This window comes from Peromyscus maniculatus, chromosome 18 (genome assembly GCF_049852395.1).
Source record: "Peromyscus maniculatus bairdii isolate BWxNUB_F1_BW_parent chromosome 18, HU_Pman_BW_mat_3.1, whole genome shotgun sequence".
In the NCBI taxonomy this organism is placed as follows: domain Eukaryota; kingdom Metazoa; phylum Chordata; class Mammalia; order Rodentia; family Cricetidae; genus Peromyscus; species Peromyscus maniculatus.
The window spans coordinates 1530001-2055000 of NC_134869.1; the positions used below are offsets into that span (position 1 = coordinate 1530001).

Sequence of the window (525000 nt, forward strand, 5' to 3'; positions counted from 1 at the left end):
CAGTGTCTCCCAGCTGTGCATTTACACACTCACCACTTCATTTGGTCAGTAAGCAGTGTCCTCCAGCTGTGCATTTACACACTCACCACTTCATTTGGTCAGTAAGCAGTGTCCCCCAGCTGTGCATTTACACACTCACCACTTCATTTGGTCAGTAAGCAGTGTCCCCCAGCTGTGCATTTACACACTCACCACTTCATTTGGTCAGTAAGCAGTGTCCCCCAGCTGTGCATTTACACACTCACCACTTCATTTGGTCAGTAAGCAGTGTCCCCCAGCTGTGCATTTACACACTCACCACTTCATTTGGTCAGTAAGCAGTGTCCCCCAGCTGTGCATTTACACACTCACCACTTCATTTGGTCAGTAAGCAGTGTCCCCCAGCTGTGCATTTACACACTCACCACTTCATTTGGTCAGTAAGCAGTGTCCCCCAGCTGTGCATTTACACACTCACCACTTCATTTGGTCAGTAAGCAGTGTCCCCCAGCTGTGCATTTACACACTCACCACTTCATTTGGTCAGTAAGCAGTGTCCCCCAGCTGTGCATTTACACACTCACCACTTCATTTGGTCAGTAAGCAGTGTCCCCCAGCTGTGCATTTACACACTCACCACTTCATTTGGTCAGTAAGCAGTGTCCCCCAGCTGTGCATTTACACACTCACCACTTCATTTGGTCAGTAAGCAGTGTCCCCAGCTGTGCATTTACACACTCACCACTTCATTTGGTCAGTAAGCAGTGTCCCACCCCTGTGCATTTATACACTCACCACTTCATTTGGTCAGTAAGCAGTGTCCTCCAGCTGTGCATTTACACACTCACCACTTCATTTGGTCAGTAAGCAGTGTCCCCCAGCTGTGCATTTACACACTCACCACTTCATTTGGTCAGTAAGCAGTGTCCCCCAGCTGTGCATTTACACACTCACCACTTCATTTGGTCAGTAAGCAGTGTCCCCCAGCTGTGCATTTACACACTCACCACTTCATTTGGTCAGTAGCAGTGTCCCACCCCTGTGCATTTACACACTCACCACTTCATTTGGTCAGTAAGCAGTGTCCCCCAGCTGTGCATTTACACACTCACCACTTCATCTGGTCAGTAGCAGTGCTCCTGAGTCCGCTGTAGGTGTCGGTAACTCTGATATGAGCATGGCCAAGTCCCTGTCCCCAGAGATCTTAGAAGACCCATCTCCATGTGTGGCTCAGACTCGGTAACCTTTCTCTTTCTCTCCGAACAGCCAAGATTCAGGAGCTGCTGATCTATTTCTCTCTGGAATCTACTTTACTGGCATTGTTGTCCTCACCCGTAATAACTTTGGCCACCCAGCCCTGGAACTCCAAGACTGTCATGCCCAAGTGAGCCATGCCCGCGTCTCATTTTCTGGAGGCCTCAGGTGAGTGACAGCAGCCTGGTGGAGCCTCGGGCTGCCCCTCGGAGAAGTTTCCCACTGGTGTCTCGTGGTCCCTGGTAAGCTCTCCTTTTCATTTTTCCTAGTGTCCTGTATAACTCCTTTGCCGAGCCCATGGAGAAACCCATTTTGAGGAATTTAAATGAAATGGTGAGTCTTCAGAAGTTAGACAACCTCTGTCAAAGGGTATCAGCCGGCCTATCATACTTTAATAATTTTTATCATAAACATTTATTGAGCACCAACTGTATGCTAAGCACCATGCAAGACACTTTAATTCATACTATTCTATGCAATGTAATAGTTTCTCATGGTTTAAGCATTGTGGCAGGAGACACAGATGAACAAAACTACATACTTTTTCTCGAGTTTCCCACCACAGAATGGACAAGCATTTTGTTCTTAATGCAGACGCAGCTAGAGTGGGGACTACTGAGAACAAAAGAGGCAAATATTAGTTAAATGAGAAAAAAAAAAAAAAAGAAAAGAAAAACCTCAGACTTGTGACACTGAACCAGAGCTTGAATAACATGGTCACATGATGATGAAACTGAGCTGACAGACTTTAGAGAACTGGAAAATCTCCTAGGAGACATGTTTATTTAGGGAACTGAGGCTTGAAATAGAGGTAAGATGTGGGCAGGTGAGGAATGAGCAGGTGATGACGGGAATTTCCAAGAAACACACTAACAATGCTCTTAGGAGGCAGAGATGGGGGTGTGGATCAGAAGTTCAAGGCTATTTACAGCTACATAGCAAGTTTGAAGCTAGCCCGGGCTACATGTGATCTTGTACATATACAAGATTATACAGAGTCTGAGCTAAGCAGAAGTCTACAGACTTATTTCATTTTCTCCTCACAACTTGATGAGGTAGATGGAATAATCACCCCTGCCTGCAGATGATGAGACAGATGTCACACAGTGAAAGTAAATTGCCAGTGGTTTCCACTCCAGGGGCCTAGCTGCCTGGCCTCTGCTAAAACCACCACGCTGCGTGAGCATCGGTGAGCATGTAGCTGACACATCAGTGCTTGTAACTTAGTAGTTTCTCTCCTCAATCCACTGTGCTGGCATCCACCCCCTTCAGAAAGGTAGAAACAGGACAGGAAATGTCTCTCAGGTGGTAAAGAGCTTGCCTAGCATGCATGAAGTCCTGGGCTTGATCTATAGTATCTCGTAAACTAGATGTGCTGAGGGATACTTGTAATCACAGCTCCTGGAAGGTGGAGGAGGCAGAAGTATGATAAGTTCAAGGTCATCTTAGACTACATAAAAAAAAATCCAAATGTCAACATGGGCCACATGAGACCATGTCTCAAGGAAAGGAGAGGGAGAGGGGGCAACAGAGTTCTAAGTGGATCTCTAGTCTCATGGTCTCTTCAATTAGCCCGGTGAAAGTGAAGGTTCCTCTCATGGTCTCTCCAATTAGCCCAGCGAAAGTGAAGGTTCCAACTGAAGCCACTCCGGGGAGGACCTAGAGCTGCTGATGCAATAGGAGTTGGTAGCACCCAGGCAGGAAAGACACAGCTGCTTTCACAGCAGGTTCCTCAGGTGTGACACCAACACCACGGACAGAGCACATGCCTTGGCACGTCCCAAGAGAAAAGCCAAGCTCTTTCATGGGGCTAGTTGGGTGTGGTTTCAGTTGCTATGAAGCTCAGCCAGCACTCAATGAATGACACACTGCCCATATCTGCGAAGGCTGAAGGCCAAGAGCACCAGCTAACTTAAAGGAGCATCGTCAGGGCCGCAGGGATACTGTCTCCTAAGCAGAAGGCTTTTTCAATATGGTAACAATTTTTCAAAATTTTTTTTGGTCCAGCTCTGTCCCATTGCCATCGATCAAGTGGAGGCGTTCAATGCCAACATCAGCGCACTGGAGGGTGAGTCTTGGAACTGCCTTCTGGATAGTTCTCTACCCAGCTTCAAACCTTACCCAGGTCTTTTTTTCGTCACTCTGCTTTTCTTCTGCCTAAAAATTAAAATCCCAGGACGCCGTATAGGACAAGCCCTATGCATAGCACATGTATTCCTTGGCTACCAACCAACTTTGTTACTGTGGCAGAAGATGGTTCTCAGGGATAAGTGGGCAGAAAAACCCTCCCTGGCTCTAATCCAAGCTTTGGCACTAAATCTATCGTCTTGACCAGGTTATCTGCCTCACCTTCTCTAACCCCTTCAGGCGCTGCCTTCAGTATGAAGCAAGCCCACACAGGAGGACTCATTCCGTCTCCACCTCTCTCTTACCTTTCCTCCTCAAGCAGTCAAGCTGCCTCTATTTCCCTTCTCACTCCTTGGCTTTGCGCACACTGCCCACTCTAGAGAAGAGCCCCACTCTCCTTTCACTCATTCCTTTAACAGACCTCTACTGAGCAACCATTTCTACACCAGGACTTTGCTGGTCCCCACAGACTTTCTATCTCCCATCTTCTCCTGTCCTTTTCATTTCTCTTTTTGTTAGAGACTCGGCTTATGAGACCCTCTCGTCCACACCTCACAGCGGCACCTCTTCTTGCATGATACTTTCCACGGCTCTCTTTGCATCCCTTCATCTCTCTTTGCATCCCTTCCATCTGCTTGCTGATGGTGTGCAGAGCACTTAGAATCACCTGGGCCCTGGTGCTGGAGATGCACAAAGCCTAGGAGACAGACTCCCACCTTCTTGGGACTACAAGAAGGGAGCAGTAAACGAGCAGGTGAAACCTGCATTTGGGAAATTGTGACTGATAAGAAGAAACAAGGGAGGGGCTGAAGAAGAGTTTCTGTTTCACACAGGGTGACTAGGAAAGGCACCACTGAGCTGAAGGGACTGGGGATGGGCTACTCCCAACCTGGATTGTCTTGGTCTGTTTCTGTGGCTGTGATAGAATACCAGAAGATGGATGAATTATAAACAACAGAAAGGTGCTTGTCTGATGGTCTTGAAGCTGAAAAGTTCAAGGTCAAGGAGTTACATCTGGTGAGGGTTTCCACGATGAGTCACAACATGGCAGAAGGGCGAGTGAGTGTACACCAGACAGAGAAGAAATCAAGCCAAACTTGTAACCAACCCACTCTGAGAGTTGCGGACTATTCCAGTGGGCATTGCCCCATGGCCCAGTTACCTATCAAAGTAACTGGGCCATGGCCCACTCGCCAATACCCATTATATTGGTAATTAAATTTAAGTGTGAGTTTTAGAAGGACATTCAAACCATAGCATGCATGCAGAACAGTCGGGTACAACAGATCACATGTTCAGAGGCCCTGAGGCAGGCATGAGCTGAGTGTGTTAGAGGGACTATAAGACCATGCTAGGACTAGAGGGAGGGCGTGGTTGAGGGGAGTGGAGAGCTGAGTTTGCAGGTGGGGAGGGGTGGCTAGACTTGTCAGGGATCTGGAACACTGTGAAGTCTATCTCTTAGTCTGAGACAGTTACTCTGGTGTTCAAGATAATAATAGCGGGGAAGGAGGAGGGAGGCGGCAGCAGAAAGACCATTTAACAGAGTAGAACAATGGCCCATACAAGCAAGGACCGCAGCTAGCCTCAGGCGGAGTGACAGAGAGGGAAGACATGTTCCTATATTCTACACGTACCTTGCAGGTAGACAGCAGTGATTGCCAGCAGGTCAAATGTGGGTTATGGAAGTATTCAGGAGGGACCTCAGGTTTTCACCCAGAGCCAGCCGGATCAGTTTCAGGGGAGTTCTTACTCTACCTGATTGTGATTTCCTGCCCATGTGTCTGTCCCCTCCTCCTCTGGACTCTGAGATTCCTGGGGTCAGGAGCTTTGCTCTAACATCAGGTACAGAGCCTGGCTGACAGGCCAATAAATACTGAATTGATGAAGGGATAAAAGGAAAAAGACAGTGGGACAGAGGATGGATGTGTGGATACAGAGAGAAAGGAAGTGAGCAGATCGGAAGGAAGGACGCAGAGGATGAGCCCCTGTGCTGTGCACCTTGAGCTAGTGTCTTCTTCGCCAAGCCTCCCTGCCTTCACTGTAAGGAATCCCTGTCCCGATCCCCTCACAGAGGATGATGGGATCTAGTTAGACTGGACACTTTAAGGACATTTCAAAAGCTATAGTGAGGGCTGGAGACATGGCACAGGGACTAAGAGCACTGGTTGCTCTTGCAGAGGACTAGGTTTAGTTCTCAGTATCTACATCTTGTTGGTTCTTGGAGTTCTGACGCCCTCTTCTGGCCACCATGTGCACCTGCACACCTGTGGTGCACATATAAACAAGCAGACTCTCATATACCCAAGAATACATTTTTAAAATGTAAAGGCATAGTGATGTAGGATGACACTATGTTCTTACTAACTCAGCAAGCCACTTCACCTGCTCCTGCTTCTCATCCCCATCTATGACAATGACAGGAAAGAAGAATACCTTCCATGATATTCAGTTGATCGTTGGGTACCTTCCTCTAGAACCTGGAAGAAGTCTCCAGAGTACAGAGTAGCCAGCAAAACAGCTCTCCCAAGCCAAGTCAGAGCCTAAGTGTTCACTGGCATCATCTTGGGCATGGAAATCTTTCCTCCCAGGGACCCTGCTCAATGTTGTTACACCTCCCTTTTGCCTTTGGCTTTGTTCTGAAGAGGCAAACACAAAAATTTCATTCAATTAATAGCACCATGTGTAAGAATTTCCATGGCCTCTCTAACTCAATGAGCGTCTCCTTTCTCATAACATTTCCTTTTAAATAAATTCTATCCTAACACTCAGGGGGCTGATGAAGGAGGGTTATGAATCTGGGGCCTGTCTGGGCTACACAGGAGTCCCAGGCTAGCCTGGGCTACAAGAGAAACAAACTTTTTCTACCACAATAGTGATGCATGCTTATTGTCTCTATAGAAAGTGAAATTCTAACTACATAGAATCTCTAATATTGAAGTTGGAAGCCTCTCAATCTGATAGTATGATTTAATATTGATAAGGATCTTTGTGTTAATTTCTTCTTTATTTCATTTTTCCCTTTACTGGAAATAGATTGTTTTCTCATATATTATATCCTGACTATAATTTCTCCTCTTTCTACTCCTCCCAGTTCCACCCCACTTCCCATCCCCTCTGGATCTACCCCCTTTCTGTCTCTCATTAGTAAGGAACAGGCTTCTAAGAGATAACAACAAAACATGACAAAATATAATAAAGTGAAGCAAAAGCCATCCTATTGAAGTTGGACAAGTAAACCCAACAGAAGGAAAAGAGTCCGAAGAGCAGGCACAAGAGTCAAAGACCCACACTCTTTCTCACATTCAGGAGACCCATAAAAATACTAAGCTGAAAGCTATAGTATATACCCAGAGAACCTGGTGCAGACCCATGTAGGCCCTGTGCTTCTGCTTCTGTCTCTGTGAGCTCATATACACCTGGCTTAGTTGATTCAGAGTGCCTTGTTCTCCTGATTCCCTCTGGCTCTTACACTCTTTGCGCCTTCTCTTCTACAGGGCTCCCTGATGGAGACATCCCATTTAGACTCTTTCTCTATATAATGTCTGACTGTGGATCTCTGCATCTGTTCCCATCTTCTGCCAGAGAAAGCTTCTCTGATGATGACTGGATAAGGCCCTGATCTATGAGTATAGCAGAATATCATTAGGAGTCATTTTATTGATGCAATTTTTTTAGACCACTAGTATTTGATTTTACCCTAGGTCTCTTGGCTATCTAGTTTCTTGTTCTTGTTTACTCAAACAATGTCAGGTATGGGTTTCAACTCCTTGAGTGGACTGTAAGTCAAATCAGACATTGGTTGGTTACTCCTGTAATTTCTATGCCACCATTGTGCTAGCATATTTTGAAAGCAGGACAAATTGTAGATCAATGATTTAGTGGCTGAGTTGGTGTTTATGTTTCTCTTTTGGTAGTGTGCAGAATACCTTAAAACACCATAACTAGAATGTAGAGGTAAAGGATCCATGTAGACATCAGCTCAATTTCTCCATGTTCAATGAGTTGTCTGAGTGTTGTTCTTGGCAATGGGACCAGGCTGTCAGTTCTCAGAAAACAATCCACCATTATCTTGGAAATAGCCTGGGTTGTTTGGGGGATTTCTATGGGACACCCTTGGCCAACAACTCAATTGAATGTAACCCAGTCCTGTTTTGGGATATTTGATCACAGTGTGTGAAGATGTCTCTGTTTTACCTCACCTGCCTAAGTCACCTTTTGATTGGATTAATAAAGAACTGAATGGCCAGGAGCTAGGCAGGAGATGATAGGCAGGACTTCTGAGGAGAGAGAGGAACTGGGGGAAGAATCAGAAAGGCAGAAATTCACCAACCAGATGCAGAAGTTGGATGAACTGTACTGAGGAGAGGTAACGAGCCACATGACAGAATGTAGACTAATATAAACATGTTCTTTTAAGTTTTAAGAACTAGTTGGGAACAAGCCTAAGCTAAGGTCAAGCTTTCATACTTAATAAGAAGTCTCTGTAGCATTGTTTGGGAGCTGGCAGTCCAAAGAAAGACCTGTTACATTGATGGATTACATTTGGCTACTTCCTGTCAAGTGGTTGCTGGCTCTGCCTCCTGACCCAGGGCTGCTTTTATTAACACAGTCCGGGCTTTCACAGTGCAATCTGCCAAATGTAGGTGGAGATGTGAGGAGGGGGCAGGGAGGGCTGGGGTTCTGCTGCAGCGCTAGGGATGAACTGGGAGGACTGGATTGGTGGGGAAGGAGGAGGCAGTGCGGGTCCTGCTTCCACGGCCTGCGGCGCAGTAGGTGTGTTCCCAGTGAACGCCTGCTGGTGTTGGAGGCTGGGAGGAGCTGGGGAAAGGAAAAGTGGGAGGTGGAGAGATCTCTGTGATGATCCCTTGGGGATGGGGTTAGACAGGAAAGGGAGACCACAGCAGGTGTCCTGCTGCAGGGCTAGGGATAAGACTGGGGTGATTGGATCTGAGGGAACAAAGGGAAAGAAACGGGTCTGCCTTCAGCCTGTTAATTTCTTCTTAAAAATAGAAGCACTGGGCCTGTGAGATGACTCAAGGGGGGTAGTTGCCCACCACCCCCCGACAGCCTGAGTTCAATCCTTGGGACCCACATGATGGAAGGAGAATCAACTCATACAACTTGTCCTCTGACATCCACACATTTGTATGCACGCAATAAATAAATAACAAATAAATGACTAGATTGATTGATCAATCAATTAATGTAAAATTTTTAAATAGAACCCCATGAGCCACTGAGGGGGCGAAGTGGGAAAGGTGCTTCCCACACAAGCCTCACAGCCTGAGTTCAATCCCCAAACCCATATAAAGGTGGCCAGAGAGAACCAGTTCCGAAAGTTGTTCTCTGAGCTCCACACGTGTACTGTAATATGTGTGCACCCACAGTCACACACGTGACACACACATGTACAATAATAACCAAGTTTTAAAACTAAAAAAAAAAAAGATCACACATGCATTGTGTGTGTGTTTTATGGACACATGCATAAAAATGCTTGCCAAAATGTTACTAATGTTTCTCTGATAGTTGAGAAAAATATTTGCCTTTTTCTTTTTCCTCTTCCTGAGTTTTCAAATGTAAACATGTTTCTTATGAAAAGGGGAAAATGGTGTTCCAAATACTATGTGTAGATTAAACTTTTAATGAACACAGATTTTCTTTCTTGGTCATCTAGTTTTAACCAAGATTGACAACTACACCGTGCTGGATTGCTCCCTGCTCAGTCCTCCAGAAGTCACTGAGAACCACCTTGACTTGAGCTTGAAGGTAACTATCGTTCTAGAGCACCCTCCTGGCTGTGGAGAACATGTGGGAGGACAAAAGTCACGTACGTAAGAAAGCGGACTTGTATGTTCTTCAAGCAATTTCACTTCCTATTGCGCCTGCCTCATGTTTACACCTTTTCCAAAGACCCCTGAGCCCTCTCTTGGTGGGCACATGACTGTTGTCCTTGCCCTACTTCCATCTATCTGTCTTAGTGAAAAATATCAAGACATTTTGCCTCTTCCCTCCTGGAAAAGATTTGAGGCTAGGAGCCTGCAAGTGAAACAACCTGCATGTTAGAAGTGAACACACCAGGAGACGCTGAGGAGACGACTCAGTGTGTAGAGTGCCTGCGACCCAAGCGTGAGGACCTGGGTTCAGTCTCCTAAAGCCCATGTGGAAAAGGCCAGGCATGTGGGGATGCACTGGGAGGCAGAGACAGGACGATCCCTGGGGCTCGCGGACCAGCCAGCTAGGTGAATCCTCAATTTCCAGGTTCAAGGAGAGACACTGGCTCAAAACATAAGGTGGAGAGTGATTAGGCAAGACATTCAACCTCAGCCTCTGGACTACACATGCACACGTGCAATTGTGTATGAAAAGGTTCATGTTTCCTTCTTTCACCGTCTTTCAAATCAGTTAAGACAGTGCATTTAAATAATGCCCAGTATCTAACAAGACCACCTAAATGTGTCTCAAAAATGTTTCAATAACGTTTGGAGTCCATGCCTCTCAGTGTACTTCTGAGGCTTCCCAGTTTTTCATCAGTCACGTATCTTAAAGGTCCAGAGCTAGGCCTCTGGAAGGCTAGTTCATGAGCTATTCATGAGCCTTACCTGACTGCACCTCCCTCCTAAGAGAAGTTCTAGCTTGGAGCCTCTCCAGGAGTAACACCGGAGAGTGAACAGATACATGTAGATGTGCTGAAGAATCTCCAGAGCTCTGGGCTGGAGGGATGACTCAGCTGTTGAGTACATACTGCTCCAGAGCTCTGGGCTGCATGCATCACTCAGCTGTTGAGTACATACCGCTCCAGAGCTCTGGGCTGGAGGGATGGCTCAGCTGTTGAGTACATACTGCTCCAGAGCTCTGGGCTGCATGCATCACTCAGCTGTTGAGTACATACCGCTCCAGAGCTCTGGGCTGGAGGGATGGCTCAGCTGTTGAGTGCATACTGCTCTTCCAGAGGACTTGAGTTCTGCTCCCAGCACCCATGCTAGGTGGCTCACAACCACTTGTAAGAGTTCCAGGAGATCCAATGCCTCTGACCTTTGAGGGCACCTGGACACAAGTATACATACCCACACACATACATATCGTTTAAAATATTTTTTAATCCCAGAGCTTTGAAACATAGCCACTAGCCAAGGAGCCTAAAGACCTTATGCTTTTCTCCTTACCAAGGAGCGTCTGGGATTTTCTTTATCTGGACTTGAGAGGTCCCAGCTTCTTTGTGATACATTTGCATTTTCACCTGATAATTGGTCTTCATTTCTGCTTCCCACAGGGTGCATTCTACCCACTGGAAAGCCTCGTTGACCCTCCCTTCCTACCAGCCCCCTTTGAGCTCCCAGAGAGCAGGGACTCCATGCTCTACATTGGCATCTCCGAGTATTTCTTTAAATCTGCATCCTTTGCACACTTTGTAACTGGGGCTCTTGAGATCACGCTGTCCACCAAGGAGGTAAGTAAAGCCTTGGGGTGGTAGCTATGCCCACCATCTTTAGTCTTTCTTCTTAAAGTGTCCTGTTGTGAACTTTTTTGTCACAGTTTTGATCCCTGGGCCTTTTTATACCATCACTCCTAAAAAAGATAATGAATAATTATAGAATGGGTGCTGTTATTATTTTGGGGAGGGGGTTGTTGGATTTCCAGTTCTTCTAATTTAGTCTTCTTTATGATATCTAGTCACTGTTCTAGAATGATCTTAACTAATAGGAAGACATCTATCTCTCTACCATTTATCATCTGTGACCTTAGTCAGTTCAACCTACTTAGTGGTGGTGGTGGTGGTGGTGGTTATGATGGTGGTGATGGTGGTGGTGGTGGTGGTGGTGATGGTGGTGGTGGTGGTGGTGGTTGTGTTGATTTCCTCATCTGAGAAAGGGGACTGAGGTCCCACACTCTTAGAGTCATAATGGTCACTAAAGAGTTTAAACTTCCAGAACAATCTCAGTATAGAGTAAGTGCTCTGCAACTGTTGCTTCTGGGTTATATTACCACCACCATCATCACTACCACCACCAACAACAATAGCACCACCACCATCACCACCATCACCACCACCTCCTCCACCAGCACTAGCACCACCATCACCACCACCACTACCACCACCCCAACCACCACCACCACCACCACCACCACCACCACCACCACCACCATCTCCTCCACCACCACCACCACCACCACCACCACCATCACCACCCCAACCACCACCACCACCACCACCACCACCACCACCACCACCACCATCACCACAACCACCACCATCACCACCACCACCACCACCACCACCACCATCACCACAACCACCACCATCACCACCACCACCACCACCACCACCACCACCACCACCACCACCACTACCACCACCATCACCACCACCTCCTCCACCAGCACCAGCACCACCTCTCTTTTTATCACAAGAACACCCTCTCTGGCTAGTCAGCAAAAAGCATCCATTTTATTTTTTAAATGACTTATTTTATTTTGTGTACATTGGTGTTTTGCCTACATGTATGCCTGTGTGATAGTGTTCAATCCCCTGCAACTGGAGCTACAGACAGTTGTGAACTGCCACATGGGTGCTGGGAATTGAACCCAGGTCCTCCGGAAGAGCAATCAATGCTCTTAACCACTGAGCTGTCTGTCCATTCCCTAAAAGCACCCATTTTAAATCTTCACTTTCTGGGCATCATAATTGTACACATTACTGTGAATCTTACATTCAGCATAGTGACGACAACAGTACCAGCTGCCTTCGGCTTGAAAAAAATGCTCACCAGGTAAATTACTTAAGCAACTTATGTTTTGGGAGCTCTGAAAAGAGAAGAATAACTTGAGACTTACTGCTAATGACTGTAGAATGTTTGCATAAAGATTGTGCATAGATGAGACAGAGTTCTCCAGTGAAGAAGGGATTTCTCTAAAGGAGTGTAACTTTAGCCGGGCGGTGGTGGCGCACGCCTTTAATCCCAGCACTCGGGAGGCAGAGGCAGGCGGATCTCGGTGAGTTCGAGGCCAGCCTGGGCTACCAAGTGAGTCCCAGGAAAGGCGCAAAGCTACACAGAGAAACCCTGTCTCGAAAAACCAAAAAAAAAAAAAAAAAAAAAAAAAAAAAAAAAAAAGGAGTGTAACTTTGGGCAAGTCTCTTGCCTTTATAAAATGAGGTTACCTAAACATGTTGTGGCTCCACCTCTTTACAGGTCACATTAGAGAGAATTCTACATTTTACCCGAAAAGACAACCCAGATAAAACGTTGCAATGAGGTACAGAGGGATTGCTCAGTGGTTAATGGCACTGGCTGTTCATCCAGAGGACCTGGGTTCAATTCCCAGCACCCACATGGTGGCTCACAACCATCTATGACTGTAGTTCCATGGGATCCAGTGTTCTCTTAAAGTGTGCAAATGTACATACATACAAACACACACACACACACACACACACACACATATACTTATATATAAAGTACATGAATAAATACATCTTTTCTGAAAGTCTTGCAGTGATGTAGTGTTTCTTTCCTATAGATTTCCAACTATTTCAATCAAAATACTCAAGGAATTGGCAGCGTGCTCTCCAAGGTGAGTGCTCAAGTTCTGCTCCTCACTGAAGTCACTTCTAGGAGACTCTTGGGTTTTCTACATTCTCTTTTGATTCAAGCATAAGTTAATCCATCTTTCTGTTCTTTTTTATTTCTTTTCCATTCTCTCTTCCTTTCCTGCTTCTCTTTTCTTCCTCCTCTCTCTTCCTCCTCCTCCTCTTTCATTTCTTGACAATGTTTCAATATGTAAAATGGGTAAACTGGCAATCCTCCTGTCTCAGCCTCCCATGTACTGGGATTAAAGGTATATACCATCATACTTAGCCATCTTTCCATCCTACAAGATTTTTTCTTCCTAATTAAATATGCAGAAATATTTCCTAAATAAAGCCCATTAAAATATAACTAAAAGTATTGTAAGTTCATAAAAAAATCAATCTGGAAAGTTCCACCACCTTAAAATAATTTACTTAAGTATAGAAATTACTGGTTTGAACAGAAGATTTAATCCTTACGTTACTTACTACTTTATTTATTTGTTTGGTTAGTTAGTTATTTAGTTATAGGTAAGGTCTCACTATGTAGTGCAGGCTGGTCTGGAACTCAATGTTTAACCCAGGCTGGTCTTTAATTTTTGATCCTCTTCAGTCATTTTTCCAAGTACTGGGATTACACGTGACCTTAGTAAAACAACTATTAATATCACCCCTTCCGAGCATTCCAGGTATCATCCACAGTGGGCCAACAGGCTCCAGTTTGCCTTAGAAGACCAAGATGCTTCAGAGAAAGGCACTCTGTGGTGGTAATCTAATTGTACTGAATTATTATTTTGATTGTATGTTAATAAATAAAGTTGTCTGGGGGTCAGAGCTATTAGAGCCATAGCAAGAGTGTGGCGGTGGTGGCACACGCCTTTAATCCCATAGATATCTGTGTGTTCAGGGTCAGAGCTATTAGAGCCATAGCAAGAGTGTGGCGGTGGTGGCACATGCCTTTAATCCCATAAGATCTCTGTGTGTTCAGGGATATAGTCAGCATTGGAGACATATGCCTTTAAGACCTAGGGGGCTGTACATTCAGACAGTGACGAGGCAGTCATGTGTTTGGGTTTACAACCAATGAGAAGGCAGAACAACATACTATAAAAAAACGAACCGACAGGAAGTAGGTCTCTTTTCGCGAAGCTGGGACAGCAGGAGGAAGGGTGAGATTTTAGCTCTGAGCTCTGACCTCTCGGCTTTCTCTTTTACATTGTTTCTGTGTTTCTTATTTAATAAGACGGTTGGTTACATCTACACACTCAAAGCAGACAGATCTTGTCTTGAAGTTCAGTTCTGCAGTTTATTCTGTGAGAACTATGAGAAAGCACTTAGCCTGTCCACTCAACCGTCATTATACAACAGCCCTCCTGATAGTGCACGCCTTTAATCCCAGCACTTGGGAGGCAGGGGCAGGCAGATCTCTGTGAGTTCAATGTCAGCATGGTCTACAGAGTGAGTTCCAGGACATCCAGGGCTACACAGAGAAACCCTGTCTCGAAAAACTACATAAATAAATAATAAAAATAAAACAGCACTACTGATAGAACCTGCCATGGAGTTTTATGAAGAGTAGATAAGAGACGATAAAGTCCCTGGTTGTGTGGCTGACACAGAGGATGTATTCAGCAAACGCACGTTGTTATTCCCAGTAAGAGGTACTTTCTGTTCTAACTGCATTTCCTTAGCACAAGCTACTCCAGGTTTGTGGTTTCTGCTCCTCAGCTCCTGACTCTCTGTCTCTGTTTCTCTCCTGGAATGGGACAGATTGCAGAGATCTACATCTTATCCCAGCCGTTCATGCTGCAGATCATGGCCACAGGGCCTCCTGTGATCAACTTACACCCAAACAATTTCAGCCTGGAGTTCCCAGCTGCTGTCGCCATGCTCACTCAACGGGAGAACTCCACCATCGAGCACATTGTCTCCATGGACTTTGTGAGTCTGGGGATACAGGGGAGCAGCCTCTGGGCACCAAGTCCATTCCTGCTGGGAATCACTGGCCAGCAGCCTCTAGATGTTTGGAGTGAAGGGTGATTCCTAAATTAAGAGTAGACACTGGGGCTGTCTAAAACAGACCCACCTGCCCATATGTGGAAGTGGCCATATATGGAGACAGAAGAGCTCATGACCCTGTGTGTAAAATATTTCACCAATTTCTACTTCCCATGCTCTCTTCCATTTACATTAGAGAGCTGGAATCAAGTCAATTTCCCCCGATCAATTAAAGTTAAAAACAGTACAATGAAGTCAAACAAAATCACACACATGATCAGGGGAAGCAAAGCTCAAGAGGGGCTGGGGCTATGGTCAGTGGCAGACTGCTGGCCCAGCATGCATAAGACTAGGTTTAATTCACAGCACTGCCAGAAAACTAATTTACAAGAAGCATTCAAGCAAGAAATCTTTACACTTAGCATCTTTCCCTACAAGACAGTTTTCTCTCCATGTGGCCCACGCTGGCCTTGAACTCTCATTCCTCTTCCTTCTTCAACCTTCCAAGTGCTAGAATATGCTCACAGGCTGCTGGCCCAGAGGTAGAGATGTTTCTTGCCAACATCTTTTGAATAAGAGGGAACACTGGGCTTGTGATGTCTTCGTTATACTCCTAGAGTGGAGCTGTTACACTTGTGGTCCAGATGGACAGCCACTCACTGCAGTAACAAGGTTTTTTTTAATCTTCAGATTGCTAGTACCAGTGTTGGCCTGGCTATTTTGGGACAAAAACTGATCTGCTCCTTGTCTCTGAACAGGTAAGATCAATGGATTTGACTGTTGGAAACCTTGAGAATGAATGAGTGAGCATTCCCCAAAGACAAAGTGACCATTGAGAAAACAAATGCTTTACCACTGTGGGGCTGTGATTCAGCTTGGTACTCTGCCTCTAACAGAACAAATTATTTCAAAGGTTGAACTCAGTAAAGGAAAATTGTCTTCTGTGTTTCTCCTTCTTCTGATGAGAACAAGAGTAAGATAAACTAGGAAGAAGGTCACTGTGAAGATAATTCCACCAGCACCCATTCCAGTGATGACCACAGTTCCTCTTGGTGACTCAAGGAAGAGTATGTAGAATGGGGGTGTTGTGAGAAGAGGGGTGCACAGGGATATTCAGGTGCGGTGCACATCTTTAGAGATTACGGGATCAGGTTTCAAATCCCTTCTCATTGGCCTTATGGCCACGGTCAAGTCTTGTCTTAGTTAGGGCTACTATTGCTGTGATGAAACACCATGACCAAAAGCAACTTGGGGAGGAAAGGGTTCATTTGGCTTCCATATCCTAAGTTACAGTCCACTGAGGGAAACCAAGGCAGGAACTCAAACTGGGCAGGAACCACAGAGGGGTGCTGCTTACTGGCTTGCTCCTCATGGCTTGCTCAGCCTGCTTTCTTATAGAACCCAGGACCACCAGATACGTTGCTACCACCCAAAATGGGCTGGGCCCTCCTACATCAATCACTAAGAAAATACTCTACACATTTGCCTACAACCTGATCTTACAGAAGTCTCCTCTTCTCAGCTTCTTCTAGCTTGTGTCAAGTTGACATAAAACTAGCCAGTACAAGTCTATTAACCATTTCCACTTCAAGTCTCAGTTTCCTGATGTGTAAGATAGTAGAATTGGACTGATCCAGCACCCTCAGACTCTGACAACTGGGTCCTATAACTAGAAGACAGAATTTAACAAGATCTTGTCCATGACCTAGCTAGTCTCAGAGGAGGCGATAAGGTGTGAAGGGACATGAACAGTTCCCATGTACAGGTCACTAAACACCATCTTCAAAGTCCACTGTCACTGAAGGGGGTGGGTTTACAGATGAACTGGCCAAGACTAAACTCGTGGAAGAAGAGGAGGCAATAGAAGCAGTCAGAAAAGAACTGAGAAACTGCCGGGCAGTGGAGGGCACTCTAGAGGCAGAGGCAGGTGGATCTTTGTGAGTTTGAGGCCAGCCTGGTCTACAGAGTGAGATCCAGGAAAGGCACAAAGCTACACAGAGAAACCCTGTCTCGAAAAACCAAAAAAAAAAAAAAAAAAAAAGAACTGAGAAACCAACAGGAGAAAGTCAGTCTACCTTCCTAAGGCCACCTAATGGCTAGGCACAGGACTGTAGGAACATGGAAAACTCTTACAATAAAATCATGTTAAGTAGAAAAAAAATACAAAACTGCGTAAATACAATAACCATTTGTACAACGAAAAGCTTCATACCTAGACAGAAAACTAGATCAGTCATCACACCCTCAAAAAAAAAAATCAGGATCCAAGATTATGAGATTAGGAGATTGGAGTTTTTCATTAAAATAGTCATTATGCTATACTGTTTTACAATAAGAGGAACCCAGTTGGAAAGGGTACCTGTAGAATAGGCTCCCACAAAGAAAAGGCTTCTTTACTCAAACTTACCCTCCAAGTACAGCTGACTTCTCAGAAGGGTCCAGAGTTCACTAGACTTAGTGACCAAGGACAATACATTCAAGTACCTTAAAATAAGACCCTAAAGAAATACAATCCAGGGGGTTGGGGATTTAGTTCAGTGGTAGAGCACTTGCCTAGCAAGTGCAAGGCCCTGGGTTCGGTCCTCAGCTCCAGAAAAAAAAAAAAGAAAAAAGAAAAGAAAGAAAGAAAAGAAAAGAAATATAACCCAGAATTTATTACACTAAGTTTATACCAACAATAATTTCAAAACAATTATTATAATTATTATAATTTCAAAAACAATTATTGTGGAACAAGCACAACACTCTCAATTGTCTGGAGACCCCAAGGTGGCCCTTTTTCTAGGGAGTCAGGCAGATAAAACTGAGAGCCATAATGGGTGACTCTCAAGGTGGCAGTTCTGAGAGGCCAGTGGATGGAGAGCAGAGAGCAGGTAAATGAAGAGGTAAAGATTCTTCAGCATCTGCGTGGACCAAAATGAAGGCGGGAGAAAATTCAGACTGAATTGCTTCAGCATGGGACTGTGAGCACAGGTTAAGACCTGAGGTGACAGGGACAGAGAGGAGAGAGCAGGTGAGAAAAAGAGGCGCAGGATGAGACCGCTGACTGCGGCAGCGGGTGCTCGGTAAGGTAAACAGTGCCCGGGTTTGACAGGTCTCCATGTTCCTGACCAATTCCAAAGGAAGGATTCGATAATGGTGGTTATTTCAAGCTTGGTCAGGGGGACTGGGCTGGTTGCTCTGCTCCCATGGATCCTGGCCTCTCTGAGACCTCCTAGCAACCACGAGAGCCAGGAGCCAGTGTTATGGTTACTTAAGGGAATGATTTTTAAAATGGATTTAAACCCACTAAATTCATACCATCTCATTTTCCAGCTTCCCATAGTCCTGAGATTACTCTGACCTTGTGATGATGAACCCTGAAATTAGGGCTCCTGCCTCGTCTCCCTGAGATTCACGGATTGGGAGGTTCCCCTGCCCTGATGTCTTAGTCAAATCTGGGTAGAAAGGAAAATGCAGCTCTCCTACTTCAGGAATTATGAAGAAGGGCAGAGAAGGTGTCTCAGTGGGAAAAGTGCTTACTGAATACGCATGAGAACCTGAGTTTGAATCTCTGCCACCCTTGTGGGCATGGTGGTGCACAGTTAACCTCAGTGCTGAGGGGCAGAAACAGGCAGATTCTGGGGATTCGCTGCAACCAGACTAGCTAAAACAATGAGTTCCAAGGTCAGTGGAAGACTTTGTCTCAAATAAATAGATAGATAATTAGATAGATGATAGATAGATAGATAGATAGATAGATAGATAGATAGATAGATAGATAGATAGATAGATGATAGATAGATAAGTAAAATAGAGAATGAGGAAGACATGTGGCATGGACTTCTTGCCTTCACAGGTGCACACACAGATGAGCATATCACACACACATGCACACACACACACACACACACACACACACACACACACACACACACAAGATTTTTAAAAAATTATGAAGAATGTCAGAGTAGAAACTAAGGAGTCTGAAGGTGGCTCCTGCAGAAGATGCTGTCTTAAACTCGGGCACTGAGCCGGCTTTGGGCAAGGTTTGTGGGTCAGGCCTCACTTGGCCACCCAACCAGAGAGCAGCTTAGCAAGGCTGCCCAGGCTGTGCTGAAAGGCTGTCTTGTCCTCAGCAGTGGGAGCAGCAGCCCCGCCTCCCACATCACGGCCCCTCCTCCACTCTAGTCTGCCTTTCAGGCTGAGCTGGTTTAGTCTGTGGCCAATGTCACTGAGAGTCATCCGGAAAGGCGAGGCGTGGTTGGGAATCCATGAGACAGACATCAAAGGGGAAGAACCAGGCAATACAGTGTCTCCAAATAAACTCCCAGCATCCCCTCTGACCAACCCTGGCTGAGCTGCTTGGCTGTGAGAGATACGGACATCGAAGCAAACCTGAGGGGGTGTGATTATGATGAGTTAGAGAGCATGCCTAGCTGTGTTTAGGTCCCAGCACTGCCATTGATCAGCTGTGTAGTCTCAGGCAAGTTACTTAACCTCTCTGGATCTCTATTTCCTTCTCCATATAATGATGTTCTTATAAAACCTGTTTTAGAAGGTTGTGACATTGTGAGTCCATAATATGTGTCTATTTGCTGCTCAAAGCGCTCTCTCTCTCTCTCTCTCTCTCTCTCTCTCTCTCTCTCTCTCTCTCTCTCTTCTCCCCGCCCCCCCAGTCTGTCTCTGTTTCTCTCTCTGTCTCTCTCTGTGCCTCTCTCTCTGCTGGGAATCAAACTCAAGGCTTTGCATGTTAAACAAGTGTTCTAACACTCAGCTACCCCTTTAGCCCCTACAAAATCATTTCACGAGTGTCCCTGTTGAGAAGCCCTCACGCCTCTGTGGGAGACACCATCCTCTACTCCTCTTTATTGCTGAGCTTTCAAGTCTCCCTCCCGGGGCCTCACTCAGCACAGCACCCACTTTACTTCACTGAAATCTTTTTTTCTTTTATTCTTCTCTTATACATTACATCGGGACAGCAATTTCCTCCCCCTCCACTCTTCCCAGTCACTCCCCCACCTCCCTTTCCCCCAGATACATTCCTCCTCTGTTTCCCTGAGAGAGAGAGAGAGAGAGAGAGAGAGAGAGAGAGAGAGAGAGAGAGAGAACAGGCCTCACAGGGGTATCCACTGAATACAGCCTAACAAGTTACAATAAGGCACAAACCCTCATATCATATCGTGGCTGGATGAGGCAACCCAATAGGAGGAAAGGAGCCACAAGTGGGAGCCCACACCTGACACTGCCTGGATGGCCAGGAACCAGAGGCAGGACAGCCCAGAGACCCAGCATAGAACCAAACATGTCACTTAAGTCTCACAGCCCCATTTCATGACCTGACACCCATGCTCAGTAATTCTGTAGGATAAGTGAGCACCTAGAGGTGACTTGATGGTCCCTGAGCTTAGATAACTTACCCTCAAGGTCACAGAGCTGCCCAGTGACTGGACCAGAACCTATTTCAAAGCCGTGGGTGTTTAACTACAGTGTTATCTTGCCTTTGGCATAGGGAAGAGCTAAGACATAGAAAATGGCACCTAGGCCTGGGACTTAGGAAATAAATACGGTTGTCTGGATCAGGACACCCGTGAACCTGGTGTCATGCAAAACTGAAAGAGACAATAAATCGTTTCTCAATACTAAGTGTTAAAAGGCGAAAGAGAAGACGTGGAACAGAGTGTCCTGGACAGAAAAGGCACACAGCTCTGTTCTCACTGGAATCAATCAGAGGAAGGGACAAAAGAAACTGACAGCCAGGGATGCTGATTACAAGCTTAACCTCTCTGGGAATGTCTAGTCAGAACCTCAGTGTCTGGAGTCAGCTGGATCTGGACTTGGATTCTGTCTGTTACTTGGTAGCTGTGTGGCCTGAAGCAAGCTATTTAAGCTTTAAATGTCAGTTTCCTCATCAGATAAACATCACACCTCTCACCTCTGCATAGAGCTGATGCATGAGTGGATCAGGTGATGGGTATGAAGCCCTGCACAGAGCCTAACCATTGCCACAGACCTGGTAGTTAATCCTTGCTTCACATTCCAGGATCCAAGTTTGACCACATAAGATGTGGAAATTGGTCCCCAGAGGCATGACAAGTCAGAATGGCCTTAAAAGCTATAGCACTGGCCCTCCACATCATACAGCAGATTCCTACTGTTTTGTCATGGAGCCTCTTGAGCCAAACAGAATTGTGTTGGAGGCATCTCTAGCACATAGTAGGTATTTTGTTCATCCATAGACCAAGTTAAATGATACTTTCTCTTTCTTGGTCTTCATTCAGATAACTTGATCCTAACCCTCAATCTGTAAAACTCAAGGCAGTCAGGGCCTGGGGAAACGCCTCAGTCTGTGAAGTGCTGAAGACAAGGAGGATCCCCAGAACCCACATAAAAAGCTGGTCAGGCTGGGCGGTGGTGATGCACGCCTTTAATCCCAGCACTCGCGAGGCAGAGCCAGGCGCATCTTCGAGTTTGAGGCCAGCCTGGTCTACAGAGCGAGATCCAGAACAGGCACCAAAACTACACAGAGAAAGCTGGTCAGGTGCTAAGGTAAATGTCTGTAACCCCAGAGCAACGGAGGCAGACAGGAGGGTCCCTGGAGCTCTTGACTAGCCAGCCTAGCCAAATCAGGGAGTCCCGGGGTCAATGAGAGACCCTGCCTCAAAAAATAAGGGGGAGAGTGACAGAGGAGGGCAGCCACCACTGACCTCTGGCCTTCAACACGTGAGCACGCATGCACACACACATGCACACACACATGGGAATGTGTACACACATATACAAAACACCTTGAGGTAATCAAATGTACATTATTGTTGATTCACTTAACTTTGGAACAATTTTTAACTTTTCTATAATGAAGACTCTGGACATTCCCAAATGCCCTAGTCATCAACACACACACACACACACACACACACACACACACACACACACACACACACACCCTACAGCCCCTCCCAAGCAATGTAGTCAGAAAACACAAATGCTCTCCTCCTCACAGGCTGGGCAGGGAAATATTTCCCAACATGAGGCATCAGGAACACGTGTCCAGATAGAATGCATCTGCGGTTTCTATCGTAAGGGTGCTTTTGGATTCTTGGCAAAGGAGGAAAATCTAAACAGATCCTTCTCGGGAGAATTTCCAGGCCACCGAGGAGGAACTACGGTTAAATTCTTAAGAGGGCATTTCTCCCACAAAACCTATAACTAAAGGTCACACCTACAGCCTGATGGGTGGTTTCTTGTTTCGTTTCTTGTTTAGCTTAGCTTTAGGTTCCAGGGCAATTGTATTAGAGTTTAAAAGGAAGACCCTGGAGCAGACAAGCTGTAAATCTCAGCAGCTTCCCAAAGGAGGAAAGAAAAGCCAAGCTGTTTGATCTCTGCTAGGAGGTCAACCCCGGGAAGCAGAAGCACAGTGGCAAACATGGGAAGGGGGGGCCAGAGAAAGAGGGGAGCCCAAGGCGTGGAGGAAAGCACCCTGCTCTGGCTCTTCACCTGCTGGGCCTGGCTTCCAAACCCTAACCCAGTGCCCCCACCCTGGCTCCTCCATCTTCCTAGAACTATCTTTAGATTCCTTCCATCTCAAAGGGATCCCCTATTCCAGCTAGTATCCCCACCCACCCCTTTGTCTGCTCCTCTGTCTCTGCATGCAGTCAGGGAAGATTTCTTGGGCCCTTATTTTGTGCCATGTATTGCTCTTGGTTCTGGGAGAGGAACAGGCGATTAGCGGGTGTGAAGTGTCCTTCTAGAGGTGCGAAAGGAATGCTTCCCTCAAAGGACAACTTGTTTGCCCCCCTAATGCCTCCCCCACCCCCACTTCTCTCTCACACACATGCACCCTTGTAAACTCACAAAAGAACACCGGTGTCCACATTATATCATCACATTTAAATTAAATTCTTCACATGGCTGAGCACCGGGTGAGCACCTGAGAAGCTCTTGGCCATCAGTCGTCTCTCCATGCCACAGCCATCATCTTTCATCTTCAAAACCTTCCATGGTGAGGTCGCCTAGTCTTTTTTGTTGTGTTGTTTCTTATTATTTTGTTGTTGTTTCATTTTTGTTTGTTTGTTTGTTTGTTTTTGTTTTGAGACAGGGTTTCTTTCCCTGGCTGTCCTGGAACTTGCTCTGTAGACCAGGCTGGTTGGGAGTCACCATGTGGGAGACTGGGGACTGAACCCTGGTCCTCCACAAGAGCAAAAACTGCTCTTAACTCTTAAGTGCTGAACCATCTCTCCACCCCCATAAATCTACCTTCCTTTAACCTCTTCCTGTTTCCTTTCAGATTCCGCCTCTCTTTGCCAGAGAACAGCCACAGAGATGCTAAGGTAGGAATACAAGCTCTAGATGTACCCTGAAAAAGGCACAAGAAACAGAATTCTGTTGTACTGTAGCCTGTGCATGTGGTTTTCTGTGTCTCCGAGTCCTTGATTTCTCCATAATTTTAGCTTCGAATTTTTTTCTTGTTCATGAGTTTGGTTGATTTTGCAGTACAGGGGATTGAACCTGGAGCTTTCGTGGTACTCATTTATCAAGCCAATTAGCTTAGCAATATACTTTTACTTATATTACAGGGCTTACAAAAGAACTGGAAAGACTGTGTGTGATGCTAGAAAACTGGGCATTCTCATGCGGGGGAGGGGGGTTGATTCCTAGATGAAATGATCCTCTAGAGTTAAATTTGTTTCAGAATTCCATAGTTAAGTGCATTCTTCAAAGGCACCCAGCCCACATCCATCTTGGGAGTAGACATGTTGTCTTAGCTCCTTTTCTGTTGCTGTAATAAAACACCATGGCCAAAAGCAACTTACAGAAGAAAGGTTCGTTTGGCTTATGGTTCCAGAGAGGGATGCATAAGAGCAGGGATGTCATGGTCCGGCAGCAGAGGCCCATTTCCATACACACACAGGAAGTAGAGCGAATAAGCAAGAAGTAGAGTGAAGCTATAAACTCTCAAAGCCTGCCCCCTGTGACATACTTCCTCCAGCCAGACTTAGAGGGATCCATAACCTCCAAACAGCACCACCAACAGGGGACCAGTGTTTAAATGCACACGAGCCTGTGGGAGATTTCTCATTCAAATCCCTACACACCCCAACAAGTAACTTGGAATGTCCAGACTCATAGACGTCAAAAAGGTCAGCCAAGTCCATGCCTTTCTTTGTTCGCTATCGTAGAGGGTGGAATCACACAGATTTTGGTATCAAAACTCCTGAGTAGAACTCTACCTAGCACATGCTCAGCTATATGTAAACTTTCGTTCTTAATGTCATTCTGTCATTTACAGCTTCTTACTGAACATAGCAATGTTCAAGACAAAAATGTTCCCCCTCATGGCATTAACCTTCTCTGCAGTGATTCTCCACTGGGGTCCACTTAGCATTTTAGGGACCACGGCTATCATGACCTGGGATGGGGAGAAGGGTGATATAGGGACAGATGTCAGAAATTTTTCTAAGCTTCCCATAGCACACCAGCCAACCCCCAAACAAAAAAAAAGAAACAAAACATCCTTTCCAAAGTAACAATAGAGCTACTATATGGAACCCAGTCTTAGAATATGTGAAAACATGTATATGCTTTTGCAACCAGTTGAGTGTGCAAATAGTGAACAAATACACAGTGCATGTATTGAAAATAATGTAGAAAAATAGGAATCGGCAATTGGAGCAGGTATGGAGCTAGAGATCACCCAGAGTTGTTGAGAAGATCTGCTGAAGCCCAGTTCACTCAACACATCTACAGTGGTAGGTGGCAGGTAGTAAGTAAATGGTGGCCATTGTTCCTGCACTCATGAGAACTGGTTCATTTGTCTGTGTAAGTGGAGAATGAGCATAATCGTTTCATACATTAACTCTGAGGCCAGACTGCAAGGGTGAAGTTCCACTTCCTGGTGGTGTGTTCTTAGGTCACTTAGTCTCTCATGAGGCAGTGCATGGGAGATGACAGGGACTGAATTCATTGTTGCCACATCCAACAGAAAGGTGGCAGTAAGACAGGACCAGGGGGCTGGAGAGATGGCTCAGAGGTTAAGAGCACCAGCTGTTCCTTCAGAGGTTCAATTCCCAGCACCTACATGGTAGCTCATAGCTGTCTATAACCCCAGTTCCAGTGGATCTGGCACCCTCACACAGATGTACACGTAGGCAAAAAAAAATGCACACAAATTTTTTTAAACAATTAAAAAAAAAAGACAGGACCAGGTCTGGGGATGTTAGTCAAGTCAGCGAATTTAGCTGAGGCCAAAATAGATGTTTCATTGCAAGGATAATTCTGAGATTATGATTCAGGAGCAATATAGTCCATACACTGGAATTTAAGACGTACCTTTCATGCCAGCCTCTGAAGTCTGACATGCCAGTATCAAAGTTGAGTGTGGTGATGCACATCTGTAATCCCAGCGAAATGCCTAGCATTGACAACATAATGTACTGACCATGGCATTTCAGAAAAATGGCAATGGTTCTTTCCTAACATTTGCACAGTATTAACTTGTCTAATTCTGACAACTACCTATGAGAAGCTGCTCCTGATAATGATGATGGTGGTGGTGATGATGATGATGGTGATGATGGTGATGATGATGATGATGATAGTGGTGATGATGATGGTGGTGGTGATGATGGTGGTGATTATGATGACAGCCTATTATTATTGTCCTCATCTTATAGTTGTTGGAATTGAGGCCCTGGAAGATTGAATAATTCTTCCAATACAACAAAATAACTGGGGAAAAATAAAACAAGAGAGATAAGCCTAGACAGACTGACTTCAGGATGCCTAAAAAGTTTTCGCTGATCCAGGTGTGGTGGCAAACACCTGTAATCCCAGCATTAGGAAAGGGTAAATCAATAATAACATGAGTTCAGGGCCAGCCTAGGCTACATGAGGACTCCCAAGTCTGAGGTTGTATAGTGAGACCCTATCCCAGCCAAAAAACAAAAATGTATTTACTAAATGAGTTTCCGTTCATCTAGGTCCACTTACTTTTTCAAGATTTATTTGTGTGTGTGTGTGTGTGTGTGTGTGTGTGTGTGTGTGTGTGTGTGTGTCTATCTGCATGTGTGAGTGCTGTGCCCACAAAGTCCTGAAGAGGGTATCAGATCCCCTGGAGCTGGAATTCCAGGCAGTTGTGAACTACCCGATATGGGTAGTGGGAAGTGCACTCCCGACCTCTGAAAGAACAGTATGTGCTCTTGACTACTGAACCACCTCCTCCACCTCCATTTACTTTTAATACCTGGATGGTTCCAGAGAGCAACACTGCCTGGGATATCCAAATACCCATTTATTCAAGATAAAGTGGGAGTTCTGGCGGTGCTGTGAAGTTCAGAGTATGATGCAATGCAAAGGGAGGCCCGGTGGTGAGGTTCCCGGTAAACACAGGGAAGACTGACATCTGGGGAACCCTTAGCTCTCCGCGATTTGCCGGGTCTGACCGAAACCGTGCTTTGCTACCGTCCTGGGTCTCTGTTCATCATCACCAGCGTAAAAGGAAACACAAGTGCGCTCCCACCAGGAAGAAAAGAGCCCGTGTGGCATGGCTTTCCACATAGCTAGGACGTTCCCACAGGGAAACTCTAGACATGGCTTTCTGTCCTGCTGAGTCCTGGGGACTTGCACACCCAAACCAGGCATGATGCTTTCAGAGAATCTTGATGTGGCAACTGATGAAGTCTCCTTTTTCATCTTAGGTCGTGAGGTTTGAGAATATCCTGTCCTCCATTCTTCACTTTGGAGTCCTCCCACTGGCTAATAGTAAGGAATTCTTTAAAAACCCATGGGACTCTGGGGTTGGTTACACTTGCAGTTTTGTTTGGAACTTTCTACCCTGGTGCCTGTGTGTTTAGAGTGTTATTGTGAATTTGGGTCAGAGCCAGAACTTTGCAGTGTACAGCATTAAGAGCTGAAGAAACCAGTTAACCTGTTTAAGCTTGCTAACAACTATTTACACATTCAGCAGGAAAGGCTACGTTGGCTTGAGTTAAAGAGATAAAACTTCTGTCCTTAGACAGTAAAATCTTCTTTAGGTCAACTAGAAATGATATTATGTTCCCTGGGATTACTGTCTGGAAAGACACACTTCAATGAATGACAACCTGGTTCTCTCCCTCATCCACACACTTCAATGAATGACAACCTGGTTCTCTCCCTCATCCACACACTTTAATGAATGACAGTCCTAGTTCTCTCCCTCGTCCAAAATGACTTACAATCCAAAGCATCCAGAGTTTGGCTCAATTAAAATGTTTTTTATATTAGACACAAAATGTTCTCAAGTCTACAAATTAGAAATTTTCAAAATAAGGGGCTGGACTAATAGTTAAGTTGGCAAATGCTTGCCTCGAAAGCAAAAAGACCTGAATTCAATCCTCCAGGAATCTCCCTTCTCCATTTTTTAAAATGCTGGGCACAATGGTACACACTTACAATCTCAGTGCTGATGCAGGCAGAGACGGGCGGATCCCTGGGGCTCACTGGCCAGCACAGCCTATTTGGGAGTTTCAGGTCAATGAGAGACCCCCATCTCAAAAGCAACAATAAACCAAGGTAGTAGATGGAAGTGAGGGATGATCCTGAGGTAATCCTCTGTCCTTCACACATGTGCACACACATGCTTGTGTATACACACACACACACACACACAAACACACACACACACACCTTTTATGGCTATGTAGAAAATGAAAAGCATAGTCAGGCATGGTTAGTACTTAAATTGGAGAAAATGGGAAGTTTTGTTTTATTTTGTTTAGTATCCAAATATACATAATTACAGGCACATTTTTACTGAATATAAATTAATTACTAATTCGTCCAGCAAAACACTAGGGACAAGTGTTTTGAAACAAGACCGGGAACAACAATAAGATAAACTATTAAAAAGCTTCTAGTTCCTCTCTTTCTAAAACACCTGCCAAAAAAAGTCACTGCTCATGCCCAATTACCTTCCACCTTTTTTCTACATTGTAGCAAAACTGCAGCAAGGATTTCCTCTCCCCAACCCCTACAACATCTCATTTGTCAATTCAGACATTCAAGTTCTTGAGGTAAGATTCTGAATTCTCGCCTTCCCTATTTATTTTCATAGTAGACAAGCTTCCTGTTTTGTTCATTACTTATTTTTTAAAGATTTATTTGCTATTTATTTCATGTGGATATGTGTGTGCATGAGTGTGTGTATGTATGCCATATTCATCCTGGTGCCACATCAGATTCCCTGGAACTGGAGTTACAGCCAATCATGAGTCACACCACGTAGGTACCAGAAACCAAACCCAGGTCCTCTGCAGGAACAGTGAGTTCTCTTATCCACACAGCCATCTCTCCATCCCCTCATTATGTTTTATTTTGCTTTCCTTCAAATTTTACCAGGCCAAGGAGTTTAATAAACAGACCATCCAGCTATTAAAGCTTATAATTAACAATGAAAAATTTAAAAGTCAGACCAAGTCTAATTTCACTTTGAAGTCACATTTAACCACTCCACAGTATAAGAAAACACTTTTAAAAGTATTTTATTTCACCAGACAAACTGTAAGGCTGAGATCATTAATCCCATTTTCTGAGGAAAGTAGACCCAGAGAAATTTAGTGTCTTAGGTAGAAATGAAAATGGCTGGTATATTAGTTACTTCTCTGACTAAATGCCTGGCAGGATATAACATAAGAGAGAAAGGGTTTGTTTGGCTTACAGCTCAAAGGGATACAGTCCACCACAGCAGGAGAAGGTGTGGCAGCAGAAACATGAGAGACCTGGTCACATTTCATGGCAGTCAGGAAGCAGTGTACCATAAAACCTCTTCCTTCAACAAGATCTCACCTCGTAGGTTCCACAACCTTCCAAAGAAGTGTCATGAGCTGGTGACCAGGTTTCTAAACACATGAGGCTGAGGGATAGTTTGCACTGAAACCACCCCAGCTAAGAACCCTGCTGACTGGCTCCTTGACGCTTTCAACCTTTCTCAGGATTTGGGCCCTAGTGAACGCTGTTTCCTGGAAGATGGCTATTAAGTAACTTCGAGATACTGCCACCGCTTCTTTTCTGCACTTTGTTGTTGTGGTTTGGAAAGCAGAAACAATTTTCAGAAAGCATCTCCCACCTACCCTCTACTCCACACTTGCTCTTACCTCCCAGCCTTCCTCTTCTCCACTCCCTTCTACCTAAGTCATATCTAGCAGCAGTGATACAGAGTGGTCTCTTTCTGCATCAGGGGCCTTCACATAGGGTACAGGTGGTGGGCCTGGCAAAGAAACTTTCCAACCCCCTGGCAAACCCAGATATGCCCTTAATTTAATATTGTCTCCATTCTGCACACTTTCAGGATTTCCTTCTGATTTCTACTGACCTGACACACGAAACATCCTCAAAACAACAGCCAAATCTCCACAGCTGGGGAGGTCTGAACCTGGTAAATGGACCATGGAGAGAACAGCCAACCCATTGATCGCCGGTTCACAATCCCCTCCAGGAAGTAAACAACCTGGGGTCCCATGGAAACTGTAAACCTGAAGATGAAGGCCATGCACCCTGGATATAAAAAAGCCCATGTGAAATAGTTTCTCCCTGGAGCCCTAAGAGACCTAGAGTGAGGAGGCCAGCTGAGTGAAAGGGCCCAAGAGGGCCGAGGCAGTGGGAGGAGGGTGCATGTACGTCAGTATGTAACCATGTTGTGTGCCTGTTTCTAACCCGTGGATAAGAGTGAGGATGCAGATCTGACCGGGTGGGTAAGGAACTTGTCTGTATTTGTACCAGTAGGTGTGTGTGTGTGTGTGTGTGTGTGTGTGTGTGTGTGTGTGTGTGTATCATGTCAGCTTTTCAGAGACTTTCTTCTTTAGCTGGATTTTGTGTTTTATGTTTACTATTACTGCCCTGTGCTTAATTAAAATTGTTTTCTATCAATGTCAGTCTCTGTGTGTGAAAGCTCCTGTCCTGAATTTATTTTAATAAAATATGACAGAAAACGGAAAAGACTTGTTTTTAACTTTGGCAAAGACTGATGTTCTACAAATATCAATATTAAAAGGGAGTTGCTAGCTTCTTAAGTCTCCCTGTGGTCATCCTGTGTTGTTTGTCTGAGGATGCGTCCTCTCAAGGACTGAACAGAAATGGCAGTGCAGCTTACTAAAGCTGGACGGTTCACAGCTGGGTGAGAATGGACCGGGGAATGGATGGGAGAGCCAGGATGGATACGTAAAAATGAACAGAAACCACACCCTCTGTGTGTCTACTGCTTAGGTTATTAGGGGGAAGAAGATAACTGTTAAGTGCTTAAAGCCCTGGTCTGGCTGCTCCCCCAGCTTCATTCCTGTGACCTTCACAGCCACTCTATGGAGAATTATGATCCCATTTCATGGATGAGAAAACAGAGGTTAAGAGGTTGGTAATGGCATCGGTGGAAATTGAGGCCAAGTCTTCCTGATAGCTGCTGTGCTTTTCTTCACAGGAAACAGGACTAGGAACAAACCAGTGCAAGCTCTCTTATTGTAACGGAGTGGGAGTCGACTGTGTTAAAGACACAGCCACACAAGGCTTACTCCAAACAGAGCTGGGCTAAGAAACCCCAGCGATCCACAGCAGCTGTAACTTATTCACCTCTGCAGGGCATTGCAGGGCATTGCAAGGCAGGCATTTGTAACAGAAAATGTTTGTTGTATGTCCACAGTTCCATTCTGAGACATTACAAGTCAAATGCTGTTCCTTAGTATTTTGTCTAGCTCAGCTGCTTCACCAGTGGGGCTGTGAACTACAAACTATGTATTCTCTAGAGCAGTTGAACTGATCCAGATTCAAGGGATTTCGGGGGCTGCTTAAAAACATTTCCAAGCACGCCTTTATTTGCAGCAGCAATAGGCAAGTGGATCTTACGAAGTTCGAGGCCAGCATGTTCCAGCGAATCATAGTGAGTTCCAGGCTCAGCAAGGCTAAATACTGAGACCTTACCTTTTTTTTTTTTTTTTTTTTAACCAGAAGGGTAGTTTAGCCAGATCTCACTAAAAACAATGTGCAATGTGGTTTAGCTTTAGCTCATGGAAGACATCATAACGAGAGGACCACGATTTGCGCGACGAGTTTTGAGCCTCGGCGCTTGCCTTCCTCCCTCCCGCGGCGGAGCGGGACGCGCGTGCGCCCTGAGTCCTCAGAGGCGGCTGCGCGGAGCCGGTGGACAACGCGGCGGCTTCTCTTTGCGAACCGAGTCGCGGGCTGCCGCCGCCTTCGCCGCCACCATGAGTCGCAACTACAACGATGAGCTGCAGTTCTTGGACAAGATTAATAAAAACTGCTGGCGGATCAAGAAGGGCTTCGTGCCCAACATGCAGGTGAGGGGCCGGGGCCGCGGCCTCCGGGGCTGCGGACCGCGCTTCCGCCGCGAACCGGCTTCCTCCGGCCGGGCCGACCCCCGCGGGGTCCGCGTCTCCCTCCCCAGCTCGCGCCGCCGGTCCCCGCGCGACAGGGCCGCACACGCGTGTTTGCCCCACGCCCCGTCTTCCGAGATACTGCGGTCTTCTCCACGGTGGCACTGTTAGCCTGGAATCGTTCCCCTGCAGTCAGGGCAGTCGCTTGGGTAACGTTCTCAGCCGGGATTGAATCGGCTTTGAACACAGCGACAAGCGGCAAGATTCCGCCTCTTACTACGCGCTTCGCGGAAGCCCTAGGACTCGTCTGTACCCGTCTGGGAAGACAGCCCGACTCCGTGTCCGTCCCCTTCGTTTTCTCTGCCTGGATCATGTGTTTGAGCTGAAGTTTTGGGAGCGGGAGACCAGGGGCTGAAACCCTGCCCTCTCTGTGTCCGTGGGCGTTTGTGCTCTTGGATTCCGTTAGAGGAAGAAAACACTTGTGAGGTTTTGACACGTGTGTTAAGTGACTCAGTCCCTTAAGTGCCGTGCGAATGCAATAAAAGTTTGCCGTCTTTGTCTTGGTAAAAAGTTTCTCTTGTTAGGCCTTGCATGGTAGCCCAGGCCTGTAACCCCAGCACTGGAGGCTGAGGGTGGAAGTTCCTATTAGCGGATACTACTGTGTCAGCGGACAATCTAGGATGCATACGAGGCCAGCCAGAGCAACTTAAGAAAGACTCTCTCAAAAATCACAAAATTTCCTTTTAGCCATTCCTTTAATTTGACACTAGGCAAAGCTTATCAAATGTCTTTGAGCCCCACATCACTTGGCAAGATACTGGAAAGATACATAAAACAATGGTATTTTCCCTTTATTTTTTTTTCCCGGGAGAAGGATAAGTTGGTTAGTAGATTCACTTGCTAGTTTTTTACTTGGCACATGAAGATTATACATTATTTAGGACCATGTGGTGTTTTTTATAATGTGTAAGTTACAAAATAGCAAAGTCATAATAGACATACCTCCTCAGAAATTTGCGAGCATGGAAGTAGCAGGTTGAATGTCCCTATCTTAAATGTTCATAACCAGAGGTGGTGTAGATTTTTGAGTTTTTCTTATTTGGAGATAGTTGCTGAGATTTCACTGGTTGAACATTCCTAATTTGAACCCAGATCTGAAATACTCTAAAATCTTTTAGTTTATGATTGAAAGTTCTTCTCTTATAAGAAGTAATGTGGGAGTTTGATGCAGAGTAATGCAATATAAACACTACATGTAGTACATAATTCTGCCCACTGCACCTGTACTTGATGAACTTGGGTTTAGACGATGTTTTTGTTTTCTTTGCCTTTCTTTTGTATCAGGTTGAAGGAGTATTTTATGTGAATGATGCACTGGAAAAATTGATGTTTGAGGAATTAAGGAATGCCTGTCGAGGTGGTGGTAAGTACACTAGAGACTCCATATGGTATGGGAAAACCTCCCCTGTGCCCTGCATAAAGAACTTAACCAGTGTTTTTAAGGAATGATCAAGACTTGAATCCAAGCACCTATTTGCTTGTGGTCACATGTTTAACATGCTGCTGTGTGAAGGATTTGGAGTTGTTCTCACATAACCTCACACAGTAGTAGCCAGTGCTGCTGTTGGTCCTGCACTCACTACGTGTCAGGCACTCCATTATGTACTTTATATTGATTGTCTGTGCCATGTTAGTAATAACTAAAAAGGAAGATGTTATCTGTCTATTGTAGACATGCAAATTCGGTGAGCTAAAGTGATTTTCTTTCATATTTTTATTTTATGTGCATTGGTATTTTGCTTGCATGTATGTCTGTAAGGGTGTCGGAATCCCTGGAGTTACAGACAGTTGGGAGCTGACATGTGGGGGCTGGGAATTGAACCTGAGTCCTCGGGAAGAGCAGTCAGTGCTCTTAACTGCTGAACCATCTCTCCAGCCCTAGCTTAAGTGACTTTTAATTTGTCCTTGGTCACAACTTCATGGTGATGGAGCCAGAATTCAAATCTGAGTGCCTGGTTTTAAAACCAGTACTCTGTTTTGTGTGTGTGTGTGTGTGTGTGTGCACGCGCGCGTGCAGCTTGAATACATGTATTAATGTCGCATTGTAAGTGGTACTTAGATAAGTATATAGCAGTGATGTGCCATGTTACCATCTAACACAGATTGCTTAAAATTAGCCAACAAGATTCATTTTGAGTGGACTCAGGGAGTGATTAATGATGGCCATGGGTAGGCGAAGGACTGGAACTGGAGTCTTTCAAAGCTTTACTTTTATTAGCACTCCTGATTTTTTTAAAGGATGAAGGTAATTAACCCATTCCTACCCAATTTTCCTGGTAAACTTGGGTATAGTAGGCTTTCATGACAACCCAAACATTCCTAACAAGGATTTGAAGCATTTCCATAGGACCCAAGCCAACTCTTGACTGGTATACTAGCTTTAGTGGACGTCAGGATTGATACCTATCTCACACGACTACAGGACAGTTTAGTGCTGTAAAATGATACTCTAAAGTGATGGTAGAATAGAAGGCATCTTTTAGCCCTTTCCATTTTTTAGATTAGCAAAAAAGTTCCTTTCTTCCCTCGCTTGAGTATGTTCACTTACATTAAGTGGTACTGCTAGAGGCTTTGGCTGTGATACGGCTCAATGAGGAAAGTGCCAGCCTTGTAAACATGGGGGGGGGGCGGTCCCTAGTACCCACGAGAAGCCAGCGCCAGAGAACCTCTGTGGGAAGGAAGACAGGCAGATCTCCTGAGCTTGCTGGCTGGTCAGTCTAATAATTGAGGTCCAGATTCAGTGAGAGGCCCGGTCTCAAAACAGTAAGGTGGAGGGCTAGAGCTGACTCAATGGAAAGAGAGCTTGTTACACAGTCCTCACCACCTGGGTTCAGTTCCTAGAACCCATGTAAAGATAGGAGAATAGAATTGGCTCCGCAGAGCTGTCCTGTGACCTTCCTGTACATGCACACACATCATACACACAGTGAGTAGATACAAATTTAAAATAATGTGGAGAGACAGCGAGGAAGATACCTGATGCTGACCTGTGGCCTCCACATACACACAAGCACACATCTGGAAAAAAAAAAAAGCAGCTAGCAGTTGACGAAGCTGGACTTGCGCTCCATCTGCCTGACTCTCAAGCCATTGTTCTGTTTCTCAGCTCTTCCCCCACTACTTTCTTTGTCTTAGGTTAACATCACTGCTGATTGGGGTAGATTAGTTTGAGCCCCTAAAACTGGAGTTACAGATGTGGGTGCTAAGACTCAAACCTGGATCCTCTGCTTGTAACCGCTGAGCAGTCTCTCAAAGCCCACTGTTAATATTTTTAATAACTAGTGTGAGTTATTGCGAGAGTACATTTTATACTGGGAACATAAAGGTTAATGGTTAATGTTTTCTATCCCTGCATTTGCAAGCCAGCTTCTTATGGTGTCCACAGAATGCTGACAAGCGTGCCTAACCTACTCTGTAACCATAACCACTGCCCTTCATGTATGTAAGAAATGATGGAAATTAAATGTGTCATTTTTCTAAGACTGAGGGGTTTTGTTTGTTTGTTTTTCAGGCGTTGGTGGCTTCCTGCCAGCCATGAAGCAGATTGGCAATGTGGCAGCCCTGCCCGGGATTGTTCATGTGAGTCAGAGTCAGAACCTTAATCACTGATATTGTGTAAAGTTTGTTGAGTGAATGGAGGGCTCCACCTAATAGATGTTGGTGTCATTTAGACTGTGACCTTTGACTGTAGCAGTGACCCTTAGACTTAAGGACTGAGTCTGGACAGCCCTCCATCTCTTAATCTAAGCGTTTGCACACCTTTGGAGTGGCTTTTCTGGAGAGATTTGTGTCTGCCATTGTGCATCATTATTCCCTCACCAGCACACCATTCTGGGTTTTGCTGTGATCCTAAGAGGATGATTGGAGAGGAAGTGAACTGAAGAGAGTGAGAAAGGACTACCTTGCTAGCTAGTCTAGCAGCGTTGGCGCAATGACAGGAAACAGGGTGGAAGTGGGTGGTGTGAATGGGTCTCCACTAGGGTGGAACTGGATGGTGTGAATGGGCCTCCACAAGGGTGGAACTGGATGGTGTGAATGGGCCTCCACTAGGGTGGAACTGGATGGTGTGAATGGGCCTCCACTAGGGTGGAACTGGATGGTGTGAATGGGCCTCCACAAGGGTGGAACTGGATGGTGTGAATGGGCCTTCATAGGGTGGAACTGGATGGTGTGAATGGGCCTCCACAAGGGTGGAACTGGATGGTGTGAATGGGCCTCCACTAGGGTGGAACTGGATGGTGTGAATGGGCCTCCACTAGGGTGGAACTGGATGGTGTGAATGGGCCTCCACTAGCCTGTCATTCAGGTTGCACCTTCAGAGGGAAGTGTGGAGAAGTGGGTCCATTTACCAGACTTTTATGAGGCTTAATGCTAGTTAGCAATGCTGTGCATTGTGGGCGGCGTGGTGGTGATGAAACGATGTGGCTTGTATATGAGCTCATATTTCTAGTTGTCGCCATGTCCTCACTATATGTGATGGCTTTTCTGTCTGGCATACTGTCCTTCACTTGGCCCCAAATGTATGAAATGTGCTGTATTGATGTTATCAGATAGATTTCATTTGTGAAATTCCTCATGACTTCTATACACCATGACACAACTACAGTTTGCCAATGACTTAAGACAATTTAAAAAGTAGCAGCACCTGTCCTTAGTGTGTGATCTCCAGCAGCCTGCTACTTTGAGGCTTTTCTGTTGACAGTCAGACTCTGAAAAGATGTCCTTGGCTGTATTCAGCATTGTGAACAGGAGTCCATATACAAATAGCCCACTAATAGAGACTCAGAGTCAAGGGCGGGTCCATCAGACAGCCAAAGGGCAGGGTGGACAGCTGTGCTTCATGTCTCATTCTTTTCCAGCGCTCTATTGGGCTTCCTGATGTCCACTCAGGCTATGGGTTTGCCATAGGGAACATGGCTGCCTTTGATATGAATGACCCCGAAGCAGTGGTCTCCCCAGGTAAGCTGCTGTTACAGTGTGACTTCTCTCTGTATTGTGTGGCCTTTCTGAGACAGAGTGGATTAGTGTGCATTTCTCAGTCTCATCATGGTCAGTGATTTCTTTTTTTCTACATTAAAGCTGGTTATGGACAATTGGGCTATTAAAATTTAGTCAAACCACTTATGAAAACTTTGGGGACTTTTATCAGATGCCAGACAATATCAGACATTGCTTACAAAAGAAACATTTCTCTGGTAAAATTTCTCTTGGTGACTCAGTCACTGCATAGGCAAATGTGTCTACTGTCACCACTGAGCATTATTGGGAAGAATGAATGAATTCACTAGACTCAGTACTTTCTCACATCATTTCTTGTTTTAACACAAATATTTTTCATTAATTTTCAGGTTAATATATAGGAGTAAGGGCTTCATCAAGGCATGGTCACACATTTGTTTTCATTCCTTCCCCTCCCCAGCTCCTCCTCACTCCTCAGCTGCTTCCCTTTCTTCCCCAAGTTAGTCCTCTGTCACCTCAGTCTGCTTCCCTCATTCCCACCTCCCTTAAGATCTCTTCCTCCCCTCTCAGGATCCCCTTTCTAGCTTTATGAGCTACATAATTTTAAATTTAGATTCTACATATGAAAGAAAACATTGGGTATTTGTCTTTCTGAGTCTGGCTTATTCTGCTTAACAGTAATTTCCAGTTGCATCCATTTCGCTGCAAATATTACTTTCTTTATGGCTGAATAAAAGTATAGTACATGTACTACATTTTCTGTATACATTGATCTGTTGATGGCCGTCTAGGCCGGTTCCGTTTCCTAGCTGTTGTGACTAGTGCTGCCACTATAACAATGGGTACGCAGGTATCTCTGGGTGCGTTCACCTGGAGTCTTTCAGGTGTAAGCCCAAGAGTTAGAGCTGGGCCACCTAGTGGTTCTGTGTTCAGGAACTTCCGTAGTGGTGGCACAAGTTTATATTCTCACCTGTAGTGAATAAGGATTCCTCTTTCCCCACGTTGTCACCAGCATCTGCTTTTGTTTCCTTGATGATAGTCATTTAGTAGGTAAGGTGGAACCTCACCATAATCCGTTTTTACACATTCACCTCTAGTTATGTATCACCTTCTGTGATTATCGTATATGTTCATTGAAAACCTTCCTTAGCAGAAGGAGCAGTTTTGCTTTCAAAGAGTCTAAATGACAAATGGAAGCTTTGACTCTCCTCTTCAGGTCCCGCCTCTGGCAATGGTGGACTAGGCCTTCACTGTAAGATTGGGCAGTTTCAAACAGTAGAATTAAAGACATGGTGGAAGACACAGGAGCACCACTGGATGTTGAGATGGAAGGGAAGAGGAAGCAAAGATCCAAATATGTGAGCCTCCCAATTAGAGATGCTTCCCTTCCCTGTCCGATGTCAGTGCCTTGACATTGGAATCCCGCTTACGGCTCAGCATGTCATCCGTGTTGTAAACGTGGGCGCTGGAGACGTGCATTTCATGCTTGCTTCAGCAGCACACAGACTAAAATTGGAGCATACAGAGAAGATTAATTAGCATGGCCCCTGCACCAGGTTGACACGCAGATTCATGAAGCATTCTATATTTAAGAAGGAAAGAAGTGTGCATTCTATAATACGAACACACACATCAAGTATCACATCTGTTAGTTGGATTGTTCAGATCATCAGTATTCAGACTGACATTTGCTATTACCTTAAGAGATCACAAAAAAAAACATTAAAGATTGAGAATGTTAGGGGTACATGAAGATGGCTCAGTGGACAGGGTACTTGCCGCACAAATAGAAGGACGTAAGTTCAGATCCTCAACACCTAATAAAAACTAGGCATGGCGGTGCACATCTGTAACCTCAGTGCTGGGAGATAGACAGATCCTGGGGTCTCACTGGCTACTAGTCTTTCTGACACAGTTTCAGATTCATTGAGAGACCCTGTTTCAGAAAATAAGGTAGAGAGCAATGGAGGCCTTTGGGACTTACTGGCTTCCACATGTGCACTCCTGGGTGGATGCACACCTGTGTATACCACAAACAAAAAAGGATGATGCTGAGGAAAGGACATACACACTGTTGGTGAGACTGGATTGATGAAACCATTGAACAGACCATGGAAATGCTTTTTAAAAAATTAAAAAATAGGGGCTGTAGAGATGGCTCTGTGGTTAAGAGCACTGGCTGCTCTTGCAGAGGACCTTGGTTCAATTCCCACCACCCACATGGCAGCTCACAACTATTTGTAACTGCACTTCCAGGGAATCTGACACCCTCACACAGACATAAGCAAAATGTCATTGCACATGAAATAAACATGAATACAATTTTTAAAACTTAAAAATAAAATTTCATATGATTTAGCCATGCCACTTTTGAGTGTCTGTCTAGAGGAACCAAAATTATTATTTCAAAAAGGTGTCAGTATTTGTGTGTTACTATAGTATTGATTCACAATAGCCAAGCCAGGGAAACAACCCAAATGTTGGTTGAGAGATAAGGAGATAGAGGCAATGAGAGTGAAATATTATTCAGCTTGAAGAAAGGAGATCTTGATCATCTGGTACAGCATGGTCAAAATAATCTAGTCAGAGAAGACAAATGCCACAGCCCACTCACATAGAGAAGGAGGTGGAGAGTGCTGATTTGGGAGATGTTGTTTAAAGGAATTAGATTGTAGTTTAAGATGAATTACCGTCCTGGAGGCTTAATGTACAGAAACAGTAACATACTTGAAATCTATGTGCTTGAAATCTTCTAAGACATCAGGTCTTGAGTTTTCTTCCCAGGGAAAAGAGGAGTAATTGTGTGAGTGATGGATATGTTAACTAGCTTAATTGTAGTGGTTGATGGTATATGCATATACTTCATATAAAAGTTGTCAGTCATCTCAATAAAGCTGGGAGGCATAGTTTTCAGAATACTTAGATATAAAAATTTTCAATTAACTGGTGTATTAGTTAGGGTTTTATTGCTGTGAAAAGACACCATCACCATAACAACTCTTATAAAGGAAAACAATTTACTTGGGGCTGGCTTATAGTTTCAGACATTTAGCCCATTATTACCATGGCAAGAAGCATGGCAGCATGCAGGCAGGTACATGGAGGAGGAGCTGAGTTCTACATCTTGATCCACAGACAGCAGAAGGAGACTGTGTGCCACGCTGGGTGTAGCTTGAGCATGTAAGAATTGAAAGTCTGCCCCCACAGTGACACACCTCCTCCAACAAGGCCACACCTCCTAACAGTACCATTACCAAGCATTCAAACACATGAGTCTGTGGGGACCACTCCTATTCAGATCACCACAACTGGTAATCCCCATTTTTGTATGTAGGTATACTATAGCCTTAAATGCACAAATTAGGAAGAGGGGGAGCTGAAATAATCTTGTTTTAATTTCATTTATTTAATGTGTGTTTTATTTTGCCTGCATGTATGTCTGTGCACACAGCTGTGCCTGGTACCTGGGGAAGGCCAGAAGAGGACACAACATAAGGCTTGGGACTGACGTAGTTGTGACCTACCTTGTGGGTGTTGGGGATCAAACTGGGTCCTCTGGAAGAGTAGGCATTGCTCTTAACCACTTAGCCATCTCTCCACCTCCTGGGATAGCTTTAAAAGTTGGAGAAAGTACAACAACTTAGATTCACAAAAGGCAAAACATGGGAAATCATTAAAGAAAAAATTAAGATGTGCAGCAGGAAAGGCTGACTGGGAAGACTGACAGAGTTCATCAACCTCTGATGTGGGACAGGAATAGAGGCACGTTGCTCCTCTTGTCTGTCTGCCATATTCCCATTGTTGGTGAAATACCTTAGTGCGTGTGTTACTTGCCTTGTTTCAGTGTGGGCAGAGTTGACTCAGCAGAGAACCGCTTTGATAGCTACATTAAACACGCTTGTCTTTGAAAGAATGCGCATCCTTTTGACTCCATATTAATAGTGAGGAACTTCAAGTAATGCTCTGATGGTCCGGTTATTTTGCCAATATTTGACTTAATTTCTGTGTATTTTAGGTGGTGTCGGATTTGACATTAACTGTGGTGTCCGCTTGCTAAGAACCAATTTAGATGAGAGCGATGTGCAGCCTGTGAAGGAACAACTTGCCCAAGCTATGTTTGACCACATTCCTGTTGGGGTAGGATCAAAAGGTGTCATCCCGATGAACGCCAAGTAAGCCCAGGACTCTGGTAATTGCAGAGGGAGAGGGAGACCAGTGGCTCAGCTTTGCTTCCAGTTTAGACACTTGCTGTCACTTCTGAGGGAGTGCAGGGAGCTGGTGACGTACACCTGTGGTCCAGCCTCTCGAGGCTGTCGTGGTAGGATCATTTTAACCCAGGAGTCCAAAGCCATCCTGGGCAACATCTAAGATGCTGTGTCTAAAATTTAAGAAGAAAAAGCATGCAGCCAGAAAGATGACTTTAGTTAAGAGTACTTACTAGCTGCTCTCTTAAAGGCCCAGCGTTCGATTCCCAGCATCTTTATGGCAGCTCACAGCCATCTGTGACTCCGGTGCCAGGGCATCTGACACCTTGTTCTGACCTCTATGGGTACTTCATGTACATGGTGCACAGACATGTTGGGGCAAAACTCCCACATACATAAAAATTAAGATAAAGAAAAGCAGCCCTTGATGTAGGGCATGTTTAGAATAATGGCCCTTTGTAAGCATAAGGCCCTGTGCCTGACTTCACCCAGATGGTGGCCACTGCTGGAGGAAAGCAAACTAAGGGAAGGAAGAAACAGGAAACTAGCTTGGTAAGTGAGGTTGGGGTTCAGACTGAGGATCTCTCCTTTCAGACAGGCTGTGTTGCAGTGCCGCTCAGTGAACCCGCTCATCTACCGTCCTCTCTCTGAGTGGTGGGACTGCAGGTGTGCTTTGCGTAGCTAAGTAGTGCAACAGTACAAGGCTCCAGTGTCCCTGTCTCTTGGGGACCTATTGACAGTGCCGTACCGCTCGTGTAAATGGTGCACCTTACACTGGGCAGGGTCCTCTCTGCCCTCAGGCCTGCCGTGTGACCAGGCTGGCCTGCGCTCGTGGTCCCCGCCGCAGTCCCCCAGTGCTAGGACTGCAGGTGCACACCACCACACCTGGACGCATGCTGTGCTCATCAAGAGTTAGTCAGAGGTGTTCCTTTGACGTCTGCAGTGTGGATCTGCAGGTGTGGATGCATACGTTAGTGCAGAAATGCTTTTAGCTGTTATCTGTCACACTCTTCCACCAAAACAATAAATGAAAGAGAAACACTTGAAGGAAAGTTAGTTTAGAAGATGCTTACTCTTTGTTTTCCTGTGACCCGTGTCACCCCACTGTGAAAAGCATCGTTACAAGTATTTCAGGTAACATTCTGTCCTAGTTCATTGTGTTTGTAAAGGATTGTCATCTAGGGTAGTGGGGAACAAAATTATGCCTTCTTGCTGTGTGAGAAGCCTGCCCTTGGGTGATGGTGGAGCATCCTCTCGCTAAGCATTTAATGTTTGTGCCCTTCAGCTTCAAAGCGCAGGTGCAGTAAAGCCACACAATGCTTTGGTGAAAATAAAACTTAAAATGTAACCTGTGGTACTTGAGGACATTGAGATACTTTCATTATTTGGCTGATTTTTTTCATAAATTATTAATAAAAACATAATAAAGTAGAGGTAGATGGTAATATCTGATTAAGATTACAACTTTTCTTTGGCTATTTAATTGTCCCCTTACGGAATTCAGAATCTGAGAAGCAAATGAAATATAAAAGAAAATAATAATAATTGAAAAATACATCCGAGGGGTTGATGATAGACCTCAGTTGGTAGAGTGCTTACCTAGTGTGCATGGACACTGAGCGTAGTGGTACATGCTCTGTCCTCATTGGGAGTCAGAGACAGGAGTTTCTGAGGTTAAGGTCATCTTTGGCCACTGAGTGAGTTCAAGGCCAGGCTGAACTACATGAGAACCTTATTAAGTACATTTACATTAAGACCATGTAATTTCAGATGGATCTGTAATCATGTTTATGACACTATGTTCATTTTAAATAATTGTTTATGTGACTACATTCCTCAAACAAAATAAAACAAAAAAACTAAAGAGCATAAACTCTAAACAAACCTGGTACACAGGAAATAGCAATTGTCACATATTCCTATGCTCTTTGAGATGTGTTATTCCTACCTTTAGATTGTCCTCTGCTATGAAATGACCTGTCTTTCCTTACTCACCCCCAGAGACTTGGAGGAGGCATTGGAGATGGGTGTGGACTGGTCTCTGAGAGAAGGCTACGCCTGGGCTGAAGACAAGGAGCACTGTGAGGAGTATGGAAGGATGCTGCAAGCTGACCCCAATAAGGTCTCACCCAGGGCAAAAAAAAGAGGCCTTCCTCAGGTAACTCACTTTGCAGGATCAACATGTTACTTTAGCTTTTATCAAGGGAAGAAATCTGTATCTTCTACTTAACAAAAAGTATAGCCTTGGGTTTTTGGTTGTTTTTTTTGTTTTTGTTTTTTTTTTATAATACATCAAAAAGAACAGATCTGTTTGCTTATGCATCATTTTTTGAAAGGTTATGCAGAGCTTGCAGATATTCATAAAAGATTGTTACAAGTGGATAGGAGAAAAATGAGATATGATTATGAGACTTACAAAGTATACCAAAATTTAGATTTAATTTTTTTTAAAGACTATAGGGGCCTGGAGAGATGGCTCAGAGGTTAAGAGCACCAACTGCTCTTCCAGAGGTCCTGAGTTCAATACCCAGCAACCACATGGTGGCTCACAACCACCTGTAATGAGATCTGGTGCCCTCTTCTGTATACATAATAAATAAATAAATCTTTTTTTAAAAAAAGAAAGAAAGAAAAGACCATAGGACAGTGAGATGGTTTGGTGGTGGAGGCACAAGCCTGACAGCCCAAGTTCAATTACAGGTGGAAGGGGAGAGCTGACTACACACCTGCTGTGCACACACCTGCTGTGCACACACCTGCTGTGCACACACGCCCCCACACATGCAGCAGTGGTAATAAAGCGGTCTCTTTGATTTGGTGAATGTTTTTGACGCCTAACATGAAAAATGATGTATCATAAATCATTTTAGCCTGGGGCTTACCTGAGAATGAGTGTTCTTTTTAGAATTTGACCCTTCTTGGTGATACTTAAAACTTCTGTAAGTCATTAATGGCTTGGGGCTTTTGGCTTTTATGAGTACTTAAAGCATATGGTATTCTAGCCTCCAGAGCAGTCCACATTATTTTTGGAACATGTAGTAATAAGAATTTCTAAGGCTTAGAATGTTTTAGTTACTTGAGACACTGTATGGTTATTTCGTTGTTGGCTTGGTTTTACCTATTTGCTTTTTAAATATATGTTTGTTTGTTTGTTTGTTTGTTTGTTTGTTTAAACTAGAATAGAAACCATTTAACCAAACATTCTTACATTTACAGTTGGGGACCCTGGGAGCAGGCAACCACTATGCAGAAATCCAGGTTGTAGATGAGATTTTCAATGAGTATGCCGCTAAGAAAATGGGCATCGACCATAAGGGACAGGTGTGTGTGATGATCCACAGTGGAAGCAGAGGCTTGGGCCACCAAGTAGCCACAGGTATATTCTAGACCTAATTTTTTACTTGGAACCAAATATATGTTTTGTGAGCAACAAGACAAGAGAGTTAATTAAGCCATGAAAATACATTATATGGTTTTTAACTTGTGTCTTGCTTCACTTGTAACCCTAAACAAACTAATAACTTCATTGGACTTTCTCATCTGAAAAAAAATTATATATACAAGCATTTAACTGCATGTGGCACTTAGGAAGCACTTGGTAATGCTAGCTCTATTTAGCACTGTGTTCACTGTCGGGGCTTAGTGCTAGCCATCTTGATAGTGCATGGACTATGGAGTTTAAGTAGATACTCATTCAGTGAGCCTGTAGTACTCAGCAAGGTTAGGGAATTTGGTAGATCGGGTTCTAAAATAGGTACTTGACCTCACTCTTTGATGGATAAGATTATGTCCATCAAGAAAAAGAAGGGGTTGGAGAAGAGATCAGTTAGTAAAGTGTGAGGTAAGCCTAATGGCCTAAGTTCAATCCCTCAAACACAGAAAATATGCTAGGCGTGATAGTGCACACTTGTAATCACAGTCTTGGGGAGGCAGAGACAGGCAAATGCATGGAACTCTCTGGCCAACCAGCATAGCCTAATTGTCAAGCTTTGAGCCAATTAGGGACCTTGTCACACACACCCCCAAAAAAAAGGCAAAAAAAAAAAAAAAACCAGTGACACCCAAGGAACAACACTGAAGGTTGACCACTGGCATCCACATGAACACTTATCCAAACCCCCGGAACTACCACCAAAGACAAAAAGTAGTAGTTGATAAAATATTATAAGAAAAGGAACATAAATATAATGTGTTTAAAAGAATATTCAGAGATAGATTCATAGACAATAATCAAGCTAGTCCCTGGGATTTGAGTGGTAATACGTAGAGGACATTAAAGACAAAAGTAAGGAGCAGGGAAATAGGCATCTGAATGGCTTACAGTGTTGTTGGTTGGTTTTTACTCTCTAGCTCTTCTTGGGGGCCCACACATGGAAGTTATAAACATCAAATTTCATGTTACAGTTCACCCTTATGGTTGAATCTTATCCTGTAAGAATCAGTCATTTGTGCCAGTCTGATCCTTTAGTTTAATCTCGCAGATATATGAGCACTGACTGGGACTTTGGTATTGAGTATTTCTCTGCATTTAATAGTAAGGCACTAAAAGTGATGTTTAAGACATGTTCCACACACTGTGATCTTCTCATTCAAGAAGCTGAGCAGGAGCACAGCTTGAAGTGGTCTGTACAGTGTAGTTAGTTTGAAGACAAATGGGTTACAAAGTGAGATCCTGTCTTAAAAAAAAAGTAAACAACTATTTCAAAACCATGATGATAACAAAATATATGCTGTTTTCATGTTGGGAAGGGAGTAACTAAAGCCATATTGCTATTAGTTATACACATCTCATTTCAGGTTTCTAGAGGCAGATGCTATCTGTATGTCTCACAAATGTATGTCACCATACTCAGAAGATTCTCAATAAATATCTTTTATAAAAAATTCATTTAACGACATTATTTATATATGTGTCTATGTGCCTGCTTGTCTGTATGTATACAATGTGCATACAGTGCCCATGGAGGCCAGAAGAGGGTTCATAGCCCCTGGAACTGGAGTTACAGTTAGTTGTGAGCCAACCTTTGGGTACTGGGAACTGAACCCAGGAATTCTGCAAGAGCAACCAGTGCTCTTTACTGCAGAGCCATCCTTTCAGTCCCAAATATATGTTGACTGAGCAAATAGATGAACTCAGAAGCACAGTTAGGGTTCTGTTTTGAATTTGAATGTTCACTGTCTTCCTACAGTAAGTCTGAATGGTTTAAGAGAAACCTCCCGTGGTTGACCTAAGGCTCTGTTGTTCCAGATGCACTGGTGGCTATGGAAAAGGCCATGAAGCGAGACAAGATTATAGTCAATGACCGGCAGTTGGCTTGTGCTCGAATTGCATCCCCAGAGGGGCAAGACTATTTAAAGGGAATGGCTGCAGCTGGAAACTATGCCTGGGTTAACCGTTCTTCTATGACCTTCTTAACCCGTCAGGTAAAGTAAAATTGCGCTCTTGAGTCAATCAGGAAGTTAAGCATGTTTGGTTTTAGAAATTTGTACTCTAGATACTAAAGAAGTGTCTTAAGGTTTTGGTGTCTTGGGCCAGGAGAGTATCAGGCAGGCCTGGAAAATAAGAGATCCAGAATGACCCTCAGTTTGTCTTGAGCCGCAACAAGAATGCAAATGCTGTTCTCTGTGGTTGAGAAGGCTGGGGAAGAAGTGTTTCTGCAGGCAAGATCCAGAGCAACCTTCCTGCCTGAGGCAGAATTTGTGGCGAGCAGTGTGGTCTCCAGGGCAGTTTCTGTACTTCATATGAAGATGAGTGACTGCTGTTTTTGAATGCTGAAGCCCCCCCCCCCCCCTCACTTCAGGAATTCACTAGCTGAAAGCAATAAAATATGTTCTCAAGAGCTAGAGCTGGCTGCTTACAATGGAAGCTTCCCCCCTAGGCTTTTGCCAAAGTCTTCAACACAACCCCTGACGACCTGGACCTGCATGTGATTTATGATGTTTCTCACAATATCGCCAAAGTGGAGCAGCACGTGGTAGATGGGAAGGAGCGGACGCTGTTGGTGCACAGGAAGGGGTCCACCCGCGCTTTCCCGCCTCACCACCCACTCATCGCTGTTGACTACCAGGTATGTGACCCTGCATTTGTGTTTGGCAGTGGAGTCACGATCTAGAGAACTCTAGATATAGAGTCAGTTTAGCAGGAAAGCAGCAAGTGTGTGAAGAAAAAAACCTGTCGCCCGTGTCAACAGCAGTGGTTCCCAGTCTGCACTAGTGATGTCCATCCCATAGCGAGTGCTGTCTTAGTGCTCCACTAGGTTTACTCCCTGAGCTCAGTTAAGGCCTGAAAGTTTTCGAAGGCAGGACAAAAGTTAGACTACAGTGTTTCTTAACCTTATACAGTTCTGCAGATGAGGAAATGGAAGTCCAGAGAGGACGACAGATGCCTGGCCATGAATAAAAAATCCTAACAATACGAATTTTCTATACTATGTTCAGTCTGTTGTAGTCCCTTACATCATCCTTCTCTTCCTTTTCCCCAGAAGCTAAAAAACGAAGTAATTCCTTATATAGTTGTAAGAGCATTGCGTTTAGAGGTTTAAATTTCTTCTAAAATCCTACAACACAAGAAGAAATTTCAGGCATTAAAAAGCATGTACCTTTCCAAAATTTTTTGTTTTGTTTTGTGTACCCTCAGCTCACTGGACAACCAGTGCTTATTGGTGGCACCATGGGGACATGTAGTTACGTTCTGACTGGCACTGAACAAGGCATGACTGAGACCTTTGGAACAACCTGTCATGGGGCGGTAAGGAGATGAAAACTTGCTTAGAAATTTTCTCTTCATTTTAACTGTTGTTGGGCATTTTGACAGGTAAACACCTGATTAAGTTTAGCAAAATTGAGGTTTAAGTGTGTCATGACTACTGCAGATGATTCCCCAGAATAACTGTTGAGTGAGCTAACTGAAGTCACCTAGAATCTCAGGCAGGACTTTGTAGGAGCAAGTCCATCCTCATCAGCAAGTCCAGAAAATCCAAACTGGACACTTAGCAAGTAGCTGAGTTTATTACAGCTGGCTTGTAAGTGATAACTAACTGATAGACCACATTGAACTCATGGCCCTTTTCAATGACCCACTGGATCTACTCATTTGCTTAATCTGCTCCTGTCTCTTGGATAGTCCACTCCAGATTTGGGCAGATACACTCTTTGCAAGTCAGAGCCTGTCTGTTTCAGTACGTTACCTCACATCTTCTGAGCCACCTATCGGTGAACTGTCTGTAGAGAGCCAGGTACTTTAGGTATTTTAGGCTTTGGGGGCTATACCTTCTACCACAGTTCAGGGGTGCCATTATAGGGCAAGAAGAGCCATAGTGCTATGAAAACAGCCATTGCTGTGTTCCAGAAAAATTTTACTTACAAAAAGAGATGCTTGACTAACATTTATATTGAAGTACTAGTCAGTGGTACTTAGAAGCATACAAAATAAATCTTTAAATATAAAATGCTGTAGGTAGAAATTTATTTTCAAAGAATGTGATGAGGCTTCTTAATACAAGGTATAAGATATAAGGTTTAAGTAGTAGAGGTGTGTGTGTGTGTTCCAAAGTCTAACATTGGTTGTCTTCCTCTATCACTTTCCACCTTTGAGATAGGGTTTCTCACTGAATCTGGGGCTCACTGATGGCTAGATTGGTTAGCAAGCCTTTGGGATCCTCCTGTCTGCCTCCCCGGTGCTGATCTGACAGGCGTAGATAGCCATCCTAGCTTTTATCTGGGTGCTCGAGGGCCAACCTCAGGTTTTATGCTTGCCCGGCAAGCGCTTTATCTGTGGAACCATCTTCCTAGCCTGAGTGGTTTCATTTGTTTTTAAACTTTTCATACTTTATTTTTTTCTTTGGTGTGTGTGTGGGTATGCCAGGAGCAGTGTGATATGTGACATGGCATGTGGGTGGAAGTCAGAACAATTCTGTGGCAGTTGGGTCTCTCCTTCCGTGGTATGGGTTCTGGGAATCAAACTCACTCAGGTCGTCAGGTTTGGCAGCAAGCACCTTTTACCCACCTTACCATCTCCATGACCTGTCCTGATGGTCGGTTTTTTGTTTGTTTGTAGTGTAGGATAAAAATCAAGCCTCGTACAGTAATATGTGCCTGTAATCCTAGCTGCTCATGAGGCTGATCAAGGAGAAGTGCAAGTTCAAGGCCTGCCTGGGCATTGTAAGCAGCATAGCAAGGCTTAGCTCACAAGTGAACAAATAAGGCAGGTAAGATTTTCAATGGGTAAAGGTACTTGCTGCAAGCCTAATGGCCCTCATTCCACGGAGGCCTCACATCTGTGATCCCAGCACTCCTAACAGCAAGATGGGCAGCGGAGATCAGAGGTTTCCCAGAAGCTCCACACCAGAATTCACAGCAGCAGAAACAAGAGCCTAGCCTCACCCAGGTGAAGGAGAACCCACTTCTGAAAGTTGTCTTCTGGCCCCACACACCTGCCGTGGCTTTTACACATATGTGCTCATGTGCACACACACTAACAATAAGGGGAAATGAATGATTACATAGTAGGATGTGATAATGGTAAGAATTTAAATAATCAAGGAAAAGACATACAATCCAAGGGCTTAAATAATGACTAGAGTCAAAGTTTTAGTTCAAAATTTATAAATTGAGTTCACTCCTGTCCCCCGATTCTTTCTCCTTCTAGGGTCGTGCGTTGTCCCGAGCGAAGTCTCGCCGTAATTTAGATTTCCAAGACGTCTTAGACAAACTGGCAGATATGGGAATTGCAATCCGTGTTGCTTCGCCCAAGCTGGTTATGGAAGAGGTGAGTAAAGTCCTGATAAATATTTAACCTGGAGGCTGTGAAGATTTATGCCAGTGGACAGAGACAGGGCTTTGGGGTATTTCTTTCTTTCTTTTTTTTTTTTTTCCGAGACAGGGTTTCTCTGTGTAGTTTGGTGCCTGTCCTGGGACTCACTTGGTAGCCCTGGCTGGCCTCAAACTCACAGAGATCCGCCTGGCTCTGCCTCCCGAGTGCTGGGATTAAAGGCGTGCGCTACCACCGCCTGGCTTTGGGTATTTCTTACAGAAATGACTTGAAGTTTTCCACGACTTCAATTTGTATGTTTGGGGTTTTTCTTTTGTTTTGAGAGTCTGTCCAGAGTATAATATGTTTTTATCATGCCCGCTCTGCAGCACCCTGCACTTCCTCCGCGTCCCTCCCCACCACGCACTGTTCCTGTCCATGGAGACAGTCGCACTCTGTAGCCGACTCTGGCCCTGAACCCTCAGTCTCCTAAGGGCTGGGATTACAGGTGTGAGCTACTGCTCCTGGCTTCTATTTGGGTTTATCTTATTTTGATCTTATATTGTCCTTTGTTTGGAGACTAATTGCAAACTAAGTCTATAAGGATGATTTTTACTATTCATATAGTTTGTGTCTACATTATAATGTTGAAAAGGTGGTTAAGAGGACTAGCAAGGTGGTTCAGTGCTGTGACCTGAGTTTAATCTCCACGTCCTCTATGGTTGAAGGAGAAAATAACCTTGTTCCTTCAAATTGTCTTCAACCTCTTCGTGTGCAGTGTGGCTTGTGTACACACCCAGACAGTAGAATTTAGGTGTAAAAATTCAGATGTAATAAGTAGAAATAGTTTTTAAGATTTTTATTTATTAAGTTTGCAGTGTTCTGCCTGCACATGCGCTTGCATGCCAGAAAAGGCAGCAGATCTCGCTGTAGATGGCCATGAGCCACCATCTTAGCCCTCTCTCCAGCCCAGATGATCCATTGTTAACCTTGATTGTGCACGGTAGTATACTTACATTTCAGTTTAGGAGCAAATTTGAAAAAGGAGAGAGACATATTTAGAGAGACAGTTTTTGTTCAATTCCCAGAGAAGAAGAATTGTGTTTAAATGATCTGCATGAACTTAAGAGAAGACCAGTTATCCAACACCTCCCTTCATTTTCTTCTTATTTTTTTTCCCACCATGTGTCCCTGATGCTGTTTTGGGGTTTTGTTTTTTGTTGTTGTTTTGTTTTGTTCGAGACAGGGTTTCTCTGTGTAGCTTTGGTGCCTGTCCTGGATCTCACTCTGTACACCAGGCTGGCCTCAAACTCACAGAGATCCGCCTGTGTCTGCCTCCTGAGTGCTGGAGTTAAAGGTGTGTGCCACCGTCTGGTCCTGATGCTGTTCTTTGAAGCTGAAGTTGTTGAACTTGATTGTCCTTTTAAATGCAGCTCCTTATCGAGTTCTTGGTGTCATTCTTTAGTCAGTGCTACCAGATGAGCATCGTAGCTTCTGGCCATAGTGGACTTGATATAGCTTCCCTCTTTTGCTGCTATAAATTAATTTGTGATAGGTGTATTCATTCTTGAAGCTTTTAGTGATTAGAAGTCAAAAGTAGAATTACTGAGTTGATCAAGCCTTATTTCTGTGATAATTTATACTTGTTTTTAAGAGTAACACATTTGGTGTGGTGGGGGCTGAAGCCGTGGCTCGGGGGGAAGAGCACTTATTGCTCTTTCAGAGGACCTGGGTTCAATTCCCAGCACCCACATGGTTTCTCAGAACCATTCATAACCCCAGTTTAATTAACTCTGCCCTCTTCTAGCCTCTGCAGGCACCAGACAAACATAAAATGTACAAAATACTCCTACACAGAAAATAAATAAGCCTAAAATCACCACCACAACTTAAAAATAGAAACTTTAAAGGATGTGGAAAACACTAAGGAAACAACCACCAGCATTCGGCCAGCCAGAGATGGCCACTGCTTCTGTTTTACTTGCCTCGTCCTACTTATTAGACATCTGTTCTGGGTGCTAAGGAAGACACAGTGGACAAGACTAATGTAATCCCTTCCTATGGAACTCAACAGATTAAAAAAAATCAGTGTATTAATAACGCTGTAAATGCTATCAAGAAAAGGAAACGCGGAAAGGGTGTAAGGAATGACTGGGAGGGATGCAATTTTAAGTAGGGTAACCAGGGACGGCTTTGATGTGGTGCTGCTCGAGTGTGGGTCTGAAGGGACCCAGGTGGCATGAGAGCAGTGCATGCAAAGCTCCTGAGCTGTACCGAACAACTTGGGGCAAGCACAAGCGAGGAGATGACGTCAGACCTGGAGGGCAGCAGATCATCTGAGCTGTGTATCTCCCACCCCAGCCTAGCCTTTGCTTTACAGAAGAACTTCTGCTTTTACTCAGAGTGAAGTGGGAAGACAGTGGAGGATTTTGCGTGAAAAATGCGTTGATCTGACTAGTGTGACTACTGATGAGAAGAGAGGGCTGATGGTGTAGAAAAGATGAGGTAGATTACCGACCCGAGCTCGGTGTCTTTGAGATGAGAGCAACTGGGGCCAAAGTGCACCTCAGTGGTGGTGTGTTTCCAGTGGAAGCGCCTGGCCGTGCAGGGGTGGACCTCGGTGGTGGTGTGTTTCCAGTGGAAGCGCCTGGCCGTGCAGGGGTGGACCTCGGTGGTGGTGGTGTTTCCAGTGGAAGTGCCTGGCCATGCAGGGGTGGACCTTGGTGGTGGTGTGTTTCCAGTGGAAGCGCCTGGCCGTGCAGGGGTGGCACAATGCAGGCACTCTCCTTAGTATAGCGCAGAGAAAGAGTGGCAAGTTATTTAGGGTGGTTCGCTAGTAGGGATGGTAGGGCCCGTATGGTTGGCACAAAGATTGTTGCCATGGAGAGCAGGAAGGAGCAAGAGCCCAAAGTGCACTTGTAGAAGAGTTGTGATCTCGGGGCTCCAAGCTGCAGAGTGGTGAAGGTATACAGAGCCATGGCTGCCACTGGCAGTACAGAAAGAAGGCGCTTGCGAGTGAAGAGGCTTCACTGGATAATGGCATTATTCGGAATCCTTGCAAGAGAGTACTAGGGGGTTGGAGCTAGATGTCTGCTCCCAGGTCATCTTGGGGAATGAGTCACGTGCCAGCTGATAACTGAGTTGAGAGTTTGTGGGTGGTCTAAATATGACTGCAAGATTTAAAACTGGTAGTTCCGGGGAAGGGAAGAAAGAGTGGAAATACCTGTGAATATCAAGGGGGACTCCTGTCCCATTCTAGGCCCAGTCACATGACCCAGTTTGAGAGGAAAAAAAAAAACACCTGCTTTGGCAGGTTGGAGGCAAAACCTGCGCTAGGGAAGAAGATGCAGGATTAGTCTCATAAGGTGGACAGGAGGGTTCTGCTGGAGAGTCACTGGACGTGGTGCCAGCGGCCACAGGGAGACAGTTCAGCAGTGGAAAGGGAGCTGTGATAGAAGAGCACACAGCCCAGTCAGGCTCTGGGCAGCCTGCCCCATGTCAGCAAGCACAGAGACAGGCAATGGCTGTAGACAGTGGGTGTGTGTAGGGCAGGGGGCTTGTGTACGTACACAGCCACACGCACTTGCAGTTTAGATAGACACAAATCTCTTGTGAAGAGAAAGTTCTAAATGAATACACATTCATTTAGAAACTTCAGTAGCTGCTGAAATAGAGAAATAATTTTGTTCGTATTACTAGTCTATTGTTTGGAGCATTTCCTTCCGGCAGATGGGTGTGTGCACTTGAAGTGTGTTTACCACTCTGCTTTTCTTTTCTTTTTAATTAGTGTGTGTAGTGTGTGTGCACGAGTGTCCATGCCAAGGCATGTGTGAGGGCCAGAAGGCAATGAGTGGAGTCAGTTCTCTCATGTTTACGTGTGTTCCAGGGATGAAAGTCAGGTCACCAGGCTGAGCCATCTCACTGGCCCCTGCTTTTAATCTTACAAATAATATATGTTCTGGAGAAATTGTTAGAAAATGTAGGACCACTGGTTTACCTCACTCCCCTTACTAGCATTGAGTTTTTTCATATTTTTAACCTTTGCTAACTTAATGGGCAAAAATATCCCGAGTACTTCTTGTAATTTCAAGTAAAGCTTACTGTTTTGAAAGATTTCCTGTTGGTGGATTTTACAGTGTTCAATCCCTTCCCTGTAGGCTCCAGAGTCCTATAAGAATGTGACAGACGTCGTGAACACTTGCCATGATGCTGGGATCAGCAAGAAGGCCATCAAACTGAGACCAATCGCTGTCATTAAAGGATAGAGCCAAGAGCAGCAGAGCCTCGGAAGTGCCCATGGACTGAAACTCCTAAGACATCAGACTCCAGAGCCATCGTGCACAGCTTTGACTAGTGGGGAGGCTGCTGTTCCCCAGGAGCCAGGCTCGTAGAATAGCCTTCCAGGAGACATGTCTCCATCTGCAGCAGGCAAATGGGCCTCTCCCTCTTCTGTCCCACAGGTTTTTGGGAAAATCTACTGGGGTGTAGGGAAGGGTCAAGAAATTGCCTTACTCAGAGTGGACTTCTTTACGCCAGGCTGTTTCTAGCCCAGTAGGTATCATGAACAATGTTCTATTAAATATGGTTTGTGAATGTTTCCTTTCTTCTCTTACTGGGCCAGTTTGTGTCCACTCATCTGTGGACCTCCTCTACACCCAGCAAAACCTTAGATTCCCTTCTCTCAGGAGAGCACCAAGCACCTGAGGTGTTGTGATCAGGTGCTAGATAAGTGCATACTGGGGTATGTTGAGGAGGACATCGGGTGTGCTGGGAATAGGACTCAAAGAGAAAGCAACTTTCACATCCTCCTGTCCTTCTTATTCTAAACACAAGGCAGAGTGCCTGCAGCATGGTGTCAGCGGACACACGACCGCTTTGAGTAATGCTTTGCACGGTGACAGCAAAGAGCCCCCATGTGACACCACGTTCTCATCTTTGTTTAATTACTATAAAAACATTAAATGACCACAGCTGGTGATAATAGCAGTTGCTTCGTGTTGATGTCTTCAGTCATCTTGTGAGATTTTGTGTTGCTGATGGTGACCTCTTAAAGAAGCATTTCACCATGGCAGGAAAGGCCTGCCAGCAGGCTCTGGAGGCAGCCTGTCACATTGCACTTGATTCAGGAAGCAGAGACGAATTCTGGTACCCAGCTCATGCTCTCCTTTTCATTCAGTCCCCAGTGCATGGAACGGAACCATCCACATTCAGGGTGGGTCTTCCCACCTCAACCCAGTCTAGAAACTCCCTCAGATATGCTCAAGAGGTTTGTGTCCTGGATGATTCTAGATCCTGTCAGGTTGGCCATGCTAATGATCTCAGTGAAGGCTATGCATTTTCAGTCGGGCACTTTGGTGTATATACGTGGTTGGGGGGGGTCAAAGGACAACTTGCAGAAGTTGATCTCCTTTCTATGTGGGTTCTGGAGATCAAACTCAGGTTGCCCAGCTTGGCAGCAAGTGCCTTACCCACTGAGCCATCTAGCCAGCTCTAGTGTCATCTTTGATTCCTGCCTCTCCCCAACCTTTACAAATCTTATCAGTTCTAATTCCTGCGCATCTCTAGTCCTCCCCTCTTCATTTAGATACTTATCAGCTCAAAATACAGCAGCCACGGGCATCCTTTTCTCTTGTGATAACTGAACTGTTGCTTTTAGAGAACCAACAGCCCCCCATCCCCTCTCTCAGTTTGTATGTGTGAGCTAACCCGCAGGCTCAGACCAGAACACCCAGACCATTACTTCTTCCAGTTTCTGACTGAGGAAGTGGCACATGGTAATTAAAGATGATCCTGGAAGTTCTCTCTTGCTCAAGATCAAGGTGACATCTGTTGCTCCCCATCTCTCCCATTCCTGAACCTGACATTTTCATTATTAACTACCAGTAAGATCAGCACCCAACATTTCCTCAGCACTTAATAAGTAGGAGGCCTTTATGAGCCAGTGTTCTTGGGCCATGGATGAGTGAGCTGGCTCAGAGAGGCCAAGTAACTTGCCTAAAGACATGTAAGAAGGGTGGAAGTTGAGTTTCTATGGTTTGGGTAAGTGCCTTTAAAAAGTCCTCAGCTTGGTGCCATTGGGAATTAGACAGTGGTACCTAGGGGCTAAGCAGTTAAGATCACTTCTCTTCCAGAGGACCCAGATTCCATTCCCAGCACCTACATGGTCACAACTGTCTGTTACTCCAATCCCAGGGGATCTAACGCCTGACCTCCATGGCTGTTGCACACATATGGTGCCAGACATTCATGCAAGCAAACACTCGTACACACACACACACACACACACAGAGGCGGTACCTAGTAAGATGCCTTACATCCTTGTGTACCCTCCATGGGGTCTGTGACACCTCAGCACCTTACTTTCTTTTTTGCTTCCTGGTTTCCATGAAGTGAGCAGCTTCCTTTCCCCCTGTGTTTCCACCCTGATGTACTGCTTCCCACAAACCCAAAAGCAATGGGTTTAATGGTCAAATTAACCTTTTCCTCTAAGGTAGGCCTGATGATGCACACCTGTAATCCCAGAAGTAGAGGCAGGAGGATCAGGAGTTCAAGGCCATCCTTGGCCACACTGTAAGTTTGAGGTCAGCCTTAGTTATGTGAGACCCTCAAAGTTTCTTGATTATCTCAAGTATTTTGTTACAGGAATACAAAACTAACTCAGACTACTGAAGCCTCACAAAAGTACACCGTGATGCTTCTAATTTCATTATAATAATCACTATGTTAGAACACTATTTTATTTAATTCTCTCTGCCTGGTTTCTGTTTTAGATCACAAGGAAAATAGTCCCTGTCCCCTACCCCATCTTACAGTTAAGTAAGTAAAAGGAGATTGTTACAAAGAGCATCCGCTCCATTTATTCTGGACATTGGAGCTATATATGACACATGATGCTTTAGTCTATTGGAGGGGTACAGTCTATTGGAGGCTGAGCAGGTAGGTCCTAAACAGGCCTGACTGAATTCTCCACGTGTGTTAGTCCATTCTGCTATAATACGGGAGCCTAGGTCATCTATAAAGATCATCGGTTTATCTGACTATTATACTAGGTAATCTATGAAGATCATAGGTTTATTCCTCGTAGTTGTATAGGCTGGGAAATCCAGTCAAGGACTTCTAGTTGCACCATATGATAGAAGGTGGGAGGCAAGTGTCCAGGAGGTGTTCATGCAGGTGCATGGGAGAGGTGGCCGACCCTTCTGCTACAGTGTGAATATGGAGTGGTAAAGGCTTGCTTACAGGTTGGCACTATTGGGGGTGGTAGAAACCATAAGATGTATCACCTGGTGGGATGTTTTCAGGTCTTAGGACGGTGCTCTCAAGAGGATTGTGGGACCATAGTGTCTTCTTTTCTTTCATTTTCTTTCTCTTTTTCTTTCATTCTCTCTCCAAAAGGTGAGCAGCTTTGCTCTAACACACACATCCTAGGTTGATGTGCAGCCTCATCGTAGGCCACAGAGAGTCCTACAACACTGAGCCAAAGGGAATTTTGTCTATGTACTGACTAGACCAAGCCTGAGCTATAACAACAGTACGCAGACCCTTACTATACTAAGAAACCATCCCTTTAAACAGGAAATGACCTTGATAAAAGCATTTATCTAGTCAATAAGACAGAATCAGCATGTGCTTTCTCAGCATCTCCAAATGCAAGAGCTCCCTCACCTCCCATTATTTTTATTTTAACAGGTTCTATAGTCTTCTGACTTGGAAACCCCACTAGAATATTGAAAAGTTAGACCCTAAAGGATCTAACATCAGAGCATGAAGGTCTTCCCTAACAATCCCAGCAGCTAATACTGAACATTGTATAGGTTGGAAGCATCAAGCTACTGTATACAAGACTAATGAAGGCAGATCTGAAGGAATGGCTGGGGACTTGAGATGTTCATCAGTGTTCTCTGACTGCTTTGAGGCAAGGATCTCCTGTAATAATCTACCATAGGTAGGCTAGTTTCTCTCCCAGGAAAAAAGTGTCACCTCTCAGAAAAAATATACACACTTTTCACTTAAATGATGGGTTTTGCAAGTGTCAACAAGATGTAGGGTCACTAGGAGACAAGCTTCCAAGTGTGCTTCTGAGGGATTATCTAGACTAGGTTGGCCTCTTAGGACCTGTGTGAGTGATTACCTACATTAGGTTAACTGAAGTGAGTGGCATCATTCCACAGGGTGGGGTCTGGGCTGAATGAAAAGGAAATGCAATTTGAGCATTTATTGCTGATGCAATGTAATCAACATCTTCATGGGTCTGCTGCCACATCTCCACCACGATGGACTGTACCTCAAACAGTGAGCAAAATAAACCCTTTCTCTCTCTGGACATAAGTCCAGATTCTTTATCAGAGCAACAGGAAAAAGCAACTAAGACAGAAAATTAGTACCAAGAAGTGGGGTCACTGCCGTGATTAGCCTCACCATGTGGTTTATAGGCCTTTGGCACTTGGTTCATGGGAGGAATGTGGAACAGTTTGGAACTTTGGACTAGAAAATTCCTCAAATGCTGTAAGCAGTTTAATGAGCCTTCTGATGGGAGTTCAGAAGACCAGATGGAGGCTTAGTTTCTGATGTTTCAGAGGGAAAAAAGACTATCAGCAACGAGGCTAGAAGCCATTCTGGCTATAATAGTCATAATAGTAGAATATTCATTTGGCAAAGAATTTGGTGGTATCATCTTCATTTCCTGAGAACTTGTATGAATCTGAATTGAAAAGCAATGGACTAATTTCTCCGGCAGAGGAAATTTCAAGAGCATTAAGTCTGTGGCATGGCTAATTATACTTTACTGGTCTACAATAAAAAAGAAAAAGCTGGTCAGAAAAAGAAGAAACTAACAAACTGCTGTTCATTGAGGAACAAGAAAAGAGCTCAAACAAGCTAAAAGATGCAGGCAAGGTGCATGCTGGATAAAGAGCTGTACGCATTAAAGAAATATCCCATTTTGTAGTAGGACAATAGGAACCATGCTCCAAGGGCAAAACCCCACCTGTCAAAGGCTCCACCTCACACACACAAAAGTGCAACCAAATTAAGAATGCAGTTGGAGGGGCTCCTTCTTCCTTAAAAGCAACTATTGTAGAGAGGTGTTTTGTCAGGGCCAGAACACAGAAACTAGTACAGCTGTGATCCAAAGGGCCAGACTAGACCTCAGGCTGGAAGCAGAACTTGGCAGTGTCATCCATGTGGTACAGGTTTTTTCAGGCAGGAGAAATGAAATGCAAGACTGAGGGGATCATGGGCCCTTTCCTCACAGTTTCAGAGAGCAGCTAAAGTCAGGCAGAATGTGGCCTTGTCGGAGGCCCTGAGAGCCTGCTTCATGAAGTGGTAAAGATGAAGCCTAAGCTGCAGTGGAGAATGGGAACTTCAGTATGTTAGGGATGCCAGATGTGGGACACCCACTAAGGAAAGCTGCATATATTAAGTGGAGCTAGCAGGAGAGCTATACATGTTTTAGGCAGCAGAGCTAGAGGGTCAGGGCCCTTTGGAACCCTAAATGCCAAACACAGAGCTGCAGGATTTCATGTTTGCCCATGCTATTGCAGTCACTACCAGTCTCTCTTGTCTCCTTACAAGACTGCAGTGCCCACAGGTTGGTAAAGGGTGCCAAGATGAACCACTCCAGAGACAGTTTCAGGGAACAGCATCTGCTTTATTGCATCTGAGCAACCACTTAAACAGTGGAAGCCTATCAACTATGATTGGTTAGTACATTTATCTCTGCCTCTAGATCCCAATATAGAACTCTCAGCTACAGCTACAGCACCATGTCTACCTGCATGCCGCCATGCTTCCCACTGTGACAATAATAGACTAAAGCTCTGAACCGGTAAGCCAGCCCCAATTAAATGCTTTCCTTTTTAAGTGCTGTCATGGTCATAGCATCTATTCACAGCAATAAAAACCAGCTAAGACAGTGTCATTAAGGAGAAACCTTGGACTTTGCACCAACACAGTAGAAAAGATGCCTTGAAGGCAATACTACACCTATACAGAGCTCCAAGATGCAAACTCATTTGGATGACTTTCATTTGAAAAGAGAATGAACGCACAAAGATCTAAGGCATTCTGCTCAAGCAGGGCTATACTGGGAAGTATTTTTTCCAGTCATCCTGTAAGGTACAGAGCCACAGCAGCTGTGGTCCAAAATGGCCAGTCTACATCTCAAGTTGGAAGCAGAACTTGGTGTTATATATAGGGTGTTTTTTTAATTAGATTTATTATTTTATGTGTATGAGTGTCTTGCCTGCATGTGTATATGTGCATCATATGCATACCTGGTGTTCGAAGGGAACAGAAGAGGGTATTGGATCCCCTAGGACTGTTGTTAGCTGCTATGTAGGTGCTGGGAATTGAACTTGGGTCCTCTTGCAAGAGTACCAAATGCTCAACCTCTGAGTCATCTCTTTAGCCCCATGGTGCTGGTTTTGCAGACATACAAAAAAAAAAAAAAAAATGCAAGGTGGGCAGTGGTGGCGCACGCCTTTAGTCCCAGCACTTGGGAGGCAGAGGCAGGCAGATCTCTGAGTTCCAGGACATCAGAGCTACACAGAGAAAGAAATCCTGTATCAAAAAACCAAAAATAAATAATGAAGAATGAACAAATACATAATAAAATAAATAAATAAATAAATAAATAAATAAATAAATAAATAAATAAAACAAGACTTATGGTGTCACAAAAGGTTACACCAAGGTTCTAGAAAGCCACTGAGGCCATGCATCACAGTAGGGTCATATTATCTACATGGATTCCTGAGTGGGATATAGTTAAGCTTGAAGGTGAAGCCTAAATTGCAGTGGAGACTCCAAGATACTGGAAATGTGAAACATTCACCAATTAAAGTTGCAGGCTTTCTTTGAGTGGAGCTGGTCTAAGAGAGACCAAATGTGTTGCAGGCAACAGAGCTAGAAGGCAACACCACTACCTTAGTTTGAGTTACTACTGCTGCAAAAAGACACCGTGACCACAGCAACTCTGATACGGAAAACATTTAATTGGGGTGGCTCACTTAGTTTCAGAGGTTCAGTCCATTATCATCATGGTGGGGAGCATGGCAGTGTGCAGGCAGGCATGATGCTGGCTATATCTTGATCAGAAGACAACAGGAAGTCAACTGTGTCACCGGGTGGCATCCTGAGCGTAGGAAACCTCAAAGCCCACCCCCCCAGTTTGACACACTTCCTTCAACAATGCCACACCTCAACAGTGCCACTCCCTAATGAGATTATGGGGGCCAGTTACATTCAAACTACCACACCTGCCAAGCTTGTTAGAGCTTAGATGATGTCATGACGCTACCCAGATGCCACACATGGGGCTGAAGAGTTTGCTCTGCTGAGTTTCAGTCTGCTTTGGTCTGGTTTGTCCCTGTTATGTACCCATTCTCTTTTAGAACAGGAATGTTTACTCTTTGCACGTTAGAAGTAGTTTTAAAAAATTATTTTATAGGGGCTCCTAGTTAAGAGTGCCTTGAGACCCAGAAGAGACTTATGACTTTTTAACATTGGTGAAACTGTTCGACTATGAAAACCTTTGGAATTGAATTTAGTGTATTTTACATAATAAGATGGCCATGAGCCTAAGCATAATGCTATGGTATGAATGTAAAATGTCCCCTAAAGGGCCATGTGTTTGAACACTCAGTCCCTAGCTGGTGCTACTTTGGGAGGTTATGCCACTTTTGGGAAGTGAGGGGATCAATGGAAGAAGCAGATCTCTGGGGATCAAGCCTTGAGATTTATAGCCTGGTGCCACTTCCTGTCCTGTTTCTGCTTTATTTATTTGTTGTTGTTGTTGTTGTTTTATTTTTTGAGACAGGGTTTCTCTGTGTGGCCCTCGCTGTCCTTGCTCTGTAGACCAGGCTGGCCTTAAACTCACAAAGATCTGCCTGCTTCCCAAGTGCTGGGATTGAAGGAGTGCACCACCACCACCCAGCTCCTGTTTCTGCTTTATGATTCACAGAAACATAAGCAATCAGGTGCAGCCAAATTCCCAGTGCCTTGAAGCCACAGGCTTCTCTGTGCCTAGGCCCCTCCAACCATGAGCCAGATTCACCCCATCTCCTTATGTTTCCTGTTGGATATTTTCTTGAAGCAGTGAGCAAAGTATCTCTACAGTCACGTGGTCTCTCTAGGCCTCAGGCTCCTAATCTCAAGAACAGAAGTGATATATCCATCCTTTCACACAGTTGTGAAAATCAGCAGAAACTAGTATATAGAAGGGCTAGCCTGCTCTACAATATAACCTCAGAAACTGCTAGCATGTGGAATGGTCTGCCTTCAGTGGTGTTTTACAAAAAAAAGAGAGAGAGAAAAAAAAAGGTACACTTAAGGACAAGTATATGGCCTGCACTGTTCAATCCTCATTTGTTAAGAACTCTTGGCCCCGGATCAGGTCATCTCACAAGGCCCTGCCTATAGCTCACATATAGAATTCTTAGCTTATTTTCCAGTGTCAGGGAAATGAAAACCACCTTCAGGAGTGGCCTTCTCTAGGCCCTGCTCTGGAGGCAAAAAACCAGTCTGGAGAGTTGTGTTGTCTGGCCGGACCCCTCTCTGCAGCAGCTGTGGTTTTCTCCTGGCTGCAGTTAATGACAGTGAGTAACGCAACATGAAAGGGCGGCTGACAGGTCTTCAAGCAAAGGACACCGCGAAATAGCTCTGAGATTAAATGCCAGCCTCACCACCCAGAGAGCCTACAAGGAAAACACATATGCAACTCAGTGCTGATAATCAAAGGGCTGGGAGCGGTTTTAGTTGTCATGGACCTGTAAAGGAACTATAAAGCACCTTCAGGTCCTCTGCTCTACCCCAGCAGGCAGCCTGTCTGTCTGTCTACCATGGGACGAAAGATGTGTGATGACCAACAGAGAAGGGTCCAAAGGAGCTATCTAGTGGGATCCAGCCATCACTGCAGTGGAGGATTCTGGGGGCCACATTTCCAGGGTGATGTGGGACTAACTATTCAGTTCTGAAAACAACTTCAGGTCTCTGATGGAAACTGGTCAGAGAACTTAGAGCCTGTGTGTGCTTAGTTACCATGGGCAGTGCTGACATTCCTACACATTTTCCCTGGCCAGCTGGGACCTGGCTTTCAAATTCAAGGTAAGGCTTTGTCAGAGGTGGCTTAAACAGAGAACTGCTGCTTCTCAACTCCAGAAGCCAAGAATTCAAGTTCAGGGCTCCTTCTTCTCAGCCCTCAGAAGTGTGTGTCCCAGCAGCTATCAGGGTAGGAACCCGAGGAACATCTGGAGATTTCTAGGCAACCAACCAGGGAAGACCTCAAGGACAGGGAAACCTCTCTTCTCTCATCATCCCTGTTTTCCCATAACATAACACTCCACTCCATAAATAGCATTCGGGCTTGTTTTGTTCTTTTAGAAGAAGGTGCAATGTTCTATGGCTTAATGGAGTGCTCCACCACAGGGAAAGCAGAGCAAATCTTCTGAAAGTGCTCATTCCTGTGATAGGTAGGGCTTGGTGGGCCATCGAAGCCTGACTACCCAGTTCAATCCCTGACTCCACACAAGGCGGGAGGAGAGAACTGACTCCACAAAGCTTCCGTTAATCCCATCCGGTGAGAGGAAGACCACTACCACAATTTGGAGCCAAATTCGAAGCAAGCTTGACTTCAATTGAGATGCACCAGAGAGGCCAGTGGCTGCCTCCTAAGTCAGGTTAGAGAGAGCAGCCCTGAGTCTATTTCTTAGGGCCCTTTTCAGGAGTAAAATCATGCATGAGTAGTTTGCAGAGCAGGTTTACAAAAGACAGTGAAGCAGGTACAAAAAAAGGAAGTACAGAAAATCTTAAAAAACAAAACAAAGCCAGGCAGTGGTTGGGCACACCTTTAATCCCAGCACTCGGGAGGCAGAGGCAGGTGGATCTTTGTGAGTTCGAGGCCAGCCTGGTCTACAGAGCGAGATCCAGGAGCAAAGCTACACAGAGAAACCTTGTCTCAAAAAAAAAAAAAAGCCAAAAAACAAAACAAAACAAAAAACAACAGCTACCACCATGTGGTCAAAGTTATCCAGTCTTCTGGAACTGGAGTTCTTGATGGTTGTGAGCTACCATGGAGTGCTGGGAAACAAACCCAGGTCCTCTGCAAGAGCAGCAATGCACTCTTAACCACTGAGCCATCTCTCCAGTCCCCCACTTGCTAAAATAAAAAGGGGTTGGTTGTTTTTAGACAGTCTTTGTGTTTTGTTTGTTTGTTCTTTAGATGGGTCAGGCAGTAAAAGATTGCATGAGATGGTGCCTGGGCAGTGCTCACCAAGGCTAGTTCTCCTCAGCTCCACCCCTCTGAGCCCAAGCTACCTCCAAAGAAAGAGCAATTCACAGTATGGTATTAGAAGGAACGTAGGGATGGGTGTAGACCAGTGGGAGGGCACTTGCCTAGCAGGCCCTATGATCAAATCCCAGCCTGTGGGGTGGATAGGGGGCAGGGGCTTTGGAAAGCAGTTTACCTTCAGATGTCAACAAACTTCTAGCAATTTCTATAAGTCATAACTGTTTTGGTTAGGCAGAGGGAATGACCATAGTGAAATATTCAATACTTCTGAAAACCTTCAAAGACAAATGGCTTGGACAGGTAGCAAGTTCAATTCATATCCATCGTCCACATGCCTCCCCATTCAATGCAAACATCGAAACAAAGCATATTTGCTTTTTATTTTTCAAGTCAGTGTCACTTTTTTAGCCCAAAGTTAGACAGGGTGAAAACTGTACAGGGGAGCATGCACAGAAAAGAGCATGAGAAACAGTGGGCAGGAACTGGGGGGTGGGGGGAGATGGCCGTCCAGATCTCCAAAAAGATCATTCACATCGTGACACTTTATTACCTGCTAAAGTTTCCAAATGACTTCTTGCCGACGAAGCAGTATGTACCAAGCAAGAATGTCCTTTTTAACGTGGCTATTCACAGTCGGCAAGCCTATGTTCAGGTCTAGCAGATGCTCCACTTACGTGTTACAGTGTCAGCTCAGCTACCTTCACCCACAGAATGCTCAAGAACGTTCCTCTCACATGAAGGACTGCCGTGTGTGTGTGTGTGTGTGTGTGTGTGTGTGTGTGTGTGTGTGTGTGTGTGTGTGTGTGTTTCTTCTCTGGCTAAGGTTTAATTGTTACAGCCCTGGGACGGTCCTTCTGTGCTTCACAAGTTTCCTCAAGCATTTGTAAGTTGCGGTTCGGAACCAAAGATGGTGGAGAGGTCTCCAAACATTAAAATACCCTTTCCCCCACTCCAGAAGTACTTAATTCTTAAGATGCGGGCCCAGAGAAGAAACGGGTTACCATGAAACCTGGCGGGCGAGGGCGCTGCTAGGCGCGCTCCTCCGGCTCGCTGCAGGGCGAGGCCCCGGAGGACGCTTTGGACTCGCCGTCGCTGTTGCAGTCCCGCCTGTGGCGCTCCAGCAGCTCCTGCAGGTGCCTGATGTAGCTGATGGCGGCGCGCAGCGTCTCCACCTTGCTGAGCCGCTGGCCCGCCAGCTCGCGCGGCAGGTGCTGGCGGAGGCGCGCGTAGCCGTCGTTCACGCAGCGCACGCGCTGCCGCTCGCGCTCGTTGCGCTGGCGCAGAAAGGCGGGCTCGCCGACGCCCCCCAGCGACAAGGGCGGGCACGGCCGTCCCCGCGCGCTGTCCTCGGCGTCCTGGCGCGCGGAGGTCCGGCCCGGCTCCCTCCGGGCCAGCGCGCCCAGCGGCGGCGGCGGCGGCGTCCGTAGCGGGGACGGCAGAGCCAGCAGTCCCGCCGGTTTGCGTTTCTCCATCCTCCGCCGACAAGTGCGCAGATCACCCAAGAGATGACTCTCTCAGCAGGAAGACGAGACTTGAAGCTTTTGTGGCCGAGACGCTGGTCCATCCAGACTCCCCCGGTCTGTCTTTGGAGAAGTTTCTAGGTCCAGAAGCTAGGTACCTGAACACACTTGGAGGGAACTTCGCATGCTTTCAGAAGCTCGTTGCTCTCCTCGGGTCTTGTTAAAACTTCAGAGCAGAAAGGGCAAAGATAGAGGACGCGCCTCATCCACGCTTGTGTTTCCTCCGATCTTAGTTCAAAAGTTAACAAAGGGTCCCCGGCCTGAATAGACGATCGCACCCCAAACAGATTAATCTTTCAAAGCTGCCCAATTGCTGTAATTCACTCTTGGGTTAGCAAGTGTGGCTCTGGGGAGCCAGGAATTGAGCAGGACCCCTCCCAGGCACTTGCAGATCGGCTGGCCTGCCGAGAGAAAGTTTACTCCGGCTTTCTCCTTGAAAATCCAAACTTGACTGCCCTTTGTGGTTTCCGCATTCAGGTCTGATAGAGAGAGCTTTCTGGGTGTTTGCAAACATACGCCTGCTCTTTCATTTCTGGGGAGGTGGAGAAGAAGCGCTCATCAAAGCGAAGGCTGCTCTCTTGCGGTTAGAAGATGTGTCGAGTCAAGGGAGACCTCCGGGGAAGCCCGAGGTTTCCTTCTGTGAAATCAGACCTTTTAAAAATCAAATTAGACACTTTTTGAAGGTAACAAGAACGAAATCTATATATTTTAGTATCCAATATAAAGGATCCGTGATTTTGTGTTCTAACCTATGTTTAACGCGGGGCCCTTTATGTTTTTGTTGCTCTCTAAAAACACATCAAAAGCCGGAACAGTAACAAACACTGTTAGCCAGTTATTTCGCCGGGTGCTTACTGTAAACACAGCTTAAGTACTGCCTCTAACCTCTTCTAATCCCATTCAGGATATAAGGATACCGTCCCAGAGCACAAAGTATTTTCCCATTGTATTTACCTGTATTTCCTCCCTTGAGGACTGAAAAACAGCATTTGAACAGTAGAGAGCCCCAATTCCAAGGAGAAAGGATATGGCTTTGAAGGCTTGTCTTCTTAACGCTGCCCCCCTGCCACACACAAATGAATAATTAATCCATCTGTGTTGGTAAAGGGCTTTGAAGATGAAAGTGTCATTAAAAATCCAACTACACTGGTTAATGTCAAAGAGTGTTATCACATGGAAAAATCAGATTTCCTGTTCTGCAAACCAACACATAAAAGGCATCTTCTACTTGAAAAGTCCAACTTAAAAACAAGAGACTCAAAAACCCCCTAAATTTACAACCAGACCTCTGCCTCTTCCCTGGGAGCTGGGGTGTCGTACCGACATGTTTTTTTACCTTTTTAAGGAGTCCTGTGTTTCCATGTTTACTCTAAAGTTTAGAGTTTAAACAACCAGCCTGAGGTGACTGGAAAATCACTTGCATCAAGGCAAATAAAATAGACATAATTATTCCTTTTAGGCATAAGTTAGTCACATTTAAAAAGGCGTAGTTCCCCATAGGCTCACACTGGCAAGCCGCTCAACATGGCATCATTTTTTCATGAACTGAGAAAGCCTTCCTAGGAGCAGCTAAGCCTCCTGCAGGGCATGTAGACTCTGGGACCACAAGCGGCTTCAGGCCAAGTCAAAGATTTGACCTTCCTGCTAAGAGTGACAAGAGAAAATGAGATCACTGAAAACAGGGACATGACTTAGATCTGTTTTTCTTTCTCAGGCTGACAGCAAATAATAAAAAGCCCGAAAGCCAGGTGTGATGCACACCTCATCCCAGCACTGGGGAGACACAGGCAGGCAGGTCTGTGTGAGTCCCAGGCCAGCCTGGTTTACATAACAAGTTCCAAGCCTGCCAGGGCTGTACGGTGAGACCTTGTCTTAAAAAAAATAAAACACGTAAAGGTCAACCAACGACCGGTGATGTTAAAGGTTTGAGGACGACGGTGTGGGAGCGCACACAAGTGTTTGGGGAAGCAGTGATTTGATCAGCAGTGTATTATCCCATTGCCTTTGATCTAGAAATGTTGACAGTTTTGTCCCACAAATAAACGCATCACTATAGGTTTATTTGTACATGCGGATCAATACTGACCCCAGCATTTGTAGTGAGTTAGGAAAGAAAAGGGGCTGTGCCGGGTGCTGCGCTCCTGTGATCCCAGCTGCTTTGGGAGGCTTGGAAGGGTGACTACAAGTTCAAGGCCTGTGCAATGCTACCTGTGTGCATGCCGTCAGGGCTGACCGTGGGGTATTGGATGAGCGGTTGGTGTGCTCGTCCCTGGGGAAGACGGTCTCTACTGATTTCAACATTCCTGGTCGCCTGCAGCTCTCTGTGGAGGACCGAGGCTTCTTGGGCTCTTCCTGTCCACAATAGCATGTCTATTGCTGTTTGTCCATGTTCAGCTGTGTTTACACAGTTGTTTGGTAAGACTTATTTATGTATTAGAAATATATATGTTTATAATTATGTAACAGCAATTTTTAAAAAAGGGGGCCATGAATTTGAAAGAAAGCAGGGAGCAGTATATGGGAGGGCGTAGAGGGAAGAAAGAGAAGGGGCAATGATATAATTATATTATAATCTCAAAAAAAGAAACAATTAAAATTTTAAAAATAAAATAAATCTTAAAATGAAAAGCAAGTTCAAGGCCTGCCTGGGCTTCAGAGTGAGTTCAAAGCCAATCTGGGCACCTTGTGAGACTGTGTCTCAAAAGAAAAAGAAAAAGAGGACTAAGGTTAGCTGTAGGTTCTCTCCCAAGGGAGTGGGGATGAGGAGGATACAGAACACAGTCTGAACACTTAGCCATAAAGAAAAGAGTAATACTTACAGATCTTTATGGTTTATTAAAAATAATGAGTAAGATATATGTAAGTATTTACAGTAATATAAAAATGTGTTGAGCAAAGCACAAGGAAGAAAATTACAGACTAATGTTTGCAATAGGAACATAAAACAATTTTACATGATGTATACATGTATACATTTATACATGTCTGGATTTGAAACAGGACTGTATAGCCCAGGCTGGCCTCAATTTCCAACTCCTCCTGCCCCAGCCTCTTGAGTGTAGAAAAAACAGGTGTGTGCCACCATGACAGGTGACATACATGTCTTTAGGTGTTTGTTCAGACATGGAGAATGAAGTGGAAAGATATATACCACATTTTTTTCATTCGTTGCCTAGAAAGTGCATCACTGGTCATTGAAGAGTGACCATTGTCCTTCATAGATCTCTCTACTGTTTACTTATTACAAACTGCACGTGGTTTATATTGTCAATCTAATGGGTTTTAAAATAAGAGGACATGTACAGACCACTCCAGCGATACACTGACTCAAGCCAGACCTACAGATTTATTATTAGAACTCATGGTTATTGGACCAAGTGTTCTTATAAATTCTTTCTCTGAGGAATGTGCTTTAGTTGTTTCCTGCAGTCTTGACATGAGCAGCACCACCATGGAGCCGGGAGACTGCAGTGACCCTCGGAGACCATGGCCACTGTCATGGCAATGAAACACGAAGGTCCGGTAATGGGGCAAGCATTCCTCCTTAGGGAGGGAGAGAGTCACAGGACACTCCTCTCAGACCCATCACCACTGTATCTTCATACAGGCAGGCATGATAGCACACACCTACAATCACAGCACTTGGGAGGGAGATACAGGAGGATCAGGAGTTCAAAGCCACCTTGACTCTATAGCAAGTTTAAGGCTAGCCTGGGCTACATGGGATCCTACCTCAAAGAAAAGAGGTAAAATTGCCGTGTGTGTGTGTGTGTGTGTGTGTGTGTGTGTGTGTGTATGTGTGTGTGTGTGACAGAAACAGAGACACAGAGAGAGAGACAGAGAGACAGAGAGACAGAGACAGAGAGAGACTTTTCTATGGTACAGTTGCTCACAAGTTGCCCATGCTCCTGTAAATAACACCAAAAAACTTCCTTATTTTCTAAGTCAGGTTTCTTTGGTTTGTCCACTCCTTCCCCATTTCAGGTGAATAGTTTTTTTTTTTTTTTTTTCTCCTTAGAAAGTCACAAAGCAGGGAGAAATATATACAGGACTTATAAAACTATAACAAAAACAGTCAGATGCTAACTTTACCATCTGTTTGACCTAAAGTTTCTCTCCAACCTCAGATGTCTCACATAAGTCTGGCTAAAAGCTGAAGCTGAGGCAGGAGGATCGTGAGTTCCAGTCTATCCTGGAGTATATAGAGAGACTAGGTTTTGAAGCCCAAATCATTTGGGAAGATGTAGATCAGGAATGCTCGGAGCAGGACCTGGTGCCGTCTCAGAGCGCAGTAGCAGGTTTGTCTTCTCCGCCAACTAAAGAACTAAAAAGCAGGAGAGATGTGGTATCTGAAGTCTCAGGGAGTTCCCACAGAGCTGCTATATAATCCTTGGAAAATCAGGGTCCCCTCTTGGGGTTCTCAGTTTTGGTAATAGGAGAATTAAAGAATAGACTCAACAAGAAGCTTGAGGACAACTTGTCAGAGTTTAAGAGGAAAACCCCAAGCAGGCAAGCTTCCCATCTGCAGCTGCCCAGAAGAGAGAGAGAAAGGAGACTAGAAGGAACAGAAGTCACCATAAGGTGGCATGGAGGTCAGCCACATGGTGGCAGGCAGTCTACGCCATTAGGATGGGTGACTTAGAAAGCACAAGGAAGCCCAAAGCATTAGGAAGTTTAAATCATACTTCAAGATATAGATATAGCCATCACCCGAAAGGAAAAGACAGAGGGAAGAAAGATGAATAGGTGTTTCTGCATCAGGCTTCAGAAAGCTGGGCAAATCCAGCCGAACTTCTTGGTGGCTCTGGTAGTAGGGAATGCAGTAAGGGACAGGGATCCTGGAAAGAAAAGGTACATTATCTAAGGTGAACCACCCTTCCTAGATCCTCTAGCCAGGTTCCTTCCCTGATCCATTAGATTAATTTTTAAGTGAAGAAACAAGGACCATCTCCACCTAGAGGTAGATCCCATTCTTTACCGCACAGTTGGTGGTCCATGGGGAATCACTGTAGCAACCCAGGGTGTTGCTCAGGACTCCCTATCCCAACCCCCTGCAGCTGGTAACAGCCTCAAAGAAGCCAGACCCAGTCACACCAGTGCTGCAGCTGCTGGGCTGTCGTGTTTCCTGCCCTTAGGAGTTCATATACATATGAGACAGGGTTTCTCTGTGTACTTTTGGTGCCTATCCTAGATCTCACTCTGTAGACCAGGCAGGCCTTGAACTCACAGAGATCCGCCTGGCTCTGCCTCCAGAGTGCTGGGATTAAAGGTGTGCGCCACCACTGCCCGACACAAGTTTTTTATAAGGCCCCTGTATACCTGTTTGGCATCTTGGTGTGAGTAAGAAAAGGGTATTCCAGGCTTGGACCATAAATGGCTGATTCTAAAAATCATCAGGAAAGCTATTTGGGTGCTAAGTGTGGTGGCACACCACTGTCATCCCAGCTCTGGGGATGGTGAGGCAGATGGAGATCAAATTCAGGGCCGTTTGAGGCCACACGGTGAGACTCTGTCTCGGAAACCAAGGGCTAGCAATGCAGCTCAGTGGCAGAGGGTCCCCTTGCCTCACGTGCAGAAAGGTTTGGATGAATCCTTAGTATGGAGAAGGAGAGGAGGAGGAGAGGGAGGACAAAGCGCCTCTACTGTTGCTACCACCGCTGCTGCTGAGGAAGCATGCTCGATCCTGAACGAAGAGCGAAGCATGGGTGCTACTCTTCTCGACCCCACAACCCAATAAACACCTGCAACAAGCAGCTTAAGAAAGGAGGGGTTTCTTTTGGCTGTGACAGGAGGCGTAGTGATAGGGGCATCAAGTGATGGTCACGCTGCATCATCGGGAGGCAGAGTGGATGCTGGCACTTCCTGTCTCTCTCCTTTCCCCTTTTGGTTCAGCCTAAGACTCTAGTCCGTGGTACCTGCTATCCACACACAGGGCCGGGCTTCCCTCTTCAGGTAACTTGTTCCTAAAGTCACTTCAGGAAAATAGAAAACCAAACAATTCATGATTATAGTTATGGGTACAACAAGAAAGTACACTCAGCAAAAGTTAGTCCAGGAAATGGAATGAGAATTCTTCAATTTGAGAGCAACTAAAAAAACTTTTTTATTGGCTGGGCATGGTGGTGCATGCCTTTAATCCAAGTACTTCAAAGGCAGAGATTGGTGGATCTTGGCGAGTTTCAGGCCAGTCCTGTCTGCATAACAAGCTCCAGGCCAGTCAGAGTTATACATAGTGAGACATTGTCTCAAAAATATTTCATTAAATTTATTTATTTGTGGGGCTGGAGAGATGGCTCAGAGGTTAAGAGCACTGACTGACTGTTCTTCAAGAGGTCCTGAGTTCAATTCCTAGCAACCACATGGTGGCTCATAACCATCTATAATGAGATCTGGCGCTCTCTTCTGGAGTGCAGGCATATGTGCAGACAGAACACTGTATACATAATAAATAAAATTTAAAAATTTACATATTTGTGTGTATGTGAGCATGCATACATGTGTGTAAAAGTTGTCATACTTGGTGGCAAATGCCTTTATCCACTAAATCCTCTTGCCAGCCCCCTGAAGTGATATTTTTAAAAACGATTTTTGCCGGTCCGTGGTGGTACATGCCTTTAATCCCAGCCCTCAGTAGGCAGAGGCAGGTGGATCTGTGAGTTTAAGGCCAGCCTGGTCTAGAGAGTGAGTTCCAGGACAAGCCAGGGCTACACAGAGAAACCCTGTCTGGAAATACTGAAAAAAAAAAAAAAAACAAAACCACAAGATTTTTTTTTTGCATTTGTTACTTAAAATACTTTTTGAAATTGGGGCTGGAGAGATGATGCAGTAGTTAATCATATTTACTCTTGCAGAGCACCTGGGCTCAGCTCCCAGCACTCACATGGGAGTTCACAACCATCCACAATTTCAGTTCTAGGATGCATACCATACAGGATACACATGCAAGCAAAATTACGCATACACTTAAAATAAAAAGAAACAAATCTAAGGTAAATTAAAAAAATATTTGTACGTGTTTGTTAGTGTGTAGGTATGTGCATATACGTAGGTGTCTGCTGTGTCCAGAAAGAGTGCATCAGGTTCCCTGGAGCTGAAATTACAGGAGGTTGTGAGTCACTAGACATGGGTGCTGGCAACCTAATTGTGTCCTCTGTGAGAGCGGTATATACCCATAACCGCTGAACAGTCTCTCTGGCCCATTAGTTGTTTGCCTGTGTGTGTGTGTCTGTGTGTGTGTGTATGTGTGTACATGAGCACACATGTGTGTATATGCACATGTGTTATGCCATGCATGTGGAGATCAGAGCACAATTTATGATTGGTTCTCTCCATCCACCATGAGGGGTTCTGGGAACTGAAAATATGCTAATCAGGCTGGGAAGCAAGCGTCACTCCTTGCTGAGCCATCATGGAGGCTCTTCAAAAAATCGAAAGAAAATACTGTGTGGGCGTATGATATGTGTGGGCACGTGTGCCAGGACACACGTGTGGCAGTCAGAGGCCGACGCTGTAGAGCTGATTCTCTCCTTTCACCTTTGAGTGAGTTCCAGGGACCGAACCCAGGTCATTATGCCTGTATAGAACATATCTTCACATGCTGGGCTACAACTTCCTGGCATCTTTTGTGGCCCAGGCTTGCCTAGAACTTACTGTGTAAACCAGAATGACCTTGAACTTCTGATCCTCCTGCCTCAGCATTCCTAAGTATGGTGTTACTGATGTGCACTACCATGCCCAACTTTTGACTTTTTAAGGTATTTTTACATAGGACAAAACTCATCAATTTTTTGCTTTTTTTTTTTTTCAAGATAGGGTGTTTTTGTGTAGCCTTGGCTGTCCTGGATCTTGCTCTGTAGACCAGGCTGGCCTTGAACTCACAGAGATCTGCCTGCCTCTGCCTCGGGAGTGCTGGGATTAAACACACCACTGCCTTTCTCACTTTCTCTATTTCTCTCTCTCTCTCTCTCTCTCTCTCTCTCTCTCTCTCTCTCTCTCTCTCTCTTTCTCTCCTTGTCCATCTGTCTTTTTGTCTTTTGTTTTGTTTTGTTTTTCAAAATGAGGTTTCCCTGTGTAGTTTTGGTGCCTGTCCTGGATCTCGCTCTGTAGACCAGGCTGGCCTTGAACTCACAGAGACCCTCTTGCCTCTCCCTCCCGAGTGCTGGGATTAAAGGCGTGTGCCACCACCTGGCAAAACTCACCAACCTTAACTTTATTATTTAATTTTAATAAACATATACAGACATGAAAATACCACCCTAAATAGTCCCTCTCTGTAGGCAATTTCATCCCTTCACCCATCACTATTCCCAGCACCCATCAGAGCTGTTAATTTGGCTTTTTCTAGAATTTTATACAGACTTGTAGTCCAATATTCTTCACTTAGTGTAGGAAGTTTCTGGAGGTTCACCCACATGCTAATATCTTGTTCCTTTTTATCACTGCCTAGGGACTCCACTACAGTGTGATTCAAAGTAAACTTTTCACTGGTTGATGTACACTGAGATAGTTTATGAGATCATTATTAACAAAGTTGCAAGGAACATTTTGTGCATATGTCTTTGTACATACATAGATACATACATATATTCTGTGTTGGGTAAATATTTAGTATTGAGAGGACCGAGCAGACGCCATAACAGGCTGTTCAGTATTCTCTTAGAGATCAGGCCTCAATTTCAGTTTCTTGAGACTGAACAAGCAGTTTCTGAAAATACCACAAATAATGGACAGTCTCCAACACCCCCAACAGCAAGGACAAGGAGGCCGGGTACATGCAATGTCAGGCCAGGTCTGCCTAGAAATGGAAAAACTATAGCCTTAGCCAGCCCCTACTAGCCATGGCCAATTAGAACATAGTAATATGATTGCCACTTGCTTAAGCCAATCATATATGAAATGACCTAACTGCTCTAGGCCCTCCCCTTGGCTATGCTTAAAAGGAGCCTTCGAGCTCTTCTCAGAGTCCATGCCATCTTTCCTCTGTGTGCGATAGTTGGCCCCAATATACTGGAATCTTTCTGGAGATAATAAACGTGCTTGCTGGATAATAGTCTTTTGTGGGACTTCCCCAGGTCCCTAACAGTATGATTAGTGAATCGCATGGTTTAAGAAATTGGCACATATAGACTGACAAGGTGGCTCAGAGGGCAAGGCCCTTGTATCCCTGGGACCCACATGTGGGAAAGAGCCGATTCCTGAAGTTGTTCTCTAACCTTCACATGGATATTTGCGCTAGTGACAGCGTGCACATCCACCCACCCACCCACGTGAATACACGTAATGTAAATAGTTGGCCACCGAGCAGTTGGTGTGGCATTCTTAGCACTGCGCATGAGGTAGGGATGGAAAGACAAAGAGGAAAGAAACCTGCACAAATCCTAGCACCATCATTTATGACATGGAAGCAGAGAAACTTCACATACGGTACAAGAGTTTCGGAACAGAAACCTAATTACTCCTGGGCCACACCACCGTCTGGCCTAGTCCTGTATTTCAAACTGTGCTATGTGGAGTCATGCTTCCCTACTTGAGGACATGCCATTAGGACCGAAAAGAGTCCGGAGAACGTCGGAGTTCAGAATGAACCTCTACCAAGTGCATCCGTTTTGGTCCCCTAGCAACGGCGGGCCGATTACTCGGCGCTCGATTGGATTGGTTTGAGGCCCTCCAGAGCTACAATGCTCTGGGCGGAGCTTCTAGAAGCCCGCCCACTCCCCGGGTGCGCACGCGCAGAGAGTGGGCCGTGCGACTAGGAAGAACGGAAGGTCGCGACGCAGGCAATGGTCCGGCTGCGCGCACGCCGAGTGGCTGAGGGGCCGGAAACGCGCCCCGAGTGGCTGGGAAGCCGGAAGCGTGCCCGGGGGGTGCGGCCCTGAGGAGGTGGGCCTCGCTGGGCGGGGCCGGGCGGGAAACGGTAGGGCAGCCGGACTTGGGGCGTGGGGTCCCGGGCGAGCCAGGGCTCCCGGGCCGAGGTCCGGCCGGATGAAGAGCGGGGCGGCAGGGCCGGTGCTCCCCAGCACGGGCCTCAGGTGGGCGACGCGGCCGGGTGGGCCAGGGCGGCCAGGGCGGCCAGGGCGGGGAAAGGCCGGCGCCGATCGCTTTTCTCCCCTTCCAGGTCGGCCAGCCGGGCTGCCAGCGCTTCCGGAACAACCGCCCCGGGCGCCGCCCAGCATGCCCCGCACTGGGCGCCGAGCGAGGCCGCCAGCCCTGGGAGACGTCGGGCGGTCCGGGGAGGCGCGGCCACCCGCGGGATGTGTTAGCACGTGACACCGGCCCCGGCGCGCTCCCGTCGGACGCCGGTCCTCTGCACTGCCCGCGCAGGTGAGGCGGGCCGGGGAAGCCGGGAGGATACCGCCGGGGAGGGAGTCTTTGTTTGGATACCTGTATGTGTGACTTGTAAATGGATTGATTGGAGCACCCGAACCTAACCCGCCCCCAGGCCCCCAGAAAAAAAAATCCTGAGTACTAGTTGATTCCAGGTGTGAGTGATTGGAGTAACTAGACATTCTTAGTTGCTTGACACCTTTTTCCTGTCTTTGAGTTATGGTAGCGTTGGCATTTTAATTCGAGTTGTCTGTTTTTGTAGTATCGCCCTTCACCTTTGGGTTTGGGGGTTAACTTTAGCCGGGGACGGTGGAGTGCGGAGATTTAAGTTATTAATTGTGCAAGCTTTGCGAATTAGAAGGTACTGTGCTAGCACAGTATAGAAACAAACCAAAGACGAAGTTGTATTTAGCTGGTATTTTTCAGAATCCTTTAAAAGTCTGTTTAGAATGTGGAAGAGAAAACGTATTGATTGAAATTATTGGAGCTGGTCGATGCATCTTGCAAAGTAGTTGTATTTTTCCAGAAAACAGTGTCTGAGATCTGCACCTAACAAATGATAATGTAGGTTGTTTAGAAACATAAAAACAGACTGATCTGCCGAAGATGCCAAAGTGAAGAAGACAGAATTCAGTATCTTGAGTTTTTCTTAGGATGTGATGTGAGACAGGTAGGTAGAATGAAATTGTCCTTCTGGAGGAGAGAGCCTTCTGAGGATCACAGTGTGCATTCCTTCCTAATGTCTTCTGTCTTTGACTACTTATTACCTTTGGTTTATGGCTGTTGAGGTCATCACATTTTAGGGACTCACAGCAAAGCAGAAATCTGCTGAGCCTCTGCCATTAAAGTTTGATTTGAACTGGTTTGAGAAGGCCTAGGATTTCACACCGATGTTTATTCTGACAAAGTTTAACATTCGGAGCTTTCAGAATGGGAAGAGAAGCCACACACTTTGCTCTAATATTACTGTAGTTGGTATGTTTTAGGTTGTATGGTTCCAGTGGTGATGTTGTTTTAGGTATGGTTGCAACTGGGAAAAGTCAGAGAAGTTTGTTTTAAACTAGCTGGAGCCTAGAAACTCTGAGTTAAAATAGCATGGCTTCTTTAGACTACAAGGAGTTTCCATTCCTCAGTGAGAAAAAATTGACTTTTGTTGATCTGTGGTCCTTCAGATAGTGTACCTCATTTACCTGTGGTTCTAGTGGTTTTCCTGGTCAGGGTGATGAGTGGGCATGGCTTTACGGTCTTTCATGCTTAGTCGACGTCCAAAAGCTCGTTTTATGACTACCCTATGGATATAGTGTAATTCAAGAAACAGGTCTGTGTAGGACTTCATACCTCACCGTTTAGCCAGGTCCTAACGTAAATAGGACTCTGTAAAAGACAAAAACAATTTGTTTATAATTTGTTACTAGGCTAAGAGGTTGGGCATCTTAGATTAGATCTGAGATCAAAACTCAGCTATACCTCTGACTAGTTACGTGATTTTAGGTTGTTCTTTAACCTCAAAATCTAGGCTTTCTTCTTAAAATGGGGTTAAGGTGCCAGTGCAGGACTGGGGAAGTGGTTCAGTGAAGAAAAGCACTAGCTGTGTAGGAGGCTGACAGTTCCTGTTGGGTCCCTGGAACCCACATACAAAGCTGTATGCAGTGCTGTGCATCTGTAATTCTAGCACTCCTTGGGGAAATGGGAGGCTGACACCAGGGATCACCTTGGACGGAGCTGGCAAACCAGCTAGCCTGAATGTAGCTCAGCAAAAATAATAAAGACCCTGCCTCAACGACATGGAAGGGGAGAACTGCCTCCAAACCTTCGTATCTGTCCTCAGCCCACTCTTCACACACGTGCATGTGTGTTGATTAAAAAAGAAGGCAACACACTGGGTTAGCTAGTGCTCTGGTTGCTATAACAAAATGCAAGACAAGAAGCGACCTAGGGAAGACGGTGTGCTCTGACCTACAGTTCAGGGGATAGTCCATCGTGGGGGGGAGGGGGGGGTGGCTAGTGACATGGCAGCCTGCAGTCTGGAAGCACAGGGAAAAGCTGGTGATGGGCTTGCTTTCTCATTTTCATTTAGTACAGGATCATCCTACCCCATTGAATGTGGGTGTCCCCCACCACATTCATTGTGCATCTTACCTTTTCAATTAAACCTTTCTGGAAACACCCTCATAGATACACTGAGAGGTGTATGCCCGTGTGATTCTAAGTCCACTGGTTGACAGCGAAGGTTTGCCGTCATACAACCTTGAAGTATGTGGTTTAGGAGAGGCAGGAGTAACTCACGTGTTCCAGTGGCTATAGAGGAGGGTGGGAAGTCATTAGAGATCTTTGAATAGCTTTGTGTAGCTTCTGTAAATGATAGTATGGTCTCTAACTTCTGATTAGAAACTAATACGTATAGATTTTAAAATAATTATTTTAATTATATATGTGTGTGTGTGTGTGCCTATGCCGTGTGTGCAGGTGCCCTTGGAGGCCATAGGAGGGGGTGGAACCCCCTGGAGCTGGAGCACAGGTTTGTGAAGGCCCCTGATGGGATGTTGGGAACTGAGCATGGTTACTGCAGACTGAATTCAAGTCCTCTGGAAGAGCAGGAAGGGCTCTTAACCCATGAGCCGTCTCTCCAGCCCTCTGTATTTTCTTTTGAGGCAAGATCTTGCTATGTAGTCTAGACTGACCTTGAGTTTACCATTCAGTACAGGGTAAGCTTGGAACTTCTGGCAATCCTCCTGCCTCAGCCTCCCTAGTTCTGTGCCATCACACCTAACTAAAACTAAGGCCTTTAAATAACAAGTGCCGTACTGGCTTTCCCACTCAGCATCACTACTCTTTTTAGATGTGCTTAGCAACATTGCAAGAAGGGCTGTACAGAAAAGATGATCTCTTGATTCTTCAGCTGTCTGAAAATGGTCTGTGTATTAATAGAGTCCGATGTGTTGGAATATCTTTGGCAGTCTTTGCAGGGTGGTTGATGCCCTTTTATTGAGCTACTTTGTGATTTGAGGCATATGCTACATCTTTAAGCCTTAATTCCTCATCTGCCTTCCTTTTCAGAATTAGTGTGAAAATTCAAAATTGTTTTAGTAGAGTTCCAGCAAAGCTTGCATGATGAACCTCAGTGTGTGAGGGTATTAAGATTATTGTTTAGTAAGGTATGGATACAGATTTTAAGAAATAGTGAGTCTTAGGAGAACATGGTGCTTCTTTATGCCATTGGTAATCTGAATCAGACCAGGATTACTTTTAACTCACTATAAAAAGGGTTAGTAAAACTATTTGAGTACTTTAAAGTAGAATGCCTAAAACCTACTGGTTTGAGCAGATAAGCCAAATGGAAATAGTAACTACCATGAGAAGAAAAGCTTGGGTGATTTAACAAAACAAACAAACAAAATAAGCCACCATAGCTGGAGCTGTAGATTGTAGACTTGTGTCTTTGGGTGCTTGTGTAGGGTTTGGAGCAAGGTAGATTGAATTCAGGTCCTGTGTATGGTATGAGATATTGACATGCATTAGTTAACTCTGAATCTCAGTTCCTTCTTGTGGTTTCGGAGTCATGTGCATAAGGAGCAGTTGGTCAGGTCCCATCTCCCCATCCCTGGATTCTCGGCTCCTAACATGAGGTTACTATGGTGTGTGCTTTTTCCTAGGATGAATGACATGAATTTGAGCCCAGTGGGGATGGAGCAGCTGTCTTCATCCTCTGTGAGCAATGCCCTGCCAGTCTCAGGAAGTCACCTGGGTTTGGCCGCCTCTCCCTCTCACAGCGCCATCCCCGCCCCAGGTGAGTGGGAGCCATTGCACTTGAGCATTGTGCTCAGTTCTGAATGCATTTTAGGGTGATACAGAGAAAGCAGGGAGTGGCCCCCGCCGAGTGTTTGTGTAGTTGCAGCATCCTAGCGGTTTTTTCCTGATCGGTCCTTTCGGGTTATTCTCTCTGATCCAGAGCTGAAATTGACTTGGCTTTTTATCTGGGGCTTCTCATACTCATCTGGTTGACACTTTGACATCATGTCCCTAATTAATGGAGAAAATCAGCTAAATTTCCTCTTTGAAATCAGGCCTGTCTTAGATGGGAAACTGAATATCTGTAGGAGTGTGCAAGGCCGGCTTTATGGGAAAGTGGTGCGAGAGATGAAGCTCCTATGTGGAAGTCACTGTGAGCATGGGCATCTGCAGAGACACAGGATGGAGGAAGCTCGTTCCTCCCTGCCCATGCCTTAACATATAACTCCCTTTTTGTTGTTTTGTTTGAGAACTGATCTTTCGTAACCTGGATTGACCCCAATCTCTCAAGTGCTGGGATTACAGACATGTGCCACATGCTTGGTTCTGAAACCCTTTTACTGTCCAGTTTTATTTTCTTTTCCATTGAGGTGAAAAATGAGTAAGCTATTAATGTTAAGGATATGTAGCATTGTAATGTTGTACTGGACTTGTTTAGTATTTTAAGTGACATGTAAAAGGTAGTTCAATAGTTCTTTGTAGAGAATTATATCCTGAATTAGTAAAATGCCACAGCTAAGTCAGATTAATTGAAATTAGCATCTCCTTCCTTAAAGTGTCAACACAAAAAATTTTTAAAAATTAAAGTTTATTTACGTGATGTTGTGTCTTTTGTTGGATTCTGTTGAAAACATGGTGCTTCTTTACACACTGATAATCTGAAGCAGGCCCAGGATCACTTTTGTGTACCACATATGTGCCTGGTGCCCACAGAGGCAAGAATAGGGAGTCAGACCCCTTGGAACTCAAGTTTCAGACGGTTGTGAACTACCATGTGGGTGCTAATGCTCTGAACCTGGATCCTTTATAAGTGTAGCAAATGCTTTTAGCTGCTGAGCCATCTCTCCAGCCCCACAAAAACTTAAAAAAACATAATGGTGTATGCTCTTACCTCAGCATTTAAGAGTACAGGCAGGAAGATAGGAGTTGAAGGTCAGCCTTGGCCTTGAAACTCATTTAAAAAAATTGATAGCCCATCTGTTTATCTCTTAGGCATTTCTTTTAGTAGGTAGTCTTATTTAGAAAAGGCTTGTATTAAAAACACTGCCTTTGGCTGAAGCATGCAAATCAGCACTGACTAAGTTGGTGGATATTCATTTGATGCTTAAGCGCAGGAAAAGTCATTTAAGCATTTTGCCAGTGGGTGTGATCCAAAGTGGGTGTGGCCTAAGGGTCAGACTGTTTGGATTGTAAGTATAGCCCAGAAAGAAAGGGCTGAAAATAAACACATAGCGATCCGTGTCTAACTTTAATCTGGATGGATTCAAATACAAACATAGCTGGTTTTTGTTTGTTACATTTTTAAACAGGGTCTTACTATGTTGCCCAAGCTCAGCTTAAAACTCTGCCTCTGCCTTCCTGGTCCTGGGATTACAGTAATGCACCGTGATGCCAAGCAATTGAGTGCTTTCAAAGTGAAGTGTATCGTGTTAAAAAGGGAAAATAAAGCTTTAAAAAAGTTATCACTGCAAGAGGCCACACCTGTGAACAGTTTGGTTTTTAATGCTTATTTACCTTAAAGAGTCATTTTTACTGTTTTTAATTATGTGTAAGTATATGCACATGAGGGCAGGTGCCTTGCAGAGGTCTGGCCTGGAGGACTGAAATGGCTGCTGGAATTGAACTCTGGTCCTGGTGCTTCACGCTCATAATTACTAGGCCATCTCTTCAGCCCTGCTCTATTGTTTTTAATGTAATTTGTTCTCTGAGCTGTTATTCAGCCAGATTGTTAATTGTTTTGGTATTTGGGAGAAGCAACTGGAGGGTCAGCTTAGCACTTTAAAAATAACCTGATGTGCACACATACATACTAATCTGAGGGCCACGTTTGGTCATGCACACTTGTAATCCCAGCATTCCACTGGATCATAGGTCAGCCTGGGCTACATAGACCTTTTCTGAGAAGTAATTTGGGGACTAGGACTGTTTGGTTGTTATAGATGTTGCCCAATACTGTCTTGGGCTACAAAGGGTACTGGGGAGATTCTTTTGTTTCTCTAAATTCCAAGAGTTTTGCCAGTGGTTTTTAGTTACTAATCTTCTTTTAATTAAGAAAAGCAATTTTTTTAAAGGTCTCCCCGTGGCAATTCCAAACCTGGGCCCCTCCCTGAGCTCTCTGCCTTCTGCCTTGTCTCTGATGCTCCCCATGGGAATTGGAGATCGAGGGGTGATGTGTGGGTTACCTGAAAGAAACTACACCCTACCTCCGCCACCTTACCCTCACCTAGAGAGCAGTTACTTCAGAACCATTCTACCTGGTAAGTTTTGTAGTTACTGTGGGAGGGGAAGGTGGAGGGTGGGGGATGGAACCATTCTGACCTCAGCTTCTGGAGGTTAGAATGAACATCTTTTTCTCTGTTATTATTGGATAGTAGTCTCTGGGTGTGTTGATATTTGTGTGCTTTGCTTAGAACATGCATATAGTTCAATATGAAGGAAGCAGTTTAATTAAGGAAATTCTTTTTCTTTTTTTCCCATAGTCTTGTTAGTGTAGTTTTAATTCTCTTAATTGTTTTGGTTTTTTGGAGTGGTCGGGATTGAACCTAGGGCCTCATGCATAATAGAAAGGCATATTACCACTATGATACATCTGAAACCCCCCCCTCCCTTTTTTTTTTGTTTTTTTTTAAGACAGCTTTCTCTGTATAGTTTTGGTGCCTGTCCTGGATTTCGCTCTGTAGATCAGGCTGGCTCTGCCTCCTGAGTGCTGGGATTAAAGGCGCCCCAGCACCCCTTTTATTTTATTTTGAGACTGGGCAACTGCCTCTGTAGCAGAGAATGACCTTGTTCCTGATACTCTTGCTTCTCATCTTCAAAGGGCTAGATTACTGGCATGAGGATTTTGTTGTTGCTTTGAGACAGTGTCTTGCTTGTAGCCCTGGAACCTGCTATGTAGACAAAGCTGGCCTCAAACTTAGTGTCGGGATTATAGACGAGCTCCACCATACCTGGTGTATGTTACAGCTTTTTCTTTACACGTGTTGAGTGTGCAGGTATATGTTGGTGCCTGTGGAGGCTAGAGGTTAATGTCGGTGTCTGACTCAGTTGTTCTCGACCTTCCATATTGAAGCTAGGTCTCACTGAACTCAGAACATGCTGATTCAATAGCTAGTGTAACTAACCAACTTGTTCCAGGGATTATTGTTAGGCCACCATGCCCTCCTGGAATTTACATGGGCACTGGGCATCTAAACTCAGGTCTTTAGGTTTACATAGTGGTGATTTACCTGCGGAGTCGTTTTCCGGTTTCCTGTGGTACAGTTCTGTTTTATTGTTGTTTTGTTTTTTGAGAGAGGGTTTCTCTGTGTAGTCCTGGTTGTCCTGGAACTCACTCTGTAGACCATGCTGCCCTTGATCACCTACCTCTGCCTCCTGAGTGCTAGGATTAAAGGCATGTGCCACCCCCAGTCCCCTACTCCCACCTCCACCCCCTATCCCAGCTAACCAGTCTTTTATATAAAACGAATTATGATCACTGAATATTGATGTAGCATTTTTAATTCCATAATTAACCAGCTACCTGTCGTGCTTAAGCTTATTGACTTTTAATTTTGTTATAAAAGTTTTACATATCCTCTTCAGACAGTTTAACAAACAGGGAAAAAGGGAGGCCACATTTGTCTTTCGGGTGTACTTCTGTCTTTTTGGAGTACTGGTGGTTACAGTTTTTCAAGGTTTAAGACCGTGATTTCTCTGCGGTTGTGTGTCTTTTTTCATTTCGTATTTTCCCTTGCTACTGCATGATTTTTATAACCCCTCTCCTGCCCTTTTTGGAAACAGGCTTTCACTATGTTGCCCTGGCTGGCCTAAGGACTCACTATGTAGACCAGGCTAGCTTTGAACTCAGAGACTGCCCGCCTCTTTGCCAAGTGCTGCGATTAAAGGGGTGTGCCACCAAGCCCGACACCCATAATGGTCTTTTTAGATAGCATACCTGTGTTAATTCCGATGTTTGGGAAGCTGAAGCAGGGAGATCAGAAATTCAGACTACTGAATGGATATTTAATGGCTTATTGCATCAGTTTTTATTGCTGGGCAGCTTGGTTTTTCCAGGTTTTATTGTCATTATAGCTGATGTTCTTAGGGGTGTCTTTGTGTATATTTGCAAAATACACTCAGGCATTTAGGGAAGGTTGCTGTAAATGGAATGTTTAATGCAAGACTGTATGGTCATTTTTGAGGCTCATAAATATACTGTGTCTTAGTATATACTATCCCACTAGAAGTACCTCAGATGACATCCTATATCCTTGGAAGCATAGCTTTGGACTTGGGAAGTAGTTTAATAATAAGACTTTTTCTTTGAGGCCCTGGGTCTGATCCTAACCTGCCCCCACCTCCCAAAAAAAGTTTCTGTAAAATAGGCTTGTTTTGAATCATTTAATTTGCTTTGATAATTTTTTTGTTTTGTTTTGTTTTTTGGGACAGGGTTTCTCTGTGTAGCTTTGGTGCCTGTCCTGGATCTCGCTTTGTAGACCAGGCTGGCCTCGAACTCACAGAGATCCGCCTGGCTCTGCCTCCCTGGTGCTGAGATTACAGGTGTGCACCACCACCGCCCAACTTGCTTTGATAATTTTACAAGTTTTTAAATCACTTTATTACTTATTTACTTTTTATTTATTTATTTATTTATTTTTTTTGGGTGGATCAAATTTTAGCATCTTAGGACCAAAGACTTACAACCACACAGATATTAGAGATTCCATTTACGTTGTTTCTAGTTGGGTTTATCAGATCAGCTTCCTGTGTTTAGGATTTGAGTTTCATAGAGAAACTCAGAATGGTATATGTACTACTTGTATAGATACTGATTAAAGAAATAGGTTGTTTAACTCAGCTCTATTTGTAAAGAAAATGGTTTCTAGCGCTTGAAATTTCGTACATTTAACAATGTGCTAATATCTCTTCTTTGATCCCTCCTCTTTTCTCAGGCATTTTATCTTATTTAGCTGACAGGCCACCTCCTCAGTACATCCACCCCAACTCTATAAATGTTGATGGTAATACAGCGTTGTCCATCACCAACAGCCCTTCAGCACTAGATCCCTATCAGGCCAATGGAAATGTTGGGTTAGAATTAGGTGTTGTTTCAATAGACTCTCGCTCTGTGAACACACATGGTGCCCAAAGTCTTCATCCTAATGATGGCCATGAAGTGGCATTGGACACAACAATCACTATGGAGAATGTTTCTAGGGTTACCAGCCCGATCTCTACAGATGGAATGGCAGAGGAGCTTACAATGGATGGTGTTGCAGGAGAACATTCGCAAATCCCTAATGGCTCCAGAAGTCACGAACCTCTCTCTGTGGATTCTGTGAGCAACAACCTTACAGCAGACACTGTAGGACATGGTGGTGTGATACCCATTCATGGGAATGGTCTGGAGCTTCCTGTGGTCATGGAGACAGACCACATCGCAAATCGGGTCAATGGGATGTCTGACAGTGCCCTCAGTGACTCCATCCACACCGTGGCCATGAGCACCAACTCTGTGAGCGTGGCACTCTCTACCTCACACAACCTCGCTTCCCTGGAATCTGTTTCCCTCCATGAAGTTGGCCTCAGCCTAGAGCCTGTGGCTGTCTCTTCCATCACACAGGAGGTTGCTATGGGGACAGGTCATGTAGATGTGTCCTCAGACAGCTTGGCTTTTGTACCACCATCGCTGCAGATGGAAGACTCCAATTCAAACAAGGAAAACATGGCAACCTTGTTTACAATCTGTGAGTGTGCTTCACTGTTCTCTTCTGGAAACACTTGGTTTTGTGTTTTAAAAGTATATGTGTTTGAGTGTTTGGCCTGCATGCATGTATATGTACCACATGCATGCCTAGTGCCTGCAGAAACTAGGACAGTGTTGGATTCCCTGGAACCAGAGTTACAAATAGTGGGAGCCATCATGTGGCTTCTGGGAGTCAAACCTGGATCCTCTGCAAGAGTAGCAAGTGCTCTTAATTGCTGACCCCTCTCTGCAGATCCCAGATGCTGGTTTTAGAATGCCATTGTCCTGAGTAGTGTTTGATGTAGTCTGACGCTAGTTAAGGGAGTGGGGAAAGGAATTCCACTGTAGACTTTTTCTTTGCTTTCATATTATCCTTTTATTAATCTGGTGCCATTTCTTCAAGTCAAATACTATATGCGCAGTTTATTGGTTCTTACATTGACTTTCTGGAATAAACAGACAATACAGTCATGTCTGTATTTTACTAACTAGTTGTAGCCCTATAATCAAGGTATTTCCCAAACAGCATTACAGGAGTAAAACTTAGCACAGGTCATCTTGGTGATGTACATTGTACTCTTTGAGCATATGCCAGGAGAAAGTAACTGGGAAAATGTAGGTTGATCTGCAGTGGTTTGCCCTAGAGTGTATGAGTTACTATAGTTGGACATGTAAAAGTTCTTTTTGATTGGACAAAATGGTTGATTTGTTGGTCTCACTTTGTGCTTAAGCCAGGCCAGAAACTTTTCATCTGCTCCCTGTCTGCTGTGCTCTGCTAGGTGAGGGGATAGGGCAGTCTGCCAAGACAGTGCAGACCTGGAAGACCCTGTAGCCTGATGGGAGGCCTGGACAGAACCTGGGCAGCTGTAGTACATAGTAACAGTAGAAGTGTCACGATGGGATTAAGCTCTTGGTGTTCACAAACAAGTAACTAGGCTTGGGAGGATCGGCAGCATATGTGTTAGCGCGGGCCGGAGGACAGGAGAGGTGGTAGGCAGTTGATAGGAAGACAGCCGTTGGCGCCTGTAAGGGCCGAGAATGAAAAGAATCGTAGTGGTTCAGGTGGTTGTAGTGGAACATGGGGGGCGGGCAGTCGCCTAGGGAGATAGGTAGGAGCAGAACATACAGGGCTGTCAAGACCTGTCAGGGTTTAGGAGTAAGGATTGCTATGGGCTTCTGCTGCAGCGTGAGCTGCTAAATTTGTTAGAGGCAAGTATTGTGGGGTGATAATGCTGAAATTCAGTAAAAGGTGATTTCCTGTCCTCAGAAGTAAGATGAAGAAAGTAGAGCATTTGTGGGACAGTCATTTAGAGCTTGTAGGTAGGATAAGGGGGTGGTGCTAGGGAGACAGCTGTTTCCTGCATGCGAGATTCCATAAACGTTATACTGAGAGGTGGGGAGGCGAGTGATGAGTCCATTCTAGATATTGATTCAGTGTGTAAGGTGCTCACTAGAGATGTCTAATGGAGCTCAGGGAGGGATTATCTAAAGGTAGTAATCTTGGCCATGGTAGTGGGATGAAACCATCTGGTAAGGATACAGAAGGGCTTCTGAATATAGTGAACAATAGTGTCCACAGTTCAGAAGCCAGTCAGTGAGAGCCCTTTGTATTGGTCTTTAAAGTCTGTGGTAAGTGTAATTAAGACCCCTCTTACTGGTTGATTTAGTAATTAGCATTTGATACCAAGTGGAAACAGCTTATGTGAACTTCACCCATCTGTGTCTTTCACACGCACTGCCTGCAGGGTGCACTCTCTGTGACCGAGCCTACCCCTCAGACTGCCCTGATCACGGACCAGTGACATTTGTTCCTGACACACCAATAGAGAGCAGAGCAAGGCTGTCCCTCCCAAAGCAACTTGTTCTCCGCCCATCCATTGTGGGGACAGAAGTTGGTAAGAATTTTGGAAGAGACCACATAATCCCATCAAGTCTCCTTTCCTTATTGGGTGGAGTTGTAAGTTTGTGTGTAATTAGTGATTAGTTGATTTAAAAGTCAGTGGCTTAAAATGTGTACTGTTAGGGAATAGTTGACTTCCCTGATTGTGAGGATAATAAAGCCTGTGGTGCAGAGCCTCTCCTGAGAGTCAGAATTGAATAGAAGCACAAATCCTGCCTGAGTCTTTGGAGACCTGTTCTCAGTTCTTACATCCACTCAACAACTGGCATGCTATCATGCTCTTTGAAACTTGTTTTCTATTAAAACGTGGAAAATTAACTTTTGATAATTGTGTGGTGTGGAAGATAAGCAGATTTTTTAGAAAATATAATTGTATAACACCCTTTAGGAAGGAGTCTAGATGACCAGGGCATTATTTACCCGTATCTGAATTACACAGCTTCCAAGTTCCTGTGCCAACCCTTTGAAAATATCAAATTGGGTTTATTATTTATCAGCCTAAGCTCAGGCATGAATCTTGAAAGCACTAAACAACTTTGATAATAATCATACAATACATTAAGCATAAGAGATTTATATAAACTTATTTTATATAAATTGCTTTTTTTGGTGTTTTCTGGTCTCTTGCTAAGATATGGAGGAATGTAGGTTTTGTGTGTTTACAGCAGGCATTTGATTTTGCTTTTTCTGCATTTCAGTTTAAGTACATGTGTGCGCGTGCACGCGCGGGCTGTGCCGTGCATCTATGTGAGTATAGGTGCACACATGCCTTGACACACAGGTGAAGGTCAGAGAACAACTTTGGTAGTGGGACTCTGTAGGTGGACCCCAGGCCTCTAGGCTTTCAGGAGAGGTGCTTTTCCCTGCTGACCCATCTTTTTGGGCTCTTGTCTGTTATTGTAGGCTCGCCCCTAAGTCTTAGCTGTCTCAGGATGGTTGACACATAGTTGTTAGCTCCTACCTTAGTGCCCTCGTTAGTTTATGTTGAAATCACTGTAGTTGGTGTACTTCCATTGATAGGTGTGTGGACTGCAGAGACCATTCCTGTGCGCACTTGCTTCGGGCCTCTGATTGGTCAGCAGAGCCACTCCATGGAAGTAGCCGAGTGGACAGACAAGGCAGTTAACCACGTCTGGAAGGTCAGTGTTGAAGAAACCTCGCTGGCTTTTGGCTGCCCATGCTGGCTTTCAATCTCTGAGCCTCTGCTTTAGCTTCCCAGATGTTGAGATTATGCCACGCCACTACCATGCTTGACATTTTGGGCTGTTTTCATTATTTTGTGATGGTTTTAAAAGGGACAACTCAAAATCGCCCAGGACTGAGAGTGCATTCACCTGTCCATTATTTATTTTGTATTACATTCTTTTATTTCTGGTATAAAATCTTTACAGTAGTGTCCCAGCTGTTGAACAAATAGGGGATAAACTAATATAATTTTCATTTTATGGATTAATGCAGTGATTTTGATCTCTTTAAAAGATTTATCTTTATTTTGTATATGTGTGTGTATTGTCAGAATGAATGTGTACCACTTTGTGCAGTGCCTGTAGTGGCCAGAAGAGGGTGTCAACCCCTGGAACTGGATTTATAGACAGTTCCGAGCCTCTGTGTGGGAGTTGGAAACAGAACTCAGCCTCTGCAAGAGCAGCTAGTGTTCTTAACCACCAGGCTACTATCTGAGCTCTAACTGGAATCATTTTATGCATTTTGATTTCTTGTGGCTGCTGAGGCGATGAACTTTGTTTACAAAATAAATGTTTTTTGTTGTTTTTTTGTTTTTGAGACAGGGTTTCTCTGTATAACCCTGGCTGTCCTGCAACTCACTGTGTAGACCAGGCTGATCTCAAATTCAGGGATTGCCTGCCTCTGCCACCTGAGTGCTGGGACTAAAGGCATGCTTGTCATGAAAGTTATTTTTTAATTGATTAAACATTCCTCAGATATTTGGCTTAGAGAATAATTCTAGCATTAACTACAATTATTTCTCTAGTTTCCTAATGGGAATATAAGATTTTGACATTAATAGCTATACTAGTAACATGATGTAGAATCTTAAAGAATGGTGGGTACAGAATTGAAACAGCGAGGCAGTGCATCATAGGGGACTTTAGTTTTGATGTCTGACTGGAAAAATGGGTGGGGGTGGTCCTCAGCAGATAGTCAGTCCCACAGTACCTATCTGGTAGTGTTGATAAAGACAGATAGACAAGTAGGCTGTATTTTATCTTTTTAGCCAAAAGGTCCTCAAGAGTGGTGTCATTCTATATAGTGAGCAGCACCTAAAGACTACTAATGCTCTTCCTTGTACTTCTGGAAATAGGAAGAGCGGTGAAGTAAACGTGGCCTAGCTAGCATTTACTAGATGAGTGAAGGAAAGGTTTTCCGTTCATTTGACGTGTATGCATGCCTTCTATTGGCAGATATACCACAATGGTGTCCTAGAATTCTGCATCATTACAACGGATGAAAATGAGTGTAATTGGATGATGTTTGTACGCAAAGCCAGGTAAGGGGGGTTTAGATAAAGGATCATTACCATTCAGATAGTTTTTCAAGAGCTGCAGAATACAAGTTACCACCCTTGACATGCTTAAAGCTCAAGCCTTTTCAGCATTTCATTCTGTAATAGCTGACTGGGTGACTACTGTAAAGCAGAGTATGTCTCTTTTTAAATAAACATTTTATTCAGCTTCTGTTGCAGTGATCCATGAGTTTGCAAGTGAATGCCTCTTCATATCAGCGATAGTCTTTTTCTGGCTATTATTGGAATTCATTTTTGTTAGCTTTCTATCTTTCTATATTTGTCATAAAGAAATTTTAAGACTTCACAAACATTGCAACTCAGGCCTATGATACCCAGTGCCCAGCCCTTGGGAGCCTGAGCCAGGAGGATCTCTGCAAGATCTAGGCTGCTCTGGGCTACATAGCAAAGTTCTAGGTTAGCCTGAACACAGATTGGGACCCTTTCTCAAAACAAACAGGAACAATTCATTTTATTTCTCTTGTGTTTGTTTTGAAATAAGATATCATTATGTACATCAGGCTGGCCTGGAACTTGGAGCAATCCTCCTGTAATCAGTCCTGTCTCAGTCTCTGGAGTGCTGGGATTACAGGTGTGAATTGCCCATGCCTAGCTACTTACTTACTCATTTTCCATCTAGTAACAGTCTGGTGTTTCTGACTATAAAGGATAACCACCTATGTACCCAAGTAAAAAATAGGTTTCTTCACAATCCCTAACAGGGTGGATAGAGAATTACAGAAATGATGAGAAAATAGTTCCATCTAATCTTCCATATTGGATTCTGCTATATGGTAGAGGGCATGGCATGTCTAGTATATATTTCAGAATTACTGTATTCAAAGATGTAACTTATTGGTAGGATTGCTTGCCTAGTGTGTGAAACACATTAGTTTGGTGCACAGCAGTGAATACAAAGTGCCCTTAAACCAAGTATGGTGCTATACACCTGGAGCCCTAGCTGTTTAGGAGGCTGAATGGAAAACTAATTGAGGCCAGGAGTTTACAACCAGCCTGAGCAACACAATGAGACCTGTTCTCTTACACTTGATCTATTACATGTGATTATGTAGGAACCGTGAAGAACAGAATTTGGTGGCTTATCCCCATGATGGAAAAATCTATTTCTGTACCTCACAAGACATCCCTCCTGAGAATGAACTGCTCTTCTATTATAGCCGAGACTATGCTCAACAGATTGGTAAGTCTGTGAGACTGGCTGTCATGCATCTAGTGCAGTACCATCAGTGACCAGAGGGAGTGCAGTAATGATGTTAATTGTGGCTACTATCATTGTTTTATTAACAATTAAACCTCGGTAGTTAGATATTAGGGTATAAGCCTGATAGATCCATGGAGTGACTGGAAACCATCAGCTGGCCCTCTTCTCCACCTTTTCAGATAAAAAGGGCCGGTGAATCTTTTCAAGCCCCTCCTTCCTCTCTGTAGTTATCTTCATCTGGGTCCTCGAGAAAATGCTATGGTTTATTATGTAGCTGAATGTGGACTCCACCCTCTGTATCAAGGTGTAACTCCGTTGGCGGTCTCAGGGTGGCAGTACAAACGGATCTCCCGCAACAGATTTTACAGTGAGGGCTTCAAGAAAGCAGGCTCTTAGCTCTGTGTGCGAGGGGACAGAAATCTGTAGCTCTTCACCAGCTTGATGGTGCTGATTTTCAGATAAATAAGCTTTGGTTGTAGGCCTTTGAATCAGGGCTTGAAAATCCCTGAAACTGCTTTTTGGAACTTCTTGAAAGTTAGCCAAGTCCCTTGGGTTTTGATTTAATGTTTTTTTCCTCCTTCCCCTGTGTTTCATTGACAAGTCTATATAAGACGGTGTGCACTACAAAATGTAAATGGTTTCTCCAGTCAAAAGACTTTATTAATCAATCCCGTGTTTACATGTGCTTTTTGTGTGCCCTGGTGCACTACTTTAGATGACAGAAATAAGGCACTGAACAAGATATCTTAATTTGACAGGTAGTGAGACATTTTGGTAGAAGGGAAAATTCTTTGATTTATTTTAATCATCAGTAATTAATGTCAAGAATAATTTTGAAATTAAAGTAACAGGAGATGTTGATTTAATTTTTCAAAGGTGTTCCTGAACACCCAGATGTGCACCTCTGTAACTGTGGCAAGGAGTGCAGTTCCTATTCAGAGTTCAAAGCTCATCTGACCAGCCACATCCATAGCCATCTCCCTGGCCAGGGCCACAGCGGCAGCCATGGGCCGAGCCACAGCAAGGAAAGGAAGTGGAAGTGCTCCATGTGCCCCCAGGCTTTTATCTCTCCTTCCAAACTCCACGTCCACTTTATGGGTCATATGGGCATGAAGCCCCACAAGTGTGATTTTTGTAGCAAGGCTTTTAGTGATCCAAGCAACCTGCGGACACACCTCAAAATACATACAGGTAAGCTGTATTGAACCATCGGCATGGGGGTTTTATAGCAGTTGGAAATTGCAGCCGTAAAGACTTGGCTGAAGAAATTATCGGAGGTAGCGTTGTAATAGGTCACAGAAAGTGTCCAGATGGCTGTGCGGGGGATGCCATTGGGTGGTAAGCCTCGTGAGATGGGAAACCTCAGGCTGCTCAGGGTGTTACTTCCCGTTACAAAGGTATTTTACTTTAAGAAATCCTACTGTGTAGCTTGAAGGAGCCTGGAAGAATAATTAATAATCAGACATTGATCCTAGTGTTTCCATTTCAGCAGAGGGGAGTCCATCAGCGCCTCTGAGATTCCCTCTGCAGCTCTTCCTGACGTTAGTCAGGAGTGCTCAGTAAACACTGCCCAGTTTCCATATTTGAGCTTCCATTTTCCAAACTCCGTGGAGGCCAGGCGGTGGTGGCGCACGCCTTTAATCCCAGCACTTGGGAGGCAGAGCCAGGCGGATCTCTGTGAGTTCGAGGCTAGCCTGGTCTACAAAGCCAGTTCCAGGAAAGGCACAAAGCTACACAGAGAAACCCTGTCTCGAAAAACTAAAAAAAAAAAAAAAAAAAAAAAAAAAAAACCCAAACTCCATGGAAACCAGTCTCTTCAGCTCTTAAAAAAATGATTTTTGTATTGTATGCATATGGATATTTTGTCTGCATGCATGTATGTGTACCACTTTTATGCAGGTGCTGTGGAGGCCACAAGAGGGCATCCATCCCTGGAACTTAATTTCCAGATGATTGTGAGCTGCCATAGGTTGTGAGGAACTGAACCCAGGTCCTCTGTAAGGGTAGCCAGTGAGCCTCTGCTTTTAATCATTGGCCCATCTCTCTAGCCCCTCAGCTCTTTCCCCCCATACATACTACAAAGTAACCAGTAAGGTTTTCATTTTCTTGGTTGACCTGTTTGTTCTACAGATCACCAAGAGGAAGTTTCCTCCTCGGTCCATTTATTACTGGGTAGTTGGAGCAGAGACCATGTGTCCTCCAGAAGCTAAGACATCAACTATACTTTTCTTTTTTACTTCTCCCCTCCTTCCCTTTTTCTTTCCTAGATTTGCCAACCTAGAGTTTTTCTTAAGATATACTTGGAAGGATTTGTTCAATGGAAATGTTGGCCTGTAGACCTATAGACATTTGCTATAGTTTGTGAGTGGTTAGCTCTTTTTTTTTTTTTTTTTTTTTTGAAGTGAGTCTCATTAGCTCAGGCTAGCCTCACACTTGCTGAGGATGACCTTGAATTAATTTATTTCTTCCTTTGTTTTTTGTTTATTTGAGACAGGGTTTCTCTGTGTAGCAAACAGTCCTGGAAGCCCTGGAACTTCCTATGTAGACTGGGCTGGCCTTGAACTCAGAGGATCTGCCTGCCTCTGCCTCCCGAGTGCTGGAATACAAGGCATGCACCACCGCTGCCTTGAATTTCTGACCCTCCTGTATCCATTTACTAATTGGGCTCTGAGACACGCACCGCCGTACCTGGCTAATGGGGTGCTAGAAATTGAATTCAGTGCTTTAGGTATGCTAGGCAGGCACTCTGTCAACTGTTATATTGCTAACCCCAAGTTCTTTAAATTAGCTAGGCATTGCTATTATAATTTTTTTCTTCTTCAAAGTTTGTATCATGTGCCGTATGTACTTTAGATAAGAAGTCTCAGGAGGTCATACTTAGTGGCTCTGCTAGCTTTAGTGTAGGTTGTAAATGAATGGCCTAGACTGTTTTAGGTATGTAGCATAGGGAATGAAGTGCCGGGCATGAGTTAGTTCTGCTTGAATCTTGCATGGGCTGCTTCTCCAAACATGCCTGCTTGTCCGAGCATCTGTAGTTATTTTATTCTCAGTGTGATGTCTTGGGTTAAATTGCAGGTCAGAAGAATTACAGGTGTACTTTGTGTGACAAGTCTTTCACCCAGAAGGCTCACTTGGAGTCACACATGGTCATCCACACGGGTGAGAAGAATCTCAAGTGTGATTACTGTGACAAGCTGTTCATGAGGAGGCAGGACCTCAAGCAGCATGTGCTCATCCACACACAGTAAGTATCCTGCAGTGAGGATGCTGTCTGTAGGTGGTGAGCCATTGTGTGTGCCTCCCTGCACCTGAGGAGCCCAGTGAGCATCTGCTTCTTGCCCTTGTAGATATAGGCTGTTGCCTCCTGTGTTCCAGAGAGCCAAGCAGTGCTTGGGCTTTATTGTGGAAGAGTTGACTTGCCTGTTCCTGATCTTATTTTTATACATTCTTTGTGTTTAGTTTTTAATCCATGTTTTTAAAATGATTCACTTACCAACAAGTTTTTTAAAATGACATCTTTGATGCTTAGCATTGTGCTAGGGAATAGAGATACAGAGAAGAAGACATTGTCTTCAAAGAGCTCCAAGTTTGGAGAATGAAACAAGTCCGTCAGGAGTTAGCATGCGGAGTTGTGTGGGTATGGAAGACCATACAGAAGCAGCACTCAGCCTGATACAGCAGTCTGCTCCTGTAGTCTCATCCACTCGGGAGACTGAGGCAGGCGACTGTGAGTGAGGTAGAGAAAAGGGGTGCTGAGAGGTGGCTCTGTGGTTATGAGCACTGACTGCTCTTGCAGAAAACTTGCATTTTATTCCACGGTCCCACATGAAGGCTCACAACCATCCATAACTCCAATTCCGGGGGACCTAGCATGCTCTTCTGGCCTCTGTGGGCACCAGGCAGGCAAGTGTGGTGCAGAGATATACTTGCAGGCAAAGCATTTGTACACATTTAATAAAAATGAGTCATAAAAACAAAATAAGGAGTTGGCAGTATAGCTGAGTAGTGGAGCCGTTGTTTAGTTTGAGGTCAGGGGTCCAGTTCCCACTACTGAAGGGTCATATAGCCAACCTTAAGATCAGTTAGAATTAAGAAACTAGAGTAGGGTAAGGAACGAGAAGTGATATTCTGGGTGGTGACGGGTGTGAAATAGAATAGGCAGGAACACAGAAACCGAGAAGAATATAGAAACCTCCCCCCCCCTTTGGTGTTTGTTTGTTTTAATTTTTAAGACAGGGTTTCTCTGTGTAACAGCCCTGGCTGTACTAGAACTCACTCTGTAGACCAGGCTGTCTTGGAACTCAGAGATCCTCCTGCCTCTGCCTCTGGAGTGCTAGGGTTAAAGGTGTGCACCACCACCCTGTAAATGTGTTTCTTTATGTTAGCAAGTAGAGTACTTGGGAGGGGAGAGTGGTGAGGGGATGAACAGTCTTTTTTGAGATGTCCCTGGCTGGCCTTGAATTCAGCCTTGTGGTTGGCTCAGCCATGCAGTTAGAGATAGCTAATGAGGCAATGTGAGTGCTGTGACCCTAGGCATGCAGGGTGTGCACTGCTGGGGGTCCAGGACAGGCTCTAGGTGCTCGGCAGACATCTCCTCACTGAGCTACTTCCCCGTTGAAGGTCACCAAGGAGATTAAATTTCATTCTCAGAATGACGGTGAGCTGTGACAGATCTGGCTCCCTAGCCAGTGCCTGCTGTGCTATGGGTGTGTGTGTTGAAATTGTGGTTAATAGAGAAACAATTTAGCATTTTTATTTTTTTTTTTGGTTTTTCGAGACAGGGTTTCTCTGTGTAGCTTTGCGCCTTTCCTGGAACTCACTTGGTAGCCCAGGCTGGCCTCGAACTCACAGAGATCCGCCTGCCTCTGCCTCCCGAGTGCTGGGATTAAAGGCGTGCGCCACCACCGCCCGGCCAATTTAGCATTTTTTAAGAGATCATTCACCAATATTAGTGTATATATGTACTTGTGCAAGCACTGAGGGACTTTAAGGAAAGAGTGTCATGTTTGGTGACATATCTCCTCTGTGAAAACTGTACTGTGTCAGATGGACAGAGAGTAATTGAAGGCATGGGGTTTAGAGGGATGCCAGGCAGGAGATTGCCTAGGAACGTTATACTGAATCTGGGCATAAGAAATGGTCTCTCCTGCATTAGTCATAGTGGTAGTAGGCAGATGTAATAAATTTTGTTGTCCTCAGCTTTGAGCAAGTGTTAGAAGAGGGAGAATTCACTGTAAATTTTATATTCTAAAGAATCTCTTTGGTTTTAGCTCTTTTGTCTGCTTTCTAATCACAGTATAACCAGAAACACTCGACAGCTGAGACTCAGGATCTACCCTGTAGTTCTCAAAGGACTTTTTAATTTAATTTTGTCTGTCTGTCTGCCTGTTTATCTATCTACCAACCAATCATCCATCCATCCATCTGTCCGTCCGTCCATCCATCTATCTGAGACAGTCTTGCTTAGCCTAGGTTGATCTCAGCCTCCTGATAACCTGGGGTCACAGGGAGACACTATATCTGCTATACTGCTACAAAGAATCTTTTAAAAACTTACTTACGTGTATTTGCTTGTGTGTGTGATACATGCATGCCTTGGCATTCATGGAGAGGTCCGAGGACAACTTGTGGATTCTCCCCTTCCTTCATGTGGGTCTTGGGGATTTAACTCAAGTTGTCAGGCTGAGCCATCTTGCTGGCTCTGTAAAGGATCGTTCACAACAAAGTCTTCATTAGTTTCATTACTGATGTGAAATTTTGGAAGATTGGACCTTGATTATCAAATAGAAGTTGTATGGTGTGAGAGCTTAGAAGATCTCTGGGGTCATGGAAGCTCTCTAATCAGTGCAGATGCTCACAACAACATTGTAAACAGCATCCTTTTAGTGGGAGAACGTAGCCATGATCAAGCTGGAAGGTGGGCACTTTGCAGAATGAGCTAGCCATGGGATATACTCATTTTTAGAATGTCTCTGGCAGAGAGGGTTGTTCTTTCTTTCTGAATACCACACAATCAATGTACCCTTGTGTCAGTTTTGTTCCAGTTGAGCTTCTGTTCGCCTCTGTCTTCATTCTAACATCTGTCCTCGCAAAGGTTTAAACATAGGCTTGTACTTCTTGTTTTCTGGGCGGGAGTGTGTGTGTGTGTGCTATGAATCAAAACTGTGGTCCTCCACATGCTAGGCAAGTACTCTACCACTGAGCTACATCCTCAGCCCTAACAGTTCTATAAAGTAACAGCTTTTTACATAATTTGTGGTCACTGTTGTGTTTTCCTGTAGCTCTCTTTTTATCAGGGCACATGTCTGTGCAGCTAGTCCTGTTGGTTAGTTTCAAGTTTAGTCCCTCATAGGTGACAGTTTTTTTGTTTTCTTTTTTCGAGACAGGGTTTCTCTGTGTAGCTTTGCGCCTTTCCTGGAACTCACTCTGTAGTCCAGGCTGGCCTCGAACTCACAGAGATCCACCTGGCTTTGCCTCCCGAGTGCTGGGATTAAAGGTGTGCACTACCACTGCCCGGCTGACACAGTATTTTTGGTATCACCTGTTTTGTGTAGAGTGCTTGATTAGTGTGCAGGAAACAGCAGATCTGTCGTCTTCTTTGACCTTGAAGATGGTGCATCTTTTGGTTCAAGTGTATATTTCTCTGTGTACATCCCCTCAGTATATATAAGAAAACATACAAATAGAGAAATGTTCATTGAGTCGTGCTAGTGAGAATATAAAACTGAAAGCCACTAGAATATCCACTGAGAAGAGAAAAGCCAGTTGCAGACTGTAAGGACTTCATAGTAATGGAAAGGAACAAACAACAGGTACACGTGCGACTTGAGTGAATCTCAGTGAAAGAGATTGCACCTGTGCTGGATGGTCCTGCTTGCATAGTGCTCCAGGCAGGGGAAAGTGGCCGTTCTAAAAGCCCCTACAAAGGCCTGGATAGGGAGTGTGTGTGGCTTGTCTGTCATTTACACCCCCAAAGCAGATGTTCTTGTGTTCCTCTTAGAGAACGCCAGATCAAGTGTCCGAAGTGTGATAAACTGTTCTTGAGAACAAACCACTTGAAGAAGCATCTTAATTCTCATGAAGGAAAACGAGATTATGTCTGTGAGAAATGTACAAAGGCTTATCTGACCAAGTACCATCTCACTCGCCACCTGAAGACCTGCAAAGGGCCCACCTCCAGTTCCTCAGCACAGGAGGAGGATGAGGAGGACGACTCTGAAGAAGATGACCTCCCAGACTCCATGAGGACAGATGACTGTAGGATGAGCAGTGCTGTTTACTCAGCAGACGAGTCTCTCTCCACACATAAATAGAGGAAAACTGCTCTGGATGGACCATGCTTTGGGAAAACACAAACCAACTCTCTGCACAGTGGAACTAGCTAGAGCACGGACAGAAGAGGATCCAGATGGAGTCTAAGATGGCCTGGGAGACAAGGCGTGTGTCTGCCCTCTTTTAAGTAACGGGTGGCAAGGAAAGGCCCAGCTGTTGCTGTCTGTTCTTTATTACATAGTTATCTGGGAGATAACTCAGGTTATGCCTGAGTCAGTGTGGCCTTTTGTTCTTACAAATCAGATTTATCTCACATTGTTGTTGTTTTCCTCCATCCAACGTGACTGACCCCAGCCATCTCCACTGTTGACTAATGCACTGTTGTAAGGTATGCATTTCACAGAGAGAACTGCAGCACAGCAGTGCAAGTGTTCAGGTGACTGCAATCCATTATATTAAAGGAAAGAAAGAAAGAAACGCCTGCCTAACTTCTGGCCACTGGAGAGTTTAGATCCTGTTTCCCCGTCTCAGCAGGTTGAGAGGGCAGGTAAAGAAGCATTCATGGGTCAGAGGACAGTGACTGGTAGAGGAAAAGGCCCACAAAACCACCTTTGAGGGAACCCAAGGTTAGCCACCCGGTTATGTGTACATGCACATCTTTGCGGTCTAGCCTTCCGTCATTCAGTGAGGACCTGGAATTAACAGTGTCCAAATAATGCCTGCTGGGTCGTCTCCTGTTAGCAAGTGCGAATGGACTCACTTGACAAGACTGGTTCTTCAGCCTACAGCAGGAAGGAGGGGAATGATCTTTTATGTAGGTTTACTTTATGAAAACCATTAAGATGTTGCTAGCTGAAAGCAACAAGTAGTTCCAAATGCATTGGTGGGTTTCACAGTTAGGCCTTCCCAGTTGTCTTCCTTGTTAAAGGTCCTCACCAGCTAAGCGTAGAGGATACCAAAGGATCTGGAAGGTAGAGAAGGCTGTCAGTCACCTGTTTTCAGGTCCCTGTAAGCAGGCATAGCCAGCTTTTGGAAGAAGCAGAAACATCCTGAAGTTGACAGATTGGTGGAACATGCCTTCCTGCTCAAGGGTCCAACCCTGGCTTGAGTAGAGGAAGGACTCTGCTGGGAAGGTTTTGCTGCTAATGTATTTATGGGATGAATGTATTTCATTCAAATCTGTATTCCTTTAGGAAGAATTAAAATAAAAAATTTTTAATAAAAATGTGGAATTTCTCATAATCTTTTGTGGAGGAAGGACTCGAAGGTTAAGAGAGAAGACAGCTTTTGCTCTGTGGTCATACCCTAATTGTTCTGTGTAATGGTGCTTAGACAGACTACACTCTGGAATTTGTAGCCTCTCCTTCTGCTGGCTTCCCACGGCAGGGAGGGCCTTCATTGCCTCCTTGGAAACTAATAGGTTTACCATTGAAGTCAGGTGCTGTGGGTAGCTAGGGGTGACTGCTAACACCAAGGCACAAAGCCTCACTCATCACTATTAATGCTCAAAGTAATTTCTCCCTTTTTTTCAGGAGCATACACTTGACTAGATTCCTTTATTGTCCTGCAGAGATGCTCCTCAAACTAGTGAAGCTACATACCCAAAACCCAAAGCACGAGGAAGGGCAGAGTCCTTGGAGGATGTAGCAGTGTTCAGTGTTGCTTCTGCCTTTAACCTCATGGTGTAAGTGGCACTGCCCTGTGACAGGATTTACACTTGTCTGCCTAGCTGCAGGAGGTCTTGTCTATTGCTGCTGGGTCATAGGCCACACCACAGGCCGGAGATGGTAAATGTGGGCTCTGTATCCAGCTGAAAGTTCTCTGGGATTTACTGTGGGATGATGATAGTTTGTAACCTTAGCCAAATTACACAACCTAGTGAGTGCTTAATTGATAGTACTGTGTTTTATACACGCCTACATTTTTTTTTTCATGTTCGTACAGATCCTGAGTTAAATTGGATACACAATAACCCAGGAAGTCCTAAACTTTGGAAATTAGACAGGAATAATTCTTGGCTGAAGCCTAGAAACATCCATAATGCCTTGATTATGGTTGGTGGTTCCTTAAAAAGTGAGTTGCTCATACTTTTCTATGTTTCTAAGGTTCAGAGTAACATTAGAGACAGCATGATGTCATAGTCTAGATCTTATTTTTAGACTGGTGACCTGTGTACAAAATGTGCAGTAAGTGTTCTTTTACTGGTTCTTTTTATTTACTGAGAAATATAGGTAGGCCAGCTGCTTTTAGTCCATCCATTACGTGATCTTACATTATCCCATCAACCTGCCCCCTGAAGGAAGACCTCTCTGTACACATACAGCCAGTGTCTATATGGATATAACTGTCTTCCTTATTTGTGTTAAACTCTTAACCTCCAGTATTTCAGAATGTAATATTTGGACATTTAGTTGAAGTTAAAATGAGTTTCTCCAGTTGGGCCTCAATGCAGTGACTGGTGTCCTTTTAAGAATAGCTAAGTTTTAGCAAGGACTTATTCAGGAGGAGCATTGTGGATGCCTATAAGGCAAGAAGAGAGTTCCTTCACTTAGCCAATGTTCTGCCAACCGTCTTAACCATATATCCAAGGAGTGTGGAAGAGTAGCTTCCAGAATAGCTATCAGTTATGAGCAATGTGAAAGGCTTCTTCTAATGTGGTGGCTTCTATTACCAGCAGTGAAGTTATTACCTAAGTGGGTGGATGGCACCTCTATGGTAGATTTGTTGTTCCTTAGTTTTTCTTTCATATGTATGTGTACTTGAAGGGTCTTAGGCCATAGACCTCAGACAAGGACAGGCGTCCCCCTCCCCCCACCTCCATGTAAGGCATCGTGGTGGCACAAGCTAGTAATTTTAGCATTTAGGAGGCTAAGACAGGAGGATTTCTACAAGCTCAAGGCAGCCTGGACTACAAGACCCTGTTTTAAATCAAAATATAAAACACAAAACAAAACACCCAAAACACAGAACAAAGAAGAAACCATGTAAAGAGCCAGCAGTTTGGCACTGTAGGAAGAATGAGAACAAATTAATTAGCAAACGGTTATGGCCTGTTCATATACAATATCTTCCAGGACCTCCAAGATCTGGCTTCACATTCAGATTGCTAAGGACTATGAAGCCCCAGGAGTCCAGCTAGCCTATTAAGCTCCCCAGGTGATTCTGAATCAGGTTACAGTTATGTAGGAGCCCTGCATATTATGATCATGTTGCTTATAGATTAAGAAAAGGTCTGTTTAGCATGTAACTAGGCAACTGATTGCTCTGCAGTAGCACAGGGTATATTTACACAAACCCAGATGGCATAGACTATCATTCATGTGGCCTCAGTGTAGTAAAAAATAAAACACTTGAGGTGGGAGGCTGTGGTGTAGCTTGGCTGGATGGTTTACAGTAGTAAGTTACCAAGTCTTACACACTATTATCGTACATGCTACACTTTTACATCAGGGGCAGTGGGTTTATACCAGCATCCTACTAAACTGAGCAATGCTTTTGCTAGAATGTTAGGATATCTACACTGTAACTTGCCCATCAGAGATTTCCCAACCCCTTTACAGTCAATGGGCCGATCATTGACTGCATACTATTTTGCTGCATGCTACTGCAGGCATGTGGTATCAAGTCCAGGGGCAGGAGTGAAAAGGTCCTATCCGAGAAGAGATAAGGAGTAAAGTGCATGGTAAGCCTGGCTCAGTAAAGACAACTGGACTTTGACAATGAACAGACCGGGTCTGAAAATCAAGTCGTGTGAAAAACAGGACAGCATCTTGAAGTAGGAACTCAAATTTCAAGCTCAAAGCCAAAGCAAGTACTAAGAAGGGAAAATATGTTACGCTCTACTACACGTTAATTTTATCTTCACAGTAACAGCTTGTAGGCACTTACCAAAGCCTGACAGGAGTGAGGGTGGTTTTTAAGAGGCAGCATTGGACTCGGTCAGACCTAGTTCTGCATCCTTGTGCTTTCCCCAACGTCTGCCACACAGCAGTCGTGTGGGCAACACGTCTGACTTGGTTCTATTCTCATTCTTATAATGATCACACAAATTCTCATGAGACTGAGCAATGTCTGGCATTCTGAAAATACCGAATGAAGCACAAATGAGGTGAATCTTAATGACAAATAGAATGTTTACTGTATTGCTCCAAAATAAGAGGATGTCCTAGTCATTTTAAGTATTAACATCATAAAACTTAGAAATCAGTTTAGCAATTGGTGAAGTTTGAAAGGAGAATGGACATACACTGAAAGAATAAGTGGAAAGTTGTCCTATGAGGTTGATAAATGGAACAATGTACAATTCTTAAATTTATACCTTTAAGTCCAAGGTGCTTTATGAGCATAAGTTCAAGTTCATTTGAAAAGAGGCTAGAGGTTATGAAGTAACTAGAGGGAGAATTTACTGGAACTAGAACTTATTTAGTAGTACTCTGACAGTTTGTTGTCCATTTAGTAAAATATCTTGATCATAGAAAATTCATATGAACTGACTCCCACAAAATAGTTTTTAAATATTGAGACAAAAAAAACATTCCTGAAAAAATATAAGTTCATAACCAAAAGCATTTTAACAGTGTTGTCAAAAGTATGATTAATATGCAGAAGGTCAAAGTACCTTTAGCGATCACATTTTAAAAACAAAATGTGCTAGGAAAAACTGCTCAGTCAGTAAAACACTTGCTTTACAAGCACAGGGGCCTGAATTCAGTTCTAGAACGTACCATGCATATTGGTAATCCAGCCTGGGAAGATGGAGACAAGTGGATCCCTGAGCAGACCAGCTGGCTGGCCATGGAGCCCTAGAAGTCTTCCTCCCTCTTTCCTCCCCAGTGCTGGGACAAGCATGAGCCACCACACCAGCCTGGCTAACAGCCATACCCAATCTCCAAAACTTCAGTCACTCACATTTTATAAACCTAAAGTTCTAGGTCAGATGGAACGTTTAAGGAATCATTTTTAAAAAACTTTTATTTTTAAGAAATGCAAGACCTGTACAACACCCAGTTGAAGGCAGACACAAAGGCCGTGGACTGCCACCAAAGCTGCAGAGGAACGGCAACAAGAACTGAATTGTTTCCATCGTGTGGCTGCAGGTACACATGGGACATTCTTAGGCCAGCTTTTCGAAACCCCGAGTTCATGTAAGCATCCCAGGAGACTGATTTCTGTCAGGACTCCATTGGTGTCTGTGGGCTCCCACTCCCGCAAGGCCCACCGACAGACAAGCCTTTTGAGCTGCCAATAACTAGTCTCTCCCGTCTTCCAAATGCTTCGTTCACTAAAAGGAACCATGAGATAAGGACGTAAGACGAGAGCATAACACAGTAAGGTTCTGCTGTGAGGTGAAAACTTAGAAAATATTTAATACTATGTGAGAAAGTAACCAGCTTGGAAACCTGACCCATTAATGTACCAAATGAGTTACTCTTCGTAATTATCGTTTTATACTTCTCGGGCTTGTTCTAGAGATTTCTAACTCTGCCTTGGAACAGGACTCGGCTACAGACTTTTTTCCTCTGTACTAACCGCACATATAATCTATACATACTTCACATCTATAAATTCAAATCAGCAACCCAGACAGATCTTAGAATCCTTACCATGGAGGGAGAATCTAGTGAGGACATACTGTCTGTAAAACACAGTAGGCAACCTTAAGACAGTAGGTCGTTCACTACTCTTCTGAGGGGAGGCCTTATCTTGTGAGCAGCTGGGAAATGAGCACATTTGTGCACCCTGGCACCAGGGAAGGGGAAGTCTTCCTGGAGACTGCTACATTTCCTTTCAGCTTTCCCAGGAAGCCTTCCCACTTCAAGTATGAAGACAAACTTTCTGAAGTCAGGACTACAGGATGCACACTGGACATGCCTTTGCCATCCACATAGCACATTAAATTCCTGCCCAGAAAGAGCAGGAACTTGAAGGTTCTCACCTGAAGAGACAGTGCTTATGTCCCAAACTCGAAGCCCTTCTTTCTGACCTCCAAAGGCATAAACAAATGGCAAATCAGGACAACATGAGGAACAAAAGAGAACTCCCTGGGGAGAGAAGAACTGAAAGTCAGTGATTTCCTTCCAGAGAACTAAGTGAATATACACATGGTTTTGAACTGCCGTGATACTCGACTGCCAATGTTACACATGGAACCCAGTGCCCCCACACACCAAGTACTCCCCATCTGTTAAAGAACGCTTACTCTAAATGGTTTGCTTAGATATAAATATGAAATCAACTTCAATGTAGTAAATAAAGAGCCACCAATAGCTCAAGTGCTCCAAGTTCTAAGATTTCCTGAGAAAGATAAGCTATGGCCACTTCTCTATGTCCTTTTCCCATTCTTCTTGATCCTGTCACGACTATTAAGCTTGTGAACCAGAAAGGAGTTAGATAGTAACTGAATTCTTTAAAATTCTCTAAGTTAGAAACTAGCTCAAAATTAACTTCAACACATCCTTGATTGCAGTGATTGCCAGGAAAAGACATCAAAATACATCAGAAACACAATGAAAGAATCAGGGAGATGCTCACCATTTTCATGTCTCTAGAATGAATGAGACTTGGCCTGTCTCCTAGGATGTCCCAGATCTTCACATATTTGTCTGCTGAAGCAGTCACGAGGCAGCCCTTGATCTGACTGCTCAGATCAAGACCTGGAAGATAAGATTAGTTCAGGAGCTACTGCCTGAAATTTAGATTTATTTTGTCATAACAATGCATTTGAAAGAAACATCATTCTTGCTCACCAGAGATTTCATCGTTGTGTGCATTAAGTGTAAAAATTGGCTTATCTGAACGTGCATCCAGATTATACACAAAGCCGTCATCTGTACTGGCCTGCAGAGTAAAAAGATGGACAAGATCATGTTATATGACAATAAAATCTGGCAATGGAGAAGTATGTAAATTACAGTATATAAATTACAGTAAAAAAAATTTATCTGTAGACTTTACTAAAAATGAACAACAGACACAAGAACTTACTTTTTATGTTTATGAAGCAGGAGAGAGCAGGGTTAGAGACATGGGGACACAGAGTGGCAGTCACTGCACAGGGCAGGAGAAACACCTGGGGTGGGGCGGGCTGGCACAGAGGCCTGCTGAACATGGCGGCTGCAGGTGTGAGCCAAGGAGCACACAGAATGGGAGGCAGAGGAGGAAAGATGGATGTCGGGAGCCAATAAGGAACTTAGAAGATGATGTGATCCCATCACGTCTCAACACTGCCATGGCAGTGGACCTCCATGGAAATAAGCTGCGAGGCTCTCAAGAACTGGGGAGCAAAGGAAGCATAGGGCAACACCACAGGATGGGGTGGGAACCGAGGCTTTGAATGCTAGCTGTAGGGTCAAAAACCAAGACTGGACCTGGCCTCGGTTCCCAGCACTCACATGGTGGCTCAACTATCTCTACTGTAGCTCTAGGGGATCTGATACTATCTTCTGGCCTCCATGGACACTGCATACACATGGTACACTTACACATACACAGAGGCAAAACACTCATAATGAAATGAAAAAAAAAATTACAAACCAGAAAGAAGCCTTCAAAATCCTTTATGCAAAAGCTGGATTCAGGGGTGAACGTAATTGTGATGCATTCATCTCCTGTACCCCAGGGTGAAATGACTAAGCATCTCTACTGAAGGTCCTAACAGCACCAATTCTTGCACGTGTTGTGCCAGTGATTTTCAATCCGGTTCCTACAGTGGGAGCCTTCAGAGTCGGAGGGGGCACAGATGCTGTTTGGAACTATTTAGCTGTACTCTAGGAGGCCCTGTAACAGCACACTTTTGTTCCCTACTGCGTCAGCGTTGAACAGTGCCTCCCGCAACTGGTAAAGTTCTCTTTTGAGAGAAAAACTACACTCAAACGTTTAGAATAACCATAAAATGATCTTATGGTAACAAATGACCTTCTCAGAAACACTGTTTGAAAGCTTAATTTCTTAAAAAGTTGTCCTAAAACTGAAAAGTGTTCTTTTCTTGCTCCGTTTCCTAATTATCTGGGACTGGAACATTTTGCAATTTGTACATAAAGAATCTGTGATGCACTGCTATAAGCTCTCAGGAGGCTGAGGCAGGAGAATCATGCCTTTGAGGCTAGCCTGGGATACACAGTCACACTGTGTCCCAGAGTGGAAGGGAGGGCTAAATGCACTTGGAAATGGCAATCTTATTTACTGACCAACTTTTCAATTTTTTTGATTTGAGGTGGTTATAAATTAGGAAAATAGTTTTATGTTGTACAGCTCTAAGAATACTTAAAAGCATTTAGATTAAATTTCATTATTTTCCCATAAACATGATTGCATACTACTGTTGTCTAAATATACTGCAAGGTACACCTTGCTTAAAATACATGTGTGTATAAGTTGTATTTTCTTAGGAACGTGGGCATTTAACATTACTGTGACTTCCGCTTTCCCGGGTTTTCATGAAGGCTATACCAGAGGCCAGTGAACGAACACATATACATATAAACTTTAAGTTTGCAAACGAAAAACAAGTAGAACCAGTTTTTTTTTTTTTCTTTTTTCTTTTTCTTTTAAGGGAGACAACGGAACACATGAAATAAACAAAAAGGGAAATACAGAGTGAGGAATACTGAGGGCAAAAAGGTGCACTATGAAAAACAAGGATGGGGCATGGTGGGGAACGGAGGGTCAACCAAAATGAAGCCTAAAGGAAAATGCCATAAAGCAGCTGGGTGGTGGTAGTACACACCTTTAATCCCAGCACTCAGGAGGCAGAGGCAGGAGATCTCTGAGCTTGAGGCCAGTCTGGTCTACGGAGATAGTTCCAAGACAGCCAGGGCTACACAGAGAAACCTTGTCTCAAACCCCCAAACCAACCAACCAAACAAAAACAAAAAAAAGGAAACGCCACAAAGGAACCTGTTAATCTGTACGCTAATTAAAAGGCAAACGCCTCCCCTCTTTGAACAGTATTCTCTCTCAGAACATACTCCTATGCTGCAAGACTAGGACTTTTCTTTTTCTTTGGTCGATGTTAGTGGAATCTTTAGAAAGTCTATTTCTTTCCATTTGGTAAGTAATGCTATTAATCATCTCTAGAGTTCCATTTACACATAAGGATTTAAGTAAGAGTATCTTCTGATGTTTTTTCCACTGAAAAGCACCAGAAGTAGGTAGAAGCAGGAGGATTTGCAAGTTCAAGGCCAGCCTGGGCTACACAGATCCTATCTGAAAATCTTGAAACAGAATATTATGATGATTAATTTTCTAATATTTTTGTAGGTAAGCCTTTGCATTGTTAAGAAACATATTGTTTTCAATTCTAAGACCTAGAAGCTTCGTACTTCTAAACAGAGAAATGCTTTCTGAAAATCTCAGAAAGTAAGTTTTAAAAACCTGAAGAAGCAACGTGCATATTCTTACCAAAAAATGACAGGGTGAGAAGTGGTTCCAGGTCACTCTCTCGATCTGCCCACTGAACCGCCACAGGCGATGGTTCTGGTTTGGATTTCGGCAATCATACAGAGCCACTGACCTGCACATATTTGCAGGCCATGTTAGGGTTAAATATATTTTAGTGAAATGATAACAGAGCAACAACATTGTGATTCAGAATTCAATTATTTAAAGCCCATTTTAAAATTCTAAACTAAAAAAAAAAAAAAAAGAAATATTACATTTATTGTGTGTGTGGGTGCCCATGTCGTTCAGAAGACATCCAATCCCTTGGAGCTAGAATTACAGGCGGCTGTGAGCCATCTGATGTAAGTGCTAGGAATGAACTTAGGTTTTCTGCAAGAGGAACAAGTTCTCCTAAAGACTAGAACATCTCTCTAGCCCGCCAGACTCTTCATTTTCTATCTTAGATTTATTTATGTATGTGAACGTTTTGCCTACATGAATGTATATGCAGTGGGGGTGGGGGTGGGGTGGGGGTGGGGGGGGGGCGCGCTCGCACATGGTGTCCCTGGAGGCCAAAGAGGGCAAAAGAGGGCATCAGATAACTGGAACTTGAGTTAGAGATGGTTGTGAGCTATTGTGTGGGTGCTGGGAACTCAAACAGGATCCTCTGAAGGAACAAAATGTGTTCTTAACCACTGAGCCATGTCTTCAGCCCCAAGAGTTGAATTTCACTGGTGGATTCAGGTTTTGTCACTTGAAGGCACTGTGGCTCTAACTGGAGCCTAACTTCTGCTGGTCAAAAATCTTCACTTACGGATGAGTCCTAGTCCCAAAGTCCTGGGCAATTCTTAGTTCCTTTTCCTAGGTAGGGCTCAGAGCCGTGCAATTCAGGACCTAACCACAGCTCTTCTCTAGCCAGGTACTGTACTGAGGAACTTAGGGATACAGTCTGATTTTTCACAAATCACACTGTAACAGAAATCTAGTAGAACCACTGCAGGGTACTAGGGTAAACACCAGAATGAATAGTTGTTTCCTAGAAGTACTTAGACCTTGAAGAAATCATTGTGGAAACTGATCGTTTTCTGCTGTTTTTGTTTTTTGTGAAGGAGCTTCACAACCTTTGCATGACTCTAGTCACAAGATGATCCTGGCACACCTGGAGCATCTTGAATTATTGGGTACTGAAAACAGTACACAATAAAAACTAAAGTTCCAGGGAAGTGATGTTTTCCTTCAGAAAACAGGTTAGATCAGGGGCATTGGCACCCGAACTTGTTTTACACAAAAAAAAAAACAACTTTTGTGTGACAATCAGCCTTTGCACGGCTGTTTGAGGTTCAGCTCATAGAAACTGTTCCTCCCTGTTGCCAGAGAGCCTAAAATTACATTCTGGAGTGACCCCCTTTCTTTGACTGACCTCTGCAACACAGAATAGCCTAGCATCCCATCTTAGGAAAACTGGAAACAAACTCTTGTAAAGGATGGAGTCCAAACAAAGACCGATAACTGGTTTGATTGTATTGGCTGTCCCTCCCCACAGATGCCACCTGTAAAAAGGAGAGCACGTGACAGGGCTCCTGCAGTTGATGGCAGCTCCAACTACATTCCAATTAGATGCCTTTCTCCTCTGCCATGTGATGTGTGAATGCTCCCCATGGAAGAGCACATCTCCCACTCCATGTACCATGTTTCATGGCAGGAAAAGTGATCTAGTTCCGAATGAAATCTCCAAAGGCCTTGGTATTTCTGCCTTTGGAGAATCAAGTGTCTCTGTTTAGCCTAACCAAGCCATTGTGAGCATTTACCAGCTTAACTCAGCCTACATGGGCAGAATCTCAAATGGCATAATTGAGAAATGTTTGTCTTAAGTCACCAAGTTTAGGATTGCTTATATCACAAAAATGGCTTACTCCTACATCCTTTGAAAACCAGAGAAGTTAGATTATTATGACAAAACCACATTTCTCTTTGGAAGGATCGGGATTGAAAAAATAGCACTATGCATGTAGCTACCGCAATCGTACAGCCTGACTAAGCATCAGATGGCACCTGTCTTGTCTTGGAGTTGGTGCAGACAGAAGGTCTTGTGCATATTGGGAACAACTTCTGAGCTCCCTACCCCCCACCCCAAACACACACAGGTACTTTTAGATTAGTTTAAGCATAATGCAAGAGCAGAAAGAGAAATGCTTTCTTACTTATCGTATGACCCGGAAATCAGAGTTTGTGCTTCAAATGGATGAAACTGCAGAGTCTGGACCTAGAGGGAAGAAGGATGAAGAGATCTTCTTTACCCACTTTGAGTAATAGTGCTACTCCGTGGTGAGACACTCAGCAGTGTTTCTATGCATTCCTCTTTGAAATCCCAATACTGTGCAATCTGCAGGGGCTTTTGTTGTTGTTTTGTTTTTTAGGAAGGGTCTCACTATGTAGGCCTGGTCTGAAACTTGCTAGATTAGACTGGCCTCATGGCCTTGAACTCAAGAGTTTCACCTGCCTCTGCTACCTGACTGCTAGGATTAAAGGTATGAGCCACCATGCCTGGTCAAGAAACCAGCTATTAAATACTCAAAAAGGGAAACCATGTTCTCAAATAAAAGCTAGCACTTACAGGAGTAACAGCACTCATCATACCCTGTGATGGATTCCTTACATCCCTCAGAAGAAAGGGGAGAAAAGTAGAATGGATTGGGCAAATGCACAGGCCTCAAAGTCCAACTGTTTATAATACACCAGCACCCTGAGCAGAGTTTTGTAGCTACCCATCTGCTACAACCTTTCTTTTTAACTGCTGTAACTGACCATACTCCCTTAACCCCAGGGACCTCCGTGACCATGTCATAGGGTCACTATTCTGTAGATTAGAGGATTATATCTCTCTGAACCTCAGTGGTATAACTGGTGAAAGCACTTTGTAAATCACAAAGCCATATGCAAATGTCCAGATTCTTTTAGCCAATGAGCCGCCAGGTTGTTCAGAAGCCTTCCTTCACTAAGTCCCGTACCTTGTCTGTGTGTGCAGTAAGCCTGGCTGCTGGCTTCCCCACAGACATATCCCAGAGAATGACAGTGCTGTCTGCTGACGCACTGGCCAGCACGTTTCTGAGAAAAGGGAAGAAACAAATTAGAGAAATCATTTTTAAAAACAAAGCAATACATATATAAGGAGTTCACTTATAATCAAAGCAGTAAAATATTAGGAATTTAGAAAACAAAGCTTAAGAATTACATCCTGAAAACTAGCAAAGAGTATCAAAATAAGTGAACAAACATCAAAGTGAAAAGACCCTTCTCCACTTGTACCGGAAGATGTAATATTGTTGAGATGGAAACAGCACCTATAGGCTGAGCTACAGGCTGACTACAGGTCCACCCACACACTGAGAGACTCAACCCACTCTGCTCCAAAGCTTGCTTAACTTCAGCAGAAAGTGGCAAGCCGATTCTGAAACTTCTATGCCTGTACAAGGGACCCACAAACACAACTGGGAAGCACACATTTCTCAATTTTAAAATGAATGGAAAAGTTAAGGTTATCACAAGTGGACAGACCTACAGACTGACCATACAGAAGTAAATTTCAGAAAATACACTTGCTGTGAGGCACTGGATGTGGGTGTCAGGACCAAACTCTGTAAGAGCAGTGAGTGCTCTCACCACTGAGCCACTCCTCCCGCTGTTTTTTGTTTGTTTTTGGATTTTCCCCCCCTTTCTTTCTTTTTCCGAGACAAGGTTTCTCTATGTAGCCCTGGCTGTCCTGGAACTCACAGAGATCCGCCTGCCTCTGCTTCCCAGGTGCTGGAATTAAAGGTGTGAGCCACCATCGCACACTGTTTTGTTTTGTTTTGTTTTTTTAAGATTTGCTCTATGTTGCCCAGGTTGCCTCAAATCCTGCACTCAAGCAGTATTCCTGCCTCAGGCTCCCAGGTAGCTACAACTATATGCCTGCTGCCCGCTTAGCGGTGGCTGGTTTAATTTGCATTCCTCAGTGACTGATATTTTTGATTTTTAAAAGTGCCAAGACAATTAAATGTTCAAGTTTGGGGAATGACAGGGTTGACTGTATTTCCAACAAATGATTCAAGGACAATGGAATATCCTTGTGAAAAAGTCCGACCCCCACCTTAGCATCCACACCCCTCAAAGCAGATGGCAGGCTTCAGTATAGGAGCTAACACTATAAAATCTCAGGACACTTTCATACAAATTTTGATGACCCTGAGTTAGGAAAGTTTCTTGGATGCAACAGCAAACGTATGATCAACAAGAATAAACTGGACACCTTCCACATTAAAATGATTTCACAAGGGAGATGAGAAGATAACCCACAGCATGTCAGATATCTGGAAACACACTTCTAGCTAGGTATTACTTCAGAATATGTAAGAGACTTTTACAATTCAAATGAAAGAGACATTTTCCACGAAGAAGGTGTACACAGTGGTCAGTAAGCACGGAGAGCTCCACGTCTCCAGTCACCGAGAACGGACCTACTATAGTTCCAGCAGACTGGGAGCACAGCACGGAGAGCTCCACGTCTCCAGTCACCGAGAACGGACCTACTATAGTTCCAGCAGACTGGGAGCACGGCACGGAGAGCTCCACGTCTCCGTCACTGAGGACGGACCTACTATAGTTCCAGCAGACTGGGAGCACAGCACGGAGAGCTCCACGTCTCCGTCACTGAGGATGGACCTACTATAGTTCCAGCAGACTGGGAGCCAAGGCAGGAATACTGCTTAGTGCAGGGTCTGAGAGAACTTGGGCAACACAGTGAGACTACACCATAAAAACCATGCCAGGTGGAGTGGTACATGCCTTTAATTCTCAATACTTTTGACAGGAAGTGGAATGGTGGTTGCCAGAGCTGGGGGAGCAATGGTGGAGGGTGTGGGGGAGGGAGAGGCAGAGTTTGGGTATTTATAAGGTCCAGTTTCAGTCTGGAAGACAGAAAAGATCTGAAGATGGATGGTGGTGGCATTTGCCCAGTATGAATGTACTGACTCACTGAACTTAGAAAGGGGTCAAGAGATGACGTTATGCTGTAAATCTCTGACCCTAACTTAAGGTGAGTAAGTGGGTGATGTGAGAAAATGAAATAGTTTGATGAGAAGCAACAGTATCCTGTGGCATCACTGGTACTGCAGTACACATTTCCCAGTGATGGGGAGGATGGGACATGGTCCCCAGGTAATGTTTTGTTTTCTTTTTTTTTTTTTTTTGAGACAGGGTTTCTCTGTGTAGTCCTGGCTGTTCTGGAATTCTTTGTAGACCAAGCTGGCCTCGAACTCACAGATCTTCCTGCCTCGGCCTCCCATGTGCTGGGATTAAAGGCCCGTGTCGCCATCACCTGGCTGGTTCCCAGGTCTGGAAAGGGCACCTTTGGCGAAGTCTGCGGGGGTGAGGGGCCACAGCTGAACAGCACAGCTGCTGCCCTGGGGCGGTGCAGACTCAGGAGAGGAGGAGGAGGACGGGCAGAGGCCCAGCCCAGGAGACGTACAGCGCAGGCATTGAACTAGAACAATCTGCATCATATGAATCCCATCCTTTTACCTGATTGTCTTATTCCAGGAAAGGTCAAGGACAGCATCAGAATGTCCTTCTGCTGAGGAACTCTGTAATAATTATTTTAATTATTTTTTGTATTAAATGTCACCCATCACAAACTGCCTTTCTATTAGCGTTATCATGGTAAATATTCTTTTCAGAAAGAAACTACAGCAATTCATAATCTATCAACACTGCCTTTCACCTCTCTCTAAACCTATTTTAAAAACTACAATTAATATAGATAGTTGGAACTCACCACAAAAGCTGCCAAATAGAAACTAAGTTCAAAACTAGCATTTGGTAGAACAGCTACTCTACATGAAGGCACATTACCCACATCATCTGTGTGTGATATTACATGCCAACAAGCTTCATGCAACCAGAAAATATATGGCCTTTCTGAAATTAGAAATTACGTTAACTTGTAACTTCCTGTCTTGCTCTACCAAAACTGACTGCCAAAAATATATGTTCTTATGCCCCCTCTCCAGCGACTCGGCCTATTTCTCTGTTACTGTCTGCTCCTCCTTACCTTCTTCCCTTTCTTCTTCTTCTTCTTTGAAAGCTTACTTCCCAATGTGAAGACTGGCTCTAGAGAGTCCACTATATCCAGGTCCCATACCTCGATAACAGGAGTCATGTTTCCCACAGCAATGTAATTTCCTACGGAAACAAACGATGCACTTGGCCGACACAGCGAGCACCGAATCTGCCAGTCTGGCCCATCACACGGGGGACTTGAGCAGTGCTTCTCAAACCCACTGCTTCATCTCGGACTCCTGCAGTTCTAACAACTCGCAGGCCACTGCTGAGCTGCTCGTTTGAGAGCTGTAATTCTAGACATGAAGGCTCAATCCTTCGACCTAAGTCACGAAATTTACTGCAGTTAAGCAACAACCCTTGCCCTTTCCTCCAGGGACTGCTGCAGGGGTGAGGGTCAAGGAAGACTGGGCACCAGTCAGCCTTGCAGTACGATCCAGTCATCAGTATCGCAGTGCTGACTCCCCTGAGAAGCATCGACAGGGCAGGAAGGTGTGCAGAGACAGCTGAGGGAGCCACCGAGAAGCAGCTTCCTGGGGCAGGTGTCCCTGTTCACTTCCATCTGCTTTTCTTCTCTTGCTTTTGAGACCAAGCCTCACTTTACAATCCAGGCTGGTCCCAGCCCCACTACCATTCCATACCTGGCTCATTTGAGTGTTTTCTGAGACAGGTTATGTCCCTAAACTCCAGCTGGTAACATGATACCACTTGACACCGCGCTTTCACGAAATCCAATAGTTCTACAGTCAAAAAGCTTTCGGATAGCACCTTTCAGCCCACAGTGTAGCAGCTTATCTAAACTCTGGAGGCGCACAGATCCCAAACCACTGGTGACACTTCACTAGGAATGATGAAGAACCACTTGACAAACTATCAGCAACACCTCTGACCCATGCAGAACAAACAAGTTTCCCGATTACCAGAGGAAGCATCTGGGCTAGGATCAAAATTCAGCCATTCCACACTCAGAGGGTATGCGGACAGGAGAATGTCATGGTGCACGTAGAAAGACTCCTCTTCTTGATTGTACACTGAAAGGATTGGGGAGAGAGACTTTAATGAATACAAGACTTCAGAAATTACTCCCGCCTCACAAGAACACTCTCCTATTAAGACAGGAGACGCTGCTGGAAGGAAGCGTCACGGTCACTGCCACAGGAAATCTGTCCATCCAGTCTAATTATTCTCATCTCCTGGCATTTTCCATGAACACTGCCAGCCAGATAAATGGTTCTGCCATCTACTTCCTCTTTACAAAAATCACTCCATGAGGACTGACATTATCTGCTAAAGCTCTAGCTGATTTTATGTCTGAAAGAACAAACAAACAAAAAAACCTTGGAGAAAAATAATTTTATTTAGAAATTTAAACTCCTACCAAAAATTATTTCAATAGTGTACGAAGACTAACAATGTAGACCCGCAGCCTGTCAAATATGGCAACTCACAGAAGTAGCTCTTTAACATTCACACAAAGGTGAGGAGCAAAATCACGTCACCAAGAAGTACACAATGGTGTGATGACAGAGAGCCCAATCAGCTAAGTTCTACTCGCCCTTGTCTCCTTAACAGCTCTTTATTGAGAAGAAGTGAGAAAATAAGCTAAGGCTCTTTATTTAAATTCTCAGATCTCTGATTATGGAACAGATTCTAGGACTGGGAAATTTCACGTCAAGTTCTACCACATTAGCCCCTGCTGAGAAGGCACCGTCCTGCAAAAACATTAGCTGCCACCACTGTGCTCGACATACAATGTAAATTAAACTGGTGAGGATACAATGGTCTCAGATGTGCATGCATAAAAGCCAATCTCAAAAAGACTAATACATTTTTTTTTTTTAAATGATAGTTTTCGTTTGAGACAGAATTTTGCTAATTGGCTGGGCTTACATGGCTTCTGTAGTCTCAGACTCCTAAATGCTGGATTACAGGCCTACACTACCACTCCCACCTACAATTGGTCTTAAAGAGAAACTTAACCTATGTTGTTCAGTTAACACATCTACAATTTAAAAACACCAGGAGTTAGAACAACTTCACATTATATATGCTATTGAAAACCTTATTTTAGAAAAATTTCAGTACTGACAGAACCCAATGATCTGTGGAATAACACAGATAACCCTTCCTACAGACCACTGGTTCTCAACCTGTGGGTAGTGACTCCCATTGGGGGGGTGTCAAATGACCTTTTTACAGGGGTTACGTAAGACCAATGGAAAACACAGATATTTACATTATGATGCATAACAGGAGCAAAATTGCAGTTATGAAGTAGCAACAAAATAATTTTATGGTTGGGGGTCACCACAACATGAGGGACCATATTAAAGGGTCACAGCATTGGGAAGGCTGAGATCCACTGCTATAGACAGCCTGGAAGGTCCGTAGGAGGCACAGAAATCCAAGTTAAGAGTGCTGGCAAGATTGCTTCCTAGGTATGTGCCTCCAAGTCTAAATTCAACCACCAGGTGGAAGGAAAGAATTCCTTCAAGTTGTCCTCTGATGGATACACGCACGCACGCACGCACGCACACGTTGAGTGCAGCAACATGGCTCGGCGAGTACAAGTTCTCTGCCGTCTGCCCTGAGAGCCTGAGTTCCATAAGTAAAGTAAGGAGGGAGTGAACCAAGAGGGCAGAAGTGACGCCGGGAAGCTCAGTACATTAGTGAGCTTTGCTTAGCACGCCAATCCAAGACCCCCAGGTTTGCCACCAAGCACCGGGGAAAACAAGACAACCCAAAACTAAAACACAAAAACTAATGTAACTCAGGACGCCACCAGAAGGGGCCAGTGAGCACCAAGCCTGAAGGTTTTGCTCTTTTCACTCTGCCATGTCTCAGCTGAGCCACCTCCAGCTTCAGTTTCTAGGCGGACGGGCAGAAGACGGCCTGAGGGAAGCAGGTGTCAGGGCAAGTGGACTGCTCACGAGGCAAGTGCTCAGAGGAAGGACAGAAAGAAGGAAAACATGGGGACAAAGCACCCCATACACCTGGAGATACATTTTTAGTATATAAAACATACTTCACACTAAAACTACCAAAGTCCAGCAAGTTATTTAATGTTAATAAAAAGATCTGCTTCAGGGGTGGTGATGGAGCTGTGTGCCTGTCTGGTATGGAGTCATGAGTCATCCCCAGCACTGGAAAAAAATCTGACTTAAAGTTTTCAAGGCAGATTCCTTTAGAGCCTCCCCTCTGGCTTAGGTGCAGGTATTTTCTAAACTGACAAAAGTAACCAAGATGCTTTGGTCACAAAGAGCATGGTGGTGGGGACTAGAGAGATGGCTAAGTGGTTAGGACAGTACTTGTTGGTCCTCTCAAGGGCCCAGATTCTGTTCCCAGCACCCACGTGGTGGCTACAACCATTTGTAAGAACTCCAGTTCCAGGGGAACGGATGCCTCTTCTGGCTTCTGTGGGCACTGCACACACCTGGTACACATACATACATGTAGGCAGACACATTCATACACATAATAAATAAAATAAATCTCAAAAAAAAAAGGTAGCTCTGTGTTGAATTAGGAAGAAAATAGAATATTCTGTAAAGGAAACTATTACAAACAGCTTTTTAAAAAACGCAGAACAAGATCACTTGTTGTCTTGCAGAGGACCTGGGTCTAATTCCCAGCACCCCAGAGTTGCTCACAACTGTCTGTAACTCCAGTTCCAGGGACCTGACACTCTCTTCTGGTTTCCTTGGCACATGTACATGGTACACATACTTATATTCAGGCAAAACACTCATACACAAATAAATAATGAAAGAAATAAAAACAAAAACCTCTTCCCCAAAGGACCTATTTCTATAAACATTAAAAGAAACAGACATTTCAGACTACACATGCCTAGAATAACCTGCACAGGATGTGTGGTGTAGAACTGATCGGTGTCACAACTCAAAAGAGGTGCAGCAGGACCTGGCCTCTACAGTTGCATAGTAGTGACCACTGCAATATTTTCACATCGCATGGGAAGCTTTTCGGTGGGGCATTTCCTTTACTCACCATGAATCTCTAAATTGCATTGCTCCTGTTCAGCACGGCCACAGATGATGAAGTTGTCAGTGGGCTTAATCAGGAAATCTTCATGCTCATATTGTTCCTAAGTGGGCAGGAAACAGTCATTGGCTAGAGACAGAGATTCAATAAAGTTTTTCAACACCTAGGAAACCAATCTGAAAACTGATGTGGCTAAACATTTACCGTATCTTTCAGGGTGACATATGGATCTTGATCATTACTGCCATAGACCGTAAGACCCAACAGAGATTCACCAATAGTCTCAGCATCTGTAATAAGAAAAATTAAGATCATCTTGACAAAACCTTTTCCCCAAGACATCTAGTTCTGGACTTGGGTCTATTTTATCCTTAACTGTTTCATATTTGGGGAAAGAAACTGTACAAATTTTAAAGTCATTTCTATTTGACACCTGGAATGCATTCCCTCATAGAAGGCACAATCTTCCAGAGAAAGATTAACTCAAGAATTTAACCCTTTTGGAAAATATTCCAGCTCTGTTCAGATCCTCTAGCTTGTTCCACACAATTAAAATTCAAGGTGCTAAAGGGGCAGATTTGAGGGTCCAGAAAGAAAGAGTCCTGGAGATGCTGAAATCCACCACCCAGATAGGGGTTGGTGTGGGAACTCAGGCGGCAGGTGGCAGGCTCACCGTCGGCCAGGCTGCGCTGCAGGCAGTGCTCTCCACTGACACTCCTGTGCTTCACGGCTCTGGAAATGGAGGAGCCTTCACTCCACCTTTGCGAGGGCAGCACTGAGCAGACCCAGAGTGACCGTGATGGTCTGGACAGGAGGTGTCCTTGAAGGCCCTTGTGTTAGGGAGTGGGTTGCCAGCTGACAAGCTTCTAGGGAGTGGTTAAATCCTCACAGTTCTGACCTAAAAACGGATTAATCCCTGCTGGATCTATAATATGATGGCATCATTTCCGGGTAGTGGAGGGCTGATATGGAAGGCAAGTAAATTCAAGCTGCTATGAAAAGAAACCGCAACCGGGCGGTGGTGGCGCACGCCTTTAATCCCAGCACTCGGGAGGCAGAGCCAGGCGGATCTCTGTGAGTTCGAGGCCAGCCTGGGCTACCAAGTGAGTTCCAGGAAAGGCGCAAAGCTACACAGAGAAACCCTGTCTCGAAAAACTAAAAAAAAAAAAAAAAAAAAGCTGCTATGAAAAGAAACCGCACCGCACTCTGTCCACAGTATTGCATTCCCTCATCACTTGGGGGCTACGGCAAAGTTAAGACCCCCCAAGGAAGAGGATCACAGCAGTTCCAACAAGCAAAAGATACAGAAATATCAAAACAGAGCACACAGTGAATAAAGAAGCACCATCTTTGGTACTTATGTATTCTCCACTACATAATGAACAGACCACATTCCCTCACTAGAAATCCTGGGACAGAGCATGGCAGTGAGTTCACTGTGCTGCAGACAAACTTCATACCAAGCTGATGTTCTGTGTGTCAGGTCATTTGTTCTCTGATTTTATAAGTTGGGAGTTGCTGATTCTGAGAGAATTCTACTAGGTCCCAGAGATGCAGAGTAGCTGGGATTTACCCACTACAGACTTACTGACCCACTCAGGGTGATGGAGGTGCCGTCTACTTCTCACCCTCAAGACTCAGGTTAATGTCCCCAGGACCACACCAGAAGGCCACGAAGTACACCCACAGGGTCCCGGGACCACACCAGAAGGCCACGAAGCAAACCCACAGGGCCCCTGCCAGTGGTTTCCATTTATCTTACACTTCCTTTGCCAGTGGTCTCAGGCTCAGTTTCCCCCAGGCTTCCTACTGCATCTCCAATAGCCTCTGCTACACCTCCCTCTCCTCCTCATCTCCAACAACAGCGCTGTAGCTGCAGAGAACTCAGTCAGTTACAGAGGATCACCCCGACATGTGCAGTAAAAAGATGGTCTCTTTAGATCTCAACTTTACACCTTAGATCAATGGTTTAGAGCTTCTTTCTAGACTAGGTCAGGAAACAAGTCCAAATCTTGAGGCAAATTATCTGCCCTGACCCCAGGGACAACAAAACAGACTAAAGCTTTGGGGGTGCAAACAGCAGGATCTAGAACGCTATGAGCAGACCCACTAGAGATGAGCCACTTCTCACCTGGGTTGTCCTCTTCGTCATAATTGTCCAAGTCATACTCAGCCAGCTCATCATCATCTAGTGTACGGTCATCCTGTGGGTCGCCATCCTCCAGGGGCTCCCTAGGCCGTACCTGGTGGGTACGGGCACTCCTAATGCCGTCTTCTGAAGGACTCCCGGACTCCTCTTCCTCACTGCCACCTTCTTCTCTGAGTGAAAACAAAAAGGGAAGTCACCCAGGGGGCACCACCCAACAACAAGCATCTGACACACTAACCTGGATTTGACTACAGGCAGCAGCACTTGGAAACTCACTGTAATTTTTCCTTTGCTTCAGTGATGAGGCGCTTTACTTCCTCTTTACTTAGCTCTACCTACAAAGGGAGCAAACACTTCATTAGAACATATTTTGGAAATCATTAGAAGCCTTCGAATGAAGTCTTCAAACAACTGTAAACTCTAACTTTTAAGAGCCATCAAGAAAATCCTGCACATTGATCAAGGCTCTAAATTTAAGTAGATGGAGCTTGTACAGCTCCTTATGATTAAGGCCCCTCCCACCTAATACTGTCCAGAAGTCATGCTCACACTGCTCTACCTTCCTCAATATTCGAAGAGGCTAACTTTTGTAAAATGCATCTGTGGTAGCCTACTTTTCTTCCAACTATCTCAAACTCCAAGGGCACCTCCATGTCTTGTCAGTGGTCATCCATTAACAAATCATGTAACAGTGGTCCTCTGCTTTTCCCCCATCATCACTGCCAAATGCAAATCAATTCTTTCTGGTAACCGATTATACTCTCCAAAGTCCCCCATCTCTAATCTTGAGCTCCTGCTCAATTTTCCCAACTTCCAGTAAGATTTCCTATCTGGGCATCTTTTGTTCTCACAGAGTTCAAAACTGAGGCCACTCTCTTCAAAACTGTCATTCCTTACCCAAACAATGATTCAGTGCCTTTAAAACATCTAACACTACTAAATTTAGCTTGTAAAAGCCAACAATGGCTTGGAATTGTATACTTAGGCCCAGAGCGTGAAGCTGGCCATAATGGCAATGCTCCACGACCAAAGGTGAATCAATTGCTCTGTTTCTACTAAAGACTCTCCAGTTCTTCAGTGGCTCACACCTATAACTCTAGTATTTAGGAAGCTGAAGCAGGAGGACTGCCATACGTCTGAGGCCACGGTGGGCTACAAAATTAGCCCTGGTTTCCAAAACAAAAATAAAAACCTTGTAATACAAGAATCCTCCCGAGAATGACATTCTACCTTGGCTGAGACAGCTCCAGAAATCAAAGGTTAGAAAACACTGGGGAGGCAGGAGCTCAGTCAGCAAAGTGTTTGTTGAGCAAGTTTAAGGACCTAAGTTCCATCCCAGAACTCATTTCAAACTAGGCGCAGTGACAAGCACACCTGTAATCTCAGCGCCGGGGATTAGTGACGGGGGATTTCTGGTGTGTGTTGGCCAGCCAGTCTATCTCAGTTGGCTAGCTCTGGGTTCAGTCAGACAGCACACACAGAAACACAAGAACCTGGGCATACACACAAAAAGGTATTTGTACTGCTTGGGGGTGGAGAATGAGAACTAGGGATTTTTAAGACTCCCCTTCAAATACTTCAAAAGCTGTATGTCCCTTTAAAAAGGAAAGCCGTTTCCTTTCGGACAAATGCGAATGAGGTGATTTCTTGTCTCTATTCTATGCATTGATTGCCTGCTGTAGGCAAAACACCAAAGAAAACAGTGACTAAGCACTGTGTGCACTCTGGTGCAATTTACACCTATAGGGAGTGTTCCCATCCCTCAACCGCTGTAATTCATGTCCAGGCCACTCCCATGCTTATCACACGGGGAGTTATCACCCAGACACCCTCTGGCATCCAACACAGTCGAAAGTCAAGTGCAGAAAAGACCTCTGCCCTATTTCACTCAAACACATCCCGGAACCCTGAGCACCACCTGGCTTGCAGAAAGCACTTAGTACGACGAACAAACCCCCTGAGTAACCGCCTCCTTCCCTACAGCCTCCAGCTTTTGTACGATTTCTTTCTTAATGTATCACACTGACACCTTGTCCTCCCTGTCCCAAAACGTTCCAACCCGGATCACCCTAAGAAATTCCTAAACAGCAAGCACCCCGCCCCCTTCCGGTGCCTACAGTCCACGTGCTCGCGAATTTGGGGGTGGGGCCGGGCTTCCGGCTCCGGGCAGGGAAGGGGTGCAGTCCCTGTTCGTCCCTTCAAGTGGCTACAGACCGGCCGACCCAGGCAGGTCGCCGCCGGGCGGCTCAGGCCGGGCGCCTGGGTCCCCACGCGGGGCCGGCCCCGTGAGCGTCCCCCAGGCGCCTCCCCACGCACAGGCCTCACCTTGTCCGGCGTCTCTTTGGCCACGCCGCGGCGGACCCAGGCCACGCAGGTCACTTGGCGGCTGCGGTTCATGATCCTCGGCGACAGCGCGTCTGAGGCCGGCCACCGGGTCGCCGGGAGAGACTAGGCTGAGCTCCGCGGGAGGGGCAGCGCGCAGGCGCGGGCGCCCGCGTGGCGTCACTCGCAGGCGCCGCAGGGAAAGGGGCGGGGAATTTGCGGGCAGGGGCGGGGCCGTACGCAGATAGAGGAAGACCGTGCTCCGTGCGCCGGTGAACACGTCGTCATGGAGACAAAGATCTTTGGAACTGTGAGGGCCAGACGCACCACCCTTCCCCACCACTCGGCTTTGATTGTCGTTCCATGGACTTAGAGATGACAAACGGGGACGTCTGTGGAATGTTTAGTTTAAGCTTTCGATGAAATGAGTTTAATTTTTCAAGGAGGTTCCGCCCTTATGTTTTCTTTGATTTTTAACCCCCTACAGTATGGGGTTAAACCCAGGACCCCAGGCATGCTACATAAGCTCTCTGCCACAAACTACATCCTCGTCCTCGCCCCACCGCCTGCAGTTTTTGAAGAGGTTCTCAGTATGTAGCCCAAGCTGACCTAGAACTCTGGGCCCTCTTGCCTTAGCCTCCTGAATGCTAAACTTACAGGCATTCATTGATTGAGTCGACTCGCCCAGCAGTTAGTTTCATTACTGACGGCTAATTTCTCATAGTAAAACATTTAGCACCTGAACCAGCATGGTGGTGTGTGTCTTTAATGCCAGCATGGTTGCCACTGAATGAAAATAAGAAATAAAAGGAGGACATGGCTGCTTCTAAAGGGGTTGAGGTTTTTAATTATACATATACGGAGAATACAGGCAGAGACATCTGAGAGAGTCCAGAGTGAACGTGGCCGGGCCAAGAGACGAGCCAAGAAGTAAAAGGCAAAGGGGTTATGTAGCCCAAATGGCTGGATGATATATGTAAGAGCCGCTGGGGAAAGATCAGTTCAGCCCTTGGGCTGGAGAGTTCAGGGTAAGGGGTAGGGTATGCCAGCCAGGAGGACCCAATATTAGGTGGGACTGAGGGAGACTGGAAGCCAGAGTCTGCTTGATATGCTAATAAGCACCTTGGTTGTTTGTCCCGGATTTGAGACCTAACAGCCACCAGTTAGAGGCGAGCCAGGACTGTGAAGCAGCTATGAAGCAAGACTTGGCTAAAAATGCCCCCAAGTCCTCTGTCTTATTTTGTTGTTGTTGTTGTTGTGATGAAACACCATGACCAAAGCAACTAGGGAGGGGAAGGTTTACTTTACTTACCCTTCCATATCACTGTTTATCACAGTAGGTGCCAAGGCAGGAACGGAAATAGGGCAGGAACCTGGAGTGAGAAATTGAAGCAGAAGTCCTAGAGGAGTGCTACTTACTGGCTTGCATTTTCATGGCTTGCTCAGTCAGCTTTCTTAGAAAAACCCAGGACCAACCACAGTGAGCTGGGCCCTTCCACATCAATCACCAATTAGAAAAAACGCTACAGGCTTGCCTACAGGCTGGTCTTATGGAGGCATTCATCAGTCGGGGTGTCTCCTCTCAGATGACCCTTGCTTCTGTCGAGTTGACATCAAACTAGCCAGCACACCCTTACTCTCCCCAAAACAGCATCCGTGAATTACCATAGTTATTAATTGTAGCAAACACGTTGTGCTTACTGAGTTGAAGATACAATTTTAAGTGCCCCACATTAAAACGGTCATCTTACCGTGAAAATTTGCATATGCCAGGCAAGTAATCTCTTTTGGAGCCACATCCCCAACTCCATCATTTTTATTATCTCGTAATCTTATTATCTTAATCCATTTTGAGTGTGCAATTTGTTAGCACTCAAACCTGCCCCTTGAGGACCTGGCCGGTGGACAGGCGGCGCCTTGGCTGCTGCTCAGCATCATGTCTTGCGCTCATTGCTGCGTGGTCTTCCTGCGCTCGTGCTGCATCCTCTCATAAAGGGCGGCTTTCTCTCTGTCTGCACGAGATTGAGTCTGCACGTCCTCTCTCCCTTCTTTCCCATCTCTTTTTCTCTTCTTTCTCTTCTCTGCTCTGCTCTCTTCTTTCCCTTCCCCCTAATGAAATCCTCTACATGAGCGCTGTCTGTATGATGTGAGTGACTCCACCGTGCCCTTGGCTCCACCTGCCAAGGCCGTCCCGCCGTTTTTAAAATAGGACACAATTTATGTTTTTAATTACAAATTCAGCAATAATAAACAGGTGAGAAACCCTGTGTTTAGAATAGCACACATGAGTTGACATCTTTCTTTTTACTGTGCTGGGGTTGAACCCAGGGCCTCGTGCACACTAGACAAGAACTACCAAGACCTACACTTCCTCTATGAACTGACGACTTAGTAGGAGCGACTTGTAAATGCTTAGCTAAGGTTGGCTAGATGGGTTCATCTGGCATATGGTTAGGCCTTTGTTTGAGTATTTGATTTTGGGGTTTCCTGTGGCAGTTGCGCTGTTAGCTAGCTGCGGCTCAGGTCCGTTTTGTGCCCAACATAGTGCCCGATGCGAGGCAAGCACTTGATAAATATTTTAATTTTTGTCAAACGAATGAACAAATTAAAGAATAGAAGGTAAGCTAGCTAGACGGCTATTTTGAGCCTACACAAACTACCCTCCTTTTCTTGACTTATTTCCAGCAGTGTGCCATTTCAGCCCAAGTTGTGAATTTGCCTGAAAAACGAAAAGCCAACTACAGCTGGCATTACTTTTTTTTTTTTTAACAAGAACTGACAGACTGAGCTTAAGCAGCTGTTTCTAAGTTTTGTTCATGAGAACTGATGAGCTTATTTCACCCAGAAAACCCTCTTTGCCAGAGGCATGTTGGTAGCACATTGGCTATTCTTGGAGTTAAGGGTCCCTATGGATTGAACCCAGGTCCATGCCAGCTCCTGTTGCACCCTCTAGCTCAGGGCCCTTTGCTATTGGACTGTTAAGCATTAATAGCTGGCCTTGAATGCTGGTGTGGCGGTTTGAATGAAAATGGTCCCCATAGGCTCAGGGAGTGGCACTGTTAAGAGGTGTGGCCTTGTTGGAGTAGGTGTGGCCTTGCTGGAGGAGGTGTGGCCTTGCTGGAGGGGGTGTGGCCTTGATGGAGTAGGTGTGGCCTTGCTGGAGGAGGTGTGGCCTTGCTGGAGGAGGTGTGTTTATGGATGGGCTTTGCGCTTTCAGATGCTCACGCTGGGGTCAGTGTTGCTTTCACTTCTTACTGCCTTGAGATCCAGATGTAGAACTCTCAGGTACCTCTCCAGCACCAAGTCTGCCTGCATGCAGCCGCCAGGCTTCCCCCACCATGATGACAATGGACTAAACCTCTGAACTGTAAGCCAGCCCCAATTAAGTGTCTTGCTTTATAAGAGTTGCTGTGGTTATGGTGTCTCATCACAGCAATAAAACCCTAAGACGCCTGGGAAGGAAGTGAGTCTATGACCCTTCTTCCCCATTCAGCCAGGCTGTTTCTTGCTCCTCTAGCTTACCCTGCAATATTAGCTGATAAAAGTTGAAGGAATAATAATGGCTACCAGTTACGAACTGCTAGAGACAATAAGTAGCTGTTAACGCCTCATTTTAAGGAAAAGCCCTTCCCTTCCTCTCTCTTCCATCTTTCCTCCCACGAGGTGTGCACCCTCCACCCCTTTCTCTCTCCTCCTCTCTCTTTCTCTTCTCTCCCTCTTTCTTACCTTTCTCTTGTCTCTCTGTTATAATAAACCATTTCCACATGGATGCAGCATCTGGGTCTGCCACCACCACCACCACCACGCTGCCATGCCTGCATGGTGCGGGTCACCTGCCAGCCCGCCAGCCCGCCAGCTCGCTGCTGCATCTGCCCAGCATGCCAGCATGGTTCCCTGCGCACGTGGCCGGGCCAGCTGGGGATCCCCCACCCATGCAAATTCATAACACTCGCGGCTCTTCTCACCCTGCCTGTACCCCAAATTTCTCCAGCTCCTGTGCTTCCCTCCCCCAGTTTGTAAGTGAGGGGTAACCCATAACTCCAGTCTCACAATATAAATGACTTCATACTACCTCCTGCAGCTTCAGGCTCACGATGTCCTCACCCAGAGAGATGCCATCTCCTGATCGGAAGGTCTTTAAAAAAATAAGTCCTAGCTATAATTAACTAACACAGATGAGAAGAGTGAAGCCCAGAAAAGGGAGACGACAAACCCAAGACCACACATCACGTGAGTGTCAAGATCTAGCTTCACTCCTGGTGTTTGCTGCCACACCTGAATAGCAGCTTTGGGAGGGGAGACGGGACTGGGTGCACAGGGAAAAAGTCACAAATACAATGGACTCAGCCACATCCTTGCCACCTGGAACCCAGCCTCAGTGGCAGTTACAGAAATGTCTGGAGGAACAAGGACACCGAGCATGTGCTTACAAGAAGCATAGGAAGAATTGTTGGGCAAAGGTGTCATCACCCTTTTTATGAGGCTACAAGAGAAATGTCTTGGCTTTATTCAGAGGGTCTTGAGCAGGGTTTCTGGCATTTGCAAACACCAGTCACCATAGAGATGAGGGCAAGTAGATACTGTTGTACCCTTTTTGCAAAACCCCCAGAGACCACCAAGGAGCCTGTTTCCGATGCAAGCACATAAGGGTCCTTTTATTCAGGCTCAACCTGGGCCACCACATGGCAGATGGAAGGAAATGTGGTGACGGCCACAAGCCCAGGTGTACAGGGTTTTTATAGGGAAAAGCCACAAGCTGGGAATTGGCAACTTGGGATTGGGCAGAAGGGATAGGGGGCAAGGTGATTTTTTGAAACTATTGGTCTAGACTTTGGGTATGAAACTACATTTGAAACTATTGGGTTAGACTTTTGGTGGGGAACCACAACCCACTGAACAGGATTATTCAGACTGCTCAGCAGGATTATCTAGATATCTTCAAGGGCCATAAACTGCAGACAGGATGTCTGCAGGAGGATACTACTCTGTATCTGTTCAAGTTGTCATGGCACATTCCTGAGGTCCTTCCTGGAACTGAGTACAGCAGGTGGTCTGAGATGGTGGCCCTTTCCCTAAGATGGAGCCTGTAAAGTCAAGTCTAGACCTTCACAATATCATACATGTATTTCTTTTCTCTGCAGGTATCTTCCCCATTCTAGCATTCCCAGGGACTGGCAGAGAGTTGAGGCAAAATAAATATCTGGAGACAAAAGGGAAGGATGACATTTCTGGGCACTTGTTATGGATGAGTGAGTAGAATGATATCGTTATCTCATAGCTGTGAAATTCATACAGAAATGGAAAGTGTTAATCCCACTGATGTGAGGAGAAAGACCACCCAACCAAACCATCTTGTCCAAATTAATTAAAGCAAGCTTTTTAAAAATCTGTGTACAGGATGTCTCTCCCTAAAGGCAGGATTCAAGAAATCATCATTGGACATGCATAAGATAAGGGTTTTTATAGTTCAGGAGTAGGGGGTTTCCCAATGGGGGATTTGGCAGGATTACAGAAGCAGACCATAAGCATAACAAGTTTGTCATAACAACCTCCTGAAACAAAGACATGGTTGCAAAATGGTCATAACAAGGTGGTCATAACAGGGTGGCCATAAGAAAGTGGTCATAACAAGGTGGTCATAACAACAGGTGTTCATAACAACCCTTTGAAAAGAGGGCATGGTTGCTGTTTCCTGGAGCAGGCAGTACAGAACCATTTGTAGTTAAGGCTACAGGTGGGGCATAACCTTGAGAAACAGATTTAATTATAAACAGAAACAAACCTGGTTTGTCTTTCCAAGGCTTTCAAGTCTAAGATGAAGGCAGGCTGGTTTATCAGGGAGTTGCCAGATAAAGAAAAAGTCGTTTTAGATATGGTCTATATTGTTGTAGCTCCCATGTCTGTCACGTGTATTTCCACACTTAGCAAAGATTTAGTGAATGACTGGGTAAATCAATGAAGAGAAGAAACTTCTCAAGCTCTCTTACCAAGCTCTTCATACTGAATGTATCAGTATGGCTCCACCTAGTGGACACTTGAGAGTTATGCCTGAACCTTGAACATTACCCTGCCCCCAACACTTATTTTATTCTGTGGCTTCTTCATTTGCATGTTCCTGCTTTGCTCATGGAGGATGGCAGCATGGCCTTGCAGGAGATCTGGAGAGCCAAAATGGGCAGCCTGAGAAAAGAAGCTATAAGAGGACAGAGTAGAACAGCTAGGATGCATTGCCTTAGAGCTGCTGGTGATGTGCAAGACACTGGTGTCCTGAAATGCATCCCTAGCTGTGTGACCTTGAGAAAGACATATCCTGTCTCATTTGGGGCAGCTGAGTCTGAAATCAGATACGTGGATGATGATGGTCCATATAATGTGTCTAGGACTATTTCCTACAGTTTGTAGGGACCACCATGTTTATATTATAGTAGAGGGCATTGGTTCCAGATCAAGTAAGGAACCCAAGCTTCAATGTTTTGTTTTTTGAGACAGGGTTTCTTTGTGTAGTTTTAGTGCCTGTCCTGGATCTTGCTCTGTAGACCAGGCTGGCCTTGAACTCACAGAGATCCGCCTGGCTCTGCCTCCTGAGTGCTGGGATTAAAGGTGTACACCACCACTGCCCAGTGCTTCAATGTTACTAAGGGTCAGATCCAAAGTCTGAGCTCTGATCCTCCTGACTTTGATGTGCATGCTGTTGGCATTACACTGTGCCACATTTTAAAGATTACACCAAAATGGTCAAAAGTATGGTCTCTAGAGCTTTGGTCTCTCTGAGTGGGTTCTATCTAAGGACCCACCCAGCAATGTGTGATCTTGGACAAGTCACTTAATCTCTCTGAGTTTAGTTTTCCTGTCTGCAAATTGGAATAGCAAAGTGCTGATATAAAATTTTCTGCCCACCCACATTCCACCACTTGGAAGGTTATCTAGATGTCCTAGCCTTTAACTACACATATGTATGTGGATTTCTCTTAACCTCCTAGGATCCCTGATCTACTTCCAAATCCCAGACCTCCCTTGGAAGGTGTGTTGCTTAAACAAAATGACAAAAGCTAGAATCCTCTGAAAGAAAATCAATTGAGAAAAATGCCCCTATCAGACTGACCTGTAGGCAAGCCTTTGGGACATTTTTTGATTGTTGATTAATGTGGAACGGCTGGCCATTGTGCAGGCCTCGGTCGGGGCCCCATGTTGTATTATTATGCCCAGATTGTGACCCCAAAAAAGACCACTGAAGACCGTGGATGTCCAGAATGCAACAGCAAGGTTTATTCTGTAGATACAAGTCTAGACAGGGAACTCATTCCTACACCCAATACAGTGAGGCAGGGAGGAGTTGCTCTTTCTTTGTGAGGCTAGCTTTTTAAAGGCAAAAACCACAAGCCCTTCAGGGCGGTTGGGGGGCATTGCAAATTGGATTGGTTTATTTTTATCTCTGTTCTCTTTTACTGGTTGGGGGTTACAATTATCATTTTGGGGGCTATCCAGGACAAGTCCCAGGCTTTGTCCTTGAGCTGCCATGGGGGCTGGGCTGGCCTAGCACGTACTGACTGTGGGGGCTGGCTCACTGGTCTAGGCTCTGTCCTTGACTCATGCACATAACTCTAAGTTGGTGAGGGGTCCCAGACAGTAAACACCTGGCTGAACTTTGAGCAGTCAGAATATGTGCAGAAAGGGAGCGACTGCAAGGACTATGTCTTTTGTTCACAGCCCTCCCAGAGACTGCTTGCTCAGTCTCAGGAAACTGAAATTGAGGCCTGATATCTGAGAGAAGACTGAGCAGCCTGTTATGGCATCTGCTTGGTCCTTTCAGTATAAAAGAGCAAACTGAGCAAGCCGTGGGGAGCAGTGTTTCTCTGTGGTCTCTGGTCTAGTTCTTTCCTTCAGGTTTCTGCTTAGAGTTCCTATCCTGACTTCTTTTCATGAAGGGACTGTACAGCAAAATAAACTCTTTCCTCCTCAGGGTTCTTAGGTTCTATTGTTGTTGTTTGTTTGTTTGTTTGTTTTTGACAGCGTCTCTCTGTAGCTCTGGCTGTCCTGGAAGGCTGGCCTCAAACCCACAGAGGTTCACTTACCTCTACCTCCCCAGTACCAGGGTTAAAGAAGTATGCCATCATACCTGGCCTCCCAAATTGCTTTTGGTCCTGGTGTTTATCACTTCAATAGAAGTATAACTAAGAGCCAGGCATGCTGGCTTAAGCTAGGAGGTAGAGGCAGGTGGATCTCTGAGTTCAAGGCCAGTTAGGGCTACACAGAGAAACTCTGAAACTTTTGAAAAAACAAAAAAATTAATTGATTAAAAAATGAAAAAAGATTAAAAAAAAACATCACTGGGCATGGGGGCTCACACTTTAATCCTGGCACTTATGAGGCAGAGGTGGGTGAGTTTGAAGCCAGCCTGGTCTACAGAGTGAGTTCCAGAACAGTCAGGGCTACACAAGAAACCTTGTCTCAAAAAAAAAAAAAAAAAAAAAAAAAAAGCCTAAGACAGGTGTGAAATGTAAACAAGCAGGCTCAGCCACCTTGGGATGTCCTACAGTGCCATCTGAACATGTCTGGTCTTGGCTCTGGAGTGAGGAGACATGCTCATTGCCTGAAATTTGTGCATGTATACTTAAACACATGCATATGCACATGTGTGCATGAACACACACACACACACACACACACTTTTTTTTTTAAGATGTCATAGTCTGAACTGAAACATGTCATAGACAGGATGACTCCACAAACATTTATTCTCTTGGTTCTAGAAGTTAAGAAATTCTAGATGAAGGTGGCAGCCAACTCACTGGCCAGTGAGGGTCTCTGCCTCTTAGACATGTCTCCACACCTCACAGACAGGACAAGGGCGCTTTCTAAGATCCTCTGCACTCACAGCTCTAGAGCCAATCACACCCCCCCACCCCCCACCCCCCGTTAGAAACTCCATATGAGCGTGAGGTGGAGGACAGACACAGAATTCAGTCTGCAGCACAAGCCTTTCAGAAAGTCCATTTTCTAAATCTCTCCTCCTGTTACAGGAGTCATTAGGGTCAGAGCCTGGGCCCCGGCAGCCCTGACTAGCCAGGCTTATTAGTGTGTCTGCTAAAGAGGTCAGTAATAGTGAGAAGCAGACAAAAGCTTAGTCAGTGTGCTCACATTGGGAAGAGGGAGAAGTAATGAGGTCCCTCCCTGACACCAAGACAAGAAAGGACCAGAAGAGTGCATATCTGTATTTTTATTTCTCCTGCTGCTGGAATAAAATACCACGACCCAAAGAGACTTATTGAAGACAGGGTTTATTCGACTTACAGTTCAGAGGTTCTAGACTATCCTGGAGGTTGCACATTGGTAGCAGGAGCAGGAAGCTGACATCTTCAAACACATGCATGCTGTGGGATGTCTTTCTGTACGCCATGAATATGTGTTGTTCTGGTTGGCTGATAAATAAGGCCGTTTGGCCTAAGGCCAGTCAGGTTATAGCTAGGTGGGAAATTGAAGAGAGAGACAGGAAGAAGAAGGGCAGAGGTGAGAGAGACACCAGCCACTGCCAGGAGAAGCAAGATATAAAAGTACAGGTAAGCCACGGCCACGTGGTAACTCATAGATTAATAAAAATGGGTTAAGTTCTAAGAGCTAGCGAGCAAAAAGCCTGCCATAGGCCATGCAATTGGTAATTAATATTGAGCCTCTGAATGATTATTTTATAAGTGGCTGTGGGACCTTGGGGCCAGGCGAGACTGGAGAAACCTTCTGGCTACACACTCAGGAAGCAAAGAGTGAGGAGGAAGAGGGAAGAGACCGTAAGCCGACAAGCTCCCCCTCCCCAGTGATGTACTCCTTCCAGCAAGGATCCCCCTCCCAAAGGGTCCCCACCCTCCTGCTAACAGTGCCAACTGGGGACTAGTGTTCACATACCTGAGCCTATGCAGGGCAATTCTTATTTCTACCACCACGATAGCTAAGGAGTCTTCGTCAAGGTGTGGTCCCATCTATCCTGACCCATCATTGCCTCTGCTCCAGTCTCTCCTGCAAGGTGGTCTGACAGGTTGTCAGTTCTGTGTGAGATGTACTGAGAGACAAGCATCCACCTCTGCCTGGCATCAACCTCTTTCTTCCCCAGCATGAGACTCCTTGGGGGTCTATTTTCACATCGTCTCTGACAGCTAAGGAAAGGACACGGGTGTCTCTTTGGCATATCTTCACTTTCATTTAAACCTTGGTAACCGTCTTTTCAACTTTGGGCACAAGCAAAATTCTTACATATGTTTGTAATTTCATAAAAAGCCCTTCACTCACTGTGTCCTCTTTGCCAAGAATGGAATGGTTGCGATCTAATGCTTGCTAATTCACAAAGCCATCATCAAAACAGGTGGCTGCAAAGGGTGATTGCCCATGTGGTATGCTAAAGCTTTCCGACAACATCCCCACCGGGAGAGACAGCAGGGAAAAAGCCATCCAGTGGGAAAGTTAAATTAACAAACCTTCACCAAGGGCTTCGTGCCCTCAGCCAGGAAGAATCGTGGCATTAAAAGAATGTGCACAGAACTGTAGGGAAATGCCTCAGAGAACGCAGAGCTCTTCAAATGTCTTACTCCAGAGGAATACAGAAAGCACATTAAGTATCTTCTCCCCACTTCCCGTTTCCATCCCTTCCCCCAGTCCTGGCCATATATTTGATGTCTTTGCTAGCACAGCTTAAAGTACCCTCAGAGGAAAAGGAGCTGGTCACAGTGACCTGGGAAAAATGGTGATGCCTCTCAGCCACCAGCATGCTCAGTGGCTTCTGGACCTCTGGCTGCAGGTGGCAGAGGACAACTTCACTGTCATTTCTCAGGTGCTGTTCACCTTGTATTTGAGACGTCATCTCTCATTGGCTTAGAGTTCAACAGGTAGGCTATTCTAGGGCACTGCAAGCCCCAGGGACCTTCCGTCTCTGCCTCTAAGGAGTTGGGATTACAAGTGCACACTGCCACCCCAAGATTTGTTATGTGGATTCTCGAGTTCAAACCCAGGTCCTCAAGTTTGTGCAGTAAGCACATCACTGTCCGAGCTAACTTTCAAGTCCTCAAACTTGTTTTTGATGTAGCCTCAGCAAGGGCAACCAAATGCTGCCCTTGTTGCAGTCCTGTGGAAGTAAGAAGTCTGCTTGTGAGAACTACTACTGTGTTCTTTGTATTAGTCAGAGTTCTCTAGAGGAACAGAACTGATAGAATGAATCTATCATCCATCTGTCTGTCTGTCTATCAAGGGGGATTTATTAGAGTGGCTTACAGGCTGTAGTCCAGCTAGTACAGCAATGGCCATTTACCAACAGAAAGTCCAAGAATCCAGTATTTGTTCAGTCTGTGAGGTTGGGTGTCTCAGCTGGTCTTCAGTATACACCAGAATCCTGGAGAAGTAGGCTGTAATGCCTGTTCTGTGCACATTATCCTAAGGCCAGCGAGAGCAAGAGCAAGTAGGCAAAGAGCAAGCCCTTCCTTCTTCCATGTTTATATAGACTGCCAGCCAAAGGCATGGCCAGTATTAAAGATGGATCTTCCCACTTCAAATATCCAGATTAGAAGCAGGTCTTCCCACACATAATTTAACTAAGACAAAGTCCCTCACAGGTGTACCCAGCTTCTTTGGTTGTAGTCAGTTCCAAATGTCATCAAGTTGACAACCAAGAATAACTATTACATTCCCCGTCCTCAGAGCAGTAGAAGAAAGGCCATCTCCCTTTGTGGGCTCGTCTCATTCTAAAAGCTCTGGAAGTAGGTCAGTATTTGATGGCTTCCTTTGTGCTGATAAAAGACTAAGAGCCACATTTCCCAAATCTGGACCGTCCTCTGGGCCCTGCCGCTGCAGCAGTAGCCTTCCAGGCAAGACACGTCCATTTGTGCAATAGGGGCCTGACTGTTGCTGGGTGACCAACTACTCTCTGACTGGATCTGGGGCCTGCTCCCCATAAAGCTGGTCAAAAACCCGTGACTGAGAGGTCGCAGGCCCTAGAGTGGAACCTGAGAGGTCAATGAGAAGGAAAGGACAAGGGAAAGAGAAACTCCACAATGTGCAGGTTTTCATTGGGCGGGGTGGGGGGTGTGTGGGGGTGTGGGTGTGGGGGTGTGGGGGATAAACTTACAGAGGGAGCCTTTGCAAGAATCAGAACTCACCACCCATGTCTGAGTTAGGGTCACTGTTGCTGTGATGGAACACCATGACCAAAGCAACCCGAGGAGAAAAGGGTTTTATTCAACTTTTATTCCACATCACAGTTCATAATCAAAGGAAGTCAGGACAGGGACCTGGAGGCAGGGGCTGACGCAGAAGCCATGGAGGGTGCTGCTTACTGGCTTTCTCCTCATGACTTGCTTAGCCCGATTCTTATAGAACCCAGGACCACCAGCCCAGGGATGGCACTATCTATAATGGGCTGGGCCCTACCAGTCAATCACTAATGAAGAAAATGTTCCACAGGCTTGTGTACAGCCCGATCTTATAGAGGCGTTTTCTCAACTGAGGCTCCATCCTCTCTGATGACTCTAGTTTGTGTCAAGTTGACATAAAACTAACTAGTACGACCCATTTTACAAGCCAGGGTAGCTATAGGGCAGAAAGGGAAGGGTGGAGAGGGAGGTTGAAAGCTTTCCTTTTGGTCTGTTTAGTCATTGTTCAGAGTAACCATTGAGGAGTAGTCAATTCAAGAATGCTATATGGTTGATAAACATCTTACCTAGTTGGACATTACCTGGGGTTCACAGGGCAGGGGAGTAGTCAAAAATCTAGAGAAGCTCAATGTGGTGGTGTACCTCTGCACTTGGCAGGCAGAGGCAGGTGGATCTCTATGAGTTCAAGGCCACCCTGGTCTACATAGTGAGATGCATAGAAGGAAAAAAGAAAAAGGAAGAAAGGAAGGAAGGAAGGAAGGAAGGGAGGGAGGGAGGGAGGGAGGGAGGGAGGGAGGGAGGGAGGGAGGGAGGGAGGAAGAGAGGAAGGAAAGAAGGAAGGAAGGAAGGAAGGAAGGAAGGAAGGAAGGAAGGAAGGAAGGAAGGAAGGAAGGAAGGACAAACGAACCTAGAAAAGCAAGTTAACTTACTTCTGGAAACCAAATTACTATAGTTATTGGAATTGTCATAATTCAATAAAAACAGAGGAGCTTACAAAATGGCATGGCCCTGGCTAACAGAACCTATTATCAGTAGTTTGCTAAATGGTCATGTTGCCAAACTGCCTTCTCACTATCTGTGTTTAAACCCATAGGCGCAGCCTTACTCAGCTCTGTCACAGAAATGTCTTTCTGCAGGGTAACAGTCAGTGTAGATTTATAACTGGTCAAAGTGCTGAGACTTGGGGGAGTTGGAGGAGAGAAATAGAGGGTAGACATTATCATATTTTGTTGTATACATACATGACACTCTTAAATAATAAATTTGAAAAAGAAAAATAACAAGGGAGGCATTCTAAATGGAGAGGCAGAGCTGAGAAGGTGTGAATGGTCAGATTAACTCCATCTGCAAGCCATTTGCCTCAGTTTCCCTACCTGTGGAATGGAAGTGAAAATTCTTCCACAGAGTTTACTACAAGGGCTGAGATGACGCTTGTAAAGGGGAGCAGGAAAAATGCGTAGATGGAAAACATACCAGCCCCCTCACAAACGAAAATTGCGGCCCATGAGACTTCAGTGACAGAAACATCTCCAACACGACTGACAGAGGCGTGGGATGCAGGCTGTGCTCCTGTGGCCTCTGAGATGAAATGTGACAATTGGCTGTCATTCAGAAAGTGAAATTCCCTTCCGCTAGTGATAGCTCCTAGCAAAGATGCTCCTGAGCTCCAGGGACGGAGACTGTCAAGAGTGTCACAGATCAACCTGAAGCTGAGTCCAAGCTTTCTCATTCTCCACAGTGCCGCGTGAGGTGGCGGAAGTGCTTGACTGCCCTTCACTAGAGGCCTTACAGAGCCAGTGATGGTCTCTGGGGAGCCAGCCCACTGGGGAGGTGGGTTTAATTCAGACTAGAGGCTTCCAGACCCAGGGTCTGAATGATGCACAGCTTCCCTCTTGCATAGCCTCTGTGAACACAGCATTCTGAATTTGACAGTCCATTCCATGGGCAGGAAGAATGGTCCTGATAAGGGAATTCATTCACTAGACCCTTGGGCCAAACTCATGGTTTGTTTGTTTGTTTCTGTTGAACTTAGTTCAAAAACCACCTAAGAGGGTCTAGGGGATGTGGATCAGACTGTAGAGTCATGAGCATGCACAAAGGTTGGGTTTTATTCCCAGCACCATAAACCAGACGTAGTGGTGCACAGTTGCAGTTCCAGCATATGGGGAGTGGAGGCAGGAGGATCTGAAGTTCAGGGTTATCTTCAGCTATATGGTCAGTTCCAGGCTAGCCTGATAGTCATGAAACCCTGTATTAAAACAAAATCACAAGAAATGCACAACAGAGTTTTTGTGTGCCGTTCATATACTTGTATTGCAAATTAATCTTTTTTTTTTTTTTTTTTTTTTTTTTTGGTTTTTCGAGACAGGGTTTCTCTGTGTAGCTTTGCGCCTTTCCTGGAGCTCACTTGGTAGCCCAGGCTGGCCTCGAACTCTCAGAGATCCGCCTGGCTCTGCCTCCCGAGTGCTGGGATTAAAGGCGTGCGCCACCAACGCCCGGCTGCAAATTAATCTTAAACATAGCCCTCTCCAGGCACGGCACGTGTTCATTATCCCACCACTTGGGAGGCAGGAGGGTCAGGAGTTCAAGTTCATCCTCAGCTATATATTGAGTTTGAGGCCATCCTGGGCTATATTACACCCTAGACCAGCAGTTCTTCACGTATGGCTGAAGATTCATTTGGGGGTGGAACAACACTTTCACAGGGAAAGATCATCGGAAAACATAGATATTTACATTACAATTCACAACAGTAGCAAAAGTACAGTTACAAAGTAGCAGTGACAAACAGTTTGTGGCGGGGAGGTCACCACCTCCCGAGGAACTGAACCAAGGGGTTGCAGCTTTGGGAAGATCGAGAACCACGGCCCTAGACCCCGTCTTAAAAGTTAATTAAAGAAACAAACACTCTTCTTTGAGCTTATAGTAAGAGACTGATTCATAACAGACATAGAGATAGAATATGCATATTTATGTGGGAGTGAGTTAGGGTGTAGGCTATGAAACTAGAAAGAGGGCTATGGGAAGACGAAAGAGGGTTGGGAGAGGGTGACGGAATACAAGAGACATGGAAGTGTAAAGGGATTACTGGGGGTGGAGGGATGCGAGGAGGGCAGAGGGGATTGTCTAAAAATATGCATGAAAATGCCGTAATGAAGCCAGTGACTCTGTGTGCTAATTAGAATAATGCATAAAAAATGGAATAATAGAACACTCTAATTATACAAAGGAAAGACTAAAGAGGCTCTTCCCTAGCTTGATTGATGATTGGGATCCATTTTTTTCCTTTATGAAAAGAAGTCCTATATTTCAGTGACGGAGCTGCTTCTAGCTCCCTTTTCTCTCTAGCTGGTGGGGCTTGTGACCCATTTCTCTTCCTTCTCTACTAGATAAGTAAGAATAATGAATCAGCCCGCCGCTTTCCTAACTTGATGAGGATAGATAGGGTGGCAGGTTTTAATCAAATGCAGTCCCGGCAAAAAATAAATGAGTGCTGAGAGATCATTACCCATGCTACGCAAGATCTATCATGGTAAGGCATCCGTCTTCTGAGGCCTGTCGGAAGCGAAGAGTGAGGAATGATTCCTCAGGACTACAAAGACCTTGGGACTCTGCCACCTTGTCTTCCTTCCTTCCTTCCTTCCTTCCTTCCTTCCTTCCTTCCTTCCTTCCTTCCTTCCTTCCTTCCTCCCTCCCTCCCTCCCTCCCTCCCTCCCTCCCTCCCTCCCTCCCTTCCTTCCTTCCTTCCTTCTTTTCTTTCATTTTTTCTGTTTTTTTTTTTCCAGACAGTGTTTCTCTGTGTTGCTCTGGAGTCTGTCCTAGAACTTGCTTTGTAGACCAGGCTGGCCTCGAACTCACTGAGATCGGCCTGCCTCCCGAGTGCTGGGACTAAAGGCGTGCGCTACCACCGCCCAGCCACTTTGTTTTCCTTGAACCCCTATCAAAGGCTCCACAAGTGCTTTCTCTAAGACTTCCCGTGATGGGACACACACTTTTCCTCACTGTGTTTTGTTTTGATTTAAAAAATTTTTTGAAACAAGGTCTCATGTGGCTCAGGCTGGTGTTGAACCCTGATTCTCCTGTCTCTAGTGCTCAGTGCTGTCATTACAAGCATATACCACCACGTCTGGCTCATAACATCCTGGGAAGGCTTTGCACTGACTAAGTCCTTATTCATAAAGTGAACTCTGATCCTGGCCAAGCCCGCCGTTGGAACAGCCCTGATCCCCGGCACCTTGCTGACTCCTCTCGGCGTGTCCTGCTGCCTCTGCTCACTTCCTTCTCCTGAGACTGACTTTGTCAGTCGTTTGTGCCCGTGCCCCACCTTCATTTCTATCTTAAAAGTCTCACAGCCCTTTCCTGTTGCTGTAACAAGATCCCTGGCAGAAGCAGTTTAAGGAAAAGAGGGTTTGTGTGGATTCCTGCTTTGAGGCCTTGGTCTACCACGGTGGACCAGTTGGGGGATCCCAGCCTCTCTCTTTCTCTTTTTTATGCAGCCTGGCATCCCTTCTCATGAATGGCGCTGCTCACATTTAGCGTGGGCCTTCTCAGGAAACCTCATCTAGAAACTCTCTAAGAGACGTCCCAGATGATTCTGGATTAGGTCTACTTGATAATCAACAGGAACCGTCACAATTGGCCTGCATCGCTAATGCCACTACCCCACCCCTGCTGTAAGATGCAGCCCTGCCTGGGGGCGCCTAGAGGGAGCCGCAGAAGGGAATGGGGCCTCACCTCACCTTGGCCTATGCCAAGGCATGGAGCTTCCTGGGTGGTGGAGTCGATGCTGCAGTGGTGCTTGTGGGAGGCAAGGGAGTCACTGCAGACAAGGTCCTGCTACCTTCAGAATGGTCCCCGTTCATTTGGTGGCAGCAGTGACCAAAATGACCTCATCAGACCAGTTCAGAGTTAGTACACTGTTCCTAAATGCTCTGCTTTTGATGGTTGTATGACTCCTCTCACGTCTTTCTGAATTGGCCAGAGTTGCTTGCTGTGGGCGGCAGTCCATGACTCACACCAGTACTGGCTGAATGTGTAAGTCCTGTAGAGATCACTCTAGAGCACAGAGAACCATCACCCCCTCATTCTAGAAGTCATCCTTCTCTTACTCTTGCCCTTAGCTCAATTAGCTTTTTAATACAACCACGTCATAGTTGGCTGATTTTAAACTCACTGGCCAACTGAAACCCTAGCAGTTTAGGGACAATGCCTAACTAAAGGAATATTGAGCAGAGTGGATTGCATGTGCGTTCTTCCTATCTGGGTGACAGTATTTTCACTGTCCTCAGACGTGAGCTTTGAGGGGGAGTCCTTTCAAGGGTTGAAACTGCAGCCATTTGTTCTCTTGACAAGGAACAAAAATAAGGACTGGTCATGGGGAAGGGCCTTCGTCCCGCCCACTCACTCCACAACACCAGCAGCCAATTTGAACCAGATCTTTCCTCATCATCCTCATCATTCAAGGCACTTCGACAGGAACGCAGAAGCCACAACACCTTTGCTTCTTCCGTCCTGACCCTCCCAAGCATCTCTCCCACTGCACAGCTTCTGAACTCCAGAGAGTGTAGACGCTGTCTCCTACCACAGTCAAAACGAATCAGGACCTTCTTTCCTTCTACACCAACTCTGAAGGAGAAGGGCCAATCAAAGCAACAGAAGATGGGTGCTTAGTGTCGTGGGGAGGGTGGGTGCCCTGGGTAGAAAGGACAGCACGGTGAAGTTACAAATATGACCTAGAACCAATGTCTGAGCAGGGAACGGGAAGGCAAGAGCAGATCATGGGTGACTAATTCCTTAGGCTTAACCCGACTGAGAGGGCATCAAGGACTTTCTCAGATGTTCAGCTAAGATGGCCTCACTGCCTATGTCAGAAAGCAAGCTCCCAACAACACTCATATTGAGTCTCCAGAAAGACCAGGTGACAGGACAAAAGCCATAGGTAGCCTGGCAACAGAGATGACCCTCTGGCCTGTACACCCCAGGCCTTTGCCTAGGAGTGAAGTGTGAACGTGTGGCCTTCGGTCTAGCAGCATCAATGGTTTGCATTGTCACAGGGCTCTCAGGGCTTGGATGCATACTGAGTCTGTGAAGCCCTACCCTACACCATCAGCGGTAGAAAGGACTTACAGTCCAGATGAAAGCCTGGTTAGCCTCGGTGGAGGCATCCTGGACCCCAGGGATTACCACAAAACCAGGGTTGTTGGTACTTTCTTGTGACGCGTGCTACAGGACAAGGGACCCAAGTCAGTGCTTAGGAGACAGAATTGTGTTCTGAGAGTGAGGACCAATCAGCTGCCAGAGCTCAGCCATCTTATGCTTCCTGAGAATGTAGCCAGGAGGATGCAGTGTCATGGTGCTTACCTGCTTGCCTGGCGGAGGGAGGCCCTGCGTTTGCTCTCCAGCAGCACATGTGAATGAATGAGCCAGGGATGGAGAGAGAATTATTTAACAATACAAAGGAACAAAGTAGCTATGCTATGAGTCCTATCACCTCAGCTACTCACGAGGCTGAGGGAGGAGGATCCCAAACTCAAACCCAGCCTGAGCTACTTAGTGAGGCCTTGTCTCAGAATAAGAACATTTAATACAGAAAATGAGGCTGAGGCTGTGGCACTGTGGAGGATCCCCTCCATAATATGAATGAGGCCCTGGGTTCAAGTCTGGGCCCCAAAGAAAGAATAGGAGAGGGGGGAGGGAGAAGGGGGAGGAAGAGGAGAAGGAGGGAGAGGAGGAGGAGGGAGAGGAGGAGGAGAAGGAAGAGGAGAAGGAGGGAGAGGAGGAGGAGGGAGAGGAGGAGGAGAAGGAAGAGAAGAAGGAGGGAGAGGAGGAGGAAGGAGAGGAGAAGGAAGAAAAGGAGAGGAGGAGAAGGAAGAGAAGAAGGAGGGAGAGGAGGAGGAGAAGGAAGAGAAGGAGGGAGAGGAGGAGGAGAGAGAGGAGGAGGAGAAGGAAGAGAAGAAGGAGGGAGGAGGAGAGAGAGGAGGAGGAGAAGGGAGAGAAGAAGGAGGAGAGGAGGAGGAAGGAGAGGAGGAGAAGGAAGAGAAGAAGGAGGGAGGAGGAGAGAGAGGAGGAGGAGAAGGGAGAGAAGAAGGAGGGAGAGGAGGAGGAGGGGGAGGAGGAGGAGAAGGAAGAGAAGAAGGAGGGAGAGGAGGAGGAGGGGGAGGAGGGGGGAGGAGCACACACTTGGTACTTACTGTATGACTGTTTATATAACATTCTTGAAATAATGGAGATATAGAAATCTTGGTCAGGTGTGTGCTTGCCAAGGATTGGGAATGAAGTGCCTGGAGGTATGTGGGGCTGGTTGATGTGAGGAAAATAATTTTTTTCTATCAAAGATAGTTAAGCCGGCCAAGAGTCACTATCCCATGAATCTTGGTGTGTGCAAAGGCCCTGAAGCATCCCCCGGAAGTTGATGGCCTGGAGCAGCTGACCTCTTTCTGCTTCCCTTCATCTCTTTTGTGCCAATTCCTTTAACACTAGCCACACGGAATGACTGTAGGGAAGAGACAAAATCTCCACCTGCTTTAGAATGAAAACCGAGTAAGCCTCTCATGCCGGTGTGCTTGCTGGCCCGATTCGGTCTTGGGAGCACCCTTTTCTCAAAGACATTGCCTGGCTTAGCTGCTTGCCTTGGCTTGTGTGCTTCTTTGTGTGCCACCGAGGACGTTTGCTTTTAACACTGGGAGGGCAGCAGGAGGCAGATCTTCGTGGCAGTGGCGTGGTGACTGTGGTGGCGTCTACGTGAATCTACATATGATGCCACAGAACTAAACACACACTATACCAATGCCAACTTCCTGGTTTTGTAAAGCAGACATACCTAACTTCCACCACTGGAGGAAGCTGTGGGGAAGGACACAGGACCTTTTTGCCATTTCTTACAAATCTATAAATGAAGCATGAAGGGAACCAGCCAGTTGAAAACAAGATGGTCACAGTGCGACTGATCTAGTGAGAGCAGTCTTCAGAATTGAACATCTCGGGACCTTGTTCTGAGGCTTGTGTTTGGCTTCCTGCTGGGAGCCTGTTTGACAAAGACATCATGTTACTGATGCATTCCAGAATGTTCTATCACTCTGAAGGGTGCTACCAGGGCTTGAAATACATAAATGCATTAAGGGGAGAGTCTAGACTCACAGAGCATCAGCTCAGCAGATCCTTGTTTCAGAGCTGAGAAAGCAACTCCGGGGTATAGAAGAGGCCTGACCAAGTCTCCAGCAGCTGGTGGCAGAGGCAGGGCCAAGGGTGAGCCCGCCTGTCACGTCCACCGCCCTCCCCTCCTTTCTGCTCTCCATTCACCCTGGAGGTTTAAGACATTAAAATTCGGAACTCATGGAAGGTTAACTCTGAAAAGCAAGAGCCAGAGGAGCAGATCAACATCAGGGCATCTTCTTTAATTGCCTATTCACGCAGACAGATTGTCTTTTCTTATTCGGATCTAAACTTGGAGATGTGTCCTTCTTCAGGGCACTCGTTATCTGACGCCTCATCAGGAATGGGAACTAACGTGCAATTTGATTGCTGAGTATAGGTTCTATTTTTTTCCTCCTAAGCAGGAAGTTCAAAATCTACTGTGTTATTTTTAAAGAGGGTGGAAAAAAAGGGGGGGGGGGGAGGAATCATAATAACTTCCTCAGAGGCCCAGTCCAAAAACACGTACTGCTGGGCCTCAGCTGAGTGGGGAGAAACAGGGTGGTGGAGAGGCTAAGCCGTTTCTCAGTGGAGGGGTGAGGGCCACGCGAAAGGCAGCGAAGGACATACAGGGCTGGGGCTGGTTCCATGGGGACGGTGGTCCCACGTTTTTCTGGGTCTGATTTCTATCGGGATTCACTTGAGGAGCTTCCCAATCCTGAGTGACAGGTGACCCTGGTGGGTCAGGGCTCTTTTTAGTTTTTTGTGGAGCCTGGAACATGAGGCAAACACTATGGGAGTCATGAATGTAATCCTTACCTCTTTGAGTGAATTTGGAAGAATTAATTAATATTCAGAAAGTTTCATATTTACAGGGAAGAAAATGAACTTGCTTATGTTGACCTAACCATTTATTGATCACTGATCATGTGAAGCAATATGCTGGGAACAAGAATTATAAACAAGATACTCAGTTTTGGGGGAGATTCCGCACATCCATTAGAGTGAGCAAGAAAATCCTGGAAAACTGCAAGGCATCATGGGAATTGCTTTTGTAGAAAGTTCTAGAAATAAAGGGCAAAGGCATTGAATGTTCTTTTTCTTGTACAAATTGTCGATTCCTTCCTCCCTCTGCTTAGTCTTAGGAGCTTAGGAATGCCTTCTCTCTGCTGTTAGCAGTGAGGGACACACAGGGCACACCCCGTCATCTTTCTAGCATCATCTACTAATTATAGTGAAACTTAACATTTCTGTCTTTCCCACTTTCTTTCTTTTACCTTCCTTCCAAGTCCATGGCTCCCGCAGCCCAGGTTGGCCTCACTTACAGGTAGCCGAGGGTGACGTTGAATTCCTGATCCTCCTGCTTCCACCTTCCCTAGTGCTAGGATTAGAGGTGTGTAGTAGTACACCTGGTTTATGTGGTGGCTGGGATTTGAACTCTGGGCTTTGTGCATCTTAGGCAAGCACTCGACCAACTGAGCTGCATCCCCTAAGCCCAAGTTTTCCACAGAGGACAATGTTGATAAGTTGTCCAGTTTCAGTGAGCCAGGGCAGAACCAGCTTGGAAAGAGGAGGCTCTCAGTGTGTGCTCCTGAGAGGGACCTGGGAGTGGGGCTGTCAGCCCTGCAGCGTCTCTGTCGGACAGGGACAGAAAGGGCAGGAGAGATGGAGGGAGGAGGCACCAGTCCTGCAACCTTCGTGGGTGACTCAAGGTGTCCTGGGTTCTGAACGCAAATCCTAGGCTGTCAGGAGTTCTTCCCTTAGACGCTTTGTGCACACATCCCAGGGTAAGTCCTGAATGCCATAACAGGTCCTCCTCATGGGACTCTCCACCCTAGCTGGAGTAATATTTTTGCCTGGGGCTTTACATGAAAAATCAATGTGCTACCCACAAAGAGTCAGAAAGAGGAGCAAACTGCATTACGGAATCCCAGGGATTTCTATCCAGTTCTGCCCTTGTGTGTTTCCCATTTTGGCGAGTGGTGGGTGCCCACACCTGGTTTCCCAGTGGGGTGAGGCTTCTGCTTCGGGAAAGATGAGTGGTATTCAGGGATAGCACGTCTAAGACCTTGGGGTTGGGCCCAGAAGCCAACATTGGGGCCCCTGTGTTAATCTTGCAGGAGGAGTGGAGGGGCCACCTGTCCTGTCCCTCAGATGCTGAGGGCCCCTGTACGGGCTTCAACCAGTGGCAAAGCCACTTGTCACACAAAGATGGTGGTGTCTTTAAAACTCACTTTAATTTGCTAAAAGGAACGACTTGAAGAGCTCTTCACCCAAGGCTGTGCAGAGGGGGAAGCAGATCAGAAACGGTGGGCCTCCTGTCCTGGCTGGGATGTGTCCCCTCTCCCCGGACTGCTGAGCAGAGTGAGCCACCATCACGGGAAGGGGAGGCTGGCTCTTTCCCGGGCTGTGCCAAAGGACCTTCCGAAGCTGGCTGCCCTCTCCTGCTACGGAGAATGTCAAATGTCCTCCACGTGCTCATATGTGAACACGTGGTCTCAGGCTGGTATAGTTTGGGAAGGTTGAACCCGTAAGATGTGGAGCCACACTGGGTGAATGGGCCTTGAGGTTTTACAGCCTGGTTCTGCTTCCTGTTAACAGGCTCTCTGCTTCCAGACTGTAGATGTGATGTGATGGGCGGCTTCCTGTTGCCAAGCTTTCCCCTCGTGATGGGATGATCCCTTCCAACTGTGAGCCAGGGTAAACCTTCCCTCTCTTGACTCCTTCCTGTCAGGTGATTTGTCACAGCATACAGTGTAGCTCTGTGGGTTAATGATGGACACAACTCCACAGGGGCCTGGCTTGGGCCAGGCTGGGCAGCAGAACCTACCAACCGGGGACCTGGTTTGACGTCAGTGATAATGGCACCCAAGAAGAGATGTCCTTTTTAAATCCTCTGTCTCCCAAAGTGTCATTGCAGCCTACCGAGAACACCCAGAACTTGGCTCCCACAGGCAAGGTCTCCACAGTAGACGAGAGGTACCACTGCAGTGGCCTGGGTGGATGTACCTATGGCTCCTTTGTCTGATGGAAAGGAAGCCTGGGGAATGACTCAGTGGTGTGTACAGACCCTTCCAGCCCCTCCTGCTGCCATCAACACGCACCCTGTCCTCTATGCTGCCCATCCCTATCCTCCACATTTTCTGCAGAGCCACATTCCAATCTCTTAGCTGAGGGAAGACCCCAGGCTTGAGCTAAGGGAGGAAGCGTTCCTGTGTACTACACAGAGGATGCAAACCGTGGGAAATAATTTCTTTTAATGACAGAGAAAGCACACCAAATCGTAACAGAAGCCTGGGTGGGAGTTACCAATGTACAGATAAACACCTGGAGGTCATTCACAGAGGACATTCACAGAGAAGTCAGCTGGGTTGGAGAGCAGCATCCCTGAAGACAAGCGCCAGTGTGCCCCCCTGTGTGTGACCTGGTTGTCACGTCAACAGTTGTTCCCTTCCTCACTTGATGGCAGGGCTGGGTAGGCTCCCAGATGACTACATGGAAGAGAGGCCTCAGGGACTTGTGTCACAAAGGGGTGATGCTGAGGACAGGCTCAAACTGGGTACCTTGCACACCACACCCGTGAAACAAGACTGGACATGGGTCCTTGACAGGAGCTGACGGTGTCGGACAACAGGCGGAAGTTCCAAGTTCCTTTAGACTCTAGGGTTTGGCGCAACTTCCCAAAAGCATGCTAGGAAAAGGGTTTATCAACAAAACTTTGCCATCCCAAGAGATAAAAGTCACCCTCCCAGCTTTTACCGTAATGTGTCTAGGATTCAAAATAAAGAACAAGAAGCAAAAAGGCCGCAACTCAAGAATTATTTGGAGTATTGTGGCACTTTACCAATCTGGTTTGCATATATATATATATATGCAATATATATGCATATATATACTCACACACATATATATGTATATATATTATATGGCAGAGTAAACATAACCCTGCCAATATAAACTTTCCTCATAGATAATTGTAGACTGTACACTCTCGGAATGCAGGAAGTGTCAAGCCTATCTATCATATATTTTTCATCTTTAAAAATAATCTAACATAGTCATACTCTCTGGCTAGTAACAAACTATGAACATCTTCTGAGAATACAGATAAAGCTCTGAGATTAATAGTAAATTCTCTGACGTGCTTCCCCAACCCCTATTCAGTATCAGAAATGAACATATTCCTGTAAAAGCATCCCCAGAGCCATTCATAATCAGGAAAAGAAACAAATAGGTTTGTTTCACCAAATGGGCTTTTAGCAAGAAGCAAGGGAACGTATTTACTTTGGCAAAAGAAAACAAATCACAACATGATGTTTTACAGGTCTGGGACATGCAAGTGCATGTTTGTTATGTGGGGGTATCCTAGTCTCACCCTAAAACCACAATCAGCATGCAGGTTATTGTCAACTATTGGATTCGAGACAGAGATATTTGGCAGTGCACCTCTTCTGTTTAACCATGATCGAATCACTAAGGCAGGAATATGTGACCTTGTAGAGTATCAGCAGGAATTTGTCAGATGCAAGTTTACACGGCATGAACCTGCAATTTACTGTCTAAAAAGAGAAGAAAAGAACCCCAAACACAGATTCCCTGAACACAATTTTGTTGAAAATGAACACTTAAGCTCTTAGAAATATATTTGAAACTACGAGACTGCTCTGTTTGCTATACATGAACATTTTTAAAAAGTTCCCACCCCTAAAAATTGGCCATGTGATTTCCTCATGCTGAGCGACAGCATCAACAGCTAGCCACCAAGGCTGATGCTTGAGCAAGGCTAGCCTCCAAAGTCATTCGTGTGCCACGTGATGCTTTTCAAGGTTGTACCGTTGAGTTTTTCAGCAGTCAACCAAGAAGCAGAGGGACCTTTAAGCCTTGGTCCATCTGTTAGACCGTGGTCCTCGGCAGTGGGTGTCCATGGCTCCTGGGCACTTTTCATTGGAGGTGGCTTGGCTGCTTCGAGTTGGCCTGCAGGTTCTGGACCCGGCTACAATCTAACCTGCAGACTCACGGAAGGGTCTTCACTCAGGAGCACACAGAAGCCAAGATGGCTGACTGGACAGCGGCTGAGGCAGTGGAGGCAGCTCCTTGGCCCAGCAGAAATAGACGCCAGGGACAATTTGTGTCGTGTGGTTTTTATTTGTGGAGCCAATGCAGGAGGGAACCAGAAATCTTGCTTCTGGGAAGCCTTTGCCACATGGAGGCGTTTCATACCACGGAACCCTTGGAGGACGACAGGTGGATGGACTGAATCCTAATGGCCAACGTCCTCTGTAAGTCCTGAAGCACATCCTGGCCAGAGCCTTCGCCATTTTTGTCGTACAGGAGCTGCTTGAATGCTTCATTTTCGATGAGGACCATCATATTTTTAAGAAAGTAGCCTTCACAGTATGCTGAGAGCTCTGTGACCCCGAGGAACTGTGGGAAGAGGAAAGGAAGCGGGTGGTTACTGTGAAATGATGATCACTCACTCAGCTGCGTCAGCCTGACGCAGCCCCACCTTCCTAACACCAGGCTGTGGCTTTGTGGCCCCCACTAATGGCCTGAAGGCCCTTCTTCTACCTTTTGCCTTGTGCAAGCCCAGTCATGTTTTTGAGCCTCAGTTTCCCAAGCTTCATCATGGGTGGGGTAGCCTAGGAGTACTGCTTAGGACATGGATATACATAGACTTTATGGTCTTCAAGGGATCTGAGCAGTTGGAGCATCAATCAGAGTTGGTGTCCTATCACATACACTCACATACAGGCACTGGATGCTTCAGCTGGGAGAGATTCTAGTATAGAGGTCACTCTTTCAATGTGAGTCCTGCTCTTGGGTGTCAAGGTACAAGGCCTCATTCTCTAGGTATGGAAACAGAGGCTAAGAGTGGCCTAGCTCTTGGAGGTTGTTTTGTAGATGAGTGTCATTCCACACAAGTTCGTGTAAGTGGAAGGTAATACAACATACTGTTATGCATGGAATCTGTTAATACTAACTGAATGGACACTATAGACTACGCCTGCCTATCATTTCCACATAACTATCCACAGATCCACATGGGACTGAAGCTCTCATCTCTCATCTTCTAGACAGAGGTTTGTAGACTACAGCCCCCTGGGCTAAATTTGGCCCACGATTTGTTTTATAAATAAAGTTTTATTAGAACATAGTCATGCTATTTGTTTTCTACTTATGTATGATTGTTTCTGCACTAGAGGTAGAATCAAGTAGGGACAAACAAAATAAAACATTAAAACAAACAACCCCCCCAGGCCTGAAATATCCTGCAAAGTTGAAAATAATTATCTGCTCCTTTACAGAACATGTTTGCTGATCTTGTCCTCTGTTATATTTTTCAAATGAAGAGATCATGTCTTACTAATTTCTTTTCCTTTTTAAGATGGGGGTCTCATATACCAAGATGATCTCAAACTTTCTTTGTAGCCAAGGATTGTCTTGAACTCCTGATTGTCCTGCCTCTGCCTCCAGAGTGTTGGAATTACAGGCGTGAGCCACTAAGCCTTGCATGTCTTACAAATTTCTTTATTACATTCTGATGAGTAAGGTCCTAGTAAGGAACATGTGTGTTAATAAACACCTGAAAGACCCCTGTGGTCCCCAGACCCTTGTTCTTTCCACCACAATACTAGAACTGGATCAAACTTTTCTATAGTTGACGAAGTAGCTTGTCCTCTTTTTCAAACACAGAGACAACCTGAAAGGACCATCAGAGGCTCAGGACTGAGCTGCTGGGACAGCTTCTAGGGAGAAGAGATGCTAACCCATGCATTGATGGGCTGGCTTTCTCATCTGTCTGAATCCCACAGCTGACTCAAGCGCTTCCCTGAAGCACAGAGCGTAGCTGGAATGTTTCTCTCCAGCTCCCGCCAATCCCCGGCAGTGCCGCAGACCACTTATAAAATAAACACACAGATGCTTATATTATTTAAACTGGCTGTGGCAGGCTTCTTGCTATCTAGTTCTTCTATCTTAAATTAACCCATTTCTATTAATCTATACCTTGCCACATGGCTCGTGGCTCACTGACATCTTCACATGTTGCTTGTCATGGTGGTGGCTGGCAGTGTCTCCTGACTCAGCCTTCCTGTTCCCAGAATTCTCTGCTTGTCCCACCTATACTTCCTGCCTGGCTATGGGCCAATCACTATTTTATTTATACAGAGCGATATCCACAGCAACAGAAGGGATGCTATAGGGGTCTTTGCTAACATCTGGAACTTGTCTGTTAGCATCTAAATGCCTGCAATTCCTCTGGCACCGCTTTCCTGCTTTTCTGCTTCTTATTGCACTACTGTCAATCTGCAGCACAATGGGTCAGTGAGGAATCCCAGTGGCTGGAGAACATCTGTTGAGGCTGCATCGTCCAAAGCTGAGCAAAGTAGTGTACACACCGGGCAGGCGGCGGCTGGCCCTGCCCTTCCCTCATGCAAATATCACAGACGCCAGTGTTGATGTTGGCCCTACTCCAGGAAGGTAAAGCTGATGTCTGTCAAAGCAGAGGCCCTGGCCACAGGGGTGTCCTGTGGGGGAGTCTGCTCCCCTGCCACCCAGGAGTCCTTGCCCATATTTCCTGCTGGAACTCACGGCATCACTTCACATTATTAAATCCTGGTATGTGCAGCTGATGCTGCCAGCTAAGGAGCCTTAGGAGACTGGACCAGGACTTGCTGAGATGAAAGAAAAGCCACAGAAAAGCTACCTGTGGAGGTCGGGTTTCTGGGGCAATTCAAATTCAAATTCAAAAGGGAAGAAAAGAGGAAGACACTGGCTCTCTTCCTGAGCACAGAAGGCCTCTCTGGGTGGTGCCATTATGCAAGGCAACCCATTAAGACAAGACAAATGCTGCTGAGCTGGGGTACAGGTAAAGCATGCCAGCCTCAGGGTCAAAGCACAAGCATGGAGAGTTGTAATCCACGCTAACCAGAACACCGTGTGTGTGTGTGTGTGTGTGTGTGTGTGTGTGCGTGCGTGCGTGCGTGCGTGCGTGCGTGTGTGTGTGTGTGTGTGTGTGTGTCTCTCGGTGTCGCAGAGACGCGAAGGAGAATGGTGTTCTCCCTTTGTGGTAGTTTGCGTGAGAAGTGTCCCTCCTCCCCAGTTTTGGGCATCTAACCACTTGGTCCCCAGTTGGTGGCGCTGTTTGGAGAGGTTTAGGTGGTGTCGTCTTGCTGGAGGAAGTGTGATGACACTTTGAGATGCAAAGCTTCACACGGGTTCAAATTCCTTTTCTTTGCTTCAGGCGTGCTTTTGAGAGACGTGAGTTTTCAGCTTTCTGTTCCCGCCATCATGCCGGCCTCTTGCCGCCATGCCTCCCCACCACAGTGGACTCTGATCCAGCTGGAACTGAAAGCCCAGATAAGCCCTTTCTTCTATAAGACTAAGCCTTGGTTGTGGTGTTTTATCACAACACAGAAAAGATAATGGACACGCATTTGAGCTTGCACTGGAATCAGGAACATCCCCCACCCCCCCACCCCCCCACCCCCGCCCCCAGAGTTTCTGGTTTGATAGTGCTGGGGTGTGACCTAAAATCTCGCTGCTGCACATTTTGAGACCCACCATTCTAAACGCTTCTATTCCAGATCACTCAATAGCAGAGACATTAGCTGGAACCTGATTAGGGAAGCCGAACCAAAAGCCCAGCCCAGGCTCAGAGTGAATAACACTCCTGGAGAATGCCACTGCCTGGCTTATTTTCCAATGTTCAGGAAGCAGGGAGGTCACGGAGATGTCGGATCTGAGGCAGGAAAGAAAGGCTACGGTCTGGGGCTGTAATCAGTGGCAGAAGCGACTGGCTGGTGTGTGCTGAAGCCCAGAGGTAAATCCCAAGCAACACAGCACAGGGCAGTGTCGGGGGCGCAGGCCCGCCCTGGTGTCGGGGAGCTCACCTTGGCGTGGCTGTAGATGTCCACACAGTTGTCAGTGTTGACGCTTTTTGCACAGATAATCTCGCAGTGCCGCTGCAGGGCCTCCAGTTGGAAAAATTTAGCGGCAGATAGAAGCTGCAATCCATAAAAAGAGACAGTTAGAGGCAGAGACGGGGAAGAAGCAGGGTCAGCAAGACTGTCGGTTTGGATGAGAAATGCCCCTCATAGTCCCAGGCACTTGAACACTTGGTCCCCAGTGTGGTGGCACTGTCTGGGGGACGGTTTAGGGGGTGTGGCTTTGGTGGAGGACGGGTGTCACAGGAGGCCTTTCCCTACTCCCAGCTGGCTCTCCGTGCTCTGTGCCTGTGGTTCCAGATGTGAGCGCTCAGCTGCTGCTCCAGCCAGCAGGCCGGGCACTTGCTGCCTCCACCATCGTGAGTTCTTATCTCTCTGCAACTGTAAGCCCCAATCGATTTTTTCTTCTTCCACCTGCCCTACTCATGGCGTTTTGCCAGAGCAATAGAAAAGCAGCTAACCCACTCCCCAGGGCACCTGACTGAGGGTCGGGAAGCAGAGATGCTGGAGTATGCAGCAGGTATGAGGTGAGACCAGGGGAACAGGCCCTAGTCATGGAAGCTTGCTGCGGGCAGGAGGCATGGTGAAGTGAATCGCAGACGCACCTGTTAGAGCGGGTCAACCTCAAATACCCAACCAGATCTAGCAAGGACGGGGTGTGTGTGTGTGTGTGTGTGTGTGTGTGACACCGATTAGCAGGGTGGGGGCCTCTGTGGTTCCCTGCCTGCCCTGCTGTCCACATCTCCTCTCCAATGTCATTCCTTGCCATCCCACCTCAGGGACCGTCCTTCACCCTGTCTTCCTCTTCTTTAGGGTGCTTCCTATCCAGGTGCTACGCCACTCCCACCTTCTGGGACAGAGTCCAGAGGTCAGGGTCTTCATCCCAGTGGACCATTGGCACACTCGGTTCAAGGTCAGCCCTGGGCTGTGGGAGGCTCCCAGACGCCTACGGAAAGTGACAGGCTGGAGAGAGGCAGTTACAGTTCCCCCAAGGTGGCAGGCAGTGGGGTTTATCATGAGCCTACTCGTGATTTTTTTATTCTATTAAGACACTGTCTCACTGTGTAGCCCTGGCTGGCCTGGGGCTTGCGATCTATTTCCAGGTAGGTCTCAGATCCCTCCCAGGTGCTGGAATTACAGGCAGGAGCCATTACGACCAGCTGTGACTTAAATGTGAATTCATTCACCTCCGTGAAATATCCCACCGAGGGGCTCTGAGGGATGCTGGGTGGGTGAACATGTCCCTGTCCTGGGAAGGCAGCACACTCAACTCCATTGAACTTGAGTGTGAGCTTGCCAGGTGGGCCCTCCCCTGCCTGTGCATCCAGCCCCTTTACCACAGTCTCCAGTAAACAGGCTAGTCAACTCGGAAAGTAAAATCGAAAACGCTTACAAAAGGCCGCCTGGCCCCGGGGTGGGGTACAGCATCGAGGAGGGGTCCAGAGGGGCCAGGGCCTCTGGGGTATCATGGGTGGGGAGCTAAGAAGGGTGAGGACTCAGGACAAACAGGGCCCTTAGTGACTGTGAGCCATACAGCACTCGCCGTGGCCAAAGGTGACTAAAAACCTTCTAAAACATGTTTGTAAAGCCCTCTCCGACCGAGGATGGGCATTCTACAGGACAGGAAACAAGCTCAGCTAGGTCAAATAAACTGCCCAGGTGACCCAGAGTCTGGGCTTCAGGGCTTCAGGCAGTAAGATGCCCGTTCAAACAAACAAACAAACCCACATTATTTAACTAATTCATTGCTTTTAAAAGATAGGGTCTCATTCGGTAGCCCTGGCTGGCCTGGAACTCCCTATGTAGACCAGGCTGGCCTCTAACCCATTAGCGATCCACCTGCCTCTGCCCCGAGTACTGGGATTAAAGGTGTGCGCGCCCATGTCCAGCTAGCTCCCATCTTTAATGAGGAAAACGGATTAGAGCCCTGGCTTTGGATGGGGCGATAGAATGGGGAGCAGCAGGCTGGGAGGGAGAGGATGGCTCCCAGCTCTCACTTCCTGGGTCCCAGAAGGCACAGTAGGGATGAGTCATGCTCGTCATGGATGTAATTGTTCGTAGTAACCACAAGGGGGAGGAAGTCATCCAGGCTACTTCCTGATGGTGCTGTAATGGTCCAAGTGTCCCAGTGCAGGGGGTGCCCAAATTCCTCGGTGAACTTGGCCCTCACAAGCCATGTAAGACTGGTTTCCACTCAGGGTCCCTGGTGCAGCCAGTCTCCCAGGGAAGGCTTCCCCGAGAAGCTGCCTGGCTTGGGAGGACCACAGAGCAAGGGAGGATCATGGAGCCAGGGAGGATCATGGAGCCAGGGAGGATCACCAATTCTGAAGCCAGATGGAAGGGATGCTGGGGCAGCCAGTAACACAATGTCCTCCTTACCTCCATGATCTCATTGTTTTTGATGAGAAGTGACTCTGGGCCACCGTAGTAGAGATACTGCATGACCAGCTGGAAGGAAGAGGAGACAGTGAGTAGAACCTCAGTCGTACACAGTACCACACCACTCCAAAACATCCCTCTCCCCGATGGGGGACGTTTGCACAGGTTTTCCTGATCACACTCTAAAAGCCCTACAGTTTCCAGGCTTTGCTTCCATGTCTGTCCACAGGACCAAATCAAACCTGAGCTTGTCTCCTCAGGACGGATGAGTCACCCAAGGATGATGACCAAGGGGAGCCAACCTACCTCTCATCCAGTCAGGCTGTGCAGGAGACACAACTTAGAGACCCTGACTTAAAACCTCCTGAAGTCGCCGGGCGGTGGTGGCGCACGCCTTTAATCCCAGCACTCGGGAGGCAGAGCCAGATGGATCTCTGTGAGTTCGAGGCCAGCCTGGTCTACAGAGTGAGTTCTAGGACAGGATCCAAACCTACACAGAGAAACCGTGTCTCGAGACACCAAACCAAACAAAAAAAACCTCCTGAAGTCCCAGAGGGCCACTCTGGGTAACAAGTTCCTCACAAGTTGACCAAATGCCGGAGGAAGCTGAGAGGGGCCAGGGTTTGATATTCACTGATGGTGTTGTGAATGTTCCAAGAGAGGCTGCCCCTGTTATGTGACTTCCAATGTCTGAATTGTGCCCTAAATTACAGTTTTGCAAATGGGTGTCCTTGAATGGCTAAAGACTGTGGATGTATCTGAATTAGTGTAAGCGCCCCACATGACAACCAAGTGTTTGTTGTTCCTTTGCACACGGTACAGCGCCGCCCAGTTTGTCCCAGTCTCTCCAGTTTCGACTGCCTTCCACATGCCTGGCTTTCCCTGCCTGGGTTGGCCAAATCTGCAGACTAGTCACGTCCTGTATTGGGACCACACTGTGGTACAACCACCACAATAGGATTGGGAATTTTCTTCAAGTGTGCCATGGCATACACACACTCATACACCCACATAGGCCCCCCACACCCACACATACACACCCACCCTCCACCCACCCGCGCACACGCGCGGACACACACACACACACACACGAACACAAATAAATAAAACACTAATTTTGGGAAATGTTTAACACTCTTAAAGAAACTGCCAATTAACAGATACTTCTGTGCCACCAATGGCTAGTCCTGATATATCATGGAATTATGTGGAATGTTTGCACATTTCATTAAAGCAGATTCCTAATTGAACCTGTTTTTTGTTTGCTTGTTTGAGGTCTCACTGTGTAACAAACAACTTACTGTGTAGCCCAGGCTGGCCTCTATCTCATATTCCCCTTGCCTCCACTTCCCCGAGTACTGGGATTACAGGGAACTGTCACCACATCTAGCATGGTATCTGTTTTTGTTTTTGTTTTTTCCTTCAAGACAAGGTTTCTCTGTGTAGCTTTGGAGCTGTCCTGGATCTCACTCTGTAGACCAGGCTGGCCTCGAACTCACAGAGATCCGGCTGGCTCTGCCTCCCGAGTGCTGGGATTAAAGGCGTGCGCCACCGCCGCCCGGCTGGTGTCTGTCTTTTTTGCTCTGTCCGCTCTCTCCTCTTGCCTCTATCAGGACCTCTATCACGTCTTCCAGCCCCCTCAGCCTGGAAGAGCTCTCTTCTCTAACAGTGGAGGTTGGCCCTCCTTTGGGTCCAACTCAGTGCTCACCAGCTCTGTTTCAGGCAACTGCTTGTCCACAACTCAAGTGTCCGTCTTTGGTCGTCTGAGAATGCAGATGTCTCACTCATCACTGTATTCCTGCGCCTAGCACAGTGCCCGGCACACGGACAGCACACGGACACTCTATTATAGTATTATAAATATCAATACAGGGTCTTGGATACGGGGTCTCATTTGATATCTCAGGCTGGCGTGGAATTCATGGCAATCCTCCTGCTTCAGTCTTCCAAGTGCTGAGACTGCAGGCATGTCACCATGCCTGCCTCAAGTGAACACATTAGACAATAGCATGTGTCCTGTCTGCCTCTCCCTTTCGCTGACTTGGGGTTTTGTGTCTACCTGCCCACCACAGAGGTGGTGACGTTGTCTAGGCCTTGGAAGATAACACCGCGTTGTTCCCCTCCCCGTCCTGCCTCGAGCGCGGGCCTTATTTGCCCATGAAATACTGTCAGCCAACACTGGGCTATTGCCTTTATTAAAATCAAGTGATTCCTCCAGCACCTTTGTGATATAGGTCAAACCAATAAGAAGAAGAAGCACCACTGTAACGTGCACCCCCCAGCATGGGCGCTCCATTTACAAAGCACTTTTCTATCAGCCATATACATTTATTCAAGGTTGAGCCACGGGCTGAAATTGCCGCATTGGCGGAGGGAGACCCTGGGCTAATGGAGCTTAAATTGGGCCGTCCCAACCCCCTTCCAGACTCCGCCAGTGCACGCATTTTCTCTAAGTGGGTGCAACAAGCCCTTATTAGGCCAAAGGGCCTGCACATGGAACTGTTTTTCTTGGCAGCTGCCAACCTACATGAGGCAGGGACTTTTGCAGCCTGAAGGAGGCCTAGCTCCAGGTGTGGCCTCAGTGGATCTGGCTCTTGCACACATGTGATGTTAAACAGTCTTGGGGGAGGAAACAGTACAGTATCAACAACTAAAAATTCTTCTCCTAAATTTATATGCCAGAAACATATAAAGTGCACAGGCTTTTGGGAGCCTCCTTATGGGTCGGGTTCCACCTTCCCTGGCCTATTTCAAGCCACAAATGAGGCTCTTCTTTTATGAGCAATGGGCAGGGACACAGACAAGTCCCCAGGGCCTGATAAATCTTCCCTTCCCATTACAGGAACTTGAAGCTAATGTGGCCAGCAAACCTTCCCTATCGGAAGCAATTACAGGCCTAGGGATCCCCCTGAGGCCAGCCTTTGCCATGCAGGACTCTGACAACAAGCCCACTGGGCAAACAGAGACTGAGAGCTTCCTCTGAGCCAGGCTCTTATTACTGGAGCCTCCCCAGTGAGGGCCGGGCTTATCAGTCATGGGGTACTTCCTGAAGTGTGTGTGTGTGTGCATGTATGTGTGTGCATGTGTGTGTACATGTGTGTGTATGTGTGTGTGCATGTGTGTATGCACGTGTGCATGTGCGTGCACACTCACATGAACACGTGCTCTGTTTTCTGCCTTCAGCTCACAATCCCACTCTAACAGGCCACAGGAGTCTTGCTGTAGGGTCAGGTGACTTCAGAGCAGACTCATTTTCCCAAGGACGTGAGAAAACAACAGGACTGGGTTCAGTTTTAACCTTGGCTCTCCTAGGGGAAGCTGTGGGAAGTCGGGCCACATCCTTCCAAGAGCTCCTGGCAGGGGAGTTGGAAGGATCACGGACACAAGGACAGCATTAGCTTTCAGGTTCGAACCCTGGGCCCAGCAGCATCAGCGGCTCTTGACAGAAGTGAGACTTCTCATGGTTGAAAGCCAGGTGTAGGGACGGGACCTAGGGACTCACACTTAGTGTGTTTTCAAGTCATTCTGACCATTTCCAGGGCACCGGATGCCTGTTAATGTCCAGAAGATGCTATAAGGAAGAGTGCCCCGCTCCACGATGGCAGGAGGAGGGAGAGGCCTCATCATGCCCAAGGCTGGGTCCTGCCCTGAGGTTCTGCTTTTATGGGTCTGATGTACAGACTAGACATCCAGGGGACATTTTCAAAGCTCCCCAGGTGATATCAATGTGTGATGGAGGCCGGGGGAACAGGAATTCCGTTTTGGTATGGTTTTTACTTAGACCATCTCAGAATGGAGTCCTTGAGGTGTGCCACCAGATGGGCTAGGCACAGATCCTGGTTTCCAACATGGCCAGGATGAGCACATCATGTAAGTCCTTTTCACGTGCTCTTCTCTTTGTCTGGAATGCTCTAGCCTTCTTCTCGAGCCCAAAGCCTCATTCTGAGTCCCACGGCTTTGGCTTGGCCTTTGATTCTCCATTCCTAACCCTGCCCCAGTGTCCTGGGTCTGAGCTGTTACAGCACATGGCTCCAAAAGGGAGCCCATGTTTGCAAACACCCCACGTACACTGTAGCCGACGGGAGACTTGGGGATACTCTCTCTAGACTTACAAGTCTTTGGGAGAGGGTGTCCCTTACCTTTGGGCTCCCTCCCCCAGCCCAAGGCTGGGGCTAACAGGCACTGGCCTCCAGTGACTGCTGTCGGGCTGCGGGATGCAGTGGGAGGGATGGAATGAGTGAACCGGCAGTACAGGGGTGTCCCAGGTGGTCGGGACAGCTGAGGCCCGAAGGCCACCCCAGGGCTCACCTGGAAGATGGGGTACTTCACATAGCCGATCTCTATGCAGGTGCTGTCGTTTGTTGGCTTGCTGGAGAGGAGGGCCTTGAACCTGGACAACACAGAAAGATCAAGACTCATCCACACGGCTACGGCTTGCCCAAATGACTCTCCTCCTGACAAATCTCTGGACCCTGCTCTGAGACACCGCTGGATTACAGCTGTTAGTGTCCATTCAAAGCTAATGACTATGCTTGGAACTCACATCCTTTCCCAGACTGGCCCCTGGGAAGGAACCGGACGCTCTTTAAAACCCCATCACTTTCCAGCGCCAACCCGGGGTCTCCTCCGCAGATGTCAGTCTGTTCTGAGCACCTGACCTGGCTTCTCTCTTGTCTGGAGCCCAGGGTACCACCACCTGTCCTCCTTTCTGTTGTCCAAGCTTTGCTCCAGGGAGGCAGGAACTTCTGTCTTTGTGAGACAGGCGGCCTCGAGGGCATTTAACCCATATTCACTGGGGGAGGGGCTCCCCATGGGTGATCATCTGTCTTGGAGGTTGGATGCAAAGCCTCTGGCCAGCAGGGACCTTATCAGTGGGACTGGACTTCAGAAGGCATAGGAGCTAGAGATGGTCAGTTGGTACAGCGTGCCTGGCACTCATAAGCCAGTCCCAAATAAACTAGGCCTGATGGTGCACGCCTGTAATCCCAGTACTAGGGATGTGGAGACAGGAGATCAGAAGTTCAAGTTCAACCTCGCTACACAGTGAATTCCAGGACATCCTGAATTACGTGAGATTTTGTCTCCCAAAAGGAAAAGAGCAGCAATAGGAACAATCACAGACTTATTCCAGCCACAGCGATGCCGAGGGTACAAACCTGGGAGAGGCTGTGAACAGCAGCACTTTGTGAGCATAGAAGGGTCTTCCCTCTACCAGAAAGGTCACATCAGACATTTCTTTATTGTTAAGAAAATGAGGATCTGGAACGGAAAGGGGGGCAGTGTGTTAGTGAAGGAGGGTGACTCTGGCAAACACACAGGGGGGGACAGGGAAGCACAATGACCTCTTCATTCCTCATGGGTGACCCAAGAGTCACACTGGAGGCAGCACCCATGGAGGACGGATGCGCCGCTGCCACCCAGCTCAGCAAGGAGATGCTCAAAGCTGACCTGTGGTAGAAGCAGCCTGTGGGCTGGTGAAACGGCTCAGTGTGGGTAACGGCACTGGCTGAGTGTGCGGGGTGACCTGAGTTCTGGTCCCCAGAACCCACTTCAGAGTTGGACGTGGTAGCCCTGGCATGTGGAATCCCAGTGCTCCTACAGTGGGATGGGTGGTGAGGGCTGAGACTCCTTGGAAGCCTGCTAGACTGGTGCACACAGCGGCAAACAAGAGACCCCGCCTCAGACACATGGGACGTGAGACCTGACGGTGGCAATTGTGCTGTGACCTCCTGCACACCCACACTCTCACACTCACAAAGATTAGAAGGAGGAGGAGGAGCAGGAGGAGGAGGAGGAGCAGGAGGAGGAGCAGGAGGAGGAGGAGCAGGAGGAGGAGGAGCAGGAGGAGGAGCAGGAGGAGGAGGAGGAGGAGGAGCAGGAGGAGGAGGAGCAGGAGGAGGAACCACCGTACTCCACAGCAGACACACCTCTAGGCAGAGCTTAGAGACCTCAGGGTATGAAAGGCCTGTCTGTGAAGCGAACCCACCCATCCTCCTGCCCTTTTCTTAGGCTCAGTGTCCCCCCCTTCTTCCCCTCCCCCAGTGGAAGGGGTGTAGAAGGGCAGCCGCCCCCTTGCCACTGGACTCCAGGTTCTCTCCCAGGATCAGCGACAAAGGAGCCAGCCCTGTCTCTTATAACAAAGACAATGTAGCTAACACTCACTCACTGAGTCTAACAATGGCAGTCCCTGTGCAGGGAGGGAACTGAGACATGGAGACATCCCAGGGGCTCTGCAAGCCAGGATTTGACCCAAGGCGTCCCAATTCTACGGCTTGACCCACCAAGTACAAGGTTCCTAGGTATTACTTTGAACTCAGTCATGCAGACCCCAGGTCCTTCTGGGTGGCCCTTGGAGTCAGCCCAGCCCTTCTGCCTTGCTAGGAACATCCTCAGCTCCTTGACTCCTGGTCAGTCTCCACCCAGCAAAAACAAGGTGGCTCTAACTGCCAGGGTCTCGTGGTAGGCCACCTGCATGTCAGCTCACTAGAACTGCGGCACTCAGGGTCGGCGTTCACAGTGCTCACTGGGGGAGTTTGAGAAGCCACAACATCTCCACCCGCCTAAGCGGTTCTCCTGGACTCATGCTCTGTGCTGGGTGCTCCTCATCTCTATGAGAGGTGCTCCAAACCAGGACCAAAGGCAGAGGAGCTTTCTTTCCTACGGTCATCCCAAACTCCTGACCATTTCTCCCTCATTCCCCTTCATTCTGTTTCCGCCCTTGGTCAGGTTACATCATCTTTCCAGACCCTTCTGGAGCTTCTGTTGGTCTCTTTGCTTTCACTCACCACAGGAGCCATCCTTCCTAAAGTCAGATCCCATCCTGATGGGGGCGGGGAGGCACTAGGATACGTGTGCATTTCATACCACGGGGTACTTGCACTCCATAGCACAGGAAGGAATCTGCATGTACACGCTACGGCCAGCTTGGCAGGGCAACTGTTAAGTCTGTAGCCCAGGTGGTTCTAAGAAGGGCCTGAGCCCAGATCCCCATAGGATGAGGACCAGTCGGAGAGATTGTCGGGGGAGAAGGCTCAGAACTGTGACTGTCCACGTGATGGAAGGCAAGACTGAGCTCTGGAATGGCTGACTCTTTGTTTCCACCCTCCCCATACAGCTTGGGGGCTGGAGTGGAGAGAGGTTTGTGTTAGGGTCTTAGTCCACTGCCGCCTCAGATCCTGGGCCCTCTTAGTGATTCGGTTCCTGTCCCTGATGACTGATTTTTGTGGTGACAGGCAGTGTGGGTTCTGATTACAATCCCCCTCTCCCCTTTTACAAACCTTCCAATAGCTCCCCAGTGCTCCCAGAGAGGCCACACTCGTTTTCTTTCTTTCTTTCTTTTTTTTTTAAGATGTATTTTTATTACTTTTAGTGGCATGTACATGTGTGGGTATGTGCATGTGAGAGCGGGTGCCTGTGGATTCTAACTTCCCTGGTCTGGAGTCCCAGGCGGTTGTGAGCTGCCTATACGGGTGCTGGGAACAGAACTCAAGTCCTCAGGAAGGGCAGAAGCCGTACACACTCTTAACTGCTGAGCCATTTCCCTAACCCGAGGCCATACTTCTTGACAAGACCACTGTGACTGAGTTCCTTCTCCACCTGTCTAGTCAAGACCTCTGCCCATTTTTAAAAAATACTCTTTTATGCACGTGTGTCTGAGTGTGCACTGTGTGTGTGCAGGAGCCCATGGAGGTCAGAAGAGGCATCGGGTGCCCTGGAACTGGAATTACAGACAGTTGAGAGTCACCATGTGGGTGGTGGGAACAGGACCTGAGTCATCTGCAAGAGCACTTACCCATGAGCCAGTGCCACCCAGACCTGCCTTCTCATGGTGCTAACCTTGGACCTCTGACCCGTGTCCCGAAGACCAAGCCCCTTTCGCTGCAAGTGAGAAACACTGCACCGTGTTTAAGGCTTCTCTTCCCTCTCTGGCCACGGGAAGCAGAGCTTATGCTGTGTCCTTGTCCCGGCCCTCAAAAATGTTCACGCTAACAAGGTGCCTCACAAGGCACTCACGTGTGGTGCACTGCTGTCATGTTCTGGGAAGGTGACTCTTCGCCTCTACCACCTTTTCATTGGTTGGCCTTTCCAATCTGTTACCCTGACGATCAATATTTCCTGCAGGGCAGAAACACTTGTGGCTTAGGTATACTTCGAATCAGCTCTATGCACTCAATCTTTAACTGATAAAAGCAAAGAATGCTTTTGCTATAGGATTGCTATAGGATAGCAATTTCTCCATCGTTTCAAATTTAGAGAGAAAGGATACAGGGAGTAGAGAAGGTCCCAACCTTTATAGGAAAAGGAATCCTTCATTGTTAATTTTTTATTACTCTCTAGGCAACAGGGGATGGGCTTCTGCAATGGCAGGCTCAGGTTTCCAACCTCAAGACAGCCAGGCTTTCTCTGTCTTTTCAATTCTGCTCTGCCTGTAGTAGCCCCGGATCGTCTGGATGAAGGCGGTGCCTGCCTGGGGAGTCTCAGGAGCTGGCCCTACACAGTGAGGAATTCTGGCATTGGCAGGGCTTGTCTTCAAGTCCCAGCTCCACTCTGTCTCCTGATGGCAATCAAAGCGTGGGATAGGCCATGCCTACCTCCTGGGATATCTGAGCGCCACTGAGAGGTGAAAGTCAAGTATATGGCTGGATCATGTGCAGGTACCCAGGGAGCATATAAAGTGATCGGCTAGCCTCGCTGAACTTCAGAGCACCCACCTCCAATGCTCAGGTGTGCCCTGCTTTTTCAATTATAAAAAGAGTTATTTGTTTTTAATTATGTGTGTGTGTGTGTGTGTGTGTGTGTGTGTGTGTGTGTGTGTGCCCACAGAGGCTAGAGGTGTTGAATCTCTCTGGATTTGCAGTCATAGGTGGTTATAAGCCACTTGACATGGGTGCTAGGAAATGAACTCGGGTCCTCTGGAAGAGCAATCTTCCTTCTTAACCTCTGAGGCAATTCTCTAGCCCTAACCTGCCCTTGTTTGTATGGTCATGTGTGGTTGTTCCTTTCTTCTCATTATCTCCTAAAGCAGGACGACCATCAGGGACACTGCTGGTTCATTGGTGTCTCCCGCCTCCTCCTCTGCCGTGGAGATGGCGGACTTTACAGATGGGAGAGTTGCTGCCTTCGTCCCATCTCTTTGATAAAGCGCCATCACAAAGACAACTTTGGGGAGAAATGGGTTAGTCTAGTTCACAGCTCCTGTCCACACTGCAGACAGTCAACTCGGCAGGAAGCAGCTGGTCACACCCACAGCCAGGAGCAGAGAGAGAGAATCCACACGAATGTTCTCCGCTCACTTGTTCCTTTTCACACAAATCCAGGCAATGGTGCCCACCCACATCAACAATCAAACAAAGACAATCTCCACAGACCAACCTAATCTAGACACTTCCTCATTGAGATTCTCTTCCTAGATGGTTGTAATCCGACTGCATCAAGTTGGCTACCAAAACCATCACAGCTGACATGGACAGTGGGCTGTCTATCGAAATCTCCTGTGCATGGGACTCATGGATCAGCAGCCTCAGCAGTGCTCAGTGTCAGTGACCGAGGGAAACGGTCCCACAGGGGAGGCACTGCAGCCTCCTCATCTGCGTCCTCTGTTGTGTTCTCCAAAGAGATTTACTGCCTGCTGAGGGAGCTCTCATCTCTGGGGCCTGGCTCCTCCGCTCTCTGCCCTCCACGGTTCCCATCCTGCAGTTGTCCCACGGGTTGCTTCCTTCCCACCCCTACGCTCCACGGCTGTAGCCTGGCATACCCGGGCCACCACTCACCCAGGCGTGACGTCTGCTTCCTCTTGATCTCCGTGAGCTTGGGAATGGGGTAGGGACCATAACAGTGTGTGAAGATGACGCACAGCTGCTGGCTGATCACTTCATTCTGTGAAGGAAGAAGAGGAGCTGGGTGCCAGGGTGCCAGGGTGGTGCAAGCCAGGCTGTCACCACAGACACCTGTCCCCCTAGGCAAGAGGAGCCCGTGCATTTACTATATGTCCCCCAGGACAACGGACATTCAGTTTGCATTTACCACGCCTGGACTGACCTGCTCTATGAGTCCACTGCTGAGTGCTTAGGAGATTTATAAAAAAAACAAAACAAAACATTTTCCCATCTCACCCTGATCATTTCCTAGCCAAGGGAAAGCAGGCTTTTGTAGATCATGACTAGAAAGCTTTCACCTCCAATCCACCTTTATCCGTACTCTCAAATTCTGGAAGCAGCCAGTGGCCCTGAGCAAGCAGCAGAAAGCCCTTTTGGTCCCATGACTGCGCCCCACAAGGACAGGATGAAAGCTTCTGATTCAGCTCTGTAATAAGTGGATTCTAGGGTTCAGGCATTTTGGATCTGGGAGTCATCAGTTGAATCACTTTTCAATAAAAATAAAAATAAGGACGGCGGAAGGCAGTTCTGTGCCTCTGAACTCCAGCTGGCCGTGGCTCAGGGAGGACGGAGACTGGGCCGAGTGACCTTCGTCCTAGTGTTTTGGTTCTTTTCCATGCCAGTCCTTCCCGTTCACTGCCCTCCATGAGCAGGTGTGCAGGCTGGGGGTGGGATGTGACTCACAGCATTCTGCTGCTTTACGTTGGGCAAATGGCTGAAACAGGGGCTAGGCAAGTATTTACAACCGCCGTGGTTTGACTCAGTGTCCCTCATGTGTTAGGGTGTGGCCCCTTCTTTATGGTGCTATGGGGGAGATGCCTAGACCTTCTTGAGACCCTGCAGGAAATCTGAGGTCCTTGAGCGTGTCTCCTAAAGGGGATTATGGGATGCTGGTCTACTCAGGCCTTTCTCTCTTTGCCTCCCGGCTGCTCCTACCGCACGCTCTGCCCTGGTACATTGTCTCACCTCTACCCCAGAAGCCATGGACCACGGATCTCCAAAACTGTGAGCAAAACGAACCTTCCCTCTTTTAAGCTGATTGTATCAGGTGTTCTGTTTTAGCAACACCAGGCTGACTAACACAACAAAGTACCAAAAAAGGAAGGTTAAAACCCACTTTGTACCATTTCTCTAAAGATAAAAAACTGAAGAATCTTAGAAGAACAAAATGAGATCCTCATTTTTTTCTTTCCATTTCCCACAAGTGAGTGTTGTTGGTTTTTTTTTTGTTTGTTTGTTTGTTTTTTGGTTTTTTTGTTTTTTTAATGACGGGCTTGGGACCACAACGATGTCAGTGATTCAAGATATTCTCACATTTAATCCCCAAGGCAGGACATAGCTCCTCCACGTGGGTAAAGAAAATCCAAACCCTTCTATCCAAGTGGCTAGATCTCAGAAGGCAGTGTCATCTGGGACACATGACGAGAGGAGTCGCTAGCGGGGAAGGAAGAAGGGATGGTGGCTGCTCCCAAGGGTGGCATGGATGATACGTTAAGAGCAAACACTTTGCCACCTCACCCTGCACCCATGGGCGAGCCGGCAAAGTGTTTCCCGCCGTGAGCAGCACTAGAATCCCCTGGGAGCTGGTGAGGAATGCAAATCCCACCCTTTTCTTTCTGCCATTCTTTCTCATTTGTGGTTGAGACAGGGCCTAGCTTTAGCAGCTCAGGCTAGTCTTGATCTCAGGATCTCCCTGCCTCATTTTCTAGGGCCTGGCATAAGAGGCAAATGCTTCCAGACTGGATCCCATGCTTTTAAAAAACAGCATTTTCTTTCTGGAGCTGGGCAAATCCCGGCAGCAGGGTGTGCGTGAGTGGGGGGCATCACTGGGTAGGGGGCAGTCAGGGTTCCTTTCATGGCAGCCTCCGCTGGCCATGACATCGGCAGACGTGGGGTGACCTTCCCATTGGCTCTGTGGGTGCATACCAATGTCTGTTTTTGTCATTCAAGAAGATAAAATGACAGTTCACAGCGAAAGGCACCGCAGGCAAACCCAGGGGGAAGCTGAGGGAGGGGCAGGGTGACTTCACAGTGAGATGTGAGGTCTGCAGCAGCCAGGCTGCATGGATTGGGTCTCAGGGTGATCATTTCAAATGGAGATGGTGATAACACAGTCCCTCCCTCCAGGGCTCCTTGTGAGGTGTAGAGTATGGAGTGGCTAGAACGCCCGGCACACAAAAGTGCTCTGCAATGGGTGATTATTATCATTAAGGCACGTCCTGGCTTCAGTGCCCAGAGCGGGCCACTTCCCCAGCACAGGGTGTGACGCACATGGAAGGGAGAGTCTGGGAGAACTGTGAGGGCTGCTTGAGGACACAGAGGAGAGAGAAAATGGGGGAAAGACAGGCCTAACTAGGCTTTGATGAATGGATGTGGCAGAAGGGGGAGATTGCTAAGCACACATTTGTCCTGCTCTGGTGTTTTCTCTGAAGTTGATAAATTAAGCAGTTTTAGCAAATGGTGTTTACATTGAGTCCCGTTTTCAAGGTTTTTTCACAGAGATAGTTTGAGAGTTCCGCTGTGAGGATCTAGGAATGTCTCTGGTGACTTCTGGATGCTTTCAAGATTTGTTCCAAAATTCACTTAGTGGCTGTTTGTCACTGGCAGCCATTTGATAGGTGGAAGCTTAGACTGAGGCGTTGCTCAGAGGCTTCCTGTCCAGCACGTTTGCTGATTTCCCTGCTTTGATTGAGATTTAAAAAAAAAAAAAAACTTTTAGTGGTACCGCTAGTTACAGTCCAGTGAGGGACTTGGGACACACACCTGCTTCTTTGGGGTTTCTGAGATGCCTGATGCTGGTACAGAGCAGCCAGAATGATTTTTTTAAATCATTGAAAAAGAGAGATTTATTTCCAAAGAGGCCTCCAATAAGTCTTATGACAAAGGATAGCAGACTTTTTTTTTTAATTTAAACAATCATATTCTTCCTTCTGTTGATGGAGAGATGGAAGAGGCGTGCAATTTCCTATTCCTCATAATAAGCTGCATGGTTTAATATACTGTATCCCCTCTGTAATACATGTTACAATCTGATGATGCTGAGGACAGTCAATAAATGCTAGAACTGAGATAACAGGATGAAGGACAAGCTATGAAGGGAGAAAATATCTGCAAACCATACGGCTGACAAAGGACTAGTACTTAGCATATATAAGGAACTCTTAGAATTCAACAATTCAAACAGAATAAACAGTTCAACTAGAATGCAAGAAAACGATGCAAAGAGAAATTTCAGTGAAGAGAGTATGCGGATGTGGACCAGTGCATGCTTGGGGGCGGTGCACTCGTGCATGCTTGGGGAATGCTTGACGACACTCCGCAGCTATGTTAAAACCACCGTTTCCTTGCAGGTCAGTCTATGTGATGTCACACCACACAGGTAAGGGTTTCCATGGAGCTTCCTATGAAAGCACATCAGCCCTCTCTCCTCCCTTCCTTCTCGGGCCCGCCCCTTCCAGAGGTGGAGCTGGCTGCTTTGTCTCTGGGTCACCTCTCCTGGGTGTGCAGCACAGCTGCCAGGGAGCAGGTTTTGGTCCACATCTGGCAAAGGCCTTTCCTCCTTCCTGCCCCCCAGATGTTCCTGCTAGGGCTGTTGGTGACTTTCATGTCCTTCCACCCAATGACCCCCCCTTCCTGCCGTCAGACACTGGGGTGCTAGTGGGAGGCTCCTCTCCCCTGAGCCACCAGATGAGATGACACACGTGGCTTTTTGGGTGGCCTGGGAGACCGGGGAGCTTGGGGTGCTGAGCGTGTTGTGTTCTGGGGCCTAGGGATGACTGATTCCATCTGACAGAAATCCACTGGGCTCTGCAGTTACAATCTGGGGAATTTCCCACATGTGTGTCGTACTTCAAAGTGATGTTTACCCAAACAAACAAACAAAAAGCAAGAGGCAAAATTTCTCTGTAGCATGGAAAAAAGTTAAAACCAGGCAGGTCAGAAAACACGTGGCTATAGACACTGGGAATGCACCCAGTAGTGCCTTTCACTGAGGTGGTTCTGGGTAATTTCAGGTGAAAGCCTTTGATCCGTTTATTTTAAGTTGGAGGGGGGAAGGGAGGGGTTTGCTTTTGAATGTTCCCTGCAGGCTCCACTCTTTCTGAACTCACTCAGGCCCACTATACTAAGGCTGGCTCAGTAGTGCGGACGGACGGATGCCACACACAGCCAGCAGGGGCCACAGAGGCTGGCGTGAGGACGGCACTGCCCAGGACAGCTGCCGAGGGAACTCTGGCCCCAAGGCTCCGAGATGCTCTGAAAGCAGGTGGACCGTGCTGCTGGTGGGCTGACGGCCATCAGAGAAGGCAGTTCTGCATGCCCCTTGCTCTCACAGTGAGCAGCCCGTCAGCCTAGCCCACACACTGTGGTTCAGAGGCCAGTTTCTCCTGAGACTTCGCAGGCTCCACGTGGACCCTGGAATTCCACAGAGCCTGCCCTGGGACAGGGTGATCACTCCAGCACGGTCACTTAGCTGCTTGGCAGTTGGGGGAGCCTGGGCGAGTTAGTTCCCATCTCCTCGCCTCAATTTCCCCTTGTTTGTTAAATGGAGATGAATTTAGGGTTCCTCCAGAAGTGCTTGTAAGACTGTAAGATTTAAGCCCTAAATATGCTTAAGTTAGTGACTGGCTTGTAACTAAATTTTATATATATATATATATATATATATATATATATATATATATATATTAATATATATATTATTTGAAGCTTTGAAAAAAGCTTCATTTATGTCTTGAGACATAATGAAGTTCGTTATGAAAGGGTTCCACAGACAAATGGGTCTGGGAAACACCTTAATTCCTTTTGTGAATTTCAGGGCACCGAAGAGAGAAGTGTCATAAGGCAAATGTCACCCTGAGGAGAGGAGATGGTACCGCGACCCAGGTACTCACAGCTGGCTGTGCCTGCTGCTGTCCTGAGCTGGTGTTTGCAGAAGGGCCTTGGGGAAGCTTTGCAGAAGACCCTGCGCCTTGTGTGAGGCTTTCAAAGCCACTAAGAAAGCTTCTGTGTGGTGTCCGGGAGGAGTGGAGGGGCACTGGCATTTCTGCTTTGTACTCCCAGCCACCTAGAGGCCTGTGTGATTATCAACCCATTTACAGACAGGGAAATTGAGGCAGAGCGGGGTTTTAAGAAGCTTAACTGGGTCCTAAGGCTAGTAAGTGGGAGAGCTAGGATTTGAACCCTTGTAATTTGGCTCCAGAGTACATATGCTCAACCACTGTGTAATATGAGACCATGCACTTGGGTGATCTGGTGGCTTAGGGTATGAACTCTCTAGAACCTTTCAGGGAGATTGGTTCTCCCTCGTGCTTCTCATGGTCACAGAGCTGAGGTGTTTTCTAACAGTGTTCCCTGGCCTTTGGCTGTTGACACCAATGGGTGTCAGGGAGCAAGTCCATCAAGGCTGTCCAAAGCCAGTACTTCCCATCAACACACAGAGGGGGCTACACACTCCTGGCAGGGCCTGGAGTGTCTTTATGATATTCCCAAATGGATGATTCTACAGAGATTTCATGGAATGATCTCATAAAACCCCAAGAGCAAGAGTGATGTTTAGAAAGAGACGCAGAGACGTGGCATTCCTTTGCTGGGAATGGAGACCTTGGTAGGGGTGAACCCCAAGGAATCAGAATGAAGTTCCCCTGACTGGCCCTCCCATCAGAGGTGTCTAATGTTTTGATCCTGTGATATAATATCATCTATGCATATGTTGGGCTTCATTCATAGTTACCCTGGGATGCATGCAGCCTCTGGGCTGCATGTTGGGCATGTTGTCAGTCTTAGCTTTCCAGAAACCGTAGCAGAATATTGTCCAGGGATGGCACCGTTTCCCTCCTCCTTCTTGATTCTCACCCTTTGGGCCTGGTCAGCACCAGCACTGTGGGGATGCCCCCTTACCCCCTTTTGAGTCTTACATTTTCTTAGCCTGGTCCAGGGAAACTAAACTAGCTTTATATGTTTTTAGAGCACACGTGTTAGTATCATCCCCTGGCTTGAGAGCAAGTTCCCTGAGTCAAAGATCCCTAACCTGCTCTTGTGCATAAATGCCTTGGGATACAGGAAATGCTCAGCTGAAAAGCTGGCCCACAAGTGATTGCGCAAGTAGCTGTAGCCAGCCGAGATGCACTCGCCACCTGTAATGGTGATGTAGGGATGTTTAAGGACCATTCGTTCCCAGCAAGGGACCGTCCAGATCTATGAGCCTCCACCCTCAGTCTCCACTGCAATCACAATGGCCTCCCCCCCCCAACCCCCTTGTACCTTGCTTGCTTTTAAGATTTCAAACATCAGGGGCAGGCCTTGGGTGACGAGCTCCTCCGTGTACTCTTCTTCCTGAATGGTCTTGAACTCCTTGAGCAAACACTGGATGAGAGGCCTGCGGTGCTGCTGGAAGGCGATCCGCAGTGACTCCAGCCACGTGTGCAGAGTCCACGGGACACCTGCATGGGGAAAAGGCATCGGGCCAGGTGGGAGGGGAGGGCGGACGAGGGGAGGGCAGAAAACAACCAAGGAACAGGAATGTTTTTATCTGGAAGTTGGCCTTTGTCTAGGAAGTTACCAAGCTATGAATCCAAGGGACCAGCCTTCAGTGAGCACAGGCAAGACTTTCGGAAGGGGAAATTCTGCTGCTTATACGTGCTCCTCAGACTATCGAGGGTGCATTTTACAGTACCAGTCACTGCGGAGAACATTTTAATTACTCATTCTTATGCGTCTATGCCTCGGAGTCCACTGTCTTCCTACTACTCACTGGGGAGGGGAAAACTCAGGGGAAGAGGGAGTTTCAGAATTAGATGATGTAACCATACTCAGATGAGGGCTGAGAACGGTGAGACTTGGCCATCCCCTGTCACATCTAAATCAATGGGAGGGGACCATTGCTGCCCCCTGTGCGAGACATTGCCACCTGCAGCACCTCATCATGTCTCTTTCCTTTAACAAGGTCTCCTAGCAGACGACTGCCGTAACATGCAGTGAGCGGTGAGGAGGGAGAACATGCCTCGCCTGCTTCGTAATGAACAGGTAGATTGTTCTGAGCCCCCAAGCTTAATCACACAAAACAGACTCTCAGGGTAACAGCATACATTTCCTATGTACTAAATGGTCCATCTGCCAGAACAGTCACCTCTCCAGAGCAGTGATCCAGTGGCTTCTATTTGTTTTTCAGCCTGCCATGAGAGGAACCCATTTCCATGTCTCACTGTTCTCTTCCTTGCCACTAGATTGATGCTAGGCTAGCCTGGATCGCCAGACACACCAACGAGACAGCTCTGGGCTAGCTCATTGCAGAAAGAGCTGCTGCTCTCCTGAAAGGATCCTGTTGGCTCAGAGGAAAAGTCCTGGTGAGGAGGCATTTGTCTGTGTCAGTGGAGTTAGGTGTCCTATACAGTAAGTCCTCAAGCCCTGGGAACCACCTGGAGTGATTGTTAAATATACAGATTCCAGCCTTTATCCATCCAGACCCTCGACAGCAGAGCCTCTGGGTGCAGGGCCTGGCAATCTGTATTCAGACAAGCTCCCCAGGTGATTTACATATCTGGTTCAAGGTCCAGGGTTTGGAAATCAGGACAAAGTGATCCAAGGTGGGACCTCAGGGCAGGCAGGGTGCTGCTGTCTGTGGGAACAGTGTGGGTGTCTTGGCCTGGAAATGTTCTCACAAGAGAAGGAAAAGCTCCCTAGGACCCCCTGATGTGTGTGTGTGTGTGTGTGTGTGTGTGTGTGTGTGTGTGTGTGTGCATGCTGTGTCCAGTGGTGAATAGTGCCCAGACTGACCTATACTCCTGATATCAATTGTGACATCCACGTAGCCATGCTCAGCGCTGTGATACATGGCCTCCCTCAGGGCCCTCAGTTTGGCCTTGCTGTTGCGGCTGGCGCACAAGGGGGGCGGGGTTGTTTCTGCCAGGTCTGTCCCCTCAGCCAGAATCTCCTCCAGGGACAGGATATCGCTCTTCTCCTTCTCTGGCTGAGCGAGCAGTTTGCGGAACACATTCCTGTCAATCATAAACCCAGAGAGGAAGACACTCAGAACGGAGGTGGCTGTGTTGGGGCAGGGGCACAGTAGGGGTCAGGAGCTGCTCAGTGCTGCTCACTCAGGACCAGGAATGAGAGGATGGTTCCCAGATGATGGCTTCATGGATGACAGGCTTTGGGGATGAAGGAGATGGTGGGGTAGGACTGGCCATGTTTCCCGGAGGACATCTTGAGGCTGAGTAATACCCAGAAAGTTCTGGAACTCTGCCTTTTTGAGCATTAGTCTGGTGAATTTGTTCTCTTTGGGCATTGTGTAATAAAATCTGATAAGGTGGAAGAAACCTAGAGAGGACATGAGCCAACAAGAAGAACTCTGTCATTTTTATGTGAATTCTTCTCAGATCGTGGCAGCTGACGTGATGTACTCTGACCCATACCGGCCAAGAGCGACACATATCTCTGTGGTTACAGATGGCTGAGCGTGAACAGAACATGGCAGTCTGTATGCACATACAGTGCGGGAAATTGGCTCTTAGCAGAAAAGTGTGAGTGAGGGTGCTCTGGTCAGGCCCTGAGCCTGGGCTACCCCACTTCCACTAACCCCTGAGCCCCACATCCAGAGAGAGAATGGGTCTTGGGGGAGGCCTGGGAATCTGCATTTTTAACAAGCACCACTTTGGGACCTGGTGGCCTTGGCCCGTCCTAGCCTACCTGTGTCCATGGGCTGCGGCCTGGCTGAAAGAGTTCATGTCACCCTGGGGGGTTGTAGAAATTCCATTCCTGTACATGGTTCCTATCAGGGGATCCGCACCACGCTCCAACAGCAAACTAACCAGCTCAAAATTCCCTGCAAGCCCAGAGAAGGGGGTTTCGTAAAAGAAGAAAACAACAGCCAGTCACAGGTACATCAGAGGCCACATCGGAGACACCGGGGCTGGGTTCGAACCGGCGACTTACCAACAGCGGCGGCGAGCTGGAGCGGAGTTTCTGAATAGTTCTCCTCGCCATGCTCCACCGAGCCTTCTACCTTGGCTCCAGCATCCAGGAGGAGCTGCAGGAAAAGAGTGGCCACTGAGACGTGGAAGGGCGTGGTTCGTGGGGAGGCGTCAGTGTACTGGCTGACATCGGTCAGGCACTAGTGTCCCTCCCCCAAGGCCGGTGACCTTGTGCACTGGACTGGAGGCAACTTTACCTCAGAAAAGAAGCCTCTCGTCTTTTAGGACCTCAGACTACCCACAGCATGGTCCATGCACAAGGACATGTTACTCAGTTTGCTAGAAGGGCTGCCTCTCGGGCCCCGGCCTGGACGTACTGAACCTGTCTGTATTTTAACAGGCTCCCCAGGGCGTCCTTAGGAATATTAAGGTTTCTGGAAGCACTGAGATAGAAGCATCCAAATGCTGAAAGTCTCCATGGTTGGGTCTGTGTCACAAGCCTCAGAGGGCAACTGATGATCAACAGGGGCTCAAGAGTTATGACCGACCCCAGGAACATGCTCGGCCAGCCAGGCTGAGCATCCCTCCCAGACCCCCCTGGATGGCTCTGAGGACAGGGGAGGTGTTTAGTTCTCTGGCCAGCGAGATCTGGCAATGTAGCAAAAGCTGCAGAAAATGTGCTTCTCCTGCCTTCATTCGGTGCCTTTGCTGAGATACGCGGGCTTTTTAGAGGAGGCGGAGGCGCTGTCCGTTCACCGCTCTCAGTGAAGGTGCTGTTGCCTGCAGCATGTAACATGGGGGAGAACCCACCGTCTTTACTACCCACCTCCTGCTGCCCGAGAGCACATCCCCGTGACTGCACCTGCTGCCGGGATGCAGCCTGACTACCAGCAGGTTCTGTCTGGCTTTCAGCTGTTCCGTTTCCTGAATGAATGGCTGAGGACCCCATTGTCCATTAAGGGATTCTGTCTCTGTTCCCCAGATGCTATCAACTCCCTTCTTTCTTAGATCCCCCCGCCAAAAAGGGCCGAGCTTGATATTCTATAAGCGGAAGCCAGCGACAAGGGTGCTGCATCACACTCAGCCTCCTGAAACGCCGCTATGGGTCTGTCATGAGGATTCCCATAGCCAGGAAACATCAAAGGTTCCTGTGGAATGCCAACACCGCTGAGCCGTCCCTGCCGCTCCACTCTCTGCTGCACAGAATTCAGATATGTGAGCCACATCAAAGAGGTGGTTCTCACTGTCTCTGCACTCACTGTGGGGATGGAGAGGTCCTGGACTTAGATGCCAAGCTCCCTCTTCCGATGAAGTAATGACCGAGTTAAGACCGAGGCTACATCAAGTTTACCACAGATCACAGATACAGGCATGCCACCACATTTAGAGCTGTTTCAGAAGACACGGAATCTACTGTAGACCCCCCCCCCCCGCCCGGAGCCGATCCTCAAGAGTCAAGACTCACACCAGCGCATTTTTTCAAATACCCCCTCGTTGATCTGGATGCTTCTTCCCACTGGTTGGAAACCATTAGCATCTACAGAACACTAGGGTCACACCTGAGGGAAAAGTCCCTCCAGGTACTGATCCCAGCCAAGTCTCACGGTCATGTTAAGATAAGTAAAAAGAGCAAGTCCACAAAATAACAGCTGAAGTCTCACCTCAGAGCAACCAGGAAGAACTCCACAGGTCTGTCACTCTGTGTGTGAGGCTGCCTGTGGGTATGCAATGCTTTCATATTGGTTAATGCTTGGCCAAATAGATGCTGAAGTATGATAATTTCATTATAGAATACAGATATGCTACATTGAATTGCAATTAACCAATATGAATAACTCAGGGAGATATGCATGCTGGGAGAGATTTAGATTTGCATCATGGAGGAGGTCACAGTTCACGGTCAGATGTGGATAGGGAAATACGTTAATACCTGAACTACAGGAATATGTCCATGCAACACAGCAAAAGTCAGAGCCGTCCAATGGCGGGTCTCGGGGTGGACGGATGGATATTTATGAGGAGTACTGACAACCTATAAACAAATTGAAGTTATTTTTAAAAATGTGACCTTCACAATATTTAGGCTTGCAGATTCTAGCCTATCTGTGGCCAGGCACACAGACTAGGAGAGTACCAAAAAGACATCCTGGCAGGTGCCTTGGGAAATGGTGGTGACGTTGGCTAGTGATTTCCCCTGTTGAAGGCTCCAAGCAACCTCTCATTGGAACTGGGCACTGGTCTTGCTTGAGTGTCTTGGAAGAGATGCTGGAGCAGCCTTCTGGAAGCAGGCCACTGGAGGACTGTGTTGGGGATGTTATCAATGGGGGCAGGGAAAGGTTTTTGAACCTGTGTTCTCTGTGTATTCACCGTCCCCCTGAAAAGCGTTAGTGTTCGTACACTCATAGGGATGCTTTGGAAAAGTGGCTCCTATGAGCCGCCTTCTCTGACCTTCTCTTCCCCTCTTTCTGCTTAAGGAGGATGGTGGGACAGGAAGGGAGGTAGCCTGAAACATCACTAGCAAGCTAGCTATATTTCAGATCCTCAAAGGGGGCGGGTGAGGGTAGGTCTGCTTCATGCTTCCACAGTAGAGAAGACAGTCATTCATTTGAGAGAGGATGTCCCTGCCACTCTGCTCACAGGTCACCTTGGCGTCTTAGTTGAAAAGGGTCCTCATGTAACTGGAAACACAGGCACAAAACCTGCCCTGAACATACCAAGAAGTAACGAGAGACGGGGTTTCAGGATGGAGAAAGGCCTTGGATATACAAAGCCGGGACATGGTTCAGAAGCTGACAACTGGGGACTTGTGATATTAACACCACACACAGTGTTCTCCCCAGCATTCCTGGGGCATGTAACCTTGGCCTGAGCGTCCTTACAGTAGACAAAGGCACTGAGCGAATCCCATCGGAGGGTCTGGAGAGGATGATCAAAGAACACCTCTAGCTGAGGACCTTGACGGGGTCTGTGATACTCGGAGACCCATAGTAGGGTGGACAACTCGTGTATCACTTGAAACTTGTTAAGATCCAAAATGAGTTTGGATTCAGAGCTATGTTTACTGTCTGCTTTCCTCGGATGAACATAAAACTCACCAATAATTCAAAAAAGCACAGGGCAACACTGAAGGGCATCTAATTTTGAAGCAAAAAGGTTTCCTGGAGTTGCTGATTGATGGCTGCGGCATGCCAATCTCCTTGACATCTGCAACCACCAAGTGCTGGCTGAGCAGGCAGGCCTTCAGGCAGCAAAGAACAAAAAAGCGAGGATCCACTTATTTTGAGTCTTGGGGTGGTTTGGAGTCTCAAACATGGCTAGTGTCCTGCGAGGTACAAACCACAGCTGGGTCCCCCTGCTAGGCATCGATCCCTCCCGATAACGTGTGCATCATTCTTCTCCGTCTCATAAGCCCCACCACTTCTCCAGCTTTGAAGCAGGTCAGAACTTGAACCTAAGCCTGTCAGAGTCTAAAGCCTTCAGGGAGGGGAGCTTCAATTTCCAGCCTGCCATACTGTATCCCAGCAGCTTTGAGACAATTTATCCAACAAAGTGAGTCAGTGGGCCTGGGGGTGAGGGGAGGGTAGAGAATGTGAGGACCTATCTCAGCCCAAGGAGTCAGGCCAGCATGTGTCAGGCATCAGGAAAGGGCTGGAACATGGGAGTTTTCTGCCTCATCCCAGAAAGGATGAGTCAGGAGCTAGGAGCTGCTCAGTCAACATAAGCCAGAGCTCCCTGTAGCTACAGCTATTGTTTCCAATGAAGCACACGCAGGGGTATCTACTTGGGGCTTTGACTGGGACCTCAGGTAGGATACAGTCTGCCAGGTGATTTCACCACGGCGGCAGCGGCAGTCACTGAAGGGGTTGAGGAGTAATGTGTGAGGGTGACTGGGAAGGGAAAGTCTGGGCTGGCAGGGCCTGCAGCCCTCCGCACCCTCACCTCCACATTCAGGTCAGCTCCGGCATCCAGCAGCATCTGCACCATCGCCTCGTCCCCACGGACGCAGGCGTACATCAAGGGGGTCATGCCCTGCGGTGGTTAAAACCAGAGATGGAGACATTTACAAGGTGGCCGTGGTCAGTCGACAAACACATGGAACGTCTTACTGGTGGGGCACTCAGACCCTGGCAGGACAGAAGAGGACATGTGGAGCCCTGTGACGCGCAGGGTCACAGCCTTCCAGGGAAGGGAAGTGACATCACCCTTCAGCACCCATCTTTGCTTAAGTTGGAGGGTTTTCCTGAATTTCATGGTACAGCAGACCTAAGTGTGTCTTTAACACAAGCGGCTGATTGCAATGGGGGATGGTGTGGGGGGGAGGGGGCTCACAAGAACTTTCTGGATCCTGCAATATCAACCCTAAGCTATTTCATCACAATGAATACAGTCCTTCACAATAGGACAAAGTGTCTTGTTGGTCTATATGGGCCTTGGGTCAGACAGAGTCAAGGGTAACCGGACGACAACCTGGCGCGTGTGGCAGCCCCCACTGACGTCTGCTCTCACAGCACCCTTTCCAAGCCGTTAGGAAAACCCTCCCTGCTGACTCCTGCTCATCACAAACTGAGCACCACAATCGACAGAAGTGGGGGCGGAGGTCTGCACCAAGTGTTGTGAAGGCAGCTATTCGGGAAAATGTTCATGCTACAGCCTCAGCTCACACCAATGCAACCTTCAGTTTTACCAGAGATAGCTAGCAAAAATTTGGATCCATTTCTAGCCATAAATACAATGAAAAACATCACGCATGAAAATTACTCCAGCACTGGTACCCTGCAATTGAAAACACTATAAGCAAAATTCCAAAGTCAATGACAAACTGAGATGCATTTGTTACATTAAAGGACTTTGTGCCTAATAGAGAAGAAATTCCTCTAAGTAACAAGAAAACAGTAATAATGGCGATGAAAAGCAAACAAAGGAGAGCAGATTAACAGGGAATTCATATGTAATCAGAGGGTGTGCAAAGGCCAGTCAGGTTCCCGGGCGGCGGGGTGGGGTGGGGGAGTAATGAAATCTGAGAACTTAGGAAAGCCTGGTGCATTTGAGACACCACTTCCATTTTAAAGAAACATTTCCCCAAGTAAATAGAGATTGGAACAAAGATTTGTATAAGTATGTTTAGATCAACATTATTCATAAACACTTTAAATATCTGGCATTGGAAAGATAGTTAATGAATAAACACTGTAATCATTTTATACAGATACTAAAATCAGCTTACAAAAGAAAATCCAATAACATCATAAGGTATCTGAAATATAAAACACTGAAAAAAAGATGTAATAAATCTCTGGTTTTAAACAAAAGATTCCTATGATTGTGTGTTAGGGATCCTTGATGTTCAAGAAAATGATTAGTTGTCATTAAATAGTCCCATCTATTCTCTTCATGGAACTCTTTGCAAGAGCTGTCCATGGGAGAAACAGCCCCGCCTGTCCCTTGTAGCTCTTCACTCAGGGTTCACACTGAGAAGGGCTGCTTTCTCTGTCCGTGACTCCACCCCCTTCCCAAGGCGCCTCTGCACCTTGTGGGTGCCTCTGATGTACCGGTTTCAGGATCTGCTGGGTACTGCCATGTCTGGGTGATGCCCTAGGGTCCCAGACTGACTCTGGTGTCTCTTAAACTTAAAAGGACAGCAGATGGCTGAGTTCTGTCTTGTGTCAATAGCAGACTGGCAGAGAACTGACTTCAACATGCCAGCAGACACTGAAAGGCTGCAGAATCCTAAGTACAAACGGTGGTCAAGCTAATGACATTATTTCCTTTCCGGAACAGGTCTATTTTTCACTCTTTTATTTTAGGTGCAACAATCATGTGAGATTTCCATAAAGATGGACAAGTATATTTTTATAAGGTTAAAAAAAACCCCAAAACATTAAAAAAAAAAGAGGAAAAATGGGGGAGGGGCATTATTATTATTATTATTATTATTATTATTGTGATCAGCAGAGGGAGCCCGTGTCCCGCCCAGCCCCAGCACTGAGGAGGTGAGGTGCAGGCCGATTGGTACCTGTTCGCTCATGGTGTTGATCCCGTCGGGCCCCAGCAGAGACACTGCCTGCTTCACCAGGTCGGTCCGTCCACAGTTCAGCATCCGGAAGCCCAGGTCCTGCTTGAACTTGGCTTCAGTGGCCACTGCGTCCAGCTTCCGAGAAGCGCAAAAGCAGTCGTCTGCCCTGAGGGAGCGAGAGATGGTCACATGGGTGCAGCCGCTTTTCCCAGGGTCTGGTCCCTGAGGGCAGATCTCCCAGCAAGCCCCAAGTTCCCCCTTTGCTTTTCCTGCCTCCTGGTGGCTCTGAATCCTCTGTCCTCACTGCAGCTGGGTCCCTCGTCTGTGCCAGCAGCATTCTCCGCTAAGAACCGTTATGCAAATGTTTATGGAGTGTTTGTAAAGGTTAGGTCCTCCGCTAAACATCTTAGGTGAATTGATTCACTCAGTTCCCACATAACAGAAGGCATAATTCCTATGAGGATCTTTAAACCTCCAGGAAACAGGGATAAGGAGCCTTCCTGAGGCCACTCCATCTGCAAGTGACGGAGCCTGGATCTGAACCAGAGTCAGTGTGTGGAGAGCCAGTCTTTGGATCTATGGTGCCACCCGTCTCCCGGGCACAGCATCTACTGTTTGCTTGTTCACTTTTCGGACCCCTCACACCATGCTGTGGACTTCTGAGCAGGCATTTGTCTGTGTCCATTCCAGTGACTGACGGCATTAAGAAGTGAGAGTTGAATGGAACACAGGACGGAGTCCCTACGTTCGAAATAGAACAAGCCAGAGCACTTGTCAGACGGAATGAGAGATGGCAAGGTGCTTCAGCAAGCGAGTTCAGGGAGAAAGGTGAGGACGGGGAAGGGAACCGACGGGGGAGGGTGATACGGGCCCGTGTGCAAAGGATATCACTATCTTCTCCCAGTGAAGTAACAGTCATTCCATCACGCCACTAAGCATTCCTGGTGTGCCCGTTTGGGTCACGCTCCGCTCTCTCTAGGTGTCACATCACCATCCCTGCTCTGGAAGCCCGCAGTCTGGTGAGGGAGAGGATGGGCGCAGGCCATAATTCCGTGTATCTAATACAAAGTGTTGAGGGTTCAGAGACATTATTTCTGAGTGAAATATGTTGTGGGACTGTAAACCTCTCTGTACCACACCCCTCCCCCCCGCAGGGGAGCTTAGGCTTCCTAGGAAGGTGACCCCTGAGCTGTGATTATAGTGATGGGGAAGGAAATCGAGACACAAGTGTTTTGTGCAGGGCCAGCAGGAGCAAGGGTCCAGAGGAGACATGTCGGGCTCCCACAGGGGTCAGTGTTTCTGGGGCGTTAACCTTTGTGCCAGGAGCTGAGGGAAGTGGGGTGAGGCCACAGAGACCCTATGGCTAAAAGGTGTGGTGGAGACGATGGAGGAACCCAGGGCCTCGCTTCAAACATGGCATCAGCATCCTAGACTTTTGGACTGTGCCTTATGGCTTCTTGGTCCAGTGCATGTGGGCTTTGAACTTGGCTAGAGTTGCCAGATTAGGCAATCTACAAACGCTAAATCAACAGTCATGGGGCATCGTTATATCAAAGCTTTACCCATTGTTTATCGAAGACAGAAATTTAACTGGGTTTCCTCTTTTCTCTTCTGAAGAAGGGCAGAGCTAAATATGCGGAGAAACTCAGGATCCCCCACCTTTAGTGTGGTGGCGGGGACTAATGGCCCCCAGAACTGCCCAAGGAAGCTTGTGACACCAGAGTAACAGGGCAAGACCCGAGGGTGCAGATCACAGAGGCTTCCAGGGGGAGTAAGTGTGTTATTCTACAGTACCAGGATCGTGTGTGTGTGTGTGTGTGTGTGTGTGTGTGTGTGTGTGTGTGTGTGCGTGCAAATCTCCGGCTGTCGACTTGATCCATTGCATGGACAATGTTTCTTGTGAAATCACGCGGCTCCCACCCTGGGGAAGGATGTGGAAGGAGGGCAGGGAGTGTGCTTCAGGCTGTTTCGTGGCATGGCATGGCTGGTGAACTCGTGAACTCGTAGTAGCTGTGGCCACCTGTTGAAGATCTGTACAAGCCTGAGCCTGTCACCATTTCACATGGCGGGAGGAGGGCTTCGTGATGACCCCCCACCAGCTGAGGACTTTTATGTAGTTAATGGTTCCCATGTTTTCTCTAGTGGTATAACCACTGGTAATGCACCCATGTTCCTGTAAATAATGCTAGTAAGACTCACTGGGTTATTAGAAACACAGAAACACGGAAACAGGAGGATTATTTGGAAAGAGGGGGCATCAGTAAGAGTGAGGGGGAGACAAAAACCGTTACAGAGTGGCGGATATGATAAAATAAACACATGTATGAAAATGTCTTGATGAAACCCAATATATATAATTAATACACACTAATAATAAAAACATTAAAAAGGAGTGCCCATCTGGGGACAGAGATATGAGCGATCACCATCACAGAAAACCCACCTAGTCATTTCTTCTTGCTTGTCTGTCTCTGAGCCTTCTGATAGCCTCAGTACTTCCTGGCCTCATTCAGATACGTGGTGGTTTTCCCCCTTTCCCTGAAATCAAGCTGCATTCCATAGGACTGGGCAGGCATGCCAGTGCCCACTGTGTGTTAAAGCCCATGCCAAGGAGCTCCAGAGGAGGGAGGCAGAGGCTGGGTCCGCAGAACTCAAAAGCTTGTAAACAGATAATTCTAAGAACATCACAAGTGTTTACCAGCTCCTGAGGTTCTTGATTTTAATTAGAAAGAGACAAATGGCAGGGAAATTACTGCAGCTAAAATGATGATAATTGTTATTACAGGAAGCTGACGTTTACCGAATACTTATTGTGGAGATCTAAGCTCTTTCTGTGTGTTAACCTGTACCGTCATCATGGTGAGCCCCAGAGCTAAGTGCTGTGTGCAGCCTACTCCAACAATGAGGAGACCGAGGCAAAGGAATTTACCAGAGACACAGATCCTAAAGGACAAGCTGACATGTGTCAGGGGGTCAGAGGGCCCTGGAACACACCACATATTTAGCCTCTTTTGGAGCTGGACTGTTGGACCTCCAAATTCAGCATCTCCAAATGAACTGTATGAACGAACACCTCTGTCCCCAGCCTCCGAACTTCCTCCTAGCTGCCCATCTCAGTCATTGACATTGCTGCTCACCCAGGTGCTGAAACTGCAACCTGGTCTCACACCCGCATCCATCCCAACAGCTGTTACATTGACCCTGAATCCCAAATCCATCCCTGTTCCCACCCTCATGGCTCTCCATGGGTCCCAGCGCACACCTCAGGGTGGAAGTGTAGGAGCCCAACAGTCTTCTTGATTCCATTCTCCCCACCCCATGCCACCTCTCACACAGAGTCAGAGTGAGTGTCAGAACAGGCAGGGCCTCTTGGGTCTCTTCTAAAGCCTTCTAGTATATTGAGGACAAAATTTGGCTCTTGGCACACACCCAAGGATCATGTCCCTTTTCTTTCCCTTGGAAAGCCTTCCTTGGGGTTCTGTGCAGGGCTGGCTCCTCCTTGTCCTTCAAGGGTAAGCTTGATCATAGCCAAGGAGGCCTCCCAGCAGACCACCTATACAGAGGTGTGCCCTTCTCCTGTCTACACAATCATCTCCCGGCCTTTGTCCCCTTGGCAGCATCTTCACAATTAGTGACTAGTTTTCTTAAAAAAAAAAAAAATTAAATATCATTTAATTAATTGACTAGTGTGTTTCCCTCTCTTACGTTATTGTGTGTATGTACACGTGCACATACACAGTGCATGTGTCGAGCTCAGAGAATCAGTTTGGGAGTGAGTTCTCTCCTTCCCCGATATGAGGCTCAGATCCAGTTTAGACCAGCGGCCTTCTTACCAAGTGCCCTAGCCGCTGAGTCACGATGCCAGCTCCTAGTTTGTTTTTTTTTTCCTGCCAGCATGCATGTCTAAGCCCAGGGACAGGACCACACCCATCTTGTTCTCCGCTGTAGGCAAAACAGAGTTGAATGCAAATAGCAAGAACTGATAGGGAGACAGGTGTGCACCACCATGTAGTCTGTTTAAAAATGAACACTTCACCTTAACTGACTGCTAAAAATTAAACCTATACATTTATAATGTGTAACACGATACTTTGAAATATGTGCACACTGTAGACTGGCCAAATTAAGACAATTAATGTGTTGCCTTACATGCTAAGCATGTCTCTGGTGAGAGCAGCTCAGAGCTACTCTTTTTTACCTCCTCATGCATGCTGGACAAGCAACCCAGCACCCGAGCTGTGTCTGCAGCCCCAAATCTACTTGTTAGCAATTTTCAAGTATGTAACACAAGGTTATAAACTATATTCCCCATGTTTCATAGCAAATCTCCTGAATTTATTTCCTCCTAATTGAAAATTTGTATCTTTCAACTTTCAACTCACACATATCTCTTGACCACACTCTGCTCTCTGCTTCCTGGAGAGCAGCATTTTCAGGTTCCATGTGTACCTGAGGTCACACATCATTTATCTGTCTTTTTATGCCCAGCTTATCTCCCTTAACACAGTGTACTCCAGGCTGGGCAGTTGTGGCACACGCCTTTAATCCCAGCACTCAGCAGAGGCAGAGGCAGGTGGATCTCTGTGAGTTTGAGGCCAGCCTGGGCTACAGAAAGAGAGTTCCAGGACAGGCTAGAAAGCTACACAGAGAAACCCCTTCTCAAAAAAAACAAAACAAAAAAAACCAAACAAACAAACAAAAAAAGCAAAAACCCCACAAACAGACAAACAAAAAAACCACAGTGTACTCCAGGTCCACTTCTGTTGTGATGACAGAACTTCCTTTTGAAAGGCTGACTAGTGTTCTGTTTCACACACACACACACACACACACACACACACACACACACACACACACACACACATCACCTCACATTTGCTTTATCCATTCATCTGCTGATGGGCAGTTAGGTTGACTCCATTTCTTAATTATGTAAATGATGCTTCAACCTAACCTGGTGATATGAACTAGCTCTGTGACTACTGACTTCCTTATGTGTCCAGTAGTAAGACTGTTGGATTCTGTCGTAGTTCTGCCTTACATTCGAGGAAGCTCCATGTTTTCGACAATGGCTGCATTTACACGTTCCCACCAACAGTGCACACGGATGCCCTTTTCTTTTTGACCATAGCTATTATATCAGGTGGAATTGTATTTTCCATCATTTTATTGCGACATGTTATTGTCATTTTAATGTGAAATTCCCTAATGGGTAGTGATGGCTGGCATTTAAAAATAAATACACTTACTGACCATTTCTTTGTCTTCTTCTGAGAAATGTCTCCTCAGGTCCTTTGCTCATTTTTAGATTGAGTTATTTGCCTTGTTGCTACTGAGTTGAGTTTATTACACACTCTGGCTGCTCCCTCCATGTCTGATGTGTTTGCAGACATGTTCTGCTCTGTGCGAGCACCACATGCTGTGTGTCTTTCACGCTCTGTTCAGTCGGCCGGCTTTTCACTGTTGACTCCTTTGCTGTGCAGACTTTGAAATTTGATGCAATTCCATTTGTCTACTTTGGATTTTGTTGCCTGTGTTTTTGGAGTCATATCCAAAAATTATTACCAAAACCAAAGTCATGGAGTTTTCCCTCTGTGTTTTACAGTTTTAGGTCTTGAGCCCATTCTGAGTTAATTTTTGAATGTAGTACATGATGAGGGTCTAATTCCATTCTTCTGCATGTGGATATTCAGTTTGCCCAATACCACACATTGAAGAGACTATTATTTGCTCCACTGGAGAGTGTCCCCCATCCCTACCCCATCACCAGGGTCTTGTTATGAAGCACACACTGGCCTGGAACTTGCAATCCTTCTTAGATTCTTGAGTGCTGGGATTACAGACACGCACCACCACACCTGGTGCCATTCATTCCTGAGCACAGCCCCAGGGAGCACCCGTTTACCCAGCAGCCCGCAGACACAGAGCAAACAGTGCTTCCCGTTTCCGAGCCAAGTCGAGCAGGCAAACTAAAGCAGGTAAAACCCATTTTTCCAACCAAGGGTGAAACATGGCTTTCCATTCAACCCAGTTTGCCGGAGAACTGAACTCTGGGAAACCATCCCTTCAGCACTCCCTGGGACAGGGCCACAGCTCCATTCACTCCTGGAGATTGAGTCCCTGCAGAAGCTGCAAACCAACAGGGCTCCTGTGGCCCAAGCAAGTAAGGCTGCCTTTCTCTGCGCATGACTTATTTATGCAGGAATATATTCAGCATGTCCCCCGGGGCCTTCCCAGGTAACCAACTTTGTGGTTTTCCCTTTGAGTGGCTTTCAAGGATGCCATAAAACCCCCCATCAATTTAAGCAAGAGGTCAGCTACTGAGGTGGTCAATTTCTCTGATTTCTCAAGTGCTCAAGTCCCGAGAGACTGGTGCAGTATCTTCCACCACTTCAGACATGACCTCAGAAAGGTGTTTTCCAGAGACTTCGGGCTTCAGGGCCTGAGTGGGGGGGGGGGGGGAGACTGCGCTTCTTGTTCTCTGTAAGGAGGGTGCATGTGGGTGAGGAGCTAACACATTCTGCTCACCTCTCAATGCCTCCTGCGCGACAAATGCCAGCTGGCTATGTCCAGACACCTTTATGCGTTGACCAGCTTCCCTGCTGGCTTGGAAGTGCTGAGCTTGAACTCTGCTGTGTCTTTCTCTGGGCGCAGGCCCAGCTCTGGCGCTCATGGCTATGTGATATCGGGGTCAGTGGCTTTACTGTTTTGTCGTCTGGTTTTCTCATCTGCAACACGAGCTTTGTAGTAACACCTTCCTTCCGGATGTTGGCCGAGGGCCGTGAGGTGGCCCTCAGGAGGTGCTTAGAAGAGCACCGTGCAGAGAACCCAGAATTACGGGGCTGGGGACCTAGCTCAGTTGGTCAAGTGGTTGCCACAAGAGCATGGGGGTCTGAGTCGGATCTTAGCACTCACATCCAAAGCCTGGCATGGCGGCACACTGATGCCAGGGCTGGGGAGTGGGGTGGAAACCGGAGCCAGCCAACCTTGCTGAGTTGATGAGCCTCAGTGAGAGACCCAGTTTCAGAGAGCAAAGGGAAATGCTCCTGAGGGGCAGCACCCGAGGCTGGCCTCTGGCCTCCATACGAAGCCAAGTGGGACTGCAGAGAATACCCTGTGGAAGAAGCAGATCCAGATGCCAAGTACACAGAACACTGCAGTCACAGTCTTCTAAGCTCAAGTTAGACATCTTGTCTAACAAATGCCACAGGAATCAAGGAATGGAGGCAAGCCTTGCCCCAGAGGGGATGCCCGGCTCCCGGCAGGCTACCACCTGGTGCCATTATGGTTTTTGCAAGCAAATTGTGATGAAGGAGGTCAGAGGGAGTCAGTGCTGGAAAAAGAGACAGTTCCAGGGACGGTTCGGCAAGTGAAGAACAGCAGAGCCCCCCAGGGTGCTGTGGGTCTGCGTCTGAGGTTTGTGTCTTTCTGTTTGCTCCAGTCCAGGGGCTGCTCTGGAGCCTGCAGAAGGCTCCTTGAAGTTTGCGCGCACTGTCTTACCGGTGAGTGGGTCCTGGGGGTGCAGGCTTAGAAAGCAGCCTGCCCACATTTCAGCTCTGTCCTTGCCAATGGGGTCAGTCATCTTTAGTTTTCTTATACATAAAATGGGCACATTGTACTGCTTTGAATGTTTTACTGATTTATCAAGTATGGATATAGCACTTTATACCAAATATATTTTGAGCTTTTTACAAATATCAGCTTGTTTGCACGCTTTATTATCTTTAACCCATTTTACAGATAAGAAAAATGTAACATACCATAGCTTAATTTACTTATTGCATTCATCCATCTTTCTAGCACTATAACAAAAGTTATAAGCTGAGTACTTATAAAGAAAAGGCATTTATTTAGCTTACAGTCCTGGAGGCTCAAAGTCCAAGGCTTTATCATTATTTTGAGACAGGCCCAGGCTGACCTTGAACTTGCAGTGTAGCAGAGATGACCCTGCAATTCTGATGCTTCTGTTACTCTCTCGGAGGTGCTGGTATCACAGGTGTTTGCCACCACATCTGTTTTTATGCACTACTAAGAGCTGAGCCCAGGGCGCCCTGAATGCTAGGCAAGCATCTGTCAGTGAGCTACATGCCTTGCTCCCGAGAGTTCAATTCTGCGAGAATTCTCTTCCCAGGTCAACCTCTGTTGAGGGCCAGGCTTCCAGGACACATCATGGCGGATGGCACTGTGGTGGGAACTTGTGTGTGTGAGAGAAGGATTACATGGCAAGACAGGAAGCCAAAGAGTAGGAGCGCCCATTTTATTCTTTTATAAAAATCCCCATGAAGACTCACCAGGGTCCTGTGAGACCTACATTCATTCCTTCTGAGGAATGCATCCCCAGTGACTTCTTGTCCTGCTCCACTTCCTAAAGGCCCCACACCTCCAGACTTAAGCTATGGACCAAGACTTCAACAAATGAAACAACCCCTAGGCACTCATGGTCCTTGAGTTTTCTTACACGCAGATGGACCCATTATAGCCCTTGCTCACAACCACGGAGTTGATGCACAGGATTGGTGGAGACTCCAGCAGCTTGACTCCAGCTTCTGCTGAGCTCACTAGGCTTTCTGAGAAGTTGCCAGCTAACTGGGGACTGTTTTGGATGAGAGCGTGGCTTCTGCAGGGATTCCTGGGACTCTGGGATCTTTATGGCAACAGCCCACATAGTCACAGTCAGTAATAAGAAGCCCCCCCCCCCTTTACTGTGTGCTTATTGTCCACCAAGCACTCCTGGGTGCCCTATTTCTGCCACTGCAACTGATTCTATCTTGGGATTACCACCACCACCACCACCACCACCACCACCACCACCACCACCACCGCCACCACCACCACCACCAAAATGCTTTCCCCATTCTTTGGGCAGGGACCCTGGTGGGCTAAGTCCCAGCTCCTAAAGGCTCCACTGTACATTAGCTGGGACAAAGTATGCAGACAGGTGATCCTATGGGGGACACTTGACGTTCAAACCATGCCGGGGTCTGACACCAAAGCCAAAGCCTTGTGCCCAAGACCAGTGCTCATGTCCCCATTCTCCTTAGCTCCTGTGAGACCTGACGGGTAACAAACTCTGTAAGCCTCAGTTTCTCTATCTGCAGGACAATGTACTAGCCAATGTCCAGGTCTGTAACGACATTTAAAGAGCAAACAGCCTGGGCCGCTCAGCAGAGAGTGACCACAGACCGCCCAACGTTGTTACTGTGCAGCCTCAGGCTCTCTCCAGGGGTTTAGCTCAACCATCTCCACTTCCAACCACTCAATCCTCTAACTCTAGGGAGGGCTCTCCTAACTACCAAGGCCTCTTCTAACTGTCTGGAGCCAGGTCGCTCCGGGTACAGGCTCTCTCTCTCTCATGTCCCTGGCTCCCCCGATAGACTGCTCTGCTCTTGGGGCTCTTTCATTCTGTCATCCGTGTGCCCTGCTCTCATCCATGTGGTCCCCACCATCAGGCAGGCCATCTGGACAACAAGCACAGCTCCTCTTGCGGGCGGCAGCCAGGGGCCTGCCTGGGGGCAGGGATGTCCTATGAGGGAAAACCACCTACTCCTGCTCACGTGGAAAGTACTGGAAGTCTATAACTGCAGGATGCGGGCTGAGGTATTTGACTGAGGATGAATATGACAGGATGTAGCCCAAGCTGCCTAGGACTCCACCAACAGTAATTTGGGTTATGAAATGGTTTCCCTAAGCCACTGGTCAACAAGTTGTCCTAGAAGAGAAAGATGAGAACGATAATCAGTGGAATGCCGTGCACTTACAAACTGCTTCCCTGACGTTAATCACGTTATAGGCCTTCACACAGAACACTTGATTTACTAAGTGTTTCACACTTCCTAACCACCTCAATTAACCCTCAGTTTACAGAGGGAAGCTGAGGTGCTCAGGCTCTGCACCTCCAAGACTCTCACAGCCTGAAGGGCCGGGGCTGGCAGGAGCCTGACACAGCCCACGCTTCCTCACATCTTGCTACCACAACAGGAGCACCCAAAGCAGGCTTTAGTATTCCCATTTCACAGAGGAGGAAACAGACAGGAAGGAGTTGGCCGTGGTGTCCAAGGCACCCGACTCCTTGTTGTTCCGTTTCAACCAGACCATATTTCTTTTTAAAGGTCAGGCTTGAGTAGGGCTGTGCTTACTTCTGACACAGTGAACTCTGGAGAGTTTATTGCTAACAAGAACCCGGAATGCCTTACACACTGCACCAAGCATAGTCCAGATGCTGCCTTAGGCGCCATACCAAAACACTTTACTGCTTCTCAAATAAGACCAAACATATATGTAGTATTTACACTGTTCCAGTAACTTTTCTGATTTTACATAAACACATACTTCATACATGTGAATGCATATATATGTAAACATATAAAATATTCACACACATATATTTATTCACATATATATTTATAATCTGATATGCTCTTTTCTTTAATCCTACAAAATTTATCTTTGTTACAGCTCAGGGAGGCGACACTGTCAGTGGTAGAGGTGAGATTTTAATCCAGGCAGGCTGGAGTTGGGCCCTGATTGCTACCTGACTCTACCATCTCTCCAGGCCATCAAATGCCTCCCATGTTTCCTCAGACTCTTCAAATGCTGGATACTGGGGTGAGTGTCAAAGCTATGAGGATCCCCAAGCACAGCCTGTAGGTTGAAGGCTTTCCTGCACTTTCTCCACAGGAGAGTCCCCATCTCCAAGCCACTTTGTATTTTCTTTCTTGCCAGCCAAGAAGACATATTCCCACCCCAGTCACCCATTTCCCTGTTGTTTTCCCCTGTATGCACGGCCAGCTTCCCATTCAAATCTTCTCCCAATTTATCTTGTCTTCCCCACATTGTATTCTGGAGACAAGACCCATCCAGCAGCTTCTAACTTGCAGAGGCCCTGGTGTCCAAGAGAGAGCTTCCTCGGTTCAGCTCTGAGCTCTCCTCAGGTCAGGAAACTAGAGGACAAGACTGTGGACCTATTTGTATGAGGCACAGAGGGATCCAGGAATAGGATCCTGTCTTTCTTCCAAGTCACTTTGTGGACACGCTTGGGTTTGGGAGGTCTAGTGGGTGATGTCAGCGTCCAGGGACTGTCTGGTGGGATCTAGAGACACTTGGTTTTCACATCAGGAAGGTGCTGCTGGCATCCATCCCTAGGACAGGGACACAGCTGCTGCTAAACAGCCTCTGACACACAGGAAGGCTGCCTTCCTCCCTGGAACAACAAAGAATTATGCAGCTTCAAATGTCAGTGGTGCCGAGGCTGAGAAAGCCTGAGGTGGAGTGATGAGGTACGTATACATGAAGCACTCCCCATTCCCCATTACAGGATCCTGGGAGTGTGACAGTCAAATGGTGTTTTTGGAAATGAATCCTGAAACGGTGTAACAGAAGACTAGGCCTGCCTCACATGCGGCCCACAGCTCCCTCCTTAACACACTGTCCCTTGGAAAGCCCTAGTCAATCTCCTTTCACAGGCTCCAAGTCCTGAAATTGATTCCCTTTCCATTTGCCTTTGAGTGGCAGAAAGATTAACAATTCAATGGCTCTTTGTGCTGAAGCAAGTCATACCAAGATCTCTGCACATTTCTAAGAGTGAGAAAGAATGGTATTATTGCAGCAAATAGAACATGCAATGCTTGAAAGTTCCTGGGAGAAATCCCAGTCCAGGAATTGCACCCACTTGCAGTTTAACATTACTACCGAAGGCACAACATGGAACTGGTTCATTAGACTGCCGCAGAGAAGGAGAAGCCAGCCGGGGACTCCGAGTCCTCCACTCTGCCCATCCTTTCTGCCGCAGGAGGAATATTAAGGGACCTGGAAGCCTTCTCTTTGGAATTTGATGTTCAGCTAGCAACAAAACCCACTGTCATTACCTGCCCTGAAGATGGAAATTCTGGGTCTGTTCAAATATGCTTACAAAGATTTATCTCAAAAGCAAGGGCTGCAAACACCCAGGAGGGTGGGAGACCTGTCTCTATCTGAATTTGTTGTCATATCATTTTGAGCAGAAAATGATGAAGGAGCACTATAGATCTACTGCTCTGGCACCATGGTTATTTTTTTTAAAGAGCAGAAAATAAGGTCTACCTCCTGGAAAGTGTGTGGTGCCCGACTCAGGAGTGAGCTCGTAACTATCTCTTCTGCAGACACAGTTTGATATCCTCCAGAACCCTTTTTATATCCATGGATTCATGGATTTTTTTTTTCTTTTCGGTTTTTCGAGACAGGGTTTCTCTGTGTAGTTTTGTGCCTTTCCTGGAACTCACTTTGTAGACCAGGCTGGCCTCAAACTCATAGATATCCGCCTGCCTCTGCCTCCTGAGTGCTGGGATTAAAGGCGTGCGCCACCACCGCCCGGCTCCGTGGATTGTTTTAGAACTCAAATCTTCAGCTGGGCACATGGCTGCTCAGATCAAGACTACATTTACCAGACTCCCTTGCAGGTATGTGTGGGCTCTCCGACAAAGTGCTGGCCAGCAGGAGATGATGGGTGTCATCTCTGAGGCCTTCTCTGCTCTCCACTTTCTCCCTTCCCGCTGGACAGATGCAGTCCTGTTGTGTGGGGCCATTGGAGGAAGACGCTATCCAGGGATTGGTGGAGTCACAGGAGGAGACGTGCTTGAGTATTGACCTCATGAGCTCTGTGACAGCTATGGACTGATTATCTCCAGCCTGTTACCTGGGGGAGAATTTCAGACTCCCGTCATATCCAAACCAAGGCCTCCTGCCTCTGTTGTAGCTCATGAGCGTCCATCCTATTAATCCTCACCATAAATGCTTTTCAGATTTCAATCAAGTCAGGGAGGTGCACAGGGAGTACTAAGTACAGGCAGGTGCTGTGCTGGGTGCTGGGGATGCAAAGATAAATGCAGCACAGCCCTCCAGGGGATTGCAGAAAAAACTCATGGTGTGCTCAATCACTTTTCACAAATAAACAACTCGGTTTCTGAGGAGTCAGGGGAAGTTCTAGACTTATAATCCCAAGTGAATTTTCGGTGACACCAGCCTCTCAAGATGCATTATACAGGGCCAAGCAGCAAATATTTTAAGACTTGTGGACCTCTGTTGTAGTTACTTAACTACCACTGTAGCAGCCATAAAAGATGTATGTGGCTCTTTTCCATACAATATTATCTACAAAATTAGGGAGCAGGTAGCTGGGGTTGATGACATCTGCTCTCTTTTAAAAGTACTTGATTCATTTTTATTTTATTTGTTTGGAGTTACAGATGGTTGTGAGCCGCTATATAGGTGCTGGGAATTGAACCTGGGTCCTCTGAAAGTGCAGCTAGTACTCTTAACCACTGAGCCATCTCTCCAGCCATGGATAACCTGCTATTTGAAATTTTTCAAAAAAAAATTTAGGATGCTAAAAGCACTGAGAATGTTTTCCAGATTTACTTATTTTTATCTTATGTATATGTGTGTTTTGCTGATATATGTGTATGTGCACCACATATGTGCCTGATGCCCTTGGAGGCCAGAGGAGGGCATCAGGTCCTCTGTACTGGAGTTACAGGTAGCCATGAGACACCATGTGATGCTCCGGACTGACTGCATCCTCTGAGAGAGTAGTGTACTCTTTTAGCTGCTGAGCCATCTCTCCAGCTCCTCAGAATTTTTTTTTTAAGTCTGTTTAATTTTCTTTAAGAGAGTGTTTCTCAACTTTCTTGAACCACTTCTTAAATAATGGTTCTTAACCTGGGGCGGGCTTTCTGAATGTGCTATGGAAAGTTCTGGTTATGGAGATAACTTTTACCGGCGATTAATTATTTTAGGCACACACAACATAGATGAATACAGCGATGACCCACCTGCTCATCATCTAACCAAAAAGAAGAAGCAATGCATGTCAGGACAAGCAAAGGTCCTGGGAACAACTTGGATCCCGTCATCATCTCTGGCTTGCTGAGAAGACTCCCAGATCTCACTTCTGTCTGGGATTTATACTTTGTCCTGTTCTTAGGAATTCTTAACACTATATAAGCTCTTTTACATAAACGTTAGCATCCTGCACAAATCCTTCTGAACTTGCTTTTGTCATTGTTGTTTTTCACAATATTCATTAATTAAGCCATGCGATAACCATGCAAATCTAGTTGATTTATTTCCATCGCTTCTTGGCTTTCCATTAAATGAACATACCACAATATATTTATCCATTTGTCTGGAGACAGACAGCGTGTTTTCTCCCTCTCTTGTTATTATAAGCACTGCATCTATGAACATCCTTGTTTATGTCTCCTCGTTTGCACACGGAAGCATTCCCCTAGTGTCTGGATGTAACAGCAGAATTATGTGCTTGCAAGTTTACTTGAAAGTGGATTCAGAGTCCCTTCCAATGATGGGACTGGGGAGATGGATCATTTCAAAAGATGCTAGCCATGCAAACATGGCTGCCTGAGTTTGGATCCTCAACACCACGGACTGAGCGGTGAGTGCCTGTAATCCCACCACTGGAAAGTATGTGAGAAAAGTGTGTTCCCGGAGCTTGCTTCCCAACCTGTCTAGTCAAATCAGTGAGCTCCAAGTTCAATGAGAGAATCTCTCAAAAAACAAGAAGAGTGATTGAGAAAAGATGCCTATTGTCAACCTCCACACAAGCACACACATGTGCTTTGTGTACCCCCACACAAGTCCATACACACAAACATACAGATGACACTCACGTGTTCGTCACATGTGAATGGGGGGTGGGGAGAGTGAGGGGGAAATGTAAAAGAGGATATGAGTTGTGGTTACTCTTATTTTCCCTGTCGGCTACCTGCCTCACTTTCCCCCACAGGTGAGAGTATCACTCTCATTTTCCACGCCTAATGGAAAAGACACGGGAGCTCCCCCAGTCTGGTAGGGCGGTTCACAGTTCAGTGTTTAATGAGCTAATGAGAGGACAGTGACTTGGGAACATAGCACCTACGAGCAGGTACCCACAAGTGCCCAGGGACTGTCTCCCTGCTGTTGCCGGAAGCCCACCTGCCCAAGCCGGTACTGAGCTCTCTGCAGGAATTCCTAGTTGCCTGACCTGTCACCAGGGAAGATAACGATCCCGTGTAACCAGTTCAGTCAACCAGAGTTTGGTTTGGGAGGTTTGCTGGTGTGTGCGCAAATCTGTGGGTCGTGCAGAAATCCATTAGAGTCAAGAGTGGGCCAAAAATTATTTAAAAGATTAATAAATTGCTGTTCCCCAAGAAGCCAAATCCCACAGTGAAAACTAGGCACCTTCCAACTGCCAGCCTGGATCTGGAGCCCTAGTCTGGAAATAGGCCCCAAACGCCACTAAGATGTAGTGCTCTGATGTTGCTGTAAGCACCAAATGTGTTTGCTCTGCTTTGAACACTCTGAACACTCAGGACACGTTCCAAGTGTCGGCAAACTGTCCGCCGCCTGCAGTCTGTTCAGAGTACCACTTCAGGGGCCGCTAATGAATCCCCCACTGCCAGGCCCTGGTGGCCCCTTTCAGCCAGTGTCTCCTACGCTGGTCCCTTTTGTGAGTCCTTGAAGCTTTCTCTCCACATGCACTGCTTCAGGATACGTTTTGTTAGTGTCTCCCCAAAGGCGTCTTTCGTTGAGACCTCTCGGCTGACTGTGTCTTCTTTCTTCGGTTTCCTCCCTTTCTCCTTCTCCCACTTCTTCTTGAGACAGGGTCTCATGCAGCCCAGACTGGCTTCAAACTCTACATGTAGCTGAGGACCTGAACTGATTCCTCTGTATCCACCTTCTGAACACACGATCATAGGAGTGCACCACAGTGCCCAGTTTATGAAGTGCCAGGGATCGGGGCATTGTGCATTTGAGGCAAGCACTACTCACTCAGGCTATGTCCCCAGTCCTTCACTGACTTCTTACCTGCCTACAAGTGTCGCATGCTTTTGCATTTGAATTGGTTTGGGAAGTCTAGTATGTTTACATGCAGTATTATCAACATATTTCCCCACAGCCCTTTATGTCCTTCCTTCGTTCAACAAATATTCACTGGGTGCTGACTCCATGCAGACCCATGACCATGAAACTTATTTCTGTCCTAGCCCTAAAAAGATAAGAAAGCCACTTGTTTGAGCTGAAAGTCCATGGGGTTACCCTACTTTTGTAATAATCTACGCCTCTTGGTTGTTCCCCTAGCTTCCACTCTCTGGGAACAAGACCCAGGCCAGCAGGAGCCACATTTTCTCTCTAGACATGTCATGTCCCCTCCTGCTATCTCATCTCAGTGACCCCATCTGGGGATGCTTGACAGCTGTGGACAAGGTACCAAATTCCATCCAGTGATGGCTTCTACAGACTCACTTCAGAGGAAACACACACACACACACACACACAAAAAAAAAAAAAAAAAAAAAAAAAAAAAAAAAAAAAAAACCGTGTCACACTGAGGAGGCCTGTTGTCCCAGGGTAGACACAGTGATTCTCAAGCCAGCCAGCCTTGGCTGGTTTTCTTCCTACATCCCGGGGACAGGCTCACTAGTAGAAGTGGGGAGACACATTAGACCTAGTCCTGGGCCACTAACCATTTCCCCAAGGGTACCATAACACACCTGCTGTGTTCATTATTATCAACATCTTTGTAACCATAGAAACCAAGACCCAGAACTGGCAAGCAACTAGCCTGAGGTCACAGAGAGAGAGAACGGTCAGTTTAGGCTTTGAACCCTGGCAGCAGCAAGGCTCAAGTTCCAACTCACTTTACGCTGCTTTCTCTCTAAGGAGAGGCTGGGTAAGGACTTTGTCCCTGGTAATCTCACTCTGATGGACAGAACTGTAAGGACCCTCTCATTTGGATGCATAACCAACACTTTCCACAAGAAACCCAGTACCGCCTCTCCCACACTGCCCTTGCACCATCTTTGAGTAAAACACCCCAATTGCACCCACACCAAATTAGAAACCCCAGAGCCAATTTTAACACAAAAATGTGGTAAGTGGAATAGACAAAAACATCATATTCTACAATATCCAACAACCAAGCTCTGCTCCTCAGTGTTATGTGTAGACTTAGATCACCAGGAAGATATGAAGTCACTGTGTTATGTGTAGACTCAGGTCACCAGGAAGATATGAGGTCACTGTGTTATGTGTAGACTTAGGTCACCAAGAAGATATGAGGTCACCGTGTTATGCGTAGTCTCAGGAAGACACAAGGTCACTGTCTTAATCCACCATGGCTACTGTCCTTATAAGGAGATAGAAGTGGGGACAGAGACACAGATGGTGGCCCGGTGAGGACAGAAGCAGAGACACTGCCCTAAACCAAGGGATGCCTGGAACCTGCAGAGACACAAGGAGGAGCCTGTCCTGGTAGCTTTGTCAGAGCATGTGCCGCTGACACCTTGGTCTTGGATTTTACCCTTCATCACTGTGAGACAATAAATGTCTGTGTCAGTGGCTCAGACGGAGACAATTTGTCACTGTAGCTCCAGCAAACAGATGTGCCCAGCGGTGTATTCCCATTCTGGAAGGAGTCTTTGGCTGTTTCTCCCAGAGAATGTTTGGACATGTGTGGCAAATACACATATACGTGTTTCACACAAGGGTGACATCTTCCACACTGGTCTGCATAGCTTGTCTCATTTAAAACTACCCCAGGGCTATTACTATATTTTCAATATTTAGTTTTATTTCATGTGCACGAGTGTTTGCCTGCAGTGTGTATATGCACCATGTGCCCTTGGAGGTCAGAAGAGAGTGTCAGATCTCCTGGAACTGAAGTTATAGACAGTTGTGAGCTACTGTGTGTGGGTGCTGGGAACTGAACCCTAGTCCTCTGCTAGAGCAATAAGTGGTCTCAACTGCTGAGTCAGCTCTCCAGGCCAAGAACCATTATTATTACTGTGATAAAACATACATAAAATTGATATTATTTACTGTCATTTTTAAATTTATAAAAATATTTGTTTTTATTTATGTGTATGTAGTTTGTTTGTGTGAATATATTTTATGTTTGTGGGTGCCCGAAGAGTCCAGAAGAGGATCTTGGGTTCCCTTGCAGTTAGAGTTACAAGAACTTTTAAACTGCCCATTGTGCATGCTTGGAATTGAACTCAGGTCCTCTGGAAGAGCAATATGTACTCTTAACCAGTGAGCCATCTCTCTAGCCTTTAACTGTCTTTAAATGTTATTTTGATGCATTTGGTGTATCTACGCTGTTGTGCACCCATCACTACCATCCACTTGCATCTGAAATTGTCCCCATAACATGAAGACCCCCCCAGTCTTTCTGCAGCTGCAGAAACTTCTCACCCCCTCACCCCACACCTTCAACAAGTCCTGCCCCTTCCACCTCCCCTGTTCTCTGCTTGCCCGGTTCTGTCCCATTGCCTCAGACTCTGCTTCTGGCCGAGTCTGGCTGTCAGCTTCTCACCTGGAACACTTTACTTCAGGGTTCATTACCCCTGCCTGCCTCGGCTCATCCTCCATGCTGTCTGCAAATTATACAGCTGATGTTTCCCCTGCTTTAACACTGGTGACAGCTCACACCACCTACAGGGCAAGTTTGAGTTCTTTGTCAGGGCAATAAAGTTCCCTCCCCAGGCAGAATTCTCTAATCCCTTTACTTCCTCTCTCCTGCCCTTCAGTGTGGTGTATTCCCATTCATTCTTCAGGATACAGATCAAATGGTCCCTGCAGGAAGATCACAGCAGCTCCCTGGCCTGGATCTCTACTGACTGTCCATCTCTTGTCCAGATGAGCGCATAGTAGAGCAGTCACAGGGTAGACGCTCTGTAGGTGTTTGCGGAATGTCAGGCTGTCTGGCTAGTTTGCCACCCTGAGCAGCTTCTACGGCTGTGCCTGACTGTGGTAATGGCAGATAGTCCCCTAAGGCCCGGTGGAGGGCAGCATTCTGTATTCTAGGAGGTGCTAATGCACTGGCATCAGCGTTTGGGAGGCTGTGGCTCAGCTGGGTCACGATGGCCACCAGTGTGAAGTCTGATGTCTTCTACTGGAGGTGAAAGGACAGGTCTGCCAATGCTGCACATCCGTGGCTACCCAGCCACGGATCTGCAGGGAGATGACACAACCTCCAGGCAGGGGCAGACCAGGACACTCAAGGGGAGAGAGAGAGCAGACTGCTGGCGTGCGGAGCGTTCGGGGCCACACAAAGCCAGTGAAGGCCCAGGTGCTTGATCTCTGTTGGTGACCTTTTAAGAAGAAAGTGGGAGGCTCCTGGCTGGGATTCAGGGATCTATAAGGGCATGACTGCAGGAGGTGGTCTGGGGGTATACAGTTCCAGATCCACGCCTTCAGCTCTCCCCATGAGCCCCACATCCTAAGTGCTGTGTCCCTTTAAAACTGGAGCTTCCTCAGAGTCTCCAGGCCACTTGGAAACACCTAATCCATGTATCTCTCTCATGTCAGTTCATCTCTGCCCAGTGCCCAGTTCTACTCTCTTGGTAGTGCTAACATTGTATTTGACTTCACCTTGCTCAGTTGCCTACTACTGTGTAGAGGCTGCATCTTCCCACTGGTAGGAAATTCTGACGATCCTGACTCCTGCAAGCCTGGAATAGGCTCTCGTACCATCAAGATCCCACACTAGACCTTCTGGATGTATGGATCCAAAGAGCTGGCCAACCACAAGTCAAAGATGTTCATAAGAAAACTACACAGTGTACAGATTTTCTACACAATACAGTATGGAAAGTATTTGCATATTGAATGAAATGCAAATCAGCTAGAGATGATTTAAAGTATAAAGGAGATTATGAATGGGCAGATGCAAACACTATGCCATTTTATAGAGGTCTTGAGCATCCACAGGGTTTAGTGTCTATGGGGATCCTGAAACTCTCTCCCTCTAGACACTGAGAAATGACTACTCTGGATCTTTCTAAGACCAAAGGTTAGAAATCTATGCCTCTGGATCCTCTTCTCAACCAATGCTCTTTGGTGTGGGCTTTGCAGGTATGAGCACACACACCATCCAGGAAACTGGATTTCAGCTGTTGCTACAGGGCTGCATTTCAGGACCAGTGTTCTTGTGGCATAATCTTCACTCTGGAGCCCAGTTTGGGCACATCAAAGAAATCATAAAACATGCCAGCCTTAGAGGGGTCTCTCGGGATTCTCAGGAGGCCTGAGAAGGGTTGAAAGCTGCAGGTGTGAACTGTTAGCCTCAGCCCTGGTACCATGGTCAGCCAGCCCATGAAGCAGCCAGTGGTCATTCTTATCTTTTTTTTTTTTTTTTTTTTGCAGAGGATGGGGGTAGTGAGTTCCAGGTCACCTGACAAAAGCAGCAGACCTAGATGAGAGCACTCTGTAGGGTTTGGCACTTTGGTGCTCTAGAAATACCACACAAGAGCAAAGGTGAGCATGTAGTTACCAGGTCTCCCGAGTCCCGGTTGGACACTCGGAACTTTCTCATCCTTGAGCTTCTCCATTGTCAGACAGCTCAGTTCTCCAAGAAGGATGAACTGTTCTCCAGAGGTGCTCATGGCCCCTACTCTTGTTGATAGGTGCTGCTCAGCAGCTCACAAAGGATCTGAGCATGCCTGGTTGCCTTTGTTTTTGATTTCAGCCCTCACTCGAGAGCTGAAAACCTACCTCATCCAGAGGAGGAAAACAACAGCATTTACCTTTGTATTTTTGAAGGGTTTCAAAACCAATCATCAAGAAAGCATACAAACCCTGCCAAGATGCATTAAGCGTTCCTTCGTTCCTCTCTGTAGCTCCCCCACTCCCTCACCTCCCAAAGAACTGGAGCAAACAAAAATCCTGGCTCTGCAGTTGGGGTGATCTGATACTTCATTAAGGAAGAATAAATAGGTTCCCCCCTGGGCTCAGAGGCTGCAGCCACACGGAGTGGTATGCCTTTAGAATATCTGATCTCCACAGTGAGGCTGACTGTAGCTGAGCGAGAATCTCTGGCAGCCTTTGACCAAGGTCACTCTGAAGATCAGTGACAAATGAGTACCAGACCTGGGGATCCTGGACCAGGCTGCTCCTTCCCGACTGGTTTCCACGCCACCCCCCTCCAGGAGCGAGCGGCCAGCTGGTAGGCAATTACATGTGCTAATGCCACTGACACTTGAACATCAATGCCATGCTCCTGCGTTTGTTAGAACACATGACCCTCACCCCATTTGGGCTGCTCTCATCTAAGATAAGGGAAACAAGCTCTAAGTTAGAGCCAGAGGCCCCGAGTCCATCTGACAGATTCCAAGGCCAATTGCTGGCAGCACAGATCAGCTCTCATTCACAGCAGCTGTGTGTCTTCGGATGTGTTCTGGAACTCTGTTGAACCCCAGTTTTCTTTTCTTAAAATTGGATAATGAATGTGCTTTGCACAGTTGTTAGGGATGGTTACATGCACACCACAAGGATGATCAGCATAAGATAGAGTAGGTCCCTGGTGCCTTTGCTGGATGTCAGAATGAAAACAAATTCTCTGACCCTGCTACCTGCAAGAAGAAGATGGTGATTCCTGCTTTACGTCATATTAAATGAGAAAATGAGATGGTGTTATACAGAAAAATAGGTGCTTTTTTTTTCATGTACTGATTTTTTTTCTAGTTTTTTGGTAAGTTTTTGTTAAGTTTCTAGTATTTTGTAAATTATATATTCTGACTGTCTGTTTATTTATACACACTAAAGATTGAATCCAGGGCCTTGCTTATGATAGACAAGTGCTCCCCAATGAGACACATCTCAGGACATTTTATACTTATTATTTGGGCAAACCAATGAAATCTTATGCAGTCATCCATCAGTACTCATGGGGGATTGAACCTAGAATCCCCCATAAACAGCAAAATCCATAGATGCTGACATCTCTTATACAAAACAGGACAATATTTGTATAGATCTTGCATATCTACATATACATTAAGTTCTCTGTGGATTATTTATAATACCTGCTATAATGTAGATGCATTTATAAAATGCATAAAATATAAAAGCAATTATGCCCTATTATCTAGGGGGATTGACAAAATTGTCTGTACATGTTTGATATGGATTCTAATGTGGCCACAAACCAAAGAGATGCCACAGTGGACTCTTGGTGTGATTTTCAGAATGACACACTTGGTCATTAGACATTGCCTTGTGCTGGGGGAAGGGGACAGGGAAGAAGGGCTCCCCAGAGGCTCACATCCAGGCTATAAAGTCCTGAGAAATAACACAATCCCAGAAGAAGGTCATAGCATCCTCTCATAGGCTGGTCAAAGTCTCGGTTGATGGGGGTGGGAGGAAATAACATAGTTATCTTCTGAATTTGTGGGTGATGTGTTCCAGAATCCCCTGTAGATACCAAAATCATTGCATGCTCAAGTCTTATATATAAAATGACATAGTCTTCACACAAAACCTAAACATATCTTCAAATATTGTCTTAGGGTTTCTATTGCTGTGAAGAGACACCATGACCACAGCAACAATTATAAAGGAAACATTTAGTTGGGGCTGGCTTACAGTTCAGAGGTTCAGTCCATTATCATCATGGCGGGACATGATGCTGGAGGAGGAGCTGAGAGTTCTACATCTTGATCCACAGACAGCAGAAGGAGACTGTGTGCCACACTGGGTATAGCTTGAGCATAAAAGACCTCAAAGCCCTCCCCTACAGTGACACATTTCCTCCAACAAGGCAAAACCAATTCCAAAAAGGTCACACCTCTTAATAGTGCCACTCACTATGGGCCAAGCATTCAAACACAGAAATACATGAGTCTATTGGGGCCATACCTATTAAAACCACCACAAATATCCTTTAAAGATTTATTTGTGTGTGTGTGTGTGTGTGTGTGTGTGTGTGTGTGTGTGTATGTGTGTGTGTGTGTGTGTCTCCCTCTCCCTCTCCCTCTCTCTGTGTCTGCGTGTGTGTAGGTACTTGCATGTAAATTCAGGTACTTCTGGAGGCCAGAAAAAGGTATCAGATCCCCTAGATCTGGAGTTATAGGCACCTTTGAAGTACCTGACCTGGTGCTGGGAACATAATTTGGGTCTTCTGTGATAGTAATACAGAGCACTATGAGGTCTTAACTACGAAGGCATTTCTCTAGCCCCCACAATTCTTTCTTTTTGAGTTTTTTTTTTTTTTTGAGGTCCACCTGTCTCTGTCTCCCAAGTGCCAGGATTAAAGGCATGAGTCACCATGCTTGGGTACCCCCACATAATCTTGAAATCATCTCTAGATGAGTTAACATACCCATACAAACAAACTCAATATAAATGCTTCTTGTACTGTATAGGGAATAAAGATAAGGAAAAGATGCCTTTTCATGCTTAGTATAGGTGTAATTTTTTCTCTCTAAGTACCTGTGACCCATAGTTGGCTGAATCCTCAGCTGCAGAACTCCTGGAGCCGAGTTCTGTGTTTGCTGCTCAGCTCCTGACCCTTTCACTTAATACCTGTGTGACACTGGGAATTACCCAGTCTCAGGGGGCCTTGATTTTCTCCCATTTTTTTAAAGACACATGGATGTGCTAAAGGCCATCCAAGATTATTAATCTGTACAGAGGGTTTCTCTTAGGGTTTCAGGGGTTCTGGAGACTTGAGGATACCAGCTAGAGCAACTACCACTTTGTGAACACTGTGTCCTGCTTCACACTCATGACCTTGTCCTGTGTTTATACCAACCGGGGGAGGGGGCTGATATTCCTGACCCCACGTCACTCATGGGCAAATGAAGATTCCAAGAGGCTAATTAACTAGTTGCACAATTAATTAACCATAGTAGAGGCATCTGGGCCCAATCAATGGGACCCTGGGGCCCAGGTTTGTAACCTTTGAGCTACGGGGGTCTCCTGAGAACATGATAGGCAAAGATCACTTTTTCAGGAAGCAGCAAGGTAACACTTCACGCAGCAGGCGAGAGCTCACTGCAGCAAGGACAGGTGGAGCATCAGGGCGTTGCAGGCTGAGGATGGTGAGCAGGAGCTGCAGGTAGCTAACAGCCCTGGGAAACAGGAGGCCGGAGAGTCTGGTGGCCAAAGGCTGGGCTCTGTTAAAGGTGCAAGTCTTCCCCGGCCCTTCCTCCTGCTGACTGCGCCACAGTGGCTTCCAAGCCTACAGAACTGGGAGACCCTGCTAATCTCACGAGGCTGCTTGCTGAAGGGACCAAGGAAGCAGGCTGCTGGTACCAATGTCCTGTTGCCGGCTACAGCCAGCACACAGTAGATGCTCATGGTTGCTCCCCGTCTCTCCCTGGACCCGCGGTTATTCTAGAGACACAGGGCGAAGCATGGCTGCAAGGGCTCAGGTTTCCGCCTGAAGAACCCTGGAGGCGGAAACACCGGCGGCGGCTGGAACTCAGCCCAGGGGCTGGACCGCTGGAATTTACATCCTGACGATTTACCAGTCAGTTACCTCAGACATGCTAACTTAATCTACCAGCACCTCAGCTTCCTTATCTGTGAAGTGGGCCTGGGGACCATCCATATCAAGCATTTAAAATCAGGGCCCAGCTCATGGTTCGCATTCAACACACACTGATTTCGGCTCTGATCAGCCCCTTTGAGAGCTTGGGCTGAGAAGCAGTCTCCAGGAGCCGAGGGTTATTTGACAGACCTTAATATCCTTGTGGCCCCGCCCCCTGCATTCCCATCAAATCCTGTTAGGACAGAAGTCCCTGTGGGTTGGGGTGGAGTACTCCCATGGGAGGACGGTTTGTCATCAGGCAGTGGTGGGAAGAGATTTGAAAATGACATGGCCGTCCAGAGAACAGCCGAGGGAGTGGGTAAAGGGGGTGTTCACGCGTTATTTGGTTTTTGTGCCTTTTTCATTTGGATCCAGGCAGGACTCATATGATCGAGCTGGCTGGTGTATTTGTTTTGTTTTAGATAAAGAAAACCCAAGGCCCCTCTGTGAGGGCCCTGGCCAGCCCATGAGTAATTTCCACCTTGCTGGAGGGGACCCCTGGGGTATAAGTCTGAAGCATTCCATGAGGCCCATATCATCCTCAAGGTGGAGGGGAAGACAGAGAGGGTGTGCTCCCAGACAGAGATTTTTACTCTGCAAAGATTGGTCAGAAAAGTGAGGACGCTAATATTTCACAGAGAGACGAATAGAGGGGACAGGAGAGGACAGAGGGACAGGAACACAAATGGTAACCAACAGAGACTGGTCAGAAAAGAACAAGACACCTCCCATCCTGTAATCCTCAGGGACCCATACTCCAAGGATCTGCTTATTGTTCATCCCCCACCCACCTCCCACCCGGTCTGCCATTTCAACCAGCAGAGCCTCAGCCACGGTAACGGAGCTGGGAGCCAGGTGCCAGCAAGGGGCGGGGGAGTGTAGTGCACCCGCAAGCAAAGCTTGGGACTCTCCGCCCCTGCCTCCAGAGGCATCCCCAGGACCCATTCTCACAGTTCCCGCGCCCTTCCCCCGTCGCCCCTCCCGCCCCCCTCTCCCCTCCACCTACTTGAGCTGGCGCGGCTCGCAGTCCACACCCGGCAGCAGCAGCCGGGCGGCTTGGCGGACATCATCGCTGTCCATAGAAAAGCTGCGGCGGTGGCCGGCATGCGCCACGGCCACTCGGATCCACTCCATCAGAGGGGGCAGTACGAGGAAGGGCCTGCGCAGGAGGAGGGAGGCGGGGATGTGTTAGGACCGTCAGGGAACCTGGGCTGCTCAGACCCACCCCGACTCGCGGAGACCCCTATCCCACCCCTATCCCTACTTCCACCCCCACACCATCCGGTTTCCCTGGAGACCCTGCCTGGAAATTCCTGAGTGCGAGAGCCTTTGGAGACATCCTGACCCCACTGGTGACCCCGGGGCAGACTCTCCAGACTCTCCGGGTCTCGGTTTCCTCATCTGTGAAAGGGACTACCAAGGCCACCAAAGGATGCAGTGTTAACAGTGCCGTGAGAGCTGTCCCTCCCGAAGAGGCTGTGCATGTGGAGATGAGTCACTTCAAGCGCTAGCGCCGGGTCTGGAGCCAGAGGAACCTGGTGTTACTCCAGATTGCCAGCCCGACCCAAGGAACCCTGGCTGTCTCCCTTCCCAGCCCTGCCAGCTTGTTGACACCCTTCTGGCCTCAGCTCTGCACTAGCACCAGGCTAAGGAAAGGCACAGAACACCTGCCAAAACAGGATGGGAGCCAGATGCAGTTAACCTTCACAAGCGGGACTGCTGGGGCCCAGGGGCAGCCAGCAAGGCCGGACCTGGGGACACGGCGCACATTCCAGACACTGTGGGAGCCACTGGGTGCAATGCGCACTGTGGGGATCCAGTTGTGGCAAGCGTATGCCCCTGCTTAAGCCATAGCTTTCCAAGCCGATTTGAGCCTGCCTTATGTTTCTTCCAGGGTCTTCCATAGTCTCTTCTCACATTTGTATCCTGGGGTGTGAAAATACTTGAGTCCCACTCCAGGGTTTAGTTGGTATAGTATGAGGCTGGGCCTTGGTAATTTTTAAAACCTCCCCTGTGTGTTTTTAATGTGCACCCCAACTCCCTGGATGGCTTGTTAAAACACAGATTGCTGCCCCCCCTCCCGCACTCCTGCTGCAGTTTTGATTCGCTGGGTTAGGAGAGGAACCCAGAAAATCACATTTTTAATCAGTCCCCGCTGTTACTCCTGCTGGCCCAGGAATGTCATTCAAAGAACTGCTGTAACTGAAGGAGGGATGGAGAATCACCTGGTGGTGCAGAGGCAGACTCCTTGGCCTGTCTCAAGAGATGATGCGTGCATAGAGTTTAGGACACAATCTGAGGGAGGGCGCAGCAGGTGAAGTCTCTTGCTGCCAAGCCCGACGACTGGAGTTCCATTCCAAGGAACCAACTCCTGAAAGCCATCCTCTGGCCTCTACATGATGCACACCATGGCATTGTGCCCCCCAAATAAATAGATGCAATTAATTTTAAAATGAACATCATTTGAATAAGCACCTCCCATGTCTAATTTAAGTAGACTATACTTTGAGAATGGTGTTATATAGACCTGCAAGATTTCCTACCACTTGGCAAGACATGGACGCCTCTGTGGCAAGGGTACCCTGGGTACCAGATTTAAGGAAGCAGGATCCTATAGCCATGGGAGTACAAAAAGGGTGTACAAGGCATCCACTCTCTCTCAAAACACAGATGTCAGGAGGTTCCACAAGGTTTTGGTGCCATAGTCCAGTTTCTGAGAGTCAAGCTGCTTGTATGATGTTAAAAATGCCTTTTACACTCATCTTAGCTAATCATGATCATGAGATCTTCTAAATGTTTAGGCCAACTGCCAGCTAGTTATGATGCCTCTTTTAGCATCAATAAAACCATGTTTACTGATGTTAGGAGCCTTCCTGACCTTGGATCCAAAGGTTTTCAGAACTAAGAATCAGACTCAAGTTGTTTGGTTACACAGTCTATATGCTGTTATCCCATGTAATCTTACCAGTCTCTCATCCTGCTTCCCAGCATGCACTCTGTAACCCAGAATACATCTGCTGCTCCAGGGGAGCTGGCCTGGTCTCTGATCTTTAAAGGCATGTAATGTTCATTTTTTTTGTCATGCAGCTCAGTCCCCTGTGTGTAAGATCCTCACCTCTTCAAAAGTCCACACCCTATTTAACCTTTGCCACAGTTCAAGTCCGACCTTCCTTAAACTCTTCTCCTGATAATTGTGCCACACACAACACTCTCATGCGGCTTCCACTCTGAAGGACTTTACACATTCTGCAGATGCCTGATTAGCATGTCAACTCCATCAGTGCAGAGGCCTGGGCTGTCCAGTTCACTGCTCCATCGCTGACCCAGGCTGGAAGCCCTTAGTGTCTGTTCATGAAACAGACTAAGACTTGTCAATTTCTTACTGGCTGATACTAAGAAAATCAAGTTTCTGGGCCTGGGACCTAGAGGTCAGACTCTCAGGGAATTTCTGTCTGCATCAGCCTGCTCCTTAGGCTGTCTCTCACATTCTCCCCATCTCTCCATCACCTAAACTGAATCAGGCACTCAATAAACACACCGACTCGAAATTGAATTGGATTCCACTGTCTCCAGGGGAAGCAGGTTTTATTTCAGTCCCTGTGTCTCGGTCGCTGCTGGAAACCAGTCCCAAGTGCCCAGAGAACCCCCAGGTTGTCTCTCAGAGGCAACCCCTCCCATCTTTGCTCAGTGGTCCCCAACCCTGGTCCCTGGTGGATAGAGTGTCCATCATAAAACTGCTCGAGTGCGGCTGCCTTCACGCTGGAGGCTGGAACACACAGTGTGCCTGCTGAATGCCAAAGAGAGGCCCTGCCACGTTCTAAGTCACGTCTTTACCAAGCCAGGTGGCCAGCCCGGAATAAAAAGCTTCAAGCCCAGAAGTTCAGCCTCCTCTGGAAGTTTCTATGTTCCTATTTTCTCAACACCGATTCCAGCAGTTTATAAGCTCATGAATTCTTTGCCAGCAACTCATTTAAAAAATCTTATCTTGTCTGCTCAAAGGGGACAAAATAACATTATTTGTGATGTTTTCTTTGGAAGAGATAGTGATGAAAAAGAAATTTAGGGCCTCGAGTCAAATGGTGTAGAGAATGCTCAGGAAAAACTATGGCATCCTTGTGTGCGTGTGTGTGCGTGTGTGTGTGTGTGTGTGTGTGTGTGTGTGTGTGTGTGTGTGTACATGGGAAGCCAAAGAAAACCACTGGTATTGTTTCCCAGGGGCCATTCACCTTTCCTTTTCTTTTTAAGGCAAGGTCTCTTAATGGGGTCTGGGGCTCTCTCATCCAGGTGGGCTAGAATAATTACAAGTGTGCACCATTATGCCTGGATCTTTATTTTTTCCTTAAAGGTGAATCCTGGGGCATTGACCTCAGGTGTTCAAGCTTGTAAAGCAAATGCTTAACTCCAGCTACCACCCCAGCCCTCTTCTTACGTATTTTTAAAGGGGATCATGATTTATTGGCCCCTTACTTTGTTTATAGGTAGTCAGTTAAAGCCAAGCAGAGCCTGTGGAGGAATTAATGACATCATCACAGGCTCCCTAGCTTTTGTGTCAACAGAGCTGGGATGGGTTCAGTTGGGCTGAAGTGGGTTCTGGGCATCTGCATTCTAAGCCCGCTCTCCTGGCAGTTCTGGAACACAGCAAGGTTGTGAACTAAGCCCCTGGATGAATGGGGAGGAGCATGGTCCCCTCAGACAGTGCTGTGTCCTTCATTGTAGCTCCAGACAAAGTTCATGGAGTGGGACTAGAGACTCTGAAAGGGAGGAGAAAGCTTACATGGGCTTCTGCAAGGTCCAGCCAGCAAGTCAGCTCAGGAGAGCCATCAGAGCCAGAACCCAGGACCCAGGTAGGAGGACATAAGCAGATGTAGCCCCTCCCTGAAACCATGAAGAGAGGTGGCGAGGTGAGGGCCAGGGACTGTGGCTGGTGATCCTGCAGCACCAAATTCCAGTTCTGGGTCTGTCAAGAACTCACCATGTGACCCTGGCTCTGGCCAATAGCCGCTTTAGCCCTTACCAGCATTTGTATCGTGGGGTGGGTTCGGGTGAGACCGCTCAGTTTGTGGGCTGCCAGCCATCTCTGTAGATGGCCAGATAGAATAGGCTAGACTTCGTGGGCTGCATGGCCTCTGCTGCAGCTAACTGTCTCTGCAGCTAATTATCTCTATCCAATAATCTTTCCCCCACAGTGAGAAAGCATCTACAAAACTAAATGAATGCAGTTAACAATTTCAATAAAACTTTATTGATAGTCAGATATCTACTCATAGTTGGCCAACTCTGGTCTGTTTAGTTTTTTTCTGATTCTAAAATTCATTGATCCTATTGGAAGAGTAAGTTGCCTGGGGACTGGGAAAGAGTCAGATGTATGTTCCAGTGGAGATGTGGAGAAGCCCATTAAGGCATTAGTGAAAAGGGCCAGGATGCTTAAGAGGATTAGAAGATGGAATTCTCCCACACAGTGTCAAATCTGGACTTGGAGGACACAGAGCCAAAGGCATTCCCACAGATAGTTATCTTGGTGATAGAACTCAAGACCTGACATGTGGGCTAACTGCAAATGTCATTTATATGTCCAATGGCCTATTAGGGAGCACCCAAGAAGTTGGCTGGAAAACATTTCCCAAAGATGCGTACTTCTAAATTACTGGAACTTGATTTCAATACGACAGATATGTTCTGCACATGTGGCCAAGCTAAGCATCTTGAGAAGAAAAGAAGATCCCAAATGGTAAGGGCATCTCTACATGCTTTCAGGAAAGAGACAAGGAGGCCAGAGGCAGAACTAGGGCACCTGAAGAAAAGACAATGGAATCATGCAAGGAAAGGGATATGGGCCGAGGGAGCTCCAGAGGCTATAGACAGGGAGGAGGGGGCTCTGCCCCAGAGCTTCCAGAAGGATACACCCTGGCACTATTGCAGGGGGTCTGATTTTGGATATCTGGTCTCCAGAATACTAAGGGCATTATTCTGTGGGAGTTTTTGCATATGTATGTAGGGGTGGTGTGTGTGTGTGTGTGTGTGTGTGTGTGTGTGTGTGTGTGTGTGTGTGTGTGTGTGTATGTACAGGAGCACAGATGCATGCATGTGTTTGTGGAGTTCCAAGGTTGACTTCAGGCATCTTTCTTGATTGCTTTCCTCCTTATGCTGAACCTGGAGCTCTCCAGCACGCTCTAAAGTTCCCCTGTCCATCTTCCACACACTAGAATTACAGGTAAACCATCATGCCCACCCAGATATCTGTCTGTCTGCTTGCCTGTCTGTCTATCTATCTATCTATCTATCTATCTATCTATCTATCTATCTATCTATCTATCTATCTATCTAATCTATGAGACAGAGTCTTACAGTTTAGCCCAGGCTGGCCTGGAATCTGCTATGTAGACTAGGCTGGCTTCAGACTCACAGAGATCCCATCTGCCTCTGCCTCTCGAGTGCTGACCACATCTGACTTCTTACCAGTTCTTTAAATGGGTATTCTGGGGAATCTGATCTCAGGTCTCAGGATTGCAAGGCACGTACTTTACCTGCCTATTCACCTGTCTAGAGTTCCTTTGCGTTGTTTGTATCCTCCACATTTGCAGCAGTAGTTTTAGAACAGCCACAGGGAACAAACACCAAGTGTTAATGTAAGAATCAGAAGAGATCATGTATGTACCCTGGCATGTGAACTCAGGAACTCAGTGACTGTGGCTTTTGTTTTCATCGTCAACATCGTCTTCAGCATCCCTCATCTGACTTGGCTGGAGGAAAATGCCTTGCCACATGGAGCTGCTCAGAGGGCTGCTCCTGCCTTCTCTTCACATTGAAGCAAATCTCTGTGGTTGCTACAGCTCTCTTTCTTTAAGCCTTGTGGCCCTGACTTTTTGTCCTTGCTATTTGCTGAGACTTCCTCAGGCTGGAGAGGAGTTTCAGTGTTTGACTATGGTTTAGGAAGCTCACAATTCCAGTAACACAGGGAACGGAGGAAAAGCAGCTCATGAGTCATAGATTAGTTTCTATAGCAATTGCTGCATAATCTTGCTGTATCTTTGGGCACCAAAGCCAGGAAGATGGCAGAAACAAGAGGTAGCCCTACTGGTTACTATGGTGACAGTCCTACTGTGAAAGGTGTGGTTGGCCTGCCAATAGAGTGGTTCCTATAGGAGAGGGAGGGGTCAAAGAAAGTACCCCAATCCTATGTCTCTTGAACACAAACGTGAACGTGACGAGGAATTTGCAGATTCCAGCTCGGTGAGTCTAGGGCAGGGCCCAGATTCCTCGTTTCTAATGGGCTCCCAGGAATCATGGTTGGCTGGTCTGTGGACCACATTTGAATAAGTAGAGAGCAGCATGGTTCAAGTCTGAAGTCAGGGAAGGTGAATTCTGTTCTCATGCAGAGAAATAGCACCAAACACAAGAGCTTCAAAAGGGATCTGAGGTCCAGTAGAAAGTTGAAATGGAAGGAGTTGGGCTGATATATCAGATTGGTTGAGCTTAAGTTTCCAAGCTTCCAAGCTTTAAGGGAGCTGAGAAAGCACATACCTGGCACTTTCTGCTTTTATACCAAAGTGTGTGTGTGTGTGTGTGTGTGTGTGTGTGTGTGTGTGTGTGTGCATGCACATGCTCATGTGTGCACTTGTCTGTCTGTCTGTCTCTTACCAGGATTCTCCTATATCCTTTTAGCAATCCTCTGAAATCTATCAGGCTTGAGATGCTTATTCTGAACCAAGTACCTATCCTGTTATCTGAGGAGCCTATTGAACCCATGGCTGTGTGTAGCATTGGCCTGGGAACAAAACTCTTAACGACACACTTGTCATGGTAAGTTTCATGTGTCAGCTTGTCTAGGTAATAGTACCTCAGCGTTTGGCCAGACATTAGTCCAAAGAGTTCTCTATAGTCTTTTTGTTGTGTTTGAAATTAACATTTAGATCTATTTATTCTGAGTGAGCCAATTGCCTTCCATAACATGGGAGGGCCTCGCTGGTCTTGAGGCCTTGGACTTGGCTATATCACCAACTCTTTCCAGGTCTTCTGCCTGCTGGTCTGTCCTGTAGTTAAGTCTTTCCCTGTGAGTATGTACATGTGGATATGCGTGAATGCGCATGAAAGGCATATCAAAGTTTCCAGAGAAACAGAGCCTAAAGGATATGTATATGATTGACAGATTGATGTGTCATCTCTTCATCGATTTGTCAATAAATCTATTATTTCATCCATCCATGTATCAATTTACCTACTGATCTGTCTAGCCACCCATCCATCTTTGTCTACCTATCTATTCACCTATTATCTACCTCTATCTATATATCTACCTATTAATTTGTCACTCAGTAAATCTGTCCATCCATCCATCCATCCATCCATCCATCCATCCATCCATCTATTCTCCATGTTATTGATTTTACTTCTTGGGGAGACTCTGAGTAGCACACACCTTCAATGAGATTTAACTGTATGCTGACGCATTTGTCCTTTGAAATCATTGACTCCAACCCCTTATCATCATATGTGATTGTCTGAGGCATGGAGGGAGTGTGTGGTGGAAGTTAATGGAGAGGACCACTTTGCAGCATCCAAGGATGCAGACACACCACTTGAGGACCATGAAACAAAGGCATCATGGGGGGTGGCATGCTTTCAGGGAAAAATAGACATTTTGTGCCCAGAGGACAAGAGTGAAAGTCAGCCCCAATTATGGTGATTATATAAATTGACTGGAGTGAAGCAGGAACTAAGGGGCATGAAGCAGGGCAATAACTTCCTCTAATGACACTCTGAGGCATGTGTGACTTACCATAGAACACTTGCTGGCCTTCTTGTCAAGCATTCTGAGGAAGGTGACTTAGAAGGCTTAAGAGATGTAAACAGAGTGCTAAGGTACAAGTGTGCAGGGCAGAGCAAAAATGCTATGTGAAGAAGGGTCTCCACCTTGCTCACAAACAACTCCAAGTGTGACAACAGCCCTCATCTTACCCTCCTTATTCCTGCTGCCCAGGGATGCGTCTCCGTCACTCACTTCCCTGTCGTCTTTGTGTTTAAGCACCCTTAAGCATTTAAGCACGCAACCCCCCTCTCCCTCTTTCTCTCTCCCTCCCTCCCTCCCTCTTTCATTTTTTAAGAGAGGATTTCTCTGTATAGCCCTGGCTGTCCCTGAACTGATCACGTAGACCAGGCTGGCCTCCAACCTGCCTCTGCCTCCCAAGTGCTTAGATTAAAGGCATGCACCACCACCCAGCTTTCTGTCTCTCTTTATATGAATGAGATGGGAAGAAGTCACAGTCTTCCTAGCATGTTAGGTTATAGATTCCATCTTGTTATCTGTAGTCAAAGGTTTCTCTGGTCCTGCCCAGCTCTGCAGTCCCACAGCCGCTATTAGGGTGCACAGTATATTGGGGGACACAATATATTACCACAGTTATCCATCTTTGAGGACCTACAAGTCACCTAGTGATCCAATAAATATGCCTGGCCATGGCCTGTGCCCACCCACTGGGTACACTGGGGTCTCAGGACTGCTGTAGAAGCTATCATCGGCTTGGTAACTTAAGATAACGTGTATTCCCCATAGTTCTGAAGGCTGGTAGTCTACAATGAAGGTGTTAGCAGCCCACTCCCACCCCTGTGTATCTAGGGGAGTTCATTTCTTTCCTTGCTTTCATTTGGTGGCTTCTGTCATCCCATGGTATGTGACTACATCATATAACCTCTGTCTGCATAATCCTCTAAATGTCTTTTATCAGGACATTTACTTAGTGCCTGTCCCCATAATACAGGGACATCTGTCTATGCTGAGATCCTTACCAGAGTCCCATCTAAAGGGACCAGTCCCCTGCTTCTTAGTTAACCCCCTGCCCTGACCTTGTAGGCCTTTCTTTACTGATACATGCCACAGGCTGAGGCCTCTGGTCTTGATAGCAATAGCTCTGACCTGTAAGATGCCTGGCCCACTGTCCCCACACAGATCCATGGGAATAAACAAACAGCATGTGTCTCTGCTCTCCAGGCATTTGGCTGCACCCTATCCCAACATGTTAGGACGTGGGGCCTCTGTGATAAGAACTTGATCACTGCCTACAAGGTAGGGTGATGATGGGGCCTAGAATATAAAAGACCTCAGACAAAAACCACAGCTTCAGAAGTGGGGAGCCACCAGCTCTGTGCTAGTCAGCTGCAGAGTCCCTCATGGCACACACACACACACACACACACACACACACACACACACACACACACACAAATATGTGAGGCAAGGATAGCTTAGAATGTCACCCTTTGTTCTCTGATATCCTGGCCACTGGGCCTTGGCTTCAGGAACATGGCATTCTAGTTCCCTTGCAATAAACCCGTGAACTGTCACTACACTGCCCTTGGCAGTTAGAAAGGACAGGTTACGCGGATATTCCAGCTCTGACTCCTAAGAACCCCATCATCAAAACACAGGCTTGGGGAGTGGACCCCACAGCCCCTAGATGACCACAGGAAAGCTGATGTATGGAGTCAGAAGCATGGCTTGGACCAGGCTCTGTTACTAGCTTGCTGTGCAACTGTGAATCTAGTCCACCTCTCTGGGCCTCAGTGACTTCACAGGTGACTTTGAAGATTACGACACTGTCTTTTCCAGCTTAAAATGATAGCATAATATTTTGAATGAAAGAAAACCAAAAATATTGAGATGAAGATGCCAGAAAGAAAACCCACGAGGGCGGCTTTCTACAGAAACTTCTGTGCTGCTCATACATCTATGTTGTCAATATGGCAGCCTCTGGGCATGTGTGGCTGCCAAGCACATAATATGCAGGTAGTGAGATACAGGAGCCAACATTTTAATTAATTTATGTAGCCACATATAGGTAGGGGCTGCCCTATGGACAATGAAAACTCAGAATCTTTTGGAGCTAGGGAGATTGCAGTCAGATTGAGGTAATGAGAAGAGGGCCACAGTCAACATCATGCTACTATACTTTAACTTTTATCTTTTCATGATCATGAATACTGACTGCTATTATTAAATCATCATCACCACTATCACCACCATCATCATCATCATCATCATCACCATGACCACCACCACCTCATCCGTATCACTGCCATCACCATCGTCTTCATCATCACCATTACTATCATCACCATTATCTTCATTACCACTACCACCACCTACATCATCACCACTGTCCTTATCACCATCATCACCATTATTATCATAACCATGAGCTGTTAGCACTTTCCACTGTTTTTTTTTTTTTAATCTGAATGAGTGTTTGCCTGCATATATGTATGTGTACCACATGCATGCCTGGTGCCCACAAACCCAGAAGAGGGCACTGGATGCCCTGGAGTTAGAATTACAAGTGGTGGTGAGATACTATATGAATGCAGGGAATAAAACCAGGTCCCCTGTAAGATCAACAAATGCTCTTAAGCACAGATCCATTTCTCCAGCCCCCATCCTCTAGCTCACTGCACAAGATTTCATTTAATCACAGAAATAGCAGAGGGTAATGATGATTGCTCTCCCTGTTTTGCAAATGAGTGTGCTGGTGTGAGGTGAGTGAGTCTCTAACGGGCACAGGCCAGCACAGCTGTTAGGCAGAGCTGGGGTTTGATTGCAAGAAGACCAGAAATCACAGCCCATGGGTGAGTCATCTTTCTAGTGTTTTTCCAAAGATCAGTACAACACTGACCAGGACACTGAGCCCTTGGACTCTGGTTGTTCATCTGGGACATAGGAGGCAGGGTCACAGCACCCCCAGGTCTCACTTTAAAGAGATAAATGTCATGAGCCCTATGTCTGTACATTATACAGAACCATATTTTTGTATAATAAATGCTGTTGTTACCTTACACCTGTGACCATGACTTAGAGAAACGATGGATGCTCTGGGCACAGTGAGCTTATTTCCCTAGACCCTCTCCTTGACTGGGTTATGGGATTTTGGTCTCCAGAAAGGTCTGAGAGTTCCAGCCCTGGCCCTGGACTGAATGGCCAAGTTCTGTTACCCGATGTGAAACATTTACTTTATAGACATAATAGTATATTTTTCTCTGTTTGTATGCCTGTGTGTTTAAGTGGGAGAGTGAAAATATAATGTACATTTCCCCTTTTGCCTCAGTGGCCAGAAATCTCAACGCTGAAACATTAGAAGAGATTTTTCGATCACTTATCTTCTGTGTTCTAAATGACACACTCGTGTGTGTGTGTGTGTGTGTGTGTGTGTGTGTGTGTGTGTGTGTGTGTATGCATACATATGTATACAAACGTGTGTGGAGACCATAGACCACCTTGGGTTCTCTTCCACAGATGTTATCCATCTTGTTCTTTGAGAGAGGGTCTCTCATTGGCCTGCTGCTCTCCCACTGGGCTAGACTGTCTGGCCAATGAGCCCTAGGCATCCTCCTGTTTCTGTCTTCCGGGTATTGGAAGAACAAGTATGTGCCCACATGCCCAGCTTTTGTATGCGGGTGCTGGGGAAATTGAACTCAGTCCCTCATACCTGTATAGCAAGCATTTACTGACAGCCATCGCTGCAGCCAGCATGTCTTTAAATTATTATCTTTTCCATATTTCTTTTTATAACTAACTCACTCCGTGAGTCTAGTTCAAATGCCTCCCAGAATTGACTTAGAATGGATGGGTGACTGAACAGACCTCATCAGGTTTAGATGAACTGAAGCCCTAACACTGACTGGGTTGATGATTAAAAACGAAGATACCACTGTGTAGAATGAGGGACCTTACCGAAGAGGCAGTTGATGATAGTGAGATAAAACTTTCTTCTATTAGGAAGAAAAATTAAACAAGGAGTGAAGAGGAAGGAGGGGAAGAGAATTCCCCAGAGGCTTCAAAGCCCCAGAAGTGGGAAGAAAGAAGCAGCATTGTGTCTGAAGGAAACAGCTGTGTGGCCACTGAATAGATTGACGGATCTCTGAGAAGAAAATGTCCCATGGTTCACTTCTTGAACGACATGTGGCCCACTGTATGTAGTGCTAGGTATGGGAGGAGCGTGGCAGAATTCAGAAAGGATTGAACAATGGTTCTGGGTAGGAAAGGCCTCCATGATTGGCTGGGACTCGAGGGACACCCTGTCCATATCAGCATACTGCTCCTCTAAGGAGCTGGAGGGATGGAAAGAGGACTCGGGGCATCTGATCCCATTCCAAGAGAATCCTGCCCCTCTCTCCCAGGCAGGGGTGCATTGGGGGGGCAATCCTGGGGGACAGAGTGATTACCCCTCAGGGGAGCCACGAGCAAGGAAGCAGAGCACATGTTTCGGGATGGGGCCAGCCAGGCTGAGGGTGGCAACCTCTTTGATGCAGGGGTGAAGATGGGAAAGCAGGTATGTGGGGCTGCCTGAGGTGATGGAACTGGCTCTGGCTAGGACCTGGGTTCAAAGGTGAGGACGAGGACAGGTGTTACCTAGCACCCAGACTTGAGGCACCTTTCTCACGTGAAGAAGGAGGTTCAGAGAGGTAAATAAAAGTGAGAGAGCAGACGTGTGATTGCCTTTGAGAGTCACGTTCATCCATCTTCATCTACACTGGGCACTGAACACACAACCCATCATGGCTACGGACTCACAGAAGGGAGACCGGGGGTCAGTGCGGGTCAGGAGAAGGACAAGAAGGGGTCAATGGGGTGGTCATGACCAAAGTACATCATGTGCTTGTATAAAAAGAGCCCATTGTTATGTATAATTAATATGTGCTAATAAAAACATAAAAAGTTGTCACTAAGTCTCATACATATTAGAATCAGAAAAAAAAATATTAACAAAGACGCATCCACAAGATCAGGGTTTCCCCATTAAGTCCTTAGCCACAACTGTAGCAGTACCACAGCCTGCCTCAAGGGGGCCTCTGCTTGCATGTGCTCTGTGCTCCTTGGATTAGCAGACTTTCCCTCAGTTCCTGATACCAGCTTCTCAATGTGCTTCTCGACTTCCAGCCTTTTGGTCTTTGTACATATTCTCTGTTCATGGCTGGGGTGCGTCACATTGAACCTTCAGTTACTTAAATCTGGCCCTACAATCCACTTTATGCTGCCATTTTCTAGGCACACCCCTTTCTCCTCTTGGATCCTGGCATTCTGACCTGTTTCTCCTTAGCATGGACTTGTGGAGTGATTCTTGCTACCTTCCTGCTCCAGTGCTACACACTGGAACTAGGTTTGCACAGGAGTTGAACAGAAATCATTCTCCCTTTTTGGAATAGCAAGGCTTCAAGTCAAGGCCTACCACGTTATCAGAGGCCTGGATGAGGACCTCACCATCCAGATCTCTAAGAAGGGCATCTCTAGGGTGAGGTCACCATGCTTATTCACCATTGGCTCTGCTTTTTTCCACTCCTTTCTTGAATGCTCGGGATAGGGGATTTCACAGACATAGGCGCTAAGTAAGTGTGCAGTTAAATTGCCAGCAGTTCCCAAGTATGCAGACTGTGGATCCAGGTAGTTCTGGGCTTTCATTCTGTGGCTGCAAGTGACTGGACTGACTGTCAGGACATGGACAAGAACCTCTGAGTACTTGAAAATTCAGGAAATGAGCAACTAGGTGTCCTGAGTCTGGCCTGGCACAGGGAAGGTGTTCAACGAGGTATGGCTGCTTCAGGCCATGCAGATCTATATCTCACTACCCTGGGTGAGCCATGAGGAGTGGGTGTGTGCACTCTGGGGGGCAGATCCTGTTCTATGCACCTCAGAGCAAAAGGAGCCTCAGGCTTGAAAAGTGGGGCCTTGGGGCTGGAGCTGGGCAATCCCTTAGGAGGAGACTTGGGCACACGATAGATGGGTGAACTACAGCATACAGGGCCACCCGAGCCTGAGTCCAGCACGGTGCCCCATTTTCTAATATATAAGTGGATGATTTTTTAATACAAAGAATCCCTTACACTTTTCTATACTGAAGCTGGTTGACACTGGTAGAGATGTGACTTATTGCCCAATGAAACAGAATGGCTAATGGATTACTACAGTGTGTTTGAACCTGAGGCTTAGGGGTAGGGGTTCCAAAGCTGTTAGGTTCTCATGTCCTCTAGTCAGATGGAACAGAGATTATACTACTCACTTCCGGTCACCTGATCTTAAAGCGATGGACTATTAAAGTCAGTTTTGCAGTGGAGTAACTGAGAACTGACTCAGTGGTCCCTGTTGCTCAGTTCTGGTTCCAGTAAGCATTGGTTACATATGATAAGGAAATCTGGATTTTAAGACGAACAGGAGGACATTTCCATGTTCGGGTAAGAACGTATAGTAGAAGTCAGTAATGAAGAAGACCCATCTTGGTAATCAATGTTTGGGACAGTTTAGATTAAAGTGTGTTGTGGCATTCAGGTTGAGATAGCTTATCTTTTATTGTGGGTGGGCACACAAATTCCAGCTAGGGTGGTGGGAGAACAGACTGTGAAGTTCCAGAACTGGGAACTCCACATAGCAAAGGGGAGACTCCATGGAATCCTGGTACATCCAACAGGCAATTGGCACAGGAGACAATTACTTCTTGGGAAATCCAGCAGGAGATTCAAGATGGTCCCCAAAAAGTCATAAGTTTTGATGGCATTAAAGAAGGTGTCAGTACAGTCTGTCATCAGGTGTGAGCAGGGGTCATGGGGTCATGGGGTCATGGGGTCACAGGGTGGGCTTGGACAGGGAAGAGAAAACCCCGCCTGTGCTCCTGTCTGATAGAGTCTGACATGCCAGGTGCATTATTAAAGCAGAAGTCTACATACAAGTCACAACTTGGGGCTTAGCTGGGACAATAGTGAATGCCAATCATGGACTGCCTTCTGCATGGTAGACCTCTGTTGTGTCTACCCAAAGTGAGTTCCATGAACCTTCTCTTGCCATGGGGGGCAATACTTAGAAAACACAAAAATGACAGGCAGGGATAGAAGGTCTAGGTACAAAGGCTAAATAATCAAGCCCAGATCCAACCATTTCCAGCTCAGATCCAAGATATGTGACTCTACTAACAGGCAGTGACCATTTAAAAGGTATAAAAATGAGATTATCAGGCACAAAACCAAGCCAGTCCCTACTTACATTAATTCTAGAAAACGAAGCACTATCTACAGATGTCCTGTATCAGCAAAACCTATTTGCAAACCAAGCATATTAATAACATTTGATTTTCTTCTAGCACAAAGGCCAAAGGAGGGTAATTGCAGTTATTTATATGTTCAGAAAACATTAGAGAATTGTATTTATTTCTCAGATGTAAATTGCTTTAGATCTTTAGATCAGTAGTAAAAAAAGAATGAAAATTAAAATTTGAGAGACAAAGAATACGGTAGCTAGCTCTCTAGAACATTCTCAAGGTGTATTTATCAACTGTGCTGAGACACCTCAAGAGAGCCATTGCTTGAGCCTTTATCTCCTTGCCAAAGGAAGCGGATGCTTTGACTTTAGCATTTCCACACAACCCAAAGAAAGCCGTTCTCCTCTGGCAGTAACAGAATTCGACAGCATGTAAAAGAAATGTCTCTAGAACTTTCAGTTTAAGACTCACTACTTCATTCAGTTATTTAAGTAAAATGTTTACTGTTGCATTTTAAAAAATTATTTGTATTGTCACAACTTCATATATATGAAATATGTAACACATTACATATAATACACATATACATGTATCTTATTCCCCTTCTACCAAACCTGTCCTTCTTCCTAATAATCAAGTAGATCAATTAATCTATATTACATTTTAAATTTATTATTTTTTTTGTGTGAGTATGCATAGGTGTGTGAAGGTCAGTAGACAACTTGTGGGAATTAGGTCTCTCTTTTCACTGTGCGAGTCCCAGGGACTGAACTCAGGCCATCAGGCTTTGTGACAAATGGCCTTACCCAGGGAATCATCTTGTTGGCCCTGAGTAGACTCACTTTTGACCAGACTTATTTTCATAGCCATTTTTCTTCATGTGGGTCCTAGAAATCACACTCAGGTCCTCACGTTGCGAGGCACACACTTTAGCGAGCACCTCCTAGCTCAGTTTATGTCTGTACTACTACCCCAACCACATGGAGGAGGGGCCTTAGGTCTGTGCCCTTCGACCCTTCCTCAGTGGCATCGTCACCACTCAGGCTGACAATGGCATCCATTTCCTGCTTGGGTATCTCTCCTCACTAGTCTATCAAGATGAGCAAGGCTTGCCCTCTGTTCTGCTGTATCTAATAGGGCTTCCAGAAGTCTTTAGAATGGATGGTGCTGTACAGTGAGTTCATCCACACCAAATCACCACCTCCAGGAGGGAAGGAGGAGGCACATAGGAATCAAGAAGCTAAAAAAGAAATATGAAGCCCAGAAAGTTCCTGAAGTTACAAGATTTATATGGTTGAGATCCCTCCTTAACGTTATGAAATCAGTAAAAAAAATAAACAAACAAAAATTACCATCAAATCACCATCACCACCACCAAAAAACTCTCGGGCAAAGGAGACCGTCTTCAGTGGAACTGCCTGCAATTGGGTGCTGAGCCCAGGGAGGCAGCGTCTCAGAGTCTTCCATGCTGGACTGGGCCTTCCCATGTCTTTGAGTCACCATGCTCTGTGAGTAATCTCTTACCCATGCTCCTGTAAGTGACCCCAATAAACTCACTGGCTCACGAAGCGAGACTTGAGTGTAATTGGCTCTTTGGTCTGTCATGCAGCCCTACCTGGGGTGAATGGATGCCTGCTCACATCTCAGGAAAAGCGATGCAGCTGAATATATTGCTTAAGTCTGCAAATGTGCTCGGCTTGAATGCTGGTGGGTTTCCTGCTCTGCTCTGAGGGGTGCTTCACAGTATTGGCTTATAAAGACTAAGGAAAATGATAAAAATAGCCAAACGTGATTCTTTTCCAGCTGCAATAAAGGAATAAACGCTACATCATTAGGACTCAATGAGAACCAGACTTGAGTAAAAACTAGGTTAAAAGTCAGACCTAGGACCCTGCCAAGGGCCCAGAATAAGTTCCAGTGACCACCCCCCTAAGACATTAGAGCCTGCGAAAGACAGAAGAAGTGAGGTAGAAACACCAGGCTAGTACCAGGCCTCTGTTCCTCAGAAGCAAGATGCCCCCTGCACCAGCTCTGTCATCTCACTGCGGCTGGTGCAGGGGAGCAGCTGGCAAGGGGCACTGGCTGGAAAAGGCTGTGGAATAATCACGGAGGCTCTGTGATACCCAGAAGGATGAGACGCTCCACGGAGCAGGTTGTAAAGTTGCTCCAGGGATTGATTACAAAGCTGTGTTTTCAGGTAATAAGGGCAGACTAGGGGAGCGGCTGCTTCCAAAACTGTTTGTGTCCTAGCCCAGAGACAGCTGATGTGCCTCAGTTCAGTCCCGCTCATCCTCAGGACGTCAGTCGCACAGACCAGCACTGAGCATTTAAAGAACCCAAGCTCCTCACACGTCTGACCTGCCCCCCTCGGGTTACGGCTCCTTCTGCCCTCCCCACTTGCTCTGATCCAGCTTCCTTAGCCTCCTGGCTGGTCCCTAAACTTTGTAAGTGTGCTCTGGCCTCAGGACCTTTGCTTGTATTGTTCCCTGTGACTGGCCAGGTCAGTCCTTTTCTACTCCCCCGGCTTGCTGCCTCATTTTCTTTAGGTCCCTGCTCCAGCGAAGAGGAACTTTCTGAGCATTCTCCCGAAAGCAGCTGCTTCCTTGATTTAAATACCTGGTGTTATTTCTCTCTCTCACACACACTATACATTGCTATCTATGCTTTTGTTCCCTTCCACCTCTTTTGGTAGGATCTGAAGCCCACGAAGGCAGCTATTTTGCCTGGCCCAGAGGTGCTTACTACTCATCTATTGAATGAGTGGATGCGTAAATAAGCATCTCCTGGGCACCAGCTTCTGAACTCGGTGATACTGCAGAGCACTTCTGAACTAGGTGATACTGCAGAGCACTTCTGAACTAGGTGATACTGCACAGCACTTCTGAACTAGGTGATACTGCAGAGCACTTCTGAACTAGGTGATACTGCAGAGCACTTCTGAACTTGGTGATACTGCAGAGTACTTCTGAACTTGGTGATACTGCAGAGTACTTCTGAACCTCGGGGCTTCTGCTCCAGTGTGAAAAGCACACGAAAGAAGAGCCACAATCTAGGAGCTTCATGGCCAGGGGCACGCAGCATTCTGAGATGATGACGTTTGTGCTCTGACATCAGCCACAGATGAGAGGGTGGCCCTGGCCTGTGGAAGGGAGGGTTACCAACAGAGTGTAGGCTGGGGGGATGAAATGAGAGAAGACAGGGCATTTTAGGAGGACTCTGTGCAGTAGTGGAGGGGGAAAGAAGTTGGGAGACACTGAACCCAAGTTAGAAAGTACATGAACAGGGAGAACTATTTGGAGCAGTCTCAGCACTGATTGGTTCCCTGTTTTAACAGTCACCATGGAGGGAGGAGCAGGGGCTGAATCTCATGGAGGAGTCCAGGGTTGAAAGCCTGGTCCTCAGTGTTTGAGCTACGGGGGGGGGGGGGGGGGGGGGGGGGGCGGCGTAGTGTAAGCCACTCAGTATCGACTTAAAAACTGCCTCAGTGGCAAGAAGCCTGGCTGTCACTGGTTATTCCTGCATGCTTGTTAGAGCAGGGTTTGCAGCTAGTGGCTGAGGCATAAGCGGCCGCCAACACGGGAGGCAGAGAGCTAGAACACCAGGCGGACTGCAGAGGGCCGTGTCGCCTCTTCCCGTGACGTGCTCTGGGACTCCAGCGCAGAGGCAGATCCTCAGAGAATGAAAACGGCAGTGTCCCAAGCGTGTTCTCCATTTCATCGTGGACAACTTCCTTCCCTGTTCCCCCAAAATGTCCATCCACACCATGCTGCCCAGGGCCTGGGGAGAAGCCACGTTAAGGGTGGGGTTTCTGTGTCGGGGTAAGCGGAGAAGATCTTGACAGAAGACTGTAGAAGGGCTCCCTCCAGCCTCACAGTTTGAACTTGGCAGTGAGAAGAGTGAAACCTGGGGAAACAGCTACCTGCTTTTGCTCGCCTCTTAGTCCACATTCCCGGGCATGCCAGAGCCTGACTGGCTGAACCTTGATCGAATTTCCCAGTCTTTAAAGACTGAGAGGAAGCCTGCCTGGGCAGAGTTTAGGAAATATAGGCTGCAGAGCACAAAACTTGAAATCCTCACAACAGCCTCATGAACAGAAGGCTCAGCCAAGCGCGTGCGAGGTGACCTTTGTGTAAAGACAAAGCTAACACTTGCTTCTGGTGTTTCTTTCCAGAAACAACCCGGGAAGATGGTTGAAGAAGCCCAGCTGAAAATTCTAGTTTCAATTTAGGAAAACCTAACAGTTATGGTTGGGCATATGTGTATGTGTGTGTGCGTGTGCGTGTGCGTGTGCGTGTGCGTGTGTGTGTGTGTGTGTGTGTGTGTGTCTATGAAAACATCAAAACAGTCCCAGCTGATCTTGCCGGGGGCTTTGCTGGGAGCCTGGAGGGAGGTTGTTTGTAGAAAAGCTACGAAGGCCCAATGTGCTCATTCTAAGAGATCCTTTATGTGATTGTGGGAAGAAAGCTTGCAGGCCTGGAAGTTGCCATTCATTTCCCACAAGGCCTTGCTTCTCGAAAAAGGAAGTAGGAGGCTGGCTGGGCAAAACTCCCTTTGAGGAGAAGGCTCGGCTTCTTAGCCAGTTTCTCGCTCACATTGGCCATCAGAGGCCCCGTGAATTATCTTTCAATTGCTCTCCTCCAAACAGACTCCTCTTGTTGCAGCCTCTCTCTCTCTCTCCATAGATGTTTTAGTCGTGCCATGGTGGGTAGTTTTCAAAGAACAGCAATTCGCAGATTGGAAACAATCCAAATGACCAGCAACGGGGGAGACATCAGGCAAATTACAGTACATGCAGAAGATGGACTATTTCACAGCCATTAAAAATGATGGGCATGAGTGTTCTGCAGTACCAACCAATGCTCATGGGACACTATTAAGTGAAATCAAAGGGATATAGAGTTATATAGACAGTACCAATATTTTAAAACTCACTGTTTGCATTAAAGAACAACAAAACCCCCGAGAAGATGCCCTAAGTACTAATTGTTGGCTATCTCTGGATAGCACAGTTGTAGATAATTTTAGTTTCCCTTCTTATGTTTTTCTGCATTTTCTAATAGTTAAGAAAACAAGCTTACATATCCTTTCAGGAAAAAAATAACCATAAAAATGTGAATTTATCTCACGTTACATTGCAGCTGTAAAACTACTCAGCCTACGAGGAGAAGAGAATGGAAGAAGGGCTGGATGATTAAACCGGTAAGAGTCAGGAAACCGGACAGTGTGGAGGCTCTGCCTCAGAGTGAGCCTTTGAAGAATGCAAAACTGTGGGTACAAAATACACCTGTGGGTAGAGGAGCAGACGTGCTGTTCCAGCTAGTCCCACTGTGCCCTGGTGGATCCCCATCACTACTGGGGATCCCCATCACTGGTGGATCCCCATCACTACTGCCGAAGAGTGGGCGTCTGGGGGCTGTGGATGTAGCTTAGTGTTGCAGTGTGTGTGAGGCCGTGGTTTGATTTTGGGTGTGGCAATGCCCTCATGAAATCTCAGCACCTCGGAGATGGAAGCAAGAGGATCAGGAGTTCAAGGACATCCTCTGCTATATCCTGCATTTGAGGCTAACCTGGGCTGCATGAGACCATATTTCAAAAAACTGGGGGTCGAGGAGAGAAGAGTGGAAATTTGACCCGGGGGGCATGGTGGTTTTGGGTTGCTTGGGTCTGAAGACCTGTTCTGCTCCCAGGCATCCAGTCTCCCTGCTGGACCCCACCATGCTGGGCCAGCTCCCAATTCCCAATGGGCAGAATCTGAGCTAATTTGCACTTATGTCCTTTTTGAATTTTTGGCTTTTTCCCTGGGTGTTCCAGGATTCAAACACAGAGCACGCAAAAAACTGTCAGTTCCAGGCAAATCAAGCATCTTGCCTTCGGGCCATAGAGGAGAGGGAGGCCAGCTGGTGGCACCAGGCCCTGGGGATGCAGAGACTTGCACTCTGTCACCCCTCTCTGGGGCTCTTGCGGGAAGCTGCTTCCCGCACAGTTCGAGGCTCTGTCCTGGTGTTGTGTCCCATGCTGGCCTGATTCTCTTACCTACTGAGTACCAAGAAGAGTGAGAGGCCGACAACCTTGAGCCTGCCTGCCAGGGGTATGGTGCAGTGGCGGCAGACACAGGCATGGGGGTGTGTGTGTCAATCTGCAATGTCAGAGCTACATGGGGTGTCAGGAGGACATGAAGAACTCTGGGATCACCGAGTGTGGGCACTCAGCTTCCCGCCAGTCACTAACAGGACTCTGTGACCTTGGGCAAGGCCTTGAATTTTTCGCTCTCTGCTTCATTAGTAAAATATGAAGACAAGCCCTATCCATCCCAGAGTATGACCCTGAAGTTCAAGGCGAGGAATTCTGACAGGCACTTTGCTGGGCCGGGCACAGGCTGGCGCTCCATCCACAGCTGTTCTAGCTCTCCCGCGAAGGCTCCAAGGAGAGCAGGGGCTTTCTCGGGCCTCAGGGGCCATGTAGACACACCATGCCTGCAGGGGAGGAGAGTGAGCACCTCCAGGGAGGGGCAGGCTCTGCATTCGGCTCCTCCCCCTCCCTGCACCAGGGCCTCTTACCTTCATCCCTAGTCACCTACCGGAGGCACAAAGACAGAAGCCATATGGCAGGCCATAATTTTCCCTATACTTCAATCTCATGGATGAGATTCCACATAGTGAACTTCCCAACAGGTAGGTCAAGCCGCAGTCTACTGCTGTGACCTCAGTACAGACAGGGCCTTCCAGGCCCACTGGAAGGCCAGACTCCAACCGTGGTTATGACAGGGTGTCCAGGACACACTGTGGAGGTGGGACCCATGAGGCGGGAGCTCTGTATCAACCGTTAGAAAAGCATTTGAACATTTTAGTGCAACTTTGCCTCCCACCATGAATCTTGAAGTTTTTTAGTCTAGGTCCTGTGGGTCTACCCCTGGATTACCTCCCAGTAGTAACCATGTAACTGCATGATTTGATCCAGCTTCCAAAGTCGGACTCGACTCAATGCCATCTTCATGGTCCCAGGCAGCTTCTCTGCACCTCCCTTAGACACTCTGCACTCTACCCCTGTCAGTGGTGCCAGGTGGGAGCCCCATGAGGCCCCTTTGTTCCCCCTCTTCTGCTCAGGGACAGACAGACAGCAGCAAAGTGTCACCATTGAGTCCCACTGGACGAGGCCGCTGAAGGAGAGTTCCTGAGCTGTCACTCTGGGGCCTCGAACCCTGAGCCATGTGCTCCTCTCCTCTGCCTCGCCTTCTCCATCTGTAACTACACACATCTTGTGGGGCGATCGTGAAGGATACCTGAGTTCATTCACCAGAAGCTTTGGAGTGCTCTTGCCCCAACTAAGAGTCGGAGAGGACCGTCAGCTTCCTATACTGCAAAACTCATGGCAGATACCGGATGGACACAACTGACTGACTGACTGACGAGTGAGTAAAGAATCAAACCCTTCAGAGTAAGTAAACCTAACGAAAATATCTACATAAACTGAAACATGGATGCTCAAACCATGTTGAGGAGGCACTGCTTCCCTGGGAGGCACATTCTCACAGCGTTGGGGTTGCCAGAGGTCTGTCAGCAGGGGCAGAGTCAAAGGGAGAGAGAGGAATGGATTTTCATCTCCTGAGCATGAGACTGTTGCTGACTACAGTGTTGTCTATGCTTCAAAACCCTGAAGGGGGATTTTAAAATATCCTCACTCCCAAGAAATGGCGAGCACTGGGCTGAGAGTTACGCCAACAAGCCCCGTTTCCTCGTGCTTCAGGAGGGTCTGTGGTTACCACGTGTCAGTTAGAAATCGAACCTCAGGGGCGGACTCTGGTTACCTTTACAGGAATTTAGGAAATCAACACGTTTCTCTGAGGTTTAAAAACAGTAGTCAAGTTAGATGAGTGGCCAGCAATCTTTGTTCCGTTTGTTATTAGCAGTATTTGTTGAGGCCCCAGGCAGGGAAAATACTAGAAGGAAAAGGGAGAGGGAAGGGAAGCATATCGAAAACAAGATGCCCTGGGTGTGGGCTTGCAGGCTTCTGCCTTGCTCAGGGCTCCTGGTCCCCAGCCAGGGCGTGTGGCTGGGGGAGGTGGCCTAGGCTCATGCTTCCGGCCCTGGTGTCCTAGCTTGCTTCCTCTCTAGCTGTGTGACACAGGCAAGCTGAACAACCTCTCTGAGGCTAAAATTCGTCCACTGGATAGGGCTACCAAAAGGGAATGATGACTGGGATAGGTTCACAGACTCTCATGAAGATCACTGACTAATGCACTGCCCTTAGAAGGGATCTGGCATACTGGGAATTTCTGGAGAAATGGCATGACGAGGCTAAGATGGCTGCTTTAGGAAGCTCTGCTCTAAGCCAGACCTGGAGGCATAGACCTATAAATCCAGCTACTCAGGAGGCTGAGGCAGAAGGATCACAAGTTTAAGGCTTGCCTTGGGCAACAGACTCAAAAATTGTCAACTTAAGAAGCATAAAGAAAAGGGCATCAAAGTATTTGCCTAGCATGTGTGAAAACTCGATTTCGGTCTCTGGGTACAGGATTGCCTTCTCCCCACAAATGCAGCTCTATATAATTGAAAGCAACCTATAGGTTTAATGTGATATTTATTAAAATTCAAATGGTATTCTGCACAGAAACAGAAAAAAATTCTAAAATTCATATGAATTCTGAGGAGCTAAGCAGTCATGATCAAAGAGAGCAAGGCTATAGGAATTACAACGTATCTTCAGATTATACTACAGAGCCATAGTAACAAAAACAGCATGGTACAACACAAAACATACCAGCCAAAGGAACAGAGTGAGTGTCTATATTGGTTGGCCTTTGGGGGATTGTCTTTGCTAATTAATTGATGCTGAAATACCCAGCCCATTGTGGGTGGCACCATTCCTTAGGTAGGGGGTCTGGAACAGTGTAAGAATGGAGAAATTGAGTAGAGCACAAGCCAGCATGTACATGTTCACTTCTCTCTGTTCTTAAGTGTGGATGTGATGTAACCAGTTATTTTAAGTTCCTGCTGCCTTGGCATCCCTGCTGTGGTGGGCTGAAACCTGGAATTGTGAGCGAACATAAAGTCTCCCCTAAGTTGTTTTCTTGTTGGGGCATCTTGTCACAGCCACAGAAACACAACTAGAACCACCCTTCACTGGGGAAAAGACAGCCTCTTCATCAAAATCAAACACCAAAAAAAAATTATCCAATTAATAAATGGGCAAATGAGTTGAACAGAAAGTTTTAAAAGTTGCGAGTATATGAAAAAAATGTTCAGTATCCCTAGCCTTCAAGTACATGTAACTCAAGACTATGGTGAGAGTCCATCTCACCCCAGTCAGGATGGCGAACAGAGAAAACAACAAATCCTGCCCAGGACGTGGGGAAAGAGGAGCTGTCTGTCGTTCATTTCTGGCAGGAGTGTAAACTGGGGTATCAATGATGGGAATCAGTATGGGGAGGGGTTCCTGAAATCCTGAAATTGGGCTGCCAAATAACTGAGCCAAACCACACCTCGGCATGTACCGGAAGGGCTCAGGTCACCCCCACGTGCACCGCTGCATGGTTGGCAAGAGCTGGGGATGAAATTAACTGAACAGGCAATGGGTGAGAAAATGAGGCGTTTGTACACGGCAGAGCTTCGTTCAGCCATAAGGAAGAATGAGATTGTGACTTATTTGCAGGAAAGCAGACAGAAGTGGAGGCCATCTGTTAGCAAAATAAGCCGGACTCAAAGATGAATACCATGTTTTCTTTCACACGGGAAGCTAGACTGAAGCAGTGTATGTATACAAGACATGAATGTAGACGAGGTCTATTTGGGAAGTGGGACACAGGAAGATACAACAACAGAGGGTAATGCGTGACTATGAGCAGGATACGTGATCCACACATATGAAAGTGTCATAATGGAATCCATCATTATATATGCTAGTTAGAAAAATTAAACTAAGCTTGGCTGTAAGATGATCGAAGTGGGAACATTCCATCAGGTAACTGGTCCTGGGTCTGTAATGATTCTTTTCATGGTGTTTGGGGAAGGAGGAGTTCCCTGGCTGCCATCCTAAAATGCTGCTTGCATTGAGTCTCACAGCAAAGTCTATGAGATGTCTTAGGTCCCTGTCCATCAGCACAAGACCTGTCAGTCCCCCATGAGGCCACACCAGCTGCCGAGCATCTGAAAGGAGGCCAGGCTCGTGATGGTAGGGAACTGACTCTTTAGTTTGGTTTGATTCTTTTTCATTTAAATTTAAACACCCACCCATGGGGAGGGATTATTGTACCAGGCTGGGCAGCTGTAATTTGTGATTCACAGTGTTATAAAAAGGAAGGTTTCATGGACTGGAGAGGTAGCTCAGTTGATAAAGCACTGGCTTGCAAGCATGGGGTCCTGAGCGCCATCCCTAGAACCCGTATACACACATCCAGACATGGTGGTGTGTGCTTGTAAGCGGAGATGTGCTGGGGAAGCAGAGAGGATCCTTGGGCTCACTAGCCAGCCAGCCTAGACTACTTGGTGAGAGACCCTATCCCAAAACAAAGGGCCAAAATGAATGAGCAAACCAATAAGGTGGATAGCACATGAACAATGGTGACTGAGAGACAACTGTCATTGACCTCTGGCCTCTATACACACTGGCACCCACGTGAACACACCCCCACACCCCCACACCCCCAACACACATACACACAAATAAAAAGAGTAAAGTATTTCCTCCCTTCCTGCAAGGCAAGGAGAAGCCGGTGTCAGACCCCATGGGCTTGCTGTGGTGTCCAGTGGGGCAGATCCAGAACAAGTGTGGTGCCTGTCGGCAGTCAGGCTATGCCTGTATGCTGTGTGTGTGTGTGTGTGTGTGTGTGTGTGTGTGTGTGTGTGTGTGTGTGTGTGTGTGTGTGATGCTGTCCTTCAGTCTGAGCCTGCCCCTCAGCTTGTCACCTGTGGGCACAAGCGGTCCCTCTCCCTAGGCAAATTCCCTAGGTAGCCCAGCCAAAGCTGTTTAACAAGTTCTGAGGCTGCAGATGCCAACAGCTCAGATGCTGGAGTCCCATTGCCTGGATGCTGTCCTCAGGGATGCCTCGCCTCTCCTTTGCACAGTTCTGCATTAATTTGCCAGCCTTGAGCTGTGTAGGGGCACTGGGCCACCTTGGGGAAGCTGTAGGTGATCATTAAACTGGGAGCTGTTCTTTGGTGGTGGCCCCAGAGCTGTGCCTGCTGCAGGCTGGCCATGTCAGGACAAATCCCACATTCCATTTGTTTAGGTAACTGCAGAGAGCTTCTGGGATAAGGAGAATGAAGGCTGCAGCCAGCCCTCACTGGGATGGTTATCAGGCACCAAAGATCATAGGCCCCCACCACTAGGCTTATTTCTTGTCTGTATGTGTCTTTAAAAAATGGAGGTTGGTATAAACTTTGAACAAAAACAAAACAAAGAAAAAATGGTAATACCTTGTTACAGTGCTGTCCAGGCCCCAACAGCTTCACCTGGGAGCTAGTTAGTAGGAAACTGTGTAGGCTCCATCTTCAGGCCTCATGAATAGGGTCTACATTTTATCAAGATCCCAATCCTTGACCTGTCCCAAGCCCACATGACGGCCATTGTTTCCAATGTGTGCAAAGACCTTTGAAGTGTTTAAATATACCAACTCACAAAGCTTCATGAGCACTCCCGAAGTAGTTTCTGTGACAGTCCAGGAATGTGAGGCTCAGAGTAGTTAAGTGCCTTGTCCATGATCACTCAGCTAATGAGTGTGCAAGTCAGGATCTCAATCTGAGCACTCTAGCTCCAGAATTAAAGAATGCCAAAAGCATGTTTCTCTTTGTTTAACACGTGTGTGCACATGGAGGGAAACCTCACTGTATCTTGTAAATAGATCAATTACTCTCCATCAGTTTTTAAAGTGCTGAGATAAAATGAATGAATTAGGATGTTGGTTGGACTCCGAAGAATGATGTTCTTACTATCAGTTTAATTTGTTTGGTCTGCAGACATGGGTGTAAGGGTTACACTACACTCCGTCCTCGCCAGGTGCAGAGTGGATGCTGAGTAAATAGCAGCATCTCACGCCAGCATCACCTCCCTCTTCAGGGGTCCTTCTTCATCTTCCCTGATGACCGTGGGTCTCTCCATCTTCCTTCCAGCCTAGGCTGTTGCTGTGCCCCCAGATCCTCTCCTGGCCAGGACCAGCCTCTACGTCCTGACACATTCTGTACGCAGGACTCATTCAGACTTGTCCATGTGTATCTGACCATGAGCTTCCTTGCTGTGTCTGTCAGGTGGGAGGAACAGGTGATGTAGCTCCTGCCTCAGGGTGATCATGTGAGCACTGGGTATGCACCCAAGGAGTTTAGGAAAGATCCTGTCTAAGATCACTAGTCATCTGAGGGAGGCCAGTCTGGATTACCAGGTGAAGAATAGCACCTGTGTGTGTGTCAGTGACTGCACAAGGCATGAATGTGATTTCAGCAGTCACCCAAACGGCTGAGGAAGTAGGAGTCATTTCTGGCTGACAGTTGAGGAAACAGGCCTGGGGGGTACAGGTACAGCATGTGAGCTGCAGAGCCCGAAGCTGGTGGCTGCCAGAATGGGCACTGACAACATGGTGGGTAATCTGGGGCAGTACCCAGGATTCTCAAGTGTTAGAATGCAGCCCCATTTGGTCCTGCAAACGTCTGCCTGGTGCATAGGACATGCTACGCTCTGAGCTAGGTTCTGGTTACTTAGCACAGTCAGGTGGGACGGAAGGGTTGGTAGAAGAGGAGATGCCCAAGATCAACCTTGAAAGATGAACTAAGGATGGCAGCCTGCTGGTGGCATGGAAGGAAGAGAGTATTCCCTGTGGAGGGAAGCATGGGCAAAGAAACTGAGGTACCACTTTGCAAGTTCTCTGTAAATATGACTGGGGATCTGATGAGTCCTCTAAGCCTACTGGGCCTTAGTTGCCTTCAACATGAATGAAGCAAGTGAACTTCATCTATTTCAGAACTTCACTTGACTTGAAATCCCATGTCCAGTGGCAGAACAGTTCGTTGAAAACCTGTGCTTTCAGGGGTCAATCAATGAACAGAACCTTGTTAATCAATGACAGGTTCTATTCAGTCCCTACCTCACTGTGTCATGAAGCAACCGAAACACCTTTGTTTGCAGTCATGGTGCTTGCTTGCCACAATGGCCACGTGGAATCCCGTCTTTATAGCTCTTTGGTACTCATTATACCCTATTTACAATATGTTCATCTTATGACATGTAAACACTCATGAAGATCACAAAAGAGTCTAAGGACTTAAAAGACGCTTTCCAATGTTATTATTTAAAAAAAATCCATCATCTGTTAACAGCCTAGTGAGTATGAACACACAGCAGAGGTCACCTCTAAGGGGCCAAGTTCTCCATTCAGCTACATCCCTTGGGCATGCTAATTAACTCCAGTCAGGACCTAGAAAGTTCATGAACACATGTGCTTTATCTTATGAAGAATACAATGGTATTTAAAAATTCAATCTGAATTTTTTTAAAGTGATAGTTACAAGTCAGCATTTTTTTTTTAATTTTCTGGAAAGGGCCAAATACTACTTTCAGTTTTATGAACATTCAAATATCTCTCACTAGGAACTGACTCTGCCACAGTTCAAAAACTGCCATATAAATAATATGTAAGTGAATGAGTGTGGCTGTGTCCCTGTAAAATTTTATTTTCAAAACTAGGCGATGGACCAGATTTGGCCCATGGAGCAGCATCTGCTAATGTGTGCACCATGTTGACTTGCCGGCTCGCTCATGAACTTTAAAGCTTTGCAGACCGGCATTTACTGGGGTGAAAATAATTGTTTCCCCTAGCCAGTTAAAGAAAGTTGCAGCCATGTTCAGTTTACAATCATACATATCACATTATAAAACTTTGCCCCCAACATCAATTATTTCAAATTTGGCATGCGTATTTTCTTCATTACAAATCATTTGAATGGTGGTTGAGATCGGGGCCAGTTTCCAAAAGCCAACTGTAATGGTTACTTTTAGCTATTAACTTGATGGGATTTACAATCGCCATGGAAACAGATCTCCAGGCAGGTCTGTGAGGGATTAGCTAGGTTAACTGAGGTGGGAAACCCCACCTAACTGTGGGTAGCACTGTTTCCTGGACAGAGTTCTAGACTGAAGACAATGGAGAAAGAAGCCGAGCACTGGGCTCCACCCCTCTCTCTGCCTCCTGCCTGTGATGTACCGTGCCCAGTCATCTCATGCTCTTGCGTTATGACTTCCTTGCCCTCAAACTGTGAACCCAAATAAGTCCTTCCTTGTCTAAATTGCTAGAACGAGACAAATAACTAATTCATCCACAAACAGCTGTGTAGCAAGCAGGACCCTTTTTTGTGCCTGTTCATCTGGGCCACCAGCCCTGGGCTGGGCATTTAGTACCAAAAAATGAGCCAACATGATCCTCTCTTTGAACGAGGATGTGGCATCCTTTTTCTGAGAAGAGGTATTATAATCCTTGTTGAGGTTTCCAAAGCCATCTCTTCTGTTCTCTTTTCAGCTTTTGAGGCTTCCAGGGTGTGTCCTTGTGTTGAGACAATATTTTGGTTCTCAGCTGTGAGACTGTATGTCCAATATGGTTAAAACTACTGAAGTATGAAAATTAAGCATGTGTGTTTTATTATTATTTAAAAACTGTAAAGTAGAAGTGTGCAGTGGGGACTTTCCTAGCTCCCAAGAACCAGGGCTAACATTGAGAATTCCCATGCTATATGTCATGTTTGCCCGAGCTACAAATTCCCCTACAGATTTCCCTGCAAAGGTACAGGCATGCATTCTGAAACTACCCAAGCATGACAGGTGTCATATCTAGCTGACAAGAGTGATTACAGAGACCTTCCCTCTCTTGAGCAATGGTGACAGAAGTCTTCTAGGGGCACCTCATGGCCAGTAGCAGTGGTGTGACATCAGGTGTCTATATCACTTCCACTGATGCGGGCCTGGGTGTCACTTGGCTACTGCTTTAGGCTGTGAGCCCGGAGCTCTGGCTCTCCGGCTCCAGTGGCCATCGGAAGCTTTGGAGGCTGGCTCAACTCAACATTCCGACTCACAGTTTATCCTAGATCTCATTTGCACAGCAGGCCAACGCCCCATGTTCCATTCAATATGAATCTCGGGAGCCTTGCACTCTGCCACCCTGGAGAAACTACCATCTGCCCAGGGGATACTCAGGTATGGGGACAAGGTCTGCCTGAGTAGTTGTGGGGATTTCTCTGGCTTACAAATCCCACGTCTCCTGGAAGAATCTCAGAGATTAGCAACCAAGGTCCCTTCAAAAGACAGTTACAAGAGTGAGAGAATTCAGGAAATCCTAAAGCTCTGGGTCCTTGTCAAGCATTTCTAGTATCATCAGGTCAGATGTGATTTATCAACATGTGGCCATTCTGATGGTGCACAGAGCTGCCTAGTAACACAGCTGACACTGCAGTTCCCCCCCCCCCAAGTTTCCAGGGGAACAGAGCCAGAGAATTAATGCCAGGTCAACTTCTCACACTGAAGAGGGCAGGGTGTATGAGCCTTCTACCCGTGCCCAGCCTCTCAGAGGTTTCCTTTTGCTTTAAGCTGAACTTATGCAAGTAAGCATACTGTGGGATATTTACATCCGCCTCCTGGGTGTTTTGCACAAGCCTAGGAAAGCCCCTGCGAGTCTGTTGGAGTCAGAGTCTTGCTCACCCCATAGGTGGAAGCGTGCTAAGAAGAGAATGGTACAGGAGGATTCTTGGTAAAGTGAAGCTCTAGGAAAATATACCTGGGTGATGGTAACCTCTGAGGTTCTGCTGTGTTTGTTTTATGAACTCTGTTTCTTCGAGTGTAAACTCTCCGAATGGTAAGGCTTTTTGTTACACACTGTTAGTTTTCCTCCAACACTGGGCAGTTGATGAATGGGTGATGGTCATGTTTGTGGTTGAGATTCCCTCCAAAAGGCATTCTGCTACATTTGTTTATAAACTCGGCTTGCTGAAGAGGTGAGAGCTTTTGCTACCTCAATCAGTTCTGGTGTTTTCCTTCTGGAAAGACTGGGGCAGGCAGACCTATCTGGCCTGCTCTTCCCAGCGAAGCCCATCATCGCTCCTCCCTGCAGCACCAGCTTGTTAGGCCCCAAAGCACTCCTATGTGTCCTCTTACTTTTTACATTGTGGCAACAAATGAGTGAATTCATACATGGCCAAAGATATCGCAGAATCGCTGATATTTCCAGCAGAGATAATGACTTGGGAGACTGTCCTCAACATAAGATGAAGATGATTCTATTTTAAAAAGTGGTTCACTCTCACCACAATATTAAGGTGTTTGAACGTACCACTACTGTTTGGAAAATAAACAGCCCAATTATAAATCTCACAAAATCTGTTGGAATTTTAACAAGGGCATACACCTGCCATGCTTGACAGCCTCTAATAGCTCTAGAACATAGGCTATAGTTATTTCATATGCAGGCTGAGCTTCTTCAAGCACCACAAACAAAAACAGAACCACCCAGAACAATGTAGCAACTGGAGGACTGTGTCCATGTGACACAGAAAATAGCATCTGTGGTCTACTTCTTAGCAGCTCAGTCAAGACTCTTCCGACTGGAAGTGACAGTATGAGGTATGAAGAATCCACATCTTACTCAGATGTTCCCTAGGCTCTCTACTGGCATGGAGAGACCTGTATCAGTCCTGTTCCTAAGGAGATAATCACCTAGGAAACACACACAAACACACACACACATATATACTATACACACACACACACACACACACACACACCAGACTACACACACCATACACACACATATACAACACACACACAAACACACGCATATACACTATACACACCACACACACACTACATACATGCACACTACACAAACACATATACCACACACACATATACACCACACACAAACACACACACATATACACCACATACACACCAAACACATATACACATATAACACACACCACAAACACACATCACACACCACACACACACAAACATACATATATACCACACAAACACACATATACAGCACACATATCACACACACATACACACCACACACACATATACATCACACACACACCACACACACTAACACACAAACACACATATCACACACACATACACACCACACACATATCACATGTACACCACAAACACATCACACACACACCATACACATACCACACATACACACCACACACACACCACAAATACATCACACACACACACACACACACACACACACACACACACACACACACAGCACATCCCTACCCAAATTTGCCAGAAGAGAGAGCCAAGAAGATGCCACTGGGTAGGGTGGGCAGAGTCCTAGCTCCCAAGGTAAGCTCTGTTTGGAGGCTTTGGTGTGAAGCTGACCGGAAGGCATCCGGGGACTTCTCTCCCCTGCGATCCCTGCATGAGGGTTTCAGAGACTAAACTCCGAAGTGTTAAGGGACAGGAAGAGCGGTTCTGGTAGAAGGAGCCACTCATGAGCTTGTGGGAGGACGATAAGAACATTTCAGAGGGACAAATGACGGCAGCTTCCCATCCATACAACAATGGACTGGGAGCGGCGGCGGCGGCGGTGGCGGTGGCGGCAGGCAGGGCTGTGCTCCGTATGCCGGGATTGCCCCGCTGTCTCGGCTCTGACACCTAACTCAGTGCTCGTTCCTGTCCCGGGAGCAGTGTCCTTTGTTACAGACGGCAGGAGAGTCAAAGAAGCGAAATCACTTCTTCAAGTCCTCAGCGCTGCAAAGCCGGGCTGGCATTCCTAGCGGGTACCCACCTGACTCACCACACTGTAGGATTTCCAGAAGATGAAAGTGATCGGGACTTTAAAAATGTTAACATCTACTTTGGCTTTTGAAAATTCAACCAAGGAGGAATGGAGAGAATGGGATAAACAGCTTTGAGGAAATCCGGGACATGTGGCTCATGTCCCTTTCAAGTGTGTCCCGGAAATTCTGCAGTCCTTAGTGCGTCTCTCTAGACTTTCAACCACTCCAACCACACTCTGAACCCAGAAACAGACTCCAGAAGGGAAAATGGCCGCTGATAAACACAGTGGATAACAGAACCACACAGTTGTGTGAGCAGGGTCATGCAACAGTGTGCTCTCAGGTCTTAGAACTTTAGATATGGTACTGTGAGGAGGGTGGAGCCTGCCCGCCAGGGGTTATTAAGCCTCATTTGAGTGCAGGCCATTGAGAAATCAGCCTCAGTCATCAAGACGAGAGAGAAGGAGCTCCTGAAGCAGCCGGGGAGAAGGGAACAGAGAAATGAGATGTCACAGACGTAGCGTAAGACACGCGCTGTGGAACGCTGTCCTCTGGGTAGAGTGTGGTGGTTGTCCACTGAACCATCAGTATCTCTGATTACCCTAAGGAGACCCGGAGAAGACGGGGCCATTAACTTTCTAACACAGTGGAGGAGGGGCTCACAAGGCCTGCTTCTCCGAAGATTAAGAGGCAGCTAACAGGATTGGTTGGGGGAGGGAACCATGAGGACCACACCACTCCCCAAAGATATAATATATATAAGGCTTTACACACACACACACACACACACACACACACACACACACACACACACACACACACACACTCACTGTCACACTAACCTAGACGTGTGTGGAATCCTTTCCTGATCTATTGTTTGGTGCCTTATCTGTCATGTGTGACTAGATGGCTGTTCATCCCTCCAGGAAAAGTCACACAGCAGCATGCTGGCCAGTTGGAGCCAGCAAGAGGAGGCACGAGAGCTTTCTAAAGCCAATGGGAGCGTCGTCCTTAGAGACTCGAGACAGGAAGAGAAGCGGATTTGGGGATATGATGACTTCAGCTCCAGGAGGATGTCAGGACTCCCGAGGGTCATGTTCCATGGGCAGCTGGAGATGGATCAGCCCATGCTTTCATTTCATAGGTCCTACTGTGCACCTAGCATTGATCTTGGCACTGGCTGTGGAGGGATGGGCCAACCACATGTTTAGTCCCCCACTGTGAAGCCCACAGACATTGCACAAGCACAGGACTCTGTCTGGAGTCACAGGAAAGAACAAGGGGGTGACAGGAATTAGCTTGAGAGTGTCAGACTAGATGTGGGAACGTGAAGGGGAAAGCAGGGTGGCATGTGGAGATTCTGGAGCTAGAAGCAGCAGTGTTTGGCTGGGGAGGGAGAGCATCATCTACAGAGCGGCAAAAGTAACAAGGTGAGCAAGGAATCTCAACACACACGGTCTAGGCTCTGAAAAGCTTGGCACCACTTAGACTGAGGCTCTGAGTCAAAGAAAGCCAGGTCTGGTGTGTCTGCCTGAGGTTAGATTTTGTTCAGGGACCGTGGACATTTCAGCACCTCCCCGCGTGGGACTTGTCTGCACATGGGAATTTGCCTATGGTGGCTGGCCTGGAAAGCGAGAAACCGAGGTGACTCCTGACCCATCAGCTTCAGATGACTGGATGCTGACACTAACTTGGGATTCCTAAAATCCAAGAAGATCCCCATTGCCTGGCCAATTTTTCATCCTGTTGTCTTAACAGAAAACTGGGAGGTGGGAGGGTCTTAAGGGAGCCCACTGAGGCCCAAGCTACTACGGTAGAAAAACATCCACTGATTTTTTTTTAAGGGCCGCTTCAATTCAAGTGATAGAGAGGAGCTCAAGCTGGGAGTCACTCAGCGATGTGTGTTGATGACCACAGTGAGAGCAGTAAAGGGGCATTCATGGGACACGTGTGTGTGTGTGTGTGTGTGTGTATGTGTGTGTGTGTGTGTGCGCGCGCGCGTGCGTGTGCGCGCGTGTGTGCGTGCGCTAGGCACTGCTCGACTCACTTCAGTTTCCAACCACCCTGTGAAGAATTTACTTTTTCTGTCCCATTTTACAGATGAAGAAAACAAGGTACAGCGAAGGCATTTCCCCAGGACCTCAGTGTTTACTCAGAAGCGCCTGAGTTTAAGCCCAGGCAGTATATCTTAGAGCCTATTCTCCTAAGTGCTTCTCTGTATGGTTGGGCATCATTGCCATTGGACTTAGACCCAGGAAGGCCTGTGAGGAATCCTGAGAAATGGTGTAATTCAGCTCCCCGGTGTGTAGAAGGGAGGCCGAGGAAGCAGAAATGAAGGGATGCAGCTCGGAGCCCCTCCCACAAGGATTCCACGCCGCAGGGACAGCTAAGAACCTTCTCCCAGGACAGCCTAGCACCCACTCCACCCGAGAGACCCTCTTCTGACTAAGCAGCTGCTCCGGTCCACCTGAGGCCCCAAGGCAGCCAGAAGAAAGAAATATGGAGACATCTCAGGATGTAGCACCCCAAACTACCTTTACAAGGAAGCCAGACTGCACCCCAGTTCCTGCTCCTCTGAGATATGCAGGTACACTCCGTGACCCAGGCCAATTTTATTCCGTACAAGACCAGCCACATATAAAGCTATTTCCAAAACCCCACCAGGCTTTAAGATGTCTCCCCAGGGCATGAAGTTCCCCTCCAGTGTGCTATGAAATAGGGGCAGCAATTCCATCCCACCCCTCCACTCCCAAACCTCTCCATCTTAGAGAGCAATGCCAATCCATCACAAGGCTGTGGCGAGCCAAGAGCTGTTCTGTGACCCTCAGAAACCAGTCAAGGCATACCTTTCCACCTGGAGGTTGACCTTGGAGGGTTCCACGTTGGGATTTTCCCACTCCATTTGTGGGCAGTGCATGAAGTAGCAGAGTGTGTACAGGGCCTCTGGCTCCCAGTAGAGCGCCCCCTGCTTGTGGTGCAGGGGCGTGCCATTTCCATGGTGCTTCGCATTGAGGGGCTGCAGGTGGTGCATCGCCCGGGACACCAGGTCACCTGTGGACAGAAGCAAGATTTCAGAACCGCCAGGCACAGACGCCAACCTGAGGATCTTAGCAGAGACTCTGGACCCTGGTTTCCCCAGCCTCTACATCCCACTACAGTCCCATGTCAGGCAGAGAAAAACATTCGTTGGCCGTGTGACGGTCAGGGACATGGTCTGAAGCACAGATGGCAATGGAATCCTTTGCAGTCCTGCTCTTCTGGAACTCCAATTGCTCCCCCGACCCCTGTAGCCCCGGATGGCCTCAAAGTCACTGTGTAGCTGAGGATAGCTTGTACTTCTGATTCTGCCTCCATCTTCTGAGTGCCGCGATTACAGGCATGAGATACCACACCCAGAATATATGGTGGTGAGGATGGAGCTCAGGGCTTCTTTGTGCAGTCGAGGCATCCTACCAATTGAGCTATACCGTCAGCCCCAGGAACCCAGTGTCTAACAAGGCACACCAAGTCCTTTGCGCCCTGCTTCTGTTGAATGCCTCTCCTGACTCACGATGCCCCTTATCATATCCACTGCATGGCTGACAGTAAGTCCTCCAGAAAACTATGCTAGAGCCATCCTGTTCATTTCAGTTAGCATTCGCTCTGTCCTTTCCTAGTGTGAGCTTCAGAAGAGCCCATGTCCTTGCTGTCCTCTCCTCGTACCATAATTCACTCTTACGTGGTTACTGGTGCCAGCAACAGTTGGGATGCTTTAATCCATACCCAAAAGGTAGCTTGGACTTGACATGCACCCCAAAAGCTGTGTGGCTCACAGGGCCCTTCGGGAGGTGCTTAGAGCCTGCAGGGTTAATTCATTGGTGAGTTTCTGGCTTGGGGGCTGTTGGGAGGCAGTGGAAATGTTGGAAGGCTTCTAGGGGGAGGAAGCTGGTTCCTGGGTGTGCACCTTTGAGCGGTGCATTTTCACCTCTGGTCCATGAGCAGAGTCCTTCACTCTACCACACACTCCCTGCCATGATGCTCTGCCTCAGCACAAAGATGGACCCTCGTGACCTCAGATGGCCACTCAGAAACTCGGCCAAAGTAGCCTCTCCTTTAAGTTTTTTTGGGCATTTTGTCACTGAGATATGTGTGCATACATGATTTATGTTTCACAACATTTGTGCAAGTATCCACTGAGGTCAGAGAGGGCTGGATACCCTAGAGCTGGACTTACAAGGTGTTATGAATCACCTGCTGTGGGTCCTGGGAGCTGAACCCGGGTTCTCTGAGGCATCTCTCCAGCACCTGATACAGTACTTTTAAGGTCTATTTACAGATGAAGAAATGGGAGTCCAAAAAGGTTCCATAACTTCTTAAGGTTACATAGCTATAAAACATGTAAGAGGAGAGTTGGGATTTGAACTTAGGACTCTGACTCCAGAATCCATGCACTCAGCCACACTCCTGGAGCACAGGGGTCTGTCTCACCCTTCTCAGGACTAGTAAACCTGAGAACATGCTGTTCTTTTTTCTCCTTTCTCAAAGGGAAGTCAGACTTTTTATATTAATTTTTATTTCTAATTATGTGTATGCATGTGTGTATGAATGTGGGTTTGTGCCTGTGAGTATGGTATCCACAGAGAACAGAAGAGGGGATCAGATCCCCTGGAACTGGAGTTCCAGGTGGTTGTGAGCTACCTGATATGGTGCTGGGAACTGAACTCCGGTCCTCTGCAAGGGCACCAGGAACTCTTAACTGCTGAGCCGTCTCTCCACCCTCAACCCAGACTTCCCGGGTCACAGGGCAGATCTTCCTGGGGGTGGCCGACGGAGCTCACAAGCCCGCACTTGTCCTGGCCAAGACATGGTTCCATCCTTCACAGTGCTGCCATGCCAAAGTGAGCAGTCTTTGCTGCTACTTGCTCAATTTTAAATGTGCTCATTTTGTCTTATTTAAATACATCCATGTAATGAGGGAAATTATGCCACTTTCTCAAATAGAATATGAGCATCACTTGCCATAAATAGAACATAAATCTGATGAAGACTGCTCAATTTTGGTTCTGCTTTCTTCTTAAGTGAATAACAAGCATCCGAAACGGAGTTAGGGGCTCATATCAAATGGAGCCTTGCTTAAGTAATTAAGGTAAAAGCACTTTAAAAGAACCAGAGTAGGAGAAATGACTTTTAGTGCACTTGCCCTGGCGCTGAAGCCATCTCAGGTACAGTGGAGTGTGTCGCACACCTTTGGAGCCACGTGTAAGATACGAAGTGATTAGTTTTCTGTATCAATCAGGCTTGCCTGTGGAGCTAAGTTGTTTGGTCAGACATAGACTAGATATTTCTTTGGGATATTTTTAGGATCATCTCACCGAGAGAAGACTCTGAAAACAGAAGCAGAATACCTTCTGTATGTGGATGGGCCGTGGTTAACTGGTTGAAGACCTGAGGAAAAACTGGGGCCGGAGAGATGGCTCAGCAGTTAAAAGCATACAGTGCTGCTCCAGGGGACCAGAGATCAGTTCCCAGCACCCCAGCAGGCAGCTCGTGGCTGCATTAACTCCACAATATCTGATGCCTTCTTCTGGTCTCTGTAGTACCCCACATATGAGGCATGGCAGGCACGCGCGCGCGCGCACACACACACACACGCACACACACACACAGACATACACACACAGACACACAGACACAGACACATACACACACATACACACACACAGACACACACACACAGACACACAGACACAGACACATATACACACACACACAGACATACACACACAGACACATATACACATACACAGACACACACACAGACACATATACACATACACAGACATACACACACAGACACATATACACATACACAGACACACACACACAGACACATATACACATACATAGACATACACAGACACAGACACACAGACACAGACACACAGACACACACAAGAAAACATAAATTTAAAAGTGGAAAAATTTTGAAGTTTTCTCTCCAAAAAAAGGAATTCTGCCTCCAGGCTGCAACATGAGCTTGTACTACAGTCCCAGTCTGCTGGCTGGCCTTGCAAGAGCTGGGCCTGCAGGCCACAGTCCTATCAGCCACATCTGTTAAATCACTCTTGTCCCTCCTACTCTTCCTTTATCCTTTGAGACATAGTTCTTCTTTGCAGCTTAGGCTGGCCTTGAACTCACTGTGTAGCCCAGGCTTGATAGGACTTAAGGGGATTCTCCTGCCTCAGCCTCCCTCCCAAGTGCTGAGATTATAGACATGAGCCACCATGACTCTCTCCCTCCCTCCCTCCCTCCCTCCCTCCCTCCCTCCCTCCCTCCCTCCCTCCCTCCCTCCCTCTCTCCCTCTCTCTGTCTCTCTCTCTCTCTGTGTCTCTGTCTCTCTCTGTCTCTCTCTCTGTCTCTCTGTCTCTCTCTCTGTCTCTGTCTCTGTCTCTCTCTCTCTCTCTGTTTCTCTGTCTCTCTCTCTGTCTCTCTCTCTGTCTCTCTCTGTGTGTCTCTCTCTCTGTCTCTGTCTCTGTCTCTCTCTCTCTCTCCCCCCCCACCCCCACCAACACAATGTCTATGCTAGCCTCTCCCATCCCATCCTGTACTGTCTGGCCCAATGCAAGCCCCAGAGCTTGCTCATTTCCATCATCACACCGAGACTCTCAATGACACACTTGACCTAAACTCAAAATCCAAGAACACGAAGCTCTATGATGAGCAGGAGTTTTTCCTCTGAGGATTTAAAACTCTAGGGTCCTGCTTTATCTAAAAGAGGAGCCACCACCATAAATGATGACGGGCAAGAGTACAGTCAGAGCCATTAGAAGGACGTAAGGTCCTCAAGCCCCTCCCAGTGAGTAGAGATGCCGCTTCACCATCCTGCTCGAAACAAGATTTGGAGCTCCGAGGCTTCTGATGGGAGGTGCTGGAGTACAGCCCACAGGGTAGTTGCCTGGCCGGCAGATGCAAGGGGCTGAGCAGCAGCTGCAGTGGTAACTGAGATGTCAACCTGACTGGATTAGGGGCTGTCGGACGCTGGCAGAGCGTTTTTGAGTGTGTCTGTGTGGACATTTCCCGACAGGACTGGCATTTAAATCCATGGGCTAAGGAAGATCTCCCCAATGTGGTCACCCAGTCAGTTGAGGTCCCTGATAAAACAGAAAGACAGGAAAGGGAAATCCACTCCGTGTTTGGGTTCAGAATACTCCCTCTCTCACCCTTCTGCTTATTGCCACCTTAGAGAGATGGCAGGGCACCATGTGGGTAGCAGAGAGCAGCCCCCGGGGCCGCACTTTGATCTTAGACACCCCAGTGATCACGTCTGTGATCAAACAATATTCTGTTCTGACTCAGTGCCTAGCCCAGAGCCGGGCTATCCTTCTCCCTCTCCTGAAGCTTGACTCAGTGCCTAGCCCAGAGCCGGGCTATCTTTCTCCCTTTCCAGAAGCTGGGAGAAACAGCAAAGAAAGAAAAAGAGGCAGCTAGGAAGGAAATCCTCTGAAGGGCATACGGGCTGGAAGGTCTTGGGGTGCCTGCGTGTGGGGAACAGAAGAGGAGGTCTACTGCACTGAAGAGCACCAAACAAGGTGGTGGAGGAACAGCAGGGTGCTGGGCTCTGGGATCAGCAGGGCCGAGAAGACTGAAAGCTGCCAATAGGACAGGAGCCAGCAGCTCAGATGTGGGACCATTTCCGACATCAACAAGCCCACATCTAAGGACTTGCTCTGTGCTGAAAACCTTGCATATGTAACACTGAAGTGATGGTTTCTCGTGGTATATCCATATTGTAAGTGAGGAGGGACTCTACCCCAAATCACACTGCCACACAGGGAAAGAGCTGAGTGTGAACTGTTAGGGAGAACACTCCACCCCCACCCCCAGGCCTCCGAAGATCACCAGAAGTTCAGCTCCCCCTCACAGGCATCAATTGACCATAGCCTTCTGTGCATTGTCCAGTGGGGTTCAGTGCAGTCCCTGGGTGTAGCTTTGGGGCAGAGCTCTGATTGTGCATGTCAGGGTCCTCTGGTGGCCGGGACCACAGGTAGGAGCAAGGCCTGGAGTATTGAGTGGGTCACTGTGCAGCAAGGTCTCTGTGGGCAGCCTCGGTACTGAGTCACAGGAAGACGGGAAGGAGTGGTGGCTCCATGGGACATGTCACTTGGTGGAGTCTCAAAAATAGCTGGGTGGATCCTGTAGAGAGGCTGGGTGTCCAGTGAGCTGAAGGAACTTGAAGCTGGCAGCTCTGAGGGGGTCTTGGCCAGGTGCGGCATAAAGAACTTCGGTTCCCCAGTGACTGAGTATTTCAGTTCTCCTTGGAGACCACTACGATGTCGTCTTCCAAAATAAGCAACAGGGGTGAGGGCATGAGGCTTCCATCCCAGAGACCCCAGAAGTGATTGTGCGTTTTTATTTTTTATTTTTATTTATTTATTTATTTATTTATTTATTTATTTATTTATTTATTTGTGTGTGTGTGTGTGTGTGTGTGTGTGTGTGTGTGTGTGTGTGTGTGTTTATGAGAGGTGGTCCACACTAGATGTCTTCCTCAATCACTCTCCACCTTATTTATTTTTGAAGCACAGTGTCTCACTGAAGTTCAGTGACTGGAATAGACCAGCTGGCCAGTGAGTCCCAGAGATGGGATTGTGGAATTTCGGGTGCTGCCCCAGAGCTTTTTTTTTTCTTCTAAATGTGGGTTTTGGGGGATCAAACTCATGTCTTCATGCATGTGTGGCAAGCATTTTACTAACTCAGCCCCCTCCCTGCCCATCTTTCCCAGATTTTGGTTGTTTTGTTTTCCAAATACCTGGAGAAGGACAGAGGTGCTCAGGTCCTTAGCCTGTCAGCCGAGACTCCCAGAGTTGGGAGTGGCTCCAGGCTTTCTCTCTGAAGGGCTCCCGGCAGTGGGCAAACCATTTCCCCACTGTTTTGATGACCAGTATAAGCACCTGCTAGGCACTGAGCACCACCAAGACACCTAGTATGCCCTTTCCTGTGCCCACAGCCTCTACAGTGCACATTGACACTGTTCAGTGTCGCTGCTGTGGCTCTCAGCTGGGGTGGCCTTCAATCCCAGGAGACATTTGGCAAAGTTGGGGACATATTTGCTCTTCATACTTATGGAGTTGCTACTGGTACCGAGTGGGCTGAGGTTAGGGACCCTGCTGAACATCCTGCGCACAATCAGTAGTCACAACAAAGAATCTAGTCCTGAAGGTCCATGCTGCCGAAATGGGAAACTGAGGCCCAGGCTGCAGGGCAAGGTGGGGTCAGACAAGGTTCTGTGTGTTTCTCGCTACAGTGGCCCAATTTCCTCCTCTAAAGGCAGCCTAGTTCAGCTGGCCAGCCCTCAGTCCATCTTGGAGCAATTTGGCTTTATGCGGCAAATGTATTATCAAACGCTCCAGTCCCCTGAGTCAGTAATCCACTTCTGGGAATGTGTCCCAGTGTTAAAATTCAAAATGCACCAGAATCTTCATCCACGAGGATTGGCACTCAAACCTTATTTACAGACTCCCAAATCCAACAAACAAATGTCCAAAAATAATAAGAAAGAAACTAGCACACCCACAAGATCAAATAATAAACTTAGGCAGACACTAAAACTACACAAAACTGCAATATCGTGAGAGGGAATCTTCATTAAAATGGTAAGTAGGGAAGTGTGAACCTCAAAAGTTACTTACAGTGTGATCAGGATTATGTTATTAAAAAGTATGCACAAAGTGAATGTCAGGAGACGGAGAAAGCGGGTGCTGACCAGTGGTTTTTCTGCCCCGGGGGATTATTGGTGTTATCCAACTTTTCTGCAATTTCTGAACTTTGAATTCTGGCACCTGGGGGTAGGTATTTCCTTCCCTGCACTTTTGTCCAGGGTCAGACTAGAATATTCTTTCTCTCAAATGCTCTCCTGAGGGAGGAGCTCATGGGGCCCTGAAGGTTCACACGCAGTTGGTGGCTGCTAGAGGAGGGACAGAGGTTGTTAAGTGTTAATTGCTGACATGACAGAGGGTAAGATCATCAGGGAGAAGGCCCGCTGGCATACATTCCAGGGTCATTTCGGTTATGTTAGTTGATGGGAGCCCTACCCACTGCAGGTGAGAACCCTGCACTGTGGAAGACTGAGGGGAGCCTGCAGGCATTAATTCATTGCTCTTTGCTCTGGACTATGGTTGGAATGTGACTGGTTGCTTCAAGTTTCTGCCACCTTGATGTCCCCACAATGATTATCATATAATTTCAGTCATCACCATGTTCATCGTCACTATCATCACCAACATTACTGCATCACTTCAGTCATCACCATGTTCATCATCATCATCATCATCACTAACATTACTGCATCACTTCAATCATCACCATGTTCATCATCATCACGATCTCCATCATCACCAACATTACTGCATCACTTCAATCATCACCATGTTCATCATCATCCTCTCCATCATCAACAACATTACTGCATCATTTCAATTATCACCATGTTCATCATCACCATGATCTCCATCATTACCAACATTATTGCATCACTTCAGTTATCACCATGTTCATCATCATCATCACCAACATTACTGCATCACTTCAATCATCACCATGTTCATCATCATCATCATTATCACCATCATCACCAACATTACTGCATCACTTCAATCATCACCATGTTCATCATCATCATGATCTCTATCATCACCAACATTACTGCATCACTTCAGTCATCACCATGTTCATCATCATCATGATCTCCATCATCACCAACATTACTGCATCACTTCAATCATCACCAGGTTCATCATCATCATGATCTCTATCATCACCAACATTACTGCATCACTTCAATTATCACCATGTTCATCATCACCATGATCTCCATCATCACCAACATTACTGCATCACTTCAATCATCACCATGTTCATCATCACCATCCTCTCCATCATTACCAACATTACTGCATCACTTCAGTCATCACCATGTTCATCATCATCATGATCTCCATCATCACCAACATTACTGCATCACTTCAGTCATCACCATGTTCATCATCATCATGATCTCCATCATTACCAACATTACTGCATCACTTCAGTCATCACCATGTTCATCATCATCATGATCTCCATCATTACCAACATTACTGCATCACTTCAGTCATCACCATGTTCATCACCATCATCACCAACATTACTGCATCACTTCAGTCATCACCATGTTCATCATCATCATCGTCACCATCATCACCAACATTACTGCATCACTTCAATCATCACCATGATCTCCATCATCACCATCCTCTCCACCATCACCAACATTATTGCACCATTTCACTCATCGCATGATTTCCCTCATCACTGTCATCTTCATCCCTGGACTAGAAGCCCTCAACATATCTCTGATGAGGGCTACTCATTCGAGATGAATGGGAATAGAGATTTTCACTCTCACTATCTCTGTTTGGAACTCTCCACTCTGTAAGTGCTACCTGCTGTCTTCCCTGTCTGTGACATGAGCCTCAAACAAAAATTCATTTTTTTCACCAGCTGCTCTGAGCTTGGGCAGCTGGAGTTCAGTTCAAGGAAGCTATCTGAGAATCCATCCACTGATAATTCTGTTTCTCAAATGTCAGCCACCTGGGAATTACCATCATGATGTCTCTTTTATCTGTGCACAGCTTGTACAATTTATTTACTTAATATTTCTCTTTAAATTGCCTTACTTGTTCATACAAATAAACTTATTTTAAAAGGAAACTTTATATCAGTACCATAAATGGAAGACCAATATTTCCTCATGCTCATGAAATATACATAGTAATTAAAATTAAAAAGGTTCTGTGCATCACCTACAATCATCTTCCGTGACAGCCCAGGGGATGCATCTCGAACCTGTCTAGCTCCAGCTCTTATGTACAGCCCCTTAGAAGCGGAGACTGTGTGAGCCAGGGGTGACTCCTGGAAAAAGATCACACATTCCGAGAGGGGGCTGCTTCTGCCCAAATCTATGCTGAGACCACCCCTTCATTTTGAAAAGAAGGAAGGGAAAGAAGTGAGAAAAGGAGAGAGGAGTGTGTAAGGGGCAAGAAGAGAGGAGGAGAGGAGAGGAGGGGAGGGGAGGGGAGGGGAGGGGAGGGGGGAGGGGAGAGGGAGGAGAGAAGGGGAGGGGAGGGGAGAGGAGAGAAGGGAAGGGGAGGGGAGAGGAGAGGAGGAGAGGGGAGGAAAGGGGAGGGGAGAGGAGAGGAGGGGGAGGGGAGAGGGAGGAGAGAAGGGGAGGGGAGGGGAGGGGAGAGGAGAGGAGAGGAGAGAAGGGGAGGGGAGGGAAGGGGAGGGGAGGAGGGGAGGGAAGGAGAGGAGAGGAGAGAAGGGGAGGGGAGGGAGGGGAGAGGAGAGGAGAGAAGGGGAGGGGAGAGGAGAGGAGGGGTGAGGGGAGAGGGAGGAGAGAAGGGGAGGGGAGGGGAGAGGAGAGAAGGGAAGGGGAGGGGAGAGGAGAGGAGGAGAGGGGAGGGAAGGGGAGGGGAGATGAGAGAAGGGGAGGAGAGGGAAGGGGAGGGGAGGGAAGGGGAGAGGAGAGGAAGAAACGGGTATAGAGAGTGATGAGGGAGGGATCAGTGGGGTGCAGGCACAGTAAGGTATCTTCAGGGGGTGATAGTATAGCTGAGACTTGAAGGAAGCCAAGCAGAAACCCTGTGAGTACCGGGGACAAGAGCTTTCTGGGCATGAGAGCAGCTAGTGAGATGCCTCTGGCAGAAGCATGAGGGGAGTGTCTAAGTTCTCTGACCAAAGGCAACTTGGAGGAAGAGAGAGTTTATTTGGCTTACATTTCCATCACTATAGGAAGTCAGGGCAGGCACTCAAACAGGAATCCTAAGCAGAAACCACAGAGGAACATTGCTAGCTAGCTCACTCACAGGCTCAGGCTTAGCTAGCCTCTTACACAGTCCAGGTCTACCTGACTAGGGATGCTGCCACCCACAGCGGGCTGGACCATCCCACATCAATTAGCGATTAAGAAAACACCCCATAGACATGCCTACAGTTCAGTCTGTTGGAGGCAGTTTCTCAGCTGAGGTTCCTGCTTCCTAGACGACTCTAGTTTGTGTCCAGTTGACAAGAGCTAACCAGAACACAAGATGATGTAAGCAGTAACATTTGCTGAGGAGAAAGTACTGCCCTGCTGGGGAGAGGAGACTTTCCCACCAGACAAGCTGTCTGAAAGGTGGGCAGGGCTTCATGGGTGCAGCTTCTGATGAGTTGTCATCCTCACTGGGATGGCTTTTCAGTGATGCAACTGCCTGTCCTGTAAGTAACTCCAGTAAACTCAATAAGCTAGACTCGGGTGGAACTGTTTGACCTATCACTGATGCCTATCTTGGGGGAGTAGATGCCTCCTCAGGAAGTCCAGCCCCATGACCACTCAGGGGTGCCCACAGCTGCCCACAGACTCCAAGTCAGTGTGGGGATGACATGCTCCCTTAGGATGTCACCTCACCGTTACGTTTTGAGGCCATGGATATGTTCGTCTCCCCCAGCTCTGAAGTCCAACAGGAAACTTGGTATTAGTCTGGCTTACACTCTTTGAGCTCCCAAACCTACAGCATGTTCTTCAGTCTTTGTGTCATAGAGAGGTCACTTCGGGCTATTAATTTGTCATTCCAGGGACATTTGCTGAGCCGTGGGTGGTATACGAGATGCTCAGAATATAAAGTTTATTCAGATATGGCAGAGAGGACGAAGAAAGCCATTTGAACCAAGACCATCCTACTTACTGGCTATGTATCCTTGGGCAAGACACTATCCTTCCTCACACCCAACTTTAGTTATCTGTGAAGTGAGAATACTAATGATGCCTGGAGTGAATGTCATGTCCTTTACACACAGAAGATTCAGAAGTGGTGAGTGATTTTACCCCAAGACTATACGTCCATCAGCATTCCACCACAGTGACAAAATACCTGAAGTAATTACTACAGGGAGAATGAATTTTGTCTACGGTCTCTGGACTCCGCCACTCTGGGTCTGTGGCAGCTCATGGGACAAGCATTAGATAGAAGACCCATCTTCACCTCACAGCATCCAGGAGACAGCAAGAGAGACAGGGAGGGCTGGCATCCCAATATTCCCTTCAAGGACACCCCACACTGGCCACTGGCTGGAAGATAAGCTTCCGAGTGGAAGATAAGCTTTCAACATGTGGCCTTGGGGAGCTTTCAGGATAAGAAGTGAAGCCCCATAACAGGAGGGCTAAAGGCAAGAGCTCCAGGCATCCCAGCAGCCCAGGGCAGTTCAGAATCTTAATGTAATTTACTGAAGGAACAAGCAAAGTGGCATGGGGAGAGCCTTCAGGGCCGGTCCCCTCCTCAGACTTGGCAACCTTTCTGAATGTTGTGTGTCTCCAGTTTAGTTCGGAACCTGTATACCCCCAGAGCAAACTGCAGGTCCTCAGATCTGGAGGACCACAACCCCACCTGGTACCCCATCCTTTTGGAGGGGGCTCTGGGATCTGAGTGGTGCCTCTTCAGGTGACCCTGGTGGGATGTGTGGCAGATTTACCCTCTGAAGCCTGCATTCGATTTCCAGTCCTTCAGCTCACAGGTGAGACTGATGGAGGACATACAGCTTCAGTTCCTCTTGCTTCCACCCCCAGATCACAAAGTAGGGACAAGACATCAAAAGCACATCTGTAGATTTATCACAGCATCTCTATTAATTATTTATTGATGCTGTAACAAAATACCCAACAAAAGCACCTTGAGGAAGAAGTGTTTATTCTGGCCCACAGTGTGAGAGGCCAGTCCATCAAGGCTGGGGAGGCATGGTAGCAGGGCTTTGAAGCAGATGGTTACACTGTCTACAGGCAGAAAGCAGAGAGATGTTTCAGGGGCTCAGCTTCTTTTCTCCTTATTCAGTCTGGGACCCTGGCTCATGGAATAGCATCATTCACATTCAGGGGAGATCTCCCTTCCTTTGGTTAAACCTTTCTGAAAACATCCTTATAGACACACCCAGAGGTGTGTTTCTGCAGCGATTCTAAACTCATCACATTAACAATCGAGATTAGCCAGCATGGCACCCGGGTTCCATAGACGTCAGTGGCTGCTATTATCGTTACTAGCTGTTAAGAAGGGCTTCTGCTCTTGAATATTTCACCCATGAGACTATTTCAAGAGCTAAGAATCTCACCTCTGCTGCAAAAACAGTGGTTTCTACCACCCACCTGGAAAGAACAATCTTTGAATATGAAGAACAGCTCTGTGTCCAGAGAGAGAGAGAGAGAGAGAGAGAGAGAGAGAGAGAGGGAGGGAGGGAGGGAGGGAGGGAGGGAGGGAGGGAGGGAGGGAGGGAGGGAGAGAGAGAGAGAGAGAGAGAGAGAGAGAGAGAGAGAGAGAGAGAGAGAGTCTGTGTTGATTCAGACTGCAGAGAAGGCCAACCTAAATTACAGTCAGATCTGAAGAGAGGAATCTTATTAGTTCCCTTCTATGCTGGGTCTTATCACAGCATTCTGCACACCGACTTCAGGCCCAGCTTAATGAACGCACAAAACACACTCGCAATTAGCAACACCCATTTGTGTGCCAACAATTCACACATGAAAGTCAACATCCAATGACGACGGTGTTTAATTTACACAGCAAATCATCCTTAAACACAATCTCTGCAGCACGTTGCTCCCATGGGCTGCCTGTTTAGGTAATCGTGGATTTGCTTAGCAAATTCTTTCTTAGAACAGAGGCTGGATGGGCCCCTTGAGGTGCTTCAGGACTAACCTTTGTATATGTATGTGTTAAATGTACGTAAAGGTGTGTGTGTGTGTGTGAGTGTGTGTGTGTGTAGGTCAGAGGTCAACATCTGTCTATTCAGTTGTTCTCCATCTTATTTTTTGAAACAGGGTCTTTTGAACCTGAACTATTGATTTGGCTAGGCTGGGAACACTCTGGTTCTCCTGTCTCCACCCCTACTTCCTGTTCCCAGGTGCTAGGGTTATAGATGCTCTTATGTGGGTGCTGAGGATCTAAACTTGTGTCCTCATACTTGCTTTAGAAGCACCTTACTGACCGGACCATCTTCCCAGCCACGGGACTAACTTTTGACAGGACAGTGTATGTGGGCTGCATGACCTGGAGGCCTCTTCCCGAGCAATGTACACACAGACATGTCCAGTCCTATAGTCAGGTTCTACAGCTAGAGGGCCAAGGACATATCACAAAATGGGAAAGTCCGAATGTGTGGTATTCTGTCTTCTAGAATGCTTCCCACGGGTGTTGCCTGGAGCCTTTGCACACACTCAAGACACCCTGGGAGTGTGTTAAAATGCAAATATTCCTTACCTCCTTGTGGATACCTCAGAATCTTATTCATACATGTCACAACCTCAGAATTATGTGGTCATCAGACTTGCTGCTAGATCCTGTCATATCGTGTGCTAATAAAAGTGCAGACTGTGGGGCTGCAGAGATGGCTCCATGGTCAGGAGCATGGTGTTGCATTTCCAGAGGACCTGGCCTTGATTCCCAGCACGCTCGTGGTGATCACAAGCACCTGAAACTCCAGTTCCAGGAGATCTTACACTCTCTTTTGGCCTCCTTAGACACTTCACGCACATGTTGTACATATGAACTTGTAGGCAAAACACTCATACATATAAAATAAAGATAAATCTTAAAACAGCACAGAATGACTATGCTATGGTTTAAATGCAAAGATTTGGTTTCCTTTGTGTGTTATGCATTAAAAAATGTTCTAAGGCAGCTTCTCTAGACTTCACAAGACTGCCAACAGGGTCATGTTACTAAAAATCTTTAGATCAACCATACAACCAGGAGTCAGAAGGTATTGTTACTGGCTTAGGGGTCTTAAAGGGATGGGACTCCAACTTCCCAACCCAGAGGTCAGGAAAGCAGCTATTTTGTTATGATTTGCATATGAGGTATCCTTCACTTAAGAGGCTCATCTCTTGGAGGTTTGGCTCCTGGCTAGTGTTGCTGTTTTGGAAGGTTCTAGAAACTTTGGGAGGTAAAAACCTAGGTGGAGAGGTAGTTTCTGGAGATGGGTCCCTGAGGGTATCATGTCCCTGCTTTCTTCCTGTCTTGCTCTTGGCATCCTGTTTTCATGGAGGTAAGAAAGTGCCCTTGGACACATACTCCCACCACCATGATGTTCTGTCTCCTGGTGAGCCAAGAAACAGAACCAAGAGGCCGGGGAGGAACCCTCTGAAACTGTGAGCCCAGATAGACCCTTTCCCTCACATTGGTCTGTCAGGCAGTTGGTGACCGTGAAAAAAGGTGACGAATTCAGTGCCTGTGCCAGCCTCCCGGTCCCTCATGACCTGCTACCACAGAGATGCAGCATGTCTCCCAAATGGCCATGTCCTGCATGGGCCAGGGACTCCTGCAGGTGGGATTCTGGGTCCAGAAGCTTCTGAGTGCTCCAGATCTGCTGGAATTGCTGTATCAACTTCTGCACAGTTTAGTGGTGCAGAAATCCACACTCCAGCTCCACCAGGAACTGAAAGATGAGCTTTGTAACCATCCACTGAGTCTCGAGCAAATACAGCTAGAGTTTCCTTTGCTTGCTGTCCTGGTCAGTTTTTATTGTCAACTTGACACAGGCAAGAAGTCACATGGAAAGAGAGGATCTCAACAGAGGGATTTCTCAGGTCATTCTCAGACCTGGGGGCAGGGGAAACCATCCTGACTGTTGATTGATTGATGTGGGAAGGCCTAGCCCACTGTGGGCGGCGCCATCCCCAGGCAGGTAGTCTTGAGTTATGTAAGAAAGCAGGATGGCCATGAGCTGGGAGCAAGCCCGTAAGCCACATTCTTCCGCTACCTCTGCTTCAGCTCTTGCCTCCAGGCTCCTGCCTGAGTTTGTGCCTGGACTTCCCTCAGTGATGGACTGTGACCCGAAAGTGGAAGCTGAAATAAACCGTTTCCTCTTCCAGGCTGCTTTTGGTCATGAGCATTTTATCACAGCAACAGAGAAGAAACAGATAGAGCTGGTCTGGCTGGAGGGCACAAGCCTGAATTAGGGGGTATACAACCAAGTATCCTTCAAACCTGGGACACCCCAACCTTGACTGTTCCTCTGTGTGAGTATTTTTTGCATCGCTATGGCAACATGCCTGACAGAAACGAGAGAAGAAAGATGTTCTTCGGCTCACAGGTTCAGTCCTCTGAAACCCTGTGTCCTCTCTTGGCCTCACGTGCTTGGGCAGAATGCCATGATGACAGGAATGTGTGGTAAAGGTTGTTCTTTGCTTCTTTGTGGGTGGGAAATAGAGAGAGGGAGGCATACAGGAAGACGCCAGTGTGAGACACGTATTCCCCAGGACGCCCCCAGTGACCTGCTTCCTCTAACTTGGCCCCTGCCTCCTGCCTCTTGCTACCTACCAACAATGCTATCACATTACGAATCCTTCAGGGGATGAGTCCATTCATTAGGACCAAACCTCCATGATCTCATCGTCTCTGGAAACGCCATCACAGTCACACCGAGAAGAATGCTTCCTAATCTTTTAGACATGTCTTAATTTTTTTTACACCGTTTATTTGTGTATTATGTGTGTGAATGTGCACATTTCAAGGCATGCATGGGGGTGTGTCAGAGGACAGAGGAGAGGGTTCCCTTCTTTCATGTGGGTCGTGAGGATGGAATATGGGTCATGAGGCTTGGCGGCAGCACCTGAGTCCACAGAGCCGACCCCGTGGTCCTCTCGGGGCATTTTTTAATCCAATCAAGTCAGCTAGCAAACTTGGCCACACATTCTAATTGATTTCCTTCATACTTTTTGGAGTCCTCCCCGCTTCCTTCCCTTTGAACTTCATTCTTCCGGCGGCCCTACTACGTACCACACATCTGAGGCTGTTGTTCTACCAGTGAACAATTCGAATATTGTACTGTGAGGAAGAGAGAACAGCTTTCAGCAGGGAGAGGGACAATACAAAACAATAAAGTGGAATGTGGAGTGTGATTAGGAGAGGGGAAGGAGGGGGTTGTTATGAGTCCTGTGCTTTTTAATTGAGGTAATAAAAGTGTTCTAAAATGGACCATGGTTATGGCTGCACAACCTGGTAAATATACTAGAAATAATTGATTTGTGTCAATTGTGCCTCAACAAGGAGACTATGGAAACACAAATGTATGAAGTACACCATGGGATGGTAACTGCTGGGCGTAGCACTCAAGAGTGACAGGGGATGAAGGTGGCTATGGACCAATGGACTGAATACTTATGTCCTCTCCAGGTCACATGGGCAGCCTCCGCCGTCCTATGTGATGGTGTTAGAAAGAAGGTCCTTTAGTGAATGTTTAGGGTTGAGCAAGTCCAAGAGGGTGGGGCCCTCATGATTAGGGCCTTATAGGAAGAAGGGGGTTGTAGAGAAGGTTCAGTGGGTTAAGAGCACTGGCTGTTCTTCCAGAGGACCCAGGTTCAATTCCCAGCACCCACATGGTAGTTCACATCTGTCCAGTTCCAAGACTTCTGATACCCACACACAGATATCCATGCAGGCAAAACACCAATGAACATAAAATAAAAATCATATATATATTTAAAAAAAGAAGGACCCCCCCTCCTTCTGCAAGAGTGAGAAGGTTCCAACTGCAAGTCAGGCAGAGAGCTCTCACCAGGAGCTAAATATCTGAGCTTGGATTTCTCAGCCTCTAGAACAGTGAGAAATAAATGCCTCTCCCTCTCCTTAATCCCTGCCTCTGTGTATGCACATGTGTGTGAGGGTTCCCCTGCCTCTGTTTATGCACATGTGTGTGAGGGTATCATGGCCTCTGTGTATACATGTGTGTGAGGGTACCCCTGCCTCTGTGTATGCACATGTGTGTGAGGGTACCCTGGCCTCTGTGTACGCACATGTGTGTGAGGGTACCCTGTGGTGATATTTTATTTGTACTGAAATGTAATTTTAATTTTATGTTAATAAAGTTGCCCTGGGGTCAGAGTTATTAGAGCCATAGCAAGAGCGTGGTGGTTAGAAGAGCTAGGTAGATTTCTGTGTGTTCAGGGATACAGCCAGTATTGGAGACATACGCCTTTAAGACCTGGAGGGCGGTACTTACAGGCAGTGATGAGGCAGTCATGTGGTTGGGTTTAGAACCAATGAGAAGGCAGAACAGAAAGACTATTTAAACACAGACAAACAGGAAGTAGCTCTCGCGGGGAAGTTAGGAGCACTGCAGGAGGTAAGATTTTATCTCTGAGCTCTGACCTCTCGACTTTCTCTTTTACATTGGCTCTGTGTTTCTTATTTTAAAAAGACGATTGGTTACATCTACATCACCCCTGCCTCTGTGTATGCACATGTGTGTGAGGGTGTCCCTGCCTCTGTGTATGCACATGTGTGTGAGGGTGTCCCTGCCTCTGTGTATGCACATGTGTGTGAGGGTACCCTGGTCTCTGTGTATGTACATGTGTGTGAGGGTGTCCCTGCCTCTGTGTATGCACATGTGTGTGAGGGTACCCCTGCCTCTGTGTATGCACATGTGTGTGAGGGCACCCTGGCCTCTGTGTATGCACGTGTGTGAGGGTATCATGGCCTCTGTGTATGCACATGTGTGTGAGGGTACCCTGGCCTCTGTGTATGCACATGTGTGTGAGGGTGTCCCTGCCTCTGTGTATGCACATGTGTGTGAGGGTGTTCCTGCCTCTGTGTATGCACATGTGTGTGAGGGTACCCTGGCCTCTGTGTATGCACATGTGTGTGAGGGTACCCTGGCCTCTGTGTATGCACATGTGTGTGAGGGTGTCCCTGCCTCTGTGTATGCACATGTGTGTGAGGGTACCCTGGCCTCTGTGTATGCACATGTGTGTGAGGGTACCCCTGCATCTGGGTATGTACACATGTGTGAGGATACCCTTGGGGGCCAGAAGAGGCCTTCTGGAGGAGGAACTGGAGTTACAGTTAGCTGTGAGTCTCCGGATATCCCTGGTAGGAACTGAATTAGAATCTTCTGCAAAGCAGCAAGCGCTTGTAACTGTTAAGCCATCTCTCAAGCCCTGAAGACAAGTCTCTTGAGTCCCCTGTCTACTCTGGTATTTTGTTTTAGGAGCCTGAAGTAAGACAGCATCCTCAGAGAGTTATTGTTTCTCAGTGATGAGAAAGAAAGGCGTGGAGAGTTGTTTTGGCCGGGGGAGCAGTCAGTGCAAAGGTCCTGAGATTTCCTTCTTACAGTCAAGGAGCAGAGAGGGTCAAGGGAAGAGCAGAGGGCAGGGAGTAGGAGGCCAGAAAGGACTTTGGCTCATCCTGGGGGTCAGAAAGGGACCAGTGGAGTGTTCTGGAAGAAGAGAGAGAGCTAATCGGACATGTGTGGCCAACAGATGCTGCCATGGAAATCAACAGTTCATGGGCACCATTTAGTTTAGGGACCATGTATATTGTCTGTGGCAGGCTGGGTGCCAAGCCCCGAGATGGGCATCTGCGTATTCCATAGCAGAACCACACCCTGTGTGGGCTGAGATCATTTCTTCTATGTAATTGAAAAGGAAACTGAGGCTCAGGGCAGATGAGGAGTGGATTCCATCTACAGTACTGACAGAGCTGAACACTTACCAGGCCCTCCTTCCTCCAGACCGTTCCCGTTTTCACTAGCAAAGCTTTGCACACACAGCAAGCACTCAATGAAGGTGCACTGGCCAGGTAAGTGTGAGCACCTATGGCATGATAGACTAGCATGCCACTGGGTACAGAGAGGTTAAGTGTCAAGGGTGCCAGGCTGAGGAGCCAGTGTCCACTTACTGAGCTCGGCGATGCTGCCCACACGTGTGGCCAGCAGGGACTGTTCGATGGTCCTCAGCTCCGACTGGCTGAACATGGGTAGTTCTCCAGGCTTGCTGGGCCGCTGTGGGTCTCGGTGCAGGTTCAGGCTCTCTGGCAAGCTCAGCACACCTGAGACAGAGAAGAATAAATTGTTACTTTTCAGTTCACCAGAAGATGAGAAGGGAACCCATGCTCTGGACTCTCAATGCCTTTTGAGACAGGATAGTATATAGAGCTCAGGCTGGCTGAAAACTCATTATGTAGCCAAGGATGACCTTGAACTTCTAACCCTCCTGCCTGTGTCTCCTGAGTGCTGGCATTACAGTGCTGTGCATACCCACTTGCAGTTTATTTGGTGCTGGGGATTAAACTCTGGGCTGTATCCATGCTAGGCATACAGAAACCAGCTGAACTGCATCCCCAGCCCTGGACCCCTTTTAGACATGGATGCTGATTTTAACAAATGTGAGCATTGTCTGGACACTACATTTCCAAAGACCACAAAACAGAATCTTTCCCCGGCCTGGCAATGATTCTGTCCACTGAAAGATTCTTCTCCTGAACCCAGAGATCACTGCATCATCCTCCCTCCCAGAGACAGCCTAATAATTCTGGTGTTGGGGAGGCAGTCCCTGCTGGTGGTGGCCTCTGAAGACTTCCTTCATTGACTCAGTAAATTAACTGATGTGGACGGGATGTGATCTCATGGCAAGGCTTTGGGATTTCTCTGTCGTGATGCATATGGGGGTGGAGGTCAGGGGAAAGTCTCTAAGACTTCAGTACCGTGTGCAGTGAAAGTCCACAGAAATCCCCAGAACACAGCACTCTTGCCTCCCATTCTGCTCTGCAAACCTTCAGTGACAGCCTAAACATGGCTATGTGGCCTACCCAGAGGCATTTACCCATCCGTAGCCACCCCAGGAGGAGACAGTGTGGTCCTGCTCAAGTCTGATTAATAGACTTACTTTGATCAAGGCTATGTTAACAGAATCAGAGGCCTGAAAAATGCTTGTGACATTGAACTTGCTATCTTGAGCTCTGCCTTTATCATGGGCAAAACATGACCTGGCTAGCTGGCTCATCTAAGGAAGGAGAGAGAGAGAGAGAGAGAGAGAGAGAGAGAGAGAGAGAGAGAGAGAGAGAGAGAGAGAGAACGGTTAACGTACAGGTGCTGGGCGATGTTAGTCCACTGGCAGAGGGAGAGGAAGCAGAATGTGAAGCCAGCACTCCACTTCACTCCCCATCCTGCTCACATCACAGATCTCAGTGGCTCCACCCATATCCTGCCACTCATGGTGCTGGCTGAGACCATGGAGAAGGCAGCTAGAGCAAACCTTGTTTTGAATGAATGATAACAGTGGCTAAAGGATACAAATGCCCATTCCATTTTAACATTCCTATAGTCCTGGAAATGATAAGTTTCCATTAAGGACTGTTTCCAACTGCCTATTTGTCAAACACTTTGTAGCTCCGAAGAACGTACTTTGTATCACAGCCCAGTGCACAACAATATGCTTTTCATGTTCGCCTTCAACAATCTTCCACAGAAAGCTGCCTGCCTTTACTGTGTTTTTGTTTTCCCTTCTCTTCTGTCTTATCAATAGTAAAAACGAAATGAAACAAAACGGATGGCTGCAGCCCCTGATGGCTTCGAGGACCCACTGAGGAGCTGGAACAGGCAGTGTGGGTGTGACACACCACACCCGGCAGGCAGGCCAACACAGCCTCACTGTTCACGGGATACCTGAAGATCTTCCAGTTTTCAGGGATGACTCGACCTTCAGAGAGATGCCCACCATGCAGCGGACACTTTTGCCTCTCTAACATCCTCCTTCTGGACCCAGGCCGTGATGCTCTAATCCTTCCTTACATGACCTGTGACGTCAGAGGCCAGACCAAGAAGCTGTTGCCATGGCAATGAGTCTTGGGTCTGTCCCTCACTGAGGTCCCTGATGTGTCTCTGTGACTCTAGCACAGGACCTCCTACCCTCTTAAGGAGGTAACTACAAATGACAACAGAAAATCAGGACCCAGGACTGAGGTAAGTCTCACGGACCTCTCTCTTGCCCGGGGGTGGGGGGCAGGATTAGGGGCCTTAAACAGCCAAGAATGATGTCTTGAACCTCACTGGCTATGTATTAACCAGATCTGCAGCCGTATGCTGCTCCACCAGGATCAACAGGCGCCGGAGAAAGAAACTTGAGTCTGGAACCCCCACAGGAGAAAGAAATTTGGGTCTGAACCCCAAGCCTCACCCTGGCCTGACGCTTCCAGTACTTGACCTTGGACAGGCCACAGAACCTCTCTGGACCTTGGTGCCCTCTTCTATGAAGTGGGGGATGGGACAAATCACTGGATTCTCCTTTTCTCTGGGGTGTCAGGGGAGTGAAATGAGATCTTGTGGGCTAGCTTTCATGTGCTAAGCAGAAAGGCCCTCCACACATGGACCTGAGATGAAATCAGCATACAAACCCCTGCTGTGGATTTCTTCACACTTCACTGGGCAGATGAACAATCCCTATTGGAACTGCTTTGGAGAGTTATGATATGGGAATTATTTATTCAAAGACGCTTTAAAAACTAGATGACAGAGATTTATAAAATCTATAATTGATCTATTATGCCAAGATTATATATCAGTCTTTTCTTTTTGAGAACTCCATATAGGGTGTCTTAGTTAAGATTTTATCACTGTGCTGAGACACCAAGACCACGGCAACTGTTATATAGGAAATCATTTAATTGGGGCTGGCTTACAGTTCAGAGGTTTAGTCAGTTGTTGTCATGGTGGGAAGCATGGAGGCATGCTGGCAGACATGGTGCTGGAGAAGGAGCCGAGTATTCTACATCCAGATTGAATTGGCAGGCAGCAGGAAGAGAAAGCGAGCCCCTGGGCCTGGCTTGGGCTTCTGAAACCTCAAAGCCCACCCCAGTGACACACTTCCTCCAGCAAGGCCACATCTCCTTGTTAGGCCACTCCCTACAAGTCCACAGATGGCATTTTCATTAAAACCACCACATAGGACTTAACACATAAACTGAAATAATTATTTTTTTTTCTAGTGTAAGAGAGTACCTATGTGAATAAGAAGGCCAGAGCATCATTTTTAGTATCGATGAAAGCCTATTATTGCATCTGAGGACAGAATGGCTTGGTGATTAAGACCCAAGTTCAAAACTGAAGTTCGGGGGCTGGTAGGGGAGATGGCTCAGCCAGTCGAGTATTTGCTGTAAGCATGAGGAACTGAGAAGGTTACATAGAAGCCAGATATAGCAGCATGCACCTGCAACCCTAGCCCCGGGGGTTGGGGTACAGAGAGGGGCTAGCCAGCCAGCCTAGCCAAATTAGCGAGCCCTAGGTTCAGGGGAGACCTTGTCTAAAAAAATCAGATTGAGATTGATGGAGGAAGACTGCTGATGTTGACTTACAGACTCCATACACAACTTGCACATATATGCACACTCACCAGCGTGTACACACACACACACACACACACACACACACACACACACACGCACGCACGCACGCACGCACGCACGCACGCACGCACGCACGCACACATGGTGCACCTGAGGAATTTGTCTTTGTGAGACTGGTGGTTCGTGTATTTTACATTTGGCTGAGGAGGGAGTGCATTCAAACCCTCAAAAAGGGTTGACGGCTCTTAAAAATCCCATCAAGGGTGCAGGAGAGCTGGACCTATGGGCCTGAGAGCAGGACAGCTGCCCCGGCCCCTCCCTCGGATAGCACAGGGTAGCAAAGGTAAGGCAAATGTGCCCCTCCTTGCTACCTGCAGGAAAGCCGGCCTCGGGGAGATGAGAACAGAAGAGCTGGCTCTGTCCCTCACCCCAATCTGGAGAATGGGCCCTGCACCTCACCTGGGTAAAGCAGTAGAGCTACCCTGGTTGTGTGAATGTGGGTGAGCCGGACCCGAGGGTGTGAGAGCAGAACACAGCTCCTTGCTCTCTGCCATATTGGATGAGCTAGCAGGAGGCAGTGCTGGAGAGCTTGCCCTGGTGGTGACAATGAGGGAAAGCTGGCAGGCGGACCAACCCAGCTACCACCCAGGCCCAGAACCAGGGCTGGGAGTTGGCCACCCCCTCCCCCACCCCCTCTGTGAACTGCTGGAGCATGTGAAGGGGCCGGTCCCGCAGACCCACAGCTGTAGGACCTCCATGACATAGGACATCCAGGGGGAGCCCCAGTGAGGACTCAGTACTGATGGGGTAGCAGAAGCCAGAGGCCTCGAACCAGACCAATGACTCACTGCAATGAACACTTGCAAGGAAAGATGTGTGGACGAAAGGGTGTACTGTGTGACTCACTGTGCCACACTCCAGCTTCCATGCCAAGATTTTTTAAAATTTGTTTTGTTTTGGCTTTACTTTTAAATTTTGTTTTGGGGAGAGACTGCAAGGGCAGAGGGTGGAAACCAGGGGACGGGGCGGCGCGGGTGGTGGTGGTGGTATGAGTGGGATTGGGATACATGATGTGAAATCCACAAAGAATCAATAAAAAGTTTTAAAAAAATCAATTTCCCATTAAGATCCATTCATTTCACTCCTAGGTATTTAACCAAATATTATTTGAAATAAATATTGAACTATTGAAAATTAAAAAAAAATATATGATCAATTTATGTCTGTGAATGCCGAATTCACAGCCATCAAGGTTTCACGGCTGCTGCTGAGGAGCAGAAAGGCCAGCATTGCCTGACCTACAGAGCTGAGCTCCCTCTCAAGACAGAGCAAACTTCTCCAATGTCCTGGTAGTTTCCCTAGCTGCAGAGAGCAGTTAAATGATGACCGTTGTGGGTTATTGTGAGGATTAAACAAAAACACACTGAGAACCTCTGGCCTCCAGTGTGAGAGCCTCATAGATACTCCGCCCTATGGAGCATGAAGTCTCATCTATTCACCATCTGGATTCAGTCTTGAGGGTCATCTTTCCAAAGTCTTGTGTGACTGGACAAAGAGAATCTTTTGGTCAGGTCACTCAGAACGAAAACTGTAAGAAGTGCTGCTCTGTGTGAGATCTTGGACCCACTACGTCCAGCGCCTTATCTGTCACGGAGGCCATCAGGCTCTTACGGCCTGCTTCTGCTCTGAGGTGCATAGCACGGCCCTGTGGCAAACACAGCGCCTCGCCTTTCTCTATTTTGTCTCTAGACTTGGGTCAAGGATGTATTTTCCCATGAGGAGAAAACCATGCTAGCCATCCCCCAGCCTTCATCTGCTCACCCTCAGGGATGAAGGGGCCAGCCAAGCTTTACTGAGGACCAACTTGGGTGGACACCGTGCCAAGCACTTTCTGTGTTTAGATTAAAATGTATTTGACTTCTTGCACCTACACTAGATTAAACTGTTTTTTTTGGGGGGGGGGAGGGCATGTAAGGTGACAGTGTGGAACAGTCTCTGATTCCAGTGACCTTCCTTGGAACCCTAACTATAGCACTCAACATCCTTTTCATTTCTAAGACTTATGGTGGCTCGATACTCCGTTTCTATAGGTTGTCTGCTTTGGTACTTCACGTGAGTAACCAAAGTTATGATGCAGCAATGGAAGGAGCCAGAATCAGGAGATGCATGTGCCATGCTGGGCGTGGGGGGTGACTACATAGGCCTGCTGCTCTGGGCACAGGCTTGGGCTCTGCCCCATGTGCCTCTAGCTGCCAGGGAGAGCTGACTGTACTGGCACTGATGCCAACCTGGACTCCATCTTCCATTAAGCAAGCAAGAAGCTGAAAGCCAGGGTCCACATTCAGCTTTACCAAACAGGAAGGAAGGAGCCATGGAAGAGCTCTGGCCAGTGCCAGTGCCCACTTTGCCGGGGGGCTGCCAGGCTCGGTTCCTCTGAGCCTGCCCCTCCCTCTGCAGCGCTGACACTGCCTGCCTCATGGCTGGCGTAGAGGCTGGAAAGGGATCATGTATATAGACAACCTGGCACAGAGCACGGAGTCAATAAATGTTTTCTAATAAGGTGAGTAAATGAAGTTCTTTGGAGCTAAAGATTTAGGAAGTCAATAACCTAGTCACTGCCAGAAGGCTTTCTTTACTGTTAAATTTATGAAGAAAAAAAAAAGGAAATATCAGAGCTTTTTTTTTTTTTTTTTTTTTTTTTTGCCTATCCCACCAGCTTGGAGTGCCTGTTTTATTTTAAAAGACTTGGCAGCAGGAAGCAGATTTAGGGCTGGCTTAGTGAGCCCCACTGTCTACGAGAAGCAGGTTCTTTTCCTGGTAGTGTGAGCATAGCTCCTGGCTCACATTTTGCCGAAGAATGGATTCCCTTTTCAGAGATCTTTCTTAAAAACCCAGGGCACTTAAGAATGAGAGTGGGGGAAAAGTAAACGTAGAGTGTTTCTAGAAATGGGCACCAGGACACACTGAGGTGTGGAGTCAGAAACATGTCTGAGGAAGGGCATGGTGACCTTCTGAAAACACAAATGCTGGGCACGGTGCCTGAGGCCTCGGGCTCAGCTGTGAAGACAGACCTCCAGCAGCTGGAATCCTGGAGAAACAGAGCAGAGCCTGCTGCATCCCTGGGGGTCCTGTGGAGCCTCCCTGAGGCGAGTCCAAGGCAGCCTCAGAGCTTCTCCTGCTTCCTAGGGACTTAGTATCAGCTGGGATTTTGAGAATCGGACTCCACAGAGCAGTTCAGAGAGCCTGATTTCTGAGTTCTGGAGGCCAGGTTTGGTCCACACCACTGATGTATTTAGTTAGCCTCCCCTTAAGTGCCGGTTTCCTTGGGAATACTACAGAATAATGGAGACTGTTCTAGCATAGCCTCACAGGCCACTGGAAGATTAAATGAGTGAAAGACAGCTTGCTCTCTATAAATAGCTCAATAATGGCAGCTGTTATTATCATTATAATTGTGGCTGGAGGACAGTCCAGGGGGGAACAAAGGCCCAGAGGCAGGTGCTCCACATGTGGGGGAAGTGCCGTAGCAGGGGGTGCAGAGGTGGGATGCAGAGGTGGGGTGCAGACAGGCATGGAGGACTTTAGCCACCAGCCACATTCTCAACCTTCACCTCCAGGGCACTAGGCTTCTCTCTGTTCACAGCCCAGTTCCTAGAAACCGTGGTCTGACACCAGATCACCACTGCTTTCTCCCGCTCTACCTCCACTTCCATTGGTCCAGCGAGTTCAAGGTTATCGTTCTGACTCAGGATGCCGCACACACACAGGGCCCTGCTTCTGGAAGCGCTTTCTGTCCAGGCAGCCAGTGAGACAGTGAGAAGTACAGCAGAGACTGTTCCCCGCAGAGGCAGAGAGGCAGGACAGCTAGGATAGAGTCCCAGGCAGGAAGTCGTCCAAGGTGACCCCCGCCCCCACACACAAGCTGTCCTTCCCTCCGTGAGCCACAAGCTTTTTTTGAGACAGGACTTACCCCACTGGGCTTAGTGCACAGTGGCAACTGTGCTGTTCTGAAGACGCTGTGTAAGAGGCAAGGCACAGAGGCGAGGGCCTGTCAGTGCGGCTCTAACACTGATGCTGAGTGAGGTAGGAGCCACTGGAAGATCCTGAATGGAAAAGGATGGAGTTGCCCTGTCTTTAAAGGGCCACCCCAGTTGGTGGGATGATCATGGACTGTAGGGTGACCAGGGGCAGACTCAGGGTAACTACAATAGAGGTCATGAAACAGGCCAAGCAATGAAGATGCTCACAGGGTGTTGGGTGTAAGAAAAAAGAAAAGTCTAATTGTAAGGGGAGCATAGGTCTGCATTTCCTCAAGGGGACTGGGTTTGGAAACCATGCCAAGCACACTAGAGATCCATGCTAAGAACATTCCCTTGCCTCTCGTCTTACATGGGAGACCTGGGGTGGCAGGCATTTCTTCCCCTTTCTTTCCTGCCAGTGAGGAGCACTGCTAGCCACACGGGCAGGACTGTTGGCTCCTTTCCCACCCACCCTCTTCTCTCCCAGGGTTCTGCCTCTCTGTGTCATCCATGTGATCTCTGCATAGGCCTCAGTGCTTCCGTATTGGAGAGGCTTAAGAGGGAAGAAAAAACATTCTCAGTTTCTGCAGGTCTTCAGTGAAGGGACTCCCAGGGCTTAGCAATCAAGAGAACACTTAGTTTGGGCCCTAACTCCTCTTAGGAGCCTCAGGGGAATGTTATGGTAGATCTCCCGTTGGGTCTTGGGTAGCTGTGGAAGTGTCAGGGGGTGGTCAGTTCTTGGAGATGTAGCTCCCAGGAGGAGGGGGTAAGTCCTTTGGAAGTTCTCAGGAAAGCATCTCCCTTGATCACTGCCCAACAGTAACACTTGAGGGGGAAACTGGCATGGAATGTGATAAAAACTCAGCCGTGGGGTGTGACTAACAGGAAAATTATAGGAGTTAGAAATAATCTTTGACATTTCAATTAATTTCATGCACTAGATCAGGCAGATTTTTGGACAATGAGGATTATCTTGCTTCATTTCAGGGTGACTGTGCATCTGCCTCAGATATTTACAATCCAAATGTATACATTCACTCATCCACTCATCTATCCACCCACCCATCCATCCATTCACCTATCCATCCATCCATCCACTCACATAAATGGTCACTTTTAATTAAATAAAAAATTCGAGGACCTACTAATCTGTGCTAAATTACAGAGACACAGTAGAAAATATAACAGAGTAGCTGTTATGTTAATGAAGCTTAACACCCATCTACCCTTCCATCATCCATCCTTTCATCCATAGCCTGTCTTTCTTTCTGTCCTTCCATCTATCGACTCCATACCATGTGCCTGATCGGAACTACAATGAGAAGTAAGATGCACTGAAGCTGCCTTTAAGGAAGTCAATAAGTTGGCAAGGGCGTACATGCCCACAGATGTTGCAGGTGCCGTGAAAGAAGTCTACATGCTATGTGGATGGCATGAACAGGAACTGAATATTCCACCTGAGTGGTAGGCCAGGAAAAGCTTCATGGAAAAATAGAGCAAAAGTTTTGAAAAATAAATCCTTGATCATTAGGTGAAGTGGGTAGGGGAAGGCATAAAGGCAGGAACACAGATGTACTGAATGAAGGTGGTTACTGCTGGAGCAACAGGTAGAAGGGAATTTCAATGGAGTGGGTGGGGCTGGACTAAGGAGGGGTCACAGTGCCTGCCTTGTTGAATTTCTCTCTATCACTGGGGTAAGTGACTTCCCTGAGAGCTAGTTCTGGTGTCTCATTCCATACCTACATGAGGTCAAGGCTCATGAATGGCATCCTGGTTAGAATGACTGTGAGAGATCCAGCACACATCACAGATGAGGCTGCCAGCAAGTTCAGAGTAATGCAATATCCAGACTGTTCCCTGTCCCTCAGCTGTCTAGGACTGGAATGCTGCCCGTAGGCTCCTCTGGCTCAGCAGATGTCTTAACCTTGACCTCTTTGGTTTCTCTGGGTTTTCAACACCCACCCTATTATCTTCGGACCCCTGAAACCGCTGATGCTGGTCCCTGGCATTCTATCTTCATCTTCACAGCTCAACCAGCCTGGATTTGGCTGAGAGGGACCTCTGGCAGGATTCCTGTCCTCTCCAAACTCTCTAATGAATCATCCTAGAATGAGCTTTCCTTTCCCTCTGACGATGTTGAGATAATGGGGTCAGTCACAAGTTGGCATCCTTGTTCTTAGATGTCCCTTTACCATCTTGCTCCTGCAGAATTCACTTAAAACACCTCAACTATTTTCAAAACAATGATAATAAAGTTGCACGTGGCCATTTGAAAGACCTTAACAGTAGAAAACCGTGAACAGATGGACCCTCTTCTTTCCCTGTACCTGCCCAACTCTCCTGGGTGAAGCTTTTGCTATTTTCCTATATGAGATTTCTCTACCCATTCACTCACTCACTCACTCACTCACTCACTCACTCACTCACTCACTCATTCACTCACTCACTCAACATTTATTAAGTCCAGGCAATGAACAAGTTCTCCGGGGGATGAAGGTCTGATGGTTCTTGTCTTTGCAGAACCATCTAGCCAGAGAGACCAATGTCCCTCTAATGAGCACACAAAACACAATGCAAGCACACCTTTGTAAACCATCATGAGGAAGAAATCGACGTATGAACCATACTTTAACCAATGTGGAAGCTAGAAGGTAGTACCTGATTTAATTTAATTTCATATAATTTTAAGTAAAAGAACTTTGCCTGTAGTCATTAGCATCTGTTTTTCCTTTGTTTCTAAATCACTGTCTCCACAACTTTTTTATTTTAAATAGAAAATCAGATTCTCACTGATAGAAAAATTCTTTGAACATTAGGAAATCATCCCTTTGCTGATGTATGTCCTGCACACCCACTTCTCAGTGTCCCATCTGACCTTGGAAAGTGTTTATAGCACCCAACCAGGAGTGTTTCCATTCAACTTAGTGCATTCAATCTTTTTCTCCATACGTTTAAGATTATGTTTGGAAAATGCTTCCTCTATAGGGAGATGGATCAGTGGTCAAAACACTTGCCAGGTGAGCCAAGAGGACTGATGTTCAGGTCGCCAGAACCCATGTAAATGCTGAATGGGTATGAGGGCCTTCCAGCCTTGGAAGACAGAGACAAGATTCCAGGAACAAGCTGGAGAGGGAAGCTCATCATGTTGGTGAGCTCTGGTTTTGACTGAGAGACCATGCCTCAAAGAATAAGAGGGGGAGTGATGGAGGGAGAGTTCCAGCATCAACCTTGGGCCTCTGGATGCATGCACAGAAGTGTGCATATAAACCCTGACACACGCACACACACACATAAAAAGAAGAGAGTGCTTACCCTAGGCAAGATTACTAAAAGTTAAGCATGTTTCTGATGGTAATTTTAGTTTTTACTATCAGTATTAAACCTGTGACCTATCTAGAGTGAGCTGGGAATCATATTTTTATTTTCCAAAGTAGCCAGTCAATTGTGTCAATATCTACTGAATAAGTACCCAGTTACCTGTGTTGAAATCTCCTGGGTCAGCCACCTTTGACCCAACGATTTTCATCCACTCTCTCAACCACTGTATTTCCAGGTGCTGTTGAGTTCACATCCCTATTTCCCACTTTATCTTATTGATCTCATCTTTTCTCCATTGTGGGAAATAAATTATTTCATTATTGAAGCTTAATAAATGCTTGAAAATCAGAAAAGACCAATCTTGATTCAACAGCTCTTCTTTTAAAATGATACTTAGAGCCTATTTTTATCTCCTTCTCTTCAATATTAATTTAAATTCTGAATTAGCTCTCTGAATGCCATTCAGTTGGCGAAGGCGATTGCACCAGAAAGGGTAGCCAATGGTGGGGTGGTTTGGATGCATAAGTCCATTTAAGACAATGCTTGAATACACATTATGCTTCCTGAAACGCGTTTAGCTGTCCTCTTTGCTGTTCCCAACTTTCTGGTTCTACCATTCCTCATGGGGACTTCTTCATAAACACAAGTTGAATTCATGAATGAGTCCTGGGTAGAATTCTTTGTAGAGAAGAAGGATTAGTGTTAAAGAAGGTGTTAAAGCCATATTAACACCCTCCTGGGTATTCCTCTCTGTTACAGAAATTAAAGGGAACTGAAAAAATGGAGGATTTCACACCAGCTGCCAGCAGCATTTGATGCCAAGGACAAACACTCACAGATCTGAGTCCTCCAGGGATAGATAGAGACCATTTCCAGGTAAAAGTGAGGATCCACTAGAGGGGAGGCTGCTGTGTCTGGCTGGCTTCCAGTGGGAGATTTCTTCCCAATAGAGCTTCCACACAGTAAGAGGGTTATTTATATGCATCATGAAGCCCCTTAGGGTCTGCAAGATCCCGAGTCACCCACAAAAGATTAAATCACATTCAACCCAGCTTCAGCGCTAAGTATATTTAATTGTATTCTATGTCTTCAAAGTCTGATTATCTTTAATTAAACAGCCCGATGATAGATTTATTACTTACTTGATATGATATAGTAAAGAACTATTCACTGAAATGTTAATAAATGGGAATAGCCTACGGCTGACCACACAGAGTGACAGAGGTGTGTGTGTGTGTGTGTGTGTGTCTATAGCGTTTTGAGAGTTGGCTGTATCCCTCTGTTAACATAGTACAGATATTAATGGCACATAAAAGCACATGTCTGCCATTTGCTGCCGCGCATGTGTATACAGATATAAATAACTAATCGGCCTTTCACAATCCATCAAAAATACAAAGATTACTAAATTGGCTTTTAAAAACATTAGAATCCCATTAGGGCAAATTCAGTTGCTGACTATAGAGCAAAAAACAAACCACAAGGGGACTCTAAATTCTTGTTTTGTGGCTGCTGATAAAAGTTAAAGGTACCACACTTTCAACCAGGCTATGGAGCCTGGTGGTGGGTGGGGGAGCAAGCGCTAACCTTGGCTGGAGAAAAGAGGCCCTTTTCCGCTAGACCATGGAAGGATGCTCCTGGGGGCCAGAGCCCATTTAGGGAGTTATCAAAGCATTCCTTGAGGAAGCTCAGATGCAGCTCAGTGGTTCTCAGCTCCCCGACATGAGCCAGAGCCCGAGACCGATGTACAGAGAGTGCTGGTTTCCTTGCCTCAAGTATGGTGAATGGTGGCTCCAAAGCGCATGCGTCCGCCGAACCCCCAAGACCTGTGAGAGGGACCATATTTACACACCAGTAATGTAAGGGTGGCACAGGCCCTGTACCTACAGCAGAGGGGAGTGGGACACGCTGATTGTTTTAGTTTCATTTCTTCTGTTGCTGTGGGAGGACACTATGACAATAAGTGTGACTTTAGGAAAGAAAGGGTTTTTTCAGCTCGCAATCCCAGGCTACAGGCCGCCATGGCAGACAAGTCAAGGCAGGTCACACCCACAGTCAGGAGCAGAAGGAAATGCATGCAAGCTCACTGGTGTTCAGCCTTCCCTCTACATCCAGTGGTCTAAGACCTAGAGCCAGAGAAAGGTGCTGCCCCAAACGGGCAGGTCTTCCCACCTCCATTAGTGCCGTGGAGACAGTCCCACACAGACATGCCCGCAGTTCAGTCTGATCTAGACACTTCCTCTTTGGGACTCTGATTCTAAATTGTGTAAAGTTGACAATTAAAATAAACCATTACACTGATACACAGAGGCAGCCATGTGAGGAGGGGGAAGGGACTGCAATGGGTATCTACAGGTTAAGGGACACCAGAGTTTGCTGGCAGGCGACAGAACACAGGAGAGAAGGTGAGTCCAATTCTGTCACGCAGCCTCCACAGTAACCAATGCTGTAGATGCCTCAGACTTCCAGCTTCCAGAATACAAGAAACTGTGTTACTGTGCTTGTAATCCACTGGGTCTGCGGCCAGAACCGATTTCTCTCTGGGTGTTAAACACATCTGACTGCTCTGAGCAAAGCTTTGAGCCCATGACCTTCTCCTCCCGCTTCAACAACCTTCAGTGACTCCCTATTGCCTAGAGGAGGAGACAGAAACCCTCCACCCAGGGCTTAGGGGCCTCTGTGGCCTCTGCCTGATCTAGCTGTCCAAATGAATTCCATCCTACTCACAAATCCACAAAGCCACCTATTCCCTGGATGTCTCTGCTGACATAACTTCTCCTAACTCTAGCTGTTCCCTCAGTTTTCCATAGGGAGCCATTCCCAGCTTTGCTGGGTATAACCACACTGCTTCCCTGGGCGAGCTGACCCAGACTCCCCTAAATGTCCCCAGTCCCCCTCTTTTACCCAGCAGGATATGTGTACATGACCTTTGGGTGAGGCTAGAAAATAACAGTACTCATGAAAAATAGGAGTGAAGACTTTTTGTGGCACTTCCTAAGAGCCAGGCACTGTTCTGAGTACTTTACATCACAGATTGTTCTAATCCTCACATCTCTACGTAGTCTTTATGATTATTATCTTTGTGCAGATGGTGAAATGGAAGTTAGAGAGGTTAGGTATCTTTCCAAAGGTCACGCAGATGGGATTACAGATGAGGTTGGGAATTAATCCATTTGGCTTCATAGTTTGGGCTGCTCAGAGAGAAAGGCAGGAGCTGAGCTGGGAAGGACATGAAGGCACATCTGAAATCAGTGAAAAGCCAGAAGCCGAGAAACGACCTCAAGCAGAGTGCACAGAACCAGGCTGCTGTTACCAGGGCAAGAGAAGACAGTAGTCTAGGCCAGAAGAGGGCTGTGGCCAGAGCATCACCAAGTTGAGTCTCTGCGGTACCTGCACCAGAGGCACATCCGAGTTCTAAACAAGCCAGAGATGCTCAGTAGAGTAGAGGCATGGGATACACAGTTCTGTAGAGCAAGGTGACTTCTGGGGCAGGTGGAGTGGGGGACATACAGAGTTTTTAGAGACTCAACAAAGGTTACAGAGCTAACACAGGTCAGGGCTGGCCCTGAACTGCCTCTGGATTCCAGGTCAGGGGCTCTGAGCATTATGACTGGAAGCCACAGATAGGATGGGCTTGGAGTCAAGCTGGTGATGTGCAAGAACCATTGCCCTAGTAGCCTGGAGCATTGGACAAGATGGCTGGTAGACAGGATGAAGGCTGTGGGTGCAGGGAGCACTAGCCAGGCAAGCAGGAAGTGAGAGGAGGGTGGCTGGGAGCAGAGGGGTGTGTACTAATCTGCAGAGGTGCTTGTCTTGTTCTAGCTCCCAGGCACTCTCAGTAGAGGCAGGCCTCAGTGACAACAGCCTCACAGTGCTCCCCTCCACCGCCCCCATCTAGGGATCCAGGGGCTGGTTAGAGGAACATGCTTTCTATCTGAGCTTTGTGAGAAGGTGCTTGCACACATAAACACATAGCCCCTGTACAAATACACACACATACAAGCACAGTTGTCCATCTATTTACTGTTGGCGTGTGTGCTCAACTACCTTCTAGTACAAAGCACCATACCACAGAGAAAGAGGATCCACTTCTCCCTGAGGGAAGTTTCTCAACAGATGTGATTATGCATCTTCAGAGTTTGCGCCTGTTATTTAGAAGCACTGAGTTGTGAAATCACAGGTACCAAGAGCTGGGAAGCCAGAGATATTATGAAGTACAGCTACCTGGGTCAGCTCCTGGCATTTCCAGACCCCAAGCATGTGATGATGGTCCCTTATCAGAGTCTATGATTAAGCTCCATTTTATTAAGATAAGCAAGGTCTAGAGAGGGTCAGGAACTTCCCTAAGGTCACACAGCCTGGATAATGAAAACTTGCTCCCAGTGCCAGGCTGAATTTTCAAGTGGGAAGGAGTCAGAATGTGGTGTTGTATTGCACTCTCTATGGCCAGTGGAGTGATGGTCTCCAGAGATGATCACCATTTACTCAGAACCTATGAATATGAAAGGGGGTTTCAAAGCGGTGGGCTGAGTCTCTCTCAGGTTTCCAAAGGAACCTGGTGCAGTCAACACCTTGCTCTTTGCTCACTGAGGCCCATTTGGGCTTCCTACCTCCAGACCATGAAAACTGTTTCAGGTCATTCTGCCTGGAGATCTGTACGGTGGTTACAGGAGACGCAGCATTCATGTTAGGCTGAGCTACACAAGAGGGTTCTTGGGTTCTGGGCCTGGTGGGAGCATCCTTAAGTGGACATCACTAGCCTTCCTGGAGGCCCGGTCAGCAACTGCATTGACTTATCCAGTGGGAAATGGGCACACAGGGAATCAACGCCTGAAGACGTGTACCAGCTGCTAATGGGAAAGGGTTCCCCACAGTTCAAGAAGTACGCATGTAGGGAGCCCCTAGGAGGGGCTGTGGGTTTGGATTGTTACACCTCTGGTGCCCCTCTAGGCCCTCAGAGATGAGGGTCCCAGGGTGGTTGTGCCCAATTCTAGTCATACTAGGACCAGAGTCTACACCACACAGGGTGAGCCACTTCCTCAGGCCCCCAGCCACTGGGCCTGGAAGCCCAGCTATCACCCCTAGGGCAGGTTTAGGCTGGTCTCTGATTCGAATCTGATCTACTTGCAGAGCATATAAGTGTGGGAACACTGTGTGGCTGGGCCAGTGAGGTGGGACCTGGCTCCCTCACAGGCTGGATGCTTAGAGGAGGCAATGGCTGATTCAGAATGAATCACCTCCAATCACACTATGGCTTTGTGGCTGAGTCAGCTAAGAAAGGCCTGCCCCCTTCCCACTGCCTCTTCCCAGATACTGGAAGAGAGAGGGCTTCATTGGTGAGGACAGTTGGTGACATGGGGGAGCCTCAGACTTCACAGGCCCAGGGAGGCTGCCTCAGGATCTGGGAGTCCTGACTGTCCCGTCCCTTCTATCATGAGATTGTGACCACCAGCCTGTTCCCTGTCTCTGCACATCCCAAATGGTTACAGACAGCTCCACGGTGTCCCTACAGTCACCTGACGGGAGCTGGAGAAAAAGGGACTACTTTGCAGGCTCTAGAGGGCCTGTGACAAGCAGTGGGACGGACACACACACACACACACACACACACACACACACACACACACACACACGACTGGAAGTAGTAGGGGATTTGGGACAAAAAGATTGGGTGGGAGGAAGGAAGACGTAAGAGAAGATGATGGGGAACGACTTTGATCAAAGAATACTATGTATGTATGCATGTATATACACATACGTATATATAGGAATACGGAGTTGTAAAAGAATGAACAAATTCATGATTTACAAAACCTAGAATGACCCCCAAGGCCCTGCTCCGAGATTGGCTGGGCTTCCCTGAAAGTGTTCAGAGGAAAGGAAGGTGTTGCCTGGGGACAGATCGAGCTCTGGGAGGTGTCAGGGCAGGAGGACGGCCTTCGGGCTAGGCCTGGCTCTGTAGGACAGAGCACGGTGGAGGCGGATTGGCTCAGGTCTCTGGAGAAGACTCTCATGACTTTCTGGTTCCTGGCACCTGGCAGCTGGGCCACCTGGCTTCCTGGACACACCCTGTGAGGCTGGGAGCAGCCTCTGTCCGGGCTTATGTGCAATGTGCTTATGTCAGCCCTGGGTCTGGGCAGTCCCCTGCTCCCTGCTCTTGATGTCCCACCAGGCTCCTAACAGCAGACAGCCTGTCCTAGTCCACTTTTTCATATGAACATGGAGGGACTGGGGTGGCCAGGGGTGGGGGTCATCTGTAGGCCTGGATCTGGGCTGCTTGTTGCTCTCCGAGAATCCCACTGCACTGCTCTAACTAGGACCCAGAGTTCGACTCTCTCCTCCAAGTCTCTTTCTTACTGTGTGGTTCGAACAAACCATCTTCCACTTCGAATTCCTATGACCGCAGAGCAAGGGTGGTACCCCTCCACAGTAGTGGGTTTTGCACAGTGTGGCCACTTCTTAAAGCTTCTCAATGCTCCACAGCTAGTGGCTGAGACAGATATGCTGTGGCCCACAGCTGTAATCCCAGGGTGTGTGTATGTGTGGGGCAGTGGCCAAGGATCAGGAGTTAGAGCCTGGGCTACAGATGGGATTCAAGGCTAGCTGGGGTTACTCGAGACCCTGCCATGAACCCTAACTACATGCCTTTTGTTTCTGGAAGCTTAGATGCCCAAGATTAAGGAGGACAGAGGTTCAGGCGGGCAGTTGTTGAAAGAGCGTCTGCCTGGCTCTAGGCAGATTGTATGTGGAGCAGTGTCCTGAGTTCCCTTTCAGGGCTCTAGTCATGCTGGGACAGGGCTTAGCTCCTAACCACCACTTACATCTGCAAATATTCTATTTCCAAAGGAAACTCCAGGCTGCGGTGCTTGGCGTTCGGGCTTCAGTATATGAATTCTGGAAGGGACACATCGGAAGCATCATACTTCAGAAGAGGTAGCAGGCGTAAGAGACACCTGGGCCGTGGGTCTTCTGCACAACCGAGCAGCCTGAGGCTGGGACAGTAGCGGCACTTTGGGAGTTGATACACAGCAGCCCAGCTAGCTTGGAAAACGCTGTGGGCCAGCGCTGTTAGAGGGTCCAGCTTCACGTCAGGGTCTAATTCTGCCCAGAGAGCTGCTTTGCCCCCAAGGAAGCCCTCCACGGTTCACACCAAAGTGGCCACCAGAGCTTCCCTTGTGGGACAGCGAAGGGATGGAGCCAGGGCTTGGCACTGGACAGACAGTGTACTCCTGGCCTTTTTTGCCATGCTTCCTCCAAGAGCATCCAATGGAGAGGTCACCCAAGGCAGCCTCAGCCCCAGGGGACTCTCAGGGATGTGGCTCAGCCTTTTTTAAGCTCCTTCCCTCTGTGGCTTGGCCCCAGGGGAGGCTCCATTCAGCAATCTAGCCCCAGGTGCCCTCGTGCTTCTGGTGTGTCTAATGTCACTCTGATCCTAACAGCAGCACGGGGAAAATACCTGCTGAGTTCAGGCTCCATGGTGTTTACTAGCTCCAGGTGCCTTCACAGCCCTTGGTGCTGGAGGGCATGAGCTTACCTCCAGGGAAGGCAAGTGCTGCCCAGGGGCACGAAGCTAATAAACAGGCTGAGAACTCAGCTTGAGGTTTTCCTCCTTTGGCTGTCCCTGCAAAGGGCTGGCTTTAACAGGCACACCGCTTTCTGTGGTTGTATTGAGTGAGTTTGGCTGGCCAGGCCTCCTACAGGCCCTTAACTCATCCTAAGAGGGACAAGGAAAGAGAAGAAATACAGGCAGGCACTGGAAGCCTGGGTGGGAGGGCCAGGCTCGGCTGGTAGGAGAGCAGTCCCCGCTTCTGGCGTTAAAGGGAAAAATTCTGGCTTTAGAGCCAGGGAGAGCCAAGGGCACACCCTGCTGTGTTCTGTGCCAGCCCGTGGGGCCTCAGGCAAGAGAGCGGCTGGCACTTCTCCAAGGACCTTTCCCTCACTTGCTGCAGGAGAAGGCAGCCAGCCTCTGGCAGGAGCATCTCTCCATTTTTTTAGATAGAAAAAACCGGCGTATGGTCAATAAATTATCATCATTAGGTGTCGGTGGGTGGGCGTGGCGGTGGTTGTGCCGGGAAAGGGTCTGGAAAGAGCGATCCCTCCATGGTCTGCATCTAAATTCTCACTGAGCTTCAGCGTGGCTTTACAGTCTCTCCTCAGACATCTGCATTTTCTAACCCTCTCACTAAAGCCTGTGCATCTCAAGAGGCCACCCCCGGGGTCAGCCTCGTTCCTGCCTGACAAGCCAATAGTCTTTAAGCCGCACTCAGCAAATCACACTGCATCATGGGAGGGGCAGGACTGTGCTTCCCCAGCCTTGCAGAGGGCAGCCTTGGAGCAAAGAAAATGCCTGGCTGACATTCGCTGGGTGAATAAGTGAGAAGGACAGAATGCTTGTTTAGAGGGAGACAACCCATTTCTGGTGCCTCCCTGTTTGTCACCATCAGGTCAGGTCTCCGGCATATTCGGGACACCCCAGGTGCTGCGGCACATGACTAAGGAGTTCTTCATCTGGCTGATGAAAGAATAAGGAAAATAGTGTGTGAGTGCTCTTGTTTTGGATCTTGGGCTAATTAATTCCCAGGCCACTCAGATGAACGGTTGTGCAGATCTGAGATCGAATCCCAGTTTCAGTCCTCAGAAATCCTGTGGCCCTCTCCAGTGACTCCAGACAGGTGGCAGCAGTGATGGATTGAGCTGAGTCGAGCATGGGCGGCACAGGCTCCAGGCACTGGCGGGGTGGCCACGCCCCTCCCTAGGAAGTTGCTATTGCTCTTTAGATGGAGAAAGGTCAATTTTCAAATTAACTTTATTTGGTATAGTTCACGGCCCACGTTATATTCACTGTTGAAAGTGCAGCTTGAGGAGCGTCAGCCAGCGGGCCATCTGATAACTAGTTAACCAGAACTCGATCATAGCGCGCATTCACTACTCTTCTTGGTGCTGACGAGACAAAAGCCATCAGAGAGGAAGGGTTTGCTTTGGACTCATGGTTGAAGAAGAGATACAGCCAGTCGGTGGAGGCTGGGAAGGCCTGGGGTGACTGATCGCACTGTATCCACAGCAAGCAAGTAGAGGGCTGAGGGCTGATGCTCAGCTGGCTTCCTCCTTTTTATTCTGCCAGGGACCCCAGCCCACGGGAGAGTGCCACCCTCGCAGGGACCCCAGCCCACGGGAGAGTGCTGCCCATGAAATGACCCCAGCCCACGGGAGAGTGCCACCCACGCAGGGACCCCAGCCCACGGGAGAGTGCCACCCTCGCAGGGACCCCAGCCCACGGGAGAGTGCTGCCCATGAAATGACCCCAGCCCACGGGAGAGTGCCACCCACGCAGGGACCCCAGCCCACGGGAGAGTGCCACCCTCGCAGGGACCCCAGCCCACGGGAGAGTGCTGCCCATGAAATGAACCCAGCCCACGGGAGAGTGCCACCCACGCAGGGACCCCAGCCCACGGGAGAGTGCCACCCTCGCAGGGACCCCAGCCCACGGGAGAGTGCTGCCCATGAAATGAACCCAGCCCACGGGAGAGTGCCACCCACGCAGGGACCCCAGCCCAAGGGAGAGTGCCACCCACACAGGGACCCCAGCCTACGGGAGAGTGCTGACCAAGCAGAGACCCCAGCCCACAGGAGAGTGCCACCCACGCAGGGACCCCAGCCCAAGGGAGAGTGCCACCCACACAGGGACCCCAGCCTACGGGAGAGTGCTGACCAAGCAGAGACCCCAGCCCACGGGAGAGTGCTGACCAAGCAGAGACCCCAGCCCACAGGAGAATGCCACCCACGCAGGGACCCCAGCCCACGGAAGAGTGCTGCCCATGAAATGACCCCAGCCTACGGGATGCTGCCACCCACACAGGGATCCCAGGCCACTAATGGTGCTGCCCACAAAGTGACCTCAGGCCATGGAATGGTGCTGCCACCCACTCAAGGACCCCAACCCACAGGATAGTGCCACCCACACAGGGACCCCAGCTCACAGGATAGTGCCACTCATGCAGTAACCCCAGCCCACGGAATGGTGCTGTCCCCCAAATTTCGTGTGGGTCTTCTCTTCTCTGTTCTATCTTTCTAGAAACACCTTCAAAGAAGCACCTAGAGGTGTGTTTCCATGGAGACACTAAATCCCATCAAGTTGACATGAAGATGAACAATTACATGATTACATGGCATTTGCATCATCTCCTAACGTTGAGAGATTGAGGCTGTCAGCCAGCAAAGAGGACCAGTGAGGCCTGAGCCTGGCTGTGACTCCAGAACATAAACTCCATCTCTCCCTCCTGCCCCGCCTCCTGGATCTCCCTGAAGCCAGCTCCTGCATCTGAACCCTGCCTTCATTTCCCCCAACGGCAAGGCTGTTCCACTCCTTCCATTGAGTGCTTCTCCCCGCTTCCAGAAGCTTGGATTTTGTAAATATTCCTCCTACAGAGTCTCTCTGTCCCTGGTGCAGCCACCATGGCAGCCGGCTGCCTTTCCCAGCGCATGCTGCTTCCATGTCCGAATCGCTCCCGGATGCCAGCATCACTCCAGCAGCTCAGATCCTTTGCTGAGGGTGCTCAGGTACCATTGTCACAAGGGGCACAGAGTCCTCTTTGGGTGCTTGGTCCCATTGATAAAAATTTTTTAGAAGGGAACTCAATGACATTTTACTGAAGTTAGAGAAAAAACAAAAAACAACAGGGTGGCAATCTGGAGATCTTAGCAACTGCCAGAAGAAGGCAGTGTGTGCGTGTGTGCGTGTGCATGTGCGTGTGCGTGTGCGTGTGCGTGTGCGTGTGCGTGTGTGTGTGTGTGTGTGTGTGTGTGTGTGTGTGTGTAAACAGAGAACCTTGACAGACAGGGTGGACATGCCTTGAGAAAGGAGAACAGCACCCAAGCCTCTGTTCTGTGAATGTTTTTCCTTTTTCTTTCTTATTTGAAAAGACATAAAATTGTCCTCCTTCTAGGGTACATAAACTATGGACACAAAAGCAGCAGTCTACCTTCTGGGGACAGTCAAGGGGGGAGCATTAAATACTTTTGGTTTAGCCTGCTAGCTGAGAGTTTGTCTGGGCAGCTGAGAACTTGGGACGTATCTAAGAGAGGAAAGACGAATCACTCACTGCATGAGTTACTGTCTGTGTACCTTCCAGTGTTCTCAGCTTTGAGCACAGAAAGATGGGCTAACAGCTGTTTACTGTTCTGACCTTTCAGCTTCAGGCCAGTCTAAAGGCCCCACCATGGATTCATAACCTACAGCTCCCTCCTCCCTTCTTCCCCTAATGCCTCCCCCTTCCTTCAGACATGTTCTCACTACGTAGCCCTGGCTGTCCTGGGACTCACTATGTAAACCAGGCTAGCCCTGAACTCACAGAGATCCACCTGCTTCTGCCTTATGAGTGCTGGGATTAAAGGTGTGCACCACCTTGCCCTGCCTGGCAATGCTCCTTTTTGTGTGTGTGTGATAAGATGCCATGTAGCCTGGACTGGAACCACTATGCAGACAAGGATGGCCTTGAATTTCTGACTTTCTTGCCTTTTTACCTTCCTAGTGCTGGGATTACAGGTGCGAACCACCATGTCTGATCTATGAAGTGCTGGGGATTGAACTCAGGACCTTATGAATGCTAGGCAAGCACTCTACCAGCCCAGCTACTATGTCCCTGCTCATGGTTAAAACGATGTCCCCACCTGGGCCATCGCAGATCCGCTATGAGCCAGCGGCAGGAAGTGGGGAGCAAAGCCAGGTGTGGCGTGCCCAACAGAATGTTGCGCACTTTCCGATTTCCAGCTACGAATGGGTTCTCAAAAGCACCTATGATGAAACAGTGATGAACCAGCCTCCACGGCTAGACTATCTGGGTTCAAATCCAGCTTGCCTACCTCCCAGCTGTGTGACTTTGAGAAGGTTACTGACCTCTCTGGGCCTTGGTCTGTTCATTTGTAGAATGTTGATACCTACCACTTAGGAAGGGTCAAGCAGTCCGTATGTGAGAAGCGTTAGAAGAGTGACCAGTACAGAGAGGGCTGTGGGCATCAGTGAGGACTTCACGACGCCTTGGACACCAGCAATGGCACACGAGGGGACCAGGAACCCAAACACCTGCTTCCTTTTATGTCACCTGCATAACTCTCCCAAGCAGGCTGTGTGGCCCTGGACTCAGCTGTTCCTACCCCGCCCCACCTGCATGTGTTCCCAGCTTGCCTTGGAACAAGAAGATCCCTGCTACCTCTGCACGCAGCAGAGGGCAGCTCAGCGTGGAAAGATGTGTGAAGTCATCCTCCAGGGCAGCACGCGCACACACACACACACACACACACACACACACACACACACACACACACACACATCCTTTCCCTAAAATAATCTCCACCATGGTTTTGTACAGTTCTGTAAATATTGCTTTATAAGAGAAAAGCTATGTTGTGTGTCAAGAGGATTAGAAAAAATAAGAATAAATAAAACTGATCTCATTTATTGCCCTGCAGGTATAATTCCTCCTGGGCTGGGAGAATAGATTTATGGGCAAGGCTGGGTGATTTGCTTTGGAAGGTCAAGTGTTCTGCAGGTTTTGTTGCTTGGGTCTTCAATTTGAAAACACACACACACACACACACACACAAGCACAGATGTATGTCATGTGAGCACACATCCATGCAAACACAGACGCATGAATAGATACACCTGAATATAGAATACATATATGTACACACACTATGTATGCGAATATACACATATGAACATTCACACATGCATCCACAAACACACATGCACACACAGACACATATACAGACACTTTCCTGTATATACACATATGCACACATACATACACATGCACATACAGACTCACACATACATGCATACACAGAGAAACACCTATGCACACACACAATACATGCATACACACATACACTGTATACATACACACATGCACACATAGAATCACATGGTTCCAGAGCCACAAGAGCTTCCCTCTCACAAAGCCATGGGTTGAAAGGCTAAAGTAGTTCTGGCGCCACCAACACTCACATCCACTGTCACCCAGGGGACAGCAGGACCGAGGACAGATGGACCATACAGAGGCACAGACACAGGAGTGATGGCGATAACAAGGTCTGTTGATTGGTTATTATACCAGTGGCTTTTGATGTATGTATGTGTGCATGTGTGTGTGTTGTGTGGTCCTATACATGCTAGGCAAGCACTCTGTTACGGAGTTCCCAGTCCAGTTGTTTAATCTCTGGAAAACTGAGTTAACAACATGGACAGAAGCAAGAGACAGTGGGTTTGGGCTCAGCGGGCCTAGGGTTTGAGTCCTGCTTTGCCACAGATGCATCTTAGCACTGTTTGGCACCTCAGTTGTCTGGTCTCTAAAATGGGTGCATTTCCGCATCAAAGGAGAAAATGTGAGGTCCTCTGTTTTTCAAAAAGGATTTATGAGTTTGCCTGCATGTGGGCATGTGTGTCAGGTCACCAGGGATAGGAGTAAGTCACTGTGACCTGGGAGCAGAACCCCAATCATCTGCAAGAGCAGCTGGTGTTCTTAATCCCCAAGCCATTGGTCCATCCCAGGTCCTCTCCCCACAGCCTTCTATTCTGTGCATGCTGGGAGGGTCACACAGGCTCCAGCGGGCACTGAGGCCATACTGCTCTGCATGCAGGGCTGCAGGCCTAGGCTCAGCTCCCTGGACCTGTGCTTCTCACTTCCTCGGTGAGTGACAGCGTCTTTCCACAGATCAGGATCACTGCGTCAGCCTTGACCCTCTTGGTTCTCTTAAGTACCACGCTTGATCTGCAGTCAGTCCCACTCATCATCATGAACCAGAACTCCACAGCTTCTCAGCACTGACCTCCCACCCCCACCCCCGGGCAGCCACCGGGCCTGCTGCCCTCATCTCTGATGGAAGACTCCTGCCCCAGCTCCATGAAGATGGCGAGTATCCATTGGCCCAGAACCTATTTTTACCCAGCAGCCAGAGTTATTTGGGGGAAGAACAAGTGGATTGAGGCCTCCTTTGCTTAGACCTCCTACTGGCCCCATCCCATTCAGGTAAAAGCCTACATTATCAATGCCCATGGGTCCCTCATCCCTGGGACACCCCCCCCCCATGATCTCTTGGCTCTAGGAATCCTGGATTTTGGGCTGGTTTAGAATATGCTCATTGAATTCCGACTTCAGGTCATCCATGATTTATCCTTGGCCTGGAGCTGTGTAGACCCCTAGATGTCCAGGACCCCAGCTCCCATGGCCTCAGCTGACCCAAGCCCACCAAACTTGTAGTTTTTCCTTCCCTGACATGCTGGTGTATAGGTTTAAGGTCAGCTGCACAAAGGGAAGAGTTCTGCTCTCAGGCTCTCTTCCCTACCCTCAGCACACAGATCTGTGGGAGCACAAGCCTGGCACTCGTCACCACTGGAGGACTTCCAATCACCTCTGTAAGAGGGAGGCCTGGATGCTCTGTGTCATCTGAATACACTAACAGCAAGCAGCCTGGGCCATCAATACATAGTCACTTCTGTGTCTGGGAAGAGCTTTGGGACCTGTGAGTCCAGCCAGCTAAGTTCTTTCTGCCCCTGACCCAGTGCCAGTCTGCAAACTGTGAGTGCTGGGTGTGGGTAGGGAGTGTGTGTGTGAAGATGCATCAGTCCCCAGGGAACAGCAGGGGCCTGGGAAAGTTGATGGTGGGACACATTCTTTCAATTCCCTGCAGATGAAATAGGATAGAGATATAGATTACAGAATTCTGAGTGAGGACAAGAAGAAAAGGAGCCACCTGAAGCTATACCCTTGGCCTGGAGCTTCTGGGGCAAGCACCCAAATTGTGGTGGGAGGCAGGGCTCTTTCTCAGAAAGCCCAAAACAGAATGGAAAGGGCATGTTAGATACATGCCATTTACTGGCTGGGAGTGGTGGCCGTGTACCCTTTGGCTCACAGAGTACCCTCCCTTAACTTCTGCAAATGGCACCCCAAGTTTATTCTGCCTGCCGTTTGCTGAACAAACATTGTGGACTCTCTCTGCTCGGGTTTGTCACTCTGAGCACTTCCCTGAAGTGACAAGGATTGGGGGGGGCAGGGACACCTCCTTAGTTCTGAGTCAGTTTCCTCAACAACCAACACTGAGAAAGGTGATTAGTTGGCTGGTTGGGTGGTTGGTTGGTTGGTTGGATGGGTGAGTGGGTTAGGTAGGTGGTTGGTTGGTTGGTTGGGTGATTGGTTGGTTGGGTGATTGGTTGGGTTGGTGGGTTGGGTAGGTGGTTGGTTGGGTGGGTGGGTGGGTGGGTGGTTGGGTGGTTGGTTGGGTGGTTGGGTGGTTGAGTGGTTGGTTGGGTGGTTGGTTGGGTGGTTGAGTGGTTGGTTGATTGGATGGTTGGTTGGTTGGGTGAGTGGTTGGTTGGTTGGTTGGTTGGGTGGTTGAGTGGTTGAGTGGTTGGTTGATTGGATGGTTGGGTGGGTGAGTGATTGGTTTGTTGGTTGGGTAGCAGGTAGGTGGTTGGTTGGTTTGGTAGGTAGGTGGTTGGTTGGTTGGGTGGGTGGGTGGGTTGATAGGTTGGTTAGTTGGGTAGGTAGGTGGGTGGGTGGGTGGTTCAGCAGGTGGGTGGGTGATTGGTTTGTTGGTTGAGTAGGTAGGTGGGTGGGTGGGTGGTTGAGTGGGTGGGTAGGTGATTGGTTTGTTGTTTGGATAGGTGGGTGGGTGGGTGGTTGTGTAGGTGGGTGGTTAGCTGGTTGGTTGGTTTTTGAGACAGTTTTACTGTGTAGTGTGGGCTGGCCTTGAACTCACAGTCTTTCCTACCTCCATATCCCAAGTGGTGGGATGGCCAGGCTGAGCTGAGACATGTGTTTTGAAGGTATGAAGAAAAAAACCTTGAAATCCAGTGATCATCTTAGCTTCCAGAAGGGTCAGGACACCCCAGAGAGAGAGCAGAGCCAAAGACAGGAGAGCTGAGCCCAGAGTTACCAGGGGCAGAACCAAATCATCAACAGAGCCCCAGGTCCAGCCATACCAGAAGCTGGAGCTCCAGCTAATTCAGCTGAATGAAGACACTTGGCTCCATCTACATGGAGTTGGATTTTCTGCCACTTACTGGAGGAGATTTTGGCCATACAGCCGTAGGCAAGCCACTATGCCTGGCTAGGCTTTTGTGTGTGAGAGGAGCTGGAGACCAGGCAGCCCCTGGGCTCCTGTAGTGTGCCATGGTTCTAACTAGGGCCACAAGCAATGGCCCCAATCATGAATTCCAGAGAGATCCAGGCCATGCAGACCCCTGGGCAGGGCCTGCAGCAGCATGCTTGGACACTCCTTTCCTTACTGCATATTGATAGAGGTGACAAAGCCTTCTAGGAACTGCCTGCCACATAGGAGCCTGTCACTGCACAGAAGCCAGCTCACCTCTGGCCTCTCTGGAAGACCAGCAGCCAGAAAACAGGATCCCAGCACTGTTCAGCTCTATGTAGGACCTTGTCACTCTAATGCGGGCTCTCAACGTTAGCAGTGTGGACCATATGAAAAGACAATTATGTTTCCTGAAGGGCTGGTCTGTGTATGTCAGAATGTTCAGCATCATCCCCGGTCTCCACCCACAAGATCCAACATGGTCACCTTGTTCTCAACTGTGACAACCTCAAATGTCTCCAGACATAGTCTTATAGTCAGGCACAATCACCCCTGGTTAAGACCCACGGTTCTGAAGAATGCTGGTGGTCTGGAGGACAGGGCTGGCCTCCCAGGTGTGACTGTTCACTTAGCCTCCAGTCTGCCTTCTTCCTACCTAAATCAAGCGATCTGTTAATATTGCTCTTTCCTTCACTGCTGTTTTTGGATACCACACACTGCTATGCAGATTTCTGTGCTTCGCCAGTTGATGTGAGCCCTGGCACATCCATATCTGCACACATGTGCTCCTCTAAGAGGCTGTGTGGTGGGCTGTCCCCCACGTGTACATGCTGGCATAAACAAATGTGTGTGTGCGCGTACACGGCATATAGAATTCCTCAGGTCTTTGAAACCGAGGCTGCGACCTTCACGGTTGAAGGGGCTCCCCCATTCACACTCTCTGATCGTTCACTTGCATCTTTGCCTGATACAGTGGAAAGAATCTGAAATTGAGAGGTGGAACACCTGCCCAGGCTTTGGGCTGTGCTGCTTCTCACTGGAGGGCTTTGGTCAAATCTCACCCCACTGCCTCATTGGCTTAGAATGTCAAGGAACATTAGGCGTCGGCAAACCCAATGACCTCCCGGTGTCTAGTTTCCACCTGTCATTACATCCGACCCCCTGCTGCAGGCTCATCTCCCAAAGCACAGCATGTCCTTTGCTCGAGAGCATTCTATGAATGCAAGAAAAAGGCGCTTTGTTTTGTCAGGGAGCATGGAGCACCTTCTACAATCAGATAATGTTTACCCTTCCGCCTGCTTATACCCGAGTGAAAGCTAGTGACTTTGTTCCCTCTGCCTCCAATGCCTTTCTCTGGCCTCACTTCTATCCACCCCTTTCTGGGCCTGTCACAAAGTTCACCTGCTTTGGTGGCCCCTACCACACCTGGCGTCATCCAAAGCAAGTGTCTGGCCTAGGACCTCCATGGCACAGCTGAGAACCAAGGACATGAGTCAGGCTTCTCTGAGGCTACTATTTCCAGATTCCTCCCTGCATCTCCTTCTACCCAGCTGAAATATGGAGCTGATGAAGTTGCCAAGCTCAGAGAATCTCCATTTTCCTTCCACCCTGTCAGGAACTGTGCCAAGTCACAGGATCTCACGCAGGGTGTGGATGCTGAGTGCTTATCACTTAAAGTGCTCAGTACATTTCAGTACTACCATTGCCATCCTTATTGGGCCCTGGAGAGAGGTTAGGAAAATAGATATTCCCTCAGGGCTAAGGTGAAATGATAAAAAACCAATTAGAGCACACAGACCAACTTCTAATTCCACACTGGCCTCCAGAGGAGGGAATCAGAAATAATAGCGGCACACACCTGCTTGGTGCTTAAAATGTGCCAGACACATCTTCAGTACTTTATGTACACTGACTCTAATTCCCAAAGTAGCCCTAAACATGGAGGCCATTAGAGATCTGTTCGCTTGGTGGACACTGAGACACACTTCTGAAATCACACAGCAAAGCTGAGACTTGGTCTCTGAGCCCCTCTTCATTGTGATGAAGACCCCTGTGTCCTTACAGGCTGTTTGCGAAGGCCGCTGGCATGCAGATCCAAGAAGCTCTAGGGAGAAAACAGCAGCAGAGGCTGCAGGGGAGCTGAAAGGTGACTTTGTGAGAGGCTGTCTGCAGCGTCACGTGTTTAGTCTGAGCTCTAAATCGCCACCTGAGATTGGCTGGTAATTTGCAGGACTAGAGAACATCTGGAGGCCAGATGTGTCCACCATTTTCTGAGAAAAGTCAATGTATGTACCAGTTTTAAAACCTCTCAGTTCTCAAAGCTCTGAGTAACACTTGTGTGGGGAGAAGGGAGGAGGAGGTGGGAAGAGAGTATCAGGAAGACCAACTCTGGCAAGAATCAGGAGCAAACTTCATTTCCCTGTGAGAGTCAACGCTTTGCAGGAGCAGTCCACTCAAAACAAAGGTCACCGTGGTTCAGGAGGCGTTAGGGCAGAGCTGGGGCTGGCAGGGCTCAGAGCCAATTCTGAGGGGTCACGGGCTAAGAAGGTGGAAATTGTCCTCAGTATGGCGAAGCTACAACTTTAGACTCCAGATGTCTTCTCTCCAGGAGGCGAGATCAGAGGGGGTTAGACTCTCAAATGAAAACACATGCATGATATAACGTTAAGATGTGAGATTATTGTTTGAGATCTGAAGGCAGAGAGAGTCACCAGTTATCCACGGTGATACTTTTTGTATCTGGATTAAGTCTTTTCTTTATTCACTCATTTGCTTATCAAAGTATACTCAAATGATTTCTGAGCCATTCCCTAACCCAATTCTGTTAGGAGCAACTATGTGTGGATGTAAGACTAGGAATATGAGACACAGTGGTACACTGGATCCCTGTGGACACAAGACTAGGAATGGGAGACACAGTGGTGCACTGGATCCCTGTGGACACAAGACTAGGAATGGGAGACACAGAGGTGCACTGGATCCCTGTGGACACAAGACTAGGAATGAGATACAATGGTACACTGGATCCCTGTGGACACAAGACTAGGAATGGGAGACACAATGGTACACTAGATCCCTGTGGCTCTGGTCTTTGAGGGCCAGCTCACCTGGCCTGGCTTGATGTGACCCTGGCCTTATATTCCCTTCCAACCTCATGCCATCCAAATAGTCAAAGCTTTGAAACTCAAACAAGATCATATCTCCTGAATATAAAGTTTAACTGTGTTATACGCCGGCTTCCAGGTAACCAAAACCACTGTCAGCCCCACAACAATAATCCCTGCACTAACCTGTCTGGAGTAATGTGTACAAGTGTTGAGCTGGACATCTGGGCCCTCACATGTCACTCAGCTGTGCCTGGATGGAAGGCCTATGCTCATCACAGGTATGAGAATTTTCATCTAACAACTTGTGGCCCTGGGAATTATTTTTTCTATTCACACAGGGTACATCCTGGATTTTAACTTCTTACCTGCTGTTTTAATTTTCAGCTGTTGCTTTCCAAGTCATATGATGCCATGGATCTGCTATTCATGCTTCTGCTAGAAGCATTACATACAGGAAAGAGAAATCCATATCCTAAATAATTGTCTGTTTCTACTTTTCAAGATTTATTTTTTGCAGGCGCGTGTGCGTGCATGCGTGCACTAGAAGAGGGCATTGGAAAAACCTAGAACTAAAGTTACATGAGGTTGTGAGCCACCACATAGGTGCTAGGAACTGAACTTGGGTCTTTGCAAGAGCAGTATGTGCTCTTAACCACGGAGCCTTCTCTCTAGCACATTTCCCAAAAGAGTGTTTTTTCCCTTCCATAGTGGAAGCATGTAGTGTAGTTAACTTGCAATCATGTAGCTTTCTAATCATTTCAGACGGTTTTGCTTTATAAAGGACTCAGAGCTGGACCCTGTTGTTAGTCCATTAGTCATTCAACAAGGGCAATGATTAGGCCGGCCTAGGTGGGTAGAAAGTACATACTGAACCCAGTCACAGCCAGCACCCCTGACACTATGACCACTGGCCAGCACTTGGATAAGGAGAGTGTGAGCAGGAAAACAGCCAATGCACCTGCAGAATGGGTCATCCGATCCCCTTATGGAAATCCTCTGATGAGGTCATCTTTGGTGAGCATCCCCAGGGGACATAAGTATCACCATGAGTTTTGCATGGAGAGGTCTAGCCTCATCCTGCTTCCCTGGAGACCGTTGTCGCCTGTTTTCTAATCTGGCCAACCCATCGATCAGTGCAGATTCATAGCAGGTCATTTCTCTAAAGATAAACACAAAACAGTCTGGAAGGTTGCTTCAAATTCTGATCAATGAGAAGACAGTGATGCCCTTTGGGTATGTGCAAGAAAGAGGCTAAGACAATGCAACTCTTGGCATCTGGGTATTCCCACGTGCTCTTCTGGACCACAGTAAGAGAGCCTTGTCTTCTGTGAACGGATGGTGAGGAACTCTCCAGGAGGAACTGTGGCAACATGGTTGTGTGGGCAGAGCCCTGGGCCACGATACTGGCCGGCCTGCCCTAGGAGTCTTTCTCCACCGGGGCGGGGCGGGGGGGGGGGGGAGCTCTCTGCTTAGCTGGAGCCGGCTTTCCTTGGGGCCATGATACTGGCCTGGCTGCCCTAGGAGTCTTTCCCCACCCGGGGGGGGGGGGGGGCGGAGGGGGGCGCGGGAAGAGCTCTCTGCTCAGCTGGAGCCGGCTTTCCTTGGGGCCAATTTGCTTGATGGCCACCGGGACAGTGTCACTCACCTGACTTTCTTTCCCAGTGCCTTCCCAGAGGCTTGGAGCCTGGTTTACAGAAAAGCCTATAGAGAGAGGGTATAGCATTCATTTAAAAAGTCGTGTCATGTCTACCTCCTTTTGGATTTTCTCTTGTTTTCCTATTATTTCTCTGTCACCGAGTTCACATTTAGTCTATCTTGCCACACAGCATATAGACTTTTCATTTTCATAACTGGGGATGGAACGCTGGGTCTTTAATATGCTAGATATGTACTTTATCTCTGATGATATGTGTACATGTACATATATATACACATATATGCACAAATACACATATATATTCATGCGTATGTGAATATATTATATATGTATATATACACATTTATATAGGTGTATGCATATATATGTATACCATTAGGTGAGTAGTATAAAGTCAAATAAAAGTTTAAAGTTTGAATTCTCAAAAGAAAAAAAGCCCAAAACCCAGGTGACCTTGAGCATTGGGGAGGGGAATACCTGCAACATTCTCACTAAAGGACACGCCCCAAACACCACAGGACACACCCGAGCTTCTTCATCTGGAGCATCAAATGAACAAGAACAACTTCCAGGACCAGCGTGGCTGGTGGCACAGTGTACACCCGGAAAAGAAGATGGCTCTTGGCTGGTGTCACTCTGAGGTGCACTCGGGGTGGTCAGGCTTTTGTCCCCTTGTTTTGCACAGTGAGGTCTCTTCAGCTGTTTGCTGACCTGTTGGTATCGGGGACACGCACTACAGACAAGAAAGCAGGAGAGAGACCACGGATGCCCTTGACGTCCCTTTGGTCAGAGGTTAAGACACAGAAGTGATCTTTTGTCTTCTTCAAGGCAGGAGGCCCAGCATCAGAAATTTTAAAATAAATTTTACTATTTTATTTTATGTGTATGAGCGTTTGGCTTGCATGGGCATTGATGCATCACGTGCGTGCCTACTGCCTAGGGAGACCAGAAGAGGGTGTCAAGATCTCCTGGGACTGGAGTTTCGGGTGGTTGTGAGTCACCCTGTGGATGCTGGGACTCAAACCCGGGTCCTCTGGAAGAACAGCCACTGCTCTTAACTGCCGAGTCACCTCTCTAGGCCAGGAAGATGCAGCATTTTCAAATTCAGGAAACAGACGCATCTAAATATCCCTGAGGAGGCAGCATGTAGCAGGGCCATTCCTATGATAGACAATGGAAATTTCCTCCAAACAATGAATACCCTATTCACATGGAAAGTGCAGGTTCCTTTCTTCTGTGTCTGTGGTGTGTGTGTGTGTGTGTGTGTGTGTGTATAAATGAGTGTACATGCATGTTCATGTGTGAGTAGAGGCCAGAAGTTGATACCAGACAACTGCCTCAATTGCCTGTCACCTTTTGAGAGTGTCTCTCACTGAACCTTGAGCTCACCTGGCTGCCTGTGAGCCCCAGGGATGCATCCTCTTGTCTCTGTCTCCTGCTCTGGGATTACAGGTGCATGCTGCCACACCATGCTTTTTAACGGATGCTGGAGACATGAACTTAGGTCCTCTTGCTTCGGCAGTAAGCACTGTACCTACTGAGCTGTGTCCACAGCCCCTGGGCTGCTTTTCTTTAGCCGAATCTGACAAACATCATTGTACATCGTTACACAAACACCCTGTTAGCACAAGCGTACACATAACAAATCAGGAGCACACCGGGGACCTGCAGACAGCAGTAAGCAGGCTAGTATACAGGGAAATGCGTGGACACATGCTTCATGCACTCTCCCCTGCACAGTGTTCCCTGCCCTCAAGGTGGGGGCAGACCCAGCGCTCCCTTTATTACACTAATTCCTAGGAAGTCCCTAGACCACAGCTCAGGCATTACCTGTACCCCTGCCCCAGTGACCCCTGCCCCAGTGACCCCTGCCCCAGTGACCCCTGCCCCAGTGACCCCTGCCCCAGTGACTCCTGCCCCAGTGACCTCTACTCTCCCTAACAGGGTCTTGTCACACAGCTCTGGTGACTGCTGGCTGTAGGAATACACCCGACATTCAAGTGGCACCTGGCAGATGCTCACACAGTGGAGAGAGTGAGTGAGTGACCAAGTGAGTAAAGGGATGGCAAAGCACGACCAGAACCACGGTGAGTTTTGTTTTGTTTCTGAGAAGCGACTGTGAACCAGTCACCGAGACAGGCATTCTTCACACATCGCCCTCTGAAAGATGGACTGTTAGCTCCATTCTACAGACGGAAGAACTGAGAGCCTATGAGACTGTGGGACAAGACCAGGTTTCATCCAGGCCAAGGAGCAATTGTAACTGAGTCCAGAGCTCCTGACACCCAAGACACTAGAGATAGGATGATTGGATGACCTGCAAGAGGCTCACCTTAAAATGTGGCTACTCTGGTCGCTTTCTGATGACTTTTGAGCTTATTTGGAATGTGGACGGTGCAGGCTCAGCTAAGCAGCTCCTAGCTGAAACTGAGTATGCCTTGTGCCCCAGGAAGCTCCTTGGGGGCCAGGCGATGACTGATCTGGCTAAGTTGGCCCTGGACACAGTCACCTTGCACAGCCTGGGGCCGATCAGCGAGCATGCCCTCCGCCCCTCCAATGTCCAGTCTGCAGGCCCTTGCTTGCCTCCTGTCCCCAGCTCATTGATGGAAGTGGAGGCGCAGCCAGTTTGCTCCAGCTGCTGGGGAATGTTTGCATCGGACTCCATCCTGCAGAAGTGTGATCCATCACTTAATCCCCAGCCCGGGAGGAAGAAGAGAACCGGAGCCTCTGATGCTAACACAGCTGGCTTCCTTGAGAGAAGAGAAGACTCTCTCTCTCTCTCTCTCTCTCTCTCTCTCTCTCTCTCTCTCTCTCTCTCTCTCTCTCTCTCTCTGTTTCTCTCTCTCTCTGTTTCTCTCTCTCTCCCCCCCGCCCCCCGCGTCTGACATCTTGCAACCTTTATCTGGTGTTACATGCTTTGCTGTCAAGAATCTCCCCACAGTGGCCAGGGGCACCCAGGGGAAGGCCAGGGAACAAATAAGCACAAGGAAAGGGCCCTGGCCTTTGTGTTAGGAGCCTTGAGTGCAGGTCCTGGCTTCATTCATAAACCACTTTATGCCATGGTTTCCTCATTTTAAAAATGAATACAACAAAACCATCTGCACAGGTTTGCGCTGGAGAAGAAATCAGATATCCATGCAAAGGTCCTCTGGGGGTTCAGCTCATATAAGTCGTAAGGCCACCTTTGCTCCCAAGAGATTACAGCACCCCCAGGATCAAGGTCAGCTCTGAGTTCTGCAAGCAGTCCTCTGTGGTCTGCCTGGAGAGACTGGAGTAAGATGGGACCCAGCGGCACCAGGCCAGAGGGTGGCGCAGCTGGTGCTGGGCAGTGGAAAGGGTTGATATTCACCCCCAGGTTCTGATTCTGGCTGCTCTGAGCCCCCACTGGTCAGCTGTGCTGTGTTCCACATCTTGTGCCCACCGCACCCTTCGGTGACTATGACAACTTGATAATCCAGGTCCTGTGATCCCCCCACTTTATAGGTGAGAAAACTAAGACGGGTCAAGATCAGGGTCACACGTTTACCCTAAACCATTGGTAAACAGAGGCTCTTCGTGGCCATGGACCTGGGGAACTGCTATCCTCTGAAGGCACCAGAGGGAGGTCAAGGCTACCTTAGCCTGGCTGAGTTGAGTTAACAGGTGCATGGCAAACCAGCAAACTGAATGCAGGCCAAACTAGGGGCTTGGGGAGCAGCAGCAGAAAGGTAGGGTGAGTGGGAGCCAGTGTGGATGAACCTCTTTATGATGGGGCCCAGATGGACTGAATATATTGGCTCCTCACAGCAGCCATGTACAGACCTGGACTCACCAAAATCACTCCAGAGGCCTGGGCTCTTCTCTTCTGGTCACAGCCTGGAGAGTAAGAGTCAGTGCGGGAGGTGGAGTGGCAGTCGGTGAAACCCACAATGCACCAGGCACCCTGGGAGGCTGGGGACCAGCACTGTGCTGGAGGCTGGTGGCGAGAACAGATCCTTCATGGCCTTCTGGCTGACTTAATGTGTTTCCTGTCCTTCCAGGGTCAAGGGCTCCAAACCTCTAGACTTTCAGGACTTTCCCTGATGCAGTACCTCATCCCCCTTCCCAACATCCTGTGTCCAGCCTACTCTTTCCAAGACTGAGCTGCTGCAGGAGAGGGCAGGCTCTGCCTCTTAATCTCTGTACAAGCATCCCTGCTTCCCCCATCTCCACTCTGGCCAGGGGCCTGCAGTTGGAGAAGAACTCCCTTTACACGGACTGCTACCTTGCTATGAATCTTCCAAGCCGTTGCAAACAGAGTCAGGGCACAGAAGTCATGCCCTCACTAGTCAGGGCACAGAAGTCATGCCCTCATTAGAAAAATGGTGGCTCCTAGAGGCAGTGGACAGCAGGGGGTCCTGCAGAGGGTTAGCTTAGAATTGGTGGTTGGTCAACTGTGAGCGGAGGGGCTCCTCTCTAGCTTGATGTTGGATGTCTAGTACAGAGGACTCAGCCATTCATCCCCAGGTATGTACTCAACAGGACAGTGTGCACAGACATCGGGATGATTTCTAGAATATCCACAGCAATACTGGAAATACCCGCAATGGCCATTCATAGCAGAATGGACAAACCAAAGTGTGGTTTATTCTCCAGTGCAACAAAATCCAGCCCAGATGGTGCTGATGCAATACCAAACAGAGGGAATCAGACAGGGAAGACAAGTCCAGGCTGCAGGACCCTCTGTGTGTTTTAGCAGGGCTTGAGGGGAGGGAATGGAGGGTCGGGGTGGAACCTGTCTATTCTTCTGGAGCCAGGACAGAGTGACACTGTGGTGGGGACCTTGGGATTAGCTGTGCTCGGATTCCTGACCAGAGGGCCGCTTGTAAGGTGTGTTGGGTGATGCAAAGGTAGTAGAGTGTCTATTTCTGATGAGCACACTTTCTGTGTGTGATCAATTGCACCAATTAAAAGAAACCTCCCACCAGACAGGCTCTTGAGTCAAACTAGAAAAGTTACAAAGGATGAGCACAGCTGTGGCCTGGGACCCCTGGGCCCATGGGATTTCAGCTACCAGCATGCCTTGGCCTCCTCTGCTCCCTGGTCTTCCCAGACCCCTAGTGCTATCCCTCTCTGGAGGAGGCAGCAGAGTGGGGTGGTCTCTCTCATCTAGTGGGGAGCTGTATTTGATGATGGCGCCAAGAGATGTAAAAGCCAGTGTCATAGCCCAGGTTATTTCTGACTCCCTCAAATGACCTACTCATATCCCGGAGACAGCTGAACCTCACAAAACCACGCATGCTCAGCCCGTCCTGTCTTGTTAGGAACCGTACACCAATACTATCAAAAGATCAAAATTCAGAGTCTGCTGGACGTGTGCCTCGTGGATATGACAGGCAAGCCAGAACACTGGAAGCGGAACTATTACAAGTCAGGAATCCTCTGTCTAACGACTTTCTGGCCTCTCCCCCATCTTCCCTGGGCCTGCAGAGAGAACCCCCACCCACTCCTGGGCCCGTTTCTCTTTCATTTCTCTTGCTGTGATAAAGCACCCAGACAAAATGCAACTTGGGGGAGGAAACAGTTCTTCGGTTTACAATTCTAGGTTGCAGTGCGTCGTATCAGAGAGGTCACAGTGGCAGGGACATAACACAGCCCATCACCTCCATGTGCGCAGTTGGGAGCAGAGAGAACTGAGCATGCGCGCTCACTTGCTTGATTGCTTGCTGGCGCTCGGCTCTGGCTTCCCACTCTTACACAGTTCAGGAGCCCCTGCCTAGGGAATGGTGCTGCCGTCAGTGGGCTGCGTCTTCCCACATCGATTAGCTCAGGACACCCCCACCACACACCCCGCCAACACATATGCCCACAGGCCAACCCAGTGTAAGCAAGCCTTTGTGGTTCAAGGTTGTGTGGAGCTGACAGCTGAAGCTAGCCATCACAGTTCCCAACCCCAAGACTCCAGGAAGTGAAAGCAGACTCCTTTTCTGGAAGGAAACTGGGTTTGCATCTAGTCTTCTTCTCCCTGACACCACACTTTCTAACTGTACGACTGTGACGGTTATTTCTCTGTGCCTTAGTTTCCACTCCTGTAAAGTGGGATAACAGTGGCTTTAAAATCCAAAGAGTGAGTTTAAAATAACAAATTATTACATGTAACATAAATACATGCTCTCGGTGTAAGGCCCTTGGCTGTTATCGAAGCCCACTGAAAATACTGAGCCCGTCTGTGTTCTTATTGCCCATCCATCACGCCACTCAACAATTTATTATTAATTAGCTGCCTCCTTCATGCCTGGCATGCTCAGTGGGTCACAGCTGTTCTCTCTGACAGAACAACTGTTCTAAGGTGCCAAGGATACCTCTGAGAATAAGACATCCACACCTCACCCTCCCCAGTCAGACCAAGATCTCACGTCCCCCAGCTGGCTGCTGAGGCTCCAGGGTCCCAGCTTTCCAGATGGCTTTAACGCTTTCTGCCCTGGGTGGGTTTTCCCTTCGTCTCTGGCTAGTATCCCAAGGAGCAGGGACAACCTCACCCATCTGAGGCTCAGTCAGCCACAGCCTGGCACCAGGAGAGGTGTCACCGGGCCAAGGGCAGTTAATCTTGTCTTTAGTTAGCAGTCACAAGGGGTGACGAGGCCCAGAGGTGACCTCACAGATGGCAGCCTGCTCTGTGCCGTTGATAAATTGAGACCATCCAGGCCTGTGAAGGGCTGGGTCCACACTGGTTCCTGAAGCTGCACTTGCCACACCTGCAGCCCAGTTACCACAGCATCCAGTCCAGGCCTTCCTTAGGCTGAAGGATGCTGGCCAGAATGTGGGGGGCACCCTAGGCTGGCTTACCTAGCCAGATGCGTGGGAGAAAGGAGCTCAGCGTCTATTAAATCCCACCCAAAGCACCTAAGACATAAAAATGGCGATAGCTAGCACATGAAGCTGCTGCCTTTGTAGGCGGGGCTACTTGCGTAAGACCCACTCATCAACTTTCTGCCATGGGTGGGAGAGGTCAAAGGTTACAGGGGAGCAGGAATGATGCATTACAGTCCCCTGTGGTGTAGCCACTGATAGTTTGCTTTTGTCAACTACATAAGCCCCTACCCAATGCACACAGGCGACTGTAATTAAAATAAGGGGCAGAGAGAGGGGAGGGGGTTGGGAAGGAAAACAATTTGGTGAGAGGGGAAGGGGATAACACAGGATGGGGAACTTTGGTCAAAGAACATTGTATGTATGTATGAGATCATAAAAGAGTAAATAGGCACCCTGGGTGCCTGGGTCATATGACCCTGGGTCATCACAGTGGAGGAGCTTGCCCTGCACCTCACCTGGGCAGCACTCGGGAGTGCAGGCCCTGCACCTCACCTGGGCAGCACTCGGGAGTGCAGGCCCTGCACCTCACCAGCTGCAGCACTCGGGAGTGCAGGCCCTGCTCCTCACCAGCTGCAGCACTCGGGAGTGCAGGCCCTGCACCTCACCTGGGCAGCACTCGGGAGTGCAGGTCCTGCACCTCACCAGCTGCAGCGCTTGGGAGTGCAGGCCCTGCACCTCACCTGGGCAGCACTCGGGAGTGCAGGCCCTGCACCTCCCCAGCTGCAGCACTCGGGAGTGCAGGCCCTGCTCCTCGCCTGGGCAGCGCAGTAGAGTGGCCATGCCTACACCTGTCATCCCAGTGCTGTGCTGGAGACAGGAAGGTTGCTGGGGCTTGCCCGCTGTGGCTTAGCTGCAGGTTCAGCGAGAGACTCTGTCTCAAGGGAATAAAATGGAGAGTGATAGAGCAGGATACCCAATGTCCCCCTCTGGCCTCCAAGCACACCCACACTTGCATGATCTCTGTCTGTCACTGTCTGTCTCTCTGTCTCTGTCTCTCTCTCACACACCCATAAAATTGAATAACCTCTTCATTGGATCATTTTTATCAGCCTATTGTATTCTCATGATAAATATGATTGACATGACACAGATTACTTCATAAACTCACAGAAAACTCATGAAGTGCAAGCTGGCACTGTGCCCATTTTAGGGATCAGTACGTCAAGTCCCAGGAAGATACCTTGTCAAATACCAACCAAAGGGCAAACCCAGGATTCAAACCCAGCTGCCTGGTGTGATGTTCAATTGCAAGCCAGAATGGTGAGCCAGCTAAGCAAGCTCATTTCAACCCATTTCTGCATGTGTGAGCCTGCTGCCTATGTGAAAACCATTTGGTTCCTGTGATTCCTTCAGATCCTGAGCCTGTGGCAGAGGATCTGGAGCTGCCTATGGCTGGGCCAGGGTGAGCCAGGGTGTCATGCCACCGGCTGCCACCCAGGCTTCACTTCCTAGCAATGAGAGGTTGTCCTTGTTTTCCTGAAGGCTTTTGGGATCTATCTCACCACTAGTTCTGAACTCAGAGGATGTGAGAAGAAAGACAGTATTTAAGACCTCTAACATCCTCATTCTAACCATGCCATTTTACAGATGCTGCTGCTGAGGTGGGGATGCTGTGCCACCTGGATGGACACAAGCCCCCAAGGCCAGCCAGCCCTGCTCATATCTGCTGCCCTGTATTTTAGTCATCCCATCTGGAGATGAGCATGTACAGGCTGGCCTCTAAGTCTTGTTCCCTGGAGGGTGGGTGGTAGGCTAAGAGACCCTGAAGTCTAACTGTAAACCGTGGGCATACGACATCCTAGAAAACCGCTCAGTGCTAAGCATTCTAGAGTGAGATAGAATGAGTACCCATCTCTGCCCTCCTGTCCAGGGCCTACTTGCTTTTGCACAGCACTCACCATCCTGGGAAGGGAGAGTATTCGCGTATTGAGTGACTATTCTTTTTCCCACCAGCATGTAAGCATCACACAACAGGACCCTTCACTACTCTACTCCTCCTTCTCTGCCCAGCCTAAAACAGCACCCAGCACACAGTAGGTACTCTGTAGAAATTCATGGATCAAGAAACCAGAGCACCTCCCTTCCACGAGAAGGAAACCCCCCCCCCCCAACTCACAATCCCCAGCAGTTCCTCTTCGTAGCCCGCTCTCTCCTGCCCACTCTCCTCCACTTGGATGTTTGATGTGGTATTGTTTGTTTTCAAGGTTATCCTCAAAGGCTCTCATCACCGGCCTGCAAATCACCTGCAGTGTGTCCGGCTCACCGAGGTTCCTGGCTGCTTCATTTCTTCTAGCCAGGAGCCAGCCGGAGCCCCTTTAAACTCTACATAAGAGGTCACCGGCCAACTTCCCTCTCTCCTCAGCACAAAGGAGGGGTGTGCCCCCTCCTGCCAGGCCCAGAGTAATGGAAAATAAACACCCAGATGTCTGGCCCCGCTTCCACCTGCACTCCGGCCAAGGCGTGCTGGGCCTTCAGATCCATCCCACACTCTATTTGATGCTTAAATGCAGTGCCAGCTAGCTTCTCTGTCCAGGCTTCCGAGGGGCGTGTTCTTCTACCTCAGTTTTGCTGACCTCAGCAGATGCTGGCAGTCCTGTGTGCTCAGCTCAAGCCCAGGGATGGCTCTGGCGTCTCTAGGAATGCTTAGCAACAACCAAGGGTGTGTCGGTGGAGGCAATGGCAGAGGCTAAATCCTGGCTTCATCATAGTCCTGTGTGGGGGTCGGGGGGGGGGGGAGGTCACAGCTGGAAGGAACTGTGAATACATCTGGAGCCCTCAGAACCAGCCAAGTCTCTGCTTTTTGTTTACCAGTGGGCAGCTGAGCAGCTTCCAGAAGGGAAACCTTTGAGGGGCAGACAGCCTTCACACACAAGAGGCAGCAGCAACCTTTGATGGACAGCTCCTTCTCTTCCAGTCTCTTCTGACACACAAAAACTGAACCTGGCTTCAAGGCACAGGTTCCTCTGCAGCTCAGAGAATGTGAAGACAAACCTGGGTCTTAGTATCTGTGTCGGTGTGTGCACACACATGTGCAAAGCATGTGTGGGTGTGTGAGTGTGCACCATAAAACGGAGGAATCCCACAGCCTCCAGGACTTTCTTAGGCAGGTCTGACCTACCCTACACTTGGGATCAATACATAAAGTTCAACTCACTGAACAGTTATCAAGTGTCCTGGTTTGTGTGCTGAGAACAAGAAGGTGATGGACAGTCCTGGACTTCCAGAAGCTTCCAGAAGCTATAACTTAACAGGCTGAGCCAGGCCTGCTGCATGCATAGGGTGCTCACTAGGAACACCGACCAGAATATGGGCATGACAACAGTCCTCAGAATGCTGCATACAGCATACACGAGACAGCAAAACTCAGGCCTGTTTTTAATGCCACCCCAGCCTTGCACGGAGCCTTTCCCTTTAAGTAACTGATTTTTACCAGCCTCAGCACCCCTGTAAAGGAGACACCACAGATGCAGTGCATTCCCAGAGCCCTCAGGCCAGAGGTGCTCCAGAATGAAGGAGTCGGGGATCCCAAGATGACACAGTGGAGATGCTATGTATAACTTGTGTGTGTGTGTGTGTGTGAGAGAGAGAGAGAGAGAGGCGGGGGGGGGGGGGGGGCGGGTCATGGAGGCCTGGAGTTGTTCCTTAGCTGCCATCCATCTTGTATTTTATGAGACGGGGCCCCTCTCTGGACTGGATCTTGCCAAGTAGGCTTGGCTGGCTGGCCACTGAGCCCCAGGGACGCACCTGTCCGGGATCCCCAGCTCTGGGATTGCATCATCCGGCTGGCTTTTGTGTGGCGCTGCTCTTGCAGAGGATTCATTATGAAGTACTGGAGGGCTTTGCCACCACCAAGCAACAGCCTCAGCAGGGATCAGGGATTGTGGAGAGAGAGGCGTGTGTTTTGGGATTAGGGTGAAGTGCTGAATGGGGAAAAAAATTCTCTGGTTTCGAGAACTTTCTGGGGTTTGAGTTTGCACACAAAGAACAGGAGGACTTGCTTTGCATAACAGGAAGTGTGCTGGCTCTAGAACCAGTGCTCAGCCGTCCAGCCCTGCAAAGGTTCCTCTGGGTGTGTGTGTGTGTGTGGGGTGCTCTGGAGGCCTCACAGGTGCAAAGGCTGCAGTTACTCCCAGCATCTGCAGGATCCTCTCCTTGACTTCTTCTTTTTCACAGACCACTGTTTCCACCCTAGGATACAGTCACACAATTTAAAGCAAGCCAGGCCTTTGGCTCCTCTTTGCTTTGTAGATACTGTTCCAGGGACCTTGAATACCCTCAGCCTCACTCATTGATGGAACAACTCCTATCTATCCTTTGAAGGCCCTTTCCCCTGGTGAGGCCTATGCTGATCCTGATATCCCTTCTTGGCTTGTTGTTCAACATGTTGGGAACAGCTTCCAGTGAGCATTAACCAGGGCCCTGCCTTCCCTTTCGTTTCTGGAGACATGTGTATTAGGACAAAGTGTTATTCACAATGTGGGAACACAACTATCCCCAGCAAAAGGCAGAGCTGCAGGTTTGGATGTGACATTTCCTTCCTGTGAGCACTTATCTCATGCTGACTTTGAGTGGCTTTGGAATCCCCAGCTCTGACTGACTGCTGTGTGACTCTGGCCTCAGGACTTCACTGCTCTGTGTCTTCGTATCTCACGTGTAAAACAGGAACAATCAGAATCGATCTCTTAGGAAGATTGTGAGGGTGAGATGAGATGGAGCATGTGAAGTGTTGAGCTGGGTGATAGTGTTCATTACCTTAATACCTTCATCAATATCATCATCACCAACACAGGGACACAGTGATCCAACACAGGGACGCAGTGATCCAACACAGGGATGCAGTGACCCAACACAGGGATGCAGTGATCCAACACAGGGATGCAGTGACCCAACACAGGGATACAGTGACCCAACACAGGGATGCAGTGACCCAACACAGGGATGCAGTGATATTCCAACACAGGGATACAGTGACCCAACACAGGGACACAGTGACCCAACACAGGGATACAGTGACCCAACACAGGGACACAGTGACCCAACACAGGGATGCAGTGACCCAACACAGGGATGCAGTGACCCAACACAGGGATACAGTGACCCAACACAGGGACACAGTGACCCAACACAGGGATGCAGTGACCCAACACAGGGATGCAGTGACCCAACACAGGGACACAGTGATCCAACACAGGAATACAGTGATCCAACACAGGGATACAGTGATCCTACACAGGGATGCAGTGACCCAACACAGGGATACAGTGATCCAACCCAGGGACACAGTGACCCAACACAGGGATGCAGTGACCCAACACAGGGATGCAGTGACCCAACCCAGGGACACAGTGACCCAACACAGGGATACAGTGACCCAACACAGGGACACAGTGATCCAACACAGGGACGCAGTGACCCAACACAGGGATGCAGTGACCCAACACAGGGATTCAGTGATCCAACACAGGGATGTAGTGACCCAACACAGGGACGCAGTGACCCTACACAGGGATGCAGTGACCCAACATAGAGATGCAGTGACCCAACACAGGGATGTAGTGATCCTACACAGGGATGTAGTGATCCTACACAGGGATGTAGTGATCCAACACAGGGATGTAGTGATCCTACACAGGGATGCAGTGATCCAACACAGGGACACAGTGATCCAACACAGGGACGCAGTGATCCAACACAGGAATACAGTGATCCAACACAGGGATACAGTGACCCAACACAGGGATGCAGTGACCCAGCACAGGGATGCAGTGATATTCCAACACAGGGATACAGTGACCCAACACAGGGATGCAGTGACCCAACACAGGGATGCAGTGATCCAACACAGGGATGTAGTGATCCAACACAGGGATGCAGTGATCCTACACAGGGATGCAGTGACCCAACACAGGGATGCAGTGATATTCCAACACAGGGATACAGTGATCCAACACAGGGATGCAGTGATATTCCAACACAGGGATACAGTGATCTAACACAGGCATACAGTGTTTGCTGTACAAGCATGAAGACCTGAGTTCGGTCCCCAGAACCCACATGATGAAGTGGCTGTGGTGACACATTCATTTCAGCCTTGGACGGGGAGAAAAGTGCATCCCTGGGGCTTGTTGGCCAGCTAACCTAGTGTACTTGGTGAGTTCCAGGCTAGTGAGGGATCCTGTTTCCCCCCAAAAAATAAGGTGGACAGTTCCTGAGAAACAACAGCTGAGTTGTCCTCTGGCCTTTGCACTCAGACACAGGAGGCAATACACAAACACACCTGTACATGCACAGGTGTACACACACACACACACACACACACACACACGACCTTAAACTTTCTGCAGGTAAGAAAGTACAAAAGAAAGGAATTTCCTCAGGTCTGTGAGTCTCGCCCTATCTTCTGCTGAGGATATTTCTAAGTGAGGGTTCGTTTGTGCCCCCCAGAGGGGCACCCCAAGCAGGAAAGGCTCCTCCCCACTTAGACTCCTTCTTCCTGGAACTGCTCTTGTTTGTCTGTGCAGCCAGAAGCACTTCCAGAAACGCCCCAGCCTACTTCCTTAGATACTCTCAGGGACATTTGGCTTTCTTCTGAAGAGCTTGTGCTGGGGGCGGACACTTGATCATACCCAGGATCCCCAGCCCCAGGCCTTTGATGTCTCTAAGGGAGGGGTGGATGACTGGTTCACTTTCCTGGCATCCCACACCCTCTGCATCCCAACTTCCTTGTCTCCACCCAAAACTGTCTCTTTTTCAGCGCAGATCTGGGACAGCTGTTTCAGGCAGGAAGTATCAGCAGTCGCAGGAGTCAGGGGTTCAGGTGACAAGGGCGGGAGACACCTGTTAGTGTAACACATCCCAAATCTTGGGGGGTTGGACACGATAGAAACATTCTCTGCCAGTCTCATGGCCAGAGGTTAAAGGTCACAGTGCCAGCATGGTTGCCGTCCTTTTGGGGGCTCCAAGAAGGGGTGTGTGCTGTTCCCTCTCCAGGGCTGATTTGGGGGCAAGGATTTCAAGAATTCACTTAGTGCCTCCCCACTGGTAAGTCCCCAGTGTAGAGCAGGAAAAAGACAGTGAATTACACAGAAGCCATGCGTGGCTCTTCCGGAGGGGATGCCGAGTCTACAAGCCACATTTCCATGCAGTGGCTCAGCAGGATGACAGTGCCTCAGAGGGAAGTGGGTGTCCCCCTCCTGCAGGGAGGAAGATCTCGGGAAGAGGCCGAGGAGACAGCGGGGCCTAGAACCCAGGCCTTCTTCCTCAAGTCCAGGCCCCCTCCGCACAGCTTTTGCACAGTTTGCATGGTAAGTGCCTCCTAAGGTGATGTGGAGAGGCTGCCACCTGCATGGTGCTACAGGAAGATTGTGGAAATGAAGAGGCGGCCCTCAAGGGAAGCCTTTGGGTCACTGGCTGTATCCCGGAAAGGACTAATGCACATGAAAAATGGGGATATCTCATCTTTGCCCTCTCGTCGTGAGATGGGTGTTTTTCTCTGCCACTCATTCCTGCGTAGCCACAGACCCAAAATCAATGGGCTCAATCAGCCATGGATCAAAACCTCCAAACCCGTGAGCCAAAATACACCTTTTCCCTCTGTAGGATGACTACTTCAGGTATTGCTCGCTGCTTCCCTTCCCATCAGGCCAGGGAGAAGGGAGAAGGGTGGGTACAGCCTCAATGACAAGGAGGAGGAGGAGGAGGAGGAGGAGGAGGAGGAGGAGGAGGAGGAGGAGGAGGAGGAGAGTGCAGAGAAGTTGCCTGGCCCTGTGTGAACTTAAATGTGCCATCCACTTAATTCTCCACAAGTTCTTATTCTATTGTTCAGAACAAGAAATTTCAGAAAGCTTAAGCAAGCTGTCCAAGGTCACAAAGCTGCTAAGGACAGAAGATATTTGAATTCACCCCCACCCCAACACACACACCTCTATTTTTTTCCTGCTGCCAAAGCCTTGGTCCTCACTCCAGGGCACTGACAACCCTCTCCTGCAGGAAATGTTTGAGGCGCTGACCCCAGAGTCCACTCAGCTGAGGGACATGGCAGGCAGCTTGGCAAGCAGGTGCAGCTGGTGCCAGACCTCCAAGGCCCTGATGGTGTTGCAGCTTTGGACAGAGCTGAAGGCCTCATGTTATGCACAGAAGGACTCTATCTGTTGGGAGCCAGGCTGACTAAGCCCATGGAATCCTTCCTGTTCTAACAAGACTGGATGTGGAGAATCTGTACCCAGAGACCCCCATCCATTAGTTGATTAAAAGCCATAGATCAGCCTGGCTGGGACTTCCAGTGCCATTATGGATAAGAGGTATCAGGAAAGCTTCCCATGTAACCAATGTCCTCGAAATTGCCATGGAGACAGTTAATAAAACTCTGGAGTCTATCTTTCAGCCAGCCAGCTCTGCTGCCAGACAATAAAATTTGGGATCGCCTTGGAGGCAGCTTGTATTGAAATGAGCCGAGAGTGCGTATCTCAAATTCCATGCCCTGGGATTAAAAACAACCACGGCTCCCATCAAAGAGGAGCTTGTTAAGGATTATCAAGAGGCAGGATTAACAGGGTGGCCATACATGTCCCAGAGGCAGACTGCCTGGGTTCAAATCCAGGTCCCATCTCCTCCTAGCTGTTTGACCTGGAGGAAGTTACACAACCTTTCTGGGATTTGGTCACTTCATCTATAAAATGGGGCTAGAGTTTAGTAAATGCTTCAGTGGGTGGTGACCAGGACCAGATGTGCCAATATAGAAGAGGCTAAGAGAGGACCTGGTACATACATGTGCGTAATCATTGAGTTAGTGAAGTTTATCTGTGCGCATGGCCTTCTATTCCCTATGTCTCTCATCGGGACTCTGGTACATCCTTCCTTGCTGTGAGCTGGGCCCTGTGGTTTCTTTGGCCAAGAGAATGCATTACATATGTTGAGCTCCAAACAACTGATCGCTAAATCCAGACCTCAGGAAAACCTGGTCAACTTCACTCCATTCTTGGAGCCCTAGAGGAGCCATTGGTCAGCTTCAGGAAGGAGATTGGGGAGGAGTCTGACTGTCCCCTCTGAGTACAGCACTGTCCGCAGCAAGCTGACCTCAGATTTACGGGAGCACCTAGCTCCGAAAGCACAGCTGATTCTGACCTATGGCTGACCTAGAAGATGTACACTGAAGGCCAGCCAGGACCAGCAGAGACATCCAGCTAACCAGACATGCTTGTTGCTTATATCCATTTGAGTCTAGAGGTGGCTTGTCACAAGCGATACCTCACCGACCCGAGACGGACTGAATCCTGAAAACCATCGTAAGTATGGAGGAGACAGCAGGGGATGAGATGGTACCCATAACTTTGGGAGCTTGCAAACCTATAGGGAAGCAACACCAAACATAATCCCATTAGGCTGAAGAGACAGATCATCTGTAAAGTGTTTGCCTTACAAGTTCAAGGACCTGAGTTTGATCCCTATTCACACTTTGGTAAAAAGGTGCACATGGCGACACCACTTGTAATCCCAGCCCTGGGAAGGAAGGGACAGGTGGGTCCCTGCGATTCCCTGGTCAGCCAGCCTAACCTGATGGGCAAGTTCCAGGACTGAGAGAACTTGTCTCAAAAAAAAGTGACTGGCTCCTGAAGGATGAAAGACACGGCCATCCCCTGGCCGCATCCATAATAACACTCCCTTCCACCCACCCAACATACTCTGTCTCAAGTACTGGCCTTACAGCTATCAAGTGTCCTTAGATGGGGATCTGACCTCCTAGGCCTCAATTTATTCATCTGTGGAGTGGGGATGGAGAAGACTACCTCATGTGCACAGTGACCATACAGATCACGTGCTGTGAACCCAGCATCCAACATACACCAGGGCCTGAGTGACTATAGCAACTATTGGTGATTGTTATTTTTATAATTCAAACTAACTTGATTAACAGTGGTACAGATAAGAGCGGAAAAGTGGGGGGGGGTGAAAATTCGATCCCTCCTTAAGTTGGGGCCCTGGGGGCCACTGGCTTTGGGGGTCAGAGAGCAGGGAGCAAGGAGGAGCCCTTCTACGTGAGGAACTGCCCTGAGAGATAAAGACCAGGGAAGGATTACAGCTGGAGTCCTTCATGAGATCCGCCAGGTGGCTTCCACCTGTCCCTGCTGGGCATGGAACATCTGGAATCCTTCTTGCTGCTGTGGAAAATTCCACACCAGCCTTTGTCTCAGAAGCCCTGGATGAACCTCCATTTGCCCAAAAGAGGTCAAAATCCTACGTAGGAGCAAAGCCAGCTTGGCGGGCTGTAAGCTTAGCCCTGCGAGACCCCTGTGCAGACCTTAATGGTCTGCTGCAGTCACTCTGCATTCCATAACCATTTTAATAAGGGTCTCTCCGCACCCCCATTTGTGTTGGGCCTTGTAAGTCAGATAAACAGGCCACTGTGCTTGGGGGTCCAGGCAGCTGTGAGTCCTGCAGGTACCTTTAGGTCAGATTGACACACACAGGGCCAAAGTTGAATCCCTCATTAGACAAGACCTGGCTATGCATCCATTCAGCAAGCACTTACAGCGTGTCTACTGTGTCCTGGCCCAGGGCTTGGTGCTAAGGGTGTGTGAGTAACACAAGGTCTTTGTCCTTGCAATGTCTGCTCGTCCAGCTGAGCTCACTCACGATCTCTCCCTAAACTTGGAACTGAAGTGCTCCAAGCGGTCCCATCTCACAGAGCTCTGCCTTGGACTTAGCTTGGGGTTTTGCTGGACATTTCAATTATTTCTGTTCCTGTCTCTTCTAATTTTTCAACAACAAGCAAACAAAAGCAACAAAATTTCCTTGTTTCTTTCTCAGGTAAAAAAAGCACTGCATTGGACCCAGGGTAGAAGGAGAGGCTAAACTCAAGTTCCCTGCTCCCGTCTCTAGACTCAAGTTCTGTGCTCCAGTCTCCGCTGTCTTGATATGCAACCTGGGACAAATTATTTAATCTCTCTGGACCCTAGTTTCCTCCTCCCAAAATTGTGGATTACAACAGCAACTCCAAGTGGTTGCCAGGAAATTTCATTGATTGAATGCAGTAGAAAACACTTTCAAAATAAGAGCTTTGTACATTTTTTTTCTTTTTTTTTGGTTTTTCGAGACAGGGTTTCTCTGTGTAGCTTTGCGCCTTTCCTGGGACTCACTTGGTAGCCCAGGCTGGCCTCGAACTCACAGAGATCCGCCTGCCTCTGCCTCCTGAGTGCTGGGATTAAAGGCGTGCGCCACCACCGCCTGGCTCTTTGTACATTTTTTAAACAGTCGTTTTGTTTGTTTGTTTACTTCCTAAGTCTTTGAAAGACCGCCATCCGCTCAGGATCTCACAGCCCGTCCTAGCCATCCAGAACGGCTGGTTTCAGCACACGGAAGGGAACAGAGTGTGTGGTTCCAGGCTCTACTGTGCACAGGGGAACATTAAGCTGATTTTGGAAGCCACCCTTCTCCCTCTCTAAATCCTGCCTGGCTCTCACATGGGCGGTTACCTGGGATCTCAGTACCCTCAACTTGCAATCCAAACTTGGGGTATGAGAGCAAAAGACACCCTGAAAACAGCCAGGATGTTTCTGGAATAGCTTTTTCATATCTGAAACTCAAATAGCTGCAGCTTCCCTATGCTGTTTCAGTAACTACCAGGTAGACGACTCATGACAGAACTCCAGGTCAACTCATGTAGTGGTTTTGGCCACAAGAATTATGGAGCCATCAGGGGAGGGGGACCTGTCCTGCTGGGAGGGTGATCAGGGCCTCCAGGTCGGCTCCTCATTAAGACTTCCAGCAAGTTAACGATAAAACTTGAATGATGTGGACTGAGCCAAAGAATTCGAGCTTGGACCTCTAACCCTGCTCCAGGTGGACCTGGGGATGCCTTTCAACCTCCTCCCGAATGTTTATGCACGAGTCTCATGGGCTGGATACGAAGCTGTGCTAAGCAGGGCTCAGGAGGTTCCCATGAGTATGTTCAATGAACTCTGGAGCAAACCCATGGGCACTCAGTTTTACAGGGTTTGCAGGAATTAACTGACTATGTTGGAAATCCATCCTCCAAGCTGGGCTCCGCCCCTTAAGATAAGCAATAAAACTTACCCAGCTTTAGTTTATCGCTTGCAAAACCCAAGCTCCACCCTGGCTGCTGTCAGTAGTGACAATTCCAGGTAACACTCCATGGGCACTCAGTGACTCAGCCCAAAGTCTGCGGCAGCTGACGCCCTTTCCTGGGGAGCATCATCCAGAACCTGAACTCTAATGCTGGTGCCTCTCATCATGACTCCCAGAAACAAAGATGGATGGGCTTCCAAGACAGGGCTGGGGCAAGGCGCGGTTGAAAAAGACACCTGATGTCAACCTGTGGCTTCCATATGCAGGTGCACACATGTGTGCATGCACACACAAATACCCACCTGAAAACATACATCAGAGAGAGGGAGAGGGAGATGGAGAGGGAGACAGGGTGGGAGACTGAACTCCATATCTAGCCCGAGGCAAGGCCAGCAAAGTACCCCACATCACCACCATCTACATCATCTAGGTTGTAAAGTGTTTGGGACCAGGAGTCCATCTCCACCAGCATCCCCGACCCCGACTTCTGCAGTCCCAGCCCAGGGCCTGGGATGGGGGATTCCTTGAGTGATAAATTCTTATCTGCTAGTGGTTGGAATAGTCACTCTTGGTGATTACCACTTGTTTTCACCGAGTATCAAAGCAAAGTGGATGGAGACCTGACTGTGGTGTGATAGTACACTACTGAGGGAAAGAGAAGACACAGGCTGGGGACAGATCTGAGACCAAAGTAGACATGGCCAGTGAGATCAGTTCCCAGGTCTGCAGCCCTGCCTTGGTGGTTCTAAATGGAGCTGTCCAGACAAGCTCTGCTGCACATCCTGTGTGTGCCTTCCTTCTCGGGAACATTCCATGGCTCCCTCTTACCCTCCTTCCTCACTACTTGTTAGGATTCTGTCGTCACTCCAGCTGCATGGCCGCATATGTGCAGTTCAGAAGCTAAGCAAGGGCGCTTGCGTCTTACATCATCAGTGCGTACGTGCAGTGTGGTCACGCAATCAGCCCATGCATGGCGTAGCTCCATAAGCCTACCTGCGCTTGTGCATGAGAATCCTTAAAGAGCCGACACAGACTCCCTCTCTTCTCTGCTCTGTTCTCTCCTGCCCTCACTATCTCTTTCTCTCTGCTCTCTGTACATACTTCTTCCCCAGGCCATGGTTCTTTTGCCCCCCTCCTCTTAATAAAGCTCTTATACTGGGTTTTGTCATGGCTCGTGCCTTATGACCTTTCCACATGGTAACCAGCACCGCTTATCATTTTTTTTTTTTTTTTTTGACTTTTCGAGACAGGGTTTCTCTGCATAGCTTTGCGTCTTTCCTGGAGCTCACTTGGTAGCCCAGGCTGGCCTCGAACTCACAGAGATCCGCCTGGCTCTGCCTCCCGAGTGCTGGGATTAAAGGCGTGCGCCACCACCGCCCGGCTTCCGCTTATCATTTTTAAAACAACATTGGTGCCAACTCATTTCCACACTCAGCACCTCAGTAGACATCACACAAAGCCAGGCCTCAATCTGCCCCTTAGTGGCACATGCCTGCTCCTCATCTCCAGAAGGAAAACCTCCTTCTCCCAGGAAGGCAGAGAGCACAATTTTGAGGTTCACCCGTTCACAAACTGAGCGCTTTGTGCTCTACAAATAGCTACAGGTTTTGTTCTCAACACACGGACACGGGCTTGGGAGCTGGCTTTCCTTCCCATTCGTTGTGTGGATTCTATATCAAGTTAACAGCTCCCTTTGACCCAATCTTCCCAGTCTGTAAATGGGAAATAGCAAAGGCTGCCTTGGAAGGCCCTCAATTTATTTGTTCCTTCATCTATTCATAAGTTCACATTTTTCTACCATTCTGTCTACGAGACTCACTAGACTAGCCATGGAGTTCTGATGGGTGCTAGCTGCTAGAATAAATGGGTCAGGCTCCATGGTGGAACTGGCTAGTGTAGGGAGTCAGTGGATACTGGCTTTGGGGAGGTTGGCTCAGCTGAGTAGAGTAGTTGTCTATCACACACAAGCCCTGGGTTCAATCCCCAGGACTGCTTAAAGTGAGCATTAGCACATGCCTATAATCCCAGCTCTTAGGAGGTGGAGGCAGGGGGATCAGAAGTTTGATGTCATCTTCACTACATTGTGAGACTGAGGCCAATGTGGGTTACATGAGACTATGTCTCTCTACACACACACACACACACACACACACACACACACACACACACACATCCACTCTTTTGTTCCTATCTTGTGTAACGTGAACTCTGATTATAGCAATAAATAAAATATAGCAAGAGTTGAAAAACTTGTTGAGTAAGTGAATGAATGAATGAATGAATGAATGGCTTGTTCTTCTAATTGCACATTTTCAGTTGATACTTCTGGTTTTTAGCTCCCTGGCTGTTTACTCCTCCTTGGTGGCAGCCAATTTGTGGTCATCCCAGCCCTCTGGCTCTGCCTATGGTTAGTAAATTTCTCCCTTCATTCCTCACTATCATTTGCCTAGGCTTTCCCCTTACTCCTAAAAAATAACCTTAAAAAAAAACAAATAAATAAATTTGTTTGCCACAGGCCATTCTGACCAAATGCACCCCGCTCCCTGTATCTGTTTCATAGGAATGCGGCTGCTGTCCTGGCACATCCTGGTGTCTTCCTAAATTCCTGTGTTAAACTCCTAGTCCCAGAATGGTATAAGGAGGTGGGGCTCTGGAGGGGTGCTTGGGTGGTAAGGGCAGAACTCCTGTGGATAAGATGGGGCCTTATAGAAGAGACTCGGGGAGGACACTGTGAAAAAGATGGTCTATGAATGACAAAGTGGGCCCTTCCCAGACAGCAAATCTGCCATAATCTTGGGCTTCCCGGCCCCCAGGACCGTGGTGAGTAAATGCCAGCTGTTTCTAAGCCGCTCAGCTCCAGGCACCTTGTGACAGAAGCCCATCAGAGGCAGATGCCCGGGAACTGCACAAGAGAAGGTTGTGGGGGAGGGCGTGGCCAGCAGGAGAGTCCCTCCAGCCCCCACCCCCTCCTGGGCCACTGCAAAGTGCAGTTACCTCAAAGGATTTACATGCTTCAAGCCTTCAGAGTCCCTTATCACCTACCTACCTGGGAGCCCTGACTGGGAAGACAGAAAGGAAAAAATGCGAATGGAATGAAAACTCCGTTTGCACTTTCTGAAATGCTGATGCCTGCTGAGGAATAGGCTTGGAATATTAAGATGTTCAGCCTGGTAGTAACGTCCAGCATGCATCCCCCCCCCCCCCCCCAGGGGAGGAGAGGCTGGGTCCTTGTCTCCTCCCAGCTGGGGGAGGATGTGCTAATGAGCTGACTGACTGACAGGAACCTCCACACTGCCTGGCTGTGTGATCTGAGTAAATTACTTCCAGCCAGGAGCCTCATTTTCCTCATCTGTAAAATGGAAATCATGGCTACAGCACTGTGGGCTCAGACCTTCACTCCATGTAGCTCTAACTTTTGCTGTTTCCTCCCCTTTGCCTCCCCTTCCTTCCTTCCTTCCTTCCTTCCTTCCTTCCTTCCTTCCTTCCTTCCTTCCTTCCTTCCTTCCTTCCTTTCTTCCTTCCTTCCTTCCTTCCTTCCTTCCTTCCTTCTTTCTGTTCGAGAATTACTGTGACACAGCATTCTATTTTCTGGAGCTGTGGAGGGCAGTCGGGACATGGCTCCCAGTGTAGGAGGGCAACACGTATCCTCCATTAGGGTAGGATTTTTTTGTTTTTTCAAGACAGGCTTTCTTCGTGTCGATTTGGAGTCTGTCCTGGAACTCACTCTGTAGCTCAGGGTGGCCTCAAACCCACAGAGATCCACCTGTCTCTGTCTCCTGAGTGCCGGGATTAAAAGCGTGGGCCACCACCTCCCAGTTCTCCATTAGGGTAAAGACTTCTGAGGAAGCAACAGGAGGAAAAAGGCCGGCCCTTAAAGGGGCTCTGAGTGCAGAACCTCCCCCGAGCAATAGCATGGGCAAGCGTCCTGACAGTAAACTGAGGTGTTTGGGGGAACGGGAGGGGGTGTCAGTGTGGCTGTGTGGTAGGGTGGCCGGGGGAATGGCTGGAACCTGGAAGCGGAGTAGCTGCTAGATGCTCAGAGCGGTGCAAACTGCCTGGTAGACCTCCCTTGCATCCAAGTGAGTGCTGACCCACACCAAGTGGGCACCCACTTTGCTACCCCTTCACTGCTGAGCTCCAGGGGTTCAGAGGGCTTCTCAGACAACCAGCTGGACAAGGCTTATAAGAGCCAATAAGGACCAGCTGAATTTTCAGACCATCAGATAAACCCTGTGAAGGCAGTTAGATTTTATTATAGACACCATGGGAAGCCACTGATGGGCAAACAGCAGGATATTAATGCCAGTAGATTAACATTTTAAAAAGCCCATTCTTAGCGAATTTTAAGAATGCACACGAAACCCAACAACAATAATAAAGGAGACAGGAGGAGATGGTGGGGGTGGTGTGGCCCTGATGTGGAGGATTTAACAGGTGTATATTCACAAACCCGTCAACATAAAGCAGGTGAGGTGGGTATAAGCCAATCAGACCTCAATAGAGCAATTTAGAAATAAAAATTCCGCTCTGCTTGCTGTGTGGATATGAACCAAGGACAGAGGGGAGTGAGGCCGGGAAGAGAGGCCAGAGTGATGGATTGGAGATCCCCCAGTGTAAGGCCAGGGCGGAGGGCCGGGAAGGGGAGAGGCTGGGCTAGTTCTGAGCAGTTCAGTATGCTGCTGTGGTACCCAGGCCCTGCTCCTCACTCCCCAGACAGCAAGCAGAGAGCCAGGCAGCCTGGAGAGTCTTGTCTGCTAGTTCTCCCCAGAAGCAGGAGACTCCGGTGCTAATTGGTCTGAGAGTTTCCTTACACATCCCCAACGTTCTGAGAGCCAAGTTCAGAGCAGGCCCTGTCAAGACAAGGCCGCCAAGCTTATTGTAAAGCCAAGCATGTCTGGGGAAGGTTAAATGGAGGAAGAAAAAGCCAGACATCTCAAGTGCTGTTACCTGCGAGTTACGGCACCATTAAAGACGCACGATTATTAGCACTGCGTGTGCATGGGGTGACTGTCTTTACACTCAGACAACAAACAGTTTTTTCTTCCAGAGACAAATGTGAGCCACACTTCCAAAGCTGTTAACAACTGCAATAATAAAATAAAAACCAGTGATGCCTTTTGTTCTCAAAATACATCACCATTTGCTAATTGCCTATTATTGGCGCTAGTGGGAAGTGTTTTCTTTAGCATTAGCTAAACAGACTGATAATACCATTGTTTTGAATGGTCCTGTGTGATGGCTTAGCACCCAAAGGTACCTCACCTGGAGCAGCTGCTTTCTGTCAGGAAAACATCTGGCGCTCTGGCTACTTATTTATTCTTGTAATGCTGAAGACTGACCCAGGGTCTTATGCATACTAGATAATCGCTCTGCCAGTGAGTACATCCACGCCCCCTGCTTTACATCTGTGTATGTGTATTGGTGGGGGGGAGTATGTGTGTGCATGGGTGTGTACGCTAGGGCACATGACAATGCATGGCTTTTTACATGAATTCTGGGGGGGCCAAATGCAGGTCACCATATTTGTACAGAAAGCACTCTAACCCGCTGAGGCACCTTTTTACTTATTATTTCAAGACAAGATCTCACTAAATCACTCAGGCTGGCCTTGAATTTACTCTATAGCCAGGTAGGCCTTGAACTCATGACCCTTCTGCTTCAACCTCCTTAGAAGCATGGACAACAGGCCTGTAACACCATGCCCTGCACACTCTGGTGCTGGAGTTAATGCCCTCCCACCCCCCATCATCACTGAGAACAGTGTGGTGCTGATGTTAATGTATCGTTGTGTCTCATCTGCAGGGGGAGCTTTGGGGACAGAACCTGAATGGTCACAAAACTCAAGGTGGGAATATGAGCCATGAGAGCCATTCATTCATTCAAAAGAGAAAGGTTTTCAGAGTGGGATGCCTTTCATCTGCCAGAGGACATTCCCTGAGGACAAGCCTGCAGCGTGTCAAGCATACCTCAGTGCTCCCAAGACTGAAGCATGTGTGCTGAAAGGCACGTTGTGCTGTGTCCACACTCAGCTGCACTGGAGTTAGCTATCCATCAAGAAGAATCCATCCTGGAGGTTCTTTTCAGTAGGATGTGAGGACCACCCATCCCAGGCAAGTAGCTGACTCACACTATCTGTTAATTCACAAAAAAAGAGCTGCCCCAGGTAGTTCCCCTTTAGCTTCTAGAAAAAAAAACATCACAGTGCTCTTGGTAGGACAGAATCAGAGGCTCTGGGCTTGGTTATGTTATCTGAGAGCTGAGTTAGGCCTTGCCCAGGGTCTCTGGATTCACCTCCCAGTGGAGAACATTCTCAGCACAGACCACAGGGGTCAGAGGGAGAAGATAAAACACAAGCATCAGTCCCCGTGGTTTGGGCTTAGCAATGGTCATTATCTTAGTTACGTTTCCTTTTCTGTGCTAAGATGCCACGGCCAAAGCAACTTATAGAAGAAATAGTTTACTGGGGGCTTCCAGTTTCAGAGCGTTTAGTCCATGACGATCATGGTGGGGAGCATGGCAGCGGGCAGACAAGCATGGAGCTGGAGCAGTAAATGAGAGCTCACATCCTTATCCACCACAAGCAGGGAGCAGAAAAAGCTAACGAGGAATGGCATGAGCTTCTGAAATCGCAAATCCCACCTCTAGTGCCATACCTCCTCCAACAAGGCCACACCTCCAAATCCTTCCTAAACAGTTCCACCAATGGGGGAAGCAAGCATTCAAATATATGAGCCTATAAGAGCCCTTGTCATGCAAACCACCATAGTTATCAGGGTCAAGTCTATCTGAGGCTGAGTCAAGGTGAAGAAAAGATAAATTACCCTTTACACCATGGAGTAGATTGATTGGCAGCCTGGAAAAAAGTACACTGGCATGCTGTGACATGTTCATAGCTCGGAGACTGTGACTGTTACAATTGCATTTGTCACTACTTATATTATCTAGAAGTGACTCCATCCTTGACAGATCACATGGCCACATTCATGGTATAGAAAACACAGACCCAGAGCTGGACTCTCATCCTGGTGTGTGCCTCTTCAGTGGCCTTAGATTGGGTTCCTTCAGTACCTGTCACAAAATGCGTGAAAGGGATGAAGTTGTTGGTAAGTGATTTGGGGCAAGGGAGAGTGAAATGTCTTTTCTGAATGGTTCCTTCTACCCCTACACCTGGCGTACTGGAGACTATTCAGGAAGAACAAGGTTGGAAATACCCAAGAGTCTGGTTAAACAAGCAATAGCGACATGAAGGAAAAAACCGATTCCCTCTTACATTTGTGTCTGCTCATTTATTCGTCACATGTGTTGAGCACCCACTGTGTACCCAGCACTTCTTGGGTACAGTTAGTACTCAGTCAGTTGCTGAGTAAGGCAGTACCTGTGCCTTTCTACTGCACAGTTGAGGACCCGGATTAACAAGCCAATAAATGAATAAAAACTATTTCTAAATGTAAGTATTGTCAAGGAAGTTGAAATACGGAAGCCACAGAGTGATTGTCTGGGGTTCTTAAGTGTATTGGGACCCTATCCTTGTGAAGGCACATTGACAGACATTCCTGAAGATCTGGATTAGAGCCTGGGCTTGGGAACATGTGCACAGTGTCACATCATGTGTAAGCAGTAAGGGAAATGACTGGTAGGCACTGACTGTATTTCCATGAAACCATGTGCATGTGGAACAGCACCAAAGAGAACACAGACTGACACATCTCTAGAATCAAGAACTGTGAGGTTTGGGGATATTTTTGTAATGCGGTTCAGGGGATTCACCCAAACAAGAACATTTAGGTCAGCACACAGTGCTCCAAAATTAGGACCAAGCCAAGAAGGATGAAGGACAGGTGGCCAACAAGGATGATGGGAGGGTTGACCACCAACCTATGGCACTGGTCATACTCAAAAGGGCAGTTTGTCACATCCTAAGCTAATTTCTGGGCAGAATGAATTCTGCCTCCAAGTTCCTATTCAGCTACCTGTTCTTCTTTCTCTTTCTTCTTCTCTTTAATGCTTTCTGATGGAGTTCTTAGTGTATTCATTTATTTATTATTTATTACACACACACACACACACACACACACACACACACACACACACACACAGAGTATCATGTTACTCACTGTCTGCTATTTCCCCACTGGGAAGAAGTTCCCGGCTTCCATAGCAATAGCTGGTGTTTACAATGTGAATGTTAATGTCCCCTCCCCCAACCCCATATGCAGAAATCCTAATCCTTAGTATGATGGTCTTTGGAGATGAGGTCCAGGAACTGATTTAGAATACTTGAGGAGAAAACAAGGCTAGGACAGAGACCTCATGAATGGGCCCAGCCTCCTTGATAAAGGGAGGTGGAGCAGCTTGTTAGTCCTCTTTGTGCCTTGGGAGCAAAAATAAGGAAGTTAAGATTTGCAAACTGGAGGAAGGCCCTCACCAGAACCTGACCATGCTGCTGACTCTCAGAGCCTCAATGTCTAAACTCTGAAACCCCAGGAAATATTCCATTGTGCGATACCCAGTGTCTGTTGGCTTAGACGCTATAGCTTGCTGGCATGCTCACCACTGGTCCCATGCCTTTCTAGACACTCACCCCATTCTTCTGCTGTCACCTCATGTCTGTATTTCTGGGGCTTACATCTTTTCTTAGAATCTGCTTCTGGAGAGAAATTCAACCTAGGACAACGACCTAGCTTGTTTAAGACTGTTACGGGGATTCAGAAGTGAAGATACACCTAGCAAAGCACAATGAGGTCACAGAGCAGGTGCTCAGCAAATCGACTTCCGTCCCACAGGCCACTCCTTCCACAGCTGTGCTACCTGTTTCTCGGGCCATCTTGTCTGTCAAGCACTGCAAAGCCTTGCTGGGCCCTGCCTACCATGAGAGTTGATTTCCCCAACAGCTGTTGGAGAAATTGAAACTTCTAATTATAACCCATCTTTTGATTTGGATAATCCATTAGAGACATGAGATACCCCTCCCCTAGTATCCTTTTCTCTCCATGCTCTTTGAGCAGGTTAACCATGCTCTTCCATAAAGAGGAGGCAGCAAGTGAGTGGATGTGGTGGTTTGGATAGGGATGGCCCCCACAGGCTCATAGATTTGAATGCTTGGTCATTCGGGAGTGGAGCTGTGGATTAGAAGGTGTGGCCTTGTTGGAGGAAGTAGTGAGGCACTGTTGGAGGAAGTGTGTCACTGGGGTAGGTTTTGGGGTTTCAAATGACCAAGCCAGGCTCAGTAATTCTGTCTCCTTGCTGCCTGCTGATCCAGATGTAGAACTCTCAGCTAGATCTCCAGCACCATGTCTGCCTGTGTGCTGCCATACTTCCCACCACGATGAACTAAACCTCTGAAACTGTAAGCCAGCCCCATTAATGTTTTCCTCATTAAGAGTTAGTGTGGTCATGGTGTCTCTTCACAGCAATAGAATTTTGACCAAGACAGTAGGCCAGCCAATGAATGGCCTGCGGATGAGGAAGATTGTCATAATCTCAGTAAGAATGATCACCTGAAACAGTCTCAAATGGAAGTGCACATGAGACCCTCCAGAGGACCCTGTTGTAAATGTGTGAAACTGGGCCTCTCCTCTACAGATTCTGATATGATAATCTAGATGGCATGCGGGAATTTGCATTTGAACACCTTCCTCAAGAGATTCTGATGCAAAGATGTCTAGAGGACATTATTTACACTACATACTTTTTGTTTGTTTTCCTTACATTGATGGACTTCTGTTAGATTGGAGTAAACTCCCATCCATTAATTGTTTGATTTCTCTTTTGGACATCTGTTCTGTCCCAGCCACAAAACTGAATACTGGAATTACCGTACACATCAGTCGGGGGCCAGGGAGACGGTTCAGGTGGTAATTTTGGTGCACATGCAAGAGGACCTGGGTTTGCATCCCCACCCCCCACCTGAAAGCTAGGCACAAAGGAAGTGTGCTTGTTATCTCAGCACTGGTTGGGAGGCAGAGATAGACTCTCACAGGCTTGCTGGCCAGCCAGTGTAGCTGAGTTGGTTAGCTCCACATTCAGTGAGAGACACTGACTCAAAAATTAAGGTGGAGAGTTACAGAACATGTGCAATGTCACCCCCTAATACACATGCGCACACGCACGCAAATGAAATCAGTTTGTCTGCTATTCACAGACCAGGAGCCCTTATTACAAACATGAGTACTCAGAAAAGACTAAAGGAAAGTCCTCCCCAATGTCAAGGAATCAAGGAGGGATGTTAATTCCTCCCACGGAGTTGACAGGCCTGCCTCATTGTGAACGCAATGCATCTTATGGTGACTTTTGTTGGAGTGGGGTAGGGAGGGGAGGTGTGTTCCAGCTCCACAAGCTTCAGAGTGACTTTTGACCCCTAGGGCTTTGCATCTTGAGCATCATCTGGCCAAACCAAGATAATGGACAGGTGGAGGAAGGCCACAAAGATTAGGTTTGTCTGGCTAATAGACCAGACTTACACTTGTAAGGTTTTCTGAAAGAAAAAGTCACCCTGTGCGGTATTGTGCAGTATTTTGGGTTGATTTTTTCAAGTCCCTGCTATGTGTTGGAGCTCTCTGGAGTGTACAGGTGACTAAGCAAAGCCGGATTCAGGAGAGAGATAATTCCTGGGAGCTTTGCTACAAGAGGAGAAATCTAATGGCATGAGTCATGGTTTTCAGCATAGACTCAAAGCCCTGGCCTGGGTTGACAGATTCACTTTCCACACACATAGACCTTAGTTCATTCACTGGAGACACCTGGGAGGGACATAAGTACTTCCTATCTCTGTGTGCATGATGCTCCAGAGAATGATGTGCCAAGAAGCCTTTCCATTATTCTATAAAGTTAACATAACCTTAACCTATTCAGGGGTTTCTTTGAAAATTACAGTTGGGGATGTAGTTCAGTGGTGAGTGCTTGACTTGGCTGTGAAGCCCTGGGTTCAGTCCTCAGTACCACAACAGTTTAAAAATAACAATAAAAGTTAGATTTAAGCCAGATGTGGTGGCATTTACCCATAATTTCAAGAATGCAAGATTCTATTTAAAAAACCACAACACAAAACAAAAACAAAAAATTACAGTAATAAGCCTTGACTAGGAAGAATTCATTATGATAATAAAGTGTAGATCAAATTAGGAGATTAAAATAATACATCTCAATCACAGGAGATTAAAGGAGATAAATGATTATCTCTGTAGATGGCAGCCAGTATTTATTTTTCTTTTTAGAAGACTTTTAAAAATCTGCTTTAATATTTGAAAAATTAAAAGCAGAGAACATTTTCTTAATGGAAGCAGAAACATCCAATGATGAACATCATATTTAATAATGAAACACTAATGATATCCCATTCAAGTCACACCCAAGAAAAGGAAAATGGCTGATTATCAATTTAAAACATAATTCTGGGAGCTGAGAAAATGATGGACAGATGGACAGATGGATTTGTGGATGGAAGACAGACACTGGAAAGAAGCTGTTCTAATAAGCCAAAATGGGTCCACCGTGAAATACTGATTATTGGAACATAAACTATACAGGACTTGCAAATGTAATACTGAAACAACAAACATCAAAAGCCCTTTCCACCCCTCCCAGTCAAGTAATTGCACATCTACAAACCTCTTCAGAAAACAGTCTGAGTTACAGGCAAGGGCTTTGCTGAAGGATAGTCAAGGTTATGAAAGAGCAAAAGCAGAAACAAATTAAATGTCCAATAAAAGGGGGTTGAGTAAATTAATTATGATTTCTCCAGAATAAGCAGGAATTTAAAACAACACTTGAACATTAAATTTTAGGCGTGCAATATTTACACCAAGAAAATAGCCATGATGTACTACCAAATGAAAACGGAATAACACAACACGCATACCATAATGTGCTTTTGTAAACTATTACTAGAAGAATAGCAAACCAACTAGAAATCAAATAAAAATGTACAAAATGTTTATCTTGGTGTTCCATGGTTCCTTTTTCTTCATACTTATTGGTAAGTAATTAAAAAATGAAACTGTAATATTTTGAAAAATAAGTTGATGGGGGTTGGAGATGTAGCTAGTTTGGGAAAATGTTTACCTAACGTGAATGAAGCTCTGGGTTTAAGCTGCATCACCATATAGAACTGGGCATGGTGGCAAAAGCCTAGAATTCTAGCACTCAGGAGATAGAAGCAAGAGGATAAGAAGTTCAAGGTCGTCCTCAGCTATGTAGAGATTTCAAGACTAGCTGATGTTGCATGACCTGCTATCTCAAAACAAAACAAGCAAAAAATACCAGCTGATGTAATGTGAAGTTACAGTGTGTACCTTGTGTATTGCTGGGTTTATGTCTAAGGTCACTCCTGCCATAGTCAGCCAATGCCAGATAGCAAAGCCCAGCCATGGCTGCTGATAGCCTAACAGCTTTTCTGCATTATGGGTGACTTGTGCCATGTGTATCTGTGAAATAAAACCAGATCTACAGTTTTCCAAACAGATTGCCTTGTATGCTGAGCTCTGGTAAGAATCCAATCCTTTGACTGAATTGCTTATAAAATCCCATTCGCCCAGGAGCAGAGAGAAGAGTACCAAGAAATATAGTCTCCATAGAGCCAACCTAGAGTCAGTCCTGGCTAGTGAGGCAAAATACTAGAGCTTCTGAGTGAGAAGTTGTTATACATTGTGCACAATCGACTTCATACATCCCTCTGAGGAAGGCAGGCCAGGAATGAACATGAAAGTTGAAAAACTGGCATGGGTTGGGGTGTGGTTGACCAGTTGTCTAGATTGGTGGTAGAACAGTTTTCATCCCAAGCTTGGAAGAGGAGAACAAGTAAGCCACCACTATGCAAACTCTAGGAAAAGTACAGGCTAAGATCAGCTTGGCAGTTGGCCCAAGGCCCTCTCACAGACTCTTTCCAGCTTGGGGAAGAACTGACTGAACACCTAAGCAGAGCAGACCAGGAACACGGTGCCTGCCAGCTGGTACTGAAAAATTCAAGCAAGAAAAGAAAGCACAACCCACTCCCACCCTCAGTTTAGACAGGAAGTCCTCCTAATCTAGGGATGGTCCAACCCTGCTGTAGATGTGTGTGCTGATAACACCTTGGTGAGGCAATATGGCAGCTTTGTGCCTTTCAACCTTTCTGTCACTTCTTCTGACCTCTGCTTTCTCATCTAGAACGTGAAACAATACAAAGGGTATTAGTGGCTTATCCTCAACTTGAGCACCTAGGAAAGATTCATCAGTGTTGGCTTCTGCTATTTTAATTGGTTTTTACCCCTTCACAGGATTTGATATTTTACATTGGAATCTCTTAAGAGCTGGCCCTCAGGCAGAGATTTGGCTATGTTGGCTGGCAACTGTTGGAACCAGGAGAGACGTGGAATTTATTTTCCCAGGAGAGTCCAAAAGGAAACAACCCTGCTATCTTCTGAATCCTAAGTGGATTTTATTGGGCCTTCCCACTTCTATGACAGTAAGGAAATAGATTTGTGCTGTTTGAAGCCACTTTGGTGGTCATTTGCCACAGTAGCAACAAAAAATAAATGGTAGCTCAGAGCACAGAGAGGAAAATGGATGAAGTGGGGGAAAAGTAGGGGAGTGAGGGGTCACTGCTGGCTTATCAGCAGTGGGGACAGAGGGGACGTTGTGGCAGAGAGCGTGGAAAAAAAGATCAATGAGAGGAACTAAGAGCACAGAACCCCCAGGACTTGGCAGGTTCAATAGCAAGACAGAGAGTAGAATGATGGCTGGGTTTCTGGCTTGGACCATGCTGGCAGATAGGAGAAGGCAAGGATGAATTCCAGGCCCTCTGGTGCCAGGGCAGGGCTGATCTCCCATCCATAACTGCTTTTGCACCAGCTGATCAAACAAGGCCAAGGTGACAACAGAGAGCCAATCAATCAGCAAACCCAGCCTCATCAACACATGCAGGAGACCCAGATGGGGAACTGCAGGGGACAACATCTGGATGTTAGAGGAACTCAAAGATGCAGGGTTGAGCTGCATGGTCGGGAAGAAGCCAGAGCACCCCTCAGTTCTGCCATAGTTGGCCAGGAGCCCCGGAAGGTCCTTCGAGAGAGCAGTCCCCAGCTAGATTCCCAGACTGTAGGCTCAGAAGCTCCCGGCCAATTTGCAGCAGGCTCTGAAGTCCCCACTACAGGCTTGGTGTGCCCCGCCTCTTCCCTGTCCTAGACACAATGGGGCCAGCAGGCCACTACTTGTCTTTAATCATTCTAAACTGCTTCAAGAAGGGGAAAGGGGGACAACGTCCTGCTGTGAAGTGCTGATGGTACAAAATGGGAGAGAATAGTAAATAAAAAGGAAACACCCATGAGATGAGCCAAAAAGAGATGCCAGCATTTATGCAAGTAGGCCAGAGCTGCAGGGGGAGGGAGGCGGTGGAGCTGTGCTGGAATGCAAATACCTTCTGCTGCAGCTATGATGCTCAGCTCTCCAGGGAACCTGTAAGGCTGTGATAGACTGTTCGACCCAACTGTGGGGAGGGCTTCTCCCTTTTCCAGAACATGTGGGGGACCCAGGAGGAACAGGCTGCTAGACACACACACACACACACACACACACACACACACACACTCACTCACGCACACACACACGCACACACATGCAAAATAAGGGGACTAAGTGGATTCTGAGGTGCTATGGGGCCACTGTGGCAAGCGAGGTTTGCCCCCCCCCCGCACCCCCACCTCCACCCCGTGTACATCGGGAAAGCATCTACAGAAGAGGCAATTCAAGTCTCTCTTACTGTAGTGAACTTGAAAGTCATAAAACACAAAATTAACCTTTAAGTGAACACTGTGGTGGCATTTAAAACATTCAACCACCACTTCTAGCTAGTTCCAGAACATTCTCATCATCCTAAAAGGAAGTATGTGCGTGCTCAGTAGTTGTTCCTATTGCTCCCCCCAACTCTCGCCCTGGCCTTCCATCACTGGGACTATATGATGTGTGGGGCTATGTGTAGCACCTTCTATTTGGCATCAAGCAGAAGTTAGAGCAGCTTCCTTTTAATGGCTGGGTAGCAGAGAGGTGAACTTTGAGCAGATCTTGAACAGGAGCGTGTAGGCAGGGAGACAAGAGAGGAAGGGCCTAAGGTGGTGGTGGTGGTGGTGGTGGTGGTGGAGGAGGACGAGGAGGAGGAGGAGGAGGAGGAGGAGGAAGAGGAGGAGGAGGAGGAGGAGGAGGAGGAGGAGGAGGAGGAGGAGGAGGAGAAGGTACTGGGAAAGGATTGGAAGCTGAAATGAGGTTGGATCACGGCAGAATGTGAGTGGAGTGTTCACAGACAAACCTTGGAAGGCAGACAGGGTTGGGGCTGGGGCTTTGCCAGGGTAAGCAGGAGCCATGGAAGGCAATAGAAGGCGTGAGGTAACCAACCATCCATTTGAGAAATGATGCTCTGGCTGCAGTGTGGACTGAAGCAGGGAAGCCTGTTAGGCAGCCACCAAGAGATGCTGGTCCCAAGGAAGGCAGGAGCTAGGTGACATGGAAGGGGACAGGTCACAACGGTATTAAACAAGTAAACCCGACGGGTGTGACGCACTCACTCTGGAACTGAAGGAGACAGAGATGCAAGAGTCGCCAGCGGGCCTTGGAGGGCCTGGAGGGTTGGTAGCGGTGAGGTGAGGAGAGGCGTTCTGACATGGGGGAGTTAAGCTTTGGGGTTGTGAAGGGCTTTCTGGTGGACCCAGAAAGATTTATGACCCTTGCTTCAGTTACTGACACCTGCCTCCTGACCTGTGCTGGCTTTCTTTTTTTTTTTTTTTTTTTTTTTTTTTTTTTTGGTTTTTCGAGACAGGGTTTCTCTGTGTAGCTTTGCACCTTTCCTGGAACTCACTTGGTAGTCCAGGCTGGCCTCGAACTCACAGAGATCTGCCTGGCTCTGCCTCCCGAGTGCTGGGATTAAAGGCGTGCGCCACCACCGCCCGGCTTGGCTTTCTACTCCATAGTCGGGACCTCGGAGACTCCGGGATTGAGCCTGGTACTCAGAAGTGAAGTTGCCAGTGGCAGAACTGCTGCCAGCCTCACCCCCTGTGGATCCCCAGCCCCAGCATTCTCCAGGAAGGCAGCTGGCTGCCTCTCAAGGTACGGCTCCCACCTCTAAAGCCGTTCGGCACTTCCGAACAAGGAATATGGCGCCCAGCACAGCAGCCATTGCTCCCACAGCCTTACTCAAGGGCTGTGGGTAGGGGAGAGAGGAGAGCGGAGGTGGGAGAGTACTGTTCTCCAAGTAAACACTTGAAATTCCCGAAGACCCACCGAGGACGCAACGCAGCCTGCATCGGACCTCAGAGTCATGAGGTGAAGCAGCCCCAGATAAGGTAACCAGGGAGACGTCCCCAGGGTGCAAAGGCGTCATATCTTTACACCACTTCAGAGCCCGCTCCTCCAGCATCTCAAGGTAATGGCATTAGCTGATTCCTCCCACATCACGTGAGCAGGCTCACAGTACCATTGTGGGGAGAAAGATGCAAGTTAACAATTTCATGGATAAATCTGAAGCTTTGGGGACCTTCTTAACTGGTGAGAATAAATCCACTCCAGAGGCCAACAAAACCCAGGCAAGATTGAAACTATCCAAAGCAAACAGCTCCGGGAGGTGAGAGATGTCATTCACAGCCAGAGATGCAAACCAGAGCTATTATTTTAATGAAGCCAGCCAGTCACCCTCTCAGGATGCTCTGCCAATGAGCCCAGGTCGCATTCTCAAGGCCACACTGACAATGCTGCCAGGAATGGCCTTGAAGTTTATTACATTGTCCCCGGATGTTTGTCTAAATAACTCACAGAGAGGCTGCTCTCTCTTTAACACAAAACCTGATGTCCACAGCCATTAGGCCTCCTGGCTCCAAATCCTGACTATACACTATCCCTGCTGTCGTCCCAGCCAGTTCCTCCTTGGTCACTCCCCAGCCCCAACCCTCCCCAGGGCTATTATGAATCTTCATTCTCCTCCATACAATGGCTGAATGGGAGGGAGATTGTCTTTCTCTCTCCTTTCTCTGGGCTTGTCAAGTAGCTGAAGGCCACGTGACTCTTGGCGTGGAGGGTAATGTGGGGGTGCTCTGAGCAGGGCTGTCGGGAGAGCTCTCGTTGCCATGAGGCCTTTTTTAGTGTCTCCAGGAAAGCACACTCTGTGACACAGAAAAATGAGCAGGCAGGATCCCATTCATTATCAGAATATTCTCATTATGCCCGGGTAGTAGAAGGAGGTTATTTTTGCCTACACAATATCCATTTTCCCTCACTTCTAGTAACGCACAGGATGGGGGTGGGGGGGCATCTTCTGTACTACCTCTGGTTCCAGATTTGTTTGTTAGTCACGTGGCAAGACTTTTCAACCTCCATCTTCCATATTTCCTTGTGCGGAGTGATAGAGTCAGGAATGGGCAGTTAAGGGTTGGGCAAGTGATTTTGGTGAGTGTATCATCAGCTTTATTGACTAAACTCCCAAAGAAGAAATGCTCTGCTCTTGTGGTAATTGCCATTCATGGAAGCCTAGAGCTGCTGGGGGTTACCCAGGAGGAGAGACACTAAGCTACAGTGTGACCCGGGGGCCACTTATACCTGAAACCCATTGCTATGGGAGTCGATTTGAGCTGGGCTTCTGCTTTTATAAGTGAAAAATTCCTAACACAATCCTGCTGGTCTAGCAGCTGCCTGCTGATTCTCCCGTCTCTGCCTCCTACGGAGAGCTGGGATTACAGCTGTGCACCAGTGCATCTGGCTTCTTACTGGATTCTAGGGCTTGAACTCAGGCCGTCAGGTTTCCTCTGCTAGTAAGCGTTCTTGCCTGCTGAGACATCTGCCTGGTCCAAAGATCCCTCTAAAACTTCATTCAGATCATGTCGCTCTGCGGCACAGAACCATTCAGTGGTTTCAACCCCACTTTGCATAAGATCCAAAGGACTTTGGCAGTCAGTGGGGCCTTATCTCAGCTGTTTGACCATGTAGACCAGGCCCTTCACCTATCACCCTTGTCCTAGCTCGCTGTGGCCTGGCCATGCTGGCTGTGTGACCATGTAGACCAGGCCCTTCACCTATCACCCTTGTCCTAGCTCGCTGTGGCCTGGCCATGCTGGCTGTGTGACCATGTAGACCAGGCCCTTCACCTATCACCCTCGTCCTAGCTCGCTGTGGCCTGGCCATGCTGCCTTTACCTCCCTGATGGTGTGGACGCTCACTTTAAGCCCTTACTCCACCTTTCTTCAGCTTGGAGACCCCCCCCCCCATGTTTCTCTGGATTCCTCTGCTCGAATTTCTCCTCCAGGCCCTTTCTTGCCTGGCCCACATAGAACATTATCTCTTGCCCACTGCTAGAGCCTAGAGCAGCATTTGACTTGATGCAGAGTTTCTGTAAATATTTTTTCGAGAGCTTGGGTAGGTGCTGAGTGTGGATGAGTGGTCTTGGACATGGCAGCCTCTCGGGCCCCTCTGTTTTTTTTCCACCTGCATCATACAAAGTCTAGATGGGATGCAGTCTCTAAAGAGTATATCCCTTAGCAGAGAATGGGGGAGCCTCTGGGACTATTCCTTGCTTCAACCAAGTCAGGTGGCTTCAGTTCCTATGTTGGGGTGTGGTCTACAGAACTAGTATCAAGCTACTCTCCAAAGGGGGCTGAGTCTTGTGAGTGACTTGGTGCCAGGTCTAACTCATGGTGTCTCCCGCCTCCGGGCATGCTCTCCTCGCAGAAGAGCTGTGTGGGCTTCTCATCATTGCGTTAGATGCTAAGAAAGCATAAGCAGATTCCTTTTCTCTTCATTAGAGAGGCTCCCGAGGAGGATTCCTCCCTTCCAGCATGGATCAGCTGGTCAGTGCATTCTGTCCAGGCCTGCTGTCCCAGCAGAGAGGGCTTTGTGCTTTGGGTATTGAAAGGGAAGCTGCTCCCACAGTGAGCCACAGTCCTCTTGCCTTTTATGCTGTGCAGTCTCCACACATTGGCAAATTTCTCAAAAACCACTGAGGTATGAAGTTAAAACAGAAAGGAAAAATCAATCCATGGGTGAGGCTAATTAAAACGCCTCTCCGTAGAACTGTGTGGCTTCCTAGTGCACACCTTGCAGGCAAAAACCTGTCTCGGCACACTCCTCATATTGAGAGAGGTGTGTGTTGGGGGGGTTGGAAATAAGCTCAGAGTAAGCCTCAGATGACACTTTCAGTAAACTGCTCCCAAGGACCAGGGCTCTGGAACGGGGTTCTCCTTCACAACAGCTTAGAAGCTGCAAGAGGAGAGGAGAAACATTCGGAGCAGAGAGGGAAACTGGATGGCATGGGTCAATGTGGATCCCTTAGAGAGACACACAAGGCAGGCAGGAATGAGGCAGCCTCGCACTGGGTGGTGGCTCCAGCAGACTCAAAGGCAGTGCCTAGAGGTTCTTTTTATCTCCAGGCTGCACACAAGCTTCTGAAGGCAGCAGGCCCCACAACCCAGAGGGCGACAGGGCTGTAGTGAGACTGCAGTTACCTCTCTATATAACGTGATCCCTCTAGAGAACCGCGCGTAGGCAGAGGCACCCAGAGTGTGGAAAGTATGAGAGGGAAGATGTGGCCAGCTGTAGAAAGACGTCACCGCAGACATGGCACATCTGCAAGCTGGGGTCCCCACAAGGGCAGGTCCAGGGGTATAGCTGCTCACTCTGGGTTTGATCCTCTTCCCCACATAGGGAAATTTGCTTACAGAAGTCTTCCAACACGCACATCTGACTATGTTGCCCATTGCTACCTCCTACCTGGGCCCTGCGGTCCTGTGGCTCTCTATTTCCCCATGCAGACTCCTCAACATTACACTTTATTTACCTCCTCATCTGCACTTCCCAGCTCATGACACTGAGCGCTCTCATTGGCTTTCGCTTTCCCCTCTGCCAAGAACAACAGCTTCCCCTTGTTCTCATCCCAAGTATGCAATAAAGCTCTCTCTGAACCTCAAGTATGGACTAGCAAATTTTGGCTCAAGCTAGCAGGCCAAGCTATGATACTGACAGTAAGTGGCAGTCATGGACACCTCTCATGTGGTCTGACAGCTGCCATGGATGTGCATTCCTCACCTCTCTACTCGCTCAGCCCTAGCCACCCCCCCCCCCCCACACACACGTGGTGAGCATCATAGTGTTCTAATGTCATAGATGAGAAGCCAGGACACGGTTCCATTCAGCACCCTGGCTGAAGGGTCAGAAAGTGGCTGCAGGTAAAGATCTTCAGAAGAAGTCTTTAAGCTGGCACTGAATGAAGAGGATGGGACCGTCTTGGGATTATCAAGGAAGAACACGTGGCTAACATAGCAAATGCCAAGGTCCTGCCCCAGGAATCAAGTCCACATATTGGAGAAAAGGAAGTGCTCGGGCTAGAGGGTCTGCCGCGGTGGGAGGTCCAGAGCACAGGCAGCTTAGAAGCTTTCCTCTTTCCCCTCCTGAGGGCCACGAGAGAGTCTGGGTTTTATTCTGAGTGTCTCACTGGTCTGGATGAATCTTACGTGGGAAAAGCAGGTCAGTGCCTGGAGATGTGGGATGCAAGGGATGTCTGAGAACACATTCCACGCACCCTTATGGGCCCCTGCACACAGCCCCACAGGCCACATTCTGCCTCTCTGGTCCACCTGTGTCCTACTAGGACTTTGCACTTTTGTGTCAAGGCCCGACCAGCCCTCAGTTCCCTGTCTGAAAGCAAGTGTCCTCAAAGTGTTTTTGTTTCTTAATTAAATTCCAGCAACCTGCTCCTTCTAATTGCATCAAATTATCAGGCCATCTGTTACCTGGGCAAGCACGGAGGCCGAGAGGCACTGCTGGGGAGACTGCTGTACTCTCACAGGCACCTGGCCCCACGAAAGGGGATTCTGGGAAGGGTTTAAAGGCAGCCCTGCTTGTATTTAAACGGTTGGAAAACAGCTGGCTGCTTTGCATCGATTCCATCAATCTCTACCTGCACACCCAAGCGTCAGAGACGTGGCGAGTGTTGCCCAGGGTCACAGGAGGGAACTTCAGATCGGGGACAGGTGCCACTGCCAGCTCTCCGTCAGGCCAACTCTCTTCCTGCAGTCTGGTTTCTAGGCTACCATGGGCCACTGCCTCGGCTGCTGCAGCTATTGTCAACATGCCCCTTCTGTCAGCACGTGGGAAGTGCAGCTGACAATTCCGTTTCTGAGAGAGATCAGGGGCTTGGACGGGCCCAATGAGGAAAAGATGCAGCCTTGAGATGACTTCTAGCAGGCAGGTGCTCCTTACTCTGCTCCCACCACCCTGGGAAAGGTGTCATGAGATGGGCTGAAGACCTAGAACTGTCTATAGCTTTCCTCTATGGATGGGCCTATGGGACAGACCTATAGGGGGAGTGGTTTGGGGCTGTCAGGCACCCCCATCACAGGCAGAGGTGAGCGAGACTTCTCTCCTACAACATTCAGAGGGAGTGCTGGCCCCCATAGGGAGACTGACACTCCCAAATCAACCTTTAAAAAAACATGCCCAGTTTGTGATATTTTGTCATAGCAGGCCTGGGACACTAAAACAGGTTTCAAGGTCGGTTGGTGGTACAGGTGGTTCTGCTTGACCTCAGGGGCTGTGCTTCTCGCTGCGGACCCACCCTTGGGTGAATGGATGCACCATGCAGGAGGAAACCTCCTCATGGCACAATTACAGCCATGCTGTTTTGGTGACTGGGTAGGGAAGGGGGAGACATTGGCAGGGAAAAAATCAATTGCTAATTTACTTCCCTTCCCGTGTGAACACGGCTCTGTCAATACCTTGTGCTTCACCATTAGGAATCCTGAGCTCAGCAGAAAGGGCAGCAGGGGACAGCAGGCCTTGCTTAGAGAGGCTGCGGCTGAGAACAAGATAGCAACGAACACCTGCCTGGGCCAGGCAGGCAGCTACATCCGGGTCACCTGCCGGTGAGTGGCTTCCAGAGAGAGAAAGAAGCAACATGGTGGAATGATGGGTTACCCAACACAAGCTCCCAATGAAGTACCCGTAGATTCGAACTGCTGCTCTTCAAAGGGTTAGAGCCCAGATAGCTGGACGTCCAGAACCTGCTAACAGAAGCAGTTTGAGTCCAGCTCCTGACAGGTGCTCATTAGACAGAAGGAAAAAGTGATATTGGTACCTCTCTATCTCTATATATTCGGTATTTATTTATGTATGTAGTCCAGGGTAGCCTCAAACATTCTATGTAGCCTAGGATAACCTTGAACTTCTGATCTTCCTCTCACCACCTCTGGAATGGTAGGATTACAGATCTGTACCACTATGTCCAGTTTATGGGATGCTGGGATCGAACCCAGGGCTTCATGTTTATTAAGTAAGCTCTTTACGAACTGAACATTCCCAGCCCTGGGAATCAAGTCTTGATGTCACACTCTGCTTATTGGCAATAGATAGGAAGCTGGGGGGGGGGCTTCCTCCTGCATGGACATAGTGGCCCTGGTACCCATCTTCACACTCTGGGCTTTATTACGCCACCCAGGCAAATGCTTCTGTAGACTGCCTCCACCTACTGTGAGTGTCTGGCCACAGACTTTTCCAATTTTCAGCTGGGCCTGCCTGAATTCTTTTAGAGTCTGAAATTTATCCAACCTCCCATTATTGGCTGGCTGTGAAACAGAGCAGAAAATGCCAGTCTTTTTTCTTTCACATTCCACAGTGAGAGGACACCGTAACAGACCTCAGATCTAAACTGCCAGAATCTAGGCTCACAGAGCTGTCACCAGCCTCTCAGGGACCAGGGACAGCCTGGCACGATGCAAGGAACCTTGACCTGGGGCCCCGAAAGAGGAGGGCTCAAAGCTCAGCATCATCGTTGATGGACAGTTCAGCCTGGATGAGCGTTCTGGCCAGCTTGAGTCTTGGCCCGTGCAATCACTGGACACAGTCACAGAGCCTTTCTGCTATGACAACACCATCCCTCCCTGCTCGAGAAGGAAGCCACCAAATAAATAAATAAATAAATAAATAAATAAATAAATAAATAAATAAATAAAAGGCAAGCAAGCAAACATGACAGTGGGAAGGACTGATCAGAGGACTCGAAAGAACCGAAACAGACAGTGTCAAGTGTGGCTTTCACGGAAGTGGGCACGGAAGGCCCCCTGAGGAGGTGACACTGGAAATAGAACTTGACTGACAAGAAGCCATTCATGCCCAAAGGCAGGCGGAGGGGCATTGAGGAGACAGCCAAGACAGCAGGGCTGAGCCACGCCTGATGGTTCAGAGAGGAGCCACGGGCTAGAGTGTCCTGTGTGTGTATAATGTGGGGAACGAGAGAGCTGGAGTCTGGTCCTGCAGTGGCTTTAAACTGGGGTGCACGTGAGGATTAAGTGGGGCACAGGAAAACTGTCAGCTGCATTTGCTATTCACACGGCGCTTCCCCCACAGGCTCGTGTGTGAGGCTTGGTTACCACCATGTGGGATCTTGGGAAAAAAGCCAATGGGTCCTGAGGAATGTGACCTAATCATGGTTCCTTGGTAAATTCATAACACAGTGGTGTGACTGAGAAGACACGAAAAGTAGGTGGGGCCTGTGTGGTGGAAGCAGGCCGTTGGCTGTATATCCTTAGGTTAAGATTTTGCCCTGGCCTCTTCCTGCATTCTCTTTCTTTCTGCTTCCTGTCTGACATAATGTGAGCAGCCTCTGCCACATGCATCTGCCGCCATGATGCTCTGCCTCACTGTGGACCCAGAAGCAACAGAGTCAACTAGTATGGATTGAACCCTAAAACTGTGAGCCGAAATACTGCTCCCCAACACATGTACGTTATTTATGTAGGGCGATACAAAGTCTAACACAATATCTCTTTTTGATCTCAAAGTACAACAAAGAAATTAAATGTAGTCCTACTAGGCTACTGCTACTAGACTGCCTCTGATTTGCAAATGAATGTGCATCTGATGACTGTTCTCGAAGAAGCTGGGGTGGGAGTACTCAGGAAAAGTTTAGATGCCTCATCAGGCTCTGGGCAAAAGTGGGGAAGGGGAGGGTGAGCCTCCAAAGAGCTTTGAGTAGAAGGACAGGAGCCACATCCTCCATTCATGTGACCCTCACACAACATGACATTGGTTTCACTGCAAAAGGCTACTTAGCCTGAAAAGTAGCAGCACTGTTACCAAATACAAAATTATCTCTAACTCACAAGTCAGTGTAACAAAAAATAGTCATGCTCATTTGAGTCCCAAATCCTGCCCACTTCAACTTCCACGTTGCTTACCCTCATCTCCTCTCACTGAGACACACTCTGTCCACAGCTGGCATGTCTGTCCTTCCTGCCCATGCCATCTTTTCTCCCCTGCATCTCTGATGCCCAAGCTGAGATAATTCTCTTTAATTCTTCTTTTAGAGATTTATACCATACCCTGGGCACCGAAGTCCCGAGGAGTTGTGTAACTGAAGAAGGCCGGTCTGACTTGGTCTAACCAGTGTCTGGCAACCAGGCTACTTGCTGGCATCTCTTCGGGACCTTTACAAACTGATTATGTCTGAGTCCTGTTCCCAAGAAGGATGGGAGTTTTGCCTGGTAGAAAAATGGTCAAAGGTTCCCTGAGGGACCCAGTGTGTAGGCACACTGGGACTTACAAAGAACACTAGCATCCAGCTCCCTCCGGCTCACTCGTCCTGAAGAGTCTCACATAACACCTATCTAGCCTCCCATGGAACCAAGTGTGTTCTAAAGAACACACTTTGGGGAACATTGGACCAAAGCAGTGGTTTGCAAATTGCATCATATCCTGCAATCATTCAGGGACTTCAAAGAACCGTTTCCCAGTTGCAACCTTAAGGATCTACAAGACTGTGGTAAGTTTGGACAGTCCTCCAGGTGACTTGGATGATCCTCTGAGTTACAGGAGCGTCTATTAACAAGATTGGGACATTAGACAGGGATAGTGAAAAGCGGGGTACACCTAAACTGAGGGTGAAATCCCTCAGTGCAGAACTTCCTTAGCTGGAGGTCTCTGAGCTTTCTATAACCTTTCCCCACACTGCTGCCCCGTCAAGAGGGCCATGATGGAAGCAGGGAGCACTGGGTTGGCACCAAGCTTTTGGTCTGACTGGTACTCAAGGGATGAGCTGTGAGGCCCCCACTCAAATCTCCCTGTTCCCTGTATTCCTGTGTTCCTCTGTTAACGTGACTTCATGCGTGACACTGTTTTTCAGAGGACAGTAGGCACTTCCAATCCCTTTCACTGTCCCTTCAACCTTGCAAGACTGACATGTCCTTCTTGGATGAATAACATCTAGCAGGGAATGTAAAGGCCTTGGACAAGTTACTTGAACTTTCCAAATCCCAGGTTCTCTGCCACTGCAAGAATAAAAAATAAGGGGGGGTTGCTTACAGAGCTTCAGCCCAATGCCTGATTACCCTGGAGTCTGGTAAATGTCCTTTGTTGATGAATGTAGTACACATAGCAGAAGGGTACTCCAGAAACACTGTCACTTGTACGAAAGCCCCAAGTCTCAAATAATGCTCTTCTCTTGGGATGAGTCGGCTGATGCTGGGGCCTGAGCATCTTTGAAGTAGGAGCAAACACTGCCTCCTCAAAGTGAGCCACAGGGCTGCAGGCCATCAGAGGGTGTGATCTCAGTCCCTGGAACCACCAGGCTGAACGAGACTAAAGAAAAATTGTAAATAACACCATCCACCAAACAGCAAGGTTAAAACTCACCCTGTGGAGCTTGGCTGTTTAATTTTTCCAGGCTGAGGAAAAACATGAAGGAAGCCTCTTGGTATAATCTACACAGCTCTATGGAGCCCCCAGGCTGCTGGCTACAGGACCAGACATGGAAGCTCAAAGGCACACAGTCCTCTTACAAATAGGGACACTAAGGACTGGGGATGCAGTGAGCCCACCAAGGTGCCGTGACCTGCCAGGTGAAGGCTGTAATAAAAGAAAGGAGACACTAACTTACCAAACACGCACAGATTTTTTTTCCACCTCCTGGAGGTCTTTCAGATTGCTGGATGCTATATGGGCTGCCTCGCAAATATTATGGCATTTAACCCACACAATATGCCCACAAGGTAGGCATCACTGTCTATAAGAGACAATAAGTGAAGATTAAGCAGGTAGCAAGAAAATGAATGCAAATCATATTTCAGCTCATTTAAGTACTAATAACCACACATCACTAATCTTTTCTCCCTGTGTTTATATAAAAGGTAACCAATGGACTGGGGAATAGTCTTTGGTAGTACAATTGCCCACAAGCTGCCCAAGGACTTGCTGACTTTGAGTGATATCCCATGCTTCTGCAAGCAGGCCTAGTCAACTCATGGACTCATCAAAATGGACTTGGGTAGAATTGTTTCTTTGATTGTAGTAGGTAGCTGTTCCAGCTTTGTCCTGGAAGTACTACCCCCATTGAGGCTTCCGGTAACTGCCACGCCTACAAGGCATGGCTAAGACAGAAGCGCTTAAGACCTGAGATCTGGAAGTGCTGGCTCTCTTGGTTCCTGGATCCTGGACGCTGGAGGCAGACTGAGCAGTTCTCCAGAGAACACCATTGGACTGCACCTCACCTTTCCCAGACCCTGAACCTATCCCTTCACTTGTAAGTTGCCCCACAAAATAAACCTCCCTTTTAACTACGTAGAGTTAGTTGCCTTGATATTTCAACCAATATTTGGTCTTTGCTGTCATTTTATAAACATGTTTTTGTCTATCTCTCCAGTAAAGACATGTGATAAACCGTATTTATTATTCCTTGGCATGTACCCTACATAGATGTGGAGGGGTCCCAGGTGGCTGTGGTTCATGACCTCTCATACAGCGGTTTGACCTGGGACCTTGTGAAAGGGTTCCTAGAATAAACTGTTGGAGCAAAAGAAAGGACCTTAGCTGGAGCCAGGCCTTCACAGCTGTACACCTATGCAGCTGTGCAAGACCCTGTGCTTAGAAAGGATCTGGACTAGTCACCATCTTAAAATACCCAACAAGTCTGAACAAGAGACTCTGGTTTCCTGTTGTCCTGCAGCACACAGATTATGTAGCCATAATTATGCAGCCTCCTTTTGTTGAAGGAGCCTTCTTAGACTCCTGGTTTCCCTGGCCGTGTGTCCTTTGGACACTCTGTCCCCTCCCAGAGGCTCTCCGAATCCCGCAAGGGCAGGCACTTGGGCTTTGCTCACAGTTGTACCCTTAGTGCACAACCCAGGATACTTATATTCACATTGTCCAGTTCCCATTTGTTCGGCCAGAACAAAGGGAGGGTCAGAGTCCACCATAGCCAGCTGAGTGTGGCCCAATCTGCCTGCTCCTGAGGCTCATGCTCCGCCACGGCACTAGGAAGCAGTGGGTAACAGAAAGTCAGGACTGGCTTCCAGGCCCAGCTTTGCTCTGGAACAGATAAATGACCCTGGGCAAGCTCTTTAGCCTCCTGGGCTCTCACTGTCTTCAACTATAAAATGGAAATGCAGGATTAATGTCAGAAAAAAATAAGATACATGTGAGAAGCACTCGGAAGGGAGGCAGAAAGTGATCAGCAAATGTCAGCCATTCCCATCTCCCCAGATCGCCATGAACTCTCCCTTCCTGCTCTGCTGTCTCCCCGGAGATGAGCCATCCCTTGTCACCTATAGTCATAAAATTCCCCAGCCATGCTGAGCATTTAAACCATTTCTTGACAATGTTTAAATGTGCAAATTAGAAATGTCAACGCGCTGCCTTGAATGAACTCGCCAAGGATGTGACAACAGTCCTCAGGGCTCTGGGTTTTAATAAAAGGAAAAATAACCAACAATATCAATTTTTTTTACAAAAGCACCTGATGTATGCTTTCCAAATTACCACTCTGCATTCCCTCCTGTCTGTGCACTGCAGTTAAATTACCTCGCTCAGAAAAATCTCTGCTACCAGGAGCCCGCCTGGCTCCTCACAAAGCCGTACCAGTTTTAGCATCACTTGGGTGTTATTGTGGAGAGCACAATGCACGGTGAGAGACAGCTCATCCTATTTGGTCAGCTTGCCCCAGCTGACAGTTTTATTTATCTCGTGGGAAAGAAAAAGGTTTGACATGGAGGTAGGAGTCGGGTGCAGTCCAGCCTCATCCTTCTTATACCCATCCTCCATCTTTGTACAGTGTTTTGGGGGAGGAACACCCCGTACTATGTCCCAGGAAATCTGGGTGCAGAAAGAGTGCTATGAAGCAAAAATGTGGGTAGTGACTGGGCTCTTCTCCAGCGGTACAGGGGGACACATAGGGGACTTCACTGAATGAGTACCCAGTCACCCAGGGGCTCCGGGGAAGCCAGGTAGAGTGCCTCACATTTCTTCACACCCTTGGCTATGTGACTTGACAGTTCTCTTCATTACAGGGAAGCTCTTCTTCAGCCTTCTTATCACTTGATCTGCCCAAGTGAATATTTCTCTGACCACCAAGAGGAGGCAGACTTGCTGGCCCAGTCCACACCTTTCCAGATCTTGCCTGTTCTGGCCCTGTGCTTTCAGAAGTGAGTCCCCTCACAGCTGTTCTCAATTAAACATGGGTTGTGAAAATCTGAGATCAAGGCTCCTTGAAAAATCTAGGCACACCGTATCTACAGCACCTCCCCAAAATATCTCTGTTGCCTCACCAACCTCTGAGCTCTGCTGCAATTATAGACAGTGTTATATTAAGCCTTTGAGCACTGGGGCAGTTTTGTTACGCAGAAAAGGCTAGCAAATATGGGTGAGGGGAAAGACCTCTGTTCTCTGTGCTGAACTCTGAGGAACGTTCTGCACAATGTTGCCTATCTAAACCAGTCAAGTGACTTCTTAGGCACTTCACAGCCTGGAAAAGCGAGGTACAAACATGAATTTTAGCAAGTTCATGCAGGAACAAGCATGCACTAACTCTCTGAATTCCAAGGACGGTCTTAAACAGAGGAAATGTTATCTTAAGATGAGGGTATGTGTGTGCTGGGGGTGGGGGTTGGGGGTGACTTGCCCAAAGCCTGGCTACCAGGCTGGCGAGGCAGAATTAGGACTCAGGGTGCAGGACACAAGGACCCCGAACCCAAGAAAGTGGAATAAGTGGTAAGGGCCTGGCTCGGGAAAGGCATAGAGCTCTAGGTGAGCAGAGCAGGAGAGAGCTGGGAGAACTTGGATTTCATACCAGAGAGGCCTCCAGGGGCTGGGAGGAAATGGTTTATGCATGTATTTTTCTCGTTCTTTTGTGTAGCATTCGACCTTTCCCTTCTGCAGGGACAGTATTTTCTGCCTACTTTGGTCTCTCATACAGCCACAGAGGCTGATCTGCGCATGGTTTGCCAGGGAACTCACTAAATATTACTGAGGAGAGCACAACACGAGAGAAGGGGCATCGGGTTGGCTAGGGCCACTGTGAGCGCTGAGCCCACCTCAGAAACGTGTCTGATGGCAGCTGTGAATGAGAGTCAACTAGACTCAGGGGCCTGGAGCCATGGGACTGGTTCTCTAAAGCAGGGAACTCATTAAAGAATGGCTCAGCAAGAAATGGGGTGCTTGGGGCCGCAGGAAGTCTCCTCTAGATTGGTAGCTAAGCGTTGGCTCTCAGCTGAGCTGAACCTCCTAGCTCTCAACACTGATGGGAAGCCTCGGGGGGCTTCCTGAAGTCCACTGTGATGTGATTGTGCCCATCTGAGAAACAGCTGAATAGTGGCTTCCCTGTGGCTTCTGAGCCTATGAGCAGCTCCAGCTCCGCAGCTAGCACTCAGGATGCAGTAGCCACTGTGATGTGGGGACAGGGAATCCTGTGGACCACCCTAGCCAGGAAAAGGCTGCACCATCCATCAGGGCACCCTGGCAGTGAAAAAGCGCTTGTCTTGCTGGAGCGTCCCTGCACCATTAATCAGTGTTCCCCAAACCAGCAGAAAAACTAGGTAGGCATCATTCCTGGAACCCGGAGGAGGCCCCCAGAGAGTCAAACCCAGCAAGTTATTAATAAAATACTCCATCTTTCAGGGTGCCGTGTGAGGCACAGGGCTGGGGGTTGGGGCTGCTTTCCAAGGCATCCTGAGCAGATCTGTCTACCCTGAATTTTAAAGAAAAAGGATGCGGTGACAGGGAGGAGCTCCAGAGAGCAAGAAGAGCTGTACAGCCATCTGTGTTAACATTCCGCATCTTCACGGACCAGTCCCCCAAACTGTCATTCTCACTGGTCTCCCCAGTGAAAATATGGACAGCTTTCACTGTGGAAACAAGTCCTTTCCAGGAGACAGGACACAGTATTGGAATAAAATCTGGCTGCCAGCAACCCTGCCTAGACCCCAAGGACTTCTAGACACCTCGCCAGGTCTCCTTTGATGATGCTCTTGACTTCTTCATCTGTTTGGTTAGCGGTTCTGTTTTTTATTTGAAACAGAATCTTCCTATATGGCTCTGACTGGCTTTGAACCCCTGCTCCACCTGCCTCAGCCTCCCCAGTGCTGGGATTACAGGGCTGTACCACCTCACCCTGCTGTCTTTGGGTTCTGATTTGATGGAAAGCAGGAGGATCTCTTGCTGCTGTACCAGTGTTCCCTTGTATAAATGCAGCACTTTGGAGAGTCTGTTTATTGCCTTAAGGATCCTCTGCTCTCTCGGATCTGCAAATGGCAGCTGAGCCAGGCCACAGCATCCCCACCCCCACCCCCCGCCACCGCTCCCTTACCATGAAGTCAATGCCCGGGGAGCAAGAGACTGCTACACTGATAGAGAATTTTTCCAGCCAAAGTGAATGGCATTTGTTCCGTGTGCACAGGAGGTGACTGTCTTGCAGACATGATCTCATTTTCTTCTCTTCTACTCTAGGGTCATTGGTGAGGCTCTGCAGGCCCACCTGAGGGATGAGCAAAGCGAGGTTTGCAGAGATGGTGCAGGAGGCACACACCCTGGGTGGAGGTCACTGGCAGAAGTAGTTCCCCTGTCCCACCTATGGGGTCTGGAAATGGACACGGCCCGATGCGACCCTTCCATTCTGCCTGTGCTGTGTCAGGCTCAGGGATAGGTGACAGACCTTGCTTCGCTCACCCCTGAAGCTAAGGGTCTACCTCCCAGGCAGGGCTTACACATGTGACATTACACGTCCTGTGCTGAAGGCTATTCGCGCCATCAGAAGTTGCCATTGCCAGGAGTCCAAGGTCTATGACTATAACCCTCGCCTGCAGGTAGCAAAGCTGGGATTCAGACCTGCTCTTTCCTTCCCATGCTTGGCCATATGTGAGATAGTGCCGTAAGCAGTAATGTTCATGGGCTCCAGGATCTTGGTCTCGGTGTCTCTCTGTCTCTGTCTCTGTCTGTCTCTGTCTCTCTCTCTCTCTCATTCTATACACCTCTGTCTCTCTTTTCCCCCTGGGAATGGGACCCACGTATTTGAATATGGCAGGCAAGCAAGCACTCTCTACCTGTCTACCACTAAGCTATGTGTCCAGTGTAGAAGCCTTTAGGGGACCAGCTCTGGGTGGGCAGGGGATGGAGATGTGTGAAGTGAGGCTGGGAAGTCTCAAGGATCCTGAAGTGGTTGTTACCACAGTGTAAAAAGCTGAGGCCAAGGCTAAAACCACTATGCACATGGGACTTAAGAGAACGATTACTTCTGTGTCTTGTTATTTTATTTTGCTTGGTATGATTTCCTTTCTGCAAAAGCAGCAGTTCTCAGCCTCTAGGATTCATGAGTGAGAAAACTGCCCCCAGGTAGAGACCACCATCAGGCAGAACTGACTCTTTGCTGCGTCAGAATGATGTGGACCACCAGGACCTCAGCACCAACTCGTCACCTTTCTGAAAGAGAACAGTTTTCACATCAGGGCAAGATCCAGCTCCGACCTTTATCTGCACTGTGGAGCCCTCATAGGGAACCCTGCTGTTATTTCTGCCTCCTTCTGCAGCAGAATGCCCAAGTCTTGGGTGGGCCCAGCCAGCATTCCTGGTGTTGAATATCCCCATCTGGCCACTTGGGATGCTGGGGACTGGGGAGGTGTCTATTTCCTACAATTACCAAGCATTAATGTAACCACTGAAGTGGCACGCCAGCTGGAAAGGATGGAGTCTGACATCCCGAAAAGACAGACAGCTAAATAAGTCATAGGCCTACAGACAGCCCGGCTGCCAGGCTTATGTAACCGGCTCCCCCTGGCTCCCTTTTGGCCAGCCTCTTGAGCAGTCTGGCTTTTTCTGTGTGTGCTTTTGCTTTGCTTTCTGAGACCTCACCTCCACAATAGGCAGGGAAGGGATCAGACATGGAAGGGATCCCAGTGGGGAACAGGGTACAGGTGCTCCTCATTTGTCTCCAGGCTCAGGACCACAGCCCAGACTTCTATGGGAGCCAGGATGCAGCCAGGAGAGATGCGTGGCACTGCAGGGCTCTGCATGTGAGTGCAGGTGTGGTTCTTCGCTGGGCACATGCTGGCAGGAGGCAGGCACCAGCCTCTCGCCTTTTAGAAAGGCAAGTTCCGTTAATACAATTTAATGCGTCTGAGGCCTTGGGGAAAAGGCTGCTTGGGCAGCAGGAAGCCACCAATTCTCTGTCAGCCCACTTTCCTGCAGGCGCCAGATCCACATGTAAGAACTAACATAAGGGGCCTGGCTGGCATATAGCTCAGCAGTGAACTGGGAGATGGCCACTCTATTGGACAGTGCTTCAGCTGGCTATGGAGGCCTCTGCATACTCTGTACATCCCTAAATATATAACGAAGTGACCAGTCACCATGATGATAACTAACATGCACTGTCACCCAGCGCTGGGCATCTCATCTGATGGAATGTCCACACATGACAGGAGGCAGATCCTACGATGATTTCCAGCTGACAGCCAAGGGCTCACAGACTTGGAGAGGTTCAGCTACTGGCCACACAGGGACACAGATGTCACTGTGGCAGCCCAGGTGAGAATGCTCGGAGATCAGGACTCAGTGTTTCTCAAAGCCACCTGTGGATGGGGTTATCTGGAGTCCTTATTGAAAACAAAGCTCCCTGGACCCTGATGCAGACCTGTTCAATCAGAAGTCTCAGTGAAGAGGCCTGGCAGCCTGGAGAGTTAATCAGTACCCCAACCCCTCAGCTCTGGCCATGGGTCCACCTGAGCAATGATTACACACATATTGTCAAGTTAGTACATTTAGAAGGGTGTCCAGCCTTTTGACATTGTGACACATTGTCATCTACAAAGTTTGTGCTCAAGAACCACAACTTATTTCCTCCCACAGTTGCCCCCCAAAATCTCATAGTGAAGTCAGACATGGTGGGACAGGCCTGCAGTCTCAGTATTGGGGAGACAGGCAGGAGGACTGATATAAATTCAAGGTGTTGAATATTTTGTGTAACTGATTGACCACCACACCGGGAGCAGAGAACAGAATGGATGTACAGGTAAGCTTTGCACCATCTCAGGAGTGAAACTGATCAGTCAGATCCACCATTAAGTTGAAGACCATCTGCAGTGATGATAGTCATTTTTTTTCAGGTGATTCCATCTACTCTTCCAATCAGCAAGCTAAGCTTAGCTTGAGATCTGTCAGGCACCTGAGAGGGCTCCTCTCTGAGTCCCAAGTGTAGATCTGGCTTTCAAAGTCAGAGTCAGAATAAGGGCACACAAGAGAGAGAGAGGAGTCTGGGTGGCAGGAAGCTGTGCTCCTTGGGGAAGCTGTTCAGGGCCTTATTTACACCCAGCTCCTCCAACACCAGCAGGAGCTGTCTTGGCAATGCATGTAGGCACACTACACATGCTAGACAAAGCAAGCGATTTTCCTGGGGTGATTTCAGCTCTCAGGGCACGGGTGCTAGCCTTCAACCCCTTCCCTCCTACCTTCCAGATGTCTCACTTGGGCATTTCTATGGCTTGTCTGTATCATACTAAACTTATCCCAGGCCTGAGATCTCCAGCCTCAACAATACTGACTCCTAGAAGGCAAGAGTTCGAAGATCACACTATGTTACCCCTTATTAAATGAGGTGTGTGTGGTCCAAGTTTAAATCCTTTGTGTAAGATGTAAACAGTCACCTAACCCCCCTCTTTGCCCCTCTCCAACCAAGAGGTTTCCTAAATTACTGTTTGATATACTAGATTTTAAATGCGGTGGTAAGGAGCAAGAATGGGGTGCCTATGGGACACCCTGGAATATAAGAGCCACAGCAGGAAATAGAGGGCTTCCGGATGCCGAGGACTCACAAGAGTGCTGTACATGGGTCACAGCAACATGGAATGTCGCTTAATGGACGTCACAAGCAACGAGTGTCTCTTTTACCAGCCCTGCTCAGGCTAGCCCAGGAGATCCCATAGGGGTCTTAGTCCCACCTCCTCCGTCAACTGGAGGATGTCCACTTGCCCTGGCAATGAGACTTGAGATTGTTTGGGGAGGCACCAACTTGTGCTGTCGTGTGTCAGTGTTATCTAATCTCCGTGGGGACAGGCCCATGGCTACAGTTCAGCTGCTTTGGAAAATGACTCGACTGTGGTTAAGAATGGGCTTGCATCCACACCAGGCTTCAGCCAGCAAACTCGGAGCTTGCTCTCACACGGTCAGCCGAGCTGTGTGGCTGTCTACGGCTGTTTGATGAGCCAGGCTTTCTTTTCCCAGTGGGTCCCCACCCCAAGCCCAGCCCAATGCCACTGCAAATGGTGCCTGCAAGGTGGCCTGGCCAGGCTACATAAGTTCTATAGCTCGCATCAAAGCTAAGAAAAATGCAGAGGAAGGAAGGGTCTGGTTAAACCTGCTTGCTGTGGACTCACACTGCGGCCTGGGCTTGTCTTGGATGCCACTTCCTACAATTATGAGTAATTGTCCCTCCTAGACAGGGAAAACCAGCGCATCTACGAAGAGATGTGCATATGTATGCCAATGTAGTGTAGACCAGCCTCTTAAACCGTGGGTCGTGACCCCATAAGGACTGTTCACATAACCAACTGCAAAGGTATCCAAAACCTGGTGAACAGTGAAATGTCTTTGAACATGTCACAACAAGAAATCAATTCTAAAAAATGCATTATAAATTGGATATGCCTCTGACTGCCCTACTCAGGTTGTAGTCCATGACTTCATTACAGCCTTGGTTCTGAATATAAACCATACACGCTTAGTGTCTTAGTTACCTTTCTACTGCTGTGATGAAACACCATGACCTCCAGGAGGAAAGAGCCTATATCAGCTTACAACTCACAGTCTGTCATCCAGGGAAGTCAGGCAGGAGCACAAGTCTGGGACCTGGAGACAGGAAATGATGCAGAGGCCATGGAGGCCAAGTTCTGCTTGCTGGCTGGTTCCTCACAGCTTGCTCAGCCAGCTTTCTTGTACCATCCAGGATCATCCAACCAGAGATGGCCCTGCCCACACTAGGATGGGCCCACCCACATCGACTGTCAATTATGAAAATGTACCACAAGCTTGCCCACAGGCCAATCTGGTGGGGCATCTTCTCAACTGAGGTTCCTTCTTCCAGAGTGATGCTGGCCTGTGTCAACCTGACATAAAAATTAACCAGCACACTTAGCATCATGCATGCCACCGTGCCGTGAAATACCAACGACTGTGTCCCCAAACACCTCACTCAGCCAGGGTGGTCGTAAGTTCTGAACTACAATTCAGCTTCACTCTACGCACAACATTTCCTGCTCTGACAGAAACAGAATGGTTTCTGTATGGCAAACTAAGAGTTTCCTACTTTCCTACCACAATCCCTTAGCACGTATCGAATCAGTATACTTCTGGAATCCATTGTGTTAGAATGTTGGATTTTAAAAATCCATCTTTGAGTCACTGACTTGAGTTTCATTTTAAAAACTCTTCTGGTAAATGAATTTTAGCTGGGAACTAGAACAGAATTTCCAGCAATTTCTGTGGTGGCCCCAAACACACTCCTACCATTGATGTAACAGCATTTCCAGTGCTGATGATAATAAAAATCAAAATGTCAATCAACTATGAAAAACACCAGCGATGTTCTATTATGTCCTGTAGTATTAAATATTCAGTGGAGATTTAATTCTTTGTGGTAAAAATAAACAGGCCACACTCATCTAATTAATATGAATTTTTGTCTTTAATAAGTGGTAAAATTAAATGTATAATAAAGAATTGATTTCAAGTAAGTTTCATTATGATTTATTGTCAGTAATTGATTGTATGTATTTTATAGACCTATATTCCCTGGGTTTCATAAACATTTGGGAGACAAAAGGGGTTGTGAAAAGTTTATGAACTCTTAGTAGAGAACAGAGCTAGCATTGAGAACCGGTATGGAAAAGGTGGGTCGTTCCAATCTGGGCGTGTGGCAGATGACCTTCCTTAAGGACAACATTGAAGCCTTACTTTCACAGAACACAAAGAGATTAGCAAGTCATGTTCAAAAGGACAACACAAACTTCAACGTCATTAGCAGGAGATGCCCGTAGAGACAGCTCTTAAGAAAGCCAGAGTTGGGAAAAAAAAAAAATCAATTTGACCAAAACAAAGTTTAAAATCTTCCCTAAGACAAAATGTCCCTCAAAGAAAAGTCAATAATAAAGAATACACCGGGAAAGGGGTCCGCAATATAATACAGAATTTGAAAATCCTTTCCCAACTGGATATTCAGAAACACAGAGAAGTGCGTGGGGATCTGAGAGCAGAGGAAGAAAATGAGTGTGAGACCCCACCGCACACCAAAGCTGTTTGGTGAAAACTGAAAAGTCTAGCAATAGTGAGGACGGGTGAGAACGTGGAGGCCCGGAACCCTCGGAGGTGCCTTGTGACCCGTGCACGCTCTGGAGGACAGGCTGGCACAGGCCAGCTGTCAACTTGAGTGCTCTGGGAGTCCGCAGCTCCACCTAGACACCCAGGATGGATGGCAATGGCAGAGACCGGGGACAGACCGCAGAGCACATCACCATCAAAACGAGCCAGGAGCCCTGTGCTTCCACACAGATGTGCTTGGAAACAATACGGGGTGGAAAAAATTGAGTCGGAGAGCTTGTGGTTGAGCATGCAAATGGAACCCATGTATGATTTATGAACACACACACACACACACACACAGAGGGAGCAGAGCACAGCACAGAGACAGATTGCAGGACCATGCCCCAAATTCAAGATCAAGGCTGCCTCAGGGGAGGAAGGAAAAAACCACAGGAACTGTAAGAGGAAGAATTTTGGCTTTAATGAAAACGTCTGACTTCTTTTATTTGAGAAAAATCATGCAAATATGAGAAATTATTAACATCAATTAATTCTGGTGGGTGGTTCTTATATTCTCCTCATTTTAATTACTAAAAAAGAAGCATGAATCCTAAGGATAAAAACTTAAAAATTCATCATGTGGGAAAAAAATCATCTATGTTCATCATGGGCCTCCCCTCCCCCCAACTCCCTTCCACTCCCCTCCCCCCAGGCAGGACAGATAGGGAGCTCCATGGGCACATGCTGCTGAGCTGATGGCCATCCCCTGGGTGCTGCCTTATTTTGTCTCCACGATTTCTAAGACAGTCCTCATTGTTGCGGGAAGAAAGCTGAGTTTTGAGAAGGTTAAATGATTTCCCGATGCTCCACGGACAGCAGGTTCTGAACTTGAACTTGACTCTATGTTATTTTGGTGCAGACAGGGAAGCAGACGTTAATGGACAGTGGAGACGGAGTGTGTGTGTGAGACACAGGTGTTGATCTGCTTGGATAAGCAGCACAGCAACCCTATGCAAAGGGAAGTATTCTTTTTAGATTAAATCACACCCACTTGTTCTATGTACATGTCAGGGTGGGGTGCATGCCATGGAAACTCACAGGAGTCAGTTCTCTCCACCATGTAGGTGCTGGGGATTGAACTCAGGTCAGCAGACTTGGCAGCAAGCACCTTTACCACTGAGCAAGTTGAGCCAGCCCCATTAAATTACTGCCAACCAAACCTCAACTGTAAGGTTGCTGGATTACTTTTTTTTTTTTCAGTGCAGGGGGATTGAACCTATGATGTCATGCACATGAATGACTCTAATATGAAGGAAAATGAGGGGCAGTGGAGGAAGGTTCCAATGCATAAGGGCCAGGTAAGGCATTTTTCTGTGGAGAGATGCACTCAGCCTTGGCTGAGGTTGTGCATTGCCAGGGGCCTGCTGGAGGGAGACGCTCAGAGAAAGCCTGTGTTTGCCTCCGGTCTGGACCTTCATGGTGTCCGCTCCACTGTAGTCGAGGCTACACAGAATCCATCTGTCCTGGGTCCCAGAACCTCCTGCATTCTCTCAGACCTGGTCTCCTGGAGTGTATCACACACACCCCCTGAGTGACTCTAGTCACCATCCACCCTCACACAGCCAGGGTTCCTGGGTTGCCTCAGGCCAGTCACTCACCCTCTCCGTGCTATCTACTCCTGCGCAAAAATGGGGATCTAGGAACCCTAAGCAGGAGAAGGGAGGCAACTGGGAATAGAAGAGCCCAGACTGAGGGAAGAGACTGGAGCTGCCCCCTCCTGAGGGTAGATGGCATTCCCAGAGCACCTGGGCAGTGTGGCTGACTTGGGAGGCTGTGGACCTACACAGAACGGTTCCCAGCTGACTTCTGGAGAGCGGGAAAATGTTAGCGCAGCAAGCTTCAAACAGCACCACACAGACTAAATGTTCAATAAACAAGAACAGAAGGAGTTTGGGGCTCCAGGCTAGGTGTGCAAGCCATGCCAGCTGAGTGGCCAGGCTGACTGGGCCTGAGGGAATGGGCACGGGTCGAGGCCACAAGCAAAAGGCATGGACACCTGGGCAGTCAGCAGGGATTCTAAATACCAAGCTATGAGACAGAGGCAGAAGTCCCAGCATAAGAAACATAAACCCAAGGGCAGAGAATACATTCAGCATGATACATGTCCACGTGATATGCCTGGGCTCCAATCAGGTATACTTCCAGATGTCACCCGTTGATAAGGAGGGCACAGCAAACACTAAGGTACCTTGGTTAGAGACAGGGCTGGACCTGGTATACACATGGACAGTGGTGCTCAGGGGACCACAGTCAGAAGACAGAGAGCAAAGGGAGAAGGTAGGAACAGCCGGCAAGAACTCAATTGATTGTGTCGCAGGCCACCCGCTGGCTTGCCTCTCTGTGGGAGGCTGCTGTCTTTTATGATACCATAATGACCACAATGACTTTAATTGTCCCCCTACCCAAGAGGCTGTCCTGTGATGCTGTCACTCTAAATGCTACTGTGCATTAGTTATTGGACAGTATAGTAACTCTATAAGGAAAGGATTATTGCCTTCAAGAGGAAGCAAGTGTAGCAGGAAGAGGCTGACCTGGGCACAGTGAGAGCTGGGAATCGAATTCTAAAGCCTATGTTACTAACAGTTGGGCTCTACAAGCCGTCATGTTTGAACAGCATTCCAGCACTTACAAGAGCTTTTCGGCTTTCCCCACCTGTGCCTCCAGAGGTCTTAGTGATGAGCCCACCACCGCCAGGGTGGATGGCATCCATTGGCAGTCTTGGGTGTCAGGAGGAAGTACTAAGCCATAGGGATGCCAACTTTCCCAAGGGAAACACTACATTTCATTCTCATCTTGGCCCTAGAGTTCTTTCTGTCACCCGGGAGACACTGATTATCCTCTGATAACTCAGAATAAGAAGAGTATCACCAAAGGCTCATGGGAACTGTGTGGGATGATGTTTATATACTACCTGGCCAACCCAAGAACCTTGTCTTAGGGATGACCAATGGGTTTCAGTAAGTTTTCCTATGGAAGCTTTTTTAGCTTTTTTTCAAGCCTTTCTTTTTAAATGGAGCTGTGGTTAAAAGCCTGGCTTTTACTCAGGTGGGTCCAAGTGAGAATCTAGGCCTTGCTAGCTGTGAACTCTCAAGGCAGTAGGTTACCTCTCTGTCTCTGTCTTGCTATTCACTCAACTCTCTCTCCCCAGCCCCAACTCTTTCTCACGTGTTGCAGTATCCCTCCTGACTTCAGACTCACAACCAGGTAGCAGATGCTGCGCTGCGGCGAGTGTTCTGTGGTGTGTGTGTGTGTGTGTGTGTGTGTGTGTGTGTGTGTGTGTGTGTGTGTCCCAGTGCAGGAGTGCCCCCAGCTGGTGTAGCCCCAGCCCGTATCCCTGGAGCAGAAACACCCACCAGGGCTGAGTCGATTGCTGGCATTCTGAGATAACATGCTTGCCGGTCTGTGTTCCGGGAGCTTTGTGAGCAGCGATGGACTGGAGGACAGGGAAGACCAGCACAGGGACTGAAGCTGCCATACTAGTCACATTACCTGCAACCTGAACAGGTACTCTCGGGGGAAGGGCAGAATGTCACTGTGCACAATTACACTGAGTGTGATCTGCATGTGACCCCAGAGGCACATCCCTGCTTATACCTCGGTTTTCCACCCTGTAAAGTGAGATGACAGGGATGCTGTGAATTGAAATGAGACAAAGGCTCAAAAATGCCAGGCACATGAACACTGAACGGAGGAAGGCCGGAGGAGGGGCTGCATCTGGGGAACAGCATTTAAAGGGTTTGGCTAAATTCTTCTTTCTTGCTAAAGAACTTTTTCTTTAAAAGCACTCAGATCTTCCTGCAAATTTGTTGAGGCAAATCCCATTAGCGCCGGTTCCATTTTCCAACTTTGAGCCTCCCGACTAAGCCTGTGATCTTTGAAGCACCGAGGAGCCATTCCAGTCACCGAAGGTCAGCACCCACCAGCAATTCAGGTCCGTTTCTCAGGGAAAGGAAATTAAAAACTTGAACTCTGATTTTTACTGTTGATCTGCTCCAACCTGAGAAAATGTAAACTCCAGGTTTTTCCATCAAGGAATGCAGAATGCAAAGGCTGAATGCCACCCCTGTCAGGTCATTGTTAAATGAGTGTACCCACAACAGAAAAGCGTGCCCCTCAAAGCCTCTGTCACCCTGTCCTTCAGGAGCAGAAGCAGCACTCACTCTTAAGGGCCAGATACTGCAATCACTGCACCTCTGTTAGCGGAGCCCTGGCTCCATTTAGGAGGTCATGGAGACCAAGAACACCCAGCAGAGACTCCACAAGGGCTGCAGAGGCCACTCACCTAGGGTCTACCTGGGACTCCAGAAAGAGTAAGAGGAAGAGGAGAGAGAGGAGGAGGAGAGGGAGGGAGAGAGAGAGGAGGAGGTGAGGGAGGGAAAGAGAGGAGGAGGAGAGGGAGGGAGGGAAGGAGGAGAGAGAGGAGGAGGAGGAGGAGAAAAAGAGGAGAGGAAAATGAAAGAAGAGGAGAAGGGAGAGAAGGGGAAAGAGAAAGACGAGGGAGAGGAGGAGAATAAAATGGGAGGGGGATGAGGAAGAAAGGCTAGATGGTGAGGAGAAAAGGAAGAAAGAGGCGGAAGAGACAGGAGGAGAAGAAGAAGGGGAAACAGGGAGGAATCACAGCAAGAACAACTCAGCAGAAATCCTCCAACGATTTGTTCCAGTGGGAACCCAACCCTCGAAGACAGCCTCACAGCCCCGAAGCACAGCGTCTGTTCGGATGCTGCACCAAGATAAATGCTGTCAAGAGCTCCATGTCTGTCCAAGAGAGGAGGGGCAGGAGAGGAGGCTGTCCGGAGGAAAGGCATCTGTGGCCGGGGATGGGGAGTTTGAGAAGGCCACAAAAGCAGGGGATGTTCCTCACCCAGAATGCTGTCTGCACAGAACACGTACCCCAAGACACGGGCAGACAAGCCAATGGATGGACTTTGCAAATGGGGCTGCTGCTACCCTGTCCTTCTTTACAGAGCCTGGAACATTGGTGACACATCATTAGGACATCTGGTGTTTGTGTAACATAAGTTCTCTCCATTGAACGATCACCGGCATTGCCTGTATTACCACCATGGAGTCTTTAGCACCTAGGCCATCATCTGGAGTAAGTAGCTGCTTAAGAAACGCTCATTGACTTATGGACCAGGGGCAGACTGCTTACACGAAGAGAGGCTAAAGGAACTTAGGAGTGTGGATGTTTGCTGTGGGTTTGGAAGGCAGCTGCCATGCCCCATTCCTACTATCTCTCTCAATTGCATGCACACATACATTGACCTTCACCTCAGCTTCCTATCCAGGAGGTCAAGGCCGCTGTGGCACACCGAGGATGCCCCAGTGGCATTGTATAATTAGGAAGCCATGTATGGCAGATACAGGGTGTGTCTTCCAGTTCACAGATGGTAGTGACATGAACATAATTGAGAGACAGGTGGTTGACTGTTATCAAGGGTCTGGGAGCCTGTCTTTCCTCTTGCCTGCTGGGGTGGGGTTCCCAGAAGCTTCATTAAGGCATGACGCCTACTGATTCAGCATGCTCTGCCTGGCATGCTGAGATTCCTTGGAAACCTCCCACATTGGTGTTGCCTGAGGCCCTGGAAGTGTCAATCAGAGCAGCTGAGCTGGGATGACAGCACCGAGGGCCCTGGGTATGCACTATGAAGGACATACAAGGATAAGTGACCACCGCTTGTTCTTGTCACTGGGAATCCTCTGGCCCAGGCTCTGTTCTGTGTCTTTGCATCACCCAGCACTGCTGAATTTACTACCTGGGTTGACTTGGGTGTCAAGTTTCTAATCCTCAAGAAGGTGAAGCCCTTGAGGGCAGCCCCTCTTCACTGTTGGGCCCCCAGCACTTGGGATTTATCTAACCACACTGGACCATGAACTAACTGAACAATAAAAACAGTGAGTGAATGGCTGCCTTCTAAGAAGGAAGATGATAAGTCCAGCTTGGTCCAATGACCAGGGAGTGTGTATCACTTTCACAGCAGGGCGGGGCAAGGGGCTTGCATGGGAATGGAGAGGAGCAGAGGTAACCAGCCAATGCAGAAGGAAGTCACCAACATGGTAGGTAAAGGCTGAGGAAAAGAGAGTGCTGTGGGACAACGCTTTTGCACACTGGTTTAATAAAACGCTGATTGGCCAGTAGCCAGGCAGGAAGTATAGGTGGGATAAGCAGACAAGGAGAATTCTGGGAAGAGGAAGGCTGAGCCAGGAGATGCCAGCCTGCCGTCCAGGGAGCAGCATGTAATGGCACACAGGTAAAACCACGGAACACATGGCGACATATAGATGAACAGAAATGGGCTGGGTTTAAGTGTAAGAGCTGGTCAGTGGTAGGCCTGAGCTAGTGGCCGAGCAGTTTTAATTAATATAAGCCTCTATGTGTTTACTTGGGTCTGAGAGGCTGTGGACTGGGCGGGACACAGGAAAAACTTTCAGCTACAAGAGGGTCCATACCCTAGCCCTCGTTTAGAGTTATGAAGCCTGATTCTTCAGAAACGAAGACCCACTCACAGCCTGCAGTGTCCCTGTGGGAGAGGCTGGGGACTGTCTTATAAGCACCCACCATATTTGAGGACCTGGACCGTCAGCTGCTGAGTGAGTGTCTTCCCAGGAAATGCATGAGGTCACTCCCTCCTGGGCAGTGGTATGCTGGGACTAGTTGATGTGGCTGCCCATTTTCAAACCAGGGACAGCTCTGAGGGGTGCTCCAACCTCTTAGGGAATCAGCTATGGCATTGGCTATGGCTTATATGGCAATTATATTCAAATTGAACTTCTCCCCCTCTGTCCGGTGCTAATACACCTGAGTAGATACCAGGACCACACCCCAACACCCTTCACAGACACCTTAGTAAGCCTCTTCCAGGAAATACAAATTAAAATGACACCCAAGAGACATTTTGGAGATCACGAAAGTCCAACTAGGGTTCCAGCCAGTCTAGTGGCATCAGCTCCCATCACCCCAATTTTCTCTCCACTGAGAGGCACAGGATAAAGGGGAGCCTTATTCCTTACCAGAAGTTGTTACCTGCTGAGTGAGGATGCTGTTGGTTCTGGCTCCAGATTTCACCCTTCCTAGTTCCATGATTCTAAGCAAATCTCTTCTATTTCCTCATTTGTAAAATAGGACTCTGACTTCACTGGCTGTTGAGTTCTAGAACACAATCTGCTCACGCACCAGGCACGGCAGTTCTCAGGTACAGCCATTTTGCAAGGTGTCTGAGTGTCTTCTCAACTCCTGTAGGGACCACAGGCTTGCAGGTCTGTAGTCCAGCCGTGACCCTCTGCTTTTTTATGCTATGACAGGGGGGTGAGCATCTGAAACTGTGTCTAAAGGGTTGCCTTCCTGCTGCCTCACTTCTCACAGGGAGCTTTCAAAATGAAAGATGCTGTTATTAGCCAAAGTGTCTGAAATTTTCTTATCACTAATTCAGATCATCCAGGAACAGGCCATTTCCATAAATCAGCCAGCCACAATAGACCTGCCCAGGCACAGCATAATGATGACAATAATGAGCGTGTGTATTTATGCAGTGCCTTTGTTCTGCAAAGCGCCGAACAATCGACCATCATTAACTCATTAATCCCACAGCTATCCCTGAAAGGCAGGCTCAGGCTGGAACCTCTCCTCTTGAATAGGCAGGGAAATGACATGGGGAGACTGACTTCTGGTTTTGTGCAGAGCTTCTCTGCTCAGGGGCTCAGTGAACTCACTTGTAACTTTACACGAGGTGGGCACTGGTTGCTGTGGTCTGAATATAATCTTACCCAGCCAGGAACATGTTGAGGTTTGATTGTCACCTCATCTGTCAGGAGATGGGACTGGTAGAGGGTCTAACTCCCAGGGGTGAAACCCCAGGAATGGATTAGATCTTTTCTTATATAAATTCTTATTGTCATAGGACTGGATGAGGCTGCGAAAGTGGCTTGTTAGAAAGTGAGTGTTGACATCAAGCTATGCTCTGCCCTAAGTTACTCCAAACTGTATAAAACAATGTCTTTTCAGAGTGTGCCTTGCCTGGCCAGACTCTGTTTTACTTTTGACTCCATTTTAAGGGTGGCTCTGCACCTGCATGGACATGTAAAGTTCCATCTGTCCAGCACCATCCCCCCACACAGACTGATCGGAGAAGAAAGGACACCATCCTACAGCCCACTGGGGTGAACTGGGGCTATGGAAGCAGATGGGTGTATGGCAATCATAGCAGGAAGCCAGGCACATGAGACGGAGGAAAGAGTGTGACGCCATCACCTGCACCCTATGAAGAAGTGGACACCCAGCACAGATACGGCCCCAGCCATGTAACTGTCATCTGACTGCTGCTGTGTGTCAGGGAATGACAAGCAGAGAACTCCTAACTGTCCCAGGAGCTTCAACTGGACTCCATCTCCATTGTCGCCCCATCTGGACATGCCATCCCTCCATCCATCCGTCCATCCATCCATCCATCCATCCATCCATCCATCCATCCATCCACCTATCCATCCATCCATCCATCCATCCATCCATCCATCCATCCATCCATCCATCCACTTATCCATCCATCCATCCATCCATCCATCCATCCATCCATCCATCCATCCACCTATCCATCCATCCATTCATCCACCTATCCATCCATCCATCCCTCTATCCATCCATCCATCCCTCTATCCATCCATCCACCTATCCATCCATCCATCCATCCATCCATCCATCCATCCATCCACTGGGTGGATGCCTTTCACTTCGCCTCACTCCTGCAGCTCAACTCTGACCCAATAGTTTCTTCTTCATCTGTGTTTGGGGTTCAGTCCATTTTCTCACCCCCATAGAGACTACTCTGCATTTCTACCAGTTCCTTAGTGCTGGAATTTTAGGGCTCTCTGAAGCTCCTTGCCTCTTGAACCCTGTGTAGCCCTTCTGTAACTTACATATCAATAACTGACAGATAGACAGACAGACAGATAGACAGACAGATACATACATACATACATACATACATACATACATACATACATACATACATAGACAGACAGATGGCTAGAAGATAGATTGATGATCCTGGATCATCTAGCAAAGAGTGCAATCAGGATCCAAGCCAGGCTGGCTGACTCTGAACCCTTATACCACGGACAGCTGCCCAGATGTGGTACTCATAAGACAACAGAATGCCAGAGGCCCATACTGAAGCCAGAGCTAGAATGAAGGACAAGGTGCAGGTCACAGACCAGCCATGTGTTCCAGAGCTAGTAAGGGAAGATCAGAATTTCTGACCTCAGAGTGGCCTTTGTCTCCAGGCTCATGCTTCAAGGCTACTGAAGTCACTGAGAACTTAGTCTGGATAAATGTCAATGTCCCCTTGACTTGGGCTGGAGAAGATGAGGAGGGCCTTGGTGGCAATTGGGAAGAAGGTGCAATCCAGGTGAAGACATGAAGGACAGGGACAGACAAGCCCACTGTCTTCTCCATATCAGAGGCCCGCCCACTCTGTAATGAATGAATCCAGGCAGCAGCTCGCTCCTCCACCTCTGCTCCCCTTCCTTCTCCGTTTAGTTTTTTTTTAATTTTTTAATTTTTATTTTTTTGATACAGATTCTCTGTCTCTCCACATAAACTTAAAATCTTTCTACCTCAGACTAGGAAGTGTATGCATAACCCTATCAAAGATCTTAAAAGAAATCAAATCCTGTCCCGCTCCTGGTAAAAGCCATCCAGTGTCTTTCTATGTGAACCCCTTTTCCTGATACACAAGCCCCCATTCTGGCCCACTTCTCAAAAGCGCCTCCACATCCCAAACACACTGGTCCTTTCGGACCCTGATATGCCAGCCACAGGAATCCCTGGTCTGTTCCAGACATTTCAACATTAATTCTCCTCCTGGTCTTCCGCTGGCTGACTTGTGCTTGTTTATTTTTCCCTTTGTTTATTATTTTTTATTAAAACATAAGCTCCACGCCTGAGCGCTTTACGCATGTTTTGATAATGATACTGTGCCCTGCCTGGAGAGCAGTTGGGTCCCTACATGTAATAACTACCTCACAGAGTGTTTATTATAGGAAACATGCCCACGATTTACATAAGTCGGATCCTTTCATCCTCCCAATACCCGGAACGGGTTGTTCCCATTATCATCCCCATCTCACAGGTAAGGGAGCTGAGGGAGAGGAACTGATATAATGTGTCTAAGTCACACACCGGTCAGGGACAGAGCAGGGTCATGGATGTCAACTGCCTAGTCACACCTCACCAAGGCATTCTTCCTGCCCTTGTACTCAGCCCAAACTCCTTAAAATGAGGGGAAAGACCGGTATGGCCCAGCTTCCCAGTTTTGCCTACTATTCCTGATGCATACAGTAGGTACCAACCTTGGCGTTGCATACAGTAGGTACCAACCTTGGGAAGCCTTCTGGAAGCCCTTGTCTTCTTGTCAGCCACTTGCTTTAGCTGTCCCCTACTTTACCGGGCATCCACTTCCCTGACCCATTCACCCCTCAGGACATCCCCTCAAGCTGTGGGACAAAATAAACCTTCTTTCCCAAGTGGCTTTTGTCAGGTATTCTGTCTCAGCAATAAAAAGTGACTAATATGTCGCTTAATCTGCAATTAAATATATGACACAAACACATTAGTAAATGTATGTGTTTTAATATAACACACATGTGTATATGCACAGTTCTTAGTAAAATTTATAAATATATAAAGTACTCAGTATAAGAAATTAATAGGGCAGTGGTGGCGCACGCCTTTAATCCCAGCACTGGGGAGGCAGAGCCAGGCGGATCTCTGTGAGTTGGAGGCCAGTCTGGTCTACAGAATGAGTTCCAGAAAAGACGCAAAGCTACACAGGGAAACCCTGTCTCGAAAACAAACAAACAAACAAACAAAAACCAAAAAAAAAAAAAAAAACAAAACAAAAGAAAGAAAGAAATTAATAGGAAGACATGTCTGGAACATTCATTTAGTCTTCTAGCATACCATCCGCACTCTTGTTTTGGAAACCAGAATATCAGCTTGGCCTGGCGTAAAAGGGAAAAAGTGCAAACCCAGAAAGAAGAGCTCCCAACACTAGATAATTAAAGCAGGCACCCAGCAGTGATCGTCCAATGACTCAGCTCCTGGCTTGGGCGACACTGGGTAAGTCCAGGTGAGACAGGTCATTTCCTAAATGTGGGCCTCAGTCTCTCCATCTGTAAACACGGGGTGTTGTCTAAGCCCCCAGGGACTTCCTTGAGCCCAGAGCCCACACAGGTACTAAAATCTAGGTTCAGGTTCAGTCTACCTGAACTTTGCCATGACCGCATGTGCAAGAAGGGCTGAGGCCCAGGGAGATATGCAGCCAAGCTCCTCTGTGGTCAACACTTTCATTCGCTGGCCTTTTATTGATTGATTGACTCTCTGTCTCTGTGTGTCTCTGTGTCTCTGTGTCTCTGTCTCGTGTGTGTGTGTGTGTGTGTGTGTGTGTGTGTGTGTGTGTGTGTGTGTATGTGTGTGTGTATTTATGGACAGAAAAAATCACAAAGAAAACAAAGGCACTGCTAATTTCAGCAAATTATGCAGAGGTTTGGGAGTATAATGAAATCCATAAAACACTGCCTGAAAGAACAGCCCTCAACCTTCCGCAATTTTTGGTGATAAAACACGAAACAGCAGAGCAGTGACGCCCCTTCATAAATACCAGGTCTGTTAACCCAGCATTGTGACTGCAGAGAATTCACCGGCATCCCTCACCTGGGAGTCTTACTGACTTAGCCTAGGCTCACTCAACAGGCAGCTGGTACACCTATGATGCCAGTTTTCACAGCTCTGGTGCTTGTCCACCATGCCACCATGCCATTGGGACCACTTCTTGATGTCCTTCTAGTACCTTCTCTTACTGTGTACCATGAGAAGGAGCAACTCCTGTATGAGGTCGAAGCAGTATCCCAGACACTCCTGTTTTACTGCCTCCCGGGAAGCCTGGTGTTTGTCTACAGGGCAGGCCATGGAGCCAACACCCATGAGGAAATATTTTCACAAGTGACAGAAGACCATGCTCATTCCCAAAGACAGAAGTAGCCAGCAAAGTTGTAGCTTCAGCCATGTTCAGTCAGGATGGAAAACTAAAGGGGAACCAGAGAAAAGATTAGCCAGAACCAGTAAGTTTGAGGCGGATGAAAACCTGTCAAAGGACCAAAGTGTCAAGGTGGGAGCCACAGAGAGGGAAAGGCAGGCTGCTTTAGGGGTACGACAACCCTGACATGGCTTATGTGCCATGAGTCCTCCCAGGACCACGGCACCTCATCTATGAAACAAGGTTAACCATAGCACCCAACCTGGAGAGTGGTTGAAAAGATGAAACTCGATCTGAAGTTGCTGTAAGCACAGGACCCAGCACACGGGAAGCACTCGGTGAGCAGCAGGAGTTGGTGGTCATGTGGTACGGTCATGGATAAGATCTAAAGAGGGGGCAATAACGTCACCTCTCCGTTGGGGGACATGAGGTTAACAAATCATATCTGCATATGGATAAGGCGGGGGATCAAGGGACAGGCTCCTGCTGAGTCATAAGCATCTTCTGGATAAGAACTAGGGCTGAATCATCTGCCATTCCAGCCCCTGGCATTGGCTTCGCACAAAGGGAGCACTCCACTAATGAAAGAGAACTTTGCACGTGGCTGGATTCCCTGGCCTACAGGGATTTTATCCTCCTTCCTTTCTTCATTCACTTAGTTCCCTTTTATTTCCCCGTTGACAATTCATCTCTCTTCTTCCAACGGTTCTCGAACTTCTATTGTGTACCACAGTTCTTCTGGAAAACAAGGAGGTGTGGAAGGAAGTCTAGGACAGAGCTGTAATTGAAGCAGCCAAACTTAAACAGTAAGTCATTGAAACATGAAGTATTTATTACATTGGCCACCTCTCACTGCCTACACCAAACAAGGTCTTTCCCTTGCCCTTGCGAGCTGTGAGTGAAATCTTAAGATGTTTAGTCCCATTTTTGTCTTGCTTATTCCCAAACCATCAAGTTCTTAATAAGCATTTGACAGGGAAGATGTGGGTGCAGTCTATCAGCATAGGAAAAAGCTGTTTATCTAACCAAGAACATCACAACTCAAAACCATAATGAGAAAGGAAACAGAGCCTGCCGCCTGAAGGTCACCTCCATCTGGTTATCACTACCAATGGCTCTTCCCAAACCTTCCACCAGCACATGCTGGTCCAGCAAGACCAAAGACATTTCTTTGGAGTCTAAGGGAGAGGGCATGAGGTATTCTGGGTTGCCCATGGATTAGAAAAAAAAAATGGAGATTAGCATGGGAGGCACTCCAATGGGGTATATGCACACACAGACACTCAACAATATGCTCGTGAGTTCTACCCCTGGTGGCAGAGATGGGGAGAAGCTGGGTTGTGACAGATTCTCAGTGTAGGTCTCAGCCTAGTCTATAGTCTATAGAGATGAGACACCCCCGGAGCTGTCCTGAGTTGGTGACTGCAGTTGGAGCTCTTATTATTCCCTACATCAGTGGATTATGGATGTGGGCTGCCTAGGGAGGGGCATTACTGGCTCAAGGTCTCTCTTAAAAAGGGCAACTTCCAAAGAAAGCAGAACATGGGAGTGTACAGCATTTGGCCCAGGGAGGAGCTTCAAGCGGCACCTCTGGAGTTAGGACCCCCTAGGAGCTAGGCACCCTTGTTCTTCAGCAATGGGCTAAAACACAGCAGAGCAGTTGAGATGCTGGCCTCTGAGTTCAGACAGGGCTCACACGGAACAGCCACCCCTTATGCTTTTAAGCCTCTCATTAATACAATGGATCTGCTACCGCTATATCTCACATTTAGCTCATGTCTGGTTGGCCGAAACAGTCCATATACCTGACACATTGATACAGTAATCAGTCCATCCATCAAAGGCCAAAATGACTTCCTCCAACCTTCCCCAAAGCCAGCTTTGTATTCCAGTCCCAAATGTCAGTAGTACGAACTTCTGACAGCAATGTACCAACAGACCTGGTCTCATTCCAGGACAAGAGACAGACAATGAACAAATGTTTGCAGGTCCACTAACGAGAAGGTACTTAGAAAAAATAACTAAGAAATAGTAGTGGGGTCATCAGAGACTCAAAAGAGGAAAGACTGGAAGAATGTGAGAGGAGAATATGTGGGTTCCCCATGTGTGAGACAGAGGCCTTGGGGCACGGTGCACAGGTGTGGCAGAAGGGCCGTATAATGGGAACATGTTGAGAGATGAAGTCAGAGGGTTACTATGACAACCTGGCTAACTGTATCAACTGCTTAGGACTCCCCAAGGACACAGGTTATTCCCAGTATCCAACTTCTTGGTGCCACACATTTTCTGGAACCAAGCCGAAGAAGATGCCAAGCTGAAGTGCACTTTGGCTCAAGCAAGGCAGTTTCCTGTATTATGAAACTTACATGAGACAAATTGTCCCTGCCTTGTTCTGGTTTGGGGCAGGAAGTGAATTTTGATGTGCTGGCACTTTCACGTTGTAATTGCTAGTTGGCTTTCACGCATTTGAGAAGAGAGTGTATAATGACACATGGCACGCAGAGCGAGATGCATGACACAAACTGGTCCTGAGTACAATGTCAGCACTGTCCTCAGCCCCTAAGGAGAAGACAGATGCATCCATTGGTCCAAAAGAAGATATGAAGATCACCACAGGGCAGAGGTAGCAGAGGTGGAGACAAATCAAACACAGATTGGAGTCGTGAAAGAACTCAAGACATCTGTCTAATAACATAAGGTAGAAAGCACCAGTTGTCTCCAGGTAACAAAGTGCTATGAGGTAGACAAGATGACTTCACATAAGGTAGGGCGGTGAACAGCTCCCACACACATGATAGTTACAATCAGGAGTGTCAAGAAGTCTGAAGTCCTATCTGAACTTAGTGAAAAGAAGTTCTGTGTTCAATTATTTATGTCTGCCATGTGGGAGACAGATCAAGCATCTCAGCCATCTAAGCTTATGGAGACCAAGTAGAAGGGAATGTACTTTTAAGAGTGAATTGTGTCCTTCCTCTGAAGAAGTGATATGACTACACACACACACACACACACACACAGAGAGAGAGAGAGAGAGAGAGAGAGAGAGAGAGAGAGAGAGAGAGAGCGCTGCACTGTCAGTGTGAAAATGGAGGAGCAGCTGAAAATTCATAAGCCGCCTTGAATGAACATCTATTTACTCCCTGAGTGCTAGGAATACTGAGAGAATAAGGAAAAGCTGAGTATGGTGATGTACACCTGTAATCCCAGAATTCCCTTGAAAGGATCGCCAATTCAAGGCAAGCCTGGGCTACGCTGAGATGCTCTGCCTCAAGAGAAGACTGAAAAGCAAGAAATACTCTGCTACCAACCCAGTAACATAAGGAACAGCCAAGCATTACTGCTCAACACCAAAGGGAATGACTCAGAAGCAGGACCAGCTCTGGCCTCCAGGTCAGAATCCCTGTCCCTGTCCCTCCCCACTCCCTACCCTATTACCTGCTGCCCAGAGCATCCCAGGCAACAGAGCAGTGGAAACTCACCCTAGACATGCCTTTGCCAGCTGAATCCCTCCTTCCCAGAGTCTTCTTACCCCTCCATCTCCTTTGATGGGGGCCCTGATCACAGCCCTTCTTCAGGGCAGTGTAAGTGCCTTCCTAACGGAAATCACTTGGAGATGGAGTTTCATCTAATCTGATATAGTCAGGCTCCAGGACCCCCTACCCCCTGGTAGTTAGTCAAACTTGGATTGAGCCAAGAGCAGAGCATAGATCTCAGGATCCAGAAAGAGATGGGGCTGTTTTAGTAACACCACAAAGAAAGAATGGGGCAAAGTGCGACAATTTGAGTACAAGCTGTGGTTTAAAACACAGGCAATGGAAAAGGAGGGGGGAGGCGTTTCCAGTTTAAGAAGCTGATCACAATCTGAGGGCTGTCATATTGGAAGAAGAATCTCCCCTTCTTGGCCAGTGTGGAGAGTCAAGAGTCGATACAGGGTCCACCTGCTTTTGAAAAGAATAAAAGTCCCTTTTTGAAAGAGCCGAAGTGGTGCTTCACAGAACCAGCTGCAGTCCCTAAAGTATACCATTCCCAAGACCCGAGATGAGCAGTCCTGCCACGCTGCCCGCCCCAGAGCCTGGCTGCAAAGCCTTCTGTACTCCCCTCGATGCCTATGACAGAGACCTTACTTCTGCTTTAATTTTAATTTTAATTTTTTTTTGAGAAATGGATAAGAAAATGGAAGGAGTATCAGAAAAAAAAAAAAAAACACGTTTCTAAACTCATGTGCAGAAATGACCAGGCACAAGGGTCACACTGGCATGTCCAACACTCCTGATTAAGTATCTACCATGTGCCGGGCCTTTGTCCCTAAGGCTGGGGGCAACTTGGTAACTGTGAAAAGGGGCAGGGGAGGAGCTACATGGAGACTTCAGGAGAGCTGAGAGAAGTTCTGGTGGGCATGCCCATAGCACGCTTCTGGGAGTCTGTGTAGGACATCACAAGGGTATCCAGGTATAACTGTGTGGGAGTCATCAATTGTCAGGTATGGACCAGAGGTGATGGCATTTGAGGGATTCGGGTCCGTGTATCCTCTGTTTATATCCCCTTGATGAGGACTTGGGAGAACCACTTCCACAGTCCCTGGAATGATGATGAAGATCAAGGGAAACAGCGCTCTTAAACATTTTCACATTAACTCGTCCCACAGTCTTCCAGGGTCCATAGCCTCCTGTTTTATGGAGAAATGGAGACTCAAGTTCACATGGCCATCAAGCGATAGAGGCAAAACTGAGCCCAGGGTCATCTGACATCAGTCTCGTGTTTGTTTATCACGCCTCACCCTCTGCTAGCACTATGAGGCACCTTCAAGATGTCCCTGCTCAAAGCTCACCATGTAATTTGCACAGTCAAATGCCTTTTAATTCCTAAAAGTAAGGTTTAGCAGAGAGCCCAGAGCAAAATGAAAACCTGGGGGGAAAATTAGAGTACAGAAGAATTTGATCTGTGGTAAAGATGGGATGAAATGGGGCTGGAGAGATGGCTCCGAGGTCAAGATGACCTATTTCTCTTTCAGAGGATGCAAGTTCAGTTCTTAGCACTTACAACCAGCTGTAACCCCAGCTCCAGCAGCTCTGACACACTCCTTTGGTCTCCAAGGACACTACACACAGATACATAAAGAAAAATAAGTCTTTTGTTAAAACTTTGTATGGAAGTTTGGTAAAAGAAAGATTCCATGATAGTGTCTGGCTCCCTAGATGAACTTGGAACCTTCTCACATATCACACATAAATGTGTATGAAAATCCGCATGTGTGTCTGGGAGTGTGGTTAAGCCGCTAGCACCATTGCCTAACACCCGTGAAGTTCTGGGTGGAATTCCCAGCACTGCGATAAAAAACTCAGTGTGATAGTGCATGCCTATAACCCCAGCATTGGAGACGGGGAGGAGACGGGTCAGGAGTTTATGACAATCCTCAGATGTAATTTAAGTTCAAGGCCAGCCTGGGCTACATGAGACCCAGTCTCAAAACAGAACAAACGCCTACATGTGAAAGCTCTAAATAGGAAGAAGCATGAGGGTGTCTTTGTGGACTTATGAAGTCTTCCTAACTTATGTCCCCAAAGCACAGACCCAAAAGAAAACTCATACTGATGGATTTAAACGCATCAGCATGAAGGGCTTGTGTTCAACAGGAGCCACGAAGGACGAGGCAAGCGAGAAGCAGCAGAGTGGGAAAAGATTAGTGACAAAGGGCTGCACCTCAGCAAGGAGTTTACATCTGGCCATACAAGATCCCCAAGCAACCAACAAAAAGAGCAGAAAATGGGACCAAAAAAGGTTCAGGAATGTGAATGGGAAATTTAGAAAACGGGGAGAGAAAATGGTCAAAAGTACCCCAAATCTACCAGTTATGGGAGACACAAAGATGAAGTCAGCCATGGGATTCCATATTCTATTAAACGGGCTGGGAAGACCAGAATGCAGTCATAAACACTAAGTACACATAAACCTTTTACAAACCAACAAACTCAACGCTGGGTGTGGAGCAGAGAGAGACACTTACATGAGTCACAGATGAAAGGCTCTTCATGTCAGCACTGAGGTCTGTGGTGGCGGGGAACTGGAGATCACTAACGATGGACAGATACAAACTATAGTGGTAGCTGCTGACTGTGTGATAGTCTTCAGATGTGTTTGCCAGTGGGTTCCAATGTTTCCTCCTGTTGGACTCCGACATGTGAAGTTGGGAATGACTGTGTGATCTATTTTAGACCTTTGGACAGAAGGATTCAAAAATCTTTATACCATTTGCCCCCTTCTGGGCAGAGACTGTATGGGCAACTGTCACTTCCTCCTCTCTTAGCCATGATGACAGGGGAGGCCCCAAGAGCCCCCATCTCTCAAGCGTAGACCTTATTGAACCAATGGACATGCCTGTGGTCAAGCAGCATCTCCATGGTTTCCAACTGTTAGGAATGTGCTGGTGTTGCTGCATGTAACTTCACTGACCTTGGCAGGTTCAACTGTACACTTTTTAGAAGTTGATAAGCTAGTAACGTGGGTAAAAGTAGGACAAGCTCCTTTTTGCAGTATCATTTCTAAAAATCAACACATACATGGACACACACACAGCCATACTGTGTGTTTTATGAAGACCTATACATGATCAAGAACATGTCTTAAAAGCTGTGAATGGGTGGAGAGGAGATTACAGGTGAAGAGAACACCACTAAAAACTAACTTGAGTGAGACTGTGCACTAATGGCATTGAAGTGACCATGAATTTATGACTGTGAATAGCTCAATTATCTGTTGTATATGAAACCCGTAGAGAAAAGGAGAGAAGAAACGTGTAGGAGGCCTCTATTCCACTGCATTTGAAATCCTCCATGTGAATCAACCTCTGCAAGCGTCTCCCTTCCTCTTCACCACTAGGTAGGTTGTACCTGACCCCAATAGGTGTTCACACCATGGCCTCCAGGTGACCACACCTCCTCGGAATGAAAGGACAGATTACATCCAGCACAGCACCCAGAGGTCCCTACTATATTGAGACCTAAAGGAAGTTGCACTTTAGAAAGGGTACAAGGTGCCCTGGAGAGATGGCTCAGTGGTTAAGAGCACAGGCTGCTCTTCCAGAGGACCTGAGTTTGATTCCCAGCACCCACATGGCAGCTCACGGCCATCTGTAAAATTCCAGGGGATCTGACACCTTCTTCTGGTTTCTGCAGGCACTGCACACACATAACATAGACACACATGCAGGCAAAACACCCATGCACATAAAAATGATAAAATAAACAAGATTAAGAGGGTACAAGAAAGCAGGAAGGCAGAGAGGGAGGGAAGGGATGAGAACAGGGCTCAATCACTGCAGCGAACTCCAGGGAGGTGGCTCTGGTGGTCTGTGACCCCACTGTGAGGGGTCCACCTGTTCAGATCCACACTGCAGGAAGGGAGGTAGCTCCCCGAGGAATGGTCCAGGTCACACTGGTGTATTTGCTGTTGGGCTCTGGAAAAGCCATCATGGAAATCTGTTCCTTAGCTCCATGACAGCAACAATATGAAAGACAGGGGTGTGCATTGTTGTTTTTCACTCTTTTGGGGGGCCCACCACCCAGCTCCCAAACAAATACACAGAGGCTTTTCTTACTTATAAATGTGCGGCCTTAGCTTGGCTTGTTTCTTGCCAGCTTTACTTTTATTCCATCTGTCTTTTACCTCTGAGCTTTTCTGTTCTCTTCTGTAAATCTTACTCTCACTCCACGGCTGACTGTGTAGCTGGGTGGCTGGCCCCTGGAGTCCTCTTCCCTCTCTCTCACTCCTTCTCCTTCACTCCTCCATCTCCCTTCTTCCTCCTCCCAGATTTCTCCTTTACATATTCACTCTGCCTGCCAGCCCCGCCCATCCTTTCTCCTGCCTTGCTATTGAATGTTCAGCTCTTTATTAGCCCATCAGGTGTTTTAGACAGGCACAGTAACACAGCTTCACGGAGTTGAACAAATGCAACATAAACAAAAGTAACACACTTAAAATAATATTCCCCAATGAGTGTGAGAGACAAGGGAAGTTCATCGGGGGCTCCCCAGCACCCTTTCCATCCCACCATTCCAGGAAGGTATACCTTGTTACATCAGCTCTGTGGAGGCAGGAAGCATGAATCACATGCTTGACACAATGTCTCTAGCAATCCTCAGTTTATTTAATGAATAAAATGAGAATTGGGTGAATTAATTAACAAATTACATTTTGTTTTAATGGTCTCCATGTCCCCCACCCTTGGTATCACGTTAATTCTGAGAATGGGCTCTTACTCTCCATGTCTAGCCCTGCGTGAGCACTCAGTAGAAGCTTATGAATATTTTTTTGGGCTGCTTACTTATTTGGAACTATTTACATGCATTTCTTTCAGTTACAACTCTTTGAGTACATTTATCTTATTTGAGGCAGCCTTCTTGAATGTAAATAAGGAATTTCAATGATCAAACACGTGAACATTTGTACAAGGCTCTTTGATATTCATGATCAAGATTAATCTTCATATCAGCCTTCTCTTACTATGCTCTTTATGTAGATAAGTAAGACAAATTTTGAAAGCAAACACTATCAACTCACAGGTTTTAGAATTTGAGCTAGTAACCATGGAGCCAGTAGGCCACCATTGGCTACTGTGGGGTCCCACATTCAGATTAGGACCATTGCTGGACCATAGAGCTTTGTGTAAAAGGCTGTTGGGGAACTGGATGTCAATGGGATTTCCAAGTGTTATTCAAATAGTACTTAATAACAGCAATAAATTACAATGGCGAGATCTTGGAGTCACTGGCTCTAACCAAAGGATGCATTGAGGGTCTCTAATTCTGAGGCTACCAGACATGATACAGTAAATGAATGGCAGGCATCGTCTTCAGGTGTTCCCGACAAACACACTCCACTTTATTATCACCATGAGGAAGTCATCAGCCTAACACAGACTGTGAGACATTCTTTAACAGACCTGGGTTGCTTGCCTTCAAACCAGTCAGCCCCTTACATAGGCAAGGGGCTACCCTGGATTACAAGAGACTAGAGGACCTTGGAGACCAGAGGGGATGTATTGGCTTAGAATCTCTAAGAAGTAAAAATTATTCCTGTGACATGTGAGGAAAACCGAATACGGACTCCAAAGCAGCTGGTATTAATGAACTGTCCTCGGTCATGTCACTGTTAAATCTCTTGGTTGTAATAACAGTCTTGGGGTAAGAGTTGTCCATATTCCCATGCAGTACAGCTGGAGCATTTGGGATGGTGGATGAAAATATTTTAATTTATTTTATGTGTTTGGATGTTTCACCTGCATGGATGTCTGTGTACCGCATACATGCCTGGTGCCTGCGGAGGCCAGAAGAGGGTGATGGATACCCTAGAACTGGAGTTATAAACAGTTGTGAGCTGACATGTGGATGCTGGGAATCTAATAATCTAATGTGGGTCCTCAGAAGAGCAGCAAGTGCTCTTAACCCCCGAGACACCTCTCCAGCCCCTGAAACTTTGTTTTAAATTATTCAGCAGAAGAAAAATGTGGAGAGGGTATAGAAGTGAGGGAGAGAATATGCCAATGTGGAAAAAAAAGCTCTCAGTGGAGAAGCCAAGGGTAAGGGTGTGCAGGTATTAGTACATGTAAGGCAAGGCCCTCTTCCCCTGTATTCCTGCCATCATGTCCCCTTCCTACCCAAAAGGCATGATTAGTAATTCAGATGAAGAGGCTTATTTCCTTTTTGCTCATAAAAATACATATATTTTCTGTTGATAGAGTACTCAATAAAGACTATAAAATTGTCCATTTTCCACTCAATTTTCATTTTCATAGGAAAACACATTTGCTAAATATCCCAATTAGGTGCTGAAGAAAAGACCATGCTCTGCTCTTAGAAGTCGTATTTTTACTCACTTGGTTGCTGGCTAAGGGGAGAAGAGAGGTGGCAGCTCCCAGGACAGAATGCTGCCCTCTGCTCCCCAGCAGGCATGACTAATCAATCATGGAACACATTTTCCCTTAGCCTTGGCCTTTTCTACACCCTTAACCTACACTATAGAGTCGTTTCCTGGTGTTTGGGTTTTTCCTTTTCTTAAGACACTAGGCAAAGTGAATAATGTTCTCTCTTTCATTCCCAGGAGACTCATTATAGCCACAGATTTTTACTTTAGGATGCTTGAATTCTCAAGGTTCCCTCAATAATTCATTCAACAAGCTGTCTACTGTGTGCAGTTACTCTAGGGTGCAAAGCACTGAAAGATACTAGAGGAGACAATCTCAAATGGGGACACAAGGCAGGGAGTGGCCATCTTACTGAATGGGGAAGGGGAAAGCTTCAAAGAGGAGGCAGCACATTCTCAGAAGCTTCTAAAACAGCAAGTAAGTTTTGAAAGGAGCTCACAGCAGCCATGTTATGAGGGATGTATGATGTGTTCTCATAACAGGATATTCCTGTTCTGGCTTCCCCAGCTTCCATGGGCACCTGAGATGGTTGTTACAGGGTCCTGGTGTGCAGTACTTGTTGGCTGCCAGGCACCCAGCCGTGGGTACAGTCAGGCCTGTCACCTGTGATGCTTCCATTGCTGGCAATTTACTGCAGAAGATAAGAGAAGCTCCTTATCTGTGTGATCCCTGCAATGGTAAGCCAGGGTCACTCAAGGTTTCTCTCTCCTAATGCCCCAAATCTATCCCGTCATGGAGATGACAGTGTAGGGCTGGGCAAGGTGCACAGAACACTGGCATTTTCAGGGCAGCTGCCTCTCTCCAAGTCGGTGGGCATTTCCAGCAGCTCATGCAGCCTGCAGAGATCTTAGGAGGCAGGGGTGACGTGTGGTGCTGTTGAGAGCAGCAGCCAGCTCCTAGCAGGCACGGCATGAGTGTGAGCCATTGTTGAGGGAAGCTGGTGCCACCAAAATATGATGTTCACTTTTATGCTTTTCAGAAAACACAAGATACCCTGTAGCTGAGTTAGGATCAAAGCTGGATACACTTATGAATCAGGTAAAGAGAAGAGAATTTAAAATTGGGGTTCTACATTTTTGCTCTGTTTTCTATGTACATGATCTTTTGAGACCTTCAGAGCCTCCAGGGAATTGATTGTTTTCTTATTTTACAGACAGGCCAACAGAAGACTCAGAGAATTTTCTCAACCTCTTCACTCCAGCAGGAACAATCACAACCTGGGAATACTTCATTTCATATCTGGCTGGGCAAACATATCATATCTACTGCGTTATTTTTAACATAACAATCCTTTGACGTGGGCCTTCCCATAACCATCGTTACTGTGAAGCCATTAAACCTAAGAAAAGTCAGATAACCTGGCGCTACGGTTTGGACATGGAATGTCTCCCAAGGTCTAGTAAAAGGGTTGGTCTCCAGCTCATGGCACTAGGGGGCGGCGGCAGACCCTCAAGAGGTCAGCAGAGCTGAAGGAATGTATTCACTGGGAATGTTCCCTTGAAGGACATGCCATGGTCCTATCTTCCTTCCTCTTTGCTTCCTGGCTGCCAAGAGGTAAGGAATGTTGCTTCACCATTTGATAGAGACCCAAAGCGATGAAGCCAGCTGACTATGGGCTGAAATTATGAAATTATAAACCAAAACAAGCCCTTCTTATTTTAGGTCTGTTTTGTCCTGGTGACAGAAATCTGAGTAATAGACATTCAGTAGGTGTTGGTTCTGGGATTCTAACTCAGGTCCATCTGATTCTAAGCCCATGTTCAGAATTGAGATCTGTCTGTTACTGCAGCATAACTCAAAGTCTCAGGGTTTTTGTTGCTAAAGAAACTTGGGGAGGAAAGGGTTTATTTGGTTTACACTTCCACATCACTGTTCATCATTGAAAGAAGTCAGGACAGGAACCCCAACAGGCTTGCTCAGCTGGCTTTCTCATAGAACCCAGGACCACCAGCCTAGGGACTGTCCCCACCCACAGTAGCCTGGGCCCTCCCCCATCAATCACTAATTAAGAAAATGTTCTACAGTCTTGCCTAAAGCCTAATCTTATGGAAGCTGTGATGGCTATTCTTTGTTGTCAGCTTGACTACATTTGGAATAAACTACAATCCAGAAATAAAGGGCACACTTACGATCCAGATCTTGAGGCTGGAAGGCACACCTTTAATCCAGACCTTGAGGCTGGAAGGCACACTCCTTTAATCCAGACCTTGAGGCTGGAAGGCACACCTTTAATCTGAGCCACACTTTCTGCTAGAAGCCTATGTAAGGACAGTGAAAGAAGAGTTTGTTCTCCACCTGCTTGCCCCTCACCTTGCCAGCACATCCCTTCCTTCACCGGCATTGGAGCCTACTTCTTGGTGATTCCAGAACATACAGAAGACCAGCTGAGACACTCAGCCTTGTGGGAATGAGCAGCTACTAAATTCTTGGACTTTGCATTCACAGCTAACCATTGTTGGATTAGTTGGACTGCAGCCTGTAAGTCATTCCAATACATTCTCCCCTCTCTCTATATAGAAATTATAGACTTGATCTCTCTCTAAGATATTCATTATAGAATGAATCTTTCTCTATATGTAATGTATATATGTAGAATGAGCATATATTCATTCTGTAAGTTCTGTGACTCTAGAGAAACCTGACTAATACAGAGGCATTTTCTCTCTTGAGGCTCCTTCCTCTCTGATGACTCTAGCTTCTGTGAAGCTGACATAAAACCAGCCAGCTCAACTGACCCCTAGTCTTTTAAAATTCAAACACTTAAAAGTTCAAAATCCCTCTAAAATATCCAATATCTCTCTAAAAGTCCAAAGTCTTTAAAAAATTCCAAGTCTCTCTAATGTGGGCACCTGAAAAGTCAAAATAAGAAATACTTTTTTATCCCAAGAGGGGAGGACCCGGCACAGTCATAATCAAATCCAAGTGAACCAAACTCCAACAGTATAAGTAACCCAGCATCTAATGTCTGGGACTCACTAAGGATCTATGGGCTCCTCCAAAGGCTCTGGGCTGCTTTTTCAGCTCTGCCCTCTGCAGCACACACAGCTTGTCTTCTAGGCTCAGGCTGGCTCCACTCCACCACTGCTGTTCTTGGTGGTCATTGTAACAGCATCTTATGGTACCAGCATCTCAAAAATGCTGGGGGTTCCTGACACAACTGGGATGTACTTCACCAATGGCCACTCACAGTGCCAGGCCTCAGCTGCTCTCCATGGCCCCTTCATGTCTTCTAAACCAGTACCACCTGGGACACTCTTACACGTGACCAACTTTGGCTGCCAGTGTGAGGTACAACCCTGGCTACCTCTGGAACACAGCTTCTGTGTGCTGACTCTGAAGAAACACATCCCAGATGTCACCTCCGTGGTAATGGTCTCCTCTTAATTACTGATAGTTTCTCAGCTCCAGCCAACCAGCATCGATTGTAAAGCAACAGCTTTATTATAGTAGTGCTGGTCTCCTGTTAACCACAACACATTCTTCAGCCCCAGCTAACCAGAAACACAGATCCTTAGTTCAAAATATCAAAATGACCAACAGACCTTTGCTTTTCTCTGAAACTTCACAAGCCAGGCCTCCGTAGTCTACACTGCTCTCAGCATTATCCTATAATCTTCCAAGCTCTCACTTTTACTCAGCAAGTTTTGAACAGTCAACAGCTTCTCTAGCCCAAAGTTCCAAAGTCCTTCCATAGTCCTCCTAAAAACACATGGTCAGGTCTACCAAAACAATACCCCACTATCCTGGTACCAATTTCTTTTCTTTTTTTCTTTTTTTGGTTGTTTTGGAAACAGTGTTTCTTCATGTAGTTTTGGTGCCTGTCCTGGATCTCCCTTCTGTAGACCAGGCTGGCCTTGAACTCACAGAGATCAGCCTGGCTCTGCCTCCCGAGTGCTGGGATTAAAGGCATGCGCCACCGCTGCCCGACCCTGGTACCAATTTCTGTCTCAGGGTTATCATTGTTATGATGAAACACCAAGACCAAAGCAACTTGGGAAGGAAAGGGTTTATTTGGCTTACACTTCCACATCACTGTTCATTATTGGAGGAAGTCAGGACAGGAACTCCCCTGGGGTAGGAGCCTGGAGGCAGGAGCTGAAGCAGAGGCCATGGAGGGGTGCTGCTTACTGGCTTACTCCTCCCGAGTTACTCAGCCTGCTTTCTTGTAGAACCCAGGACCACCAGCGCAGGGATGGCACTACCCACCATGGGATGGGTCCTCCCACATCAACACTAATTCATAAAATGCCTTATAGCTGGATCTTATGGAGGCCTTTTCTCAGTTGAGGCTCCCTCCTTTCTGATGACTCTGGCTTGTGTCAAGTTGACATAAAACCAGCCAGCACAGCCAGCTTGCCCTGACTAGCAATGGTCAGATCCTTAGGTGAGCTCCATGGCAAGGAGAACGGTTATGTTCTCACTTTACAGATAAGAAGCTAAAGCACAGAAGAGTTAGACAACTTGCCAGAGATCACAAAACTCATAAAGGAACCAACTGTGGAACCAACTGTGAACCTACAGAAAGGAGACCCCAGAACCCTTTTATTCAGCCAGTACTAGCGTGCTCATGCGTGTGTGTGTGTGTGTGTGTGTGTGTGTGTGTGTGTGTGTGTGTGTGTGTGAGAGAGAGAGAGAGAGAGAGAGAGAGAGAGAGAGAGAGAGAGAGAGTCTTCATCTTCCTCAATCACTTTCCACCTGATGGATTAAGGTGTGGTCTCTAGCTGAACCCAGAGCTTGCCCTCAAGGCTAGCCAGACTAGCCAGCTTCCTCGAGAGATTTCCTGTCTCTGCCTCCTTAGTGCCGGGGTTACAGTTGGTTCTTGAAATCCCAGCTCCAGTCCTCAAGTTGGCACGATCAGTGCTGTTCTGTTAAGCGATCTGTCCAGCCCAGCAGTTGTGTTTTTTTAAAATTTAATTAACCTTTTTAAAATTTATTTTACGTACCGAGCACAGTTTCCCCTTCCTCCCCTTCTTCCATTCCCCCCACCCCTACGTCCATCTCTCCCCCTCCCCATCCACTTCTCCATTCAGTAAGGGGCAGGCCTCCCAGGGACTTGAACAAAGCATGGCACATAAAGTTCAGGTAGGACCAAGCTCTTCCCCTGCATCAAGGCTGGGCAAGGTAATCCGGCATGAGGAACGGATTCCCAAAGGCCAGCTGAGCTCTATCTCACTGCTAGGAGCCTTACAAACAGACCAAGCTGCACAATTGTCACACACATGCAGAGGGCCTAGGTCAGTCCCATACAGGCTCCCTAACTATTGGTCCAGAGTCCATGTGCTCCCAGGAGCTCAGGTCAGCTGTCTCTGTGGGTTCCTGCATCATGACCTTGAGGCCCCTGGCTCATACAATCCCTCCTCCCTTTCTTAAGGAGGACCCCCAGAGCTCAGCCCAGTGCTTAGCTGTGGATCTCTACATCTGCTTTCATCAGTTACTGGATAAAGGCTCTACGATGACAATTAGGGTAGTCACCAACCTGATTACAGGAGATGGCCAGTTCAGGCACCCTCTCCACGATTGCTAGGAGTCTCAGCTGCGGACATCCTTGTGGATTCCTGGGAGCAGTCATATTTTTAATGTCAGTGTGTACCATCTAATTTGTACCAGCACCCTCAGTGAACACTGTGATTGATACTGAGAAGCACCCTCCCAGAGTTCACTGGGGCTTCTTCAGGTGAGTAGGCATTATGCCTTAGATATCCCTTAGCTGGAAGGCAGCAGGGAGAAGGGTCACATGCCCCTTCTCCCTCTCCTTTTAAGAGGTCACTACAATGGCAGGAAGCCCGCCTCCTTCGGGCCCTACAGCCCAAGGTCACGGGCCGAGCAAATACCACTGCTGTGGTATCACCAAGCTCTGCAGGGGAATCACTTGAATTAAAGTTCAAGCCCCGCTGTAGGAAAGCCCTGACTTGGGAGCTGCCTGTTACTGCGGCATCAACTAGCTTACCCTGACCAGCAGTCATCGGATCTTCATGCCAACCGAACGATATGACAATGCTGTTATCACTTCACAGACAAGACTAGAGCAGAGCAGAGTCGACAGCTGGCCAGAGACCACGAGCTCATGAAGGATAAAGACAACCGTGGACCTCAAGAACAGGGACCCCAGAGTCTTTCCTCCTGTCCTGTATTCTGTATTTCTTCACCCACATTTTTAACCACATCAGAAATACTAATGCATAAATATCAAGATCAACAAATTTCTCAGTGTACCTTACTCAATGTTTATAGAATAAGAGAATCATAACAACGTATTGTTAAAGAAACACCAAAATCACTTGCTTTAAAAAAGGAAACCCAGCTTAGTTTCACCTTACAAGGTAATGAAAAGTGAAAGTGGTTCACAACCGGGGGAATGTTCTCTAGGTAGTCGCTTGAATGATGGGAGTCACTTAAACACTCAGCTGCCCCTTTTCACCCAGGTCAGAGTCCACAGTGATAAATAATTAATAGCATAAAGGGTGCTATCCCCCCCCCCAAAGTGTATGTTTTCTTTCTAGTAAAAAATGCTTCTGGAGCTAGGGAGATGATGGTTCAGCAGATCACCAAGCCTGACAACCTGAATTCGGTTCCCAGACCCCACATGGTGGAAAGAACCCACTAGTATAGGTTGCCTCTGACACACATGCACACACACCCCACACACACACTCTGTGGCATGAAAGCACTCCGCACACCCAAATAAACAAATTAAATTTCTTTCTTTGACTTATCCACCCTTTTCTTCCTAAATCAAAGCAAATCCTTAATGAGTTAATCCAACGTTTGAGTCAAAACGGAGTCTTTGGAAACTGTTGTGAACTTGAAAGTCTCTCTCGGTCCCCTTGTCGCTGTCCTCTGCTGCGTGTGGTCCATCATAATTACTGCTTGTGGTAATTGGGGACATTTGGAGAAGTGGTTCTTTCAAAACCAATTAATGAGCACTCACAGGAATAGGGCAGGTCTGAAGGTCAGCCCCAAAGCCACAAGGGGACCTGTGCTGGTTCAACCTGGGCGTGCAGACACCCTGGCAGGCCTGGCGATTCGCTGCCTCTTTCTCTAGAGCAAAGGTTCCGAGCCTCTCGAAAGTCAGTGGCACTGAACGCCGGAGGCAGGTTAGTCACGGCGCAGAGAGCGCGCTCAAGAGCTGGGCACTTGGATGAAAGCCCAGCTTCTCCTACTAGGTTGGAGATTTGTGGACAGACCAGACTCAAGCCTCCGTTCCTCATATGAGATGGGTGTGGATATGATGTCTACCTGTTATTTGGACAGTCAAAAGATAAGGCACACGCAAAAAGCCTAGGATAACACTCAGCTCCAAGTAGCTATCATTTTATAGTGAGCACTGAAGAACATGACTCCCCTCTTCCTGGCTTATGGGGGACACCCCCTTCTCTTAACACCCCTGACATTATTTGTATTTTACGTGTGTGGGTGTTTTACTTGCATGTATGTTCGTGTACTACATGTGAGCTTGGTGCCCGTGGAGGCCAGAAGAGGTTGTTGGATCCCCTGGAACTGGAATTCCAGATGATGGTGAGCATCATGTGGGTACTGGGAAGCGAACAAAGGTCTTCTGGAAGAGCAGCCAGTGCTCTTAACCTCCGATCCTTCTCTCCAGCTTGCCCCCCCCCTCATTTCTTTATACCCCATTTACTATTCCCTGGAGAGGTGGGGTGACTCATCTGGTTCCTGAATTTGGGAGGAAGAGCTAGGCAGGCACAGCTCAGCCCTTCCCTTGCATCCTCCTTGGGAGCCCCGTCATGGTCACAGTTTCCAGGGCAAGGGCTGCAGTTTTATGACAGCCAAGAACCAGATACTTACACCATCCAGCTCCGTCACAGGCTGCAGCATTGGGAAGACACTTGTATACACCTAGCTACTGCTGTAACAGAAATACTACAGAGCATGTGGGTCATATATAACAAATACATGTCTCCTAGACCTCCCGGCTCTGAAGTCCCAGATCAACATGCCAGCAGACTTGGGGTCTGGTGAGATGTTCTTCCTTGTGCACAGAGAGCTCTTCTCAGAGTGCCCCATGTAGAGCACATGACAAGGTCCTCTTGAGGTCTACTTCATCAAGGTAACCCACTTCATTCATGAGGACACCACTTTCATGACCTGATACCTTTCATAGGCCTCACTTGGAGAAAAACCCAGTAGTGTAGGATTTTGAGTTGGGGAAAGATAAACAGTTAATGTATATGAATTTATGGCTTCCTGATCTACAGCAGCTGCATCCCCCAAACTAGTCCTTACTGGTGATAACAGCAAGATTAACAGAGAGATGTACTGCTTTCCATCTGCCTGCTACCTTATCTGCTTCAGAACCAGTGTAGGGCTGCTGTTGACCCAGCTCTCTCAGATCTCAATGGCAGCCACTGCAGCCTTTCTGGAAGGCACTCAAGGCCCTTTGTGAGCAGGATGTTGAGGAATTTAGCCTTGGGATACAATCAACTACATATAGAGTTATACTGCAAGGTAATCCACCCCAGAGCTCTTCTTATTACCAATAATAAAATTATTTATTTTATCAATAAGAAAAACAATGATGAATCTAAATGTCCAATAGAGTTGACCATAAGATTGAACATCACTTATTCATGTTTAGTAATGCCATCAGAGAATGTGACAATATGTGATGATATTCATGATCTAGTTGGGGAAAAAAGGAGACAGAGCATTGTGTGCAGTATGATTCTATTTGGGGGAAAATATCTTAAAAGCAAAAAAAAAAAAAACATCTCTTGATGGTGGGTCATGTATAATTTTTTTATTTTATTACTTATGTAAATACTCTAATTTTTTCTCTCATGTGAAAGCATATAGGAGTAGGAAATGGGGGTATTTTTAAAAGCCACATGCCTGGCCACCAACATTGAGAACACCTTGCCCTGTTGTGGGCCTGCCTCTCATAGGAAATAGAGTCCCTGGATGAACAGGACCAGGCCCAGATATTGCAGGGCCCTCCTCAGCTTGACTCCGGTAGACTCTGGCTGTTTAGTCTGTGCTCCATCAGTCATGAGTGGGTTCTTGTGGAACCTGGGACACTTATGGAACAGGCAGGGAGGAGAGATGGAGTTTAGAAAGCCTAAAACAATATTCTCAACATAGACACCTTGATTCTGGGACCTGACTCCACTGCACGCCATTCAAGGTCTTCATGATCTAGCCTTGGACATGATGTTGCCATATCACATCCCCATACCTTCCTAACTGGCTGAACTGTAGATCAACAAAACTCTGGCAGTTCCCCAAATGTCCATTCCCTAACCCCTGAAAGCCTCTGGGGAGCTGTCTCTTCCACCTCCCATCTCTTCCTGATGGACTCCCATCCATCCATCAAACCAATTCAGCTGTCACCTCCCCTGTGCACTGTGATGCTTGATATTGATTGTCAAGTGCACGGAAGCCTCTGGTCATGGCTAAGAGGAATTGCTTAGATCAGCTGAATCAAGGTGAGGTGGGAAGACCAACTCTAAATGTGGGTGGCACCATTCTATGGGCTAGGGACCTAGACTGCATAAAAAAGAGAAAGCAGCTGAATATGAGCATCCACCATCCCTCTCTGCTTCCTGGAATGCATACATTGTGATCAACAGTCTCACATCCTTGCTACCATGCTTTCCCCACCTGATGGACTTCTCAATCTGTAAGCAAAAATAAACTGCCTCCTCCTTAAATTGCTTTTTTGTAGGTATTTGGTCACACTAACGAAGACAGTAACTAACATAGAAGCCTTCGATTATCTTCACCCAGTGCACATCTTGCCGACCTGGGCTACAGCAGTACCTATACTTTGTGACAACTGTCTAGATGTGTGACTAGGCTCTCCACCAGTCTATGGGATTGCACTTTGAGAGCAGAGATTACCTCTTATCCTGGGTGCCTGTGATAGTTCATGTTAGTTGTCAGCTTGACAAAATTTAGAATCATCTGGAAGATGGGCCTTTGAGCATATACTTGGGAGGATTATCTGGATTAGGTGTAGTCAGAAGTTTTCCTGTGTCCTGCCTGGTCCCGGAGCCACTAGGTCCCAAGTAAACATACAGAGGCTTATATTAATTATAAACTGTATGGCTGATGGCTCTGGCTTATATTAGCTAGCTCTTTCAAATTAATTCAACCCATTCCTATTAATCTATGTCTTGCCACATGGCTTTGTGGATTACCAGTACTTTCACATCATCCTTCTTGGGTGGCTGGATCACATCTCCCTCTCCCTCCACCCTTTTTCCCTCTCTCTGTCTGCTTATATTTCCTACCTGGCTGTAAGTTTTCTTGCCATAGGCCAAAGCAGCCTTATTTATTAGCCAATGGGAACAACATATATTCACAACATACAGAAAGACATCCCACAGCAATTAGGTTGTTTGAAGTGGAAAGGGCCGCCCACTGTGGGTGGCACCATTCTCTAGGCAGGGGACCCTGGACTGTGTAAGAGCAGTAGGAGCTCACAGAGCACTAGCATGCATTTATTCCTTGCACTTTGTTCCTTCACTATGAATTCAGTGTGACCAGCTCGCTCAAGATCCTGCCACTGTGGCCTCCCACAATGATGGACTGTAATCTAAAACTGCAAGCTAATAAACCCTTTCTCTCCTGTAAGTTTCTTTTGTTAAGATAGTTTATCACAACAATTGGAAAAGAAACTTAAGACAGTACTGATCAAGTTTGGAGGTTGATAAAAAAGAGAAAGGAATAACAGCAGTATTAGAGGGGGAGGTGAGGACAGGAGAAAAGCAGGACAGGAAGGGAGAGGTAAACTGGCAGGGACCCGTCAAATTGGTGCCCAGGCCACAGGCTGGCAAGTGATTGCCACGGTAGCAGAGGGAAGTGACAGGACCCTTGACCTTGGTTTCAAAGGCAAATTGCATTACTCTCCCAAGTCTTAGCTTTACTGTCTTAAAAATGAGAATAAAAGTACCCACATGATAACATTTGAAATTGTGTCCATGCTGACAGCTGTGGAGTCTGCTGACCGAGCTAGGCCCTCTGCACAAGTGAGACAGTTGTGTGGCTTGGTCTGTTTGAGAGGCCCCTAGCAGTGGGATCAGGATCTATCCCTGGTGCATGAGCTGGCTTTTTGGAGCCCATTCCCTGTGGTGAGACACCTTGTTCAGCCTTGGTGCAGCGGGGAGGGTCTTGGCCCTGCCTCAACTGAATGTACCAGTATAGTGATATTTTATTTGTACTAAAATGTGATTTGTATGTTAATAAATAAAGTTGCCCGGGGGTGAAAGCTATTAGACCCATAGCAAAAGCTGGGTGGTGGTGGTGCACGCCTTTAATCCCAGCACTTGGTAGGCAAAGCTAGGTAGATCTCTGTGTGTTCAAGGATACAGCCAGCATTGGAAACACACGCCTTTAATCTCAATACCAACCATAGAAGACCTGGAGGTCTGTACAGACAGGCAGTGACGAGGCAGTCATGTAGTTGGGTTTACAATCAATGATAAGGCAGAAAAGAAAGTCTATATAAAGACAAAAATACAGGAAGTAGGTCTCTTGGCTGAAGAGGCTAGCTGCAGCAGACAGGTAAGGCTCTTAGCTCTGATCTCTTGGCTTTCTTCTTTGCATTGGTTCTGTGTTTCTTATTTAATAAGACGGTTGGTTACATCTACATACCAGGCTTTGTTGACTCCCCATGGGAGGCCTTACTCTTCTGGAGGAGGGGGTGGGCCGTGGGGTGGAGGGAGGCGGGGCGGGGGCAGGAGAAGGGATGGGAGGGGGGACTGTGGTTGGTATGTAAAATGAATAAAACTTTAAAAAAAAAAAGAAATAGTGTCTACAGGGCTGGCAAGATGGCCCAACAGGTAAGGACACTGCTGGACAGATGGCCACACTGAAGGACACTGCTGGAGTTTGATCCCCAAGACCAACGTGGTGGAAAGAACAGACTCCTGCAAGTTGTCATTTGACCTCTACATACTTTGTATGTGTACTTGTGTGCTTACTTACTTACACACACGCACGCACACACGCACGCACTCATGCACGCACGCACACAGGTCAGGCTGGTAGCAGGCTGTGGCGCTCATCTTCCCAAACCTTTTATTTTAACGGGACATCATGAAGATGTTGTCACTTCAGCCACTAGGAGTCTACCTCATTTGGAGCTTGTCCAACGCCAGTTCCCCTTCATCTGGAGAGCAGGAGGCTCTCTGAGAATTTGAGGCCCCCGAGCCTGCAAATAGTCTGCATGTGAGCGGGCATCCAGAAACAGGAAGAACTATGGGCATCCACAGGATCTAATTGGCTTCATCTCCCATTTACAGGCCTAAATTCTTCCCACCCTCAAATGAGAGGCCTGAATCACATATCCCAAGGGCCTCCTCACACTGACCTCACACTGACCACTCCATCTTGTGCTCCCATACCCAATCACTTCACTTTCTACCACAGCTGTTCGTCTGGTCTCGGTTTGAGCACAGGCAGGGTGTCTGGCTTCTTTATTAGGTCTGAATGTCAATCTCCAGACACTGTGATGATAGTGTTCTTGGGATCAGGAGGTCAGGTCAACAATGATGGCCCATTCCAGTCTTTCCATCTCAGACCATGGCTACTCATAGTCCGAGGAACACAGGAGGGGTGAGCAAGCAGACTTGGCCTGGAGTCTCACAGAAACACCTCTCACATTTTAGGGGCATCACAATCTGGAATGGCTTTTCTTAAAACACACTGTGGACTTCATAGCCACTGTTTCTTATTCGGTGGGTCTGGTGTGCTCTAGGTACCAAACTTAGGGAATCAGTAAGTGGGTCTGGATTCTAAATGCTGTCTGACGTCTGGCCACACTCCCATAACCTCCACCCTGTTACTTGTCTTCTTGTTCAAACCACTCTGGCCAGCTGCTTCCATAAGCCCCAAACGAAGCAGTGCATCCCTGCCTTAGGGCTTCTGCACACGCACTGCTCCTGCCCAGATGGCCCTTCTTGATGCTCCTACAGCTCATTTGCTGACTTCTTCGGAGACCTTCTATAGCACTGGTCTGTTACTGATGCGCTCTCCTACTACTCCAGCTAAAATAAAAATCTCCCATCACCTTCATTCTCTGTAACACATTATCCCTCCAACATACTCTATATTTTATATTAAGAAGTGAACTTTAAAAAAAGAATTGACAATGTGCTCCACAGATGAGTATATGTTAAGCAAGTACGTATTGAGCTCCTGTTATATGCAAAATTCTATCTCAATTATGTCAGTCTCAAACACAGAATCAGACAGTTGAGTATCCTAGGGTCTCAGCTAGATTTGACTTAGCTTTTGGCTAACTGTGTTGTGATTTAAATTAATACACACATTTCTACATGTGCCTGGACCTTCATATATCAGGGTTTATAGGAAAGTATCTTCACCATAGATACTAGTTTGAAGATATAGTAAGTATAAGGGAGCTTTTGACAACAAAAAATGTTGTCTTTGTTGTACATACAAATAATTTAATGTAGGTTGTATCAACATTGTTGACTTTCTTGGAGTTAGTATTTTCAGAACCTTGTACTATTACCAGTTTTATGTGGTCAGGTTTGAAATCATATACATACAAACATACACTTAACATTATGTGGACTGAGAAGGTTGTATTTATATATTTAGAAAGGTATATCTGTGACACACACACACACACACACACAATTAAATAGGAAGAGATCAGGAACTTGAGAGAAAAAACACTTTGGAGGACTTTGGAGGAAAAGGGGAAGGTAGAAATGATGTGATTATGTTTTAGTTTTAGTTTTAGACAATAAATTTATTGAGAAAAATAGTTTGACTCTTCACGCAATACTCTATACTATCCTTTGAACTATGTATACTGTTTTAAATTTACATTTTCACTTTGATAAAAAAAAAAAGAATTGAACTCCTCTCTTCCCCCAGGATAACCTCCACTGAGGGTCAGAGATTTTGTTTATATTGTTTAATTGTAGGTCTCAAAATAGTGCCAGATACAATGTATATAATTTAATATCTGTGGGAGGAAAAGAGAGTAGGAGAGAGAGAGAAGGGGATTGGAGGGTAATGGAGCAAGGAGAAGATGGGAGAGAAGGAAGGAATTCTCAGACTCGCAGGGTTTTTCAGTATAACAAGCTGTGGTATTGAAAGAAGATCAACAACTTTGCTGTTCTCCTCAGAAGAGCTTTAAAAGCTGAGGCCCATCGGCTCCCATCTTCTTCCCATTGGGACCTTGCACGGTGGGGACCCTTGTTGCCAAGTTCATGGGAGCTGAATTATGTTTTGAACTCTGAGCTAACACTGACTGACGTTTTCATTTTCACCTCAGAGGTCAGAGTTCAAGCTCAGTGTTGACGTCCAGGTGATCCAATCTGAATGAAGCATGAAAGCATCCAGGTGCATGAGCTCTATGCCCGGCACATAGTAGGTCCTCCATGAGCTCCATGGATTGGGTTCCCAACGGATTTTACTCACCCACTATTCTGTGGCTGGACTTCTGTGGCTGCCCCTAGAGGAGACGGCACCAAGTCTCTAGGTGCCGCTGTCCTTGGGAAGATGCAGCAAGTGGGACACAGGCCTGAAGGACTGAGTGAGGTCACCATGGCTGGGTGGATTTCCCAAAGATGACAGTGTCCAACAGTCTCATTGACCAGGAGCATGGGACAGCACAGCAGTTCTCATGGAGAACGTCAGTCCTCACTTTCTCTGTGGTGGCGATAGCCATCAGAAATCCTACGTGGGGCTGGGAGAAAGCTCAGCCAGTTAAGTGCTTAACATGCAGGCATAAGAACCTGTTTCTGGGGCTGGAGAGATGGCTTAGAGGTTAAGAGCACTGACTGCTCTTCCAGAGGTTCTGTGTTCAATTCCCAGCAACCACATGATGGCTCACAACCATCTGTAATGAGATCTGGTACCCTCTTCTGTATACCTAATAAATAAATAAATCTTTAAAAAAAAAAAAGAACCTGTTTCTGGTTATTACAAATAGTGCTGCTATGAACATAGCTGAGCATGTATCTTTATGGTATGATTCAGCATTCCTTGGGTATATGCCCAAGAGTGGGATGGCTGGGTCTTGAGGTAGGGTCTCGATTCCTAATTTTCTGAGAAACCGCCATACTGATTTCCACAGTGGTTGTACAAGTTTACATTCCCACCAACAGTGGAGGAGTGTTCCCTTTGCTCCACATCCTCTCCAACATTGACTGTCATTGGAACCTGGAAACAACCTAGATGCCCATCAACAGAAGAATGGATGAAAAAAATGTGGTACATATACACAATGGAGTACTACTCAGCAGAGAAAAACAATGAAAGCATGAAATTTGCAGCCAAATGCATGGAACTAGAAAAAATCATCCTGAGTGAGGTAACCCAAATCCAGAAAGACAGTCCTGGTATGTACTCACTCATAAGTGGATTCTAGATATAAAATAAAGAACAATCAGACCACAACCCATAGAACCATGGAGGCTATATATATAGCATGGAGGTCCCTAGGATGACTGTGGCTTATATAATAAATTTCGGTTTTACTCAATTATTGAAAAAAAATAGCCAAATGAATGGTAACACATGAACTATGAACCAAAGGCTGAGGGGCCCCCAGCTGGATCAGGCCCTCTGAATAGATGAGACAGTTGATTGGCTTGATCAGTTTGGGAGGCAACTAGGCAGTGGGACCAAGTCCTGTGCTCATTGCATGAGTTGGCTGTTTGAAACCTGGAACTTATGCAGGGACACTTGGCTCAGTCTGGGAGGAGGGGACTGGACCTGCCTGGACTGAGTCTACCAGGTTGATCGCAGTCCTTGGGGGAGGATTTGCCCTGGAGGAGGTGGGAATGGGGGGTGGGCTGGGGGTAACGGGAAGGGGTTGGAGGGGGGAGAATAGGGGAACCCGTGGCTGATATGTAGAACTGAATGGTATTGTAAAATAAAATAAATAAAATTTAAAAATAAAAAAAGAACCTGTTTCATCCCACCATGATAAACCATGGGTATAGTGGTGTGCATTTGTAATCCTAGTAGAGACAAATGGACCCCTGGGGTTCACTGGCCAGGCAGCCCAGCCTGCTTTGTGAGGTCTGGGCCAGTAAGAGTAGCTCTGCAGGTGCACACATCCATGTGTTAGGGTCCTGGAGAAGTCCCACAAAAGACCACCATCCCACAAAAGACCACCATCCACGTATGTAATCAACAAGAGTGTTTATTCCAGCATGCTGGGGCTGTCCATCCCACACAAAGGCAAGAGGGTGAAGACCCTAAGAGAGACATGTGAGCTCCCCTTAAGCATAGCCAAGGGGTGGTCCTAAGGTGGTTAGGTCACTTTAGATATGATTGGCTCAAACACGTGGCAATCATATCAATATGTTCTAATTGTCCAGGGCTAGTTAGAGGATGGTCAGGGTACAGTTTTCCACGTTGGGGCAGGCTGGACAAGTCCCAGGCTCTGTCCTTGAGCTGCTGTGGGGGCTGGCTGGAGTAGCACGTTTTGACTGTAGGGCTGGCTCAGTGGCCCAGGCTTGGTGAGTCCTATCTCCCTTGTCCCTGTTGTCAGTGGCACTAGTGATTAATTGCCCTTTGTGACTCTTCCTCAGAAACTGCCTGTCCAGTTTCAGGAAACTGAAATTGTGGCCTGATCTCTAAGAGAAGACTGAGCAGCCTGTTAGGGCATGTGCTCGGTCCTCTCACATGCACCTGCACACTTGTACACACACACACACACACACACACACACATATGCACACACCACACACACACACACACACACACACACATGCATACACACACACACACACACACACACACACACACACACACACACACACACAGAGCATCTCCTCTTCCCGACAATCTTCCTCGTCTATCAGTGGGCATGGACAGTGGTCCTTCCTCCTCTCCATTAGGAAAGGTAGCTATTACCCATTCATCTTGTTACAATTTATCCATTTTGAACACATGCTGACCAACTGCTATGATACATGGTGATCTAGGGAGGGACAGACTGTATCATGTATCATGCCCCGGCTGTGACCCACCTACCACCAACAGACATAAGTAGGTCTAGGTGATCCATAGATAAATATTTTTATTTTGGTTATGCATATTTAACGTTTAATCTAACTACGAACATGACTAGCCCATCAGACCTTCTGTGTCACAAGCTTTGTGTAGGAAATTTTAATTTGAACCCCATTCCAGTGGCCCACAGGCAATGTAACTTTAAAGGCATGATTTTGGTAACTCAGCAACCAAAAACCACTGTCTGCTGTGCAGGTTCTGACCTGGGCTGTCGCGAATTCACTGTCATTTTTATTATTGCTCCACTGTAACCCTCCTGTGCCTTGTAATAGAGAACTGGAGAGGCGCTTCATTGGAGGAAGAAAATAGAGTTCTGAGCTCCAAGTTAACCATCCTGTGGTGGAAAGATGAAAACAGATAACAGGCTAAGAAAATGGCTCTGTGTCTGTCCGCCCAAGGAGCTGCCAGGTCCCCAATGAGAAGGGAGACAGCTGGACAGCGATGCTCAGGCCTCGAAAGTGACCCCACCTGCCAAAGCAGGCTACAGCTCACATGCCGCCTTCCGTGCATGGCATGTCATTTACAACATAGAAAGTCTAAACCCATGGGGTGCTAGCTCTCAGGCCACGGGCCCAGCGCTACAGCTCAGGAGAGCCTATAAGACAGCCTGACAGCCTGGGAGGGGTGGAAAATGTCCTTCAAGCTGGAAACACTCCTGGCTAGGGAGAGGGTGGATCTGTGATTCATCTGCACGTAAGCGTAGGCACCCCTAGGATGGTACATCCAGAGACCCAGTGCTGCTCAGCAATCAAGCGCAACGCCATCCACCAATGCTTTGAGAAAGCCTTCTGCTAGCTGAAATGAGTACAGTGTGACTTCTCCTGGGGAGACATGAACAAGTGAACAGACAGCCCGCGGAGGGTGCCAAAGGCAGACCAAAGAGACAATTCCTGTTCCTGAATGATTTCCTCACCTTGCTGAGTCACGGGGCGGCGGGGAGGGGGGGAACCTTGTGCTCATGCATGCAGGCCACTGGGCAGCCCTGGGCTCCAATTTTTCACTGCTCTGCATTCCCACTGACTCCACAGAGCTCCTGTCTCCCTACTGACTCCAAACCCCTCACTGCCAGTCTTCCAGTTCCTTCATGCTGCAAACCCTGCAGTCTGAGACGAGGCTCAAAGGTATAAAGTCACTTACACTGTTCCCCTGAGCTCCAGACAGCACAGCCCCAGTCTATCACAACCCTTGATAGATTGGCAGCTGAGGTGCGCCCAGGACCCCCATTGCCTCTGTTGGGCAATCTTATGCAAGTTGAAACCTAGATGACCATCGGAGAAGCCTTGCCTGTCCCGTCTGCCCACTGCTCTGAAGCAAACACCAAACTCCTCCGAGGGGCTTCACAAGGAAACACAAGTGTGTGTTTTGTTTGTTTGTTTATCTGTTTGCATCATCTTCCCAAAACACCTAGCTCTGCCCATGCTAGAAGAGGCTACTTACGGACAGAGCATTGCATTAATATTTGAAGTGCACAGGTAATACAGATAGTTACTAAATGAACAAATGGAGATGTGACGGAATGGAAGAAAAGGACAAGCATTGAGGGGACACATAAGAGTTCAAATCCTCCTACTGCCTGATTCATCGTCCTAGTGAGGAGGGGACTCCCGTGACTCGCAGTCCCACAAACTCACAGGGTAATGGAGAGAGGCTCTGGAGACCAGGCCAACCCTCCACCCACCACAGCCCTCAGAATACAAGACTACAGCCTCACAGGGTAGCAGAATAGTGAATGATCACCTCGGTACTAGAGAAATGCAGGGATCGTGAAAAAGAAACCAGTATGACTCGCCACCCCCCACCCCAACTAGCTTCCATTCTACACTGAAACAGCCTTCAGAAAGTGAAAAGTGTCTGTTTCTGGGTCAGCAAAGGTCACCCTTTGCTCAGAGAAGGAAGAAAACAGATCATGTTCCCAGATGGATGACTAGACGGAAAAGCAAATCTGGGATGTCTGTGCTCCATGACATCCATCACATGGTCATGGTCATGGCAGGAGGAGACAGCATTGGACAAGCCTGCCAGGAATCAGTCAGGATGAGCCAGAATTTGTCTTAAGATCCCAGATGAAGACAGATGAGACAGATGTGTGTGTCCCAGCTCTGAGTGTATCCAGATCATATCAGTCACCACACAATGATGCTGCCATGTCCCTATGAACCAGTGGTTGCTCACCTTCCTAATGCTGTGGCCCTTTAATACAGTTCCTCATGTTGTGGTGACCCCCAACCACAAAGTTATTTCATTGCTACCTCATAACTGTAATTTTGCTGCTGTTATGAATCGTAATGTAAATATCTGATATTGTAACCCAAGGGGTTGCAACCCACAGGTTGAGAAACTCTATAATGCATGGTTTTCTCTAAATCAGGCATTTCAAAGTAGGAGGTGGGGACATTCTGGGAGTAGAACTTAAGAGCATCCTACTACTGAACTATAGCCTTAACCATTTTTTAAATGTTTGCTGTTAAAAGCTAGGATGTAATTAGAACAGAATGCCAAGAAAATGTAATATTTAGGACACAGGATTTCTTGCTTATGTGATGTTCAAACTTAATCGGCACTGTTTTCTTATTTGTCAGGTCTGGTGGATCTACCTGGGGATACCCATTTTACAAAAGAAGAAAAGAAGATTCAAAGTCAAATAAGTGGCTGAGATTCTGGAGCTGAAGTGGGAGAGCAAAACTTAATCCACTGCCTTGGTTGTGTGGTCTGGGCATGGAGAATGAATTTGAGAAGGTGAGTAGCCAGGGGACGTCCCTGCAGCTTAGCTCTGAGTCACTGTCCCTTTGGGAAGCCCAGCACACTTCCGCATTAGTGAAATCACTCTCTGAGCCGATGCTGTCCCACATTGTGCTTGAGAAATGGCCAGCTGCTGAAGGACAGTGATGTGAGGAGGCCAGATTCTCCGTGAAACAAGCCTCAAATTGCCAGAAACTTCACTGTGGGAGGCAGCTACCACGGCAGGCTGCTCACCTCTGCAGCACTCAAAGCCTGACCTTCACCATCTACAGCCACCCTCGGATCAGCTGCAGGCCAATGGTGCTGGATAGGTAGACTCACGCCTGCTCTAGCCTTAGGAACTTGGGGAGCCCACAGCTCAACAAAAGGCAGGTCACAGAGGACCCACAACTCAAGGCAGAGGTCAGTCCCAAGTAGGTTACAGCAGCACATTGGTGCATAAAGTCTTCCCTCCAGCTGTCTCCTCTGCCTGGAACCCCACCCTCGATGCTTTCATTTCTGCTAAATGTCACTCCTCTAGAGAGACACCTCCACCCCAGGCTGTGCGCTCTAAAACAGCATGCCCGAACTTGGCATGATGGCTCCACACCCATACTTCCAGCCCTTGGGGGGTTAAGGCAGAGTGACTTGCCTAGAACTTGCTCATTCAGCTGGTGCAGCTGGCTGGCTGGTGAGGCATAGGGATCCCCCTGTCTCCATTTCCTCGTTGCTGGATTACAAGTGCATACCACACACAGCATTTTTATGAGTTCTGGGGACCAAACTCAGGTCCTCATGCATGGGCATGCACTTTATCAACTGAGTTGTCTCCCCAGCCCCTGCAGAGTTCTGATGTCCTACATGGCCAATCATTTTCCAAAGAGGCAAAGCCTCCTGCGCACACACTTTTGGTCAGCAAGACTTTGTCATTGCCTTGTCTTCTGGCCATGAATGAAGGTGACATCACAGTACTTTTGGACAGGGATTTTAACCACTCCTGGCTCCTGGAAGCCAGATCAAGGAAGAGGAGCCACTGCCCTGAGGGAACCCTGCTGTGAGAAGGCCAAGCCATGTGTAGAACGAACTGCCCACCGTGTGTGTGTGTGTGTGTGTGTGTGTGTGTGTGTGTGTGTGTGTCTGGCCAACAAGCCTCAGGGGTCTCATCTCTGCCAGTACTAGAATCACACCTGTGTGTCGCCATGCCCATCATTTTTATGTGGGTTCTGGGGATAGAACTCAGGTCCTCCTGCTTGCTTGTATAGCAAGCAAACACTTTAGGATCTGAGCTATCTCTCTGTGATCCTCTTGGGGTTGTTTATTGATTAGCAATTTCGGGGGGGGGGGTTGGAGACAGGGTTTCTATGTGTAGTTTTGGTGCCTGTCCTGGATCTCGCTCTGAGGACCAGACTGGCCTTGAACTCACAGAGATCCGCCTGGCTCTGCTTCCCAAGTGCTGGGATTAAAGGCGTGTGCCACCGCTGCCCAGCATACAGCAATTTTTAATTGAAAATTCTTCAATGACAAAGAACCCATCTTATTCAATACTATATCTCCTAGTCTAAAACAGGGCAAGGATCACATAGGACTCCGTCGATTTCAGCCACACAGACCTAGTTGTAGTAGATCAACACTCCCCGAGGCATGAAGACTGCTTCAGTCAATAAAGCCCCAGTAACCCAGATATAGCTGAAGTGACTCCCCGGCCCCAGTGAAAACGGAAGTGCTGGAGTTGCTGGGGAGATTTGCAGAACACCGCATGCTGCTTTAAAGGACAGCATTCTAGAGAGATGAGACGAGACCCCAATTACCCCCAGTACGTTTTAAAGAGAACTGCTGGCCTTTACAGCCACTGCAGAGCATCACATAAACACACTCCCTCAGTCCGGAAAGGACAGGAGGGGCGGGGCTTTCAGCAAGCGCCCAATCAGCAGCCAGCAGCCACAGGCTCTGCCTCCAGTAAAAGCTGCCTTGCTCGTTAGCTAAAAAGAAGAGCAGCCCAATGCAAAGGACCCATCGCCTCTGGTTTCTAAGACTCCTGACTGCCAAATGCCCCCTCTGTACTGGCACAAAAGGCTGTGTCCTGACCTGGGGTCTCTCTTCTCCTGGGCCACTGTGTTTCCTTCCGTGAGACTCTGTCACGGAGTCCTCTGGGTTTAGCCTCTGCTTCCGTTTTCCCTGAATTCTGATGGGAAAGCACCTCAGGAGTGCCCTGTTCATCCCATAATGAAATCCCTGCCAGGCCTGACTCTCCCCGGATGTAGGGAGCTGAAAGGGAGTCGGCCTAGGATCCACTCTCAGCAGCCCCCGGCGAACCCCGATTCTGCTGCTTACTGACGAAGGGGTCTCAGACATGTCACTTAACCTCATCAGTGAGTGGGTCTGGTGACAGCGTGTATTGTGGGGTTAGATTACTCTGGAGATCAAATGAGGTGGTCCTGTGAAACACTGGGAACACAGTCAGCTGCAATGACCAGAAATGCTTGAGATCAGAGCCCAGGACTGGGTGGCCATTTCCTCTCTAGCTCACCCTTCATTTTCTTCTACTCACCGTTCTTTCTTAGCTCGTAGCTCGTAGCTCGTGCTGTCCCTTCCCACGCCTGCCCCAGAGCCTCCCCTGACACCTGCCGGAACCCAGCTCGACTCTGGGAGAATCGGACATCACTAGATGACGGCTGTTCTCGCTGTTCTCATTGTCTCCCTAGGTTCCTGTTCGGCACCTCCTCTATTTAGGGAACTCCTGGAACAGCGGGGCCCAGTCCCATTGCAATCAAACCGCAACATGAGTTTCTTGAGGGGACAGGTCATATTAAAAGAGTGGAGTCCACCTGCAGGCATGCCTCCTTGCCTTTCATTATTCTTCAACTGGCATAAGATGTATATGTGATTATTGGAGCTGCGGTAGCCATCTTAGTACCATGAAGTGACCTTGTCAATGGAAAGCATGTGCTAAGGATGGTGGGGCAGAAACACAGAACAAACCTAGGATGTCATACAACCATCTCCCAGCCATGGACTATCGACTTGACTTGGACTACTGTGAGACAGAAAATCAACTTCCTACCTTGTTTAATCCACCTTGTTTTGGTTTGATGTCTGCCAAATATAACCTGGCATTAGGCTAGCCAATGCATTTAAATCAAGTATCATTATTGGTCAAGTGTGACACATTCACCTCTGGAGAGTGCTTTAATTGAAAATGAGTCTGTGCGCTAACTGGTGGGATATTGATCGGGAGGCATCCTCAGTGAGTGGAGAGCAGAAAAGACACAGAGCAACTAGAAAATCCAAACCCGACTTTCGAGCGCCGGAGTCAGTCATGGCTGCAAGCGTCCAAGAGTTTCCAACAGTGTACGGTGTGGGCAATGCACTCCCAACGTGCCTTGCAGACAGCAAACAAGAGGGGTGGATGCTCAGAGATGGGAAAGAGATGCAGGCTTGAGTTGGAGAGTAAGGCTAAGAAGGTAGGAATAGAATCAGTCCAGGTAGGCACCTTGAACAGAAGCTTGGAATTAGGAATGCGAGTATGGGTGGAGGTATCTGTGGTTGACAAGTTCCCCTAAGGCAGGATCTGGGGGTGCCAGGGTGAAGAGTTCGCACTTAGCCCTGAAGCCATTGAGAGATGACCCAGGATATCAGTCATGGTGGACTAGGACGAGGAGAGAGGAGAGGGTTAAAGGAAGGCTCCAGTGGGAAGGCTGCCTGTGGTCCAGGGGCTCCTGGGATGCTCAGCAGAGATGGTGGACAGAGCTCATTGGCTCTGGACACAGTGGCAGATGGAATCAAACTAGTAGTAGAGCGATGTGGTCCTTCCAGCTGAGAGCATCTCTGGAGGGACTAAGCAAGCCCACTGCATGTTACCTCCTCTTCCACCCGGCTCTCCTCCTTCAGGTGAGCGCCTTGGAAGTCTCCTCTTCAGACCTGTCCAGGCATCCTCCATGCCACGTTCACCCACGTCCCTTGGATACCCAACCTGGCTGGGGGCAGGTGCTCAGCACAGTACTGCTGTTTCTCTCAGCAGATTCTTGGCTTTCCCCAACACTGGACGGTTCTTCCGCAGACACACTTGGGGATGTGCAGGTTTGCAGGGACTCACTGGGAAGAGGTTTATTCTAGTTTATTTTTCTATTTGCTGTGATCAAGCACCTAACTGGGGGAGGAAAGGGTTTATTTCAGCTTACAAGTTAAAAGTCCATCATTGAGGGAAGCCAGAGCAGGGACTCAAGGCAGGAACCTGGTAACAGGAACTGAAGCAGAGACCATGGGAGAACGATGCTTACTGGCCTGCTTCCTTTGGCTTGCCTTTCTTATACAACCCGGGCCCAGCTGCCATGGGATGGTATCACCCATAGTGGGCTGGCCCCTCCCACATTCATTAGTGATTAAGAAAACATCCCCACAGACACACCCAAAGGCCAATATGATGGACGCAATTCTTCAGTTGAGGTTTCCGCTTCCTAGTTGTGTCAAGGTAATAAATAAAGCTAACTGTGAAAGGACTCAATCCTGGAGGCTCTCTCGTGAATCTTCCACAATGGTTTCAGCTTTTAGCGGGGTGGAGGTGGGAAAGAGGATTCTACCAGGTACTAGTCTCTCCTGCTGTCTACAGTGGGAAGTTGACCTGACCACGTGACTCTGAGAGCTGTACCAGGGCTCTAGTAAATTATGAAAACAAGAAGCCACCTTGCCCCCTCCCTGCCTCAAGGTGTCTAAGCCCAAATGCCTTCCAGTTCAGATCCACAGACTTCACTGTGTGATGACAGGAAGGGAAGAGGCAGACAGGAGCTCCTAGTTCTGTTGGGTCCCAGTTTCTCACTAGATTCTGTTGATAGCTACAGAGCACGGTGTGTGAATGTATACACATTGTAAGAATGCTGGCAATGTCTCAGTTGGGGAAGGAAATCCTTGGAGGAACCTGTCTCAGACCAGCCTTCACAGGGCTTCTTGATGTTGAAGCAAAGAACAGTTTTGTATCACAAGCAACTTGGTTCTTGGGCCCAAGAAAGGAGCCAGTAACGTCAATGATTATCTTTGGACGATGCAAACTTCAGAGCCAGAATCAATAACTGCAGCGAAGTGGCGAAAACCTTAGTGTGAAGTCAACAGACATTCATATTCACTCCATTATGCTGGGAAAAAATAAAGACTGCTTAGATTTTGCTCATTTTGCATGAATTCTGAGAATTCGTCACCATGCCAGGAAAATCAGAACCTCCCCATCTGGGAAGAATATGCTCATGCAGTAAATAACACCCAAAGCAAAACATCACACACTTTTTTTTCAGTCCTCACTGTGAATAGAGTGAGGTGTGTTTATTGGAGACCTCAAGATTCCCTCCATGATTGTACACAAATGTTAGCCAATAAAACTCAACCTGGAATCAAAGACTACAAGTCAGGGTTCTCTAGAGGAACAGAACTGATAGAGTGTGTGTGTGTGTGTGTGTGTGTGTGTGTGTGTGTGTGTGTGTGTGTGAGAGAGAGAGAGAGAGAGAGAATATATAATAGAATACATATGATAGAATATATACACATACATGTACACACACAAATATATGGAAAAAAGGTATTTATTAGAGTGGCTGACAGGCTGTGGTCCAGCTAGTTCAACAATGGGTATCTACAAATGGAAAGTACATGCATATGTGAAAATACATGCAAACACAAAGCATGTGCATGTATCTGTACACACACACACAGAGAGAGAACACACATGCACATTCATGAGTACACATTCAGGCTGCCTATTTTCTGTATCCCTCGCAGTACAAATACTTTCCATTGCTTCATCCAAATGGAAACACACAGATGTTAGCTGTTTGTGATAGCTTCTAGGATGGATGCCCCATCAGTCACCCACTTCAGTCCCACAGCAAACTCCTCTACCTGAAGAAAACACGGTGGGTGATTGGGAGCCACAGGATGAACAGGATGCATAGGAATTCTAGCTCGGGACAGTCTCTTCAATTCGTATTTGCAAAGTGAAACCAAAGGTAGATGACCTGCATGGAGCCAGCTCCATTTCTCAGGACCCAGTGCAGCGCAGGCCAGTTTAGCATGACAGGAAGTGTATTGCACACTAGACTCCGTGAGCCTCTGCACACGTGTGCTCCTTCAGAAGGAATCTGACTGGAATGAGGCCTGGCTTCTCAGGAAAGGCTGTCAATGAGGAAGGTACGGTGAGCCTGAAGGGGTGCCCCATTCTTTCTGAGCCCATGGGAAGGCAGCCAGCTCAGTGGCCCTCTGTAGGGCACCACAGGACCTCCAGTACCATCATCAGGTTACTTTCCCTCCAGCCCCTCTCTTTTTTCATGCATCCAGGCCTCCCTGACCACCAAGAAGCTGCATCTAAGGCCCAAAGCAACTGTCATCAGGGTTCCTGGGGAACCCTTCTGCCTCCCGCAGTCAAAGAAGGATAGGTGAGGTCAGGGCAGATGCCACTGGGGTCACAGAACTTACAGTGCAGGGCAGGGGACAGTGTACCTCCAACATCTGGGACCCCAAAGGCTGGGTTCTGACCAGCCTTCAGATGAGGCCCCTCGGGCTCTCTCCACCATAGGATGCTCGATCTAGGTTCTCAAAACATCTGAGCCCCAATGACGTGCAAAGGTGCTTACTCCAAAGCACAGAGAGCAGATTAGGAACCCAAACGGCACCCAGGCTGCCAGTCACTTGGATCCTTGGTCTCTCCAACTCTGCTTCCTCCTGAGTAAATTAGGATATGAGTATCTACTCCAGGGCATTGCTGTGAATACAAATAAAAATGGGTGGCAGGACTCTGTAAGCCATGCCCATGTAAAGAATTGGGAAGATAAGACATGAAGGGTCCAAAATTATGGTCAGAGCATGCTGACAAATGCTACACATCTCCTCCAGTCTTCCAGGGGCCCTTGGTTCCACTCCCATGGCAGGTGTGCTTGGTTCCCAGGGGAGGAGGGAAGAGAAAACAGGCCCGAGTGAGTCCTCAGGTACTCTGTAAACCAGCTCAGATAAAGTATTGGAATCAATAAGTGCCACCATGCTCTGAGGGCAAAATGGCCACAGTCCTTCCGGTCATAAAATCAGCAGTAACACGGCAGCAGTGTTTGCTGGTCTGGCACTCAGTAGGCACTAAAGGTTAGAAGAGGGGTTCTCAACCTGTGAGTCACAACCCCTTGAGGGGGTTGAAACCCTTTTACGGGGGTCGTCCATCAGATATCTCGTATCCCAGATATTTACATTACAATTCATAACAGTAGCAAGATTACAGTTATGAAGTAGCAACGAAATAAGTCTGTGGGTTGGGAGTTACCTCAACCTGAGCAACTGTATTAAAGGGTCACAGCATTGGGAAGGTTGAGAATCACTGGGTTAGAAGAAAGGCCGAGAACGAGGTCACAGACAAGGAGTCCTAAGGGAGAGGACTGGGCAAATGGCGGGTTTCTTTATATTTCTACATCTCCAGTCTGGTTGAGTTAATCGACAGTTCTCCTAATGGCTGCCCCTGACTCCTCTTCATGGAGCTAAGCTTCTGCTCCAGGGCTGTCTCACATCATCAGAGCATGTAAGAGTGTTGACTATAAGCCAGGTGCAATTGTGCATGCCTTTAATCCCAGCAGGTGGGAGCAAAAGCAAGTGGCTCTGAGTTCAAGGCCACCTTAGTCTACATAGCAAGTTCCAGGCAAGCTAGAGCGAATCAGCGAGACCCTGTCTTAACCCCTCCTCTCCCAAAAGAATATTGACTATGCCATAATGAAGCCTTGTGATGAGCTGCCAACGTGGTTCACGGGGTGTGGTGACAGTAGGCTGGGTGGCCAGGGTGGTGCCCATGTCCTGAGTCCTCACTGTGTAGCTTTGAGCCAGCCAACGGCCAGTCTGGGTTTCCTAAGCCCAGCAGTGAAGGAGCAATGCTGCCCTCCTAAGTGGTGTAGGAAAAATTAAATGAGATGGTGGTGGGACAGCGCTCTGCAGAGGCTGGCATGTGGCTGGCATATGGCTGGCTCACTGAACAAGATCACAGGTTAGGACAGAGAACAAAGCCTTGGTGCTTTTTTTTTTTTTTTTTTTTAACCAAGGCTCATGCATCATGGAAACACCACCCTCGGGCTTTAGAGGGCTGATATCCACGCTTGGCTGGGCAGTATGGACTTTTTGTGTCTAAGGTTCAGCATCTTCCTTTACCTACCACACTCACCTGCTGGTAGCAGTGACCCCAGATAAATCTGTGAATCTCCCCAGTTCCCAAATGTCTAGTTCATAAACCACAGCTGATGTCCAGACTGCACAAAAGTTGGGCTACATGGAGCTTCTCTCAGCTCTGAGATCCAAGATTCCACACCGACGTGGTGGCGGATTCTGAACTAGGGTACAGCGCCATCTCCCACTGAGAAAGTGGGTACAAAGAAATGATGGTGCTCCTTTCTGCTCTTCAAAGAAAAGAGAGCTCTGAAATGTGGGGGTTTTCAAGACTGAGAATTCAGAAACACAGTGGCAGATTCCAGCCAGCCAGCTAGGCTGTGGTTAGCGAAGCCATTAGCCAAGCCTCAAAGACTAAGTTTGCACCCCTTAAGTGTTGGGGAGATGGCTGTGAAGTAAATAAATCCTCATGTCATTGAGTATGCACGCTGTAGCCCATTTACTAACAAATATGGTTCGGTGCCTACTGTGTGCCACATGCTGTAGTGGTGAGGGGAAGGTGGCCAGTAGATGTTACTGGTTTAGTTAAACTGGTAAGTGCTGTGATACACTTGGGAGTATCCCAAGCACTCACTAAGTGTTTATAAACAAGAGGTTGTTTCCTTTTAGCCCCTAAACACTGAGGTGGCCACACCGCTGAGGGAAGAAACTGCATCCAGAGAACTTTCCCAAAGCGGTGAAGCTGGCAAGGGATGGCCCCGAGACAGAAGCCAGACTATCTGACCACAGACTGATGGTGGTCAAACCAACCAGACCAGACAGTTCTGTGAATGAATAACTTAAGCCCCATGAGTCTCAGTGGCCTCACATCCCCATGTGCTTACATCCGGGTCTGGGATTCAGGACTGATCCTGTCTGCACAGCCACAAAACTTCTTAGGATGAAAAGCAAACATCCCTGAGTTCCAGAGCAAGCCGGTTTTAAAAGGCAGCCTCCTGGGAACCACAGATGCTGCTGCCGGCCCTGACAAATGACACCAAGCACGTTGGTTTGGAAGGTCGAGAAGCGTCTGGCTGGACAGGGATATTTTTGGTTCAGAGATGACTTTGATGAGTTCTGCCTCTGCTCCCTGGAATCAGAAGTGCCACCTGGGGAGTAAGGATGTGGTACAGAAAGGGACACATTCCTCCTCTGCATGGATGAAAAGCAGAATCCTTAGCGACCGACCAGACAGCACCTCCTGCTTTGAAGCATCTAGTTGTTTGAAGCTCCCAGCTCAGTTCGGTTCCAATAGTGGGTCTCTTCCACCTTTTGTTTCCCAATCTGGAGCTCTGGCAAATGGTTCCATACTCAGAATCCACCTCTCTCTCTTTGCTCCCCAAACCCTCTGGCCCAGTTGCTCCTGGGAGCCTCATCATCATGCTTTGGGGTTCCCAGCTTAGGAATCCAGAGCCTCTGGGATGTTAGAGCAGGAAGCTCTTGATATGCTTCAGGCCAATGCTTTCAAACTGAGTATCTGCACAAAAGCCCCATGTCAATAAAATATACGAGAGCTGTGTAAGGCTGTCAGGGAGTGTGCCGGGCAAGGGCCGGAAGCTTCTTTACCTTCCCCCAGTCCTGAGCTCTCAAGTGATGAAGCGCATAGGGAGAGCCTCGTAGGTGCCATACAGAGGACACATTCCCTCCTTCCTCTGGTTTATGGCAGATGGTGTGGCTCTGGTGAGCACACAGCTTCTGCCTCTTTCTCAGGTCTGAAGCAACCTGTAAACACCAAGGCAGAGACAGTGTGGGAGCAGATGGACACCTCCATGTCACCGGCCACTATGTGGCCTTTCTTCTCCAAGAAAGTCCAGCCTTCTGTAGACCAATGGACTACTCGGGCTTCTCATCAGATGCTCTTGCTGCCTCCTCTTGCTGGTTCCTCCTCTGCCTGCCTCACTCTAGGAAGAGCAGGTTCCTGGTCCTCCTTCTTCTGCACTCCCACCCACGCTGGCCCCACTTCATGACTTTGAGAGACTTCTGTGCTTGGGATCTCCCAGGCATCCCAGTCTCTCCAGAACGCTATCTGTAACTAGCTCTCAAACATCTCCATCTGAAGCATAGCCTTTTTCTAGACCCAAAATGGTGTCTGCAGAAGACATCGGGGGTGGGCAAGACAGGCAGGGACTAGGGTCAGAGCTGCCGATGGGTAGACACACCCTGCTCTCCACTTCTTGCTCTTGGGGCACAGGCACTGTTAATATTCTGACCCGCCTCCTAGGAAACTCGCCCCTTGGGCCCACCCTGCGTCCTGACAGAAAAGCCTGATTTAAGGAAAATCCCTCCCTCCCTCTTTCTCTTCCGCTCTCTCTCTCCATTCCCACGAGGTGTGCACCCCTCTCCGCCTCTCCTCTCTCCCCCTCTCTCCTTTCTATTTTTCTCTACCTTTCTATCAAATAAACTCCATGTGAAGGCAGCGCCTGGACGTGAGTGACTGTCGGTTCACGCGCCTGCCACCGGGCCGCTACATCTGCCCAGCATGTTTTTCCTCAGGTGTAGGACATCCTGGGCTGGCCAGCTGGGGTCCCCCGACGCAGCATCATAACAGGCACCAGCCTGTTGTGGGGGTCACATCTTTGACACACACCCTCCCCCCAGGGTTCCTGAGGGCCTGTGCTACCCCTGTGACTCAGGAAGGAAACATTCGTTGAAACCCCATGCACTAGCCACCATCACCCCTGGCAACTCTCTCCTCCCAGACACTGCTCTGACTTCACTTCATAACCCAAAGGTTTTGTCCATCACCAACTCACGTGGCTCTGTGGACCTCACTCAGGAGCCAATGCCACAGGCACAATTTCCATGTGAGCCGCCATTTGAGAACATACTAAATCCACCCTGACCCGCAAGAGGACCGGACCCCTCAGAGTTGTCAAACCAAGGGCGGAAGAGGAGGGGCGGAAGGTCAAAAGAGGAAGTGGCTGGCTCTCCCGGTCTGCCTCTCAGGCTTGAGCTTCCTAGAGGCATCAAGGGAAAGAGAAGAGGTGAGTCACATTTCCAGACTCCTTAAGCTCTTCACAACTCCCCGGGAGGTACCATGTGCTGGATCAGGGACAGAGAATAAGACATGCCACCCAAAGAAAATCAGTTAATCCACATGACCTCTAAAGTAGTCATAGCTCTTGAAAGATTTCAATCCCTTTCTCTGGCAGCCACCCTGACCGGCTCTCAGATGTAAATGTGCCAAGAGAGGTTCATTCCACTCCTCTTTCGGCATGCCGGATCGTCACAGACATTGCTCTAGTTGGCTCAGCAGACACATCGTAACAGCCCTCTGCACACTCCTGTGCTCACATCCACTGGGAGATGGAAAGGGGGCAAGATGCCACAGTGGGGTTCTGCTTCCTGGAAGTAATCAGGAGGCAATAGATGGTGGTTTCCTTCCCAGGACACAATGGATGAGAGGTGGAGTAAGCATCTGGGCACATAAAATACTGGCTCCAGCTCTGCTTGGCAGCCTTGGCCAAGGCAATGTCTCACCCTGGGCCTCAGCTTCACCATTAGTAAAGTGTTACCTCTTGAATCACATGCTAACTTGGGATGATGACAGAGAAAGTCAGGGGCTGAGGGTCGTGGGACTTGAATTCCTGCTCTACTGTCGATAGTCTTGTCAACTCTGGGCGAGTGCCTAAAGGTCTTACATCCTCAGCTTCTTTCCTATCAAATGGGAGGGTCTTCCCACATTCACTGCGTCTCTGCATTCTGACCAACACAAACTTTTTATAATACCAATTTAACCATAGACTCCTAAAGTGCTTCCCGAGGTCTGGATAAAGTATCCAGGTTCAGATTCCCCAGAACCCACAGAAAAAAAATCCAAGTATGTGCTGTCTGTAATGCCAGCACTGGGGTCACTGAAGTAGGCTTAGACAGGGGTTCTCTGGAGCCAGCCTAGCTGGGTCAGTGAGTTCTGGGGTCAGTAGAGACTCTGCCTCAAAACATAAGGTGGAAAAGGATGGAGGAAGACATCAGACAATGACCTCTGAGCTCCACAAATATGTGCACATGTGAGCACCTGAACATATACGTGCACATATATGAAAAGGGACGGACACACGGACAGAGAGAGAGAGAGAGAGAGAGAGAGAGAGAGAGAGAGAGAGAGAGAGAGAGAGAGAAAGAGAAAGAGAAAGAGAAAGAGAAAGAGAGAGCGCGCTCTCCAGGGAGAGTCTCCCAACAGAGACAATGTGGCAGATCCATGGTCTAACTGTCTCCCTTTAGTCCTCTTCCTCCCACCAGGCCCCCCTCTGCCACAGGCCTTTTGCACATGCTATTTACATCTACAGAACACTCTTCCACTCTCTCCACCAAACCGGCCTTGCTTAGGCCTTACTCAAGCTTTGCTTTCTTCACAGAGGCTACCCCCATCCTCCCAAAAGCATCAAAACTTCAGCAGAGACTCACAACTCAGTGAAGCTCTCTGTTGTGTCAAGAGCCAAGATGCAAATTCACATCTGCAGTGTTATTTTGATGAATAAACAAAATTTGTCACAAACCTGCAAGTCCCAGGAAGGCAGGGACCGTGTTGCCTATTATCTAAGAGCACCTGTGGAGACAGCCATAGGAACAGAATAAAGTCACCAACTTCTGCACGCAGGCACCTCCCAGTAGCCCTAGGGGTTATGCTTCAGTGACAGTCTCGCTGAACAAGAGAAGACAGTCATGGAGAGTTTAGGTGACTTACCCAACTTCCTAGTCAGTAAGTGTGGAATCCCAGGAGCCTGATTACTTTTATACTGTTTAAAGTCTTTCACCCTGTGAGGCAGGGTTCTGAGAGCAAGGAGTCTGGGACTACATAAGCATTTAAAATAATAGCCACCACATTAAGTATTTATTGTGGAACCCAACACTATTCTACTTTTACATGAAGTAGCTTGTTCAGTGCTCCCACCAACAACCTGTGATGGAACTGAGTCTGGAAAGATTAAGTGACTTGTCCGATGTCACCTGGCTTATCAGGAGTAAAAGCAGAATTTATACTTTGGTCTCCCTGCTACAGAGTTCTGTAATTCTTGGGGAAGATACGAATCTGTTTCCACCACAAGAGAAGTGGGTTAAAGCTCACTTCCTGTGCTGCAGACCTGTGCCTTCAGTTCTGCGTGTGGATTGGTGTGTGGCCCCTAATGCAGGGTGTCATCCCTTGGGAACAGTGAGCAAGCCACTGCCCTTGGGCCTTGGCCGAGGTCACACTGTGATCTGATGAAGGGCTAGGCAGTGACTCTGAGAAGCCATGGAGGAGGACCCTGGCTTGGGTTATAAACCGTCCTGTGCTCACCAAAAGAAGCCATGCCTCGTTGGTTACGCCAAGGGTCTTCTTCTTAGTGGTCCCTGGGATTCAGATCTCTCCACTGGGTTTTAACAGTTCAAAGTTCGAATCCCAAACCCCTCACTTACAGTATTGGGGCAGCTCCACACCAGTGGCTGCTCTTAGTGGAGCCTCAGTTTCCTCCCCTGGAAAATGGAGATCAGAAACATTCACTTCACAAGATCTATGTGCAGATGAAATGGGGTCCCATGGAAGATGTGGAAAACCTAGAATAGCCCCTGGCCCGGCAAGTGACAGTCCCCTCTGTGAACAAAAGGCAAGGGGTGTCAGAGGAGAAAAGGCAGGTGCTTGGTTTAATTTTCTTGAACTTCTTGGGATTTGAGTCCCTCAAACCTTGTATTTTTCCCATGCCTGAGAGCTTCATCACTGGTGAGCTACACCACTTCTAGCACAGGAAGACACTATCAGTAATAAAGATAGCAGCTTCTAAATGTGTGTCATGGAAGAGAGAGAGCAAAATAAACATCTCACATTTATTATAACACACTGATCTCCACATTCTTAAGGAAATACAGAGAGCCTGGCATACAAATGCAGTCTGGTCACTTGTAAGCCCTGTCACCTTAGGCAAATCCATTAATCTTTCTTTCCTCAACTTCTCAATCTGCAAAATAGTGTTGGTAATACTACCTACCAACAGGTATTGAAGTGGCCAGATATCCAAAGGGTTTATGCACCTCTGAGAGTGTAAAGTTGGGGTTGGGGTCATTAGCTACTTATCAAGAAATCATAACTCCCAGCCTCTTTGCATCTGGTTAAGACCATGTGTCAGAGTAGTGGTCACTGGGATGGAGAACAGATTGACATGCGAGAGCAGTCCCACGAAAACCTCCCATGCGACAACTCCATTGTTCTTACTCCCCCATCAGCTGGAGTCTACATGAAAAAGAAAACAGAATTTCTTGTTGGTTTTTGCAATGCCACAGAGGTATTGTGTGTGCTAGGCAAATACTTACCACTGAGCTACACTCCCAGCCCAGAAAACAATTTTGTTGTGTTCTGCCACTAAGATATTAGGATTTACCTGATACATCAATTGTCTTACTCTAACTAATATAGAAATTGTTACCAGAAGTGAGGTGCTTATTGTACGGACATGGTTAGAAGACAAAACACCGGGGCCCTGTGTCATGCAGTGGTGAAATGTTTGGTTCAACTGCATCTGCAGTGATTTAGACATCAGGACTAATGGGTGATGGGCTGTAGCTCTGTAGAAAGAGGTTGGGGAGATAATGGTAATAGAATGTGAGGATGAACCCTGCCCGTGTTTAGCAGTTATTAGCTGCAGCACAAATAAGCCAGTTTGCAAGTCAAATTAGAAAGGAATAGTGGAGAGGTGGAAAAGACCATTTCTAGACCCCCAAACAACGGGAGAACAGATTAAGAAGATTGTAAGTGAAATAAGTGCAAGATTAGGGCTGTAAATGTCCCCATCAGACTAATGGCATCAATGTGCTTGCTTGAAAGAGGAGTGGGGAGGTAAAGAGGCAAAGCGTGATCCAGGCTATAAAATTTGGTCCAGAAAAAAACTCTCAGACGAGGATGCTAACATTCTGGATGCCTGCTGGGAGTGGTTTGAGCATCCACCAGGGTTCATTGTCTTGATTCCCAAGATGGCAATTCTGAGAAGTGGGACTGAGCTGACGAACTTTAGTCACTGTGGATGTACCTTTGGAAGGTGGCTGAGTGACTCTTCGGTAGCTCACCTAAGAAGGATGTTTAAAAACCCAAGTTTCATTCCACCTCTCTATATATCCTTGACTTAAAAAGTGACCCCACCCCAATAGGAACTTTTATCACTGACATCTGCAATTGCAATTTCCGTAGACTCCTTAACAGAAGAGAGGCAAATCAGGCGCCATGGCCTTGAATGAATTAACTAAACCTTTTTTCTTTGTAAATTCAGTTCCTTCATGTATTTCAGCATAGTGACTCAAAGCTGACTAATACAGTGGCACAGATGACAATCCCACTAAATTGCACCTGCAAAAACAATCTCTAAGCTTGGATTTCAAAGGTCGTATTGTTAGAGCGCTGAAATAATCCTGGTGCCCCAAAGTTCAAGAGAAGGAGCTCTACTACGAAGACTTAGAACCTCTCAAGAGGCCATACCTTGCAAGACCTCCTTCAAGTGTGGCCAAGAAGAACAAAAGAAAAAGAAAATCTTCACGCTGGATAGAGTTGGGATTGGGGAGAACAATGAACCAGCCAATTCTTCCCAGAGAGCAGAATCCAGGCCTAATCCAAAAATGTCACCCATGGCCATGCACACAGGGCTTCTTTGGCAAGCTCTTCTAACTCCGAAGGACCAGTGCCTGCCATGAGTCTCTCACTAGTCCCTTTTCCAAGAGGGGGTTTCACTGTGGTTAGCCCACTCTGTTGTAATATGTGTGAATGCAGACAGGCAGGTAACATATCACTTTGGCTACAGGTCCCTGAGCCATGAATAGTCCCATTAAATGCAGTGAATGGGACTGAGAGTCATTCAAAGATCTGGAATGCCAAGATGGAAGCAATGGCCAGAGAGAAAAGAAAATGATGTGAAGACATATATGTCCATATGTTTGGTGACAAGAGAGATGTGCCAAGTATGGCTAATGATACATAAACAGAGGGACTTGTCCTGTACACAGCTTTCCTTTTTTTTTTTTTTTTTTTTTTTTTTTTTTGGTTTTTCAAGACAAGGTTTCTCTGTGTAGTTTTGGTACCTGTTCTGGATCTCGCTCTGTAGACCAGGCTGGGCTCAAACTCAGAGATCCACCTGCCTCTGCCTCCTGAGTGCTAGGATTAAAGGTGTGCGCCACCACCGCCTGTACACAGCTTTCCTAAGCCCCTCATTCTGTCAGGCTTCCTATCTGTGGGCTGGATGAGTGCAAAGGAGGTGCCACACACAGAAGATACACAAAGCAGAGCTCCAAGCAAGGCCTCGGTACCTATGACACTCCTGACTTCCTCCAGCCCACATTTCACCCAATCAGAGTTCCAGAGAACAAGAATGACCTTCTCCTGAGATTTGGAGATTGTCCTTTATCAACTGATGTGATTGTAACAATTATAACACATAGAAGTCATTTAAAAACAGTGCCTGGTCCATAATAAGCATTGCAAGTGTAGCTATGGTTCCTACAGTAGATACCCATGGGAAAGCTGAGGCTGACCAGAATGTCTGAACCCAGAGTCAATTACAGGCTTATATTACCTCTCAGTGAATGATAATCAGACCCATTTTTATGGGTGAACTTGTTGTCTGGTCCAAGGCTGCAGCTAGCAACAGACTTAGATTCAGGAGCCTTCTTCCAATTGAGAGGCCATCAGCACCCACCTGTGACCTCAGGCCTCCAACTGATCTCTCATTGTTTTATTAGGCCATTATTATGATGTTTCAGGAAACATCATACTTGCAAACACCCTAACAAGGAAGTGATGTGCCTGGGCAGAAAACGAAATAACCCTCTACTGACCTAAATTCCTTACTTTAATTTACAAAGAGCCAGTTAATTAAAAATGTGCTCTGAGTCCAGAGGCATGGCGCCGTGGGGCTCCTGAGACAGTTTTTGCTGCCTCCCTGAAGACACCGAGTTCCTCATGAGACATTTTGTCCAGCAGAGCCACAGCGCAACACAGAACAGCACAACCAGCTGCACAGCAGGTAAACCAACATTTAGTGCAGAGTCAGCACTCACAGGGCGACAGAAAAGCAAAGGACCTGCAAGCCACCTCCCCAGCACTGCTGAGGCAAGGGCTCACGTTAATTAATGTTTACGAAGTGATTGGGGATCCCTGAAAGGAAAGAGACTGTGCAGAACCCGAAAGTATTGTAGCAGCAGCCTGAATAACCTGCTTTTCAAAGGAAGTTGTTATTAGGAAGTGCCTACTATGAAGCTGGCCCTTTCACAGACCAATCAGGGCTAATCCTGTAATTGTTCTCCATGATAGGTTTGTATTTCCTTTGGTTTTGTAAACGTGTGTTTCTCTTTTTTATGTGATCCTCATCACATGCATGCAAAAAACAAAATTCACCCCAATAATTCACCAGCTAGAATTCTGTCACTAGAAGACAGAGGACCCAAGACTAGAGACTGGATGTTTCTAAGTAGAAAATCCTCCCCTGCTTTTGCCAAACTATACTACCTCTTCCAGCCTTCCCTGAAGAATTTTCTGAATGTATACAAAATTTCATGCAAGGATCCCTGTGGCTTTTGTGAGGGACATGCCTTTCCCACCCCTGCAGGGTATCTTACAATATAGAGAAATGCACGAAACTAAATTTCATGATGGGATGCATTTGGGCAAATATAGATAGATACCTCTATCATAAGGGACATTTCTATCACTCAGGAAGTTCCCTGAAGACATTTTTTTTTTTCAATGAAATAAAATAAGATTCTTTCTTTGGTCATGGAGTTATGCTCACAAGTCAGTTCCTGAAGTAGGCACACTGAACTATATGGCCCTGGCCATATAAAGAAATGGAGACCCAATTACAGTGCAGTGCCCTGCTGGCTCCCTCCACACTGAGCATATGGGGGCATGGATTCAGTGTGATAGAGAAGGGAGATACTACACCACCAGATTATCACCACAGCTGCTACCATCATTTTAGCCCCCAGCAGGCACCAGACTGACATCCTTAGGACAAACAATCTCATAATTACAAACTTCATTCTACAGCTGAGGGCTGTCTCTGGAACTCCAAAGAACAAACACTTGGAAAACAGCAGCCTTGGAATCCAAATCCAGGAGGTGTGGCACTGGAGGCTGATCCCATAGCAACCGCCCTTCCAAAGGCTGGTGGCTCAGTTTGCCATCCCAAAGACTGGATGAGCTGACTATATTCAGTTAGTCAACAAGGAGTAGAGTATTTACAACGTGCCAGGCATTCCGAGGGGGAACGAGGAGGAAGACGTGGGTTGAGAAGGGCTAGAGAAGTAGTTGCACCCTCTTAGGGAAGAGGGCAGATTAGCGGTGATCCAGAACTTCCGAGATTGAGTGAAAAAAACCACTAGCTTTGAGGGCATTTAAGATACCTTGACTAAAGCATGACAAAAGCTTCCTGCTCCCTCCTTGTTTCAGGTTCACACCCCACAGAAACTCCACCAGTCCCTGGGGTCTCTTCCCTACACCTAAAAATTAACACAAGAAAACCTAGGTCTGAAGAGTTTTTACAGCACCACAAAGATCATGCCCCAAGCTCCGCCCAGCTAATGCTGGACCCAAGCCCCGCCCAGCTGATGTGGACCCAGGCCCCGCCCAGCTGATGCTGGACCCAAGCCCCGCCCAGCTGATGTGGGCCCAGGCCCCGCCCAGCTGATGTGGACCCAGGCCCCGCCCAGCTGATGTCCCACTAGTTTCATGATTTCCCCAGCCGTGGTAGTTTAGTACCTAAATGTGAAGGAGAGACAGTGGCAAAAGTGGCAGTATGTGTGGGACAAAGTCGAAAACCTTTCAAAAGAGGGTCCAAGGGCTGGCAAGATGGCTCAGGAGGTAGAGGTGCTGGCCATCAAACCTGCCAGCCTGAGCTTGGTCCCCAGAATCCACATGGTGGGAGGAGGGAACTGACCCCCAGAAGTGTCTTCTGACTTCCACTCTTTTAGACTGAAAACTGCTCCAAACTCGCCAGCCCTGTGTCCCCTTGGGATCTGCATCCTACACGGCTCCGAAGAGGCTAGCCCCAGGTCGTCCTGCCTCACAAACTGCTCCAAGGCACCTAGCCCCAGATGTCACCACAAGTGAAGGAGGGCCTACACTCCTCTCTCCGTAACAACGATGCCCAATGCCAACAAGAAGTAGTCATAGAAAAGATTGTGCTGTCCTTTATTCACTTATTATCAAAAGGCTGGGATGTTAGGTCCCAAACCCAAGACAAATGGCCGAGGGGCCTATTTACATATCAAAGCGGACCTGGCTGGCAGGTTCTCCCAGCATCCCCCAGTCCCTACCTGTTTCAGGGTATGGCTGGCATCCAGCCCAGGGGCTGGGCTACCCTTCCCCCAGACAACAGGAAGCAGTCTAAAAAGCACAGGGCCCTCATTCCTACCTCATCAGTCACCCCCTTCCTATTTTCTTACCTTTTATAATAAACAAAAGGGAGAACTGTTGGGGTCTCATCTAGAACCTCTCAGCTCTGGCCAGCTACACTTGTCTGGGTATCTCTACTAAAGGCACTTACAGTCCCCTTTTCCTCTTTTGATCTACCCTCTACCCTGGTGGTCTCCCGGCTCTCCCCTCCCCCCACTCCTCACATGGGCTGACTCAGGGTCATGTTTATTCTGGACTCTCAAAGATGCTCTGCCTCTGACTATGCTCTCTACAATAAACTTTCTCCTCCACCATACCCAGGAGCAGTATTGGCCTTCCTTTTTATTTCTTTTTTTTTTTTTTTTATTCACACTGACCTCCACATAGGTGGCATGATGCACATGCACACACACACACACACACACACACACAGCACACTTAATAATTAAAAATGAGATTCAAGAAGCTCAAAAGGCAGTTAGCTTCCTTGAGAACATCATTGTACAACACAGTACAACAGCTTGCTCAATTTTACAGGCATCAAGTGTAAGTTCTGGCTGTATATTAGGTCTTCCTATCAGCTTGGAAGCTGTAAAAACACACAAGATTCAGTACTGGCAATTCAGATCTTCAGGTATAAAAGGTGTATAAGTGGGAACGGAGAGAAGAGCAAATTGTATGAGGTCAGCACTCAACTGTGTGGCTAATGAAGTAGGATGGCCTGCTGACGGGGAAGTCATCGAGGCTGAAGTTACGCATGCACGGGGCTAAGAGTACGGCTCTGAACTAGGCCATCTGCACTCAAACAAGCAATGCTCGGAAGCTCCATTTGTGCCTCAGTTTCTTGCACGGTACAAGGGAGATGGCAGGAGTACTTTTTGTTTCTTTGTTTGAAACAAGGTCTCACGTAGTCCAGACTGGCCTCAGACTTGGCTGTGCAGCCAAGGATGGTCTTGAACGCCTCGTTGTCGACCTCCACTAGTACTACATGCCTGAGTTGTTTATTCGGTGCTGGGGATTGAATGTGGAGCTTTGTGCATGCTAGGCAAGCACTCTATCAGCTGAGCTACATCCTGACAGGAGTACTAGACTAAAGGAACCCAGAGGATCAATATACATATAAAGTGATCCTGGGAACATGTTGACTGTTTTGTCTTTACCTAGTGTCTACTCCGTCCCTGGCATTTAAAAACTGTTCAATAGATATTGAACAACAGATGAATCCACAAACAAATAAATAAGCAATGTTACTGAGTTAAAGGGGGAATCCATTATGGGAGGTGTGCGGTCTTCAGTAAGGCCTGCAGGTCAGAAAGACTGCCAAGCAAAACAATGGAAGAAGCAGACTTGGTGTTTGGTGTATGGTGTGGATGCCTGAAACATTAATCACTCATTCCTTAGCTCTTCTGTATGCATGCCCGGCCATTTTGAACAAGTCTGTAGAGAGATGAAGAGGGCAGGATGAAGTAACAGCGTGTCTTGGGCCAGAAGAGGCTGAAGGCGAGCCCTGAGTCCCAGGAGTGAAACTGTGTGGTGTGGGGAAGTCTGTGACGGCTTCAAGACCCAACCGCCACTCACTCACCCTGCCCAAAACCAGCCCTGGGGTTTTCTCTCTCCTTAAATTAGCTTTACTCCAAAAGGGATAAACACCAATGTTGTCTTTAAAAGAGGGTAAGATCCCAAAAGTAAAATCTGTTTGGAAAAAAGATTGGCTACTAACAGAACTATGAGAGAAGCTGGGGGTATATTGTATTTTAAAACGTGCATTCCGCAGACTAGTGGGCAGAGGCCCAGAAAGTCACCCCAAACAACAGTTAGGAGAACGTCAGGCAGAGGTGGGACAGGATGAGGTGTTTGCAGCCTAGGGGTAGAAAAGGGGATGTGAACTCCCCATAAAAGAAAATTGAGGGAGAGAAAGAACCCCAAGAGGAAGCTAAGGAGCTGGAGTGCTGAGATAACTCAGGCTAAGGGAATGATTGGGGGGCGGGGTGCTCTGCGGGGGCGAGGAAAACTAAGCAGGTCTGTGCTTTTATGGTGAGGGTAGGCTTCCAAACAAAGAACAGTTTAAAACTCGGGCTTTGAAGGTGGACCCCCCATTCTGAAAAAGCACACAGGAAACCTCATGCTCTGTCACCTGATGTTTCCATCCTCAGAGGGATGTCCTGTGTGCTTGCAGCGTGTGCCTGTGTCTGAGCATGTCTGTATGTGCACCGGGGAGTATGCCTTAGGGCAACAGAGGGGGAAGGGCGCTGGCAGAGAAGCAGAAGAATCTCGGGGATTGCGATCAAGGCTGATCCTAGCCCCTCCCCCAGCGCGCACGGACACACACACACACACACACACACACACACACACACACACACACACGCTTTGCTCTTTTCTTCCCCTCCCCCACTATGATCACATCCAGGTGAAGGGATCTAGGGAGTCCATCAGAGTAAATTCACAAACGGTTTCAGCTGGAGCTTTATGCCTCGGGAGCCTGCTGGCTCGTTCCTTTGCACACTTACAAGGCACTTGCACACACATGCGCGGTCACACCCACACGCACACTCTTGGCACTCCAGAAGTCAAGCCAGGCCAGATGCAGCTCTCCTTCGGCTTGGAGGAAACAGACAGGCTGCAACATGAATGAAACCTACCCAGAAAGGCTGCTTTTTCGTTCCGACCACGCAACCTCGAGCCAAACCGCCTGGAATATGTAGCAAAGTTTTATTTCGCTTTTAGAGTCTCCAGTTACTCTTCTACCATTTCCTGTGGAAAATTGAAGCTTTGAAGTGTCTAGCTCAGGCTTTCGCAGACAGAGACCGCCAGCGCGAGCCCCGGAAAACAAACGCCCAGCACCACCCACTCTGCCGTCAGGACGGAAGGTTCAAACCCACCCAGCGCCCTCCAGTGGGGCGCAATGAGGGGATTTCAGAACCCGCGGAAAAGGACACCCTTAACTGACAACCCCTCCCTCCTGCCCAGGTCCTTGGTGCCTCTCCTTCAGCCAAGTGACAGGGCGGGGAAATTGGAATTCATTGCGTTATCCATCTCTAGATCTTCCCACTTTCCCCCAGCTCTGGGTTCCAGTGCTCAGAAACTGCTCGGGGAAACTTGGAGCTATGCAGTGTCGCCGTCCCACCGCCAACGCCACCACCACACACATATACCTCCCTCGACATTTTTAGGTCCACCCAGCTCTCCCCTTCCACCTTCGCCACAGCCAGCCATGCCTTCCCAGCGCACCTACAGCGACCCCAGAGGGCCTGGGGCAAGGCAGGGAACTGCATGGCAGAGACGCGAACGCACCTCCTCCAGATCTTAGCCAAACTCGAGTGTGGCACCTTGAAAATCAAACCAGGGTTCTAGAAGATGTGTACTAGACTCAAACATCTCAAGCCTAATCCGAATAAAATAACATGCTAAATTAAATGTAGAAACAAAAGAGTGTTGGATTTTGCCCGCGTGCTGCGGGAGGCAGCCATCTCCTGGCCCTGCACGGGGGGCGGAACCCTGTGTGCTCTGGGACCTTTACTACCCGTGTCAACTACGCGGATCCCTGCTCAGGAATGGACCTGCGGATTTCTAGCTGTCTTCAGTCTGACCGCCACCTCAAAGACTGCGGACAGCGCGAGTGGCCGGAGAGACGCGGGAGGGGGGCATGAGGCAAACTTAAACCCGGAGTTGACTGAGTTGAGTGAGGGAAGGGAGGCATCCGTGCCGCCACTTACCGCTGGCGTTCTTCCCACAGATGAGATGCTGGTAGGGCTGCAACAGCCCCCAGATTTCCGAGTCGTTGTTGACCGTGTGCTCTAGGGTCTCCACAGTGAATCTGGGCGCTTCGTGAAGCGTGTGGTGGTGGTGGTGGTGGTTGGCGGCGGCGGCGGCGGCGGCTGTGGCTGTGGCCGGCGGGACTGCGGTCGCCGCCGTGGCTGGCGGGGCGCAACAGCTGCTGCCCCCGCTGGCGCTGCTGGCTGCGCTGCAAGGGCCACCGCTCGCCGCTCCCCCTCCAGGCGTCTCGCGCTCCTTATCCGCGGCAGGGACAGCACCCGGGCCTGAGCCGGGGCCTGGGCCAGAACCCGAGCTGGAGCCAGGGCAGGGACCGCTACAGCTACGAGGTAGCCCGGAGGCCAACACCCGCGTGTAGATGTCCCGGAAGAGGCTCTCCATACAGGCGGTCAGGTAGATGGCGGCATGCTCGTGGATGCGCAGCGCCACGCGGCTGTCCACCATCCAGCGGTACACGCGGCCCACGGAGAAGGTGAGGCCGCAGCGCGCCGACTTGCCACGGCCCAAGCGGTCGCCGCCAGCGCTGCTCATGTTGTAGAGGGACAGCGCGGCCAGCGCGGCAGCAGTGCAGTGCGCCGCCAGGCCCCAGGACAGCACAATCTCCATGGCGCTCTGGATCTCGTACTTGGTGCACTTGGCGAAGCGCAGGCTCAGGCGCTGCGCCTCTTTGGCGATGCGCACCAGAGCCCGGCTTACCAGCATCGAGAGCTTGGCCAGTGCGTCCTTGGGCAGGCTGCCGGGGGCCGCTGGGCCTGCCCGGGGATCCCGGGAGCGCAGCAGCAGCAACTCCAGTTCCTGGAGGGTCCAGGGGACCTCGTCGAGGTCCGGCAGCAACCGCGAGCAGTGCTGGCCGGCGCAGTCCAGCCCCTCGGAGTCTTCCACCAGGGCAGTGTTGACGGTGTCGAAGCTGTTGTGCCGGCTGTGCATGGAGTCAGCTAGAGGCGGCCAGCAGCTCCCGCCATACGGAGACGCCGGGTGAGAGTCAGAACAGCACAGAGACAAGTTGGAGGAGCGCACAGAGTCCGCCGCACCACCATAACCCGAGTCCAGTGTCAGATCTTCCAACGTTCGCACCACCGGCTTCTTACCTCTTCTGGCCATCGCTGCGCCACTTCATGCTGCAGCCGCCGGGGAGCCGAAGGGAAGGAAAGACAAGGAGCTGTGGGCACCAGGGGCCACGGGGACAGCCCGGCTCCTCGTCGCCTAGGCTCACTTTCCCACCTGGCGTTGCCAGCAAGTGCCACTACTTTCGCTTGCCTCCGTGAGCCGTCACCACTGGAAGATACACGACAGAGACTGAAGTCATCTTCTGGAGTCGGGGCCAGAGCTAGGGCGCACTGAGCCGCAAGCCAGGCCCGGAGGGAAGCTCCTGCCAGGACCCACGCCTTTCATCCAAAATAAAAGTGTCTGGCCCTCTCCTCCCTGGGACCGGACGGATGCAGAAGCCTCTGAAAGCTGGCCACAGTGTCGGTAGGACCGAGATCGCCCCAGATACGGCCGCCGCAGCTCGGCGGGCAGCGGGCTCCCGGCTCCGGGATCCGGGCCGCGGCTCTTTGAGCTCCCGCCCCGCACTAAAGCGCCGTAGCCAGGCGGCTGCAAAACCCTGCTGAGCCCCAGCAAACCTAGGCAGCCAGAGGGCGGGCGTATGCAAAGCAGGGCGCAGAAGAGCCAATGGAATCGTAGGATGCTAATTACTTAGTTTTTTTTTTTTTAATTCCTCCTCTCCAAACGGCACCGCCCCTCAGACACGCCCCCCCGGCCTTGACCAGGGCCGCAGCTAGGAGGGAGCAGCGGCCTAGGAACCATGACCTGTGGAAACATGGAGAAGGAGACTTGGAAGCCGCCATCCTGCGACTGTCGCTCCCCTAGTTTCTGCGCCCCCTCCCCATCGTCGTTCGTTACACTCAGCGGTTCACAAAGTGTTTGCCTGAGGGTCACTTGGTGTTTTGGCATCTTGGATTCCTTTTTCCCTTCCACCATCCCATTCAAGAAGCATGTTTCTCCTCCTCCCTCTTCATGCACCCTAATTCGTGCTGGTGTCTTGTCTCGGCGTGGGCGTGGGTTTACTCCAGCTGGAGGGAAACAAACCAGGAAAGTAGAGGTGGCAGGCTGATGGATGCCACGGGGAAGCGAATCTCCAGTCATGAACCGCCTGTCACCAGTACTCCTAGGTTTTGGTTCATCCAGCAGGAATGAACACCCACCCCTTAAGGTCAAGGGTTTGCATGCAGCAGGGTGGTTCTCTGCCACTTTGCAGTTCTGGTGGACAATCTTCTAGACGGCTCAGTTTTAAAAGGGGTAAATTTGAGCAGAAGGAGGGTAATCCTTTTCAACTAAAGAAAGATACGTATGCGTGAGTCTGGAGCATTTGTGTATGATGGCATTTATTGCCTTTGTTATTTGTATGTCCCCACTTACCCTAGGAGAAACCACGCCTTATTCATGGGAGCTCCTACACAATCCTGCTTCTGCAAGAAGCCCACCCAGATCTTCCAAAAATGCCTTGGGTGTTTCCACCACCCCACCCTAGGTCGATACCATTTATTTATCTGTCTGGTTTCCACATTGGGCTGGGGAGTTGTGGTAAATATTATGAGTTGATGAGGGAAGGATATGCTTTGAACTGCTCACCAACGGCCAACAGGGATGAGAAATGACACTCAGCATCACTGATCGTCAGGGAAACTACAAATCAAAACCATGATGAACTGCCAGCTCATGCCTGTGAGGACTGCAATCATCAAAAAGTCGAAAGATTACAAGCATCAGCAAGGGTGTGGAGAAAAAAAAGGAACCTTGTAATTAGTGGGAAGGGAAAATTAATATAGCCATTATAGAAAAAAAAATGCTGAAGATTTCCCCAAAAACACAAATTAGAAGTACTATGGGATCCAATAACCCCACATCTGGATTTTCATCCAAAGGAATAAAATCACTATCTGAAAGATCTATTTGCACTCCTGTGTTCAGTGAAGCATAATTTGCTAACCAAGACATAGAATATTGCTCAGACTCCAAAAAGAAGAAAATCTTGCCATTTCTGACAAATGACCAATCTGAAAGACGTCATTATGCTAAGGGAAATATCTCACCTCTATGTCACTCTAAAAAGAATTACACTTGCAGTAATAGACAGAATTATGATGGCAACTGGGTACTGGGGGGAGGGGAAGAGGGATTTGTTCAACATACAGACTTGCAGTTATAGATTATTGAGTTTTACAGCTCTAGAACATGGCATCTGTACAGCATGGCATCTATAGTGAACAATGATGCATGTGCGAAGTTTTCTATGTGTTCTTATCAGGCAGAGGGAAAGGTCACATGTATGAGTTGAGAGATGTTAATTATCTTGATTATGGTAATCATTTACAATGCATATATTAAATATCACATAGTATACCTTAAATGCCTATAATTTTTATTTGTCACTCATATCTCAGTTAAGATGGGGGTGAGAGAGTGGGGTATCTGTGGATTACCTGCTATTTATCCCACATATCCTACATCATCCTATACTTTCCATCTGAATCCATATCCATATCAACTTGTTCCCTCTCCTGCTTTCTATAAACTATGTAATCTGAGTCTTCCAAAAGTCCAGTTCCCATTTTGTCATACAAAAAAAACCCCAAAACCAAAACCAAAAAACACAAAAACACTCACATAAAAAAGTGAAGGTTCTCTTCTCTCTCTCTCTCTCTCTCTCTCTCTCTCTCTCTCTCTCTCTCTCTCTCTCTGTGTGTGTGTGTGTGTCTGTCTGTCTGTCTGTCTGTCTGTCTTGAAGGTACCTAAAATTCACACTGATTAGCTGGCTTCCAGGAATCCCACACCATTGCCACACTCTCTTTCTGTAATATCATGTGAATTCTTCTCTGACCTCCTAACACGCCAGACTACACACACATCCCGGGGTGGCGGGGGGGGGGGGGGGGGGGGGGGACGACACTCTCTCACATACAGCTATTGCCTGCTTTGGGCTCTAACCTTCTTGCCATCTGATGTTCCAGCTGCTGCAATGCCTTTGCAGATGCTGTTCCCTTTATGCAAATGCTTCCCCCTTCTTCCCTGCCTGGAAAACTCCTCTCTTCTCATCCTCTAGGATTTGGTTCCCCTTGGGAGTACTCGAAGTTTTTTTCCCTGGTGCTGCCCACTTTCCACCCAGTCATGAGAAGGTATCCCCATCCACGTGGCTTGGTGCTTGTTCTAGAGCCCTTTTTATTTGTCTGCATGATTTCCTGGCCATCTTGTCCACTTCAAGCCCATATGCTGAAGACACTTGGATGAGGAGTACTCAGTAGAGCACAGACCTCAAAGACCTGGAGATGCCTTGTGTGTGTGGAGGAAACTTGCCACAAAGCAATGCACTTCACACTGACTCATTTTCTTCTGTGGTGTGAGGTCAACCTGGCTGGATGGCTGTCTTTGCCACTTTCCCAGCCATATGTCCCAAGCTCATCCATTCCATCCATTTTCACATCTCTGAAATGCCCAGTCAGCCTACCTTAAAGAGCTGTGCAACTGAAATAAGGTTCCACATATTATAATAACCAGAAAGTATGGTGCTTTGAATAGGTATGGCCCCCATAGACTCTTGTGTTTGAATGCGTGGCCCATTGGGAGTGTCACTATTAGAAGGTTTGACCTTGTTAGAGTAGATGTGGCCTTGTTGGAGGAGGGGTGTCACCATGGAGGCAGGCTTCGAGGTCTCATATATACTCAAGCCATGCCCACCCAGTGTGGCAGTGTTTCTCCTGCTGCCTGAGGGTCAGGTGGTAGAACTCTCAGCTCTTCCAGCACCATGTCTGCCTGCATCCTGCCATGTAAGCCAGCCCCAATGAAATGTTTTCCTTTATAGGAGTTGCCATGGTCATGGTGTCTCTTCACAGTGAAAGAAACCCCAACTAAGACAACATTTGTTAGTATATTTTACACTTCCCTCTTTTTTGCACAAAGCTTGTGGAGTCAGAAGAAAGGAAAATGAACATTATTTATAAAGTAAAGCTGCCCCAGCTAGAAGGCATTGCCATATCTAGAAAGAAATGCTTCTCTTCTGAAGCTTCAGATGTACATTTGTCTCCTCTTCTCTTCCAGATAGCACACACTCCTTAAAAGCTGGGACCTTGCATCTAACGTAGGGCCAGTACTGATGGCCGTACTGCTTAGCACTGTAAATAAACAACAGCCTACTCCAAATATTTCACAAAGGTAAAATCTTTTGTTAATAACATTAAATGACCAAGAGTGAGCGACTACTAACACTGCCAAGAATAAGCACAGCAGCAGAATGATAAAGGTCCCATAAGATTGGAAGTGTCAGTCAACAAAAAGAGGGGGGGGGATGAGGATGAGAATGATGAAGGTCCTATAAGACTGGAGATGTCAGTCAGCAAAAAGAGGGGGGGATGAGGATGAGAATGATGAAGGTCCTATAAGACTGGAGATGTCAGTCTGCAAAAAGAGGAGGGTGGGGGAAAGAGAGGATGGGGATGAGAAGGAGGAGAAATAAAAGCGGTCAAAGTTCTACTTGACAGAGATAACCAACGCTAACAATTTGTATTGCTTCCTGCCTTTTAAATGTTCCCTCTGCTGTTTTCTCTGGAAGGTGTATGCGTGTGTCCGTGTAGGTCAATATAGTAAGTAAAACATTGCTTTTGTCTTGCTATAATAAAACACTATGGCCAAGGCAACTTATAAAAGCATTTCTTTAGGCTTATGTTTCCAGAGTGTTTGAGTCCACGATGGCGGACCCGAGGCAGCAGGCAGCTGGAGCAGAAGCTGCTCACATCTTAACCACAAGCCCAAGGGGAGAGAGGGGACGTAAGATGGCTACAGTCTTTGAAGTCTCAAAGCCCTCCTCCAGTGAGACACCTCCTTAGCTCCCCCAGACCATGCCACCAACTGGGGACCATGTTCAAATATCTGCGCCTATGGGGGACATTCTTACATAAGCCACCACAGGATTCTTCTGTAAGTTATCTTGCATTCTGATTTCTCCTCAAACATTTCTCTGAGCCTTATAGTGCAATCATTTCCCCCATGGTAGTCAAATCTACCCTAAATATTTTACTTTTGTGACTAGAAAATATTCTATTGTATAAAAATTTAAAACACTGAAGAAAGAAATTGAAGAAGACGCTAGAGGACAGAAACACCTCCCGTGTTCAGGGATTAGAGGCCAAAAGCTATTTACAGATCCAATTCAATCCCCATCAAAATGCCAGCGACATCCTGCACAGGGAATCAAACAAGCCAGTCAATAAATGGGATAAAGAGGTGATGAAAACAACTGACAGTTCTCAAAAGATGAAATAAAATGGCCAATGAGCACACGAAAAAAAGTTCAACCTTGATGGCCTAAGAGAAACATGAATTAGAATTACACTGGGATTCCACCTCATCCTAGTCAGAAAGGCAGTCATTAAGAAAACAAATAAGGCCAGGTGGTGGTGGCACATGCCTTTAATCCCAGCACTCAGGAGGCAGAGACAGGTGATTCTCTGTGAGTTCAAGGCCAGCCTGGTCTACAGAGCAAGATCCAGGACAGGCACCAAAGATACACAGAGAAACCCTGTCTTGAAAACAAACAAATAAAAACAAATACTGGCACAGATACAGGTAAAAGCTCACCCTTTTACAGAGCTACTGGTAATGTGAAGTATCTGTGTCTGTGGAAATAAGAATGGCGGTTCCTCACAAAACTAAAGATAGATCTACCATATGACTCCAAGGACTCCAGGCCAGTGTTTCACAGAGACACTTGCACGTCAGTGTTTGTTGTACCACTATTTAGAATAGCCGAGTTTTGGAGCTAAGCTAGCTGGTCCAACAGGAGAGGAATGGGTAAAGAAAATGTGGTACGTATGCAAGAAAAATAAAACTATATTGTTTGCAGAAAAATGGACGCATGTGGAGAGGATCATTGAAAAGGAATTGCTAGTTTCAGACAAGGGTCATACGATTTCTCTCATGCACAGCTGCTTGATTTTATATAGATACATACGATCATGTCCCTACATCTGACAGGGAAATAGAAGTAGACCCATCAAGAAGAATAAAGGGACCAATGGGTGTGCAAGAGAGAGAGAGCGTGGAGGGAGATGTAAAGGGGGAAGTGCTCAATGTGTGCTTTATATGGCTATGAAAATGTCCTGACGCTGTACACTGAATAGACATGAAAACTGAATCCCATTGCTTGCTTTCACTTTGATATAATGCTTTCCAATTTGGTCATTCCTGCTCATTTATTCACGTGTATGATTTTGGGGTGGGCCTCTTTGCACCTAAATAAGGCTTCAAAACTTCTCCCCTATATCTGTTATCTTTTAAGAAATGCAAATATATACTACACGTGTACTAAAGATTCAAAATAAGCAAAAGCCATGATACTGTATTACTGGGATTATTTGGTCTGTTGGAATCCAAAGATTTAGAAAAGTTTCATACCAGTTACTCCTTTCATTACTGAGACAAAAATCTTTGATGATAGCAACGTAAGGAATGAAGGGTTTGCCCTGCACCATGAGGGCGAATTTCCCCATCTTGATGGAGGAACCGTGGCAGTAAGAGCATCTGGTCACACTGCACCAGACTCAGGAAGCAGGGAGAGATGAACAGCAGATGAACTGGTGCTCTTCCCTGTCCCCTTTCCCTCAGCCTGGGCCCCCAGTGCACGAGACAACATGGGTCTTCTTGCCTCAGTTAATCCAGCTGGGAAACTTCCTCACAGATGTGTCTGGAGGGTTGTCTCCTAGGTGACTCTAGATCCTGTCAAGTTTCCATAACCATCACAGGTGCCTTGCTGGCTGTGTGCCCTGACACAACATTGGGGCTCTCTTGGGGGAGGATGGCTTGCTAGTGTGTCTCAAATGCACGTCCCTTGTGACTTTCCAAAAATTAATAATACCCAGAGTGTTCCTTGCATATTTTTCAAAAGCAACGTAAGTTGCTTTGAATAATTTTGTTTTAACATAAGATTTTGGGAAACAAGTGTCTTTTAGTAAAGAAAATTGGAAGGGATTACAGCCTTTTCACAAAAAGGAACAGTAAGCAGGTGCAAAGAGTAACAATGGTGACCTTTATTCCACAGCCACAGACTATCATGTTGGTGTGCAGAGAAGTGTTCTAAGTGTAGGCTTTTGGGTGTGTATGTGTACAAAGTGTGACTTCACACATGATCTGACTTGCAGAAAAATGCTTGATGAAAAACTAATACATGCATGACTAAGGTCTTTCTTGAAAGGATGGGAAAGCTAACTATAAACATGTTATTTGGATTTGTAGTGGTTTTTTATTACATTTTTTTCATGCAATGTATTTTTATCATTTTTCCCCTCCCCCAACTACTCCCAGGATTTTTGTTTATTCTAGCCCTGTCTCTGATGTTTTCTTCTTTAGATTTTTTTTTTAATTTTAGTCAGGCATAGTGTTGCACACCTTTAATTCTAGGATTCAGGCAGAGGCAAGTAGATCTCTGTGAGTTCACAGCCAGCTTGGTCTACTGGTGAGTTCCAGGACAGCCAGGGCTATGTCGAGAGACCCTGTGGCTAAACAAAACAAAAACATCTGAACTTTTTACAATAAACAGGTACTGATATTTACCAAAGCCGTAATACTTTTCAGTAAAAAATAAAATTATTTTCTGTCCATGATTCCTAACACTTCCAGTCAATCCAAGTACTAAGGACTTCTTCACCCGTCAGCAGTCTATAAACAGAAAAGCGTTGACTCTCCCAGCAACTACCATGCCAAGCAGCCTATTCACTGCTGCTCATCTCATCTCTCCCAGCATCTGCCACGCACTCGGGGCTGTACCAAGCAGTGCCACTTGGGTTTAGAGCCTGGCTCTGAGCCTTACTCAAGCAGGCTGTAGCCCCAGACAAACTTCTTAGCCTCACTGTGCCTCACTGTGCCTTCCTTTTTCATCGTTAATTGAAGCGAAAAAGACATGTTCCTCAAAAGCTCAGCGGCAAGGTTTTAATGTTAGGATCAGGTCTCTCAGGTAGGACAATGGCTGCGGCTGTTGCTATCAGAGGTTGAGGGACTGGGTCCTAAGGCTCCACCCACCTCTGTGTTCTGCTAGAGCCTCCCACTGCCTGGCCCTGCTAGGTCTCTGGAGGGTTGGAGAGTCTGGGAAAGAAAGTTCCACATGAATCAGGTGGGCAAGGCAGAACCCTGGAAGAGCCGGAAGGAGCCATGAGCACAGGAAGGCAAGCCATTCGGAGGTCATTACGATACTGCAAGCCGCCTCTATTATGGTGACTCAGCTACAGCACCACACATTTTCAGAGGCGAAGCTTCACCGTGTTCACCCATCATTCCCGCTCTCCTTTCTCTGGTAGCACACTTCATCACCTCCCACACACAGTTCCCAGGAGCCTCTCACTGGGTCTCTTTTCCCCTCAGACTCTACTCTGGTAGGAGGATCACTTTTCTAAAACAATTCTCAGCCATATCAGAAAGGAATAGTGTTAATCTCTGTCCAACTTCATTATCTTCCCTCCTGTTCAGCCACCAGGTCCCTCACTCCCTAAAACTCATTATAGATTCTTAAACATAGGGAATGTCTTTACCAACTCTGTGGCCTTTGTATTAAATGCTAGTGTGTAAAAGAAGAAAGAAAGAAAGAAAGAAAGAAAGAAAGAAAGAAAGAAAGAAAGAAAGAAAGAAGGGAGGGAGGGAGGGAGGGAGGGAGGGAGGGAGGGAGGGAGGGAGGGAGGGAGGGAGGGAGGGAGGGATGTGCTTGTTGAACTCTCTTGCATATCTTTCAAAATCTAGCTAACAGCCCTTCTGTTCTGCCCTATGGAGCTGGCCCCTCCATTTGCTTCTTTGAAGCCTTGAACACTCACCTCATGACAGAACTTGCCAGTAATTGCTAGCTATAAGCAATATCTGCAGCAACTGCTGTAGTTGCCTTTTGCATTTTTCTCTCTGTGTGTGACAGAACGGTGCTTATAAATGTTAGTCTCAAGGTCATAAAGACCCAGGTTGAAATACTGGCAGATATTTTCAGTTGTATTTCTAACTGATGAGTTTGTATTTACTAAATGTATATACATATATATTTCTCTTGTAGTACAGGAAGTTGAATTTAGGACCTTGTGCATGCTGGTTAGACAAGCATTGAGCAAAATACCCCCACCCCCATGTGTTAATTTTTTTTTTTCTGTTAGGAAGATCATAATGCCAGCCAACCTGATAGGATTGGGGATATGAGATGATGAAAATACCGAGTGCATAGAAAAGCTCCAACAAATGCTACTGAGGTGGATTGAATGAGAAATGTTCTTAAGAGGCTCGTGTGTTTGAATACCTGGTTTCCTGTTAGTAGCACTGCTCCAGGGAGGTTATGGAACTTTTGGGCAATAGGACCTTGCTGGAGGATCTCTCTCTCTCTCTCTCTCTCTCTCTCTCTCTCTCTCTCTCTCTCTCTCTCTCTCTCTCTCTCCTGTGTGAAACTTAAATAAGATCAGCTGTGTTCCTGCTTCTGCCCTATGCCACATTTTCTAGGCCATCATGACATGATGAACATTGAGCCAAAACACTTCCTTAAGTTGTTTTGGCCATGATATGTTATCACAGCAACAGGAAAGTATTGCCCAGTATTTTAGCCAGAGTGCTGCTGTACTGAATATACTGATCTATAATCTACTTTTTCATTAAAATGTATCACAGTTTCAACCCTCAGATGTTTTCGTATATTTTCTTGCTTTTTTATTTTGATTTTATTCAGACAAAAAGTTGATGAACTTCCTCTCCTCCCATCACCCACAATCACTATTACTGACTTTGCTTTTTCCCACTGAGTGTGTGTGTGTGTGTGTGTGTGTGTGTGTGTGTGTGTGTGTGTGTGTATGAGCCAGTGGAGATCAGAGGTCAGTGTAACCTTCCTCAATTACTCCCATGCTTTTTTTTTTTTTTTTAAGACAGGATTTCTAACTGAATCTAGAGCTCACGAGACTGGCTGACCAAGGAACTCCAGGTGGGGCGGAGACAGGCAGTGTCCACCCCGCCTCCCCCAGTACTGGAGCTATGAATGTGTGCCATTATGCTGGGGATCTGAACTCAAGTCTACATACTTGTGAGCAAGCTTTTTATTCTTGATGGTCATGAACTACAGATAGAATTTCAACATATGACCCTTTCTCTGTCACGTACATTGTAAGTAATTCTCTATGGCTTGCTATTTTCCTCACTTTGAATTTATTTACTCATTTTACAATATAAATTTTTGTTTTATCCTAGTTAAATTTGTCAGTTTTTCTCTTGAAAGGTTGGTAAATTTGGAATGGTCTGACCCCTTTTTAAGAGTAAAATATTGTCAGTATTTTATCTTATCTCACATCTTTACATTTAACTTCAAAATCTTTAGTTCATCCCTGTTTCTCCAGACCTTGGCCAACATCAACACCACTTGATTTCTAAACTGACCTTAAGTGTCTTTGAAGGATATAAAAGGGACCTCTTCGGTTAGAAAATGCATTAGTCAGTGTCCTCTAGAGGAACAGAACTGATAGAAACAGAAAAAAAATATATATATATATATATGCATGTGTGTATGTATAAATATATGTATATATTTGTGTGTGTATGTATAAATGTATAAATACACACACAAATATATACATATATACATATGTATGTAGCTTCTATCAGTTCTGTTATATCTGGGATTTATTAGAGTCGCTTACAGGGCATGATCCAGTTAGTCCAGCAATGTCTGTCTGCCAATGGAAAGTCCAAGACTCCAGTAGTTAGTTGTTCAGCCCATGAGGCTGAATGTCTCTCCTGGTCTTCAGTATGCAGTGGAGTCACAAAGGAGTAGGCTCTAATGCCAGTGAAGGAACGGACTTGCCAGTGAGAGCAAGGGCAAGCAGGCAAAGAGCCAAAGCGTCCTTCTTCCGTGTCCTTTATATAGGCTGGCACCAGAAGGTATGACCCAGATTGAAGTTGGATCTTCCTACTTCAAATGATTTAATTAAGAAAAATCACTCACAGGTATACCCAGCCACTTGGGTTTTAGTTAATTCCATATGTAGTCAAGTCGACAACCAAGAATAGCCATCATAGAGATGTTGGTTCATTTACTGTTTTATTATATCAGGGAACATCACATGAATTTCTCAAGAGCAACACCCAAAATGTAAAATAGGGAAGTGAATTCAATCTGCTTCCTAAGCAAGGTAGACATCCCTGGCCCCTCCCACACCCTGCTTTCCATCAGAAGTATGAGACACTTGATCCATGTTAGGCCAGAGAGACAAAAGCCCTGTTTTCCTCACTTGCACTCTCAAGCAGGCTATTATGGGGAAGGCAGTGGTAGTTGAAAAAAAAGCATGCCAAAATTTTATTTTGATTTGAAAGAACTTTTCAGAGCTTTATTTGTTCCAAACATCCTTTAAACATTTTAAATACCATCCAATGAAGTGTTTCAGGCACTATTTCAATACCGATTGTGTTTCCTGTCCTTGAGGACAATGCCTTGCTTCAATAGGCATTACCAGCTCAGCAAGGCTGTGATGTCAAAGCTCACCAATCCCATTCTTCCTCTCCTTTGCTCTTTGCCTAAATATTGTAGCTGAAACCATTACTCATAAAACGAAGCAATTAACATGTCTGTAAATACACTTCAGGACAAACAAGGCAGCTCCACAGCCAGAGACTTCATTCTGGTGCTTGCAGAGCCTGCCCACATAGTAGATAATCAGCCAATGCTTGCTAAATACATGAATGTGAATGTGCAGGGGAAAGAAGAATAGCTGTTAATTCTATAGAGAACAAAGGCAAAGGGCATGCAGTGGAATTTTATAGAGACACTGAAGTCTTTAAAATCACAACTTCAGTTATTGTTTGTTTAACTTATAGAGTTTTCCATTGTGTGTTCCACAGAACATTAGCAAAAAATAATGAAATTTGAAAGTTTGTGAGCCACTGAATACTCTCTCTCACTTTTGGAGACCCATGACAAACATTTGTTCGTGAAAGCCCCTGTTTAGGAGCTGGTGAAAGGGCTCTGTGGGTAAGGCACTCATGGCCAAGCCTGGCAGCCTGAGTTTGGTCCCCAGGATCCACAAGGTGAAAGAAGGAGACTGACTCCTACAAGCTGTTCTGCGACCTCCACATGCACACTGTGGCGAGCACTTGTGCACACACACACACACACACACACACACACACACACACGCACACTGCGGTGAGCACTTGTACACACACACACACATATACACACATACACACACACACACACACACACACACACACACTGTTAGTTTCTGCAGCATGGAGACATGTTTTTTATTAATTAACTCCATAAGGATGCAAATAAGTTTTTGCAATAAACGATTCCAAGAAAATCAGGAACAAGACAAGGCTGTCTACTCTTCCCATATTTATTCAACAGAGTACTTGGAGTTCTAGCCAGAGCAATAAGACAACAAAAGGAGATCAAGTGGATACAAATTGGAAAGGAAGAAGTCAAACTTTCTCAATTTGCAGATGATATGATAGTATACATACGTGACCCCAAAAATTCTAACAGGGAACTCCTACAGCTGATAAACTCCTTCAGTAAGGTGGCAGGATACAAGATTAACTCAAAAACAATCAGTAGCCCTCCTATATACAAATGATAAATGGGCTGAGAAAGAAATCAGAGAAACATCACCCTTTCCAATAGCCACAAATAATATAAAATACCATGGGGTAACTCTAACTAAGCAAGTGAAAGACCTGTATGATAAAAACTTTAAGTCTCTGAAGAAAGAAATCAAAGAAGATATCAGAAAATGGAAAGATCTCTCATGCTCATGGATAGGTATTAACATAGTAAATTAACATAGTAAAAATGGCAATTTTACCAAAAGCAATCTACAGATTCAATGCAATCCCCATCAAAATACCAACACAATTCTTCACAAATCTGGAAAGAACAATATTCAACTTCATTTGGAAAAACAAAAAACCCAGGAAAGCTAAAAGAATCCTGTACAATAAAACAACCTCTGGAGGCATCACGATCCCTGACTTCAAAATTTACTATAGAGCTACAGTAATAAAAACAGCTTGGTATTGGCATAAAAACCGACATGTAAACCAATGGAATCGAATTCAAGACCCTGACATTAATCCGCACACCTATGAACATATGATTTTCAAAAAGAGGCCCAAACTGTACCATGGAAAAAAGAAAGCATCTTCAACAAATGGTGCTGGCATAACTGGATGTTAACATGCAGAAGTTTGAAAATAGATCCATATCTGTTGCCATGCACAACATTCAAGTCCAAGTGGATCAAAGACCTAAACATAAATCCAGTTACACTGAACTTGATAGAAGAGAAAGTAGAAAGTCATCTTGAATACATTGGCACAGGAGATCACTTCCTAAATATAACACCAGCAGCACAAACACTGAGAGCAACAATTAATAAATGGGACCTCCTGAAACTGAGAAGCTTTTATAGAGCAAAGGACACAGTCAATAAGACAAAATGACAGCCTACAGAATGGGAAAAGATCTTCACCAACCCCACATCTGACAGAGGGCTGATCTCCAAAATATATAAAGAACTCAAAAAGCTAGACTTCAAAATACTGAACAAGCCAGTTAAAATAATGGACTACAGAGCTTAACAGAGAATTCTCAACAGAAGAATTTCAAATGGATGAAAGACATTTAAGGAATTGCTCAACATCCTTAGTCATCAGGAAAATGCAAATCAAAACGACTCTGAGATACCATCTTACACCTGTCAGAATGGCTAAGATCAAAAACATTGAAGGCAGCTTATGTTGGAGAGGATGTGGAGCAAGGGGAACCTCCTCCACTGTTGGTGGGAATGCAAACTTGTACAGCCACTCTGGAAATCAGTATGGCAGTTTCTCAGAAAATTGGGAATCAGTCTTCCTCAAGACCCAGCTATACCATTCTTGGGCATATACTCAAGGAATTCTCAATCTTACCACAAGGACACTTGCTCAGCTATGTTCACATCAGCATTGTTTGTAATAGCCAGAACCTGGAAACAACCTAGATGCCCTTCAACTGAAGAATGGATAAAGAAAATGTGGCACATATGCACAATGGAGTACTACTCAGCAGTAAAGCACAGTGATATCATGAAATTTGCAGGCAAATGGATGGAACTAGAAAATATCATCCTGAGTGAGGTAACCCAGATTCACAAGGATAAACATGGTATGTACTTACTCATAAGTGGATACTAGATGTAGGGCAAGGGATGGCCAGTCTGCAGCCCATGGCTTCGTAGAGGCTAGCTGGCAAGGAGGGACCCTGGGAGGGACACATGGATAGCCCAGTGAAGTAGAAGTGGATGGGCTCTGCATGAGTGGGCTGGGGGTGGGGGTGGCGGAGGGTAAGGAATGGAGGGTGGAGCTGGAGTGGGGGCAGAGTGGGAGAGCAGGGAAGGAGATACCATGACAGATGAAGACATCATGGGAGTGGGAGGAGGCAGGGCACGTCTGTCTGCATGTGGGTGTGTACATGTGAATGCAGTGCCTGAGGAGGCAGAAAAGGGTGTCATACCCCGTGGAGCTGGAGTCACAGGTGGTTGGGAGCTGCCCTACATGGGTGCTGAGAATTGAACTCAGGTCCTCTGAATAGTGGCTCTAAACCACTGAACCGTCTCTCCAGACCCCCAAAGTAAGTTCTATTGTGATCACTTATATGCCCTAGGGGCCTCTCAGAGGGCTCTTGCATATTTATTTAATAAACAAAGAAGATACTAACTACCTATTGCTAAATAAAGTATTGTTCCAAAATGTGGAGCTTTCAAACAGCAAACATTTATTATCTCAGTTTGCAGCACAGCTTAGATGTGACTTCTACCTCAGAATTCCATAGACTTCAAAACAAGAGGGTTGGCTGAGCTGTAGACTCCTCAGATCTCATTTTGGGAGACCCATTTGAGAGAGCACTGGGTCTGCCGGCTGGAGGCTGTGGCTCCTTCTTCTGGGGACAGTCCCCAACCAGATAACAAGTTTCCCTTGTAGCAGAAGAATAATTAAGACACAGTTCCTTTGGTAATGTATGTTTGTTAAGAAAACAATTATGTTTAAAGGTGTCTGGCAGCACCCCTTAAAGAGGTCAGAGGTCAGCACTCTTTGGTGAGTTCAGGTATATTCAGGGTCTGGACAGGTCAGCTCTTTTAGATAAAACCTTTTGACATAGACCTGCTGTTGATGGCAGGGTAGATGTCAAGTGGAGACTAAACTGTTTGTTTGCTTGTTTTCAAGACAGGGTTCCTCTGTGTAACTGTCCTGGCTGTCCTGGATCTCACTCTGTAGATCAGGCTGGCCTTGAACTCCCAGAAATCCATGTGCCTCTGCCTCCGAGTGTGGGGATTAAAGGCGTGCGCCACCAGCACAGATGTCAAGTGGAAAGGAAGAGGAAGGATTTGGTCACCCGTATGGCCTCCTGGCTGATTATCACGCCTTCTCTTTCACATGCTTTTTGGTGAATCACTGAAAATGACCTGTGTGAGGCCAATGGAATGGTGACACCAAGACTAAACTCGGAATGAGTGACATGAAATGCAGATCCAGGGAGCACATATTCAGGGTGGGGGTGGTACTGCAGACTTGGAGACACCAAAGAGCACACGATTCTCTTTTGGAGTGCTTAGTAGAATTCGGTGCCCCAGCACCCCGAGGGTCATGTGGCAGGTTCAGTAAGTGAAGTGGAGGGAAAACAACGTGTGTGTTGGATCAGAAACCTTAAGAGCTAGTCTAGTGTGCATAGCCTGGGCTGCTTTTCCTTCCGACTTCTGGGATTATGGAGCATCCAACGGAGTTGGAGCTTAGGCCCTTTAGCAACTCTGAGGACAGGAGAGATGATGGGAGACACAAGGAGAGGGAGAAACCGCCTCTCTCATCGAGGCCTTTGTAATGCGGGGGCTGTTTGCTCCCACAGAATGACCTAGCCCATACAGTAGCACTGCAGTGAGCATCAGCACCGAGTGCCCCAGAGTGCAGACTGGGTGCACAGGGCTGTGTAGACAGTGGCAGCTTACAGCCATGGCCTGGGTTGTGCTTCTGCTGGCTCAGCTCTCTTGGTTCCTTTGTTACAAAGTTGGCTGCAGCTCTCTCCTGCCAGTAAGTCCCTTTCTTGCTCAAGTCACACAAGGTGGAATTCTGCTGCTTACGACCCCAAAAACTCTCCTAATATTAATTCTGTTTCATCCAACGGGAATCCACTGATCCCAGTGTGCTCATTACGCTCCTAACCACAGGCAGTGCAGCCATGTTTAATATTGGAACTCAATAATGAAAAAGAGATACTCCTAATCTCAAGTAATTTGCAATCTCATTAGACAAATGATATGCATACAAATGAAGCTGGTACTGAAAATTAAAATAAACACGCAACGGTGAAGGCACATGTGTGTTCCTCACCTAGCAGCTTTCAGAAGAAAAGAAACGAGCATAAAAACGGGAGTATACACTTTGAGTTCTCTGTGCTCCTCCTCCTCACTCACCAAAATCAAAGTCTTGGTTTGAATGATTCTTTCTCAGCACAGTAATATGTTCCAGTGCCTGGAACATGGTAAGCACTAAGTACTGATTGGTTGAATACCTAAATACATGAATGTCATCAAGGACACATAGGTTTTGGAGTCAGTGGCCAAGAATTCAAGTCTTGGTCTAATTCTTAGCTCCTTGAATTTTCTGTAATTCTGTGAATTACAGAATTCTGCTTATTAATTCCTTGCTGCCTCACGGCCACCATTCATAGTTTCACAGGAAGGACCGAGGAGTGAGTAGATGTTGTGTGGTTAAGATGTTAGGCTACAGCAAGCATGCAATCAACAGAACATAAAGTTATCTGGTGTGTACAAGTTCCCCAGAATCCACTACATCTCATCTATTACTTCCAATGGAAACCATTGCCGGGCATGTCCCATGGACTGTGTACATTGCTAGCTGCTGAGAATCGGTCATGAGGTGCTCGAACCTTGTGAGAAGTGAAGCTCAGGGAACTGAGTTATATCACAGAGGATATAACTAGCCTGGTCATTGCTAACATCTAGGAGTCCTGTGTTTTTGTGCTTTTCCATAATCTTGAATTTCCATAATCCTGTGAGTTTCCAGAGTCCCACCTCTGTACTTCTTGCTGAGAACAAAACTGAAGGCCAGATGTGGCTGATGCTGTAAGCCCAGGGTCCATTTCTTTTTTTCTCTACTGAGAGATTTTGAGTTTCTTAAGAGTAGAAGAACATGTTACCATAAGATCTGTTTCCTAATGTCTCCTCTGACTGAGTGGCCTTATAACTCAAGGTGGGACCTCTGTCTTCTCAGATACTTCCTACAACAGAAAGGCCAGAGGTGGGGACTGGAGACATGGTTCTGCGGTTAAGAGCACTGGCTGCTCTTGCAGAAGACCTAGGTTCAAATCCTAATACACATGGTGGCTCACAACCGTCAGTAACTACAGGCCTAGGAGACCCAACATCCTTCCACAGGCAAAACAAAACACCAATGCACATGAAAAATAAATAAACAATTAAAAAGAAAAAGAAAAGCCAGAGGTGAAATGAACCTCATGTGCTTACAGGAACTCCTTGGGGAGAAAGAGAAACATCTATTGGAAAACTGGAGGAAGCAGGAGCCTGGGGCATGGGGGAGCCCACTGGACCTGCCCCCGATAAGCCACTGTTGTTTAACCTTTCAGTTGTACAGGAAATTCTAAAGATTTGATGCAATATTGGTCTAATCAACATTTACCCAGACTCTCCTATGAGCAAGGCACTATTCCCCACGGTGAGGATATGGCCAAGAATAACAAAAAACAAGTAAATTACTTTGGAGGTAGAAGAACAGAAATAAGATAGTATACGTATTTTGTGTTCCTGAAAGGGGGAGGCATAAACCACGGGGTTGTAGGGGGCACAGATGCTGTCTAAGGGAGTGGGGTGCAATGTAAAGGGAGGGATCAGGATCAGCTCTGGTGAGAGGGGAGCAAGGGAGGAAGGCATGAGGGGAAGACCAGCGAGTGAGCACCCAGGCCAGGTGGGAGGATGGGTAATGACGTAAAGGGATGAGGAACAGTCTCGTGTGACGTAAGGAAGGATGAGACGGGGTCTGGAAGGTGACATCAGGGAATGGGGAGGAGCAGCTCATGTAAGGCAGGGATCAGCAGGCTTCCATAATAAGACAATAGTCAATACTTAGGTTTTATGAAGCATGGTCTGGGCTGCAAGAGCTGCCCAGATAGCTAGAGAGGAGACCTAGGTCATGTATGTACAAATGAGTATGGCTGTGTGCCCAGACTTTATTTAGAAAGCAGGTTGGCAGACAGGGGGACTTGGCTGAGGGGCCACAGTCTGGAGCTCTGCTAAGGTTTGGATCTTGAGCCCTGGTGTGCCGGCACTGAGGAGTGGTGTAGAACCTTTAAGAAGCTTAACGCAAGGTCATTAATTCATTGAGGACACTCCGTGGGGACTGGTTAGTACTCGTGAGAAGGTCGCTACAAAGAAGCAAGCCTGGCCGCTCCCTGGCTCCTCTGGTGTTTTGTCTTGCCATACACTCCTTTTGCACACAATTCTTGCCATGACAACCGTGTGCCATGGCCAGAAAGGCCCTCACCAGAACCAGTGCCATGCTATTGAGGTTTTTCAGTTAGAGCTAAATAACCTCTTTTCCTTAAGTTACCCAGAATTGGGCATTTTTGTCATTTCAACAGAAAATGGACTAAGACAAATGTCTTTTAGATCAGTATAAAGGCTTTGGCATTTTCTAGAAGTAATTGGCTAGCTTTGGGAAGACTTTGAGCATAGTGACATGATAGGAATTGCATTGTAACAGGATCACTTTGGAGATTTCACACACACACACACACACACACACACACACACACGTATATACACATGAAAAAAGAATAGGAAATAAAGAATGGGCGTGGGGCAACAGTGAAAACCAACAAGTTAGGAGGCCACTGCAATACCCAAGGTCACACGACGCAAAGTTTTCCATCGGCTTCCGACTGCTGAAAGGATATGACATTGCTCCTCAAATGATTTATTCAATCCACGACAGCTCATGCATAGTTAATGTTAACTACCTCCTTCCCATCCTAAAGAATCGGAGTACTTAGCAACCCGATTTACCAAGCAGAACATGAAGAACATAGCATCCAATTGAAACACTGTGTGTGTGGTGGGCAGTGGGGGTGTTAAATAGGCAACCTGCAGTTGATTGGAACCGATACAGGACACCAAGACCCCCACACAGCAGCCCAGCCCCAAGTGCAAGCAAATAACTGGAGGAATAAGACCTGAATGGGGCCATTTTGTTGGCTTCCTAACAGGACAAAGTCATCACCAATGCTGAGACTTGGACAACAGTGGTGGAGTTCATTCTCCCTTCTACTGCGAAGATTACAGGGACCTTGGGGTCAAGAAGGAGCTTTCTATAGAGACCAACCATGTCTACTACAGGGGTAGCCAAGACGGAGGCGCTTCATGGCCATCTGCCGGAGAACTTTGTTGGGGAGTGAGAGGAGAAGAGAAGATTGATAGACGTCATCAGCACCTTCCCATCATCAGCCACCGCTGCCTCCACTAGAGGCCTTTGTTCTCTGCAGTCTAAAGAGGAAGGTCCTCCAGGTGGGTGCAGTTTGAACCTGGCCCAGGAGGAATTGTTGTTGACGCTAATCATGAGGTCCCCACTCCCCTGGGTCCCCGCTGTGTCCACAAGGAGGAGCCTCTCAGCTGCTGTTCTGCAGGGAGTGTAACAGTTCCGCCCAGGGGTGCAGCCTCTCTACTGTGCTCTGGAACCCATCACTGTGTAGCACATGGTCGGCTTCTAGGCCACCACTGAGCATGACAGAAAACCTAACAATTCCAAGAACATAGGGGCAAACAAATATTGAGTAAGAGAATTCATTTGCTTCTAGAAAGAGATGATGAGGTACTGGAGAAGATATGCACTCAGCCTTGGTCATGTGGTACATCCACATTCCAGGAGAGAAAACAGTATTGAATCACATCAAAACCACTCTGGACTGTCCAGGCTGGGATCCCTGCAGAAATCAACAATGAGAACCTTACCAAGTGCTGGCACCAAACCACAGGGCTTCTCACCACACTCGAAACACTGTGGCCTGAGCCGACATAATATTTTAACCCCCAAATTGGTCTCTTTGTGGCTGTCAACTAATAATAGCCCATGACATATACTGATCACGCTTTTATGGTAGGCGCCGCTCCGGCACGCCATGGAGAATTTCATTTCATCTAGCAAATTTGTGCTAGAATGATCATCCCCAGTTACAGATGAAGAAATCGGGGCTCGGGAAAGTCTAGTACATTGATAACCGCACAGAGCTACAGAATTATGAGGCCAGAATAAAATCCCAATATTTTGAATCTGAAGCCAGCCTTTTCTTGCATCATTTTCCTCTTCTTCAAGACTCTTGTAATTCCCCCATTTAAAAAATAACGTAAAATAGAAGGACAGGTGCCATTTGAAGCTCTGTGAACAGTCTCTGTTGAAACTACTCCATTCTGCTACCAGAGCACAAAGCAGACAGTACGTGAGGAAGAGCAGCTACGCGCCAACAAAATTGCATTTATAAAAACATCCAGTTGGCTGAGGGTGTGGCTCGGTTGCAGGAATCCCAGTCCAGTCCCTTCAAAGCACAGAGTTTGGCCTTCAGCAACAGGCAAGTCAGGCACGACGGTGTGCCACTTCAACCCTGGTGCTGGGGAGCTGGAGGCAGGAGGATGAGAAGGTCAAGGTTGTCTTCAGCTACATTGTGAATCTCAGGCTATCCTGAGATTCGTGAAACCCCACCTCAAAACAGAACAAAACCAAATGGAATAAAATAAAGCAGGAAGTGAATCTGACTGGGCCTTCCATGATAACATCACTCTCTTGCTTCTTATCTGCACCTCCCAATTGGCTAGATCACATCTGCTACCACAGCATACCTGACAAGTAAGATGCAGAGTCCAGGTGACCCAGTTTATTAGTGACAGCAATGAAGGATCGCCTACAGGAAGTCAACTGAAGCACCATCTTCATCCATTCACTTGGACTGTCTGCGTGTAGATGGACCCATGTGTAGTGATGGTGACATATGTATCTGTACATGTGTGTAGACAGACCCATGTGTAGTGATGGTGACATATGTATCTGTACATGCGTGTAGACGGACCCATGTGTAGTGATGGTGACATATGGATCTGTACATGCGTGGATTAGTTATGATTAACCTTGTCGAGTGGACCAGATCCAGACATACCTAGGAGATTACAAAAGATATGTCTGTGAGGGGATTTTTAGAGACAATTAGATCATGAGTGGTATTTTTTTTAACTTAATCAAGGTTTTAAACTATTGATGGGTTTAAATTGTGCACAGATTCTTGGGGAGCGGTGGTCCTGCTGAAGCCAGAACATGTCTTTGAAGGGCATTTCTTAGCCTTCACCCCTTCTTCTATGACTCCTCTTTGCTTCCTGCTTCTCACACAGTAAGTCTCTCTGCTCCAGTCCACCTTCCTCTGTGGGATTTCTGCTTTCTACAGGCCTAAAAGCAATGGAGACAGCCAAGCATGAACTGAGACCTTTGGTGCTGTGGATCAAAGTCTTTCCTGACTTAAACTCTCCGGGATTTTAACAGCGATGGAAAAGGTAACAAATCTACATTAAAATCTTCATAAGGAAATGATCTCATCAATATGTCACTCTCCTGTTTCCCCAAATGTCAGGTGGCACCAAAATGGGTGTATTTCAGAGATCTGGCCATACCGGAGCTTGAGTATAGGAAGATGTCTAAACACGGTCCTGTGGGGCGCTCATGGGTTCATAGTCAGTTGTATGTGACTGAGCTGTTGCTGCCTAGAGGAGGAGGAGCGTGGGGAAGGGAGAGGAGGGCTTCAAATAGAGTCAGAGTACGCGTGGCAAGCTTCCTAAGTAAAGGAAGATGAATATGCCAAGTCCTGAGACAGGGTGTTTGGCCAGTGTGGCTGGAACATGGGGAGAAATGGGGAGGGGTTCAAGCTGAGCTTAGAGGAGTTGTCAGGGACCAGAAATGGATGGCTTTGCAGTGATTTTAATCTGGATGCCACTAACCTTCAAAAGTATTGCTTTCTTTAAAAACTATATATTACTAGTGTGTTTATGTATGCATGAAGTGTGTATATGCATATGGGTGTGTGTGTGTGTGTGTGTGTGTGTGTCACAGTGTGTACATGTGGAAGTCAGAGGAGAAGTCTGAGGAGTCAGTTCTCTTCATCTACTGTAGGATCCAAGGATCAAACGCAGGTCTCCAGGCTTCCTTGGTGAGTGATTTCAGTCAGTGAGCCGTCTCCCCAAAGTATTGCTTTCTGATTGTGTTTTAATGCAGCAGTGAATTGGTAGACAGGGGAAAGTTTCCATTTCATTGTTTTCTTAGAGTTAGAACGACTGCCATCTTGGCTCTTCCTCTTCTCCCCTCTCCACATCCACACCCTTTGCCACGTGGCTTTCCCATTTCTGTCAGAACTGAGGTTCACCTGGAATCTGGGCTCGGTGTGTGATCTACTTTAACCAAAGGCCCACCAGGGGTGGAATTCAAGTGGAGACTCAGTGAAATACTTGATTGTCTCTGCTCATTCCACATCACCTCCCAAACCTCTCCGTCTCAGTGGAAGGAAGGCATCCACCAGAATGAAGAGCTGGTCATCTCATTCAAGGCCATCATGGCTCCGCCAATAGCCAGTGATGTCATGTGTGAGTGAGTCTGGCCAGATCAGCAGAGCCTACCAGCTGAAGTCCAGCTGACCACAGCCATGTGAGTGAGCCCAGCTCAGCCCAGAGTGGCTGAACCAGGCAGGCTGGTGAGCTAAATATTTATGGTGATATGTCATTGAGGTTTCATGGTTGGTTATTACACAGCCTTATAGTAGCAATGTAGATAACTGATTCATGTCTCAAACTCAAACTGTTCAAATCTAAACTCTTCTAACCTCAAAATTAAAGAGCTCAGATGGTGTTTGGGATGCATTAGTTCCTTCGGTATGAACTCTACATACCTAGACTGATCTGCTCTTCATCATCTGTCAGTATTTTGTGTCTTAGTTAGGATTACTGCTGCTGCGATGAAATACCATGAACAAAAGAAGCTTATGGAGGAAAGGGCCTATTTCACTCACAGTTCCATATAACAGTTCATCATCAAAAGTAGTGAGGGCAGGAACTCAGACAGGGCAGGAACCTGGAGACAGGAGCTAATGCAGAGGCCATGGAGGGGTGCTGCTTACTGGCTTGGTCCCCATGGCTTGCTCAGCTGCTTTCTTGTAGAACCCAGGACCACCAGCCCAGGGATGGAGCCACCCACAATGTTCTGGGCCCTCCCCCATCAACCACTAATTAAGAAAATGCCCTACAGGCTTGCCTACAGCCCAGTCTTATAGAGGCATTTTCTCAGTTGAGGTTCCCTCCCCTCAGATGACTTTAGCTTGTGTCACATTGACATAAAGTTAGCCAGCACATTTGGTGTGTGTGTGTGTGTGTGTGTGTGTGTGTGTGTGTGTGTGTGTGTACATGTGCACATGCACTTGTGCAGGCATGCGTATAGAGACCTTGGGTCTATGTCAGATGTCTTGTTACCCACTCTCCACCTGATCTTCAGAGACAAGTTCACTCCCTTGTAGTTCTCAACCTGGCTAGACTGTGAGGCCACCAAGTGTCGTCTGCCTGTCTCTGCAGCCAGCCCTCGGATGACCGCTACTCACGGCTGTGCCCCGTTGTTTGTATGAGAGCTGGGGAGAAAACTCAGGTCCTTGCATTTAGGCCGCAAACATTTTACCAAGTGAGCCACCTCCCCGGGTCTTACTATGTCCATACTTATACAAGCCATGTCCTCTCTGAACCTCAGTTTCTTCATTCATACAGTGAATTTAAGGATGTCTTTAAGAAGAGTAAGCATGTCTACCCAGCAGGGGTTAATAGAAGTATCAAAAATCAGGAAACACTGGGCCGTTGTTGAACTTTGCCTGCAATGTGTACTAACAGTCCTCCACCTTTACATGTACAGAGAACACAGCCTAACGCAAAGGAAATTCAACCATCTCCTAAAGTGCACCTTAGGGGACAGAGACAAGGACAGGCTTAGGGCCTTGCACTGAGGTTCTATCGCTGCTGGCAAGCTTGATCTGTCACGGAGGACTGCGCCTTTACCTGGAACATGGTGTGTTGGTTGTCAGTCATTGCCAGGTGATAGACTGAAAAGGAAGCCCGAAGCTAAGACGCTGTCCTGCTAGTGTCGTCTGTGGGCCAGAGAGCCAGCCTCACGCATCCAGTGCAAAGCGTCGCCCACCACATGTCCTAATTGTCAGTCCCTGGGCTGCTCGTTCAGGTGGGTCCGGTGAATGGGGCTGACTCGTGCTAGTCAGGTGATCGCTCCTCTGGCTTCCAGGGAGCCTCTGCCTGGGCTCCCTCTCTTGGCTCTCAAAGGCCCACCTCTACACTGCATCCCCAGAATACAAAGGTCCTGGGTTCTTACTCTCCCTTCCCCTGCCGCCCCTTCTCCCACGTTCTCCACTCACAGCTCAGGAGCATCGGCCTCCACATTGTTTCTTGGCTTTCCAGTAGTCCTGGTTCTATAGATATCTTTCAGTTTTTAAAAAGCTGACAACCAGGTCAACTTTTAGCAGCAGAGTCCCAGCTGGCAAACTCTGGGGTGGAGAGGGTTGTTATGCCTTGTTTGTGTGGAAATGTGGCTAATTGACTTCTTGGATACAACAGGCCCAGACAAACAGGGTAGGCCCCAGAAAACTCAAGTATCCTGTGGTGCACCTAATACTGGCTGCCGGCTGATTGGGAGTACCCATGGCTTTGCTATGGTGAGCTCCTCATTTCCAGCATCAGAACATTGTTCACAGGGGACACAGCAGAGCTTCCTGGAGACAGCAGCTGTCAGCTGGTCTGTAGTGTGGAGGAGCCGCAATGTGAGCGTTCTCCTGTGAGCATCCTGAGAGCATCCCTGAGGTGCCTCTCATTTGTCCCTTGGCCTTTGCATCAAGCAGTCATTCTGCCGCTCTCCTGGCAGCCATCAGGGAACTCCAGACCACGAACTCCAGACCACGAACTCCAGACCACGAACTCCAGACCACGAACTCCAGACCAGGTGTCCCATCCTCTCAAACATGTGGTCTTGGCAGCCAGCAAGGCCCTGCCTGAAGGAACTGAAGGGAGGGAAGGAAAGACCCACCTTCCACCACTGGAACGTCAGCTCTCATTCTCTAACAGCACTGCATTTGTTTTTGCGTGTGTGTGTGTGTGTGTGTGTGTGTGTGTGTGTGTGTGTGTGTGCGCGTGCGCGTGCGTGTGTGTGTGTGTGTGTGTGTGTGTGTGTGTGTGTGTGTGTTTTGATACATATGTGTGTGGATACAAAGGTTTGTATGTGTGTGTGTGTGTTCCACATGTGTATGCATTGGTCTGTGGAGGTGAGAGGTCCACAGGTTTTCCTTCACTGTGTTCCACGCTGGTTTGTTGTTGTAGGCAGGGTCTCTCACTGAACTCAGAACTCACTGATTGACTATTGCCATGAGCTCCAAGGACCTTTCTGTCTCCACCTCCCCATCACTAGAGTTACAGGTGTGCACCACGGAGCCCATCTTTACATGGGTGCCGGGGTACAGACTGAGGTCCTCACGTCTGAGCAGCACTTGACTGAGTGAGACAGGGTTCCCAGTTGGACATAGAACTTATCCATTCTGCTGGAGTGACTAGTTAACAAGTCCCCAAAGGATACGCCTGTCTCCTCCTCTCCAGGATGTAGCCGGGCCAGGCTAGCTCAGTTGGTAGAGCATGAGACTCTTTAATGATCATAAAATTTTTCCATCTTTAATGCTATCTTGCTTGTGATTCTTTTTTTGTTGCATATCTTTTTATTTTTTATTAAGAAATTTTTTCATTCATTTTACACACTAATCAAAGATCCCCTTCTTCCCTCCTCCTCCCCAACTCTGCATTCCCACCCACAAGAAGGCAAGGCCTCCTAGGAGGAGGCACATCCAGTAGAGGCAAGTCCAAGCCCTTCCCCCAGCCTCAAGGCTGCACAAGGTGTCCCATCACAGGTAGTGGGCTCCAAAGAGCCCCCGAAAATGAGATTCTTAATCTCAGGAGCATGGGTTCATGCCCCATGTTGGGTGCCAATAATTAAGATCAATCCACATGAGTCCATTAAATGGGTAATAGAATTTATTAAGATATAAATTGAGAAAATGCACTCACAAATACAGAATGGAGTAGACAGCTGAAGTCATCCTCTGATCTGACCGGGAGCGAATCCACCTCACAGGCAGGAGCAGGGAGAAGGGGCATGTGACCCTTCTCCCTTCCCTTATAAGAGGTCACATACAACAGCAGGAAGTATGTGGCCCTATAGCCCAAAGTCATGGGTGGAACAAATACCACTACACTAGGATTGGGATTACAGGTAAGAACCACCAAGCCTGGCTTTTTGCATGGGAACTGGGGATGCAAACTCCAGTTTTCTTGCTTGCACAGCGAGTACTTTACTGACTAAGCCATTTCTTCAGACTCTTTAGCACCCTTCTTACAGGACTTGCTAATGATCTTTAGCTGTGGCTGTGTACTGAGCACCTATACTAGAGGTTTTCATGGGCTTGTGGGATTCTCACAACAGTACTGAAAAGTATATCATGTCATTAATTAGGGTAAGTTAACATCTGTGACAAGACAAGCCTAAGGTCCCAGGGGTTTAACCCAGCAAAAGCTTGTTTCTTGTTCAAGTCACAGGGCCAAGTGAACTGGAGAGGGATGGGAAATTGGTTCCAGGCAGTCATGTACAGACTCAGGATCTACCAACATCCTCTAAGATCCCAGGATTCCTGTCTGCAGGTGGCAAACGAGGAAAAAGAACAAAATCACCCATGGAAGAACTTTATCAACCAGGACTGAAAGAAACATCACTTCCGCTGAGTTCAAAGGTCGATTCAGTTGTGTGGTCATGCCTAGCTGCAGATATAGGCAACTATGTCCAGAAGGGGGAGGAGATCTGCACCTTGGTGAACTCTAGTAGCCTCTACCATGAGGCATGTCCTATGTTCAGGTGGAGGGAGAGAGGTCCAGAGAAGCCATGTCCCTTATCTAATGTAAGGCCTACCCCAGCCTGGCACTGAAGTCCACCTTTTCCCACTGTTCTACAGAGTTCTTCATCCCTACCTCCCACCCCATCCCCGCAGATAAAGTCTCACTTTGTAGCCTAGGCTGGCCTGTAAATTATAATCTCCTGTCTCAGCACCCCTGAGTTCCGGGATTATAAGTGTGCAACACACTTAGTTCTTTCCACATTTCTTGGTCCATATACTGTTAATAAATGTGACATGCCCACTCCCATTTGCGTGTGGAGAATTCCTGTAGGCAGGGCCCCATAGGACTTTACCTAAAGAGGTTCTTAATTCTTGAATCTGTTAACTTCTCTAAAGTGGCTACCACTGCTTGTTGTAAGAGAGACAAAGGCAGGAGCTGGCCCCTGTAACACATACCACACCAGTCTATCAAGGTTTCTCCAGGACACTCTTGGACTTGTGCTCTGCCTCTTCAAGCTGTCAGTTAATTGGCATTATGCTTGCATGATGCTTTCCCCCAATCCCTGGCTTGACATGGTGTTGAACTTTTTGCTTCCAGAATTTCTAAAGTCTTACTGTAGACTATGAACATCATAAATGCCTGTTTGTGTATTTTGACTGATAAATTGGGTGTTTTACAAGGTCCACATAAAAGTGACATTAAGGGAAGGGAGTTTGGAGTGTAGTCACCACGGGGAGGAAACCTCGGTGTTATTTTTTTTCCTGAATCATTCCTTCTCTTCCAATCCAGTTCCACACAGTAGACTTGGCTAGTGTTCCTGTACATCCTCTCCCAGACTCTGGCTTCTCGTGTATTCTCCTTCCTCACACTCCTCACAACTGCATATTTAAAAATTGTCTGCAATTAAGTATTTGCTGGTTTTACATCCTCCTACCTTCCCCAGACTGGAAACTCTGTAGTCAAGCAGAACTCACAGTTTTCTATCTATCTATGTGTTGATCCATCCATCCATCCATCCATCCATCCATCCATCCATCCATCCATTCGTCCATTTATCCATCCATTCATCCATTTATCCATCCATCCATCCATCCATTCATCCATTTATCCATCCATCCATCCATCATCTAGGTAGCTGTGAATGCACACATATGTGTGCAGGTATCTGTGCCTGTGAATGCACAGAGAGAAAGGCCAGGAAGATGGTGTCAGGTGTCCTCTTCATCACTTTTCACCTGTTCTTTTGAGATAGAGTCTCCGCCTGAATCAGGGACTCAGCTAAACTGGAATCCAGATAGCCACAGTGATCCTTCTGTCTCTGCCTCCCTTTAGAGCTGGGGTTACAGGCTTTCAGGGTGCCCAGTTTGTTATGTGAGTGCTGGAATCCAAAAATCTGATCTTTGTGATCATGTAACAAATACTCTTAACCTCTGAGCCATCCCTCCACCCCAGAATTCATGTATTCCTTAGTTATTGTGTCTCTAAAGTCAGTAATTTACAATAACAACTACATATTATCACTAGCATGTCCATAGATTCACTGGGTCTTCATTGACCTAGAAAGTGTGCAAGCATTATAGCGTATCTGAGAACCTACATAATTTAAACATCATTGCTAATTTAACTTCTCTGAATCTAACTCCAAGCTCTTCTTATATTCATGAAAAAGGCACAAGGAACAGCAGAAGGCAAGTCTCTCGAAGTCTAGTCTTGGAACTGGCCCACAGTCCCCTCTGCCCATCTCTATCGATAAAGTAGGCCATGAGGCCGAGCTCAGGCTCCAGGCACTGATAAGGCATGCTCTGCTCCTCACAGGAGCTACTGAAAAATCACACGTGTAGGGTGAAGATACAAATCTGAACATTTCTGAGCAATGCTGCAGTGTGTCACATGGCTGCATCTCCATTAGCCAGTGAGCAGATTGCACATCACATCACAGCTGTAAATTAGTGTCATTTGAATGAATGCATAGGATATGCTAAGTCAATTAACCTCTCTGGGCTGCAAAAGAGAAAATCACTAGTGGGTAAGGATGGACTAACGGAGCAGGGTAATATGCGAAGAGATTGATTCCTGTTTGTTCTTCCCTTTCCTCCAGCAGGGGAGCTGGGTGGAGCTTGTGTGCAGCCTCCACGGGGAGGAACAGAAACATCCAGCATCCTGGAGATGTCCCCAGATTTCGTTCATGTCTCAGCCAGGGAAAATGAAGACTGTCACCTGACAGAGCAGAAGGTGCACACACACTACATAAACACCACATACACATCACACACATACATTATCACACACACATACACACACACTACATAAACACCACATACACATCACACACATACATTATCACACACACATACACACACACTAAATAAACAGCACATACACATCACACACATACATTATCACACACACATACACACACACTAAATAAACACCACATACACATCACACACATACATTATCACACACACATACACACACACTAAATAAACACCACATACACATCACACACATACATTATCACACACACATACACACACACTAAATAAACACAACATACATATCACACACATACATCATATCACACATACACACACACTAAATAAACACCACATACGCATCATACACATACATTGTCACACACACATACATACACACGCACTAAATAAACATAACATATGCATCACACACATACATTATCACACACACATACACACACACTACATAAACACCACATACACATCACACACATACATTATCACACACACATACACACACACTAAATAAACACCACATACACATCACACACATACATTATCACACACACATACACACACACTAAATAAACACCACATACACATCACACACATACATTATCACACACACATACACACACACTAAATAAACACCACATACACATCACACACATACATTATCACACACACATACACACACACTAAATAAACACAACATACATATCACACACATACATCATATCACACATACACACACACTAAATAAACACCACATACGCATCATACACATACATTGTCACACACACATACATACACACGCACTAAATAAACATAACATATGCATCACACACATACATTATCACACACACATACACACACACTACATAAACACCACATACACATCACACACATACATCATATCACACATACACACACACTAAATAAACACCACATACGCATCATACACATACATTGTCACACACACATACATACACACACACTAAATAAACACAACATACATATCACACACATACATCATATCACACATACACACACACTAAATAAACACCACATACGCATCACACACATACATTATCACACACACATACACACACACTAAATAAACAGCACATACACATCACACACATACATTATCACACACACATACACACACACTAAATAAACACCACATACACATCACACACATACATTATCACACACACATACACACACACTAAATAAACACCACATACACATCACACACATACATTATCACACACACATACACACACACTAAATAAACACAACATACATATCACACACATACATCATATCACACATACACACACACTAAATAAACACCACATACGCATCATACACATACATTGTCACACACACATACATACACACGCACTAAATAAACATAACATATGCATCACACACATACATTATCACACACACATACACACACACTACATAAACACCACATACACATCACACACATACATTATCACACACACATACACACACACTAAATAAACACCACATACACATCACACACATACATTATCACACACACATACACACACACTAAATAAACACCACATACACATCACACACATACATTATCACACACACATATACACACACTAAATAAACACCACATACACATCACACACATACATTATCACACACACACACTAAATAAACACAACATACATATCACACACATACATCATATCACACATACACACACACTAAATAAACACCACATACGCATCACACACATACATTGTCACACACACATACATACACACGCACTAAATAAACATAACATATGCATCACACACATACATTATCACACACACATACACACACACTAAATAAACACCACAGACAAATCACACACATACATTATCACACACATACACAAACACACACACTAAATAAACATAACATATGCATCACACACATACATTATCACACACACATACACACACACTAAATAAACACCACATACACATCACACACATACATTATCACACACACATACACACACACACACTAAGTAAACATAACATATGCATCACACACATACATTATCACACACACATGCACACACACTAAATAAACACAACATACATATCACACACATACATCATATCACACATACACACACACTAAATAAACACCACATACGCATCACACACATACACACACACTAAATAAACACCACATATACATCACGCACACATCATATCACACGAATACACCACACACATTCATACCACACACCACACATACATACACCACAAATATCACACACACACACACACACACACACACACACACACACACACACCACTACATATACACATCTCACATGATTCTTGTTCTGACAACATGAAAGGGCTTCAGGAAAGATAAGGATTGCATCGTATGAGGAAGAAAGATCCTTCACTCTTCCGGAAATAATCCTGAACCCTATGATTGGCCCCAGGGTAGAGAACTCTGGACATGAGGAATCATCTCCAACTCAGGTAGTGAAGACAGTGGCCACCCTACCTAAGCATCCCAGATCCTAAGACCTTGGGGCATGCAGGGGTCTCGATAAGGTTTGAGACTAAATTTCTCACATTTCAGTGGAAATCAGAGTATGGTGCCATAATTGCACTCATTTAAAGGAAATATTAAATTGGCGAATAGTCATTCACATCCATTAAACTGTACCAAAGTATTGGCTGGGAATTTTCAAGCCGAGACTTTTTAATACAAAAGTAGTATTTAAGTGGGCAGGGCACATTTGTTACCATTTGTATATGAAATCTTATCAATTCAAAGCCCCGTGCATTGCACCAGGGGAGGGGTTTAATAATAAGACAGAGGACCTTTCCTCCATCTCCCAGGCGTTGAGGGCTCTTTGTAAAACCCACGCAATCTCGGATTGTGAGGTTGAATTAGAAATAATGTTTAAATTATGCAGGTTCCCAGCTGTGCTGTGATGTTTGCACACTTTCTAGGAAATGACTAATTATAATTAATGCTTAAATACAAAAGAGGTGCCGTCGTTAAGAAAGAGGAGAGTGCTGGCTATTTTCATCCTCTTACACTGGAGCTGCCGAGCGGGGAGGGAAATGGACACCGGCGCCCACACCCTAGGTGAGAAGATGGATTTAAACGTCCGTGGGTCATGGAAGGACACCAGACACGGAACAAGTCCCAGCATTAAACATCCGATGTCGGATAGCCACCGGCAGCAATGTAGTGAGGAGGAGGGGCTCGAACTGAGTGCCCCCAGAGCTGCGCTGCCCAAGTTCTGTCTCTTGTTGCCTGTGGGGGGTCATTTAGTTTCTCCAAAGGCTCGGTTTCCTGAATTACAAAGTGGAGCCAACCGTGACTGTGCGGAATGTCAAGTTTTCTCGTATTTTCTCCAAAACAATAGCCACCTCTTATTTTGAAATTTCATACATATGTACAATGTGTCTTGGTTTTATTCATCCCCAATTCCCTGCCTTCCACCCCCACCTCACCCCCTACGCATCTCCCATCTCCTTCCCAGCCTCATGTCTTCTTCTTCTTCTTTTTTTTTAAATAACCCACTGAGTAATTAGTGCTACCTGTATATGTATATGTGGGGGTCATCCCCTGGGACATGAGCGACTTAGCAATGGCACGTTTCTCCTCTCCACAGGAAAGTGACTCTTCCTCCCTCAGCGACCATCAGCTGCCATTATCTCCTCAGCTAGGGGTAGGCCACTGGGAGTCTCTCTCCTACTCGGTGCTGAAACTTTTAATTCTCTTGATCTTGTGGAGGTCTTGTGTGGGGCAGCCGCAGGTGGCTTCATCTAGGAAACAGCCACATCACCTCCAGAGACAGCGGCCTCCACATCCTCTGGTCCGTACATTGCTTCGTCTCCTGTTCCCTATGTTCCCTGAACCTTGAAAGGGGGGATGGAGTAGTGACGTAGATACGCCATCTACTTGAGAGGACTCGAGTTTCTTATTCTCAGCCACCATTTTTTGAGTGCTCATGAGATGCCAATCCTTGGGCTGGACCCTGTGATCTGGAAGGTTCCATAGGAAAGCAAAACCTTCCCTTCCATGCTCTTCTGGCTTCCATGGCTGTTTTAATCATGTTTTACCGACTGACCGCTTTTAACAGCCTTTCACCAGGAAAGACAAGTCTTGTCCCCTGTTGACTGTTACACCCCGGCAGCTCCCGTCCTGTCTGGACATTGCAGACGTTAGATAGGTGTTTGGAGGAGGAAAGGGCAGTGCTTTGACTTGTATTGGCAGACAATGATTTAAATGCATTAGTGTTTCCTCATCTGCATCAGAAACTCTTTGAAGATAGGAAGAACCTGACATTTCTTCTGGCATTTACTAAGGTGCCCAGCAATTCTGAGCATGTAATTACTCCTGTGTTCCCATGAATAATTATTGAGCCCCTCCTATGAATAAGGTACAAGGCCATGGCACTGAACGGCATATTGTCTCTTGGGACTGGTGTGGGGAAAGAGAACCAGATCGTTAATGAGGCGTCAACCCAGTCAGTACTCAAGCGTAAAGAGAAAGGGAAAATTGGGAAAAGCGCAGCAGCCCCTCCCCCACCCCTTTATTCTCAGAATCCTGGTTTAACTTGGAGGCCATAGCCCCACTTTTTAGTGATTTCCATAACGTGCTGGAGGTGGATTAGCTGTTCTGACCCTCCTATTTCCTCCTTACCAGTCGTGAAGCTGCATGGCCGTGTGACCCAGTCTGGCCAATAGGCTACTGGGGTCTTCCAGTGGGCTTCTGGGAATAATTTTCCTCCTTGTTAAAATGGAAAACTACTTAAGAGAGAAAGAACTCCACTTGCCCTGTCCTTACTACTTGGATGTGCTCATGTGACAATGTGATCCTGGCTGTTGTGACAGCTGTCTTGTGACACTGAGGAAACCCATTGTTGACACACTGGTGTTGGGCTGTCCGTCTCTGAGCTGATGAGTGTCTGTTGGGATCTAAAGGAGGACAACTCCCTTACTTTCCTCTTTGTTATTGTTTTGGTTTGTTTCTGGTTTTCAAGACAGTGTCTCACTGTGTAGCCCTGGCTGTCCTGGAACTATGTACACTGGGTTGGCCTCAAACTCACAGATATTTGCCTGCTCTGCCTCCAGAGAGCTGGGATTAAAGGTGTGAGCCACCAAGCCCGGCATCCTGTGTCTCGAAGACGGGTGAAGGGCAAGCTCTCATCGTGGACGCGCCTGCAGCCTCAGGGCCCAAGCTACACATTGGGCAGCTTCAGCACCAGTTATGGACAGCATCTTGAAGAGCAAAAGTGCAGTCTCCAGAGGCATCACACAAGCTGTCCTTCCCCCTCAGGATGGAGTGAGTAAAGACGATCGAAGAGACCACAGTTAATGGAAGGAAGCATCAAGAATGAACACAAGCACACCTTCTCGTCAGCCACCGCATGACTGAGCTACATGCCACTACATGTTAGTAACCTCCAGGTCGCCTTCAAAACTCCATTACGTGAGGCTCAGAAACCCATCTTATCAAAGCTACCTTTTGTCAGACATGCTGTTCACCGAGACCAAAACATCCTCACTGGTTTAAGCATCACAGAGGAAGAGCAGAGGATGCCGGGAGGAACCATGCCAAAGGGGACTTATTTTGACTTGGCAAAGAGTGGAAAGGGAAGCATCTCTAAATTCATGCCACTTTGCCTGACCCGAAAGGATAGAAGAAAAAGGCTTCAAAGACAAAGGAAACAGCATGTGAGAAGATCCGGAGGCGTCAAAGGCAGGCCGGTGTGGGCTCTGTGGGAGAGTCCATGAGATCTGATGCAGGTGTCGAATCTTAGCTTTATAGATGGATGGAGCAGTGGGGTTCCCAGGGAACAAGCAATGAGATGCAGTTTTGTGAACGAGAATGCTCGTTAAGGAGGGGCTAGCATGTGAGAGGAAGGGAGCAAGTGGACTAACAGTGGACAGGTGGACTCAACAGCACCCGGCCCTAAGGGGAGTTCTGGGTTTAGAAAAGGCCTGGCAGAGCTGTTGCAGGATTGGTCAAAACAGCAGAAACATTGTATCCCCTCATAGGCTTCCTGGGATGGACGGTCCTGCCGCCAGGACCGTACCTGTCAGCCGTGTTTAGAGCACTGCTTCTTGCTCCCTGTAGAACAGTCAGCAGACATCTTTGGCCCCCGTCTACCAATAGCATCATTCCCTTCCTCCGTGACAATCAAAAATTTCTCTAGACATTGTCAAATGTCTTCTGGGGACAAAATTATGGTTTTAGCTTAAAATATCTTTAATTGTTAGAGACAAAACACATCATATAAAAAACACATGCTGTGGACCAAATATTCAAAAATCCCTGGACTTCTGTTTTGGGTGGGGTGGGGTCTAAGTTTTGATGAATGCATGGTGACATCACAGATGGAGGAAGATGGGTGACCACAGTGAGACCTATGCACCTTGCAGATGTGCACAGGTGTAGAAGCAGCATCCATGCCCCCCTTACTCACCAGCCAACTGTTGAGTTGTACCTGGTGAGTTTGATGATTAAAATCAAGATCACAGTCCCCGTGTCTTCCCACCTTCTGAAACAAGCTCATAGTCTTCCTTTCTGGTCTGTTCTTTGGGGCTTCTTGCCAAAGCTAACCCAGATGTGGCCTTCCTTCATATTCTCCACACAACTTTTAAGTCTTTGGATCTGGGTTATGTTCTCTGGGTCTGAATTAATGTACATCTTGTCAACCTTTGATCCAGTGAAGGATTAACCACGGATCAGACAGCGTTTTCTCTTCTGAATCTTTAGCCCTGTGGCAGGATGGAGCTGTCAGAACTGGAGCACAGACACCTGGACATGGGATTCTGGGTCCTGTGGGTGATGTCATATGAGGATTTTAGGGTCACCATAGTTTCCCTCATAAACAATACTGTTCTTTCATCTCCTGAAGAACCACTCCTTAATGGGTACTACTAAGAATGTTCTATAAGCCAGCTCTGGGGTTACTATGGCCACACAAGCTGGAGTCGTAGGCAGGCCAATATTTCCTGGTCATGATGATCAGGTCAACAGTGACTATGTGATCTCAGATGAAATAATCGCCTTCAGAGTTTTTCTCTTTCTGAACACATTTGATATCTCTTGTGACAGAGGTCTAGAGACCTGCCTCTGGATCTGAACTATGCTTGGCCAAATGTCCCATGTTTCTCCTCATCTCAGGCTTTTTTGTTTTTAATTTCTAAAAAAGGTCAAAGGCTGGAGAGATGGATCAGTTGGTAAAGTGCTTGCTTCAAAACCACAAGGATCCTCAGGTTCAACACCTAGAACCTGCATAAATAAACTGTGTGCGGTGACCTATGATTGTGATCCCAACACTGGGAGGTGGAGACAATTGGAGCCCTGGGGCTCACTGACAAGCCACCCCTGTCTCCTGGGTAAGTTCCAGACAAATGAGAGGCTCTGTCATACAGCAAGGAAGGTGAATATAAGGAACAACATTCCGTGTCCTCTTTTGGCCTCCACATGCACATGAACACAAACTGGTATGCATGTGTGTGAAAGGAAATGAATGAGTTGAGTTGGGTTTCTGTTACTCACAGAAAACTCCTGATCACTATAGATTGGCCAAATCATAGTCTTCATATCTCCATGATGTCAGACTCTAGAACAATGAAGGACAACTTTAGTCACTCAATCATGTGGTCATGCAGCAAATATATACTAAATGTCTGCTGGTCCAAGACAGTACAATAATAATGAAGGCCATAGTTTAATGAGCTAGAGTCTTGGGTTCAAATCCCAGTTTTACTTCTCTGTGATATCTGGAATTCAATTTTCTAACCCCTAGTTTCCTCATATCTTCAAATAGAGGCTAAAAAATCTATAGCAAGTTGCTGTACAGCATAACCTATTTCAACAGCGTTCAGTCAGCATATTATAGGCACTTATTTTATATAGTAGTCCAAAATGTATGTAACATATATGGGAAGATAAAGGAATTCCCAGGCTATTCATTTATATAAGGACTCAAAACTACTTTGTGCTCAGAGTTCCTGAATTCCCTTGAAGTGAAGTGAGGCAATGAATGTGTGAAGAAAAATGGCTTACTTTGGCTCCCAGTTTTAGAGACTTCAGCCATAATTTTCTGGCCTCAGATCTTTCCTCTACAAAAATATGTATGTATTTATGTGTTCATGTATGTGTGTATGTATGTATGTATGTATGTATGTATGTATGTATGTATTTAAGTCAAAGCTTTGCTATATAGCCCAGCTGGCTTAAAACCTGCCATCTTCCTGCTTTATCATCTTGGGTGCTGTGACTACAGGTGTGTACCCATCATGCCTAGCAGACCAATTTTTTTGGAATCTGTGGTGTAGTAGTACATCAAGGCACAGGTCTATTTCAGGCTAAATACAACTCTTTTCATAACCAGGACACAAAGGAGAGAGGGAATGTGTGGTCCCTCAGTCCCCGCAATGACATGATCACAATGGTCTAGAGACCTCCCATGGACTGTACTTCTTAAAACTTATACAACCCACCAATAGCACATCCCTGACAGAGGAATTCTCCACCACATGACCTTTGGGAGATGCTTAAGATCCAAATATGAGCACTATCCATTAAGGAATGAGGGTCAGAAAGGGTTGTCATTAATATAAATTTATTTAAGTAAAATATTCCCAGTGTTTCAAAACCCTTCTTCCAACATGGCGACATTAGTTTGTGTCAGCAAATTGCACTGACTTAAGGTCATAGGGACTTCCCTTTTTTTCATAACCAAATAGAGTCTGGTATGAGGATTCCACAGTGCTATCAAGGGCCTTGGGCTTTCCCAGCTGTCTGCTAGGAACATTCATAAACATGTGACTTATCTTCATAGTCATAGCATGGCTGCTATACCTCTAAAGTGTCATGTCTACCCTCCCCAGCCAGGAAGAAGTGGCACCTTTATTGGAAAAATGAAAGCTTCCACAGTGACAGCCAAAGTGGACTACGTTCAAATTCACCTACAGGAACTCCAAGGATTGATTTTTTTCCTGGACACAGTGCTACCCTGAAGGAAGTCTGAGATCTCTAGTAAGGACAACAGAGAGAGTGGTGTTTGTAGGAAACTGTCAGTTTGCTCTGCTTCTGACCTTCACTTGGCAGCTGGATTAGTCAAGCCCCACAGGAAATCACCCCATAGATCCTATCAAACTCTTAGTTATAGATCATTGATTTATCAATTCAGTTATTGAATCTATCAATTGGATTTCAATTTGTAAAGTAACGAGATGAGGATGGGGTAAAGGAATAGACATGATTTCTGCATTGAAGAACTCTAAAGCTAATGGAGAAGAATGATAAAGATGATTACTGTAAAATATGTGTTCATAGAGGCAGAGGATTATGGCCTAGGAAGTGACAGTGACTCTATCTAGACAGACAAGTCACAGAAAGTTTCATAGGGGAAGGGACTTTGGCCCTGGGCCTTTACAAGTGAGTAAATATTTTCAGTCATCCTAGGCTATGCTGTACTATGGTAATGAGAAATCCCTAAATCTAAAAGTATCAACACAAACACCATTTCATCTTCATACAAAGCAGAATATAGACACATCTGGTTTGGAGGCATTCCTTTGTGCTTCTCTATCCGCTGGTGACTCTGAAGACCCAGGATCTTCCAGCCACTGTCCCTACTGTCCCTTGAGACTTCAGCATCCTCTCCAGATACTCCGAGTCCTAGTGACCTGACCTCTGCACTCTGAAATGGAATGTATGGAGGATTGTAAACCCCCTAAACTGAATGGCATCACCTACAAGTGTCCTATTCCATGACTGCTTGCGTTTCACTGGACCAATCCCATGATCCAATATTAATGCAATGGATGCTGGGAAACAGGAACTCCTACTCGGGAACAATTCTGCAGTATGTAAGGGTTACACTGACTTTGCTGAGGCAGCTAGCCATGTCTGCTACTGTACATGGTTATGAGGTGGAGGAAGGGGATAAAAGTGCCTGAAGAAGAGGAAGGGGCTTTCTCAAAATCCCAAAAGTATAGTTTATTGTATCTACAAAGTGGATACCACTGTGATCAGGTTTCAGATTACAAGGGAGGCAAAAACAGGATCTCAAGAAGGAACTGGAGAAAGAAGATATGATGGGTAGGGAAAGTCCTGGGAGGAACTTGGATTTGCCCTTATCTTATAGGCAATAGGAAGGTAAGAGACACTTTTTATGTGAGAAATACTTGGATGGCTAAGAGCAGGACCAACTAGAGAAAGCAGACACTGCAAAGGGACACATTTGAGAGATAGAATCAAAAGTCTGAGACAGGCATGATGGAAGCCTGCCACAGGGCAGTAGAGAGAAACTGGGGGAAGCCTGGAGAAACATGGAGGCAGATTTCTTGCACACAGCAGGCATGGGACGGGGACAGGGAAGTGCACACCATTCAAACAGAATTATGTTCTTCATCTCTTCTTATGTCCTCCTATGGTGACCCACAAGTACAGCTACAGGAAGTCTGCTTCACATGACAGAAGTGAACATGCCAAGAGATGTTGTGCATTGCCTGGTAGGTGATGTCAGAGACAGACGGTGTGGGAGGCACAGGAAGTGTGGGAAGAACAAGAAATGTGTGGAGAACAGAGGGAGGAAAGTTTTTAAGTGAAAGAAAAGCCAAAAGAAGCAGCCTGCCACAGCGCCCCCTCAGGCAGCACAGCTGCCGTGCACTCTGGCATGTAGTTTTCGAAAGTCAAGTTTCTGCTTCTCGTGGTTCAATTTTAGGTTCCCGATCCTGAGGACTCAGCAAGTTCCTCAAAGTGGATGCACATGTCCCTCAACCTCCATTCTAGGCCTGTCCAAACTAAAGTCGATGCTACAGTGTGATCCAGGAGTTAGATAAATCACTGGTGTCATGTTAGTTCTGCCTGACGCATCCACGCCCCCTAACGTATCTTTTCAAAGAGTTGTTTTTATTTACATGGCTGTGTGTATTTGGGCAGGTGAGTGCAAGCGCCACAGAGGTGAAAAGAAGGTGTTGGAGCTGTAGTTACAGGAGGTTGTGATCTGCTTGGCGTGGGAGCTAAGAATGGAACTCAGGTCCTCTGTATGAGCAGCAAGTGCTCTTAACTGCTGAGCCATCTCTCCAGCCCTAATTTATCTTTTTAATAAAAGCCTATTCAAAGGTTATTCATATTAAAACAGTCACATCTTACTTTTCAATGTAAAAATCACATTAATCATTTTCAAATGTACGATCATTATCACCAAACAACAAATAAACCAGATGAATCTTGAGTATATGGCATATTTAATAATTTTTCTAAACTCAAAACAAGAATTATTTATGTTACTGAATAAATACATTAAACTTACAAATTGCTTTGTGCTGACTATGTCACATTTATTCGAGGGCTGCTCTTCTCATTGCTCTGACAAAACTCCTAATCAGCCTAAGTTAGGGTGGGACCGATTGGTTTGGGCTCATCATCCAGGGGACACAGCACATCACAGCAGAGAGAGCAGAGTTCACGACTTTGTGTAGCTGCTACGTCACACATCTTGGCAGATCAGGAAGCACAACTTGGACCTAAACCAGGAGCGGGTATAAACTTCAAGGTCCACCCTTACAGGCCTGCTTCTGACGTCTAGGCCCCACTCTGAAAGGCTTCATAATCAATCTCCCAAACAGAGCTCCAACTTGAGCCCAAGTGTTCCAACACATGAGCCTGTGGGGGGGGGACGTTCACATTCAAACCATGATACTACTCATCTCTAAACGCTGTATGGACAAAGGGACACGCAGGCCCACGCCGAAATGGAAGACTGGTCATCCTCGGTGTTCTACCAATCTTCAGTCATTTGTAAACTACAAATTTATGCTGACTCCACAGCTTTGTGCTGACGTTTTTTAGTTTGACCATTATGAAGGTGTATTTGTAAAGGTTGGGCAGAACATATTTCAGTCCACAGCCTCTTGTCTTTATTTATAATTAAAACTTCCAAATAGTAGGCAACTTCATTTTGACTCTTTCCCTGGCCTTCATAAATTCTGGGCCGGCCTGTCTGACCTTACAATGGACTCACAGAACTCTGCTCCTACATAAATTTTAAACCCCAAGCTTTGAATACCTACCTGTCCATATATTTTCTTTATGAAAAAAATAGAAATATATGAAAGGAAGGACAATCCATGATCTTATTCTTCAAAATTAATCTTCTTCTGTAAACTTCTTTCTAGATTGCCCAGAGTCCAGGTGTGTATCGTTCAGGTCTATAGGCTTGGGCATTGAGTAGTTCTCTTTCACATGTGTGCTTTTTTGCATGACACCAAGGTGAGCATCTTAACAGGCAAACATCTGGACACAGCTTGACTTCATCGCTATTATTTTTATTGATTCTTTGTGGAATTCACATCATGCATTTCGATCTTACTTTTCTCCCTGTCTCCTCACATCTGCCCTCTGCCCTTGCAACCTCCCCCCAAATCAAAACCAAATTTAAAGGAAAAAACAAAAACCAAATAAAACAAATGAACAAAAACAAAAGAGAAGAGAGAGAGAGAGAGAGAGAGAGAGAGAGAGAGAGAGAGAGAGAGAGAGAGAGAAGAAAGAGGAGGAGGACGAGGACGAGGACGAGGACGAGGATGAGGAGGAAGAAGACTCATGTCATGGAAGTTGTAGTGTGGCCCATTGAGACACACAGTTTACCCTTTAATCCATTCATCTTTATTCTACTTGCAAGTGTTCATTGCTATAAGGCATTGGTCTGGCTTGAGACCATTGGTTTCTGTTACACCACCAATAACGGGTTCTCACTAGGTCTCCTCTTGGAGATCCTGTTGTTGTCCTGTGTCATGGAGATCCTAATGTTTTGGATCTATAGGTTCATCCCCTTCACATGCTCCAAACAGTTCATAGATTTGGTGGGTGTTGGGGTGGGCCAACTTACAGCCCTGGTTCTGGACCTGGGTGGTAGCTGGGTTGCTCAGCTCAGTAGTTTTCCCTCATCTTCACTACTCAGACGAGCTCCCCAGCACTGCCTCGGCTGGCTCACCCAATGCACCTACAGAAAGGAGCAGGGCCAGGTCTCCTGCTCTCGGGCCCGCAGATCCAGGTGCCCCTCACTCATATTGCTAGGGCCAGCTCTACTGTTTTGCCCAGGTAAGGTGCAGGGCCCTCTCTCCCGATTGCTGTAGGGAGCACAAGAGAGGGGTGGGCAGGCCCAGTTCTGTTCTCACTCTCAGGCCTAGCTCACCTACACCCCAGCAACAGGGTCAGCGTTAGTGCACTGCCCAGGCTGGGGTGCAGGGCCTGCTCTCCTGTGTGCTGTCACTGGTGTGGGGCAGGGCTAGTGCTCTCACTCTCCTGACCCCAGGGCCAGCTCTCTTGCCTGCCACAGGTAACAAGGGGCAGAGCGGGGAGGGCATCTTTCCCTCATCCATGCCACAACATGGTAGACAAGGAGGGCAGAGGTCAGCACTCCTGCTCAGGGTCAGCTGACCTGCATCCCCGACCACAGGATCAGCTCTAGTGTGCTTCCCAGGGGAGGTACATGCCTGTCTCCTATGGTGAGGGATGGGACCATCTTTCTAGAGCACAGGCTCAAGCTCTCCCTTGAGGGGAACAGCCAGCTCACCTGCTGCAAGATCCAGCAAGGCCATCCCAGGGCCAGGGAAGGGCAGGGTCAGTCAGCTCAGCACAGCATGGTTCCAATGATCCCCACCCATGCTAACACAGGCCATGGACATCACCACAGACCCCAGCTGCAGCAGGACCAGGGACCCAGACATGGCCCTCAGCAGTAGCTCAGGCCTGGATGGCCCTGGTGGCAGCACAGACCACTTAGATCAGCATGTGCCCGGAGGCAGCATGACCCCAGGTACCAACATGGTCTCAGGTGTCTGGCGAGACCCCAGGCATCTACAGAGCTCACAGTGGCAGCTGGACCCACAGACACTATCCCAGACACTGGCCTCCACGCGGTCATAGACCTATGACCCTAGGCAGCAGCCCAGCCCAGATCTGCATGGTCCCTGACATGGCACAGTCCTCTGACACGGATATCTTCCAAAGTGGCTGACTAGACCCAGGTCATCTGCATGGCCCTCAGGAGACCCAGAAATTAACGCAGATCCTGGCTGCTGTAGGGTCATGGACCCAGACATGGCCCTCTGCAATATCCCTGGCCTGGATGACACCATGGCCCCAGGTGACAGCACAGGCCACTCAAATCAGGATGTCCCTGGTGGCAGCATGGCCCTCAGATGCCCTCATGGCCACAAGTTGTGGCCCAGACCCCAGGCAGCTATGTGGCCCTGGGTGGCAACATGGGCCACAGACATCACTACAGACACTGGCTGTGATAGAACCATGGACACAGACATGGTCCTAGGCAGCAGCCTGAGCCCAGATGTCACTATGGTCCCAGGTGACAGCACAGGCCACCTGGATTGGCATGGCCCCCACTGCAGTGTGGCCCTCAAACTCCAACATGGCCCCAGGTGGCAGCCTAGACCTATGGAATTGGCATGGTCTTCAGTGGTCTCAGGAGCCACAAATATCAACACAGACCCTGGATGCAGCAGGGTCACAGACTCAGACATGGCCCCAGATGACGACTCAGTCACTCAAGCTGCCTGGTCACGGCAGCAACACAGCCCTTGGACACCAACGTGGTCATAGGTTGCAGCCCAGACCACAGGCATCCACGTGGGCCCCAGTACAACATGGGCCACGGACATCAATACAGACCCCTGCGGCAGCAGTACCACAGACCCGGACATAGTCCTCTACAGCAGCCTGGGCCATGTTGTCACTATGGCCCCAGGTGGCTGTGCAGGCCATCTAGATTGGCATGGCCCCTGTGGCAGCACGGTGTTTGGACACCAATGTGGCCCCAGGTGGCGGCCCAGACCACAGGAGCCACAGACATCAACACAGGCCCCCTTGGTTGCTCCAAGGCCCCAGATCAAGACCTGGCCCGCGGTTATAGCCCAGGCCCAGACTTCTCCCAGGACTTCGATGGCCAGCTGGCCATTCACGTCAGCCCGTTCCTCATCACCCTCACCTCTCGAGATCCCCCTCTTCCCCCAGCCCACAAATTATTCCGCCTCTCCCTCTCTTTCACCTCCCCACCCTGTACTCTCTCACCACAAGGGAGCCCAGCCGCCCAGAGCCAGGACTCTTGGTTGGGTCACAGGTGGAGCTTGGTTGAGTATGGCCGGCCTCAGCCACAAGGGAAGGTGTGGAGCTGCTGCTTTTCCATTCTCCTGAGCCTGGATCTAGAACCTCGGGCAGTACTTGGTATGATGGTACCTGACCCCTGCAGACAGTTGTGTCCTCTGCCGATCAACTTTATTCTTCAAGTTAAGTCTTAGAAACACAACTATAGGACCAGTGGTACCCACTTTTCACAGGATTCTGGTATCTACTGTCAATTTTCCTTTCATAGACTAATTTTCCTTAATGCGCCATTCCCCTTCTTATTTTTTAATTCAAGAATTTACAAGAAATTATTTCCTGTGGCTAAATGACTCTGGGATCCAGGAATTTTCATAAGTTACTCCCAACCTTTCTTTTAGCATGTGTTTCCTACCAGACCCTGGAAGCATCCTTTCCGCCCCTCCGACAGTCTGTTAGCTTCTCCTCTGGCTGTTTGTTTACTTTGTTCTTCTGGGCGTCTCGAGCTCCAGAGTTGCTTTCCTAGTAGAGTCGACTCCCAGCACAATCATTTCTCCACTAAGTTCCTGTTGAACTCATGAACTCCCATAGTTTCATCCGGGCTAATTATGTTTGCCTAGCTAGACTGAGACACCCTGAGCAAATGCCAAGATTTCTATACTGAACACTAAGACCTTAGCAAGGGAAGTGAGTCTCCCAGCCTGCTAGCATGACTTCACTATGATTAAGCATATCTGATTAATATCATTTCCTCTCCTGAAGAGCTTTCTGGGCAGCTAGATTAAAGGGGAGAGGAAGAAAACTAATGCCTGTGTGGAAACTTTTAGTTAATTTTTTATTATATATGTATATATATGTAAAATCTCCCAGGCACTCTGCTAAATTCTTCATGAATACAACTAACTTGAGCTCCTGTTTACCACAGCACTCGAAAGCCTTGTTCAAAATGAGTAAACTGAGGCCCTCGGAGTTCAGTGACTCATCTGCACCTCAACAGAACCGGAATTTGAACCCAGGAAGTATGGCTCTATGAATACCAGCCACAACCATGGTGCTCTGCTAACCACCTCCCATCAGCAGTTGTAACAATCCTAGGAGCCAGGAAATGGTTTTCAAGCTGCAGATGAGAAATCTGAGAGCAGAAGACATTTATGTGAGTTACAACAGAAAGCTAGCAGCAGTGTTAGAACGCAAACCTGGAATATTTGATTCAAAATCTACTGTCGTCTTAGCGTATAGGCAGGAACTTGTCAAGATGCCTTGTAACAATAATTGATTCTGAGACATTAGACAAAGATGTATGATCTCCTTTAGGCGGATAAATGACCATGCCCAAAGAATATTGATTAGTTGACTGTCGCCCTCACATTGAAGTCAGTTTCTAATTCAGTGACCCTGGACTCCAGTGGAAGCCCGTCCTGACTGTAGAAGTCTGGATCCTCTGTATCTAGTCTGTATCTATATGGGTTTAGTTTGATCTGTGTATCTCAGAGGGTCCAAGCTAGATATGGGAGAGGGGGCTCAGAGGATGGACTCCCGTGTTGCGTTTCTCCGTGTCTGACGAATGCAAGAGACAGGAGAATGCTGCCAGAACTAACCTACTGCGTATGTCTCGGGCTCCTTAACTAAGACAGATAGTGACAGTTACAAAGAGACTACTAGATTCAAAGCCAGTAAGGACAGTTTGTTGATAGAATATTCTAATCTGGTCCCATATAATCTAAACATTATCAGATGTTCAGGGACTTTGTTTTCCCACAATATTCTGAAACAGCAGGGAATAAAACTGCAGGAATTGTAAATGTCACAGACCTATCAGAAGTCCATGAAATTTTAAAAGTGAATATAAAGCGGCATTCTGTTTGTTCCATAGTAGTATAAAATGGGGGAGGGGAACCTTCACAAAGTAGAAAATAGAGGCTATGTGACCATGTCTTAGAGAGTCCCACCTGACTGGGGTCACCACCAGACACTTCTCTGCTGCAGACAAATGGTCAGTTGTCAGGGGGAGAAGCTGTAGACATTTGTGGGCATCAAGAGGGAATCATATGCATCGAGATTTGGGGTTTCTTTCAATCTTGACATTCTAGAATTCTAGAAAGAGAGGAAAGCTGTTTCCAAGGAAATGCTAAAATAAGGGTAGGTAGATGAAGACATGCTCTTCCTGTCAACACCGGTTCCGTGGCCACTTGGCCACTGCTGTTTACCGAAAGGGAGAACTCACCCCATCTGCTGCATGCTCCCTGCTCTTATGAACTGTCAGGTTTTCCCTGAGTTTCCACATTAACAACATCTACTATGAGGGGCCAGATGGCTATATTCTTAGAGCCTGAGGGAACAAGAAGCCTGAGAGTGTCCTTCTGTGAGGGAAGAGTGTCTGCGTGATAACAGGAGCAAAAGCATCTCCAAGAAGTTCCATACAATGCCACGGCTCAAAATTCCCCAGGGGAAGCTCTCTGCCCTTTCCTCACGAACAGTGAGTGTGACAATATGGCACTCCTGTGGCTTTTGCCCACTCTGCCTGAAAGAATCTTCCTAGTCTAACTCTGATTCTATTTAGTTGCAGCTTTGGAATCAGAGCCTTTTCCATGGAAGCAGACAGTAAGTGCTGGATATCTGTTGGGTCGAAGCCTCTTTACCCAATGTCTTCGTGTTTCCAAGTGGAGGAACGACCATTAGATTAACGCTTCTGCTCTTTCTCCTTGGAGAAGTAATTTTCGGGTCAATGAACACAAGGCAAGGGTGTGCATACTCCATCACCTCGCCATCACCCCCAGTCAGATGTCTGGGAAGCACTATCGACAGCCCTTAGCAGTTTTGTTCCAGTAGGAGGGACCTGCACTTGGAGAATTAAGATCAGTGCCGAAAACCCTTAGGAAGCAATTGGCCAGATCCAAGCTGCTCCTATTGTTTTAACAGAGGTAAAGCTCACATTTTTATCTCTATCTGCCAGACTCCTTGGGATTTCTCTCAATTAATTAGGAATTCAGGCAGGGAGCAGGGGTGCCATTTATTAAAGCTCTGAATTCCCACTGTAGATTTCTCTCATGTGCAGGCAAGAGCATCTTTTGATTTAGTCCACTCATTTCTCCAGCTGTTTCCCACACTATCCCCTGCTCCCCTTTGGAGACTTCAAGAACATCAGGGCATGAGTCATTTCTGTCCCTGCGCTATTTTATGCATTTATGCCCCTGCTTCTATTATTCTTTCTGCTGGCATCCACCTCAACCCCTTCTCCCCCACTCCTTGCTGTTTAACAATAGATCTGTCCTAAGGCTTCATTTTAAGAAGCACCACATCCAGGAAGCCCTCCCTGATTGCCACCTTCCTGCCATCCCGGGACTAAAGCTGAGCTCCTCTAGTAGTAAAGTTTGAAACAAACACACCACGATGTTTTACAGTATCTCTGTCACCACTGGATTTTGAGTTTTCTAAGAGGGAAATGTGTTCTTTTCTGGATTCTTCAGGGACTTTCATAGACAACATGCACTTTAAATGTGTGGCAAATCAATCAATAAATTAGTGCATAGGGGGTGATTCTCAGTCCTTAAGCAAAACTCAACCAGGAAGGGTATTTGAACTAAATCGGAAGAGCAGGTTAAGGTTGTAGCCGGGGAGAGAAGGGCAAGCTTCTAGTCCACAGAGCATTGACACAGAGAGGCAAAAGCAGACCGAGGGGAGGAATGAGAAGGTAAGATGGGAAAAAATGGGAGGGTCTGGCCAGGACAGCAGAACGGAGTCTATAAAGAGCAAACGACACCCACCGTGAAGCGTGTGGTTAGAGCAGGCCTGTGGATTGAATGTGTGGCCCCGAGTACACGTGTTGGAAACAGAGTCCCCCAAATCATATGCTAATAGTTTTGGGGGGTAGGGGCCTTGGCAGTAGGTAGGAGTGAGTACTTGAGGTCGTGCAGCTGAGTTCTCCAGGACAGCATTGGCTTTAGAGAGAGAGTGCCTGCTGTGTGTGGTGCTGTCCACCATGTCAGGGTATGACAAGCATTCTCATAGATTCCCAGGAGGGGCTGGCACCTCGGACTTCCCAAGCCTGGCAACTGTGAGTCAAATCAGTACTTGTCCTTCAAAGATGATTTGGTGTCAGGCATTTTGTAACAGACGCGGACAGGAGGGGATAGAGGTGTATGTGAGAACTTGGGTAGACTGAGTACAAGAGGAATTGTGGGAGAGAAGAGAAGCTGTGAAGCCTGGCCCCATCCTCACCACTAAAAAGCTAAAACCCTGAGCAGTCTTGGACAAGCATCTTGGTGTTTCTGGGATGGAGTGCTCTCATCTACAGTCTTGAACAGTCCCTCTTAGATCACTTCCCAGTTCGCCTGTAGCTTAAACACGAAACGAGTCTCTAACTCCCATTCTGTAATGTGCTGGGAGAGGCTCATTTTTTAATGGAAGGACACACAAGTTTCATAACTTTATAACACAAACTTTACCTATAAATGCAGATATGTAATGTTGTAATATCAAATCTACCAGAGTAAAGGGCAGAGAAAGAAAAGGATGTTAATACTGTGTTTCTGCTCGTAACGGTGCATTTCAGGGTGTCTGCCCTCCCAAAGTTCGTCTTTCTGAGAACCATTCTCACGCAGAGCTGAAGAGGTTGGCCCACGGCCATGTCTCTACACTGTGAGCAGTCTCACACTGTGGCCACATTAATGGACCAGCAGTGGGCACCAAAGCAAAGCTTGGTGGACCCAGTTCCTCTACCAGAAATACGGCATTGGCACAGGAGACTCCACAAGACGGCTACATTCGCAGGTCTCCAGTGGGGACGGTGCGAGGTGGAAAGTCCTCGAGGGAAGCTGAGTGTGCGGAGAGCAGATGGGACACTGTAAGGAGATGGAGCGTGTCCCTGGATTCCAGCAAGCCAGTTCCTGCTCCCTTCCCTGAGGACTGTGCCTAGCATTTCCCGTTTCTCCATTTCAGCTTAGAGAGTACTATAAATGCCTTCTTCCTGTTCCTGGCAATAACAACAGCTTGCCCAGGATAGCCCATTTTCCTTTTCTTTAACAGTTCTTTTTTTAAAGATTTATTTGTTTTTATTCCGTGTGTGTATGTGTGTGTGTGTGTGTGTGTGTGTGTGTGTGTGTGTGTGTGTGTAACACAGCGCAGTACCCATGAGGCTGGAAGGCATCAGATCCCCTGGAACTGGAGTTACAGGAGGTTGTGAGCCACACTTGGGTTCTAGAATCCAAACCTGGGTCCTCTGGAAGAGCAGCCAGTGCTCTTAGCTGCTGAGCCGTCTCTGCAGGCCCTACTCACCAACATTTTCCTATGAGAACCTCACAACAATTCAGTGTATTAGATATTATTTCTCCATTATTAACATGGATGGCAAATCTGAGAGAGAGAGAGAGACCATGTGGCCTCTGCCAGCAGCCAGCTAGCTGTACTCAAGTTGAGACTCAAATCAAGACTGCTGGGTTCTCAGATCTTACACTTCACTTCAAACCTTCCTAAGAACCTTTGTCAGCGTCAAAATCATCAGCTGACCCCAAGAACATGTCCCTGTAACCTGCGCAAGATACTTTTGAGTTCTGAGCAACGTTCCTGGGCCAGCTTAACAACATCTAGTTATTCTGAGTTTCCCTTCAGGAGGGGCTGGCCTAGAAAGTTTACTGAAAATACACAAGCTGACTGCTGTGTGAGGTGATCAGAAGAGATAGCTGGACTGCGTTGCAGGGTCATCGAGGACGCTGTGTTTGCTGGCAGAATCAGGTCCTGGTTGATACAGAACCAGATGAGAGTAACGTCTATTTTCATGTGGTCGTTGCTGGCCCCACTTGAGGGAGGGACTTTTAAACTTGAGCTATTTCTTTTGGAAGAATACTCCAAGGCAGCACCTAAAGTACATTTGATGACTTGAATTTCTCATCCTAAAGTAGACAACTTGGGAAGAACATGCTCAGACATTTTGAAAGGTAAGTGTTGGCATCCTGTCCTTTCTGTTTTAATCTTTCCATGTTCAGAATGTAAACACTGTAGTCTCCCCTCACGCTAACACCACCAGATAATGTGGGAGGGAAGTTCAACAGTTCTGGGCCCATTTTTCACGCTTTATCATATCATACTGGGCCTGTTACCTTCATAGGTAGGTGGTCCCCAACACTGCAGATCCCCATAGTTCTGCTATCAATCCAGGCTTAGATAAGCGCTCCTAATCCAGATGATCCATTAGCAAATGATGTAGCCGAGCAGTGGAAGACCATCGAAGCCCAAGCCATAGAAACAGGGAGAACCCAGAAGCGGCTTTAAGTCATTAATAGCATTTAAGTCAATCAGATCATCAAGTGTCCCTCACCTCTCCTGCTCTGCCATGGCTTCCCTCCTCTTGTTTGTATTTAATGGACATAGTTTTAGACACTTCAGAAGAGAAGCCAGGCATCTTCCTCTTCGGTGATTACATGCACATGAACAAATCTTGTCCTGATTCGCTGTTGTACAGCCCTGGGCAGGTGCTAGAAGTGTCCTCGGGGCTGCTGTGGGATGTTCCGAAGCCGTGGCCCTCTGCTTTGCTTCCCATCATGGTTCATGTACAAAGCACTGTGAGCAAAGGTATTTGTCAGGGTGAGCGGCTAGGAGTATAGATGTTTTTATTTTATTTTTTAGAGGATAAACAATTTTATTTTAATATTATGGTCTTCTCTCCTTCTCTTTTAATAGCTGCAGTGGTTAAACCACTAAATCTTTAGAGTGAGCTCTCTAACCATGACTAACTTCAGGTGCTGTAGACGGACAAGCTTGATTGTCTGACCCAAGGTGGGAACATTAAATCAACATCAAAGCCCTTGCTGGTAACACTGTAACTTCACTGTTCAGTGTAGCTTCCCTACCTTCAAAAAAGGAAAGCAAAATAAAACCTGTTATTATTTTGTACTGCTTGTCTGGTAACTCCCCCAAATTCATGTTTTTGCAAATTATTTTTCGTTATTCTAAAAAAAAAATTACAACTTCAGAAGTTGTAAGAAGTTGGTAGAGTGGCAGATGAAAATGTGGCTGGGTTGGCAGAGCACTGATGGAGCAGGCATGCAGATTGGGGTTCAGTCCTCCACGCCCCTCATGCCAGCAGCGCTCACCTGTGATCCCAGTGTCAGGGAAGCAGAAGGCAGAAGGGTCAGAAGTTCAAGGTCAGCCACAGTTACCATATAGCAAATTCCCGGTGACTCAAGAACCTAAACAAAAGTAATCAGACATTGCATTTGTTAATCTTACCAAACCAAATTCAAAGGAAAAAAATGTCTTCAGAGAATGTCTAAAGTCTAGTGAAAAAGGAAACATGTCAGAATTGGTGGAATTTTTCCAAACTAAGGAAATTAATGCTTCAGATAAATTTGAATCTGGTGTGTGCATGATACTTAGGAGGCTAAATCCAGAGGGTTGTAGGTTTGAGGCCACTGAAGATTATAATCAATACTTTGTCTGGACAAACAATCATATACCCCAACCCCCAATTTGTTCTATTTCAAAATCAGCTAAATAATTCATTGACCCTATGCAATATCCATTGACTAATTGCCATGCCTCCTTCTTTTATTGCAAATACATCTTCTACATGCAGTTTACATTCCTGTCACTCAGCCATTAAGATCCTTCCAATTCCCCGTTCCTTGAACTTCTTTGACATAACATGTGTGAAAACCCATTTCCTTCTCCCTGTCCATTCAGAAACTTCCATTCTCCCTTCAGGATTCAGCTACATGTGTGTCCTTTAGGACACGTTGACTCGCGTGTCCACGGTGCTACCCTATGAAGATTAGCTGTGCTTTCCACCCCAGCCCAGGAAACTAGACCTTAAGTCTCCTCACACACTGGGAATGTCTGTCCCTTTGCTGTGAGTCACACGTCCGTCCATCTGCTCCCTGCACCGCTCTCTTCCTTTAGAATGATCTCTCTTCCCCATCTCTCCCTAATGGGAAAGTAATTGCTGATAGGATGATCCTGAGCTACTGATTATGCCACAGTTCATCAGGTTGCCACAGCCATGACTGCTGTGTGTTTCTGTAGAAGTCTGGACTTTCCTAGCCTGTCCTGGTCACCCAGTGGGCTTGGATCTAAGTCAGGCCACCTTTCTCCTCCATTCCTCTTCTGTCCTGTTGATGAAGTAGGGTAACATGTAGCCATGTGTGCAGAGACACGACAGCCTTGTTCTGCTGGCTCCCCTTCCTCCGTAATCACACGTGCCTGCGAGGCCGAGCTAACAGGTCATGTCGTGTAAGCTGTTCTATCTTTGAGGGAAGAAAAATAGAAGAGACTTACTTGGGTTCCCAGACAAGCTGTAGTTTGGTGGTCTGGCTGCTTGTTAGAAAAGCCCTAATTTAGATCAGTGGTAGTGAGGTGACAGAGACTGTCCATCAGGGCAGTGGACCTGTGTTCTCTGCTTAAGTCGGGTTCCTGGATGCATATGCTAGAATTCAGAGTTTTGGAGCTAGCAACTCATGGAGCCTCGGTTGCCACCTCCCAAATGCTTCTCGGTGAAGTACTGGAGCCCAGTGACTTTTCAGCGCTGACTGTGTGCTAGAATCACCTTCCCCACGGGAAACTCAGACGATTCTCTAAAAATGTGTGGCTGTTTGTCAGCCTCTGCAAAGGAGTGGTTAGCAAATTCCCACTCTGCCTGAAGACATGAGCTCTGCAACGAAGCAGGCAAAAACAGCTTCAGGAACCAGTGGGATGAAGCAGAGTTCAGAGCGACCTTGAGTTACATCCACATCTGTGCACTTGTCAGAGACAGGGGCGCACCGAGAGCATGCTTTCAATATCCTGGGAGTCACAGATACCTTTGAGATGATCGCGAAGTTCCAAACAGCTCCCCCGAAAGCTAATTGTTGTCCACACATAATGCATTCAGCTTCTGGGGCATTGGATCCCCTGAGACCTTGGCATGGGGTCCTCTGTGAGAGAGGCGTTCTGAGGGGCCAGACTTCACTTCTTTCACATTCTTGTTCTAAACACATGTGCTGTGCCTTTAAAACACAGTGCAAGCAAGATGCTCTAGCTCCAAGAGCCCACAGCATCTGGTAACATCTCAGGGAAGCCTGGAGTCTCTTGTTACTGGGATTATTTATTGAGACCTACTAGGCACTAGATGCTGTGATAAAGTAATGAACAAAACAAGTCTAATTCCCAGGGGTGTGCTTTCCATGTTCTGATGGGTGGGAGTGGGGTACTCATCTCCCTCACCTCACATATATACAGGACATGTTCACTGAGTGGAATTTTCCTATTTTATTTAAAAGGCTCTCTTTGTCTCTGCCTCTATTTCCCTATTTCTGTATCTCTAAACACTGCAAGTACACAATTAGCTCCATGTGTGCATGTGTTTCTATATGTGTGCCATTGTGTGTGCATACGTGTGTGTGTGTGCATGCGTGCGTGCGTGCGTGCGTGTGTGTGTGTGTGTGTGTGTGTGTGTGTGTGTGCATGTGTATGCATGCACATACATGGGCCAGTGCACTTGCCCGTGGATGTACATGTGGAGGCCAGAGATTTTTTTTTTTTTTTTTTTGGTTTTTCGAGACAGGGTTTCTCTGTGTAGCGCCACCAACACCTGGCATTATGTGGTTGCTGGGAATTGAACTCAGGACCTCTGGAAGAACAGCCAGTGCTCTTAACTTCTGAGCCATCTCTCCAGCCCCGAGATTTTTTTCTCTATCATTCTCCATCATTTTTGGTTTTGCTTTTCTTATTTCAGATGGTCTCACTACAAGCCTTGGCTGGCCTGGAACTCACTATGTGGAGCAGGCTGCCAGGCTGGCTTCAGATTCACAGCTGTCTGGTTGCCCCAGCCTCCTGAGTGCTGGGATTAAAGACATGACCCACAATGCCGAACCAATTTTTTTAGACCGTATTTTTCACTGAGCCTGGAACCCACTGCTTTGGCCAGCCTGACTAGCTTGTGAGCCCCTGGGATCCGCCTGTCTCTGTGCTCCAAGTACTGTGGTAGAGACGCACCCCTGCACCTTGCCTTTACATGGGTGCTGGGAACAGAACCCAGGTCCTCATGCTGGCACAGGACGCATTTCACCTCTGAGCCATCTCTTTGTCCCCATAGTTGACTTTAAAAAAAAAAAAAAAACAGTCTTTCTCTTGAAATTTTCAAAACTCTCTCTTTTTTTTGGCTTTTGCTTATTCTCTAAGATGTTTCTCAGTCTGTGTGTCATGACCCCTTTGTGAGCTGAAGAACCTTTTCACTGGGGTCACCTAAGACTATTAGAAAACAGGGGTATTTACATTATGATTCAGAACAGTAGCAAATTACAGTTATAAAGTAGCAACAAAAATAAGTTTACGGTTGGGAGTCACCACAGTAGGAGGACTGTATTAAAAAGGTTGAAGCGTTAGGAAGGTTGAGAACCACTAACTTAGAGGGTACTATCTTCGCCTCCTCTGCCTGTTCCCCTTGACCCACAAGGGGGTCCAGGAAGCTATGGACACGTCCTTCTAGCATTTACATCCCCTCTTCCACACCAGGCCCTTCCTATCTGTGACTCAATATTCCCTGCTCAAATGTCCCCAGGGTTTGTGCAGTGTGGACATGGGCCACACCGTTAGTTGTCATGTCCCTGGCCCCAAGAGTGACCACAGGACAGCTGTGTTCTGAGGACAAGTAGGAACTTTCTCTTACGGGCGGTCACATCCATATGATTGTGTGAGGCCCCCTACAGGGAGGCTGCATGGGAAGAGAGGTAGGCGAGCTCTGTGCTTGCAACTGAAACTGCCTCTCCAGGTGGTCATTTTCCTGCTCTGAAAGGAGAGCTCTAAATTTAAAGCTGGCTTTCCAGGGCATTACACTTCTATAATCATAGAAACATGCTTGTCAGAATAGGTGAATACAACATATTTTTAGTTTACAGTTTCTGAGCCTGATTTCTCACGTTTAAGAGTTTATATAATGGTGGTTGGGTCTCTGTTTGGACCCTTATTCCAACTGCTAAGACTGTTCTAAGGAGTGGTCACAATGAGACCCAACTTAGGCTGCCTGGGTTCCTGACGCTTTCCTTTCTAAATGCCTTATGATAATGACGGTTATAAGGACAGTAGTTTTAAGAAATTAAACTCGTGTGTGTGTGTGTGTGTGTGTGTGTGTGTGTGTGTGTGTGTGTATAGATTGTGTACATATCTGTATTAGTGTGCATACCCCTGTACATGCACAGGATCCAGAGTAGGATATCGAGCCTTCTGATCTACCGCTCTCCACCGCATTCCCGTGAGACTGAACCTGACGTGAGGCTTGCATCTAGCAAGCCCAGAGGTCCTCCTGTCTGCAGCCCTCACAGCACTGGAGCTACAAGCACATGCAACCATGCCCTTCTTTTTACATGGATTCTGTACATTTTACAAGCTCTCCATGCTTGTACAGAAGGTGCTCTTACCCACTGAACCATCTTCCAAGACCCCAAATGAAACTTTTATGAATACATAGTGTGGATATATAAAATTCTCACTGAGGATAGCACATAAACACAAAGGTATACAAACACAGATACACACACCCATGTACTAACTGGCTGGAATGTGACACAGAATATAAGCATCTCCTCAGCCCTTTTTCAATAACTTTCCTCTCTACCATTCCCAGTGGCAACCAATATTCTATCTTTCTTCTTCATTGAATTTTCTATAATTAAAATCAGAGCAAACACATCCTCTGTACATGACATCTTTCCCAAGATATCATATATATGACACTCACCCATGTCACATGTAGAAAGGGTTCATTCACTCTCACCATTATATACTATTCCACCAAGTAAGTATACACATTCTCTAAAGGAATAGAACTGATGAATGACCACATATGCATGTATGTGTGTATATGGGGGACTTATTTAATTGGTTACGTGATATGGTCCAGGTTGTCCACCAATGACTGTCTTAGGAGAGGTAGAGAACCTGGTAGTGTCTTGGTCCACAGGCTGGATGTCTCAGGAGTCCCAGTCTGGCACTGCAGGCCAGCAAGATTCCTAGAAGCTGCTCTTCAGTCTATATCGGAAGCGTGAAGAAGCTCATTCCAATATCAGAAAAGGAATGCAATGGCAGCAGAATCAGTGAATTTGCCAGGAGAGGGGGGTAAGTAGACCCGAAGAAGGCACACTCCTTCCTCTGCGCCCTTTTATCTGTGCTGCCAGCAGAAGGCGCTGGCCATATTAAGGCTGGGTCTTCCCGCTTCAAGTAATCTGATCCCAAGCGTGCCCACCACCTTTGTGTTTTAATTAATTCTGGATCCAATCACGTTGGCAAATAAGGTTAGCCATCACACCTGTTTCCACATATTTCTTCTGGTCTCTGAGAGACATCTGGGTTACTTTTATTAAAACTGCTAAAATAATGATGCCATGACTATTTCTACATGGGTTTTTATGTTTATATAAACTCATTTATGTTGAATATATATCCACAGATGTTAGATTATGAGATCTCATAAGGGTGTATTCAGCTTTGACCAGATTCTACAAAACCTGGGTTGTGTGGGAAGACTTTAAATTACTTATTGCATATCTTGTAATGACTCATGTTTTCCATTTCTTCATGTGTCAACTCTATTAAACTTACTTTCCAAGTTTATTCATTTTATTTAAATACTAATAACTTGCTTATAACATTCTTTGATTACAATAAATCTATAGATCTATAATAATCTCTTTTTGTTAATAAAAACTGAGCCCTTTTTCCTTTTTCCTTTTATTTTACTCTTTTTTTTCAATGAGTTTATGTCTTTCCAGAAAGATGACCTTTAGTTGTGTTGACTTTCTATATTGTACATTTGCTTTTTATTTCTGTTCATACATTGGTTGCTTTTCCCATTTTATCTTCTATGGACTTAACTTGTTTAATATTTTCCTACTTAATACTGTATTCATCTGTTTTCTGCATCTGTGACAGAATCTCAGAGCCTTGATGAGCTACTGCAGAAAAGAAATTTATATCTCATAGTTCTGATAGTTGGAATCCAATGTCAAGGTAATGGCATCTGATGAGAGTCTTCTTGCTTCATTTTAGCAGGATGGATGGTTGCTTATGTACGTGTGAGAGGGGGGGAAGACAGGAACAAGAGAAAGATACTAAATTTGCCATTATTTTAGAGACTTTATTACTTAATTGTGTGTGAGAGAGACTGACAGTTATTGCACATGAGTGCAGTGCCTATGGAGGCCAGAAGAGGGAGACAGATTGTCTGGAACTGGAATTATAAGAGGTCATGAGCCTCTTGACATGGGTGTTGGGACCTGAACTCAGGTCTTCTGCAAGAGCAGCATGTGCCTTTAACCACTGAACCATCTCCTCCATCCCTGCACCTACCTTTATAACAACCAACTCTCTTCAAATGTAACTCCTGTGAAGATGGCATTAACCCACACATGAGCTCCTGTGTCCCAGTCAGCCCCTCAAATTTGTTTCTTATTAGGAACCTGGCAACTGAATTACAACGTGAGTTTTGAAAGAAATGTTCAAACCATAGCAAATAATTGGGTGATTGAATTTGGGCTTTATTCATTTGTTTGTTTTTCCAATATAAACACTTAAAGCTTCCTGCTCTCCTCTTAACCCCCCTTTCCCTGTAGCCCACAAGTTAGGTATGTCTGTTTTCATGATCATTCCATTATGAAAATCTTCAGATTTATTTTTGATTATTTGGAAATGCATTGCTTAATTTCCAAATACTTAGAGCTGTCCTACTTGACCATTGTTATTTATTTCTCACTGAGTTCCTCTGTGACAGAGAGCATGGTTCTTTGTGCCCATCCTTTGAAACTTGTTGAGACTGCACTGGGAAGAGTTTTCACTGTGGTTGTTGGATCTGATGTTCTATATATATTAACTAGGGCACTTTATAATCATGCTGACTTTTCTATCTTTGTTCTATTGGTGACTGAGAAAGTAATGTTAAAATCCTCAGCCATGCTTATGGATTTGTCTGTTCTATTTAAATCTGTCACTGCCTCCCACATTTGAGGTGTTTGTTAACAGTTCATACAAACTTACATATAATTTATTGTAAATTGACCTTTTATCATTCTGAAGTATTTCCTTTTATTGCCAGCTTTTCTTCATGTGTGTGTATTTGCTGTGTGTGTATCTTTGTGTGTATATGTGCCTGTAAAAGCCAGAGGGTAATGCTGGGTGTTGTCCTCTACTGCTTTCTACTCTACTTGTGGGACAGGGTCTCTCACTGAACTTGGACCTCCTCAATTCATCTGGACTGACAGGTCAATGACTTCAGGAGACCTGCAAGCATGGAGATATCCTTAGGTAACAGTGCTATGTACAATGAAAGGTTTAAAACTATATTGTTGTTTTGCTGGAGATCATAGTAAGAGAATTACATCATATTCAAAGACAAAAGTCACATTTGAACTGCTTTGTAGATTCTGTTTATAGGGATACATAAAATCGTGTGCATATGGGGCATGAAAGTAGAAGTTTGACTGGGTTAATGATTGGGGATAATGAGGACAGGGGAAGTGGATGTGGACTTGGTCAAAGTACATGATATACTTGTACAAAAAGGTCCTTTGAAACCTCATTACATCCCAGTGGTTGTGGTGCACACTTTTAATCCCAGCACTCGGGAGGCAAAGCAGGCAGATCTCTGTGTGAATTTGAGGCTAGCCTGGGCTACAGCACAAGTTCCAGGATGGCCAGGGCTACACAAAGAAACCCTGTGTTGAAAAACAAAACAAAACAAAAAAACATTATGTACAATGACTATTTGCCAATAAAGGTTTAAAATACATTGTTATCTGGAATATTCAATGTGCCCAGATATTTATGTTTTCCATCTACTTTTATTCCTTTCCATGTTTCCAAATTGTATCCCTTGCCTTCTGCCTAGGGAGACTTAAGTATTTACATATAGTTACATATGAATTTATTTTTAACAAGAGTGTCCTGGTGATAACGAATTCTTTGTTTTTGTCTGTAATATCTTCATTTTAAAAGTATTTGATGAGGGTATAACAATTAGAGGATACCTGCTGCCTTTCCTTCACCATCCTTCCAGAGTGCAGCTTTTTGTTTGTTTTGTTTTGATTTTAGAAGTTGTCTGTATGGTGATATTTTATTTGTATTAAAATGTTCTTTATATGTTAATAAATAAAGTTGCCCGGGGGTCAGAGCTATTAGCAAGCCATAGGAAAGCAGGGCAGTGGTGGCATATTCTTGTAATCCCAGCACTTGGTAGGCAGAGCTAGGTAAGTCTCTGTGTGTTCAGGGATACAGCCAGTATTAGATACACACGCCTTTAATCTCAATACCAACCATAGAAAACCTGGAGGTCTATACAGACAGGCCGTGATGAGGCGGTCGTGTGGTTGGGTTTAGAACCAATGAGAAGGCAGAACAGAAACTCTACATAAAGACTTTAACACAGGAAGTAGCTCTGGTTCAGAGAGGTAGGACCACCACAGGAGGAAGGGTAAGGTTTTAGCTCTTAGCTCTGACCTCTTGGCTTTCTTCTTTGCATTGGCTCTGTGTTTCTTATTTAATAAGACGGTTGGTTACATCTACATGTCTGTCCAGTTATTGCTACTTCTTTGTCCTTTACTCTCTGGTTGCTTTTAGGAGGAAAAGTTGATCTCAGGTTTCCAGTAACCCTTATGATTTGCCTATGTAAGAGTTCCTTTCTAATTATTCCCCTTACAGTTCACAAAGCTTGAGCTGGTAGTGCAAAGTCTTTACCAGTTTGGGGAAAATCAACACGGTTTCTCCACACCTTGCTTTCCTCCTTACCTGTCTTGTTCTTCTGGAACTCCGAGCATCTTTCTGTTCAGTCTTTCTCTTTCCTGCATTTCTCATAGGCTCCTTCACTCTTCATTTTTTAATGTCTTCATGCTCCAGCATAAATGTTTCCTCCTGACAAATTTTTCAACTCATTAACCCCCTTTCAGCTCTGATAATAACTCTACATATTGAAAATAAAAAGAATTCCAGCTGTTTTAAATTCTAGAATCTTCACTTGCTGACTTAAAATTTTATGTATTTGTTTGTGTGTATGAGTGCATGGGGTGTGTGTGCGGGGGAGGTATGTGTGTAGGGTGTGAGTGTATGGGGTGTATGTGTGAGTGTGTGGTGTATGTAAGTGTGTGGGGTGTGTGTGTGGGTGTATGTACATGTGTTTGTGTGTGTGGTATACGTATGTATACGTGTGTGTGTGCATGCTCATGCTCATACATGTGAAGGATGTCAGGTGTTCCACTCTCACACTCCCTGCCTTATTCCTTTAACAAAAGGTTTCTCACTCAACCACTCAACCTGGAGCTAGGCTGCCAGGAATCCTCCTGTCTCCATGCCCTACAGTGCCCTACAGGGTTCTCAGATGTGTGAAACTATGCCTAGCTCTTTACAGTGCTGGGGATCCAAACTCAAGTCTTCCTGCAAATACTCTTATCCACTGACCCTATTCACTCATTTTTAATAGTTTCTTCTTCTAAGCTAAGGAGTTGTCACCTGTCGTGAACATATTTATGACAATTATTTTAAGTCTATTGACCCCAATATCTTAGTTATCTGTTGGTTTCTTCATATTGTCTAGGTTTCCTTTTCTAAGGGATTTTGGACATTCTGTCCTGCCCAAGGTGAGTCTGGTCACTGCAGATGGACTGTCAGCTGTGTGCAAAGCTCTGGACAGTGATGTCTTCCTCCGGAGCTTACAGAACTAGGCAAAGGCACACTGACTAACTTGTTAACTCAGAAACGGACTGAACTGAAAACCAGGCTTCGGTCTTTATGAAGACAGATGGACTCCTCCTAGCTAAGCGCATTTCTGAACTTTATTGTTGAGATGGGGTCTTACAGTGCAGCTCAGACTAGTCCAAACAGCAGGGGAAACACTGCAGCCCCTTTCCTCCGCCAGGTCCCTACTCCGCTTCCTGATCCCTGCAGCCTCGGAAGTCTACCGGAAGTAATCTTCGGGATTTTATTTGATCGTCTTTTCCGTTCAGTTGCCCGGGACCCCAGAGGATGCTTGTCTGCCAGGGCATGCTTAGGGGCAGAAGGCAGTCAGGCTCCTCTGTCCCTGCTTCCCTTCTTTCTGAGATCTCGGGCTCTTAAGCCTTCACAGAGTCAGTGGTTCTCTCAAGTATTATTTCACCCAGCTTTTCTAGCTGTCCTGGGCAGGAGAGTTGGTCTGATACTTGGTAGCTATTACACAAGTACTGAATGGCTAGCATCTGTAAAGGGTACGAATATGCTGAGCACATGTCTAAATAATCTACACAATACTACTCATTCAAATAGCATAATAATCCTAAAGTCTAAATTTTCTTATTTTCTATCCTTTATGGGGGAAGAAAATGGTAACTTGAGAGGCAAGTGGTTTGTTCAAGATTATACAGTATATATATACTATGTCAAGAATTTAAAGCAGCAAACTGAATTTAAAGTCATCTTACTTCTCTGGGGTTCTTTACCCATTTGGGACCCATGAGGTGAAGCTTCTGCCTCACATTAAGTAAATACATGTTTTGCTTGAGTGATTTTTCTGTTACTTCCAGTCAAGTAATTTCTAATCAAGCTCCTTCCATGAGCTACCCACCAAAATCCATCAATATTGACGTTCCTCTCCCCAGCTGATCCATGTTATTGTCAGAGCTTCTCATCTCTTATCATCTTGACTGTCTCAGTTCACCTCCCTCGTTTTCACAAGGAAACCCATGAGATGATGTCCTCTCAGCGCCACGCCAGCAGGCCCCGGTGTGAGAAGTACCAGAGACAGGAAGGCTAAAAGTAGGCAGCCACGTGGAAGAACAAAGTCCTCCACCAAGGTTAAAATTCCTCCAGATTTGTGTTCTGAGCCCCAAAGCACAGCATGATTGGGAGGTAATTGAGCAGCTGCTGAGAAGCACCAGCCACCCCCCCCCACTCATTAACCTGCCCCCCCCCTCAGCTGGGAAAAGGACCCAAGGCTTCCATTTTAGCAGCATGAGGAAGCAGACTTTTCACACATCATGCCATAAAAATCCCCTCCTGGATCCTGATCTTAAAAAGGAGTTTGAATACCCAAGCGGAAAGTCTCTATAGAGCCCCATAGCTTTTTATTTGGCAAATCTTACTTCATAAAATTTAGCCAGCCTTTTCCTCCCCACTATTACTGGAACATGGTACCCATGGTGGGTTCTGGGGTCCCATCCTGGTTCATGTCAAGGATTAGATAAGGAAGAGGTATTGGAGCCTTTGAACACGGTGGAGGCACTTCCTCCCATCAGGATGAAATGAAGAAGAGGACATCGGATGTCCATCTTCTCCAGTGGCTCTCAGAGAGAACTCCTGTCTATCTACAGAGAGAGAACAGACAGCAAAGAACTCCTCAAGGATGCCAAGATAACGAGGGCTGTCTGTCTTGGAGGATTCTAACCTTCTCAACCACCTAACCTGGATGACAAGGGGGAGGAGAACAGACCACGGCACTGGCTATTAGATATGACATGATTTAAATAAATAAGCAACATAAAAGCACATTTTTTTATCCAAATTCTACAGAAAATGCGATTATAAAGGTTATGTAATTTTCCCAGTTACTCTGTAATAGGAAAGCCAAGACTCTAACACAAGTCTGTCTTCTTTTCAAAATTCTACCCCACCTCCCAGCTTCTGCTCACTGTCATACAAATATGGTAATACATATTGTATAGAAAGGCCATATCTGTACTATGAGAGAAACTCAAAAAGGTGCAAAAAAAGTATCTAACTACTGGATATTATTTAACAAAATATTGGACGGAAGCTTCCTAGCTCCTTGAATGGATAGCTAAGGCTGTGAACCAAAGTTACCAACACCCAAATATCTAAAGAGAATTAGAGTCAGATAGCTAGCCAGGGCTGCTTTACAGGGCGGGGCTGTGGGGCTCAGCCTTTTCCCCTACAGCACAGAAGTGGGTGCCTCCCTCTCTTAGCATGACCGTCAAATTTTTGGTCACAGGACCCACTTCTATTCTTAAAAGTTAGAGAAAACTTCAAAAAGATTTTTGATTTAGGTGATATGTATATATATACATATCTGTGAACATATATTCATATTATATATATATATATGTATATGTACATATTTATTCACAATATTAGAAACTAGAATTAGAGGTCCAGTGAGATGGCTGAGCAGGCATGGAAACTTGCCACAAGTGTGACGGCCTGAGTTCTGTCCCCAGATCACACGTTATGGAAGAAGAAAATTAAAATCACATGTTGTCCTCTGACCTCCGTACACATGCTGTGGTACACACACACACACACACACACACACACACACACACACACACACACACACACACAAAGTGTTTAAAAAATATTAAACTTTTTTTAATAGAAAATAGAACTTTAAAATATTCACTTACTAACATTTTTAAAAGAAACAGAAATAAACCCACTTTCTATTGACCTAACATTTTGTGAAAAAAATATACATGTTCAAAATTTTTTTAAAAAATGAGAAAACCTGCTTTTACTAGACAATGACTGTATTCTCATGCCTCTCTCTGCTTTCAAACTATTGTACTGTGTTCCTTTGAGTAAAGATGGAATGCTCTGACCATTGGAAAGGAAGAGTCTCTTCGTGGCTTTTTCCAGGCTGTGGGAATTCTTTGATATTGCACCAAAACTTGGCAAACAGGATAGCGAAACGTAAAGATTGTCTATGATGTGGGATCTGAGTGTGTCGTGTGCCTTTATTCTTTGTTACGTTAAAATCCTTTGGACTGTCGCATGTGCAGATGAATCTTTTATTCATTTTTTTGTTTACGTTGATCTGTCTTTTGGAATTATCAGTTCACTTGGCTGTATTGATCTTCCAAATCGACACACTTCATCATCGTAGCCCCAGATGACACTCACTGTCACTGCCCATAGCATAGAAAGTGTTTGAGGATGGACGCTCCAGGATAATAACTCCAGATGCGGGTTTTGTAAAATTCCAGTGTCTGCTTGAAAACTAAATTTTACTTTTGGCAACACCACCATCGGGGTTTCCCTGTGCTTGGAAGTGGCAGGTCCCCTCATGCAGTGTCAAGAAAACAGATGGCAAGTGCTCCAGTGAGTGTAGCGGAGTGTGCCCACACAAGTGGGAAGGCGCTCTGAGCAAGAGCTGGCTCACCCAGCTTACAGCTCGGATGGAGACTTGCTCTTTCCTTAAGAGAGGCATCTCCGGTATGCAGTGGGAGTGTGTGAGGCGCGCACACACATGCTGCCCACGTCACCACACCACGGAATCGAGACTCGCTGAATTTAATATTTTCTTAAGTGAAACTAAAATCTTTCACTTCTCCTGGTGAGAGCACACTGTCAAATAGTCCACTCCTCTAGAACCTGGAGGTATCTACAGTTCTCATTCATGCTAGGCTACCATTGTGTCAACACAATCGAGAAGGCAAATATAATCCAACCTTGTGAATACCTGAAACGGTCTTGGAGAAATCTTCCCTCCTCTTCAGGAGTTCATGGGCCCCAGTCTAAGAATTGCTTTCCTAGCAAATTGAGGGCCAGACCCCTTCCCCTTCTCCCACTCCACCCCCGCCCCCACCCTCTACCCCCCACCCCCACCCCAGCCAAAAAAAAAAAAAATCACTCAGTGCAGTGCTTGCAAGAACCGGGCACTAGCTCCCTCTCTGGATACTTGTGGAACTGCAAAATGGCATAAGATTGTAAATTTAGACACTGAACATGCCTGGCTGAGGAGAAAAGATTATCTTCCAGGGATCTGCCCACTTAGATGGGGTGTCTTTATAGCTTCGCAACTCAGAGTACCTAGTGGCAGATCTGATTCAGGAGAAATACGAAGGGGCTTTCTAGACTATTCCATAATACTAGGGAGATGAAGGACCGTGAATTGTGTGTGTGTGTGTGTGTGTGTGTGTGTGTGTGTGTGTGTGTGTGCTGCCATAACACAATCACCATAGCTTGTAAACAACAGAAATGTATTTCCTACCACCCCAAAGGCTGAACAGAGCAAGATAAACACTGGAGGATCATTGTCCAGTGAAAGTCAGCTTTTCAGTTCACAGACAGCCATCTCATTAAGGGCAAGGCAGAGTTCCTGGGCCTCTTTTGCGTAAGAGCACTAATTCCAAAGGCTCCACACCAAATACTGTCACATTGGAGGTTTACGTGTTCTGTTAGGAATTTGAGGAGAGAAAGACAAATGTCACCATGGCCTCTTCCTGATTCTCCAGACCCAGAAAGGGAATCCGAAGGAAGTGAGGCACCATGAATGCTACGTTTCCTCCTCCCATTTTCCTCTGCAGCACCCGGATACAGAAAGGAGGGTCACAGGCATCCACGAGTCTGAGCTGAGGCAGTGGGAAGTTGGCAGTGGACATTCTGAAACACAGGTTTAAACTGGACTGAACTAAATCGTACCTGTCTGTTGTGTCAAGAAAATTACTGATCTGGTGGGGAATTGTGATCTGGTGAGAGAGAAAGATTTAATACTGTGTGACCAGAGGCAGCAAATGCAGTCAATAAAACTGTTATGATTTTATTCATCCTTACCGAAGCTGAAACTTTCTAAGCCGACAGTTTTAAGCAAATAAACTTGATGGAAAGACACAACATCCAAGGTTCCTGTAAGCCATCTCTCTAAAGCACTCAGAAATAAAACTGTGCTTTCTCTGCTTGCCACTGGCTGGAGGAGCTCTGTGGAGCGATGGAGGGTACCGAGTGTGAGGGACACAAGCACATCTCTCTACACCAGGCCTTCCTGTCCACAGCTCACCCGGTGTTCCTGGACTGCTAATCACATTGCTGCTCTGGTCCTCAGGCCACAAGTGGACATGTGATTCAGGGCCGGCCAACGATGACACCCCATTTCCATTTCCCTGTTTCAAATGACTGGTGTGATGGAGAGCACACACCAGCACCAGAACCCTTCTGAGGGACTTCTCTGTGGTTGCTGGGAAGGCCCATCTGTAGTGCCCATAAAAGTCTGTGGAAGCTGAGAAGAAAGCAGCAGGGCCAGAGACAGGATGCGGGGAGTGCTGGGGGGGGGGGGGCAGTCATTTTGTCCTGGGACCTTCTGGGTTTGGCTTAGATTGATCCACTCCTCAAACTTTAACATTTAGGATATGGACATTGAGTGTCACCCAAAAATCTGCACATGAAAGCTTGATCCCTGGAACAGCGGTACTGGGAGGTGCTGTGGACCCCTTACCAGGCAGAGGAACTTGAAATCAGTATGATTTTCTTCTGAATCTTAGCAAGGGAATCTCAGGCTTGAGGTCCGGCTCAGTGCTCCAGGTCCGGCCCAGTGCTCCAGGTCCGGCTCAATGCTCCAGGTCCGGCTCAGTGCTCCAGGTCCGGCCCGGTGCTCCAGGTCCGGCCCGGTGCTCCAGGTCCGGCCCGGTGCTCCAGGTCCGGCCCGGTGCTCCAGGTCCGGCTCGGTGCTCCAGGTCCGGCTCGGTGCTCCAGGTCCGGCCCGGTGCTCCAGGTCCGGCTCGGTGCTCCAGGTCCGGCTCAGTGCTCCAGCGCGCTCTTAGATGCATAGGCTGAGCTCCGTTCCCAAGGTTCCTCCCCCCAACAGAAGAAGAACAAGAACTAGGCGAGGCCTGGCGGGAGGCCCTCAGGTTATTGTTGCCGTGCCCTCAAAGAGCATTCCGAAGCTTTCATCTCCACCCTCGCCTCCGCGGGGGCATAAAGTTGGGGGCCTGACCTTCCAGGGCTGCTCTTGTCTGCAGTAAATAAGCCCCTTTATTTGATGAGTGGCCTGTCCCAGGTATCTCGTCATAGTAACGGAGAACTAACGCCGCTCATTGTTCTTTTTTCACTAACCTAGGCAGACTTGGGTTTTTGATCTTTTATGATTGAAAACTGTCTAACTGCACTGGATTCTAGGTCCAGCTATTTCAATTCCTGGCGTGTGGGCAGCCAACTGATTAAACATTAGCTATTCATTCTATTTATTTATTCACTTACTCACCCAGCAAATATTTACTGAGCACATACTAAGTGCTCCCAGATACTGAATTTGGCACCAAGGATGAACAAGGAAACTATTTTATCTCTGTCTTTAAGGAACTCACAGCCTCTGAGAGATGAAAATGATCACAAAATCAATGGAAATGTTTGTTTTAAAATTCAAGGGATGTGTAGAGAAAGTGCATAAATATCAGTCTGTCTGGCAGCATTAGGCAATGCTGGGAGCTTGAGACTCCCTGCCAGAGAGACAAGGGCATTTGAGGCCGAGAAGAGCATCTGCAAAGACAGGGAGGCAGGAGAGGGGCCAGAGGGAGGGTCAGAGGGAGGGTCAGAGGGAGGGGTCAGAGGGAGGGGTCAGAGGGAGGGGCCAGAGGGAGGGGTCAGAGGGAGGGGTCAGAGGAGGGGTCAGAGGAGGGGCCAGAGGGAGGGGTCAGAGGGAGGGTCAGAGGGAGAGGTCAGAGGGAGGGGTCAGAGGGAGGGGTCAGAGGAGGGGTCAGAGGAGGGGTCAGAGGGAGGGGTCAGAGGAGGGGTCAGAGGGAGGGGTCAGAGGGAGAGGCCAGAGGAGGGGCCAGAGGGAGGGGTCAGAGGGAGGGGCCAGAGGAGGGGTCAGAGGAGGGGTCAGAGGAGGGGTCAGAGGAGGGGTCAGAGGGAGGGGTCAGAGGAGGGGCCAGAGGGAGGGGTCAGAGGGAGGGGTCAGAGGAGGGGTCAGAGGAGGGGTCAGAGGAGGGGTCAGAGGAGGGGTCAGAGGAGGGGTCAGAGGAGGGGTCAGAGGGAGGGGTCAGAGGAGGGGTCAGAGGAGGGGTCAGAGGAGGGGTCAGAGGGAGGGGCCAGAGGAGGGGTCAGAGGGAGGGGTCAGAGGAGGGGTCAGAGGAGGGGTCAGAGGAGGGGTCAGAGGGAGGGACCAGAGGAGGGGTCAGAGGAGGGGTCAGAGGAGGGGTCAGAGGAGGGGTCAGAGGAGGGGTCAGAGGAGGGGTCAGAGGGAGGGGTCAGGGGGAGGGGTCAGGGGGAGGGGCCAGAGGAGGGGTCAGAGGAGGGGTCAGAGGAGGAGTCAGAGGAGGGGTCAGAGGGAGGGGTCAGGGGGAGGGGTCAGAGGGAGGGGTCAGAGGGAGGGGTCAGGGGGAGGGGCCAGAGGGGAGTCTAATGGGGTACATCAGACAGGACCGCAGACAGGAGGGTGGGCAGGAGAAGGTCATGAGCCGTGCCGTATAAAGGAGTTTGGCCTTGATTGTGAAAGACCCAGCAGTGACAGACTTTCACTCTGGAGGGTGCGGCTGAGGTGGGAAACCCAAACAAGCACAATTCCAGACGACGAACACGCAAGATGGGAGGCAAAGTGCGCTGGAAGACCAAGTGGTGGAAGTGGGGGGCCAGGAAGGGAGCTGCGGTACAGACGCACTCATGGCGCCGGTGGGGGTGCGGTGGGGCTGCGTGTGCACTGTTACATGGGTTTATTGTGAAGGCCCCACAATAGCTTGACCACACAGCTGCCATGACAGGCTTAGGGGCCTAGACACAGCTTCTGTGACAGGCAACACCCAGATCCAGGAAAAGCCTTAAGCTGACACCACCCAGGGATCCACCCAGGGTTGGGGAAGTACCTGACATCCCAGACATTCCAACCATTAGATAAGATGGACAGATGTCCCCGAGTCTAGCACACACCTGTTTTTTGTTTTACATATACCCCTAGACAATTGTCAGCCAATCGGGGTCCTGGACCCTGGAAATCCCCTCAACCTGACCTCTGCTATGATAAAAACTCTGCCCCACCTGAGTTCAGGGCTCTCTGCTCTCACCACTGTGTCAGACAGGCAGAGGGACTGAGCTCTGGAGCTTGAAATAAAGGCTCTCTGCTTTTACATGCGGGATTCGGTCTCCGTGGTGGTCTTTTGGGGGTCCCCGCGATCTGGGCATAACATTTATAATGAGAACAGTTTTTGAATTTGTATGCAGATGCACTAATGGCGCTGAGTAGGGGTGGGGTGGGGCGCGCATTGTTACGTGGGTTTATAAGGAGAACAGCTTTTGAATTTGTGATGCAGATGCACTCATGGCGCTGGGTAGCGGGTGTGAGGTGAAGTTTCGTATTATTTCATGGGTTTATAAGGAGAACAGTTTTTGAGTTTGTGGTGCAGATGCACTCATGGCGCTGGGTAGCGGGTGTGAGGTGAAGTTTCGTATTATTTCATGGGTTTATAAGGAGAACAGCTTTTGAATTTGTGATGCAGATGCACTCATGGCGCTGGGTAGCGGGTGTGAGGTGAAGTTTCGTATTATTTCATGGGTTTATAAGGAGAACAGTTTTTGAATTTGTGGTGCAGATGCACTCATGGCGCTGGGTAGCGGGTGTGAGGTGAAGTTTCGTATTATTTCATGGGTTTATAAGGAGAACAGTTTTTGAATTTGTGGTGCAGATGCACTCATGGCGCTGGGTAGCGGGTGTGAGGTGAAGTTTCGTATTATTTCATGGGTTTATAAGGAGAACAGTTTTTGAATTTGTGATGCAGATGCACTCATGGCGCTGGGTAGCGGGTGTGAGGTGAAGTTTCGTATTATTTCATGGGTTTATAAGGAGAACAGTTTTTGAATTTGTGATGCAGATGCACTCATGGTGCTGGGTAGCGGGTGTGAGGTGAAGTTTCGTATTATTTCATGGGTTTATAAGGAGAACAGTTTTTGAGTTTGTGGTGCAGATGCACTCATGGCGCTGGGTAGCGGGTGTGAGGTGAAGTTTCGTATTATTTCATGGGTTTATAAGGAGAACAGTTTTTGAATTTGTGATGCAGATGCACTCATGGCGCTGGGTAGCGGGTGTGAGGTGAAGTTTCGTATTATTTCATGGGTTTATAAGGAGAACAGTTTTTGAATTTGTGATGCAGATGCACTCATGGTGCTGGGTAGCGGGTGTGAGGTGAAGTTTCGTATTATTTCATGGGTTTATAAGGAGAACAGTTTTTGAGTTTGTGGTGCAGATGCACTCATGGCGCTGGGTAGCGGGTGTGAGGTGAAGTTTCGTATTATTTCATGGGTTTATAAGGAGAACAGTTTTTGAATTTGTGATGCAGATGCACTCATGGCGCTGGGTAGCGGGTGTGAGGTGAAGTTTCGTATTATTTCATGGGTTTATAAGGAGAACAGTTTTTGAGTTTGTGGTGCAGATGCACTCATGGCGCTGGGTAGCGGGTGTGAGGTGAAGTTTCGTATTATTTCATGGGTTTATAAGGAGAACAGTTTTTGAATTTGTGGTGCAGATGCACTCATGGCGCTGGGTAGCGGGTGTGAGGTGAAGTTTCGTATTATTTCATGGGTTTATAAGGAGAACAGTTTTTGAGTTTGTGATGCAGATGCACTCATGGCGCTGGGTAGCGGGTGTGAGGTGAAGTTTCGTATTATTTCATGGGTTTATAAGGAGAACAGTTTTTGAGTTTGTGATGCAGATGCACTCATGGCGCTGGGTAGCGGGTGTGAGGTGAAGTTTCGTATTATTTCATGGGTTTATAAGGAGAACAGTTTTTGAATTTGTGGTGCAGATGCACTCATGGCGCTGGGTAGCGGGTGTGAGGTGAAGTTTCGTATTATTTCATGGGTTTATAAGGAGAACAGTTTTTGAATTTGTGATGCAGATGCACTCATGGCGCTGGGTAGCGGGTGTGAGGTGAAGTTTCGTATTATTTCATGGGTTTATAAGGAGAACAGTTTTTGAATTTGTGGTGCAGATGCACTCATGGCGCTGGGTAGCGGGTGTGAGGTGAAGTTTCGTATTATTTCATGGGTTTATAAGGAGAACAGTTTTTGAGTTTGTGAGATGTGTCCCTTTTTGTGAGCCACGATTCCTTTAAGAGTTTCAGAAACATGTGTCCTCTCTTCTTGGGATAAATATGCACAGCAAAGCTAATGTCTGTCACATGCTTATCAAACTCCAGCCAGTCTTCTAAAAGCTTGTCTTGCTTTTAATCACATCAGAGCTGTAATTTGGTGCCGTTATCCTTACTTAATGGTTAAGGAGCTCAGAGATGTTGAGTAACTTATCCAAGTCACACAGGAAGCAGCTGGGTCTATGGACTGACTCTATCTCCCTTCTCCTTGTCCAGGGAACCTGAACCTACAGTTAGGGGAGGTCCCACCTCTTACCTCCCAGAGCCAAGTCACTAATGCTCAAAACCTCACAACAGCTGAGGGCTGTGAATACCTGCTTCATGAGGGCCCAGTGTGGGTCAGGATCCTCACCAGAGATTGTGGTTCCCTTAACCCACATCACCTCAGTGTAGAGGGGGCCAGCCTTAGCTCCAATCCAGTGCTGTGATGGATGTCACTAAAGAATCACTGGAAAGCGCTTTGTCTTTTCATGTGTGTGTACGTGAGTGTGCACGTGAGTGTGCATTTGTGAACCTGAACGTGTAGGCTAAGAGTCCACACCCAGCGTCATTCCCAGGGGCTGTCTCTGAGACAGGCTCTTGCCCCGGTAGCCAGGACTTTGTAGGTATCTATAGTGGCTGCCCGCTGCACTCTGGAGATCTGCCTGTCTCACCGCAGGCGGGGCCGCACCACGCCTGCATGGAGGGTCCTAGGGGTCAAACCCAGTGGTCACCTGAGTTAGTATAGTAAGAAAATGACAGCAAGAACTTTATGGATGGGTCATCTCTCTAATCCAAACAATTATTTCTTAATAGATCCTTCATGAAATGTTAACGGTGCAGATACTCAGTTCAGATGTGTTTTATGTAGAAAAATAGGAGTTTCTTAGCTTCCCCTGCCTTCCCTTAGCTGAGAACAGGGCAGTGGCCCCATGGAACACACACCCTGCCCCTGCCACCTACCTTTAGAGTTGCCTCCAAATCACATGACCACTTGTGTCTGTGGGTCCCAAAGGCCCGCAGTGATTGGAATGCGTGCCCCACACCCTTTCTATGTGCCAACAGCTCTGCTGGCACTTCACACACATTATCCCAGCTGACACCATAATTAGAAGACGTTGAATAAATAATTAGCACTTTCAGGCATTTATAAAAATGACATATATGAATAGCTATGCTGATTTTTTATGAAAATGGAGTCTCTTCGATGCCAACGTTTCCAAGGTCTCACCACAAGAAAGTGGCAGAGCCACACTACCCAGACATGGCCCTGTGATTCCCTCCTTCCCAACAGAGAAACTTGCACAGATGCCAGACTCCACCAGCTGGCAGAGGGGTTCACAGGAGACTGCCCATCCAAAAGCCGAGGCCTCTGGCCCTGTCCCAGGAGTCAACGGGAAGCAGCATTCACCAGCTGTCCCGGAAGATGCTGGCGTTGCCTGGGTGGCCCTGTCATCAATTCTCAGGGCTCTCTTGTGCCTTCCAGGTGCTGTGAGCATCTCCTGCATAGCTCGGCTTGTAGGCTTCTGGAAGTACAGCCTATTGAGATGCAGTCAATAGGGATGTCCTGTGGACCATGGCAAGGCTATACCGGCATGATTCTAGGGACTGCCAAACCTGAGGGAAGCCTTACACACCACTAGTGTGTATAAAGACTAGTCCAGCCACCGTAGAAGTCGCTATGGGCTTTCTCAAAAAACTAGAGGTCTGCCGCATGACCGAGTTCTGCCAATCCTGGGTATGTCCCTGAAGACTTCAAGTCAACACATTACAGGGATCTGCACTTTGCTGCAGCTCTGTTCTCAACAGCCAAGTTACAGACCCAACCTTGGTGTCCAACAACAGAGGAACAGATAAAGAAAATGTGGTGTAGATGCAGAATGGAAGATCTTCAGCCATGAAGAATGACCAAGTTATGTTGTTTGCAGGAAAAGGGGTATAATCAGAAATGACCATATTATGTGGATTAAGCCAGTCTTAGACAAATAAGCTATTATTTCCTCTCATCGATGGTTCTTAGGCTTTATATCGATATATAGAACCATGTGTGTACATAGGACAGGAAAGTAGACATGAAACTGGCTAGGGGAACAGAGGTCTAGTGGGAGATGGAGCGGGGAAGAAAGAGGTGGAGGAAACGGGAGTTCAATCCGTGATATATTCTGGCATGGATGTGTCATTATGCAGCACAATGCCGTGTGCAATGAATACAGTGAATTTTAACAATATGCACACTTGAATCTTACCGGATATTTGAAGATACTAATGCAGATAAGACAGGTCAGTGAAGTGGCCAAGGTCATGCCATAAACTTTGGGTGGATGGGAGAGCTTCCCAGTCACGTGTGTTTTCAGTCATAAAAGGGTCACGATTCCAGCGGACTCGTGGCTTCTTCACTGGTGGAATCACAGGGAAGCTTATTCGGAATTCAGGGTCCCAGGTCTTACTCTGGGAAAAGGACACATCAGCTCTTCATGGAGCCTGAGAGCTGCATTTTGAGCAGTGCCCAGGTGACTGTGCACACTTGAGAGGCTTAGGTAAAGAACAAGCTCCCCCTTCCTGTTTCACCAGAGCTTCTGGGAGCCTGCTGTGGCCAGTGCCCAAGGAAGCACTACAGACCCCCACTGAGCTCCTGCAGCATGGGGTGCGGGCCCCACTGGAGACACTGGCCTGTGCCCGTGGAGAAGCGAGTGGCCATGCCGTTTCATCCCTCACAGCCATGCACATTCGTTCTCGCTTCCCTCTGCTGCTTCTCACCAAGAGGCTGAGGCAAGAGAGATGGGTGTCACATCTGACGCCAGGTTATAATGACTGTCTCAAACACTCCCTTGGCTTCTGGTTTTGAAGGATGGTGTATTAATTGCATTTCTCATTGTCATGACAGAATACTTCAAGAAACAACTCAGGAGAGGGGAGGGTTTATTTTGGCATTCAGTTTGAGGGGATACTGTCCGTCGTAGCTGGGAAAACATGATGGTAGAAGCAGAAAGCTGCTATCCACAGTCTGTACAGGAAGTGTGGCCAGGCTATAAAACGTCGAGGCCCACCCCCCAGTGATCCACTTCCTCCAGGAAGACACTGCCTCCTGAAGGCTCCACCTCCTTCCCAAACAGCACCACCAGCTGGACACTAAGTGGTCAAATACATGAGCTTATGGAGAACATTTCACAATCAAACCACAACAGACATAAGTGCCAAGTTGAGACCTGCCCCATGGAAATGCCCAAGTGGCAAGAGGCTCTTGTGTCAGCCAGCAGCCAACAAGCCACTAAGGCCTCCCAACAGCCGCCATGCTGTGCCCTTGAGAGTCATCATCCCCCATCAATCCATGAAGTGACTGGAACCTGCTGAGAGAGCTGTGACCAGAGGCTTTAGACAAAATCACACTCAGCTCCTTACTTGCAAGAACCAGGAGATGAGGGCTAGTTTGAGCTGCTGGATTTGGGGTGTTGTTTGTTGGACAACATCAGTAATGCAATGGAGCCACATCAAGGTTAATGTTAAAAAGGTGGGCCTGGAGAGATGGATCAGGGGTTGCCATGCAGAAGGACTGTTTCAGATCCCCAGAACCTATGTGATGGCTATTCTTGGTTGTCCAATGGACTGCATCTGGAACTAACTAAAATCCAAATGGCTGGGTACACCTGTGAGGGATTCTTTTCTTAATTAAATCATTTGAAGTGGGAAGACCCACATCTAATCGAGATCTTTGTGGTGGAAATCCACCTTTGATCTAGGCCACACCTTTTGTTGGCAGCCTGTATAAAGGACATGGAAGGAAGCTTGCTCCCTTTTCCAGGTTGCTCTCCTTGCCTGCTTGCTCTTGCTCTCTGGGAAAGTCCATTCCTTCACTGGCATTGGAGCCTACTTCTTTGGGATTCCAGCTTATACTGAAGACCAGCTGAGACATCCAGCCTCATGGACTGAACAATTACCGGATTCTTGGATCTTCCATTGGTAAACAGTCACTGTTGGACTAGCTGGACCACAGCCTGTAAGGCATTAATAAATCCCCTATACATAATATACATATTTATGTAGAGGAAATTTACTGTATATATTTATGTATGATACATATATATGTATACATATATTTATGTATATATATTCATTCATTCTATAGGTTCTGTTCCTCCAGAGAACCCCAACTGATACTACCTAGATAAAGCCTAGGTGGGTATGGTGGCATGCCTGTTATTCCAACTTCAGAACGTGGGGAAACCCCAGAGCAAGCTAGTGAGCAAGACAGCCATATCAGTCAGCTCTGGGTGTGACTGAGACTGCCTCAAAGAATAATGTGGATAGCAACTGAGAAAGGTTCCCAACATCAACCTTGGGCTTCCACGTTTGTGTACACATGTGTAAGTGCTCTGACACATGCACGCCCATAATCATGTTAAGTATAATATGCATGCACGCGCGAGCGCGCGCGCGCGCGCGCGCACACACACACACACACACACACACACACACACACACACACACACACAGCAAATGAATAGGAAAGACACCGTTTGCTGTTGTGATGGGGATGGGAAAATAAATGATTGTGTTAACGAACAGGCTCTTAGTGAATGTTGAGCATTATGAGTGAAGTCATTTGTTCAAGTCTAGAGAGGAAATAACACAGGAGAGAAGAGAGAGCTGCTGAAGTGTGGGCCTTTGGTAGGTAAGAGAGGAAGCTTGGTGTGTAAGAAAAGGGATGGAACATTTCCACAGAGAGATAGCAGGCACACTGGAGAAATATTATTGGAGAAATATCCTGTGAAGTCCGGTCATGAATTTAAAGCAAAAACCAGCAGGAAGTTGTGTGGTTTTATTTTTGTCTCACCACATTCAGCTGCAGGTTGGGCCAGAGCAGGCAGCCTTGCATTTAATCAGGGCTTCACCACGCCAAGAAACAGACACAAAGCTGGAGAGGATGGGGGAGCAGAGGGGCTTCACAAGGCCATAATTACACTGGGCTGCAGAGATCGCCATGGCAGAATGGAGAGGCTGCAGGTCCCAGGAAGGATAAAGGGACCCTAGAAATCAACATTAGAGGTGGAATGAAGGTGTAGGACCTGTCACTGGAGACTGACAGGAAAGGAGAGCAAGTCATTGGGGAGAGGAGTCCAAGGCACGAAGCACATGCATGTGGGATGGGGAAGGGATCATTTTCAAAACTGACATATTCAGCATGTCTTCAATTCAGAGACTGTTGATACTGCACCAGGGAATGGTAGGAGGGGCACACGAATATGCTAACTAGGAGGCTATTCATGAATTTGTGTTTCATGAGTGAAGTCATTTATTCAAAATAGCAAAAGGTGAGTCCTTCATCTGGACTCATCTTATAGATGTAACAGTCTTATTAAAGACAGAGCCAAATGCAGAGTTAAAAGCCCAAGAGGTCAGAGCAGTAGCTAAGAGCTGAGACAAAACTGTCTTCTTACCCTTTCTGCTGCTGCCGTCCTTCCCCTCAGAAGGAGACCTACTTCCTGTGTGTCTGTGTTTTTATTGACTTTCTGTTCTGCCTTCTCATTGGTTGTAAACCCAACCACATGACCTTCTCATCATTACCTGTCTATACAGACCTCTAGGTCTCTATGGTTGGTATTGAGATTAAAGGCGTGTGTCTCCAATGCTGGCTGTATCCTTGAACACACAGAGATCTGCCTGTCAGGTGATCGGGATTAAGGGCGTGTGCTACCACTGCCAGACTTCTGCTATGGCTTGCTATTAGCTCTGACCCCCAGGCGACTTTATTTATTAACATACAAGTAAAATCATATTTCAGTACAAATAAAATATCACCATATCATCTCACAAGGTGCCTGTGCATGTCAGAGGCACATTCCCATGCACTCTTCCCTATGACTGGCTCACTGTGTTCCTTCCAGGATCCTGCCACTGTTGTGAGAAAGCACTGTGCTACAGAAGCAAGCTCAAGAAGGTCGCTGATGATCGGCTCTTTGCAAATGTGTACACAGGCCCGGACATTTCTTGTGTCCATTGGACACACTGCTTATTAGAGCAGCATTGTTAAAGGCAGAAACACCACAGGACTTCAAGCCAGAACCCTCCACTTGATGGCTATGTGGTCATGGAGAGGTCATTTCTCCTTGTCAAACATTCACTTATTTTTACATACAACAGGAATGATAATGTCTGCCCTGGGTGTGTAAATTTAATAATAAAACAATAGCAAATGTTTAACGCAAGTCTTGATCACGGCAAAAGCGTTGCCCTTCTTCCCTGCTCGGCACTGTTCCGTGTGCTGTGCAAACATCAACTCATTTCATTTCGCCCATGCAGCAAATGGGGCAGGCTGTAACGGCTCCCGGGTCTTAGATGAGGAAACTGGCCCAGAGCGGCTGAGCTGTTTGTCCCAAATGGGATTGCTGAGAGTAGATTTGAGCTCTCCAGTCTAGTTCTGGGGCCCTTACTTTTGATCACTGTAGGTTACTTTTCTATTTATATGATAAAATACCATGACCAAAAGCAACTTAAGGAAGAAAGAGTTTATTTGCCTCAGTTTCAGAGAGAGAGGGTTCATCAGGGCAGGGTGGCAGGAGCAGGAGGCAGGAAGCTTAGCGATCACATCTCAACCACACACAGGAAGTGGAGAGTGAGGACCGGAAGCTCAGAGCCCAGCTCCAGTGACGGACTTCCTCCAACAGGGCTTCACCTCCTAAGTGTCACAACCACCACAGCTCCAAACAGTGTCACCCACTGGCTACCAAGTCTTCAAACACGTGAGCCTGTGAGGGACCTTCTCATTCAAATCACCACAGTCACGATCATTAAACTGCCCATGCACGAGGTGGGGGTGAGGGGTTGGGGGGGTGGAGACAGGACTGGACGGGACGGGACAGGGACATGACACAGCGCAGCTGGTGAAATGCTCGACTTGCAAGTGTAAGTTTGATCTGCAGAATCCCATGTGAAAAAGCAGGGCCTGGTGGTGCACACATGTAATCCTAGTGCCAGAGAGGTGGAGACTGGAGACCCCTGTTACGTGCTGGGTGGCCAGCCTAGCCTACTGGGAAAGCTCCGGCTGGTAAGAGACCCCGTCTCCACAAAATAAAATGGGGGCGAGGAGGGCTGAGGAGATGGGTCCGGGGTTAAGGGGTTGCTCTGGGAAGATCTGGCTTGGATCCTCAGGATCCATGTAACATCCGGTACAGAAGCCCAGCACTGGAGGTGGAGGGCAGAAAGGCAGCTCCTGGGGTCGGCTGCTCTAATGATGAGCTTTGTTTCAGGGAGATTCTGCTCCAAAAACCAGAGTGGAGAGTGGTAAAGGAAGACACCTGGCACTGACCTCTGGACTCTGCACCTGGGTCTGCAGTGTCCACTTATGCATGTGCGCACACATGGACCTGCAGGTGTGCACACATACACATGTGCACACACATGACTCACAGGTGTACGCACACACACATACACATGTGCTCATACACACATTATATACAAAAACAACCAAGATGGTCATCTGACCTACACATATATGCACACACAAGTGTAACTGCACACACACACACACACACTAGCTCTCTCAACATTCACAACATCCCTTCTCTAGCATGTTTTCGAGGTACTAGGATCACTTGCTTAGCAACTTGTCAGTTAGTCTTGATTAGTTTGTCCAATGTGTTAGGCTGTTTCCACAGCTACGACACTTGTATAGCTCTTGCCACAATTCCAGCACATGCGTGTATGCTTTCACACACACACACACACACACACACACACACACACACACAGGGAGGGAGGAGCTCGCGATCTTCTGTGTCGTGCTCTGGTAGATGGCCCCACACCCATGCACACATAGGAAGCACTACTGTGACTTGGTGAATTATTTAACAGAAATAAAAAAGGAAGAGGGCATGAGGATGGGAAGGGGTGTTGCACTGGTCTGGGAGTAGCTGGAGAGGGGAAGTAAGCGAATATGATCCTGTTTTGTTGCATGCATGTGTGAAATTCTCAAGAACTTTTTATTTGCAATGGGAATCTAAGCAAGTCTTCAATATATTTTCTTCCTTCATCCAGCCTCTTGCCTTTCTTGTACCACCTGGAATATATTGTTGAATCATTTTGTCCTGTATTTTCATGACATTAGCTCCTTGGATCCTTATCTCTGCTCAAATGTCAGCCCTTCAAGGCTTGCTGTGTCTCGTAGCTAAAGCCCACACAGGTATTCGTGTGCACACTCACACACAGTAGTCACTCTCCACCATATTATTAACTGCATAAGATTCATTATTTTGGGCTTGTGTGTGTTATTTCCGCTTTCCTCTCTAGACTATTAGCTGCAGGGAGGCATGTACATGACATGTCCTCTTCACGGTGATGAGCCAGCACTGAGCATGAGAAAATTCTCAATACTCCTTTGCTAAATGGATGCTGGATGAGTTAGCCGTGATGACTTCTGGGTTCACCATCCACTCAGTGTTACCTGCACATCTTTCATGGCTTCATTTAATCTTCGAAAGTAGCCTAAGAAACATGTCTGATGGTGCTTAGATGTGTGACATGTTTAAGGGGCATGTGGTGGTTTGAATGAGAACAGGCCTGATAGACTCACATATTTGAATGCTTGGTCCCCAGTAGGTGGAACTGTTTGGGAAAGATCAGGAGTGTGCCACTGGGGGCGGCCTTTAAGGTTTTCAAAGCCCATGCCATTCCCACTCTGGCTTGCTCTGCCTCTTGCTTGTGGATCTGATGTGAGCTCTCAGCTACTTCTCCAGCACCACGCCTTCCTGCCTGCAGCCACTCTCCCCACCATGATGGTCATGGACTCCAACCCTCCGGAACTGTGAGCCATAAACTAAACGCTTTCTTTTATAAGTTGCCTTGGTCATGGTGTTTTGTCACAGCAACAGAAAGGTAACTGAGATGGGACAGAGCAGGAAGTACCACCCTTGAGGTCACACAGTCGGTAATTTGGAGAAGCCAGGCTTCAAGTCTTGCAATTGGCAAAGGCTGCAGCCTTGACCATCATGCGCTTGAGGTAATAAAAGACTTTTGTCTTGTATTGCCAAAACTTTTCCTCTCGCATTCCAACCCAGCTGCTTTCTCTGGCACCCAGACAGGCTGCCTTCAAAGTTCACTAGGGAATATTCTGGAAAAGACTCAATTCTCCTCTTTGGAAAAGAGGCCTAAATGGGCTGGAAGCAGGAGGCCCTGAGGGACCCCTGATGGTTCAGCCTTGCCTGCTGGCGTCACCTCATGGCTGTGATTGATTCTGAAAAGAAGCCACCAGGTGTAAGAGAGGCTGAGCCAAAGTCTTAACAGGCCTTTCATCCTTCACAGCTGCTCCTGCTGGCCCCTCACTTTCAGTGAGGACCAGAATATCTGGGATCTCAGAAGCCACATGGTTTCCCCACCCCTTGCCTCCACATTCTGCTCCCCTGCCTGGCACGCCCTTCCTGTATCCTTGTCCTCACAGACTCCTGCTCACCCTTCAAGAACACAGCTCAAGGGTCCCCTCTTCTATGAAGATCTCTCTGGTTTTCCCTAGTGGAATGTTCTGCTCTTCTCTGCCTCTGCCCTTGGTGTTATACTGCAAGGCATGAAGTAGATGGACTTGAACCAGACAAATTAAACTCTCTTGCCCTTCATTCTTGCAAGTAAGTTGAACATACCAAGCCGTAGTTTTTTCCTCTAAAGTGGAGACAATCGTATCTACCTTAGTTCTGATGTAGGTCATAAATGAGATAGCCCACATAAAATACCAGGCCTTGTGAAGTTTCAGAGGGAAGTTAAAGACTCTATCAGGGACATTTGCTATTTTGAATTAAGATTCTATTGTTCTGGTTAGCTGGGACTGAAGAGTTAGCCATGATTAGCAAGAGACCAGCACCACTGAAGGGAAGCCTTTGTTTTACTGGTATAATCGATGCTGGTTATCTGGAGCTGAAAAATTAGCAGTGATTAAGAAGAGACCAGCATCACTGAGGTGAAATCTTCTGGGAAGTGTTTCATAAGAGTCAGTACACAGAATCTGTGTTTCAGAGGCAGCCAAAGCTGGCAGCCAAACTTGGTAGTATACCAGTCATCTAGGTGGTACTGGTTTTGAAGGTATGAAGGGGTCATGGAGAGCAGAAGACCCCAGCAGTTTTGGAGATGCCAGTGCCATGGGATGACCACCAAGAACAACAGCAGCAGTGGAGTGGAGTCAGCCTGAGCCTAGAAGGCAAGCTGTGTGTGCTGCAGAGGGCAGAGCTGGAGAAGTGACCCAAACCCTTTGGAGGAGCCCAGAAGATGGCGAGTGGATCCCAGACATTGAGCGTTGACTTATTCACACTGTTGGGAGTTTGGTTTGGTTTTGTGCTGATAATGATTGTGCTATGGTTCTTCCCTCGTGAAGTAAGACTAGATTTAATTTATTTTTGATTGTTTAGGAGCCCAAAGTTGAGAGACTGAACTTCTTACAGCGATTTTGGGTTTTGAAAGAGACCTTGAATTTTGTTGTTGCTGTTGTTCTGTTTTTCAAGACAGAGTTTTACTGTGTGGCTGTCCTGAAGCTCACTTTGTATACTAGGCTGGCCTCGAACTCAGAGATCTGCCTGCCTCTCCTTCCCAAGTGCTGGCATTAAAGGCATGCGCCACCACTGCCCAGAGAGACTTTGAATTTTAAAAAGACTGAACTTGAAAGTATTTGAATTTGTAAAGACTATGGGACTTTTTAAGTTTGTAAAATGTTTTATTGTGATATTGATATTAATATATCATCTTGGGGATGAACAGGAAAGGAAAGGTTGTGGCTTAACCGTGATGTGTTTGTGTCAAGTTGACAAGGGATCAGTTGTGCTGGTTCATTTTATGCCAACTTGACACAAGCTAAAGTCATCTGAAAAGAGGGAACCTCAATTAAGAAAATGCCTCCCTAAGACCAGCCCGTAGGCAAGCCTGTAGGGCATTTTCTTAACTGGTGATTGGTGGGGGAGGGCCTGGCCCATTGTGGGTAGATCCCTCCCTGGGCTGATGATCCTGGGTTCTTAAGAAGGCAGGCTGAGCAAGCCATGAGGAGCAAGCCAGGAAGCAGCTCCCCTCCATGGCCTTTGCATCAGCTCCTGCCTCCAGGTTCCTGCCCTGTGTGAGTTCCTGCCCTCACTGCTTTTGATGATGAACTGTTACATGGAACTGTGAGTGAAATAAACCCTTTCTCCCCAGTTGCTTCTGGTCATGGTGCTTCATCACAGCAACAGTAATCCTAGCTAAGACACCATCCTTCTCTTCCTTATAAGTGGTTAGTGCCCTGGCTGCCTCGGGGCACTTCCCTGCTACCCTGTCCCCCAGTTTCTCCTCCTCATTCCCTTTGTCCTTCCTTGTGTCTACTTTAATTTGTAAAGAAGTCCCACTTTCAGCCAAAGTCCTTTCCAGAAAATGTCCTATGATAAATATCCTATTAACACAGCACATTAGAGACTTTAAAACAACAACAACAACAACAAAAAACCTCTTCTCATTACCAAGGTAATACATGCTCATTATAAAAACATGGGAAATGCAGGAGCATTTATAAAAGGCTATTCAAATCACTCATAATCTTACAGTCCTGAGTAAGCCACAGTTATCATGTGCCTTAGTCAGTGTGCTGTTGCTGTGAAGAGACACCATGACCACAGCAGCTCTTATAAAGGAAAACATTTAGTTGCGGCTGGTTTACAGTTTAGTCCATTATCATCATGGCGGAAAGGATGATGGCACACAGGCACACGTAGAGATGGAGAGGTAGCTGAGAGTTCTGCATCCAGACCCGTGGGCAGCAGGAAGAAAGAGTGACACTGGGCCTGGCTTGAGCATCTGAAACCTCAAAGCCTGCCCCCCCACCCCCCAGTGACACACTTCCTCCAACAAGGCCACACCTCCTAATAGTGCCACACCCTGGTGACCAAGCCTTCAAATCCATGAGCCTGTGGGGGCCGTTCCTACTCAAACCCCCACAATCAATGTGCTTGCATAGTTCCTTCCAGACTACTGTATGTGCTTATGAGTACATTGGCACATCACCTGAGAGACAGACACACATACACAGCACCTTGTTTAGAGCTTGTGGCTTCCAATGACATGCCCCTATCATCTCTTTCCCCCAAGACAGAAGCCAGCAGCTATTATTAAAAAATGAGTGGATAGAGGAAAATAAGACCCAAGGAAGGAATGATGCTTCCAAGGTCACAAAGCTTGTTTGCACTCCTGGGGTTGCAGTCTGTGTCTCTTGGGTCACAACCAAGTCTTCTTTTCACTGGTCTGAAAGAAAAAAATAAGTCTGCCCAGGAGCACCGAGAGAAGGGTCTGGAGTAGTGTGCCAAATTTAAGAAATGTAGACTTAGAGTTCTCGTGTTTATGTTTTAACTCAAAGACAGCAAATACTGAAACACTTTCATGCAGCCAATTTGAAACCCTGACACTGAGAGAGGGAGAGCCACTTCTCCAGGACTCTCATACTTGCTGATCCTCAGGTAGTCAGGGTTTTGAGTTGCATAACTTACTCCCATTTCATAAAAAAAAGAAAAAGAAAAAAGAATGTATCCAAGGGTATCAGACACCACAGGCCCTGCAGAAAGGCTAGAGAAGCAGATTTGGTAGCCACATAACCAGGAACAACCAGCCCCACGGCAATTGCTGGGTATTTGACTTCAGACCACAAGGCATCAGAATAGCAGGTGGCAATCAATGCCCCCATAGCTCCAAATCACCTCCCCAGCAGCCCAGCAGGGAGACTATTGTCAGGTCTCTGCTGTGGCAATGTCACATGAAAAACTACTCTGCAACCCCAACCACAAACCTCACTGACGTTAGACCAAGCTTGCTGGGCTTGGCCAGCCTTGGCTAGGGCCTGGGGAAGCTTTGATTCTTTATTCCAGGGTCAGCCTGCAGGGTCATTGGCTATATGGAGCACACTTCTCATGCAGAAGGGAGAGGCTCAAGTGGACCAACAGGAGTTCATTCACCATGCTTCTTGAAGCCCTTCCTCAAGAGCCGGGATGATGCTGTCCTGTCCAGCTACAGTCTACAGCTTGGAAAGGGTCGGACAGTCCAGAATGTAGACTGTGCATTGTCACAGCACACTTGTAGAATCACGAGTCTAGTATGGGAAAAAGTGAAGAATGGAGGTAGTTACGCTGTCTACCACAGGCACATGGCTGCCACCCCAGGGCACAGCCTCTCCAGTTTACCCCAGCAGTGATGGTCACTGCAACTGTGGAACCCCTGATTCAGCAGCCTCTTACAGATAGAGGGATTGTCACCATCTCCAGAGTGGATTCTCTAGTGCTTCACGAGTTACTGTTCGCTATGCAGATCCGTTCCATTGCCCTGGATACCAAGGAGGCTAGAAAAGCAAGTTCCTGGATCCTTCAAAGGGTGGGGGCAGGAGTGACCATTGGGAGGCAGTAGTTTCAGGAAGTGGGGAACTTCTCCAGCACAGAGAGGATGGCCAAGAAAGAAGAGCAAATGTGGACATGGCGGGGCCATTGCACACGGACACTCACTGTGACTGCACTCATAACACCTGTGTAATGTTAAATCAGCCAAAATTTATCATGGGTGGGGAAGGGGCCAAGAAGTCCTACCTTTAGCTGAGGAGCTACTGGCAGTGAATGGCTTCTGGGGTAAAGAGTGTCAGTTTTCTTTGGATGAGGCCCCCATAGGCTGCCCGTGTTCCAGGAGATGGCCCTACACCCACGGACGTGCTGGCAGCACTCGGTAGATTTAAAAAAGACGACATGGAGTTGGGGGATAAAATAGTGGGAGTCGTGGAGGATCTGGAGTGGGGGTAGATTTGACCAAAACACATATTTGATTCCAACGTTCTCAGACAATGAAAACAAAAAGAGCAAGCGTTCACTGCAGCAGCCCTCTCACCCCCCGAGACTGAAAACTCAGCCCTGTCTGCCCGTGTCCTGTGACTTTCTGCACACGCTCACCTCTCCGTCTACATGGCTCCCGCCCAGCGCCTCCTCCACACTCTTCTCCATGGTGGCCAGCACAGAGACTCTGGGGGTTCTAAGACACTCCTTGAACTTTGGCAGGGCTTAGGGACAACTAATTATATATGGAAAATAATTATATTTCCCAGCTTCCCTGGAAGCCAGGATGGCTCTGTCCTAAGTTCTGACCAATGGCTGTGAGTGGAAAGACGTGTGAACAAAAGCTAGACAACACCTTTCCAGGAAGTTACACTGCCCTTCACTTCCTGCTTTTCCAGCTCCGTAGCCTGGATTGTAGACGTTAAGTAGACATCACATGCAAGAAGAGGATGGTAGAAAGGCAGGAGAGAGGAGCCAAGTCCTCGGTGACCTCAGAAGTGGATCTGCCTATCTCCCTGGACTGATTTATGTACAAAAGAGAAATGTCCTCCTGGCCCCATTGAATCACTGAAAACAAAGGTCTGTGCGGTCTCTCTTTAGTATTAGACTCAAGTTCTAGAACTTAGAGTTAGACATATCTGCGGTATGAATCCTGAGTCTGCCCATTACTAGCACTGGGAGTTTAAGCACACTGCCCTTGCATCCTCAGTGTTCTCATCTGCGAAGTGGGCTATACTATCCACTTCATACAATGCCTGTATAGCTTAGTTTTTATATGATATGTAAGACATCCAGAGGCTTGTTCTTAACTGCTCAAATAAGCACGTCTTTCGCAATGATTTGAGGGAGGAGTTTTGATTTTTGTGTATCTCATTTATGTGATAGTCAAAGGTCCATGTGCAGAAAACATTCCATTCCTAACTCAGCTATTAATTTCTATGGTGTGTAAGATATTCCCTTAGGTGGTGTGGGAAATAAAAGGATAACATAGGGCGATTCTACACTCAAGTATCACACAATTTAATGAGGAATAAAAAAGAAAATAGAAACAGCCAACCAATGGGCAGCAGAATTTTAAAAGTGTGAAAGAAGGGACTGTCCCTGAACAAAACTGAAGTGGGATGCTAGACAGAAAGGCGGGACATGTGGGGTCTGCAGAGCTTAAGAGACTATGGTGCTCTTGCAAAGTACCTGAGTTCCATTCCCAGCACTGAGGGCAGGAGGCTGGCAACCTCCCAGAACTCCATCTCCAAGGGATTCAACACGTTCCACGGCCACCTACACTCAGAGTCGCACGCCCGCACAGAGACACACACTCATTTGCATAATTAAAAGTAGAAGTAAATTTTTAAAAACTGCAGGACAAGCTCTGGTTTAATCTTATTTTAAGGTAAACAATAAATATTTTCGTGTGAACGAAATGCCTTTTGGCACTGCATTTGTTAACATTTTTCTTTTGGTATCCAAAATTCAAATTCAAATTGTATCTGTATCTCATGGTAAAGCTGGTGGTTTAAACTCGTCAGCATCGTGGGAGGCTGGGTACAATGGGTTTTGACAGTTGTTATACCCTAAGAATTCCAAACAGGATTTCAGTCGCTGGATTATGTAAAGATAATCCCAGTCAAGAAGGCCCTAAGAACAAAAGACTCGCAATTTCTGGGTCTTTGATGACTGTAATCACTGGGTGATTCATGTAACCTGGCCACCATCTTGGTGAATCTAACTGATGATGATCCCAGTGATGGTTGCAGAGAAATATATAGCCATGTTGCAAATTCAACAACTCAGATGTGGATCCTTAGCCTTGTGTACATCCAGCAGTTGGTGTCCTGAATTCTGAGAGTAGAATTAAACTAGAAAGTGGGGATTGGGCTGCCAAGAGATCTCAGCAGGTAGAGGTGCTTACTCAATCCACGGAACCCACATGACAGAGAGAGAGAACCATCCCTCTGACATGCGTGCTACATCCACATGCATGCTATACACACATCACTACCACCTCAAACACACACACACACACTTTTTAAAAGACATTTTTTAAAAGAAAGAAAATGGAGAATTTAAGGGAGGCTGTCACATTGGCATAGTGATATTCTGAGAATGGAAATCACTGCCCAGATCTTCTTAATTTACAAGACAATTATAAAACACACACCATGGTTCTGTTCAGTATAAAGACCCTATCCTGCCCCATCAGCCAAAGAGATGGGTTCCAGGTAGCCATATCACCACTCCCAAGCTTATGAGACAAGTGTGGCTATATACCTTTGGCTGAGCCAATCAAAAGGCATTTGGAAGTGGGACTAGAAGATTCTAGTTCATTGTGTGTTGGATTCTTGTAAAAAGAATTTCTATTTATGAATAATTGCTGGCCACTATGGCGAAGCCTTGTTCTTACCAAGTCCTCATGAACTCTGCTCTTAATGTGAGACATGAGCTCAATCTCATCAGCCTGGACACCTTTTCCTCCCACTCTTTGTGATCTGAAAGTTGGAAAATTTATGTATTAGGTGCTAAAATCTGACATGGTTTCGTGGGAGTAAAATAATAGTTTCTTTTTGCTTTTCAGTAATTATTTCTTACCTACGACCAGGGTCAGTCTGGGCACCAGGAGCTCAAGGCAAGATGCTAGCTGCTGGCTGCTGCCTGCCTGCTGCTCGGGCCTCCTTCTCTGTATTTATTCTCTGAAATCACAGTGGGGATATATCCTGATCTCTGGGAGTTTTAAGCGCCATACCTGCTCTGCACAGTGAACTGGTGTTTGCATTATTGATAAAGAGGCAGAGATTCTGAAAGGTCAGCACAGTGAGCCTGCCTTTCAAGCCTTGTTCAAGCACAGGCTTGCATCCCTTGCCAGGTTGTGAAAGCTCAGAATCTGTGTGGAGGTCAGTGTGCATTTGTGCATGCATTGTGTACACGTGCGTGAGGAGGCTGGGCTCACTCTTAGAGTCATTCTTCAGGAGCCATCCATCTTTTGTTTTGTGGACAGCCTCTCTGGCCTGGTGCTTACTAAGGAAATGAGGGGGTGACTGGCCAGTGAGTGAACCCCAGGGATATGTCTGTCTGCCCCTTCCCAGTGCTTGGATTTCAAACATGAACCATCACTCTTAGCTTTAACAAGCAAACAAATATGGGTGCTGGGGATCACACTCAAGTCCTCAGACCCAGACAGCAAGCACTTGAGTGAGTCATCTCCCAGCAGGCTGAAACTTGGGGTTCATGAGACCCCTCTTTGGCTTGCTCTGGCTTTTACTTCAGTCCCTTGGAATTCCTCCAGACTTAGCAGGTCACCTCACTCCAGATAAAATGAAAATAGATGTGCTGCAGTGTTCCACATTCACAAATCTGGAATGAAACTGCAAGTGGTGAGTGAACGCCATGGGATGCTTTCTCTGATCAATGCCTAGAGATGGCCTTGAACCCAATGGCTTCAGAGATGTTGAAGAGGGAGGAGCCTGAACTGAGAAACAGTGAAGGGAGGATTCACTTGCTTTCTGGGTTGGGGAGCAGGAGTGAGCCATTTAGGGATGCAGCGTCTCTCTCCTGACTGCATCCCCCAGAAACCAGTGCCTTCTTCAAACATCCTCACTGGAAGACCTCATCTGACATCGCTTACAGTGGCAGCATCAGACCGGAAGACTGGCTAAATCACTTGGGTGGCTGAGCAAAGGTAAGTTTCATAGCTGGAGCCCTGGAAGGCAGAACTACCCATGACCGGCTCCGTCAGACTAATCGCAATTGCCAAGGTTGTTAAAAAGTCCCGAAGGATCAACTCGCCCCTGAATTTGTACCTCTAAGTCATAAATCCCTAGAGTGGATGTGTGATTAAAAGGGTTAAATATCATCTTGGTAACAGCCATGATCTCTATTGTAAATGAAAATCCCAGTGTTCTGAACCAAAGTCATTTCCCATCAATATCCCAGTTTAATGTTTTTCTGGACTACAGGGATCTTTAATGCTTCTTATTTTGTGTCTGAGATTAATCAGATGTTGCATTTCTCATACCTGGCTCTAGGGAACAATAGTAATTTTCCCCTTTATAAACTGTCCTCCCCACACACACTCAAAGGCAGCTATTTTGACTGTCTTCTGCATAGAATGGCACTCTTCAGACTGTTATGAATGACTTTTTATAAAAAGTTATTGTCAGTGACCCTAGAGACAGTGGGAAAACACTGTAGCACTCAAGGCTACATTCACTGCAGGGGTCTGGCACTCAGTGTTTTATGGACCTGACCACAAACCCTGCGTTTAATAACCTACCTTTCTATGAATGCACATTAGATAGCAAAGCTTTCTAAATCACCAATAAATCACTCATGCAGGCCAGGTAGAAATGGACCACATATAGATTATTCATTTATGAGTTCCCATGAAGAGGAACTTCATAACGAAATGGCTTAGAAAGATTCCCAGGAGGAGGAGGACTTCCCAGGATATGCAGAGGCGCCCTTCTCCAGAGACTGGGTTGAAGGAGGTTTTACCTGTGCTCAGTACATACCTAACCAAAGACAGACACATCCAAGTTCATGTCCCAGCTCCATCACTCGCTAAATCTGTGGCACTCCAAGTTACTTGGTCTCCATCTGCCTAGGTTTCTTTGTCTTAATATAAAATGAGCATAATAACAGCACTCTTGCAATGGAGTTGTCGCTCACCTACACGGGACAGTGACATTGATGTTAACAACTCACTCTTTCAGAGAGACAGGAAGTACTTGAGGTCTTTCCCTCCAAAGGGATTCATTACAGAAAATGAGCGCTACAGTTGATGGCTGTGGTGAGAAACCAGAGGCCCAGAGGGCAGCTTGGAGATTAAACATGGTGGGAAGCTGCTAGGGATGGAGGAACAGAAGGAGGCTGTCTTGCAGGAGATAAAACCACATCCGGATCTGAACTAGAGACACTGGGGAATGCCCAGGATGCAGAGAAAGGGAATAAAAATATCCCAACCTGTCTCTAAATTCTGTTTTCTCATCTTGCACCAGCACCTCCAACGGCTGAACCTTCCTGGGAGTTTTAGGGTAAGGGAGCCCAGAGAATGTAGCTCCCTAAATTACAGAACAGGTGAAGGGAACCTCAAGGGTATATCTGAGCGGAAACAGGAAGTTAACCCAGAAATCTTGACACTTATAGAGCCCTTCTTATGAGCAAGCTTCAGGCTCAGTGCTTTGCAAGAATTAATTCATTAAACCTCTATGGAATATCCAATGACTGTCAGATCCGTTATTGAAGTAATTAGCATAAAACTTAAAGAAAATAACAGCATATGGTAGCATCTTTCACACTGAGATAAACTGAAAGGGGTAACTGTGCCTAATTCATCTTTAGGTGCCCAGCACAGTACATGGTACCCTGCCTCTGGTGGTCATTCCGTTCCCATTTGTAAAACTAAATGAAATCTGCATCAATGGAATCAATGGAGTGAAGCTAAGTGGAGCGCTCTCCCATCTTGCTAGTCACTGCCAAGGCTCCCTAAACGATCTCTGCCTGGCTGTCTCTCAGAGGGGATGGGGGAGGGGGCGGGGGAGGGGACGGGGGGACGGCTTTTAGAATCCTGTGCCATCATCTCCATGTCCCTGAGAGCTCCGAAGCTTGTCCTGGGAAGACCATATGATCTGACCACAAAGGGATAAAGATGTCTGAGGAGCCTTAGATGCACTTGAATCGAGCGCAGGCACCAGACAGACTGTGAGCACGTGTGTAGCCCAGGTCTAGCCTGACAACAGTCACATGAACAACTCTGAGTGGAACCACCAACTGAGGCAGAAACCAACTGAACTGAGAACCCAGGTGTGAATATGGCTTTTCTAAGATACCATGTTTGGATGTAATTTGTTCTTCAGCAATAATTAATACAGGAACATGTGTGTTCTATAAAATAAAAGCAAAAAAATTAAAAACAGACAAAAGATTCAATAAAATATTAAGAATGAGTCCTTTACTAACCCATCTGTGTTTTATAGTGAATCCCTCCAATAACCTTTCTGTGGTTTTCTTCCTTCTTCTTCTGTATACAGTTTTGGCATCACCAGGTATTTCCTTAAAAAATGAAAAAAAAAAAAACCATTGTATGTTGGAAAACACTTAACAGTGGCTTTGGGAGCATCTAGACTTCTTCAAGAAGCTCCAGGCATCCTATCATGGCTCCCCGAAGATCCAAGCAAGTAAATGAGAGTGATAATAGCTGACTCCTTAATATAAAGACTTCTCTTGCTCCCCACAGGCACTGAGTCCCTGTACACATGTGCATGAGAGAATTCTTGTTCATCTTATGTGAACCAAAGCTCTTCATGCCTGTTGATCTGTTCCATCCAAAGCCAAGTCATCTTCAGGACCCACTGACGGGAAGTCTGTCTTTCTAATGAACTTAACAGTGTCTCCCTGGAGCTTCCAGTCACAGGTCGTCACTGAGTACCTGCTGTGGGTTGTTCTAGGGCCTGGATACAATAAAGAACAAGACAAAAATCCTTATTTCCCAGGAATGTAGATACTAATGGATGAAATGTACAATTTAAAAAGCAAAACTTATATGATTGTTACAAATCAAGAGATTGCCTAACAGGCCATGCAATAGAATATTAATTCCTCGCTATAGCAGTGCTGAGAGATGGGAGGATTTGGTCATGAGGTGGCACCCTATGTGGATTCCTGCCTCTCCCAGGGGATGGGTTGGCTACAGTGTGGACTCTGCCTTGCCTCCTTTGATGTCCCCCTCTACTAGGAGTTAGAGCATCACAAGACCTTCATCTGATGCAGCTGGCTGATGTTAGACTTCCCTATCTTCAGAACCACAAAGTCCAAATAAACCTCTTTTCTTTATAAAGAATGCAGTATCAAATGCTATGTCATGAAAGCAACAGAAAACAGAGTTTTTAAAGGACGGTCATGGAAGACCATCTTGGGAGGTTGACTTTGGATAGAGACATGGCTGAAGAGCGAGAGGACACCTGTGTTTCTCTGGGAAAGCATTCTGATGGAAGAACACCAAGAGCTGAGTTCTGAAGGGGTGGTGCCTGCTTACAAACCTGGTTAAGAGTACAAAGGCCGAGATGGCTGAAGAGGGATGTGTGTGAAAGAAAAGGGAACACTGGGTCAGGAAAACTATTAAGAGCCCTGCTGAGGGCTTTGGATTTCATTCTCGGTGTGCTGGGAAACTTCTGGAGGGCAGGCACAGAGGTGTAATACAGCTAACTGGTGTGGTCAGAGCTTTGCCCTAGCTACCAAGTAGGAACCTGAAGGTAAGGAAGGAGAGTGAATGACCATTAGCAGTTTGCTGAGGCTCTCCAGGCAGCCAATGAGAAGTGGTTAGGCTCCAGATAGACCCCCAAGAAAGAACCACTGGGGCTTATTAGATTACACACAGATGTAAAGAGAAGTCAAAGAGAACCCCAAGGTGGTTTTTAAAAACAAGTAACTTTATATCAGCAATATTTGTAGATGACTGCTTATAACAGTTGGTTCATGTAAGAGAGAGACAGATATACTCCCAAATCATTTTAGTAGTAGGCTTACTATATTAAACATACAGTAGTTAGGCAGAAAATAAAAGTGTACACATGTGGGAACTCAAAGAGGGAACTCAGTGTTCCCTCTGGGAGAAGCATCATTATGAACATTGAATGAGTAGGATTGGCAGACAAAGATCTTTCCAGATAGTGGAGTCAGCCTAGATGAGGGGAAGAGGAACACACAGAGTTTGGGGTGTTACTAGGAGTCAACAGGCAAGATGGGCATGGAAGAGAATGAACACAGGAAAACCACAGGGAGCAAGCTCCGTTTAGGAGGGCGTTGGTTGTTCAGAGGAGACGGAGTCCCATCCTGAAAACAGAGCCACCGGTGAGTGTTAAACCAAGGAGGTGTGGGGTAAGAAATGGACCCCAGAGCTCACCCTGGCAGCCATGTGTGGACAGAGGTGTGAAGACTGTCAGATGTGTCAAATGTAGTCATTATCATCCTTGGGGAAATGCAGGCCTGGAGCCGGTAGGAGAGGGAAGGACGGAGCTGGAGAGAAGCCAGTTGTGCTGTTGAAACAGGAAACCAGAGCGATGGAGCCTGATGACTAGGAACTGGTGGTTCCAAGTTCCTAATGTGAGTGGGGGAAGTAGAAAAGTGGGGAGGATGGATAATTTGACATACTAAGTTCGAGCTGCCTTAAGGATAGCCTGTGCTACCTCTGCATATAGTTGGGTATAGAAGTCTGAAGGTCAAAGTCAAGGTCCAAGGCTGGAAATAAAGACACGCTTGTATCATTTTGTTCTTGAGGACCCTACAAGTTAAATCTGATTTGCTCTCGGGATCCCTGAACGTTTGAGGATAACCGTGCTACTCAGATCCACCCCACTGAGCTGCCTGAGGCGCCCTTGGCTCTTCCCATCACTGCCCACTTGGGCCTCAGAGCATTCAGAAGCCCCACTGCTCATCTGTGGCCCAGTGGCACCACCTGGGGTCTGGGAACATGTGGACCAGTCCCCTCACCTCCAGAACTGCCGGCTCAGCATCTGTGTTTTAATGGAACCCTTCAGTGATTCTTGAAAACACTGGTTTAAAGTAGACTGATGTGCACTAACATGGTCCTGACAGGTATTAGCCATGTGTGGAAAGGCTATTTTGTTTTAATTAATTACTTAATTAATTAATTTTTTGCCAACCCAATCACAGTTTCTCCTCCCTCCCCCCACTCCTCCCAGTTCCTCCCCTCAACCTCCTCTGTCCTCCCCCACCCAGCCACCCTCCTCCTTTCTCTTCAGACAAGGGCAGGCCGCCCGTGGATATCAGCCAGCTGTGGCATATCAAGTTGCAGAAAGAGTAGGCACCTCCTCTCCTGTTCAGGCTGGGTGAGGCAACCCAGAGGTGGAGCTCAGAGAACCCTGCGGAAGAGCAGGGAGAAAGGACCGTGGGAGCCAGAGGGGTCAAGGACACCACAAGAAAACCCACAAAATCAACTAACCTGGGCTCCTAGGGGCTCACGGGGACTGCGAAGGTTATTGTTATGGCCTCTCTGTGCCTCCATTTCCTTCTCTGTCTTTCTCTATAATATCAGGAGTTATCTCATAAACAGTTACAAAGGCATAAATAAAATAATTCAAGTAAGCTACTTCATATAGTTAGGCCCCCAGTGTGAGTTTATTACTGACTAAACTCCAGATCCCTTACTGTAGTGATGAGCCTCCTGTGAATCATATCCAATTTGTCTACACGCCTCTGAAAGCAAAACGTTCAGAGAGCTGAGCGCCTGCACGGAGTGCAGACTGGCCGGCCCTTGGTCAGCTGGACTGGCTCGCTCTGAACACCTGTTGTGACGTCAGTCGTGACTGTCACTTTGCATTGCTCCTGCCGTGACAGTCGGTCTGGGCTGTCACTTCCCGTTGCTGTGGACAAATGTCTGAGGAAGGATTTATCTCGGCCTTTTGCTTCAGAGGCTCCAGTGCACGGTCAGCTGGCTCCATTGCTGCCCTACCTGTGACAAGGCAGCCACATGACGGCAGAAAGCCGTGACAGAGGAAGGCCGCTTGTCTTCTGGCAGCCAGAGGCTTAGGACACCTTCCATGGTCATCCTCCTAGTGACCTACTTCCTCCACCGAGGCGCTGCCTCCTCGTTCCCACAGCCGCCCAATCGTGCCCTCAAACTGAGAAGCCATCTGTATTTTTAACCCATTCATTAGGTCGAAGCCCTCATGATCCCAACACTTCTCCACAGTGCTACCCACCGGGAACCAAGCCTTCAACACAAGAGACTTTGGGGTGATTCTTCATCAAATATCAAAACCATAACAAAAATCCCCTCCCCGCTTTTTTACCTGCTGCCTTCAGGTACCTTGGACTAGAATGGATGTCACATAGTGACTGTGAATTGAGCTAGAGAGCCGAAACACCTGTGGGGAGCTGAAGCGGACTAGTTAGTGTGGAAAGTAGACGAAGTGCTGAATGAATACGCATTGTTGACGTGAGTCCGGCCATGTCAAGGGCCAAGGCCTTAGACTGTGGGAAATTAGGAGAGTCTTCCCTGTATCATTCAGGCTGAGAACTGACAGAGCCTTCCTCCGTTCTGAGCGTGAGTGTTGACAGTGTTGAGTATTTACACACAATTGACCACTGTGTGCAAAAGCCAACAACTGAAGCTTCCTCCTCCGGGACATTTACAGCCTGAGACTGTAGACTGTCGGCCTACAGAGACCTCCTGCTGAGACTGGCTGATCCATCCCCTGTGCTGTGCATAACACACTCGATGAAGGTCCAGATTGTTGGGGTAGTCAGTGCCCTCCATCAGAGCCAGCACAGCCCACCTGACCCTCCCTGCATGTCCTTTATGTTTATCTTGTCCTTTCTTTAGAATCTTGCCATCCCATCAGATTTCCAGACCCACATCACATGGGATGTGGTAGAACATCTGCCTTTGTCCAGTCCCTACAATTAGCAGCTGCATGGCTTACAAGAAGCGCTTAATTTTTCTGGACCTGTTGCTTCATCTGTTGTTTAAAAGGTGGTGGGACTAACACCCATCTTACAAGATGCTTTGGTTTGGAAGTGACTTGCCCCAAGTATGGTGTGCTAAGATTGTAGATCCTCTAAAAAGCTAAGGTCTAGTCCTAGGGGAGGAGGAATCGATGCTAGAGAGCTTGCCCAGCATGACCAAGGGCTTAGGCTGGATCCTGACACCAGAGATGGGGGAAGGCATATTTTCCAGGATGTGGTGGTCCACACCAGCAGTTCCAGTAGTCGGGACACACAGGTAGGATGATGCCAAGTACAAGGTCAGCCTGGGCTAGGAGATGAGATGAGGTGTGCCTGGTGGAGGGTAATTAGGTCATGGAATTCTACCCTCTGGATGGATTAATATTGGGCTTAAGGGAGTGGGTTGGGTCTAATAGAAGTAGATTCATTCCCAAGACAGCAAGTTGTTAGAGTCAGAACGAACCAGTCTCTCCAATCTCCTGCCTTCTTCCTCACAAATGTGCCTCCTTGGACAGTTTTTCTCTTTCTGCTTCTTCGCTGGGTTGTGATGCAGCAAGGGGATCCTTGCCAGGATGCTAGTGCCATGGTGTTCCAGGGACCAAATAACCCTCTTTATAAATTGCCCGGCCTCAGGCATCTTCTTATAATAATACAAAGCACACTAATAGATATGGTTATTGCAAAGTTTAAATGACTTGAAGCATGAAGAAAAAGATCTGGAGCCTTTAAAGTAGTCATTGCCCAAGGCTGTCAGTAGAATCCTACTGTAATGCAGTTCACAAAATCACGGCATTCTGGAGGTTCAGAAAGGTTACACTGTAGATGCTAGAGAGATATAAACCCATCGTGGGCTCGGCAAGCAGGCCCCTTGGAATACATCTGTATCTTCTCTCATATACCTCAGGCTTTGGGAGCTGTGTCCCCAGCATGCACTGTCCAATCTGCCCAGCAGTATACAGCAGGTCTGCCTTCCTTGTTTAGAGCATCAGAACCTAGCTGGCTCAGGGCAAGTCTTGGGGGAACTTAGGGTTCACTGGATGGATCTTAAGGTCTTTGGGTTTGGCTTTGGGTTCATAATGAGTCACAATTATGAAAAATGTGTAGTTCATTTCAATGAAATATAATTCTGATTGTTTTTTCAGTTGCCTGGGTGCCTTAAATTTTTACAGAATTATTAGCTGGCAGAGATTTCCTCAGGAACATGGTCCGGTGTTGTGGCTTTCTAGTTCTTCCTGTAAGCACTGGCCAATGGAAAAGCAATGGTTATCTCTCTGGTTGGGGGTGGGGGTGGAGGTGTAGGGGTGGGGGCACTAGTGTTTTATTACTTGTTTTTGATTTGCTGAATTGCCACCGGGAAATGGGTACCTTGCCTGGAACAGTGGGGCTGTCACGAATGGCAGGATTATGGGTATCAAGCTATGGTGGATACCCAGGCTGTCACCCTGAGCCCTCATTCATCAAGCTGGTTCTGGTTCAGTGGGACAGTATAGGGTCCAGAAACCAGCATTCAAGTAAACTCTGTGGGTGCTTTGTATGGGCACATAATCCATCTGAACCGTCCCAAGTGAAAGTTCGGTGTGACCATGTGACTCACTTGGATTAAATAAATGTGAACAGAAATTATTTGTCATTACTGGGTAGAATTTTTAAGAGAAACTGGTGCACCTGCCACATAACCCCTGCTCTTCTGGAAAGACTATAGAGCCCAAGCTACAACAAAGCCTGGATCCTAGGAATCTATGTGGAGTCCAAGAGAAGAGTAGACGGAGCAGGAGATTAAAAACAATAATAATAAACCCATACAACATTTGTTATGTTAAGACATTGAGATTTGGAGGTCATGTGTTGCTTCAGCATAAAGCAGCCCTCATAATGAGTGACCTTGAAAGTTGTTACCACATCCAGTTCTTCTAATCAGTGTCCTTGAGTGGGTGGCACGTCAGGTAAACATCAAACAAATTTAAGGAAAAAAATGTTCAAAAAAATGAGCCTCTCTATTGCTTGCCGAAGTAGAATGCTAAGTAAGTTTTAAAAAATACAGTGTTTATTTTAGAAGCCAGCAACGACAAAGAAACTGGCCTGCAATAATTAGAAAGGGTTTGGTTTTATATTAAACCCAGATTTACTGAAACCTTAGTTTTTATTCTATCTAAAGTAAAAAGAAATTTAATTCCTGATGTGTCTTGTCATATAACCTAGACCTTGAGTTCTTGGGAAGAATCTTGAATTGAATATTTAAGCAATTATCGCAACCAGAGCCTCCCAGAGTGTTACCTGCTTTCATTACATTTCAATCTCGAAGACGTATGTCTTCTATTTTGGCTCTTCATTAAAAGGGGGAAAAGAAGAAAGCACAGTGAATGTCTACGAGATAAATGAACGTTTCGTCCTTTCTTAATAAATCTATTCCCCCTTCTCCTTGAGCTCTTGTCTGCTGTCCGAGTCACTAGGGACCAAAGAGGTCTGTGTGGGAGGGCCAAGGAAGACTTCAGTGGAGAAGAGGTGACAGGGATCAGCGGGTGCCACCTGGAGGAACCCAAAGACAGATGAGAGTGGTCGGAAGCAGCGCTCAGACCAGGGACACCACGAGCTGGACCCAGCCTCCCCTTTACCGAATGCCATTTAAGGAGGAGGACAAACAGAGTTGATGGGAGTTCGAGCTTTGAGTCGATAAACTGATGAGGTAAACTGAGACTCTTCCGGGAGGGTGGGGACTCCAGGGTGAGAGGAGAAATGTCCCAGGCATGGGAGCACAGGTGTGGAATCCTGACACTCAGAGACTGAGACAGGAAGATTGCAAGTTCCAGGCCAGCTTGAGCTACACAGCAAGATAATGTCCCCCCACCCAAAAGAAAGGCAGGGGATATAATTCAGTGGAGCACTTGCCTGCATTTCACAAGGCTCTGGTTCAGACCCCAGCACAGGAGGAACAGAAAATGGAAGAAGGTGTTTTGAGAATTCTTTCCCTATGGAGACATAAGCAATGCCCACTCACTCTTTAAGATCCCAAGGACAAACCAAATTACAATTCCTGCACAGATCAACCCGGGGAGCTGATTGGTTTACTGGAATTGCTTACAGAATGTGGATGACCCCAAAGCAGCTTCCCTGGAATGACTCTGCCCAGCATGGACCATGGCTTCCTCACATATGCGTAAATAGAGCCCATCTTCAATTAACCTTCCCCAGCCAGCTCATACATGTACTCTACACCTCCCATGATCCAGAGACCACATGCAAGGAGGACAGAACTATATACAAATGGCTAAGAGGAGAAACTGGACTCTTGGGGGAGGGCCCAGGGACACCCTCGCCACCTCCTCCTGTCAGGGATGCCGAGCGCCATGACAACAGACTCTTGCAAGCAGGCTGGTCTGAGGCAGGTGATGGCTGTTCCCTCAGAGGACCAAGTTCTACAACAGAAGGGGAGGACAAGCCGGGCGTTGGTGGCGCACGCCTTTAATCCCAGCACTCGGGAGGCAGAGGCAGGCGGATCTTTGTGAGTTCGAGGCCAGCCTGGGCTACCAAGTGAGTTCCAGGAAAGGCGCAAAGCTACACAGAGAAACCCTGTCTCGAAAAACCAAAAAAAAAAAGAAGGGGAGGACATAAAGTCACTTTAATAAATATAAATATTGATCTATAGGCATACTCAGTGAAAGTGCATGACTTTTGTGCACACATTGCAGCAAGGGAAAAAACCACGGACACTGTGGCTCCTTTCTTGAGAGACACTGGAAGACTGTCCTTGACTTTGGTGTTTTCAATGGGCACCAGGCTCACACTGGGGCTCGACACTGTGCTGACTGCTGCATGGACACTCAGAGTTTCTTGTCCAGTGGGTCTGAGGAGGAGCTCAGAACCTGCTTTCTAGAAAGTTCTCTAGTGAGTCTGTTGCTGCTGATGGAGGGATCACACTTTGAGAATTTCTGTGTTAATTCATCTAAGTCCAGCGTTCAGCTCACCCCAGCTGACACTAAACCCTGGAGGGTGGGGTGATGCAGGACGCAGCTGCAGCCATGATGCGATGTCACCAAAGCCACTGTCTTCTCATCGTCACACCTCTGCTGACATCCCCCAGCAGTCCTCACAGGCCAGGTGTGATGCGGAGCATTTCCGACAGCTGGCCTCCTCTAACCCACATGTCCTGTTCCCATTTTGCAGGTGATGGGGCTGAAACTTTAAGAAGCCCAGGACCTTGTTACAAGCGCCAGGGGTGGCCCAGCCTGGCCTCACTGGGCAGTCTCTATCAAGAGCACAGTTTCTGAACCACTGCCGCCGACTCAGTTTGTCATCTGAGCAACACCCTTTTAAAGGAGGTAGTTTGGGGACCACAAGACCCAAAAATGATTTATTAAAACCTACTCATTTGTGTCTAATCTCGGTGCTAGAGGTGTCTGAGCAGTCTTAGACACTGAGACATTTCCAACCACAGTTCCACCGCTTCACTTGGAGACTACGCCCCTTCTCAGAACCCAGAGGTTTCCTTCCAGCTCCATTTCGTAGAGGTTAGCGCTTCAGTTTTCTGGTCACCCCTTTAATGTGCTCCTCCCCCATTCCACAGCTGAGGGAAGGGGCCAGAGAGGGGTGCTTGCTCAAGCATCTAATTAAATTGAATTTTGCTAAACAAAACTTCATCTCCTCCAGAGAGAAATCATATCACTGTTTGTGAGCAGAAGCAGCTGTCAGCAATTATGTTTTAAATAGTAGGGTTTATTCTATTTGATATGCATCGTTTATAAAAATGCCTGTAAGGAAAAGTGGGTCCAGTGATGAACTTGAACAGGAACAGCCTGTGTTCAAGTCCGTTTTGAGCAGTCTTTATCCAACCCCGAGTATTTTCATGGTCTTCACTTATTCTGGCCCTGTGGTTGGCTCATTTGCTGTTCCCACTGCTCACATGGAAGGTGGCCTCAATAGTGTTCTCAAACCCCAGACTCAAAACTTAAGAAGAAATTGGGCCATGAGTCCTACTGGTCAGCTGTCAAGAACATGGCCCCTGAAGTTTCTCCACAGAATCTGCAATTTGGGTGCCACTCCAGAGAAAATCATCTTCTTTTCACATTTATTTTTAAGTGTGTGTGTGTGTGTGTGTGTGTGTGTGTGTGTGTGTGTGTGTGTGTGTATCCATGTCTGTGTGTATAAGCATAAGTACAGGTACCTTCAGAGGCAAAATGCATCAGGTCTCCCTGGAGTTGGAGTTACAGGCAGTTGTGAGCCATTAGATGTGGACACTGGAAAGCAAAGTCGGATCCTCTGTAGGAGCAGCACGTGCTCTAAACCACTGGACTATTTCACCAGCCCCACAATGTCATCTTCTCAAGTCCTTCTGGGCCAGAATTACATGTGTCCATGCTCTCTCCAAACTCTTGGCTTGTTTCCCAAGAACACGAGAGGGAAAAACCCAGACAGAACCCCAACCCTCTCATGATGCCATTCCCTTTCTGTTCCCTTTTTTCTTTTCTCTGCCCTTTGGGGAACACAAGCAAAAATCCAGCTGGGTCCAACTCTGTAGGTGTGGGGAAGACACTTTCCCAAGGGTCAGCTGAATCCGCCCCCCCACACTGTGCCTGGCAGCTGGTCCAGGGTGGGTCAAAGCAGCAGATGGTGTAGAATGGGCAGTTAGGAGCAGGAGGAAGGACACTGGATCCACAGAGATCTACCCCCGCCTGGGCAGAGACAGCTCTCCTCTACTCATGTTAATCCTGGGATCCCAAGCAGAGCCTCCTGCAACCATGAATGAACACACACTTAGTTCTAACCCACTAACATCCCTTCTTTATGCATTCTTTCCATGTGTTCTTTCCCAGTCTCTCACTTGCTGATCGAACGGAAGCTCTCAGGTACCGCTCCTCACTGTTCCTGCCTGCACACTGCCATGCTCTGTGGACTCTAACCCTCTGAAACCGAAAGCCCTGAATAAGCCACTGCTTTTATAAGTTGCTTTGGGTCATGGTGTCTCATCACAGCAATAGGACTATAACTAAGATACCGAGTCATAACAAAACTGAGAGTCAGAAGCAATAGACATATTCCCAGGGAGAGTGCTGGAGTCTGCTGACTACCCTCAGACACTGCTTGCTCTTTTGTCCTTTAAGAACCTCACACCTACCCTTCCAAACAAATGTGTCAAGTGTTAGTTAGGCACATAATCACCCAGCCAGAGCCAAAATTTCCCAGAGTCCTTTGCAGCTCTTGCTGAATGTGAACTGGTGGCCTGCCCAGCACAGTGGTACATAAGCAATACCAACGTGTGCAAGCTTAGCTTGCTCATCCTTAACTCTTTCCTTCTCTAGCCTGACAGGTATGGCCGGTTGTAGCTGGAGAGTTTTCTCTTCAGTCCCGCCAAACCCCAGCAGTCTGACAGCCCACTTATAAAATAAACACACAGACACTTATATTATTTAAACTGTTTGGCCTAATGGCTCAAGCTTCTAGCTATCTAGTTCTTACATCTTAAATTAACCCATTTCTATAAATCTATACCTTGCCACATGGCTCGTGCCTTACCGGCGTCTTCACATGCTGCTTGTCATGGCGGCGACTGGCAGTAACTCCTCCCACCTTCCTGTTCTCTCAATTCTTCTCTCTGTTAGTCCCGCCTATACTTCCTGCCTGGCCACTGGCCAATCAGTGTTTTATTTATTGACCAATCAGAGCATTTGACATACAGACCATCCCACAGCAGCTGGTGATTTGGGCTGCAGCCTTCCAGTCCTGTGGGTGTCTTACTCAGGGTTTCTATTGCTGTGAAGAGACACCTTGACCATGGCAACTCTTATAAAGGAAAACATTTAACTGGGGCTGGCTTACACCAAGGCAGCATGCAGGCAAACATGGTGCTGGAGAGGTAGCTGAGAGTTCTACATCTTGATCTGCAGGCAACAGGAAATGAACTATGTCCCACATCAAACATAGCTTGAGTATATGAGACCTCAAGGCCCGCCCCCACAGTAACACACTTCCTCCAACAACGCCACACCTACGCCAACAAGGCCACACATCCAAGACTGCCATTTCATCCAGGCCAAGCATTCAAACACATGTGTCTATGGGGGTCATCCCTATTCAAACCGTGACAGTGATCTTGAATGGATCACCTGCTTGTGTCCCTCTTTTATGATTTGAATACAAAATGTTTCCCACGGGTTTGTATGTTAAATAAGTGGTCTCCAGCTGCAGCACTGGAAATTCTGGAAAAATTGGGAGGTGGTGCCTAGCTTTGAGAAGATCACCAGAAGTTTAACTTTGAAGGTTCTACCTGGTCCCCAGACCCCTCCGCCTTCTCCATGAGGTACTGTGACGTCATCACAAGCACATGGTGCCAAAGAACCTACTGAGACTGTGAGCAAAGCAGCTATGTCTTCTCATGAGCTGCTTCTGTCGAGAATTTCATCCCGAAATACCACACAGTCTGACTAACACATTCTCCACCTACAACATGGCAGAAGACCATCTTATTTTGGATTTCTGTGATTAGAGATGTCATGCAGTTAAGCTCCTGAGGACCCAATAGATGGTAGTTATGATTATTGCTCAAAGGGACCATGGTAGAGATGGTTTAGGGACTCATGTGGTAGGATTCTGAGAAAGAGAGGCATGTTTATTATTATTTTTGTGTGGTGGCCCACAGCTCTTTGCTTTAGAGCTGTCAGCCTTCCCAAATGCCGTCCAAAGTGGGGGAAAGAGCAGTTAGCAAAATGACTAACTGCCCAAAGGAGAAGCAGAAAAGGAAATACGTTAAAGTAAATCAGTGAGTTTTGCAGAGCTGGGATCAGGAGACATTTCTTTCTGCTTCTAGAGTAGAGAGGAATCGCAGCTGATAGGCACTGTAAATCGTGTGGCTGACCAGGTCTCCCTCTGTGCCGAGACCTCCGGAAAGCCCCGGGCAGGTTGGTAGCTGTGTAACAGAGAATGCTGGTGGCGGGATGGGTTCTTCTGTGTTTGTGTTGCTTCTGATTTTATGTCTACAGCCTGGGTTTTTTCCTTTCTTGTTTCCTCTAATTCATGCTGCCTTATGACATTTTATGAGTCCCTTTAAGACTCTTAAATATTTTCTTGGAACAAAGTATAGATGGATAAATGAAAAATAAGAGTAAAATCTTAGAGTAGAAAAATATCTGAGAAGCCATGTGATGCAATTCAGGTAATTTTTTTCTGCAATATTCTTAAAAGAGTCAATCAAATTGCCTAATTTTAAGATTCACAGTGATTAGAAACTTCTCTCCAATAAAATAGTTAATTGTAGACATTACTAGAATGTCTTGACCTAAAAGAGAATGATTTTCTTCTTTATGGAAAGTAATTTTAGTTACAGCAAGAGGATATAATTTTATTAGAAGTAAGGAATACAACCCAGGAGGCTGGGAGACCGCTCAGTTGGTAAAGCACTTGCCTTGCAGCCATAAGGACCTGATGACTCCAATTCCCAAAACTTGTATAAATAAAACATAAGTCTGGGTGTAATAGGACATGCTTTCTATCCCAGCACTCAGGAGGTAGAGGCAGGTGGTTCTCTGAGAGTTCCAGGACAGCCTGCTCTACATAGCAAGATCTAGGACAGCCAGGGCTACTTAGAGAGACCTTGTCTCAAAAAAAAAAAAATCAGGCATGATGGTGCCTACTGGGAAGGTAGTCCTTGGGTGTTGCTGGTCAGCCAGCCTAGTCTGCTTGGCGAGGTCCAGGCCAGTGAGAGACCTGCCATATATCACTCAACACATAACACATACACAAAGATGGAAGGTTCCTGAGAAATAACATCCAAGTTTGCCCCATGGCCTCCACATATCTAGACACACACACACACACACACACACACACACACACACACACACACACACACACAAGACAACAGAGGGAAGAGGTAGTGGAACAATAAAATATGGATTCTGGGCAAGAAGTAAATAAAAACAAAGTAAAATGGTATATATGTAAAAAAAAAAATGTGTTAGGCATTGGTGGCACACGCCTTTAATCCCAGCACTCTGGAAACAGAGACAGGTGGATGTCTCTTAGTTCAAAGCCAGCCTGGTCTACAGAGCGAGTTCCAGGATAGGCTCCAAAGCTATAGAGAAACCCTGTCTAAAACCAAACAAACAAAAGTATTAAAGGCAACAAAAAGAAAGTAGGCATATATGAGCAATGTGGGCTGGCATGGTTCTTTTCAGTCAGCAGCATTAGCTTTGTGTGGTCTTCAGTATTTTCTCACTATAAACCATCTGTGTTTGTGATTCTGCCCATACTCAATCCAGGGCTTCTCCTGTTCTGTATCATAAATAAAAAATGTGGTGCACATCAAGAAACTGAAAAGATCTCCCACACAACGTGAGAGAATGTTTGCAAATGATACACCTGGTAGGGAACCTGCACTAGAATGTACAGAGGGCTGTATAACTTAATAAGAAAAAGATGAATAACCCAATTTAGAAATAACCAAAGGCTCTGAACAGACTCTCTAAAGTAGCTATCAGAATGACCATAAGAATACAAAAAGATGCTTAGTACCATCAACCATCAGAGAAATGAAAATTAAAACCAAATGCAGTACCAGTTCATGCCACCAGCACATCTATGATAAGAGAGCTAGACAGCAAATATCAGCAAGCATGCAGAGAAGCTGTAACTCCCTACACTACTGAGAGACCAGGAAATGCTGCAGCCACGTGGGAAAACAGTCTGTGCGCTCCTCATGGGAAACAGTCTGTGCGTTCCTCATGGGGAAACAGTCTATGCACTCCTCATGGGAAACAGTCTATGCGCTCCTCATGGGAAACAGTCCGTGCACTCCTCATGGGAAACAGTCCATGCACTCCTCATGGGAAACAGTCTATGCACTCCTCATGGGAAACAGTCCATGCACTCCTCATGGGAAACAGTCCATGCGCTCCTCATGGAAAACAGTCTATGCACTCCTCATGGGAAACAGTCTATGCACTCCTCATGGGAAACAGTCCATGCACTCCTCATGGGAAACAGTCTATGTGCTCCTCATGGGAAACAGTCCATGCGCTCCTCATGGAAAACAGTCCATGTGCTCCTCATGGGAAACAGTCCATGCACTCCTCATGGGAAACAGTCCATGCACTTCTCATGGGAAACAGTTTATGTGCTCCTCATGGGAAACAGTCCATGCACTCCTCATGGGAAACAGTCTGTGCACTTCTCATGGGAAACAGTCTATGCACTCCTCATGGGAAACAGTCCATGCACTCCTCATGGGAAACAGTCTATGTGCTCCTCATGGGAAACAGTCTATGTGCTCCTCATGGGAAACAGTCTATGCACTCCTCATGGGAAACAGTCCATGCACTCTTCATGGGAAGCAGTCTATGTGCTCCTCATGGGAAACAGTCTATGTGCTCCTCATGGGAAACAGTCCATGCACTCCTCATGGGAAACAGTCCATGCACTCCTCATGGGAAAACAGTCCATGCACTCCTCATGGGGAAACAGTCTATGCGTTCCTCATGGGAAACAGTCTATGCATTCCTCATGGGAAACAGTCCATGCACTCTTCATGGGAAACAGTCTATGCACTCCTCAAAAGGTTAAACATCTGACCAAGTTATTCCACCCCTAGCTGCCTACCCAAGGGAAATGAAAAATAGGTCTCCAAAAACAACTTGTGTTCTGGTGATTCTAGCAGGCTTGTTCACAATAATAAAAACAACTCAAATCCCATCAGCTGGCACATGTATAAAATGTGGTTTACTCACATTGCAGAATTTTTTTCATCAGCAAAGAGAAATATTGAGACATCCTCTAGTGCGGATAGGGAAAAGAGTTAAATGAAGCTCTACTGAAGAAGACTGTCGAAAAGACTAATTAATATCTGTATGTAGACTCTATATGAAATATGTAGAGTAGGCAAATACAGAGACAGGAATTCGATGGGTGGTTGTCTAGAACTTGGGCTGAGGATAGCGTGGGAACAATTGAGGGGAATAGAAAATAACTACTGATGGGTGCAGAGCTTCATTGTGGGACAATGACAAAAATGCAGTTGATTGTGGGGATAGCAGCACAGTTTTGTGACCACTAAATGTCATTAAATTCTGTATTTTAATTAGTGGAGTTGTAGAGTAGATTACTATATATATATATCAGTGAGGTGATCATGTTAAAGTAAGATACAAGCATTGTATCAACCCTAAAAATGCACAGTTAACAAGATGTGCAGATTATTCTTTATTGTCAACCTGACACAACCGAGAGAAGCGGGAACCTCAATGAGATAACTGCTTCAGTCAGATTGGTCCATGGCCACATCTCTGAGAAATTACCTTGGTAGGTGACAGATGTGGGAGGGCCCAGCTCACTGTCGGCAGCACTATCTGTAGGGAGATGGTCCTAGCTGTATAAGAAAGCTGAGCCAGAGAGTGAGCCAGTGAGAATCATTCCTCCATGGCTTCTGCTTCAGGTTCTTCCTTGAGTTCCTGCCCTGACCTCCCTCAGTGATGCACTGTGATGTGGACTCGTAAGCTGAAACAAACCTTTTCCTCTCTAGGTTGCTTTGGGCCACAGTGGTCATCACAGCGACAGAAAAGCAAACTAGAACCATGGCAAAGACGAGAATCTACAAGACTCTCCAGGGGATATGAGTGTGAGTTCTCAAGATCCACTTTGGGGACTTGGCTGGGGCAGCCACCACTCACCACAGACGCTGCAGCTCTCATGGGTGACACCGGAACCAACACCAGGTTCGCTCACTGCTGCTTGCCAGGATCTGCCAATCCCCCAAGATCCTCTTCTGAACTGGAATCTAGAGGAGGACTGTGTGATTGGCGGAACCTAGGGAGGCCATCTGATTGACTAATCCTAAGTCACAGGCTTGCACTTAAATGGCAAATGAAGCTCAAGAAATAAGTTCTGGCTTCTGCTGGAGAGTTGGCTGCACAGAAGAGCAAGCCGCTGATAACGGAAGGGGCTTCTTCATTTCTCGGCCCTGGTTTCCAATGGGTAGAGTGGATCTGAATTTTCTTGCGATGTTTTGAAGGTTGTAGATTCAACTTCTGTTCCCTGAATAGTTGCCTAAGCCGAAGACCTGCTTGTAAGTAACATGTGCACATCCCATCCCTGTTCTCCATTACTAGCTCTATTTTAGTAGCTTGAGTTCTGTTGTAGTGCATTTCCGCCATGGACATTGTCAAATGCGCTAACTCCCCCTTAGTGCGCGAGTGCGCGCACACACGCATGCACGCACCCATGCACACATGCACGTGCGCCAGAGAGCCAACTGTTGAACATTTCAGAGTACAGCCCTGGTTTTCATCCTCCTTGGCTTATAAACCGTCACTGCAACAAGTATTTGAAACACTCTCCCCAGTGGGGGCTCTCCGAATCACTTCTGGCCTGCAGACTGTTTATTATCAGTCCTCAATAAGTGCAGAAATTGAGTCGTCTTAGAGCCCTTTGAAGTTGCTGTGATACCCAAACATATAATGTTATGTTTCACACAATATCAGTCCAGGATGAACTGGAAATTTAAAACTGACCCATCACCACAGGTTGTTGAGGGGTACAGCTTGGATGACTCTCATGGCTCTATTGTCCCAATCTCTTGATGTAACAGGTAGTGATATTACCCTCCCAGCTACCAAATGTCCCATTATCTGATCATGGATGTCTTTCTTGCCAACCACTCTCTTATGCCTTTCACAATGGATTCATATGCTTTTGCTCAAAACCCACCATTCTGCCTTCCAGCTTCCAGTCCCCTCTCCTAATTGACATAGTATCAAGGAGCTAAAAGAATTGGCAGACTTTAAACAAACAAACAAGAACCCACAGGGATTATAAAATACCACATTTTCTTTCTCTTTCTCATACACAAAGCCAAGAAGGATATAGGCAAACATATCAGTAATTATTTCTTGGTGGTAGGATAATGTATAGAAGTTATATGCTTCTGCAAACTTGAATTTTCTATAGACTGTTTAGTGTTATAAAGTCAGAAACAAACCCTTGTCCTCATTTCCTGGCTTCCATGGACTGTCTATGGATCTCCTTCCTATGCCCTGGCTCCCTATGGGGCAAATGCTCAACCTCACACATCACCCTTGGAAAGCCTTTAGGACAGTCTGGCCACTGTTATCTTGACACTCAGTTATCAAATCACGTTGGAGCTGACTGAAAACACTTGGGTGTTTGTCCCTCCCCAACTTCTTGCCAAAGTCTGCACTTCTTTTTTTATTAAGAAATTATCCTATCCCTGACACTGGTTTTCTGGAATGTCACCACAAGCATTTCTCATTGCAGTGGTTGATATATTAAATTCTGAGTTCTCTGTATGTAAGCAAGGATCTCTAAGGCTTACCCATCTTAAAAATGAGGACTGTGGCAAGTATTTTGGTTGATAACCTGCTGTTATGGCGAGGCAGTAAGACAAGCCTAGAATTTCTATAGAAAACCAATTTATATCCAGAGGCTTTAAACATGTATCTCATCTCTCCTTTGTCTTGAATAAGAACCTTAAAGTAGTCATAACTAGAGAAATCTAAACCCATAGTGCAAGCCTTTTTATTCTACAAATCTTAATGTATTTATTTAATGCTATTATCCAGTCCTAGAAAATGCACTGGACAATTCTCACTGTTATAAACTGCAGAAGGAAGCATGAAATAGTATAATCTTTGTGGAAATCAGTGTATCTCTCTGTATCAAAAGTCTTAAAAACAGAAAAATAATCATAACTTTTAGTGAAAGCAAAGAGAAAAGGGCAAATTCTCCTCCTTCCCAATAAGATGAAACTGGACAACATAATTTAAAATGACTATTTCAGAGTTCTGGAGACTGATGGGAGGCAGACAACCAATAGAAAAATGTATCTTCACGAAGAACAACTGTGGGACGGGGTTGGAGCAGGAGTCTGAGGCGTCTCTTCCAGCACCGATCCCCTCTCCCAGATGAAGACACCATAGTGCTAGTGTTATCTGACCATAGCCTTATTGTGAGGAGCACTTGATTTGGAGCAGAGGGAGGAAAGTCTGTGCCCAGAATTACTGACAGTAAAAGCAGCATTATGGGCAGGAAAAGCTCATAGTTATGCTGGGGGCAGGCATAGCTAAGGATGCAATAAGAGCCTAGCCACCAGGTAACAGGGGGAACCTGGAAAAATGAGAAACCCATCTAATCGAGAAATGCTCCTCACTTATCCCTGGCTAATTGAGAGCCCAAACAAGTTAGTCTGTAGCTCCAAGAAGTTCCATCAACCCCAAGGAACATAAGCACAAAGAGATTCTCATTTAGAAATGTAGTTACCCGACTATTGAAAGCCTCAAACAAAGACAAACATCTTAAAAACAAACAACGCCTCCAAAACAAACACAGAATACCTACCCTATAGAAAATAACATCACCACAAGACAACGGAAGTATGGTTAATTAAAACAGAAGTCAACTTTTGCTCAGACACTGTACAGCTTGAGATGCCCTGGGAGGGCGTGTCCAAAGTGCTGAAAGAAAGCAGCACAGAGGACTTCTGTATGTAAGAAAACAATCCTTCGGAAGCGAATCCCAAGGAGTATTATCGCCAGATCAACAATGTGTGGATGATGCTGGGAAACTTACTGGAAATGCTAAAGAAAGTTCTCTGGACCAAACAAAATGCTACATGATAATTTGACTGTACACAAAGACATAAACATTACATATGTGGGCAAACATAAAAAGTTTAACAAACATTCCATCTCTCCCTGGTCCTGTTTCTTCAAAAAGCTTGTGTTGTGTAAATCAGTTATTACAGTACTTGTGTTGTATCAGTCACTTATTACAGTATTGGTTCTAAGAAGGATGGACTGTGTGATAAGAGCAGTGCAGGGCACAGTGGATAAGACGGAGATATGGACGAGGAAAGTCAACACAGTTTACCCAAAACTAAGGAGATAAGTCAAGGCACACATTTTAATTCTTAAAGCAATCCAGTCAGGAAACAGCTAAAAGTGTTAGCCATGAAGAAAACCATCCAGGGCTGGAGAGATGGCTCAGTGGCTAGGAACAGTGGCTGCTCTTCCAGAGGACCTGGCTTCCATCTCCTGCACCTACACAGAGGTCCTCTATAGATGGAGACTCCAGTTCAGGGGTTCTGGTACCCTTTTCTGACACTTGTGGGCACTGCACACACACATACAGTGCACAGACACACATGTAAGCAAAGCACCCATACACATTAAAATAAAAATTAAAAATATTTAAAAAAATAAAAAATATTTTAAAAAAGACTACAAAGTTACAAAATGTAACCCCATTTGAGAAGTATAAATCAAGGTCACAAGAAACACAATTCACACCGACTTGGGTGGTTGCAATTTTTATTCATTGAAAATATATTTTAGCAAAGACAGAGAGAGGAATCGGAGGCCACATATGTTGCTGGTGAGAATATGAAAGGGTGCAGAAGCGTGGGGAACGCTTGGCTGGCTCTTCAAAAGGTTTAACACACGGTTGTCCTCTCCTACACCCAAAGAAATCAAACTAAAGCCCCAAAAAATGTATTCGTACCAATTGCTTAACAGCAGCAAAATTTGCAAGAACTGGAAGATGGACATAAGCCCAAAGTCCATCAACGGAACCCCCAAAATGAACATGCAGCAGGTAGACACAATAGCATATTATGCAGCCATCCAAGGGCTCAGGTACAGAGCCACACCACAGTGTGGAGGAACCTCGAAGTCATGCTCCAGCAAGCTAAAAACATGGCTCTGCCTGCAGACCCAAGATTGACACCTGAAAGGAGAAAACCAACTCCACAACGGTCCTCTGATCCCTACACACACATGTTGTGGTACACATACCGCCACTCCACATCACTAATAATAATAATAATAATAATAATAATAATAATAATAATAAATTACTTTCAAATTGTTAAATGAAAGAAAGCAGACACAAGAGTCATATATTGTTTGATTCCATTTATATGATAGACATCTAGTAGGTAAACACAAAAGTTCTTAAAACAGATCACTCAGGGACAAGGAACGTTCAGGAGAAGGAGGAAGAAACTACTAATAACCGTGAGGTTTTCCTTCAGTTTATGCTTTGGAAGTCTATATGCATGATGGTTACACAACACTAGTATCAAATGCTCCTAAATCGGATGGTTTAAAATGGTTAATTTTATGTTGTGTAGATTCACTTTAATTTCAAAATTCAAGTGTGAGCTGGAGAGATAGCACAACATTAAAGACTACACAGCTTTGATCAAAACTTAAAACTTCAAAACATAGTTTTACATGTTGAAGATCTGCAGGATCTACCAAAAAAAGTTTAAACTCTACTAGTGCCAATATATAGTTTTAGCAAGGTTGTGGGGGAAAAATTAACATATAAAACCACTTGTACTTCCATATACTAGCAGCAATTTCAAAATGAAATTAAGAAAACAATTCCTGGCACAATAACATCAAAGAGGATGATACAAAGATGAGCTGTAGACTGAAATAAAACTGTTAAAACTGCATATCTGATTAAAGACCTGTATAAAATATGCAAAGAACTCTTAAAACTCCTGAAATCCATCTTAAAATGGCAAAGTAATGGAAGAAACATTTATTTCAAAAGAAGGCATACAACTGGCTAACAGCTGTATGGAATGCTGCTTGGCATCCTTTATCATCTGAGAATTCATCAGACAAGCAGCAGAGCGGAGTCCAGGGAAGAGCCTACAGGACAGATGTGCACAGGTGTGGTCAGCTTCACAGTTTGCTAAGTGCCCTAACACAGGTCTTCTCTGGCTGTAGAGTGAGGAGTACTTTCATTCAGGGGGACATTCCTTCTTGCTAATATTTTAATAGTATCATAGATCTGCTCACGAGTGGTTAGCGACACTGTGCTTTCTGTAGCCTGCTGTTAGGTATCTCATTTTAAATTGAGCATTAAGGGAATTAAGTATTTTAATTCCAGCTCTGCACTACTTCTATCCTAAGGGTCTGTTGCCATTTTTAGCTTCCATGAAATTTTTGCCACCAAGAAAGACAGAATTACAAGGTTTTTCCCCCTAGCAGATTCAGTTGAAATAGTGTATTCTTAATTACCAAAACACCCACCCTGTGTGGGGGCTTTGAATTGGCGAAGAGTGGACAGCCACAATGCGTAGAAAGCATGGCACATGCTGTGTGGCCTCAGTTCCCTACACTGGAGCACTGTGTCCTTACCCAGACCTAGACAATCTGGCCAAACTGCTTTGAGTGTGGATAATTTTGTTCTTTGTTTTGTGTGATTTTGTTTCCTATAATGTACACATTCACTGTTTTAAAGGATTCTTTTAAAAACCTGAAAGGAAAAGGAAATGAAAACTGAAACTACATTAATCGCTGGCGAGGACATGGAGAGAAGGACGCCTCACTAATGGCTCGTAGCGATGATAAGGCTATGAAGGGACCAATCCCTCACACGTGGGGAAGACAGTGACATGGAGGGACTGATGCCCCACACGTGGCTCGTGGGCATGCAATGTGAAGCCACTTTAGGAAAGAGTAGTTTCACTTAAAGTTAAGAATAAACCTTCTGTACGATTCCATCATTAAGTGTTTAGCCAAGAGAAGAGACACCCACACACACTCACCCAAATGCATATAGTGACTGTATATGACAATTTGTAGAAACAGTCCACATGCCCCTCAGCTGGTTCAGTGTGGCACACTCACACAATCAGACACAACTTGATAGTGTACTAGTTACTTTCCATCACTGTGGCCAAAATACCTGGCAGAAACAACCTCAGGGAGAAAAAGTTTGCTTCCCAGTTTGAAAGGATTCCGGTCCATCATCTTGGGGAAAGCAGTGTGGGGTTCACAGAAGCAGGAGTATACAGGCAGAGGTTCCTCACAACACAGAGGACCAGGCAGTGTGAACTGGGACTGGAACAAGGGACCAAGCTCTAACCTTCAAAAGCCTGCCCCCAGTGACCCTTTTCCGCCAGCCCCGCCCCAAGGTCCCACAACCTCACCAACCAGCACCACAGCTGGAGAGGAAGTATTTCACACATGAGCCTGGGGGCACTGGGGGGAATACAGATCCAAACCATAGGACAGAAAAGAAATCGACTCATGTAGAGCTACAGGATAAGGCAATTTGAAACCCTTCTAAAAGATAGCAGCCCGGCGCAAAAATTGACATTTTGGATGACATTTCCAGAAAAGACAATGCTCTGGAGCTGATCAGTGATTGCCTGGAGCTGGAGATAGAAAAGTGACTGCAAATTTGAGTGATATAAATTGGGGGG

At 47.1% G+C, this 525000-nt stretch overlaps 6 protein-coding genes, 1 long non-coding RNA gene, 1 other non-coding gene and 1 pseudogene across 16 annotated transcripts in view; 5 read left to right on the forward strand and 4 right to left on the reverse strand.

Moving 5' to 3' along the window:
* Nucleotides 1-29809, forward strand: part of Bpifc (BPI fold containing family C) — a 55710-nt gene extending 25901 nt beyond the window's left edge. The window contains exons 5-16 of the mRNA XM_076554445.1: nt 1246-1401; nt 1503-1566; nt 3241-3301; nt 9038-9129; nt 10634-10810; nt 12880-12933; nt 14699-14869; nt 15617-15684; nt 23193-23235; nt 26602-26665; nt 27881-27957; nt 29232-29809. Of these exons, the coding sequence (XP_076410560.1) occupies nt 1246-1401; nt 1503-1566; nt 3241-3301; nt 9038-9129; nt 10634-10810; nt 12880-12933; nt 14699-14869; nt 15617-15684; nt 23193-23235; nt 26602-26665; nt 27881-27957; nt 29232-29354 (1150 nt within the window). The 3' untranslated portion in view covers nt 29355-29809. The remainder of the gene's footprint in view (nt 1-1245; nt 1402-1502; nt 1567-3240; nt 3302-9037; nt 9130-10633; nt 10811-12879; nt 12934-14698; nt 14870-15616; nt 15685-23192; nt 23236-26601; nt 26666-27880; nt 27958-29231) is intronic.
* Nucleotides 29810-31012: 1203 nt separating this feature from the next.
* Nucleotides 31013-53833, forward strand: Rtcb (RNA 2',3'-cyclic phosphate and 5'-OH ligase). Its single transcript, XM_006986956.4, has 12 exons — nt 31013-31227; nt 32608-32686; nt 34835-34902; nt 36183-36282; nt 40298-40454; nt 42489-42645; nt 43704-43863; nt 45736-45911; nt 46367-46555; nt 47125-47235; nt 49135-49254; nt 53394-53833. The coding sequence occupies exons 1-12, from the start codon at nt 31135-31137 to the stop codon at nt 53499-53501; spliced, it is 1518 nt and encodes a 505-aa protein (XP_006987018.3). The 5' UTR covers nt 31013-31134; the 3' UTR covers nt 53502-53833.
* Nucleotides 32000-33668, reverse strand: LOC143269366 (ATP synthase F(0) complex subunit j, mitochondrial pseudogene; annotated as a pseudogene).
* On the reverse strand, nt 32000-67603 carry Ascl4 (achaete-scute family bHLH transcription factor 4). Its single transcript, XM_076554446.1, has 3 exons — nt 64525-67603; nt 39807-39894; nt 32000-37788 (listed from the first exon to the last, which is right to left on the reverse strand). The coding sequence occupies exon 1, from the start codon at nt 64993-64995 to the stop codon at nt 64552-64554; it is 444 nt and encodes a 147-aa protein (XP_076410561.1). The 5' UTR covers nt 64996-67603; the 3' UTR covers nt 32000-37788; nt 39807-39894; nt 64525-64551.
* Nucleotides 37769-37874, forward strand: LOC121823843 (U6 spliceosomal RNA). Its single transcript, XR_006065485.1, has one exon. It is a non-coding gene; the product is annotated as a U6 spliceosomal RNA (small nuclear RNA).
* A 7169-nt stretch (nt 67604-74772) lies between the features above and the next one.
* On the forward strand, nt 74773-103096 carry Prdm4 (PR/SET domain 4). Of its 4 annotated transcripts, none has more exons than XM_076554448.1 (12): nt 74773-74922; nt 75158-75363; nt 79020-79153; nt 81447-81632; nt 84306-85100; nt 86845-86994; nt 88020-88138; nt 89420-89505; nt 90594-90721; nt 91619-91933; nt 93818-93986; nt 97743-99256. In XM_076554448.1, the coding sequence occupies exons 3-12, from the start codon at nt 79021-79023 to the stop codon at nt 98053-98055; spliced, it is 2394 nt and encodes a 797-aa protein (XP_076410563.1). In that variant the 5' UTR covers nt 74773-74922; nt 75158-75363; nt 79020; the 3' UTR covers nt 98056-99256. The 4 variants fall into 4 exon arrangements, with proteins under 4 accessions (XP_076410563.1, XP_076410564.1, XP_076410565.1 ...); XM_076554449.1 differs by lacking the exon at nt 97743-99256 and adding an exon at nt 102996-103096 and having other exon boundaries at nt 74806-74922; XM_076554447.1 differs by lacking the exon at nt 74773-74922 and adding an exon at nt 74935-75071.
* On the reverse strand, nt 102968-122155 carry Pwp1 (PWP1 homolog, endonuclein). Its single transcript, XM_006986959.4, has 15 exons — nt 121962-122155; nt 119913-119971; nt 119619-119806; nt 117692-117777; nt 117494-117590; nt 114406-114516; nt 113478-113608; nt 112949-113010; nt 110401-110497; nt 109594-109655; nt 107414-107525; nt 104761-104851; nt 104546-104667; nt 103950-104055; nt 102968-103295 (listed from the first exon to the last, which is right to left on the reverse strand). The coding sequence occupies exons 1-15, from the start codon at nt 122031-122033 to the stop codon at nt 103186-103188; spliced, it is 1506 nt and encodes a 501-aa protein (XP_006987021.1). The 5' UTR covers nt 122034-122155; the 3' UTR covers nt 102968-103185.
* Nucleotides 122156-125182: 3027 nt separating this feature from the next.
* LOC143269315 (uncharacterized) lies at nt 125183-127344 on the forward strand. Its single transcript, XR_013045706.1, has 3 exons — nt 125183-125325; nt 126040-126188; nt 127100-127344. It is a non-coding gene; the product is annotated as an uncharacterized LOC143269315 (long non-coding RNA).
* Nucleotides 127345-145455: 18111 nt separating this feature from the next.
* Abtb3 (ankyrin repeat and BTB domain containing 3) lies at nt 145456-411871 on the reverse strand. Of its 6 annotated transcripts, XM_006986960.4 has the most exons (17): nt 410226-411856; nt 258172-258321; nt 239302-239506; nt 203687-203839; nt 178338-178503; nt 176264-176353; nt 174255-174356; nt 172347-172440; nt 172101-172236; nt 171189-171409; nt 169677-169855; nt 163311-163416; nt 158697-158799; nt 157849-157930; nt 153541-153609; nt 151108-151221; nt 145456-147640 (listed from the first exon to the last, which is right to left on the reverse strand). In XM_006986960.4, the coding sequence occupies exons 1-17, from the start codon at nt 411382-411384 to the stop codon at nt 147431-147433; spliced, it is 3339 nt and encodes a 1112-aa protein (XP_006987022.1). In that variant the 5' UTR covers nt 411385-411856; the 3' UTR covers nt 145456-147430. The 6 variants fall into 6 exon arrangements, with proteins under 6 accessions (XP_006987022.1, XP_076410567.1, XP_015860982.1 ...); XM_076554452.1 differs by lacking the exon at nt 174255-174356; XM_016005496.3 differs by lacking the exons at nt 171189-171409; nt 172101-172236 and having other exon boundaries at nt 410226-411871.
* Between the last annotated feature and the right edge of the window lie 113129 nt (nt 411872-525000).

What these genes read in the sequence shown, in the direction of transcription:
- Ascl4 (XM_076554446.1), bottom strand. Translation starts at nt 64,995, where the DNA reads ATGGAGAAACGCAAACCGGCGGGACTGCTGGCTCTGCCGTCCCCGCTA.
- Rtcb (XM_006986956.4), top strand. Translation starts at nt 31,135, where the DNA reads ATGAGTCGCAACTACAACGATGAGCTGCAGTTCTTGGACAAGATTAAT. An exon ending in GCTTCGTGCCCAACATGCAG is followed by an intron (nt 31,228 to 32,607) that starts GTGAGGGGCCGG and finishes CTTTTGTATCAG; the next exon opens with GTTGAAGGAGTATTTTATGT. An exon ending in CCCTGCCCGGGATTGTTCAT is followed by an intron (nt 34,903 to 36,182) that starts GTGAGTCAGAGT and finishes ATTCTTTTCCAG; the next exon opens with CGCTCTATTGGGCTTCCTGA.
- Abtb3 (XM_006986960.4), bottom strand. Translation starts at nt 411,384, where the DNA reads ATGGCCAGAAGAGGTAAGAAGCCGGTGGTGCGAACGTTGGAAGATCTG. An exon ending in CCAGCTCGCCGCCGCTGTTG is followed by an intron (nt 172,237 to 172,346) that starts GTAAGTCGCCGG and finishes CTGGGCTTGCAG; the next exon opens with GGAATTTTGAGCTGGTTAGT. An exon ending in AAATCTTAAAAGCAAGCAAG is followed by an intron (nt 163,417 to 169,676) that starts GTACAAGGGGGT and finishes CTTCCTTCACAG; the next exon opens with AATGAAGTGATCAGCCAGCA.
- Prdm4 (XM_076554448.1), top strand. Translation starts at nt 79,021, where the DNA reads ATGAATGACATGAATTTGAGCCCAGTGGGGATGGAGCAGCTGTCTTCA. An exon ending in AGACTATGCTCAACAGATTG is followed by an intron (nt 90,722 to 91,618) that starts GTAAGTCTGTGA and finishes AATTTTTCAAAG; the next exon opens with GTGTTCCTGAACACCCAGAT. An exon ending in CATGTGCTCATCCACACACA is followed by an intron (nt 93,987 to 97,742) that starts GTAAGTATCCTG and finishes TGTTCCTCTTAG; the next exon opens with AGAACGCCAGATCAAGTGTC.
- Pwp1 (XM_006986959.4), bottom strand. Translation starts at nt 122,033, where the DNA reads ATGAACCGCAGCCGCCAAGTGACCTGCGTGGCCTGGGTCCGCCGCGGC. An exon ending in TAGCCCAGATGCTTCCTCTG is followed by an intron (nt 113,609 to 114,405) that starts GTAATCGGGAAA and finishes TTGTTTCCGTAG; the next exon opens with GAAATTACATTGCTGTGGGA. An exon ending in TCTCACCCTGTCATTTTTTG is followed by an intron (nt 104,852 to 107,413) that starts GTAAGAATATGC and finishes TTTACTCTGCAG; the next exon opens with GCCAGTACAGATGACGGCTT.